The sequence below is a fragment of the Grus americana genome, chromosome 1 (assembly GCF_028858705.1).
Source record: "Grus americana isolate bGruAme1 chromosome 1, bGruAme1.mat, whole genome shotgun sequence".
Lineage (NCBI taxonomy): Eukaryota > Metazoa > Chordata > Aves > Gruiformes > Gruidae > Grus > Grus americana.
This window is the reverse complement of record NC_072852.1, coordinates 72146298-72706308: the sequence shown is the minus strand read 5'-3', so window position 1 is coordinate 72706308 and position 560011 is coordinate 72146298. Positions and strand designations below refer to the sequence as shown.

General features: G+C 38.7%; 4 protein-coding genes across 4 annotated transcripts; 2 read left to right on the top strand and 2 right to left on the bottom strand.

Moving 5' to 3' along the window:
• Nucleotides 1–101396: 101396 nt before the first annotated feature.
• Nucleotides 101397–102290, bottom strand: CAPZA3 (capping actin protein of muscle Z-line subunit alpha 3). The gene has a single exon (XM_054816969.1). It carries the CDS (start codon nt 102288–102290, stop codon nt 101397–101399), a length of 894 nt encoding a protein of 297 aa, XP_054672944.1.
• A 335-nt stretch (nt 102291–102625) lies between these two features.
• PLCZ1 (phospholipase C zeta 1) lies at nt 102626–156181 on the top strand. Its single transcript, XM_054837226.1, has 13 exons — nt 102626–102639; nt 103272–103395; nt 106959–107193; nt 117056–117257; nt 118893–119037; nt 121946–122098; nt 132117–132344; nt 134598–134754; nt 136379–136495; nt 148878–149050; nt 151442–151574; nt 152955–153104; nt 156099–156181. Exons 1-13 carry the CDS (start codon nt 102626–102628, stop codon nt 156179–156181), a joined length of 1914 nt encoding a protein of 637 aa, XP_054693201.1.
• A 2291-nt stretch (nt 156182–158472) lies between these two features.
• PIK3C2G (phosphatidylinositol-4-phosphate 3-kinase catalytic subunit type 2 gamma) lies at nt 158473–367703 on the bottom strand. Its single transcript, XM_054837238.1, has 32 exons — nt 367046–367703; nt 361577–361659; nt 357885–358042; nt 354399–354510; nt 345831–345933; nt 337566–337636; nt 330502–330565; nt 325468–325590; nt 319327–319360; nt 311165–311360; nt 307874–307996; nt 301575–301706; nt 293502–293616; nt 291583–291713; nt 285304–285492; nt 274371–274464; nt 272837–272931; nt 244904–245084; nt 243449–243556; nt 241079–241171; nt 238832–238961; nt 236548–236684; nt 233693–233862; nt 219040–219196; nt 211036–211145; nt 202503–202695; nt 201809–201930; nt 196987–197095; nt 188336–188411; nt 180848–180942; nt 165000–165125; nt 158473–159245 (listed from the first exon to the last, which is right to left on the bottom strand). The coding sequence occupies exons 1-32, from the start codon at nt 367694–367696 to the stop codon at nt 159093–159095; spliced, it is 4434 nt and encodes a 1477-aa protein (XP_054693213.1). The 5' UTR covers nt 367697–367703; the 3' UTR covers nt 158473–159092.
• Nucleotides 367704–459628: 91925 nt separating this feature from the next.
• Nucleotides 459629–468324, top strand: RERGL (RERG like). The gene is made up of 5 exons (XM_054839131.1): nt 459629–459735; nt 459867–459923; nt 462229–462302; nt 464900–465048; nt 466180–468324. Exons 1-5 carry the CDS (start codon nt 459684–459686, stop codon nt 466460–466462), a joined length of 615 nt encoding a protein of 204 aa, XP_054695106.1. The 5' UTR covers nt 459629–459683; the 3' UTR covers nt 466463–468324.
• The last annotated feature ends 91687 nt before the right edge of the window (nt 468325–560011 follow it).

The window sequence follows — 560011 nt, the reverse complement described above, 5'->3', positions numbered from 1 at the left end:
TGTTGCACGACAGACCCTCAGTAACTCGTACACCTATCATGAGGGAGTCTTGTCTCCCCAAGCATTTCCACGATGTCACCAGTGTTAGAGCTGAAGAGGAGGTGTCGGGAAAAAAGATTTGATTTTTTTTTGTAACAAAACCAATGAGGGTAGGCAAGTCATAGACCAGGGTAGGAAGTGTGGTTATGACTTGCTGAGAAGATCAGATCCTTGGAGTGTATTAAGCTTTGATACAGTAACACTTTATTTCAACAGCAGAAAGCACCCTCAAGTTATAATCTAATTAGAGACATTAAGATTAATTTGCATGTTATGGGACGTGTTTTAGGGACAGGCTTCTTTGATGTTTAAAAACCCGGCCGATAAATGGTTGTCCTCTACTGTATCTAAATCAGGTAACTTGAAGTTAATATGAACTGAGTTTCAGTATGCTAGAATTTACATAGAGATGATTAACATTTCAAAGGGAACAGAGCAAACATTAAATGCAGGCATGTTATGTGTTTATGACTGGCAGGAGGGTTGGTTATTGCTGTCCTAGGAGATGAGTCCTAGGTGACTTCATAATCTTTCGAATAGAGTAGACAATATTCAGTCGGATTCAAGTACCCCAAAAATGGGTTATAAAAAGCACTACATGCTGGATATAAGTACTCGAGAGGGGGGGAGGGAGGGAGAGATTTTGCTCCCTAACGGAGACTATTTTCCTGAAATACGATCATGGATTTTTATACAATTCTTTCCCTAGGTTAATGTAATCAGGTAATTCTTCTAATCTGTATTCAGGACATTTGAGCCAGTAATAATTTAGGAATGAGAAAAAATATTCAGGTCTCTCTTCACCGTTGCAGAGTCTGGAAATTGACTGCAGACTGTGGGCCCAAATGCTTCATGTTTTATCTGGGAAGAAGTTACAATCAATCCTCTGGTTTAGTGCACATGTTTATGTGAGTGAGATTATTAAAGATCATATATAACAGGGCAGCCTGTTTGTGACGCTCTGTGAAGCACAAGTTAAAATAAAGGGGGTGTATGGCAGACAGCTCTCTCCAGCTGCATTTAAGGGGGGGGGGAATTCCCCTTTTTCTGTTTATCTTGCTGAACAGTTTCCACACTGAGCTCTGCCTCTGTCTTGGTCAGTGCACTGATATTTCTTTGTTTCTATACACCTCTTTTTTCCTTCTGTGCACCGTCAGCAGTCTGGGGTGCTCACTCTTGACATCCAAAGTTATTTTCCTATTAGTCATTTATTTTACAGGTGTGCTGTCTGTCTGCCTGCTTCTGATGCCATTAGCTGTCACTGCATCTACAGAACGCCTAACAGGCTTTTCATATATGAGCCAGTTGCTGCACTAACATAGAAACTGTGCTGTGCTGGAGATGCAAGTGCTTTAGGGTAAATATGGGCTCGCTCTTATACAGAAAACCCACCCCTAGCTGTCATTCATTGCTGCTCACATTTTGTACTTGCATTCCGAGAGCTGGGTGAGAGAGTGCAGAATAATACCAGCATCTTTTCTCATGCATGTTTACTTTCTCCAAAGCAGATTTAATAGATTCCTTGTGTATTGAGAAAGGCTCTGTGTATAAGCACATAAGGGAGATGGGTAGACAGGCTAGAAAAAATAGAAAGATTATAGTAGAAAATATGAGTAAAGTAAAATCTACTCATAGAAATTTTTTTTATAGCACTGTATTATCTATTCAGCATCTAAAGCCCAATGTCACTTACAATTGCTTTGTAAGATTATCACTGTTGAGAAAGACTGTTTCTCTTTGACATTCCACTGCACCAGTGGCCGTCACTATTGTTTTTAGTTTTGCACGTGAGCAACAAGTCCTTTGAGCCTCCCTAGATTTTTTGAATTCCCATTACTATTAATAATTATGGACAAATTTTACGGGCCATAACAAGTGAAGGGCCAACTGTCTAGATCATGAAGAGGTGAAAAACGGGTCACTGCTAAGCTTATCTTTTTCTCGAGAATCCATATCTTGTATGGCTTTGAGAAGGTGTTTAGTTGTATTTTATCTCAACTTGTATCTGTAAACACAATAATAATAGCAATACTATATGACTATTGCAAATATTAACTGCTTTGAGAGCCTCAGATGAACAGTGTTAGGTAAAGACACAACATTATTATTAAATACAGCAAATATTGCCTGTAGCATTAAATATGCATTCATACATTCATTCCTTCATTCCGTTTGCATCCAGAAAACATACTGGGCCAAAGCCTGAGGTCTCCATCCAGGTTTTAACCTAAGTTTTACTCAGACTAGCCCTAGGTAAAAAACAAGGTAAGCAAAAATTACTAATAATGCTAGCTGAATGAGTCAAGAGATGCTTCGTGGCTGTGCTGGCCTGTTCATTACAAAGGTGGCCAGAAGGGAAAAATAAATAGCACCCTCCTCACCCTGTTTTATTCCTTAATGAAAAGTAAGGAGGGTCTGAAACAACTTTTTTTTTTTTGTTTCTTTTTCTTCTGTGCTTTTTTATATCAGAAATTCAGATTCTTTTTACACTGCCAGACCAGTGAAAAAAATGACAAGATGATAATAAAAGGCCTAGAACTGAGGGTAAAAGTTTTCGGTTGATATCATCTTGAAATCTTTTCGCCAGATACCCTTGTCCATTCCAGGCTTAATGCCTTTTAAGTTATCCGAAAAAGCTAAAAAAGCACCTGGCTCTGGCAAGGTGGCAGTTTTCCTCGTAGATAACTGGTTTCAGCAGTCACAGCATTCCCTCCTCCGTGTCCTGCAGCATCCCCCCTCCTAGCTCCCAAAGGCGGGAGGGCTGAGGCTCGCCCCTGGAGCCCCCACGCCTCTCCCCAGCTGGTGTACGTCCCCCCCCCGGGAGCCTTGCCAGCTGGCGTAGGTTAGAACGGCCCTCGGGCTTCTTATCGGCCACTTTCCCTTTGCTGAACTGACTGAAGAAAAATCTGCCTATGTGTGGTTCCATTTTGAGAATAGGTGCGCGTGACAAGCGTGGGGGTGATCCTGGGTGATTTGTAATAGTTTGGAAAAGGCTGTCACTCAACGCGGCGTGTTTGCATTATGAGCAGGATAAATATTTCACTCTGAGAGGCCTGTCTGGTTAGCAGAACTACGCATCTAGGCAGAAGCAAATTGTCCTTTTATCTGACTACAAGACGGGTCTCTAAGGCGCAGAGCCAGAGCGAACAGCACAAGGAACGCAGGGGAGGCGCGCGCAGGCCGCTGGTGGGACGCGTGCTTGGGGCCGGCCCTGCGCTTTGCGCGGAGAGCCGGGCGGGCAGTCTGCAGGCGGCCGAAAGGTTGGATGAGCTTAAACACGCTTGTCACATTATACGTGGTCCAACGTCGGCTTGAGTTTTGGGAGCCGCGCGGTGTGATCCAATTGCGCCTGTACAGACAGTGAGGTAGAACACGAGGCAGTGCCTAGACTTTCCATGGCAGGACACGAAAAATTAACTTGTATCACCGCGTCCTGTCCTTGAGAACAAAGAAAGGTCCCTTCCTGGGGAAGGGGTGGATTATCAAGTGTGAAAAGTAAGGGCCAATGCAAAACTTTCAGGGTAAGACTGGAAGAATGACAGGCTTATACCTGGGGAGAAGTGCATGGGTGCCCAGAGCCTGAGAAAAGACAGCAGCCGAGCAGAGCAGAGCTGCCTGTTACCATGACAATAGGCAACAGTGCCTCTGTGTGCGGAACAAAAAGATTAGCAGTCATCCAGGAAGGATTCTCATCAAACCCCTACCTTTCCTACAGTCTAATGAACGGAAATTTAACCTTTTATTTGAAAGATTGTCAGTTCGCTGGAGTCTCGCCTTCCTATTCCACCAGCAACTAATACATCCTGTAGCAGTTACAAATTTTGTGTATTATAACACTTCCCACATCCAACTGGAGGCATATTAGAATTTGATGATAGCCATAAGTGTGATGTGAATGTGAGGAAGAACTTTTCCAGGAAAAAGAGTCTCTCTCTACTTTAAAATTTTGCTCTATCACTCTAGTGAATCCTAAATAAATTTGCATTTTTACCCTTGATGCTAGTATGCGGTCGGTCCATTAATTCATTATTGCCTTTCACATATGCAATCATTTGCATAAGTATGAAATGGTTGTAAAATACTATCACACTGATGAGGTGGTATTTTATCTTCCCTTTGCATTGTTATAGTAATGATTCCTGGTTCAGGGCCCTGGTTAATAAAATTTAATAGCTTTTTCCACCGGAGCTGGTTTTGTGATCTTTCAGCTGTCTCTTCTCTCATGGGGTGAAGAGAATGATATATGCAAGACTGGCATGTTCTAAGGCCTCAAACTGTCTACCATATGCCTAACTAGAAATGTGAGCTTAAAGCTAAGCAAATGGTAGAGTAACCTGGGTGATGGGTTAAGCTTGATAAAGGGACCAGCTTATTAAAAAAAATCTGAAGGCAAATAAATTACTCTTAAAGTAAAATGTTTTACTGGATATTAATGCTATATATTGTAAATTAATTGCGTATTCTTATGTAGTACGTAATTTTGTTTAATTCATGTTTGTCCAGCGCATAAGTCTATATGCATGTTATGAAACAAATCAAAGGAATGAAAATGCGCTGATCTAGATGTACAGACACACAAAAAGAGCAGGTTAATTTGAGTGACTTTATACAAATACCCAGGAAGGCTTGTTTGGAATATTCATGCTAAGCTATTAGTCATCCTCCCAAATATTCATTTAGATTTTGTTACTCTCTTAGAGGAGATATAATCAAATATTTGTGAAGCCTGTATGCAGCACTGCTGGCGGAATTATGTTTTGGATTCTCTAACGTGAGGGCAGAGTTATGTGGGTTGCTGCTGTGCACTCTCTAACAGGCTTTGCGAAGCCTTCTGATTTGAAAGGCAGCTATTATTTCCCCAAAGCCTGACACAGTCAGTGTTCACGTCCTGATTTTCATTACTTTCATTTTTGGTAACTGAAAGCCTCAGTCTGTGCGCTGCAGAGGTTTCATTCTAATCAGACTTTTTTTTTTTTTAACTTTACTCAGCTACTGTTTGCATTAGAAGCAAAAGAAAGGCATAAGTATTTCACTTTCCAGTCAGGTTCCTTTAGCATACATAGCATATCCAAGTCTCGTTGTTTTCTCTTCATATATGACATCATTCTTAAAACACATTTGCTGATGACTCTTCGGAAGTTTTCTAGTAGTTTTAGAAAGATACTGTTTGACCTCACTCACAGTCTGGTTTTTTTAATCATGATAGGTGTAGACAGTCTATTTCTTGAAGTTTAGATAAGGGTTGTAAATAGACATTTTGTTTCACAGTGATCTTGCTTGCACTGGATACAAGAGAAGAATTACAACCGTATTTATTAGTATATATATTCTGTATAAAAATCTATAAAACTACATGAATTGCCATAAGAAAGAAGTAATCTTTCAGTTTCTCAAACATAATAATCTGTAAGTGCTAGTAGGAGGAATATAAACTACATATAAGGCGCAATTTCTGCAGTGTAAAAATTGGCAGATAAAAAATTTGTCTAGAGATACTAATAATTTACCACTTACAATCCATGTAGTGTTCTGCAACTGATTCTTTGTATGCTGAAGAGTGGTCTTTGTGCAATAATGGTAGTTATCGTACAAGGCTAAAGTATGCATGTAGACATTTTCAAACACTTCTTTATGTCTTGGAAGTTCAAAATGCTTTGGCATGAAAATCAACATTGTAGCAAATTCAGAATCCCAACCTAGTCAAACACAAAACAGGATACATTAATTTTTGGTTTAAGAACTTAATGTGTTTTTGAAGATTGGACTCGGTCTAAGTTTAAAGCCGAGTACTAAGGTGAATATGAGAAAAACATTAAAATTTTGTCAATATTTTAGAAACTCTTCTTTCTGACTCTGCCTAAGCCATAGTTCAGAATACAGAATATGGAAGGAGAATTCAAAAACCATGAACCCCAACTTTTGAGGCACTCTTTTAACTCCCATTTACAACAGCCTATGTTGGTTCTGTGGATCCACGAACGTTCCCCAGATGCCAGGTCCAGGTGCATATCCAGTCATATCCAAATCCCTCTTTAGGATGAGGCCTGGGTGTACACCTATGAGACCTGGATGGATGGGCTAGGAGGCAGCTGCGGTGCTCTGGAAAGGTTCAAGGTAACTGGCAGATCAGGAGTGTAAAACATGCCATGAAGTGTATCTACCCCATGGTCCAGACAATGTCATTAAGACTTAGGTACTTCTCTAATTCCTCTTGAAATTCCTTTGCTGGTGGCTAGAAGATAGAGACCACAGATTTCAGGGGTTTTTTTAGTTTTGTTTCTGGTGGTATTTATCTATGTTGTCTTTGCTAGGGATCTTTAAAACTCAGTTTATCTTATTGCAAAAAGGCAATAGTGAAACCCACTTGCAAAATTAATACATAATTTTAAGATAGCTAAATCACTTTTATGCATAATACTCAAATATGTAAAACGCTACTGCTGTGTGAGCTGCACAAATGAGCCCCATTGCTCAGGCAATGACTGGTGCTTGTTGTATTGCAACCCTGTTCTAATGAGCTGTTCTTGTAGTTCGAGACAGAAAATGTAAAAAGTAATCAGCTGGGATCCTGATTACCTTTGTCCATGTTATAATAAGACCTTTGTGATAAAACAAAAAATACTGAACAATAGCGTCTGCATCATCATCAAAAGGCAAGATTAAAATAAATGTTCAGTTATGTTTGGGAAAGTCTGATGGCCTGATTTTCCAAAACGCTGTGTGTCTGGAAACAACCTTTGCATTCAACGTGCAAATGACAGAGGAAGATAAAAGTAAGGTATTTACTTGTAAAGAATAGTCAGATTGGAAAAAGTTAGAAATCGACTTTTACAAAATGAGTCCTTCAATAAGCCATGGTCAATAACAACTTTAGCAGAAGGGAGACTAAATTTACTAGCATATATGGAATGAGTGATTTAATCTATTGCTGAACGACTGCCAGTGCTGGGGTGGAATACAGCAGATGTTTTGCGTGGAAACTTTAAACGTAATTTTCCAGTAGAAAGCGAAGCATAATTTTGTCTCTAATTGAAATAGTAGGAAAAACTTCAGTGGGTCCAGTAACTACTGTCTTCCTCCTAGTAATATCATTTGCAGCCTTCTTTCTTATTTCAATTTTAATATTTTTTCTGCTAAAGAATCAAGATATTTATGAATAAAGTAAACAAACTGTCATAGTAAGCTAAAGTGGAATTGATTCTGCAGAGTAGCAACAGAATTAGCTAGTCTGAGGTGAGTAATCTTGTGTACTATGCAAAGCCTACATATTTAGACCTTGTTAGTTATCTCAGCTGGTACATAGATGTGAGAACAAACACTTGAAAAAGCTACTCCACAATTGCAGCACCAGGTATTAGAGGCAAAACAACAGTGGGCAATTTAGGTAATTATTGAATATAAGACTCTGCATTTGGTAAAGACACAGAAATGTGAAATGAGGCATTGGAAATTGTTACCTCCGATGCAGCTATTCTCATCTCTTCTACACAGGATCCCTTTGGGCAGTACCCAAGATGGGTTATGTCCTGAGGGCTGTGCAATGCCAGCTCTAATCGTCCGAAATATTCAGCTTTTAACTTAGAAATGTCTATGCTGAGATGTGCAATAAGAGAATACAAAGGATCTTGACCCATAAAGATCTTGTTTTACCTAAAGTTTCCTAGGATTAGACAAGAGAAGAAATATTTAGTACTATGCAAAGTTATGGGGAAAACTTTCAACAGATATGCGTGTGCATGGGGAATCCACATCATGAAATGCTTTCAAGAGTGAGCCAAAAGTTTTAAATTAACATTTATATTGTATGATCACAGGAAACAGAAGAATGACAAACAACAGTACATTAATCCTGTTGGTAATCTTATTAATGTATTTGGGATAAGTATCTATACAGGTTTTTAAAGTCAAATACATTAATGTGTTTATATGAATTATCCCACAGTTCGTGCCACGGAGATATGAGGGGAGCATGCTTGATTAGAAAGAGAGGGAGAGAGTAACCATAAGCCAGTCCACAGCCCCCACACTGTTGCTCACCGTAGAGCTATTCCAACTCATTTCAAATGGCTCAGTGATGAGGTTTTCATGACTTCCTTTGGGAGATTATTCTACAGAAATGCAAATCTCAGAAATAAGAAGTGTAAATATTCCCTCAGTTAATTTTATTAAGCTACTCTCCATTCTTGCCCTTTCGCAACCTAGTAATTTCTCTCTTTTCTTACTTTATGTATTCATCTAACACTATATGCTTGTGTGGCCACTAATCTGACTGGGGATAGGGAGAAATCCTTCTTTCCCTTGCTTCTCCATGTTTGATCCACATTTTGACTTGTGCTTGGACAGAAGGGAGAAAGTCACGCAGGGCATCGGGCAGCCAGAGGAGCGCACTCGTTCCAGCTTGCACCACCCACGGAAGGACACCAGTGGAGTTTCATGTGGCTTCTTTCACCACACCGTCTGAGTACTTTAGTAGTATGCATAACTTTATCCCTATAGCACTCCTCCAGGGAAGCAGAATATCCCCATTTTAAGATACTGGAAGCAGAAACCAAGGCATTCACATAAGTTGTTAAGCAAGCAATAATATGTCTCCAGCGCACAGTGCAGTACCAAGCTGAGATACCCAAAATACTTCTAACAGATTAGGTAGGGTGCCGGAAGCAGCATCTGCTGGTGTGCTCTGCACAGAATAATGTGCTCTGTAAGGAAGCTAACTTGGGTATCTTTACACTGCACTAAGAAGTGTAAGCATGGTATCTGTGACAGATGTTAAATGAGCTCAGCTCTGTTAGGCAGCTAAGAAAGGAAAGACTGAGGGGCTCTGGTGGAGTCCTGGTGAGAAAGCTGCTGACTGGCGTGAAAATCACAAAAGATGATAGTGATACAGGACCTTTCTTGGCAAAAGCCTGGGATAATGTCATCTTAGCTCTGTAAACTTAGGGTAAAAATCAGTGAATATTAAAGCTAAGATTTTCATAGCAATAATGTCTTGCCTCTGTTGCTTGGTTACTTATTAGGCTGCTAATTTTCTACTTTTTTTTATATTCAATAGGCTACAATCTGCTGCCTTTGTAAAAATTGGAATCAGATCACCTCCTTGATCCAGTAGAACTATTGAATTTTTACTCCAGTTTCACTGAAAGTGAGGTTTAGTCATTATCTGTAAGGGCGAATTAGAGTTTATAGGCTCTGTCCACATATGAATAAGAATGGTTATGCTCAGCTATCCCTGTCACACTAGTGTTGAGAAAACAATATGAAACTAACAGGATAGGAATACATGAAGGGATTCTACCCTCTGTCTGTCTTTAGTCAGAGAAATGAAGATTAACAGATGTCCGATATCTTTTGCCCTAGATACCTTTTTTTTTTTTTTTTAATTTGTTAAAAGAAATCCTCTTTCACACTTCCTGACTTCCTGCTTATGGCTAAAATCCAATTCAGAATATCAGTAGATCTGATGGTTTGAAATAGGAATCACTGGCTTTATTAAAAAAAAAATCAAGGTCAGATGATGAAGGTTGCTATAGTTAAGTCAGTAGAGGTACATCAATGTTAAGCAATTATAAATGAAAGAACTGAACTCTAAATACACGCTGTAGGATTTGACCTTTAATGCACAGCTGTTAATACTTCAACTCTACTCTTTGTACTTCTTCTCAGATCTCCACTCATGCCTGTTGTCTTCAATTCCTTTTTCTACTTGGCCCCAACATGTTCAAATCTTAATGTCGACCCAATGACCTTCTCTATCCACAAATTTTTTTCCCCCTTTTTGCTCTCTATTTATTAACTTTCTCTTAAATTTGCAAGATGTCAAAAGCTTGTTAAACATTCTCCTTTCTGTCCTTTACCACCTTCAAACCTCCTCCCCACCCTCTTTAAAACCCTACTGTTCTTCTCTGCCCGTCTCCTGCTGGCACTGGGACATGTACTCGCTAAGTGAGAGGAGGCAGTTCTGCTTCTTCAAGTTCAGTAAATGGATCAGCTCAGCAGGGACGGTCAGGAGAATAGCATGGCAGTGACAGGGAGATGCTTTTAAAATTGCCCAATAAGAAATGGAAGAATGAGCGTCTAATGGTCAAGTAAGAGAGGGTAAAATCAGGTGGCAAATCTCTCCTAGATTGCTTTATTATGTTAAGAATACATCCCTGTGACAAGTGATGTGCAATATTTTCTACCAAACTACATCTCATGTTCAGCATTTTACCCTTCATGCCTGCAAGGCATGGTTTTTGTTGTTTTTTTTTTTTTTTAAACTGGGCTTGTGACCTTTCTGATTCATGAAATATAAAAATAGAAAGTTCTTACAGATTTTTTTTTTTTTCTGGTGGTGTTGAATTTTGAAAGTGTATTAGCAATATGAAGATTTTTCTTTGGGAGTTACAAGCACTGTTTACTCTGACACTTTGTGAAGGGATGTTCTATTCTCATGACAGCCTTTTCTCCAAAATACTAAGTAACCACAGAAATTTAAAAAATAGGAACTACCAACCATGCGTTTAAGTACATGTTCAGATTTTGATTTTGCTGTCATGCTCACCATTTCATTAACTGTTTTGAGTTTTTTTCATTTATAGGTCATCTTTATAAAGAATGCAATTTTGCAAAGAATGACCTTTACTAACACTGTTTTCAGGTTTGTAGAAAATGCCATTTTGCTCTCTAGTGAGGTGAGATTCATGCGGGAAAGACTGCTGCTCTGCAATCCTGAAAGCAGTCGCACACTTCTTTCTTCCTAGGCAGGATAAGCAGATGCTTTCTGCAGACGCGTCTAGAAGAAAGTGTGGCTACCCACTCTTAGTCAAGACTACAGTTGGGACACCAGCTAGTCCTTTTCACAAAGACACACGACACACTAGAGTAGTGGTATCAAACAAAATACTCTCACATACTTACATAGGTTGCAATATTACCCTCATAATTTTATACTTAACCTCCTGATAGACTTTAATCAATTTATCTGCACTATGCCTCTAAGGTATAAATCCGAAATTAAAAATTACAGAAGTTCCCCAGAGGGCACAGATTCATCCAAACTTGTTTAAAACCATCATGTAACTAAAAGGGGCTACACTCTCATCAAGCCATTGGCTACCCCATATTCTGAACCTTGTGGAGAAAATTTCTATCCAAAACACTGATAAGATTGAATAGGAATTTCAAAGAAGAAATTGCCATAAGCTTTCTAACATGTTGGCCATCAGGTCCCTGAGTAAGGTGCAGAGAGTCAGTTACCTCTTCTCCTCATGCCAAGGGCTCTGGCTGCCCACGTTCAAAGCCAGCGCTGGGACGGTGCAGCGGCGACTTTGGGTGAGACTGCTGGGCAGAGAGCTGGGTGAGCAACAGCTGGGAGAAACCTGGCTGGGGGATTCCCCTGTTTGCGCAGGAGTTGCATCTAAGCCCAGGTCTTCCCCCTTGGTCTTCACCTGAGCTACGCCACAGCCTTGCCCATCCCAGATACGGATGAAGGAAGATTACTTAAGGCTACTTTAATTCATCAAGACATTCTCTATGTGGGGCTTTCATTCATGATAGACACACAGCTTCTTCAGAGATGTACAAAGACTTTCGCCAGCACTTCTTTTAACATGGTGTCACAGCCTCTGCAATGTGCTCCCTTCCTGAAAATTACGATGGGTGGAAAGAACCTGGCTGCTACTCAGCACCTGCTCTCCAAGCATGGATGCGGGAAAGGGGGCACGGTATGACAACCATGCTCAGAGAGCACCTAAAAGAGTAAGGTATTGTAAATTTTCTGTCATCCAGTGTAAGCAAAAGGATCCCCTTTAGGATATTTAGCTGTCATTTGATTTGCAAGTGGAAGTTTGATTTTACACATGAAGTAATTTTGTTCTCTATAATGAAAAAAGGTAAGATCTTAAAGTTGTTCTTCCTAATTTGAATATTTAATTTCAGTGCCATGATAAAAAACTAGAGAATTGTTAATGTGTGGATAGAAAACCATGTAGTTAGCTACACTTTTCTTATTAGCATGGCTGTGAATAGCTGATTTGTTTGTGAATAACAGATTTCACTCATTTATATAAATGTGGATCAGTTAGTTATAAGGGGTTGCAACACTACAAAAATAATAATCTGATTTTGTTTGCAAAGCTCTTTTCACATTGTCAGATTACTTCTAATACTTACTTTTTTCCCCCTGTATTTAGTCAGCACTAACCAGTGCTGATATAGTCCCTGATCTGTTAGAGTTTTAACATATGCTTAAGTTTCTACAATATGAGTATTCCTGTTAGCTTTGATAGGACTAGTCACTGGGCATAAGGATGTGTAAAAGTCTTAGTGAGAGCTGATGCCAAGTCCTTTGCTGTCTAACTCTTGGCAGGAGAGTGACCCCAGGCTGGACTGGAATACTAGGAAAAAAAAAAAAAGTATACAGATGCTGTTACTATTCTCCTGAGTCATACAGACTCTAAAAATATTTTAAAAGCACTTCAAAATTAAAGAGTGCCTTAAACCTTCAAATTATTTGTTTTAAAAGAGTATATGTAAATATATATGTGTAATGCCATTTTTCTATCTTTATTAAAAAGTATTGTTCCTTAAGTTAAAGACATTTTTGTGGTTAACCTTAAAGGAGAATATCTGTTTATTAACTAATAGAAAAATTGTAGTGCTTGATGGCAGCTGGAACAGCATCATATTTAAGTTTGAACGGCTGCTATCACTGCGACCAGACCTGGCAATCCTTTTTGAATGTACACACAGAATAGGCCCAAACAACAAGATGTGATTCAGCAGCGTCCCTAGAAAGACGTTTATGACCTATGCTGAAGCCACACCTATGTGGCTACATATGAGTCAGCAGAGTAGAAATTAAATTTTCAATGAGTCTAGTGAATTCAGCAAGCAAATAGAACTCGTCGTTTCCTGGTAATTCAGCTCCCCGTTGTGTCACTGACCCTGGGCAAGTTATTCAGCTTTCCAATATTTCATCTTCTATGTAAAATGAATTTAACAAGACCTAATCATCACACAGTGTTCTGTAGACCTCAGTGGAACTGCAGCCATGTAAATGAAGGCAGAGCTCTGCCACAGTATTTTGGAGTTCTCAGATGACTTTTGTCCAAAATGAAATATAAATTATGCAGGAACCGGCTAACATTTAATTAAGTGAAGCCTCTTGCTATTTCAAGAACAGTTTCTTAACAAGCAGAATTAGCAGAAATATTCTGCTGGTAGAAGCCAATAGCTTCTTCAGGCAGAGCTGGTCTCTTCCCATCCTGATAAGGCTGTAAACTCCTTCTGTGTTTTATGAATCATGTATCTCCCAATTTCTCATATTATGGCTCCAATTTTTCCTTTGCTTAGCACTGAAGAACCAGTGCAGCTAACAGGGTAAGATGACGGCTGTTGTTTTTTGTACACCCATGAGCAGAATTGCTTAGTCGTTTAAGCCACTTTTCAACTGTACAAACACACTGTGAGTGGTAGGAATGCACTTATGTCCCCAAGGACCTAATCTGGCTTGCAAAACTTCCACTAGTGGCACAGATGTGCAAAAAGCAAAAACTCAGCTTCACTCTCTGGTTGTCTGGTTGCGTGTGCAGAATGTGGATGTAGCTAGAAAATAATACACTAGCATTTCTACACTGATTTTTATTCACATTCTCAAAGAATTTTATTTCCATTGAGTGGTAAGAATCATATCAGTTTATATTTCATATTTGGAAACTGAGCCAAAAAGTGACAACGTGATTCCTTCAAAATCATCCAGCAAGTCAGTTTTAGAGAGAAATGTACCTGTTTCACTAGACCCTATTGGTCTGTATATATCTTCTTATTTATGAACAGCCATGACTATTGGAAACTATAATTTATATTTCCACTAAGCTTATTTCCCCCCCTGCAGTAGATATTCTACAAAGGCAGAATTGTTGTCATTTTTCCGCAGGTACTGTGATTCACTGGAGTATTATGGACAATAATGAAGCAGCACTGCAGATACTGTTAAGCAAGAATCTTTGTAAAGCCTTTTAAAATTCGTTCCCTACAAACAGTGTAGCACTTTAAAAAAGAATTAAAAGAAAAATGCATGGGTTGTGGATTTTCAGTGATAAAGTAACTCAGAAAAGGTTTGTTCTGCCTGCATCATTGACCCCACATCATCAAACATTTTCAAGCAATGTCAGTGTTTGTCCTCAATGCTAGCACTTTGATTTACATGCATGCGCTGTACTCAACGACACATACACTGAGAGGTGGTTACAGCCTTAAACAGGGACACTTTGTCACCTGTCCACAACAGTGGCCAGAGGTTTACACTGGTGACAAGCAAATTTCAAAAAGCCTAGGGGATTGGCTCCAGGCCCAGAGTTTCAAATCGTCAGAGGTCGGCACTCTACTAAAGGAAACAATAATAAGACGACAGAAACCGTCAGTGCCGAGCTACAGAGCCGCCTGGCACGGAAGAGGTGTGTGTGAGGCACTAGTGATGGGGGGAGCTGTGCCACGTGCCATGGGATCAGTGGTGGAGGCTGTGTTTTAGGAGGTTGTGGCTGTGGGGAGATGGTAGAACAGGCTGTGTGAAGTGCATAAACTAACTAGCGTTGACTGAAGATGCAGACGTCTGTTTCTAATTTGCATGAAGCTGCTAATTTTTAAAGGACGAATTAGCATATCTCTAATTTTAACTAGGGGGTTGTAATTAGTATTTTCAGAAAATGTGGTAGTCGCTGCAGGCTTTGCCAGAGCAAAAACCAGGTTCCGGTTCTGCGCTGGGTCACCTGGAGGAACCAGCCCCCTTGGCCAGTGGGAGCAGGCAAGACGCAGTGACCACAGCACGGTTTGTTCAGTAGGAAAAGACTTGGAAACACAGCCCCGCTTTTCCTTTCTCTCTCAGAAAACAACTTGATTTTCTCTCGGAGAGCGCAGCTTTCTGATTTTCCTCCTGAACGACAACAGATGGATTTGAAAGAAGTCTCCACTATTACAACAATATTTCAGTCCCTCAATTGTCTCCTCCTCTTTAGAAAACTAGTAGCTGATTTTATCCGAGGCAGTTTCTCTTTCACAGTCTTTTACGGCTCTAGAATCTATATCCTGTTTACTGAACTCCTCTGGTTTATCTTCCAGTTTTCCCAGCTTCAGGGTTCCTGTACGTCACTGCAGAGTCACCTCACAGAGGCCACCCTGGTCACACACCAGGAGCTGTGGAATCCTCTGACTGTTTCTGTGGTCTCCGGCGGCTGTAGGAGTAGGTTTGGAAGAGCGCGCTTCCTTGTGATGTCAAAACATGAAATAACAGCAGTGTTGTGCATTATCCGCCCCTGACAAACACTTGGAATATCTTCCTTAGACTCTGGCAACACTCCTCTAGCTTGTCATGCCAGTAAGACATTTTTTAACTGAATTGGAATTGAAACATTAACTCAGTTCCCAGAGGGGATAGTTTAGTCGTCTAAGCATCACGTTTAAAATACCCAGACACTCTCGGTCTTGTAAGATCCACTGAGCTATTCACTATTCTGAGATAATGAGTTTCATACAATTTCCTTGTTGTGTTTTCTTTTCACATGAGATCTTGAAAAGCCAGTAATGCACCTCGTGGTAATTTTGGGGTAAGGATTTCTCCCTTTTTGCTATATACAAAAGGAACTTTAAAAATTGCAATCCTCATTTTGTCTGGTCACATCGTGCCCTGATAACCACTTTTTAGGTGGCAACCTGTCAGCGTTACATAGAGTAGCAAACTGAACCTCGGTCACTCAAGACATAGCCTCAGTTTTCCACCAGCTACATTTCCTCTGCCAGCTCTTGACACTGGTTGAGCTTGTCCCCATCAGCAATTGCTTTTAAGTGGTTAGGCAGGCTGTGTATATAATTTGTAAAGTAATTTGTAATTCTTTGGAATGAAAAATGTAATATAATGTAATATTATGAGCCAGACACTCAGCATGCTTGAGACCTGTTCCAGATGAGGATTTGAGTTTTAAATATGTTCCTATGGCATCCTATGACATGCTCTTCAAAACTGACTTAAGTTTATAATATTTGAGTTCATGCTGGTCTACAGGATTTTTTATTTGTGAAGTTTTGCATTCCAAAGCCTCACTCCACCAAATGGGGCAGCCCTTCCTCCCGCAGATGACTTTGTTCACACCAGCAGATAAAAAAGGGTGGTACTTCCAAAAGAAGACCAGATTCTCGTACCTGCCTAATGTCAGACAGATACCAACCTCTCTCTATTCCCATGCCACAGTATCTCCATTCATCTCACTGTTGTTTGGGTATAAAGGAATAAAGGCAGCTTAGAAGCCAGGACAGTCCTGATGGGAGGAAATGTGTGATTTAAATTTTGATTTAATGGCCATATTGTGGCTTTTTTGATTAAAAAAAAAGGGGGGGGGCGGGGAAGGGAAAATTCTTAGAGATGCCCTTAAATTCTTGCAGAGAGAGGCTAAAGCCAGAGCTGTGTGTCTAGCTTTGAAAAGCCATAGTCTCCTTCTCTGCCTGCTGGGTATCCTGGAGATCTGCTGGAAGGCAGAGCACCTACTGTATTTTCCTACCTTGTGGCAATACACTTCCTTTAGAGCTATGTGAGTTAGCTAAGGGTCTTTTTCCTGGCTATATTGCTGATATTGCATCTCTTTTCTGGTGTAGTCCGTACTAGTTACCGAGCCTTGCTATACCCTTTCCACCGTTTCTCCCCTGGAGGATGAATCATAGATCGCAGGGGCTGATGGGGAGAAGGAAGAAGAGCTGCACAGAGGTATCTGATATTCTGGAAGAAGAACAACAACTGTTCTCACGGGGAATCTCTGTGTACTGAACTCGGACAAAATGTCTGTATTCCATTTTTAAACCAAAACCCCCAAACCAAACACAAAGCAACAACAGAAAATACAGTTTTGCAGCTCAGTTTTGCTTTCACCCACTAGCTTTGCTTATGCTTCCCTCCTTCCCTTCATAGCCCCAGCTATCATGACCTCCTTTGTTTGTTAGATTTTCTTTTTATAACGTATAACCTGCAATCTACAGATAGAAATTAATAATGTCAGAATCCAGCCGGACTGATAGCGGGAGATGTAATCCACTAAATAATGCCACTTCAAGAGTGTCAGCTGTGTTTTTTAGAAGCAGCCTGGAATTTTCTGTAATTGTTCATTCTCACAAGAGGAAAACTCATCTTGTGTTGTATTTGCTGTTTTCTTTTCCTCCAACTTTTTACAGTATTCCTCTATGTGTAAGAAACATGATTTCTTTTCTTTTTCTAAATATCTATAGCACATCAATTAGGTGAGCAACAGACTAATACCTTTCAGAATCTTGATTTTAATTGCATGCGTATATATCATGAAGTAACTAATATGGCTAGTTAAGCTTCCATGCCATCTGGATTTTGCAATGGGCAATGTTTTGATGTTGACTACCTGGCTTCACAGCAGAGTGACAATGAAAAATGAAGGAAAAAAATCCGGTTTAAATGTTTCCCCCTTTTTTTTTGTTTTTGTTTGGGTTTTTTTGTTGTTGTTGTTGTCAACACAAGCGTGATAGTTATACAACAGTCTTGGAGTATAATGAACTAATCCTCTGAAACCAAAGCTCTGAAGGCTCTGTGATTATTTTCAAACTGCCTGCCAAGATCCCAAAGTATGATAATTAATGAACTTTAACATATGTGACAAAAATCCTAATTGAGGTAGGAGGGGTGCAGTGCGCATTAATGAAATGAAACCGATTTTTTGAAGTATTAGGTTTGAACCCTTCAATTTTATCTTTAATTATTAGTTTTAGGGCAGAGCCTCCAGAAGTTCAGTGACATTCTTGGTACTGTCAGAGGCTTTGAGGAGAACCATGGGGAGAGGCAATACCTCCTTAAGAGAGTTTTCAAAGAAGTCACCAGTCTTGCAAGTCTTCTCTATGTTTTTTGCAGACTCAGGGCCTAGGAAAAAAGAAATGGTGAAAAGCATAAGGAGATGAAACAGCTTGGGTGTACTTCGCAAACAGAGTAGGCAGGAGAGGCAGGAATAGGATCCAGCTGTTCTGATGCCTAAGCCCAAGGCGCTACCCTTCAGGCTTTACTGACTCTTACCCTTTCAGCACTCCCATTCATATTTACAATGGAAATGTGATTGCAACAGTGATTGAAACCAAGTTATTTTGGGTGAGTTAGAAAAAGACTAATCACAGAAATATATGATAAAGAGTATGAATTGCATGAATGTGGCTGGGTTGGGGTTTTTTTGTTGGTTTTTTTTGTTGTTTTTTTTTTCTTTCTTAATGTTTAACATAGTCTAAATGTAAAAGACAATTTTATAGAAGAAAAAAAAACCCATTACTGATATTACGAAAGAGATTAGTTATCTTCTACAAACCTTTCTTTATCTGCTTAAATTGTTGGTTATACTGATTTTGCATAGCTATGTACTAGCTGGCTGACGAAATTTATGCTGCGTAACAAAACAGTGGTTTAGATTGTCTAGTGTGCGGAGCGTGCACCAGGAGGATGGTGCAGCAGTGAAGTAGGGGACCAGTGAGGCTGTGGAGTCTCCATCCTTGGAGACCTTCAAAATTCAGCTTCATGAAGCTTCCAGCAACCTGACTTACTTTCAAAGCTGACCCCACTTTGTGTGGGAGGTGGGAGCGGGGGACGTCCAGAGGTCTCCTCCAACATGTGTTGTTCAGTGGCTTTACTCTGTGGAACTGGTGCTGCTGTGTGCACCCTGAATCTGGGTTCAGTTCCTCCTAAGGGAAGTGGAATCCCTTACGCAGCGTTTCGTATTAAGGGGAGCACAATTGTCTGTGTGTTTATGCTTGAGTCAGGAAGCTGAAAAGTAAGTTTGAAACAAAACTTCACAGTTTCCTGACCTCCTCTCCCTTTTACCTAATTTCTTAAATAAAACCTGAAGAAAAATTGCCTTTTACTATTGTTTTTCATTTGCTTTCTGTTAGAAAATGCAGTCCTTCCAGCATGTAGAATTTGCTAATATTTAAAAGGATTCTAGACATAGTCTTTCAACTGAAGAAAAATACTACAGCTTTTAAACTAGTCTGGAGAAGAATTCCTTTTCTAGTACCTCATATTATTTTAGAAATCCTTAAGACCAGAAGGAAGATTTCCCTCAGAACCATTGCATATATTAAAGATGAGAACAATGCAAATATTTTGTTATATGTCCTACAATCTCAGGCTGGAAGTTAAGAATGCTGTTTGCCTCTGAAAATATACATTTGAAATTGTACCTGAAATAATAACATTTTTCTTTTCAAGATTAAAGATTTTCAGGTTTCTTCAGATTATTTTAGAGAATCAGAAAACATGAGAGTGAAAAGAAAAACAAAACTGCCGTGATGCACTAATAGTCCTATTCCTTGGAAAAGAAGCAAGTGCTGCTATTCAAGAAAAGTTTAAAAGAAAGGCGGAAAACAAGCCCAATTCTTTGGCATTCTTTGCCTGCCATCACTCACATTTTCTCCAGCAAGAGACTTTAATTCTCAGCGAGTACGCAATTATTACTGCCATTCGTACTCTCCTAGCGCCCGGAGGCCTCAGTCAGGGACTGGGCCCTATTGTGTACGCACTGTACAAACACATTGAAGAGCTCATTGTAAAACTCTTCTAAAGCAATAGCTAAGCAGAATATGAGAAACAACTGACGAGCAGACGAGGGGTGGTACACGGTCGGAGGGAGGTGATTATGATCGCAGCTGAAGCAGCCGTCGGTGCAGCCTCAGACTAATCATTGCTGAAGGGCTTTTTGGCATTTAATCTATGCAGCCATTGTTGGCTTATATAGCCGCCAGCGCTGCAGTAAGTGAACATCTTTAATATGTTTATCTTCGCTCTCCCTCCCTGCGATAGGAAAGCATTAGCCTCATTTAACACAGCGTTCGCATACTTAGCTCGGTTGGGGTGCTCCACCCTCGGAGGAGCGCCGCGGGCGGATTCCCTCCATCTTCCCTTTGGGGTGCAGGGGGGGGTGGCCGGGAGCTCCCAGCCCGCCTGCCAGAGGGGAAGCCTCTGCGTGGCCCCATATGCCCAAGCGTTTTTCCTCAGACCACCGGCACCTTGCCCCCACGGTGAAGGAGCAGGGACCCTGGCCATGGTACTCTGGCTCTGGGCGCTGCGTGCTGGCCGTGCAGGCCTCGGGCAGCCCTCGTACCCGCAGCAGTGCCGGCGGCTCGGCCCCGCTAACCCCATCGATTTACACACGGGCACAGCCACCGGGTATTTACATAGCAAAGGCAGTGGTAAAACATATGACCACCTCTATCTTCCTCTTGCCTTGGTCTATCTCGGATTCCATTTGAGAAAGTTAAATATATATACATTCATATTGACAACTCCAAGTCTTGTGCTTTTTTGTTGTTGTTTTGTTTTGTTGTTGTTTTGTTTTGTTTTCTTTTGTTTTAAATAAATGGCAAAACCCTACGAAGCTTGAGGAACCATTTATTTACCTGATTTGCAAGGCAGGTAAAGCATGAAACCAGCCTCTCCTCAAGGTCTCCAATAATTTCCAATGCTTACTATTTTGCAACACAACTGAAAGAAAATCTTATATACTAGATATGGACTCATTTGCTGAAATACTCTTCAGTTTAATTTTGTCTGCCTCCTTTCAATTTTAATAACTGATTATCTTCCTAAATATACAATGCAGATTAAATGACTCAATGGTTTGACTACAAAAACCAGAGGCGTAATCAATACCCTTTATCCAATTTATTAGGCCTGCATGACATTTAGGTAATTAGAAAGCAAAACATAAGGATCAAAAGAGCAGAATAATATATTATTAGCAGTAAAAGGCACTCTGTTTTCTTTCCCAAGTGAAGTGGTATTAAAATAGCTTTAAAGAGATAAAAATAGAAAGTTTGGCAGATGCATTTTGCCCTGTGTGCACTGTTGAAGTCCTGTGCTTTCAAGGCCATTTCAAAGGTTTAATATCATAATTTAAGGCTCTTATTCCACACTGAATAAGAAAACAAACACACAAAAAAAATTGGAAAACTTCATGCTAATAAATAACACAAGAATTTCTTGCTGCTGCAGTTTGCTGCCAGATAACGTTCCCATTGAAACTGAAAGTCCAAGTGTACACATTTGGGGATTTATGCCTTTCACCCAAGCTCCTAACTGTCCACTTAAAACTATTATAACACCCGTTTTACACACATGAGTATATTGAAAACCTACTGCCATTGGTTGCTAATGTGCTCCTTTATCCACTGCTAACATTTACCCCAAAGAAGTGCAAAACTGCTGTTGCTGCTGCAGGCGAGTTGACGATTTGCTGCATTGCTCTGACAGCCGCCCGTGCCTAATACTGAGATGTAAAATACCACTAAGTGACAAAATAAAGAAAACCGTGCCCCTTAACTGGGCCTCCTTGTTTTTTTCCATCTTGTCTTCCCATGTCCCTTTCCCATGTAGCCCACTGTACAGAGGGTTATTTTGCGTGAAATAGAGCGCGGCAGTCTGATTATATAAAACTGCACGTGTCTGTCACCAGCTTTGTCACTGGCATGTAGCACCTCCCAGTCTTTTAATTAGAGTTAGTGCAAATGTAGTGTGCTCCTGCTCTCCGGGAAGACCAGACGTTTCACCCAGTTGTTCATGTTCAATACTTGCAGCTGGCACACCGACCTTCAGCGAGCAGCTCTGGAAAGCTGTTATTGCTGCGTGCGGTTCTGTGAGCTTCTACTCAGTTTTTGCCTATTAGCACACATAATATTGAGCGCTGCATTGTGTTTTATATTCTGGAAGACTACCAAAACCTTCTGCTTTATGTTGGCCAGAGAACTGGAGGCCAGGACACAAGTGTTGCTCTGTTCTACATTGGCTCTATTTCTAGGAGTGATGTTTGTGTAAGGAAATACAGTGAAAATAGTAAGTATTTCACTGCAGAAGCACGGAACTACATTTTGGTTTCACTTTCTGCACAGTATTCAACAAATCAGGAGTTTTGTTTGGACTTGCTCAAAGCAGGAGGAGTAAATAACTCCTCTGCTTGTTGCTCCGGCTTATGTTTGCCAGAGAGGAAATATCCCTGACACCCAACGTTTGTCTGTGCCAGCCCTCACATTGGCCCTAAGCATCTTGGCAGAGATACTACCAGCTTGTGTCTGTGATATTTCTGCAAACACAGAACCTTCAAAAGTCTCCACATATTCAGCTTTATTTAGATTTGCTGCCTTCATGGAGGTGGAGTAACCTGGGTTTGCCTATTTCACCTCATTGCACTTTGCACTCAAAACACAAGGCAAGAGTAGTAGAGTAACTCCCCCCTCACAGTCACGCAAACACACACATTGGCGTTTATTGAGCAAGATTTGATGCCGGGATGCCATCCAGACTACTGAGAGCAGGTAAACAAGCAGAGCAAACAGAAGTGCCGTCCTAGGTTTGCTTGATAATCGGATACCTTTCTAATTCCCCAGTGTCTGTTAGCTAGAGTACCTAAGGTAAGAGTACCTAAGCCTTTCAAACTGGAGGTTTAGGATATCGCTAACACTACCTAGAGACTGTGCAATCTGAAAGACTTTCTTCGTGCCCTACTGGAATATCTCTGGAGTTTGAATTTCAAGTGTAAATGTGGCTATTCCTGACAGCTCTCTGGAGAAGGCTTGCCAATGCTCTGGGGTACTGAATGGTGATTTCCTCTCTGACGTAATCATTTGGGCAGATGTGGGTTGTGCAAATTGTTACCGACGAGTCTGAGAGTGTGAAAGCTGAAAAGTTTTAGGTCCTTGGGTTTTAGCTTGCTGAACCCATGACTGCCTCCTGTCTCCACCTGGGTAGGGCTTTTTATCTGGTTTATTGATACGTTCACGGTAAGCAGACCAGGCACCGGTTCCAAAGACTCACTGCAAAGGGTGAGACTGCGGCTATGCTGCAAATTTTTTTACAAAGATTACATATGTTACATGAAGAAACCTTGTGACAGACTGCCTAGTATGAGCTTTAGGGATGCAAAGCCCTGTATAGAATAGAGCCTTTAACATTTTCAGATGTTTTGAAAAATTATGTTTTGCTTCTCCAGTCTTTTTTTACTTCCGTCACATTGCCACCGGTGGCTAAATGTAATTGTGTAGCTACTGACTCATTTCTGTCAGGTTACTCTTAAATGTCTCTATTTTTCATCTGAAACTATTCTGGGAGTAAAATGCTATCTCCTAGTTCAGAAGAAAAAATCCCCAAGATTTGTAGATGAATGACAGATGAATCGACTTTCAAATTCTTTACTTAGAAGTGTAAATGATTTTTAATTAAATCTAAATACAGTTTCCCTGTTTTTCTTTCCATTCACTCTTTCTAGAATCAACCAGCTGCCCACATCATGTTCCTTGTGATTTTTTTGTGTCTGCTGTTTACAAAGATACAAACTTGAGGGCTGAGTGTATTACAAATATCCTAGGCATTAGAGAAAGCAAAATAAAGATGGCCTGGTGAGCATGTTTAGTAGAGTTTAGAAGTTTTAGTATCACCTGCTGTAGTTAGCATCCAGAAGCGATACATCTGATCAATTCACTAGCCATACTGAAATCTAACTACTCATTTTGCAGGTGCAAGTCATTTGATACAACACAAGATTGTAGATCTTTCAATGCAAGGCCTTGTCTAATCAAGTTGTATACAGTAGTCAAATTATGGGAGTACCAAGGCACTTCAGCCAATATAACATTATTGTTAGGGGTAGGCAGAATTCTGACAATTCATTACTCAAAAAATGTTTAATCACAGTAAATATTCCTGCTTGTGAGTCACAGGCAAGTCTTTCCTCAAAGGCAAGTCTTTCCAAAGCCTCAAATGTAAGACGGAGGTAATAACGTTAGCTGATGTACCAACATGAGCTACCGGTGGCTCTTACGCCTTTTTAAACACCTGTCCAAATGTGGTAAAAGCTCCCTACACTACAAAGCAGTTCAAAACTCTTTTTCCTTTCAAGTCATTTTTTTCTGACTGGAAAACAAGTGTCATTTCAAGCTGATGGCGCTAGATGCTAAAGCATCGTTTCGTCTGTCCTTGGCCGTAGTGAGTTTTGGGTAGCAGAAAGCGACGGGCTGTGTCAGCGTGACGAGCCTAACCAGTCTTGGCAGCCTCGGCTGCTTATTGATGTAACTCTGTTGCTAGTCAATGAAGGTTAAACTTGTTTGTAAAACACTACGGTGTTATACTCCTAGAGCACCGCTGGACTGTAATTCAGGTACTTATCTTCTGCGAAGTACAGAACTTTAAAATAATCAAGTCTTGTGTGAAAGAAAAACACATTTTGCTACTTAGCCACTGGAACCAGGCTATACATACACTCTCCTGCTCAGCTTGACAGTGGCAATAACTGGTTTTCTAAGACATATAGAAAATGAATTTAATTTCATTTTAAGTATTAATACAATTCACTCCTGTTCTTTCTGGATTTTGCAATAGATTCTCTAAGGTTGTCAGCGAAACAAAATGTTCAGGCATGTCATAACGGGACTTTTTTTGTTATCTAAGAGGTAGCACACTCTTAGTCATCTCTTTCATTCATGTATTTTATCAAGATTGAATATTTATAAGCTATTGTATAGCTCAGCAAAAAGAAAAAGGAAAAAAGTACCAGTCACCTGATCTCAATTTAGCCTTAATTACGTAGCCATCCTTTATAACAGTTATTCCTTGAGGTTGCTGCTTAACATGTACCAGTCACTCAGGCTGATGGTATTCATAAAAATGTTTATTTGCATTTCACAGTCTGCTTTCCACATAGCAGTCATACAGGAACTCTTACTACGTGTAGACATTTTGGAGGATCATGTTGATAATGATACTGAGAAAGGAAATACATTAGATTATGCTGTGGTCTGCTAATGATTTGTCTTCCAGGTTTTAAACAGTGTTTGCAGTATATCTTGTAAATACATGGCTCAAACATTCTGATACAAGTTGGTGTTAAAATGCTAGATCCTAATTTCAAAATTAGAAATGCTGAACAAGGTAAGTCCATTGTACAATCTAAGCACTTCCAGTGGCACATTGAGGTTTAAATTTAAGCTGCTTGTAGCTATCATGATTTTTTCCCCTTTATTTGCTGTATTTTCTTTGGTTTTAATAGTGTGTGGATATGCAGAAAACAGTGATTTTATGCTCGGATTGTTTTTGTTTCTTAGCAGCTTGGGAAATACAGCCTGTGACTTCAGGTAAAATCTTATTCTTCCTTATTTTTTGTTTTGATTAAACTGAAAAGCAATTAGCATTTTCAACTACTTCAAAACATTCTTTTGTTTGAAGATGTGTTATACAGCAGTTTTAACAGTTACATCTTTCCATGTCACAGTCCGGGTGATGCTAAGTTACTGAAACTGGAGAATCTCTGGATTTTTTTTCACAGCCTATCCTCATTTGCTGTTGATTTTACAAAGAAGTGTTCCATCCCATTTTGGAGAGGAAAAAAAAGAACGACCCCAAATTTTAACTTGAGATGACAAGAATGACATTTTGTTCACTTAAATGTACGGGCATCCTGAGAGGAAACTTCGGATTTCCCAACCCACACCAAACAGGACAGTCATCTGGTTTTGTAATGGTAGGTTTGCTTTGACTGTAGTTTTCAGGCATTCAGAATCTCCATGTGTTTCACAGAACGTGTGTGATCCTTGGTAAGCAAAGAAGAAAGGCAATGTTCAAGCTTTGTGGCAGCTTGTTTGGTTTTGCATATGCTTGTAGCTTGTTTTTCTAATAAGTAATTTTTGTTGTTCTTTTGGTTTTGATTTGAGAAGCACAGTTGGAAAATCTCCCAATTTTATAGAACAGGTTCTCTGGTTTATGGTACTTCCAGGTAAACTCTGTAGGAGTTTATCCTAAATGGTCTCTGTCTTTCTGAGCCAAAAGTGTTATGGAAGGTCCAAATGAATTGGTTACATAACAACAACACCCTCCACACCTATCCGTCCTTCCCCCCATTCTCCTGTTTTTTTTGCAGAATTATCTCTTCGTTTACAATTAGCAAGCCAGTATCCACAGATGGTGCCTGTTGATACACTTGCTGAACAATTCACTTTGCATATGCGATTCTTACACTCTAATGAAAGTTTCTACTTTTTCTATTATCTTTCCTTAGATCTTCTTCCTGCTTTTCTTTCCCTGCTATCATTTTGTTTCCTTCTAATTACAAAACTATATTTTCTTCTAGATAAGAGAGATACTTGGGAGGTCAGGTCTTTAAGGCAAGTGTTGTGTTGAGCAGGGAAATCATAGTGCAAGGGTAGCGTAAGGTGGAGGGTTCCACGCAGAGCACAGAAAAGTCTCATGTTTTAAAGGAAAGGTGCTAGGTCAGCCCTTGTGCTGCACAAAGTCATTGTAGGCTCCTGACCAAGGAGCCGTGGCTGTGAAACGGTGGCTGGGTGGCCGTAGTGCAGCCTCTCTGGTCATTCCAGGGGTTACTAAGTAATGGGGAGTCATAAACACGTCAAAGTCATAGCACTGGTTTGAAAACACTTTGTCCATTTAGCACTCCAGTCTTGTGTTGATCGTAGCACAGGAGGAATAGACCCTACCTCTGACTCTGTTTCTCTAAATATTATCAGATGATCTGGTAACTTAGCAGAGAAACTAAACAGTTTCATTTTCACATAAGCGTGTGCAGTATGAAGAATTTCTCCCTGATATGAAATGATTTAAATGAATTTAGTCGTCTTTGCCTTCACTTAACATACCAAGTTAACCTATTCATTGCAAAAAAAGCAACTCTTGGTGACTAATGTTGATTGTACTGTGAGGTTCTCAGCAGATAATTATATTTAAATACATGGGTTTAAGAATAAATAAGTGTAGCAAATTAATGCAAACTAATAAAGTTGTTTCTAGACGGAAGTAATTTCTTGAGGGAAGTATTGTGGCAGTTGTTTCTTTGATTGTTTCTACTGTTTGCCTGAGAACATATTTTAAATTGTGACACTAAGTAACAGCAAATGATAGAAAATGGTTGTGAAAGGAAAACTGAGCTTATTTTTTGGAATTCAAGTGCGGTCTTCAACAGACTTACTTTAAACAAGTCCAAAAGAAGAATCAGGCCTTTTGTCTTCACATCAAAGCAACTTTGGAACCTGATGTTTCACTTTGCAAAGGAGGTTTTGATATACCATGTGGGATTACTAATAGCAAAGATGAATAGGTGTGCCTCTAAGTCACTATGATTGCTATCTATGAACAGATGCATATTCTGGAGCTGTAGTATTTTGGACAGTGACCATATTAAACTTCTCCCTCATATTAGCTCATAGAAGAATGTAAATCACAAGTCAGTTATTGTGGAGTCGTTAGGGCCACGTAGGATGGGCTCTATGTAAAACATGTTCAGTGCCCACCTCGAGACAGCGATTCTGCTGTTTGAATCAGAGTTTTAAGATGCTTCAACTGCATCTGAAAATGATGCAGAATGAATGTAATGAAGAACAAAAGAAATAGGCTCTCCTTCTTGTACTAAAGCATAGCAGCAAGTGGTAGGGAACACTCTGCCTTGTTTTAGCTGTCAGCAATAAATGGGCTCCTGATTGATCCTTCTCCAGAGGAAGAAGGGAGAAAAGAATTGTTCAAGAAATTGAGAAAACTTTCCATGTACACTTAATGAATTTTTTTTTTTTTTGTATTTTATTCTTGGCTATTCTTTGTCCTTATTGTATACCTAAAGATACTCTAACCAAAACCTAAGAAAATCCCAACAAAGTGCTCATGCTGTTTGGATTTGAAAAATGAGTACGATGCACGTAAGATATTGACTTAACCCACGGAAGCTCACGAATTTTAAGTTGTTCAGACTAATTATGTTTTCAGAATGTCTCTGTTTCAGTTTAGGCTTTAGCTATGAAGAGTTTGGTGAAACAAATAAGAATATTTATAATACTAATAAAACAGTGAAGCTGGAAAGAAAAAAGCATCCAGAAGCCAATGGAAGAAAGCGCAAGGTAGACTGACAAATCTTTTTATCGTATGATGAACTTGCAAATATAACACTTTGTGGCCACTTTGAAAGAACAAATAGAAAAATCACCAACAATTGTTAAAAGTAATCCAAAAGCTTACAGAATTCATGCAATTATGCCCAGAGTTATGTGAAATCAAAGGCTTAGGGAATCTAGGCTAACTAACACTGAAGAGTCACGGGTTGAATGTCAGTCAGTCATTATGTATTAGTTCCAGTACATTTGCTTCAAGAGATGCATCCATCCAGACACCTTCAAAAAATGAGTGAAGATTTTAAGTTTTCCCTTCTGCAAAGAGAAAGTTATCTGGGGTTTTTTGTTTGTTTGTTTGTTTTGGTTTTGTTTTGGTTTTATTTTTTTTTCTCCTCTTCTAAAAGCTTTTAAAGTTTCTAAAGCTCCAAAGAGCTTTACAATCATTAACTCTCACAAGATTCAATGGTGGCAGGCAGCATTATACCAAGCGTATAGAAAAATTGTGGCACTCACTTACAGGCTAAATTGTGGAATGGTTTGAACTTGTGACTCTCTGCTGATGTCTATACTAGTCCCGTCAAAGTGCTTCTGAGAGGCTTGCCTTGAATCTTGCCTTTCCCAGGACTCAGGAATCTCATCTACCTTTGTGGCAGGTGCCATTAGGGCTCTTTTACAAAGAAAACCAGAGTTCAGAGGGTAGATGGGACAGCTCGAGGTCCAGAGCCCTTTCATACTGCATGCAGCTGCTTTATGTTTTGGATATTGTTGAAGAGTGCTCTATATATCAAGGTTTTCCCTAACAATTATAGGAAATCCTCTCCAGAGCTGGCCCTGGGAGTACTCTAGATCTCATCTCCTGTGGCCAGAAACCAATTTTGGCTTTGACAGCATTCCTGGGGCATTACCCACAGCCATGCAGATGTATTCATAAGGCTAGATTTTCAGAGGGACTGAGCACAAAATATGTCAGGAACACCCAAAAAATTGGAGTGAAAATGTATGCTCCTGTCCAAACTCCTAGAAGCCATCAAAAATAGAAAATAGAAAGCTCTGTTTTGGTGCAGTTCTTAGAAAATTTAGTAATAAGAAATATAGCTAATAACTCTGCATTAATGGAAATCCAACAGCTTTTTAAAATTTTGGTTGCACCAAAGAGGTTTTCTGTTTTGCTGCCCTTAGCGAACTTGCAGCAGTGACTAGTATGTAAATGAAGAAGTGAAAAGTTTAATAAAAAGAAAGGAAAGCATTATGTTCTACTTGGAATAAAGGCTCATAATGTTATGTATTCCTCACATTTTTTACTTATGTTCCTTATGGACATATAATTAACCTTACAGTTTGGGGTTTTTTTCTATCATCTCTTTGAATAGTAAATCTTCTCAAATGAGAGCTGTGAGACTGAGATGGATATCCCCTGCATAAAAGCACAAACCTGACAGTTTTAGTGTTGTGTGGTAAAATATTACAGGGCTAACCATGTTTATTATTCACTTTGGAAGGCAAATACACAGGTGTATCCAGTTCTACTTTTTTTTTTTTTTTTTTTTTTTTTAGCAAATGTTAAAACTTTGTTTTTTAAATAGTTGTCCTCATGGAGCAGGCTCAAGATTGGTGCCTAAATTCAGACAGCAGAAAATTTCTTTAACATCCATTAAAAAGGCACTAGTTAAACTTTGAGGGGTGAAAAAGGTATGGCAGTTCCTGGAAAATCTTCAAGCAGGAAATCTTGCCCCTGTCTGCATAGTGTGAAAGGTCAAAAGGAGAAGAGATTTTCACTGTGTATAAAATTGGATATTTAAAATCTAAAGAAGTTTTAAAATTGCACTTGGTTGAGTCTAGCATAGGAAATGGCTTTTAGAAAAGTAATTTGTCTGAAATAGGCAGTGCCCAAGAATGCAACTGAGCAATGAAGTCATTGTCTAAAAGCTTTTTTGAGTGATGCTCAGACTGCTCTAAGCTTAGCTAAAACCATCCATGGTGAGTGTTTGAAAAGGAAAAGTTAAAAACTCCATGTGTCTAGCTAGTCCTTGAAAAAGGATTCCTCAAGATTTTGGACACCCCAAAAGCTTACCAGTCCATCCCCAAGCCACGGTGAAATAGCCTGGACACAGTTGCCCTCTGATAAACAGGCCATGAAAGCTCCTCCGCCTTTCCTCCGCCTGCTCTAACCTACATCCAGTTATGTTTGTTTATTTTCCTTCAGACCTTTCTTTCTTTTGCTTGAGTTTCCAACTTCTTTTAATAACGACAGAAGAGAATGCGAGTGCCCAATATTGAAGATACCGGGACAATCGTGAATGGCTGAACCATTCTCACAAAGTGTTTGAGAGTTTAGAGAGAAGTCACGTTGCCAGCGTGACTTGCTGGCTTACAATTTTTGGCAGTGCAGCGTGATTGTGTTGTGACAAGTGAAGTCTGAAACCATCTTGACATATACATGTCTCCTAATCAAACCTCTGCCGACTTCCAAGTACCTGTGTCAGGGGCAGATCAGTCCCAGCTACTGCTCCCTCCTGCATGGGAGAAAAAAAAGAAAAAAAAAAAAAGAAAAAAAAAGGTGACAGAAGAGTAACTGTTGTGGGCAAGGCTGGGTACGGATGAATTCAGCTTTTCCACTTCTGACTGGGCAAGACCTTTTCTCAGGTGCAGCAAACAGCTTCCTTCAGCTTTGGTTTATCTTCCCTGCTGCACCAGATGTAACATGTCTCTGGTGACAATGTTTTCTGTCTGTCTTAGTCCTCTATCACACAATAGGATGAATCTGCTGACAGAGATAACTGCCTCTCCTCTCTCTTTCTTCATGAACTACGGGAAGACTGCAGATGAGCAGCTGTGAGGTGAAGCCTCCCCTGAAAATCCACAGTAGGATCTGAAAAGTTGACCAAAACTCCCCTTCTCTTCAGGCAATGTTTCAGAAGAAATACAAAAAGAAAAAAAGTCGGTCTTGAAAGGAATGAAAGAATCTATTTCCCAGCTCCTCCAAGGGGCAAGACTGATTACTGTTTTCTCACTGCTTGGTGCTAACTTGTGGCATTTTAATGTGCTGGTTTTAGACATGCTGCTGATTTTTTTTCGTACTAGTTGTTCTAAATCTTATTATGAAATACCTCATGTTCTCTATGCAACATATTGGCAACTAGTATGCCTTACACAGTTTAGGGAGGGGCAGTTGCTTAGAAGTTACAGACCTTTACTTCTGGTTAACCAAGTCCTTTATTTGATAGGGATCCTTAATCTCACTGGACCTCCGTTCCCAACTCTGTAAAGAAAGGATAAAACCAGCATGCTAACACATGCTCACTAATATATGCAAACAATACCTTTTCGAATCCTACTCGAGACAAAGCTTCCCTAGAAAAATCACCACTGGTTTTAGAAGGTTAAATTACAGCCCTCGCCGTAAGCATCTATTACTGAACCAATGATTACGCTAGTAGCAGTCATAACCATTTAGGTATGAAAGCCTGTAGCCAAAATGTTGATGCTACTCTTATTGTTGTATGACCTTTCCTGCATTTCCAAGAAAGCTTTGCTGTGCTGAGAAGAATCTCCTGACCTAAGCTTTTAAAAAGATTGGCAGACTGTTCCGAGTGGGAGGCTGCATGAGAGCAAAGGATAAATATTTGCAATACAATGGAGATAAAGAGGAAGCTGGAAATGTTACTGCAGCATCAAGGCTTTATTTTACTTTTGAATTTGGGTAAGTGCCAAAAGGACTAAATCATCACATTGGAAAAGGCAAGAATGAACTTTCTTAAAAGAAAAAGATAAGTTACTAGCATCAGGAGTACAAATTTTATTCTGAGTATGATTCTTGCAATTTTTTATCTTCTGAACCTGAAGTAATACTAATGGAAAAAAAGTATTGTGTTTTTATTTCCAGCCCGTATATATCTGCCTTTATAATTTACATAAGTATTGTAGTGGAATATTAACTTCCATTATTTATGAATATATTGAACTTTGCGAGGATGTGCTGACTGTTGAAGGATTATAATTTTAAAGGTAGTTCGGTTCCCATCATAAATATCCTAAAAGGTCACATACTGCCTTACAGTAACATCTGAAGGAGAAGGAGCTTAAAGTCAGAGTTGCTTCTGTCAATTCAGAAAAAGGTTCACTAAAATTATCACAGTAGAAATCAAAAAGTACAAATTTATCACCCTATGGGAATATTTTTATATGTGTTTTTGTGAAGTTCTTACAGGAGCTCTTCACTCTGGGGTTACCAATGAACAGAACTGAGATTACGGCATTTAGGCTACCTTCATACAACATGTACATTGCATTATCAAAATCCACTGGGTTGTTAATATCTTTGTTTCTGTTGTCTACCTGCCCTTGAAGTATCATAAAGAAAGAAAGGCACTCAGTGTTTTCTGGCAATTAGGTCAGCTTTACATTGTGGAAGGAGAAAAATCCAAAATATGGAAGCAATGAAACTTATTCTTTACCTGAAAATCTTACGCTGTGGGAATAATGACAAACCTGCATAGCAGTTCGCTCTAAGTAGTTTATACGTGAGTTGTTTCCACTGAATAGAGATTACCACACCAGTGATCATCACACCATTGTATCATTGAAAAAGTTTTTACTAGGGCCATGGATAAAATATTTACAGGTAAAATTGGCAATAGTCTGTAGAAGTGCACTGACTAGCGTAAGGAATATTACTTCATTTGTAGTAACTGTTCATTTTTTTTTCTTGATAATCTAATGGCAAATAGTGACTTATTTCCATTTATCTGTTTGCAACCGAGAGGGAAAAACAAAGCACTTTTAAACTCGTTGCATTTAAACAGACAGATAGATGAGACTGAAAAAATTGGAGTATTTCATTAAAAAGGGTGCCTGTAAAATTTCTTGTAATCTCAGTTTTATACATGTTGTGTTATCTTCCATAATAAATAGTACTAGCATAGATTTATAAGAACTCTTCCATAAAGATGTGAAGGAGACTCACAAATATAAACTGATGCATTTTTGCCAGATTATTAAGTTTTCCTGAGAGAGTTTAAACCAGCATGCTACACTCACATTCATTGTCAGCAACTAAGACTATGGTTCAATATCTATACAAGCCACACGCAGACATATTTTTGTTTACCACTGTTGAATGAAAGTCAGAAACATCCTAATTTTTATTTAAGCAGTTCCTCTCACACTGTATCAGTAATCCATATAGTTTGAAGGACCAGTCTGCTGCAGAACTAAGCAGTGGATCAGTCTATAGTAGCTGCTCACAGTCTGTACACTGCTGTGTAACGGGTGCTAACAGAGCAGGCACTAAGTTCAGAGCCTGGCTTTGACCAAAGTTGCCTCTTCAAATTTGGGGAGCTGAAGTATCCCTACTCATGAAAAAAGTTGGCAAAATTACTTTTTAAGGAGATTTTTATTATTTTAGTATTTTCATTATCATGCGAAAGACAAATTATTTTTGCTTTTTAGCAGCAGAAAGCATGTGCATCAGTTGCAAATTGCAAGATTTCTGGTTTGGGGTTAATTAAAATGCTATAAATTTACAAGGAAAAAAAAAGCCTGTGGTTCTCTTTTATTCCCCTCATAATTGAAAATAAGCCCAAGTAATCAGTGGGTTCTCAGAAGCGATGGTACAAACTACTTGGACTAAGGGAACAGCAAAGAGAAATACAGTGCTGTCCAAGTGAAACTCCAAAGGAATTTAGGTAAATAAACTCAAGAAATCAAGATGGAGCCACAACATCAGATTACTATACTTAAACACTTTCTTTCCTTAGGAAACAGTGTGTGATAGAAACCCACATTGAAAATGTGTGCTTACTGGCTCCTCTTAACTATTTCAGAATCAGGATTACACCCACTAACTTCAATGGGACTGCTTGTTAGATAAAGGATGACAAATCTGGTCCTAAAGTGGTAGACTCTCGTGATGAATATGCATCCTAATTCTCAATGACATTTAAGTGAGTGAAACATATGTACAGAGAGAATAAAATGCCAAAATGTGTTGCTTTGCCAAGTTGCCACAGTTGGAAGCTTTCAGTAAATTTCCATGTGTTTGTTGATAAATCCTCCATTTTGAATAAAACATTATTTCATTTTTAGAATAGAATTAGAGTGACAAGGCTTTAAGGCTAAGCAATACCTTGCTTTTTTTGAAACACCTGTGAAACCAAGTGGTTTCTTCACTTTTGTCTACATATCTGCAAGAAATATGAACTTTCTGCTGGCGAACTTACTTGCTATACAAATTTACATTTCTAAAAGCTCAGAGGCAAATATCAGCTCAGAAGTCTTAAATGTTTATTGCTAGAAGTAGAAATGAGCTTGGTTAATTGTTAAACAACGGACAATTTTGTGGGTTATTCAATACAACACAAGAGATAGGTAACCCTGATTAGGAACTCAGAAATAATTGAACAGGATAGATTACAAAAGCAAGATTAAATTGCAAAGAACATAAAAGAGGAATGCACTCTGACATAAAGACTATTATCTTTATATTTCATTATAGGGGGTTTTTTTTGGTATCATTCTACAGTGTGTTTCAAATCTTGCTGAAGCTACTGAAAATACAGTGAGCTGGCATTAAGACATTATTATTGAATTATTTAATTTTACAGTAGTCAAGAGAGAGATCCATGGACTCTAATTAAAATTTAATACTGTGAAACAATAACAAACAATTTTAATTAGTATTAGATTGCTCGATAATACTAGTGAACATAACACCAGCTCCATCACATCCTTAAGAAGTGATTGCGTGGTGCAGTTCACATAACACGGCAAGTCCTGAACTAACAGTGCTGTGGCTGTTTCATCTGTCAGAAACCTTGTATGAATCAGGGGGGCTCCGTAATGGCTATACAAAGAGTCACAATATTTGGAAACCAACGCTGTACTTTTCTCGGTTAAAAAAATCCATTCCCATGTGCCTCTATTAACCTCTTACCCTCTAAATCTGCTTCCTCTATCAACTCAACCTGCAAAATCAATCAGACGAGTACCTAGAACGGTGAGGAGAGCCACAACAGCTCTCAGCGAGGGGCTGTGCTCTCTGACCACAGCTGCTAGCAGGTGCCCGGAGAAGATGTAAAGACATGGTAAATATACAGTTTATACCTCCAGAATATTCTCTCAGCATCCACCACTGTGACTCCAGAGCTTCTTATTTACTAAAGTAAGCGGAATAGAAATTCATGTCTGGATGTTGGCAGAATCATACAGCGGTTTTTGGAAACATTCTTAACGCATTGCCCCTTTCAAATCGTGAGCAGTGGACCTCTCGGTGCTCTGAGGTAAACCCCGTTGCCCCCGTGAACGGTCACCTTTCCTTCTGTCACTACGTTCTTAAGGTCATTCCTCTCTTTGCTTTTATGGACCAATATGCATTGTTTGTGACTTTTGGCTTCTAACAACAGGTTCCTTCTCCTTTTCTCTAGCAATACTTCTAACAATAAGCAGTTGTATTTTCTGTCCAGGAGATACCTCTATAGTACCTCAGTTTAGACATTGGCTCTGCTACTTGATGAAAAACCTTGAAGTTGCAAGGAAAATTACTGTAAAAAATTGGAAGGTTAGAATGGTTTGCTTACCAGTTGTTTTATAAAGTTTGAAAACCTGCAGCATCTCAGACCAAGTGAAGGTTCAGTCTGATAGAAAGCTGAGTATTGTTCTGCAGAAGCTTATAGAGATAAATCGTAGGCAATTTAGTTACAGAAAGAAAATCAAAGCCTTTGAAATGTCACACTGGCAAAGCTTTTTTTTTTAATGTAGTGTAGCTACTATAGATAATATGCTATACCTAGATAGGTCTATCTGTGTCTGTCTATTCAATCTCTACTTCTAATATCTATGTATGATGTCATAGAAAATATTAAGAAAGCAAGGAAATTAGCATATATAAAGTATTTGTGTTGCTCATGATTATTATCTATCAATGAGTATATTAGGAAATCTCATTTACTAAGAAAGGAAGAGGTGCCTGGTCCAAAAATCGTGGATTCTGCAGTGTTATTAGTCTGATGGCACATATGGTCCTCACCTCCTACTAAATCCTCTGTGTCTCATCATTACCTGCCCATCCTTCTGACTTTACTGGAGTTATCAACATTCTCACCCATTCCCTTCTAACATTTCCTCTTGCTCCTTATATTCCAAGTGCCTTTTTCTGTCAAGTTAGACTCAAGCCCCAGTCTGACTAACAGAGTCATTTTAACTCACAGCAACAGTTCTCAAACTGTGCTTAGATTGAGATCGGTGGCTTCTCAATGAGAACGTTAGTCCCTCAGAGTCGATATATCCAGCCACATCACTGTTATAAAGGTATCACCTTCTCTTCTAAGCCTTGTTCTTATTCATTAATAAATCATTAGGGTAATTATGTAGGGCATTTCAAAAACTCTTGTGAACTAGAAAACTTTTAAAATGTAAATAGATTAATCACAGAGTCCAATTTGTCCAAATATCCCATTAAAGATGTGTTATTCTAAACAGGTGTGATAACTTTTGAGCTCCACATATTTTTTTTTTTAATATCTTTACCAATATCAATCCTATTAGCATTTAATTCACCACTATGACTGCAAAAAGCCGGATGTTTGCATTACTGAAGGAGATGTTACTAGATGTAGTAGATCCAGAAGATCCTTGTAAAATCCATGTAGTCCATGAGCAGATGAAAGATAATTTTATCAAATACACATCAAGTCATCAATCAAAATAAAGTTAAAAATATATGCCAAGTTTTAATGTACATAATGAGTGAACAGTGATGGTGTTTTATAAACTTCTTTTTAAAATATATTAGCTTCAATGTACTGGTCATATGGTAAACATTATTTCTTGCTTGCTTCTTGCTTCTGCTAGTTGGGTCAGCATCTAATTTTCACCACACACAGTGATAACCATGCTACCTAACTGTGTTCATACCAACCTCTCTGTCTTGGGGAAGAGCGACCTGTTATCTTGGCTGACAGTCCCATATAGTGACTTGAGGCAAGAAGACAGCAGCACTGGGAATGTATCTGCAGAGGAACCAGCTAGTGTCCCAGAGAGGACACTTGCCCTCTCACTGTACACGCTATTCGTGGCAAACACACGCCCCAGTGGATACACGTCCTTCAAGAATCCTGGCCCTGGCAACTGACACAAGGCTACACATGCACTCCCCACCCCCCACCCTCCTTTGTCCTGTGGGCCCACACGGGGGCCCTGCTCCCCAGGTCTCCTGGCAGCGGCCTACCTGCAATACGGTCTGCAAGGAAGAGCATTGCTGCCAACGACATGCAAACACAGCTGTAACCGGCTACAGTTCAGTGTACACGTGTATCTTCAGACGTTACACAGGGCCAGTCCTTTTTCTTTGCTGTGTTTCCTTCACAGACACACCCGAGGAGGTGCACAAGCAGTCGGACCCTCTTGGAGACTGCCCAAGAAGACAGAGGCTAGCAAAGGAGGGTTTGAGGATGTTTGCAACAAGACCACTGTCTCCAGTTTCTCCTGGAGAGCTTGGAGATGCTGTGGGCACATGGAAGACTCACGCAGGCCCCTGTACTGTATATATTCTGGAGACCCATTAATCAACCCTCACTAATTTTCTTGAAAGAGATGGCACCTGCTTCTGGTAGATGAAGTGGCCTGAGCTGGAGAGCAGCAAGCAGATCCTTGGGATAGTCTGTCTGCCCCTCCTGCCTGACCTATTTCTAATTACATTCTTTTGGAGTTGGGATTCTGAGCAGAAATCAAAAATTTTTTGCATGACTTTATCTTAAGCTAGGCACTGGGTTATTTAAAATTAATATATTTGCCATTTGTAGCTCATGCCTAAATATGCAGATTGTGGGAAGGCTTTTCCTGGGATTGGCTGATTAGGGACTAAATATTTAGGATTTTTATTTTCAGGTTTTTTTTCCTAGCCAGAGATGGAACTACTTTGGAGTAACCCACTCTAAAATAAAACATAATATTGAGTGTTTTGTTTTACTCCACACACAGTAGATTATTTTCTGTGCATTTCATAAGATCATGCTGCATAAGATCATTAATTTAATGCTGACTTTGCAAAATATTAACACATGAAGTAATCTTTATATTTTTTATTATTTGAAACGATCCCAAGTGGCAGAGAAGTTTTGATTTCAAATATGGACTTTCACAAAGTTCAGGATTGTCAGAATCAACACTGTTGGTTCAAGCCATTCTAATAATGACTATTTACAGAAGCGATGGAGTGACTCACAAAAAGAGCTTTCAAGCCAAACTGTAGCAATAGATTTCTAGAAAGTAGCTAGTTTCTTTTCAATTGTCAGCTTCTCACTATGATCAAAAAGGATTCAACAGCAGTGATTTGTAGCACTCTTCATTTTCATCAATGTTTCACAATTCACCAGTTTCAAACTTAAATAATACTGCATCCCACTGTAAATGTTCCTATAATCCTTTCCTCCTCCAGTGACCCGATCTGCAGAACTACAGGGGAAAAACCCCTACCGCTCGGCACTAAATATAAATCCTGCATGAAACAGACGTCTTCCCCTTTATCTTTTCCATTGCTTTGTTATTGCATTTAATGATCTGTCTATGATTTCCCTTATTTTATTTCTTTTAATAACCAAGGAAGACTAGACAAATCCACTGTAATACACTCATCTCTTTGAAGTCTCCCACTTGATAATTATAGATAAAATGATGCTAAAGAATATTAAAAAAACAAGTTTAAGGGAGCAAACGTGCAATGTATCTCTAATATTATACTCCATTGGACCTTGATGTTTATTATAACCCTCCCTTTTTGAATGTCATATAGGAACTCTGAGATGCCAATTGGTGTCAAATTTTATTATTATAATTTTATGGTGTAATTTCTGCATATTCCTGCAGATATTTTAAACATTGAATATTTTTATTTTCAAAATGTTATTTAAATAAAAAAAGAGATTGATACATCCAGGATGTATGAATCCTTTCCCAGTGTTCATCTCTTTAATACTTGATTGATATACTCTTTAGGTCTGATTTCCAAATGAAATGAAAAAGCAAGGTAGGAATTTGAATGCCCTACTTTCCTTGAAATCCTTGTTATTGCCTTAGTTTTGTTGAAATTCTCAGCATACCCTACAGAGTCTCTCAAAGTGGTGGCTTCCTTATCAATGTCAATAATGCCCCTTCCTCCGACCTATCTGGGTCTCTGTCCAAGTGTCCAGTGTTTCATTCAGTTAATCCTGTTGTAAAAATTTCCTTTTTGCCCTTGAGATTCCTCTACTAATCTTTCTTCTTGTGTCCTTTTCTCTCCTAGGTCTCTGTCATTTATGACATAAATCCAGTAGATGACCATTGCGCTCCTCCAGATACTTTCCAGCTTTCACTAGGCTTCGTTGCCCATGAGACCGTGTCTTCTGACCTCTCTGAGGGCATGAAGTATTTTCTGTTGTTTCAAAATGTTGTCTGAGTTATTTATTACAATATGAAGGGGCATTCATTGGCATGATAAAATAGTTATTTAGATGAGGTAAAAAAAAGTTTCAAAATCTGTGGAAAACAGCCATCCAGCTTTCAAAGGAAATTTTAGCACGAGTAAATCTAGTCCTTCTATCTAACCCGAACATGCTTTTGCCGTAATATGAGCCCATCACTGCTACTGGCAATATCTGCTCCTACAAGATCTGAAATAAGCTACATCTTTCAAACTGGAAATCTGGTAGATTGGATTGGCAGTTTGTGAAAGCACAACGTACAGAAGAAGGCAAGAGCTTGATATATTTGCTGACATTTCATCTTTGTTCTTGTATTTGTTAGACTGACAAATAACTGTGGAATGCAGATGCATAAGGAAACCTTTTTAAAGAGAGCAGTGAATCACTGTTCGATACTGATGTTACATATGATGATAATTTCCTGGCTTTCTGTGGTATTTCTCCCATCTGAAACACTGTTCTGTATGTCATTTCCCATAGCTTGTTTTCATTTACCTCAAGTCCCCTCTTCCCTAGTTTTCTTATACAATAAAGCACTCTATGCTGCTTATACTGTTCTGTTCTGTCTTCTTACGCTATCACTAGTGTCCTCCCTCCCATGCATATGCATCTTTAACACACAAAATTTTAAAAGTGGGAGCAATAGCTTGGAGGTCAACATCAAGCCATTCAATCCGCTTCCCTAAGGAGAGTCATTGTTAGCTGCACAAATATAGATGCATGCGAATAAAGACGCTAATGCTTCATTACCACTGCAACAGAATAATTGGTACTCTAATTTACATCCTCCAAACACTATCTATCTATCAAGATGTAATGAGATATTTAACATGTTGTTACTCTATGTACGCACATGTTTTATACATAACACCATGTTATCTGTCAGCTTAAACCAGCACTGTACACTACAATTAGATTCTTTCCCCTGTAATTATCCTAACATATGTCTGGGCAACCCCACTAAAGTCAAGTAATATGCACTGGATATAAATCATGACAGAATAAGGCCATGAACTTTTTTAGTTTGGTATTTTATATTATTTCACTTTCTTGAAACTCCAGATACTTAAGAGTAATGGATTTTTAAAATGAAAAATCTATTCGTTCTTCTAAGCAGATGGCATAATACTTACAAATGTCTTCTTTATATTCTTATTCAAGAGGAATAAAATGAGCCATCCAGCAGGGTAGAATATGGATCAATATGTGTTTTCAACGGCTCCTGGTTTTATTTCTGCTGAAGTCAGTAGGTGTTTTGCCATTCATTTTCAAGAGTGCAAGATCAGGTCCAAGCAGCTAGAAGTCATATCAATCCTGTCTATCTCCTTTTTAGGTGCACAGATACTCCGGAAATCTTGAAATTCCATTGCCTGTGAGTAAACTGTACTCGGAAATGTGGAATTCCTCCATTATCTGAAAGTTCTACCATCACACAAAGTCCTTCCATTCAAATGGCTGCTCTTGCAAATAATCTTTCTCAGTAAAATTAAAGCAGTAGCTTTTTCCTTGTTCCTGATGATATTCGCATCTGTTTTTTTCATGGCCATATACAGTAAGAAGTTCTCTGCTTTCCGTGCCTCTTTTGTACAAAGAACTGCAGTGAACAGAGTATTTGTATACTGAGTAGAGATGATGCATGATAACACCAGGGATGAATTATAACAGATTATTCTCTCCACCTTCCCTGGCACCTGCATGCCAGGTATTCTTTTCTGAATCAGGTAAGCACACTGATTTTCCAAAATGCTCTGTTACTTCAAAATCAAGAAACAGAAAAATCAAATTATTCAGACTAAAAGAGAGTGATTAATTAAAAAGAATGAAGAATGTGCATGATTTTGAAAAGCATTAGGGGGAAACAATCCTGACTACACTGAGACTGAGGGGACTGCTCTGTTCCATAGGCATGCTGTAATATATTGACAAGTCATTTTAGCCCTCTCTTTAACATTGTTTCTTTCCTTGAAAAGGAATCTCTCTCCTGCAGAGAATTTCTGATTTTTTTTTTTTTTTTTGATTACATCAACTGTAGTTTAAGTGGAGTGAAGGGGAACTAGTGCATCCAGTTCTTTTGGATCTTTCATAATGTCCACGTCTGTTAGCTGCTTAGGCATCAGCAAGTAGCAAAGTGTTATACAATTTTATTTTCTTAAAGAAAACCCTTACTTTAATAATAGATGTGATCTTCACAGAGATATTACTTCTGGATTTTTAGGGATTTCAGAGATTAAATAATTTTTACAGTTAGACTTGGTCAGAGTTTTCAACTACTTCTGCTTTGCAGACAATAGTAGTTGATACAACCTTGTGTGCACTCTCAGCATGGAGCAGCATTGAGATATGATTAGGCAAATGCTCTGGAAATTAGTGCACCTCCCTTTAGCATTCCAGATTTACATCTTAATTTCCTCTCCGTTCAGAAAAAGTTAAATATATTTCCATGTGTTTTTGTCCAGTTAGCATAATGTGCTAGGGTGTATTTTATATGTACAGACATTTTGCTGAAATTTAGCAATCTGTAGCTATTTGATAAATAGGTCTGGATGTTTTCTTGTGAAAACATTTCATTTTCATTTCCAGTTTCAGATCACTTTACTGGGACTCTATTTTTTTTCCTACAGACAAGAACATTAGACAGACCAGTCCTTTCTTCTATACAGTAAATAATTTGGAACAGGGACTGTCATTTACTCAATATCTGTATCATTCTCAAAATAATGTATTCTCAAATTGATTGACTTCTAGTCGCTATCCCAATATGCATGTTAAAACAGGGCTAGATTTCATATTAAGGCAGATATTAGTCAGTACTCATGGAAAGCAAATTTAATACTGGCTTGGATGAGTATCTACAGTACACAGTTCAAAGTTACAGTCATCAAATGTCTGAAAGGAAGTATATCAAATACCTAACTGGGCAGTCAAAGCAGCTCAAATTGCAACTATCAGGCACTTACAATGAATTGCTCATGAATAAGCAGCAGGCTAAAAATTACTGACAGAAGCTATTCAGAGAGGAGTTTTGAACAAATCTGGAGAAAAAAAATCATGCTCTTTCAATGACAGTTCACAAACAGAGAGATGACATTTGGCAAACAGATAATTCAACATGAATTACTCACTCAAGACTAGTAGTAATACCTACCAATTATATAGTGCTTTACACATTCAGTGGATTGTACAAACTCTGACATTAATTAAGCTGAACTGCCTCTTCTTGTTTACTTTTTGCTTTAAAACTCTCCTTAGTAAAAAAATTTAGTTTGGCACACACAGATTTTCACACAGACCAGCTGTGTGACTAGCAAAATCTCCATCTTTGTGTGCAAAAGCAAATACATAAAAAGAAACAAGGTTAAAGTCTGAGGTAAAAGCACAAGGCTAGATTGTCAGTTTATAGTACACCATAAATTAGGGATGATGCACAGTTGTGTGTCAAGCCTAGGGATGGACTTGTGATTTCTCAATTACTGTCCTTATTACCAGGAGAAGGAGAAGGATTTGTCTGCTGAGTCGGTACCAGCTGAGACCCAGACAGCTGACTCAGGAGAGCTGGCTGGTGCAGAGCCCGCACGCCCTAAATGCCCATCTCCATTCCTGCATAGGAAGAAGCACCCACCATTGCTGGAAATATTTAAAAATTATTTGTCACGTGAATTATGTGTCGAAACGCTTCAGAGGGACAGGAGAGAAAAGGCCTTTGCATGGCCTTTTTTCTCCTTCCCTTCTCCCTGCCTCTTTTCCCACTGTATATATAGAAGTTATTCAGGAGAGTATGTGAAAAAACAACTTCAGCAAGCAGAGCTGTACAATTAAGTCCAGAGTAAAAGCTATTGGAAGAGAGCAGCAAGACTAGTAGGCTTGGATCAGCCTCATAACTAAAGGCAGTATTTTCTATAATTTCCCCCTAAAACTTCTATAAAATTCGTTTAATAAATATTGTCAAATCATCTACCTCTCTGTTTGGATAGATGATGAAAGCATGAAGTTGAATAGTCTGTAAGAAATATATTCTGAAATAATACAGGACACATGATACTGGTATAATCCAAATTTCGGAGGGTGCCTTGAATAGATTAGAAATTTGAAATTCTTAATACACTCTAAAGACTACATTTCAATTTATAGAGATGATACATATGCTAAAGAGACAAAGAAAAATAAATTAGCCCCAGTGTTTTTAGTTGATGGGGTTAGAAGGCAAACTCATTAGCACATTCATAAGACATTCGCTTGTCTGTACACCCGCCTTCTGTTGCTGAACAGACCTCCAGAGCATCCCCTGGTTCATTTCTCTGCCATTGTCAGCGGTGCCACACGCACAGAGTTCAATATTGTCCTAGTTATTCAGCACTGGTGAGTAATCAATGTGCCCAGTAGCCAGCCACTCACTCATGTGTAAGAAAATTAAATGGTTCAGAGTCTTTGATCTCATTGCATTTCACTGGTTGTGTAATTTATAGGGCTGATAATAGAAAGTGGTACAGGTTCCCTGAGTTAAATTCTCTAGTTATTTTATAATGTGCTTTGATAAATGAAGTAGGCTGGTAAGCATAATTACAGCTCTGGTTTTTGATATTTTTTTTCGCTCTTTTTAGGATTATATTTAGATATAGTGGCAATACAATTTTAAAAACAGCTTTTCTTTAACTACCATATGCCGAGTCTCTCCCAAAGTTCAACTCTTTTAAGTACAAACTCTTAGAGAACGTGTACGTTTCTGACAGACAGCCACCTGTCATGTATTTGAATGTATGCATTATAAATTGCATGTCCCTGTTATGATTACAGAAAGTAAACACTCATACTAAACATTCAAGGTTCGTTAATAATCAACAGCTCCATCTTTTCCTGAAATTTTAGTATTCAGTCAGAAGGGAATACATTCGTGATGGTGTTCAAGACAAGTGCAAAGTATGTCTGGCTGGATGTACATTGCTAAACTCATCTGCCTCAGGAAGCCATTCCTGGCTCTGCAGCCCTGAGACATAACTAGAATATTTTGTGTTTTCGAAGTGATAATAAAGTGAGATAATCTGAAAAAAAAGTGAGATCTGTACTGCAGCCCACCAGAGCAGTGTCTCCAGAGCACGGTGCCAAAAGCCTGCCTTGCTTGCCCGGCAGCTTGTCCTGAGGGTACGTATGTGCTTGTCTTTGCGGGCACAGGGCCTGCTGGCATCATGTCAGAAGACCGTCCCCAGGCTGAAGGAGCCCATTTTGGCACCATTGATTTCGTGTTTTCTGCCTGGGGTGAACCCGGGAGCAAACTACTGTGCCAACTGTCCCCTGGTTTCCTCCCAGAGGAGACAAGTTGAGTCATTGGGAAAGGAGCCTGGAAAGGTCCTGGCATGCCTGCAGTATGGCTAACCGGTGACCAAGGCTGGGAAGCTCGCTTACTTAACAGCACAGAAGCCCCTTAGGATTTCATGTGGTTTTATTATACTGACTAAGGGCTATAAGTGCTACCATGGTCAAATAGATAATTGAATACCACCCACACCACAATATCCATGACTGTACGAGCTTGCAGGGCTTCTTATCCTCATCTGTAAGTTGGGAAGAGCAAGCTTTTTGTCACCTGCTGTGTAAGAGCCTGAGTTTAATGCAATGATTTTCATTGAAGGACATTGTATTCAAATTTCTTCCTACAGCATGATTTTCCATTGCATATTAAGTAAGTTCAGGAGAAAATGGAGAGAAGCGGTGAAAAGTACTGGATCTCCACAATGTGGCTATCAACATCTAGATGCTCCCTAGAGATCTGCCTTCCAAGCGCTAACCAGGCATCATACTCTTTTCCGGATAGCTCTTCCAGCCTGCCACTTTCACAAGTATTAAGAGTAATTAAAATAATACAAATAAAAGCATTCACTCCTACACACCTGTTTTTTAAACTGTTGCTTAATATTTACTTAATTTTCATAATAGTATTTAGTGCATTCACTTCTTTAGATGGATGTGTAACCATGGCAACAACATCATCATCTCATAACACATTCTTTAAAACCACATTCTGGAAACAGCGCATTGTTCCAACTTGTATTGTTTACTCTGATGCTTTGGATTAAAAAAATGACTGAACCTATTCTGCTGTTGCTCCAATGATGATACTCTGCAGTTCAGTAGCCCCTTCCAACAAAAGCGCTTTTCACGTATCACTAACTGGTCCTCAAAACTTTTGTTAAAGCTCGTCTGCGTTCCTACTGAGGTGAGGAAACTAAAGCACAAATATATTAGCTGACTTGTCTGCTGTCAGACAATGTATGGGCAAAAAGAGGCAGCAGCACACGTTTTCTGCAGTTCCAGGTGCAAGACTTGCTGTTCATCAATTAAGCAATGAAACATCCTCTAGATCCTGGGGGGGGGAAGAAAGAAAAAAAAAAAAGAAAGGAAAAAAAAAGTTTTTCCTTTAAAAATCAAGCTGAAGCAGATTAATTCCAGAGGTCTGAGTGCAATGCAGTTTGGGTAAAAATTTGTTCCAACATCTAGGTCATTGGCCATAAAACACACTCAGAAAGCCAGTGTGGGATTTCACTTGCTTACATTGCTATTTGTTTACGGTAACTCTGTTGAATTTCAAATTTATGCTGATTTGAGAACAGAACTTGACCGCTTGTTTTCGTGCAAACATCCACCACATGAAAAAAAGAAAGAAGCAGTAAGAAAATCTGAAAGAAGCCAAATAGTTTCTCAACAGCATGATTTTCATAGTTCCTTGTGAGGCCTCTCTGAAGGGTGCAGTTGTGCTGCTTTTGGTGTAAAACGACATATTTTTGCCCTTACCCTTTTATTGCTATTTCCCATTAGAACAGAACGGTAAACATTTTTAACGATGATATGTTTTCACCGATTATTCAACAAATATACACAAAGTCAAGTTAGAGGAAATGAGGCATGAAGTACTGCAAGTGGAGTTCATACAATGCACCACGGAGGCTTGAGAGCAGCTGCTGAAAGCCATTGTGTTAAAATTTCACTTTGAAAAAGGTACAGTTCTGTACAATTGGCTATGATGTTTCTAAAGGAACTGCTCAAAGCCTTTTGTGTAAATCATTTACATTCCCATTGTGTAAATCATTTCATTTAAAAATATCTAGTCAGTCGAAATGCCACAAATATTTGCATGATTGGTGTTTGGGCTTGGAAATGTGAAAATACAATTAAAATATCCATTGTAAATGCTGCAGATTGTCCTTGATTCTCCCTGCTTTGGAAACAGAGCATGTAGGATAAGATACTCAAAGTTGTCTAGCACAGTAAAACACCTATTTAGTTCGAGCTAGGCACCAAGACACCTTAGTAAATCTCTTCCTTTTGTGCGATTAATCCTTCTTTAATGCCATTGATTTTAATGGGAGGTGAGGAGATGTTTATATTTTCATGTAACCAGATTTAGAAAGTAGCACAACGATGTCATTTTTATACTAATACAGCTTCTGGCAATGCTGAGCATGGACTGTCAAATGCCATTTCCAATGACTCATAACTGTGGTCATTCTTTTGCCTTGCTTTTCCTTTGATGCTCTCGCTTTTCAACTTCTTCATGATTTCTCTGCTCTTCTGAGCCACTCTGAGTCCCCGCCTGACCCTCACTGACTCCAACCTCTCTGCTTCTCATATTAGGCAACCTGCTTCCTATCACCTTAATTTTTTAATTCCTTTATTTCTGCTTCTATTCATGTGTGGATCTTACCAGACTTCTTTGGGGCAAGGGGGGAAGTTAGCTTGCTTTACTGACAAGAAGCACAGTTTTAAAGCTGCAGATGCCACGGCATTCACGAATACTGAATAGAAGAACAAGAATACAAAGGACCATAATAGGTGAATGAAGGAGACCCTACCTAAGTGAGTGCCACAGAAGGGAAAGGAACTCTATGAAATTTGGCCTCCCCCCCTTTTTTATTTAAATAAACTGAAAAAAGGGAATTCCACTTAATTGAACACTGACATCACAGTGAACAAGCAGTAATGCACGCCAGCACTTTCCACAGAGCTGCTCTGTAGAAGGACGGGTCACTTTGTCTTTGGATTTTATCTGCTGATGGCAGAAAAATGCAAAGGCTCAGAAACAACCCCAACTTGGTCCAGCTCTTTCCCAGCTCTTCCTCTGGGCTCCTTGCCTGGCCAACCTCCAGTCCATTGCCCCCAGCTTCTTGTCCAGCTTGTTTCTCCCTGGTTCCCATGCTCTCCACACCACGCTGCTCCCAGTCGCAGACTGTCTCTTATGGCTTGCTGGAGAGTTTCTTTCCTTGTCCTCTGCCCTGTGTCTTTTCTCTTGTCCCTGTTAAATGTCCTCTGGGATCCAGTGCTACATCAGGTTGAGATAAATCACTGCAGCTCCCTTTTCTTGCATCACTTTTCAGTCTCCTCATTGAGGGAAACTTTCCTTGTGGCAGAACTACCATTGACAGTTACACTAATACATTTCACTTTCCCAATGAGCATAACTTGAAAAAAATATTTTTCATTATCCTTATTCACTGATACAGTTGCATCATGTGGCTCAGGCTGTACTTAACATTTGGACCGAGGCAGATATCTAGTATGGCAAATTTTAGCCCTTTCAGTAAAAGTTTGCCAGATTAACCTCCCCCTGTATTATAATGGAGAGTGTCTAGCAATCTTAATAATAAGCATAATAACTTTAACAATAATAATACCACCAGCAGTCACTCTTAATATATACATATTTTCTTTGATTGTTATGGAAGATTTCCCTGTAATATTCTTTTGAAATTATATTATCTTTTCTCTCTATGAGTAAATTGTAATTGACACTACAATTTATCATTTGAGAATAGCACCGTGACATTACATTTTAAAGGCTGCTTTTATTCAGATCACACAATGGGACAGAATCTACACAATAGAAAAGATCATGTAGTTTGTCTTTCAAGGTCAGTGGGATTACCAAGAAACAAGATAATTTGGTCTACCATTGAAAGACTTATTTCAGCTGCATGCCATAGCTCTGTTTATAGATCTTCCTTACATTCTTAAATGTTCTGTTTCAACCAACATCTCCTCTCTCTGTCCCTCCTCTTTCCACATAAAAACAGATATTAGTAGAGGAAAACAGTTTGCAACTGTTATTCACCATCTCAGAGAAAAAAAATGGAGACAGAATGTAAAATTAAAAATGTATACTGCATTTAGTACTGAAATTAAATATAGGTGGATTTTAGTTTTATGCTTTTGAGGGACTGACCAGAAAAATGTTAGTGCGCAATCCAGGATATTAATGTGGAGGTAATAATTTTCAATAATTCTTACAATTTAGGAGAGTTTCCCAGAAGTGTGCAGGAATTTAGAGGCTGTGTACACTATGAAGGACCCCATTGCTTAGATCACTGGAAGGGAAATAAAGACAGCTTCAACATCAGTAGTATAATTTAGGTTTTTTTTTTTTTATCTTCACTTTACCTACAAGATATATAGATGTTGGCAAAAATATTTGTGTAATGAAAACCTTAGAGAATATATACCAAATGCTAGAATGATTTTCCTTTCTTTCCTTGAGATATTTTTACTCATAAAATCTTTTACGTCGTTTCCCAAATCAAATTAATACTGCACAGTAATACTGAGCACGACATAGATGTTTTCCCTAAGTCTAATTTAGCACATAGTGTGCAGAAAAGTTTTGCACTCTTCCTATAGGATATTTTGCTGAAATTACTCCACATAAATCAAAGAGAAGGCACCAAAATAACTTCAATGAGTCTCCTGTTTGCTTAATGTTTGCATGTTGGGCATAACTGATTCGTTCTCTAGTGTGCCCTGGAGAGTTGTGAAATCCAGAAGAGGAAGCGTTGTCTGTTGAAACAGCACAGTATTATTCATGAAAATAAAACTGCATTGAAAAAAAAAAAAAAGCTTACTAATTAACATGGGGCTACTGCAAGCAGATCTATTATTTCCCAATACTAAATAATTAGCATTTTTATTACTGTACCATTATATACCTCATTGGCTTATTTATTAAAGAGATGTAAGGGTTCTTAAACTTTCCTGGATATGGTTTGAAGCAGTAGAGAATTGCTTTACTGGAACAAGCTACTCCAATCCTTTTTTCTCGTTTTCATCACCCATTCTTAAAGGAATGAAAGGTGATGCGCCCAATAAAGCTGAACTTACTGTATCTTTCTGTATGCACGTGTATCTTTACCATGACATTGCAGTGTGTTGCTCCTGTCATCTTTTCACATTTGTAGTTAATACAATGCAAAAATAAGCTAATCCATTAGCTCTATTTCCCTACAGGACTATCTGGAGCTCTTGGAAGTTTCATTTGGCAACCCCTCTTCAAAAGATGCCCAGTAGGAATCACACGTACTCTAGTCCCCTCATCCACGGACACAAGGCCACACTCTGTGAAAATGTTCTAAAAAAGGGCACGCGACAAAGTATACGCATATTTCAGTACAGTCTGAGAGAGACACGAAGTTCTGTAGGACTGTGTATGACTGTCCTCCAGTGCCAAAGAGGAATGCTGCTGTTGTGTATTCTGTTTGTTGCTTGGCAAATATTTGATTGTTTTTAATAACCGTGTGTCAGTTCTCATTGAACAAAAAATGTCAGAACAATTGCATGAACTATGGTCAGTGCCCAAATAGCATTTGGCAAGCATCTCTGTATTATGGTATTTTACCCACAATCGGGTTTGCTGATCAAACTAATAGCTATTCATTTATTAGTGGTGAAAGTAGGATGAAATTCTATTTACAAGCTATGGAATATTTCTGACTTACTGAACTGCACAATCACAATAGCAGTATCAAATAACATCTACATTCGATTTTTATTGTTATTCTTGGCTTATCTTTGCAAGCCTAATGCAGCAACAAAGTTGAACTATTCACTTTTCTGTATAGTTATGTCCAGGCATGCTAAAGCACTCAAATGATTGCCTTCCAGGAGTGGATTTTTCCCCCTTTGCAAGGGGAGTGAGTTGGAAAAGATTGTTATAGCTTTAGCCTAACTTATTTAGACATAAATATTTCTAAGAAAGAACATTGGCTTGCAAAATGGAAGTGTAACCCACAGCTCACAGATAGAGGATAAAATTGCAGAATCCACTCATAGGGGACAACCTCCGGGCCAATATTTAAATATTGACCTGATTTTCAAGTCATCATGAAGCTAAAAGTCATCATTATTTATGATCTCAAATAAAATTGAGTCTAAACTAGCTGCAGGTACATATTCAGGTCTTTCTGAAGATCCTCATCTGGAATAAAAGTGATAGAGCAGTTTGCAATAACAGAAAATTATAATCAACCTCTGAAATACCGAGCTATTCATGGCTTTGTCTTTGACATGTACTTAAAACTTATTATTATAGACATATGCTATAGGGCAGAATTTGTCTTGCAGAAAACAGAATATGTGTGTAATTTTGTGTGAGGGTTTTTTTCCTTTTCTTTTTTTCTATGGCGTTTTTTAAAATCTCATCTGGTGTTAATGAATAACCATATAAAAATAATAAAGCTAACTAACCTAATACAGCTCTTAGGTTCTTTTGAATAGAATACACCAGAGTGCCATGAGGTGGGAAAGATTTTAAAGAGATTATGGGCTGATGATAAGAATCCCTATCTGACAGATCCCTCTGGAAGTCAGGCAAGGAAAACAAACAAGAAGCCATGTGGCCAAAAGATGATCCCCTAAGAAACAATTAAAGGATATACGGGTCAGAAAAGGAGGAGAGAAGAGAGGCAACATTGGAAGTGTTCAGTTCTACAAGACGATTGATGTACGGATGGAAACAAGTGTCGTATCCCTTCATGAGGCTGATGTCCCAGCTCTTCAGCTGCTGAAATGCCATGTATTTTTTTGAAGGCAGCTGTACCCTGGTCTGGTTGAACATTTGCCAGTGGTTCCCTCTATGTGACACACTTATAGTTGATGTGCAGTAACTGTTTCGTGCACTGCATCAGCGACGCCCAGCCCTGCAGGGTAGGCTGCTCAAGCTACCGCAGCGGTGGGGGAAGCACCGTAGGTGCCAGCCCTCCTCCTTCCTCCCCGTGCGATCCAGCTGGCCGCAGGATACAGAGGCAGACCTGGTGCTTCCCCAAGTAGTGGGCAGGCTATATGGTGATGCTGGTCTCCACACATGCACAAGTGGATCCCGGAAAGGTGGTACCTGACAGGTGCCACGTACGGATGGGACCCAATGAGTTTTCTGATGGCAATATCCAATTCTGTCTGATTTCTATTTCCAGAAGCCTTGGGGGTGTCTCTTCTTGTACGGCCAGCAAATGCTCTGAGTTAGACTGCAGAAATGTTCCCTCTGATACCCAGGATATATTGCACATGGCTCAGCCTGAGAGGGGAGGAACTGAGTGGTTTCACTCAGTCACATATAAAGTACAGCATACTCTGGGGTAATTATCCTGGAAACCATGACATCTTTTTTCAAAATGTTTCAACCTAATGTTAGTGCTCTGACCACTCTCATGAAGAAGGAACTGCCTCAGGAGGAAAACTGTCATTGGAAGGAGAAGTATCAGCATTATAGCTTTGCAGAGAGGCTGTAGATACGGGACAGAGTGACTAAGCTTTGCTCAAACAGGGCAGGTTTGTATAGTGCAGGAAGAAACAACATTTGCTACTGAAGTCATGCGCTTATAGGAAAAAAATAGAATTTTACAGTCTCCAGCTCTTGAGATTGTAACAAATGTGAATTCTGTCTGAAGACATCAAATGCACTTAAATTATTGCTAAATTAAATCTGTGAACAACCCCAGCTGAGGCTGGAAAGAATGAAATATCTTTTTTTTTTTCCACTTGCTGTGAAAGTATACTTGCTGAATCAGAACACTTGAAGTAAGATGGATTCCACAGAATAAATTAGCAGTGTGCTGGATTGAAGGTTGGAACATGTTTTCTGGCTGAAAGGGACTCAGAAAATAGCAATGTCTATTTACAGAAGAGGAGTTTCCAAATAGAAAAAGAAAACAGTTAAGAAAAGGAAAGAATACAACTGGTTAGAAGTGATACATCAAAGATGTATTTACTGTTTAAGTAACCTATATGCTCTCATAATATTTTCTTGTTTCTCTGAATTTTTTCTTTCTTTGTCACCAATTTTTGGTTTGTTTGGATTTGGGTTTTTTTCTCCTCACCCTGCAACACTTTGGTCAACTGTTCTATATGTAAATGATGCTTTGGCCATCATTCCTAGCACTACATTACTCAGAAGAGAACTGGAGAAGTGTTTTCCCTCTAAAATTTCCAAGTAATCCTATGCTAGTTTGTAAGAACAAAGATACACCAAAAAGTGAGTTGGGAGTGAAGGCAAAAAAGGAAATGACAGAGAAAGAAACACCTAAACTGCTGAGAGCATCTTCGCTTTCCTGGCAAATGCACAGGATTTTTGTGCTAACCAAAAGGATGACTGGCTATTCCAGATACAACAACTCATGAGCCACAGGGGATATTGATGAATATCATCAGAAACACAGAATGTCAGTTGTTCATGGCTTTTTTTCTACTCAGAATGACATTCAAAACCACTGGACTACTTACTAATTTGTCCTTTTACCCACACTTTGTTGCTTTTTCATTTGTTGTCATGCTGAGATCTATTTAGGGTATTTAATGTAAAGCTGAGGATCTCATTGAAGGTAATTTTTTGTGCAATAAAATCATACAGAAAAACTAAAACGTTATTTTTTCTGCTGTTATAAAAGGAAGAGAGTTTGAAAGAAAAAGATATTTTCCTCTTATACCCCAAATGTTATTCATACTGGGAAATAAGACTTTTCTAACCATAATCCCAAAATCAACTCTCTAAATACTAGTGAACTAATTGCACAAATTTAGATTGAGTATTTCATAAGCTACTGTAAGTTTTCAGAACTGTTGTCATTGTTACATGCTAATTATATGAGATATCTCACCAGTTTTGCAAAACTTAGTTTGTCTCTTACTTTTTTCCCTTTTCCAAAGCCTCTGCTAATGCAAGTGCTGTTAAATCACACTTCTAACTCATCATACCTGAGGAAGACTGGCTACGTCTCGGTGGAATTCAGTGGAGAAAATAATGGATCTATGGTGGTGTGTAACCTGGGCGTTTATACCTGCTCAGGATTTAGAACTCTTTTTGCATGACTGTCTGTATTGTCAGTCCTGTAAATGAAAATGGTGTGTTTACACCATTGGTTGCGAACACCCCATGTAGCTGTGAATAGCAAGTGGGAAAATTGGTCTAAATTGGCCTCCATTCTGCCACAGCTGGACTGTTTCTGTTCTTGAGCTAACTTCTTTCCAGCTGGCCTGGGCAAAGTATCCAGAGTAGACATAATCAAAGGAAAATGAGGAATGTCTTAAATGCATCCCTGTGTGGCTAATGAAGGATCTTACTGACCTGAGAATTACAGCATTCGTCACGTAGTTTTGTGCCTGAGCTCTTTATGCGGAGGAGGCGAGGGTGTCTCCGCCCTGGGAAGTTTCACCGGTGCAATTCACTGGAGCAGCTCCGCTTAGCCTACATAGGCAGATCTTACAAAGCTTTGTTAATTAGTCTAGGCTCCATAACAGAGTTCCTAGTGTGGCATAATTAGAAGGATTGCTGCACAATAGGTATGTGAGGTAAATTGTTGAGTCAGGTCCCCAAGCGTGGAAAATGATGAACAACCTGGAAACATAACAAGAAAAGAAAGAGTACTACAAGGAAAATGCATTTGTATTCTGAAAGCACAGTCAGGATGCAGTAAGGCGGAGTAGATCAGAAAATGACCATGCAGAAGAAAAGCATCACTCAGGGAAAAAGGAAGTGAGCGGATTGTCGTGATGGAACTGGAAGAGACAGCTCTCTCAGGGGCTGTATGGAATATGTTTGTGAAAGAGCAGGAAGCATAAAAATGCAACACCATGGAAAAGAACTTAGGTGACAAGTGAAGAGACAGTGACAGGACAGATATGAGACTGAAAGTAGCTGTAGACTGAAAACGAAGGAATGATAAAGAAAAAGAAAAAAGGTATTAAGAGTAGACTCAGCTGTTGCACAAACTCTTTGCCTAAACTCACAGGTGCCAGAGAGATGATGAAACCATTTTATGTCAGGCTTTTTTTGGAATCTGAAAAAAAGGATTTGTCTGAGGGAAAGGGCAGCAGGTGAAGCACTCCAGTGCTGATCCTTGGCTGCTGAAATGACTCATTCAAGCCATAGGCAGCTACACATAATTAGGGGTAACTGAAACTGCTCTAATCTGTGACCAGGAAGTGTTCAGCCAGTTTATTGCTACGTCTCCGCTTTCTCTTGAGCTGCTCTACATATAGCTCTTGCTTTGCAGTTATGTTCCTCAGCGAGCATAAGATGCTCTCTGAAAGAGAAAACCAATGTTTAGGGAAATTTGGTTAAGGCAGAAAACAGAGAAATGCCTTTTCATCAGATCATTCAGACACCAGCAAGGTCTGGTTTCATAGTGGAACAGGTGGAACCTATTTGCAAAATGCTTTTTGAGATTACTTACTGTATGGTAAAATGTTAGTGGTGTCAGAACACTTCATTGGAAACTTTGAAGAGCACACCTACTAAAATAATTTCAATCATATGTTATACACACACATATACATATATATGAGAACAACAAACAGTATTTTATATGGAACAGTAAAAGGAGGAAAAAAAAATCAATCAAGAAAGATCAGGATTCTCTATAGGACATAAAAACCCCAGAGTTTTGTGCTTACTGACTGCAAGGCACTGAGGGGAGGATATAATGAGGTGCACTGCTAAACCTCCTCATTATCTAGAAGTTTCAGTAGCTAGAGTATCGAAAAGATTGGTTACATCATGCTGTTATTAAAGCAGCATTGACGATACATCTTTGCCTGTATCAAGATTCATTCTCTGAAGATTATGCTAGTACATCCATACAAATTGTGTCATGGGTGTCTTCAAATAGAGCAGAACTGTGCTCTAAGAAACGTGGTGGCTGGAGACAATAAGCACATATGCTAAGTGAAGGGGGTTCATTCCTGCCTGTCTGACATTTATTCAACCAGAAAGAAAATGAAAAAAAAAAAAAAAATCTGATGAGGATGTAATTTCTCTATTTCTCTGTAATAAGAAATTGTTGTCATCGGTTTCTGAAACACATTACAGGCATTCTCTAAGTTAAAGACTGTCATTTCCACCATCTACCTGTGAAGAAAACAGAAAATTGGACTTCTCAGTGAAGGAGGAAAGAGCCTTCCACTGCCACTTTAGGGTATCCACACAACAGAGGTGTCCTTTACTCTAACAGCAGACATTGAAGACTTTATTGCTTAAATTCCTATTGAACAGAGCTGTCATCAGATATAGCTACAAGCTCAGTGATAGCTTCCCCAGTCAGAAGTGTACTCCAGAAAAGTCTGTGAGATGACCAGGAAGGAATATGCAATCCAATTTCCAATAGTATGGGTCAACAGAAAGTGTCCTCACCCTAAGTAGAAGTGAAGGAATGGTGGTTTCTAATGCAGGAATGGCTTGTTTAACTTTCCACATCATCCCTGTAAAGACAGGCAGTGTAGCCTTATGGAACAGTAAACCTACAGCTGAATCTCAGGCATTAAAATAAGTGGTACAGATAGAAAATAAAAAGACTCAGCTGCCAGAACATGATTAGAAGTGTGTCTAGTTTGCTTTGTTCGGTTTTTGCTTTAGTAGTTTAAATCACAGTTCTTAGTATTAAAACATATCAGTTCAGGAAGCTATTAATATCCTCTGAGATTTAGAAGCAATTACATTTAAAAATGGAATTGCAGAAGATGTATAAACAGGAATGATGTTTTAAAGAAATTAAACAAAGACCTTAATTGCAAATCCAGTCATCTGGCTGAGAACAGGAAGGAATAAACCTTTGTTAAATAAAGTCTCAGTGACATGAAGTAGTAATAATCTGACATTTTATTGCATGAATTAGGTGTTTCTTTCTAACTACTAAATACTTGCCTGATGATCAGTTGCTGTCACATTTAGAACCGCAGGCTTCACTAGAAAAATCGAGTGCGTCCAACGAGATGCGTTGCTTACTATGTATCTAGGACAAGAGTACTAGGGTCTAACATAGACTGTGGTCCTAACGCAGACTCTGGCCATATCATGTTAAGTTCCTTTCAGTAATTCCATGGTAATAAACAATGACAATAAACATTTGTAATTCTAAATGAGGCTGAGAATAGTCTTGGTCTCTTTTTGGGTCAGGTATTCTTCCATAGCAACCCCTGATAAGAAAGATTATCTCTCTCACTGTAAGTGAAATTGTCCAAGTTTTTTACTTTTAGAGTCTAGATAAAAATTGAATCCTGTTCAGTTCTGTTCCACTCTTTTCTTAAAAATTCTTAAATGGTATGAATCTTACTCGGGTTCAGATTTTGTTACAAGGCCCAAATTTAAACCATGTTTATTTTCATTAGCTTAGCTGGAATTTTTAAGGAGGTTTGGGTGAAGTGTAGAGTTTGCATTACATTTAGAGAAAAATTTGGCTGATTGATTGGGTTGGCATTACAGAATGCTGATTTTACAGCACAATCACAACTTGGCAGATGCCACAATACTTTTTTCCATCGATATTTACCTTAATTTTTTATGAGACCTTTCATCAGATGTATTTTCCTGATGATTACGTCTATGTTTGAGAATCCTGTAGGTCTGATTTAAGATGATGTTATAGTCTGCAGCAAAATGCAAGGACAAAGATCTGCTGAAGCAAATGATGGGGATCATGAGGCAAAAAGACACTAAGAACATGATCAGTTATGAGACATGCATGTATAGTTTCCTGACCTTAATCATTAAAGAATGACTACACTTTTTGACATGTTACAGCAATTCTTTAGTTTGTAGTTCAGGAAGCTCATGCAAAATTGAGAAGAAGGAGCATAAGGAGGATCATTCTACGTAACCTTTGCGTACAGTAACAACCAAAGTAGCTCAACTATTAATAACAACTACTCAGAATAAATATTCAAAAACACTGCTGTGAAATGACTGACTTTCAAGAAAAAGTTAGCCAGCTGTATACAATTTCTAATGTGAAAAGCATGGAATTAGAAAAAGAAGTTAACCTGATTTGTTTTCTCAGCTCTAACTGTCATGCAATATGAAAAGAACAGTATGACGTTTATTTAAGTTTGTGGTTGTGCCATAAACCTTGGATTCTACATAGTTAAAGTTTAAATCTGAGTAGAAAATATTTGTCTGAATTTATTGAACAAATAACTGGAATTTTAAAAAGTATTCTTTGTGTTTATCAAAGTTTTCACTCATTAGAATGCAAATCCCTTCAAAATCGTTAAGACTATTTCTTGCTCTTTTTGTAATAGTACATTCTAGGTCTTAAATTTCACCTTTTATAAGAGGATATTTTCAAAATTTTTGAGGCTATTAAAAAAATTTTTTCTCAGCCAGAAACGTGAATTACCACAGTGCTTACTTTTGACTATAGAGGAACAGAAATAAGAGCCTCAAAGTTGCCTGCCTAAGCGGTCTGATTCTTCTCTCAATTACTGGTGTATATCTGCTGAATTTTCCAGTTGAGAACCTGATCTTGCGTAACTGAATTCAACGAGAGATTTGCCGTTGACTTTCTGAGAGGTGTGTTGATGTCTTTAACGAAAAGTAAACCCCAAATTGTTCTCTTTCTGAGCTGAGCTAGCCAGCGCTGGAAGCTGAAATTACAGCTTCAGTGGAGTCCTATTTCCAATCCTGTAAGAAGAGAAAAAAGTGACCAGGAAAATGGGAGCAGCTGTAATCACCGATCTCTGTATTTAAAGCCATCAGAAAAAAACCCAGGAATCTTTAAAATTAATGAGTTATCTTTGTCTGTAATAATGATACACGTGAATAAACATCTTTTTACTTGCTCTGCATTTCACTTCTGAGCAGGTAAATTGGATCCCCCCGCCTGGCTCCCCCAGGATAGCTGTACATATTCTGTCGACATTATGACAATACTTTGGGTATTTTGGAACATTTACTTTTACTGTCGAGCCTGTTTCTTGAATTTACACTATGTAGTATCAGCACAGATGCTTTGTCCCAGCAGCCTTTGAAGAGAAATGTTAACGAGGCTTGTGCATGGGCATGAACAGCAGGATCAGAGCTCCAGGAAATACAGGGAAGCATGAAACTGCCTGAGAACTGGGCATAAAATGAGAGTTAATGATTGAGGAGCGGCAAGTGCTTGTTGCTTACTGAATATATAGCCCTGGGGTATTTCACAATGCAGTTTCATTGAACAAAAGCCTATTAGAAGATAAGGAAAATGTACTAATTTTTGATACCAATATAGGTACAGACTTCCCTAGGAATATACCTGTATGTGTGTGCCTGCTTATCTCACCTGCAAAGGCATATTCATGACTGCTTTCTCAGTGGGATGAGCTATATGTTGCAGTATATCCTAGGAAAGGTAAACTATGAATGGTACTTGAAAGCTGAATTGTACTCTCATATGATAAAGTTCTGAGCTTGGATGGAACTTTCAGATGGGAAGTCAATATAACTAATAATAAATCTAAAATATTATCCTCCAGTCCCATCATGACACAACTAATTCCTAGCACTCTACAGATTTTAATTCTGTTGAATCCAAGTTAAGGTGTAACAGCGTTGTAAGGCAATAACCTAACATAGCTATATTTGCAATAGAGACGTGTCCTTCCTGGTGAACTAGAAATAATTCATGACTTCTGCACACAGTGTTAAGACTTTCAAAGTTCAAGAATATACTTAAGAGAGTTAGAAGCCTGGCAGATAATGTGAAAGATTCCGACTGGATTTTTTGGTGAAGTGACCGAGAAGTTGTTTTTCATTGAAAGATGGCTGAGCTGTTGTTGAATAGTAAATGGACAATTGCATTCTTCGTTGTAGATTTTACATTAACATTTAATAAAGAGGAATAAAATCAGCTAATAGTATTGCACTTCTGCTTTTCTTTATGCCATATATCACATAGAGAAAACCTACAGTGAAAGAAAATACAGGCTGCAAAATTAACTACAGGAAAAAAGGGGAATTAAGATTACCTGTATTTGAAGTTATCCTTCCCTTGTGTATATTAATTATTCTACAGTCTAATTACATGATCATATATTAATTTTTTCTCTAGACTCCAGACTCGGTCATGCACAGAATGGATGGTGCTTGCTGCCTAAGGATTTTTCAACATTTGGTTCAGTGTGCAGCCCCAGGCTTCCCATAGATTCAAACCACATTCTGAAAACAAAATTTTTTCATTTCCACATGGACTATTCTATTTACATTACAATATCTAAGTGCCTAACCAATATTAGTTAAACCTGTTCCTAACGCTTTGTGAGCTAAATTGCCTTATGACTTCCTATTTACAAAAGAAAAGTGAGCCATGGCAACATCTGGTTGTGGCAAGTAGTGTAGAAAATGTCAGCCAAAATGGTTTAAGTCTGGTGATGTCATGAGTTGCTAATTAGATGACCTAGTGATAGAAAGCGTCAACACAATCTGTAAGTGCAATTGTGCCCTGTACTCTCTCTAATATTTTTTAGCATTTTTTTAATAGTTACTTCCAGCATTCTAGGGTATATTTGTAGTAATAACACTTTAGCCCAGCATTTCAAGAGTAATTATATAGTGCTTCGTTAGAAAGTACTGGAGTAATAGGATCAATGCCTACAGCTGCTATAGCTTGCTTATTTGTGAGCTGTGATCTTGCAAACAGAACAGGGTCATGTTAGGCAAATACTTCAGAGTAATTTCAGGAGAGGTTTCCAAGGAAATTTTAGATGCCACAGGGGATTGTAGGAGCATGCTTATTCTTCAGTGAGTACTGCATAAAACTATACTTTCAATATGCTGAGTACCTCCACCTTGCTGTGAATTTTCCAAGAGAAGAAATGACCACATAATGACTTTCATATTGGGCTTGTGGTGACATCTCTGTAGAGATCACAAAGACCTCAAATTATTACGCCACAAACCATGCCATGTGTTATAATAACCAAAACAAATGAAAAATATATTCAGGTATCTGGCATACTTTGCCAAATAGCCATTTTCTTGTACATTTAAGTGTGTGCTAATGTAGGTGTGGAAGACACACAGTGATGCATACTGGAGTTGACAGAGAAAAACTTGATGATCTTTTTTTTTTTTTTTTTTTCAGAAGCAGAATATATTTAAAACAATTCAGAATAAAGTGAATAAAAGCCATGTTTGAATAGACACTTCCAGAAATGAGCCTGTGTAGAAGGGCTGGTGCAAGAAGGTGGGAGTTAGTTGTATTCTGAGTGTGGCACTTGCTCTTTACGTGTCAGTTACTGTTACTTTTGTATTTCCATCGCCTACATGAGGATAGTATTATTGCACAAGGATTCTGTGAAACTTAATATAAAGAAAACACCTTGAAATGGCAGAGAGAAAGGTATTATATAAATATCATAAATACTGAAAACTGTAAGACGCTATTGAGGGTTGCATACTTATTCCTGGATAAGAATTATGAGTTTGTTCCTTCTCCTTGTATTGTTTATATTTCTTGCAATATGTACGAGACACATTTTTTACCCATACAGGATCTTGGATTTTTATTTATTGTAAGACATTTTATTTCTTTGTTTTAAAGGAATGTTGCATGTATTTATCTGCATGCAAATTTCTTATTCTATTCAGGTGCCTAAAGCCTTCGGTAATTGAAGCTGTAGTGTAAAATTTACGGTGTTGTTTGCGAGTAGCTTACTGGAAAGTAAACCAAAAATAATCTAGTATTCTCTGCCTTGCTTCTATAGCAAACAAAATTTAGTTTTCCTAGCCGTTAAATCTACCTCCTAAGGTCTTACTGTAAATTTCGTGCACCTTATTAATAACACTGGACTGAATTGCTAGGATAAAGACAGTTGTAAAGCTTATCTCCTACTCCACAGTTGTTAAATTGTCAAATCAGGGCACTTAGGTTAAAGATTAATTCTACTAAAACACCTACTCCAGTTAATTCCCAGAAACATTCTGCAATAGGACATATCAGACCAAACACCATAAATAATTGTAGCGAAATATGATTTTAAGGTAAGACGTATGTGCTGCTCAGTTTATGGCTGGCTTTATTTGTACCGGGCTAAAAGAACAAGAAATTCATGTCCCCGACACCTCTCCTCAGTGTCTGGGTGTTGCAGTTGTATCATTTAAAGCATATATACGCTTGCAGCCTGCAAGCGTCATCATTAGCTCCCTACACCTGAAAAAATTGCAATTCCTGCAATGGCCTAATGATACAAATGGTCTTCTGATGATGCATTAAAACAAAAATATTTGAGAATTATAAGATGAAAATTACAATGTCTAAACTGCCCCTGCAGTCCTCCTCTTTCCCAAGAGACATTAACCTCTGTCTCTGAGTTTTTTACTAAAATTTACTTTTCAGGCAAGTTCTTTGACATCAAAGATACCTTAAGGAGCTTCTGGCATCCTGTACCTCTATCTCCTCTTTGGAAAGGTAAATTTAACCCAGAAAATTTCAACGGATGGCTTTGAACTGCCCTCATCAAGAAGCATACAAAAATCTTTCCGAGATGAGACGTAATCCAGGCAACAAAGGTTGGAGTCTGGAATTAGGGAAGCTGGTTTCTGGCAACTACTGTTGTTATACAGTTACTGTGCATGATTTAGCTACTTAAAGAGCATTATGAGCTGAGCGGGACCTGCTCTACTCACACTTGAGTCTTTGAATCAGTCTGAACATGAGTCAAAGCTTGGTGCTTAGAACATTAAAGTGATCCGCTACACACCATGTGCACACAACTATAAGGAGTTGTGTGCAGTTTTAATTTTATTTCAGTTCCGTGTTAACTCAGGAATTTCTAGGCATGCCTTTTTGCTGATTATTTCATTACCATATGATAGACTAATAGCATAATCCAAGTGCTGAATATCTAGTCCCACTGGGGGATTTGATAATGCAGATGTCAATGACCTGGCAGAGTATTTATGCTAATGGTTTCCAGTAATGGCTCAGGGCTCAAGCCTTCCGCGTGTGCCAAAGGATCTCCGTATCCTATGGCACAGCAAACACAGTCTGTCACTTCCTTGATCTGCCAGGTCTGATCCCAAGTGTGCAGCTTTTATTTGGAAACTGAACAGTTCTAATTGCTGTGACAAAGGAATACCACAAATATAACATTTCAAGAATAGCCTTTTTTTTTTTTTTTTTGGTAAAAAAAAATCAATAATGACAAAAACCCCTGACTGCCCCAAACTTCTCTATCAATCAGAAAACAAGATGTCCGTGTCTAGAAAAACCCAGATGACATTTTAAATGATCACCAGTTTAGCATTTTTGATTCATATACTATTTTATATGCTATAATTCATGACTACTGTGTTTGAATAAATTATAGCTACTAAAACAATACAGAGCATCAAAAACATCTCTGTTCAAAACACACCATTTTGGGACAGCTCCTGTATTCCATCTAAGGATTATAAGATATATATATATATATATCTGCAGTTGGGTTTCCTGTCTTCCAAGTAATTATGTTTTGCATGACTTGTTGTACCTGAACTGATTTATCACAGGTACACTTACCTGCAGCTTTTCAAAGACGTTTTTGGACTACTAAATACTATTTTTCTAGTGCTCCATGGGAGTAGAGTTTCATAGGTGTTCCTTAATTTAATTTTCCTGTTATCATACAAAGGTATCACAGAAGAAGAATCGGTATATATCAGAAAATCTAGAAACAGTGACCTTTCCATGTCACCTTGATATGAAAACCGAAGTCCATGACTGAACACATCTCTTTAATCAGCTGAACAGAAAAAGATGAGATATGAACAAGTGGAAAATAGGAGAGACCAAAATGGATTTCAAGAAAGCAGGGATATGCACCCAGAAGGCACTGCTGCAAACACGGCTGAGTGCAGAAGTAATGTGGGCCGTTAGCAGATTTGCAAAACGTGTGTGCAAATCCTATTTTTGGATTAAATGAGTCATGTGAACTACATACAAGCCAACAAACTCTCTGAGTACAACAGAAATAACTTAAATGCAAACACATCCTTCAAAGAATGTTGGGGGGTGTGTGTGTGTTTAATTATTATTATTATTTATTTTTTTAAACAGGCAAATGACCTGTTAGCAGAACTGGCACAAGACATAGGCAGTTGCTTTGGGAGGCTGTTGACAGGAGGTGGTAGACATCTCCTTTGCCTATGCCCATATGTAGCTAGGTCAGGCTTGCTGCCAGCCAGCTCAGCGAGTGCCACAGCAAAGCAAAGAATTTAAACTGCCATCATCTTCCCCCACCAGAAACAAAGAATGAGGCCACATTGCCCAAATAATATTAGTCAGGAGAAGACAACTCTCTCCAACCAGGTAGGTTCAGTGCCCTTTCTCTCAGGAACCAGCCTCCTGTCCTTCGCATAAGGAGTTGCTGCCTGTGTCAACCTTTTCCCCTTTCTATGTTGAACTAGAAATTACATGAGAAGTGAGAGAAGTTGCAGCTGGAGGTTAAGTGTCTTCTTCAAGATTCCTCTCCAGCAGACCCAAAAACTTATACAACTGGCTAGATATTAGAAGTTAAGGTGCTTACGATAGAGCTATAATTACTTTCTGATACAAACATCTCCTTTTGTCTCGTGAGCATAATAATAATAATTCATCACATATCAAATGCTTTGATCTCCTACATTTACAAATACATCTCCCTCTGTCATTGTTCTGCTATAGAGAAAGGAATTGGAGGGAAGAGAAGCAAGTATGTATTGTGATGATTAGCATGTGCTCCTGTAGCTAAACTGATGGAACATAAGGTAGAAACTGTCAGCTTCACTTCTCAGAAAGATATATCTATTGAAATCTGACTCTATTTTCTTAAGCACATAACTGACCCAGTCTTAAACTCTTTATTTCAGATACAGTTGACTAACAGGATTGACTTAGCTTTGTGCTAACAGTCCAACATAAACCAACAGGAACCCTATCAGAATTAACTTTAAGACTTCCTGGCAACAATAAATTGCAATTTCCTTACTTTCCTTCCTCCTGGACTTAGTTGTATTCCGAAATGATCACAAGTCCTCAGCCTCTCAATCTCCTAAACCTACCACTAATTCCAGTTTTATTCATATCACAGTGAATAATTCTCACTCCACAACTACCAGGGCTCTGCAAGGTTACAGAGAAGGGGTTACTGCAGTGGTGCAGAGTTCAAAGACGACAAGGCAAGCGTGAGAACTGGTGCAGGTAACAGCAAGCGGCTTTTCCTTAATCGTAGTGGGGAACAGATGACTACAGGACTCTAACTGTCACAACGTAAAGGAGTGCTCCCGGAGTGTTTGGGGAGGTCCTGGTACGGAGCTGTGGCTGGGGTTAGGTTTTCTAGGAGTAGCTTTTGCGAGGGTACAGCAGGGAATGCTAAGTACAACAGCACTAAATACCTTTAGTGTTTAGTTATAGGTCCTGTAAATATCCATGGGCTATGAAGTACGACAAGGGTTAAAACTGGTGTTAGGGGTTAGGACTGTAACATCTAGAAATGACGTTTAGTGTCAAACATCACATAAACAGTAAGATTGGGGAGAAAGCCATTGCTGGCAGATATTGCCTTAAACTTCACTGTAGGAGAGGATCATGACATTCTCTGACATGGTATTAGGAATAAAGATAAGGATGAGGTACAGGCTAAAGAAACTAGGTTTTACAAATCCTGCTCCGAAGCATCTGTGAGCCAGACTCCTCCTGTTCCCAACTCTGTTAATTGTGTGTGCTTTATAGTAGCTCATCATTCTGTCTCCAGTCGTAATCCTGACTTGAAACCTGCTCTCTTCTTCATAACTCAGCCCTCCTGAGGGCTGTACTTGGATCACCACATACAGAACCCACTACACTTCCAGAAGCCACAACAGCACAGTCTTTTTTTTTTTTTTTCTGTGAATTAGTATTCAACCATTAAATAGTATCCTTAGTCAACCATTTGCCAGGATATGTAGGAAGTTTCCAACAGAAATAAATATTGCTTCTTGCCAATGCTACCACCTCCACATCCCTCGTCATGTTTTTTAGGATGAAGGGGAAGATGTTTGTTTGTTCCTTCAAAAGGATTAACAGACTATTTTAATAAAAGTACAGGTGATGTGTTGGCAAAATTTTAGTAATTACAGTCTGCCTGTCTGGTATCCCCTACTGTGGCTGTTCACTTTCCAGCAGTGTTGTAGAGTTTTTTCTATCAGAGATCACCATGGTGTTATATTTTACAGAGAATGACACAATTCTGAATTACTATTGTGGTTTGTGATAAAATACACCATTTGTATCAAAGATTTATATGTGAACTGTACCATTCCAATTAGCTCTTGGCTTTGTGAATTTAGGTAAAAGCTTAAAGCTCCATCAGCTTGACCAGTAAGATGCTTTATCCTCTAGCTATTGCTTTGTCATTGAATCTTGACTGTATAATCAATCAAGCCTCTCATTTCTTAAAGCATTTTCTAGCCTGTGATAGAATGTGAGAATACCACAGCAAATAAGAGAAATACATAGATGCTGCCGTTACATTTTCAGGAAAAGTTATTAGAAGATGGAAGCATGAATTACTGGAATTTTTTTTTTTTTTTTATAGGACAATTAGGCAGAAAAAAAGGACTAGAATTAGGCAGAGTTTTGTATGTATCCTATGCAGAAGATAAAATTTTCAGATAAGAGTTTTCTCTGCCCAAACCATGGTTAATAATTTTGTGTTTTGCAAAGCATTATAACCAGCAGAATTGATGAGCAGAACTTAGCATTGGTTCTCAAAAACCTACTCTGTTTAAGAGAAATCATCCATACACATTTGCTAACTGCTAACTGGAATTTGAAGTTCCCTAACTAATATGGAGTCACAGTACTGTACATTACACATCTTTTATGGGACTTTTACTTTTCTGAACCCCAAAAAATCAACTATGCAAAATCCAAACATGGGAAGAACCAAAGCACTTAAAGATATTTGAACACTTGTGAGAAAACACCTGCAAGAGAGTTCTGTGTATTTATTATTACTGATGTGGCCTGCAATCAGGACATCAGTCAAGGACTCATTCTGTCACAACATTTACTGTCAAAAAGATAATCCTTACCTGTAGCTAACAGCTAGAGAGATAGCACTGCCATATATAAATTACTTATGTGAGAACTGAGTGTAGTAGTTCAAATTTTTTTTTACTTTGCACACAGCAAAGGATTGTAACAGATCAGCAGCTTAAATGGGGTTCAAAATACATGCTAAAAATACCAACGAGGTGCTGCAAAACAAACCAGCAATTTTGTTCATTGTCTTGCCACTGCTAGTCCTTGAATCAGCTATGTAATACCTTCACCTCAGTTTATCCTATTCTAACAAATTTTTTGCATTTAGTTCCCTAGTTTCAGAATCGTCTGAAAAGAAAAAAAAAAATCCTTCCCTGAAATGTCTCTTTTTAGTTCTTTAGAGGCAACAGCTGATCACTTCCCAGTGGGATCTGATAACAATGTGTGCAGTTATCAGGCTCCTAGCTTCCTCACCTTTAGAGGACTCCTGTAACAAATATCGAACAGTCTCATTTAAAGAAACAAGACTTTTATTTTTAGCCATAGAAACTGAGTACTTAAGGACATGCTGAATCATATTATTCCAACATGATTCACAATGGCACCGCACCGTACATTTACACACCCACAACTTGGGAATTTCGAAAAGGAAAAGGGAAAAATTAGTATGTTCTATGTAGTCCCTCTCACCCTCCCACAGAGTTTAGAGAACCATCGCTTGTTCTTCCCTGACGTGACCTCCCACCTCTACACTTAAAACATTGCGGCCGCTGAAAATTCAAGGTGGCTGCAGCGATGGGCAGAGGAAAGGGGAAATTATTTGTTACTGACAACTCGCAGAGAACCAGAGACCAGACTAGAGTAAAATATGTGGGCTGAGAGAAAAGATGCATTATAACATGTTTCTGGACAGCTAAATAATGGTCTGAAGGCAACTGCTGCATTGCACACTTGTTGTTGTACTCACCAACTTCTCAATATTTAAACTGTTTTGCAATTAGAATATATACAGAAATATATTCCACCTTTTATTATAATGACAAACATCAGTTATAAGAGAAGCATCGGGGGTGTGGGTGGGCTGTGGTGTGTGTCAGTAACTGCCCTCTGATAGCCCTGAAAGGGTCTTACACTCTTCTGCTCCTGAAGAATTTATGGATTTGACCTCAGCAAGACTGAGTACACATTCTTCATCTTATATGACTGAAAGCAGGAGGACGTTCAGAAAGACAAAGTACTACCACAGTAATACTGCAGTCCTTGTGCTAGGCTGCCGGCAGCACTGCAGCTGTCAGCAGAGCCAACAGTGGAATCGAACAGAAACATTAAAAAGGATGCATAAGAAAGCTTTAAAAAGCTAACATCTGGATACAGTTACTGCAAAAATTCACTGCTGTGACTGACATCTGGACTGACGACCTGCCAAAACCTACCTATTAAGCAGCATGACTTAGTGATTCTGTTGCTCAACTGGACATTGGAGGATGGCAAACGATCACACGTCCCCATTTGTTAGCTGCAGGAAGGTTGTGGCAATGGCTCTGCATGCAGCCAGCAGCTCGCGCACCCGGCTGTGAGCGGCTCGCCGAAGGTCATGGCCCCGCTCTCTGGCTGATGCTGTGTCAGAGCACACGCCAGCCTGATTCCTGCTGCCGCTGCTGCTGCTCCTGGGGTGGCTGGGGATGGCCCCAGCGGGCAGCAGCAGGACGCCCGATGCCCCAGGGTACTCCTCATCTCAGTTTCGTACTTTCCCCTCGCCTTGTTTTCCATCCCATTGTGACAGAGCACAATTCAAGAAGCCTGAAGCTGGCTCTGGGAAGGTTGCAAAGGGCTCAGGGATGGCCATAAGGGCTGTAATAGAGAACTGCAGTTTGCTGACACCCGTCCTGTTTGTGCACACAGATTTTGGGTTATTCACGTAGCTCACCAGGCATGCATAACTAGAGGTTGGTTTCAAAATACCTCTTTGAAAATACAGTTGAATATGTTTTGACTATGTCTCTCTACTATTAAAGTTTTTAAGAGACAGTGGTACGAATTCTTTGAAGCTGGCCTGACTTTTGCATGAGCACTAGAAGCAAGATGATAGGCTGAGCCACTTTCGGAGGAGAAATAAGGACGTATTTACAGAGTTCTGTAGTAAACTTGATTAATCTGTTTATTCTACTTCTGTTAACAAACAAAGCAAGAAGCCTCTGCTGTCACATGAAATAATTACATCAACAAAACAAGAGTTCTCTACCTGAATTTTGTTTTGAATGGTGAATGGGAAAGAGGACTTGATTATATGACTATATTGGCTTGGAGAGACCAATTCAGTCCACATTCTGATGGGTGCAGAAGTGACCAAAATTTATGTCTGGAGGAACGTTATATAACTGTGGGAAAGGTAATACATATTCTGATACATGGCAGATTTATTACTTTATATTCCCCTGTATTCCCCAACTTTGAAAGTTAAAAGTCTAGCAATGACTTTATGAACATAACACTAAATGATCCATAAAGAAATTGCACTTATATCAGAAAGTACGGTCTTCCATGTACATAGCTGAAAGTCAAAGCCGTGCAGCAAACAGGAGGGATGATTCCTGCTGGCATTTATTACATTGCTATCGAGTCCCATTAATCCTGGAAGCAGTTTGCCATCCTTAGCATCTGCATGGCAAATGCGTTACCAGGACATGCGGCGATGGAGAAACAGCAGAAACTGTTAACATTGAAATATGCCCAAAACAAGAGGCAAGCAACAGAAGGGTGTGACACACTTCATAGTCTGAATGAACATCAGTTCAGAATTTGTAGGGCTTTTTATGGAAATTATCTCAAAGTACTTCAAGGCCTAGAACAATCCTGCAGGTACCCTGCTTCTCCTCTGCCCAAAATAATTAAAAAAATGTCCTCTTCTGGCATAATTCATTTTTACTTATGTGAATTAGTTTCCTTGCATTCATAGCTCTTCTTGGGACTGATCTTCTGTTCCTCTCTTTTTTGGATGTTTTTTTTGTGGACCTGAATTGCTTTATTTCCCCACCGTTTGTAGCCCACAAGTTCTGCATTCCCTGAAAAGCCATTTTCTGTATGGCTGTGCCTTCCAGCCCTGTCTGCCACAGCTTGATGATTCCTGGCATTCACTTTCTTAATTTTTCTGCTCTTGGCTTTGCGAACTCTGTAAAAAAGCCCAGGTCTGAGAGAGGCGTGAGACTTCACTGTACAATATTTGCCCAACTGTTTAATCCCTTCCTTCTCCAAGGCTATTTTGTTAGCTAGGCTCTAAGATGAGAAATGGCCATGATTTTCTCGACTCTTCTTGTCCCACAATCTTCCTTTCTATGATTTACTGCTTGAAGTGTCCTTCAAGTCATCCTTCTCCCCTATTTCCAGAACGGTGTATTTGAATTTCTTTCCTCAAAAGGACTCTTCATCACCCCCACTTCTTCCTAGCCTTAGATGCTTAGTATTCATTGCAAGGGTCTTGAGCAACTTTCCTTGAAGTCAGCAGTCATTTTTGTCACCTCAAATATAAGAAGTTAAATGTTAAAATAAATCCTATATATTCTAGTATATTCTTCAGAGAAATATGATAATTAGGTCATCTTACCTACCCCACCTCCCCAAATAAGGACAAGGAATTTGGTCATTATCTTCCTATTTAGACACCTAGAGGGTGGCCTGAATTGCAAGATATTTATCAGCCAGGTAGTTTTGTTGCACATAAAATAAAAAAAACACATGAAGCAAGAGCATGAAAGCAGCAAGGGCGTGTTTTGAATCTGTTTGCTACAAAACAAAACAGGAAAGAAAAAAACAACAAAATTCAAGAAGGTAGAGGAGCATAGACATCAAAATTTTGTTTCTGTTATTCAAATGGCAAAGGAGTTTTATCTACCAAGAGTAGACAATCTGAAGAATGGAAAGATGTGCTGTAGTCATAGTGAATTAAACTGAATGTGTAGTTATGCATCCAGTAGGGATTTAAAAAAAGAACAAACTAATATGCTTTACAGATATTTCAGAAGATAAAACCATTAAAGGGGAAAAGTTCAATTCAGTGTCTGAGCTGGTGTGACAGGGGTGGTGAAGTATGCTCTCCATGAATAAAAATAGAAAATTTATAAGTACATAAATGGATCAAGAGCCTCTTAAAACACATGCCCTACAGCATTCGCTTCCAGGAGTTTTGACACATTTGTCCATCAATATGTGAATCAAAGAGATTAGCTTGAAATTATTTGCCTTGGAGAGAAGGAAAACACAAAACAAGAAAAGAGAGAGGAAGATTTTCTTTGCCACAATTTCAATTTCTTGCTATCAGAACACTGAATAAACTGTTTTACGTAGAAGTTGCCAGGCTGAGCCATATTGTTCCCATGTTGAAGTTTCTCCAATTGTCTGCCACATTTGACTGCATGCAAATAATAATGCTCTCATGACGGGAAAGAGGAGAGAACAAAACAACTAGCATTTGTATGCCAGGAATAAAAATCTTCAATGCTTCAGAAGAAACATGATCAAAAGCTGCTGAAGAAACTTCTTCCTTTAAGGAAAGTGTTACCAGAATACTGTTTAGGTTTTTAAGACAGCAAACAGATAGGCTCAGTTCATAAGACACACAACTACAGGTTACTGACATTGATAAATTAACATGATCTTTTTTTGGCCATATCTCATTGACCTCATATCTCATATCGGTAGAAATAATAAAACTAATGGAGATTATTCTTTTCATGCCTCCCAAATAGCAGATGTTTCGGATGCAACAAAAAGTAACAACTCATATAATACATTACAAAACCCAAAACAAAGCACACCTCCCTAATAGTATTGCCAAAACATTACTTCCCTAAAAATAAAAATAGACTTACAATACAGAAAGTCATAATAACAACATTAATAATATTACTGCATTTAGAGTTTCCTGCATTACTAATCTTTCTGGCTCAGCTCATCTGTGCTTCCATTCCACTTCACGTGCTCCATTTGGACTTTCACAGGGCATGAAGCATGGGACCTCTCATCTGCAGTGCACAGATAATATAAAGAAATTGAAGGCAAAGAGCAAGAGACACAGATGGACAGTCACTGCAAATCTATAACAATGATACAGCATTGGCTTTGTGAGCTGTAAAATCTTTTCTAAATAAAACCGCAAACTTATCATACTTTTATACATAAAAATATACTAACACAAACTTATTCACAAAATATGTTATTCTCTGATATTTTATTCATTTATTACACTGCAATAAGTTGTCAAAAATATCTTGTCTCATATCAGGCAAAACATCCCACGTCTAATAAAAACAATGGCAAAGACATTTGGTCACGGAACCGAAGTGTTTGTCATCTGTGCTTGCCAACAGTAAATCCCACACCAGCTAAAGGCAGACAAACAGCCTTCTCTTCCACTGTGCTCTGGCAGCTGCCAAAAATCAAAATTGGACAGATCGTACACAGAAAAAAAATTTGGGGAGTTCAAGACAAATTTGAGGCATATGGTCACTGTACTACATATAGTTATCTATCATTCATTGTTTGACAGGAAAATATTATTTTTCTATCATCTTTTATGTTCTGGTTTTTCTCTACCAGTGCCTCTTACTGAAATTTTGAGGTCAAATGTGACCATTTCTTGCTGCAGGATGAAGATTTTTTTAATGATTAGGCCCTAATCCAGCTCCAATTAAAGTCAATGAAAAGACTCTAATAGCTACATTGAACCAGGCACAGTGCCAGCGCTTCCAAACTTTGCAAAAGCCCTAAACAAAGGTGCTTATTGTAGAGCGAATCCCACATTCACTAATCCAGCTAGCTACATCCAGTAAAGTGGTAGGCAGATTTTTGCAAACTGCCATAACCTTTCTGACAGGCACTGACTGGCAAAACCCATGGCCAAGTTCACTGGAAAACTACTGAAAACAATATGATACAAAACATAAACCCCCATTTCAGCCCTTCACGGACAGGAACTATATTATCTGGGTTCTTAGTTAAGAAGTGCTTGTGAATCTCCATTTGTAAGCAGTGCGTTAAACTGATTTGCAGAAGCAGAACATTACCAGGGAGCAGAGCTGAAAGGGAAACTCATTAACACTAACAACTCGGAAAACGAAACAACTGAAAATGTGGAATACCATCACACCTCAGAATACAAAGAGCGAGAGCAAAAGTAACCAACCATTAGCCATCCGCAGCTGTACCTTACATGCTCACTGGTGTCTAGACGTGGATGAAACCAGCTCATGAGCGAAAGGATCTGTTCTCCCAAGGGCAGGGGTAGCAGGGATCCAGGTTTGGGAATGCTGCTGTCCACCCCACCCTCCGTGGTCAGCATTCACTAGAAAGTGGAAGCGCCAGTGAACCTGCTGCTCTGGGCTGCTGATCTCGATGGACGTGCTGTTTGCTACCACTTTTACTTGTGAGTCTGGTTTGCCATTAGCCATTCCCATTAATCTGATCTCTGAAGACTATTTCTACCCAAAGCTCTGACCAGAGCTGGTCAGTCAGATCACAGCAACACCCTGCAGCATCCCAGTTCTTTTATAAAGGGTGAGCAGGACACAGACTCCCTCCTATGAAAAAAACTCCAGCAAAACAACAAAAAACCCCAAGTGATTCCATGCTCCCTTCCTTAAAAATTCCCTAAAAAACCACATTGACTTTTACAAGTTCTTTTGCTAAGGATTCTTCATCTAAAACTTCAGCTATAAATACCTTCACATGATTCCTTCACCCTGAAGCACAGAATCCAGCCAGGTTATCCAGAATTTCTCAAACCTAATGAAGAAGACCATATTCTCTTCAACTTTACAACCAGAAGTTCTTGAAAGAGAACTAAAAAAAAATATTTCAAAATACATATTTAAATCAATTTTTTCTGGGTCTGGCCCCTTGTAATCATTTTAGCTATCCTGAAATTTGTATGAAGGGAGTGTTTGTACCATTGTGGGCACCTGTGATTCTGGCATTTTCAAGGGAGAGGCTACTTGCCTTCCTTAGGCTGCTATGTATTCTTCTCATTTCCACCAAAGTACTTCTTAATAGGTGTGCTTGATACAGTCTTCCTGTCAAAGTAGATCGGTGTTAAGTGGTTGTTACCCACAGATGTTAGCGAGGATTTGGGGAAAAATTACGAGAAAATAATCTAGTACTTGGACATAGCAGTACAAGGATGTGAGAGCGGGCAAGACAAAGTCAGTCACTGACAAGAATATTTGTAAAGCTATAAGCTTGAAGTCCCAGAATCGCTTACAGGTATACGCGACACCACCAAGACCTGGCAGACATTGGATTCACACTGTAGTGGAATGGCCGTGCTGTGACTGTGAGGCCAAAGGTTCTGCAGGTGTAAACCAGAGAAGTCAATGGAGCTGCATCAGTTTAAACTATCACAGAACCTGACTATCAGACAATTGATAAGTTTTAATATATTGAAATGTCATTTATCTTTGAATGTATGCTACAACAAGAAAATACGAAGCATATTACCAAGAAATATTAACAGCCATTTCAGAAATGCTTACCCCTTTTAACTGCAACGTTCCAAGAGGCTCAAGAACAAAGACATTACAGCTTTATAAATACCAAAGCAATAGAAAAAAGGAAAAAAACCAATTATTTCTGTACAGAATTGACATGATAGTCCTTGCCAGCAGTCCCTTCCTATGGTGCTGCCAGTGGTCTCTACTTTGTTATGCTATAAAAAGTGGGTGGTCTTTGGGTGAATACAGCGCTCTAGGACTGAAGAAATTTGGACATTCATTCTTCATTTGGCATCGAGTCAAATGCTTATATGGCTCACATAATCTAGCACTCACGTAATTTTGCCTTTGAAATGGTTAATTATAAGACAGAGGCTGTATCCTGTTGGGTTGGTACAGATCAGTAGAAAAGGAACTTGCTCTTGCTCAGCTAAGACCTCACTATTGCAACTTCACAATGAAACAAATAACATCATCTACATCTTTCCTCTAAGTGCTAACGTTCTCAAATAACTGTAAGCCCCAAAAGGCTCTTCTGGTTTCTAATGGTTAATTGAGGTTATATGCAGGGTCATCTCTCCAGAACAGATTGTTCCCAGAGACTCTGTATTTGTTAAGACTGAAAAGGGTAAATAGAATGTTAGTTTGAGTTGTGGGTTTTGGTTTGGTTTTAGGGTTTTTTTTTTCTTTTTTCCCCCAGGAAAAAAAAACCAAAACAAAACCACATTTAATTTCTTTCTGAATCTCTAGAATAAATTATTGCAGCACTTTAAATGAAGAGAGCAGAACTTTTTGTATGCTATTCCAACTGCACTACAGACAATGTTTTAAAAGAGTAGGTGCTATATTAAGTCCACATCACAGTGTTGTTTGTTGTGCGTTTGCCAGGTCCAATTAAGCAAAATTTATCAAGGCTGGCAACAATCAGCTTGTTTCATCTGTTCGTTGAAAGGCCTGATCCATATTTTCTGTGAGAAAATTAATGGTTGCTCTGACTTGGAATACTGATCACCACTTCAGGTAAACAGTAAAAGATAAAGAAAGCTGAAGAGACCAGGACTGCCTGTGCAGTTTATTATCCTATATGCAAAGTATTACGGTTAATGCTCTATTTTTTTTTTTTTTTTTTTTTTTTAGTTTTGGACAGGCAAAACATGATTAATTAACAAGCAACAAAAAGGCTTGGATATAACCATCATGCACAACATAAAATTTGCAGAATACTGCTCTTTTCAGCTGAGATCTGAGATACTGTTTATCATCTTACTGGAAATCTTTAACAAAATCACCATAACATCAGTTATGTAGCACGTACTCAGTCTAACAGATATTTCACTAGCTTTCTATCTAGCCTTTCTTTTTTTCTACTGGCTTTTGTTGATGGCTGTAAGAGAACATTATGAGAGCCCATTGAAAGTCGTGGTGCTAGACCAGTAGAGAATAGCTTGGTACACCCGTGTCAGGAACAATCACAGAATAAGTTACACTTAACAGCAACAATTTTAGTACAGCTCACTCTACAGAAAACATCGCATGCCGGAGGGTGGAGTAATGGAAAGATACTCTACTACAAAAAATGTTGTAATGTGCTCTTATCACTGTAAGAACTATAAAATTTATGCTCCATTATTCAAGCCACATAGTCTCCCAAAAATACTGACAGACACTCTTTTTACCTATCTCCTTGTCTCCGGATTATATTGGCTGTCACTAATACAGCTCGGTTCTTTAAATGGGAAACTGTAGGTCATTCGTCTGACATCCTGGAGAGGTTGGTTTCTTCTGCTGTCACTTACGCAGTGGCCATCTAGGAAACGCTTCACTCGCTGGTCTGCCTTTAGGGAGAGCTCACCGATCATCTGAGAGCAGATCGATGTTCGTTGTCTCTTCCAAAAGACAGTTACTGTGTTCTTGAACCGCTTGCTAGTCAGCTTGATTTCCAGCATTAGTACTGTTCCAAAATAAAGACCACAGATGATGTGACATAGCTAACATTCCTGTAAATGAATGCTGACAGTACTGAGAGAATTTACAGAGCTTTGTTATCTAAAGATCTAATTAAATATTTGGGGGGGGGGGAAGTTTGACAGCATTGATTTAGAATATGACATCTTTGTTTATCTTTCTAAAAGCAATCTCTGGAAGAAAACAAAGTCTGATGGAGAAAAAACTTGTACCTATTTGGTCCTTTGAACTCCACTGAGAAAGTTATGTTTTGATTACTGTTCCACTGCTCACATAAAGACTGTACTGAAATTATTTGTTGAGCTATCTGAAAGAACACAGCAGAGAACAAGACATCGCAAGTGAAATAAATTTTATTAATTTGGTATTTTATTCTTCTTGTGACTCAAGATCATTTTTAATACCAGGCTGTGGCCTCCCTTCTGCACAATTTATGACAGTAAATAAGAGTGTACCATTCCCTTCCCCATTAGGCCTCACTTCCAGTTGGGAGACTTAATTTTGGAATTTCTATTGAATAGGCATATTTAAAGTAATGAATGGCCAGCAACCCAAGAAAGGCCCAGGTCTATTCTTCACTCCCAAGTAAATGTGACAGGGGAGAACTATTGTCTGATTGTTCCTCAGTACTCTTGCTCCAGTGGAGTCACTGAAATCCTCACAATGAATCTTAATTCAGACTCTGATGTGACCAAATTTTAGATGCCTGGAATTAGAGACTGCTTAACTAGACTGCTATGTATGACCCACATCCTTTGGATGCTATTTATAAAGACAAAATGGACTTGCCAGGGGCAAGATGGGACTTTCTGTCTCAGGAACTTTCATTAATTTCCCATGGGTTTTCTACTCGGCCATACTAATTTCCAACAAAAGTGTTGCTATAGCTTCTCTCTTTCCTCCTTGTCTTTAACTTACTACCCTTTCTGATCTATGTAATGATTATTTTTCTTTTTTTACTTTACTCTGACCTCTGAAATTACTAGCAAAACCTCAGCATTTGCTAGCAGACGCTTCCACCTGAGATTATTTAACCAGCATATAGTTTGTTCACAGTGGCAAATTGTAGTAATTGCATGATATTCACTGGCAATACTGACCTAACTGCAAAAATGTCATTTTATTAATAAAGCCAACAATAATGGAGGTCCTTTAGTTAGGATGTGCTGTATCTCTGCCAAGTAAGCATTTTTCTTGCTTCTTCTTGAAGTGAACTGCATATGAAACAACAAAGCATCAATTTTTAAGCAGTACACTAGATATGAGTTGGGAGTCCTCCTGCTTCCCTAATCAGGCAGTGAATAGGGCACTCTTGGGTACTATTCTGAAAATATACATCTAACTTATTAGGCACATTCATTGTGGCTATAAGTGTCCATTTGTTATAAACAAAGATAAGGCATGTTTTGTTAGAGCATAAAATCTGTATGAAGACACAGCAGCCATTACTCTCGTAGTAGCTGAAAACAGAGAGCAAGTTATTTGTAGTGTTGGTCTATCCAGAAGTATGTTATAGTGTTCTATGAAGAGAGGAAACAAACCGTAGTATGAATGACACATTCACTATTATACACTCACCATATAATAAACTCCTCTATTCCTATTTTCCGGGACAGCTGGAGGATATCCTATCACTGCTGCATTGTATCCTGTTACGCAGCTGAAAGAATAAAGTCCCACCATCGTATCATTTAAGTTCTTGCTTTTTCGTCTGAGCCTGATCTGTTCTGTGTACTTCGTATTTCTTACCATAGACAAACACAATATTTGGATGATACTACTTGCTTATTTTGAATTTCATGGTTAATCTTTCTATCATATTCATCTATCAAAACATAAAAATAGTTCAATTCAGTTACAAATGTCATGAATGGAAAAAGGGATCCTCACAACCTACTAGTTACAGTTGCTCAGTTACTTCTACTGTGTGATATGTATTTATCGTAATCCCATGCCTGTTAAAGCAAGGCACTCGTTTTGTGTAAATCTGATTCAGCGCTAGGGAAGTCCGGTTTCAATGTCAACTCCAAGAAACCACTTAGGGACGTGTTACGCCGTCTGCAGGAGCACTCCTGAGCACTCAGAGTTCAGCGTTTAAGCACTACGCTGGAACTGACCTCAGGCAAAGCGGTTACCGACTCCCGTGCACTGGAGAGAAAGGAAGCTGTGTTTTGTATAATATTGATTACATGCCTTGATGTCTAGATCTGTGTATAGCTTTATATATACAGAGTATATACATATTATAAGGCACCATACAATTTATTTTCTGGAGAATTTGCTGAGGAAGCCAAACACCAAACAACAAATATCAAGAAGAACATTTCAGTATGAACATTCCGTGACTGGCTGGGTTTCATATATTGTTTTTTCCCTTAACAAAACAACAGTGATCATCTTCTTCAGCCTCTCACAACAGATATTTAAAGACTTACTAAGATCAAAGCAGTTGTTGTGAAGGACATAGCATGTTCCTGGGGAAAAAAAAAAATCAAGATTTTGTTGCAAGACAGACCTCTCCTGGGTTCTTAGCTTAATCTGCTTGACACACTGGGTAGTTTAAGATTACAGTTTCAGTGTTTCAGTTTTGCCACCTCTAAAACATGAACAGCAAGTGTTGCGGGTGGTACAATAGCTGAGATATACCTCAACGCTAATTCAAGTATTCCGCAAGGCAGGGATGCTCCTCATACAGTCAGAGGGACACAGCTCTGTCTACTGAACACTTGCATCAGATATTGCATTGCCCTTCCTCAAAGCCTGAAGTTTTAAATGACTGGCTTTGAGCTTCGTCTGCTGCTCATACATATAGAAAAGAAGTTAAGATGTATATTGTGTCAGGAAGCTGTTGTTCACAAGAATTATTATTCACACAGCACTTCTTCGATATCGAGTGTTATACACTATTATTTTAGTCTTCTGTCTTTTATACTCAAAAGAATATTGTACTACGCGACCACAGATAATTGCCAAGTGTTTTAATTTATATACTTACAAGATAAGCTAGGGTAGAATAGTAGAAAAAACAGGACCTGCAATTAGTGCAGGTTAAGAGTGTTTCAGTGTGCTTTCCAAACCCCTTAAGTTGCCAATGTAGTTATAGCAGTTAATTTTACAATACCCAAATCTCTAATAAAAATATTTCATCTGCAATTTTATAGTCCTTTTGAAAAGACATTTTTGTGGGACTCAGAAGCAAAGCATTTATGTTGTCAAATGGCACATTTAATGGCTAAAAGACTTAAATATATATTGCATTAGCTTTTCATAAAAGGTCTTCTAAAATATTGCTGAAAGAATATGTTCCTTGCTGGCAAAAGTCAATAAATATTGAATGATATTTATGTTTGTAACTTTTGGCTGCCCTACTAAACCAAATTTTTAAAGCAAATTTGTGGTCAAGAGCTAGTTTTTAAGATAACTTTTTTTTTTTTTTACTTTTCACAGCCATTTTGAATTTGAATACAACAGAGCCACTTGTTCTATTTGTATTTACAAGGCAGGATACAATGCACAAGATATTGTGTAAAACTGGGACTTTACATAGCCAAAACAACAATAAATCAGATTAAAAGTTGTCATTCTGCAGAATCACTTCTTTACTGCCTTTCTGATCTTGACTTTTTTGGTCCTTCCTGTTTTCATTACCTTTCTTCCTACTGGATTATTTTTTTTCTTTACCTATTTAGCATTTTCTTTTCCCTTCCTCTCCAAAATGCATACTGAAATTAGTTTATTTAGCATTTACAAAAAATAAGTACCGCCTTCATTAAGAAAGCTCCAGATTCTTCCACTCAGTCTCACTTTACAAAAACCTTATTCCATATTCCAGAATAAGACACTTTAATTTCTAGACACTTGTTTTGAGGGCAGCTGAGGACAACAGAACCAGAAAAAAATTTAAACAAAAACAAATCTAGGGTTTTATTGCACATTTTAATCTTCTATTAAAGTAAATCATGCCCTCAATTGGGTTTGGGTTTTTTACATGCCCTCCCAAAATAGCAGGAGGAGGGGTTTTTTGCATCTTTGTCTTTTATTGCAAAACTCTATGTTCCAGGCAATTTAAAAAATAAACATATTGGTGATCTACACACTCCAGATGTCAGTGTTTACAGTAGGAAGTAAAGCAGTGGCACAAATTTGGTGACCTTAGCGTGTGAAGCCATAGAAGGATGCAAAAATTAACCTATTTTAGGCTTATCAATACAGTGAACTTAAAAACTAAGCTGGGGAGAGAGGAATGAGTCGATAATGACTGTAGCCTCAGCTAAATAAAATCCGGGTCTGAAACGCAAGGAGTTCACTAGCCAAAGATATGATTATTACTGAGTTAACGAGTAGGTATGATTGCACAGAAACATGCTCTTCTTCGCCTCGTTTCTTCAGTGAAAATAGGCTATTAAAAATCTTTCACCTTTTCAGTGACTGAGGCTTCTGGCACATTTAATCTGCTTAATATCTCTCCCTATTCTTCCTGACCCTTGCAATGAATTCAGTCCTGAAGGTTCTCCAACTGAAATGAGGACCTATGCTTTGCAAAGCACTGCCTGCATCCCAAGGGGCTTACAATCTAAACAGATGACAAAGGGCAAAAGAGACTATTTCATCCTCATTTGACAGGCAGAGAGCTGTGGCCCAAAGTATCTGAGTCATTTCCTTGTATCTCTGGTGAAGTAGTTATTAAATCACATCTCATACATCTCACTTCAGGAACTCTTAATCATAGTATTTCTGTGTTGAAGATTCCTACTAAACAAGGAAAAAATAATTTTATAAGAAAATTGTGTGTAATCGTCTAAGAAATCTAACTTCCAACAACTATATTCTAGTGGGAACCAGAAGTATTTGCTGAGAGAAATCTGCTAAGGTTCCTCACTTGAGGATGAGACAGCACCTGGGAGAGGAAGGCTCCTTGGCACAGGGAGAAATCCAGGGAACAGGAATGAGGGCAGCGTCCCCAGAACATGACTCCAATTCATCTCAATCATGGCTTTGCCACTGGGCTTTCTCGGAGGCTATATACAATCACTGTATACACCATTGTCCTGCCCCTAATATGAGGAAAGTACTTGCTAAGGAATCTCAATATTGAGCCAAAATAATTTCTGCTACTAGGCAGACTAATGGTTTGGCAGGCATCAAAAGCTAAGGTAGCAGCAGTACAGAGAACTCTGAGGACTGAGAAGAAAAAAAATATACAAATACATCTGCTTTGATTTGCTAATGATGGCTCTCAGCCAGACTACTGGTATTTGAATGCCTGGTAGTCACTGAAAAGTGACAGTAGTTATAAAGCAAATCACAAAGACACAGCTATTTGGAGTGACAATAATTACATAACTGGAAATTATTTACTTTTACGCATTTAAACTGAAACAACTTAAATAGTCCTCAGATTTGACGCTATCATAAGAAACACAGCTCAGAGCAATAAAAGACAAAATGTAAAAAAACCCCACGAGGTAGGAAAACCAGAGAAGAGAGAGATCAAACTTAAACAAAACTCTCATATTTTCACTTGCTAAACTCTCTCTACTCAGAATGACAGGATTTGTAAGATGCTCTGCAGATCCAGTATGCATGCACCAAGTTTTATATAGCATGATTGGGTTGATTAGTTTTATACACTGTGATCATGTTGATTAAATAAGATTTTTTTTTTCAGTTTTTCAAAACATACATCATATCCATAATAATGCTTTGGCAGCATTAAATACTGCATGAATAGGTTTTAGCTAACCTTAAACTTCATATAAAGAATTAAAGATTTTTTTGTACTGAACAAATTGCTCCTCTTTGCCTTCTGCTCTTCTGCCCTGAGATTCCACAGACTCAAATTTTTGATCTCGTTATGTATTAAATGGGAGGTGTGATGTGGAAAAAAAGGAAAACTGCTGGTTATTGGGGCAAGATTTATCTGTATCTCTTGGAACAAACTGAATATTAACATATTTAAAATACTACTCATGTTTAGGGGTTACAGAAAGGTACTGATTTCTAATCTAATATCAATACATGACTTTTTTACAAGCTACATAAACACCAAACTTGTGGAGCAGAAGACAACAAAAAGAAATCAGCAAGTAATTTAGGAAATATTCGGAAATCCAGATCTCCCATTTATTGTGCTGTCCATGGAGTCCACTTTAAAGTACAAACTTGTCTGCTCAATGTACATTAAGTCACTGACATAAAAATAATGGGAGACTAATTTTATATGTCTTTTCAAAAGTTTCAGTACATTCTGTGCCAAATTTGGAAGTCAGTGGTATTGTTTATGAGTACTTGAGACCAGACTATGTTCATCAATCAAATTCAAGGATTGACAGGATACGGTATTACACAGAGAAGTCCCGTAGACATGTAAGTTCCCCACCACACAAATACAGCATTTATGGGACAGCATGTGATTTCAAATCAAGATTTAAATCATTTTCCATGAGTACCTTTCAGAAGAAATTGAATTGATAGATATTGCCATAACCTTGACAGTCAGCTATTCTGGAAAAGAATGATTTGTGTCATAGCTGAGATTTACGGAATTCTCTTTTTTATTTCATTAGCTGCCATAAGGCTGAAACTTCTTCCATCTATGAAAAGCTTTAGGTCTCTAAAATTCAACATAGATATACCAGCTGATGAACAAGCCAAAGTGAAACACCACATATACCAATTACTAGCAGTTTTATGATCCGATTCTGGTAATTACTGTGGATTCATACCTAGGTAAATTGCTACAGAAAATATTGTCTTTTTGCTAAAAAACAGAAAAGTGAGGAGGTATATAAGACAGTATATAAGCTCCCATTTCCTAATATAATACAGTAGATTTATGGTCACCCATTTAAATTTGTACAGTAGACATAAGACTAAGTTTTCGTCTCTCTCACGCCAATGAGGCAATTGTAATTGATCAGCTGTTCGTTAAACTGATGCATAATCTGTCCTCTCACTCTTACAACTCAACCTGAAGTCAGCAACGGCTATTGCTGTTTGATATCTAAAAACTTGATTAGAAACTTGTGGTGGATATAAACCGTATTTCCTTATTTTTTACCATTTCTCATATATGAAGACAAGCCTACATGAATTATGATAAATAATGAGTCTGTTGAGCAGAAAAGCCAGGGGAATGAGAATGGTTTTGGAGGCAGAATTTGTGGTTTCTTTGGTTGTGAGAGTATGCAGCGTTCTAAAATAAGTCTTACAAAACACACAAAAAATATTGTCTTTTAAAAAATCCTAAACTATATTGACAAGGGAATAGCATATTTTACTACACATATTAATTATGCAGGTTACTATTGCCAAGGACTTTCAACACATTTGAGGCAAGCTACTCAGCAAACCACCTTTTTTTACCAGTCACCTTCAAAAAAGAATAATATTACCTAGTTTTAGGCATCAATTTCACTGGCGTTTTACTGCTCTATCAAATACCTATACCCAGAATAATTCAGTACCGCATGGCATAGCAGAACTGTTCAGGATACATATAATATGTCTGCCCACACATCTGTGTTTGCAAATTAGCTTGCCAGCACTCTTCAATCCCAAATGAGTCCCAGTTATACCTATTAGAAACCCCGTAACATTTGTTTCACAGTTCCTGATATAGGGCTGTCTTGTAGCTGTCTATCCAAAGACAATTTTCAATATATATAGTATTTTCATCAGTGAAGTATTACTAGCAGCTTTACAGACAGTAGCCATGAGGTGACATACATAATGTTCCACATCCTATCTTACCCATCAGCTTACATTAATTTTCTTTGTATCTCAGAGAGTTATCACTGTAAATTTAGTTCCAGGAAAATACTCATTCTTAAACTATCTCTGTTAAGAAATGTAAAATATTTCTGTATAGTCACTGAGGTAACAAGGAAAAATAGAATAGCTTTTCATTCCTCAATGTTATATTGAATTTTGTCTATGGAGAGCAATCAGATATATCTTCTTCATCTACGTTAGAGATTCAAAAATATGAAAAAATGGCTTGAAATAGGAAATATTAAAATGTGTGTTACCATTAACACCCTGTTAAACAGCTATTCAACTTTGTGATGAAAACATGCCTCACAACAGCCAATTTTTGAGATGGTTTTAAGAACAGAAGCTTGGAACCTGTGGAGGAGTTTTCTGATCAATCAGATCATAGCGCACAGTTCCTATTGAGGATGGCAGAATTTATTCAAAGAAATCAATTCCATAAAGTAAGTTGCTTTGTCTGGAGACATGGAGGTAGTAGAATTGGAGAAGAGCTATTGGGACCTGGGAGACTCCAGCAGGAGGCTATGAGTTACAGCAAAGTAGGTATTGGATATTGAACTCTTTTAATTTGGGGGTTTTTGATGAATTTTTTTGCAAATGCAAATGATGCCTGAGGACATTCTGGGTTAGATATGTTAATCTTCTTGCTTGGGGAAATCACCTATCAGTGTGCATTCCCTTACTATCTATTTTAGAAGTCCTGTCCACTTCTGTCTGGTGATACAAGGGAACAAACAGACTACTCCTGATATAAAACTGGGTGATTGACATAATTAATTATAAATTTTAGGATAATGTCCCATCAATTAGGGCTGTATAAGAGAGAATACAGTACAGCAATTACATCTAGTACAGTGCAATGTATTATGGGGTGAGGGTTGATGATATGAGACAATCAATGCATATAAACATCCAGCCATATTTCCTTGTGAAACTGAGAGATTCTCATATTAAATAAATATGAGACTACATAAAGAAATTAGAGAAGACAATAAATTTACTAGGATACTATCTGATTGAGTCAGAAGGACACAGGGAAGAAAACTAGAATACTTCTAAGATGTCTGAGTTGGACATAAATGTGATTTACATCTGAAAAAAATGGAGATAGTGTCTCTCAATCAGAAATGATCCTTCTGATCATATGAATTATGATCATCTAGGCAGGGCCATAAGGGAAACAGAGTACATTTCTCAACAAGTGAGTTCTTGATGACTAATCACAACAAACAAGACTTCAAACAAGTAAATATATCACACCACTACAATACATCTGGGGATCTCTCAACAAAGACTGGAGTAAAGGCAAGTTTTTCAAGAAAACCAAATGTGAGTGAACAATTGCTGGGTCATAAATGTAATTTGAACTCAGAAGGGATAAGTCATATAACTAATTTTGGTTTTCAATTAACTTTATTTTGGATTTCCTCTGTATTTAGATCTCAAAGTGAAATTGCATTTTGAACTATTGTTTGTGAGTAAAGATCTGCAAACTAAACCTACTCCTAATCCTGCAAACTAAACCCCTTCTACTCTGCTCTCGTGAGACCCCACCTGGAGCACTACATCCAGCTCTGGGGGCCCCAGTACAGGAGAGACATGGAGCTGTTGGAGAGAGTCCAGGGGAGGGCCACAAAGCTGATCAGAGGGCTGGAGCACCTCTCCTATGAGGACAGGCTGAGAGAGTTGGGATTGTTCAGCCTGGAGAAAATGTGGCTTCGGGGAGATCTAATTGTGGCTTTCCAGTATCTAAAGGGGGCCTACAGGAAAGATGGGGAGGGACTGTTTATCAGGGAGTGTAGTGACAGGACAAGGGGTAATGGGTTCAAGGTGAAGGAGGGTCGATTTAGATTAGATGTTAGAAAGAAATTCTTCACTGTGAGGGTGGTGAGGCCCTGGAACAGGTTGCCCAGAGAGGTTGTGGATGCCCCCTCCCTGGAAGTGTTTAAGACCAGGTTGGATGGGGCTTTGGGCAACCTGGTCTAGTGGAGGGTGTCCCTGCCCGCAGCAGGGGGGCTGGAACTAGATGATCTTTAAGGTCCCCTTCCAACCCAAACCATTCCATGATTCTATGATTCTATACTGTGATTCACAACACAGACATGCTGTAAAAGGAGCTGGGTAGACAAAACCAACTAGGATTAGGGCTCTGCTTCAACCTTCTATTCAGTGTTTAGAACAACATAATGTCACCTACCTTATGAATAATGGAGATTCATTCACCACTTGTGAATGAACAACAGTGGTAGATAAAATACTCTGGAAAGAAATCCCTGGGAATCGACAAATTCAAAAGTTGATGAAAGACAGTAAATTTTAGATGGCCTTTGGTAACCTTAAGGACAGGAAATCAATTATTCTTGTTATTATTTGATATGTGACTGTCCATAATAAGTGGTCATACAACATTTTGATGGCTGTAGTTCAAAAGGTTTGGTGAATAGCTGAAATTCAATAACAAAGGATTGACTTCTGGGGTATCTTCTGATGGAATGGTCAAATTTCTTCCGAATGTTGATCCCAAAATGAGAAAAATTATCAACTTTTCAACCTTTAGTTTAAATTCATGATTTAATTATTCAAGTCTCCCTAAAGAGGAAAACTTCTGTCTCCAAGATACCTACAAGCAAAAAAAAAATTGAGATGACGTTCTGAAGATTTCTAAGGATTTCCCCATCCACCTCCATACTTTCTGGCTTACAAGGCCCAAGTAAGTAAAATTGCAATATTTTAGCCCCAAGGGAGTATAAGAATTAACTATGATGTCAGTAAGTCAACTTCTTACAAATACTTGTTTGATATTTTAAGGGAAGGTGACTTTCTGTTGCACAAAAAACACGAGCATAAGATATCCTTAATCACAAAAGAGCAGATGAAATAAAGGTCACATATTTTCCATTTGTGAAGTTAACCTACAATTAGAGTAATTGCCTTTAATATATTCTTACCTTAAAACTTTGGAGCCTTGATTACTACTGGCCTTTCCCCAAACACAAGTGGAGCTTTTCAGCTGTACATCCCATGTAGCATCAGATCACATTGACAGGTTCTGTTAGCACTCGCTATTCCCTGCTTGCTTTCTCAGCAGAGAAATAGCGGCAGAAAGAGATGGTGAGGTTAGAGTTCATGCATTTTCTTCACCTCTTAGGAGCTGGCAAAGCAGGAGAGGTATGCCAAGGTGGACATGTCTAGCTTACTGATAGTTCAGAGTGAGTTTCACAACAGTGCAGAGGAGTAAGGCCTGGGGAGTGACTGTACCCTGGGTTTCTTTGTGATAGTTTTTGCCCACAGAGTGCTATGCTGTACAAAGAGTGCAATTTAATCTCTATTTCCCTCCCTACCCCTAAATGGATATTATATATATAATATATATATACACACACATATATTTGGAAGTAATAGCAAGGAGCACTGTGGTGATTAATTCCTTTTACTTAGCTCACCTGCGTAACAGAGAAGAAGAGATGAGTTATTGCTCCTCTGCTCTGGTACACGACCTAACAATCTATGAAGTCTATGTGTGTTTTTAACACCATGTAGATTAGATATTTCAGTTTTAATATGCTTTTGATTTTAATGTCTAGATGAAATATCGATTTTCCTGGTTTAGCCAAAGCGGCAGTCAGTACAGCAGAAGATTCATTGTTGTGGTTAGGCCACAATCCTGTGTGCTCTAATACAGACCCCGGTGGGGATCTGCAGCAAATTTTAGGGGTTCGTGTGATAAGACACCACCGCAAGAGTGAAGCTTTACACTGCAGCGTTTGCCTTCAGGGAATCTAAATTTTCAGGGTACCTCATTAGAATTTCTACATCTTTTGTAATAAATCTTTTTGAAGAAAGAGCAGGATATGCAGCAAAAGCAAGGTCCTTCAACTTAAATGAGAACAGAATCGATTTCCTGAAACATAGTCCATCTTCCTGAGACTGGGAACAAGCATCCAGTAACTGAAAAGCTGAGACTGTATGTCACTGAAGGTCTAATGGTTTAACTGCTTTTCTTTGGCATCCAGAATATTTCAATTAATTGATGACAGAAATGAGAATTTGCAGTGGCTGTTCAAGTACTTTTGCAAAGACATAAGATGAACAGTTACATACAGTGAATTGGGGCTGATAATCTGCTGATGAAATCAGGGCTACTAAATTGTGCCATTCTGTTTTGCATTCTATGCAGCAATAGCACTCTGTTTAATCTATTTTAAAAATAGCCCACCTCAAAATAAAAGTTCTTTCTTCTTTTATCTTAAAATGCTTCTTGTAGAAAAAGGAGAAAATCTAAATTATATCCCCAATTTATCCAGGGGAATGAAACAAGGTAATGAGTGAAACAGAACTCTTACACAAAACAAACTAACCAATACACCAGCCAACCAAGCTGAAAATAACTAATGTATGATTGTGGAGTTAAAGAATGTATCAGAAAGTATGAATACTTAAAAGTAAACAACTTAGTGCTTTGCTTTCAATATGTTGTTCTTTAAATAGAAAATTTAAATATAATTTTCAAATAGTAAACTGACCAAAACAAGAAGTCTGAAATGTGAAACAACATCAGTATTTCCTTCATGCACAAGAGTGGATCATTTAGCTACACAGTGCAAATGTCTGTCACTTTAGTAAACAAAGCAAAGGTCATAGCAAATTGACATACGGAGAGCTATCCATAAACTAGGAGGTTATAGTTTGGCATTGAATTTCAGAGCTATATGCAAACAGTAGAATAGAGTCAGGGTTTGGCTACGTGCAAAAACCAGAATAATATTCAGGAGCTACGGGCGAGTCTGTTGGCTACAGAATCCATTTGCGTCCTGTCCTTATCCAAGTCCCATTTTTCTAACTTCTTGTCCCTAGTCATCCCTCTTTTATCTTCCACAAGCTTTTTACCCCTCTGCATTGTAATACCGTGAATTCCTGGTTCTCCAGGCTGTGTGGCTTGCTATCATAGGACTAGCAAAAACAAAGGAGAGATTGTCTGCTTTCAGTGGCATGTAGATGTAATTTCAAGGGCAATTGTTCACAAACCTGCAAGCAATCTGCTCAGTAATGATGGGCTGTCTGAAGACCTCCCCTCTGTTCAGCATTCGTGAGACTGTACCTTTAGCGCTGTCTCCAGTTAAGGGCTTCCCGGTACAAGAAAGACACTGATACAGAGAAATAAGTCCAGCAAAGGGGCACTGGGTTGGTAAGAGGGACAGAATGTACGAGGATAGACTGAGAAAGCTGTTCCACCCTAAAGAGAGGAGGCAAAGGAGACATATAATTGCCATCTAACACTACCTAATAAGAGCATGTAGTGAAGACCAAGTCCTAGAGGCACGCTGTGGAAGGACAGGAGAAAATGTGCACAAACTGGAACATGACAAATTCTGACTCGATATAAGAGAAAATGTTTTTATCATGAGGTTGGTCCAACACTAGACCAGGGGCTCAGAGAAGCTGTGACCCTATTGTGTTTTTCAGCATGTGCTCTTTTACAAGTACCCCTCAGGGAGGCCAGTTAAATTGCGCTAGCCACAGCAAGCTACTTTTGGCCACTGTCTCTCCTGAGAGTCAGATGTTTCCTTCTCTGTCATGTGACAGCACATGATGCGGAATGTGCCTTACGGAAAAATGCGTTGTCTTGGAGAGCAGCCTGCCGTAACCACAGGTGTTCATTCCCCTGCAGCCTGATGCGCAGGAGCACGTGCCCAGGGATGAGGAAAGGCAGCAATGGTTTGACCAGTACTTGCAGAAGTACCCCACGCCTATGCCTAACCTTTCTCAGGAGCAATGTGAGCATGGGCAGGAACCGTATACCCATTGATCTCACTGTGCGTTTGATAAAACTGATCCCACTCGGAATGAGGATGGTAGCTCAGTTTGCAGCTCTTCTCTGTTAGATGACAGCACTCTACTATTAACTCCACCTCATCCCTCTGGGCAGACTTCATTCTGCCTCCAGGAGCTTACTGCTTTTCCCACTTCAGACTGAACTATGACTTGTTACAATTTTATTCCCCTCACGGGTGGAAACTGATTTTTCTGATGCTGTTTGTCCTTGCCCAAGAAGCCAAATTGTATTTTACTTATTAATTTTTATTTTCAGAGGTCTGTGTATGTAATTGCCAGTATTTCTATATCATTCCATTAATTCATTAGGATGTGGCTTCCCATAAGATGGATGCATGGTACAAGATGTATGGTACTGGTACAAGTATGGTTTCTTCTTGGGAATTTATAGGAATATGCAATACTATTATAAGCAGGATAAACATGTCTGTAATAAATATTTATACTGCTTCTCCTGCCTAGGTTTCTAAACGGGCATTGTCATAGCTACAAAAATCATATATACACAAGCCTTTACTCAGTCTGGAAGCTTTTTGGAACAGATAATTGACTCAGTGATATTTCACATGATTTGACATAATCGAGGTATTTAAATATTCTTTTAATATAAATAACAATTAAAAGTTAAATCAAATATTATTTCTAAAGCTATCCTTATTTGTATAAGTGATGTATTTTTATAAACAAATTAGATTCAATATGGGAGTATTTTACTGTGGGACAGATTCGTATAATGCGGCATGGTAAGTTTATATATAGTAACTTTTGGTTTAGAGTTACTTAGAGTAATCTATGATCAAAAATACTTTAAGTCCAATATTTTAAGTGATCAGACAATATTTTCAAAGGCTATTATTCTGAAAAACCTAGTATTTGCTGTTTTTTTTTTTAAAAAGTATGCAGACACTAACAAATGCTGCTTAAAAAGCTTCAATTTTCTGTAATTATATTAGATACAGTAGCTAAATCAGTATTTCTAACTGCATATTTGTAAATCTATTTGGCAACCAGGGAAAAAGTTTAGCTGTCAACCAATTATTATTGGATCATTAAATTTTCTTTCAAAGGAAAAGTTTGATTATGCTGAAACGTGTAGAGAGCTCTAGATGTACCCAGCGTACTCAGCTTCTTCTTGCTTAGATACATGTATTTTTCAATAATTCCTCAAATATGCCTTTCACTGCAACCTTGTTTCTTGTGAGGATTATTTGAAATCTGCATAGGATGAATCTTCAATGGTACAACATTAAACATTGAATAAGTAACTACAGATTGCATCCTGTATGTGAATTAAACCTTAGCCCTTTTATGATTTTTAGTTCTCCTAATTTTATTGGCTCTATTTAATCTCAAAGTGTGTGTGTGTGTATATATACATATACACACACTCTCTATGGTTTTTATATGTATATGCACACACACACACACACATATACACTTTATGTTTTTTATACATATAGCCTTTTTTTCCTCCCCTAAAATATGTTTTCTAATGGCAGGTCTGTCCTGTGCTATATAGGGCATTTCATGCCCACGATGCATTTGCAGTGACTCCTGAGGCAGCAACGTCAATGCCAGTATAGTTATACTATGCAGCACAGCTGGGGATTCTATCAGAGATACGACAGGAATTCTGAAATCAATCTAGCTGCAGTAGCTCCATATTACATGCAGTCTCATTAGCCTGGGTCATAGTTCTTCTGACAGAGCAGTAATGAATCGGTTTCAAGAACTAGGCTGGTCGGTGTTTTCACATCCCAGTGCCGAGATCTATTGTGCAAAGATTTTAGATGGATTTAATACCAAATGGATGGGAGATTCTTACTTGGCCAAAGCTTCTATCCAAAATCCAGACAGCAATCAGTATTTGTCACACTAGCAGTAAAATCCTGAGATCAGTTTTTCCCCTGGTATAAAATGGAGTAGCTAAACTGTGATGAAAATATCCAAAATTTATTGAAGTGTAAAATGACATTTTTAATGGAGCAAAGGATATGCTTATCTAGTACCTAATGCAACATGGTTGTGTTCTAGTGCACTATATCTAGTTAAGATGTCTTTTGATATTATGAAGTCATTGGTCATATAGGGTTTTTTTGACACTGTAGCTGTCTTCAGTTGTTCACTCTAAATAATGGCTACATGCTGGATGGGAAATATCGTTCCTTTTTTTATTTAAAACATGCAGGTAATAGTTTTCATTGAGTTATTTTTATGCATCATTCTTATTTAAGCACAATACCATCTAGAGGACACCATATTTATCCTGAGCATTCTGAAATATCCTTTAAGGTTTGTCTCTTTCAGGATTCACTGGTCCTTATTTTGACAGTCTGATAGAAATATATCAGTTCTGCATCTATTGTATTCTCTGTCTTTTTTCAGAGACGGGTCAGGTACTACTGTACTCTAAGAACACGTACTCTTTCTTCCCACCCATACTTAGATTTCTTGTCTGTCTTCTTCCTTTCAATTTTTTTGTATGGGTGCTCGCATTCACTGGGCTGCTTGCCAAGCCCTCTTTCCTTCCTATGCACCAGTGGAAAAGAGGATCTTCATCCTTTCCCCCTAACACACTGAAGGAGAGCTTCTACTGTTTGGTCTGAAGCTCTGCATCCAGAGTTTGCTTTAAAGAGAGGAAGTAGTTGTTGCCCAGAGCTCTGGATAGTGGGTGAATCACTAAATTGAGCGTGCAGCACCGGTCACACAGTACAAAGGTGTTAAGACCAACTTCCCAAGGGAAAAGTAGAGTCTCCTCTTTCATGGCAGCTTCCTTGACATCAAAAACAATGAGTCCGGTGGAAGTGTCATGTGTGAAGTCTTTATTCTCCTTTTGACCAGTCTGAGCAAACAGACCGTCCAGCATTTAGCTTGCGCACCTGAGAAACAGTCTTCGATGTACTTGGTACTCGTGTCACACCAACCTGGAAGCTGACTTTTGGCCTACATGGTCTGAAGTCATGAGACTAATTCAGCTTTTATTTGAATTTTCTTCAGATATCTAAAGGCAGAAAGGAAACAGGACAGGCGCAGTTGAGCTCTCCTGTGAAATCATAATTTGGCAGTCAGGATTGCACAGCTGAGAAAAGAGAGAAGAGGGAAACATAATAAAAGCAACCAAATGCTGAGCAATAGATTTTGGCTTTTGCATTGTTTTCCTGCCTCTGGAGGAGGCAACTAATGTACCCGAGAAAGCATTTCTGCCACTGTTGATATGAGACTACAAATCTGTATGGAATACTTGAAAATGCATAAATTTCTCACTAATTACATCTTAAACAAACATTTAATATCATTTCAGATTTCACTTCATCATACTAATGAGCTACACACAACTGTCCTTTGACCCAAAGCTTACAGCCTCTGGCAATTTTCTTTCTACTTAGCACATCATGGTGTCTTTAGATGACATTTTTACAGTATGACATAGTTAATAATTTGGTGTTTTAGAAGAAAATGAAATAGAGGATATTTTTCCAGGGAGTAAAATTATCAGGATTATGCTGCCTATGGAGGGATTTAATGAAACAGGAACAGAAGCAACAAAGTGATTTTTGAACACAGAATTTTATGATAAATATGTTGAGTTCTTTTTGTTTCCACTCCAACTTTTTGCTTATAAAAATATTGTGCTGTTATCAAAAGATAGACAGACATTGGAATTACCTACTCAGTTACAGGGGTAAACTTGCAAATGCTTTGTCCTCTTCTGGTATGGTTCTATGTGTTCACAGAATCAAAGAAATTCTTTTAATGGTTATGTGTCTTTTGGAAATTCTTAAAATTGATCTCTTTTTTAAAAAAAAAAGTACTGGAAATAACTTCAGAGTCTAAAATAAAGATCCGAATTGCAGGCAAAAATCCAAGGTTTTGTTCTCCTTCATTCTACACCTAATTTCTTCCCTCCCTCCTGTTATCTGAAGACACCTAAGTAATCCCCACTGTTGCAGAATCTTAGCAGCTCACATGCTTTCATGTATTTACTTTCCCAATACAAAATGGTCAATTACCTCATCATTAAAAAGAATTATACTCTACAGGATCCACAAAAGCAGTATGGAGAGTTTAAAGAATTTTCTTTATACCCTCATAGTGCAGAAGAAGTGATCAGAATGCAGTTCTCCAGCTACCTTCCAGCTAAGTCATCGATTATGTTAATCTTGCTCTTTTTATGCCCACGAATTGCACATTTGGTGGTACACATTCACACGTATGGTACAGGTGTCGTGTAGTGTGCTTCCTCTGAGTGCCAGTCCATAACATAGCTGTAAGGGCACTCCACTGGAAGAATGAGACACAGAGTTGAACCTCCTTAAGAAGACATTGAATACTCTTGCAGGGAGTAAGCTTGCTGCAGCTCAGAGCCTAAATACCCATGGGCTGCATAGGTGCTTCTCCTGGTTTTGGCAGGGATAGAGTTAATTTTCTTTCTGGTAGCTGGTGTAGTGCTGTGTTTTGGATTTAGGATGAGAATAATGTTGATAACACACTGATGTTTTAGTTGTCGCCAAACAGTCAAGGACTTTTCAGCTTCTCATACTGGCCTGCCGATGAGAAGGCGGGGGGTGCAGAAGAATCTGGGAAGGGACATAGCCAGGAGAGCTGACCCAAACTGGCCAAAGGGGTGTTCCATACCATATGATGTCATGTCCTGTTTCTAACTGGGCAGCTGGGGGCCTGGCGCAGCAGCTGGAGGTCTTGTGTAGCATTGATTTTGGTGTGATGGCGTTTGTCTTCCCAAGTAACCGTTACATGTGATGGAGCCCTGCTTTCCTGGAGACAGCTGAATACCTGCCTGCCCATGGGAAGCGGGGAATGAATTCTTTGTCTTGTTTTGCTTGTGCGTGTGGGGTGGGAGGCTGGGCAGCTGGGTGTCTTGTGCAGCATTGACTTCAGGTGGTAAGAAATTGTGTTGTTAATCACTTTATTATTATTATTATTATTATTATTATTATTTATTATCATCATCATCATCATCCTTTTTGTGTTTGTCCTATTAAACTGTTTTTATCTCAGCCCATGAGTTTTCTCACTTTCAGTCTTCCAAGTCTCTCCCCCATCCCACTGTTGGGGGTGTGAGCGAGCAGCTGCGTGGTGCTTATTTGCCAGCCAGGGCTAAACCACAACAGTGCTTCACTTGGCTGTTGTGTATTTGACTAGAGAATAAATAAATGCTTATAATTTAATGTAGTGAAGCTTCTAGACTTTTAAGTCCATTTTTGGATCTAGGGGTATTAATTTAAAGAAAGAAAATTAATTGTTTCATAATCAACATGTTTCATAGACTCAGACAACAAAATGGAGCAGGATAATGTAAATTAATTTATAAGGTAGATTTGAGTAAAGGGGTGGAAATCGTTCTGTAGGAACTTTCTCCAGGCCAGTCTAAAGTTCGCAGTCCAAAGAAGGGAATCTTTCTGCTGCTATCTGTACCTTCTGTATCAGGTCCTTCAGCACGGTATGATCCAATTTAACCAGCTGTATCATCATAGTACCTATATCATAGTATTTCTCCCAGTGGAAATAGTCAAATGATTATAATTAAACAATTAGGTACTTTGTTGAACTGGGACTTAAACAGAGGCGGCAGAAAACAGCTGAAGGCAAAATAAAGCCTATGCATTTTAATGTTCTCTTTCTCCCCATGAATACTTCACAGGACATAACACGTTGTTTTGAAAAAACCTGCATTTTAAGCACAGTTTCTCCCATAATCTGTATCACACATTTGGCAGCCTATGTAACTTTGATAATGGAAAATAAATTATTGCACACAGAATACAAAAATGTTAATTATGCTTTTCATTGGCTTCAGCTAAATCCATGTTTTGTAATGGATTTAGGCATATGGAACTACAGCCCAGAGGCTGAAATAACAGCTTGGTTTTTGCAGGGCTTACAGATCATAGAAAGCATGTTGTCGATGTGTCTTCAAAATGACCTCTTGATGGGAAGAGAAAGAATGGAACTATAGATGCTCAGTGAATACATGCTGCACACTCGATTATAATTACTAGAAGAACTGGTCTGAGCAAGAATATATTAGCAGATAATGTTAATTATTTAAGAAAGAACAACAGAATAAATTTGCATGTAGATGTTATATATGGAAAGTAATGGTACTGAATCTATGTAATACAGTACCTGAAGCAATCACATTTATTTTATGGACATGCAAAACTGATGAACAAGAAGGTGACTTTTTCGTAGAGACGCACTTCAGGCATTAATTCATTAACAATACAAGAATGAATAATAAATACTTGAAATAAGCTGTGCTTCTCATATCTGTCTCTAATGAGGATATAATTAAAAGTAAGTTGCAAATGGGAAGTCTTGTGTGAAATAAAGTTCTTAAGTAAAATTAATAATATCTTCAGTGAACTGGCAGAAATGTTTTTTTCTCAGAAATAATCACAGGGATTTGTAGAAGATACTTACTAATGAACTCATATGCATTAGAAACAAAACCTGCTTTTTCTCATCTGTTGAATGCTGTAAAGCAAGAAATATAGCATAAGGAAACTTTACGACTTGGAATACATCTGGTTTTACAGGTAAGTTATCTATGGCACTTGCTTCAAGATCAATGGAATCCTAATTACTTCATGACACATACAGGACAACATAGCTGTTAAAGGTATATGCAAGAGTTTCTATTTCTTACTCTGTGAGTCTGACTTCTGAGTGGTGACCTTCTCAGAGGGCATTCCCTTTATGGTATCTTCAGTGCAAGGTAAAAAAAACCCCAAAAAACAAACCCAAAAAAACCCAACCCCAAAAACTCTACAAGGTAAAAAAAAAAAACAAGTCTAATAATTCATACTTCGTCTTCACCTTCATTTTGATTATCTCATTCCAGACAGCAAGTATATCTATCTGAGACCAAAGACATTTATTGAAACCTAGTTTTTTCCACTGAAACCACTCTCTAGGAGGCTTAGCTGTCAATTCCCTGTTCAAAGAGAAGTGGCTTGCAAGGTGAATATATTTTTCTTAACCCTTTGAGGAACTCATGCTCCTTCATCGCTCATACTCATACATCCCTCCTGTTCCAGATTGCTAGTTGTCCTCTAATGTCATACTAGACACTGGGCTTCCATTACCCTATGGAGAGACATCTGTCTCGCAGTTCTGGTGGGATACATAGGTAGGGCCCTTATAAAGGGCTTATAAAATTCTGCAAACTGTATTTTATGTTTTATCACTATCAGCATACTTTGAAAAGATGGCTATGATTATTGCCATACAAACTTAAAATTTTCAGCCTTCTGGTTTGGGAAGAGTATTTAGAAAGGCTTTCAGCTGCTCATGTTACCAATGCAGCAGTTATGAATGCTATTTAAGAAGCAGTGTATATAAGAGTTGATATGTTCCTTAGTAAGCAAATAGGAAATGCAAACCTTTAATTATGTATAAAGATTCAGGACTGAAAGGTCTATACCTAAATCTAGAAAAAAAAGCTGAGACCCACATTCCCTTTTCTTCCAAATGTGTTATATGAACAATAATATAAAAAAACCCCCATAACACCAAAACCAACCAGACTCCATTATTAGGATCCCACAACCTCAGGATATTTTCTGGTTATGAATTTAAGGATGTGTTCCTGTTCCATTCAAAGATAATCTGCTGCATGAACGACTTAATATAACATGAGTCATCTGTTTTAATTATCATTAGGTCTCTTATTCCCTCGGTTTTGTGTGATGGCAATTCCTAAGTCTTACTACAACAAATACCTCTTGTAACTTTGGAGAATCCCAGGATACTATGCTTTGAATAGTTCATGATAGTTAATTTTTGAAATAGTGACTTTTTGAAACCTCTTCACATTTTTAATAACTCCAAAGCTTTCATTAAAAAGAATTATAAAAACCACTATTTGTGTAAGAGTGGCATACTGACATACGGACTTGGAAAATATCTTGCACTTGGAAGGTAACAAATCCACTTTTTCAGATTTGTTGAACATATTAAACCATTCTTACTGTAGAAGGGAAAATAATCCTTGAAATTGGTTTTACTATAATTGGAGCATTAATGCATTGATTATTTGAAATCAATGAGAGATATATGCTTGACAGAATGTTCATTGTGTTTCCTTCACTTTTATTTCCTCGTTTCAAAATCATGTTTTCCTTTCTTCTCCACAACTTGATAAGGATTATGGAGTAAGGAATACAATGGAGATTTTAATACAGGCTACAGCCTGGAATACTTACAAGTAGGGGTGGGGGTTTTTTTTGCAATATTGTCTTTTTCATTCCATGAATGAAGCAAAGAAAGAATGCGTACTGGGTTTGGAGAATGTAAGGGGGGAAACATGAATTTCTTCCAGTGACAAGGAATATTGATAGACCTTGCTTTCTGCCAACAGATAACTTCAGTGTTTAGTGCCTGTTAAAGATTTGTCTATCTATTCTGAAACTACAAAAAAAGTAGCTTTTAAATCAACACATATATTTGAAAATGAAATTCTGAAACTTGTTTTGCTAAGTGTCCTCATTTTGATAGGTTTTCCATTTACTGCTGTACTAGCACAACATGAAGCAAACTTTATAATGTGAACATTAAATATTCAATCCAAATACTAATATTAAAGTGTTGATTTTCTTCCAGTTTTAATGCAGCTGGAAGCTGACAATGAAGTCCAAGCTAAGCTCTAATGTTACTGGTGTAATAAAAATGATAATTTTCTTTGCAGCAACAATTAATGATAGCTACAAAATTATTTTCAGAAATCAAAAATTTGAGCCAATTTGGCTCAGGTACATTTGTACCAACTTAATGATTCCAATGAGTCTGCAAGCCTGTAAATGGAGGAGCAGAATTTAAAAAAAAATCACGTTTTATTTTGAAAGAAAATTACATCTCATCATGTAAATGTTCTGAACTCATAGAGCAGGTGATCTTCTCCTTCAGATAAGTAACCATGGCCACTCGGTAACAACCAGAGATAAGAAGAAGGAGAAAGCAGTATTGGAAGCATATTATAGAAAGATACTTGATGATCGTGTATTTTTGCAGGCACAAAGCAAGTCTTTGACAGTAGATAGTTGTGATTGTAAATAGGTAGATATAGCTTCAATTGTAGATATTCTATACTCCTGGCTGCAGTAGAAACCTATTGTAAGATATAGTTTGACAACTTTAATTTTTGTTTTAGTTATATATGCCTATTCTTCATTTCTTTTCTTAAAATACAGGGTACTGATGCCACAAAAAGAGATGGATTCACAGAGAGCTGTAAAAATGTGAATGGGTTTCAAAGCAGTAGACAGAAAAGGAGGGGGATTTTAGGAATAAAGATAATGTGAGTTAGAATGTATTCCCTATACAACAAAAAAAAATCTTTTATGGGCAAAAGAGTAATAAGTTGCAACTAAATCTCAAACATATTCAGAGTCACAAAAGTGTATATGTAAAAGTTCAGTAAAGTTTTCAATGGAGTTGTACACCTTTGCTTTCTTCTCATAATGTTTATTCCTCCCCAAGTTTCAACTTTCCAAAGAAAAAAAAAATAATTCCAAGCCCATCATGGAGAATGTAGAGGGAAAATTGACAAAGCCTGTATTGCAATTACCTTTTCCAGATTAATTTCATAGGCCTTGCAAAAAATTAGTGTTTTCAGCCAAATCAGAACATTTACTCTGCCCAAACTCCATCCCTCTGAGCAGCTTTTGTTGCAGATTATGGTATCACAGATTCTCTTTTATAGAGAAAGGAAATTAAAGGAAAATGGAAAGTTCATAAAGGTAGATGGATAGGGAAGATAGGAAAATGTCATATATATCCATCTCATAAGGGACTGATCTGGTAGAATAAATGTTGAAACTGAATGTCATCTAACTGCTTCATCTTTTCCATTGTTCCCTACTGTTCCTTATTGTTAGCTCATGTTCAATATTTGTGTTTGAATAAAGTGCTTTTTTCACAATCCAGAATTTCTAGTGCTATGACCCTGTTTCTGTTAGCATTTAAATGTATGTCCAAAATTTCATCTATAATTCTGTATTGCAGACATGAACTACACTCACAACAGGCCATCTTCATTATAGCAGCCCTGGGTTGTATAACATTTTTAATAAAATTACTCTTTTCAATAAAGAAATAATCACATATTCAAATAAATACCATGTAAAGACAGCTGCTTGCTCTTTGAATGGTCTCCAGCAGCAACATAGGCACTAAAAGGGCTAGATTGATGTTGGACACATCTCAGTAGCAGCTGTGGGGTGAAAAAGAGAATGACCCATAGGTAATGCAGTTTTCTGTGAAGAACCGAAGGAGCACAGAAAATGCTCTCCGTGCTCCTTCCTTCTCCCTCTTCAAGTGCATGGTGCAGATTCTCTAACAAATGGGCATCTGTAGAAGGCATTGTCAAGGGACATTGTTACAAGGGCAGCAGTCTGCCTGCTGCTTGCGGGAAGGAAACCCTGTGCGATGAGTGCCTTTCTGCACATAAATTAGTACAACACTCCCAGAATCTTTGTGCTGAGTGACTATAAAAATGAACAACCAGATGAAAAGTGTGCTCTAGTCAATGCAAATCTGAAGAAATTCAGTGTATATCAAAGGAAAGATTTCATTTACTTCAGTTTCATTCAAATATTGGCAACACTACAACCTCGTCTTCTACAATAAGTCTTTATAAATTAGTATGCTTTTAAATAAAAATTGAGCATATGACTTTGTCATCAACAATATAGAATGATGTAGAATGATGGTTTTTATATTAGACACCTTTTTGTTATTGGTTTCTCTGGGTGATTAATGATCACATCCAGATGTATACAGTAAGGAACCTTCCATATCAGGTGTGACTACAGAAGAGTAATCTGAAGATGGCATTTTCACACAATGTTGGTTATGTCCTAAACCATAACAATGCATAGTTCTTTACTACTACTACCTTTTAAAACTGAGACAATGAAAGCAATCATGGCCAGTCTGAGTACTGAAGTTATAAAGCCACTGATTGGTATTTCCAAAAGGGCATGTTCAACCCATGTGGCAATGTAATTGCCACCAGCAGCAATGAACAAAAGCAAAATCTTATGCTTACATTCAAAACATCTTATATTTGTAAGAATGTTTAAATGTTCATGTCACTATTTTTAGAAAGTTTAGTGTTTACATTATTGCTTAAAATTAAACTTTGTTTCTAATAAAACTCTAATTAAAAGGTATGTTTACAGAAAACAGCAAGCGTGGTAGGCATTTCATTTATTGTAATAAACGTGTTAGCAAAAGTGTCACTGTCATAGTTTGAAAGTAATACAGAAATCACATACATTCCTTTGGCATTTGTAATAAACACTGGGAGAAGGGAAGTAGCATTGCTTTATTCTGTAATGCTGCAACACCCAGCATACACTCCTACTAGTCAGTCCTGAAATAGCTTCTGTACTAGCTATAAGAAATTTATTCCTCCTGTGTACTGATCTCCCTTTGTTCTTGTGACTCTGTTAGGGATGTCTCTTGTGCATAGAGAGAGGTACGCACAAGCAAAGCCTGAAGGCTGAATTTTCTGGGTTTCAGTATCAATGAAAAAATCTAGAAAAAATGCCTCAATATCTTTGCCAACCTACCTTACTGATTTCCGTATAACCAATGCTACATATAGGATGAAGTTACATAAGTAAATATAATAGTGGGTAAAATTACAAAGGAAAGTAAGAGTTTGCTTGCTGGCTCACCGGTACCACTGTACTGCCTTTGACAGTGACCATTACAAGTACCTCTAGAAGCAATTGAAAAGTATATGAAGAAAATAAAAAACCCACAGCAAATTATTTTCAAACTGGTGATTGATGACAGTTTCTGCACTCTCCTGAGTAATCCAGAAATAAATCAACTAAACACCCTCATTTTGTCTTACTTTTTTTTTTTTTTTTAATTAGGCCACCATATCAAATAGTGTGTTTCAGTAAGCATGGAAGCACTTCTGTTTTGGAGACATTGGTGTTCATATGCTGATCATTCAGTAGTTTATTCCAGTTCATAAAAGTGCGAGTAACAGGGAGTTTCCTTCGCAGATATTTCTCCCATATATCCTCTGACAAAGCCTGAATGTTTTCCAGGATAGCAATATGAAACTTGGTGTCCTCAGCTTTGACAAATCTCATGAAATCTGTGGCAAACTGACTTCGGTCTATCACATTTAGAGTCTCACTTACAGACTTGCTGACAGTTACATGGAGGTTGGCATCTCTGAAGTAGTGTATCTGGACGAGAAAGATCCCTGTAACCTGCGTGGTAAATGGAGTGAGGGCGAAAGTCCAGTCTGACTTCCAAAGGCTGTTCCAGTGATTTGAAGGCTGGTACTGATGAGCCTCAATGCAGGCCACAAACATCTGCCTCTTCCCCAGGCTTTTTCTGAACACACAGCAGTTCCCTTCAGGAAAGTGGCGGCTCACATAGGCCTTCAAGCCCTTGTGGAGGGTCTCTCGCCATAGCTCCCCTTCATCTAGCATCACACCGTGCAGCTGTGGTTTGCTGGTGACCCCGCGTAGGTGGTCAAACTCAAAAGAGAATTTGTCCTGAGGGTCAAAGAAGCGGTTTCCCCCTAAGTTGTTGTAGCGGGTCAGTAGAACAGTGCGTCTATTTATTTGGATGGGGGTGAAGTTGTTCTGGTTGTGACAGGCCCCCATGCGGGCAGCCTCCTGTCTCATCAGCTTGTCATCTCGGACCAGAGCAGAGATATCTTGGACAACCTGGCCAAACTCCCCGGGAGGAGACTGGCGCAGTAGGCTGCAAATGAGAGACACCTTCTCCGGCTCACGCAGCTCCTGCCTCGCACACATGCTGGGGATGAGGGCTATCCAAAGGCCGGGAGGCCGCAGGCATGGAGAGGGCACAGGGGCCGCTGGAGGGAAAAGGCACAAGATGGCAGCAGGGTAAGGGGAGCAGTGGTGGGAAGGGGCCTGCGCTGGGGACCTGCAGTTTGTGACCTCACAGCAGCAGCGCTGGTGGGGGGCTGAGCGTGGAGGGACTGGGCCGAGAGGGTGCTGGGCATGCTGGCAGGGACATGGCAATGTGAGGGTAGGGAAAGAGCCCTGCCGGGAACTGGAGCAAGCTGAGCCAAATGCTGCCAATGCCACCACAGTGAAGAGACCAGAGCAGGCGATGCAGAACTGCCATGGAGGAGAACAGATATCCTCCTCCTGCTGTACCACCTCCTCCTTTTGCTGCTCTACCTCCTCCTCCTCTCCTCTCCCTGCCCTGTGACGACCACACTTGTGTGACCTCCCCCACCTGCATCTTTCCCCCCAAGCCTGGACCCTGCCTGTGCACCCACGGGACCCCCCAGCTGGGTGGCAGGGAGGGTCTGGGGCAGCCAGTCCCATTCGATCTGGCCTGGTTGAGGCTGGCTGGGTGGGTGCAATGCTGGGCACCCTCACCTCGTTGATGCTTGTTGGCACTCCTCTTCCCGCCATTCCTCACAGCTGCTGAATCTCCTTGGTCTCCCCACATTTCCCTCCTCTCACTGCGCCCCTTTCTTCACTCTGACCACCCCTTGTTTTCCTTCACACCCTCCCCTTCTCTTTCTCTGGCCCTTTTTGTCACTTTTGCCCTCAGAGTCTCTGGGCGCAGAGCAAGAATGTCTTCCTGTGTGCCTCAGAGCCTGCTGCGTTATCAGAAATCAGAAGACAAGGATGTTCCAAAGTATGAGAAAAGCAAAGTGCAAGCTTTTTAGGTTTATAAAAATTAAACTTCTGCCCCTCCTCCCCCTGTTAAAAGGCAATGACATGGGCCAGAAGTTTCCTTAACGTGATCTCTCATACGTGGTTTTTGTCCATCATTCAGAATGAGTTCAGGACTGGGAAGATTGATTTAGATAGCACAATGAAACTGCTTGAAAAACTACATATGCCTTTTGATTTCGCACATGTGAAACATGTTTTCAAGGTGAGGAATATGTAGATAAAGTAATTAAATACATTTAGAAATCCAGTTACATAAGTACCTTGTATTTGCTGACTTTTTAAAATTAATGTCTTGAGAAGTGAATTTCATGCTAGTTGGGTGTGCAAAATCAGCAAATAATTTGCCTCGTCCAAGTCTTTTGTTTCAGTGTATAAGAGATAACTGAGTGGTTGCATTACCACCATCTCTTCACCACACCACAATAGTGTAGGGTGATGGAAAATATGTAGATTTTGATTCCCAACCTTTTTGTAACAAGGCCTCCCTTGAGAAAAATTAAAATATTCTCGTTTCATCCCATCCAGCTGCTTCTGTGATCAAGTTAATGAGCCCAGACATGCCTGTCTGGTGCTGGGCAGAGCCATTAGAGTGACTCCCTAAAAATCCTTTTGCCAGGAGGACAATATGAAGTTGTCTGATCTGCTCAGGCTTCAGGTCAACATAGGTCCAGCAGACTTGTTTATTTAATTTTCCACTATGCCTCTCTTTTGAAGTATTTAAGAGGTGTGCCCAAATGGATGGGAATTGCACTCTAACCTGTAGGAAAGGATGTGGCCATGAAATATCGCAACACTTAAGAGATTTCCATGAAGGTCGCAATGATATAGCTAGAAATTGAACTTGCTAATGAGTTAATTCAATGTAGTTAAGCAAACTACCATCAAGTGGATGTGGTCCCAATAAGCAAATACTGCAAAATTGAGTGCCTTTGGACATATTAGGTTTTCGTTTTCTTCAAGTGTCCTCTAGTAATTACTCAAAAGATGTATGCATTTTCTTTTTAGCTCATTTTTTTACCAGAAATAGCTGTTTGGTAAAGCTGTTTTCCTAAGGGAATGATGCCAAGTGGCTATATATATGTGTGATTTCTTTGAGAATTTTCTAACCAGCTGGCTGATTCTGTTCAGATTCGACAGAGGACAATTAACTGTGGCAAGTCAGAAACTTTTAGGTCACGTCATGCTGACAGGCAGGCAGAGGGAAGGCATTAAGATTTCCTCACTCTATCTTGTTCCTCTCTCATTGTTCTCTGCCTTGTAGAGCCAAGGCAAAACCAGCCGCGTGAACTCAACCCTTGCTGAAGAGACTGCCTGTGGTTTTTGAACCTGCACTACATTGAAAGAATTGTCAACCTTGAGAATCTCATGAGAACTTGAAACTATTTCCCATTGTTTCCTGTATTTTCCACCTACTTTACTTTCTGACAGAAATTTGAGAGTGATGATCAATTGTGGGTAGACAGTAATTATTTGAGGAAGTGACCTGCATAGAAGAAGTCTGATCTAGTTATATTTAACAATATAATATACTCAACAGTCTGATCTAGTTATTTGTAGCGGTACTGTTAGGTATTCTTTGCTATTTGAGAGAGATTTGAGGGGTTTTTCAGTAGTTTTGGGGCTCAAATTGTTCATCAGTATAATAGAATGTAAAAATGCAAAGCAATCTGGAAGGAAATCTTACCGGTATCATTGTCAGTAAGTATACATAACAGTTAATTGAATGGATATACATGGCAAAATCAATTTTCTAGGAAAAACAGTTTTTAAAGAATAAGCTGCTTTTTTTCTTGTATATTCTCTTTGAATTTATTTCATTGTAATGCTCCTTTGAGCAATATCAGAATTATGGACATTAAGATTTTAAGGAATAATACATTTTCATATAATTCCTCTAAGTCTTTGTCAAGACACTTCTTTTTCTGAATAGTAAAGATTTGATGTGCGTTAAGAAAAAAATACTAAAAACCTACCAACAAAAATTTTATAACAATCTTTTTTTATATTGACATGATTTTCATAACTTTAATTTGAAAAGCTCCCCTGTGCAGTATTATTGCCTATATTTCGTCAAGAGGTAATTGAGATAGAAAATTTAATTTTTTGCCCAGCTTCACTTTGTGCCAATACCTAACTGAACATCTCCCGAGTCCTGATAGATTGTTTCATTCCAAAATAAGCTGGTATTTTCTTTTTCTATTTAACAGTTATGAGTAAATTTGCAGTTTTCTTAAAGATGTTAGAAATTAGATTATGGATATCAACCTTATATGTGGGATTTCTCAAGCAGTAATGAAATACATATTATTAGCATTTGTATTGAATTATTTTCTTACTGATGTTTTTTGTTAAAAATTATCATTACAAATCTCTCTCACAAATTCAAAGCAAATACTTAAAAACTGATTTGTAAATTTTTTGGCTAGAACTAATGAAATTTACTTTTGTGCTCGTTTTGGTTATCTAATGTATTCTTTTATTGTTGTACTTATTCAGACATCTCTTAGCAGGAACTGTACTTGCATAGGAAGAAGCTGGTGATGTATCATTAGGCTTTTAGTTTTTATGGTGTCTCTTCAAAACTAATCTAATTTAGTAGTAATCAAAATTCTTCATCAAAGAGCAGCCAGAACTTGTAAGCCATTTTATGTTTATGGACATTTTTGGGGAAGCTCTACAAACCATAGTAGATGCCATGTTATTAGATGCTGAAATTTAGCCTCTTTGATACTCTCAGTTTAAGAAGCCAACAATTATGAATTTTTATGAGCTTACAATGATAATCAATGAGGCAATGATTTGCCATTTCTTTATTATTTTTGTGAGTAATTTTGTCAGTAATTTTCCAAGCTTTCTCTTAATTTGGCAACTTTTAAGAATAATACAAGCTAAACTGCTAGAAATATCTGCATTCATATGCACAATTACATATTTCACGTACAAAATTTTAAAGGATAAATTGTTAAGCCTGAGAAAATGTAAATGGCAGAAATGGTTAAAAAGTATTATTCTGCTCAAATTCTTTTGCCCTTTTCATTGTTTTTTGTGGCTTTTATACTGAAATATTAATTAATGTGCTAACATTTTGTAAGCTCTGTTAAAACAAGCTTACAGTTTAAGAATTCTGACAGTGTGAATAATTAATCTGAGTTAAACATTCTGGCTTGTTAAGAATAGAACATGATGTCACAGGTTATTATAAAGTATCTTCTCTCCAAACTTTAATAGTGCTTCTTATCCGATGTATTGAAAGATTTGGATCTCATGATAATTCATGAGATTCATTATCATCTTTTTTTTTTTTTTAGATTATTGTTTACTGTATGTTGTATGTAAATTTAGCTGACAGTGTTTACAATATGGTTTAAATTGCTGTTGGAGAGGTATTATATTAGATATATTTTCCACTCAATTTTTATGCTGCAGATTTATTTTACTGTGTGGCATTTTAAAGGTGTTACATAATGTGTTTTAGTATTACATATGTGTTATATAGAAATCTATTGTAATTACTTAGATGCTAATTATGTCATAAAGTACATTTTAATTTGTATAAAATATTTTTAACACACAAAATCAAATCTAACAGTTGATCTCTATATAGAGATAGAAGAATATAATTTGATAATGCATTGCAGTCACTGTTGCCTAAAGTTTTCTCTATTGTTCTCGCTCTTATGATCAGTTATAAAAGAGCATTTTGTGTGTATCTTTGTATCATTGCATATCTTTGCATTGACGGGTTTGATTTTTTTTTTTCCCCAGAAAACAATTGACAAACGGAAGATACATATGATTAACATAGAAGACTTCAGGGCAATTTATCGAACTATTGTACACAGACTTGAATTTCAAGAACTTTTCCGTATTTACTCTCAGAATGGCAAAATTCTAGCTGACACTGAGCTCACTGAATTTCTCAAAAAGGAACAATATGAAACTGAAGCTTGTGAAACAACTGCTTTAGAAATTATTTTGAAGTATGAACCCATTGAAGAAGGTATGCATAGTTTAAGCGCTTGATTTCTAGCTCATTTATTGTGCTTCTGTCAGTGACTGTGATTATATTTTGAATACTCATCTAAGTATGCAAATTGAACATTTGAAAGAAAAAATAATGTAAGCATTTATATTATATTTATGTATGTTGTATAATATATTTTGTAAGTGCTTGTACAAAATGTTGATTTTTTGAAATTCAGATCTTTAAACATTGTGAATGTAGTAATAGGAGAAACCATTAATGAAGCACAATAAATTTACACAGCATAATGCTCAGTGACAGCATATTACGTTACTTACCAGATTTGTCATTCTTTCTTCTTGTTGCAACAGACTGGTCCAAAACCTACATGTAGATTGCTTCAAACAGATACAATTTTCATATAGTAGATGAACTAATACAAACTGCACTAAATCTTTTTAATGCTCACTGAAACATGTGAATGACCATTATTAGGAAGCCAGACTGAAGTTTTTTGTTTATCTAAGTTTTCAAAAATAATTTTGCATAATTAATTAAAGGAATATAAATATTGCATTGCAAAGATAAAAAAATAGCAATTATATTTTGTTAGCAACTGGTCTGTTCAGCACAGAATATTTGTCTTAGAGGAAATCAACCATTAGTAAATCGGTAATAATGGATGAATTTTATTTTTTTTAATTTTCAGTATTAAAATATGAAGACTGAGGACAGGATTTTTTAAGACTAGAAAATGTCAGAATTTATTGTTAGGTAATTTAGTTTGGTTTAACTACTCAGTACTGTGATTCATAATCACGACAAAGTGAAAATAAGTTTAGTTAAACCTTTTGCATTTCAAAGCACAGTTTACAACCAAGATTGTTTTAATCCTACTTGGGGGCCACATTAAGTTTTACAGAATTGTTGATATAGTAGAACTTTGTGCTTAAAGTTTATCTTATAAATGGAAAGAATACATGCTACTAGATTCTGATATAGTAATTCCATTTTGTACTATTTAAACCTACAATTTGTTTTAATAGAATGCTCTCCATGAATCATACTTTTTGCACTTGGTATGTCTATATTTGTCATGTGGCAGAAAGTTTAAATGTAGAAGTAATCTAGTAACAGAGATTTCACAGAGGAAAACAACTTTTAAGGATGTATCTACTGAGAAGGTTATATCACTTTTTCTTTACTGAGAAAGACTGAAACCTTAGGCAGTTACACTCTGGTTTGCCCTCAGCTGGATATGATTGGTAATGATATCAGGAATGCATTGAAGCAGTCTTGCAGACATGGTGGATGTTCAGCATCTTCAGCAGGCATGGAGTCTGGGTATTGGTCTGTCCCATCATGTGTCTACTGATGTCATTATCCATGTTACTGGGGTGTTCTGGTTTCGGCTAGGATAGAGTTAATTTTCACAAGAAGCTGGGCTGGGACAGGACACAGCCAGGTGACCCAAACTAGCCAAAGGGGTATTCCATACCATATGACATCATGCTCACCATAAAAGGGGGCTAGTTGGGGAAAGGGTGGGGTGGTTCTGGGATGGTGTGAGCATCTGGTCAGTAAATTGCCTTGTGTTATCACCTGTTTTGTATATACTGTTATAAGTACTGTTATTTCCCTTTCCCTTTGCTCTCCCAGTAAATTGTCTTTACCCAAGCCATGGGGTTGGCCTTTGTCTTCCCATTCTTCTCCCATCCTGCCAGGATGGGGGTGGGGGAGGGGTGACCAAGCGGCAGCATGGTGCTCAGCTGCCGGCTGGGGCTAAACCATGACATGGGGTTAAAGCTGTAGTTAATTATTTATGCTCTCCCAAGCTGAAATGCCATTTCCATTTTGTTCTCTGATCAGCTTCTAAGAGTAAGTCTCTAAACACAGACTTCTACTATCAGACTCGTGGAACTGTTCAGATGGAAAGGGACCTCGGGAGGGCAGCTACCTCAGCTTTCTGCTCAAAGCAAGGTTAACACTGAATTCAGAATAGGTTTCTAAGGGCTTTTTTCAGTCAAAACTTGAAAACTCTTAAGGACAGAGCTCCACAGCCTCCTTCATGTGCCCAGAAATGGCTTCCAAGAATTTTTGCACCATGATTTTCCCAGGGATGAAATTGAGGCTGGCCAACCTGTAATTCCCAGAACTGAATCATAGAATTGTGGCATCATAGAATCAATCATAGGATCATGGAATAGTTTGAGTTGGAAGGGACCTTTAAAGGTCATCTAGTCCAACGCCCCCTGCAATGAGTAGGGACATCTTCAACTAGATCAGGTTGCTCAGAGTTTCGTCCAACCTGACCCTTGAATGTTTCCAGGGATGGGGCAGCTACCACCTCTCTAGGCAACGTGTTCCAGTGTCTCACTGCCCTCATTATAAAAAATTTCTTTCTTATATCTAGTCTGAATCTTTTAGTTTAAAACCATTACCCCTTGTCCTATCACTGCAGACCCTACTAAAAAGTTTGCCCACATCTGTCTTATAAACCCCCTTTAAATATTGAAAGACTGCAATAAGGTTTTCCCAGAGCCTTTTCTTCTCTAGGCTAGACAACCCCAACTCTCTCAGCCTATCTTCATAGGAGAGGTGCTCCATCCCTCTGATGATCTTCATAGCCCTCCTCTGGACCAGCTCCAACAGGTCCATGTATTTCTTGTGCTGGGGCCCCCAGAGCTGGACGCAGTACTCCAGGTGGGGCCTCACCAGAGCGGAGTAGAGGGGGAGAATCATCTGCTGGTCGTGCAATTTTTGAGGCAGCCCACAATACAGTTGGGTTTCTGGACTGTGAGTGCAAAAAGTCCATGCCCTTTTTGAAAATGGGTGCAACATTTGCTGTTCTCCAGTCATGGGGGCCTCCCCTGATCTCTATGGTCTTTCAAAGATGATAGAGAATAGATGATAGAGTCCGTGTTTTAATTTATTTTCATGGTGCTCTTCTTTCTCTGCTCTCTTCTTTGTCATTTATTTATCTTTTTCCCTTGTCCTTTTATATATTCTGTTTTTCAACTCATTCTTGGCCATTACAAACCATTTTTTACTTTATTTTTCTTAGGATTCTTATCTGCCATTTTGCTTGTCTGCTCTTTATACTGTCTTCTCTCACTTGAGTCATTTAGTGATAATGCACACCCCCTCCCACCCAAACCCGAATACTTATATGTCCCCTTGACTTACTTGCAGAAGAAGCACTATGTAAAATCTTCATAGGTGCCTGATCACCCCTCCTGAATCATGAGAACTGAGAAGAGTGGAGGTTTGTTAAATCTGTAGTATGCATATTCTTCAGCTATTGAAGGCTGCTTCAAGTTGGGGTGTAACATTTCTGCTGAGTTTCACTGAACATAACTTAAGGTAAAATTTGCAGCCAAGCTAAGAAGAGGAAATTGGAACTAACTGCATTTTATTGCAAGCTAATACTTTGTTCAGTGGAAGGTGAATCTGATATTTAACTTTGCTAGTTTCCTTGGTTCCTTGTCTTTGATAAGGGGTGAAACCGATAACTGGTTAAGAAAAATAAACCCAAGAAGGAGAAAATCTTCCTTTTCGGATAATAACCCTGGAATATCTATGCTGATCAGTCCCACTGTGGTAGAAAGAAGAAACTGGATCAGTCTTTCAATTCAAAAAAAAAAAAAAAAAAAAAGAAGATATTTAGTGTTTCATTAAGAATTACTCACTGTCCAGTAACAGCTACAAAACTTTTGATTCCTTATGACATTACTTTCTGAGATTGCCTTTCAAATTAGAACACATTTATTGAATAGATTCTACTCTTTCTGAGAACTAATGTGTTTACTAATTAATTATATAATAAGTTACCCATTTAAAATGTTTCTTTTGTTTAGAGTTATCAATTTTGATGAGAAAGGTAATAGCTATAAACAATGAAGACTCGTTAGTTGGTTAGAAAACACATTTGTAAATATCAACTAAAGTTTCTATAATTTTAATTTAATGTCTAGTTTAAATTTCAGCTGCTGAGTCAAATTGTTGTTTGTTTCTTCATCTGTGATTAAATTGTTTGTCTTGTAGTTGGAAATAATCTTACTGAATGAAATAATAGCTGTATTGTTCATGCTCCTTTGAGTGAACTAATACTCCCACTCAAAGATATTTATTGGAAAGTTCCAGATATGATTGACATGATAGTTGATTCATATGGTGTTGTGATAGACCATTTTGTGTAGCTGTCATTCTGAATTTGGTATAGAATATTCTTCATCAGGATGATCCGTTGAACTCATCTCCCTTCCTTGTCCTGTGTATTGCAGAAAGGGAAAAGGGCAGATTCTGACACTTGATTGACTGGTTTGCTAATAGTAACAACCATTATCTGATAAACTTGATAGCACTAGTATGTCAAGATTAAGATGAAAATGGACTAGATTTTATATACAACGTTGATAAGTCTGTCTATGACATTTAGTGCATCCCTAACATATATGCGCAGAGAGAGAAGGTTTTTCGATGCTATTGAGCCAGATAACTCTGAAATAACTCTCTAAGGGTAATGTAGTTAGTTCAGGAACAGTAGGGAATACATCACTCTTCCATTTTTATTGTACAATTTAAATTTCTAATAGCAAAATGCTGCATTAAGAGTTTTTTTGTGTGTGCTAAAACTTGCATTTTTGACTGAAGGAACCATTTTATGGAATTGATCATAAAAGGGGGTGAATATATGATTCACACCTGACAGTTGTGTCTTAACATCCAAATGCCAGTTTTGTTCTACACAAACATTCAATTATTTCTCCATTTTATTATTAATTTTTAATAGAAATCTTGAATCATTAAATGAGATTAAAGATATCATGCCAAGCAAATGCACTTTACTTTTCAAGCTTGGTATATATCTCTTTAAAAAAAAAAAAATTGCTCATAATTCAGTATTTGCATGAATAGGATTAGAGGCACTGTGAGGATAAGAAGGTGCATCCCACTATTATTTACAGTGTAGTGCTATTCAAATACTTTGTTCCTGTTTCTGTGTTTTCCTGCTGGGCAGTAGAAAACCAGGTCAAAACTAGAATCCTGTCTTGAAAAACTTGCTTACTTTGTAAATAACAATATAAGCTTGGTGCATCTGTCAGATAAAGAATTTGAGTAATCCAGAATGTATTTGTGAATCAAAAAAAACATCTTAAGTTTATTCCTAGGATATACATTCTCTTAAAATTGTTTTTTTTTGTGTGCATGTGTGTGTGAGAGAGAGAGCAAGAGGGAGAGCATGCATTTGTGGGAGAGAACTTTTGATCCCATTGACGAATGTAAACCAAATTTAACAGAGTAGAGACCTCAGTCAAATTCCTACAGATTTCATAAAAAATTATGTGAAATAAGAAAGATGACTTAAAATTCTTAACTAAGACAATGCCTGAAGCTGGATTTATGAAACATGAGAATTCAGATGTATAAAAGATCATGTAAATATCCAATTTTAGGAAAAGCTTTCTCCAGAAGACAGCAACCGATTATGAGATACAAGCCCTTAGAAAACTAAACTGCATCTCAGACAGATACTTTACTCCAGTATGCATCAGTATTAGTTGCAAGTCTGAGTCAGGTGGAAAACAGACTCCCTAGAATGTAAACTCAGAGTAGAAAAAGAATAACTGTACTCTTATTTTAGCCAAGGAAATATTTGTCTTTACTTTTCACCTAGAGCATATATGTTTTAGTCTGACATTAAGTAGACAAATTTCATAGTATGAAATTCCATCTGATAATGTTTCTGCCTTGAGGCTATTATTATTTGATACTTCTAACAATAATTGAAAGCTTCCTTCTTCCAATATAGCAGTGCAACACCCTTGTCGCTGATTGCAAGTATTTCTCAAAAGTTCACCCCTAAGATTCCCAGCAGACATATTTGTACCCATTTCACTATTTCTGGTGGCCAGGTAACATAAACATTTAATTACTAATTTGGCTATTAGGAAACACAGAATATACACATCTAAACACAGCAAAACCAGCTTTCTCTTCGTTTCCCAGGCTGAACTTCAGTTCAGACTCCTTTCCTCCCTAATTCCTAGTCTCCACTTCAGTCCAGGCACTTCTCCTCCCACCTCGTCATTGCTGCATTGTCAATGCATAGTGATTTCTTTCTGCTGCTCCACCTTTCTCACGCTTTATTTTTTGCTACTGCTTCATTCTTACTTGTTTCATCTGCTTCAGTGTGGATCCTCCCCACAGGTCCCTTCAGGGCTGCATACATCTTTTGAAAGCGTTCATTTTTTTCTTTCCATAAAGAAAGAAAAATGCTTTCAAAGAAGTTCCAAGATAAGCAAGAAAACAGAATGTAATAAACTCTAAAAAGCATAGGTATATAATGTAATTCAAGTCTTTCAAATATTCAGGTCATATCCATAATTCCTCTCTGACAGTATTTGTATATATGGCAGAGCTGGAATTTACCTTAACTGGAAGAATGGGGAAAAACTTTTTTTCAAAATGATGCTTGGAAAAAAAGAATATTTATTAATAAATTATAATCCTTACTATCCAAAGCGGGGGGTGGGGTGGGGGTGGTGGTGTGGAGGGTGGTGTGGGGGGCAAGAAAAAAGCATAGAACTTTGTAAACAACAAGAAGCTACAAGAAGACAGAAATCTTTTCTTGCTTTCTCTTTTTCTTTCTACACCAAATGGATACGTGCGCACACTAACTACTGCTAAAGGATCCTAATGGAAAAAAAGACTGAGGTTCCTCTTGGGAAGAAATGTGAGGCCTTGATGAAAATATCTTTTGACTACAGAACAGTTATGGAGATGAATTCCCATTTCTTTTATTGTAGAAGCAGAAAATGTCTGTAAATGGTCAGAAAATGGTATGACTGTGCTGTTCCTCAGAACATAAAAAGCACCCCCTTCCATTCCTAACTAGGTTTGGTATCTTCATCAGAGAGAGTTATAAAGAAAGCCAGTGAGTTTTCTCCAGTGGTAGGAGAAGGGTGAACGAATAGTAGCAATAACAAAATATTAAGCTAACCTTTATCTTAAATTCTAATATCTTCTACCAAACATAAGATCTCAGAAAACTTATTTTAGCAGATGGTATGCCATTTATGTTCACGTGATGCTCTTTTGCATATCTCAATTCACAGAACTGCATATATTGCCAGAACTGTTAGTGCAAAGCCACTCTCTTCCTGCTTACAGATAGGTCTTATCATTTTACAGACTTGCTTGGAGTTTTGGTAGTTCTCCAGAAACATGATGGTGGCTTTAGTTATATGCAGTTCAAGGACAGCAACTACAGATCCCTGAGGAAAAAAAAAAAAATTGTAAGCCAATGTAATACAATGACCTGTAATAAACTCTATAAAAATACAAAATATTTTTAGTCCATTGATTAGAGACATGAGCTGAATGTTTTACTGAAGTCAAAGAATCACAGAATGGTTTGGGTTGGAAGGGACCTCAAAGATCATTTAGTTCCAAGCCCCCTGCCATGGGCAGGGGCACCATCTACTAGACCATGTTGCCCAAAGCCCCATCCAGCCTGGCCTTGAACACTTCCAGGGATGGGGCATCCACAACTTCTCTGGGCAACCTGTTCCAATGCCTCACCACTCTAACAGTAAAGAATTTCTTCCTACTATCTAATCTAAATCTACCCTCTTTCAGTTTAAAACCATTCCTGCTCGTCCTATCACTACATGTCCTTGTAAAAAGTCCTTCTCCATCTTTCAAAGACCTTACATGTTGGTTAACAAAGTAACACAAATTTACTTTATAATGTTTTCACTTTTAGGGGATTATGGTCATGAGCATATTTATCTGAACATATACTGAGTTCTTGAGAACTCAGTAGTTATCTTTTATCAATGACAAGAGCAGCCAGGAAAGCATAAAAAATAATTCAGAAAAAACCCAAAACTTTGAAAGTCAGTATTTTTCACTAATTTAAAATATAAATGCAAAAAAAAAATCATGTAAGAATTGTTGGTAAATAAAAAAATAATAAAAAAAAGTAAATGTTACCGGCCCAACTTGTACTTACACAGAGAAATAAATAGAGCATGAAAAATAAATTAATCAGAAATGTAAACTAGATACTATTCATCAAAAGCCTTCTTTTCAAAGGAATTAAGTCTATAATTCATGTAATTCATTGTAGATAAAGCATACAGGATGAATGTATTCTGTTTTGGGCAACATGCAAAAAAATTCAAAACTTTTTGAAAGACCCAGAAACTAGAAACTTAATCTTATTGCTCCAAGTATAAAACAATATAACGTGCATGTGGATAAACCAAAAAAGTCAAGATACTAAATAAAACACAACTATCAAGAATCATCAGTGTAGAACCAAGTCATTCTGCAAATATGTTAGTTAAAAGAAAGACCAAGGAAATTCTTGATGCACTAGCTAAGTATAATCAGGTCAAAGATCTCAGTCAAAAATATGGAAAAAAATAGGGAGGGCATGCTTAAATCACTTAATCAGATCAGTGAAGACCAGTTGACAAAAGAGAACAAATATTTTGGTCAGCGAGGAAGTTTCAGAGTAAAAGTTATGGAAAAGTTTCTAACAATATGGTTACTTAGGTGCTAAGATGGGATGTCTGTGGATTCTTCATCAATGGAAGCCTTCAACAGACTTCATAACATTTGTATGGTTAAGGACAACAGTGTATGCATGTATGATGTCTGGAGGGCCTTCATCCTTGTTTTCTATTTTATAACATTGCAAAGTTTTCTAGTTCAAAACCCCATGTAATTTAGAAATAATTATTTTCTTTGTGTTACCATCATCAGAATGACGTTCATAAATTCTCATTCAGATAGAAATCTTTCACTCTGTACACACACTGATGATTGATAATTGCAATTCTAACCTGTAAATTGTGATTCTTATAGCTGTATTGAGAATTAACAGGTCAGATAAGTGCTGTCGGTTTTTTGTGTTTGTTTGGGATTTTTTTTTTGGGGGGGGGAGTGTGTTGTCAAAAGTTTGAATACACTGACCGGTTTAAGTTATCATTAACAGAAAGTAATGTTGGATTACTTACTGCTTAATTATCACTAGCCTACTATGGTGATAATAATAAGGTTATTTTAGAGCCAGAACTGGGCAAAATCCCTGACTAATTCAAACTAGGCTATGTTTTGAAGCAAAGCTGACTTCTGAGATTATATCATTTGCAAAATTATTACATTTGAAGCATGACATTGGAGCAGCAGTTGGCAGTATAATGGATCTGTTTGTCATTAAATCAGTTAAAAGCAAAACAAATGGGATGACTGTCACTGGTATGGAGGCAATTAGCACATTTTGTTATAGAAGCAGTAATATAATAAGCTTGATTTGCAATTCGTCTTTGTGGGCAGTCATTTATTTTGTTAAGATGCTGTTTTTATTTCAAATTCTTCTAATTTAAACATTATTTCGTCAGTATTTATTTGGAATTTTCCACCACTGAGAAAGATATTTGGTGCTAGGAATCAGTTTCTGCAAGATTATTTTGACAGTCTCTGACTGACATTTTGGAGAACAATTCCTCTTCTTTCTACAGAGAAAAGAAATTCTCTTTGTGCATTGACTGGCATGGTACTTTCCAACACTAAACAACAAATATTTTCCTTTATATTTTATTAGGATTACTGCAAACTCTTCTTATGCATGTCCATAGAAGAACAAAAATGTCAGAACACATTTATTTCCTCTCATAATTTTGAACCAGCAATTCAGTCCCTGAACTGCACACATTTGATGTTCGTGTTTATATTGTTTGTTATGAATTTTAAAATTGTGGGAAAGTGTTCTGCTGTATAACCTTTAGTGATGTTCAGAATTGGCTATTAAAAATTATGGAAAGTGCACAGATATAACCATCAGGTTAGCTTCATACCAGAAATTTTTCTTTCTTTTTTTGTTCAGTGAGGAAAAGAAGGCAGATGTCATTTGAAGGATTTATAAGGTACATGAGCTCAGAAGACTGTTCAGTATTTAAAAACAATCACAGGACCGTCTACCAAGATATGAACCACCCATTATGTGACTATTTTATTTCATCTTCTCACAACACCTACTTGATATCTGACCAACTAATAGGGCCCAGTCATTTATGGGGATATACCAGGTATTTAGAAACTAGTTTTTAATATTTTAAACATTCTTTGGCTTTTTTTTTTTTAAATGAATACTAAGTCACATATAATCCTACTTGGCAGTAATGTACAAAGCCATCACAGATACAAGTAGAAAATGTGAGAGTGGTATTTTATTTTGTGTGTACACTTTTCAATATATTTGCCAAACCATCTGTTCGTAGTCTGGAAACAATCTATTTTTTTACTTACATCTCAAGAAGTCTACCTCGCAGCAAGTGAAATCTATAGTATGCCACACAGTATATGATTAAATCAGTTTTAATCTCAACACGCCATGCAAAAATAAACAACTCCCTGAAATAAAAGGAAAATTCCTTGGCAAAATCTAATCTGATCAATATACAGGACAAAAGGGCACAGTATGATGGGGCATGTCAAGGATATCTGTGATCAGCATGTGTTGCAATGCGGTCAGTTTAAAAACAACAGCAAAAAATGTGGGCACTAATGTAGCCAGGGGAGAGAAGAAACTTTGTCTTTGAATGTGCAGCATATGGCTCCAAGAGGAGAAGAAAACCAGGATGCTTTATTGCCAAGACACATTTAGAAGAAATGATCAGGGAAGGAGAAAATGGGTTATGTTAGAAAGGCAATACAGAGGGGGACAGGAAGCATGAAAAATTGGGAAGACAGGTGTCCAGCATTCCTATTAGTCTGTACTACTTTAGTGAGGTGAAAGCAGTTGGAACCTTCATCTATCTGAACTTTTGTGCTTTGGTGGTTCTCTGGATATTCTATAATGGCTTGCAACCATCAGAAATGCTAGCGAATCTATTTCTAACAGTATTTAAGATTATATGAGGTAAATACTGCCTTGCTTAAAGTAAGTACAAAGAGGGCATGAACTCCCCTCTCTTCCAGTTTATCTACTATTTGTGTAAGGAAAATCTAAAATACTAAAATAAGCGAGAAGCATCTCTGAGATATTATTAGCATGTAAAGGGCAGCATTTAAAAGACAGATTGGTAATTAGGCAAATTAATCTACAAGAAACGTTTAAATTAGTAACAAGCCAAATATTAGAAACTGAAGACCTTTAAGGGTTGCCATTAACTTATTAAAAATTAAAACAGAGTAAATTTAAGACATCTGAGAAACTTTAGCACTCCCCCTGAGGAATAACAAGGAGGGAGAACAACTGAATTATGTACAGACCAAGCACAACCTGATTCTGTAAGGGTGATGCTGTTATTTTTAAGTATAATGATTCTCAAACTTGCAGGCAAACCCTGTAATAGTAATAAAAAAAGCCTTTTCAAACATTTCTTCTTCTATTTTAAGCAGCGATTTGCTATAATTACAAAATTCTTTTATTTAAATCTTTCAACCTCATTTTTAGTCTCTAAATGAATGTTATTCAGATAATCCATCTTACTCCTTAATGCTCTAATAAATTTTATTACCCAACATGCCTAAGATAAACAACAGAAAATATAGCTGTCTCATATCTGTATAGTTCTATAGGATTCCTTTTGGTTTGTGATGAAAAAGTAGAGGTTTTTGCAATTATTCAATGTGCTTGTAATCAGAAATACAATGACTTGTATAAGAAAGTGTGGTATCTTTCTTTTGACTGCAAAATTGTTTCTCCTGTTCTTTTGAAGTGCTCTCTTAAAAGGATGTCGTTGCCTGGAAATTGACTGCTGGGATGGCTCAAACAATGAACCTGTTGTATATCATGGTCACACCTTAACGAGCAAAATTCCATTTCAGTCTGTAATTGAAGTGATAGACAAGTATGCATTTGTGGTATGTATATACATTTATTTATATATAAATTTATATGTATTTGTGTTGGTTAAAATGTGATGGTGGCTTTAACAAAGTCACGGGACATGGTTGTTGTCAGAGATTCTCCATGTTAAAAAAATATGAAACAAAGACAGTGGTTGTGGCAGTGGGCATTGCCAAAATAAATTAAGGGAAAATTGTGCTATTTGTTCTTAATATAATTTTTTATTTTATTTAAGGAACGGTAAACGTATTTTGCTGATAATGATGATAAACCAAAGTTGGTGCAAGGAATTCAGAAGATCTTACTCAGCTTGTTAGGTGGAATTCTCACCTGACACCCTTTAAGCAAGGACTGAATATAAAGTGAACAACTACTTCAGAATCAGTCTGATGTTTTACTCTTTCTTTATATCTTTCCATTTTTTTATTTCACTTGTTCCTTTGTTGCTATCCGTCTGTCACATCCTGTGCTTGAATTTACAAAATAGAGCAAAATGTTAGGTTATAGCTGAGTGTGTGACTTTGTTTTCCATTTCCTCTCTTTTTATTTTGAATTCAAGGCCTGATAAAGGTTACCATCTACTGCTGTCTTTTTGTCAGATGACTCATTAGGGTGACATCCCTTCTGCCTATCTCTGGCAAAGCAACAAAAGCTGGAGAGCTTTTGGCACCGTCTCAGTCCTTTGTATAGGTTTTTGGCAAAACTCCTGCTCAAATGAAGTCCTGAACAACTATTAAGCTAACTCTTGTATTCAGGCCAGCTTTACGTGTGTGAATATATACACCTATGATCATACTTTTATATGGATTTTTATACATATATATTTATAGCCTTCTCAGAGTTAAGCAAAGCTATATTTTTTATGTTCTGATTTCTGTATAAAATTTAATTAGTCTCTGATTTTAAAAGAGAGTGAAAACAAAAATATGGTCTTATTTCACTGTTCTTCACCACCCATTAAATGTAACTCACCTGTTTTTGCTAATACCCAGCATATTGTACATAACTATAATACAAACTTCATTTAACAGGCACAAGTTACAATAAGATGATAAAATCACAACAATAGGTAATGGTTCGTACCAGCTGCCTATCCAGGCTAAGATGTGCTTCTATTAGTGATCAATGGCAAATGTTCAGGGGAAAAGTGTAAAACCAGGGCAAACATAAAATGGTACTTCCCTTAGAAATGGACAGTTTAGGTTCTGCCCAAGCAAAGATTTTATTCAGACGATTTGGGTTTTGTAGCCACCAGTATTACTGGCAACTTCTGAGATGTGTTTACACAGTCTAAATGGACATGTCTCATTTGAGCTATTCTCTAATTTTTACTCAATTTACGTTTCACCTGTCTTACTTGAGTACTGTGATAAGTAAGGTGTAGAGAGACCCAAGAAAAGTTTGTGATGTTATAAGAAGATATGCATAGCTTCTTCATATGGAGGCAATGATTTCTGAGCAAATTGTAAGGATACTGTCAACTTGAAATGTAGTCAATTAAAATCTGTCATAAATTAAAGCAAAAGACATTTAATCCTTGTTTATTGTGTCAATTACAGTTTTAGAATCTGATTTTACGTTTTAAAAACAACAACAACAAAATATCTCTCTTTTCATAACAAAACAAAAGAAACTCTCTCCCCCAAAAAACAGAGAAATATTTGAAATCTGTGTCACTTACAGTATGCTGGTGGCTACAATTTCTATTTAGCTGAAAGCCAATTTTGCCTTATTTATCATTATTTTTTCATTGTCCTTTAAAATAGATGCCAGCCACTAAAGGAACCATCACTAAAATATGTCAGATGTAAATTTAAAGGTACATCATTATGTCAAAGCTTCCAAGTTCTTCCTATAGGTACATGAAAATTGTAATAATTTCGTTTTCCATTTTTCTTTTCCCTTATTTCCCCTTGTTGAAATTATTTTTCACAAAACTTAGTCATTTTTTCTAAAAAAATCATCTACCCAACGTGATAATTCCCTGTTGGGATGACTTAGTCAACAGAATTTCACAGCAGTTGTGATATATAACATTTAGGTGCAAAAGAAAAAGCAGATGTTAGTTCCGAAGAGGTGAACATTTCTTTAATTTTGAAAAACAACAAAATGATCAACACTGATGTTTTTAGAATTCAGAATGTTTTAAGTCTCCTTTGAAATGAACCTAAATAATTTTTTATGCTTTAGCGCATCGGGGAGGTTTTACCCTATCCTCCTTTTTTTGGCAGATGACATTATAATTCCTCTTTTTTCTTTGTAAGATCATTTGTTGAGAAACGCTGTTTCAGACACACAGTAGCCAATGTATCGTTCTTTAGAAGCTCTGTGTATCAGCCAGGCCATTAACTCTCTGAGAAATTCTACTTTTTGCTTCCAGGTTGTACTCTGCCCAGTGCAATTGAATCAGTCTGATTTTTGGCTGATTTAACACTTATTTTCTCTCTATTTTCGTTACATCCAAAATTAATTAGTAAGTTAAATGCCTCTGATAAATTATTTTCTATAGCTTATTGGACAAATACATTGCAATATGCGCATTCCAAAGATCAGCACAGATATTACCTGGTTTCTCTAATGAAGTCTTGTGTCCTCCTTAACTGATCTTCATTTGATTTCCCTAGTGGGTTTTTTTTTTCATCTCTGAATATACCTAGCCCTGTTTTAACCCCCCTTAACTTCCTGAGGAGGCATTTTTTTTCTCTTTTTCAATTCTACTTTCTGTTTTCTGTAAATATTATAAGCTTTTTTATTGTGTTACTAACCTGAAACAACTGACCTATATTCTGAAAGTTTTGAAAATAAAGGAAAATTAGCAAGGGAATTTTTGCAAGATATTTTGGGAAATCAAGTAGTCCTCTTTTTATTTATTAATAAATATATATGAATTGATTAATAAAAGCCTTTAAATTATATTTCCAGGCATCTGACTATCCAATTGTACTCTCTTTGGAGAACCACTGCAGCTGTAAGCAACAGGAAGTAATGGCAGACTATTTAGAAAGTATTCTAGGTGACAAACTTATTACTTCGGCAATTGGTGATACAGAGGTCACTCAACTACCTTCTCCTGAGGTAATAACATTTCATTTTTCTCTGTGAAAGACAGGGAAAAACCCCTGGTTTGGGTTTTCGGGTTTTTTTGAATCTTCTGAAACTGAATTTATGAAACTGCTCATCTGATGTCTGAAATAGACTTCAGGTGGTAACAAAAAAATAATTAAACAGCACAAAAGACCCACATGAAAAGATAAAGAAAACAGAAAAAGCAAAATTTAATCATATGGATTGATATGGAAGGGGGTTTTTTTTAATAGAAAACTGTTTTCAGTACAATGCTGAAGCATGTATTTATTAAAAGCTAACGTACTAATGTTTTTTACAAAGCCTTATATCTTGCAGTTCACATCAGTCCAACTTCTGGTGCTTTGGATGCATTAAGCATTTTGTTTTGTTTTGTTTACAAATACAGTTAGGTAAAGTTTGTGTATTGCAGTTTATTTTATATGGAAACAAGGCAGCTGTAGTAATGTGTCTTGCTATTTTGAACCATACTTACTAACAATGAATAAACCTGCCTATCAAAAAACTGAGTAGTGACGCTGAAATTACTCTGATTTTTTTAAAGTAAACTATTACTTATATATGAATTAAGTTATTATAGAGTGATTCATCTACAGTAGTCCTATGTTGGAGATGTGGTGATCTAAACACAGAAAAGAGCATCTGCCTTTAAAGAAGGCAGATTTATACACAGGGAATGACTTGCCAAAGATTGTAGAAATAAGTACTACTGAATCCAAACTCTGAATCTGAGAGCTATGCAAACACCTGATTAATTTAATTTTTGAATTTTCAAGTTATTGAAACATTATGTTATAAAGAACAGCTTCAAAGTTTCTGTTGACCTGTAAAGTCAACATTTTGAGGTTAAACTGAACTATCCTCTCCCTCTGCCTCTTCCTTTTCTCTGAAATGAGACTTCCAGTGTTTTAGTTTTAAAAGAGGAAGCAATGAATAAGTTTCTAAACAGCATTATGCTTTGAACCAAAATTTAAAAATCTTCACTGTAAACATGTTAGTGCATCTGTTTTCTGCTTATTTATTTTTTGTTCCTTAGATTGAAAGAATTTTCTTAAATTTAAACATGCTATTGAAAAGAAAACCTGAATCTACTTTTTTGTCAATAGCAATGTTGATTGATAGAACTATTTCATCGAATCCTGTTACTGCAAAAACCTTGTCACTTTCTCGGTGTGTTTCTCCCTTAGGCAGTGTTTCTCAGCTGGTGGCTTGAGACCCCTGGGATATGAAGTCAGAAAAGGCAATTAGATGGGTGTTGAAAATTTTATTGCAAACTAAAACAAATAAATTCCAGTTGTTCCAGTCTTTGCACATAATTTTCTTTCAAGGACAAAAGATTTTTTTTAATGTCTTGTAACACAAATACATGCATACATACAAAATAGTTATTTAGGTTTGTCACTGTTATCAGTGATAGAACAGATATATTTTATACCTTTTTTTTAACAGTAATTGAAAAAGGAACAATGCAAATGAAAATGTGAGGAGGAAACACTGTCATAAGGGAAGACAATACACGGATAAATGTATTTTTGTAAAGGATTTGTTATGGAAAAAACCATTTTTGAAGTCATGTGTCCAAAAGACTTGCTAAAGTATTAGCATACTGTTACGTTTACATAGCAATGTTGTCGTAAATACATTTAATATATCTTAATAAATTTCTCAGTAAGCCATCATGGTTTTTTAGATTGTAACATTATATTTTTTGTATCACACTGTCTAATATCACTTTGCAACCTTGAAAAATGTTCTGTAAATTAGAAAAAAATATAAGCTGTATTAAACACGAAGGTTTGTTTTAAATCTCAGAGCATAGCTGCATTCAGTCTAATAGATGTCCAAGGATCATATGTCCTCTGTAGCAAACACAAAATCAGTGTACTGCATCTAAATCGTGGAGTCACTGAATCACATACTTAAAAATACTACTTTCTGTGAGATATGTCCCTTACCATATATTTACTGTGATACAGGGAATTCATACTTCCTATTTCCATAGCTTAGTCAGCTCTGTAGAATTTTTGCCTGAAAATTTGCCTGGTTTCCATACTTATTCCTCACTTAAATGTATGCTGTTCAGGTGAGATTCATTCTATTGAAGTTTTACTCTTTTAAAGTTATTTGAGATGCATTCCACGTCTATGCAAGATGTAAGAGTTACCTAAATAATACGACTGCCCTCAGCTGATTTACAAAAGTCTGAATTTAATAAATCATTACGTTGAGAATGAACAAAGTTTACAATCATCTCCGTTTCTCTTAGCTGCTCTGATCCAGCATGTAAGAAAAATCATTAGGATTTTATTTTGCAATGGAAATATGTAGTTATGACTGAATTTGCAAATAGAGTAGGAAGGTTGACTTTTGGCTAGCATCTTTTTGAGGAATTACTTTTGGTCCATGTTCAAAAGGTGTTTAGTGGCATCACATCCTTAAAGCTTGGAACCTTGTGCGTATTCAAGTCCTGAATAAATTCATTATCATTTGAGTGAGCCAGATGCTGAACTTAGTCTTAAGCCTGCTTTAATTAAGCAGTGCAAAAGAGATGTTACAGGACCATAAATGATGAATTTAAAATGCTGTTCGTGAGAAGGATTCTCAGTGTAAAAAAAGTAAAATATATATATATATTTGTCACCTATATCATCTACTGTTCCACTTTTTTCAAGATGGAGCACTAGCAAGAATAGGGAGGAAACTATTGCATCTGGTATGATTCTACAGGAATTCAACTGGTAAAATCATCCCAGGAAGAAAATTGTATATCAGAAGCGTTAACACCAGTAACAGAGTAAAGGTGTTGTTCTTTAAACATGGCAGTCTTCTGACTTGTAATATAACTCTAATAAAATATAGTGTGAGCAAGATTAAAGTTCATTGTAATCGCTCAGATATGAGATTGGTTCAACAGAAAGTGTTCATTGATTGGCATGGCTCAAGCGTAGGAAATTCGCTTGCTTAGAGGCTGATACAACTGATAGCCTGATAACTCACTTCAAAAAAGAATTACTATGAATAATGCACTCAAGGGAATTTGTGCACCTGCCTACATGAGTAATTTTACTAGCATAATTATCAGATAACTGCATATATTCGATTCATATGCAACAAAAAGGAAAAGCTTTGAAATCAGTTTCCTCTTTTTAAATTTTCCTATGTAACTCCTCTGTATTTATATGTGAACCTGTATCTTTCATTGAATATTAAAATAAAAAAGAAGAAATAGAAAATATTGCAAAAAACAACATTTTTTTAAAAGAAATTGTTATACACTTTAATTTAGCTTGCTAACAGGTCTTAAGTTTTCTTTGCAGTGTCCTGTTCAGCATGTTCTGTGGCCAACATACGTTTCTTTCACCTAGATTTATCAGCTTTTTCCTTAGCATGTTTTATAGGATATGCTTTTAAAGTCTGTTCTAAATATTAATTTAAAATTATTTCTGCAGTGTTGCTTCTTTTTTTTAGACTGTTACCCTGTCTTATATTAAAGCAAAATAGAAATAAGTGGTAAATTGCTTATAGGCTAAAATATTTACTTACCTTGATTATAAATGAATATGAACGTCACACTAAAGTAGCTCAGTATTAAGGTGAATATACTTCAAGTCACTTTAGTATGTGTATGTGTATATATATACACATGAATTGAATTACTCTGAGTTTGAAAATTAAGGTATTTTGATTAGAGTTACAGTACTTTACCTCCATTTTCCCTGCAATCTTTTTTACCTTCTTTTGTCATCTTCACCTACTTTGAGCTCCACCCTCCTCCCTTCTGGTTGGATCTTAGCAAGGAATGGGAGGGATTGAAAAGGTAGTGTGTCTTTCACTCTTCATTGAAATTAACAATAACCACAGACACTTTTTTTATAATATGCTCTGTTAGAGAATATTCCAATCTAATAATATCCCTAGGTACACAGCACAAACCTCTTTACTTCCACATGCGCCTCACATGCCTATAAATGCAATGGGCGTACTTCTGTCCCTCAAGTCCTCTGATTGTCTGTGTCACAACAAGTTATTGATCACTTAGTTGTCACCTCTTGTGTTCATGACCTGTGCTGTTGCCGCCTTTGCTAGGCTTTTTTAACAACTTGCTTGTAGGATCCTTCAAAGATTTGGCTTTGGACTAACCAGTTCAAGCCTCCTTCCCTTTTCTCTCAGATTTCTTTGGCAAGGACCTTCAACATGCAGCTTCTTCCTGTCACATGAGACTCAAACATTTTGTTTCTTGGGTGGGAAATCTTCCTCATCTGACAGCTACTGTTGTTCCTAGTTTTGCCCCTCCAATGAAAGGGTATTTGCAGCTCATGCAAGGACTTCTTTTAATACCCGTTTCTCAATATCCTTCAAGATCCAAATAAAATGGTGCCCTTGTCTGTACATGAAGTGGATTACCACATAATTTCTCCAAACACTTCATAGAAATATTTGCCAATTACAGGGTCATATTTAGATCTTGGAGGTTTGGAGATCTCCATGGAAATTTTTTTCTCCTCTGTTGTCTAATCTCTCCTACTTCCTCTTCTAAGAAGGTTTTGAGCTACATCTTTGTCAGCAGAAATGATTGTGTGTGTCTGGAAGAAGGATTAAAATGCAGAGCAAACTCAGTCTTAGGTGCTTCCTTGGACCACAGCTCATGCATGATGTCTCCTACCATTGTAAATCTAAGTGAAAATCACAAGGAGGTCCAGAAAAGAAAATTGGATGGTCACTGAAAGCTATTGTTGTCTGCTTTTTCTCAACACCTGCTTGCCCTGAAACACAAAACCCAGAAAATTTCAGGAAAAGAGGTTTTTTAATTCTTTGGCCTCAGTCATATGTACACCCTGCAGCAGCATCTCAACAGACAATTCTTCCTCTACAGTGTGGAGAAGAGGAAAGAGAAGGCTTTTGCACTGTTTCATTCTTTCACACACCCCTTATCCACTGAGATAAATTGAGGCCACCCTTGAGCCTGACTGATCTCATCTACCATATCTATCCTTTTACCTCTTTCCCATGTAGATATTTTGCCACCCAAAGCAGCAGACCCACTACAATCCTCTCCTTGCAGTCTTGGCCACTACAGTGCTTCTAAAGAGATTTCATTAACTTTAATATTCATTGTAATATTAGGTCCTTTGAGTCATTTCCCACATTAAATTATATTTGGCATCACTGACCGGCACCAGAGTCCTCCGGTGATTGCACCAGCACTCCTGGATTATGCTGATATAAAATGACAGAATGTGGTGTTTTGTGCAGCAATTTGTAGATGAACTTAGAAAATATTAGAATCCTAGAAGTGAGATAATTTTTTTCTTATCCTGCTGAATCCTTCCTCTCTAATGAGTTTGACAGCTACTGAAAGAAACAAGTAAGCCTCAAATGTAACACAGAAAAATGAATGTGAATGCATTGATGCTTTTGATGAAGGTTTGTTCCTCAATTATTTTGCATTGTAGTACATCAAACTGCCTTACACTGCTGTCATGATATATACATGAACTACTTAGGAATTTTTTATTACTTGCAGGTTTCCTATCACAAAATTGGAAAGAGATTGATGCATTGTTAACTGAAAGTGAAATGGCAACTATTGTTATTTTGCAAGTCATCTTCAATGTTTACCACACAGCTGCAAGATCAATTACAATGTTGTGGTGGTTCAGAAGCATTTCTGGCCATGATCTCCAAGGTTTCCCCATAGTTATTAAAGCCATGCGATCTGAATAAAAGAACCTTGAGAAAGATTCATAGAAGCTCTCCGGTACAACTTTATACTCTCTGGGCATTTAAATCGTAATATTAGGGGGGAAAAAAACCAAACCCTATAGCCAGGACTGCTCCTTTACCTTTTTCTTCACCTGTATCTACTCAACACACAAAGGAGCTTTCCATATGCATTCACTTTTTCCCAAGAATATTCACTGTTTTCCCAGAATGTACCAGTCTGGGTCAACCAAGTATGTCTTTGACATCTAGATATAACATTTGAGTGTAAGTCTAAGAGTCTCATATTGCTACTGTGCTTTTTTCCCTTTCTCTGTAAAGACCTGTCTCACTGATAAACTTTTAAAACTTGGTTGTACCTGGCTGACTATAATCTCTGACAGATAGGTTCTTACTGACTGTTTGTAATGTCTGACAAAAGGGTAATAGTCTGATTAACCTGTGGCTATATGATTCAATTTTCAGTCTAACCATCCCCAAACTTTCCTCTCCATATCTTTATAGGGTTTTATAGTCTTATTTTCTTGTTAGTGAAAAAGTAGAACATGAAGATTTTCACCCAGAAATTCAAGATCAAGACTACTTTAGCACATCTAATTCTGGTGCTTCAGCGATGAGATTCATTCCTATTTTTTTGACCTACAAGTCACATATGCAAATGTCTTGACCAAGTCTTTGCATCAGAAATATCTTTGCTTCTTAACAAGTCAAAAACATTTCCTGTTCACTGTTTTGCCTTTCAAAGAATGCAAAATCATCGGCACTAGAACTTTCTCCAAGACCACTGTCTGATGTCTTTTTGATTGCAAGATTGGGAAAGTTTATGTGTGTTTTCATATTTCTCTTACATCTGATGGAGTCCTCAGGTAAAACTGGACAAGACATTGCCAGATAAAGGTCCTGTTTGTCAATGGGATCTAACCTTACTGCCAACAGTTATAATAGGTCAAGCCTCTGAGCCATTAGCAAATTGATCCTCTCTTTATCTTTGAAGTTTGGTTCCTGAGCGGGACTCTTTCTGGTAGATGAATTAGAAATAATACCTTGTAAAATTGTTTTTAAGGACAGAGTGGTTCTTAGAACGCATACATTTTTACCCAAGATTGTGTCAGGTTTTCACTTCATCCGGAAGATTAGTCTGCCTGTGTCACCCCTCCCAATTTCCTTCTTTAGGCATTTTTTGCTTTTTTGTATTTTTAATAAAAGGACATTTAGATTGTCTCACATATTTTGTATTTACTACAGAGCATAACATGGAACTGGAGTTTTCAACGTGGGGAACCTCTCGCTAGATAACTGTATCATATGAAAGCTTGTTATGAGCTAAACAGGTGCTCCTGATACAATTAATATCCATTTAACTAGAGCTCAGACATTACTGGTAGTATTGATTTGAAATATCTCAATAACTGTGATTTATAAGGCTGCCACAAAGAAATCTATTCACACTTTCACTAAGTGTGAGTCTCTTCTTGAATCATAGAAGAATGCTGGTGTTGGAGGTTTTTTAACAGTTGTGCTTAATAGTGTCCTTTATTTTCATTCAAGATAAAGTTTGTCTACGCCTCAAAAGTTTCCCCCATATTAGACCTCATGGAAGGTGTTGCATCTTTACTCCATATCAGTATTTAAGACAGTAATATAATTCTTAAAATAGAAAATTATGTAAAAATTTAAACTCATTTTAACCTTGATACTTAGCAAGATTTTCAGGATTTGATATTCTAAGCACCTACATCTAGTCAGGAGAGAAGAAGAGAGAAGAACATGCTCAATTTAAGTAGGGGAAACTATTCTTCTCTTTTTAATACTCATGACCCAAATCCAGGGTTTGCTCTCTACATTTCTGAAGGCTGACTTTTGTCCCTTTTTACATTAATTGCAGTGGTCAGTAGATGGGTTTGTCTGATCTGTTCCAAAGTCCTTGTGATTTTGTCTTAGAGTCTTGTATTACTTCAGCTGTTCCGATTTGTGGTGTACATCACATTAACCAGAATGCCTATTTAGTACAATAACTAAGTTTTGTTCATTTAATTATTTAAATATTTGTTCCAATTGATTGTACTTGGAGACTTTTGCTTATGCCAGCCTTGAAGTCCCATTATGCTCTATGGAAGATCTATTCCATTTTACATATTTAAATTTTTAGTATGGTTAAAGCTTATATATAAGTACACATATTTTTTAAAATATTTTGTATTTTATATTTAAAATAGAAAAGGGAGGTTATAGTGAACATTCAGACTTTCAGCTCATTATCTGCCTAAAAGATTTAGACATTTGTACAAAAAGATGCTGCATGTTTAGTGCTGCTGATTACCAGTTAAAGAACTCAAATTTCACATAGTCACTGATTTTTTAACCATACATTTGTCAGAAGTTTTTTTGAAGATCTGTTTCAAGCCTAGCCTTAAAATGTCGTATGTCTTTTTCAGTTCATGATTCACTTTCAGTGATTTAGGTTAACTATTATTGGATTCTGCTTCTGGCCAAAAAATAGCAAAATTTCTTCTTGCTAGAGTATTTTCTGTAACTGTTTTTGAAAAGAGAGCTGTGATTTTAAAATGTTATCTTTATAGGAAAGAAAAAAAAGAAAAGAAAAAGAAATGTAGCTGTCCTACCTCAGTATATTTATATCTTTGCTAACAGTTCATAAACAGAATTTTAGAAACTATCTGACTTAAAACATCATGGCCCATTTTTAGATGATGTCAGAGACTATGGTCTTTTTTTTACTTAAAGCAAGTTTACATATATGAGACAGTAATACATGCATAAAAAATTTTTCCTTCCCTTGTATAACAGTTGTTTTTTTTTTTTAATTTGTAAAATTAAATCTTACCTATGAATAAAAAAATACAAGACCAAAAGTGGATAGAATTGCTTTTAAATATTGGGAAATATGAATATGCAAAGGAAAATTCAGAACTCTTTAAAATATGAGTAGCATTACTCATATTAAAACTTGTCTAAAAATATCACAGAGAAAAAATGAGCGCATCAATAAGAAATGAAGGAAATGTTAAAGGGCATCCTTATTCTGAATCACCAGTGCAGAGACACTAATCAAATCTTACACTAGCATGGCATTGACAGATATTAAGCATAGGATATCTCATTCCACTGGCACACTTACAAACTACTTATACAAGATCTGAAGTGATAAGGGGATTATCAGCAACAGAGATTGCAATGTAAATAAATGGAATGTCTATTTCTTTGTCTATGGCTTTAGTTTCTATTATAAAGCTTTGGTTTTATATATATGTTTCTATCATCCATGCTTTTCATATTTACTTAATGGATATCTTAAACCGCAATGTTTTAGTTATCTTTTATTTAATATGTAAGTATTTGTTCCTTGTTTCTGTAACCTTCCCAGCAGTATAGCCTTTCTTTTCACTAGTGCATATGAAACTTAAGAAATATTTTTGTGGATCACGTCATCCAAGAACCTTAGTAAGTCTTGTTACTCACTGGCAGTTCCTGTGTACAGAGGTAGAATGAATATCTGCTACATAATAGTTGTTTTATTATGAATATTATTTCATAAATCTAAGTGAAATTTATACTCATAGGATTCAGGTGCATAGATGAAAGACATCTTATTAGAAAATATAAACTTCAGTGAATTTTTTTTCCTACATTCTTTATTATGGAAGTTTAAACATGCCCACTTGAAAAGAGAGAAATTGCTTAAGCAACAAATTACCAAACTCTGATAATTTCCCTGGCCAAGTAAGATCAGCATGAGGATCCACTACCTAATGATATAATGACAAAAGTTTTCATGTGATACACTAGACAGATGTGTACAAATGGACTAATCAAATAGGGTAACAAATTTCCAGCAGCTGCAATGATAGATAAAAAAAAATCAAATTAATACCAGATACATGTCTACAAGTCCATATATAAAAATGGATTCATACACAGTAAAAAAATATACCTCCTCTGTCTTACCTGGCCATCACCTCTGACACTTACTTAACTTCCTACCTTAATCTTGCTCACACTTTCAACACCTGTGGATCTGTGTGGTGGAGAGCCTTTGTTCCTGTCATGGGGTTAGATATTCACATTCTGATGTGTACTTTGATCCCCAGATTCTGTTTGTTTTAGTTGCTTTTGACTTCTGCCTCACCAATATCTATCTTCACTTCATTGTGTTACCTTCATTATACCTAATAAACGGCTTTGAACATGGGTTAAACAATACCTAGATACGAAAACCTACAATTAGTCCATACATAATTCTAGTTACTACTGTTTATTCTCTTTTTTACAGGCATTAAAATTCAAAATTCTGATAAAAAATAAAAAAGTTGGAACAATTGAGGAAGGTATGCTCAGGAGACATCTTGACAGGCATGGTGAGACAGGGGAAATTTCTGACTTTGAAAATATGTCTGATGAAGATGAGACTGATGAAAAAGCCCCTCTGTACCCAAAGAGTGATTCCTCAAAAAGAAAAAGTGACCAGAAACCTTCATCCCCACCTCGAAAAAAGGCAAAGGTAACTTTTGTCTCAATTCAATTTAGAAAACACATAGGTGTATGCCAACTTTTTTTTTTTTTTTTAAAGAAGGAATATATTAGCTTAAAATAGGGACTAAACTTAAAAGATAGGCTTTAAAGTTACTTAGAGGCAATATATTTTGAAATAATACTTTTTAGCTCAAGGTTTCAGAGTTTTCCTGATTCTTACAAGACACTCCAAACTGCAGCATATTTCAGCATCCAACTGAAAAGCAAACTTCCCTGTGCTCCCATCCTAAACTCCCCCTGCATTTTTCACTTCCAGGTCTTGTGCTTGTCCTAGGTCTACAATAGATCTAAGATAAAGTTGCCCAACTGCTTTGTTGGTCTCAAGACCCTCCTGGAGCTATGCATGGAGAACACTCATAGCAGTTCCTGATGATGAAGGACAGAGTTAACTATTTCTTCCCTCAGCCTACCAGTCTATCATGGAAATTTTGAAGAGTTCCCATTCCCTTATTTTCTTCCATTCTGGATTTATGCATGACATTAGGTGTAGAGTTCTGGTTGCACTAAAACATTTCTAAGCACTTATAATAGAAAAGGTATTTTTACATTTATCATGTAGAGACTTAACATTAAATATTATTTCTGAAAAAGAGTGTAAAAATTGGATGTAATTTTCTTTTTAATAGTTGAACTTACTAATTTTTTTAACCAAACAGTAATTCTCTGTCATGGAAATCTGTTGCTCCATCAGGGTTAAAACTGCTTTGTTCAAGCTTTTTCAGCAGGCAGGAAGCACCCAGTATCCAGTCACTTTGCACATCATGCTCTGATTATCTGAATGCGGATAGACTGGCAATGCTCCTCAGGGCTCAGTGCTTTTGCTGAAAGGCAGTGTCTCTTTCTCTGTGTTTCTTTTCTCTAAGTGATTTGAAGGTCAAGATCTTTGCTTCTTTTTCTTTCCATCTAATATAGAGAGATATTAAGGAAAAATTCTGAGGAAGGATGGAGTTCTCTTTGAACAGGGAAGGCCAAATTTCCAGATAATAGGGTCACATATGTTTGTGACATCACATTACAGACCAGAAAATATACCACATCTTGATCAACAGATGTCTGATCATGTTTCACAGGCAGAAGAGAAAATGGTTTCCGGGCTCCCACTCTATTGGAGTGGGAGTATTTATTCTGAGGTCCCACTCTATTGCTCTATGGTAGGGTGGGAGAGCATTGAAATCCGCACCCAAGACACCCTAGTGATGCTGTTGGCTTTGGCTGCGTCACTGCCTTCCACATCCGGAGAGCTGTGTTATTCAGGAGTTCTGTGCCAGTTACACTCCTATGGCTCCTCATGGGACATAGCCCCAGAATAACTAATGCACTTGAACTTTGAGTAGTTTAAGAGCCATGAGCAGGCAATCCCTATTATTTTGTCAGAAGAGAATTTGCATTCAGAAGCTTTAATGGAATGTAAACATTATTAGTACCATCAGCTCTTTGCTGGCTACTACCACTGATTAGCTCACAAGTTCATGCTAAGTAAAATGCAGAGATCGCATAGTACCTCACTATAAAAGATAAGACCCTGGTAAAATTTCAGTTGGTTCAATGTACAGCAACCTTTGCTTTTGCTTCCTTTGGTAATGGAACAAGACTAAACAAAGACCTTGTTCAAAGAACTTTCCATCTTAATTAAGAAGAACAGAGTTTTTCTAACTTCAGAGCAATGCTTGGAGGATTTGCTTGATTGATTTGCTTGGCACGGTAAAATATTCTCCTGTTATTTATTATACATTTTGTGGTTGAGTTTGTGCTATTGATGTATATAGATTCTGCTGCTCTTCTGCTTTTTTTTTTTTTTCCTCCAAGTACTCCTACCAGTATACCTTTTCTAGTACTTTAGGAATATAAAGTTGGACATATATTTTAAATGAGTAATGTTAAGAATCATGAGAAATTATGTTATTTTGCACACCAGCCTCAGATGCAGGGAAATGATGAAGCTGTCCAAGAGAGCGCTGTGCTAGGAAGCATTGGCAACATCTCTCCATTCACCCTACAATTACTGTAATGAACATAGAGACAATAACCTTAATTGTCTCTGACTGGAAGAACTCTCGCTATCAAAAGTCATATCTTAATCTCAAATATTCATTAATTGTGACACATTTTCCCATACTTGATGCATCTGAAATGATAGTTTCTTCTGAATTGTTAATAATAATAATGAAATATGTGTTATTGTGATTTTTTATTCTTCCATTATTTTATATTATGTTATTAGATGAAGAAGATAAAAATTGCCATTGCATTGTCAGACCTTGTGATTTATACCAAATCTCAGAAGTTTGTGAGCTTTGAGCATTCCCTAGCTAATCAGAAGTGCTATGAAAATAATTCAATTGGAGAGGTTCGAGCACAAAAATTTGTAAAAATTTCAGGTAATTTCTTTTGATTTAATCAGATAAAAATTACAATGCTGCTATGGTTCACTGCTTATGCATTGGAAGGGTTAAAATTTTATGAAACATGTGCTGTCCAGTTTAATTTGGCTGTTTTATAACATTGTTTTAGAAATGTCATTTGTACTGCATTTTTATATTTCAGTTGTTTTTGTGAGGAAAATTGAAACTCAGCTTTGTTTTAATTTCATGTAGTTTTATAAGAACAAATATTAACATAGTATACAAAATGTATGAATACCTTTTTATTCATTGTTTTCTGCATCAAATAACTTAGAAGTTACAGTCAATACTTGAAAATGTGTAGAATAGATTTCACACACCCCCCCATGTACGGTTTGTAGTACTCACTCGAGTTGGTCCTGCAGTACTCCTGGCTTTGCTGATAACTGCAGATAAGAGAATCTGCATTGACAGAATGAATAAACCCCATAGCAGGCAGCTTGCTCCATTGGACCAGATCTTTCATACCAGCAAAGCTGAGATTATTCAAAACTCATTCTGTGTTGGAGCATCTCCATTTGGGGCAGCTGATACAGTGCAGCCCCTGCTGGTTTAACCAGCTGCCTGCCAACAGCCTTAAGCGAGCATTAAGAACAGAGATAACTGACCATGAGAATGAAGTCTGCCACAGGCCCATTCGTTCAGGGCCAGCCCAGCTGCCATCCACCACGTTGTGGAGATGATTCAATGGTTGGTTAGGTGAATGGTGCCGAATGGGATCAAAACAAGTAGGCTTTTGCCAGCTGTCCATAATCAGAGTCCTCTCTGGTCCCTCTAGTAATCTAGTTCTATTAAAAAAAAAAAAGGCAGGGGGGAGGTCAGGGGAAGGATGGAAAGGATCAGAGTGATGATCCTGGGAACATAAAGCTTTCTGTGTAATTACTAAACAGGAATAGTGTAGGTAGAAGTCATTTGAAGTTTTCCACATCTGTTTATTTTATGCCTTTGTGGGAGGGAACACTGTTAGGAGGAAGAAAATCAACTCACTTGAATAGTTAACATCTTCTGAAGATTATAAAGGAACCAATTAAGTCTTTTTTAGAAATGCGTTATTCTCACTTGAGATTATTCAGTCATTTTATTTAAACCTCAAAACAGCAATCAAGCTAAGATCATCTTGGGATGATTTTTTTCCTATTGAACTATAAAAGAATGAGTGGGCTTTTTGATCAATTTCCTGTTTTGTGTCTTTCCAATTTTCCATGACAACACAGTGGGCTTTAGTACAAAAATCATATTTTTACCTAACAAAGAGGTGAAGAAACAGAATATTTCTGTGAGGGAATGATTCTTGATTACTGAACCTTTAACAAAAGTCTGCACTATAGACAGAAATACTATCACATTCAAATATACACAAAATACTATCGCATTTTACAGTTTTAAAATAGGATTTCAGCCATATCTCAGTGGCCCATATACTAATTTTAACATGCATAGAAATGTCTGAAAATATAAATACATTGATATGATATACAGATTGTGTAAAAAAAATAAAATTGCTGGATCAGATTATTATATTTTTATTCTTATTTATTCAAATAAGATCTCTTTATTAATAAAGTTTTACTTACCAATGTTTTGTCATTCTGTTTTTCAGCTAAAGAGTTTGTTTCACATACTTCGAGATTCATTACCAGAATCTACCCTAAAGGAACAAGAACGAACTCTTCAAATTATAATCCTCAAGAGTTCTGGAATGTGGGGTGTCAAATGGGTATGTATGTTTGCAGAGACTGTTGCATTCCAGGCTGTGCAGAGACTATAGAGATACGAGAGGTTTTCCTTCCTAGGGTACTTTTTCTGTTATGCAAGTTACATATTTTCCCTCAGTGGCATCCCTTTAATTTTGTGTTATCTAACCATCTTCGTCAGTCTACATATCCTAGTAATTTTACGTCCCGGAAATCAGGAATTCTGCTACAGGATAACTAAGGGGAACATTATTTTCACCTATTTACTTCTAACTAATTATAAATATCAGGTTCTGATAAATAGCTATATCTTATCTCAAATATCCCAATTTATTATAATTCATTAATTCCTTTAAACTACCTTTTTTTTTTTTTCTATTGGACAATAAGAAAACCACTAGTAAGAACAATACAACATTTTAAAGTTTTGAACCTCATTTTGTATTACTCCTGTTGAGCCCTAAGACTAAACAAAGCATGATTTTATCTTATGAAACAATGTAGCAAAAGCACATATATAAACAACTTTCAACTGCTAAAACAGAATTTTCTTTTTTTTTCTTCATATATTATCTCCTTTTTTATTAATAATTCTATGATATTTATCTGTGGATGTCTGTAAGGAGAGTCTAAATGATAATTTATATTTTACTGCCTGTCTCTTTGGGCTGAGATTATTATGTTAACTATGTTACCTTAGGTTTTGAGGTAAAAGTGAGCGTGCTATGCATTAAGCATTGTACTGCCAAACGAAAGAGATCGCAATATAACTTTCAAGAAAATGAAAATAGATTAAATTATTTTGCATGCTATATTAATCAAATTCCATGACCTCCATGCTTATTTGTCATCTGTGGCTAAGGTATAAATAGAGCACATTTATAAGACAAAATGGGAATGGTAGCTGCTTCTTTTATTTTTTCCTTTTTTCCTCTTTTCTCTTTTTTATTATTTTTCTCTCTTTTTGCTTTGGAAAAAAACCCCACCTTTTTCAGCTGAGGGCTAGCGCTTTTTATAGCTACTTTGTAGTTAGCAAAGGAATAGAAGTAGCTGCCTGTTTAGCTAAAGGTGGGAACTGTTGGAATGCAATTGCACTTGCTTTTTCCTAAGGTTGCCCTATAGCATTGAATTAGGTGATGGAAAGATATATATGTGTGATTTAGGAATTTTACACAGCAATGGAAGCCCCATCTGGAGGATCTGGGGGTTTTCAGTGGTTTTGTGCAACTGACTGGAGTGGCACAGATGCAGGAGATGTTGGCACAACTATTAATATTGGTGCCAAGAATTCCCAGGTTATGGTATACTACTGCAAAGAAGCACTCACATGCTCCTGGTCAGCCTTCAGCGACTGTACAGATGCAAAGTAAGTTTAGCATCTTAATTTCCAGTGCAAAGCATACTAGTTCCCTATTTCTCTTCATTTCAAGTTAGTTGTTAATTTGAAATTGTTAAAAATAAGCATGACTTTTCTACTCAGCAGGCTTTGAAAAATGTCTCGCCTGTAAGCACTTTCCCCTTTTTAATGGCTTTAGAGGCAATCTTGCCTTCGTCTTTTTTGTTCTTCAGTTTAAAAGATTCTCAGTTACAGAATATTTTTCTACGTCAGTCTGCTATACCTTCTTCAGCCTTAGGTAGAGAACAGTATTTTTTGCATCCACATATATATTCTGTCTTTTATTCTGATTCTATACCAAGGCCACCTGAGGGAGACCGTGGGGTGAGCAGGGCAGTTTGCCGTAGGCTCCCAGTTTTGAGAGGTGAAAGGTATGGTCTCACCTTGTTATATTCCAATACACACTCATACAGAGATGGGCACAGATTTCACTTTGCCTCTAGGGCCCTGGAGCTTATGTGCACCCTTGCTCCAGGCATCCTTTTTCACTTGTTTCCTTTCTCAGCTCCCAAAATAGCTTCTGTTTCAAGTTACCTTCTCAGAAAAGTTTTTAACAGTGTGCTATTTCCAATCAAACATGTTCTTAAATATTATTTATTGTTTAACCCCCTAGTGTATCCCCAGCTACTCTCCTACAGTTATAGAACTTAGAAGGAACATCATGTCTCAGCTTTCACTGAGAGATTGCTGTTCCCACATCCGTGGCCCTGACTGCAAGCAGTGGAGGGCAGCCCCAAGCCTAAATTTCTGACCATTTGCTGTCCCCAGCCCAAGCTACGGCTTGCTGTCAGTGCCACACCGTTGAGGTCATGGGGGAAACAATGACTAGGGAGATTGTGTGAATTTGGCCACTCAGTGAAACAACTGAAATGTACTCAGATGCCCCATAATTCTCTCATTGTTACAAATTCTGCTTCTCATCCTGACTGTTGTATTGAGGTATAGTTTTACAGCTACAATAGGAGTAAAAAATTAGCAGTTAGTATAAATCTCGTTTGTGTCTGTGTCACTGTGTTTATTTATAGTACAGATATGGACTTGGGCTAGGGTGTTGCTGGAAGTATCTCACTGTTACCACACCATTTGAAATTGGTTTGATTATATTCTGTCCTTGTGGTTGATCCTCAATTAGCTTGATGTCATGCTATTGCTGGAGTATTTATCTGGGATGGTGCACTCTCTGTATACTATCTACATTGCTATTAAAAACTAGTAAGGTTGTTTCATGCTTAGAAGAAGCGCTGGCCAGTGGTCCTTAATTTAAAATTGAATCTCTCAGGCTTATCATACTGCAGTGTACTAGTTCTCTTTCTAGCCTGTACATCTCCACACTGATCTCTGCAAAGAATATCCATTTGTTAGATCTCAAACATGACTGAAGTCTTTCAAAATGACTACATTGACTGTTGACTCAGAGTGTGCTTTAATGAAAGGTCATTCTAAACATTAGTATACAAAACATACGATTTTTGCTGTACAGGGGCTTTGGGCCCCTTCCTGGAAGAATTAGAAGTATGCAGGAAATGGTTAGATCAGCTCTCTTGGTCACATTATTTGCATCTTCATTTAAAGAAACATTTTTCTCGTGGGAATAGGCTGATTATAAGCAATTCTCCACATATACTATTTCCGAGCCATGTCAGATCTATTCTTGATTCCCTAATCTGTTTTAGATAACTGTTTGGCAGAAATATGACTCCCACAGCTCCACTCAGTGAATCTTCTGCTGATGTCCTTCCACTGATTTAACCCAGATTTTTTTAATTTTTGTGTCTATCCTGTGTCCGTATAGCCACATACCTTCCCTCTCTCCCTACCATTGCACTCTGCATCCCATGCACAGAAGAAATCCCTCCAGATTGCTTCTGCTGTTTTTCTAAAACTATTCACGGGACTCTCAGATTTCTGCTATGTCACATATTCCCCTTCCTCAGCTCCTCCAACCCTCCCCACACCTGCTAGCTTACCCTTCTCACTTACCTTTAAGGTCCTCTAACATCCATAATTGTTCTGACTGGGCAAAGAAAGTAGATTTTGTTCAAACCTACATATAATACTGCCTGCCAGGCCGCTGCATCATGTAAATAGTGAGATTTAAGTTATTCCTTCACTTGCCTTAGTGACAGGCCCAAACCGGTGTTCTCTTCTGTACCTTGCCAGCAATTTTCTCTAAATTGGTTGGAACATATTAACTCAGAGCAGCTTGGCACTTGGCTAAAGCGGGATGAAATAGTCCAACAGGCTCAAGATTTGTTGGGGCTGAGGATGAGAAATATGTAATTGTGTAAACCACATTTCCAGAGGAAGGCAAGCTAAAAATGACAGTAAAAAGTACAGAGTTTCCACAAAATCGCTTTTGGATATCACTGTGTACTCAGTGTCCATTCTCTGAAAATTGAGGCTCATAAGAACAGGATAGGTTTTGTGAACAAAGAGGTCTTATGGAGAAAAATACCTACAATAACTTTTTATAGTCTGGGAAAATTAGTATGCCTCCTGCATACAGCTGCAGTGTAGCACTGGAAAGAACTGGTTTGGCGTATACATATCTCCTTTTTATTTAGTAAATAAAATGGAAAGTAAAGATTTATGCAGAGGAAGAAAATTCAGGACAGTTATTTAAATCAACAGATATCAATTGTATTATATTGGCTGAGAAAAACAGAGCAAAAAACCAAACCAAAAGAAAACCTCAGTGAAAATAAAAATAGAATGACTTAAATATCCTTTTGAACATGTCATTTGCATGCAATCGAAAACATTGTCCAAGTATCAAAACAATCTACAGGAATGACCAAAACATGTCGTAAGTTATATGAGAAACTAGATACAGGATTTTGTTTTAGAAGAGGCTATTTAGAGCACATGTTTTCTGGAGCACTCATAAAAATTTATATGCTATTGTGAAGGTTCCACTACTTGTGTGATGCATTTTTCCTTATTGTAGGTTTTGTTTTTTGCCCATGAGATCAAAATGCAGCTTGGCAATTTTGTCACATCTGTTTTGTGGCAAAATCTTGTGTGCAATAATATGACAAAAAATAATGCATAAAAAGATGAGTGATAAAGAGTTATCTAACTAGTTCCGATTTTAAGCTCTGAAGCTACTTGGGGAAAAGAAACACGCTTATTTAGATCTTAGTATGCCTCACCTGTGCAACTTAAAGTGACTGTCAATCTGACCTTACTTGGGTTCTGAGTGAGTGAAAAGTTAAAGAGGCAGACTTTGGAAAGCCTTATAAAGCAAACATAGGGCACAGGATCAGTGATTTACTGTGGAATTTTCAGATGTTGTATGTTTTCTGTGAAACTGTATTTTTCTTTTTCGCTGGACAAATGGCAAAACTAGAGACAACAGGACTGTTTGGTTTGTTTTTTTTTTCCTAAATAAATAGATTATGTTTGATCATGGGAAGTTTAGATATTCTTGCAATCTTACTGAACAATATACATTTTAGAATATGTGATGGAGTGTAAAATTTAGTAAAGGAATTTATGAAATAAGGAAATTGAATTTAAGGAAAACCACAGGCTTTTCTATTAAAAGATAGTGGAATACTACTTTTTCTTTTAGATTTAATTAGTTTTATACTCTGGGATATTATTTTTACTGGACATTTTTTTACAACACAGCAAAAGTGTAAAGCAAGCATTTTCTATGACATGGCTTTTCTCAAAAGCTAATGCAACATCTTAAACAAACTGAGAATATTCACAGAATCACAGAATTCATTACATTATAGCTTTGAATCATTGTTGCTTGAATTTCTAGTGAAATTTGTGAACTGACATGCTTTAGTGTTTTTATTTTTATGTCTGGTTAGGTTATTAGAATATGTCTAAGCTCTTTTCAGTGTATATTATTGGAGTTAGATATGATATTGCAGTTAGCATTGTGATCCTTAAAACCTGACAGATGACTTAACTCTTGACATAGCCTGTGACATGGAAAAGACTGATACATCACAGCATTTCATCTATGTTCATTCTGCATCTAAAAGCCTAATAGTCTCCAGCCATTAAACAGTGCTTCACTATCTTTCCAAAATGGGCTCCAGATTTTGTCCCAAACTAAAACACTCCTGCTCTAAGGCAGGGGATGAATCTGACACATCATACACCTCATGGCAAAAACACACCCAGGCTGTTCTGTACAGCTATCCTTCCAGTCTGGAGCTCATTCTTTGTTTGGGCTTGCTGGGGCCTTATCCCACAACTGACTCATGGAGAATGTGCTATAAGAAAGGCAGGAAAGATTTCCTGCTAGCTCTCAAGCCAAGAAATGCCTCGGAAGAATTAAATGAGAAGGCATAGAAAAGCATCACTTGGTTGCCTCCTCCATCTCAATTGAGATTTCAAGAACAGGACTAGTCATCATAGATCAGCTGCTGGCTTGCAGAAAGGGGCAGGGGGTGTTGTGTGTCAATACCTAGATTATTGCTTTGTTCCTAGTATGGTTTTAACAGTCCAAAAATTCATGTTTAGGAAATGAACATGATCTTGCACAACTGACATAAATCTTACTAAATATTCTTGAATAGTGTGTGGTAGAAAGATAACACTAAGATGCCAAAGAAGCGTGTTTATTATTAATGAAGTCATGTAGTTGGAAAAAAATTCAATCTGCAGCTGTGATAGGCCACATGACCATCATGATTTATGGAACCCCAGAAAAATGTTACTCCACCTATTACTGTTTGCTCCCAGAAGTCCCCAGCTCAATGGGACAAACATTAGAATTGCAGACTCCAGGGGTATGATTCATCTCATACTATGGATCAATTTTTGGTTACATTGTCCCTTAAATTTCATTGACTAGATGCTCTCTAACTGTAGTGAGGCAGCTAAGTCATGTGTAGACAACTACAAGTTAGGTGGGGCAATATCACCCTGATATATGAAGCTACCTAAATACACTCACCTTTCATTTGGAACAGCTCCAAGGGCCAGGAGGTGTTTTGAATAAAGGTTTCATGTTTCTGTTGCAGGAAGGTCTCTAACTGCCGGGTTTATGACAAAGCTCTTGGTTTACTCTGGAGCCTGCTTCTTTTTTAGGCAGGTTTTGGGCTTTTTTGGTGTGCATAATAGATACTGGAACTTTTCCCAGCTATCTTCACTAAATCCACAATTGCAGACAACTAATAGAATATTAAATAATTTATCTGAAATCTAGTTAATTTAAAAGAATGACAGAAAAAAACTGCAGGGACACAATTGTCTCTGAACTCATTGCTGAGCTTGTTCTAAACCCTGTGTTAGAGACCCAGACTAAAACAGGAAAGGAAAGCTGGTAATATATACTGTTCTGCCAAAAAGCACAAGGGAAACAAATTTTAAACAGTACTTTGGAAAAGTATCTGTTTCAGGTGTGAAATAAGTGAAATGACAACCAAAAGATTCTCAGACTTACACCGCAGTATAACTTTCAGACTGACACAGTAATTAAATAGCAAAAATCAATTTAGATTTTAGATTTGATAATTTATCACAAATGCTTTAGGTACTTTTCCCATGAGAACCTCACAAGAGAGGATCCCTAATTGAAACCCGTCGCAGATATACTTGGACAATGGATGATTTTTAATCACCTGACATATTTTTTCCAGTAGAGCTACTTGTAATTACATAGGAACAATGTCAGCAATTATGAACATAATGACAGTGTCTTTAGAGCAACAGTATTGAATTGGCCCCAAGACAATGAGGACAGACTGACTGCATATGCTGGCATGATGTGTCAGATAGTTATGCATGTTACGCAGTTGTCTGAAGAGTAGTCCTTCTTACTAGAGCAGAATACCTTATGCTCTAAGTCATTCATAAATTAAGTTTCTGTAGAATAAGAACATCCATTTAAAAATGTGTCAGTGATAAGCAAAGCCAGAAATTATAATTAAGCTTAATAAAATTTGGACTCTGAATAGCTAAAGCGCCATTTTATTCTGTAAGGAGAGGAAAAAAATACATACAATTTGACCAATTTTTTTTGTCAGAAAAAAGAGATGAGAGATGGTTTGTATGCCAAAATTTATACTAACCAGTGAAGTCTGCTGTGTGTTGTAAGGAAACCAACCATTCTATATGTTTGGTTTTGGGGTTTTTTGGTTTTTTTTTTTTCTGGTAGGAGTGAGTCCTTGTTCATAAAGTTTGGGTGGGACCTTACCTATTCACTGGCTTGGCAAGAAGGCTAAAACTGCATAAAGATTTAAAAAACCTCATAAAGTCCAAGGCAAAGGGGATGCTGAGGACAATGAAAAGACTTACTTTGGACAGTATGTCCACAAGCCTGAATTTACAAGTACCCAGATATGGCAGTGGGGATCAGAGTGACATGTCAAGACAGGACCAGAATAGCAAGTAATGCTCAGGCTCAGAGCAGCCTGAGGAGCCTGCTGTAATTTGGCAGAGTCTTAATTATGCTGGAATTCTTTCTAATTTCTCTGATAGACCCAGATGAAAAAGATGTTTAAAACCGACTGTGTTCCACCATTTTTCCAGATGTTCTGACCACTTGGTGATAGAGCACACTATCTTCCTTAGATCTGCTGTTAGTGAGAAGGGTTTACAGGGTACTATAGTATGCACTACATTTCTCTTATGCAGACTCCATCAGACTGCATATTAGATTGAACAATATTTTCAATATATTAAAAGGGAAATATTATTTGTACTTGATGATATTATGATAGTTAATGTTTGCATAGAGCTTAGAAATTAGTGTTATATTTATCATTCAGGTGATAAAGGTATTATCGTATTCTAGTTTGATAGAATTTGTTTACTACTGATATGAGAGCCTACTGCTGTGTATGCTGCTCCTGTTTAAAAGAATGCTTGCTTCCTTGTATGTCACATGGTGACAATTTGTCATCATATTACAGTTTATCCTTCCTTCATATATCTTCACTTGGTTTCAATGTAATCTGATGACTGAATATCCTCCCTTTGCAACCACATTTTGAGTCAACTCATAGTCAGTTAGCATGCCCTTTTTTTGGGCTGTGGAGGAAATTTTTTAAAAGCCACCTACATCACCTTGAAAAAAGTAATGATGTGGACTACCCAGTCTCATAAGGACTTCTGAAATTATTTCTGTAACTTCGGGCAGTGATGGATTGTGTACAGCTGTGACCTGCATGGGAGAAGAAAGGATAGACAGTCAATGCCTAGCTGGGAGTGCTAACATGGAACGAATGCAGTGTCTTCAAATCCAATCACGTAGATCATTTCATAACCAATGACAAAATATGTCAGATCATTAGGATATGGTCCAGTTTTCATAGTGTTTCCCAGTCTATGTGGAATTCAGTTCCAATTGTGGATATCTAAGGCACAGAAGATGCGTTGCAATCATTGTGAGTGGCCCATTTTAAGGGCATAGACAACTGGAAAGAGCTGAGAGGATGGCAATGAGACTGATCAAAGGGTTGGAAGTGTGATCTACTATATCTCTTTAGACTCAAAAGAGTGAAGTAAATCACAGAGATGGGAATATTGGCACTGAGTGCTTTTTGCATATGATATTTGGAATTTGCATAAAATTCAGACATTTTGAGATGGATTTTAAATGGCATAAAATACAATTAAGTAACTCATTTTAAGAAAAATCAGACACAAATGTGTGCTTATCCCTTTTAAAAACTTCCCTTTTAAATGCAGAAAATATATTAAACCTTAGGATCGTAATATAGCTAACAGAACCAGGAAACAAAGAATAAAATTTAAAAATGACAATTTAAAAAGTCCCAACAGAAACATTAATTGGGAAGCAGCATCACAGATGAAAGATATGCAGTTTTCCTCAACTGCCTTCAAATCATAGTCACTTAGAAATCTAAGAACCCCCCATGCTCACTTTTGTTTTCAAAAGCTTTTACTTTCAGTCTAAAAACCAATTATGTCTTGAATGGTAGTGCTTATGGAAGGTGCTGTATTTGAATTCTCAGATTGTTGTTAGTTCTGCAATTAGCTGTGGGACTGACTTCAGTTAACTGCTTGTGATGCAGAAGTTTAGGATGAAATATACTCTTTGTATTCATCTGTGCATTATGGATTGTTTCATCTTTTTTTGGAGGCAGCCTATTTCCTAACTTGCATTTGCTATATGAAGTTATTTACACATGGGGCCAACAGGGACAGCCATGGCAGCTTTGGTACTTTGCGAGAAGATGAATATTAAATACTTTGATCCGAAGAAGATTCAGCCTCATGGTTCCGGGAAGACTTGATTCCGTTTCAGATGCGGGAACAATACTGAGGAATTCCTTTGCTCAGGTTGTCATCCAAGCCCATGTTTTGCTCTGCTGTTTTGATTTTGACACTAATATTAAAGGGGTTTTGGGGCTTAATGGAAGGATTGTGGACAAAGTTTAACATACGCAGTGCTAAACTTCAAGTGCCTGTACTTTCCCATGAAAACCATACATTAAAATTATGTGCTGTTCAGATGGTTTCATAGTAAGCATATTTGGGCTTCTTTCCAAAAGAAACCAGCACTTTAAAGCTCTGTTCATACATGCATTAAATTTCTACTGTTTCATAAAATGGCAGTACAAAGCATGTTATTGACAGTTCTGTTCTTGAATTCAGCAAAATTAAGATGAAATATTGGGTAGAAATTCAGAAAAATTGTGCATCAACAGTACACCATAAACCATTGTCCCAGGGTGCTCCAAGCAGCTATGAACCTTGCAAACAGTTGTAGTAGAGGTATGCATCTCAGAGAATATAATACAAAATTTCACATTCACTTACCTTAATCGAGTTACAACTTGCAACACCGGGAAATCAGTAGGTAAATTAAAACTACTGTTCAGTGTGTTTTTAACTTATTCTAAGATAAAATTAAATTAAGTAAAAATACAGTGTTGACGTTTGAAGATATCAACCCATAATAACGTTGCCCTTCACTTGTGTTGCAAAAGTAATTTTCCTAATATGATAAAATGTAAAGTATTCTCCTTTGCTTGTTTCTGTTGTTAAATCAGATTTTCCTGCTTAGTAGCCTATGAAGCTCGGCAAATTTAGCAACATTCTCATTATGTGCAATCATGTAATTTGTTTCATCGTGTTGAAGATGCTATTTGAAGCTATGGCTGTTCAATTTGCCTAATTTCAGTTACACTTTTTAAACCACTTATTCTGAAACTACGGCCTAGGAATCACCTATGTGCTGAGGGATCTTGGGTTATCTGTAGATCCTGCCAGGGCCTCAGCTTCAAAGGGAGTCAGGGTTGCAGCTCTGTAGCATTCATTGCAGGCTTGAAACAACGCACTGAGATACGACAAGGGTGACAGAGCACCACTTTTGGGTCTGTTTCTGGATGATGTGTTGAGCCATAAAAAACAAATTGTGAACCACTTCCAAAACTATGCCAAAGGAATACTTACCCTCTTAAAACCAGGCAATGATGTGCAATGGGCAATATGAACGTTTTGAAGTTTAATTTCTGTTGTCAAAGGTAAAATAAGCTTAAAGCTCCTTTGCATATTGACACAGAATCTATGCCTGCATCTATATTAGCATTTAGTTTAAAGCAGGAGTGCACGTTGTATTTTGTTGTTGGTTTTGGTTTTGGTTTTTTGTTTGTCTGGGGCTTTTTTTAGGCAAGGTTCCCAATTGTTCCTACTTATTGCATGTTGGTTCATGTTGCAGAGCAATCTTACCTAGCACAGATGGGATTCCTTTCAGATGAAATAGAGGATGCACTCTGGGAGCACTTGATGTATTAGAGCCATTAATTGATATTGAGGTCATGGGACCAGGCTAGAGCTCTTCTGAAGTAACGCCACCGAAAACATGCATAGTGTAAACATTAGGTCTATAGTACCTGCTTCACTCTGCAGATCTGTTCCTATTTGTGTCGTTTACTACAGAATTTTTTTGAAAGGGTCATGAAAGCAGTGAAGAAACAAATAATTTTTACAATGAAACAGATCCAAATTGCTTGCATTTTCCACATGAGATAAGGATTTCTGAATTCTGCCAAATGTTCATTCAGTACATTTATATTATCTCATAGGAACATGTAATAAGGTCCTCTTCCTGAATTATTATAAGGAGTCACTTGTACTGCTTAATGTCTTCATTTTTTTCCCTGCCAAGCCATCAAGTAAATGACTTTCTATCATTTTCTATTTAAGACATGTCATGTTATCATTTCACTGATTTGACTTGTGCATTTTCTATTTTGAATGTGACAGGAAGCTCCAATGTAGCGGAATAGGGGAAAATTTCATTAAACAGGTCTATTTCAATGTTGACTTTATCTCATGAATTACAATATCCTGTTGATGAGAAGTGTGTTATTTTATTAATGCTGCTGCAGCAAACCAAAAGTGTTTTGAGCTGCCAGGGAAAGGAAAATCTGTCAGGTGTATACTAACAATAACCACCAGTACTGGAGGATTAAGCATGAAGAGAGTTTGCTCACATAAATTTAAGAACACTTTTAAAATTGCTTCTCCTTCTATAAACTTATATGTATTCACACTGAACATTCTAACTCTAAACTAAAGCTTCTTGATCTTCTGGGTGACATGCTTTTGTGATGAATTCTACACCATAACTAAGGTTAGTTACAATCCTATTTTTTTGCCTTCTGCATCAGAACTTTGTAAGCAGGTTCAGGGTGCAGAGTCTTGCCGCTGTAGAGAAACTAGGATGTGAATTCAGTCCTTATGGAGAAAAAAAGAGATCTCATTTCACATTCTCCAAGGTCTAATTTAGAAAGAAAAGGGAAAATGCACAACATGCTGCAGTGTAAAAAAGATCTATAGAGTAATGCTTAAAACATGGTACAGTTCTAAATAGTGCACTTTTGCACATGAATCATTCATTATTGAGTACTGCTTAATTTAAGAGAAATAACAGGATCTTACATGTGAGTTGAAAGATATATATATTTTAGTCTCTTTTGCTTTTGTTTTTACTACTATTGTGAGAGAGTTGGTTTATAAAATGATATCAACTTTAATTCACTAAAATCAATATTTATTTATTTTTATAGTGGCCTTAAACTTCCAGACACCGGGAGTACCAATGGAATTGCAAAATGGAAAATTCTTAGACAATGGTCGTTGTGGCTATATTCTGAAACCAGAATTCTTGAGAAATCGCAATTCAACATTTACCCCACACAATGTGGGAAGATACAGTAAACCAATATCTCTGTCAATAAGGGTAAGCTTAGTTCATTTTTGGTTTGTTTTGGTTTTGTGTTTTTTTTTTTCCCCCCATAAAATGTGAAAACAAACATTATGTAGTTCAGACCTATTGGTTGTCTATTATTGGTTTCTCATTTTATCCCCATTCCTGGTTGTTGGGAAGTTTAATATTGTTTATTAATAACATGTTAAAACTCTCATATAATATCTACTGCTGCTTGGATGGTTTTCCGTCTGTAGTTCACTTACGTGTGCTAAAAAATATGTAGGAGTTCAGAAGTTATAAGAGTTTGTAAAAATACATGATTTTTCACAATGTTGTGTACAGAAATACAAATATACCTTGCATTGTGTCACAAGTGTAGCTGACAAAGGGACTTTGAAAACTCAGAAACAGAATGTACACTTTTGGTGTTATTTTCTTTAAGTATTAGTAATACCACATGTGCTGTTATAATGCTAACTGACAAATGGAAATGTTTAAAGATATGATAGGAAGCTTTATGCTTCTTTCACGTTTCGCTATCTCCCTATGCATACATAAAAGACTATTTATCATCCTAAAATGATATAAATAAGTGCAAAAAGGGGAATGAATCAATAAGCCTTTGAATTATTTCTACTTCTCCCAAATTCAAATCTGATTTTCTTCTTAAAAATCTTAGAAATACATGTCATTTAAAACTAATGGGTTAGAAAAACCCTTCTTTTGAGGTCAAGTACATGTTTTGTAATTGTTCAGTAGTTAGAAAACTACCTTCTCCAATGAAAAAGTTCTATTTCTGATTACACAGTACACTACTTGCATAAACGCTATTTGATTAGCATTAAATTAGTGTATAATTGCTATTTTGTTTCTTTCAGAGAAATAGTGGAGATAAAACATTAGCTAATAACAATTATAAAATACTCACATAATGCATGCACCTAATCAAGAACATTTTAGTGTCCTAACAGTGAGCATACCAATTATGAATAGGCTTTACTGGATGGTTTCAAGCACCCATGCGTATACATCAGTTATTTCAGCCCTTATTTGTATAAAGCTGGAGTTAATTAAGATGAGGAAAAATCCCCAACTGTAATGCAGGATACAGACAAAACCATCAAAAGGGAAGGAAATGTCTGATATAGCAGAAGTTGGAAAAGAGAAAGGCAGCTTTCTAGACTGAGACAACAGGCTGGGTAGTGCAGGATACAAAGCTGCAATGGCATCCCACCCGCTGAGGGACTGCAAGGTGCAGAGAGCCCCTTTCATAGAGTCAGGGGATGGTGGTTGAAGACAAAAAGAGTCAGGAGCAAGAGTCAAAGGAAAAGCAGTTTCTGCTAAAGAAGAGTTAGTAACTTAATGAATGGAGAAATTACTTAACAGAGGGCAAAGGTACAAAATATGTAGGGGTCAAATCTCTCAGACTGACTGTGAATGAATGAATGAATGAAGAGAAGAACACAAGTGAACACAAAAATCACACAGGTCCCAATTTTACTGAATTCAATACCCTTCTTAACCTGATGGTTACCCTTCTCAACAAGAAGCATATAGCCTTTGAAGCAGAACTACAAATATTCAAGATATTTCATTTGGAAACTTCTGACCCTACAATGTTATTTACTAATCTCTCTGTATGTCTGCTTCATCTTGGGTCTCAAAAATTGATTGGATTTATGGATTTGGGTCATAATGTGCAGAAAACAACTCGCTCCTTTGTTACTATGAAAGACAAAGAACGCGAGACACTCTGCTGCGTACCCTGTAACTCAAAGCTGATGTCACTGTGGATGTTAGTGCTGGTTCACTAGACACAGCTTTAATAGGAAATTAGGAGCTTGATCTCAGAAAATGCAAAAATCATGTGACTTATTCCTTCAACACTACTATTTTGCATGGTAACCAAATATATATTTTTATGGGTAGCTATTCAATAAAAAAGCTTAAATCTGAAAATTATTATTTAAAGCATGATATCAGATTTTTTTTTCTTTTTTACAATGAGGGTGGTGAGGCACTTGAACAGTTTGCCCTGAGAGGTGGTAGCTGCCCCATCCCTGGAAACATTCAAGGTCAGGTTGGATGGGGCTCTGAGCAACCTGATCTAGTTGAAGATGTTCCTGCTCATTGCAGGGGGTGGTTGGACTAGCTGACCTTTGAAGGTCCCTTCCAACCCAAGCTACTCTATGATTCTATGGTTCTATGAAATTAACCAAGAATTAAATTAAATGGGAAGCACCATATTCTTAATTTCGTTGCATTTAATATGTATTTTTCTAACAGTTTATTGCTGGTATATGCTTCTTATAGTAGTTTTTTATGGAACAGTTTTTGCTACTACGTCTACTACATGGCTACTGTATAAAGTTCATTCTTACAGTTATTTCAATACATTACATTACAACTTTAATTTTCCAGCTCATCAGTGGTCATCAGTTACCACCCAGTAACCTGTCGAAGACTAACAAAGCTGACCCTTTAGTGCAGATAGAAATTTATGGTGTGCCAGAAGATCAAGCAAAAAAAAAATCTAGTGTTATAAAAAGCAATGGTGAGTATCAGTCTTATTCTCTTGACTGTAAACAAAGCACAATAATATTTTGTAAGGAATTACTATTTTTCCATGCCAAGAAGCTGTTGTGTACTTACAAAGACTGCAATTATTTCTCTCTAGACTAGGATCTTCTGGCACAAAATCTGTAGCAGAAGTTCATGCTATGGGCCACTTTTATAGACTAGTAGGTTAAGGAAGCACAAACTCTCTTAGTAGCATTCACCTGAAGGAAGATGGAGCGCATTGTCTTTACTCACTGTTGTGGGCTCATCGTGGACAGCGGCTCACCCCCACACAGCCGCTTGCTCAGTCTCCCCCAGTGGGATGGCTGAGAAAACTCTTGGGTTGAGATCAAGACAGTTTAATAGATAATACAAAAGCTGCATGTGCAAGCAAAGCAAAATAAAGAATTCATTCACCAATTCCCATCGGCAGGCAGATGTTTAGCCATTTCCAATCTAAAACATAGCACCATACCAATCGATATGAAGAAAATTAACCCTGTCCCAGTCCAAACCAGTACAGTAATTGTAAATTTAAAGGCATTTTTTCTGAAGAAATTTCTGTGACTTCATCATTTAGCTCATACGAAGTTTCTAGTAGGACTAGTCCCTTAATTGCTTGACAGGGGAAGTGTGCACTCTTTGTAGTTGTCTTCAAGCACTTTCTCACCTTTATCATATAGATCTTCTTGATGTCTCAGACTAAAGGTTCCCTATGATCTCCCTTCTTCTGTGCCTCTGTCTTCTATTTTTCATTTTTTCTTTTTTGTAGATGACTGCTGTTTTAAATCAGCCCCTGAATGCCTTTTCTCTCTGTATGAATATTGCTCAAGACAAAGCACCCCCCCCCCTCTTCCACATCCTCTTTTTAGATTTTTTAGTCAAGTGATTACTTTACTACCTTAATTTATTTAGCTCCTGCCTCATTTCCAACACTATGAAAGGAGAAACATTGGCAAAAATATGAAAATAGTATGGCTATAGGAAATTTTAAGTTGAGCAGAAGTTCTTAACCTGGCTATTGCTGTCCCGTTTTGCTGTCTAGAAGAGAGGCTTTTGATTTACAGTATTATGTAGCAAATGCATGATAAATCCTTAGAAGGATACTGTAGGCAAGTCCCAAGCTCTCTATGTTTGCTTCATTCTGAGAACTTCCCTCTGACAGTTTTAACTCCATAATCTACACAAAAGATGTGACATATATATCACTGCAGTCAGTGGGAGTCTCATCATTTATTTAAATGGGGACAGAAATCTAGGGAAAAAGTAGGATTCTCTACCAGTTCAGAGTAGTAATAGCAGATACAATAATTCAGATATTAAGCAGAATAAATGAAATGGTATTTTGATACTGTGTATTTTCTCTTTTCATTAGCTTTGAGCCCTAGATGGAATGAAACATTCTCATTTACCATCCAAGTTCCAGAACTGGCATTGATACGCTTCTGTGTGAAGGACGAGATATCTCTGGTTGCAAATGAATTCCTTGGTCAATACACTTTACCACTGCTGAGCCTGAGTAAAGGTAATATTTTTAAGTGACCCACCTATAACAGCTCAAAAAAATCTACAACATTCCAGGCTTTTATCAAGAAGAGGAGAGAGATTAGTCAGAACTAGTATAAAGACAACAGTTTTGTGCACTTTCTTCTTAGTTAGGCTCGAAACCTAATACAAGCCAAATTAAAACAAAACAAACAAACCCCTCACATAATCTATCTGCAACTTTTCAGAATGGAGAACAAAGAATATAACATAAGCAAAATATTTATTTTTCTTGGTAGTGTTTCTTTTATTGTACCAGTATAGCTTATGGACTCTTATGTGATTAATAGGTTGCACATAAAGAACAGACACAGAAGTCAGTAGGCCAAGGAGAAAAGCTTATGTAAAATGACTGTTTATGACAGTGAATTTCCAAAGCTATTTCTGACAAAACAACCAACCAACTTTTATTAGTGAATGAAGATGTGAAGGCAAAACATTGGAGCTGGTAATGGGCACTGTGCTTTTTTTATTAAGCTTAACAGGATTTTGAATGGCTTTTTCTTTCCAGGTTCTGAAGTCATAAAGGTGTTTGTGATTCCTAGCTGAGGTTGAGGAGTAACACAAGAACAAAGATATTACTCTTAAAGCACACTTACTTTTCTCCAACATAAATTTTTACACTGATCACCTTTTGCTTTCCTTTTCTTTGTATATTTCAGGCTAATGAAAAAATCCCCCACCAACTCATGATGTCTGAGACAAATTTAAATAGCAGACACTGAAGCTTGTATATGCTTGCAAAAAAATGTGTTTGGCCTTTTTTTTTTTTTTTCATTTAAATTTTCATTTATAAATTCACATATAAATGTGTCTCTAATGTGCCTGTATGATTAATTTTGGTCACAAATAGGGATTCATATTTTTGAAAAGAGCATGCAGAGTCTACAGGAAAGTTGAGTGGAGTAATTCAAAATGCTAGCTAACAAGTGTAGGTACAAAAACTATAAACAGTGCCAAACAAATCACCCCAATCTCCACTTAAGACAATGTATAAAAATATAAGATGCCATGAATATGCCCAAAGGCATAAATAAAATTCTAAGAGATGAACTGACAGATAATTTCAAAATTTATTGCAATGCTTAACATTGAGACCTCTGAATTCCAAATCTGGAACCATAGTTTTTGCTTTAGGTCCCTAAGCTCCCTAAATAGTGAAAGGGGAATGTGTCTTACAGTGGGAGTCACAGCAGTCTAGAATTCTTAGGAACAAACTGTCTAAATCATGCTAAAGAGCAAATTAGGATTTAAGTCACTCTTCACAGCTCCGATTGCTTTAATCTGCACTACAGGACTGTCCCTCCTTCCCTAGGATTCATATCCCTGAGGTGTCAACTGAGGGCAAGTTGCTTCCAAAAGCTGAGCAGTGCTTACATCTTTTTTTTTTTTTTTCTTGTCTTTGACAGAGAGTGGGACAAAGTTGTGCCACTGCCACCCTCCCCTGCATTTTCTCTTGAAAAGATTCAAATGTATATCATCGCTTCCTTCCTTTCCCCAGCAGCAGCCTACCAACTCAGGTGTAGATTGCACTGGGGAAGAATGCTTGCTGCTCACCTGTAGCAGTATTTGATTTTTCATGCAATGATTAAGTAGGCATACTCAGAGGGGCTGAAAGTGAGGATAATCCTTTAGCTGAGTGGTTAAAGGTGAGAGGAGTGGGGTCCTGGGCTGCAGTCTCTGTCCCAATGAGCCTGCCATGTAGAGTAGTAATACAGGACAGGAATTCAATTGTTACTGTCATTATCACTGGATCGATGATTAATTAATTATTTCATACAAGCTGGAACAACTTTAATAAAAAAGCAATTTTACTTCTCTCAGGACACTTTATAGAATATTCTCTAGGTAGGGGCTAGAAGACAGACTTTAGACATGAGTTGTAGTCCTTGAAGTGTGTTTTTGGATGGGAAATAAACAGTGTCTTCCGCATACTGTGTGCATGCTCTAAAAGTTGATCTCAGATGCTCAGTGCTTGGCCTCAGCTTTAATATCTGCTGCCCAGAAGCTGAACCTTAGATGCCAGGTGAACTTTCATGTCATATAAAAGATTCAAGAAAATCCAAACCCACATAAATGAGGGTACCAAGACTACACACACATCCAGACACAACTAAAGAAGGATTTTGAAAACTGCAGTTCTGAATGTAGATACTCACTCATAATAAAAACTTACTTGAATAACTGCAGTTATATATACATAGATAAAACACAGAATATTTTTTTTAATCGAAAGTGACATTGTTTATTATGATGAAATAATAGACATTTGCAGTCATATAAAGCAATACAGATTTGGGGTTTTGGAGAGGGAATTATTTTGTTTTCTGAGCAGGTAAGTTAAGTGTGAAGTTGAAAACTATAGTTTTTCCAAACATTTCTGCTCACCAGATGAACATGTAGTTTTTGAGGCATGTCTTATCTCTGATACTGGGAATCACTCTCATATGTAAAAGGAAATCCTTAACAGGCTTAGGTAGAAGAAGGTAGAAGATCTTACACTATACTTTTTTTCTGCCTCAGCTGCACAGTACATTGCTGCTGCAACACCATTTTTCTCTAAGGCTCTACCTGTTGATTCACAAGTTATTTAATTTGCTAGAAGAACAATGTGTGCAGCACGTAACATCTTTGGATGTTAAAATGTATGCTTTCCCCATGTTTAAATATCACTGGGCTAAAAGTCTTCAGTTTGAAAACACGCCATATTCTGAAAGACCCTGGAGTTTTTCACTCTGTGTCCAAAAATGCCAGAATTGAAATACTGTATATGTAGAGGAGAAAACCAGTAGAAATGGGACGTGGCCTCTGTTTAATTTCAGTTTATTTTAAAAAGTTATTTAGAGAATCATAAATTATGCCTCGTTTGCATAGTAGATCATAAAACCACCCCATTATGATGGAGCTGCATTTGCAGTTAATGCATCTTTGCATTTGCAGTTAATACGCTAATCAAGTGTCATTCTATTTACAGGTTACCGTAACGTTCCCCTCTTGTCCAAAGATGGTGACAATCTCGAAGCTGCATCGCTGTTTGTTCATGTCTGGTACTATTAATGATGCTCTGCAGTAGCAGCTGTTCTGGAGGATCACACCCTGCTCAATAAAGCAACATCACTAGACTTGCAACAACCCACTGGTCTGATTTTTCAGAGTGGCACCTTCTCAATGATTTTATTAAGCTAATGGGACTTCTTGTGTGAGTAAATGGTATCCTGAATAAGTAATGGTTACTGATGTTGGCCCTATCATTATTTAGAATTAATTAATACAGACTGAACTTTTTTGGACATTTTTAAAATTCAGTTTATAATTTCATTTGCAGCTAAATTCAAAATTATGAGTGAGAATAATAGTCTAATATTTATGATCTGAGACTGCAAAATTATGAGCGTGTTGCACTGACATTTTTATTTGTATTGAACAAAATTTCTTACCATTGTATCTTTCCAAGGGAACAGGAAAAATTACACATACAATGTACCCTTTAAATTTCTAATAACAGTAGCTTCTGATTGGGCTATACGTCTTCAATGTCCACTGTAATTTTGCTACCTGGAAAAATAGTTTGGAGAAAAAACCCGGCTCTTAAAATGATAAAAACTCAGATGCTGATATTGGTACTTTTTCTTAGGTTAATCTTGAATCTCCTGCTGCTAAAGACAGACAAATAATTCACGGACTGATTTGTAAAGGGTTATGTTCCTCATAGCAGCAGGGAGCTCAGGATATGTCTTACTGTGAACTCAGAAAAGAGGAAGCACGATGCTTTGAGATGGACTAGAAGAATTTTAGAAAAGGCAAGGGTTGATTGTGTGATTTAAGATCTCTTAGGACGCCTGACATAGCTGTCAGTGTAGATCTTGCCCATAAGACACAATTCCCCCATCTGCCTTAAAAACCTGAAGTATTGTTGAGCTTCCACAGGACTGTAGCTACCTGTTAATTGTAGATTTGTTACTCAAACATGGCTTTTTATTAAAAAAAAAAAAGGATGTTTTATTGATAGGTTTATTTCTTTAATACTAAACAGTATTGCTTATGTTTGCAGACAGTTCTGATAATAATATATTTTAATGCTCTTTTTATTTAATGCCATTTTAATGCTATTTTATTTAATGCTGCTGTAAGATGGAAAATCAGGGCATGTGGTAAACAATGATTAGAAAATGTCACAGGAAATAACACTATTAGAAAATTGCATTATAGTTATAATAAGGAAACCAAGACAGTAGACTAAGAAGAATCTAAAATCAATACTGAACTGTAGGGTGAGGTAATTTGATAACATTGTAAGCTGGCCACAATGTGTTTTCTGTGCTTGAGTGACAAGTCACTTGATTCTTTACCCAGGAGAGCCTATAATCTAAAATGTTAGACTTACTTACTGATCGTTGTAGTGATCATATCTGTATGCTAGCCAATATCCTTTTCATGTGGTAAATATTTTATAGCTTTTTTTCATCTCTGAAGAATACTAATAATAATATTCAAGCAGAGTTCCCCTCACCTCCCCTTACTGAGGAGCAGTTTAATTTCCCCAGGCAATCTGGTCTATCTATTCTCAGATAAAACCTGACCAAGTGACATAGACAATTGGTTTGATGCTGAGAAAAACTCCAGGTTATTTAGTTTCCTAAATAACACTCCTAGTCCCACTTCAGGAGCTTTATACAACATTGCCTCCTGAAGTCTGATTTGTGAGTGTCCTTTGGGGGAAGGCGGCAATTATCTTCAGCTTCGGCATTATTATCCCTCTGTTGACCACTTTTCCACCTGGTAGAACAAATGTCGGACCTACTCTGCATATGGTAACTCAAAATTTTCCAGCAGATCAGATCAGAAATCAACATGTCTCCTGTGCCTTAAAAATGTGCCCTTGGTCCTAGAAAGGTATATATATGTGGCCAACTACGTGTGTGTAAGAGGCTGGCAATAATGGACAGTTCATTATCGCTGCTCACGTTAAATGCTTAAAGATGTGCTTAAGTGCTTCCTCAATTTAGGTAAAAATGCTTTGAAGAACAGAGCCCCTAATTAGTCTCAGTGAACTCAAAGGAACTACTTATGTTCATTGTTTAATATGTATTTATACATTTTATAGCCCTGAGGTCAATGCAGGTATTGACTTGATTCCCTTATGCAGCATAAGAATGTAATGCGGTAAGACGAGTGAACAAAGATTCCTTGTAGCATGATCTTAAATAAATACCACACTGAAAGCTCACATTCAATATGTTTTGTTTATTTGTGAATATTAGCTTCTCCCTCCTCCTTTCTTCTCACAAATGACCAGTTACATCTGCTTCTTGGATGTCAGAATAAAAGAAACAATGACATATTTTATCGACAAACGAATATCCTGGATTGAATGTTACATTATATCAAAAGTTAAAAGCACACCAACATATACTGCACAAAATAGGTAAAGTGCGAAGCTTTTAAATTTTTTTTTTTAATGTATCGATTGTATAAGATATAACATGAAATTTGCTAGACATCTGAAATATATTGGCACCCAGAGAACTGTTCCATAATTCTCTGGTGAAATCATCATACGCAGCGAGGTCATAGCAGATGCTGATAAATTACACCATTATCAGCATTGTTTCAAGAGTCAGTGGAATTAATGGGCAGAGAATTAGGCCTCACACTTCGACCTGTACAGAATTTAGTATTTTTACAGTGCTATTTAATATGAACAAAATAAAAATCTTTATTGCGCTCATATAATTTTCTGCATGTTGCTACAAGTTCTTAGCATGCGATTTCTTAAACTCACACTGACAGGAATCAGTTGCAGGAAGATGGCAGCAATTTTAAGACAATAGCCTTATGATTAGAAATGGTAAGGTATGTGATCCGCAGATGACTGCATATTCTCAAGGGCAACCAAGACAAAAGGTACTGTGGGAAATGGGATAAAGAAACATCAGTGGATAAATAATTGAATTATCTTAGGCAACATTTAAATCACACTGTTTCCCAGTGGATACCACTTTTCTTCATTTAAGTGGACACTGCTCAGTGGAATGTTAACAGCTCCCACAAATGTTCCTTTGCTTTTCACAACAAGCTTCAGTATATGGCCTTTGAGCTCTGTGACTTTGTCGTACACAACCTGAAATAATACATAACGAGACAGAAAAAAATATGAATTTGTGAATCTATTTGACAGGCAAAACATTTACTTCAATACAGCATTCAGGATGATTGCAAAATTTGTAATAATTGCTTTAAACTGCCCTCCAGAATTATAAACTACTAACCATGAGCCAAATTCACTCAAATTATTGAATTTATCTCAGAAAAATATTTGACCTTATGTAGTTTATATAAAAGAGATTCTGCCAGCTTAGGCTTGTGAAATCTGATTACCACACATTTGTAAGTAAATTTGAAACCTGTGTTGCACAATCCTTGAGAAAAAAAAATAGGTATACATAATTTTCCCTGTGAAAATTGAAACTCTAACTTAAGCAGGGTTTTGAACTCAAATGTGAAGAAATATCAGATCCTCCATGAAGTTCACCAGGGAATGACAATACGGTTGATTTTCTGGAGGAGAGATTCAGGTGGAGGGTACTCATCAAGGACAGAAGCATGAAAATATAAGATAGGTAATTCTGTAAAAGTGTAGATTACTATATATTTTTAATACATTTCCATAGCAGATGCTTTGATAAATGGTATTGCTCTTCTGCAAAAATTAGAAAAAAATAGGAAAACAGTTCTGAAGTAATTTTTTTTTTTTAACCTATGTATATTGTATATTTGGTACATGTTGCTTAGTAGTGCCTTAAAGCAACTTTAGGTTGCATTGGTATGTCACATAAAGGTGTATCACATCAATGCACAGTACCTCAGAATTTCTACTGTACTTGTGATTAAATCTTGTGCTACATAACAGAATTAAAAAAAGATCAAGCCAAAGCAAAACCAAATTTTATTCTAACCAAGACTTCCATAAAATTTCATAACTGTTCTAGATCCAACAAACATCATAAAATAGACAATAATTTTCCTTTGAAAATTCTCTGTATAAATTTTACTATTTCAATACAATAACTTTATGCATGATTCTGGATGCTAACTGTATCCAAATGTGCCCATTATAAAAATACTTGCATTTTTAATGAAATCATCAAATATTAAACATGACAGAAAGCTCAGCCCACTCAGTAGAAGTTGTAGATGTGGAACATCTCTGAGATTGGACCCAATTTAGCAAGTGGAACTTACTAAATTTGGATGTTTCTGTTACTCAAGAAGTGCTGTTAATACTTCTCAAATTAAATGAGACAGCTGGCTTAGCATCTCTTTAGAAAATTACTAAGGCCTGTAGTTCTTAAAATATCCTTGAAATTACCTTAATACTATAAGAACACACTGACATTAATTATGAAATGTTAATGGTGTATTTTCTGAATTTTAAAAAACAATCTGGAGTGATGGGCTAACAAGAATGAGCTGCATTCAGAACAGATTCCTATGTTTCAGTCCCCGCATTAATCAAAAACTGCTGAGTGAACTGCATGTGGGTTGATAAAATGTGAAAGAATGCTCTCAGCTAGTTTCAGGCCTGAAAGGTAAGATTTGTTGAGAGAAGGACCTTTAATCTAAAATTTGTATGGCTGGAAATGTTTTTGCTATTTTAGTTGCGATGGAAAAAGCTTTAAATTTTAATATCTCTGTGCAGTTTAAAAAGCAAACTCGGTGACACGCTGTCACTTCAGGAGGATGGGAAAGTGAAACTGCCTAAAAGGAGTTTGCCATGCAACCTGCTTGCATTTGCTGTGCAATCTGAATGCAGTCTATACGTGTGGCACCGCTGAGGGAAAGCAAAATCAGACCGAGCCCCCTCTAGCTTGGATCTCCGCGGGCTGGACTGCTGAGTCCTCTCTGTACCTCTGATTATAAAGAAGCAGAAATGGCCATGGGAGACATCCTTCAAATAGGGATAGAGTTTATAAAGGCTCAGCCCCAGCAACGTTCCTCACGCGGAGTGGCAACAGAAGGGTGGTTCTGAACTTCACGGGTGGACCCAGGAGGCATAAAATTGTTGGTTCTCCCAGACAACCCTAGCTGGCGGCGGCTGCCCCGTGGGACCACTGCATGATTTTGCCTGCGCTGCAAGGCGCGGGGGTGTCACAGTGAGCGCTGAACAGACAGGACGTCAGGCTACTCTGGCAGCAAGCACCAACGGGCAGGACACCAACCTCTCCGGTGTAGGGGGGATAATTGGTGGTGTGGGGATGAGCGGCCACTGCCACAGGTTGCGGGGGAAAGAAAAACTGTCCCCCTCACTCGTTTTAACTGACTTTTAGTGAAAAGGTCTTACCAGGGAGCACCATTTCCTTCTCCATTTAGAAACCTTTGGAAATCATAGTTTGGAACAGCTGCCAGGGAAGTTGCGCCTGGTACTTTTTGGTTTCGATGTTTACCGTGTCTATTTCACCAAGTTGTATGTGAATTAAAAATGCCAGCTTCTCTGTCCGCCAGTGGCATCTCCCCACCAAAATTAAAGTGAAATGATGAAGAAAATTCGAAAAGCAAGGATAAGTACAGTCACTGATAATATAATTTAGAATATATCTATGGTTTGCTTACTGAAGTGATACTAATGTTACCATAGAAAGGTGCCTTGTTTCTTTGCCAATATATCGAAGATATCATCTTCAGCTGTTGCTTTAAATCACCAAAAAGTATACATGTAAGCTGTAAAAGCTAAGAAATCTTCAGTACGGTGGATCACAACAGGCATGAACTGGGGTAGTGAACAACTTTCAATCTTAGGACAAAAAAGAGGCTTTCAGCTTTGAGCAATGACAGACCTTACCATGCAGGGTGGGTGGTTTTCAAACGATCCCAATAAACTGTTTCTAAAATGGTATTGCAAATTCAGCTGGAGCAAGGTATAGATCATCAGAATGTAGGGACAGAAGAAAGGTCTGGAGATAGCTGAATTAGTATGTGGATAAAACAAATGCCACCTGCCAGAATTTCATAATGAGAACAGTTAAATCCCAAAATGATTGTGTAGTCAGAATATTTGCCTTCCATTTATACCGCTAGATCAAATGTAAGTTATACATGGCTGTGCAGCAAAAGAGTGGGACAGTTAGGGCTGGAATTCAAGTATTCCTGGCTCCAACAGGAGAAGCACTGTTGACCTACAGGAGTCTAATGACATTTTAATCGCAAATGCAGGACAGTTGCTTCTCCTTAGGTAGCCATGGCACAGCTCCTAGATTTGCTCCGAATTGTCCAAATTAGCTTTGATGCAGGGTGCTGGAGGGAGCGGCTGTGGCTCCCGGTGCAGCTCCCCTCCTCCCCCTCCATCAGGCCTGCCTGCGCTGTTTTGGCTGTTGCAGGCCGGCGTCCCCTCTGCTCGGAGGGCAACTGCAGCAGCACTAACAGACTGACGTGGCCCAGGTGTATTTGCTCACGTTTGGCTGCACCTCAAGGGCGGGATGGAGAGAGTTCCCTCTCATTCTGGCTTCATTATGGCAGTGCACACTCTGCTTTGCCTTGGAGGTTTGCTCATTTCGTGAGTGTGCAAACATGCAGGCACTCAAGAGACAAACTGAGGACAACTGAGACCTTGAAGCACGTCTCAGGGCAAATGCTACACACATGAGCAAGACCCCACTGCAGTTGGTTCTGGTCATCACGACTTTTCTTGGCAAGAGTTTAAACTTAAATAGTTCAGATTTATTTTCAATTTTTTTACTTTCTTAGTTTTCACTAAACTACTCTGGAACCTCCCAAGTAAGTCTTATTTATTCCCAAGAGTGGTCTATAAGCAGGTATGCTATTCTTTTTCTCTTTACACTGCATTCTATTTTTCTATGTTCTTTTTCCTCTTCTCAACCATCACTTTTTAATGCAATGTTATACCAGTGTGAATGCAACAAACTCCAAAATCCAGATAAAGGACCAAAAGAAAAAAGGAATCCTTGTTAAAAGAAACTCCAAAACATTTGGCATAGTTCACTCTGTTGTCATCCCTCCTGGACTTTCACATCTTTACTCTCACACACATGAGTAAAAATCAAAAATAAAATGCACTTTTGCAAGGCTGATAATTTGCTGTAGGCAGTCATAAGCAATAAAAGTACAAAACTAAAACCAAAAATACCCAAGAGAAGCACATTTCAGAATTTTCTCAGTCTCGAACACAGAGAGAAATTAATATACAGTTTCCTTCCAGCCATTTGGCTTTAATAAAAACTTATGAACTCATAAAAAAGGCTAGTACATTTCTGTACACAGTGTTTCGGACAGTAACTAACTTAAAAGACAGCTGACTTATATTTTTAGTAGTTTTTCTTCCCTGGGGCAGCTTCTGCCTCAGTCTACCAGCCTTGGACAGAAAATGCATACAGAATGATATCACATATGGAAGAACAGAGCTGCTAACAGCACAAGCATTGGGTTTGAAATGTCCAGGTTCAATGGAACCATATGTCCCCAGTGCGATTAACAGTTCCTGGTGAAAAAGACTGAGCATCGGTGAAAAAGGTTGTAAGTTTTGAGTAAAGGATATTAAAGTTTTCATGGAATTTCTTTTAACAGCAGTGGAATGCTCCTTAACCACAATTAAATCTCCCAGTGACTACTGTCTGACTGCAGAAAGAATTTTGGATTTTCTTGCATTCAACTTGATCTAATGACGATTAGTAAAATAGTTGTCTTCCAGTGATGCTGGCTGGTTCTTGTCTGTAGCCCATTTTGGATATTTTACAATGAATGTTATTATATAATCATATTATACTTCTTTGCTTTAAATATCCTTCAGATGTAAAGGAATTTCTGTAGACAGGTCAGTTAGGCTCATTCCAGTGTCTCTTTGATTGCAAAAAAAGAAAAGAACATTAAAAAAATAAAAAAAAAAGCACCTAGTTCCCTGCTATTCCACTGCAGGGGAATAGGGAGGGAAATCTGTCTCAGCTGTTAGCAGCAAAACTACTCGAGGACCCTACTGACAGAAGCGCTGGAAGTCATCAGTGTAAGTGGGTAACTTTTGTCATCAAATAGATGTGGGAAAAGAAAAATACTAAAACTCCAGGACTGGGAAACTAGGAGATGAGGACTCTTAGTCTCAGCTGACTAACTTAAGCTTCATCATATCTTATCTATGAAACAGGGTGGAGTGGTAATATTTTCCATGTCTTCTACTTTAAAGCCTGCTCAAAAGTGCGTTTGTAAATTGCTTTGAGATCGTTGGGAGATCTGTTATATGTAATAATTATAATCTTCAATTCCACCTACTGTTTGGATCTCATCTGCCCTTACAAAAGAATATAGTTTATGCTGCTTCCCGTTCTGTCGTAAATGTTTCTCCATACAAATGTTTCTTTTCACCCCAGAGGCACGAGCACTTCAGTGCTGTGTGAAATAATTATATATGGCTGTGAACTGCTAGCATTTTGACATAAAAAGAACCGGGCTATTTATTACTGTGTTGTCAATTTGCTTGTCTATTTTCAAATGTGAATTTGAATAATGGAATCCATTCAACTAGTAATTGTTATGTTACTGTACAAATCTGCATTCAAACCAGCCTAGGTTTTGCTGCAATGAAGCTTGGTCTCATTTGGCTAACATGTAACTGTGGTTCTGGTGTAAGACAGAGTAGTGTGAATAATCCAACTGCTTTCCTGAAGAGAGAGACGTAAAGAGACTGTTTCGCTTCTGAGAAAGATGTAAAGCAGAAGATTGTCCCCATTTGTGGTTCAGTTTATGATATGTTCCTTCTTTTTGATTGTACTCATTGCAACAGCTCTAAATGCTGTGTTGTTATTTTATTTCAAGAGTAGGCAAAGAATATCAAGCAAGTAAGAAATGGTGGAAGAAAGTGAATGGTACTCACAATTTCATTGTAAGTAGGGTCAGAGCTTTTTGGAGCTGTTCTTGTTTTCCTTCGACTGACCTCATAAGGATCGGGCAGAAGATAAAATTCAGCGTGTGCACTTGGGGCAGAGCCATCTGGGAGGCGCTGAAAAACAAAACGGTCATAAATATGAATGCCCATGTTCTAGCAACGAAAACAAATAAAAAGTACCAAATGAAATCTGAACTTTAAGGAGACACAGAAACGTGTTACATTCTCAATATTGTCCTGGTTAAATTGGAGTGCTAGTGTAGTAAACAACAGGAATTCTTAGAATTCAGCTTAATATTGAATCAGGAAAATAGAAATGAAATAGTACAAGAACAAGGTAAAATTGCCTATCTTTAATATTTTACGTTCTGATAGAAAAACCCTTAAGCCTCAATCTACTTTACTTGGCTTAATGTGATACAAAGTCTAGCCCTTCCATTTTCCAGAGCAACGCATAGAAACTGGATTCTAGCCAGTAAGCTCCTATTGATTTTAACCCCTAAGTAGCAGTGCTGATGCTGGGGAGAACTGATTGTTTCTAAGGGTGTTTCATAAAGCACATTACTATAGAAGAGCCAGGAGCATTTCCTGCAGCAATATGGGCAGAAGAGGATTCTGATAACAACAGTCTTTCCGATCTCTCCCATCACGCAGCTGCAAACTCTCTGTAATTTTCCAGTTCAGATTACTGAACGATATTCCAGATATTCCATCTTAGGGTAGCTACTCGAGATCAGAGCCAATTAGCCAGGCTCAGTCATAAGCTGCTGCTGCTGGGTGGAGAGTTTGTGAACAGATGTAAGGTTATTCCTAAAGCAACCTCACAGTTACTCAGAAAACACATCCATAGTATGAGAGGTTTTAAAAGAGCACACAAGAAACATAATCATGAAAAACTGTGGAACAGGTATCTTGCCAGCATATGTCACTTAGTGCTTAGCTTATAATTAAGCAGAAACCTTTGTGTTGCTAACATGGTATGCAATCAGAAAGGACAAAATGGGGCATAAAAGTATAGGTGTTTATCAAAATATCAGTAATTTTAATTGTATTATAATCATTTTAGGCAGCAAGTTTACCTGGCAGCTCATAGACAATCCAGCGACAGGATGCAAATTAAAATGCAGGCAAAAGGAAGAGATCTTAAAATGTCTGGAACAGATGAACCCAGAACATTACACAGGCAGTTACATTTATATTTCCCATTGTAATTTTACCTGGCTCAGAATAAAGTCATTTCTCAGATGTTGATTATTCACAGTATGTGTCTAGAAATATGGGGCTTTCTACAGGCATTATCAACAACATATCCTTGTGATAGGAGAAACCGCTGGTGTCCTAGCAATAAATAACTTCTCTATTGGGAAGAAAAACAGTGCTTGTGTGTGTGAGCAACCAGTTCTTGCACAACAAATCTCTGGTTTTTGTTATCTGAAATGATCCTTCAAGGCAAATGATGTGGTCAACTGCAAAGCTTATTACTGCTATCGTTAACACTATACAGCATCAAAGGACGCACTACTCAAATCATTACATATTGTCAGCACTATGTGAACTATTAATGTTACTATTGCTAAGCTCCCCAGAGTACGTCTGATTTAAAATATACATGGGATTTAGATAGATGGGATTCAACAGCCAAAATAAGAATGCCATTAAATGGCAGTGAAACTAACAGGTATTTTCCTAGGACAAAGTACTATATTGTTAACACAAGATTTATAATTTACACTGTCTGTTTGAAAGCCCATCTCTATTGATCTAGGACTATACTAAAACTGCAATCAAGGATTACAAGTAACAGTAAATTGAACAGTCTCTTAAAAATCAGGAAGAAAAAAGAAATGTAGCCTTAAATACCAGTCCAAGCAACCAGGATCCTAGCTGTAATCAAGCACTTCCCTTCTCAATGAATAGATAAGCATCACTGTAACTTGAAGGTCAGCAGATTTTAGTTGTTTCAGACAAAAAAGGGAATATGGTTTAAAAAAAAGGGGGGGATGGTGTCATTCTTGAAGAAGACCTTATCAGCTCAACTGCTAAGGTTCAGCACAACGATCTTCGCTATCTCAAGGGTGGAAATACAGGACAGGGAGAGTCCTGTAAAATGTCTGGCTTTATAAATCATCCCAGCAGTGTATTGCTTAACCAGGGACGATGTCGGAGCTAATTTTGAAAGCTGAGGTCAGCAGCAGCTGCAAAGGAGCCCAGATGGTAGGTAATGGGCTACAAAGGTAAGAGAGAGGACAGCTGCATCCATCCAGTTCTGCTTGCCTTTGAGATGCCCAGATAGGACAGGGTGTAGTCACTTGTGCAGTGCCCCACTGCACACCTCAGGACAACAAAGGCACAGATCACGGCATTGTACTTTGCAATTGAAATGGGCTCAGTCTGACATTCGCCTGCCAGGGAAAGAATCCAAGCTGATTGCCCTGTGATTGTTTAACAGGACCGGGGTATCCAGAAGCGCATGCGGTGAATCACAAAAAAGTCACAGATAAAATTGTCACTACGCCTTTGAGTTGCTCCCTGTACCCTGCCAGCAATGCTGGCACATTATGTAGCCTTCATCCAACTCACCTTCCTCCATCAGTTCACTCCTCCCAAATTCTAAGGGAGGCACTTTGCAATACTCCTGTGGCCAGATGAAACATGGACAGAAACCGACTTCCTCACTATCCCTTTGAATGTAGCTTAATACATGGTGAAAGACGTGAGGGGGAGGAGAGGATCAAGAGAGAAAATTAAAAAAAAGAGAATATTTCAGCGATTCACAGAAGAAAAGTCAGGGCAGAGCAGTTGCTCTGGCATCTTTCAGAACTAAAACAAAGCCACTTTTCATGAATAGTAGCAATCAGCAGCCAGACTGTTAGAGGTATTTTAAACTGCAGCCACCTGAATTCCAACTAGATATCTTAGTTCTGGTTGGTGGGGTTTTTTTTTCTTTTTCCTGCTTTACAGATAACATTTCCCCACTTCATCTTCCCTTGCAGAGGAAAGGCAAGTAGGCCGCTCCAAATTCCACAATCGTCCCCATTTTCCATCTGCAGTGGCACTGTTATGCCATCAAGCGATCAAAAAGCTTCAGCTGAGCACTCTTCAAGGCAGATCACATCTTCCACTTCTCAACTGCCCTCCCCAGCCTCCCGATGTGACACGAAACATCTCACGAGGGTCTCTAACCATTAAAAAGTCTCTGACTCACTACACACTCATCATTCAAAACTCCTGAGGAAGAGCAGGCATTAATCAACCATGGCTTTACAGGAGCACAGTTTGGGTAGCTCGTACGATGAGTTTGTGCTGGCTTCTCTTTTGATTGGCACAATGGCTCCATCTTTTCTTGCGAAGAGCCTGCTTCACCGCAGGACTTCTTGAGACAAGACTCACAATGGCTGTGGAAGGAGCTGTACTTTGCTAGACCCTCCCCTATCAGGGCCAAAGAAGGATCTCGACAGTTTGAGAACCACAGAGCAAAAACAAGAGGGGGATTAACATAGCAGAAATATCTTTTTAGGTCTAATGTAGGTGACATTTAAAGTAAACTGTTTTATTAAGATAACTGACATAGCAGGCAAAAAGCCCAAGCTTTCGGGCAAACTAGTCCTTTCTCAGGCTTTTACCTGAGTTGAGTATTTGTTTGAATAAAGAAGAATGGAGAAAACAACAGATTTTTTTTTTCTTTTTAAAAAAGATGTCTTCTGTCATATTACAGTGTCACATTTAGTGTGCAAAACCCCTGGATTATCCTTTCACTTCTAACTCAGACTGCATTGGTACTTTTATAAACTTAGGTGAACATGAAGGATATCTGACCTAAATGCCAGTCTCATTTGCACCAAAGAATATCTGTTCTGGTGGGTCCATTACAAACAGGGAGTAAGATGTCTAGCAGACTTGCAAGTAATTCTGAAGTCCAGCAAAAAAACCTCTTTTGTTATTACTAATGGAACAAAAATCGTTGACTTCTGTCCATAGTCCAGGCCAGAAGGAAAATCAAAGGGTACCTTGGAAATGCCATTTTGCACTTTAACTACGCTCCAAAACCTTTATAGCCTGAATGTACTTGTGATCAAGCAAACAGAAAAAAAGTTTTAGATTGAATTCTATTTATGTTTAATTCTGTAGTCATTTCATTAACCCCAAAATGAAGGAAGCTTACTTCCTTTAAAAGAAGTTACTCCCCATTTAAACTACTGTCTTAAATCTTTGTTTGTGTATGCTTGTAAATAAATTCAAGCTATCAAAATCCGTAAGGCTGGAAAGGTACAAAACCAAGCTCCCAACAGAAATGCAATAGCTGTCTCCTTGCTATGCCTATAGACAAAAAATCCCCTGGTGATTTTGATCTGCCAATAAAAAAATTTGAGTTGAATTTGGAAGCTGACTCCCTGTACTTTCTTCAAATACAAACAAGCCACTACTGAACAATTTTCTCAGAGACTGACCTGCCTTCTTGACCCTGATAATGACTGATGTTTGTAAGGAACTCAGTTACAACTGCCTGTATATATGTTTAAAAAAGCAGTTTATTTTTAAAATGTTATTTTCTTCTAAAGTCAGGCAGAAGGTGATGAAAATATTTAAGAATGACGGGGAGTGAGGGAGCAGAAATAATACTCTGGATTTACTTCTTTCCACATCTGTAATTCAATACTGTAAAACTAATACAGACACGTATCTGTTATAGCTGTGTTCCATTTTTCACTCCAATTTTATTTTCCAAGATCTAAGAAGTATTGATATTTATGTACAAAAACCCACGCAGATAGGTTATGTCCTGTGTAATTTAATTTTAAATATACTAGCTGTAGCAGGGAAATAATGGATGAAATTCAATTAATTTTTCCATAAGAATTACATTATCCTAATGACTTTTCTCCCTTGATCATTACTAATCATCCACAACTCTGCTTAAGGATGGATTCTTTGTTAGCATTACGAAAGGTCTAACTACTTCAAAATTTGCCATATATTAAACTACGCAATTTAGCAGCCAATATGAATTTTAAGGAAAGTTTTATGATTTTTAAAAAATGCACTTTAGGGATAATTTATTGTAAAGCTTTTAAAAACTCACCTCTTCCTAAGTAACATCTAATTTTCTTTTTAGGATACTACTGCCTCAAATTTAAATCATGTCATCAGTTTCTCTTAGTGTTAGACATGCAGATATTTTTCCACCTTTTCTCTTAGAGTGAGACAGATTGATGGCTCCTGAACATTTGATAGTTCCAGCTGCTGTTCTCTCTTTCCCATTTTTCATTTTCAACCATCTTGACCAAAAAAAAAGATCAAAGGTAACTTGTATTAAATAATGCCATCTTTCCTCCTCTATAAATAACTTCCTTTCTTCCACCAAAATTAATTTCCTGGACATCTTCAAATCTCAGTTGCTTTCTTCCCCTTCTTCAATGAAAAAAAAAGAAATCCAGGCTTTAGAAAGGCTCCCATTTCAGCAATTGCCCCCAAAGTAAAAAAAAAAAAAAAAATTTCACTTTGTCCGGTACCTCTAACTCTCAGTTTTCCTATTCTTTACCTTCATCTTATGTTTTTCCCTGCCATGCGAATTTATCTTCTACACAGTGAAGAAAGGACTACAAGATATTCCTTAATGTTTAATATTGAGACATCCTCACATCTCTAAAAATCATATGACTATACCAAATGCTTAGAAAAAACCCTTCACAGCTACAAAGCAAAATGTTTATATATTAAAAGTGGATATGAAGCAGATTTGATTATTATCCAATAAAGGAGGACTAGAAAAAATCCACAGAAGAAATCAGCCTTGCACCCCAGTAACCTGTATAAATTACTAGTTGCCTCTTGACTAAATTAAAACTAGCAAGAAATATGGAAAAGCCATCACTGCTGCTACACTGTCTTTGACTTTCTCTGAGTCCCTGTGTAACTTAGCAGAGAAAGGCTCAACCCTGTTTTTGTAAGCTGCAGCTTAATTAACAAATACAGCCGCTGCCTTAGAAGAAGATAACATCCTCCGAGCTAATTCTAAATTTAAAGAGCTGAGGAAATAATCAGCACTAAAATAATGATATTACAAAGCAAGAGGTTCCTTCAAATCCTTCCAGATTAATAGGATATATAAACTTCAGGACAAAGGGGATTGCTGTGTGAACGGGCGGTTGTGGTGTTACTTCTTAAATCCTAACGTGGGACTGAAGACCCTTCCTTGCTTTTCCTTTGAGCTCTGCATACTTCAGAGCACTGAACACCTCTTTTCTGCTCTGCTACTAAGCTTTTAGTTTTCCTGCCACAAAATATTTTCAAATTACTTCAAAGAAAATTCAAACTAAAATCACATTTGCAGTAATTAAATAATAATTACAAAAGAAGATAATCCACTATATCGCTGTGGTGCACCCTGCACTGTCTGCTACTGGCAAGACAAAACGGAAAAGCACCCGGCCAAAAGTGATTACACAGATAAGGAATTTTTTCCCAAACAATTGCTTTTTTCAGCTAAAAAATGAAAACATTTAACTGCTTCTCTGCAAGATAAGTTTTACTTTATTATATTTTCTGATCCTATTTTTTTCCCCTCTTCTCTGTGAGCAACTTCATTCCCATTGCTGAATTCTTTCCTATCTCATGCATGCATCCGGGTATGTACCTGAACAGAGAAGACACACTGTGGCAGAGACCACCAGCACGGAGGCCAATGGCAAAGCAACAAAAAAAGAAATGAAGTTTATCTCAACTTAATGCAGGAAATAAAATGATATGTTGTTTCAGAACAACAGGTATTTTGTTTCAGGGAAGCTCTGGAAAGCATTTTTTAAGCAGGCATTTTCTACCTGTCAGAAATCCGGTAGTGTCAGTGGTGTCAGTGGAGCAAGCCTCCAGATGGCTTTGTCATGTGCTATGATACAAATGCAGAGGCGCTCTAGCCGTGTTATTGATTTTAATCTCCAAATATAGCTTATGCACTTTGTGCAGTCCAATACCTTCAACATCCTCATCAACCTGCCCGTTCTGCATGTAGCTTGTCGGTGCACCAAATGGGAGGACTGTGGGTGCTGTTAATTCATGAACAAACAGTGCCTTTGTCACCGCAGTTTATTCCAGCCCTTTCTCTCGCAAGTGAAATAAGGCTTTTGGGCAAAAAAAAAGCGCAGGTTTACTGGTTCGGCTTTGTTTGTAGTGGAGTAGCAAGGACTTGTGCAGTCTGGTGGCTAATAAAAGATGGTATGCTGCGTTCCTAACGGGGAGAACAATGCTGGCAAAAATAGGATCTAGAGCTGTCCTGAGTCACATTCTCTGAAGAGTGAACCAGCCAACACTCTCCAAGGTCTCCTGGCTGTCAAATGGGAAAAACTAACCCTCAGTAACTGAGACTGAAGGGAGGCTTCACAGCTAACGCCTTGCAACGAACACATCAGTTCTGGGCAAAAATGTCGAGGTGTTGACCTATCCCTATCTCTGTAATGCTATCAAGGAGGGAGGTCAGAAAGAGATTCAACTCATCATATTGTGGACATCTCCTGGCTTGGCTTGGTTAAATTGCCCGCACATTGGTGTCTGGCATCATTTGAGACACATATGATGACAAGATATCTGCATAAACTCTCAGACAAGACACAAGCCTTACCTGAGGCCCTCCTCTTCTGCAATGGCAGCTGGAGGCCAGATGGGACATGTTAGGTCATCTCCTAGATGTTTAGAGAAATGAATTGGGACTTATCAAAATGGGAGCTTAGGCATCTAGACTAGCATCCCGTTTCTAAAATACTGCTGCCTCATGTCACCTCAGATGACAAAAGGTGTGTATGGAGTTGGAAATATAACATAGGCTTTATGGGAAACTGGCACCATTCTGGAGTGATCGTTGGAGGTCAAGCAAGATACTTCATGGTATTCAAAACAGCCATGATCAGGCAACTGAATTCCATGAAATCATATACGTATGCATCTTAGTTTCAAACTGAATCCCACTCCAATTAGACCAAGGCACACAGACAATGCGATTTTTTTTTATATGAACAACTATTATTTATTAAATATTTAACAAAACTAGTGTGGGGTTTTTGTTTTGGTTTTTTTTTTTTTTTTCTTATAAGGACAAAGACAGTTCTGGGAAACAGGCTGGATCCCGAAAGATTCAGGGCTTCCTAAGAACAATATAAAAAGTTTCTGCTCTGCTTCAATCATTGGAGAGAAAAGCCCATCTAACTCTGCTTCGAATAAAGTAAATAAAAGAAAACCTGGCCTGTGATACCCAGGTGGTCATAAGGGTTCCCCTTCCTAGCCTTTATTTCTCTAGACCCCTGAATCCAGAATCACTTTCAGAAAGGTGAGGGAACTGAGACGTAGCTCTGACGCCCTGTTGAAAAAGAGTAATTTATTGTCTTGATAACCCAGAAAGCGTTGTGTATTAGGATAGACATCATCCCAAACGAAAAGGGGAAGAGTCTGTACAACTACGTGACTGTAACTGTCAGGTAAAGCAGGCTCATGTCTTTTACTGACCATCAGCAGCAGCAGACAAGGAGGGCTAGAATTTAGCTCCAGCAAGCAATGAGACAGATTTGTGTGCATTTACTGTTTCTGAATTAACAATAAAGGAAAAGATGTCTTAGAATGGCTTGTGTCCCCTCAGTCTAAGTCCTGAGCTCTGACACCCCTCCAATACTTCACCAGTGCTCAGGACTAGATTACTGGGTGCTCCACATAGCACCATCTGGGTATAAAAAAGTTACCAAGGCTACAAAAATTATATAAAAGAAGGCAACTCTATAACCAGAAGTGGGAATGTATAAAATGTACAACTCCCAGTAAAAGATTTGAGCAAGACTCACATAGAAGTGGGGTTTTTTTTTCCGAAAGAGAAGGAGGTGACAAGATATGTTCTTGATTCCCGAACCACATGCTGTATCTATTGCTATCTTTAAGTCATTTAAACTCTGCTAAACTAAACTAGATGAAAGAAATCAAGGTTTGGTCATGCTTTAAAATTATATTATTCTATGGATAAACAAAGTTGGTGCCGGGCATAGAATGCAGAGAGCAGACTTCATGAACAGATCTCTCAAGCTTTTATTGCAGAATTACCAGCAAGCCTGTAAAGAAGTTAAATTCCATTGCTTTCAACCCTGTGTTACTGTTGTGCTTGGAACATTTAATTTTCAGATGAAGATTTAGTTGCAGAGTCTATGACACTGGCTGAGATAAGACCGATGTAGTTTGGACCCTTAGAAACACAGATCCCAGAATTTCTTCTCTCTTGAATAAAGCACGGGAGGAGAACAAATACTTAAGACAACATCCCCATTTTGCTTTTCTTTCGAAATTACTCAGGATTAACCCCATTGCTGCCTGTTAGAGGGCATGAAAGAAAATTAGCCTTTGAGAAAAGAAACGCAAGCAAATGCTGTTGTTCTGTTTCTATCTTTTTGTCACATACATATTCTTTTCTCTCTTTGCCTAGGCACAGATAGTAAGTGAATGTAAAAATGCATAAATAGTGACACTGTTATATGTATCTTCACTGTGCGCTATTTTTTCTTCTCAATTTCTTAATTAAAAATGTCTGTATATGCCTGATCTAGACTATTTTTAATTTTTCAGACTGTACAGAGCTCCCTCCACTTTTCTTTAGATTATTCTACAGCTTGCCACCTCCCTTTTTAAGAAAGCATTTCATTATATGATGCATGCAATTTCTGTTCCTTAATTATTTCTCATTACTTCTGCTTACACTCTTGCTCAATGCCCTAAATAATTCCTCTTGAACCTTGCTGTCTTCTCCCTTAAATATCTGCACAATTGACTTGTGTCCTTGTTAGTCTGTTCTTAACTAAGTTAAGTTTTAGTAACAATAAATCACTCCTGAAGAATCAATCACTCCCAAGTAACCCACCTGAGAACTGTGCTTTGAACTTCTAGTTTTTCAGAAATTTCCTGAGAGACGTATTCTACTATCAAAGCCTTATAAAGATGAACTACTTTCTTTCTCCACCATGACACCAGGATCTGGCCTTTCTCATTGGCATCTCTCATAGCAACCTCATGTCTCACCATTTGCTTGTTTTATCTTCACGTTACTGTGGGATATAGATCTATATCTCCCCAAGGAAATACTTTTCATTTGTCCAAGCTGGCTGTAGGGTTCTGGAAATTAATTTTATTCTCTTGATCTTGCTCTGTCTCGACTATTATTTTTAATGTTTTCTTCATTTGCAACCACTGGCAAATTTAATTTATGTTCACCTTCATCTCCCAGATCACTCATATTATTAAACAGAGCTCACTGTTTGTTGTTGAGTTGTTGGGGTTTTTTTCTTATTCAACACATATCAGCTATGTAGGGAATTACTTATTTAAGAATTAGCAGTTAGAATTTAGAGGTGAGGCAGTAATGTGACTGTGACAGATTAAAGGGTTTAACAAGAAATAATAACACAACTTTCTGTACAACATATTTGTCAAACACCTTTCATAACAAATATGTTGGAATCCAACAGTAATCCCTGTGCCACAAGAACAGACCTCAACTCTTCCTGATTTAAACTGCTGCTGAGTAGTAGTACCCTTGGTTTATAGGTGTTCAGCTAATTTTTAGTTTGAAATAGAACATAGGCTATCTAAGCTAATTTGCATTCATTTTAAAAGCAGAAGCATTTTCTATGAATATAAAACTAAATCAAATCCAAATTCTTTATAAGGTAGAGTTAGTACAAGAGCTTTCTTTTCATGGCTTGTTATTTTGTTTTTCTGTGCCAGTCTAGGGAGAACTCCATCTGAATGTTACCTCTCTCCATCAGCCAAACTGCTGATTTCATTCTGTCACCAATACTTTCTGAATAACTTTTGTTTGGCTCAAAGAGATTTTTTCCACTTGTTTTCCATCCCTGGATGACTGGCTAGGCTTGGCCTACCTATGCAACTTCTTCCCAATCCCTGTTGGCTGATCCGTGGGCCGCAGGCAAGAAAGCAGGATACCTTTCAAAATATTCTGAAAGGATTTTTATTTAATTGGCAGGCATTGTGTGGCTGGCAGGTAATATATTTTCCACTTAAATCTATATAATGATATTCATAAAGTGTAAAAGTTAGTGGGCCCATGAGAGGAACGATGGCAACCAACTGAAATTGACCAAAAATCCCCACCCCTTACCCACCTCAAGCGAGGACAAAGCCCAGCAAAGGCAGCGGAGCATCTACCCGTACTGTACGTGGGGACGTCCCCGCAGCCCTGCACCTGCAGGCTTTGACACGGATTTCATCCCTGTGCTTTAGGGAAAGCTTGCCTCTCACCTCTTTTCCCAAAGCATTTAAGCCATCACATCTCACAAACGTTTTTGGAAGCAATTTGTACTCGCATGGTGTAGTACATGAAATGGAAAGAGGCTGGATGTCTGTGTAAGCCTAAAGCTGATTACTAATTCGTCACCCACATATCAGCTATCCCAGAATCATTAATCACCAAGAGTGGTACATGACAGCTTCAGAGCTTTTATAAAAGGAAAGCTGGAAGTAGTTTTGGAAAGTACTGTAGGAGTTTATTTTTCTTCCAGCAAATTTTCCCCCTGTAAAATCGGTTCTGAATTCATCACCCACACACGCTTTCCTGAATTTTAGTAACATTTTACATTTATTGGCTTGAGGTTTAGGATAAGTTGGCTTTGTTTCTCCTCCCCGCTACCCTTGAGGAGTTATTCTGTCCACAAGAAGTAATGGGCAAAAATATCTAGCAGTGAGGATTGAAAGTTTAGCTGCTTATCTAGAAACACAGGGCATGCCTGAAGTCATGTCAATGAAGTCAGCAGACAAAGCAGACTTCCTTCCGAGCCAACACTGAACCACTGTTCCCTTCTGGATCTCTATGAAGCAGGAAAAGAAATATATTAGCCAACATTTTCTGAACTTCAGAAATGGCTAATTCTTTTTGCCTCTGGTGTCTTTTTGAACAGGCGAGCCTGGCGGAGCAGCAGTAGGTAGCCTGGCTGTTTCTGGCTGTGCAGTACAAAGCTGGCCCATAGTCTGCTCTGTGTAAGATCCTGTAAGGTATCCCCCATTCTCTTCATATCCCCAATTCTCTGTGTTGGTTAATACAGATGAATGGAACTGGACTTGACCATTTCAAGTTCAAAACCTACAAGCCTCTCAAATTTCATAAATCCACCTCTACAGCTTCTACACAGATTTAGGAGCCTACGTTTTTAAGGTAGTCTCTCAGGCTTTCTTCCCGGCATGCCCCTGTGCACCTATTCCTGTCTGCTGCTGTTTTTCTGGGTATTGTGCTGCCACAACCAGACTAGTTTTGCTCTTAGCTACAACAACTCCTTTCACATGCCAGAACAAACTTCCCCTCCCCCAATTCCTGTATCTTCCTTCGAAGACCACTTAGTGCACTTTGCCATGTACCGCACTATTGTGTTTGTAGAAGAAGCCTGCCCTGTCTCATCCCCTCCTGCTGCCACATCCTCCGTGACTCAGAGGTCTCTCCATATAACCTCTCCAGTTTTCATCCCTCCATAGAGGTTTCCTTCTAGCCCAGCTTCACTTTATTAAGGCAATAGTGCTTGTACCGCCTATGCATAAAGTGCCCAGTGTTGCACCGTCTGCATTTGAGTGGAGCAAGTAATGCCTCAAGAGGTTGACTTAAAATTATATACTACGTATATTTGGAAAATTGCATTTTATTAGCATCATGGCTTTCATGTCTTTGAAAATTGGATTTAAAGTTGTTTTGCTCAGCAATCATAGTGATGCCATTCAAATCATAAGTAGAAGCAGAGAGTCTGATGTAACTCACCTGACTTACAGAATCTCAGGACTCAAAAATATGAATTGCTGAGGAAAATCTTGAGACTGAAACACTGTTAGTATCTTATAAATACCTACTTAACAGAACTTTGTGCACCCACAGTCTTAAAATGTCGACAGACATTTGCAACCAGTCTTAGATCTCTCTGTTCAGTTTCTCCATCTGCATTGCTGGTCTAGATGCAAGTATTTTCTCGGTGAAAAAACAATATAGCTTGCGCTTTACAGGAGGTTAGATTAGATTAATGGTTCTTTCCAGTCACAAAATCTACAAGGCTGTTGTTCTCCATTGTTGGTCTTTGAAGCATTTTTGACAGTTTTCTTCAAGCAGGACTGGTTTTTGTAACACATGACTGAAATGTTGCAGTGATAAGGGAGAGGACATTGTGAAGCAGATCTAGGAATGGCTGACTTGCACAGCTGCAGCAAATCTGGCACATGTGGCTGCATCAGGTCAAAAGTGCCCGCACTGTGGAGTCCATGCGTGCACCCGCATTAGACAGTCCACTGGCAGGTCTGCACCAGACCAATGCTCTCTCAAGTGCTATCGTGTTTTTTGCCTGTGACATCTTGTGTGAATGGGGTTAGCTTCATGAAAAAGTCCCGGGAAGGTATAGCATTGCACTCTTCTGACTTCCTCTGTTAAAGAACCTATGTGACATTTGACAATGGCTATAAACAACACCAGCTCTTTAGGGATTGTCTTGTGCGTTGTATATTAATATAGGATTTGCACAGCAGGATCTAGATCTCCTATTAAAACCCCTAGAAGTAAACCCACACAAATAGTAAATAAAATTTATTTACATGGATCAAAAGTCTCTATCACAATTCTTGTCGGTTCTGTGAAGCTACATTTGGGATTAATTTGGACCACTACAATTATTTTCACATCTGAACACATCATAAAATCTCTATAAAGAGATAAATTAAATGGGAAAAAGCAGCACAAAAATTATTTACTATAAACTATGAACTAAAACAAGATAGCAAAAGTAATCTCTGCACAGATGAACCACTAAAATATAATTAGTGAGACTCTGCAAAAGACTGAATATACCTGAAATAGCTTTAACATGTCTTGAATAAGATATGATCTTGACATGCTTTTAAAATCCCTGTTCAGCTACACCAAAAAAAAAAAAAAAAAAAAAAGGAAAGGAAAGTAAAGTAAAAAGAAAAGAGAGCACGTCAGAGAGATTGATCTATATGACTGGAAAGCTGAGAAGATTACTAATGGGGTAAAGAACCTTTCTGCTATAGGTTACTAGTCTGAAGGCAGTCCAGCATCACAGTACCCCAAAGCACTACTATTTCATATTTCAGATCAGATGACAACGGACGGATGGCCGGATGGAAGGAAGGAATCGGAAGGCCAGGATTTAAAAGCATGATTGCCTAGATTAGGCTGCTAAAACAATGACCTTACTTTCAAGTCATGAATCATTGCTAGTCTTTCTGAATTGGACTCCTGCCACTTCTCTGCAAACTCACTAAAACGGATTTGATTTAAGTTACCTACTTTCAAAAGCTAGACAATAACTTAAAGTTGTATTGTCCCTTTCCATAATGAAGTGAACTGAACCCTGGGTTTTATGTTTGCTATACACAGCGATCTATGCTGTAATTTACTTTCATTTAATTAAATGGTTGGAACTTTTTAAGTTAAAGAACACTGTTAGGAGCCTATACACTTAATATGATGGAAACAAGGAGAAAGACAGTTTCTGACAGCTGTAGCTCTGTTTGTGTGCATCTCCACATCACCTGTCTGAACTCACAGTAACAACATCAGCATGGCAATCATTTAAATATACCCCTCCCACCAACTAGAACTGTACCAGAGGTTTATCAAAGTCACTTAGCTTTAGAAAGCACAATAGAAAAAATAAAAAGGGTCTTATACTAAATCCTGAAGGTAAAGTTCATCTAAATTGGACCTGTCAGCAGAGGCTGATCTCACCTGTCAAGGTGGTGCATAGGAAACAAAAGACAAGTCTCTCGGGACAGAGACTTATTGGAAATTATAAACCAAAATGAACATGCTTGAATTGCAAATCAGAAGCCAGAGCGGCCAACAGAGAACAGTTGGAGCTCATAAGCCTCATGTGTCTCATACAACTAATTAAACATTCACCCTCATTTTATTACTGGCTGGTGCTCACATAGGCTCCTCAGTTTGGCCCCATTTAGGGGAAGTGATTGCAATCCAGTCTGAGACGGAGGTGGCATCAGTGTACGCTACGAGAACCTGCAATGTTAATAAATGCTTTAATCTCCTAGCTAAACAAAGACAGCAAAGGATCTCTTTGCCACAGCCATTACTTGAGACTTGAGCAGTTGGGAATTCAAGAGTACATCTAGGCGGCCGAGCTCATTATGAAACAGCAGACACGCTGCTTCAGCCGAGAGATCGCACACGGCACCAGCTAGATCTCTCGAGATCTTCTCACCAGCCAATCTCACCTGTCCCGTGCTGTGGGAGTGCCGCCAGCTTCCCCCTCTCGTGGCCTGGCTCCAGGAACGCACAGCGCTTACCGCTCAGCCTCGTGACACATGGCGTGTGACAAAGCTGAGCATCACCCCACCAAATGACATTGCTTCTTAAAATACAGCACTGCTCCCTCTGCCCAGCTCTTCCCCGTTCATGGACCAGCCGTGCCGGGCTTGAAAGAAATGTACGGATAAGCAGTCAATAACGCCAGGCTGACACCCTACGAAAAAGTCATGCCACTGCATGATGCCTTATGTCTGACTGGTATCAAAATGCCTCGTCTGAAAGGGCCAAAACAGTCATCAAAACTGGTTTTTATATGGCCTGGAAAAGGCCTTTACCAGCCATTAAGGAAACCCAGTTTCTGTATCTGTCCCATACCTGCAACCGCATTGAGTGAGATCAGAGGGAGAAAGCAACTGTTAAATGATGACAGAAGAGCATCGTCGTCGTTTTGAGTTAAAATTAGTTATCCCAGAAAGGGATTAATGTTTTCACAGTACTCTGCAAATGCAAGGACCTATGAGTTATAGATTATGATAAAAATACTTACAATGTTCCTCATGTGTTTCAACATTACTGTCAGACGGGTGCTCTCATAGGATATGACTAATTGTACTCCAGGCTTATGATCAGTTGACTGAGGACCTAAAAAAGGCCAGATAGTTTGATTTTTTAGTTAATAGCTCAGCAGAAGTAAATCTGTAAAAAATTGCAGTACATGTGAACTAATATAGAAAGAGAACCTACTGAGTGTTTAAATCGGGGATGAAATTAGAAAACATGGATAAGGAGTGTGACAGAAGAAAGTGGTCTGACATGCAGTGCTCATTTTCTTTCCTGCTTATACATCGACAGTGAGACTTCATTGGAATTTCAGTGGGAAATCTATGCTTGAGTAACAAATAATTGGGGTTTTTTTTCTGGCAATCATTGATGACACTAGTCAGTATTATTGCAATTTTTCTGTCTGGTTAAAAACATTGGATTTTATTTTTTCCCCTGGTCCCAGCAGAAAAAAAAAAAAGAGAGAAAAAAAGCAAGTTTCCAGACCAGTTCCAAGACAACTGTTACAGAAATAACATCTATATCTATCATATATAAATTTCTCCCTTCCTCATTCTGTATTTTTCCCATTCCAGGCTGGTTTTCATGCAACCCATTGCTTTCATAGATTTTTCTACTAAGATGCATTTACAGAGTTTGATTCCGTTCCCACTGAAAAAACCCCATCTTCAGTTTCCAAGCAAGAAGGACCAGTCTCATAATGTGGAAGAAATGACTAAGCATATCCTGTTCCTTCTTTCTGCAGGAGGCACTGAGCCAGCCGTCTTCACTGCCAAAAAGGTGTGTCCTCAAAATTGGGTGAGTAATGCGGCTTACCTGCACCACAGAGACAGCAGAGAAAATACAGATGGCTTTTACCACAGTATACTAGGTAATGGTGAACACAGCAACCTCTCCATCTACCTGACCTTCTTATTTTGCAGTGTTAAGCCTGAGCGGGGTGGACATGAGCTATTTTGTACCACTTGGTCAGAGACCCGGGGTTCTCCCTACGTGGTCATCATCAAAGACAGTCCAGACACTGCCTGTGTGAACTAGCCTGGTTTTACTTATGCAAGCAGGGCTTCATTTAATTAGACCAAAGCTGTATTACACCCAGCGTTATATATTTATTGTACTTGGAAAAATGAGAACTCGGCGCTGCTAACCTTAGGACAACACGGTGATCTCTCACGAGCTGGGCTCTGTTCTGCCCGCCTCCCCGTTAAAGAAGTAGCTGACTTTGAGACCTCAGACAGAAAAGTCCCGGTCCCCGTTTTGTGCCTCGGGGTCTGACACACCAGCCTTAAACCCACCGCAGGGGGAGATAATGACACCAGACACAAAAAAAAAAAAAAAGTCGTAATTAATTCTTTAAATAGAAACACATCTTTTAAGAAGCGGAAGGAATGAGAAAGGATGATGGGAACGAAAGAACCACCACCACACGCGAGGGTTATGCACTAGCAAGGGGCGGCTTTTTAGAGAGTATGGGGACTGTTCAGGCTCAGTAGCAGCAGGATTCCCACGTCTCCCTGTCAGCCTCCGCAGACACCCGTGCACTCTCTGTCGCGCTCCTCCTCTCTTTTTTCCACGTGTGCACCAGAGCTCTTACAGCCAGGGTTGTAAGAGCAAGACATCAAACTCCCTCTCCTCAGCTTTTACTCTGCTGCTCAGCAGAGGAGGCAGCAGAGTGGAAGTTGTAATGAATAAGCCACGTCGGCTGTATTTTTCTGGAGAAACCAAATGTGTAACCTCTGGAGTGAACAGAGGCTAAAATAACCACTAAGCAGATAGAATTACAGAGGTGTCATGTACTGCTGACAGCCAGAGAGCTAGTGCAATTGCCATTTATCCTAAGAAAAGCAATTCAAATGAATTAAAAAGAACACAATATGTACATACAACTGCCATAATATAATTTTTCCAGGCAGCCTGGAAATCAACACTTCTGAGTTTCTGATGTTTGGACTGGAATTTTAGAATATGAATCCATCTCCAATTTCTTCCCTTTAGAGACTACAAAGACACATTTTTAATCACATCCTAATTAGAGAAGGGCCAGAAACAGACTCTTGAAGAATTGAAATCTTATGAAGAAATCACTAAGCTGGGACTTAGAAGACCGAGGTGCAGTTCTTCATTTGTTATTCTCCGTTATGAACTTTGACAAATCACTTAGCCAGACTCTACCTTATTTCATTTCTTGTTGTATGCAAATAAGGACAGGGAGGGATCGGGGGTGAAAACTCCATGGACCAGTTAATGCTGAGTTTTTTCCAGGGTAACAAAAAGCCCACAAAAATCAGTTCTTCCCCCCCACCATGCACAGCCATTGTACCTTTTCTTTTTTTTTTTTTTTAAAGTTTTTGGGCCTTTTGCCTTTAAGTTGCAACATGGAAGGTAGAATCCTAGAGCACTACATAGTGTTACACCAGGGGAGTTCTGTTTTAAGGTAAGGGCACAATCCACTTGCAGGGCTCTCTTAATTTTGTGAATTGCAGTGGGTCATCCTGAGTGGTTCAACAAGAGCTGCAGATTTCAAAGGCTAAATTACATCATTAGAATTCGGCTGAACACCGTGCCTTTCCTCTCCTACCAGTAATACCAGTGCCTTTTTCTGCATTACTTAAGTTTTATAGTGTGAGTGCTTATATCCAGTCAAGGAATTTCTCTGTGGGAGTTAGCATTTTCATTTAGAAAATACCAAATGTAAATAAGTTTCTAACCAAGTTGAAACTAATGAAAAATATGGGAGGGGAAAATGTATTTCTAAATGAGTATGTAAAATGAAGTTTGAAACAGACACTATGGGCACGGCTATTACTAAAATATTTGCTCTTGCTATGTAATAAATTGAGCACTAATGGAAAAAAATAAAAACTCTGAAAGGAAGGAAAAGAAAAAAATAATGGAGTGCAGGGAATCTGATAAACACAGAAGAACCTTCTATCGCTTATATTTTATAACGAAAGACAGTTACTGTTAGCTACACTCTGCTGTTACATTTCAGGTTTTTCTACATTCAGTGCTAAATCATAGTCCCTTTGGAGTCTAGGTGATTTTAGCTTCAAATTATAATAAAATACACATACAACCATTACTTCCAGTCTATCCAGCTTGGGCAGATGGACTTGAGCTCAGGCCCTGCTTTTTTAAGAACTGTCACGCTCCACTTGCACTCCATTAGAGGCAAAAACCAAATGCTGGTCTGCTGTAGATACAGGACAAAGCTCCACTGACTTCAGCTGAGGCAAGATTTCCCCCTGCCCAGAGACGGATTCTTTGCTCACTGGTGTCAATGCAAAAGCTGTCAAATACCAAATGAGGATCCTGGAGCGCTCGTAGCGTTTTTCGGTATGACTCGTGCCTGCGTGTCCCAGCACTCTGCGGTGGAAGTCAGCCACCAACCCCTACTGCAGAAAAACGTGCCAGTTTATACTCTCTTTTATCAAGGAACACAAACAGTAGAAAACTGTGGCTCCTTTCTTCTTTTTGAATGAAATAATTAATGTGATTAGTGTTCAAATTTCTACCAAAGGTGGAATGATCTTCAGCATAGTCAAGTATGCCGTTCTTTTCTTTATCAAGATGGTCTTTCCTAGCATGTTGGAGAACTACCACCTCTATATACTGTAATTTGTGTGATGTTTTCACTAGCGGCATTTTAAAACAAGCTCCGCATTACACTTTGCACAATGCATGAGAAATATAAACGGCGAGGAAGGTGCTACACAGAAGACTGACAAAATCAATAGGGAAACTATAATTTAATAATACATTGCATTTCACACGTGGACCACAAAGCAATGTGAAAGCACTAATTAACTAAGTGTCCCAGCACTACTGTTAGGGAGTTAAGTTTTATTCTGTATTCTGGACCCTCGGATTTGTCTTAGACCCTTCTTCTTCGTGACAGCCTGTATTAACACCTGGCACCAAAGGGTACTGGAACCTGTTTGGTTTTCCAGGGCCAGGGTTGCACGCCCCAAGCCAACCAGCTGCCTGCTCTAGCTACAGCTTGGGTTTATGAGCCTCCAATGTACCCAGCTTCAGATGCTCAGCTGTAAATACCTTAACTATCTCACTGTTTTCACCCCGCAAGCCAAAAAGAGGTGATTACGGCCAGCAAAACAGCCGAAATGCAACTAAAGTAGGAATGCAGCTTGGGGCAAAAACTTTACATCAAGAATGAGCAACTGCAGCAGGTCGAAACACTACATAAGATGAGCAAAATAGTTGACGCTCCTGAGGGACTCGTGAGTCCTCAGGAGGACTGTGATTCTGCGTGGAGAGGCGTACCGCTTGATACTCTTTTTGGAAAACGTGGGTCTTCCTCTAGAAGAACACAGAGCCAGTTTCACTACTGCACTAAATGGAGAGCAGCCCATGACATGAGTGGAGCACTAATCAAACGCGCCAGACTGGGACCTGGGTTGTGCACTGTTATAACCACTAGCAAAGACTTTGTGATTTCAGAACTTTGGCAAAACAGTCTGAATTATTAATATTTTCAGGACATATAAACTCAAGAGAAGAAAAATAAACAAGATTGATATAAAAATGATTTTGATAGATTTTCTTTCTTCCTTTTTTTAAAAGGTCTTTATAAAAGGCTGTCTGTGAAATCATTCCTGATATCTGCTCTCGCTCCCTTGTAGTGAGCTTGGTATAATGAAATGCTGACAATATTCGGTATAATTCAGAATTCACCCCACTGGGAGTACTGAATCAGTATTCATGTCAAAGTAAATCTAGCACTGATTTTTAATCTCTTCATTGCTAGAAGCACAGTACAAATTCATAAATTTTAATTTTTATTTTACTTTAGTAAGTGTAATTACCTACAACATTTGTAAATTAAAGCAATGTAAGAGAAAGATGTTATCTTGATCAAAATTCATAACCGGCTTCTATTGGGCATTCATTTCATTTTACATTGATCCTAACTAAGAGACAGACTATTTCCTTGCGTAAAGGCTGAGAGAGAAATCACCAGATTCATGGAAAGCTACAGCCCATATTAAACCTGAGTTATTCTTCAAAAGAGGCAAAAATTAAGGCCCCTATAAGCTCATAAAGCAAAAAAGCCATGGGGGAAGGATGCATTCTTTTCATGGAAATTGCCTCTCTCCTGCAAGGCTGTGAACTTAATTCCTGGCCCAGACTGACTATGGCATTACTACAGCACTTAATCTCAAATCAAGAGTGTTTCAGGGCATGCTAAGAGCCTCCAGGACCACCGTGCTCTTCCCAGCAACTCCGTGTTTGCTACCTGTCAGCTTGGCACGGTCAGCCACCTCCTGACTTGGCTGGACTCGTGTCTTCTCCTCCTCACAGGATGGATGATAACGGGGTACAGAGTGCCGTGCAGCACAGATCGAAGTGAGCTAGCTGGGGTACGGCAGCAGTCGAACTCCAACAGCAAGGGGCGAGGCACAGACTAACATATGTGAAAATAATTTTTTCGGGTGGGTAATTAGCACGTGCATGGCTGGTCTTCCTCTGACAGCTGAGCTGGCTCATTTACAGCTGAGCTCACCTACTTCCACAGTCGCTGCAATTGACTGCTGACCAGGTGCATTCCCTTCCTCACTGTCCAGAAGTGGTGCCATACCCAGAGCAACTTAGCCCATTATTCTTGTTCTCTGTTTTTACAGAGTCTAAACTCATTGGGTCCTGATATGGACCTTGTGTGCTACTGGTATTCTATCAATAAATGATAGCGATGAATTTTCTAGGCCAAAGGGAGGTAGGTTTTTAGGTGATTTTTTTTTTTCCCTGTGTTAAATAAAGGCTTCGCCCTGAGTTTAGAACTGAAGTGTCCAAACTTTAAAAGGCAGAGTTACTGAGCAGGAGAAAAATAATCCCTCTGTAACTATCTCCCTTGACCAGGTTGTGACCTTCACCTCCACTAACGGTACAGTGAAGCAGCAGGTTGGGTTACCTGTCACATAGCTTTCATCAAACACCCGCTAAACACATTCTTACCTCTGTTTCTTTATTCTCTTCTCTGATTTTGATGTCATTGACAACAAAGATAAAGGGTTTACCCTTCAGACTATATTGGCGCAGGACACCAATGTAGGAATTATGGACTGTAATTTATTTCTCAATTTTATTACAGACTCAGTTCATGCTTTTGCATAAGACTTTTACACTCAGATTCTCTTGAATAATTAGGCACCTAAATATTACTGAAATGTCAAAATCCTTCTAAAGACCTGGGACGTTAACTCCTTTATGCCTCAGCTAACTCTCACATGTATGTATCTTTGTTAAAGAGTCTACAGAGAGAGGCAGCCCACGAATCCAGATCACATGTTACATCTGAAGTCTGGTTTGGATTTTCTGTGACAAGATTTAGCCTTGCATATTCCTAACACCTAGGACATCTTTGCATTATCTCCTCATTCCTTTGTAAAAGTTAGAGCAATCATTAGTAATTTCCAATAGTCATAATGGATTTAATATGATAACGGCATGCCCTAATCAAATAAACTCTATGCAGGAGGAATCTTCCAAAGGCTGAGAAGCCAGAATAGGATTTCTTTTGTGCTGATGGATTAAAAAAAAATGGTCCCAGCAAAAGAGATAATGAAGGCCTTGTCTGCAGAGAGATTAAATTAACTTAATGGACATGTAAACTAAATATGTTGAGGTACTTGCACTCCTTTCTGAAATGTGGATAACTGGTGATCTTGAAAACTATCCCGTCACTTGGAGCACATAACAACCAGCTGAATTGTTGTGGTGCAGAGTGCAGCTGCAGGCCTCTTCTTTATGAGATTTTATTTTGCCTAAAAACTGACTATGGAAGATTATTTTCAGTGCAGAACTAGCGCAGTGGAAGACAATAAACATTCACAGTTTACATTTTATGGTTTATGCTTTGGTTTTTAATGCTGTAATGCCAGAGATTAGATTAAATTAGGTGCTGGACAGAAGCGGGAAATGGGTTAAGTATTTAGATAGGCTAAGGGAGCAATGCAGAATCTCATTTAGTAAGAAGTGAATTACCACGATCATTAATAAGGTATGCCTAGGCATTAACATAATGTTCTGTTATTTACCTGCTCCACTCATTGTGAAAATGACTTTAGAAGTCATCCCTAATTTTCTTCGCTTGTCCAAGCACATATTGTGCTTTGTCATGACTCAGATCCTTTCCTCCAGATTCTTCTCTAAAGATTTCGTTTTGTAAAACAAGAAACCTGCCACAGTTTGTGTAAACTTTTACTTTGCATATAGGTAAGTTTATTCAAAAAGAAATGAAGCAAGGCTGAGGAAAATACGTCAAAGTGAGAGAGCGCTACAGGTCACATTACTAACACATTTTCAGAGACCTTGAGAAATCGGAATTATTGTTGGTATCTTTATATCTTAAAAAAAAAAAAGCCACCTAAACACTTTAGACTCACCTTTGTATTATTATATTTAATATTTATTAAAAAAGTCCTTCTTAGAAAACAAGTAGCATTGGTAATCCACATACCTAAGGTCACAGATGATGAATCTTCTGCTAAGGTATTTTTGCAGCAATTCAGGAAGAAGCTGAGTACAAGCTCATTCTGAAAGAAAATAACAATATTTTAGGGAATATCGTATGTTGTGCTCTGTTCCTTAAATTATTCCCCTCCGAGCAGACTGGTGGTAGGCTTCTAATGTGTACACTGGAGTTAGTGATAAAGGGGAGCCTTTCCCCTCTGATCAGGGGCAAGGGTCCCAGGGAATGATTTCTAGACAGGCACTGGGAAGACAACGGTGCCCCTTACCACCGGCGCAGGGGCGCTGCCCTGGTGCCTACCCGGCCCCTTTCTGTCGACACGCTTCCAAGCAGCAGCGTGCCACGCGCGCCATAGATTTGCATTCTCACTCCATCGCCAGCGTCTCGAGATACGTACTAGCAGCTGCAACTACTTTTATGGAGCAGCCCATCTGCGAAACAAAGGCAGGAGAACATCTTTACCGCGTATTGTGTAGTCAGCGTGAAATTCGCCCTTGGCACAGGACTGACCCCAAGCATCTGACCTAATGTGTGCCTCCCTGAGGCTTAGGTACTGTGCATACCTCCCTCACATGGCAGCTTAACGGACGCTCACGCTGAAAAGCTCCGTACAGAGTTAACTCCTACCAGAAACAAACGGGCAGTGAAAGGGATGATCATATTTCCCCATCCTGTTTAAAAGAGTAATCCACCTTATGTACTGCGCTATAACTTTTATTTTTATGTACTGACCTGTGCTGCTCTAGTGAATATATATAACAGGTAGTTACGCCAGCTGCAGAGAATTAAAACAATAAAGCAAATCTCCAGATTTGAGTATTGTGCAAGGCAATAAAAATGTGAATTCTGAAATGGACTCTTATGATTCTGAATCAAAGGTGGACAGTAATTGTATTTTATTAGCTTTTTCATAAAGCCGTATTTCAGAACGGCCATTCTTTAGGATGGTTAGAATTGCTACATTCATACCGATGTTACTTGGACTGACACTGTAATGAATGGGTAGAACAAGAAACTTCTTAGACTCCAGCATTAAAATGTCACCGTTTTTTTTTCCCAGGCCATGGAAAATAATGTGTTTCTTATCGGCAAGATGTACTTCATGTAGCATTTGTCTTGTTTCAATTTGACAAGATGTGGCATGATTTGTGCAGGGGGAAAAAAAAAGGAAGAGTTTAGTGACAAATGCAGCTAGTGAGGAGTTAACATGTGGTTACAGCAGACAGAGAAACAAGATGTGTACGTTCAGCACAGAGATAAGACTTGGCAATCTGGATTTATTTTAGCAGTTGCCTTTATTTTTCATTCTACTGTTCAGAATTTTTCTTCACACACTGGTATTTTTGTTAAAAGAAAAAATCAGAGGAAAGAAAGATAACCCAACAGAATTATTTTCCTTGAACTGAATGACAAATCCTTAAGCTATTAGCAGTGGACTGCCAATATACCTGTCTGTTCTGAGCATGACTAATTATTCTCTCATCTTGTGAGGACAGCTTACAGGGGAAAGCCCATACACCTGCTTCAGCTTCCAGTAGCTTGAAACAGCCGAGTTATTCCCTGTAGGACCTCCATTTGCTCTTTCAGCACAAGTCCCAAGTGCAGGAAATCTCAAGGGTTGAAAGAGGTTTGGCAGCTCAGCCTTTATCTGACAGCATGAAAATAAGCAGAGAAACTTAAGTAGCCCTTCGAGTTCAAAGATGTTGAGAGAAGTGGGCAGGAGGTGGAAGGAAGGGTACACTAACTGACTTGAAAGAGAAATAAAAAAATTCCACACTGAGCAGCCTGGTGTTCTGCTTCCTCTCTGCTTACTCTTTCAGCAGTAAATGGAAATATATGAAGAGAGAGGTTTGTAAACAGGAGGTACAAAGATTGTTTCAGGTAATAGTTCCAAATTCACATTTCTAAAGGAGACAACATTCTGAAAAAAAAAAAAAAAAGATATTTGGTTTAAGAACAGAAGTGGAATTTGTGCTGATCTTACATCAGGCGTGAACACGGCAGGCACGTATGCTGCTGGTGCCACAGCACTGGTTCGAAAGCTTTCCCTGTCTGTGCCTCCATTGTACTCAACAGGTATGGAAGCGTGTGGGGAAGCAGCAAGGCTAACGTTGGCAAATGGAAAGCAAAAGCATAACAGGCCAGGTTGCAGGGGCAGATGTAGCAGTCTATCCAGGGCAAAGTGCTTCGAAAGCACTGGAGGTGATCTCCGACATGTTTGCGGAAAAAGGCATTTTGCATGCTGTTATTCACAAGACACCAATTTCTCCCTGCACTCGGTTAATCTGCCTGCTGCAGGACTCCACCAGTCAGATTTCCACCAGCAAAGTGTGAAAGCACCTTCTTAAGTTCACCCTTTGCCTGCAGATCACCAAAGCATTCTGCACTTTCAGGTGATTCCTAAATCAATGAGAATTCAAGCAATTGCATTCCAGTCAACAGTACTGAAGTACATGCTTAGAGTCAAGCGTGCATCTATTACACAGCTTAATAGAAACAGGCACAGCAGAGCTTCGAATCTATGTATGATCAAAAGCACACCACATTTAGGTGGATAGAGTCCGCTTCTAAAGAAGCAAATGTCATTACAAAGATGTGAACATAGGTGGGAATCTTAGAGACCCTGTGACAGCCACAGCAGACAGGTAGGCACTGAGGATGACCACCAGCACTCACCTACCCTTTTCCCCCTGGAATTATTACCTTTAAATCAGTAAATGGAAATTCCCTAAAATACTGCCTATTTGGGGGTTTTTATGAAAGTCTCCTATCATTTGTCTGACATCATTCTTGCCTAGTAAGACAAAAATCTTTAGTAGGTAATGTTTCCAGGTCACTCAACAACACTAGTCTATTGGGGAACAGCCAGGTATGTATGGGTGCACCAGCGCTGGTTGTAGATAGCTAGGGCCTGGCGGCCGGAAGATGTCGCGCTGTACGGAAAGATAAGACCCCTCTCCTAATAGCCAATAGTGTTTAATTTACGACGTAAGCAGACGGATGTGATGTTGTAAACCCAAGCTATATAATGCTATGTCGCCCACCAATAAACACCATTTGCCGTCCACCACATTGGTGTCCGCGAGCTGATGGACCGAGCGACCTGGGGTTGGTCGTCGCGCCGTTCCTGAACCAGGTCGCCACGCCAACGATAGGCAACAGCTGGTCTGGCTAGAACTCACGCTTGACCTTTATTCAGACACTAAACTCAAAAGGGACAAAATTCCACCTTCACTTACACTAGGATAAAACCAAAATAAGCAACTTCAGTGGCATCAGGGGAGCTGGCACAGCCCTGCACCACTGTAGCGCAGTAGAATTTGTCTACTGCTCTCCATCAGAGCCCAACTAGAAAAGCACTCTGCTGTTAGTGAAATATAGCCAGATTTCAAGCCAGATTTAATTTTGTTAGAAAGAAAAGCAGCCTCTCCTCTGCTTTCAGCTTTCTTTTCAGCTGTGTTAGAGTAGATTTGGGGTCAAAGAACACCCATGCACCTCTTATACTTTAACAGGATGGAGAATCAGCAGGAAAGAAAGAAACCAGAGAAAGCTGACCTTGCTGCAGCTATTATAACTTCAGGAAAGGACAGCGGAAAAGAGAGGACTTTGAACCCTCCCCATTTTGGCTCTGCTGGATTCCTTGCTGCAAGAGTACAGGAGTGGTGGGAGTTTAAGGGACCCACATACCTTGGGTGCACTTTGTACCACCGCATTATGTACCTCCATACGGGCACTGCGGGAGCTATTTTTTCATCTCTGTAAAGCCCAAGTAGCGCCCATGAATAAAACACATATGAAATATGGGAAACTCTTATCAAACTTGATTACTTTTATAGTGTAAAACATTAGTCACTCTAGAACAACGCTGTGGTCCTGATTTTCACTGTATGTTTGAAAATGAGTGAACATAATTTACAATCATTTCCATTTACATCCTGTTCAAAGCGCTTTTACACAGTCTAAAAGTCACCATAAAGCTGTTTATAGAACCTATCCATAGCTGTTACACTGTCGCTGTTTGCTTACCTGCTTGCACTAGGTTTATATTTGGCCCCAAAGTCTTTAGATAATTTGGATACTTAGAAAATTTGTATAGAGTCAAACCCCAATATACCTCATTTCTTTTTACTGATTAGCCTACTGTGCACCTGCACTTACTATTACGTTTGCTTAACCCCCCACCATAATAAACAAACCCCCTCAAACATCCAAGCCCACCACACCTGCACACAAAACCAATCTATGTGAAAGATGTAGGACAAATTACGTGTGTTTATTGAAGGCTGTGTAGTTTTGCAAGATCAGTATGTACATCTAGTGTCTGAGCTGTGTTATCAATAACGATATCCACAAATTAAATGCCATTTCTTTAAAATGGTGTGAGATGGGAAGATTATCCATAGAAAGTTACTAGCTGCCTGATGGTACCAAACGCACGTGATCGCTATATAAAACATTAGATTTAGATTCAGTCTTATACTTTTTCATTCATAATGCCCAAGCCAGCTGCAAGTTGTCTTCAAGATAAGCGTGAAGATATTCAGCTTTGTGAATGCTGCTGTTTGACACCAGGAGCAGACTAAATTAATGGAGCTTTACCTTGCTTTTGTGTCCCCAGGGAGCGTACAACCCTCCTACAATACAGCATTAAGATGACAAGCCACTAGGGCAGCCTTAATTTATATGATATGTTATGAGATTTGGGCTGCAATCTCCATTCAGCCTGTCACTCAGTTGGAGTTGAGTGAAATAGAGAAAAATGTAAAAGTGGTCAGTAGCAGCTACCTTTTGTCACAGATTTGACTTATACTTTGATAATGTATATTTTTGTCCTCCTCCATGTTACCAACCTTCAATTTATTGTTTCTTGATGCTTCAGCTCTTATTGGTGGCACTACGTGGTTGTTTTGCCATTTAATAAAGCAAAACTCCAGGAATCTAAACATTGTTGAGTACATAGCCTTGCTGATCTAGAAGACCCAAGCATTTCGACGCATGCAGCTGATCACCCAGTCAGCACTGGTGCAACTGGCACCAAACTATATATTCTTCTGGTGTGATCACATATATTGCCACTGGTTTGAGGGGAGTAGAATGAAACTAAAAAAGATCCTCAAACCTGTTTTTGATCCTGTCCTAAATGACTCAATATGACGTTGGAGGTGCATCAACTTTTGCATTTTAGTATGTAATGAATATACCTTGTTGTTCATGTATATAGTCTGGTGGTGTATTTATTTATAACTGAGTGTTAACCTGAACTTAGGAAAAGCACTCCTATTTGAGGCAACTCTTCAACGAACGTCTAAGAGGAAGTCAATGAGTGAGGCTGGCGCTCAAAGTAAACCACAGACTTAAAAAAGCTCTTTGAATAGGGACGAGCATGAGTGCATTTAAGCATTTAAACTGGCCCAACAGCAAATATCTCCATCAACTGATGTTTCTGCATTTTTTGGATCTGACACTAATATTCAGAGATAGAGAAAGGTGGCTTGAAGTTTCTACTCTTAAAAGAAGGGTTTAAAGAAATACTTAATTCCATTTGAACTACAGTGCAAATGAGAAGGCAGCTATTTTCCACCTCTCCTCCTTCATTCAAACCATTTAGCAGAAAAGGTCAGTGACATTCTGACCTACTCTTAATTATAACACAATTTTCATAATCAGAACTTAGTCTGGACTAAAAAGCATGCACTTAAGGCATGACTGAAGAAGGAATTTGGATATAATCCAATTCTTTCTTTATTCCTAGGATTTGTAATTACTTAATTGGTAACTTAAGCATGTAGTCAGTCCTGTGTGGACTGGACTAAACTTTTCAGAGCTGAAGATGGTGTCTAGTCAATCAGGGTAATGTGTTTACAGTTTTAGCAAGGGTATTTTATAATGAAATAAAAGCTCTTCTTTCCCTCTCAGACAATACTCCAGTACACCGTATGGCTACCATACAGCTACGATACCGTACAGGTACAATTCAGAAGAAAGAAATGACTGTGTCAAGAAAGTAAAGGGAACCCTGTTCTACAGGCATCTGATCTTACAAGATTTCTTTGCAAATTTCTGAATTAATTATTTATTCCTACATAGTTTTACTATTTCATAGGAATGACAGTTTGGTAATGCTTGAGAACAGACAACTCACTTAATGGTTTTGGTCAGGCTCCCCAGCAATTTGAGAAAAAAGGACACATTTGACTGCAAAGTTGTCCAAGGCATGAAAAGAGACAAAATAATTGTATTTATTTTTATCAAGAAAGCCTTCTAGAGTGGCTTTCTGCTCAGAGTAAAACCAAGAAGACACTATGACACTTTTAAAAGAGTCATACCAAAGGGAAAAGTAAAAAAAAAAAGCCTTCAGCTGGGAATACAAAGGAAATTACCCACTGACTGTTCTCCTTGTTCTAAATGGGTCAGAACATGTCAGTATTTTATAAATTTCTCACATCTCCCAGCAGGAGAAGCATATTGAAGTAAAAATAATGATTCAATGTTTATAGACTATCAATAACTTTAAAGGTTATCATCTAGAATTGCAGGTTAGCTGCATGGTGGTAAACAAGACGATTTCCCGCATGCAATAGCGCTTTACAGATGGTAACAATCTGCTCATTACTTAGTTTATTATCGTGCCCTCCAAGTCCAGCACACCAGTAGCTGTGCAGCCCTCTTGAGACACAAAATGGTTTTCTTCTCCTCGTGGTTCAGCACTACAAGGTGTACCAGACTGGAACAGTTTTCAGCAACCGCGTAGTCCAGCACGTCTGAAAGGTCCCACTGGGCTGGCTGAGAGCCACGCCAGCGCATGTCCCCAAGCAGATCTGCCCACAGTTCCCTCTGAATACCCTATCTGTGTGCTGGGAGAACTTACCCAGTTCCACAGGTGCGTGCTGCAGGACCGTAAAGGGAGGAGGAAAGGCATTAGGAAGCCCCAATGCAAGGCAGCATGCTCTGGCTGATTACTGGCCCATTCACCGACCACGGAGCAGGAGAGACGAGAGCTTCTGCACGTGACTGGGAAATGTCTTTATTGCTATCCCAGGGCTTTAAGCAGTCTAATTTTTCAACCGTAGATTAGGCTTCTACACAGCAGTGCTTGGCCCAAATTGAAAATCCATGTACCTTACAGCAGCCCAGAGCACAGCAGAAGATACAGAGCTCTTCATTTCTAGGTCACTGGCTTATATCAGTTTTTCCTCAGCTGTGACCAAAAGGCGCTAATGTAAAATAATCCCACGACCCTAATGTGAGCGACAGAAATTGCACGACAATTAACCCCTATTTGTGCAGTTTATTTGGCAAGGTCAGTCAAGGGAGCCAAGCACCCAAGTCAGCTGTCCATACCAAATTGAGTGTAACTATGTGAGACAGATATTATCTATCCTCTTTGGAAGTCTTCTCGATTTCAACTCAGGGCACAGAATTTATATTCATATTAATAAGGAAACCCTGTTTGTTTTACATATGGACAATTTCCTCTTTAATCTACATTACACGGTCACAGCTGGGAAAGTTATATAGTTAGGCAGCGAACATTTTTTTCCTCCTGCAAGATGTTTGAAATTTTGGAGAAAAAACATCTCGTCATACCCTCTTTCAGCATCCTAGATTATCTACGCTATTAAACCAGCCCAGCCCCAGTTTGTGCTATGGCCCTGAGGCCACGGGACATGAGGTGGCTCACCTGGCAGAGGCCCAAGCTCTGCTAGAGAACGTGCCAACAGTGAAATAGCAGCGTCAACGCACGAGCTCGTGCCTTGGGTCCCTTGAGTTTGCTTGCCTCTACGTAAGCCTCGGATCTAATGTAAAACACTGTTTTTCCTGCCCGTCTGACAGCCTTCCTGACAACAGCCGGTGGCTGGAAGATGCTCCTTTCTCTCAGATCCTGGTGTCATGATCCGTAATTGACCATTCAACTTCCAAAGTGACCATTCAGCCTCCGAAGTGACGCAGCATAATGATTTAACATCCTCCTCCACGGGTGCATGCGGCCCGTTAGTTGCTCTTGGCCCTGGCTTTTACGATGCTGGACCAGGCAGTGAGGAGTTTGTTACCGTTTCAACTTTCCATTTTGAAATAGGAGGAGAACATCGAATCTCAGAAAACAATAATGGATAAAAAACCGTGAAAAATGCCAATTTTAATGGACACAATGTATCTTTCTGATAATATTGAAACATTCTGGCTTTTGTGTTATGTTTGCGAAACAATTTCTCCTACATGTTGACTAAATTTTGAAATGAAGAGTATTTCTGGGCTGAAAGAATGGAACTTTTCATTTAAAAACTGTCAAAATCAGACTTCAATATTTCAAAAATTACTCCTTTTTTAGACATTACATTCCTCAGAACCTACTTCTTACTGTCAAAAATTCAGTGAATTACTACTTTTGGATGGCAGCAAAGGAAAAGAAGTTTTTTGAAAAATGCCCTGCCAGGTCTAATATATTTTTCAGTCATTTTTGTCTTTGTTTTGATGAATGCTACAATGGCTCCACCTCAAAATGGCTGCATTAGAGGACGTGTCATTTATGTCTTTTTTTTTTTTTTTTTCCAAGTAAGGCTGTGGAAAGCTTCCTGAATCTTTTGGTACAATGCTACTAAAAGTCATATGCAAATAAAATAAATCGTGGAATTGCTCACATCAGCCAGTTTCCTGGATCCACTTAATAGCTGCTTCAGATAGAGATTCAAATCCTTCACTCTTTTATGTTCAAGATCTGTAAAAGGTAAATGCCATGAGGGGGGAAACCTGCAAAAGAAGAATATTTCTAAGTATAACTCTTGCACTGTATTTGCTGAAAATATTTCCAGAAGAAATTCAACACTTCCAGAAGAAAGTTAACACTTTCTAAGAGGTTTTGCAGGGAGAGGAAGGGATGGGTACAGTTTCCAGAGGACCATTTACCCTCTGACTCTGGTTCTTCTAATAATTCTGATATTCTGTTTCAACCTGTACCACTTTTTCTGTCTAAATCATGAATTAAAAAAAACCCAACCAACCAAATAAAAACCTAAAAGGCGTTTATTTGCATTTTATGATATCTAAATACCTCTAAAAAATTGCCCCTTTGTGATGCTAGGAAAACACTACCCTTCCCATTTTTTTTGCACTGTGCACAGCACAACAGATCTCTGATCTCAGCCCAGGGCTCAGGCTACACAAACCCTTACTATAGAATATTGAATACCCAAGCCTTACAGCAACAATGCGACATTTTAAGAATATATCATTGCTTGCTTTTTTTACCTCAGCTATTTAGAGTGTGGATAAGTTTTTCAGAGAAGGTCCCTGATCCCATATGTAATTTCAGGCACTAGTATAATAAAAGTAATATATGAAAACAAATGATCGTCACAATAACAAAATCAATCCCAACAAAAGCAGTAACAATAATAATAGTAATGTTCGGGCTGAATTTTTATTAAGATGAATTTCATTTCAGTTTAGCAAATAAACCACATACGCATAGAATGGCCTTATGTCAATTTTCAAATGCTTTGTTGATTGAAAATGTCAAAAACCCCACATTTTTTTTTACTTGAATCATCTTTGCGTCTTAGAGACAATGCACGTTAGATCAGTCAAAAGATTAGATTTTTAGCAATACACATAATAGATTTATATTAACCTTGCCCTGACAAGGACTACTTCTCTCTCAGGTTGAAGGAGCGTTAGAAAAGCTATCTGTGCTATATTGCATGTAATGGGTTTTGTGATATGGATTGCTAATGTTTGGATGCATAACGAACATTACGCTTTATGTCCTGTAATCTATGTGATATAGAAAGGTAGAAGTTTTGATCTGGTTGCGTTTCTTGTTACACCACCACTGTAAATAGTTAACCGTGTCTTATTTACAAGCCTCTTATTTCTGGTACAACCTTGTTTATCCGCTAGATCTCAAGAGATACCTGGAGGCTCCAGACAAATGACTAAAGAGCCATCTAGCAGTGCAGTACACTGAAAAGAGACACTTGGCCGGCCTTTTGAAAGGCAGCTGGTCAGATCCTACTTTGAACAGGTTTTACCCAATTCCACAGCTCAGTGATAAGATGTCATCAGCTTTTCAAAGGCCAGCCAAATAGCAGCACATGGAGCACTGGACTGCCATCCCTAGAGAGGAACACTGGCCAGCTTTGCAAACCACCCAGCTGTAAAAATGGCAAATAGCAGCCTCACCTAGTGAAAATAAAAAGGCTGAAGATGATTAACCCACGGTTTTTGTTACCAAGAGATTCAATGTAATTAGATTTTATGAACTGTAATTAGACCTGTTGGGTCGGGCTTTTTTAAGCTTGTTTTGTAACAGAAGTTCTTTTATGAAGAGAATACTGATTAACAAGATATTGTAATTCTTTTTAGGAGCGGACAGATCTTTACCCATCTGGTGTAATACTTCTGAGGAAGAACTCGGCACTGGTAAAACTTAGTCTGCAATTAAACCAGCAAGGGGCCCGGATGATAGCAGCATATTGAATGTATGTATGACCTTTTGATTATTTTTGCCCATAGCACTGAAAGATCAGGGCTCAAAATGAACAGTAAGAGGCGATTCTTGCCTCACGAAATTACAGTGGCAGGACTCATAACGAGACGGGGGGAAAGTGACCCAGGATCACGACACATATGAGCTGCACAGATAAAAATAGAGCCCAGGTCATTTGGCACACAGAGATAGCCTGTGAATATTCTGTGTTCCTCTGGGGCACAGAAAGGACTTCTTTCAAGAGATGGTAGGGAGGATCTGTTTGGAAGCAGCTTAAAATTAATTAGACCGTATAACATAAAGAGAGGACTCTGGCTGTAAAACGTAGGCCCTCAGAAGATGCATGCTCCTCCACACAGTGGCCAAAGAGAGGACAGAGAAACTGCTGATTGATAGCACCAATAACCCTGCTGCACTGAAGGACAATACGAACCTTGTGGCAGTGCCGAACGCTTCTTTCAAAGGCCTTCACGCTTTTGCTGAATCGCGCCTGTGGCCGAAGCTGACTTTGCACTTGTGAACACACTTGTGTTAGAAAAAGTTAACTTCCCAAGCTGGTTTGAGCTTTGCACCTACCTTAAGTGGATCAGAAAAATATAAACTCGTGCCACGTGCAAACCTCCTGCATAGCAGATTCCATTTCCTACTTATTAGCTTATTAGAACATTCTGTGTACACATTACGTCACTTAAATGCTTTGTTGGGTGAAAAGGTTTTTGGCCTTTTAAAAAACAATAATTAAACACAATTAATACTCTGTCTGAAACCAAATAAGAGGGAAGGTGCTAGACTGCAAGGCCTTGCTTGGAGCAGCTGTGCTTTGGCTTATAAATATGGGCTGAATGTTTACGTATCAATAGCAAAATCTCAGATGCTGAGAACTCTGAGCTTTTGCCATTAGTTTCTTGTGATATAGCCAGTATTTAGCACTTGTATGAAGCAGACTCATATTGCATTATTTCCCCCTAATGAGACATGAATATATACAATTTCATGAATCGATACAAAGCAGTAACCAAGTCCTTTCTGTTAGCGGTTCCAATTATCCTAGTAATATTAGACATTTTACTTTTAAATCATAGATTTTCAAACTGATTTTGTGGTTACATAATGGAACAAGGCTTTTTGCTTCCTTTGAAATGTCTGGCATCTGCCAGAGCTGGAGCTTTGTAACACACAGACAGACTAATGGTCTGATAGGGTATGGCAGTTTCAGTGATAACTTCCTATAAAGAAATAATTAGGTTTTTATTATTAGAATAAAATCTGGAATACATGAAAAGCCTCAAACTGGCAAAGTTCTGTTGGAAAACAAACCAAAACTTTAACATTAAAGAACACACATATAAAGAAACATCATAAAATGAATTACTTTAACACAGTATTGGGGAAAGATCATACAGTAACAGGTTACTGCTGGGACTGAATTATAACAGTAAAGCTCTGGAGCTCTTAGACACAGCCTGAGTATACGCAGATTAACCCTCTGTGAGTTCTGGAACTCTTTTGCAGTGAAAATGTTGTGAGGGATTTTATTAAAGGTAGAGTTATCTGAAAAATGGCTAGTACTATTTTTGAAATTCACTGCAGGGGTTCTGAGGTTTATGTGTTTCTAAAGAGAAATATATTTTCCTTCAAAGGCTCTGGTCGCCACAGGAAAAAATCATAAATAGGTACTTGTTAAATATTTTATTTTACAACCTAATAGCATGCAAATATCTTCAAATCAAAACCATGATTCAAGCACTTTCAGTGTTTAGTGAAATTCTGATTCTCACCAACTGCTGCAAACCAGTTCATGTCAGCCAATCATAACGAGTCAAACTGGAATCAATTAAAATACCCTCAGGTAGGAGAAAGATTCTCTAGAATTAACTAACGTTAAGCCATTTGACTGAATGCGTTTCATAAGCTTGGGGGAATATCCAACTTGGACCTGAAATTCATGGACTTTATTTTTTAAGTCAAAACCATGTTGTTTGTAGCTATTTACTTCATATCAAACCTCAAGACCTTTCTATTTTTCAAGCATAGCACTGGAATCTCAGCTTCGTTCAAGTAAACTGCTTGTCTTTTTGGCCAGCTTTATGTTCTATTGTAGATTGAGGTTGAAGAGGGGCTTGTATCAGGTCAGTCAGCATGACTGTTTAAGAGAGGACTACTTTGTTCTCAATAGTGTATGCATTATAATGTATATGATACCTGTAGAATACATAACTCCACTTGTATTACCAAAGCCATGGACAATAACTACATAAGGCAAAGGTGTTTCACTTAAGATGGAAATAAACTGTGGGACTCACTGTCCTGGGAAACAGTGAGGAAATAAGATTCAGAATATGAAAAGCAGGAATAGACATGCACATGGATAAAAAGTAATATTCAGAATTATTGCAACTAATGATAGCATATTTTTCAAGAGATATTAAACTGAATGATGTGAGGCATAAAGTATCATATTTTGGGGCCAGGATAGTACATAAGATTATTGCATATTTCTCAGCTGAGGAGTATGCGCTCTTTTGTAGAAAGGTTGATCACGCCTACCAGTGTCAGAGATTGGCTTGTTTCTGTTTTGACCCAGTGTGAACACTCTTGTATTGCTTTAATATATGGATTTTGCTGTGAGTTTTGATCAGCATCATGCAGAAAATGAAAACTATTAAAGGCCCTATCGTGACTTTAATGAAGTCAGTACCACTTACCCTTTGATTTCAGGAATAGCCGTGTCAGGCCCAAGCTGCTCCCCCCTTCTCCTCCCATTAAAAAAGGAACAATAAAATATTTAAAATTTAGACTGTCACAATGGTCTGTGATTCAGTTCCTTCTGAGGCTGAATAGAAGGCTTGATAGAATATGTCGTGTTGCCTTTGTGTTTCTAAAAATATGTCTGCCGTACATTTTCTCACATTTTTATCTGTGCACAGAGAGAACCATTTAACAGCAGAATAAGATTTGCTAATATGCTGCCTTACTCTGGGAGGGCATGTGATGGAAATTGCTTCTGGAGATGGCTGTGAAGTTTTGAGAACTGGTCGAACGATTTTTCCACAAAAGTGACCACATTGCAGGTTTGCACCACCTGGACTAGATAGAGCTGTATTGGGGAAAAGGGAGAGGCAGAAAAGAGAAATGATCAGAGGGGCACATTAAAGAAACTGTACAAGAGAAAATATAGGGTGATTTTAACAAAGAAAAACCTTTCTTTAATGTAGTGCCAACTGCCAGAGAATTCAGTTTGTAATTTATAGTCTTTGCTGCACGGAAAGAGAAACTTGCCTGGATAGCATACAACAGAAACACTGAAAGATCGCTGCAGTGTGTGAAAACTAATAATGCACCATTAAAGCATCATATAACAGCCTCCGATTTCTATTAGACTTCCTAATCTTGTGCCATGCTTTCCTTCTGGATGCTTTAATTAGCTCTTGATTTATTTTTCACTATAGGGCATGAACCGCTCTCCTTAATGGCTCCCTGCTAATAGCTGTCTGCCTGGTGTTCTCTCTCTCCGGTAGCTCATTGCTTATGGCACTGCTGTTCATCCTGTGATCCTTTTAATGTGGCACAAGCACATCTTCTGTAAAGGAGGAGGAAGAGTACATAAGCTCACAGAGGAGTCGTTAAAGATCAAGGCAAATGAAGGCAAGCAAAGAACATAATACATACGGAGTCGGACTTTTTGCTGAACCCCAAAATGGTGGCTCTTGCAATTGACTTCTCTGCGTTCAGCATCGTCCATTCTTGGGGGACAGTCTCTGGAGCTGGAGGCTTTGCTGAGCCTGTCACTGACATCTGCACAAGTGTGTGGATCAAGTTATTGAGTTTAACAGGAAAGCACTCCAAGCTTTCCTTTATTTTCCTGAAGAACAAACAAACAGAAGGGGCACTATTTATGCATGTTTTGTTTCCATTTCTTGACCCTTGGTTTCATGGATGCAAGAACCAAAAATCTCCAAATCCTATAACCCACCTCACACACACACCAGGCACCACCAATAGCAGCAAATACAGCACAGCCAGCCCCGAGCTCCGCTGCTTAACGGAGTGCTCTTGCCGTAGCCCGCCTCATGGCTTACCTTGGGGCAGTTATTCTTCATGATCTGGATACCATCAGCCTTTTTTCAGATAATAGAGATGGACAGAACGTTCCCATGTGTGTTTTGAGGAATTCCAGGGCAGAACAGCATGTGTTCACTTCAACAGGTAGGGGAGAGTACCCTAACACTTTCTTTTTGGTTATGCCAACCTCACAGGGACTTACACATGTTTGTGCAAGGCTCTTGCATCCAATTTGTGATTTAGCTGTATCTGATGTGTTGCGAAATCCTCTACCCAACTCTTAAAAGCTCTAGCCATGTGGAGCTGCTTAAGAAAATGCTTTAAGAAAAAAAATGAAAGAGGATTTGCTCGTCCTATCTCCCCCATCTCATCCCTGTGCAAGGGGAGCCAGACACACTTCTAATTTCCTTGAGTTTTAAGATCCTTCATCAGAAACGACACAATGGATTAAAAAAACCCCTAGATATACATGTAGATATGTACTGCAAACGTGTTTTAACATCAAAGTGAACAACTTGAGAAATAACACTGCAAGATAATCAATGGTCTTTGAAGAGTAAGATGCAGTACTCATTCGAAAACACTTGCCCTCTTGAATTCAATTGCTGGTTAAGATCTACTTAGCTTGTAATTATTTTTTTTTCTATTTCCCTGCTTACTTCTACAGCTCTCTGAAGATATTCTGAACAGGTTCTGATGTTATAGAGCAACAACCCATTAATTTCAGGCCATATGGCAGCAAACCTCTACCAAATTGTCAGGTGCTTTTTTTTTCTTTTTTTTTTTTTTTCTTCCAGTTTTGGACTGTAACTAGTTTACAAGGGCTGACAATGCCCTTAACCATCTTCATCATCCCCTGTTCAAAGCTGAGCAAATGCTTCACCTGTCATTTTAAATTAAATTCTTATTCATGGGTCTCTGTGAGTGGGTTGGATTGCATACTGCAATCAATTGAAATCAACTCCATTCATCGCATTAGCCTAATTGTCATGATCTCAGACATTCTGGCTAAAGTCTGTACCTTCACAGATGCAACCATACCGAAAAGAACATTCTACCTACAGATAGTTCCCTGGCTTGCCCCCCCAAAACCCTGAGATTTCATTCAAAATACTATGTGAATTTATCATACACCAATTAGGCATACTAAACTGAAGAAAGAAGATATATAGTTTTTCTTAATGTAATACAAGGAAAGGTATCTCTGAATTGATTCAGGCAATTATCTTAATTATTAATTACTTTCTCCAGAAACAGATACATACAGATTATTTAATAAATGACACAAATTAACTTTGAAATGGAAAACAAGAAAACAAATCTCATTTCTAGATATTAGTACAAAATCAATTCAGTGTTGATTAATTAGGTTGCATGTGTGGTGAACTTTTCCTTTTTAACTCCTATGTATTTAATGTGTAGTTTAAACACTTCCTAAATCACTGAGACATGATTTAGGTTATAGAATCTGTAACTGGGCTATATTATAGTTAGAGAATTTGCAATATAACTATGAAACATATTACCTTTGCAGCTAAATACAGTGCATTTTAATTTACATAAAGCAGGCCTCTGCTTATAAACTAGTATTAATTCAGACATCATCACTACAAAGAACAGCTGATACCAGAATACCACTATTTAAACAATTCAGTATTTTAATGGATTGTTGTTCTTTCCATGGGTCCATTAAGCTTCTAAAAGGCCTTTAACACCCAGATTGCTAAGCACATACTTTAAACCTAAACAGAGGCTTTTGTTGTCATTGTTGCAGATTTTTCCTGTGAGTTATTTTAAATGATTACATTTAAAATAAAATAAACCCAGAAGTATATGTTGTTTTCTCCCCCTCTCAATACCTTGTTTTCTCTGTATACAGTCCTCTCTGTTAGAATACAAAACATTAAGCCATACTTACATCACGTTATCAACAAAGAATTGAAAAGGCCTCTACTATTCTGATGGCATCTCAGAACATGTCTTTGTAGCAAGGCAGAACAACTCTGCTTATGGTTCTCTGCATTTTCTTTCAAGGGCAAACTGGCTTAAGGAAACCCTCTTTCCCACAGCTTCCCAAAAGCTGGTTCCTAAATACGTATGGAGCAATGGGGTACATCAAACGCATGTGACCCACCTTTTTTAATTTTGCAGTTTATTTTTGGTGCGGATTAGTTCACAGACCCATTTTTAAAATTCATTCTAACGATCAGTGGTGGAACTCTCTCCTCGAACTCTCTGAGATCCCCGTACACCTTCTTTTCTCTACAGCCACATTATGTTTAGCCATAGGCAAAGAAGTTGGTAAGGTCATGGGTATTCGTTGCTCAGATTCTCTTGCTCCCTAAGATGTTACCATCTTTGTCTGTGCCTAAAGCTGCCTCTGCCTTCACAAAGTTGACAAAAAATTTCTTAGTTATGTCAGAGCTCTGGTAGTCCAAGAAGCTTAGAGAATTAGTGCCTAATGGTCTATAGATGGGAAAATTAAAGTGACCTATACGAAGGGCATCAAAAGCATAGATTAATCAGAAGAAAACAGGAAACTGTCATCAACTAGAGTAACATTAACTGTGAATCACAATATTGCTAACACACAGTTGTCAGGCAGATTTTTTTTTTTCTTCCACATGACAATATCTGTTTACCACATAGATTGGTGTCTGACCTACTTTTTGGAAAAGTGAGTGAAATATCCAGGATTATTGAAAAGTAATGACTTTCTGCTTTCCACCTGCTGAACTGACTTTGAATTTCAGATTTAGCTCACAGTCTTTGTACAGAACCGTCAAATTACAGCATCAGGTAAAACATGCACAGGCTGGTTGGGTGCTTCTGTAGACAGAGCTGGATGAAAAGATTGGCTCATGTTTTCAAGAGTGACTGGTGATAGTTGGTGCCTTGATTTTTAGGAAGTAGATGTTTCTTCACGGGACAGCTATTCTGAGGGCTGGTGCGTAAATCTTTTTGGACACACCGGCCTTTCTCCACAGCCTTTTAAAAGCACATATACTCATTATGACTGACTAGTTATCCAGATCTTAGTTTTGGTATATGTAATAATAAATATAACATCCTGCTTCTCATTTCCATCTAGGCCTGAAAATAATTGAGAATATATAAGCAAAATTTATTTTCATGGTATTCTCAGATGTTAATGAACATGGTGTTTCATTTATATCCAACTTTTCCATCCATGAATTTACCAGGCTCCACTTTAAAACAAATTGGGTATAAGGCCCCCAACAGCTCTTAACAGACTTTTCCAGAATATTACTGCTTTCAGGGACAGATATTTTCTAATATTCAGCAACATTTATTCATAGACAGTTGATATTCTTTTTGTGTACAGCAGTGATAATCCTTCAGTTTAATACCTTAATTCCCACTGTGATGGTATATGGGCAGTAATCATGTTCTTTTTACCCCTTATTTCACTAGGCTTTAAAATCCAGGTTTACTTTCAGACTAACTCTGATCCGCTGCGCTGAGCATATCACATACTCTCCTGAAGTGAATCTTCCAGGCTAGTTTCCCTACTAGTCCTCCTATGTGCCTCTCCCAGGACGGAGGACATTCCTCTCCCCTGAGCCGGTGGCATGTGGGGTTCGTACAACAGTAGGAATGCCTCAAACCATACAAATTCGAGGAGGAAGTCTGCTTCTGTTCCTTTGAGGCACATATACCACGATCTTTACAAATTGCTTGAATGCCCCTGAAAGAAAGCTTAATACTGTAGGTTTGTTTATGCCCTTTCACTGGTGTTTCAGCTGTTTGGGAGATTTCTTGCTGGAATATCTGCAGCCACCCGAGAACCAGGGATCGGCTGATCAGTTTGAGATTAGCGTCATGTTTTGAAAGGAGTTACTGCGAATTGTCCGGTTTTGCAACTGCTGGCATTTGTGGTCTGGAGTGCATATGCTTGACCTGGGCAATGGCAGGTACCTAGCAAATGATTCTGTTAATAAATACGTAAAGATGGCAGCTGACCCAAGCAACAAGCCCCTCAACCAGGCTGCTGAAGATGTGCAGTGGCGCTTCGTTGGTAATTGTCAGATCCATGATGCATCTCTTATTTATGGGCTTCCATGAAGGGGTTAGATTGCATACTGTAATCAGTTGAAATCCCCTCCATTCATTGCATTAGGCTAACTTAAATCCCTCAAAAATAATTTTCAATATATATCCCTTTACAGGCACATTAAAAATGTCCAGCAGCACGCCACAGCATGCTGACATTTGAAGACCTCTGCAGAAAACCAAAGAGGAAATTTATATCCAGAGTTAAGATGGGTTTCCAGTTTCTGGTAAAACTGTGTTGTCAGGGGAAGAGGAAAGGAGGGAGGGGAAAGGATCAAATTGAGTTTCAAGGATCAAACTGAGTTCAGGGCAGATGCTGGAGAGACAACAATGTTTCGTTTGGCGCTAGGTGTACGGAACTGACAAGCAAACACAGAAACTCTTGTTTAACTCTCAATTGGTGCATTGTTTATCCACGATCTGGGGGTGCGACCTTCCAGAAGGCTGTAAGCTGTGAGGCTTAACGCTGCCGCTCATCAGCTCATAACAGTGAACTGACCTGATATGAGAAGAATACAGTACGCAAATGAGACCACAGATTGTTGAACATGTCTTAAATCAAGAATGAGAGCAAAGGAATTTGGTAAAACACAGAACGCTTTATGATCCTGAAAGAGGTCAGTGCGTTACAGTCTAAACTCCGGTAGCATTATTCTGGTGGCTAAAAAGGTGACGGCAATGCACAACTTAACGTTGTTTTGCCAGGAATATTTGTGACATCGTTCATCATTTCATGTTGTTTTTAAACAACAGTAGAGGCAATGTCAGTATTATTACTCAAACCAAACTCAGACAATTGCTAAAAGCAACCTATTACTACAGAAATACAGAGAAATACTGTTCTCCTATTTCCACTAGCAGAAGATTGGGGTTTTCAGCAGATACGTTATATGATCGAATCTGAAAGATTACAATAACTACCTTGTACTTAGAACAAGAAATAACTTTCTGTTGGCAGCGTTTAACATTCCAGTGACCACACTCCTTGTCTAGAAAAGAACTTCTAAAATACAATAAAGTGGTTTTGGAAGTAATTACAGAGAAAAAAGAGCTATGAATTGTGAAGGATTTGAGAGTTACTGGAAGTTATGCTAATAATCAGAAATTTCAATTTCCTTGGCTTTCTAAGGACAGCTTGAAAAATAGATACAGGAATAAGCTACAGAGTGACTATGAGTAGTGTGCAACTGGATTTTTTTTCTCACCTGGACATTTTGTAAAACAAGGAGGTAGGGAAGGATTTTTCTGAAGGACAGGAATAAAGATGACATAGGTAATGCAAAGCTCACAAAAATCTCAATATATTAATGTTTCAGGGGGCAGGTCAGAAAACGCTTATACAGAGGCATAAGTTCTGCATGGATCTGGGTATCAGGCCATCCAAAAATCTTTTGATAAGTGCCTGGATACATTTTTCAGAAGTTAAAATACTACTAGACATGAAGCCTGATGTTCTGCCCATGTTTAAACATGTAGAAATGTTAGTTTATATATGTGTTGAATTAACACAAATTATGTTCAAACGTGAATAGAAATTAGAACAGAGTGAGAAAAGAAGAGTTCCAAGAGAAATGAGATCCATGGAAATTCATGAGCTAATGACAAGAGACTTTCTTCTTGGAAATGAGCATATATAACACAAACATACCTAAGAGTGTTAAAGAACAAAATATACACCCTAGCAATATCAGACTTTTGTATGTGATGTAATGATCTCTATGGACAATAACAAATCTGCACTGCAGCATTTTGAAGGAAAGTGTATCAATAGCTCTGGACTTCACTAAAAACGTTTTAGCAGAAAATACAGTTTCAGATAAGAACAGAGGCCACAGCACTGTACAGATCTGCACCATGATATTGATAAGCAGGACTCGAGTGGCATTTCCACTCTGAAGGCCTTAATTTCCTTAACACCAACCCTAACAAGAAATCTAATGGGAAGAAAGACATGCTGGCCTCTGAGACCTGCCTATAGAGTCTCTGCACTGAACAGGGTTTGCTAACCCTAATACGAAACTCTACCAGGCAACAAAGCACACCAACTCTTCCTACTTCCAAAACAGTGTTGAGCCACATTTCCTTCCTAAGGCCAGCTGTTACTCCACGTGCTTTGTCTGAGAAAGACTACAGGTGAATTCCCACTCTGAAGTCCCTCACTTCCTTCACCCTAACCCTCAAAACACCACAACCACCTTGCCCAACTCCAAGAAAGAGCGTGGAGCTACAGCTCTGTCCTGAACCCAGCCTTCATGCTTTGTCTTCCAGGTAAGGAAGACTGCAGTGATATTAACCCTAACCATAACCTTAGTCCTACCCAACTGAAAAGCATATTGATCCTTTCCACCTCCAGACGAGCACTGGGCACTAGCTCTGAGCTTTGCATTTTTGCAGTTTTCACTCTGAACGCTCATGTTTCCCTATTTGTTATGTATATCCTAGCCTTTTTTCACTAATTAAATGAATATCAGTTTTTTACCCATGACAGACAGACACAACCATCCAAACTATTTGACAGATGCAAGACTTCTACAATTTAATCAGAAACTGCATGTTTCCCATTTGAAGTGGAAATACAAGTCTTAATTTGGGAATATGTGAAATTTTAAAGGAAAGGATAAGGTGGGAGTTGACGGTAAACGTGAAGTTGTAATTAAATTTTAAAATAAAACAATCTTGCTAAGGGGCAAGAGTGAAAGCATATGAAAAAACAAGTATTAAAGGAGAAGGAACTCAGTGCTCTACTGTGTGTTAAGTAATATAACAATAGTTTTGTTTGAGAAGTTCCTCGCTTTCTCTTCAAAGAGTAGTCTTCCTTAAACTCTCCAGGTCTCTGTTCCAGCCTTCTCAAAACGTGCGGCCTTAGTTTCTGATTCTAATACTTGAAAAGGAGACATATAAACAACACAATTCAAATTGCCCAAAATCTTCATATGGGCCTCCGTAACAGTAATGAGAGTGGCTCAGCTGCTCTAGCTCAAGCTTTCATCTCATTCATTCGTGGCAGCGTGCCCTCTGTACTGAAGAGTAGGGGGATTGCTCTTGCCTGCAGGCAGATTGCACCCACAGAGAACTGTGCTGCCTTATGGGAGCGTCCCTTAGGGCTCTGAGTTTGAAAGGAGCCCTTCACGCAGAGTCCAAAGCTGTGACCTGGATACGTGCCCTGCACTTGCACCAGAGGAGGAGGTCGGAAGAGTCTGGCTTGCACTGTCAGAAGAGTCAGAGTACGTGGTGTCCAGGGTGTGTGAATTCATAGACTGTCCTTGGGAAATAATGGTGCTGCACAGGACAGGCTCTGACAGGGAGATTTTTTTCACATACTATGCCTAGAATGGGAAAGTGAGTTTCCAAATCCAGACAGTCTCCACTGCCTCCATCATCACATCGACAGTGGGCACTATATGTAATGCAGAGGCCTGACCTGAAAAATCAGGACTGAGGGCTTCAAACTCATCAGCTGCAGTTCCTCATCAATAATCCCCATTTATTATCACAAACAAGTGAAAAGTTTCATTATCCTAACACAAATCGAGCTTTAAACATACCTATATGCACACACAATGCTTTTATGTGATAGATCTGTTAAGTGTTTAAAAGGAAAAAAATCAGTACCAATTTGCAGATGGAGATATTATGGCTAACAGAGGGAAAGCAACTTGCCTGAAGCAACACTGAAGGTCAAAAGAGGAACAGAAAAGGACATAAAATGCAGGAATTCCAGATCCTCACTCAGTCCATTAACAAGTTGAACCTTTTTATGCAGTCCAAATCCTGTTGCATGCAGCTGCTACATTTAAAAGCAGAGAGGAAAGCTGACTAGAAACAAACCAGGATGGTTTCACCATGAAAGCCGAAGAAATCTGTAAGCACTGAATAGGTGACTGGTTACAAGTGTACCACAAATGCACAACTGTTTCTTCCAGGAATTTGAGGAGATTGGTTATAACATGCATAAGGAATGGACTTTTTTAAAGTATACATGTGAAGTCCAATTATCCTTTTGTGTAATTTCACTGATTACAACCTCTTCACATAACAGAAAGACTGCCTTTTTTTTTTTTTTTACCTTGTAAAGTAGCTTGTAGCCTGGAGGTCTGAGTCCTGAGGACGGAGGTTATCATACACATATTTCAGATCCTGAATGCTGTTTAGCTCAGGCAATCCTGCATGCAGCATCTTAAAGTAAAGAAATACTGTTAGTTCGCTGTTCTATTGAAAAGAAATTTAAATGAAATGGGGCTAACCATGAAAAGAAAGGTTTTACACTGAAAGGTCTTCTTGTAAAACACAAAGTTTTGCTGATCTGAAAAGTGGTTCTGATGCTAGAGCAATGCCTGGAATACTGAAGTGAATATATTGTATTGTAAACCTTCACACTGAGGTACTGCAAAGAGGCATGGGTCAAAATCACCGATCCATTTTAATTATTTATTTTCTCTTTGGATATCATAAGCTCAATGCGTGCATTGCTAAGTTTCCTTCATAGCCTTCTAATGGTGATAAAGGGAAGGCGACCAAATTCAGCCACCTGAACAATAGTAACCACATTTCTGTTACGTTCACAGTGTTATCTTAGTCCTAATCCAATTTAGTGTAACAGCACCTTCTCATTTGTAACTACTGATTCCACCATCACTGCTCTGGACTCCTCCTGCAAAGGGATCGTAAATTCAATCCCTTTACAGTCAATAGAGGAGAAAGGTTCCTTTAGACTTCAATTCATAGCAGGAGCCCTGACCTGTGCACTGAGAATTTCCCTCTGGAGAGGGTATCATTCTCCATCAACGAGGGATGAAACTGTTCTAGTTAGTTGGCCAAGTTAGGATCGAAAGACAAATAGTGCAAATATTCCCCTTACAAAACAACCACACGAACAGGATAGACAACCGAGTGCGTCCAATTGCCCATACAGCTCTCTCCAGGCATTTTAAAATGTCAACAACAAAAATAATTTTTACTCACTTCAAAACCTACTGATTTTTCTAAACAATCACAGTAAGTTGAGAGTGATGCTTTATGCGTATTGGAGAAAAAAAAAATCACTCCTTCGCATTGCTCAGATGGAAACGTATCTGAATTTGCAGTCACTGCTGTGCATTCTTCATTGATATTTATGTCTAGCTCAGACAGAAGGACCCACTGAGTTTTGCAAGTAACAGCAAAAAATAAAAGGAAGTAGTACTTTTATTTTAAGGTTTGTTTGAGAGGTGAACAGAATAAGGAGAAAAGAGATGGGGGGTTTGTGTATTTTCTTTAATCCTTCAAACATTCTCAATATTTTAAGTCAAGTTTCAATATTTTGTATATTTTCTTTTTGGCATTATGAGGAAAATCTTGGGAAATACCCAACCTATACTACCGCTGGACAGGTAGGTTGCTGTCTCACAGAGTTCTGGCTAGCAAGAGAGGCAGAATGCTCAGCGAGGTGAATTTAAGTGAGTTGAGAGCAGGGACAATAACAACATTCAGCACTTAAGAATGCACAATTCTATTTATCTGCATGCCTTCAACCCATTTATAAAAGATGGTAACAACTTCTGTCCCCTTTGAAAAAAAAAAAAAAAAGAGGCAAATTAAGCTTTTTGCCCTGCATTAGAAAAGGGAACAACAACAGATATGAACATTATCTGAACGATCTATAGTGCAACGGAAAAACCTGAAAAACAGGATTTTTTTTTTTAGGTTTTCTGCATTGCGGAAGGTAGAAAACCATTAGCTGGAGCAAATAAAATACATCCTTAGCTGGGCTGTACCTACAACAGTGCTTTGCTGGCTGCAAGGGGGTCCTAGAGTCTTATTCTACTGCTTCATCCCTCTTGCTTCACATATCTTTCGTGTTTCCAGTCCCCTGATGGAGGAGGCTTCTGAACGCTGGGGCTAGTGATACTAGATGCTAATTAGACCAGACTTGCTCCAAAAACAACTACAGGTCACCTAGGGCAACTCAAATGTCACTAAATGCCTAAGTGTAACTGCCTGCATTGCTCCCCTTGTTTGCCCACACGTATGGCTTGACCTACCACACTTGGTTATCCCAGGACTTCTGACTCACTGCGCGGAGCTGCCTACACCCTCCTTGCGCCTGGACTCGGGGCTGGTGTGTGATGCTCAGCCCACCATCCCATGAAAAATGAATCCTCCTGGCATGTACTTTCCACACATTAGACCTCCAAAATGAGGGTGTCTCCTGATCCTCTTTTCCCAAATGGTGTTTCTGAGTTTAGAAGGGTGAAATGACTTGTATGGGGACATGGGATTCTTGAGTCTTAGATATCCTCTGTCAAAGCACTGTCTCCTGGTTTATACTGTTAGGTGGACCTGTTTCTTGTCACAACAGAGGCAAGTGGATCAATTACTTGCTGTCTAGCGTTACCTCTAAGCCCCTTTTAACAATTTTCTACCTGAAAAATCTTTATAACAGTAATGGATTTTGCATTTCTTTAAACTAGTCGAAAGATGTTTGTGTCCTGCGATCACCCTCTTTATAATAGCTCACATCAAATCTTTAATGTGAGCAAAGCTGATGAACTGCAGGCACTTACGCAGCTGAACTCTGCCAGTGGACTCTTGGGTCTCCCACAGATGCTTCTGCTTTTGAAAGTGATGGAAACTTCATGGATAATTTCTTACTCCCAGTAGCAAATGTCAGTACAGCTCTAGCAAGATGCTGCTCATCACCAAGAAAAAGCATTAAGTACCAAACTGGGCCAAAAAACCCAAACTGTTGTTCATAATCACGGTTTGCTGGAAACCACTAACAGTTACTGACCATCCAGAGCAGTTTACTGCTCCTGTGAAGTACTGTACTTTTTGGAAATAGTCTTATTGTTTGGATTTTTTAACCTTGTTTTATAAATAGCAACTCAGAAAACAGAATGTGGGAGAGGAAGGAAAGATTAATGATGCAGATTTCCAGATATTGAGAGAAATCTTAGACTGTCATGGATACAAATAAGCAGTGGTTAGTTTGTCTTGCCCCTTCATGATAACATCTCATATTTTGCAAGGAAACGAATTCAAAGTGGAACTTCTTCACAGTCTATTTAGTTTTCTAGAAATAACCCATGTAACTAAAACATTTTGATACTTACAGTTTCTGTCCAACACCTCATTTCAAGTGCACAAGCAGACTCACCCTTCCAAACATCTCTGGCAAAAACAAGGCGTTCGCAAAGTTGTCTTGTTTAATTTCTTTTTGATATGAAGTACTTATTGATGAGGTGTGAGTACGCTGCCAGTTATTTTTCAATTATGAAATGCAACACAATTGCCTGAACTGTAGCCCATTGACAAATGTTAAAACATATCTGTATGCTGACTTTCAGCTCAGCACTATTACCTCTCCTTAAACATCAGCAGCAACAAAAGAAGATGCAGCATGTCCTGAATATAGACAAACCTGAGCTATATCCAGGCAGAGATAGCTAGTTGTTTCAGAGCTCCTGCCAGGAACATTTTCCTAACGCACCCTCTCTATTATTCCAGAGTAATCTAACATCATTATCTCTGCTGATTGCAGAAAAAGGGACTGCACTGGGGATGAGGAGGTGGGCAGAAGATATAGCTATATTTGCAGCATGCAGTTTTAGGCAACCTGTTCAGAAATGCAGAGATTACTGCTGTGGATGAGAGAGCGTGGGTGCTCCTGAGTTTTCCAGAGGCTCTTTAACTTAAGACAGTAACTCCTATAACTGCACTCTGCATTGCCTTCAGCCAATATGGTTACAACATACTTGGACAAAATTATCTTTTATGATGGCAATGCAGTTTTGCTGTGCCTTTGTGAATACTTAGAATTGAGGTTAAGAGATCTGGGGCAATCCTTCCTGCTCCATATTGGGAAATCACTCATTGTACCATGGCATGACAATCTATGGACAAGACAGACACAAGATCACAGAATCATAGAATGGCCTGGGTTGGAAGGGACTTTAAAGATCATCTAGGTCCAACCCCCCTGCTGCGGGCAGGGACACCCTCCACTAGACCATGTTGCCCAAAGCCCCATCCAACCTGGCCCTGAACACTTCCAATGACGGGGCATCCACAACTTTCTCTGGGCAACCTGTTCCAGTGCCTCACCACCCCTACAGTGAAGAACTTCTTCCTAATATCTAATCTAAATCCACTGTCCTTCAGCTTAAGGCCATTACCCCTTGTCCTATCACTACATGCCTTGCAAAAAGTCCCTCTCCAGCTTTCTTGCAGGCCCCCTTTAGGTACTGGAAGACTGCTATAAGGTCTCCCTGGAGCCTTCTCTTCTCCAGGCTGAACAATCCTAACTCTCTCAGCCTGTCTTCATAGGAGAGGTGCTCCAGCCCTCACATCATCTTCGAGGCCCTCCTCTGGACTTGCTCCAACAGCTCCATGTCTTTCTTGTACTGGGGCCCCCAGAGCTGGATGCAGTACTCCAGGTGGGGTCTCACAAGAACGGAGTAGAGGGGCAGGATCACCTCCCTCGACCTGCTGGTCATGCCTCTTTTGATGCAGCCCAGAATACAGTTGGCTTTCTGGACTGCAAGTGTTCATTGCTGGCTCATGTTGAGCTTCTTGTCCACCAACACCCTCAAGTCCTTCTCCTCAGGGCTGCTCTCAAGCCATTCTCTGCCCAGCCTGTAGTTGTGCTTGGGACTGCCCTGACCCATGTGCAGGACCTTGCACTTGGCCTTGAACTTCATGCAGTTCGCACAGGCCCACCTCTCCAGCCTGTCAAGGTCCCTCTGGATGGCATCCCTTCCCTCCAGCATGTTGACCCCACCACACAGCTTGGTGTCGTCGGCAAACTTGCTGAGGGTGCACTCGATCCCACTGCCCATGTTGCCGACAAAGATGTTGAACAGTGCCGGTCCCAGTACCGACCCTTGAGGAACGCCACTCGTCACCATTCTCTCCACTTGGACATTGAGCCATTGACTGCAACTCTTTGAGTGTGACCATCCAACCAATTCCTTATCCAGGAAGTGGTCCATCCATCAAATACACATCTCTCCAATTTACAGACAAGGATGTCATGCTGGACAGTATCAAATGCTTTGCACAAGTCCAGGTAGATGATATCAGTTACTCTTTCCTTATCCACCAATGGTGTAATCCCATTGTAGAAGGCCACCAAATTTGTCAGGCACGATTTGCCCTTAGTGAAGCTATGTTGGATGTCACTGATCGCTTCATTTTCCATGTGCCTTAGCACAGTTTCCAGGAGGATCTGCTCCATGATGTTGCTGAGCACAGAGGTGAGGCTGACCGGTCTGTAGTTCCCTGGGTCTTCCCTTTTTCCCTTTTTAAAAATTGTGGGTATGTTTCCCCATTTTCAGTGGGAACTTCAATGAACTGCCACGACTTCTTAAATATGATGGATAGTGGTTTATCAACTTCATCTGCCGGTTCCCTCAGGACCCATGGATGCATCTCATCAGGTCCCATGGCCTTGTATACCTTTAGGTTCCTTAGCTGGTCCTGAACCCGATCATCTCCTACAGTGAGGGGCTCTTCATTCTCCCAGTCCCTGCCTTTACCTTCACGACTTGGGCAGTATGGCTAGAGTACTTCCTGGTGAAGAATGAGGCAAAAAAATTATTGAGTACCTCAGCATTCTCCATGTCCTGGGTAACCAGGTCTCTCATTTCCTTCCAGAGATGGCCCACATTTTTACGAGTCTTTTTATCACTGACATACCTATAGAAGCTTTTCTTGTTGCCCTTGACATCGTCCTTAGCCAGATTTAATTCTATCAGGGCTTTGGCTTTCCTAACCTGATCCCTGGCTGCTCAGACAATTTCTCTGTATTCCTCCCAGGCTACCTGCCCTTGCTTCCACCCTCTGTAGGCTTCCTTTTTGTGTTTGAGTTTGTCCAGGAGCTCCTTGTCCATCCATGCAGGCCTCCTGGCATTTTCGCCTGACTTCCTCTTTGTTGGGATGCATGACTCCTGAGCTTGGAAGACGTGATCCCTGAATACTAACCAGTTGTCATGGGCCTCTCTTCCCTTGAAGGCTTTGTCCCATAGTACTCTACCAAGCACATCCCTGAAGAGGCCAAAGTCTGCTCTCCTGAATCCAGGGTAGTGAGCTTGCTGTGTGCCCTCTTCGCTGCCCTAAGGATCTTGAACTCCACCATCTCATGGCCACTACAGCCAAGGCTGCCCTTGAGCTTCACATTCCCCACCTGCACCTCCTTGTTGGTGAGAACAAGGTCCAGCATGGACCTTATTGGCTCCTCTATCACTTGGAGGAGGAAGTTATCATCAATGTATTCCAGGAACCTTTTGCACTGCTTATGCCTTGCTGTGTTGACCCTCCAACAGATATCGAGGTGGTTGAAGTCCCCCATGAGGACCAGGGCTTGTGAATGTGAGGCTGCTCCTATCTATCTATCCTCATCGTCTCGATCTTCCTGGTTGGGTGGCCTATAGCAGACCCTCACTATGGTGTCACTTGTCCCTGCTCTCCCTTTAATCCTGACCCATAAGCTCTCGGTTGGCTCCTCATCCATCCCCAGGTGGAGCTCCATGCACTCCAGCTGGTCACTGACATAGAGAGCCACACCTGCTCGTCATCTCCCCTGCCTGTCCTCCCTAAAGAGCCTGTATCCTTCCATTCCAACACTCCAGTCATAGGAGCCATCCTACCACGTCTCTGTGACGACAATAAGATCATAGCCCTGCAGGTCTGCGCACGTCTCTAACTTGTCTTGTTTATTGCCCATGCTACATGTGTTTGCATAGAGGGATTTCAGTTGGGCCCCCGATGAAGCTGACTTACTGGCTGGAATTCCTTTGTGCTGCATTTCAGGTGCTCTCCTGCTGACCTGTGATCCTTCTCAGTCTTAACGTTCTCAGTCATATGCTCTGATTCAGCTGGTCCTGTGTGGAGCCAGGAGTTGGACTCGATGATCCTTATGGGTCCCTTCCAACTCAGGATATTCTATGATTCTATGATTCTCCCAGCTCTGGGCATCTACTGCTGGCACTGGCACCAAACTGGTAAGAGTGGGATGGATTTAGGTTTCCCTTCCCCCGGCAACTTTAGCTTAAAGTCCTCTTCACTAGCTTGGCAAGCCCATGACTGAAGATGCTCTTCCCTTTCTCTGACAGATGGACCCCATCAGACCCCAGTAGACTAGGTTCCTCAAAGTGAGATGAGCAAATTCTTGCCCTTTCTCTCCTCTCCATGGCAGAAGTTGGAGATTATAGAGCAGTGTTTACAGAGCAAGTTCTTGGCTGTACCCCAACGTCAGCAGGGGTTGTGTTCATAAGGTTGTGTAGATTTTTTCATGCACAGACCAGTCATCTCAGTTTTGCATGGGGTCCTGGACATAAATTTTAGATTAATACCTTAGCAAAGCAACTTAGCAAATATTAGTTAATTTAATATTATCATTCTACCCATGAAGGGGGAAAATAATTAACCTTTCACTCACAAGTAAATAGAGGCATAAAGCAGTTATGGAATTTGTCACAGCATGTGAATTGGTAGGAATACTTAAGGGATAAAAACTCCTAGAGGTCTTTAAATCATATGCAAAAGGATTTTCAAACTTGTGTTAATGTGGGTAGTGCTCGCTCTTGCCTGTGTTTGCCATTCCAAGAAGGCAGTGTGGAAATGCACAAAAAACCACTCTAATGGCACCATTGGTATCTGCAGTGCTACTAGGTACTGTCACATCACCTACTCTATGAAATATTTAATTTACTTTGTCTTGCTGTAACCATGAATGGGATTGGTAAATGACTGTTTGAAGACTTAGAAAAAGGGCTCAGTGCAATTCCTGACTGTAAAACTTGTACTTGGCTTCCTTTCCAGTTTTCTGCTATTTTGTAAAAAAGAATGAATTAAAAAAAGGGGAAAAAACCCACTCTCAAACCCAAGCAGCATAGCTTTTCTTTTCTTCTCTCAGAAACTAGTACTGGAACTGGATAGTTTCTTTGCACAGGAAGTTCCAGCACTAACATTTCCAGGAGAGCAGCTGATATCTCTTCAAATCACAGTGCTGCTGGAGGCAGCAGAGAAGTGGTAAAAGGGAAGAGGAACACCAGAGGAAATTGATTTTTGGTTTCATCCTCAAGCTTCTTACCATCTCCAGCAGGTTCAAGAGTAACTGGCTGTGTTTCCTGACTATATTATAAGCTCGACAACAAAGCTCCACAAACTCTTGAAAACGTTGTGGGTTTTTTCCACCTTCTGTGATGAAATACTCCATCTCTGATGTGAAGATGAAGGGAGCTCGGTCCCTTGAAAAGAGAACAATCACATAAGAAATTTCACTGAAAACAGCAAATCATGCAAGACAGTTAATATTTGTAATTCATTATGCACATTTGTTTTTCCAGTATTACCTTCCTCGTTATTTCATCTCTCCCTTCCTCCATGTAGACAGCTCTATTGCTCTGCCTGGTGTCACTGACTAATTGGGGCAGAGACAGGTCTCACAGCAAGAGCTTCCTAGTGAGAAAGCCAACAACTGAACAAGTTTGGAGCTTATGTGTTTTCTTCTGGCTCTTCTTTGCTTTTCTTTTTAAACTCTCATTGCTTTAATTTCCTGACTCGAGTCTGAAAGTGAATCTGGAAACAAGTTCTCTCCTGGTATTGAAATATTTAAAAGTTGTTCTCAAAGAGGATGAGATATTTATATCAACTCCCTACTAGGCAAGAAGTGAATTTAAGAAAAAACTACAACTCCACAATCCAACAACAACAACAACAAAATACAACATATGATGCTGTCATTAAATATACACCAATCTGAAGGGATATTTCTGACCCAAGTTACAACAAAATAAACCTAAATCTATTGTCTTATTTTCTGTACAGTTGCTCTGTATTCATTCTAGAGTAAATGAGGTGCAGAATCTGACACCATGTCTTACCTTTTTTTCTTATCTCTAGTATAGTTCATAGCTATGGCACACTATTGCAGAAGAAAACAGATCAGCCAGGCTTCTGCTAATAATCCTATCATTCAATAGTTTCAGAAAGGCCTGATATACTGCATCCTCACACAGACAAAGCTACTGCAGTGATTTACTCATCACAACTGTGTATACAGAGGCATGTAAACAGATTAGAGGGCTATAGTCCAAGGAAATATACACAGCGTGTTAACCCTTAATTCAAAATGAACTTAAGTAAACTAAATTTTCTGGGAAGCTTGAATGCTTTTTTTCCTAGGAGTTTTCCTCATTTTCCTATAAAATCGTCTGCCTTGTATCATCGTAGAAAGAAAGTCAAGTTGCCATGATATTTTAGGCTGCAGCTGGAAGTCTTAGTCACAAGAAACATTCAGGTGTCCTTCCCTTTCTTATGTATGGACATTCTTCCTGTTTTATGTTGAAGCTAACTTTGAAAGCAGACCTCCTATGTGTGTTGTTCACCTCAAAACAGCCCAGGCCATGAAAGTTTTTTAAGATATTCAGTTTCAGCTAGGCAGCACTAGGAATGATGAAGGTCCACAATAGTCCTTCTTATTCTTTCCTTCCCCATTTTTCTGTATTATGCAAGATGTGAGTTCATAGTGTGACAGTTATGTTATACCATGACTGTTACACAGTTATTGTGTAATTTGTTGAAGGCAATAAGAAGGAGAGATAGAGCCAGAAAATTAGCAACGTTAACATTTTCCTTTATCTGTGGACAGAAGTCAAATCTAAATCCCAATTTGAAAGCATTTTAGCATCTTGGGAATTTTAAAAAAACAAATCTGATTCTTAGTCTGCATTTATGTCTTTGGACTAAAATATCCCAAGTCAAAACTACTGCTCTAAAGGTCCCATATTATGTATTATGTTCAAAATTCATATTTCATTTCTGATGTTCAACTGCATCAAGAGACACAATTAAACTATGAAAACATAGCCTTTTCTGAGCTAGTCCAAGTCTCCCACATTAAGCTACTTGAGCTGAAAACAGATACTGTAATCAGAAATTACTTTCCTGGAAGAAATATGGTGTTTAGCATGTTGGGTTGGGCTGTGGGCCAACTTCCACATAATGCAATGACTGCAACATTAGTCAATTCTCTTACTGTTGTTAAAGGATCCATTTGAACATATAACTGATACATTAGTATTTGCGTTATTTATAGATTAATTTTACTTGTAAGATGATTTTCAAGCAGTTTTACAAGGTTCTTAAATTTCTCAGTATCATTTAAGACTGTCTTCTAAGGTGGTAGGCCTGTCCTCCCTTGTTAACCTGCAAAATACTACATAGAAATTTGTTTTTCCTGGTTTTGCTCAAGGTCTCATGATACCAGAGCCTCTCCCACAAGGTAACACCTGCAATCAATCAGATGCCAAAGCTCCATTTCTGCACATATCTAAGTAAGCCAGTGCTCATAAAGGGAACACTTTGCAATTGAAATAAAAAAACCCACATAAAACCAACTTAGTATAGGAGACAAGACCCACTAGAAGGAACAACACAGTCATTTCTCATGATAATATTAAAAAGCAAAGTTTCAGTGGGAGGAGACGCTTACTGAAGAGTACATTAGAGATTCTGAAAAACGAGTTGACAGGGCTGAATGTCTGCGTATAGATGCAAAAAGTTGCTTGCTGCTTTCACAAACTCCTTCGGAATATAGAAACATAGAAGAGGATAGTCTAAAAATTACTCCAGCAAAATTACAAACAACCAAGTCCATCATGCATGGGAAAATTTACATCAGCAAACAACAGAGGCTGTTTTAGCCCACATAAGAAAAAAAGCAATGCATGCCCTGGTACTGCATGAGCATTCTAATTTATCTCACACACACACGCACACACACGTGCAAATGAACCTCACGCCAGAGCACAACCTGTATTTCTATATTTAAACCACTACATCTCTGACAGCCTTCTTTGTGGCACATAGCAGAGACTGTATTACCTGATGGCATTTATTTTGAAGATACGTAATGCATCCAAAGGCCTCATAACAATAACTATGAAAGACATCACTCATTTGGACACAAATCTATTGCATAGCTTGCTCACATGAAGTTATCTAAAAGATATAAACATGAAATACTTCTTATCCCAAAACATACTCTCAAGATCACAGCTAAGCCCTGTAATATTTTACATCCACAGGACGTTCAAAGACCAACGACTGTGTTACAGCCTATGGGACAAGAGCCCCTTGGTCTAAAATCTGTATCTATTACAACTTGCTGCTTCCATCAAATTAATTAAATTACTGGCATCAGTTAAACAAAACTGGTATGATGAAGTATTTTCAAGTAAAAGCCTTTTACCTTATCTCTGTAGAAGACCAAAAGACTTTTTTATTTATGGTGTGCTAAAGAAATACAGAAGTGAAGAACTTTTGAATGACCCCTACTGTATAATGGTAATGACAGGTACTATCATTTGCAGGAAAAAAAGCCTCATTGAGAGAACTGGTGCGGCTTGAGATAGACCAAAGATGTACAGCCAATAAGATGTACAGCCAATAAGCCTCCTGAAATCATTAAAGCTTCCTTATCACAGCTAGCTCCCTCTTTTTTTCCTTCTTTTTTTTTTTTTAATCTTTCCCCCCCCGCCCCCACTAAAGCCCTAGATGAGATTAATGAGCCCTTTGGTTTTATAACAGACATCAGTCAAAAAGGCAATACTCTCATTTATGACAGAGTCTGATTGCAGTCCTGGATCTTAAAGACTTATACTTTACTATGGCTGTCACAAAAGAGTTTACTCAACTCATTCAGTGAGAAGCAAGGGTAGTTTTATGGTGTTTTCATTCTTTCTTTTCTTGTGTACTGCTTTTAGAGATTTAAGATTTTCATGAGAATGTGTTTTGCAGTGCTTCTGGAGATTAAGAATGTTTGGATGATATGTCATGAGAGGGAAGAAAGAAAGGAAACCTCAAGCAACTGAAGAGATCATAATGCAAAAACAAACTTGGTCTGGGGTGATGGGAACATTTACTGGGACTTCAGTGTAGGCTAGAAATATGCTGGCTCCCAAGAAGACCAGTAAGATCAGGATTTGTTATGAAATACTAGATGTAAACTGATTAACAAAGCTTGTAAGATCAACAATGGTTTTAGTTTTTCCTATTATGACTCTCACGGTACAGGACATTTAAGAATGATACATTGACTTCCTTTTATATTAAGTAGAAAAAGCATATGAGATAAACAACAACAAATGACCTTTACTCTGATCCAATCTAAACTTCCTAATAGTGTAGTTACGGAAAAGTTACACACAGTAATACAATGAGATTCAAAAAAGTTATAGTCCAAGTTGTTGTATGGACATAGGAGACTATGCGTGAGAAACCATACAGAAATCTCTACAATTTAAAAGTCAGCTGCTCAGCAGCATATGCCCCCATATATTCCCTGACTGCTTTAAAACCATTTTGGCTGAGTCAAGAATGACTGATAGTATTCAGCATGACTACGTGGAATTTGGATGTATCCAGTAAAATAGGAAAAGCTTTTAGGGAGTGTTTGAATGCTGACATCCTTTGAAGCAAAAGCCAAAAGCTTATTGAAGAACACACTCACACAAAATAAGCGAACATGAGTGCTTGTATCTCTGAGCCAAGTGAAAATATCTAATCTTAGTAATCACATATATTTGTAGACACAGAAAAAGACACGAGCAAGTGTATTTCTTTCATATATTAAAGAATGAAACAGTGGACAACTGTACAATTTGTCTCAAGCAAACATATAAAAAGTGATTAAAAAATATGCCTGGAAAGGGAACCACAAGACATACTCCATCTTTCTGCTTACCAGGACAAGATCAACTATAAACATGCCTCTGAGATGCTTATTTAGCCTGTTCTCAAAGCCTTTTGGTGACAGAGTTCTTCTCCAACCTCCCTACCAAATTTCTGTTCCAGTAACTTCCGTCACAGAGTTTTTTTCCTTCATGGCTAATCTAACCTTGCTGTGCTTTCATCCTATTAATTCTCGCTCTTTCCTAAGGGAACATGAAGATCCCCTCTTCTTTATAGCAGCCTCTAATGCATTTGCAGACTGTTATTATGTCTTTCCTCAATCTTATGTAGACAATTGTTTCAGACTTTTCTCCTAAGTCTTGTTTTCCAGATGTCTGATAATTTTAATTGCTTTTCACTGGACTCCTTGTAATTTCTCTGGACTCCTTATCCACATCTTTCTAAAAGTAAAATGTTGAAAATATTCCAGCTGAAGTTTTGACCAGTGTCATGTGAAGCAAAAGGATTATTTCACATTTCATGTTTTCCAATTCAATATAATATCATCAACTCATATTCAACTTGTCTGTAGCATAACTCTCAGGTCCCTTTCTGAAAAACTACCTATCACTGCTAATCTTAACATTCAACAGAGTCAAAAACTCTTTCAATAGGCCTCTACCAAAAAACGAACAAACGTATTCTCTATCCCATCATACTGGTTACTAATGAACATATTGAAAGATGTCAGTCTCATCGCAAACCTTTCGGTATGCCATGTGGTGCATCCTTCCCTCCCGATACTGAAACACAGGCGGGTACTTTCCATGAATGGTTGTTAAAGCAGTTCTGCACTGCAGTGGTTTTATCTAGTCAGTGCCTCATGATAATGTTGTTTGTGAAAGTTACAGGAGCTCTACTAAGGCTACATTATCTTGCACCAAGTTATGTGATATCTATTCTTTCTCCTCTATTCCACAAAATGACCCTGTCCTGGAAAAAAATAACCAATCAAGAAAGGTGAATGCTCCAGGAGAACTCAACAGTGTTTATTATTCTTCTGATCACTGTTATAGATGACAACAGTCTCTTCAGCAAGCATAGAATCTAAATGATGTAAATATATTTTAAGTGACTTCATAACAGAGTGGTAGTTCTGAGCTTTGTATAAAATATAAATACTTCACTTGCTGGACTTTACAGCAGTTTTTCAATGACATTTGCTACCACTTGCATTTTCACTGGCTTGTATTGCAGATCTATATTCAGATTTGTTTAGAAAACTTTTCTGTTTTCTATTTCTTTTAGTGAAGAAATCTTGCTAACGGTTCCACAGATACGTGTCTGCTCCTGAAGAGTGTAAACAGCATCTTGCTGAGACTTTATTCCTCAATTCACCCAGACCTGACGTATATCCATCTGCACCGAAATAAAAAAACAGTCTAAATTTCAATTGCCAAATAGTAATTACAATGCTATAAAAAGGAATAGAAGAGAGAAGTGAATTAGCAAATTTGAAACAGCTTTGAAAAAAAAAAAAAAGAACACAGAATTTATTTATGCTGAGGGATTTACTGTCAATTGTATTTTTAATAACTTTTATTTCCAGTAACAGACAGATGGAGAGTTGCTTGCCCAAACAGGGAACTCGTGACTAAGCTTCAAGGTAAAAAGGACATATATAGGAAGCGGAAGGACTGGCTACAAAGGAGGGATATACAAACTCTGCCTGGGCATGCAAAAACGGTGTTGGGAAAGCAAAAGCTCAACTACAGTTAAAGCTGGTGGTGGACACTAAGTACAACAAAAAGTTCTACTGATACATCATTAGTAAAAGGACGAACAAAGAAAATGTGGACCTGCTGGCGATTGGTGACATGGCAGCACAGACAAGGCTGAGGTACTCATTGCCTTCTTTGCCTCAGTCTTCACGGCCAAGGACCCCCAGGTGGTGGGCAGTGAGCTGAGCATGAGCCAGTGGTGGGCCAAATATGAGCCCTGGAAGTGATGAAGGCTAACAGCATCCTGGCCTGAATTCATGGGAGAGCAGCCAGTAGATGCCCTTTACTTAGCACTTGGCAGTCCGTACCCTGCCAAAGCCAGAAAGATGTCACTAAACTGGAGTAAGTTCAGCAGAGGGCCACCAAGATGTCCGAGGGCTAGAGAACTTGCCTATGAGGGGAGGCTGAGGAAGGTTTTCAGGAGACCAAGCAGCAATCTGCTAGTATCTATCAGACGTTATGGAACAGATGGATCCAGGAAAGAATAAGAGAAAAAATTGAAACAGCTGAGGTTCTGACTGGCCATAAGGAAAAAAACCCTTCACTATGAGGATAATTACACATTGAAAGAGTTTGCCAGGAGAGGTTGTCCCGGGAGGTTTTCAGGATTCAGCTGGACATAGCCCTGGGTAAACTGGTCTGAATTTAGTGTTGACCTTATCCCCTCAATACTTACATAGAAAGATTCCTGAATGCCCTGAGCATCCTTGGCTCAGGTAAACTACAGGGCCTAGACATTCGAAACATGTATCTAATACTTTTGACCTATAATCTTCAACCAAACAACCAGAAGTCAAGTCTATACCAGATAACATGGTTTTAACTCTATTTTCTGCCATTTCTGCTGCTGTTTGAGATATCTAAGTTTGCATAAAAAGTTTTCTAACTACAAATTTAAAATCTCATTTCTGATTACAGTTTTAACCACATTCTTTTTATATTAACATCTACCTTTATAGGCAGAAACATCAAACTAGAAAGAATCTCCTGAATTCCTTAGGTAACTGAGGACAGTTCTTAAACCATTATGGTTTTATTTATTCATGAAGTTAGTTCTTCTTATGTGTATATCAACTTTACTATTATCTTTATTTTTCACTATCAAAGCCTTAATGTTAGCTTTCCAGTAAAATTACTCTGTTGGACATACCCACTATTTTGATCAGTAGTAAAAGAAATATTTCACACATTGGACTGGCTTATTCTGAAAGATTTATCTGTTTCTGTCAGTAATTGAATTGGTTACATCGAGATTTAATCATGCTTAACGGATATGGTAGAAAACAAGCTATAATCCTCGCCTAACCAAAGGGCTCTGATTCATCATTCTGCTAACATCCCCATGTAAACTGAGCCATAGTAACTGTTTATTTGTGCCCCTTTGCCTGTGCAAAGTGCAAGGGAACGTGACTTAACTAAAAATCCCTGTCATGGTGGGACAATTGAAGTTAGTGAGTTTGTAAATCATGGAGATTTGATTACACCTGGTCCGATAGGATTATTATGCTAAATGACAGTATAGCTAACACAAATGTTGACATCTGAGGTTAGACATGGTTACAGTTCTTAGTGTAGTATTTGCAGCGTGTATTGCCACCGCAATCTGGAAGCTTACCTTGTAACAAGAAAATTGGCAATAGCCTCGTAATGGGAAAGCAGAAACTAGTTCCAGGCATATCTTGATGGTTTTCACTCTGGTTGCATTGCCCTGGTCTCTGCTGTGATTACTAGTTATTCTGTAGTCTGACCACAGAATTTATTCACTTATGTCACAGAATTTCAACCATTTTGCACAGTCAGCTGATTGTACATTTTGGAACAATCCAAAAAAGATCCCCCCTGAAAGATGATATACTCTGCTTTAAGAACATACATGTCTTCCATAGTTTCGAACATTGTCCTGTTGGAACCATGTGCACCTTATACTGACTGGTTAAAAAGCACTGCTGTGTCCCGCTCAGGCACCTTCTGAGCCGAGTTAGGATCCTCTATTCAGATAGACACATATAAAGCAGCCTGTACCAGCAACCAGATTGCATCACAATGTTAAGGTGGATTTAAATCCTATATATACTTCACGTTCAATATCTATATTTGAAAGTGCTCAGTACAGCATTCCTGATGTCTTACACCATTTTCTAAGACTACCAAATTTTCCAAGCTTGTTAAGAGTTTATTACTAACCCTATTGATAAAACACTTCAGAGTTAATTCACAAGGAGATTGGAGCAATTCCTCTTATTAATAGAGGTTGTTGGACAACTGCTTTTTTTGTTCTGACTGACCCTCAGTACTGAAAAAAAGATTTTAAAACTCAGACCTAAAAGTCGCCTTAAAATAAATATAACAAGTGACCTTATATCCCATACCTAACGAATATTCAGCTAACAGGTCTTCTTAGTATGAGATGGCTACTTGGAAAACACAGTAGTAGATTGTTGCAGGAGTTTTGTATATTACTGGGTAAAATAGAGAAATAAACCAGTGATGAAGAAGTTAAATTACAAAGCAATTCCTTAGGGCAGGGGATGAAGTCTTACATGAATTAAATATATCAGTATGCTTTCCAGTTAAGGATGAAGGACAAAGGCATAGCGTGCAGAACAAGCTAAAGAAGATACCAAGACCAAACAACGGAGATTAATTTAAAAGTGCTTGATGTATACTTGACTGTGTGTGAGAACAGGTCTCCCTGAATATAAATGTACATTTGATTGCATGTGAGAACAGCTCCCCCAGAACATAAAGCGGGATGTATAGGAAGCTTTTGGAAAAAGAGATGATACAATAAAATGTTTCTGATGGGAGCAGGAAAGAGAAAATATATGTCTGTGAAGAGTTATACTTTGAAAAGGATAACACAATCATATAATCAAAATGGACAGTGAACACTCTGTCTTTTTCCCCTTTTATTTCTGTTTTATTGTTAAACTTTCTGTCTCTAGAGTCACATTCTACAAAAAATCACAGGGTGACTAATAGAAAGAGAAGGAGGGAAGGAGAGAGGGCAGGAGGAAATCTCTGAAGCAGGAAGTTGATAGGGAATCACTTAAATAACTCACATGCAGTAAATCTCCCAAAGCAGAGGGAATTCCATTGGTAGCTCTGAAGGCATCAAACAATTTCTCTAGCCCAGATAATAGTTAACAACAATACATGATAACTCCTTCAAGCAAGTGGCTGTTCCTGAAGATAGGAAAGAAGTTTATGTCATGCTTGAACTGAATGAAGAGCCAAGAATAATACTGAGAGTCGGGGCAGATGATAGCTGGGTTCCAGGGAACTCAATTCAGCAGCAGAACAATGCACTTGGATGAACAAAACTGGATGGAGTCAAATCCATACAGCCACTGTATGGGAAAAACAGTGCCTTCCTTAACCATCCGGGTACTTTGAAAAGGACAACCAAAAAAAATTAAGGATATAAAGTGGACAGTGAACATAATTTACTCTGATTTCAAAAAGCCTTAGTTGAATGCCCTCCCCAAGAGGCTATTTCTGAAAATAAATAACGAATGGTAAAGGGCAAACTACTATCCAGGCTCGATAATTAGGGAAAGCATCAAACCGGCAACAATAAACACCTACTCTTCAAGGCAGACAAAGAAAACAGAAGTGCACCTGAAACTCACGACCGCAACTTGTGCTGCTCATATGTTCTCACACTTGACTTGAGCTTTTGGTGTTTAATTCGGGGCATTTAGAGACATCCGACTTTCAGAAGTGATGGACTTGCCTCATAACTTCAAGTCCCCTTAGTCACCTTGGAGGTGACATTGTTTCACCTTTAGGTCTTTATGGATATTTCACCTTTCAGCCTTTATGCATAGACTAATGTGTGTATGACTATCTTCAAACATCTGTATAATCTTATTAAGATCATTGGGGCTACCAAGGTGCTTTAAGTCATGAAATTAAACCTTTCCAGGATTTCAGTCAGATATTTTTCGCGGGTGCAATACAGGAAGTGCCGAAAGTGGTGGCAAAGAATTAGGAGTTACCAGTTCACATAAACTAATAACTCCAGACTGATCATGTCAGAAAAATAAATTTAAAATGCAGAAAATGAATTAATAAATAGGCATACTAAAAATTCCTAATGAAACTTTTCAGCAGGTAATAGAGGTTAGTCCAACAGTCTTCATGCACAAATTTAGGAAATGAAAAGTAATTATACTTTAAGTTTTTACTTTCAAGTTTTAGACTCTTCCTTTGATGAGTACTCTAAATAAAAGTTAAAATAGGCAAAAAGGAAAAACTAAAATGTGAAATTCTCTAATTCCTATCTTCCTTCTTCCCCACTTTTTCCTGTTTTTAGGAAAAAGATGAAACACATATAGATACAATGTAGTCAAAGAATGTAGATACAACTTATTTTTCCCTGACAGCATGCCAAATTTTCTGTTTTAGAAAGAAATACCTGAAAAGAATGCTTTTTTTTCCAAATAAACACTTCCAGTGAGACAGTAACACTCATTTTAGGTTATTAACACTAAAAATGAAATGTGTTACTTTTAAAATAAAAAGAAACACTTCTACTTTTCTACATGCTCAGACTTTCTTAAGTGCTTTTCAGAATAGGAAAACACTGACAAAGAAAGTAAGTGTGGGAAAGATAATTTTCCCATATTTTTGAAACTTCCTTCAAAAAAAAATTGAATTTCCCAATGGAATAGTTAGGCTGTCTCTTGTAATTAACTTTGTAGAACAAAACCAGCCTAGCAGATTTAACTTCTGGGAAAATCACGCCAAGACACGGGATTAGTTTGGCAAAGAGACAAGAGGGTCTCTGTGATTCAGATCAGGGAAGAGAAAGGCCAGTGAACGTTGTAAATAATCAGGATGACTGGATAGTAAAAAAAAAAAAAAAAAAAAAAAAAAAAGAATGGACACCTAGGTTTTCAAAAGGTGAATATACAGAGTGCCAGGAGCTGGACTACTCCATATCTTGCCATCAGGTTTCAGACTACACAACATTGACTGAAAAAATATAGACGACAGTGCTGGAAGTGACTGCTAGTGGCGAGGATGAGACTGCTGAAGTTAGGATTAGTTCAGTTAGCACAGGATTTAAATAAATTTCTTACTGCTTAATTCACCAAAGAATAAATGTTCAAAAGGAACTGGTCAGAACTGAAAAGAAGAAAACAAAAGCAAAGAAAGCATGGCAGGTACAACCATGAGCCAGACACCTTCTTCCGTACCGTTCGATGACCTAGTCCTGCATGATTACCCGGATAATATTACACCTATTTCAGTCAGAGTAGGTCTAAGATGATTGCCACAGAATACTCAGTAGATAAAGAATAGGACCTGCAGAATTCACTGCTTTAGGGGACTGTAGGGTCGTATGTGGTGGCTGGATTAGAGAATGAAAGAAGGAGTATTTTATCACCACTATCAAAATGTGTCATCCACTATGATTTTAAAAATAAATAAATTAATAAATAAAGATAACGAAATCTCCTGGTTCAGTAGAAAACTCCCCTGTGGGACTTTGGGAATAATTCTTCTGCCAAGCTCTGTTATTATGCTGTTGGTTAGATACTTCATATGTCTGTCTCCAACACTTTCGAAACATTAGTTCCTAGACCCAAGTAAAGACAGGTTATTAGTGCTATTTAACATATTTGCTGCACTGTGACAGTACAAGGAACTGGAAAAGACAGAAAGTTCCTGATTCCTCTTCCCTCTGAAATCAATGAGAGCTGACCTACTGATTTGTGCCTTGGACTCAAAACTGAGCAGATTTATTGGACATCATTTAAAGACGAGGACAGGAAGTAGAAAAGTTAACTAATCCTTTGTTGGGGTGTTATACAATCATGAATGCAAAAGTGAGCATGACTGCATGACATCATATCAGCTTCAAAGGGTTCTCTGAAGACTCATATTGGAATTGATCGAAAGAACTGCAGCCCGTGCATGACAGCACATGATTCTTAAAGCTTGCATGTATGCCTTTCCCTTCATTTACATCAGAAGGAATGCTCCACATACAGAACCCTGGAGACGATCTATGCCCGTGAAGCTTTGTGAGGAATAAGAGTTTGTTAACGGCAAAAAGCACTCCCTGAGAACAGAAAATGGACAGCTGTGGCAAGCAAGTTATCTTCCTAAATTCTGAAAGGAATGACTATTTTAAACAGTTCAGTCAGGGACTCCTTTCCTATAAGCCTTCATGCATTCACATAGATTTCATTTTACAATTTAAAAAAAAAAAAGTTTGTTTGCGTGATGTGTGTAAAGACCAGTTGCATGTACAGGGATTTGTATATAATACTTCTCATTCTTTAAAGCCACTATAGAACTTCACAATATGTGCATAGCATCTACTGTACAAAACCCCAAGGGTCATCACTAATAATTCTAAAGATTTGAAAGCATTGTGCTGCTGTTTTATCAATATTATTTTAGGTGTATGATATTGTTGGGGGTGCAAAAAACTCAAATAAAAATCTAGTAAGAACTCAAATAAAAATCTAATATAAAGAGCTGTTAAAGGAACCAGAGGCTAAACCTATTTCAGGACTTGCCTTGTCGGAATGAGTAGATACAAATAGCACTGAGGGTTTCAAATTTTGACAGCGCCTGAAATTTAGGGATGTAGAAATGTGATATCCGTGTGTTACAAATAATACGTTACATTTCATGAAGGTGCGTACAGCTCATGAGAACTACAGTCATTAATGTTGTATCTGCTCAGTTGCCTGTAGGTACGAGGAAAACAACCATTGATTGTCCCATGGTGTTCACAACCCACTGTTAAATGTGAGTCTAGTTTTACTAAGGAACCACGAGGGCATTCCCCGAATGGAAGTCCTGAAACGTATTATTTTATTTTATAGGTCAAAAGCAATACACTGCATGAAGAAACAGGAAAAAATGGTTGCTGTTTCTGGAAGTGACTATATTTTAAGTCATTTCCATAGACTTAATAAGAAGGTGTAGTATGACTGAGTTGTAAAACAGTAAAATTAATATCTATTTTTATTATTGCTATTACATGATTTCTGTTCAAATTTGGTTGTTGTATCCCCTCCCCTCCATTTGCTTCATCCTGTCACTCACTCAAACTATGTAATTCTTTGCTCATGTAATATTACTGCTCAAGGAAACTCCTGTTAGGGTCCAAAAGGAGGTTTGCTGGAGTGAGGGATGCAGCACTTGACAGAGTGTGCATGAGTATCTTTTTTTGTTACTCTGTTCTGCTTTATTCTTTCCACAGCAAATAAGTAGGATTAAGGGAGCATATCTTGAATGATTGATGATAATTCTGAGCACCGCAACTAAATCTTTTGACTGCCTGGCTTAGAAGTACTTATTAGCCCCATCAGCTTCCCTCATATCAATACTCCCACGCTGTTATTTCTGTCTAACACACTGAGATAGTCTAGAATAGTCAAAGGCCAGCTTAAAAAAAAAAAAAAAAAAAAAGGAACAATTGGCTGAAACTTAATTCTAGGAGTGGTTCTTGAAATTATTAGGAAACATGGAGGAAAGACGTATTCTCCCCCCCCTCCCCGCTCATCTTGTCAGTATTAGGGATCATTTATTTATTCTCTACTCTGCTACAACAGCTTCTTTGTGCTTTGCACATAGTGGCATTATCCTACCTATTTTTGTTCCATCCCAATTCATTCCTCCATAGTATGTTCTCACTAAGAACTAGAATGCATGATCACACTATTTTATTTACCTTTATCATGGGATAGTTTCATCACAGATAGATACAAACACAGAAAAATCACAGTCTTGATAAGGTAAAACAGCCCCTGAGCTCAGGGTGGTTAGATGTAAACCTTCAAAAGATAATGAAAAAGTATGCAATTTTACCCACAGATGCCTAATGTCTATTTGGAAAAGTTGGTTTCTTCTCTGTGTATGCGAAGAAAGTGGTCAGTTAGATACCTGTATGGTTTTGGATCAATTATAAGAACATTCTTCTGTTAGGAAAAAAACCCAATGGACATCAGAATTCTTTTGGCATAGGCCAGTCTACTATTCTGGTCAACACTGAACTGCATCATTCAAATCTCTGACCAAACAAGGATTTACACTTTTTTTTTAGACTGAAAGGGGATCTCCAACATCTCAATTTAATTCCTTTTCCAGTCGTTCCTATATTTTTAGAGGTTTTGTGAACAACAAAAAGATGTTGTTCTTGAAAATTCAGAAAAAACAACAAAGCATGATCTCCTTTGTATATTTTCCATGGGTGTTGATAAGGCTGTGAAATTTCAGAACATTGCTTTAAAGTTTACTATGTGCATTACTATAGATACTAACCTTCTTATGCTTCCAAATGTCTGTGCGTGACCTAAAAATCTTCCAAAATCTATGTGGAACATGTGTCCAGTATTTGTCAGCATTATGTTGTCACTGTGTCGATCACAGACTCCCAGAATGAAGGTAACAACACACCAGCCAGCGCAGGAGTAAAAGAAATTTCTTATTGCCTAGTTAGTAAAACAAAAGCACTTACTGGAAATTGTATATATACAGAGATGTATACATAGAGAGATGTATTTGTTTGCGATGCTAACATGAAAACCAAAAAATATAGTTCTACAAATGATACACATGTTGCTAAAATTTTAACGGACAAGTGTTTGTAGGAGTGGTACTCAAACAAGTAATACACAAATTTCAAAGTTAGAATGCAAGAGGTTTTCACCTTGTGTTTTACAGATACTTGGAATTCTATGGAAAACTTCTAAGGTGAAACGTACCTAAGAAAGCAAACTTCTTGGCAGAAAGCTGACATTTTCTGTTCAATAGCCTGCATTTATATTGTAAAAGCAATTGTTTGAAAATACACAAATTTAACCATTTGCTTTGTATTGAAAGCACGTTATTTTACACCCACTGTTTCGTATCTACATAGCTCTTTTTTCTCAAATCCTAATTAATCAAGTCTCACAATATTCCAGCCCAAAGAATTTAACCCTATTTTACAGAAATGAACTGAAACAAAGAAAGGCTAAATCCTTTTCTGCTCATAGCATCTGCAAATCTGAATAGACTATGGGATCAAACCTAGTGTCATGCAGAGAGACCCAAGAAAGTGATTAAACCCAAAACCAGTCTAGCAGTCATGTTTAATATAACCTCCTACTCTGATGCTCTTTTACATGGTGGAGATGTGTGCTTTCATGGTTAGTCTGCTTTGTGTAAGTAGACTGGCTCATTCAGAACTCTCTCATGAATTTCTTTACAGTATTATGCTGTGGCATTGCTCTTTGCCAAAAATGTGCCCATGGCAGATGTAGGAAAATGTACAAGCTAATAATCTGCTCACCAGACACTCATAGGTGGATTCCAAGTTGTCTGCTAACGTCAGTGGGAAGTATTTAACAACTGTGACTTCTCCGAGTACAAGAATCTATCCAATCTCTATCACAACACACATATTCCGTGTCCTCTCTCAGGGGACAGTTATTCCCACTTCAAATGATGATTACTTTTCTACCCCAAAGCATGAGGAACAGCTTTTGGGGTTTTTTAATCTTACCTACTACAATTTAAGAACTGAAAATGCAGTTATTACTCAGAAGTCTTAATCTCCCATGAATCTCCATCACAATGTGATTCACTTATATAGAAACCTAAACAATCCTAATCTGTAACCTTTATGGTTTTGGACAAAATCTACATTAGTCAAGATAAATTGTTATTTGGGCATTGAAGATGTCCCCGTAGATGCAGGGTGCCACCCGCAATGGCTGATACGGATGACAGCACTGTGGAAGACTTAGGCCACAGCTCGAGTTGGCTCAATTTTATGTCTAACTGTACTACTTCTCCACTTTGATGACCTTGGATAAAACATGTAAGCTTTCTGTGATTTTGTTCACCCAACCGTAAAATGAGGTTATTAAAGCTTATTCTGCATGAGGGTTTTTTGAGCATCTTAGAAACAGTATTGTATGAGTAAAACATTATTAAAGAGTAAAAGAGAAAGGTTCATTCACCAGTGAGTGCAAGGTGAATGTAGAGCAGTAATTTTCTGCACGTCCTGTGCAATCAGATCTGGCTGTATTTTATATGTTTAAAAAATTGAAAGAAAATGGGTAGAAATTGGTTTTAGAATATTCCACATTAATGGCACTTTTTACAAACAGCAGCAGCAAGAAATCAGGTTTTCAATCAATAACTACTAGTATCTCACTTTTCAGTTGAAATGTTGGCTGCACTTCTACTGTAACACTGTAAACATACAAACTTGTAAAAAAATTCTATACAGATTGTTCGTGTTTAATTGAATCAAGATGTTATACTAGGAATTTCAAGTGCTCTTACTGAAAATGTGGATGAACAACCGTCCATGGAATAATTACAAGATTACTAAAGTTTATCAAACATATATATGCTACACATCTACTAATAAACTGTGACAAGAGCACTTCATTCACTTCATTTTCAGAATGGTAAACACTCAAAGGTCCCCCTTAAATTTATAATTTTGGCTACAAATCTACTGTGGGCATGGAGTAGAGTTCTAAAAATTGTTTCAGCAACACAAACATTAAAAGGTTTTTCACGGGCCTCAGAACGTGTTCAGACAACAAAGAATGAATAAGAAGAGTTCCTGGGGAAACTTTTGCTTCTATAAATAAAATTTGCAAATTTTCAGCTTGTGCATAATATCTAGTTTCATAAAATCAGATGCACTACATGGGATCCCACACTGTAGTATAAAAAGCATGATCTTATGTATCATATGACTAGGTAGTTTTGATAAAACAGCTTTCAAAAACTGTGGGTATTGACATGGTCATTTCCAAATACAGGAAATACACTGAGACTTTGCATGGTTTATATAAAGTATTTAGAGAGTTGACCTAAAAATAAATGTTTTTGAGTTCAATACTTAATTTCTACTGCAGCTTCTCTTCAATTTACTACTAAATTTCAAAACATCTCTGTGACACATTTTTATAGAAAATGTATTACAATGCACCTGATCCAGAGCAATATCTCCTTAGAAAGAGAATGGCATTTAAGTCAATTCCCTGGCTTCTATGCATGTGACTTGTTTGTCTTGTGTCTGAGTCATTTGTTTTTGCTGCTTATTGCCATTTGGTTTCTTTTTTCCCCATGGTAAAACATGAGATGTATAATAAGCTTCATTATGATGTTACCTCTTGGTAACTTGATTCCAGAGGATGGTGATGACGGAACCATTTTTTAATTGTGTTTTCTTTCAATGGTCCTATCAGACCAGACTCCCTGTGGATCTTCGCTAGTGTGGTAGCATCTGGCACCATCTGTACCAATCCTAATCAGATAGAAAAGAGTTCACATGAAAAATCTTCAACTTTAAAAAGATATGAAGACCACCAATGCATACTGCCTATTGTTGGATCATTCCATGCAGAGAAAATACATGCTTGAAAGCTTATAAAATAATGAATGCAATAGAAGAATATAGATCAAGATTTTTTTCCCTCTTTCCCTTTAGACACAAAAAATTAAGAATGCTTAGTAAAAAGTGGCAGTTCTGCAAATGAGAAATAAAACCAGCAATAACAATATTGTGGAAATAACTGCCTCAAGGTACCAACAAAGCCAACAATTTAACAAGATTCAAAGTTGGTAGAATATGTACACAAACAACAGGAATCTATAAAAAAAATAGGATCAGATATTTACTATTAAATATAAAGTTATTTCATATGTGTTTATTGTCACGAATGCTACACAAATTTTTCTGCAGTATGTGATGCTGATCACAGCTGGATGAAAGGATACTAGATAGTGCAGAAATTAGTCTGATCTGAGATGACATAAACTGGGACTTTGAAGTGCAGAGAGAAGCCAAGCATTTTGCAATGCTTCACTTGAATCCTCTGCCTCTACTGCACGCACTTAATTCCTTTTTTGGAACTGAGACGTGGGTTGCCAGCTTTCTCTCCCTGTGTGTGGTCCCCTGGCACATCATCCCACAACTGTGCATTACAGGAAGGGCTTCCTCTAACAATTTCAGTTGGTGACACGCTCCTCTACTATACCACGCCTGGAAAGTGGTATCCTACCAGTGCTTTATCTGCTTTTCACATTTCTATGAAAAGTGATTTCCATGTTCCCATGACTATGAAATTATCATCTACTATCTCCCTTGTGTAGAAAAGGTGGCCCATGGAGCAAGTTGTTAGCCTAGGACTTGGAAGACCTGGGTGCAGAAGACTACTTTAGCACATGTCCTGTATGGCCACAGGCATGTCACTTGGTCCTTTTATCCTTAATCATTAACTGTAAATCAATGATATTAACATTTCTGTAGCTCATAAGGAAAGACTTTGTGTGGAAAATCTGACAGACACTGAGACGTTTTCTGCTGCTACGGTGCTGAAAGGAAGAGACTGTCAGGCAGAGAACATTATTTTCGGACAATCCCTGTATCTTTCTTGGCAAAAATGATATTAAGTGTTAATATATATGAGAGACTAAAGTGTTCGTATATAAGAGAGACTAAAATATTATGTTCAGAAATAATATTCTTGTATTGTTTGCTTTGAAGCAGACGCCTTCAAGCTTTGACTCACATCTCTACAAAGAAGGGAGGAAAACAAGGGACGAGTCTTTTTCGGGTCACCTTAACGACCCTCCATGTGCACGAACTCATCTATACTTTCTCCTAGCTCCTTCAGATCATTCATCCTCTCTCATTTTCTCTTTGTGGCTCAGAAAGCAATGAATTTTTTGGTTGGGGTTGTTTGAGGTTTTTTCTTAGGTTTTTGTACAGCAGGTAATCTGGATACATCACTCTTTGCACAAGGATTATTTTCAGTAAAAGATTTGGAGAGTCAGTAAAAAATAGTAAGCTTATTGCTGTCAGTAAATTTCTTTACCGGGCAATTGGTATCCTTGCTACTGCTCTGCTATAACAACTCTAAAAGAGAGAAATAAAGCTTTCAGATGAGTCAGGCCTGCCCTAAGTAGCATAAATCGCAAGAGTAATATTTCAAAATCAACACGGTAAAGCTGTCATAACTCATCTACAGATACTTTTCGTAGCCACATGCATCTAGGTAAATTTAAGCATCTATGCAGGATCACGCTGGATTAAAACTTAAGTAGCCACAAAAGCCCTCTTTTTGATGTATGAAGTTACTTTTAAGAATCCGGTGCAAGCTGATGGTGTTGTGGCTTTTGGAAAATTCTAGCCTAAGTTGCTACAAAATTCAATGAGTTTGGTTGTACTTCTTCTGGAGAGGCAGAATGAATAAATAAAATGAACATTCACGAGTAGGCAAGTATACAATTTAGGGCCTGAGTAACTGAAATTCTGAGCATTTTTTTTCTTTAATGGGGAAATAAATAAGACACCCATGAAAATAAAAGTTGAAGCGAGGATTTTTGTGTACTGTTGTTTACATGAGATATGAATAATGTAATACAGGTAATTTATAATCTAAAACTGACCTTGGCTTTTTCCTGTAGATAAACACCTATAAATGATCATTTGCATATCCAGTCCCTCTTGGAGCCAAATGCTGTCCATCGCTCGAATAATTTGCAGAACCAGCATATCTTGACGTAGATCATCGCCTATCTGTGAAAATTGCATAAGAAATCCAAGTTTCTCCTTTGATACCAGATAAAAATAACTAAGAGGACAAAGTAAATGGCACACATAGGCAGAAACAGTTTTGGCAGCCACAGAGACGGTAACAAATGCTCCCTGATTAACTGCAACCTTTCTGCTTATTATTCCTATGTAATTATTAGAGTTTGAAAATTTAATCCGGAGGTAGGATCCTAATTTAGTTACATTTTAAAGTCTACCTAATGCTAGATCCCTTTTCACAAATGACAGCGTTTGTCTAATGTTAAGCTTCATGACTTGGAATTTGCAGCAGGCTGAAGGGGAATTTTATCATGAATTTATATTTTATCCATGACATGATTCATATTCAGTTTCAAACAGTGATGCAGTGTTGACTGCTCTCCCCATGGAGTCGGTCAAACAACGTTAGTGAAATGGGGCTTTAATTGTAGCCACAAGAGGTAATGAAGAGATTATCTTCAACCATGGCTGAGTAAATGACCTGTGAAAACAAAAGCCCTGTTTTTTTTGTTTCCTCCTCCCCATCCCATCTAAAATACATGTGACACTTACTGGCAGTTTTAAGTGCTTTATTATTTTATTACATTCTTTGTATATAAGTGTTCTAATCTACAGACATTTAATGCTATGAAATGAGTACTTGAGGGGACATAAACTATTTAACAAAAAAAAAATCAAAATCTATTTTTCTTTCATTTAAAGGTAATCTTAACTCCAATTAATTCTTCTTAGTACCTAAACCTGAGAAAAATTTTATTCTCTCCACTTACCTTCCCTCCTTTGCTCACACATAGAGTCAGTAGATAATTTAGTACAATACCAGTGCTTATCACTTCATGTACGCATTACCCATCATGAACAAATAACAGAACTATAGTACAAGTAAAAATACTTTAACATAATGGTTTGCTGACAGCAGAAGGTGATGTCGGCTATAATATTTCTATGATGCTGGACACTTGTTTGTTGAATGTTCCTGGGCAGAGAAAATACTGTCTAGGTAAAACAAGTACGAATGTTTAAATGCCCCATGAGCAGGCATTTGCTCAAGTAAGTAGGAACCTGTCTATTTAACATCTATTCTCAGATGAAATAGTGTAAGAACCAGCTTTCTAAATGTTCAGAAAAACTTAACATTGCTAGTCTCCCCCTAACATGTCTGGAAGACATACTTCTATTCCTGAGAATCACAGCTGCTCTAAAGGTCAATGTAATTCAAGACGACAGAGAAATATTTTTTTCTTTTTTTCCTTTTTAATTTATTTTTATCAATTTTTAGCCTTCTGGTTTGGCCCATGATACTGCAAAAGATCTAGGAATAACGTCTTTGGCAACACTGACTGTTTTGTATCCATCAGCCATTTTACGATCTCCAGTGTTGTTCTCAAAAAACAGTATCCACTGTTATGGAAGACCTTTGCTCTTTTGAAAGAGAGCTAACTTCAGATTGTATGTATGGTCTTTCGCGGATGGACTCAGCTCCTGAGGATGGGCTTCAGGATGGACTGTCCTGAACTCTGAAGTTCACCTTTTCTAGGTGACAACTGGAAAATAAACTGGAGTTTGTCTTCAGAGTCAGTTCCTGCAAGTAACTCCAACGAGACAGAGCTCCTCTGCTGTCCCCTCCACCTCCCTCTTCCTCAGCCCATTCCCCCACACTGGCTGACAGGGGCAGAGTGACTTCTGTGGAGCAAATGCAGTCTCTAACACTCCAGGATTTTGATTTATTAGAGACATATGGACAAGGCTACTGGATTCAGTCATTCTGAACTATCTCTTCTCTGAGATTTGCCCTCTCACTTCAGTGTGGTAAATTAGGTTTTAAATATAAACTTCACATTTTAGCCTGGTTGTCTCCACTAAGGAAAAAAAAAATAAAATTGCAGGAATTTGTTTGATTCTCTACCGATCAAAAAGTTGATACTTCAGTGCACTGCCTCAGAATATTCCATTAAAAGTTCTAGTGTCAAAAATAATTGGGAAAAGTGAACAGCAGAGCCAAATCACACATTCTCAGGCTCAAGGTTTAAAACATAAATTAGGTGAATTTCAAAACAACAGTTGCCATACAAAAGGATTTGAGGATTAGAGGAAGAACATACCTTAAAAATAACATTGATGTTTCCACTTGGAGCATTTGCATTGATGAAGGAGATTTTTAATGGAAAAGCATTGGATGTAAAATACGAACATGACTTCAGGGGAAAAAAAAGATGAGAGAACAACCATGTCATATACACAAAACATCAAGTTAATACAATACCTCCAAAAAAGGTACCATCTTTAAATACTGCTCAGTAGCACTGATAATAAAAATAAATAATTCTTGGTATTATTGACTGTTTAATTAGGTCAGGAAAATGAGAAATTCTTTTTCCCCGATTTGTTTCACTCAATAATCAGATTATATGAATGGATAATATTTTCCACGCTAATTGTTTTTCATTTTCACCCAGGCCTATTAATGATAAAGTTTGGCTGGGACTGAGTGGACAAAGTATATAAGACTGATCTAATGACAATCTGTAAAGCATTGAAAAGCTTTTGGCGGGGCGGGGAGGGGGAAATGCCCAATCATACAGTCTTTATGGAAGCAAAGAACATGCTAATTTCTTTTGTGACCTCACTCTGGCTGAGGACACAGGAAATAGTGAAAATCACAATCCATTTTATGTGGAATTTATCTTAATTAAACATAAATTCTGACTTCTCATGCCCTACAGCTCCTTCCACCTGAAGACCTCAAAGGGCTTCAAAAACCATTAATGAGCCAAGCACTGCAAATCCTGTGTGAGTTAGGAAGATAATATTATCATCATTAAAAAAAGGAGGGGGGGGGGGGGAAACCACCAAAAAACAACCAAAGACAATGGTAGATTAATGGCCTGGTTTCTAGAAATAATGAGCACCCCACAGGAGCTACTGCTGTCCTTACTGGGTGGAGTGTGATGGTGGCTAATTTGAACAAAACCGCTACTAGACACAGCTGTCTCTTGCTTTTCATCTAAACATCTCAAAGCACGGTACAAGCACGCAAATATTCTCTTAGCCACATCATACCTCTGCGATGTGCAATAGCTGTTATTGATGATGAAATCCTGACCCCCTATGGAATTTTGCCAACTGAAATGTCTCAATAAGTGCTTGAAAGGTTATTGTGAGATAATGCATTACTGATAGAGCTGGGAGCAGTGCTTGCTACTAGTAAAATCAATAGATGATACCAAAATTAATTAAATTTGGGTAATTATAAGCACTTTAAAATGCTAATTTGCATGATTATACTGACATACAGTTCAATCAAGAAGCTGCATATATTTAGAGCAAGATAATGGCCTATAATGATGTAAGAAAAAATGAAACAACACAAAAAACTCTTCAGATACTTATATTTAAACACTTTGTATCTGCCCAGCCAAGCTGGTGCAGTATAAATAGCGTGACTGTATGGTGAGATACGTTCCCATTAGTCATTATTTCCAAAAAGCCTGAAAGCAGTGAGAAGCAGCAGGCTTCAAATTCTTCTGACTTATATCATACACAATTGGCCCAAACCTGCGGGGTGCTGGAAGACCTCTGTTCTCAGCGAGATCAAGGCTGAATAGCAATTACTTGGAGAATCACAGGTCAAAGGCAATTGAAGGGATCAGCACCTCTTAGAATCAGGTCCACTGTGGATAATGAGCCAGAGAACAAAAATAGAGCACAAATTGCTGTAATTAGGCAGCTATAACTGGTAATATATATGGCTCCTCAGGTTTGTTTTCTCTTGCTGCTGGGTACCTTTTCCTTCTTCGGAGCTGGAACAGCTTATTCCTGGCATAATATTCTTTACGAAAACATTTCTAAGCAATGAATAACTGAGTCTTAGTACTGTGGTCAAAGTAAAGTAAAGTAACACTAAAGAGCATTGTTGTTTCCTTTATTTTTCAGTCATTTTTAATAGGGGTCATAGACATGGGTAAGTTACTGTGAATATTTAATATTTTAGCAATTCTCAGTCATGCGCCTCATCTCACCTCAGCAAAAAGAGAGCCAGCTCTAGACCTTTAGCTGCTCCCATTTGTGACAGGGGAGACTCTTAGATGAGAAAAAAACCTGCCACCAAGAGCTACCTGGGCAGGACGGCAACCAGAGCTCAGCTTCAGGGATGCCAGGTGCCGTTGCCAATCCCACCACCGCAGCAGAGCAGCTGAGGGGGGAGCAGGCTGCTCAGAGCGTGAAACCTCTGCCGCTGCGCAAGGTGAGACCCGCGTGCAATGCCCACCCCACCAGTCCCCTTCACCTCAACCCCAACAAAGACCCCCACTTTCAAGGGGATTAGGCTGAATGTCAGTTTACCAGATGACTCAAGCTTAATACCAGTAAGATTATCTGCCAGTCAATGCTGCCATTCACTCACTCTCCCCCTTTATTCTTATTAAAAAAAAAAAAAAATTACAAATGTAATCCATTGCACGAGCTGGACTTACATCTGCCTCTATGCCTTGGACAACAAATGCAGGATTCAGAGGAAGCCGACAAACCTTTACCTCCTGGAAGAACTGCTGAAGTCTGTTGAGTTCCCCCTTTAACACCTCCTGCAACATGTGAATCATTATGGTTACATGAGAGAACTTAACAGCAGCTTTTCAGTCATTTACTGTCTTTCTATGTTTTAAACAAGCAGTACAATTTCTGGAGATTGTAGCATCTACGTAACCTTGTAACAGCTAATGAGGTCACACTGAGGTGCAGTTATTAAAAATAAGAACTGTGATTTTGCTCTACATTTATACTTTTACTGCCTAGATGCACTACCAGTACACGCTGTCACACAGGTTCAGATTCAATACCCTTCGTTAGGGGCTGATTAGCCTTGCACCTGCTCTGCTGCATCTCGCGTGTTTTCCGCTTTGCTGGACAACTTCGCAATTTGTTGCTTGTTGCCTCAACGCTGTGATCTCCCTCACCTAACTGTAGGTATGTTAACTGCAAGGTTTAGGAGTTTCTCAGTATCACAGTAACTGCAGCCTTGAGATTAATCTCTAAAATATGAATTATGCATCAGTAATGTATAATGTATCACTACTATTTCTTTTTCTTTACATGGATCTTTCTCTTTGCAAATATTTTGGTCTTTTTACTTCCACGTTTGCTTTGCTGCTCTCCGTAGCAACGCAGAGTTTTCTGCAAAATCCTTTGAAAATCTTTGAATCCTTAACAAGGCAAAAAGAATTCATAACTGTCATGATAACCAGCAGCGGCAGGTATATTTTTATTTGGCTTTCTGGTTTGTCTTGCTGAGATCTCAGCAAGAAACAGTTTTACACATCAGGTAAGTAACAACAGCTGTCTTGGAAAATTAACAGTTTTGAATTGGAAATGTACCTACGCAACAGAAAAGCCGCACCTGCTGGAGAAGACGACTGCAAGCCTTCCACTGCCAGGAACGCACCTCTGCAGATACGCCTACGGTATTAATTGCTAAATGCTGTATTTGAGATATTACGGACAGTCCACACTGGTTGGCTTTGCTAAGAAATGAGGGTGTTCAGCCTGTCAAGGACAACTCTCAGCAAAGTTTTCAAGAAACGATGCAGTTCTGCAGGAGTCAAATATATTGGGATAAGGTACTGAATGTGAGCGGTCCTTTCGGTAAAATGTTAACCAGCTTTGTTGCCATTGTTACTGACCACCTCCGAGTCTGGCTGAGAAACCATTGATGAGGGCATTTAAACGGCTTAAAAGATCTGACCTTGAGAGTAATAGCAATAAGAGTTAAATATACGTTTTACTTGTTTTCAGAGCAGCATAAAATTTTACAAATTTTAGTCAAATCTTGGGTTTATTTATGTAAAAGACATTATAGGAAATAGGGGTCATCTTAGAAAAAATAAAATTGCCTGAAGAAACCTAGATGGAAGGGGAGGTATTTTTTAACAAACCTTTCTTTTTGGGTCACTGGCAACTTTCACTTTTTTGGCAATGTCTTCCAGAATTCTGATAAGTTTCCCCTCCTTAGAAAGCTCATTGTTCAGGGTCTTTCCAGCACAGAATTGGAGAGCAGCCAGTAGTTTCTGATACCAGATTTTGAAATGAACTTCATTCTGTGCATTCTTCAACAGCCTGGAGGAAGGAGGGGGAAAAAACATCTGTGTATCTAAAACTGATTTTTATTTTATGTCACCTCTAGCAGGAACAATGAATGCACTCCAGACTAATTTGTATTTGCAGACTTTGGGCAGCAGAGAATGAAAAAAAAATAAAAAAATACTGTTTATTTGTTGGCAGTACTCAAGTCCCATTTGATAACTAATGAGATTCTGAGTGTGTTGAATCAATAGGAACCTGCCGTTTCTTATTGTCATACATAGTGTGGTGCCTGTATTGCTTCTTATTTCTGCTAGAAAAGTTTAGAAAATGAAAGTTGTATTTCATTGAAGCCCAGTCTTAACCTATTCTTTTTTGTTCTCCTGCCAGTACACTTACACAATCAACCACATCTTTCAGCTAGAAGGTGCATTTAAAGACCATTTTAGTCTCAGATGTATCAACAGTTCTAGAAACGTTCACTGTTTTAAGTTGAGGAGACATTTCTGAAATTGGCTATACTGCTAAAAAGAGTGAAATGAGCCCACTTTATTCCATTCTTTAGCGGTAAGTGTTGGACTAGAGCACACACTTGGCTCTTAGTTCTACTAAAGTTTGTAAAAGCTTTGGAACTGGAGTTATTAGCAACACAAAAGTCAGAAATAAAGCCAAAAACATACTTCCCCCGTGTTTACCATGCAGTCTTCTCTAATCGCACATTCATTTGGGCCAAGAAAGCTGTGGAGTTGAGAGGTCTGTTCAGTTAATTGAATTGATTACTGGGAATTTTTCTCCTTATGTGGGTCAGAGGTTTTGTACACATTTGATTTATTTTTGTAAATGTAGATAGAATCATCAGCTTTATATTGCTGTTAACATCCTGCCCATCGCCTGGGATTTCTCTTTGCCTATAGGACTGATGAACTGCTCTTTGCCTTTGTCCAAACTTTCCTCCCCACAACTTCATCCTTAAGAACATCTCAAACCTTTAATTCCTTATAAATGTCTGAATCTTAATGCAGTTTCCCTTACCTGATGAGGTTACTCAAACCTAATAAATAATGCTAGTTTTCAGAGGACAAAAGTCAGTGAAACTGTTGACTTTTGAGGCGCATCACATATCAATATCTCACATAACAAAAAGCCAGAACGAGGTATCAAGCACTGATATTTAAGGGTAAAAAAATCATAATTCCTATAGACACTTCAACTCCCTCAAATCATATATAAGGCATTACAATATTGCAACTGCAGCCCATGCGTCTTTTGGTGATGAGGGATTCTTGTCACCTTTTATAAGGCAGTGATCCTTCTAGGTCGTCTTTTCCTATATAGTTCAAAGCAGAATAATATCATCTACTGGTTTCTGAAAAGCCTTTCCAGTTACACAAAACCTCTGAACATCTAAGGGGTTATAAGTATTGAAAAATCTTAAAATAATGTGTGGTGTTTCTATCAGAAATGCCTAGACATGAAAAGGAAGAGATATGAGAAGTTTACCATCAGTACTGTCTGGAGGAGATTGAAATGACATTTCTTTCTCTAGTCTAGTAAAAACAAATAATTACTTTTTCGATCGGAAAGAAATACAACTTGTCATTGCAGTGCCTGGTGGAAGGCAAACCCCAGCACATAGAGGCAGCTGTATTCTTATCCTGAACCCTCCACAAACTGAAGAAGGCTGAGACCACATGCATATATGGCGTTGGAGAAACTAATTCTTCCAGATTTCAAGCAGAGTAAGTCCAAGATTCCACAGGATGGGATTCATTTGCTTAAATGTAGATACCTCGTGCCATTTTAGCTACCCTAAGAAATCCTATTTGGTGTCCAGCTGATGCCTTGGAAGGGCATGTGTCGCTCCCATGCAGATGCCTCAGATGCCCTGTGCTGTGTAAAACAGCCAATGTTTAGGGTACTGAATCACACTCTGCAGTCTCCTTTTACCTCAGTTATACATAAACAAAGTGATTTAAATCAAAAACATACTCTGTGCACTTCAACAGCAAGTCAGGAACAGGCTCGGTGATTATTTTTTAAACAAAAGCATTACTGGCACAGTCCAAACTGTCACACGGGCAGGAATTTGAGTCTACTGAAGCAGAGCCCAGCTCAGTGTCCGTCCAGCTAAACAGCTTGCATTTCTCTTGGAGCACAGGCGGAATGAACTTGTTCACTTCTGCCCTGCAAAGACAAGTGCAAGCGCACCTGAAAAAAGACGATATTACTGTGATATCTATTTTGAACTGACCAGATCATGTTGGTGCAGAATCTTCTGTCTGCCCTTAGGCTTGCATTGAAATCAGCTCCTGAGCACCTAAATCACATTAATTCACCTACTCCATTGTTAACAGTACATATTTAGGAAATTCAGAAAGGCTACCGTCTCATGTTTGAGATGTCCCTTTAATCCTCTCAGATATACAGAACATTAAAACAACTTTTATTTCCCTAAAATGAAAGGGTTAGGATTTCACATTCAGGAAACAAATTAGCAAAAGCAAAATGTTTTCCTATTTTAAACAGAGCTACTCCTTCCATAAGGCAGATCAACTCTGAAGATCCATTTTTTGATTATTCTTATGGTTGAGCATTCACAGAAAATAAGCTTATATACATAGATGATATAAAGATTTCTTTTTGATGTGAGAAGGGATTACAGGCCAGATTCAGAAAGCTTATGGACAAGGCGTAGATGAGGACAGAGGACGTATAGAGTCTGAATCCTCTCACATGTGCTTCTTGAGCCCCGTCCGTGGGGAAGGCTGAGGCCGTCATCACGATGTCACTGGTGAAATCCATTTCCACGCCAGCTGCAGCCCAGCACACGCTCCACGGTCTGAGCCCACGTGGCAGCTTTTGCCAGCGCGCGTGCTCGCACAGCAGCCCTGTGAGGGGTGAGGGGCTCTGCTCTCAAAATGTGTCTGGCGACCGCGGCACAGGCAGCACAACTTCCTTCTGCTGGCCCACGGGGGTAGGTAGGCTTTTAAAAGCCTGTAGACCTTAATTTGCAAAATGATTTGGATTAACTGGGTCTGACTTTTATGTTCATTTTATAAAAGCAGTCCCAAGGAGGATACAAAGGACAGCTTCTAATGTGATGACTCATTGCAGGCTTTGCCGAAATGTTTATTCAACAACTGAACAAATATGCAGTTGTAATTCTGTCTTCCCGGTTTCCTGGCCCACACATCTTTGCTCTGCTGTTGTGAGAACTCAGCAGAGAGAGGAAAGTCTGCAACTTCTGACGTTGCAGGATGAAGAAATGCTCAAGACGCTAATGAAATTTTCATGTTAGGACAGGATGCCTAGCTCTGATAGAGGAAGACAAAATTGGAATGCTTTAAAACTCAAGGCTGCCAGTAAGGAAATATGTGACTTTTTTTTTTCTCTAACAATTTTCACAGGGTTCTGCAAGACAGAACTCAATATAAAAGCCTGGCTTTATGCCAGGCCTATACAGAGGATCTGGCTCCTAACAACAGGAAGACTTCTTTGCTCTTCAGGGTTCTCCGATTTGGGACAAACACCCTCATTCGCAGCAAGGCCAGGGTCATTCAGATACGCTGTCCCAAGGTCACTTTCTGGGAAATAGCACAATGGGGCTGGAAACAGAAGGATGCTGACCTGAAATTTAGTAAAGCAGCAAACCAGACTGCTCCTGCTTAGCATCAGTCAGAGGGTCCAAGTCAGGTCCTGGGGTGCCCTGAAAGATGCCCCCAACTTCCTTCTGCAAGCAGCTGCTTCCCTCTCTTTCTGCATGCACCTGCTCCATGCCTGCAAGGTGACTCCAACCCCATTTTCTGGCACTCGCAGCTGCAGAAGCCTGTGTATGTTTTTTCCAGGTACAGAAACACAAGTGTGCAGGAGAGATTTTTGCCACAAGGCAGAAGGGAAGGTGGGGTTGAATCAGGATGAGTTGGCTGCTGTGTCAGAGAAGGAGAAACAGACCTAAAACCAGCAGCTATGGAGAAAAGGGAAATTTAAAAAAAAAAAAAAAAAAAAAGAGGAGGGAAAAAAAAGGAAGGAAAGGAATGAGATTGGATGGATCTTGGTACCAAAACAAGTGAGCTGGCCTCATTCTCCTTCTGTGGTGTGGGGAGAGAGGGAAGCTGGTGCTCTAAAGACCTTGCAGCAGAACACAGTCTGCTCTCTGAGTTGGATTTGGCAGACACGTGAAAGAGTGATGCTGCTCAGACAACTCTGCTGCTTGAACATCTGTTCCTTGTCTCCTTCAGAAAAGGGAGCAGGGTGAACCAGAGAGTAATGCTTGACAGGACAGATTAGCTTGCAGGTAGCCTGTTAAACCACACTGCAGCAAAAGAAACCCAAGGAAAAGCCAGGATCTCTAGCATCTTATTGCAGGTTTCAGCCCCTACGTGCTATGAAAGAGCAAGGTACAGTTTGACTGGGTTATTTACATGTGGTGCCAAAGTCAGAGCAGTGACCCTAGCTAATTCGTTTCCAAGGGATGTCTGGTATTTATTACACAAAAGCTGTGCCTACCAGCACACGGACTGCGTACTCTTTGCTTAAGGTGTTTTGAATTCAGAGACACACCACGAAAATGAGGTGCCTCAGGGTTTTAAGGTGAATGCTGAGGCCCTTACTGTTGTTGGTCAATCATTGGTAAACTTGACCAAGGAAGTCAATATGCTTTGTTCTGAAGGTATATTTTATGCTTGTTTTCTGTTTCGCTAAGCTGAAGGCGGGACAAGTCACAGAAAAGAACATTAGTACAAGACTGTTGCTCATTATAGCAGTAATTGTTTTAAAATGATTCTCCACAGTCCTTCATATCAAAGATTAGCACACGAACAGACTTCTCTACCACTGCGCAGCTTCCATGTCTAAGGTTGCCATCCATCTTGATATTCACTAGACATCTTGCAACAGTCCTAACCTGTCCTCTGTGGGTTTTTTGTGCCATGGAGCTATAGCACATACCTGGAGCATATGACGGATTTAATTTTTGACTCCTTGAAGAAAACATTTTACTGTTTGTGTTCTTAAACAGGAGAGAAAGTAACAGGTGGTTTGCCAGTGGGGTTGTGTTTGGGGTTTGCAGCTTCTTAAATCCCACTGCAAGTTACTTGCAGACATAAGGATGAGAGAGATGAAAAAATATGCAGCCGAAGGTTAGTACCTCCGTCTAGCCTGCGATGGGCCGTGAGGATGAGTGGGAAACTGCTACTATTAATTACTCACTTTCAAGTAAAATCTTTCTTAGTTTTCTCTTTTATCTCCCCAAGGTTACATTGGACAAGGTTTTTACTTCTTTGCCAGTGATAACGGGGAAAAATCCCTTTGATAGAAATATCAACATAGCAAGTACTGCACAAACACTGTAAACTCCAACAAATTCCAGATTCTACCAAGTACCTGTCGTCCTCCATCCCCTACGCCTGCAACTCCCCTTACTCCTCTGCGGAGTACAGCCAAGTCTGCAGAACTCATCTTTTTCACTTGCTAGCTGCTCCGCTCTTTAGACACAGCCAAACTCTAAGGCAGCAGAGGCCAAGCTGGCAAATATGACTGCAGCTTTTCTGATCGCTTTGCCAGCGCCCAGGACGGATGACTGAACTTGCTGAATCTCCCAGGAACATGTCTGTGGGATGGCGGCTATTGCTTCAGAGAACAGAAAGGAACACTTGCACTTGCTGCAATGTAATCTCTGTTCCCAGCCTCCTCTACCGGACAGCAGAATGTAATTTGATTTACCTTACTGGAAAGCCTTAAGGTGGCTCTCTTCTCTGTTCTCATGGTCCTTTTGTATTCAAGAGAACCACACAAGCTATCTCTGTCAACTTCCTTTAAAAAATAGATACAGGATAATACCTCCCTTTTTAAACTAACCCCAAATTCTAAGAAGGTGGGTTTTATGTACTACAAGTCAGAAAGGAAAACACAGAAAACAGCAGCATGGTTCTGTGTAGACCTATTGGGGCATGGCAATCAACAAAGCAACAGATGTAAAAAGAAAAAAAAAAGAACAAGTGAGAAGCACAAATTGCCTAACATGTTGAGAACACCACAATTTCTGCAGGGGAGAACGGGGAGGAAAGCCAATTAGGTAGAAGGGTTAATGTACAACAAAGACGGAAGCAACAAAGCAGTTCTCCCAAGTGACTGCAGTACTGGGCATTTTCCATAGCTTTACGGAAACACAGCGCGAGGTCATCCACTTGACTGGAAGGACCAAGACTGAACTCCCTTTCGCTCTCCCTTCCTTTCGCCAAGTACAAAGCCAGCAGAAAGGGAGAGGCACACGAGGGCTGGCAGAACTTTGCTGATCTTTCTTCTCTTCTTTCTTTCTATTCTAGAACAAGATGAGAATGGAAGTTTATATTTCCTGAGTAGACTGAGTGAGGTGTGGTGCAATATTTTCTCTGAATCTTTCTAACCAAGGAAGTCTCCAGGATGGAAGAGCAGCAGCTGTTCAGTAGCTTGCAGCACCTGTCCACTTTTGGCTCTTCACACCTCTCACCTGCAGTCAGTTTCACCTGCTGCTTCTCATGTAACAGAGCTGCTTTTATAGACTCATTTTTCAAAGCATTACCCTTGAACAGAAAATACCTCAGCTCAAAGTGAAATTTTGTTTTAAAATGCCGTGCCATACATTTGCTTTTTTCTGATTCTTTTTTAATAACACAACTTAGATCAGATGTCTAACACGTTAGTCTCCCTTAGACAACAAAAAAATTGTTGCAGACTTATTATAAAGTATACTGGTCAGGCTTGAGAAACACAACATTGTTCTGGGAGCCAAGGGATTAGTTGCCATTATTTGTTAATCTTCTCTCAAAGATCTTTATGAACAAGGCAACACAATTCACATCCAGACAGATCACTTGATCCAGTAGATTCAGTCAACCCAGTTCCCCCCACTCCCACCGAAGGCCTTAACTGTGGAACGCATGTCCTGCTAACTCACAAAAATTAGCAGATCAGTGAAAACAAAGGCTATGCAACGCCATGCAAGTATGTTGCCAAACCCTGCTAAGGTTGTCTAGCAGAACAGTGTTTTATTTGATACATAACATAGTTGCACACAGTTCTGCATTAAGAAAATGAAACCCAGATAAAACTGGTTTTGTCTGGAGAAGAAAGAGCATTTACCCTGAAAATGAACTGTATCAAGAAATAATAGGAGAGTATAACGGTGCACAGGTACCACCATCACTACCAGTTAGTAGATGCTACCTGGTCTAAACAAGAAATGATCACCCTTAGAACACATCATCTCCAATTTCTGAATGAACATGTTAATGTCAATAGAAGTACCACAAGAATTGTCCAGTAAAAAGAAGTGCAAACGGTGGCTGTCTCTTGCTGCTCCAGTTCTTTAAAAAAAAAAAGAAAAAAAAGAAGAAGAATTGTTAGCAATTTGTTCTCTTTCTAGTCTGCTCCTCTTAATTGGGTGGGGTCTGCAAGCAGCAGAGGACCAAATTTATTAAGACGCTATCACCAACACAAAAAATATCTGCAGCAGAACACTGGCATAACAGAATTAGTGGTTGTTTCCAACAACATCTGTATACAACAGAGCTGACCTTGGATGACTTCAGAATCTGGGAGTGAGGGTTCACAGTCTGCCAAAGATCCCACCCTAATAAAGCATCAATCCAGAGCTACAGAAATGAAATGCCTTCACCCTGAAGCATCAAGGCTGACAGTGACTTAACTCTAGCTCAGGCTTGCAACTACAGGTCTAACTGCTCTCAACTACTAATAGCAAAAGTACCACTGTATCAGTAAAGAGAATCAATGAGAATTATTAACTTTGCCCTCCAAAAACTGTATTCCAAATAAATAAAAAACCCTGCTTAACACATATATTGCATTTAATACCTACATTAAGATTATTAATAGGGCAGTATTATTTTGCATTCAATAAGAAACACAGCATTCAAGTCTGGCATTAATTTTGAAAAGTCTGGTTCCATTTTTGCCAGTGCTTTCTTCACGTGACTAGGTACGTCCCTGTCTGCGCTTGGTTCAAAATTGGGGATTTTCTCCTCAGAACAAGTACAACATTGTTGTCAGAATTTTATGCAGCATGTTACACCAGAATCAGTAAGCCTGAAAGTTACAAACCATCTATCTTTGTAATAGCTTAGAGTAAATTTGTGGCACAGGACCTGAAATGGCCATTCATTCCAGGCATAACAGAAATTGTTGTATTCTTCTCAGTGGGTGACAGCATTGGAATGGGATTAGATGGGATAATCACCACTAAAATGATCAGACCCAATGGCTTTAATGGGATGATGTCCAAATATGCCAGCAATTAATTGGATACAGGAGGTGACTAAGCCACTCTACATTTGAACCATGAAAATGAAATGCAAAATTAATCCAGGTTCAAGTAGTCCACTAGAGCCAACGGAGTCGGTAAGCTTTGCACTGTATCTGAATTTAGGCCACAGTTATCACAGCAATACACTGAGGACAATCTGAAAATGGTTTTCTTCATCTGCCTATTGTTTGGGTAGTTCATGTCTACCAAACTGGCTTTGGATAGCTTCTGTACCTTCCCATTAGCTTCACAGCTGGAATAAAAATCCCTTATGACACTATAAAACAAAAATGACACAAAACTAAGTCTGTATTGTTCTGCATGCACTGGGCAATCCAGATTTACACGAAACTGCAGAATTAAACCTGAGTTACACTGCAACACTTCGGTTAACTTCACTTAAAATGCTGTATGCACTTCTTTGCTGCCTTTTTCCCCCCCCCCCCCACTTTTTTTACATACTAATACAGAAGTAGCTTCAGGGAGGAAACTGAAATTGTCTTTCTACAAGGTCATTATGGCCTTTGGCTGCTCATATTAGGAACAGTTCCAGATTTTATTCCTACATTCTGACCCAGATCTGTACTTTATCATCCTAGAGTTTTCAGATTACCGTTCTTACGACTTACCCTGGGCATGGGGAGGGAGGGGTTTGGTTTTTGGAGTAGGGGGAATAAGAAGAGAGAGTGACATTGTTTTGCAAATATTATATCATTCAAAATAATTTACTCTGCAGAGCAGTGGATCTTGAGATGGGCTGTTAATTTTCCTATTTGCTCTGCACTCAGTTACAAGAATTTGCTTTATTTAAAAACGTCTACAATCAAAGCTGTTATCTTTCAAGTAGAGTTTCAGACTTTTACTGACAACATGCTGAGATGCCAACAGCAGAGGAAGGATGGATGAGGTCCAAATATATGCAGAGTTAATGTTTCTTTTAAGGTTCCTTTCTCCCTGGAAGAACCTGACTGTAGATCCATTGTGTTTTAAGCACAGGTAATATAGGTGGAAGAACAACTAGGATCCTGATCCCACATCACTTCCTGACATGTCTGTCTCTTCTGGATCTTTAGTTTCGTCTGGACATCTCTGCTCTAGGTAGTGGCCCTGCTTATCTTCTTTTCCCAATATCTAACAAAGGAAACTTTTTTCAGATCACTGCCTGTACAGGAATAAGGAGATATAATGAGCCTTCAGCAGGTATTGCTTTAAGTGTTTCAGCAATGATAGTACCTCAGTGCAATTACAAGATTGCAAAACTTTCTGTTTTAAGTATTCCTCTCATATTTGATGTAGTATGCTTTCTGTTAGATGTCGAGTCTTCTTTGTCTAGCAATTTGCCATGTGGCATCTCATTAGAGAAGCCTACTGAAGGGTACGGCTTCAGTAGTGGGACCAATACTGCACAACAACAAAGGAAGCATGGATCAGATCGTCAGATCACAGCAACCTCTTACCTCTGTGCATATGTGTGTGTGACTTTGTGGAAATAATAATTTTAAGAGAACCTCCATAGCTCAGATAAAGTGCCATCATGAAGACATATGGTCCTTTACACTTCAAAAATAACTAGCAAAACTCATTTGTTTTCAGGGAACAACAGAAGACAGAGAATCAGACTTTTCAATAGTGGAGTCTCCAGACTCCCAATAATGCTCTTTCATCCTTTCATGATTCTGTCTCTTCTAAGGGAGAAATCTCTTCAGACTGCAGCTCTCCTTTATGCATAAGGCTACTCTGCAGTCTTCCTCAAACCAGATGATACCTACCATGTTTTCATTTAATTAAAGCAGATGAGACTGTGAGGGATGGCTCTTGTCAGCTCACTCCTGTCAGTGGTAGGACAGAAGAACAAGCATTTACATTGTAGAGTGTTTCTGTTATCTTCATACTCCTTCTTTCTAGGCCAGTTTTCTTTCTTCCTCTTTTCTTGGTCTCTATTCCTTTTTCGCTCCCCTTATATATTACAATAGCATCTTTTGCAAGGGTAGGAGACGAGAGCAGAAAAGGAAATATCTTTAGATTTCTCTTTTTTAAATACTGGTCTGGTTCTGATCTTCCTTTTGTTTCACCGCTTTATTGCCACCAAATATTGGTTTTGTAGAAAGAGAAGTGGGAATTTGAAGCTAAGCTCATGTACCAGGGAAAGCTTGCTGCAAGATATTAGTAAGAGAAAACTTTTCTTTTTTTAGTTAGCCCAAGGGTATTTTCCTAGTCGACAGCTGGCCTAGTTACCATGGAAAACAGAAGAGCTGGAGGGCAGGCACAGCAGGAAAGTGAGACAGACCTATGTGAAATTAGGTTGGCTTAGTTTACAGAGGCTTGCTGAAATTAATCTCTCATTTCAGACAGCTTGTTGCTCTTTCATTGCTGGGTAGTAGACATTAAGTTTCATCTAGGTTTACAAGTCCATCTTTGCTCTGCTGAGACATGTTTAACTGTGGGACCAGATCTGAATAAACTTTTGAATAAGCTAAATTCCCTTTTAATGAACCCCTAACCAAGAAGGCATTACTTCTTAAGCTTTTATCAAGGAAACCTTACATGACTTTTCAGATTGAACCGTATAGCCTTGGGGTTAAAATTTATAGATTTTAATGTCAGAAGAATTTAAGGCAGATATAAGAATGAAAATCCATCTTGAATTCCCGATTTTACTTGCTGGATGACCCTGGCAAAATTCTTTAAGTTTTCTATGATTTTGTTTTCCTTTTCAAAAGAGGAGAGGATTATTTACCTTCTCATAGGATGCTGTGTTTGTTTGTAAGCTGCTCTTATGCTAGAGGTAAATGCCATGGCAAATAGGTGTGTTTAATAACATTGCCGCCACCTTCCTATGTGGTAGTCATATAGCCAGCATTTTTCAATCATATGGGAGAAAATAGCAGCCCCAGGCATTTTTTTCCTCATGCGAAAAGCAGAATTAAGATTTAGTTGTTATGATGAAAAGTTCAGCTCTAGTTCCAAGATTCACAATCACATTTGTGGAAGGATTATTGCAGCAAGCAGATGTCATATTTCCATATGTACTGAGACAGGTAAAGAGTGGAGCATGCTCTCCAGGGGCAGTTACTGCATTGGCAGAATAAATATAGATCAGCCATCTGACACATAATTCTGCTGGGACTTTGAAACTCACTGGCTCTGCTGTAGGTATCTTTCTTGCACTCGGAGAGCTGTCCTAACGCTCAGTCCATGTGAGGCTGTAGCTGGGTAGCGGAATGAGAGGCAGTAATCATCACTTTCCTCCCCTCTCCCACCATACACGTACTCGCTTTTTATTGGGTGAATGCCCCTGAATCAACCACATTTCTCCTGGGATGTGTACTCTGCTGAAGAAGCAAAAAAAACGTGTGGGCCAAAAAATAATATGGATAAGTGCCATATTATTTCTACCAGCAAAGCAGTGGGGCAGGACTCACGGGGTGGCAGCCATGGGCGAGCCTCGCAGAGCCAGGCAAATTACTGTTTAGAACCTCCTGCAAATTGCTGTTTGAAAAACTCCTGATGATAAATGAGGGCAACAGCTGAAGACTGCATGTGTCAGCTTTAAACTGATGCAAAAAATTATATTAAAATGGGCCGTTATTTAAGTGACTTTCCATTTTCATACCATGACCAAGCAATGTACTTCTGAGTGACACACAGCACAAAGCATTGACAATTGCACGAATATTCACCACAACGGCTGCTTAAACTCATTCAGCAAACTGCCCTATCAACAAAAACACACACATGAGATCTATGGGTTTTGCAAGTCACTCAGAAGCTGGCTAAGCAGTGCCTACTAGAAAAGATTAATTAATAAAAATGCTTCTCCTGATAGAAATCATCACACACAATGGAATGACACTGTGAAGAAGGTTAAGCAGAAGAATAAATACTGACTTCTAATATCAGGCTCAACAAAGGAAATGCGACAGGTCAAAGTAGAAATTAGCTGAGCTAGGTAAGCAGAATTTTATCAGCCGTCATTTTGCCAAGCCCTAAGAAGAACGGAAATCTTGTTTACTGCCTGACCTCCTCTGTGCCCAGGGCTCACAGGACAATTATTGCAGATGGCAATGCTCTATTTCCCAGACAGAACCCCACTTCCCTTGCTGATGTACAAACAAGGTCTTCCCTCAGCTAAAAATGTATCATGTGTTACAGCGCTCACGATGAGGGACTGTTCTTTCAGTTAATTCACACCCACGGATTTGGCTCTGGAAATCCCTGTTCAATCCCTTCTGCATTAGACAAGATGGCAGCTGCCACACTAAAGCTAATAAGCTTGATTAATATCAATTCAGTAAATTATTTTTTTTTCCCAGACATCAGATAATTTTGTACTAATCCAGACATTTATAGCCATTTAATATCAGCTGACATAACATAATTTCTCATTTAACACTAATTGAAAAATACTGGTTTCTTATTCCAAAGAGCATTTGCTGTCACTTATAACTTATGGCTTTTTACATAGCTATTCTTCAAATAATATCATCATCAAATTTTATGTTTTCTGCCTAGCTGCAGAACTTTAATACCCAAGCATATGACTGGTGATGTGGGCTGAATGGAACCATCAGGTAATTTCTCTTAAAGGTTTTAATTTTATCATATGTTCCATTATATACGTGTAACATTTCTGATTGAAACAAATGAATAAAAGTATAAGAAACAACTCTTCATTTAGGCACTGTTGAATTCAGCCCCTCTAGTTTTTTTGGTGGGTGGGCGTTTTTTTTGTTTGTTGTTGGAGGTTTGTTTTGTTCTGTTTTTTAACTAAATAATTTTGGGTTTATTCAGCTTGCCTTCAGGCTTGCTTTCTTCAGATGGTACAGAAGAAAGTGCACATCCCTAGTGCTATACCACTTGTTCTTATTCTAACGTAAAAGATAAAATCCCTCACTGGCTACAACAGAATGTCAGTATTTATATATCAAGTAACTGACAAGTGGAAGGAGGAAGCATACTTCATTACACTTCTGGGTGAAAAATAGTACTAACATTTGTGCAATGGAGTGTTAGCAGTGGCCCAATACTGTCATCCCTGATGGCAAGTGGAACTCCTTGGGGCTGAACATATCATTTGACCATTCTTGTCTGTCTGGGATCCTATCCTGTAGTTGTCACAATGATACTACCTTTCAGCTGTAACACGACCTGTCTGGAACACTATAGAAAGTTACTGATGAGAGTCTCCATCCAACAGATGATACCTATTACCAAGTTGCTTATTTGGGAAATACTCGTATCATTCTCAATCCTTCCTAGGATGAGAGCACCCTTTCTGCAAGACATTATCTAAGGACCACCCTGACGGCTCAAGAATTGAAGGACTGTGGAAACTGAATCGGTAAACAAGCCAAGAGAGTTACAGAATTCATTTGTAACTTACAGAAACACAAAACAGCTGACATCAGAAGGGACCTCAGGAGGCCCTCTGGGTCTGTTCCCCGCTCAAAGCAGAGCTAGCTCTGATATTAGATCAGGTTGTTCAGAGGGCTGGCCTCAGCAGCAGGTTGGGAGAGTTCCTCAGACAGGGGAAAGAAGAGAGATGCAATTTGACCATACGATGATGAAGCCCCAGAACACGAGGTGGTTTCAAAAGACATGACCTAATGACAAGTAGACCTTCAAGGATACAGCGGTTCACCTTAGGAAGACTTAAAATTCTGTTGACCATCCTAACTTTTTGGAAATAGTAACATGAATAAGAGGCCAAAGAACTGCATTTCTAAGTTGTGAACGTCACTCTGGTCTGCCTTTAGTCCCATCAACTGCACTCCAACTGAAACACAATTTCTGGCAAGTTATTCTAGCTTGGATCCAGCTGTCACAGGAACAGAAAAAACTTCAAAATTTCTGTGATATAGGTTAATTTTAGGGTATGAACAAAGACTCCACGTTATTCTTTATACTGTCTAAACCACACCAGCCAGAACTACCCTTGGGTACAGAACAGCAGAGATTGGGGTTTTGCCTATGCCACTGCCTGGACAACATTCTCTTGTGTGTTTGCAATGCAAAAAATGTAAAAGCTTCTTTCTCTGAACGAACAGCTGACTATTTAGTTACCACTATTTGGCCTACAGTCTTCCAGGTTCTTAGAAAAGCTATGTCAGGCAAAGGAGAACAGTCAGAGTGAGGATTTGCATGAAATGATCAAGTACGAGTCTCCAGTGGCTCCTCTGAAAGGGAAGTTGATGGCTGTTTGTTTTCTAGAATCAATAACTTAGATGGAGATAGAAGCACAGAGTGGTTACATGTCTAGGCACATGGGTCTCCAGAGGAACATGTAGCAATATAGGCAATCAAATCAAAATTACACTATATAGAGAAGGGAAAGTAACAGAACAAGTTATACTTGGGAATAATGCTTTTTTGTGGAAATGGTTCTAGATCTCTCAGGAGGTCTTCACCTGAATCTAAATGTCACAGCTGGGAAAAAGAAACTCTTACTTCTTAGAGAACTATAGCAGAACTATATTACTTACTGTACTACTTATCTCTGCTCTCCTCTTGCTTTTCTGCAGCCTTCCTCCTATAAAGATATTTTTGCTTTGCTATCCTTCTCTGTTCCCTCAATGACTACCAGCGACCGCTCTTTACCTCTTAGCCTGCTTAAAGCCTCTTTTGCATCACTTCAAACATAGTCCCACACTTCTGTGTGGACACTGGAACTATTGTGGCAATTCCCCGTTTTCTCAAACCAGTGAAGACTGCTCAGACTTCTGATTCTGGGAGAAGAATTGGGATCTGGAAGCAGGAGAGACAAATGTTTGCAGAGCCGGGCAGAGGGAATTCCTGGTTTCAACCCTTTCGACTGCCAGAAGCATGCTGCTTTGCACGTTACATCCTCTACCTGTTTCCAAGCCGATCTTGAAGAAAGCTTTCAGTTTCCATATGTGAAACCCCATAGATTACATTATAAGACTGCATGCAGGAAAGCATGTGCACCAGTATGTATATCTGTAAATATAAGCACACCACTGCACACATGTGAGAAAGCTCTGGGCTGGGAATAGATCGTGAGGAGGCCTTGGGGGAACAGTTATTTTAATTTCAGTGGATGACAGACTGTGAACAATTGCTAGGGGAAGCTGAACATGAAAACTGAGCACTTATGTAAGGGAAAAAAGATTTATTTATTTAAAAATCTACTTGGATATAAGCCCTGCTACACAAGCTAGAAAAATGAAGAGTAAAAAGCATAAAACAGGATTTCATTGAGAGAGATGTTGAAGGCTGCTTTGTTGTTTACACTGAAATACTTAGAGTCACCTTTTATGTCTAAGGATTTGAACTCTCCAAGCCATTTATTAGATGAGATGAGAAAGGAAATCTCAGTATGCGATATAGGGATGGCGCTGACTCAAAAAGATCATCCACTTGTATATGTTCCATTACTTCTTTATTCAAGTGACCATTAAATTTCTGTTCCTATGTTATATTATTATAATACCTATCTCAGTGCTCTCTCTCCTTTTAATGAGGAGGATTTTACTATTCTTAGTTTTACTAACAAGACGGTTCATTTACTTGCTCATTCACTACGGTTTATCTAGATCCTTATAAGGGAAGCAAGAACGGTCAGCAGTAGAGTAATCCTTTTCATAGTTCAGGCCAGGCAATCTCTAAAAGCCATCTCCTAAAACATCTTAAAATTGATCACCTCTGCAGTTCTTCTCATCATTAATAATGTTAATTATAGTAACAAAAGGGTTTGATGTTACTTCCACGTCTGCTTATCCTCACAACAGAACCTGCAAATGCTCCGTTGCGCTCTGCTTGCACGGCTCAACCACACCTTGGAAATTCGGCCTTCTAATCTTTTTTTCTGATGAGACCAACACCCTGCATTTTATTTTGCTTCTGTCTAGTAAAATCCTGAACTGAGTAGAAACAAAATATGAATAGAAACAAATTCGTATTCACCTTTTAAAATTTTCAGTGGAGGTAATTCGTACTAACTCTTTGAAAGAAAAACAAATGAAGTGCAATAGCTGCTCCAGCACTGAAGCTTTGATCAAATTTACAACCAGTTTCCCGTACATGTGCTGCCAGCAATTTATTCTTTCTTAAAACCCACCCTCCACTTAATAACACTTTTTTTTTTTCTTTTTAACATAAGCAAATGGGTTTTCCATCAAGTAACGGCCATCAGTGAAAAGCACCCAGGTGACATACAGCACAGGTAAGATATCAATGGTATTTCATAAATCATTATGTTTAAAAGACAATTATGTTTTCAAGCTAAGAAGTAAGACAATCTGTTAATGGTTTAGGATTGAGCAATTCAGATGAACTCCAAGATGGAGATGTACCTGATACAACCACCTTTGTATTAGGGATTGTCTTAAAATGTGCATTACATCTCCTCTTGCTTGAGTTGAAAAAAATGCTGCTGACTTGTTTTAGAATGAATGGGGTACTTTCCGACAGCGTGCGGGGAAGGAGGGAGGGAGGGAAGACAAATCCTTCAAAATAGCTCAGTGTGGCACTACTCACTGGGTTATCTCAGCCACAAGTATCTACTTTCACATCTCCAGTGACTAGCATAAGTATTAAGACTTTTTTTTCAACTTCATCTGGCACTTCAGATACCATCTGAATGTTTTCATCCAAGCTCAATGTTTCTGTGAAAAGCTTTGATTTTGATGAACATTTTTCAAAATATTCAGTGCAAAATTCCTTGCTAACTACTTTACAGCAATCCTTCAGCCACAGCATTATTTCAGCAAAACAACCACTATTGATATAATATTGTGATAACATATCTCTGAATATTTTTATATAGGAACGATGGCCTTTCAGAGACAAAATTCAGTTCTGGTAGCCTGATTTTCTTTCTAAAACAATGAAATAACATCATGAACTTTACCAAGCAGTATTCTGTGTATTTGATAGACATCACAGTGGAAGCTAAAGAACAATCCAGCTATCTTTTTACTCAGATGTCTACTGGTTGTACAAACTATTGGGTAGAGTTTTACAGCCTTTGGATTTGGAAGGAATCCTAATTCCTTCAGATTCACTGGTCACTTTCTGTTATTTAATTCAAAGGTCCAACATACATCAGTTTTAACCAAGTGGGCTCTTTGCCAAGAAAACACTGAATGAGACAATGAGAGACATGGTCCATTGCGTAATTCTCTTGCTTAAAAGGAGGTTATTACAACATGTTAGCAGCGGTGCTCAAGCAAAAAAGCCACTCAAAGACAACTCATCTGACAGTTCTTTCTTTCCTCTCTCAGCTTATTTTTAATTTGGTCCCCGTCCAAATGACAACATTATGATTACAGAGTAATATACCATTTAGTATGAGTGAGCATTCAGAAAGCAATTAATGCTTAAGGAAATATTTCCAAACAGCAAGGGTTTTATAAATTTAATCCTGAAATACTCATCATCTGCAAATACCTAAAAATACTGAATTATAATAATTCTGCACTGTTGACCTGGGACAACCTTTTATTAATCTTTCCCCTTCTCCTCCATAGAAATATTGCCTTTTATTATAGGTTTTGATATTTTTTTTTTTTTTTAATTTTAAAACCTGTTAATAATTATATTTGGTTTTACATTAGGGACGTCTTTTCTCAGAAAAATTTCCATTAGTCACAAAGTAATTTTCTGTTATATCATGTACTGATGGAACATATTCAACAAAATCTAAATCATGTTTCTCCTCTAGAAAAAGGTCCAAGACCCAGCTTTTATTCTGGTGGAAAATGACAATTAAGCCTAGAAATATTAGCCATAGAAACATCCAACTGACAGTAATGTTAAGATGACCAATAATTCGTTACACTGAATGTCCAGTACCCACTTGAAGCCTCTCTCTCATACTTTTCCCAAAAGCTGTTACTACCAGTGTTCAGGAATAGTAATGATTTACTAAACCGAAACCTGTCACATAAGGTTGTGATCAATTGCATGGTAACCATAAATGAGGATTCCCAACACATCAATCCAAGAAACTCTGAGCCTGCACTGCATTTATTCATGTGGTAAGAACTTTACGACACATCCAAAGAAAAATGGATTGGAAACAACTCCCTAGAGTAGCTCAAGACAAATTTCGCCAAAACCTGATTCAAACAGCTATAGTTAAAACACAAAAGCTTGCTAAGCTGGAAAGAGAAAAAGACCTATGACAGAGCAAGACTTATAAAATGTTTTACATAATCTGATGCAATTTTGAAACATCTGCAGATTCATTTTGCATACAATAATTGCCATTTATAGAAAAAAAGCTTCATACAAAGAAGATCATAATGAAATAGTTTCCACACAGTCACAAAAGGCAAAAAGTGAAAGCGCAAGCATGAAATGCGAAGAAAAGAAACTTTTTAGATGTTTCATCTGACAATTTTAAAGCGAAGGCGTCCTCTCCTACGATTCCACCTCAGCAATAAGGCTCAGGTAGCCCCACGACCCTGCGGCAGAGCAGCAGCGTGCCGGAGGACCCCTCTCGCCCGCAGGGCTGCAACATGCCACCAGCGAAACACAACCCCAGCTGCTCAGCTGAGAATCACAGGCGATTCTCCCTGCTGTTCGCTTCCCGACTGAGGACTGCACTCTCCAAAATCATTACAGCCCGATTTGCGAAATTTGCCTCATCTTTAAATTGCAGATACTGCTATTATTTATGATTTGGACATTTCAGATTATTAAAGCTGGCTGCTCTTCATATATTGGCCTAGCTCAAAGAATACTTAAAGCAAATTTCAGCCTAAAGACATAGCTTCATGGATTACTTTCAGTCATCTTGTTCCAGCAGTCTTTCACAGTATAAAAAACAAAACAAAACTCCTCCACATCCATCAAATTCGTGACTGAAAATTATACATTTTGAAGTGACAGAACTAGATGAATGTTTTGTCAAAAGCTTTCCTGATTTATTACTACTCTATTTTACATCCCCAAATGTTCCTCTGGGACAAGCAAAGATTATGTGAGTTATCCGTCAGGAAAGATTTTGGCTCTCTTGTTTTGTTTTTGAAGGAAAAAACAATAAAACATTTTTAATGGGGGGGGGGGGGGGAAAGAAAGATGAAAGGCACAGATGAAAGCCTTGTGTGACATTTGCACAGAGCCCTGCTCTGAATCCCTTCCGCAGCAACATCCGCTCCGCTTCCTCAGTCCTGTTCAACTCCACAAGCTGGTCATCATAGTCCATCACACCCCAGCATCAGAGACACAGTAACTGACCGCCAAAACAGCGCGTTCAATCCTTTCCACAGAGGGTATCGAAAAGACAACACCCATCTTTCATATTCAGTTACATTATTGGAGCGGTTATAATAGATATGACTTGAAGCTAGCAGGGAGTTTTCCAGCAGAACTGAAAAACTAGATTTGTCAGCTTCAACATTTTTAAATGTAGAAGGAGCCAAAACAAAAATAAATCAGACAAGCAGTGTTTTGAAAAACAATGTACTGAAAAACATTTTCCTTAATGCTAACTTATAAATCATGAAGCAGCTAAAAGAATTAAGACCAGTTGCTGCTCTTTTTTTTTTTTAGAAATTTTTCACCTTTTTTAGTTTATCTGTTCGACTTTAAGAAGGTTCACTTGTACACTTACACGGTGTCGTGTTTTTTCATTACAGTAACATGCACTGATAACTTTAACATTTGCAGACTTTATATTGCACTTGACAATGTTAATCCTCCTCAAATAAGATTTTTGGCATGGAATTTTCTCTGTTTCAAAGGGGACGCGCACGCGCACACACACACACAGAGTTATCTCTATGTTCTCTAACTTATTTATCTGCAGCTGAATACTTGCCTGCACAAATACAGTCAGTGACATGAAGGATCATGCTTCACTCCATTCTCACCTTGACATATGATGACAAGGATGCCTTACCTCTTCCTTTTCATGCTTGCACCCAATTTGGAAAAACACGTGACATCCCTAGATTTCTAAATATTCAAGAACATGTTCATTCTACTAGGAATCATTACAATAATTAAAACCAGACACATACGCAACTGTTATTTGTGTCCTTTATCAAGGATTCACCAGAGTATATCATATTCACTGAATTACAACAAGGCATAGCTTTGATTGCTTTATTAATTTTTAAATGGATTTCTTTTTTTAAAAGTGGTAATTTTTAACAGAGTGGGAAAAATAACTGCCTCTCTATATTTAAAATGTTAAAATGCCATGTTTAGGTTCTTTGTTAACCTTTCCCAGCTGTGTTTGCAATTTGTTTTTTAATTCTTTGGAACTTATTTTCTATTTCCTTTAGATGGAAATGTAGAAGTTAAAAATATTTATTACTTTAGTTGGAATATTTCAATTTGTAAAGAGAAATCATAGCATCTGCAACACCTTAGGCAAATAGACGTTATGTGCAAAACCCTTTAAATAAATGAACTTAGTTTTAGCAAAACACATCACACAGTCCCAGAGAATAACTACCTGATTAAAAGGCCACTAAAAACAATGGAAAGAATCACATAAACCACAGAGAGGTATGGATTCAGACTTCTCTTCTTTGTACATGGAACAGTATAGACAGCAACTTTATAAATATTTCTACTAAAGGGTAGAACACCTGCCAATCTGTCTGTAGATTTCCCTGAAACTATCACTTCTAGCATGCAAACCAGGCCATCCAGCCTTTGGATTATCTCAGACAATGTCAGTCTATGCTGTAGGGCACATTTCTAAGATTGAGAGAGACATATGGAGCGCTTCCTGGACCTGGAGCCAAATGGCACAGGCGTAGCAGGGCGAGTTCCCTCTGCAGCACAGACTGCATCTCACTACGCACCACCGAGCTTTGGGACTCCCTAGTGCTCCGTGTGCTTCGCCCTGTGGTCATAAGATTCTCTGTGTGAGTTTGAGCCCATAGCTTCAGAAAGACCGTGATGGGTTTGTTATAGTCCAGCAAATGGTAGAGAGATTAAAAGAGACTGAAGGTCAGCCGTATCTGACTCAGATGGTTCACACGAACCTGCAAGCATGGGCAGAGCAGTGTTGGAGGACAGAGTGTGTCAAAGCTGGGGCACTTTAGCCCATCTTATCTTTTATGGGGGGTTCCTGGAGTGAACTAATCCCAAACTGTGCTCCAGTGCTGTCTTAGAAAAAGCATTCCAAAACAGGGCCAGAGAGGAAGGCAGCAGTTACAAAGCATGGCAGAACAGAGGTCTAGCACTTGGTCGTGGTCCCCGGTCTTCTTGTGCTGAGCAGTATTGGCAGACTCAGGGTAGCTAAACATTGACAGTTGCTGGCATTGACAACCCAGAGTTGCAGTATACTGCCTCCTTTTATCAATTCCAGCTGTGGTCACAGCCAGCTCACTCCTTCCTTTCTTTAGAGCTGGAAAAAAGTGACTCTGAACCAACATTTTTTTTCTTAAAAACTAAAATGTGTTGACTTAAATGCAAGGCATGGTTATGTTGATTTAGAGGTACCATTTGCCTACTCAGTCTGTAAGTACCGAAGGTCAAAACCAACAACGAATTATTTTACTTCTTTGTGCTTCACAACAAAATCTGTTTCATTTGACACCACCTTTTTCTAAAACTGGAGTATGAGAAGATTGAAAGTCTGTAAATTCGAAACAAAATAATTATCTGTTTTCCAAGGCAATAATCCAAGTCCCACATGGCTAATAATGAAACATTTAGCACAGTAGATGGTTGAATCACTATCTCACAAAAATAATGGTCTAATGGTATTACTATACACATAAGTACCTGGAGAAAAAAAGGTCACCAAAATATTGGCCCTTCATAAGTAAGAATTATGAGTTCAGAACTAAAATCCCTACGTGTAAATCCACTCTATGGTTGAGGTTTCTGACATGCAAAACACAATGATGATCACATCAAATACTCTGAATTCAGATGAAATTTATAATCATCATTTGGTTGAATGATACATTACTTCAGAAGGTTGTAAGATTGAGCAACTCCAGACTTGAACTCAAATCCTAATGCAGAGTAGCATAACAACTGATCAAACATACTGAAATTGGCTATTCACAGGTTTAAAGTTACATGTATGATTAAGTGATCTTCTGATTCTGATCAGTAAAAAGGACCAAATTAACACAAAACAAAATAGATGTCTTTTGTGTTTACATTAATGTCATTTTAATGGGTTGGGCTTTTCAACCTGCTCTGCACGGCCATTTAGGAAGTTCATTAATTATTAGCAGACTTCACAACTTCTGTCTGTGGGAGAAAGACACCATAATGTGGGAAGAGAAAGAGCTGGAGGATGGCCGCCTGTTTAATGTTCAGATAATTAAGTGTTGGACAGATGAGTATCTTCTTGATTTATTCCTTCTTTTGAAGTCTTCAAGTAAATTATGATTAACGTAAACCAGTTTAGACAGCAAAAAATATATTTCCTTTCAGAAAACATGAACCAATAATCTATTGTTCCAGTGCTGGACTGCTGCATGAAATTAAGTGGTAATGATTTTGGAAAACACAGTCTTGAGGGACAAACCTCCCAACTGTAGAGAATTTAACTGTGGTCTTTTTAAACTTTTACCCATTGGGTATGTTGGTTTTGATTCTTACAGTTCTTTTTATATAGAAAAAGAAATAAAAATAAAATATTACATTCTAACCTTGAAATCCATAGTCTAATTCACATTGTTTTCAGTGTGCTGGATTTCACCAAGAGTTCCTTTTTAATCTCACATTCTTACTTATCTACAAGATCTGGACCAGAAAAGACGGAAGACTACTCTCTCTTCTCTTGGTTGTCAGTCAAAATGTAGAGAAATATTATAAACTAGAAAAGTTCTGTAAAGTTTTAGTGACTTAAAACTTTAAGAGAACTTAGAAGACGAGTTACAAAAGGACATTTCGCCTTCAGCAAGGATTTAGCTTTTTCTTTTCTTGAGCTAAGCACACCAGACTCTCATGCTTGGCCAAAATTTACACACACGTGTACCCTTCCACGACGATGAAACCTGCTTCTTAGCACCACCTTCAAGCAGCTGCCTCAGCTCTTGGAGGACACTATGCTTCTCCCCGTTACTCACTCCTCCTGTGGTAGGTAACCATCTGTGAGACATACTCCTGGCCACCGGCTGCCCCAGCCAGCTGTTTCAATTGCACGCTGCACCTGCCACTGATGAAAACAGCTAAAAGCCAAAAACGCTCAAGGAAGTGGGGAAACCGATTGGCAGGTTGCCAGAGCGGCGGATTAAAACTCCAGCAGAAAAGCTGACAAAAACCACCTGTGTGCAAAACACAGTAGCGAGGAGATAAACAGAGACTTCCAGCAAGCAGACGGGGCCCAAGCAGGTTTCTTTCACCTCACGCAACTCCTCTGCTTTGCTAGAACCAGTTTAATAAACTTCTCTTCTCACCATAGCTCCAGGGAACGGGAAAACTTGCTTCAGCCTTCTCCCCCCTCCCGGAAACTCTGATGGGAAAAGACTAGAATCAGAGTGAATTTCTAGAAGGTAGTGGGGCAGGGTAGATGTTCTCCATGCCTCACGGATATTAGGAACTCTTGAAATAAGAGTTAAATGGGATTTAAGTGGCACACGGGTCCTGCACCGGCACTGTATGCACAGGCAATTTTTAGTCTCCTTGGGAAGGCGAGTGCATTCAAAAGTACCAGCGAGGAGTTGAAACACTGATGGATGCAGGTCGCCCAAATTCCTCAAGAATTTAAAGAGGGGAAAAGTCACACATGATAAGAAAACAAACAAACACAGGGTGTAAAATCAATTACCTTTTCACTCTAAATAGCATAATTAATGAGACAAATCTGCAGCAGATATTAGCAAAGAACAGACTGAAGGTATCCTTATTTACAACAATGAACATTCTATCTGTTCTGTCCACCTTGGCCAATTACTGTCCCATCATTTTTGTCTGAATATTTTGTTTAAACTTATCACTGCTTGATGGAAATGAGTTAACAATTTACTATCCAACATTAATATTAAAAAGGTGATGAGCTGGTACATCATTGTTGAGTAACTGCTTATCTGTGGTGTGCAGGGAAATTGAGTCAATTTTAAATAACTGAGATATTATTATAAATTATATTTGTCATTAAAATAAGTTAGTGTTGACAGTCACCACCAGTTCAGGTAACTAGTTTCTAGATTTACAAGTGTTGTAAAACATGGATGTTAAAATCAGTTGACTTTTTCCCCTGTGGTTCTGGAATCACATCACCAGTTTTCTGAATTACATTAAAGTTGTCTTTTCCAAGTTTTATTTTGGGCAGGTATACTGTGCATAATGTTGTATTATTTAATAATCGAATGGTAATGTCATTCATTACAATTAAAAATAAATATAATCTTGTTACTAAACTTTGTTTTTACCAGTCCTTGCTCCTTGATTGCTAATTTGGTAATGAAACAGAATACAACACTTAAGAATAAAATGTTACCTAATCACATTTCTTAAAAGAAGTTACATGAGTGTACATGCACACATGTGTTTCCCACATTATTAAATCATTGAGCTTCTTTTAAAAATCTCTTTAGAGATAAGTGGAAGACAACCTCTGTTTTCCATTACTTTTATAAGGACTGAAATTCAATTTGTGAAGTAAAGAAAGCCTTTATTAATTAATTAAGGCTTTATTAATAAAAACTATGAAATCACTATTAAATTTTGTAAAAAGCATTTATGACTTGGGAAACTGCCTTTTAAAATGCTGGAACAGGAACATGAATAATTACATAAATTGACATGTTAGGTAGAAGAAAGTTTACTGCTGAAGAACATGGTGGAGCAGAGTTACCGAAGAAAAAAAGGTGCATAGTGTGATGAACACAAGAAGCAAAATTTAAAAAGATATGTGCCATATTTCTCAGTTTAGATTGAAACATTTGAACAAAAAGCCTAAATAAAAGAGGTACTCCGGCTCCTTCCACTAAATTGAATGAGACTACTAGATGTTTGCTCAATTACTTTGTGCAGCTAAACACCTATATTATACCCACAAGTTTAATCAGACTGTTTAAAATTTACCAATTTTTGAAATTGAGAGCAGCCAGCCAGCAAGTACATCCTGTGAAACAACCTCCCCACCTAAAACTAATGACCTCTCAGTTTATATTAGGTGTACATAGTTCTACGACTATACTTCCAAGAATGACTACCACAGAGGTGGCTACTGTTATTTTTGTTTGCTGTATTTGCTGATGTTTCCCCACTTTCCCAGGTTTTGCCATATTCTAACACATCGCCATTAGGTGAACTTGTTCTCAGAAAGAAGTTATCTGTTGTATTTTATTGACAGGTTGTTCCATGTCAAATATACACACCCGATCCACAATCACAGTGTTTCTCTCTTCTGATACTATCTGGTTTTTTGGCTAAGGAGGCCCTGGCAGCAAACTCTTAAGATTACCAAGTTTACAAGGAACATTAGTGGATGCTAAGTATTAGCTGGTAATGTACTCTTCAGTTATGTCACCAAGATGCTAATGCTGACAAAATTACATCCATTTCTGTCTTGTGACTCAGTAAGACAATACTGAAAGACAATAATGAAGAATAATGTTTAGAGAAAATACTTTTTTGTATTATGAAGAAGAAAAAAAAAGGTAAATCACTTCAAATATTTATAGAAATGTATGTGTGTATATATATGTTTTATATACATACACATATTTATACAAACATATGATCACTTTAAGATTTAATCAAAAGCTGTCCCTCTAGGAAACAAAAGTTCACATTTCGGGTAGAAGATACTGTTCATTAAGGATAAGTAGCAAAGCACTATTTATACAATTAGAAATATTATTTATGGGAAGTGTCCACAATCATGTGCAACTCGAGGATATGTGTAATTAGAAACAAATTTAATAAACTAGTAAACTGTTCCATCCTCAACCAAAGCAAAAGATGATAATCAAAATATTTAATGAACACTCAGTAGCTGATGATATCTCCAATTGCTAATGCACACTCGGAGAAAATGTGCTTGAAAAACAATCCACGGTTAGATGACATGAACGGGGCTACTACCACCTGAAAGGCAGATAATACAGTGAACACTGAGAAATATTCTATTTGATGTGGATAGTTATATATAGTTACACTATATATTAAGCCAGACACAAAATAAATGTATTTTGCCACATTAAAGTGTACTGTGCCAGATAAAGATATCTATTACTCAGAATGGCATATCTGCTCTATATTACCCAAGATTATAATATTAGACAGCTTGAGAAAAATTTGGGAAAAAAATGGGGGTCTACACTGCAAAGCAAAGAGGAAGACCACCGCAGATACTTAGCCATTTTCCTTCTGAGAAGAAGGAAGGAGTTAAGAAAACACAGGCAAACCGATGATGTTCCCACTGTCCAACGAACTCTAGAAATCATTTCTAATTGCACAGAAAAACTATGAACTCTCTGGACACATTTAAGAGCACTAGCCTGGACATTTTATATCCAGTATGACTATGTTTAATACAAGATAGTAGAAATCTCTCAGGTATATTTCAGGCACTGTCAGAAAAATGGCTTGCTAAATGTGGTTCCTCTTTATTTGACAGATACGCTTATTAGGCATGTTATTGTTATCCTACTCATTTCAGTGAAACAAACACATTCATAATTCTGTTTTATCCCCACTAACACTTCAAGAGATCATGCAGGTATGAAAGTATGATCTATGCTCTTTCTGACCTCACACTTCATCAACCAAATGATTACATTTCAAGTTGTCTTTCCTTTGCAGGAAGGAAAGCTTTTGCTTTAAGGGGTCTGAACCAGTTGAACTGTAAATGAAAACTCAGTTCATCCATCATTATTAAACATGAAAAAAAAAAACCCCAAACCCAAAACCCAAACAAAAAAACCAACCAGCCACAACAGTTTGATTTTCAATTCACAGGGCAGTTGTTCACATGGCAGAAAGCCACATTACAGTTCAGGGAGCCTTAAAGTAACAGCACACCAAACAGAATAACCACCGCAAGCAATAATACAATTACAGAGCTCCTTATATTGTAGAGGTAGACGGTGAATAGCAGTTACTGTCAAGACTGCTACATCTCTATAATCATGAAAAGGAAGTATTGGAAACTCTACCATCACAAGTCAGACTGATATGCAAAGGAGTATGAGATACACTTTGGCACGCATGAGAAGCCTGAAAACTTCAGGAGAGGTCAGAAAAATAACAAAAGCAGGATTGTTCATAAGAAAGCCAAATGCTGCTCGGAGCTTGCAAATTTTGAGGAAGACTATTTTTGGCTCAAATCGGAAAAATGCAGAAAAATACAAATGGTATCTTACAAGTGAACAGAACTTCTCCCCATCCCTCCCGCCAGGGGCAGGATGAAGGCCGGGATGAGTAGGTCTATTATACAATTTACCCTTCCCAAGTATTGAAAGGAGAATAAAGAAGGAGCAAAAACCTAGGTTTTGCTGTTCTTAAACAAAAAGAGAGTTTGTCACCAATAGAATCATGAATAAAGTTCACTGTAACAGAAAATGACTACGGTAGTAATGACAAATGATCTTACCAGTAAAGTTGATGGGCTACCTGGATGCTCTCAAGAGAACGATTCAGCAGAAGTTTCACCAGAGGGCTTTCAAGACTCCACTCAAACTTGAGCACCTTAACAGATAAATTAATAAGAATCACTTGTATGCTGACTTTGTCATCTTTCCTTTATAATAAAATTAATCAGAAAGGACTCAGTGCTTAGTTCGAACGAAGCAATCCAACATATGGAGACTGCCCTAGCAACGCAATAAGCAAAGACCCAAGTGTCTGCCACCATCTGTAAGACAGGCAGATATGCTGATTCCAACTCTGTTAACATATATGTAAATATGCAGCTTTTCTTCCCTCGCATAAAACTATCAATGCTATGTTTAAATTTTTATCTGATTACCTGGTTTGGAAAATAAACTTATTTGTAAAACAGAAGATGTGGGAACTGAAAGGTCACGTTAGTGTCCTACTGTGTGAATGCTGTAAAGCTGTGCAGGTGCCATTATCATAGTCGTAGAATACCAGGTTGGGAGGGACCTCAAGGATCATCAGGCCCAACCTTTTCTTGGCAAAAGCTCCATTTAGACAAAAGTATGGTCTAGACAAGATGGCCCAGCACCCCGTCCAGCTGAATCTTAAAAGTGTCCAGTGTTGGGGAATCCACCACTTCCCTGGGAGATTATTTCAATGGCTGATTGTTCTCACTGTCAAAAATTGCCCTTTTGTGTCCAGTTGCAATCTTCTCAGCAGTAACTTGCACCCATTACCCCTAGTCCCTTCCATTGCTTCATGGTAGTGGATTACATAAATATATTCATACACGTATACATATATATCTACCTAGACATGTGCATATATGTGCATGCATTTATATAAATATACATTTAAAAACACACAACCCTCCCCTCGCCCCCCCCCCAGGAACTCCGAAAGACAGAATTGTAAGCAATCCACGTGCACAGTGCTACAAAGTAAGAGGATAAAGCTTTCTAAGTGGCTGGTTCCTCCTTGACTGCAACACAGGACCTATTCAATCACAAAGTAATTGCTTTGGAAGCAGTGGGCCCATAGCTTGTAAAACACTAATTTCCAGTGAAATACAGTGTACATCTACAAAGAGACAATTCTAACCCAAATTGCCCCGGTTAGTCTGTGCTGACAGTGATTTTCCCCATATATGTGGTATTAAGAAAACTGTGATTTGTTGCAACACCATTTACTTCCCCGACGACAACAAAGCCCTGCCACCACCAGCCCCTGGTTTGGTGGTCATAGCAGAATCTCTTGTTCAGACGCATTTTTTCTTTTTGTTTTTTACTTGAAAATACCCTCTTGTAGTATACAGAAAAGTTCAATCAGTGTGCCAAACAACTACGTTCTCTTAAGTGGAAAACAGTCTATAGCTCAGCCCTGTTGTTAATGCAATCATTGCATCAGCTGAACAGCCTTTCTTATTTATTCCTCTTACAATGTATCAATCAAACTGAAAGAATCAAAAGTATTTAATGAAGTTATTGATCTAGACAGACGAATTTCTTGGCTATCAATTTCTTCCTTACCTGAACCAGCTGTGGGAGGTATTCTAACAATTCATCATTTGACAGATTTTCTATTTGTTGGACTGCTGTTCTGCGAATATCTCGATCTGGAAAACTAGAGCAAAACAAATAGATATAATTAAGAGCTACTGAACCACTGCAACTCTCCTGAGCTCTCACTGATATAAAATGTTAGAAAACCAGGTTTTCTCTCAAAATGGAATAGGACAAAAATAAATTCATTTGCTTTACTGTAAGAAGAGTCAAGAAACACATAGCAGATAACTTAATTGGATTGACTGCCACAGTCTCATGGGGGGGGGGGGGGACGGGACACCTGATCAAACACATCTTTAATTTGAGCTATCACATGTTGTAATTTCCTCTATATATACTGAAATATGAAGCAAATTATGGATCTTCTCTTGCTGCTCCTACTTACCTGAAATAGGAAATACCTGTGCCATGGGAACTTTTAACAGACACTTGAAGACTTCTTTTGTTCTGAGCAACAACACAAAAGCTTGAAATTTCCCACACAAAAGGGGTTCATTTCAGACAATTTATTCCAATGTCAGCTCTTCTGGTTCATATCACAATACAAATATTTTTAAACAGCAGTAATTTTGAAATGGAAAACATGTTTTCTTTCTAGCTTTTCTAAAGGAAAATTTAGTAAAGGCAGTGAAACAGCCATTTCTGATGGGAAAACGTTTGAGTATTCAGCATAAGCTGTATTCTTAACAAATTCTGGTTGAAACCAGAGTGGCTGTAGCCTAATATAGATTTTGCGATGGAGCTCTAACTGTAAAAGGATAAAAGAGGAAAACATGGTATAGCAGCAATGATAAAACAGGGAAAGAAGGCTGCATAATATAGCTGGTCAAAACATTTTTATTTAAAAAAAGAATGAAATTTTAGTGTAACCTAACTGATCGAAACTGACTTTTAACTGAACGTTTTCTCTCTTTGCAGAGAAAAAAAACCCCAAAAGTTTACACTGTTTCTTTTAATATTTGAAAGCTGCAAAATAATATTTTAAGGAGTTCTTTTGAAAAAATAAAATACAAAAACAATTTCCACCTTTTCATGTGTTGCATTTGTGACATTAATCGTGATACACGGAGAATTTCATGTACGCAGAAGTTCCCTAGATTGGTTCACAGTAGCTATTCTTCTACTGTCCCTCTTTCACAAGGGAAGGAACAGATGTGCTCTTCTGTGTATGTCTGCTACATGGTGTCACCCTTAACTCTCTGTTAGCACTTGAAGCTTGCCCATTGCCATCCCAAGAGTCTTTTCTGTCTTCTCCTGAAGCAAACTGGAAACGTTCATACAGACCTTTCTGTCACCAGAGCCGCAAGAGTGGTCATCTCTGCCAAAGAGGCAAAAATGTCTTCAAACAGCAGCACAGTCAATTAGATATTGTTCAAAAGAGCTGCTGGGCTTTGATCCAGTTCTCTGAGGGTAACTGCTTGCCCCACAGAAAGGGGTGAATCCCTCCCCGCTCTGTACTGATATGGCTATTAGGCTCTTTTCAAAATCTCTGATTTGGCAGTTTAGGCATACATAAAAATGATGAGTAAAGGACAGAGGTTATCCTGTCAATTCACCCTGGAGAAAGTCCTTTGAAATTAGAACCATCACGTATGTCAGAAGGTGTCACGAGGCCAGCAGTATTACTGCTTTATGCACTCAACACAAAAACAAACTGTTCTCTTCCTAGCTTCCCATCCAGCAACTTTTGCCAACAATATACCCACTAGAAAAATAAATCAGAAGTCAACATACTGGGTCTGGCTGAGATGGAGTTAATTTTCCCCGTAGCAGCCCTCACAGTGCTGCGCTGTGTATTGGTAGTTAGAAAGGTGTTGGTAACACACCAGTGTTTTGGTCATTGCTGAGCAGTGCTGGCACAGCACCAAGGCTGTCTCTCCAACATTTCCCCACCACCATCAGCAGGCTTTTGCTTTATTAAACTGCCTTTACCTTGACCCATGAGTTTTTTCCCCATCTTATTTTTCTCTCCTCCCTGTTCTGCTGAGGAAGGGAGTGACAGAGTAGCTTGGTGGGCGCCTGGTGAACAGCCAAGGTCAACCTACCACGTGAAACATGGGATGTAGCACCATATTTGCAGCAATGACTGCTCATTGCTGTCAAGAGAGAAAGAGAAGACATTGTAAAGGTTAAGTGCTGAGAAGTATAATGGCAACCTGCAGCTCTAAACTTCAGCATTTATGTTCAACACAACAAGCTGAAGCAAAATAATATGTACGCTGTGATCATCGAATTAACTATAGGTCATCAAATAAAAATGTGGATTTTTAGGAAAAAAAAAAGGGGAACAAAAAGGCTAACAGTTGGACCTAGTTGAAAGGCCTGGCTTCTGTGCTGCAATCAGCTGCCTCCTAGAGCACTTTCAACGTCCCTTTTAAAAATGCAGCTTAGGTCTGATTTTATTATTATGTTTGTCTGTTATGGTACATATTTGATGATGTTTTTAATACAGTTTGTAATTGTATAATGCTGAGAGGGCCTTGATGAGGAGAGAGGGAATACATTATAAATAAATTACGATAGCCCCTAATTAGCCTATTTTGCAAGGATTTTTTTTTATTATTATTATTTATTCTAGGCAACCTATTAGGAATATGAAGTTGTTACTTTAATATTCACGTGTCTATTTAGAACAAAACATATTTGAAGGAGGACTGCATATTAAAAAAAATTAATCCCTTTCATATCATCCTATCTTCTAATTATGCAACTGCTCCAAAGGCCTGTGTGCCAAGCATGTGCAGATAATATGGAAATTAGTCTTTCCCTTTCCCTTCTCGCCTAGTTCAACAGGTTACTGAACAGTGAAATATGCTCTACACTGGCACCAAGTCAAGCAGAAAAATGTTATTACTTAGTTACTGCTTGTCCTTACTAGAAGCCAACATTTGAATATATGCAATGCTATGATGAGAGAAACGCCTATATTTTTTCCAGCTAAACAAAGAACGACAAAATTATTTTAATCCCAACCTTTCCAGAAAATTCAACAGCTAACATTTGATTTGTTTAGAACTAATTTGCTGTAAGTCAAAATGGGGGCTATATCTAAGTTCGCAAAAGTATCTCTAGGAGATGTGATTAGAATAATGATGAGCTCAAGTGCATAGGCACTGTGGGGAAAAAATCTACAGGTAGGTTTGCTTCAGGAAACATGGCTCTTGTCACTCTTCTTGAATGACATTTCGGTAATTTGCTGGCCCTGGTTACTAAACTGTTTCCTTCAGCTTTTAAATCTTGAGGTCAGTTTGAGGCCGAGTTGAATCTTTTTGAAAGAATGGGCAGTTAACATGTTCTTTTAACTACCTCACAATTTGTTAAGCCCCAGATGTAATATCCACTGCTCTCTTGAATTTCAGTGACAGTCAGGGCCACAGGTACAACAGAAAAATATTTAATGCTATTTGTTTAACCCTTTACATTTGTATTTGAGCAAACATTTAACATCCTCAGAAACACTAGAACTACAGCAAATACTTATGAACTCAACTAGTATTACATGGTGCTTATGCTATTCATGCTTATAAACATCAATTAATTTGCTAAAAGCCAATAACAGGTTAAGGTCTAGAAGCAGATCCAAGTAAAAAATCCTATCCTTCACATGCCTGGTAATTAATTAGGGCTAGAGGGTTTTTTCCAGTGAATAATCTTGCAAACTTTTGAGTGTTGCATCAAATCTGATTTTAGTAATCCATAAATTAGTCTTGATTAGAGGACATAAGTAATAGATTTTTTGGCTCGGTGACTCAATGCAAAAGAAATCACTTTAGGCCTAAGAAAAACAGCTTCATAGTTCGGGTATTAGAGGACATCTGATTTCCAGGGCTTGCAACAATGAATATGTAATTATTTACACATACTAAAAACTCTGGAAGCAGAGAAGTGAGACAAGTGTATCACAACAAATTCAATATTCCAGCTTTAAGGGTACTCTCCTAAGAAAGAGGAGCACATCTGTATCAGAGCTTGTCTATATCAGATCAATTTTGCAAAGTATTTGAACCATAGACGATCAAGTTCTTGACATGTGGCCTCTGATAATGGCTTCAGAGATGCAGGAGATTCAGGCACTTCTCTTCCCTAGCTGTTTTATCGTTGTCGCCAAAATCTCCGAGAATTTAGCTAGAAAAAATGCAACTTAAACCAAAAACCTTTAACAATGCTTGTATGACTTTTTCTTTGCAGTTTCAAAATGGTAATTTTCATCCAGGTTTCCAATTACTTCTAGTTGTATTTTTTCCCCCATCTACAAACAACCTATTGGTCAATAAATAATTACGTGAATAGAACTAAGGTGTTCCTCATTTATTTGCCTGATTGCATTGTAATATATCCTAGCTTTCTTCTTTTGGCCAATTTTATTTGTTCTCTCTTCAGGTAATGAGTACTCCATAACAGAGATTGTAACTTCTTACAAATTAGTCCCAGGTTTACACACTCAGAGACGCTACTGAAAAACAAACAATACGTAAATGATAGTTGAATCTAGCCCTTAGCAATAGGTCACACTATGCAGGACTTCCAATTTCCCCTTCACAGCTCATCTTGCAACCTGGATTCTCCTTAGGTTATGAAACTGATTTCCGTTGATATTTAACCTCAACACCCCTTCCGCTGTTTTGTTCTTCCCTCCCGGCATGATGCCAATGATTGACAGCCACCCATTTTATATCTTCTGTCTAAGTAGCTGTAGATTGTTAGGTGTCCCTTGAGACTTTAAGATGTTTCTGATAAAATTTGAATTTTGAGCTGGATGAGCATAGATGAGCATTTGGATGAGCTGGATGAGCATTTACTTTAGAAGTAAGAACAACTTACAGTCTTTGAGTCTTTTCATATAGATAGCCAGTAGGGAGTGATTTGTCTAGCTGTACCTTTCAGCTAAATCTGATTCAAACAGAAAACTAAGCACTGCTGAGGCATCCTGTGGATTTGTGAAATTCTCCTGAGATTTTAGCATCTGCCAGTGGTGACTTGATTGGAAATGAGAAATAGATGTGCGTTTCATTTTTAACAGTTTTATTATTCTAATTTTATTGCATTGTCTCAACTAACCCTATGCTGGAAGATATTTGTCAGGTAAATGGAACTGTACAGTTCACTATATTTTCTAGTATGTGGGGATCTCTGTAGAGAACAGAATGGCCTTTCCATGAGCCATCTTTTAAGTTAGAGGTTTATTACATGCCACATATTCCCTTCACTTTTTAAGTTCTGTTGCATTTTCAAAAAAGAAAGACTCTGGCCTCATGAAATGCATGTTATTGAGTCTGGTAGAAACAAGGAAGGCTGAGCTAGCAAATCTAATGTAACGAAGATACCAATTTAAAACAAAAAGCCCTTTACGTAGTAAAGGATATCACGTCACTGACAGGTGCAACTGGGCCAGTAGAGAAAATATGGAAGAACTGTTTAAAAGAATAGACAGATAAGTTCTGGGTAACAGTTTAAGTATTTTAAAACGAATTAGACAGGAAGAGAGAAGAAACTTAAAGAATGATAATTAAGGAATTCCTTTAGTTTTAGCACACAGATAAAATTATCAGGGCTATTTACTTTCTGTTGGTGATTTTTTTTAATTCTTCTGAGGCCTTCTAGAGAAAACACTGTGTGAGTGTAAGAAGATTAGAAAATGCCAAGGATGAAATGATAGTACAGAAAAATAACAAATACTGTCAGTAAAAAGGACACTGGATTTTCAAAATTTTCAGTTGAAAAAGAGTAATATATTCACTCCTCATTGTGATAAGACATGCAAATCCTCCCCACCCCCACCCCTACTGCAAAACTCATGGTCAGATACACTAGCTATTGCTTTGGCTGATCAACTGGCAGATGGATCTGTAGAATTTACTCAAAGAAAATATACTTTAAGTAATGCTTACATAGATTTTCTACAAGAAATTCTAACTAAAACAACTAGTAATAAGTTTAAGATGTCATGGAGACCATATGGCGAAGCATATCCTAGGAGAGAACAAGACAGGAAGAAATTAACAAAAAGGAATTTGCCATTTGAAACCTGTATGATCTAGAAGGTTCTTCCCACCCCAGAGACAAACTTTGTTCTCTGTTGCATTAAAACAAAAGAACAAAACATGGAAAACTTGATTATTTACAGGATTAGCCTCCTGATTAGATTGCACATTTATGTACAGAAAGCATGACATATCCTACATAGCTGTCCATTCTTAGTTGTCTTACTATAGCTGTCTGCTGTAGTACCTTCATATTTATTGCCAAGAAAGCTAGAAATGGTTAAAGCCAGTGGGGGGCAGGGGGGAAGGAATTAATCACATTATGGTGCTTAAAATGAAGAGTTGTCTATTCCTAACAATGCATACATTCCCACATAAGTTATCACTAAATTTCATGTACATTACTACAAAATAGTTTTAAATCTTTATCAGTAGTGCATTTTGTACATCAAAGTAACAAATTAATTGCAGACTTACTTTATTCTTATCTTATTTCTTTGCATAAGCCTGTGTTTGGTCTCCACATTGATATACAACTACAGCCTTTTAAACCAAGTAAGATGTAAACAGGCCAGATATACTCTAGCTGTATCTGTTTGGTAAACACTCTGTTGGGCATTCTGCTGTGGACTTTCAGGAACAGTTCACATTCTGCTTTTATTAAAACAATGACAACCTGATTCAACACTTCTAAAATCAATTTGGCTTTCAAAGGTGGAAGAACAAACTCTGGCTTCAAGCTATCACATTTTATTATAATTATTGGTTAGAAAGTTTCTCATATATTGGTATATATCCTAACCTCTGAAACTCAGTAGCTACTCTGCTACATAATGTGAAAATCAGCAATAATACTGTGAGAGTCAAAGGCTGAGGGATGCTGTAACCAGAAGGGCATCTTCTCTGGTCAAGGAGAAGTAAGAGGACTCATATCTTCCCCTACTCTGCCGCCTCCATACAGGGAGTTAAGTAAGGCAGCATAAAACCCCTCTAACACCTTCATGTCTGGTCTCAAAATCCTCTGAATTGGCACATGGTTTTAAAGGAATGTTCTTTTCTATGCACTTGCCCTGACAGAGTTATAATTTATCAGAAAGTTTCTAGGAAGAACCGCTAAGCCTACCAGTGAGGTTATGTCTTCACCTCCACTGTTGAATAATAAAAGTTCTCTCTTCAGAATGGTTGCAGCCATGCACAGTACTGGAAAATGACGTACCTTCTTTGGTGGCTGTTTCCTGATTCTAGCTTGATTTCCTGATTCCTAGCTACGATATCTCACAAGGCTGCAAGTGTACTCTAGATATTCCAGAAAAAGAAGGTTGGAGCAAACACTCTGCTATTTGGGGTAATGAATATATTTTGGCTTTCAATAATTTGAATAGCAAGATAACCTGACAAAAATCTATTTGTAAGTGCAGTTGTTCTATACATACACAAAACATTTGCATGTTAGCAATACATCATAAAAGACAGACTTTCTAACACTGCCTTTCATTTCTTTCTGTCATCAAGAAAATTCTCTGAATAAACAAGTGTACCCGTGTCATTTCCCTGGCCAGTGTGCCATGCAAAGTAGATACAGTTATAGAAAGCTCTAACTCCACTAAACTTGGCGTTTTACCAAACTCAATAAGTGAAGTCAATGGTAAAATGCACAGGGCACCAATAAGCAGTGCTGAGTAGGAGGGACCAGCTCTATACCTTCTGCCTTAGGGAAAATTTTATTTTTCAGGCAATGGCTTATAATCACCCTTCCCTGAAATTAGAGGTAAAACTAAGAGTGTAAAATCTTATTCTACACTTCCCCCTGCCATCCTCTCCATCCCATCTTTATTGATTAAAGAAACATTCATTGTTTTTTTAAATTGTTTTTTTAAGTGTTGGCTTCTGGGGCTTTAAGAATCAATGCACTTGGTGCAAGGACTGGATGCAAGGTTGCTACTGAATTTATCTGTGAAATGTACCATGATTGTGTTTCCAATTTATGAAAGTTCTTCTTTTCCACTGCATAAATGAGTATGTTATCATTTGGCTGCCTTGAGGTGTGCCTGCAAAGTGGAAAAGCATAATCTGGAGAGACATGCTTGAAGAACAAGAAATATCTATTAATTTGTACATTTAATTGTGCGGGGAACAAAACAATTTAGAAGTTTCAAAAAGTTGCAGAGTGTTCTAACTCAGATGTGGGATAATGAGGCTTGATCTGATGGGCCATGGTACCTCTCCCTAAGCTCTGTGATGATGTCTTCTAACCCAGGCAATGAGGTAGTGCCTCCAATGATTTTCATTGCTTTATCCTTGCAAATGTGAGATTGAGCTTAATCATTAGGACAGATGCTGCTTTTTCACTCTGAGAAGAAGAATAAATTAGAGTCCCCAGACCAAAGCTTGCAAAAATGACTAGTGATTTTGAGTATCCTCTCTACGCTGTATAAGGAGTAAGTACATGCCTGCAGGAAGAATTCAGGTTCTCCTTAAGACACTGCAAACTGAAGGCTTCAGCAAAGGAAGCATCCAAAATTCTCAGTGATTGGAAAGTCTTGGTCTCTCTTATGGTATTGCTAACAATGTGGTAAATTGCAGTCTATAGAAATGATACAACACAGACCTGAACTGTGGATCTCCTTGCTACGCAATGCTCTGAAAGCTGAATGTTTATGTGGAATCGATTTTTATTTGGAAAAAAATCAAAATAGCAACGGTAACACAAGTCCTTATAACAGACATGAATATATAAAGAGCATTTCTTTTATATTCTGCTCATGTTTTATATGAACATGGATCTTTCAGCTGTGTCTCAGTAATCACAAGAAATCAGAGAGCTGTTTTGTGGATGATAGAAGTGAGGAACTAAGTTGATGAATTGTCAGTGCCAAACATAATACAGGATAGAGTTGAATGAACCTTCAAGAACAGCTCAGTTACAGAGCCTACAATCCAAAGTCAGTGAAGGTAATGGTGAAGGGAAGTTGGACCATATCCAGTACTACTTTACTTTTCAAAATGATTGAAATCTGAGAAAAAGAGAACCAAGAGAAGAAACCTCAGAAATTCATTTATATGGAAAGTACTCCTCCACTTCAACCCACTCCATCTGCATATACATGTGTCTCAGCAGTAAAATCATGTGATCTATACATCTCTGAAACTAGACATGTTTAAACAAATGTAATCCCTCTGTTTCTGAAGGTTAGCTTCACAGTTGTTCATGCACCTACAAAATACCGTGGATATGAGGACAGAAATTATTTTTAAAGAGGATTTCTGCTGTAATCCAGAACTTTTCTGTAGTGTTAGCATGAAGCAAAAAAAAACCCCAGATTGATATTATCTTTTGTGAGAAAGAAACTAAAGGGACAAACCAGCTAAGATCCTGATCAGAAGTACTTGTTCTTTGGCACCACTGCAGATGCCAGCCACTCCCAACGGTGGCACCAGGAGAGACAAAGTGATGACATCTTCCCATCTTTTCATGCCAGCGATCTTTGTGGTAGCCAGAATGAACAGTGTGTACACTGCATCCACTACACGCTAAGCAGCTCTGTGACAGGCTGAGTCATATTAAATACTCTGTGAAGCACCTGACAGGACTGATACTATGCACCACACCCTGATGCTGAACTGCATCTTCAAAGAGCAATCAAGCTCTTCATTTGCAGAAATGCCACCCATACGCAGAAACAAAATTTGACAAAAGGTCTGATCTGAAAGCCTGGCATGCTCTGACAAATCATCTCAAAATCTCTTGCTACTCTACTGTGTAGAAGACAACACACCGCCCGTATACTCCTTTCTATTCAGTTCTTTTAGAAATTAGAAATGGATTCTAATAATTTAATAATGCTAAATAAGATAAGAATATTATGCTCCAGAACCTGATCTTTCAGGATCTTTGCTTCCATCATTCCCAAATATAAAAAAGACAGGTATGCAAACGTGTGAAACTGCTAGTAGTTCAGATATAACCTGAGATACAAGTATTCCTAGGAAATCACATCCAGAGGGAAATAAAAATCAATAGTCAGTTTTAAATTATTAAATAGCTATTTTTAATAATGTGGAGGCGAGTGTATACAGTCTTTTCTCAAGTAAAGCTTTAGGCGAGGTATTTTTTTCTAAAGATACAACATAGAACTGAGATTGCAAAGCTGGTACAGCTTGTGCTCACCCAGACAAGCAAGGGCTCGATAAACCAAATTTGCTCAACTATTTCATCCGCACGTTTAATGTTTTCACAGGTAGCTCACTTAATGCAAATACCTCCCAAGCTTTTGGAGGAAATGTAACTGCTGATGCAGATTCTGTCCCCTGACATCCGCTATTACATCATAGCCAAGACTATCTCCAACATCAAGAAAGCCTTCCAACAAACAATCAGCTCCCAGTGTAAGAAGTGGGGGTGGAACATAAGGCATTACAACAGAATTTATACAAAGTGTAAGGAACTGACTTCAAAGTTTCATCCTATCTGCTTCAGAAAGACGGGCTACAGGTGGGACCGTACATTTTTACGTGGTATAATGATCTGGAAGCATACTTCAGTTCTCCTTATCTCCCATTAGTCACTTCACATCTGTACAGTAGCTTGAAGATATGAAGTGCTATGCAAGCGCTAAGTATCTGACTGATCACCTGTTACCAGAAACTGACTGAATCTGCTATAGAGAATGAAGTACTCTTTTCGTTACCCGGAGAAATAGAAAACCTTCTCAACCAAGGAGGCAGGGCTGGCACGTTCAACTCAAGGTCATCAACAAGAGTAGCAACTAACCTTCACTTTGACACAGGGACAGAAACGAAAACACAGACAGTGAACCAAAGCATGATACTGTGCTGAGCAAATTCAAGTGTTGAATTAATCAACAGGTGATCATTCTGTTTATTGTTATTTTCCTACTTGGTTAATATTCCCTTACCTGAAAGTCAGAAGCCCAAGTGCCTCCAGAGGGTTAGAAAATCTCCATCTCCTCAACACTGCATACATTTCTGATACAGTCGTTCTATCCCAACTGGGTGCACTGCCCAGTACCAGAGGAAGGGAGCAATTTTGATTATTGCAGTAGTAACGATAAAACCATAAGATTCTTCTCTGTTGCTCTGAGAGTCTGGAAGAGAAGATTAGAAATTCAGTTTGAAATTAAAACCACCTGGAGCTTTGTGTAGCAACAAACTTTATTGTACAGAGGGGCCAAGTCATACAGTAGACTGCTTTTCGGCTAAGTACGTGTTTTCCTGGGGGTAGGATATAATTTTCTGCAGACCAGCTTTTATAAGAAAAGTGATACTTATACTCTAGATCTGTCAGCCTTGGGTCATATAAAAATGAAGTGTCAAAAGACACACATATATGGTTATTTCACTTCCCAAGCACTCTCATTTTTCTTCTCCACTGTCTTTGTTGGTGGTGGTGTTTGTTTTTACTGGTGTTTTCTGACAGAGACAAGGAAGGTGCGGTTATCACCGGATAAATTATTGTTACATCCATCTGCTACACATGACCACTAACTAACTACTGCAACAACTCAACACACAACACTGCTAGCCATAGCTTTCATTCCTGCCCTTGCTTTGCCTGTTTAATGCAGGTGTGTCTATTTTTAGTGTATTTGCATTTAAAAAGGCACATCCGTGCACATACACAAGAACACGACCGCGTGCACACACAAAGCGTGATTATCCCTAGCACTGGTATGAGTTTGGAAAAGTGAAGGAAAGCCCCAAGCAACTTTTGTCTGTTCGCAAGGCCTAGCGTGCTGTGCTTTGCTGCACTCACAGAAAAGGTTGCAATACCAAATTCCTCATAGAGACATTAGGGATCTAAATGACATATTGATGAAGTGGTCAGTTGTCACACCATATTTCACCACAGTGAGAAGCGCCTCAGAATAAATTTTGCTATATATCCTCTGATTTGTCAACAATTCAGATATCTTTGCCTCATGCATATGAAATCCTAGGTTTTGATACCATCAGAAAACAGAAAATGAAATTCCCCATGAGAGACAAACTCAGACAATCCCCTTAATCTGATATCAGAGCCTTCAAAAGCAAGCTTTGAGAGTGCAAACTGACCTCCAGTTCACACAAATCATTACTGAAACCAAAAGGAACATCAGTTTTCTTGGTCAAACTTGACCAGATTGGTAATCCATCTACTTAACATAACTGTGACTTTAAACAGACCTAGATATTTCAGAGCAAAGTGTGAGAAACCTTGTAGAAGACAGTAAGTAAATAGCTTGTTTCCAGTCAAGTGTTTCACTATCCAGATGTGTAAGCAGGGCTCAAATTCCAAGCGCTTACATTATTTCCAAGGTCACCTTCCTTTTATTTGCAATGTTTTGGGACATTCTTAGCCAAAACCTCTCTTAGCCCTGCTCTAACTGTCAAGACTGTGGCTTTCACAACTCATAGCAATGAGTTCCTCTGGCTCTGTATGCACTGGAGAACTTTGCTTCTTTGCAATTTTGAATTCCAAACATTTAGGAACAGAGAGTGGCGGTACAAAGATGGGCTTGTTTTTCACTGTCAGAAGAGTGAATGTTTATTTCTTTCCTTTAGGAGAATAAGCTCATAAATGTATGCAGAAGATGAACCTGTGATACAAATTCTGTCATGACATTCTGTAATCATTTCCAAAGAAGTATCATTTTGGTAACCATTTCAAGACACATCTTCAGAATTCACAGCATGTCCATGGTGACAACAGATAGATGTCTTTGTGTTTGTGTGAAGAAGTCACACACAGAAAAAGAGATAAAAGTAAACCTAAGACTTTACGGCCCGTTTGGTTTTCTTATGCATTTGGATGGTATTCTGCAGGACAGTTCAGCTAAAGGACCCCTTTTATATGTTGACTTTAACCAGAGATTTAAGCTTTCAAACAGCATCCTCCAAACGAGAGAATCTGTTGTTCAGATTAAAGCAGCTAAAGCCTCTACTGAGCTTACAAAGGGAGATAAGAAATCAATCCTTGTATCAGGTTTTCTAAATAACGGATTTCTCCCTCTGACTTCACTCCAGAGGCAATGCCATTTCCTCTTTCCATGTTTTAAAGATCAGAGATAAAATTAAAGGTTGCGTGGGGGTTTTTTAGGTTTTGATTTTAAATTTCTTAGTTGTAACAAAAGTTTACATATACATGTAACAGGACATTTAAGATACATGGTAAAAGTATTTTGCATACAGATAGCATCTGACAATTCTTATGCAAATAAGGATATTCCTTTGGCTCAATAGGGATAAGATGCTAATAAACCCACTTCGTTGATAAAAATGCAGTTTATGTTTTTTTTAGCTAGAGTTGTATCTAAATTTCCTTCTATATAACAGCTATATTAAAATACATAGCCTTCTACTCAACACAAACAAAAATAAAATAAAAATAAAATATCTTAAAACCTAAATAATTCAGTAGTTTTCAGTTTAAAAGTGTTCATTAATCCTTTTAGCTAAATGAAGGAAACAGCTTCTGTGAAAGCTTTGTTAGCTGGTCTTAATTATTACTTTTTTTGTGGGGGAAATGGCAAAAATGAGTTTAAATGCTTCTGAGCTGTTTTTGTTGCTCGTGTTCAGTATTAAAGCAGAACAAGACAAAAGGGAAAAGAGGAAGGAAAAACAAAGCTAGAAAATGCAAAATATTGCCCCCTGGCACCAATTCTCACTTGCAAGTTTCTCTCCTGTGGACAGACTAGCAAAGTGTGCAGCATCACCGCACTTTTTTAGACCTGTTCCACTATTCACCAAAATGGAAGTAACCTTTCTAATCACAATCCACAGCAATGGCACTCTAGTAACGACTGGTAGGCAAACTAGTTTCTTACTAGGTAAGTGGCAGAAAGGAAAAGAAAAAAGGAAGCTGAAAGAAAAGAAAAAAGCAAGATAGAAGGAAAATGATGAATGAAAAAGAAAGATGGCAGAAACAAGACTGTCATCTTCCTGGCTTCAAACCAGTCACTGATCCTTACACTGGAAGCCACTGTGCACAAGCAGGCTGAATCACATTCGAAGAGCAGCTATTATCTCAGATGGCTAGTTTTCTGGGGTTTGCATTTCAAACACAGTAATCCTAAAAGGAATCAAAGGCTCACATCTGAATTTTTTTCAGAAGTCAGCCAAAGTGGCTGGCAGTAACCAACAAATTCTCTTGGTTCCCCCTCTCTTGCCTGGGTTGGCGATGACGCCAGAGATCACACAGCAGCACACAGCATAGGGCTGTGAGGAGCACAAGAGCCATATGGTGACGTTAATTTCCTTCAGTTCCATTGATCCTCTCACTAATCAACATCCAAGAGATGCTGGCCATGGGGACCAGTGATCTGAGCCAGCTACCTGAGAGACAGGGGTCCAAGATTCAGCTACTGGGAAGCCCATATGTCTGGACCAGCTACTGGGGAAACCCACGTCAGCGTATCAGGAAGAGGTCCAAGCACCAGCAACCAGAGTGTGGTTATGAATCTTGGGGGCTCACATGTCCAGGTGTCAGCAGCTGGGGAGAGCAGAGAGATCTGGGTCCAGCTACAGGATTGACTGAGCACAACTACTGGAGCAATTAGTATTTTGATACTAATTATTTATACTATATATTAATTACTTATACTACATATAAATATACGTATGTATATATATTCCACCAGTGGACTTCAACCCTGATCAGGCGGAGAGGAGGAACAGAATCAGGCTGGCTGTGCTGTCCATTTTGCGGCAGTGCAACGTGTTTGTGTGTGCTGGTAAGGTACTGCTTTCTGCCTGTGTTGATTTGTTGCTATTCCTATTAGGAATATGCAGTCCACCTCTCTAATGGCTGAACATAGGGACATGGAGCCACAGCAGCCTTGCATTCATAATACTACTGGATTCAACAGCCTATAACAAGGACAACCATGCAGTTGTCTCTCTTTAACCATTGTTTCTTCTTTTTCTACCATAGGGTTAAGAACATTTTCTGTCCATTCACATATTCCCTTTGCTTTCAGTAGAATGAACAGCAGAATTCCAACAGCCTGAGAAATGTTTCTTGTGTCTTCTAACCACAGACACCCATTTATTTAAAAATCATGTTTGAGACTTGTAAGCCTGAAGCATCATCATACTGATATATTGCCACTGAAAAGCTACCTAGATTCCTCTTTTCTTCTTGACATACAAAAAAAAGGAAGAAAGAGATCTTCAGATATCATGGTAATAATGCGCTTGGATACCAATGTGCTGTTACAAATTTTTTTAAATAAAACTCTAACATGATCGAGGAAGGTAACATTTTCCAGATCTACTGTGTCCTTCCTGAGTTGTGGAGAAAAGAACTATGCAGCATACTCAAAATACAGCACGTCAAGGTCTTAGACAGCAGTGAAATAGCACACACTGGCTTCCTCTCTACAGTCTTCCCGATTACGCCCAATATTTTGTTGGCACTTTTGGCTACTGCTGCACATTGTACTCATGAGTTCAGGGAAATAACAGCAGTAACGTCAAGATGTATTTTCTGTGTTGTAACTGCCGGTTCTGAGTTCAGTGTCACGTACAGATGCTTAGATAATTTTTCCTTAAATATATCCCATTAAATTTATCCACATTGAAGCTCATCTGTTGTGTTTATGCCCAGTTTTGTAAGGTCCTTCTGGATGTCCCCTTCATGGCACAGTGTTCAACAATCTGGCAGAGAGTAGTACCATCTGTAAACCTGGAGATTTCCCCACCCGCTTCCTTCTCCACATCATCAGTGAAGATACTGAATAAAACTGGTCCCAACCTTCAGCACTGAAAGACCCTACTGCTGATTTTTTCCATTCTGAAAAGCCACCCATTAAACATCCAATCTTTGTCTATATCCAGTTTTCCTGTAAACCCATGGCAACTTCATTTCTTTTACAATCTGATGTGGAACCTCAGCAAAGTTTTTGAACATCCACCAAATCCCCAATATCCATGCAACCACTGACAACCTTCTAGGACAGCGACAGGTTGATGAGGCAGGGTTTCTATTCACAGAAGCCACACTGGCTCTTTCCTGACAAATTACTCCATACTTAGCTAAATGTTTAATGATCTTATTCCTTCTTACAGAACCCACTATTTAACCATTAACAGAGGTCAGACAGATTGGCGTGAAGTTCCCCAAATAATTTCTGGAGCACCTTTTGCAGGTGGAAATTTTGCTGGCAACTTGCCAGTGCCCTGGCACAGTGGCTATTCACAATGAAACACTGACCTCCCATTCATATTTAAAAATAAAATACAAAGAAGAACCAAATCATAGATCCTATAGTTAATAAAAATAACTTTACATTTCATCCTGTCTTTTGAAAAGTTGAAGTAAACATCAAATACACCAGCAAGTTTGTCTCTTGTCTTTTGTTAAAGAAATTGATTTAAAAATCCCAAACAACCAACACAGAAATCAGCACAGAATAGTCGTCTTAACAGGTACATCATATCACACTGAGAGGGCTGAACTGGCTTTAAGTTATTTAGTTATTGTACAACTAATGCACCTTTTGACCTTTGATGGATGATTAATTCACATAATTAACTGTGATTGGTATAATGGCTCTCTGTAAGCACCTGTGTTTCCAATTCCACTCTGATTATACCTAAAATTATTTTATACAGTACATAATCCTAATTGATAGAGTAACATACATACAGCTGAGCATATTAATCTGCCCCAGTATATGCAGTATGTTTTCTTTCACTTTCTCTTCATCCACTTTCTGTGAAAAATAAACTTTCTGTACTTCTTTCCTTGCTTATAGCTTGACGCAGATTGTTTTAATGATTATATGTCATTTAACTACCAGAGCTGAAGCCTGAGCATACAATTACTAAAGGAGGCTGCTTTTCATAGAACCCAAAGGTTTTCTTGCGAATACTGATGTAGACTTACTGCATCACCTGAAAATCTTATGTTCTGAATCAAAAATTAGTTTCTTGCTTCAAAGACATGAAAAGATACAGTAATAGAAAGGGAAAAACAATCCTTTTCTAACCTGGTAAAATACACTGCCACCTCCAGGGGCTTATTTAGGCTTTGCTGTGATCTATTCTCTCACTTAGAGGTGTTACTTCTCAAATCAATCAAGCTAGGCTCCTTCAAAGGAAAATTTTGTTTTTGAAGAATTGGATACATTTAATTGTGATCGATGGGATAAGTACAGCAAGTCAAGAATCAGCAGGGCCAGCTGGGTACAACTTACAGCAAGAGAGAACGCGTCTGCGAAAGTCTTGTAATATGCTTCAGGCAGTCTTTGGTTGGCTCTTCAAGATCACTGCCTCTTTCTTCAGGTTCAGGTTTAATGAACTCCAAATTAGTTTCTGGAAAGTCAATCTTTATTTACCAAAAAAAAAAAAAAAAAAGAAAAAAGAAAAGAGATAAGTCCTTTTAGCAATACGTATTCTCAGATACAACTGTCAATAAATGTTATCTTGGATTTGTACAGGAAGCATACAAAACATGAGAGAAAGAACAGGCAATAATTCTTTGAGGATGTTCACTGTATCTAATATATTACTTAAATACGTTGGTGATAAACTCAGCCCACAAAAATCAGTGGGAGCTTTCTCACTGACTTTCCTGGGAGAATGTCATCCACTGTATTTCATTTTTTTTAGAACTGCATGAACTCAAAACTGAAGTAATTTTTTCCTGTATTCCTCCTTTCCTGGTTTTTAATGAGATGGTTCTTAAACGGAAAGCTTCCATTAACATAGGTTGGAGGGTTTTTTTCTGAAAAAGTAGGGATAATTCTGATGGGTAGTTTGCCAGTGTAAACAATGGAAATCAGATTCCTGATTTCACTTCCAGATGTTCAGTTTCACATATATTGTCCAGCATCTACCAACTTTTAATTCTTTACACTTATATATGAGTGTCAGAAATTTAGGAAAATATTTTTAAGATACAGAGAAAGAAAACATTCAACCATAATTACAAAGCTTGAGGGGCTTGATAATTTGAGTACAGACTTAGCTGGAAATTCAGGTTGTTCTTCAAAATTCAGCTCAATATGCACATCTCGTTTTGGTTTATTAACACACATTATAATCTCTTATCTATATCTATTTTTTTAATACAAGTATTTGATATACATCACTCTTCTAAAGGTTAACAAAGTTATTCCCTACAAAATGTAAGTGTCGTCTTGGTCACATCAGAAAAGCTATCTTTATGACATTTCCAGGATGTTCACAAATTGTGATACTGTCACATGTGTGGGAATAAATGAAATGGAGCGGAGGGGAGGGTGGGGGTAAGAATGAGAGATCCTCCTGTTCCATTTCTTTCAGCAGGGAGAGATTATTAATTAATAGCCATTTACTGTTTCAACTTCCCCTTATTATTAATAGGGGGAGCTATTTTAAGGCATTGTCTTTGACTGAACTCCTCAAACTAGAAAATCCCCATTTGCTTGACTATTAAAAACAGAGCATTTTTAGGCCAGCCTCATTTATCTGTATTATCTCCTTTTACATGTCTTTTGCTAATAGTCATTCAGCTTCTTAATACAGAAAACAATCGGCTTTGCCCTTGAAGCATCCAGTTGCTAATTTAACCTGGAAAGGTGACAAAACTACCATGCAGACCTAATTTTCCATTCTGAGAGCACCATTCTGCCCAGAATGAGTGGGTGCTCAGCATGTGCTCATCGAGGGAGAGCTATACTGATGCCTATTGACAATTTGCTTGTAGCCACTTCCTTTACAAATCCTTTATGCTACACAGTCTAATTGCAAGCTGTATGTTACATTTATAATGGCATGCAATTCAATAGAACTCAGAACAAAAGTTCACATTTGAAAAAGCAGCTGTAAGTCAGGTACCAAGTCATTAATTTGTGTCAAAAGTATTTTTGGAACCAAAATTATAACAATGAAAATTACTCTACAAAAACCTTCTCTAGTCCTTAGAAGTGGTATTTGATATGAAAGTATCATACATATTTGCCACTGTGCAGAATTACACACTTCCATCCATTAGGAGTAACATGCTCTCTTTGAGCAGCTATAATGGAAATAGGATTTTTAATTTGTGTAGTCTTGATGAGCTGTGGGAACAATCCTTTTTCTTGTACTTTGTTAGAAAACAACTCTTTCCTTTGCGTTTTCGGTTCCTTACCTGCATTGTTACTGAGGTTGGCGTATCAGTACTGCAGATGCCTGGCGTAATCATCGTTGTTGTAAGCGTGCTGTACAACGTCATGCTAAGCAGCACAGTTCCGTGAATGAGCCGCCTGCAATACACACAGACCGAAACGCTGCATCAGTACTGGAGGCAAGGTGAACAGGGTTTACCGAAATTACATCAAAGAACATGGAACCGGATAGCTTAAAAGACAAGCAAAAGGAGAACAAACCTTTTATCTCCACGTGGCTAGTACAAACCTGGCCTAGATCAGTAGAGGTCGCATACCGCTGGCCTCACTGCCGTAGCGGTATCTGTGCAGTTGCAGGGATCACGACACAAATCACGCTGCCAAGATATTCTAAGTCAGCTCTGTGCTTTACCACTGACTTCTTGTGTGACAGGGGCTCCCATTTAAGCTGGGTGTAAAATAAGGATAATACTATATTTCTAGCTCAAGATTTAATTTTGAGGACAAATACGTTGGAGATTGTGAAATGTCAACACATTATATAAGGTGGAGGGCAGTATGTATTTATTTCACAAAGAGAACAACCTCATGGCAACCTACTGCAACCATGAAGGATCCTTACTGATTGTGTGCGTTGATGGCAGGGAGAAGGGAGTGTGATATCAGAGTCTCTAAAGAGCTGAAAGGAGTTTGAGTGGGATAGTTTATACCACATGTGCTGCATGTGGTTTTTGGAAAGATGAAAGATGATGGTCTGAAGTACCAGTCTGAGCACTACACATACAAGAAAGTCTCATCAGAAACAGGCATGCATGTAGTCTACAGATAAGAAAAGGAGCATTTTCTGGCAGGTCAACTCAATTCAGTCTAGAGAACTTGAAAAAAAAATCAGAAAGTTCAGGTGTAAATTCTAATCATAACCAATCCACTCAAATTAAGAATGCAGTACCTGAATAAAGGAAGATATAGTGTGCTGGACTTACTATTTAAATCGTCCACATCTTAATGGTAAATGAAGTCAGAAATTTGATTAGGTTCAAGATCCTTTCTTTTACCGACAAATAATTTTTATTATGATCGTTCCAAGCATTGCTCAGTCAAAACAACTGAGAATGTGCTGGATTCTCTTCTGCTCATTCCAACAGAAACAGCCAGCCAGGTAGATGAGCTCTGAGTGCACAGCTTTTATCTGAGATGAGGATGTTAGAGGTACAAGAGAACCTAGATGGACTTTTTGATCGCAGCATGAGTTTATAACATTGCTGTAAGAAACTACTTTTTGAATTGCAAACTGAAATAAACTGTCATCTAAGTCATAAACTAAGTCATCTGAAGAAGAAGGAAGAAACTCCTGCAAAAGTCATTTTTAGAGTCAATACTCAGTGTAAACCTAATTCAGGGCTAATTTTTCTTTTTCACTTCTCAAGCTATTCATGTTGTTAGTGCAAACATTTTATTTTATTGTGAGAACACAGCTCAGGAGGATTAAAGACAAAACCATTTTCTGAAGTTTCTTTTGCAGCTATAAGTGCATTTGCAGGGGAATGGAGGCAGAAAAGTTGTCATGTGAAAAAGACAGCACTCAGGGGAAAGCAGTTGTGTGATATGTCTTTCACATTTAGGTCACTGATGTGAATGTCGAAGTGACCAATGGTGGTTCCAAGTTGCTTTTCTGTGATGTGTACTGGGATGAGCTTCAATAGGCCAGTCGCATCTCTTCAACCACTCCTTTGTTGACAGCGGTTTACATCATAATTTGAACTAATTGGCACTTTTGTCAGAAGGGAAAAGAGTAGCTGAGAACTGAAAGAACATGAAGACTAAATTATCCTTTTGAGCACCCATTACTGCCAATCACTTTCATACTGTGCTCTAAAACCATAGGGGGCTTCACAAAAGAATCCATATAGTGGATTTTTTTCCTGGGAAACCTGTATAGACAAATACAAGAATTAGCATGGACCTCAGAGACACTGTAGAAGTGTTTGAGACATTTCCTGAGCTCATTATTTCAACTCATTTTCACCCAGTGCAGATGTGCCTAAAGACTGTCCAGGAAGATAAGGAAGAATCAGCAGGTGGCCTTCTCAGAGTCCTCAACTGGAGAAACAGCAAGTAAAGCAATGTTTCTTTGCTGGACTGAGACAGCTTCACTTGTTAAAGCAGATGATGGGACTGTGAGTAAAACCAAAGACATTAACCACTTCTGTAGTATGGAGATGATATCTTCTAAGAAAAAATGAATTCATTTTAAAAACTAGACACATAGTTATGCCTTGTATATAGAGTAGCCTAATTTGTACATTTACAAATAAGTGAGCAACTTATGTATCTTCCACCAGTAAGTCACTCTTTGGACTAAGTCTAGTCTGTAAACACAGGAGGCATTTTTAAAAAGATGTGAAGAGGCATCAATGACTGCGAAATACGGTGTATGTTTTTGATGCACAGGTTTCCCTAGCAATCTTTGGGGCACTGTATGCACTGCACAGCTAACATTCTTCAGAACCGAGTCTGCTTTTGGACACACAAATGAAACAATAACATGGGCCATGCAGGTGAATGAAACAGTGAAAAGATGCATCATTATTTTTAGAAAAGGAAAAGAAGCAGGAGAGAGTGCCTGCACACTTTTCTGTTCAGAAAAGGAAGGAGCTAGCATCATGAGCATGACAACCTTAACCTTTACTCAACAGATTCCTCTCTCTGCTATCTGGCCCTGTTGATGAGCTCAGGCAGGTCACTCCCTGTTCTGCCTGCCGGTTTTCCCATCTGTAAGTTGAGGGTGGTGCTACTGACCTTTGTAAAGACTGTTTAATGATCACAGCTATAGACAATGGCTTCCACGTAGCAACTTCAGCATCAAGCACATCAGAAGGTCAATAAACAACTGCTGCTCTGTGCTTACTGCCATTTTTTTTTTATATGTTCACGCAAAACCAGGGCAGATGGAACCCCCTGGAATTACACAGATTCCCAGCTCTTGTTTATTACTGGAGCTAAAATAAATTTCCCATCTTATTACAGCAGAAGAGAGAAGAGGACAGTGCTATTTAAGGACAGCTCAAGTTACCCTAACTTAACGAAACCAACCTTGTGTCCTGAAGTCATATGGGAGACTTCCCTCACCACACCCAGCAAGAGGAAATTTTTGTTGCTTGCTCTGATTTAGAAATACCAGTTCAAAATTAATGTGTTGTTAGAATCAGTGAAGTCAGAGCAATGGGCACTGTGGGGGACATTACAACTCCCAAATTGCCCCAAATGATGGATTTCTGATTTGTTAATTAGTTCTGGATCACTAAACTATTCAGCCCAAGAGACAAACACATTTTTCTGATGTGAAGGAATGGAAAGTTGGCACACAGGCTTGCAAACACTTTTCGAACTGTCTCTTGCGTCTAATAAAACTTCTTGATACAGATGCACCATCAAGGGCTTTATTGGCATTGATTTAGGGCCACTATCTAAAGTCAACTACCTGATAAGGATGAGAAATGTGGATGTGGAGGCTCACCTACTGGGCAAGATGGCAGCTACAATCATTATTACTGTGTTCATTCCCAAATGTATATAACAGCAGAGATGCTGTTGAGACTGGATATACCAGGAAAATGAGGACAAAATATAGAGTAAAAATAACATAATTATCCCCAAACCTGACATTATAAGCCTCAGAAATTCAGAGTTGAGGTTAAATTTGAAGGAAATCCAAAGCTGCTAAGCTATAAAAACTCCATATGTTATGGTCCAAGCAGTCTTAATTCCACATTGGAATGATACTGTGAAATAGCTACTTCATTATAATTACAAATACTACGGAATTCTAGAAAATTCAAATTAGTGATATGACGTTCAGCTGCAAAGTAATGCTAAATGTCCTACAGACATTTATAAGGACCACACCTGCCATTCCCACAGTTTCTAGTTTAAATAACTTCCATACATTTGACGGTGCCAAATACAGCAAATACAAAATTATCAGATGATACCAAATTTTTAAAACAACTTTGCAGTTATGTTCCTGATTCTTTCCTAATTTTTGCCCCAAAACATAAAGTTAAAAAATAAGTTAGAAGCAAGAACTTTAAGTAAACAACTATATTTAGGGAAAGATTGGAGAGTATCTGCAGGAAGTCGGTTTTGTAAAGAGTGAGACTATTTGTATAGAAACATGCAAAGTTGATAAGCAGTAATTCCCACACACATTTGATAAAGTGTATAGTGGCTGCCCTGTATATCCATCAGCTAGTCATGTTTATAAATCCGCACACTACAAGACAACTATCAGAATAGTGAGAGTTATTACTAGAATTCAGGTAATAATGTAAATTAAGCAAATTTGAAATTTACTAAACATCTGTTCACTGACAAGTCTTTAACAACATCACCCCCACTACCAAAAAACCCATCCAAAATTAAACAGGCCAAATTCTTGATAATATTTTTAGATATTGTGTGGTTTCAACATGGGCAAGTATGAAGAAGAGATTGCAATAAGAAATGCTAAATAATAAGTAATATGCTTTATTTAAACAGTTGGGGGTTTCTTCTCTACTTTTTTATACATTTCTCATACACTTCTGCTTAGAGAAGAACTGCAGTGTTAAAATCTCAGAAAATAGCTACAGACCTTTGATCTGGCAAGGGACTTTGACATGGTCTTGCCCAAAAGCATGAGAAACTCTTCACACTTCTTGAAACAGATGAAAGGAATTTGTATATTATATGTTAAAATAAGTTCAGTTTTTCTTAATCTTCAGTTCAAGCTAAATATAAAGAATTAAACGATGAGATAAGAAGCGACCATACAATGACAATAACCATTTTGGAAGAGAAAATAGATATCAAATTTACAGAGAGCAGTAAATTCAGAGTCTTTCAAAATAAAGCATCTTTTTGCCCTAGGTCACTCAAAGATCAAGATTCCTAAGTAATATCTGGGAATAACCCAAAACTGATAATTTTTTTCCATCACTTTTTAACATAAGCCACAATCAGCTTGAACAGAATTCCTGTGTTTTTAATCAGAATAAGATATAATGGGACAGAAATGAGGAACTGTATTTTTAAAATGTTTGACATTTATTTTCTTTTTCCAATGTTTAACAAAAAAAAATTATTTTTTTTAACCAGCATCTGAATAAAGAAAAAGAGGTCACACTCTGTCCTTATCTTTGCTGACCCTGAGAAGAATGGCTCAGAGACCAACTGGGACAAGGATTAGAACAAGGATGTTTGATGACCCAGGCAAATACCTCAGGGCTACTGGCTTCTTCAAAGAGCTTACTTCTGTCCTTTCCTCTATAAATTAAATCCCAGACATGAGAATGTTAAGACTTTTTTAGAACTCAAATGCACCTCTTAGGAAAGCTTTCTTTTGAGAAAGTGGTAATTTCCAAGTTGGAAATGTTTTGTTAAAGACTTTCTGGTCAGATTTCTTTAATCTCTTTATATAAATTTACAGAGTTTGTTCATTCAGAGACCCTAATACCATAATGTTTGCAATAATAAAGGTACTCTTGACACACATTAGCATGACACTACAGGTCCAAATCTTTTCTTGGTACATATTTTCAAGTTCAGAAGTACTCTATTGAAGTAATTATTGAAGTTTAGTTGCATTCTAGGAGCAAGAGACTGAAGTTGGATTCATTGCTCAGTTTACTAATGTTTTCCACAAAATTGGTGAGTCAAATAAAAACAATTATGAACTTTTAAATTTTGTGTGGAACAGGAAATATCATCTGAAAGTCCTCCTGTTGCTTCTCAATTATTTCAACTAACTGATAGCACTGCCTATTAAGAATCACCTGACAGTTTTGAATCCTTCTATTTTCTAAGTAGGTAACCCTGAGAGCTAGTTTACCAAAAAGTATTCATGATCTTCCAAAGAAAAGGAAAAGCAGGCTGGCGAATGTTCAGGTATTTTCAAGTTTCATACTTCAGAAGGAATTTCAGGGCTATCCTTATTTTTAAACCAGTCTATCAATTGAAATCTTGGTGAATGAATAATTCTGCAGAGTTGTGGTTAGCTAAAAGAGGAAAAAGCATTTAGGCTTCTTTGTGTTAGTAATTACTATAATTGTAAATGACATAGCTATCAGATTAGGGGGTGTTGAACATGCTATTCCTAAATCATTCCTCCCCAACAGCTCAACTTTTATTTTTGCTTTGAAGGGTCATTTTAGCAATGATCTCTACAATTATACTGCAGATGAAAGGAAAGTAACCCTCCATCCCCTTCATTGTGCTGATTGTGTGTACCATGGAAGAATGGAACCATTTTTCAGTAAAATTTTCGGAACTGTCTGGGTGACTTGTAGATAGAATCATAGAATCATAGAATGGTTAGGGTTGGAAGGGACCTCAGAGATCATCTAGTTCCAGCCCCCCTGCCATGGGCAAGGACAACCTCCACTAGACCACGTTGCCCAAAGCCTCATCCAACCTGGTCTTAAACACTTCCAGGGATGGGGCAGCCACAACCTCTCTGGGCAACCTGTTCCAGTGCCTCACCACTCTAACAGTAAAGAATTTCTTTCTAACATCTAATCTAAATCAAAATGAAAATCAATGTGCTTGCTCCAATGGCATACATTAAAAAAAATATACATCCCAGGGAGCTGAGGGCTTTCAGATTTTCCAAAAATCGTTCCTTCGGGACTTGAATGCTGAAAAATAAGAAAACCTCTAGTACAACACAGGTCCTCAAGAACAGGATTCTCACATATCCCATTTAGGCACCCAAAGGTGCCTAAGTGTTCCCCAATTAAGTTATCATGCCTAATGCTCTGCTTCTGAAGGTACTCAGCACATATGAGCTTGCTAGGGGATGAGGACATCTTAACACTTCATCTCAAGTTAGATTCTCAGCCAAGATACTCTATCTATTTCACCCTAAGCACCATGATGGTGGAAATACTCAACATAAACATAATGCATGTTTTGTTTAAAAAGACACACACAATGGAAGAGTGATGTGCTCTTCTTCAGACTACAAAAGAAAACTCACTGAATAAAATGTCCAAGCAATCCTTGGAGCAGCGATTTGATTTATGTTTCTTTCTTTCCTTTAAGCTAAGTGCTCTAATTGCTAAGTCACAGAAGAATGCTCTCTCCTTCTGAACAGAGTAATCTTGAATTTTCTTCTGAAAAGCTGGAAAAAGCCTCTAGCCCAGTCCAACCTATATTCTAGTGTTTTGAGCCTCTCAGCTTAGAAGTCCAATAGAACCCAAGGTCTTTCAAACATAGTATATTCATTCATCCTATCAGAATTTTTGGTTTGGTTTTGTTTTAAATGGTGATTGCCACCATATGGAGAAGTAGATGAAGATGTCTCAAGATGAGGAAAGAGCTATAGCTTAGAGATGGATGCTAATACAGAAACTTGTGGGGCTTGAATGTATCCATCTATTGCCCAGAAGGCATGCAGGGCTATGGAGTCTATATAAAAATTAAGCATTATTGTAAAGGCTCGATCTAAATTCAGATGTCTCAGTGCTACTAAAATATATTTAGAGCGTTGCAGAAAATTTACCTTAGATCTCAGTTCATGAATCACTGCAGACACATTCAAGGCTACAAGCATCTTTAAACCACTGTTAAGCTGTGTGCTGTGTAGAAAAAAGAGGTTAAAAAAGAGGACAAAGCTTCTAAAGTGGTGTATAGAGGGAAAGGTGCTCCTTGCAGTCGTCCCTAACTGCCCCACTCTGAGTAGAATGAATGGGTGTGAGAACAGAATGCAGACTGAAAAAACACCAACCATTGTGAACAAGAAGCTACACTGACAAGGATTTTGCAAAGCTACAGGAAAGGGTACAGCAGGGCCTTTCAACAGGCATAGGGATCTTTATTGCAAGTGTTAAACAGTTACGTAAGCCAAGTTCAAATACAACATACTGGAAAGAAAGAAAAGCTTATGGATGGAACTCTTACTGGCACATCAAGAGCAGTTTACTCTAAATGACTGTCTCAGTCTTATTACAGCAAGGTCCTGAAGTGAGTAGTTCTGTCTTTTTGTATTTCTCCCAAGTTGAGTGCAATACTGTTCAAGAATGGTCTTTTCTTAGGCTGTCATACAAAACTGAACTTACTCTTTTGGATACAATGGGGAGCATGTCCATGCAAGTACTTCTGTATTTTTAGAGGCACTGTTTACTCCAAGTAGTTTTACTGTCAGCATAGTTTCCCTCGGAAGAGCCTTTATTCGTAGAGGAAAGTTGATTCTAAAAGAAAATCAGAAAAGAGAAAAATAAAAGTTAAAAAAAAATCAGCATTGTTTCCAAAAGTGAGTTCTTTCTACATTTTTCTAGATATCTTAACACATATATCAAGCCATAAATTACAAGAGCTGCACTCTGAAGGAAAATGCAACTGACAGATCCCTTAAACACATTGATGAGTATTGCCAAACATTAACTTGGGTCACAGTACTTGAGAAGAGGCATATAAACACCCGTTTGCTTCAGTGGTAACCACTAGAGCTGACAAAGGCAGGAAAAGCTTAGTTAAACTTTTGCTTTAGAATTACCTTATCGATGAAAGCCTATTTCAGAATTAAGCATCCCCTAAGGGTGAATTATAAACCAATAGCTATTTGCTGTCTTGTGTCTTCAGAGGAAAACACTACTTAAGAAACTAAGAGTTGCTTGTGAGTAGAGTGTGATAATCATTCTCTTGTTCAGATGTGCTTTGGTGGCATGGTATTTCCCAAACACAATTTAAAGGTAGATTTTGTCTTAACAGCAATGAGTGATACACATTTTTTTAGTGAGAAAATTCAGATCTATCAATATTCATCTTAATTTTGTATTGACCATTAGCAAACTTGGTTGGTCATTCAATTTGTTTATATAGATTATATGAATTGATTTAAAATAATAACTTAGAACAATTCTAATAATGCTTTCATGCTATATGGAAAGATCATGTGTGTAACTACCCAGACACGTGCAAGTTCTATATTTTCTTTTTTCCTGAAGAGAACATTTATGGTGGATGGTGCATTTCTAGCTTTTTTCCATGTATATTCAGTGCAAACTTAAATTAGCAAGCGGAAAGTGTAATTAATTACATTTCGCTGTATAAACAAAATCAATATAAGGAGCTAAAGGCTAAAAGAATTATTCTGCATTGACAACATAAGCATTAAGAAAACAAAAGATCTGCATAAACTTGAGATTAAGAAAACAAACTAGAAGATAAATTTCAATAATATAGATTCCATTTTAAGATACTAAATCTGGACTGGCAGAACAATGCAACTCTCAGCATTTTTAAAAAGGTATAGTCATACTTAAGCAGTAAGCAAATGTAGAAATCTGTAATTAAAAAGTATAGCAGCCTGAAAAATATAAGGATTATGGGTAGCAGAAATAAGATGTGGTAATAGTATAAGGTAAAATTAGCATAAGATTTTGCTCCTGGTTCCAAATCTGTCAAAATTCTATTGACTTTGGGCAAGTTTCCTTAAAGGCACTGAGGAGACACTGAAAGAAAGTTAATGGTTTTCAGTTGAATTTCTGAAGTATTCCAAATTAGCATTAGTGTCAAAATTTCAGATGATCGGTCCTAAACATTTGGAAATTATTCCAATTTGCATACCTCTCTCTTTGAATAACAAAGCAAGACAGCAATTTCCCACTCTTTCTAATTAACATGAATAGAATTGAGAAGCAATTCTCAACTGTCTTCCTACGTGTCCCTATTTATAGCTTTCAACTCTGCTTTCCCTGTCTCATGCCCTCTTTCTCACTCGTAATTAGTTAGAAACAATTATTGGGAAACTGAACTGTTTTACATCCTATAGATAGCTTGTTCTGTCTTTTTCACTTACAGGCTAACAACTCTGCCCACGTTACCTAAAACTGTTTGACGAAGAGTTACACTTAACTTTAAAGAATCGTTAATGCTCTGAAGAGACAAAAATAAAAAATCGAGACATGCATTTTCTAATACAGACAATTGTTAACACTCCTTGTGAACCTGAAGCAATAAAAAAACCTCACTACAGAAAGCAAATGCTTGCCAGAGTTTCCCTAGGACACAATATATACCACTACCGGATGTACACCAGTAGGAAAAGAACCTGGAAACTTTTCTCAAAGTTAGACATGCCAAGAGTTAAAGTATGGGCCAGAGGAGCAAAATTTCCCTTCCAGTGACATGCGATACACAGAGAAGGGGAATATCTGTATTGCTTTTAAGAACTTTGATTAATGCATGTCTGAGCTTACCCAGTTGGTATTATCCATTCTGACTGCATGAGGCTGAGTCAAATGGATGACTTAAGAAGAAAAGGAAATGAAACAGTGGCCAGAAATAAGATACTCTGTGGGTGAAGAATTTCAAGAGTAGTTGAGAAGAATGGAGAAGACACTCACTGAAAAGGTGCTATTCACAGATGTTAGATAAAGTTATACAGCTGCTTTCAAAGGCCATGGGCCTAATATCATAAGAGCACTCAACACTGAAGAGCTCTGGGGCAACTCAGGCTTTGCCCTGAGAGAGTATAAACAAAATAGACAAGCCAAACAAAATATGGAGAAGAGGGAAACCAATGCCAAGAAAGTATCTGAGGTGATGAATGGCAGGCTTAATGTTAATTCCATATTTCATGTCTGTAGGTTTAACATAAATTACAGAGGATGGAAAAAGAGGAGATGATGGAATGAATATATTAAGAGTAATCAGCTAAGACAAAAGAAAATAACTAAGAGGTCTTGGTCATTGAAAAATGAAACTCATGAGAAAATAAGAGGGCAGCTTTTGGACTTCACACGTTACGTGCTAGATAGTATCAGCCTATTTCAACTCTGCACTAAGGTGACAATCACACTGTTCAAAGTGATTTTTTCAAAGTTTAGTACACATAAGTTCTAAAGCAAACTAAGTATACTCCTGAAAACGGACAAACAGAAGAAATACTAAACAAGGAAACCTCCTTAGGTATCAAATGAATCCCATCTTTTCTGAGAACATTCTGGGAAAGACTAAATATGATAAAAGGCATCAACAGAAGCTCACGTTTAAATACAAAAACCTATCAAGTTAAAGTTCAGACAGTAACTGGTTAAAGCACCTGAAAACACAAACTAAATACATGAAAATCGGCAAATAAAGCAAGTCTTGTCTTCAGTAGAAACTCTCTTCCTAGATTCCTAATCATCAAAACACTGCTCTCTTTTTTTTTTGCATTGAGTCAATCCTAATCTAAGATCAAGACTCATTTTTAATTAGCTAGGGGTTTTTTTGCCCTGCTTGATCCCTAACTGTATAGAGAATATTTGACTTCCTAATGTAATAGAAGCTCTTCCTGGTGACCTTTTACCACATGCATTTTCAATGCCTGTGATCAACTGAAAATAGCATATGGATTAGAACGAAAGTAGCACTTTACTCAAGACAAGAAACTTTACAAAAAGGAAATTGTCTCCTCTGTAACCTTTTATGCAAACATATGCCCTTCTGTTTCTGAAAGGTGATATTATAGCCAAAAGATAACTAAGAGTGAACATAGCTTGGCTACAGTTTTGAGTGACCCAGACTTCCTACGATAGGAAATTGATGACATGGAAAAACAATTGCAGTAATACTTCATTAATGTCCTCTATTTTTTTAATCAATTCCAGCTTGAGTTCTTGCAAAAAAGTATTAATTTGTGTTTATATATATGTATGTATTGCAGAAAAGCCAAACCAACCTGTTCCTGGCTGGTTTTTAAACTGTTTTAAATTATGCCAGTTAGGCACATAGCACCTTCAGTGATAATATGGCAAGACCTCTACTGTTGCTTCTCTCTGTGTTTTTCAAAATATTCTGAATATACTGATTATTCTGTCAAGTTTGGTGCTGTTTGTTTATTCTTTCTTAGAGGGTTAGCAGCACAAATAGCAAAAAGCACATTTTCTCGTTATAGAACTGTGACAAGTATTTCATAGTTAAAATAAAATAAAAATTTCATATTTAAAATAAAATCAATTAAAAGCAACATAAACATTTCTTTCCCTATGCATATATTCATGCAGGAAAGATCTTCTGGCATCACCATCTTGCCTAATATTCTGATACTATACCAAAGTCATACTGCGGTAAGCACAACAGTCAAGCAGTCAGTTCCTGTCTTCATGTGAAAATGTTTGATTTTGTTGTTAAGTGCTGTGTTAGATTTGGAATAAGAACAGAATCTATTGTCATGATCTCAACATGTTCATGTCCTGCAGTAAATGTCTGCTTCATAAGCATCTCTTTTCTGAGTAGAATCTGCCCTGCCAACCCGGGAACATTTTAGTGACTAAAAGAAAGGGAGGAAAAGCTTTAGCTGTAAGACTGTTAGCTGATTTAAAATACTCATCTGATATTTGCATTTTGACTCAAAAATAGCATCCGTTCACAAAATCCAGTTCTGGATACAAGTTAAAATATACAAAAATAATGGTATGTCTGGCTACCTAGATTCTCAGCCTGTGCTTCTGGACCTCAGGTCATTAGGCCCAAGAAACCTCCCCACATGTTTTGAGCCTTAAAAAAATCTATGCCAACTGGTTTGAGGTGGAAAATATGTGAATACCTTTGATGGCTGAGGGAAATATTGAAAAGCTTGCCAGACAGATATAATTTTTTAGGTTTTTACTTTGGAATTTATTTGAATCGGATTTTGAAACTCAAGCAACTAATAAAAAGTAAAAAGGTGCTCTTACAAACTAATACTATTAAGTTTCATACAACTCTAGATCTTGTTTCTGATGTTAAAGGATGCCTCTTACAAGTATCTATGACTATGACAGAATTTGGCCTGCATACTTAACTGGTTCTTTTTCCAAGAAACTTGTTGATGGAATTGCAGACATTTAATACTGATTTTGCAGAGGGAGAGGTTTAAACGGAAACCCTGAAGCTTTAGTCTGCTTTCTTTACATTTTCATGGAAACAGAAGAACAATAGAGTTTCTGTTCCACTTATGGCTACAGAATTTATTTTTATTCTATCTTCTTATATTTTGTTTTAGAAAAAGGCTGTATAAGATGCATTCCAGAAAGGCATCAGCGATTTTTTAGAAGCCAAAAATGCTCAACGGCAATATAATCCTTCCCCTATACTTCACTTATATCTGCCCATATGCACCATGAAGATAGTACTAGACCAAAAGTTTGATAAGGTGAAAATTCCTACAGAGCAAATGGGAATGATTTTACTTTTTTCTTTTTTAAACACACAAGGATAACAGTTACTTTCCAATCACACAAAAGATTGGGAGTTCAACACGCAAACTCTGTCGACTCAACTGAGGAACCAAAGCAGATGTTAGGCCCTAAAACACCTAACTTGAATGCTTAGCCGAAATGCACCCATTTTGTTTCTTAACCATAGGGCAGGCATATTAAGCTTCCTATATCTGTTCAGAAGTGATGCGCAAGAAGGCTATGCAAAATGTCCGTTAAGATAGATGCATAACAGGCTTGACATAAAAAGATCCTCTTCCATTTGACTGGCTTCCAACTGTTGTGTTAAAGATCTGTCTGTCTTAGGTAAAGGCAAACAGAAGTTATGAATTACACTTTGTATTCAATTATAATTTTAAAAAACCCTTTCAGATTACTTGTAGCCTTTAATTATAATGTAATCAAGCTGCTTTCAGATTTAGAATATAGTAAGCAGTGATGTAAAATACCAAAAATTTCAAAGATTGTAAATATAAACATGTCATGCTCAGGATGCTGGAAGAATACCATATTACCGCCAAATCTTAAAAAACTGCGTACTTCTCCCTCATCTATTGCAAACATGCTTTTTGTCATCCCATTGCCTTAACGGAATATTGTTTGAAAGTGCGCTTTGCTTTTGCTTGGAGTTATTTTCCTCAAAGCAGACAGGCAGGTGACAGGGTTTGTAGCCTTTACTCTAAAATTCCAGTCTCAAACTAAGGTCCTCATCTTAAAACTGCAGATACTTCTTATAAAAAGAAAACCCCACAATGGCCTTGTTTCTTCCAAAAAAAGAACCTTTAAAGAAATGTTACAATAGGTTCTCAAGCTGGATTCCATACCTACCAGAGGTGGATCCACAGGGCGGAAGTACTCAAGAGAGAAAAGTAATACAGATTGCATCTCCTTTCGGTTCTAGTATTCCTCCAGGATGCCTCCAGTGAATGAAAGCTAGTCTCAGACCAGCTTAGTTTAGTTTATTATCAGATGCGATTTAGCTTAGTCCTTTTTCTCTTCCTCTGGCTGTCCTAGTCCTTTCTCAAACTCATCTCCCTAAGTTTCTTTGAATTCTGTAGAGTTTAATTTGCTAAGAAGAGCCATAATAAAGATGGAGATTTTTTTTTTTTAAATGAATATTCAAGTGTAAACTCTGTCAGACAAACATATATCAAACACAGATGGAAACTTACTTCTCATTCCAGTCAGCCAGGAAAAAGAAGGATCTTTTAACCGGTATATTTTTGCAAATCTTCACTTGACATATTGTCTTCCCAGCATAAGTTAGTGAACAGGAAAAAGAGAAAACTTTGTAGCTACAAAGGGGAAAGAAAGAAAAAAAAAAAATTAATTGTAATGTACCATGTCCAGCACAGTAAATTTGGGGCTAACCATTCAGAAACTTGTGAAGATCCATCCTTACATGCAAAAAGAATTAAAATAATGAATTTCATATTAATTTGGGGGGAGGTTGTTTATTTTGGGTTGTTTGTTTTTTTCATGTTCAGAGTTCAAGAAAAGTATTTAAGACATCTAGATTCTGTTCCACATTTTTCTCATTAAGACTAATTTATCTTTTTTCATTATTGCAGTCAAGGGAAGTTTGGGCATAAGTTTTGAGGTGTTACAACTGGCTCATCATACAACTTCAGTCAATCTATTTATACTTACTTTTCCCAACCTGTAAAAAATAGGTTACTTAAGGGAATCTATACTTTCATTACAGCAGAAGCATTAAAGCTCTCTGTGTTGGCATTCTTCAGATACTTGACCAACTAGCTTCACAGTGTAATTTGGATCTGGGGCTATCTGTTGGTTTCATATTCTTCTTAGTGAAATCTTATAAAATTTTAGTCAAAATAGATGAATAGTGTTTAATCAACTAATGTTCTTAATTAGTCTTGTAACTTCCAGATCTTCCTGCCACTCAGCTTTAGAGCATATTCTGCACAAGAATGATGAACATGGGAAACAGAGTCAAATCTGAACAGTAAATTTGAAGCATTTGCAGATTGAACATGCCTGGCTTTGCCTTATTTACAAGAATGATGGTTGATCTCTTCCAGAACATTAAAATAATTGTCATAATTATTGTAGTAGATATGTGTTTTGGGTTTTTTTTTCTCTCTCTCTCTCATTATTTTTTTTAATTCAAAGAAAAGGATCTGGAATCTGCAGTACCTATGAGGTATTGATGCAGAGAAAGGAAAAATTACCTTATAAGACTAGGAAATGCTTCTGCTCTTAAATGTGGCATCTTTCCTCCAGAGTCTCAACATTACAAACAGTTGGAGGATAGTGTAGGAAAGAATAGTTTTTAATACAATCAAATGATTAAGCATTGCTGTTTAAACAGAAGTATTGATACACAATACACAGAGACCATAAGGACCTAATCCTGGAAAGATGAATGTTTACACAATGCTTCAGTCTGACTGAAGTCAGAAAAGTTGTTCAGAGTGCATGCACTTCAACCCATTTTAGGTCTATGTAGAACATTTTGCCCAGGTAGCCTGCCTATGAGTTCAAAGGCATGACTCTATAGTCTTGTCCCAAAGATCACTTCATATCATCCAGATTTAAATAGGAATCTGATTGTTTTGGGCTGTAGAAACAAATGCAGCTGAACATGAAGCTAGCAACATTATGCCACTGGCAGCAAATAAGGCACATCTGCTTGGGATTTAAATGAGATAAAACAACAAACTGATAAAAGAAACAAGAAGGAATTAAAATACAGTAAAGAAATAAAGGTAATCAGTTTTGCAACATTATTCTGGAACTTGTAATGTCTGTACTTATCTTTTTAATGAGAACAATAAGACAGGAATAAGAAATTGAGAGCATAAATATAAAAATTGACAAAAAGCCAATCCACGAAAGTGAACTTGAGATGAATTTGACAAGACACTAACATGATTCTGTAAAATATAAGACAACTCACTCTCCTTTATCCCAAATGATTAAAAGAAAAGCCATTTATCACATACTAGTATGTATAGAAAAAACCCAAACAATGCGAGACAGACAGTATGGGATGTCAAAATTTTAACATTTATAATACATATATATATGCAGGAATATATATTAAAATACATGTTACAAACAGCAGCTAGATCATAAAATGTGACCTTCAGCAAAGGGAAAATGAGAGCTGTGACATAGCCAGCATGAATTCATGCAGTGCAGAAACAAAACCAGGGAGTATGCATGTGAATGAAGTTAGTAAAAGTATTTGAGGAAAGCAGGTGTCAGAGCAGCAGTCCATGTTAAGAAGTCCATGCTAGGTATGAATATTGGAAAGACTGGAAAGGGAAGTTAAAGAGGAAGAGAGATTCTTGTTTTCACATGCTTGAAAATAGCACTCAAGTCATCAGTGGCCTTTAGGACATATGTAATTTCACATCTTTATGGTGAAACATAAAATGCAGTGGGAATGGTACAACCCTCTGAAAATCAGCATAGTGATTATAGTTCTGTATTTATTACCTCAACTAATGCAAATTCTCTCAGATTTTTATTAAACTGCTAATTACAGCTAATGCTGTATAGTACAGTCTCTTGCTCAGTCTAATGCAAATGATTCCACTGTTTTTTAATCAGTCATTTGGAATTCAAGGTAAAGTGGGAGCAAGGGGAATGTATTAATAAAAACTTGGAGAACAGCATTTTGATTCATAAAAATAATGCTACCAGACTGAAGTCACCTGTCCTCCTTGATCACACTCGAGTGGTAAGAGAAGAACAGCAGTTTTGCTCAGAGTAGGAAAAGCAGCTATTTGAAGAGACAACTAATTTGACCAAATAAACGATCAGCTTTTTATTAAAGTTGTCTCCCTCTTTTATTTCCTGTGCTATGCTGATATACTAGGTATACTCAGACCTATAAACTATACTTTATTTTAATCACCATCTGTAAAGGGTATTGTCAATGCACATGCTTAGCCAAGTAACGGGGATTGAAATACAGCAAGAACGAGAACTGCTGATAAAGCCTCATTCAGATTTGGTTTAAGCAAAAACAGCCCTCTGTTCAACTTGGTAAGCTGGCCTCCAACCCTTCCAGTTACTTGTACTGCAGAGGCCACACAAAGTCCCAGTCCAAACTCTCGGCATGCAGCACACATCCTTTCCTCCCTCCTGCTGAGCAAGTCGGTCACAGAAGCATTTGTACACATACCCATCAGCACCAGTGCTTTGACATTGCTTCTATTACCATCCTTCCATACTGGTCAAGGGCAACCATCTAGGCCACTTCCCTAATTCTCCATCCATCTATGGGGCCTGGGAGTCTCCTAGTCATTCAAGCTAAAGTAAATGCACTTTATGCTAGAAAAAACAGTGGAGATACACCCACTTACTCAGCCTCCAACATTAATATAGGAGTATCACCAAAGCAACAGACGTAAGCTAGTATCTGTGAAAAATAAGTGATCTAAGAGACAACACCTCTTCTTATGAACACCTGCTGGACCTCCTCCTACCTGTTCACCCAGGCTTCTGGGATGTTATGGGCAGCATACACAGTGAAGCTGAGCTGGGAATCCAGGCTGATGTCCACACATGAAGGGCTTTTAGGTATGCTGGCAAGCTGGAAATTTGCATCAAAGCTGCTGCTGTAAACACGGATGAGACAGGAGATGGCCATGGAGAGCTCACTCACAGCAGCCTCTATTAACGCTGAGAGGAGAGAGAGAAATAAGTAAAGGTTAGCAATAGGTAATTTATGAAGAACCATATTTATCTTAAACCGTCAGTTATGGCTTTGAAATGCTTCCTAACAAAATTTAATTAAAATGACATAACCTACCAACTGAAGCCAATTAGCCATCTGTGCTTCTGAAACCAGCCTTAGCTCATTTCTGGTGTATCATTAACAGTCTTTCATTACAGTGCTTTCAAATTAAGGCATTTTCAAAGTAAGCATTTGAAACTGCAGCACGTTAGTGTGTGCCTCAGATATGCCATTTTAGTCTGTTAATTTTTGTGCTGGAAGAATTTTTGTTATGCAGGTATATTGTAATTTCAGCAGCTAAGTAGCTACCTAGTTCAAGTGAACTGGCAATGCAGCAGTAGAATGAAGAAAAGGCACTGGTTAAATTTTAAGACTATAAAGCTGCTGCAACTGTAGGTAAACAATTCATAAAGTATATATAAAAGCAGCCACAATCAGACATAGTCAGCATTCAGATCGTCATGGATTGGCGATAACTTTACACAATGATGGACACTGAAATACATATCTATACAGATATATATGAAATGCAGGCTGTACCCTCATTTATATCACACCTTTATGTTATTTCCTCTGGCTTCAGCTCTGCAGTGCTCTTTTTCTGCAATTACTGGCTTTTATCCATCTTCCCTGTCTCTGTGTTTTTGTAGCAGCTAAGGATTGCCTGATTGCCAGTATAAATTAAAATCTCCAGTCCTGGCAGCCTCCATTGAGTGAAGAGAGCTGGTACAAGCACTCGTTTCTTAGGCAAGGGACAGGTTGAGAGAGAAAATGTCACAGTACTTTGTATCATTCCAAGATCAGGATGATTCGTCTTCCAAGAGGAAGACTCCCCAAATTTTCCTTTTTTCCCTCCAACTCATGGGTTCTTACATGACTAAGAACATACTCTCATCACCTGTTATAGTTCCTGACATACTCCCTAAACTTGTCTGACCACTGTATTCAGCAGCCATCTATTAGCTGTCTAACAGTGTCTATTGAAAAAAAAAAAAAAATTCCCAGGAATAGAAAGCCTGAGACTTGCTTATATTAGCTTTTTATACTTGGGGATAGGTGCAGGAATCCTGCCCAACATCAAATACAGATACCATGATTCACTGGACTTAGCTATCTCATTCTCCTGACAGAAATGTCTCTAAAAAAACCATATCCTCGGGTCTAGAGTTTTATTCCCCTTCTTTGATAGTTTTTGCCTTTAAACTAGCAGATATTCAGAACTATTGGGTCACAAAATGTATTGCAACTAGTGCAAAGGAGTTATTTCAGTCTTCATTTTATAATAGACACATTTCAACTATGTAGCAATAGAGATATACGTAAAATTGAAATAGTTTGACATATAGTGGGGTTTGCTACTGGAAATACTAACAGCAAATTATTGCACTCATGAAGGACTGGCTAGAACACTACACTTTGTTGTGTTGTAATCATCTTCCACGTGAAAAATGAATCATTTTAGAGACCAACAGGTTAAGAAAACTCAGTCCTTTTACTCTCTGTATATGTATACTTCTCTGTAGAGCACTTCTTTTTAATTACCTATTTATTCTCTTTACTATTTTCAATATTTATCATCCTTCACCATAATTGTTCTGAATAAATCTTTTGCTCTAATGAATTTTTTCCCTAGAATACCATTTTATTCTCATACCCAGCTCTCTTGGACTTGTAATAACTTAGTACCTTCCAAACTACATGTTTAATTTGCACTGAACTCCTTTACATTCCAAGGAATTACCTGTAGTCATACACATAAAGCCTTCTTAAGAGGTCCAGAAGAGGACACCAGTGGACTATTACTTGAACCAGTATTTTCTACTTTATCTGAAAAGTACCAGACTATTTACATTAAAGAAAAACAGCTACTTAGGAGACTCCCTGGCTCCAATCTGTTTGAAGTGGCAGACAGGTAGATGTAGTTTAATAGCAAAGCCCTTATTTATGCAAATTGGCCTACTGAAGTCAATGATTACTGAGTGGAACCTTCTCAGCATTTTCTCCAAAAGAGGATGAAATGTAGTTCAGAATCTGTAAAAACTTCCTGCTGTGTGTTGAAAGGTACTCTTTGGCCACCAGCAGTTTTTACACAATTGATACTGTAGGCTTTAGGGCAATGTTTCAAATTTTGTCTCCAGAACAAGAGGAAATGTATTATATTTCAGCTAAGCCACAGAAGGAAGGGAATACTCCTTGGACAAAAAAAAAAAAAAGTCAGGAAAACCATACCTGATAGGGTAAATATTTTCCATAATATAAAATTTACAGATGCTAGGCAAGGAAGTGAATAAGATGCAAGATGCCTATCACTACACCTAAGCTATCTTGTCCACTGGCTATGGCTGCAGAAGATGGATTCTCATGATTTACCCAAGTCGAAAAACTGAATGCCAGATATGTAAAAAAACAGACAAAGAAATCCACCAGAACTGTGGGGGAAAAAGAAAAAAAAAAACCCCACAACTTTTGCCTCAATTATTTATAACATGTTTCAATCTGTTTGTGGTGAGGTCAAAAAAAGTTTCCTGGGTATCAGGGACCTGCCCACCCTACCAGACCTACATGGCTAGATGGGGCAAGGTTAAAAGTCTTAGTTGCAGGCAATGTCCGTGAGACTCCCTGCTGAGGGGAGTTGGGAAATGTTCTTCTTTTTCCTCTCTGTCTTAAATTTCTACCTTTCACCCATGGACTTGCAGAGCCTGTACCTGACTGCAGAAATGGAGCCAGTTTGGAAGCAGGGCCTGGGGATGAGTACAAGCTGTCTCTCTTGCTGCAATGGCATGTGAGGGGTGAAGGCAGCAATGGGGAAATCAGTTGCCAGCAAAGGGAGACAAATGAAATTTCAGCGTTATTTATTTAATTATTAGGAGATCTAGAATTAAGATCTTCCCAGGAATAGAGTTCTTCAGATGTAAGCAAACATTCAAGTATGACCTCGTCTACAGCTGCAGGATTTTTTCTACATTCATCTTCTTACTCTTGTCAGCTCTCAGTTTAAAAACACTCTATGGTTTCTGTGCCAGAGTCAGCCTTTTCCCCCCCGCCACTCTTCACTCATTAAGCCCGGTAGCAATTAACTAAATTAGAGACAAACATCTTGGCTAGTCTGTAAATGTCCATTACTCACAAGAGTTGGTCAGCATCTTTTCACTGTATTTTTATGAGCTGCTGAATAGGATTTGGTAAGCTGAAATTGTATCACCCATTCATGAAGCCAGAGAACTTTACTGCTTTTTATGGCTTTTATGATTAATAAATCTTAGATGAGAAAGTACTATGGTGTTTCACTGAATTACATAGCACAGGCTATGGACTTCCTACAGCAGATTCACAGCTTCAGCTATGTCGGAGTTTATTTTCTAGAAAGGTGTCTCAGGCATAGGCAGTACCTAGGAGACGATGAATACACCACAAAGTGAATTGTGACTAAGATTAATAATCTCACAACCCAAAAGCTCTAATTTTTTTCTGGTGTGAAATTATTTGTTATCACCTTCTCATTGAGTGTGAGAAGAAATGAGACTTGCAGAAATGAGATGAGACCAAGGGGAGCGAACTTTAACCACAGCTGCCAGATATGCTTATTTCTGACACGGGTCCCTTGTACATTGAGTTTGAAGGTATAAATTTCATCCTTAGTGGAAACAGAACAATCCACACCATCCCTGAAAGTGTTAATGAATATACCTGCAGGTGCCTTCAAGATTTACAAAGGAACATACCAGCTTGTTCCTTATAGAAAACCACTTTCTTCTCAGTCCAGTTTTACAATTCACATCTTATTTTAGTGCAAGGCCTTCCAACAGAATAGGTACTTTGCTGTTATCGCACTAGCAGATAATGTCAATTTGATACATACTAAATACACCCTCTCTGACTCTGTATGCACGTTTTCTCTGTGGAAAACATGACAAGTATCTGGTTGAACAGAATTTGGAAGGAAGGTTTAAGACCCTTTTGACACCTTAAAGATATTTTTGAGAACAGGAGCTTGATATTGTTCTTTCCCACTTATTGTCAGAGAGAAGAAAAAGAGCAAGATCCTAAACACAGTTTAGGTCACACACAGAAAACCACCAGAAAAGAAAAAAAACCCTTAAGATTTAGGTAAGGTGCTAAGCAGCATTAATTAGACCATTATTATAATAAGAAAAAGGCAAAACATGAAAAGGCTGTAACACAAATAATAATCAGATGGAGTGAACAACATATCAGGATATACCACAGCAAGAACTTAGAGGTAAAGAGCCATGCTCAGATTTGAAAACAATGGCACAGAGATGAAATACAATCTCTGAAACGCCCTTTTCCATATTCCAAAACAGTTTTCCATATTCCAAAACAAAAAGTGATTTTTCCAAACCAAAACTATAATAGCTTTGTGCTAGGAAAAGAAGGAAGTGAAGTTTTCAGTTTTATATTGGAAAACCTTCAAAAAAACCCTGTTCCATCCCCCCCCCCTTTTATTTTTTTAAACTTTCTGTGGCGAATATTTTTACGATCCCATCTAGAAGCACCTATCAAATTCCAAGCACAATTAGTGAACCTTCATACTCTTAAATGTAATGACGACTTCATTAAATGTATCGTCATCAAGGTATCTGATGTCTGCATTCACTCAAGACAGCAACTTCAGCAATTCAGTTGGAAAAGATTGTTGATTCAATATCATCAGTTCATGGTGCATACTAGACTTTCTGGGATGAGTCCCAGAGAACTACTGATCAAATTCCAAAAGCTGCTTATTATGTCTGATCCAGTGAAATCCCTGCCTGAAGTAGCAAGGCTATAGGTGTTGTATAAACATTCATTCATCAGCTTTTGAGAAACACACACAGACTCAGTTTTGTACCAGCTTGCAGCCTGTCTTTTCATACTCTGGATTGCAAACTCCAATGCTAAATCTCTATTAACGTGAATAATCTTATTCTTTATTTTCTGGGAACACTTGATGCTGCAGAAAGGTGCTAAGATCTAGAAATGCCTATCGTTCCTCACATTTAAGAAGAAATAAAAATATACATTGAGTGCCAAAATACTAATGTAATCTTCTAAGGACGTCCTACAGAGGAAAAAGAATGTGATCTACACTTAAGCAGAACATGGATAAGTACCGCTCTATTCACAGCAATGGAATAAATTTGGTCTACAGAGATAATACTGTTAATAGAGCCAGTTATTGCAACACTAAATCAAGGCTAGATATTTTGAATATAGTCTTTGACTTGCTTAGTCGATGGTGAATGACTAATATCAAACCTCTGATAATTTTTCATTAAAGAGAAAGATTAAAGCAGTTTCTAAACAAATTATTAAGTAAGGCTTTAGTTTTAATAGTATCTTTTATCTTTGTCTCTTTTGTGATAGAGAGAGGCTATAATGAAGAAAATCGAAACGCTTATGATAGCGTAATAACTATCACTTGGGGGAGGAAGAGGAGATGAAAAAAATTATTAGTTGGAGTAACTGATTGCTGCTCTTGCTGTTCAAATTTGATGCTGTTTTCTTCAAGGTGAACGTGAATACGTATAAGAGACAAAAAAGAACAGTATAAAAGGGAAAGGCAGTCTGTGTCCTCCTCGGCTGTCAATGCTGACTTCGTTTGCAATTGTGCTGCTAAGAAAGCAAAGCACGGAGTTTTTAGCTTCTCAGAGATCTGGAAAAATTTACTAGCACTGAACTAAGGCACTGATTTTACTTTACTTTTGTGTTATAGGCTTGCAAATATTTTCGTGCCTGCAATTCTAGCCAGCTAAGCATAAAGAAGTTAAAAGAGGGTGGGAAGCAAGTGAGGTGGAAAAGGAAACACAAAGGTGATTTCAGCAGGAATGCACAACTCGTCACCGAGTTGGTTTTTACTTCTAGGTTCAGCAGGTGAAAATATCATCTGGATTTCTGTCAGGCTCAGTGTCCCTAGGGCAACAGATGGGAGGCCCCATGGCATTATATCATGAAGATGAGCACTGGGAAGCCAGGGACTACGGAAAGCTTGTGATCCCCAAAAGAAGTGTAGAATGGCTTTGCCCACAGGACCAGGCCTAGGTTCCAGCAAATTAGTTTTGGCCATTGCTCTCTTTGTTTTGATCAGACATGCCCTTAACACCAGCTTTGACATGACAGCCAGACTTTTCTGTTAACACTCATTAGCCTAACTTTAAATAGTTTGCTGGCCCTTAGAAGTTTATTTAGTAGGTGCAGATGTAAAGGCATGTAGTACGTTAAAACATACGTGAAATGAGTATCACAGCATGTAAGAGGTCAATTTGAATTTTGGTTACCTTGGACAACTTTGAATGTAGGCTTCTCCACAGAATGACTAACGGCCTGGCAAGTTCCGACTTGCAATCAGTAAGCTGCAGTTTCTAATATTACACTACCAAAAGGATTCTGCAATTGTTATGAAATGAGGGTGTGCCAAGAACAAACAGAGAAGCACCACTTCACAGTTGAGGGTTTCCTGGCATAAATAAATAGGTACAGAGAAGCAGAGTGTAAAAAAAATCTGATTCCTTTAATGTTATTCAATAAATCATATTTTCCTTGAGGAAGGTGCTGATTCAATGAAGTCCAAATTTGGAAATATGTTTAAGTAGAGGAATGTTTTAGAACCTTTCCAGCCAGGTTTTCTGAACAGTGTGCAGAGGAAGGTATTTCTAAGGTAGATATTGATTAGTAACTGTTAACTCTTTTCATCATCAACAATTAGTTGCTGTTAAGAGTGTTAAAAAAATTTCACGGGATAAATGGCTATATCCAAGGGAGAAGAGTCCTACAAACTGTATTTACCTTCTCTTCTGCACCTGCATGTTCTCCCCCCCCAGCCTCCTCTGGCCCTCCAGCTGCTTAGCCTTTCCTGGCAGCTTACAAACTTAATTGCTGTTTCTTTGTTTGCTGTTCATGAAGTTGAATAACGGTGAAACAACAAGCCTGGCATTTAGGATCCTGCATTTGAACCACCTCTGTGTATGAAAGGCTGCTGCAATCTTTGCAGCTGGCTCACTTTTTTGCCTCTCTGAGCACACTGCAATGGAGACAAGCAGACAGAGGAAGAAAGAAAGAGGAAGAAAAGCATCTGAGGCACCACTTTTTACCCTCAAACTAAGTGGAGGGAGACCACCGTCCCACACATCCCCTATCCCACCCCAATGTTCAGATGGAGGGCCCTTTGAAAGCGTCCGCGTGTCTCCCCCAGCTGCGCGTGGCAGGCCAGCCACAGAAACGCAGGGCAGGACTGTGCCCCAGTGCGGCGGTCCCCTCCGGGAACCCGACACAGGCACCTGCAACAGCACAGACAGACTCCTGCACGTGCCGCAGTCTGCGAGGCGCTCCCTCCGCAGCAACGCCAGCAGACCTGGGCATTAGCCAACCAGTCTCAGCTGATTTTAACCGAGGAATTAAATAAGGCACGGTCTACGATTTTGCCCGTTACCATTCATTAACCTGCTCTTCTTATGACAGTATAACATTTTAGACAACACGCTATGTACACAGCAAAAGACAAAAAAGAACTAAAACTTAAGGAGAGAGGAAGGAAAGTTATTGGAGCCGTGTAGAAAAGTCATACACAAAAACTTTTTAGGCTTTCATGAAGTTCCTTATTCTCCCATTTCTCCACAGAAGAAGTTGAGATTAAGCACCACTGCTGTCACCACCACTAACTGCAATAAATTCTTTCACTCTGCTATTCATTCTCTGTATTTGAATCGCCAGATTAGTTTTGAGAAATGCTGTCTTATTTACATTTTTAGATCACTTAAAATTTAACTTATCATCATTACCTTATAATGTGACTAAATATGCAAACATCTGCAATATGCCAACTATAACAGTTCACTAATACAAACAAATACCAAAACACATGTTTTCTGATGATACACCTTGAATTAACATATTTTTAAAATAACATTTTACCTTTGTCTGGTGTTTCCACACTTTGAAGTGAATTCTATAAAGAAAAAAAACAAAGGGAACAAATAATCAGTTACTTCAGAAAAAAAGAAACAGATAGCAGTTACAATGGTTTTAGAAGCAGTACCCATGGAAAATAAGTTGAGAAAGGGGAAGGATGTATCCTGATGTTATGATGACAGAGAACGTGACTGGGATTCGGAGTACCAGGATCCGCTTTCCAGCCCTTCCACCTGCTTCCTCTGCCCAGCTCAGACAAGTCACTCAGGACTTGATTTCTGACAGTATTTAAGCATGTCAAGATACAAAGAAGCACTTATCTACATTTGGTGCATACACGTTTTCTGTGTCTGTGTTGGTATAACAGAGATAAGAATACCCTCCCCATCCCTTTTCGTACCTTATATATTGATATGTGAATCCCACAACCACGAGCATCCTTTCAAACTGAGGAGCACCAAATCTCCACTCAAGTGGCCTACATTTCACCTTCGTTCCTGCGCCAAATCAGCAAAAATAGCTATGCTCTTCAAAGGCCTTTGAGCAGGCAGCTAACCACAGATGGCCTACAGGAAATATTAGGTGCAGGGATTTAGGGGCTGTTTATGCCCTTGGTGCCTAAACACAGCTCTTGACGCCTTACATTAATTCAGCATCCGTATTCCCACCTCTCATATCCCACTGCTGTCAGCAGGAACTGCTGGGTGCTTACGACTATTGAGAGATCAGGCCAGTTATTTAGACTGAACTGACCAGCCTAATTAAACTTTTTTTTTTTTTTTTCCTAAAGCTGCTCAGTTAAATCCCCAAGCACAATAACTGCCATCAATCAGACCTTGCACCAGCCTTCTCACACACTGGGCAAAATTAAATATTGCTACGCTGGCTGTGGCTCCCCATCTGCCGTGGTCAGGGCAGGTAGCTCGACACGTCTCCCGGCAGGACGGGCGGCACCCGCAGCCCCGGGGTCGCAGGTGGGACCCAGCCTCAGCTCAAAGGCAAGCGCAGGCGACTGGCTTCCCCCGCCAGCTGTCTTCGCCTGGCTCTGACATCTGACTTGCACGTGCCAAGGTGACATAGAAATAAATTACTGAGGTGTAAACCCTGACCAGAGAGACTAACGAGTAAATTCTGTGTTTCAATATTGCCCGTGGCTTGCACTGCTTGAACCCATTGTCCCTGAAAGGTTTACTATCCTTTACGGTCATTAATTCCTTCCCAGCAGGTTGAGGATGCTTCACGTTAGTACATATGCATGCAGCAAGATGCTTCTTAAAAACTACAATGCATGCAGAGGTGACATAAGAAGTACTATGCTGGATGTACATTCTCCCTCCAGTACCCAGCTTGGAGCTGCCAGCATTTGTCTGGTAAATATAAAGAGAAGTCAAATGCTTACTTGAGGGAAGAAAAGCAACCTCCAGGCTGAGAAATATGTTTTCACAATCTTTATAATGCAGTGAGACAAATGGGAACAGAGACCTTTGTTCGATTCTCTCGAATTTTGGAAAGTAAACAACCTTTTGGAACAGCGCTTATAATTTCAACATAGTGTAGCCTATTTAATATATAGTGGATTAGTGCCTGTTCTGGCAGGATTTGATCTCCTAGGACTTTTTGTGAGCTGCTGCAAGAAAGGAAGAAAAAAAAAAAAATGAAAAATATTAATTGTGCAGCAGGCCCAGAGTTCCCCCTGAATGGATTTTAAAATCCCAAGGTTAGGTTGGTTAGAGACTGAATGAATCACATTTATAAAGAGACACAATCAGTTAAGAAGAAACTATCACTGGTGCCAGTTGCTTTCATAATCTCTTAACCACGGTGCAGGAGTGCACAGTACTGGCAGTGAGGAGGCAGTAAGGACTTAATAAGTACAGTTTAATTAAACAGAAGATTCAAAGTAAGTTTATTTGGTTTTCTTTTTTTTTTTTATAAACTCAGAATTAAATAGAAGCACATTGAGATTTTTTTTTTTAAAGTATGCAAGCACACATGTACAGATATGTATACACAAACATATACTGACACCCTATGTAATTTACATTGGAAGGAGTAAGCAGTAGTTTCCCCGAGGCATTATGTGCACGTGGAGCTTGCCAGATGGCTGCATTAAAAGGTATTCCACATGAAACAACACCATACATTACACTAAAGCATTAGGAAACCATAGTAAAAAGCAATTAGAACTTTTTTCTGGCATTTCTCCCTTACCCTATATGTAATGCTGCAGCACTTGAGATGTAACAGGTAGCCTCAAAAATTTCACTTTACTTATGGTGCAAGTTACCTGCTTGTCTGAAAAAAAGCCTCTCTTCTACCTAACAAAGTCTAGGGGGTACCGTGCTGATGAGCATAACAGAAACAATTCAAGCAGACTGACAAGATATGCTAATATTGCAGTATTTAATATGTTTATCTGTACCCAGAATTCACATAAAAAGCCCCTACACTTCAGGATGAGTTTAACTCAAAAAAGTTTCATCCAACCACTGAATACTAATTTTGTCTACATATGTCAATACAGACAGGAGAGATGGTCCATTATCTTTGTATAAATATTGATAAATATAGAAAAAAAAATCTGATGTTACATTTATATACTATCCTATACATGAGGTAGTTACATAAGTAACCTCTATTTTCATAAAATGGAACAGTGTTCTAGTTACAGAACATGCAGAAATAATTTTACTGCTTTTGTGACATTTATAGTTCAGCTGCTGCTGAGAAAGATGAAAAATAAAATCAAAACTGAACTTTTTATAGATTGCTGAAGTCTAATCGACTGTCCTAGCACTTATTTCTCAAAGGAGTAAAAAGCAAGCAGCAGCAATGGCGTTTGCTGGCGCAGGAACAGATTGACTTCCCCCCCCGCCCCATTTGTTTGAAGTCAGTGGTTAGTCAGGTCTGCTTCACCAGGAGGGAGTAAGGGGGAGAGGGGTGTCAGTCAGGGTCATGGACAGCCTTTATAGGAAGGCTTCAAGGGACAGACAACTAGTTCAGCTAACCAAGCCTGAAAGGGAATGTTAAGGGAACAAAACTTCAATAACTTAAAAACTTCAAAAAATGAGTAACAATCTAGTCAGTATTCTCCAAGAGAAACGTGGAGACAAGCAGCTTCTTATGTGAATATTAGGACAGAAAAATATTTTAAGATAGTGATAAAGTATTCAATCAGGACAGAATCTTTTTAACATTCAGAAGAGAGAATTCAGGAACAGTATCATTTCACTCATTACAGATGAGCAAACACCATCATTATCATCATCACCACCATCACTTATCATTTTTGGCCTCTGGAGATTACAGCCAGGACCAGCACTCTACTGTGCCGGAGACTGCACATATAGATAAGGAGAGGTGTTCCTTGCTCTGAAGAGCTTGTAATTTTAATAGGTAAAACAGAAAAAGGGAAGTGTATTGCTCGCTCTGTGCGAGGAAATACATGGAAGTTAGTTCAGCAGAACCTGTATATATTGGAGACTGTCTGTACAGTGGAGTTGGAAATTGGGCACACGCTGGAGAATGAGTGATGGCAAGCTGGGAACACTTGAAGCAGGGTTTTTTGCTTGTTTGTCTTTACAACAGAATAGATAGCTCATAATTCAATTATTTGCCTAGTAACAATCACTTCATCTCTAAAATAAAAACAGTATTTGCATGACAGTGACTCCGAAGAGAAGCAGCAGCAAACGTGAACTTCAACAGACACCTTAGACTTGAAAAAGATGACCTGTACTCTTTGGTTTTTATCCCATTATCTTATTCTTCATGGCATGGCATGTGGGGTTTTCTGATTGCTCAGGACAGGCCAGATTAACAGGAACCGATGTGGCTCTTTGGCCACTATATCTCTCTGCTGGAAGTCAGAGAGGATGGGGCTGAAAATGGACTCAGGGATACTCAGTGAATGTAAGCCAGTCGTAAGAGGCAGTTTACACATTGGGTTCACAAAACTGACCTGAACACTCAAAGAGAAAATACACTAAATTCTTCCTAACTCCAAAAGAAATCTTTTAACAAATTAGTCCCAATACATTTCTTCTGCTCTAATTCCTTCCTAAAGGAGAACATGTTCTGTTACTGCCCTCTCTATCTTTTTACTGGACCAAGCTCTTTATCTATCTCTTAAGAAAGATTCTGGGTTGACAAAATACTTTTCTCAAGGGGAAGATGCTGATCTATCTGATGCCTCTCAGAACTGCCTGGGGTTTAACTGAAAAGCAGATGATGTGAATCCCTTTTTACTTCTTTTATCTTTCTCTACTGTATTTGCCCTCTAATATACAGGAAGAACTTTTATTAAATGGAGATATTCTTATTTCCATTTAAATCAACAACATGCCAGATAAAATGTGCGCTGCCACAGACCCATTTATGCTGGAATTTACCCAGAATAGCAACTTCTAATAATTGATGCTGAAGTAGACATGAAAAGATTTAGGATGCTATAGAAACAAGATTTACAGTGAGTCATGACCTAGAAGGGAAGTAAGAGAAGGCGCTTAAGCGAATCAGCTGGTCAGCTCAGAGCAACAGCAAAAAAACTAGAGCTATGTCGCTTCTTGCAGCTTGGTCCTTAACAAAACTTGCCAGCCTTCAGAGAGACAACATCCGTATAACTAATTCCAGAAGGGCACAGCTGGTTCTGCCCAGGGCTCTGCAGCAATGTCTGCTCTGTGATCTCCAGTGTCCTCTGTTCCAGAAACACGGTGCAGAGATTTGCTTACAACCCAGACCTGCAGAGAGCTACACTGATTTTCTGTAGTTTATTTGCTTTGGCCCTGTATTTTACCTAAGGTGGTAACTATTCCCCCCTTCACCTCCCCCATCTAAGTGGAATAAACAGAGGCTAAGAATGCAGAGATTTAAGAAAAGAGGTTTTCTGAGCATCACTGGAGCCTCTTCAACTAACATACTTTCTGCTCTTTGGTGGGACTTTTCACGTCTCAGGAAGAATTCGCTATATATCACTCCTATGACACAAGAAATGTTATAAAAAGAATTATGCTAGCTTTCCCCAGTCTTATGTTTGGGATCTCAAACTACATATCAGGCATAATTAAATAAATTGCACTTATGTAGCTAGACGTGTTTCTAATTAACACTCACTAGTTAACTCAGTTAACACCAGTTATCCCATTGTTTACTTTCCTGTCCTAGGTGTTCTTACACATATCACAACCCATGGGCTACAACAAACAAGAAAGAGAAAGAATAAAAGTTTTGTAAGCAGGTAACGGTCTGAGAATGCAAGCATCTTACCCAGTTTATTTGCTGTGAGAAAGAATGAGAAGACAGAGACAATACAAGGAAAGAAAAAAATTCCTTAGTGATATGTTAAACTTTTTAAAAAAGCATGAAGAGGGAATTTCATTAGGATGGCAAAGAATTAGCATGACTTAAGGTTACACTAGACTAAATCCAAGTGATTAATGGCTTGATTTTCAAATTTGCTGAGCACCTGTATTTCCAAGATGCTGACTTCAAAAGAATTTTTGGGTGCTCAGAACTTCTGTAAATCAGGTCATAGTGACTTGTTCAAGGTCAGCTGATGACAAAACTCAGAAGAGATATGGCCCTCCAAAGTCCCAATTCACAATTATACAGTAACCCCTGGAAAAAACATTTCAGTGTTTTAAAAGCGAGTATTCCAGCTAAAATCAGGACTATATGGTGCTGGTCCTTCTCTGCATAAATAGCAGAGACATTTCTATCTGAAAACTTCATAATTTGAGTGACATTTACAGATGATTTTTTTGTTTGGTTTGGGGGTTTTTTTGTTGTTTGTTTGTTTTGTTTTAATTGTTAACAACCTATGTTAAATATATGAAAATTGAATACTTTGAAAGTGCATGATTTGGTGATGTGGCAAAGCAGATATTTGTACGTTTGGTAAGAATAAGAAAGAACTACCAGAGGAGCATACCAGTTACAGTTAAACACAGGACAAGTCTTCTGTTGTTCCTCTGACACATATTGCCAACAATCTTTTCTTTTTTCCGAGTGTCTCTACCTAATGCTTATCAGAGGGGAAATACATAGTAAGACAGTAGAATGGCCTTGATCAATCAGAAAATTAGTCATACCCATTCAAGCTCCAGTTTTAAAGAGAAAAATAGGATATCAACTTGCATCTTTTACCTGTGCTTTCACCAGTGGCGCTGCACGGAGTTTCTCGACTGCATCAGTAATGTCTCTGGTTTCCACAAAACCGAGGATGCTGCAGATCACTTTAGCTACTTCAATCACATTATCAACTTTATGCTGTTGATAGCAAAGAAAGAAAGAAAAAAAGCAACCAGTAGAGGCATACCATTTATCAGAAATGCCTTACCATAAACTTCATGCCAGTGAGTATGTAGAAAACCATATCTGCTCATGCAAAATTCAAACACACCATGAATTAGTCTGGCTATCTTGAAATCACTAGTAATCAATAGCTTCCCAAGGACAGCATCATTTTTGTTGAAGTCAAATTGTGCTGTGTTGAAAACTGTGACAAATTTGGTATCTAAGACTGATTTTGAAGCAAAACATTGGTTTGTCTGAACTTCATGAGCATAGAAACGCTGTGGAGAAACTTCTGAGGAAACCTGAACCCAAATGATTCACAAACTTTCCGAGGTTTTTATGATACTGTGAATTTATCCCCACTATTGTCTCCTACTCATCTCTCTGAGACATGGCAGACAGCCATGTTCCTCCTAAAAATAGTGACTGTGTGGGAGGCTGTATAATCTGACACCTGTGGACTGAGTACTTCTGCGACTAGCTTTTCTGCAATATATATATATATATAGTTCAAACTATTAAATCTTATTGATAACAAATTTAGATATTTAAATATTACCATATGAAAAAATCTCTAGATGAATAATTCTCAGAAACACTTTGGGGAATTCAAGAAAAAAAAAATTTGATTCCAAAGAAAGGAAAATGCAGTCTTCAAATATCAAGTACTCTATGTTCAGGAAAATAAATAAATTAAAATTCATGGTTTTCCTGCATAGTTATATCACTTCATTAAACCTTAAAATACATTCTCTGAACAAGTAAAGCTCTCCTATAAATATTCTCCATGTTTCTGTACTGATAAACGTTCCTTTTGGTGCGCTACAGCATGTCTATTTCTCTAACTTTTTCTCTATCTTTTTCATGCCTGAAAAAGAAAAATTGTACCAAGATGAACTCTCTATTTTTAAGCTTAAGGTCTATATCCAGACTGCAGTGAGAAGGTTACCACCTGTCATTAATACAAATAAATATAAAAATATATTGAGGTTACTAATTCCACATTACCTGCCTTGAGCAGAACTAAAGCAAGAATGACTTATATAAAATATCCTCAAATAATTGGTGATCAGAATTCTTTTAAATGTAAATTGTTCAGACTTCTTTAGCAATTAAAGACAGCAACACCTTTTCATACTAGAGGTTCTGGAGAGAAAAAGGCTATGCCTGACTGATCTCTTGAGAACTTTAGACCTTCCTTTGGTCTGAAGTTGATTTACCCTTCTGCCAGTTTACAAGGAGTACATTTCCCTTCTTTCGTATTTCTTTCCTACCACTTAGATTTTTAAATTGAACTCTTGCAGGATTTACTCTCTATGCACACATACATTGCCAGCAGAAACAGAAACCTTTAAAATGGCATGGTATTGTTACCATATATAACACTGACAAAACCAAAGCATTATACACGCTGGTTTACTGTGCACTTGTTGAATAAATGCATATATATACGCACACACAATTTTTTAATTACTATATATAGTTTGTAATTAAAAATGAAATATAATTCTAATTTAACATTTAATTTAAATTCATTTTAATTTAGCATTTTTCTTCTTCACAAGTGGATGTGGATTATTAGAACAAGGGATTTTATGCCTATAAAGACACATTCATGCAGAGCAATTTCTGAGCAGTACACGAGCAATAGACATACACAAAAGTAATCCTCGAGTAGAGACACAGCTATACTGCTGGACAGAATAACCCCCCCAAAAAACCCAACCCAACAGTTTATCTATTTTTGTATGTATATATACATGCTGTTCCACAAAGAGAGTAGGGTATCTTGAAGAATGTATCCATTTCTGTATAATATACTGTTCTATTAAGAGATAAATTAACAAAGTACTTAATATTTTATAGAAGCTACTATGCCATAGACTTTGTTTATATGGTAGCTACTTCTAAGGAGTATATTGTAGATCAAGGAAAGAAAGTGTATAAAAAAAAATACGTAATACTGTATACTATGAATGATGACTTCTTTCATACTATTTCTGGTTTTAGATATTATCATGTAAAGAGTTTTCCATATGTAGACATATGACATTGATTTTTGTCCCAAAGAAGGAAAGATAGCAATTAATTTCTTAGAGAAGTTTTACGTTTTCTGAAAATCCAAAAGAATTATAGAAAACGTCTTGTATGCGATTTTTTTCCCCTCTACATATTTAAATATCAGCAGAACCTCTGAAGGATATTTGGGTGTTTAAATTATTTATATGATAAAAAAATGCTACTTCATTCTAGAACTTCTATACACGGTATTAAAAATTTACAAAGTTTTGTCTCTACATTAATAGCACATTCTGAATAGATTTAAAAATGAAGTGCATGTCAAGTGATGATCAGGGCAATCAAAATGGCTAGTTGTCTGACTGCACACACTCTCTAGGAACACTCTTTACATTTCAACCCCAACAGCACCAATCCCACTCTCACCTCATGCCAAATATCCTAAACTTTTTCTTTTTTTTCATTTTTATTTTATAGAGGCATTACCCATCACGAAATGAATTTTCCATTTATTGATTGATATTAATAATAATGATAGTGGGCTTCTCACATAAATCAGAAGTATTGGCATCTCCAAGGGTTTTTAACAGACAATCTTGAACAAGTAAATTTGGAAGCAGGTAGATAAATAGGGGGAAAAAAATATTGATTCCCCCCCCCCCAACTGAGAATCTCAAGATCTGTATGATTAAAACTGAATGCTTAAGGAAGTTCCAGCTGAGGACAGAACTTAGGCAGTTATGTACGTACTTATTTAGTATATGTGAGTAACTTCCAGTGGCTTAAAGTTCAGAGTGTGCTGAGGGTGGATTGTGGTGAATCAGAAGAAGGGTCACAACCCTCCCAGTGATGTGAGTGCTGGCTTTGAAAATCAACATAATTATTCCCATGTAACCTTGGGATAAGGGACAGTTATAAAGATCCCAATTTTAAACCTTCTTAAAGAAATTTAATCAGATGTTAGAGAAAATAAGTAAACAAGGATTCAAAGAGCAAATAAAGGCTTCTCATTTTTGCTTTCTATACTACGTTATTTATGACTATAACTTATTATGTTACAGGTCCATAATTTTTCAAGTCACTTATTAAAGCAAAGTGGTAACACTAGTTGTAATTATTATACATTTGGAAAAGCTCCATACACTCTGATGCCTCTGACTGAAAACATCTGCATGGTGATCTGACCTATGTCATTAACTTGCAATCCTGCTCTTCTAAGCAATTCACATGAACTTTATTGAGTGTCCCTGTGTAGATAAGGCCTTGTTTAAAAACAAAAACAAACAAAAAAACCCCACCAAAAAACCAACACCACTACAGAGAAATTTAGCTCTGGAGTAACATATGCATATTTGTTGCACGGCATGAATATTTGAAAAATGTCCCGTCTTCCCTTTATAAAAAGTTAATGATCTCAAGTAATTGCTTACTCAAGGTAAAAATATTTAGCAAAAACAAATTTAAGAGTGCTTCATTATAGGTCTGAGGAATATCTACACATCGTCAGTTGCAGAGGGTAGATTGTAATGCCTCATTAATGTTGAGATTATAGCTTTCTTTGAATTTAGAATCTTCTTACTTTAGGCCCTAAAATTTCAACTGAATGTGAGTAACTACACTGATGGGTCTACTTCAGTAAAGAAATATATGTGCCCATTTGAGTTTGGGGACCTCAATTTTCCAAATGGTTACGACTGCATCACATTTTATACACTAAATAGTTCCCTTAGAGAAGTTGCTTACAAAGGAAAGTTTGGTGAATTCCTACACAGTATCAAAACCAGAGCTTTACTTTGTAGCACAGTTCAACAGCTTTTAAATTTGTACACACTTTGTAAAAGCGTCAAAGATTTACACAAAAATGTAGAATATTTTTATCTCTATATATTTATTTACATATATGTATTGACAAATATATATGAATTCATGTACATGCCTGTATGTGCATTTATATATGTGTGGATATGTACACACACTTGTATGTATGTGTGTTTTCTGAGTAATCAAAAGAGAAATACCCATGGATCAAGAATATTCAGAAAGATTAAAATCTGGGCTTTAATACAGGCGACAGACTTCTGAAACAAAATATGAATTTTATGTTTCAACATATATTTCAAAGAAATCCATATTTCAGCATAATGAGTTATAACTCCAGAAGGGATGCACTGGAATATCTCCACACTACATCAGTATTCTTTGATTTTACTAACATCCTTCATTTTCTTTCCAGTCCCAAACCCTGGAATGTCAGTTAGCATGACAACCTGAGCTCAGACCAAATAGCCATTTGGTGTTGTCCCAGCTATCACTCAAATATGCATTTGTCCTTTAGACATTTGTCCTTAAAACATTAGTCAACAGAGAAGATTTCCAAAGAGATTTTTCCTTCAAGCATGTAACTTTCAATTGGCAGCCCACAATACTTTAAAATAAAGCTCTTATGAGTTTTCTGCCTAAACCTAATCCTGCAAGCTATCGCATGCTTGAATATATATCCTAAGTATGTAAACATTTGACTTGTGGGTTTGCAAAATCAGGGACAAATTTTGCAGACAGATACATATATATAGTGTATTATACCTCTACTAAATTCCAAATATCATACTGCCAACCCAAATGAACCTGGTTTTATTTATAGGTTCCTTGACACTTAGAAACAGTCACCTTTGGTATTTTAAATTTGTAACACTTTCTTCCTAATCTCAAGCCAAGTTTTATTAAGAGAATTTATATCCTTTCAAAGTCAGGTTAAACAGCCTTAATTAAAAGTCTTCCTTAATTGCATTTGAGACAGATTAATAATTAGATACCTTTCACACAGAAGTTAATGCTTTTCTGGTATAACAAACTGAGAACAAATACCTCATTTTGCAACAGATATTCCACTTGACCTCTATATTTCAGAATAACTGAAACAAGGTTTTGTCTGGAAATCAGAAAAAAGAGAACAACATCAAGTTAATAACAATTGGGTTTACTTTTTTCCAACATTCTATAAACTGGGAATAGTTAATTGACAGTGATTTTATGTTGATATAAAATAAGGACAAGTACTTACGCAGATGTCACGTAATTGAGCCTGGATCACCATAGTTTTTTTGGTACTCATTTGCCACAAGGTATAGAAGTAAAAATCTTCTACTTATACCCGGAGGATACATGTTTCCCAAGTGAAGAACTCCAGCAAGTGATTTGCTATTTTAACGTCTGTTGAACTCCAAATCCCATTTATTTTAAAGATTAAGCAAGTGCTTCAATATTACCTTAGCAAAGGATGAACTTAAGTACATGCTACAATGCCTTCTTTCTCAACCAGTTCACAGACTAAAGCTGCAGAGAATCAGGCAAAACAGCTGGAAAAGCTCCACGTTTCAAAAATCCATACTAAGTAACAAGTATAAAACTATATATTATAAAAAGGGACACCATTGCTACATAATGCATTAAACTTTATTTTCTTACAGTTCTTAAGTTTACATGCTCAAACAGTTTCAGCAACTACCTTTTCCATAGTATCACCTAAGCTGTGAATTTGTTTTATTTCTGTAGACAGACATGTACCACTCTGTATTCCCATGCCTTTGTCATGCTACAGAAGTTACCACAAAGTTTGTAGAGGCAGATTGCTGCGCTTTAGCAAAGCTTCGCTAAATTACTTAGGATTATGAACAGGAGCATACACCTCTCCACGCTGAGCTCCAGGACTGATGCTTCAGCTGTAAATCTCACCACTTTAGAAGCACAGGCTCCAAGTGCTATTCCCAACAGATAGCCAGAATCAGTTTTGCTTTTAAGAAGCACTTGTGTAATTTTCTGTGTTTCAAACACAGTGAAATTCTAGTTGTCATTTATTTGTCAGCTGGAGCAAAACAAAAAAGGTGCCTATGAGACCATGGCTAAGGTTGTTATGCACAGGAATACCTTTTCCTTTGGCAGCCTCCTCTATAGGGTCAAATCTTCAGGAAAGAGTACGGAAACCTTAATTCCCACTTCCACACCCTGCCTAGCCTACTGATTGGTAAAACTGACACACTATTGCCTTGGTGGTCCTCAGTGGTAGCTAGGGTTTGCATGTGCTTTTATGAAAAAGTGGAAACTTCAATTTATATTCTTTCTTCAGTGTTCATCTCTTTTACTCTATCACTTTATCCTTGACTTTTTTCCCTCTTTATTTCCCACTGACCCTTTGCGTTAGGGTTCTCTCTTTTCAGAGGGCTTAGAAGGAATTCCTCCCCCATTTCAGTCTGGTAGCTGAAAGTCACAAAAATATTTCGATTGCTTCAGAGCAAATGGACCATCGTTTACAGAGAAATTGTGTGTGTCCTCATGCATTTTGGGCTAACTGAGCAATCAGAATTGCAAATATGGTCCAAAGTACAGGTTTCACGGTACATGGTTAGACTTTCGTTATACGTATTATATGGCAAGAGAAGGAAAAAGAGTCATTGCACTGAAACCATCATACAGAATAAAGAAATGTTAGGTGGCTTTCCCTGTGCTAACACCAGAGCGCATTTTCCTGTAGATGCCTACTATTTACCTCCTCCTACAGATGGTTTTGCCTTTACAGCTTTTTATTTCCAATCTGCACTAGCCTTATCTAGCCAGGCAGTTTGTGTGTTGAGTAGCTGTCTGGCAATTCTTCCTGTAATCCTGTTAAATCATAGCTAATACCAGTTGTCGCGCTGCTTTGACCAAGTCTCCAGGCATAACATCAGCATTACTTCATAGCATTACTCAGCTCAAAAGCAGTTCTGGATGTACGAGCTTGCCTTATTGCCTTGATGCATATAGGTAAGCATGTTCATTAGCATGCTTGGCCTCAATGCAGGTTTCAGAATAATTTCATAAGTTATAATACTAGTTCAAAAATTAGCATATTTTCCATCAGTTTATTCTACCCTAGAGAATTTTCTGTATAAAGTAGCCATAGTTTTACATAATTAATAGGAAACAAATCCAGCAACTTGTAACAACGATCGAAATACCTCTACTAACACTATCCTGAACCTTTAGCTGCTAGATAACTAATAATATCCATATGTTATCACACAGACATACTTCATACTTGTACACCTATGATAGCTGTGTATAAATATGGCTAACCAACCCATGAACATTCAGTGTTTCTTAGACACTGAGTAAATTTTTTTAGCTTTTTGCAAGGCAATACAGTACAATAGTTTTGAAAAGAAAAGTACAAATAACTTGAGAGACTCAGTCTTAGATCCCAGCTGGTCTATATGAGAGGAACACAACAAGTATATAACATTTACTTACAGCATTCATTTTTCAGTTTCCTGGCAGCAGCACCTACTGTGGAGCAATGATAGCTTTCCTTTCCAAAACGCTGTTTATCACCATGCTGACTAACTAAGCTGGGACTAACTGCATGGATCAGACTAGCCATCGTGTTATAGTTACTGGCATCTCAGTGTCAGAGATTGTGGGCCAATGGACTGCAGTTCTTTTGATGCACTCATTGATTTACATTGTGTTTGGTTTTCAGGCTATGAAAATCAGTGTGTGAAGCTATGTACGGGCTGCCTGTTTTATTCGATCACATTTGCCTGTGAGAGGAAATCTGATTATTACAGAGGTAAGCTTCCAGTTCATTCTTTTTACTTCATCTCAAGCTAGTTCAAACAGTTCTTTTTCCTTCTTTTCTGGATCTAAGCAGACTGAGCATCTCAATCAGTACGTTCTCTAAAACACAAACGTCTGTGTGCTACAATCAGAAATGTAACTACAGTGCATGCAGACAACCCTGAGAGTTATTTTATTTAGCTAATCTAAATACTCACAGCTCCGAAGACACAGCAATACGGGAAAGTAATCTGCTGGCCTTCTTAGGTGCCAGGCAGATTTGCACAGCCTGTGTTGACCCCGTTCTACTGCATCTCCATTCCACTGCATCCATCCGTATTACAGCCCTAGCTATATATAGAATTGAGGAATTATCACATTGCAAACTTATGTCCTGGTGCAAAGCAACCACAAAGATGTTTTGCATATTATGTTAGAAACAGCTGTTATGACTAGGTATGATATTATTGACTGGCCTACTCACAAAAAAATACCAGGGTGGCACAGCTTACAAGAATAAAGGCTTTTCTTCACTGTACAGCTCACCTTATGATTTTGGTAGTGCTTCAAATTTAAGCGCCTTCTCAACATAATTGAGTGATTTCAGCTCAAACTAGTTGCCTCTAATGGGGAAAAAGAATATGTGAAGACTGCTAAAGAAGTTTACTTCAGGCAGTGATTTTTTGATCCCTAAGTTAAGCAGTGCATGAAGGCTTGTGTTCACAATACCTGGAGTAGCCACAGTTAGATAGAACTACTTGTGCACCCTGTGTAGCACCAAGTGGGAGCCTACTCAAGGCCCCCTATGACTCTACAGTGCTACACAGGTTTTCTAGTAATTAAAAAGGGGGGTTTCCATTCAAAACGTCTAACATAACATGAGACAGTCCACTATAGCAATATTTCCATACCATAACATCAAAGGTATGTAACGCACATCCTGGAGCAAGCCTTAAGTACAGCGCTGGAAGACTGCATATGTGCAAGGAGTCTAAGGTGGTGCTGGCTCAGACACTTGGCCCCCAGGGGGCAGCCCCTGGAATGAACTAGGAAGTTGATAGGGATCAGGCTAGAGCATACTTAAACTGGACATACAGAAGTCCACGGGCCCTGAAGGGATGCACCCACAAATGCTGAGGAAGCTGGCTGACGTCATTGTGAGGCCACTCTTGATAATCTTTCAACAAACATGATGACTGGAAGAGGTGCCTGAAGATTAGAGGAAAGCAAATGTCACTCCCATCTTCAAGAAGGGCAAGAAGGAGGACCCAGAGAACTACAGGCTGATCAGCCTCACCTTGAACTCTAGGAGGGTGATGGAGCAACTAATCTTGAGAACCATTTCCAGGCACATGAACTACAAGAAGGTGGTAGAGAGTAGTCAGAATGAATTCACCAAGGGAAAGTTGTGCTTGACCAATCTGATAACCTTCCATGATTAAATCATAGATTTTTGACACTGTCATCCATAACAACCTCATAGAGAAGCTAATAAACTGTGGGCTGAATGAGGTGTGAGATGGATTGAAAACTGGCTAAATGGCCAGGCCCAGAAGGTGGTGGTAAGTGGCACAAAGTCTAGTTTGAGGCTGGTAACTAACAGTGTACTCCAGCAGTCAGTCCTGGGTGAACTACTGTTTAACACCTTCCTTAATGATCTGGATGATTGGGTAGAGTGTACTCTCTGCAAGTTTACTGATGACAGAAAACTGGGAAGAGTGGCTGATACTCCAAAGGGTCATACCACCATCCAGAGAGACCCTGACAGGCTGGAGAAGTGGGCTGACAGGAACGTCATGAGGTTCAGCGAAAGGAAATGCAAAGTCCTGTGTCTGGGGAGGAATAACCCCATGCACCAGTACATGTTGGAGGCTGACTGTCTGGAAAGTAACATTGCAGAAAAGGACCTGGTAGTCCTCGTGGACAGGAAGTTGAACACAAACCAGTAAAGGGCACTTGCAGCAAAAAAGGATAAGGGTGGCTAAACGTATCCTGGGCTGCATTAGCAAGGGTATTACCAGCAGGCTGAAGGAGGTGATCCTTCCCCTTTTACTCAGTGCTGGTGAGGCCATACCTAGAGTACTGTGTCCAGTTCCAGGCTCCTCAGTACAAGAAAGCCATCGATGTACTGCAGAGAGTCCAATGAAGTGTCACTAAAATGATGAAGGGACTGGAGCATCTTTCCTATAGGGAAAGGGTGAGAGCTGGGACTGTTTAGCCTAGAGAAGAGAAAGCTCGGGGGGATCTTCTTGATGTATATAAACACCCGAAAGGAGCGTGCAAAGACGACTGAGCCAGGCTCTCTTCAGTGGTGACAGGACAGGAGGCCATGGGCACAAACTGAAACACAGGAGGTACTGAGGGTGACTGAGCACTGGCACAAGTTGCCCAGAGAGGTTGTGGGGTCTCCCTCCTTGGAGATATTCAGAAACCATCTGGACACAGTCCTGGATAAGCCAGGCTGTGTCCAGACATTACTTAATTAGGTCTTATACAAAGAAATACCTACTCTTGTCTGTTTTGAATGTGTGACTTTCACTTCATGCTCCCTTTATCCTGCATTGGAAGGTACAGTAAATGATCCTTTTCTGCAGACATTCTCTGTGCTCCTCGATCTCATAGACTCGTCACCTATAAAATACCCATCTTCTATTATCTCTTCATCAGGATGAAGAATATCATTACTTATTTGTTTCTCATATGGAAGGCATTTCATTCCTTTGAGCATCCTTGCTGCCCTTCTTGCTTTTTCAAGTTCTATTACATCATATTTGAAATGGGAGAAGCAGAACTGCCAGCTGTATTCAAGATAAATGAACACCCTACATCAATACTGTGGCATAATATTTTTTTTGTTTGTTTTTCATTTCTTTCAAAATAATTCCCAACATTTGTTTTATCTTTTTTGCAGCTGCTGTGCACCAAGCTGACATTCAGAACTATTTATTATAACCCCAAGAACTCACTCCTGGTGGTAAAAGCTAACTCAGACCCTATGATTTCATATCTGAATTTAAGACTGTTTCCTCCCATCTACATTTATCTTCTCCAAATTTCATCTGCCACTTTATCACACACTCAACTCAGGATTGTAAAATCCTTCTGCAAATCATCACAGGCAGCTCCTGTGCATGTTACGGACAGCAAACTTTTGTCACTTAGCTATTACCCCTTTTTTCCTCAGATAAGTTAGAAATGCAATTGAGAGCACAAGGCCTGACCACAGATCTTTCTGGGTCATCACCGCTGAAAAATGTTTTCTCCTACCTGTCAACAATTCATGGGACAAGCAGGAACTAGTGATCAAACACAGTTCAAGCTTTTACTTTTTCAATATTTACTGAACTTGTGGTTGAAGAAAGAAAGTATTTATTGCCTATGCTATCAGTTATTCATTGCCCTACAGTATCAGAGGAAATTTTGCAGACCACAGTTGATTTGCACGTCAACATCTTTTATCACATATCACCTCTGAAGATTCTCTTTGCAATGGAAAAGGCCACACACTTTACATCGCAGAAATAAAGCAGTCAATAAGTAGTGTGTGTATAGACTACATGATTGGTTTGATCTCTTTATTGCAAGAACCAGAATGGAAATTTGGGCCATGCTTCTAGGAAACCAGATGGGTCCTCAGTAAGCACCAGATATTCACCTTGAACAAGTCACTACCTCTCTGTTTTCCTCCATCTGCTAAGTGACAGGTGTGGCATTTACCATTCTTGGCAAAATACTTTATAACAAATTGATGAAAAACATTACAAAAAGTGTTAACAGCTTCTTTATCTAAGTGCATGAAACGGAACATAATGAAAGTTGAATGAAGACTCTATCTCATATAGTGCTTGTCCATGGTAGGTTAGCTTTAGAGTCAGATGCCCTTTGAGTGCCAAGTTAAAAATTTGTCATAGCTAGCCTCCATTAAAAAAATAAAATAAAACATCACTCAGCTGTAAAAACACAGGCATAATGAAGAGCAAATCCATTATTTTTACAATATTTACTCTTAAAAATTCTCTAAGAGCAACACACACATGAAAATTATGACTCCTCCAATCCTAGGAATCCTTAGGAAACAAGAAAGTTCTAATGAAACCTTCCGTGACATGAAAGGAAGAGAATGAGGAAAAGCGACACAGATCTATAAATGATTATTGATTTTTTTTCTAAGCAATCAATAAGGTCTGAAAATGAGAGTCTAAAACATTGAACCAATTTCCTTTCTCTTGGGTATTATTCCTGTCCCCAGTAGGTCTTGGAATTGTCCTTTGGGGCCAGAAGGCTCACTACAAATACGAACAATTACAAACAGAAATACTGTTAAATACCAGTGTTCTTACCGAGTCAGTCTCCAGGCACAAGTGTCTTCTAACAGCTGATTCACACTGAACTGCCTTTGATCATCCTCACACTGTGGAAGAGAAGCTTATAGTGACACATAGTATTCTGACAGGAAAAATGTATGTTAGAGAGATTTGCTTTATATTTTCCAAAGCCAACATGTTCTTTTAGGAACTCTCAGAGCGTTAGGGATGTTTTGGTCCGAAATTTTATTTGGTCAATCTCTCTCATGTTACACTGGGTTGTACTATATAGGATGCCAAACCAGATTGTCACAGCGGTTCCTTCTAAGTACTTATAGATTAAGACTATAGCCACATCTCAGTAAACTCTGCCTCTGCTTTCTTGTTACAGACAGCAGAAGGCATCCTTTTGCAATAGCAATATACATTAGTTTGCATCCACAACCTCTTTGCTGCTTCCTTTTCTGAAAGAACAGAACGGATAACATCTGTACCATCTTCGCAACCCCTCTGAAGGGACTGTTCTCAGTGAAGAGCCACAGAGATGATCAAGGCACTAAAACATTTTTTTGTATGAGGAGAGGCTGAGCTGGGACTGTTCAGTCTGGAGAAGGGAAAGCTCAGGGAGACTCTTATCCATGTGCACAAATATCTGACGGGAAATAATGAAGACAAGGGAGTCAGATTCTTTTCAGTAGTGCTCACTGACAGGACAAGAGGCAAAGGGCAAAAATTAACACACACGAAATTCCACCTTAACGCAAGAAAAAAATATATTGTGAAGGTAGTCAAACACAGGAAGAGGTTGCCCTAAAACATTGTGGAGTAGGTTTGAATATCTGCACGTAGGCACCTAGTGGTAATGAGCTTCTGTTTATATAGTGGCTAGGACAGCTGCCAGACATTATTTTTCTTAGTATCTCTAGAAATGCAAAAGATGGCTGAGAAGGGCACAGCTTAGGCAACCAGGCTACAGTCTATTTATTTATATGTGTACTGATCTAAAATATTTGTTTGCTCAAAAGTGAAGCAGAGAACAGAAATATCTGGCCAAGGATACAGAAGAATAGGAAATGTGACTCCATTTTAGGCTAGGCTAAACTAAGGAAACTTTCAAGTTCTTTGTGAAGGGAAGCCAAAGTGGTTTAACCTTAAAACATTTCAGTAAGAAAAAAATCAATCTTCTATTCATCTTTTGCTGTTATAACTTTCATACAATAAACAAAACTTTTTAAAAAAATGAGAATGGCATAATTCAACAGTGATGAAATATGATTCATGATTTTTCCACCCCCCTTAAAGATAATTTGAAAGAAAATTTGTATTTCCTAAAGAAAAAAAAGTCTTCTATTTGCTTGGCTAAAAAAGCCTTCTCCTAATATTTTGAATGTTAGTGAATTCAAATATTGAAAGCTTGTGCAGAACAAGGTGACTACACTAGCAATTTTTTCTAGTTAATTGAAGTATAGTAGTGGCCCAAAGCTAACATTCCTGAGCAACGTGTGTCTCTGCTATGGTTGGATTCAGTTTAAATATGTTAATCGACATGTGAATTAATTCACGCTAATTCTGCTTTAGATCACTATATAGAGATTTAGCAAGAGCACTATTTAAGGAGCAGGATCTTGCTGAGCTAGATACATTACAGATGTTCTGTAAAGAATTCCCATCTGGAGCGCTACTATCTCTTTTATCACATAGTGGCAACCAGTAAAAGATGAATTAGATGAATGAAATGGAAGGGGATGAAGGTAAGAAAAACATTCTCATGCATTAAGCTTTGAATGTGCTTTAGACCTAAGCACTAAGCTCCACTTTATCTGGGTATTTGATCATATACAAACACCTGTGTTCCTTATCTCAGCGTGCTGACATGAGTGTGTTAAACGTTATTACAGAGGAGAAGCCATGGTAAGTACTTGGGGTTTAGGGGATGCATTTGAGAGTAAATGGTCTTTTCTCAGCTAATTTCAGAATCTGTCTCTGACCTCCACTGAGTTGCTCCTACAAAAATGATTACAAGACATAGAAAAATAGCTTATGGATGCCAATTTCTTGAGTGCAGCACTAATTGTGCTACATATGGCTGTGACCTAATAACTGCTGGTTTTGCTCACAGCTCATGTCTTCTGCCCATACCATATCTGAGGCTTGGAGCACCTGACAGCTATCACACAGCTTCAATGCATGCTAGAGGACTGGTATAACATCTCAAGACCTTGAGCCCCTGTAGGGCTACCATAATCAGAAGCATGCATTCCAGGAAGGAAATAGCACCAAGCACTCCCTAGTTGCCTGCTGTAATATTGTGATTTGAATTTGCTACTTCTAGACAGAGCTATGGTCAATCACATCCATCTTGACTCTCAGTAGATCATATCCCCCCACACACTTTTTTTTTTTAATTTGTAAAGTCATGTTACCCTACAGATGAGTAATGTACATATTCTGCAAAATCCACCCTGCATTTTTATAATGTCACTGCATGCTCAGCTGTTGCACTGGTACCTCTGGAGACCTTACAAATAGCAGAGCATATCTGAACTGAGCAATCACAGGGACAAGGCTTGAGCTACACAACAAGATTGATAAATGACAAACTTCCTCCTTGATCTCATTCATTGACAGGACTAGAGGACAGGGAGGGATGAACTTGGAAACAATGTGACACAGACTGAAGGAGGCAGCCCTGCAGCTCAGAGAGAAATTAGATGTGTGACTGATAGGAACCCAGAAGCTTAAGGGGATCTGATGGACTAGGGCAAAAGGTGTGTGTATGTGAATTATTTAGCACCCAAATACATATGGGTGATTATTATATAGAGGGGCTGTCAAGATATGAATATGTTTCTGCGACACTAGTTAAACTACAACCTTAGTGTAGGTTTCTATAAAATAACTTAATCCAAAGTTTGAAAGGATCCTATAGAGTACAGGTCAAATTCTCCCCAGGAATGAGTGCAGATTAACTCACAAAAATAAACGGTAGCTGCACATGTACATACCATCTGAGATAGCTGAAGAATCTTAAAAGTCTCAAAGTTTGTGCCTTTTTTAAAAACAAACAAACACCACATTATTTTCACATCTTTTTATACAAATTCTGAGGGAGGAAAATTATTTTCCATAAACTGCCTCTAAATCTGTGACTTTCGAATAAATTTTATTACCAAAGCTGCAAGTTTCAGAGAACAGCAACAACAAAATTGACTGAGCTGAGTGTAGACTACCTCAGACCCTTGAATTCAGTGTGGCTGGAGCAGGTTTCAGTATACCCAAAGAGATCTACAGAACCGGTTCCAGAGCGAAAGGAAACACTGCAGCATTCAACGCACCACAGTCTGTGTCTCCTTCGTGAGTTTTCATCCGGTCCTGACAGACTTGCTTGTGCTCCCACCTGGGAGCAGAACCTCTCCTTTCTGATACGAGCAGTCTGCCATGAGCATGCCCTGGAGCTCAAGGAAAGCTCTGGGTCTATGACTCAATGCCAGCTCTAGAGCTGCTCATGTTCTTTGCTGTCATTAGCAACCTGCAGTAACTTCATGGCCTGAGGCTTTCAGAGTAGTGTCAGTTACCGTAAAGGGGTGATCGATAATTCACTTGAAGATATCTTAAAATGTCACCCTTTCTGGTTAAACCCTATTGTAGGTTATTAATTATAGTTCCACAAATTCTTTGAGACAATGAATGTTTTCTAATGTCCTGAACACTGCTACTTTGTCTTCCAAGCTTGTTAGTTACCTACCTGGAAGACTATGTTTGTTTGTTTGTAATCATTCTACCTGCTAAACATGACTATTTCCAAAATGTGAAATGTTGATCTTGGTCTCTGCTCCTGGCCTCCACAGTGCATTGCAGTATATTAAACCTCATTTAGACCTGTCAAACTTCAACAGATTTGAAGGAGACTTTGAGCATATTAATAGAACTTGAAGCATTTTACAGTAGCTCAGTTTCAAGGGATGCTTAAACACAAGGAAAGGCTTCCTTCTATTTGAGGTACTACACAATCCCTCTAAAAGCCACAAACATTTAAATAATTTAAATAATTCTTATCGTGATGGACCACTGAATGTCTGATAAAATACTAACACCATTAACAGTGGCATACTTATAAATAAAAATGTTTTTAAACTTTCAGGAAATATCACTTGCTGGCTGCTTTAGCCCAAAAATACTTTTCTGGAAGCAAGAGAGGCTCTTGTTAGAAACCCTTAAGTGTTCTTTGCTGCCTCTCCACTACAAAGATTCATGCTTTGCCCAGATAATCAGTATGTGGGGACAACTCTGAAAAAAATGGGTGTCTCAACTGAGCTTCAGTATGTTTCTATATTATAAAGACAACCTTGTGTTCTCTGTATAAGCTTTATTTGGAAGGTTAGTATGAATCTAGCGTGTGGAAAATCTGGGTCTTAAAAGACTTTAGTTCCAGAGTGTTAAGGCTGATAAATCTCATGTCTCAAAAAACCAAAATCAAATTAAAGGTCACCCACTAGCTCAAAAACCCTGTGATTCCATGTAAAGCCCCAGGCCAAATTTCTTGCTTATAACTGCTCAGTTCAAGACAATTTCCTCTTTCTGAGTACTTCATAACAGAATACCAGCTTCCCACAAAAGGAAAGGAAGCAAGCATTCACCTTAAAAAAAAATGTTTTTCAGCTGAATTCACGAAAGAATTGTGAACATTTAGTTATTGGCCAAAGATCATAAGCTGTCTGGTTTAAAAATAAAATTAATTGCACATTACTTGTAAGCATCCACTTACATTGGTTATTAAGCATAATAGTAAAATAATAGTAATCTGCATGTACAAACAGGTATTTTTAACTATGCATCCCAATTTCAACAGTGTTATGTAAAGTAGGCAAGAATTATGAAGGCAGTCTCCAGATGGCATTGGTATAGAGTTTCATTTCCTTAGCACATAAACAAGCTTTAAAGCTTCAGAAGAGACTCCTGAACATATCATTAGGTTCCAAAGCAGATAATTCTGAAGATCTATAGTAACAGCAGACCATATACAGCAAATCGGTCATTTGCTCTATATTTTAGTTTTTCTGTTTGAAGACAGGGCAACTTGTAGAGAATCAGTTATTGGCTTGGAAATTTGAAGACGACATTGTCAGGAAGTTGTCTGAGGTTCCCTCTTTTCAGTATATGCATGTAAAAAATACCTTCATCACGTGGTATATGCATATAAGCAGCAAACTGCATTGGTATCAAACTTACATTGATGTCACTGATTTCTCAGGCCAGAAAATGTTGGAAACCTGCAACTGCCCAGTAGAAGAGTCAATAATATACTATTCCCTTTAAAAGGCAGAGATGCTAAAAAGGTAAATAATTTTTCCACCATGACACATACTTATGTGCGTCCATAATTATATCTAATTACCATCACTCTTCTCAAACCCTTCTTTGGTAGCACTAACACAGGATGTCTTGTCACAGATCTAACACCAAAAAGGACTATGATGATCATCTAATCCTTGGTTAATGCAGACAATGGAAATCACATGGTGATTCCTGCCTCAATCTCAACAACTTGCAGTTAAACAACAACAAGGTACCACAGATACTTTCCCAAGACAAAACTCATTCCAATGGTCACTGGACACGTTCATTTTGCTGCTGTGATACAGAATCATAGAATAGTTCAGGTTGGAAGGGATCTTTAAAGGTCATTTAGTCCAGTTCCTCTGCAATGAGCAGGAACATCTTCAACTAGATGAGGTTGCTCAGAGCCCTGTCCAACCAGACTTTGAGTGTTTCCAGGGATGGGGCATCTACCACCTCTCTGGGCAACCTGTCCAGTATCTCACCATCCTCATTGCAAAAAATGTCCTTATATATAGTCTAAATCTACCCTCTTTTAGTTTAAACCCATTATGCCTTGCCCTATCACAACAGGCCTTGCTAAAAAGTTTGTCTCCATCTTTCTTATAAGCCCCCTTTTAAGTACTGAAGAGGCTGCAGTAAGATCTCCCCAGAGCCTTCTCTTCTCCAGGCTGAACAACCCCAACTCTTTCAGCTTGTCCTCATAGGAGAGGTGGTCCATCTTTCTGATCATTTTTGTGGCCCTCCTCTGGACCCACTTCAACAGGTCCATGTCTTTCCTGTACTGAAGACTCCAGAGCTGGATGCAGTACTCCAGATAGGGTCTCACCAGAGCTGAGTAGAGGGGGAGGATCACCTCCCTTGACCTGCTGGCCACGCTTCTTTTAAATGTGGCCCAGGATACGGTTGGCTTTCTGGGCTGCGAGTGCACATGGCTGGGCCATGTCCAGCTTTTAATCCACCAGCACCCCCAAGTCCTTCTTTGCAGGGCTGCTCTCAATCCCTTCATCCCCCAGCCTGTATTGATACCAGGGTTGCCCTGCCCAATGTGCAGGACCTTGAGCTTGGCCTTGTTAAACTTCATGAGGTTCACACGGGCCCACTTTTCAAGCTTGTCCAGGTCCCTCTGGATGGTATTCTGTCCCTCAGGTGTGTCAACTGCACCACTCAGCTTGGTGTTGCCTGCAAACTTGCTGAAGGTGCACTCAATCCCACTGTATATGTCATTGATGAAGATACTAAACAGTACTGGTCCCAGTACAGACCCCTGAGGGATACCACTTGTCACTGATCTCCATCTGGACATTAAGCCATCAACCACTACCCTCTGGATGTGACCATCCAATGAATTCCTCATCCACCAAACATCAAATCCATATCTCTTCAATTTAGAGAGAAAGATGTCCGTGGGGGACCATGTCAAAGGCTTTACAGACATCCAGATTGATGACATCTGTAGCTCTTCCCCGGTCCACTGATACAGTGACTCCATCATAAAAGGCCATTAGGTTGGTCAAGCAGGACTTGCCTTTGGTGAACCCATGCTGGCTGTCTTGAATCACCTCCCTCTCCTCCATGTGCCTTAGCATAGCTTCTAGGAGGATCTGTTCCATGATCTTCCCAGGCACAGAGGTGAGGCAGACACGTCAGTAGTTCCCAGGGTCCTCCTTTATACCCTTTTCAGTAATGAGTGTAATGTTCCCCTTTTTCTAGTCACCAGGGACTTCACCTGACTGCCATGACTTTTCAAATATCACAGAGACACAATATACAGGGATGCGGTGAGAAAGGACACAAGATGGACACTTGCTCACCCACTTCTGAAGGTATATTCAAACATCAACTTATTTCCTCTAGAGTGAGAGCAAGCAATTGGCAATTCATTGATCTGAATCACTTTTGAAGAAGTGACCCAGTGATGAAAGCTTCTATGTTTCCCAGTTTACTTTCTTTTGGACAATGCTATACCAAAAAGAATCAATGTTTTTTAGAACATAAATAAATACATTAATAATATTGGCTCTGAAGAATGCCAATAATTTAAGTCAGGATTGTACACATCAGCACTCAATTATTCTGCTTTTATCTGGTTAAAATGATAAATACATATTTAGCCTCATTATAGTAATCTTTTTTAAATGCTCCAGGTAATGTATTGAACTTGATGTTTCAGATGATGACACATAACAGAAATGAAAAGCAAGCCCCTACCTTTTTTTGTTAGAAATCTACCATCTGACCCATACATTGACAGACTCAGGCTGATAGCATACTTATGCAAAGCAGGTAATTGGTACTATCTGCAAACAGAGTCAACACGCTGCCAGTGAACAATGCCCAGAACAAAGCTTCTCCTGCACTGCAAATTTTGGGTTGGAAGTAATTCAAGGTGGTCCACTGGGAATAAAGCTCACATTTAGTACCATAGATCAGTGTCATTAAAGCTCAGTAATCCACTGCAAAATTGCTTAAGCTCGTACACACACACACAAGTATGCATCAGACATACACAAACTGTGATTCTGGCTTTTATCAGCCCACCCCGGTTTTCAGCGATAATGACAAGAATCCAGATCTAATTCGTGTTATGCAGTACTTGGAGTGGTTTTGCCCTTGTTATAATTCAAAACACAGAAAGATCAATCAAAAATAAGAATTCTCTGACCTCCTGAAATAAACAGCATCATTAAATTCTGACAAAATTGATTTTTTTCTAAAAAGGTAACCTTTAGTCTTTTTCAGTTGTGTGTTCTCTACAGTAACACACTAGATACAAGTACAGGAGCAAAGCAGAGATGTTCCCCAGTACGTTTCAACTGAAGTTCAGCAATAATATATGCATGTTCCGGAAAGCAAATAATCTCTCCTTAATTATTACTGCAGGTTGCTACATAAAAGGATTGGTGGAATTTTATTCCTTCAGGGATGCTGGAAGAATGAGGAGGAAAAAAGACGACAACATACCGTTCGAGCCAAACTTTGCTTCAAATTACTAGTGTTGTGTAGTCGAAGCTGAATGCAGGTGGCTGCCTTGCGAAGACTTTCATGGCTGCCCAAAGTATGATTACTGCAGTTTGGGGGAAGAAGAAAACAACCAAATGGTTATCTCTGCTTGCTACTCCCTTCCTTTTTTTTCCCCTCTCTCTTTCTCCTAAAAGCAGCGGAAGACTAAATTCTAAGTGCAAAGCAGATTGAACAATATAACACCTGTACTTGGCACCTACCCCTGTGAAAAATGATGAGGTTTGGTTCTGACATATTTTCTGGTGAAACAATTTAAGAATACTCGCCATCATATTTCAGAAGTCCTGGCAGTCTGGCAAAGTTCCCACCAACTGGAAGAGGGGGAACATAACCCCCATTTTTAAAGAAGGGTAAAAAGGAAGACCCAGGGAACTACAGGCTGGTCAGTCTCACCTCCATGCCTGGCAAGATCATGGAGCAGGCCCTCCTGGAGACTATGCTCAGGCACACGGAAAACAAGGAGGTGACTGGTGACAGGCAACACGGCTTCACAAGGGGCAAATCATGCCTGACAAACTTGGTGGCCTTCTATGATGGGGTTACAGCATTGGTGGACAAGGGAAGGGCAGCTGATATCATCTACCTGGACTTGCGCAAGGCATTTGACACTGTCCCACACAACATCCTTGTCTCTAAATTGGAGAGACATGGATTCGATGGATGGACCACTCGGTGGATAAGGAATTGGCTGGATGGTCGCACTCAAAGAGCTGTGGTCAACGGCTCAATGTCCAAGTGGAGAGAACGGTGATGAGTGGTGTTCCTCAGGGGTCAGTACTGGGACCAGCACTGTTCAACATCTTTGTCGGCAACATGGACAGCAGGATCGAGTGCACCCTCAGCAAGTTTGCTGACGACACCAAGCTGTGTGGTGGGGTCGACACACTGGAGGGAAGGGATGCCATCCAGAGGGACCTTGACAGGATTGAGAGGTGGGCCCCTGTGAACTGCATGAAGTTCAACAAGGCCAAGTGCAAGGTCCTGCACGTGGGTCGGCCCAGCCCCATGCACGACTATAGGCTGGGTGAGGAATGGATCGAAAGCAGCCCTGAGGAGAAGGACTTGGGGGTATTGATTGATGAGAAGCTCCACATGAGCCAGCAGTGTGCGCTTGCAGCCCAGAAAGCCAACCGTGTCCTGGGCTGCATCAAAAGAGGCCTGACCAGCAGGTCGAGGGAGGGGATCCTGCCCCTCTACTCCGCTCTTGTGAGACCCCACCTGGAGTACTGCATCCAGCTCTGGGGGCCCCAGTACAGGAGAGACATGGAGCTGTTGGAGCGAGTCCAGAGGAGGGCCACGAAGATGATCAGAGGGATGGAGCACCTCTCCTATGAGGACAGGCTGAGAGAGTTGGGGTTGTTCAGCCTGGAGAAAAGGCGGCTTCGGGGAGATCTAATTGTGGCTTACCAGTATCTAAAGAGGGCCTACAGGAAAGATGGCGAGGGACTGTTTATCAGGGAGTGTAGTGACAGGACAAGGGGTAATGGGTTCAAGGTGAAGGAGGGTCGATTTAGATTAGATGTGAGAAAAAAATTCTTTACTGTGAGAGTGGTGAGGCACTGGAACAGGTTGCCCAGAGAGGTTGTGGAGGCCCCATCCCTGCAAGTGTTTAAGACCAAGTTGGATGAGGCTTTGGGCAACGTGGTCTAGTGGCGGGTGTCCCTGCCCGCAGCAGGGGGGTTGGAACTAGATGATCTTTGAGGTCCTTTCCAACCCTAACCATTCTATGATTCTATGATTCTATATCTTTGACCATTAAGTTCTGTAACAGAACAACCATGAAACAGAGAAAAGAATATCCTAAACGAACTGCACTTGCTCCCAAACCTTGAAATTATTCACACATATTATTCAAACCCAAATTAGTGCAATTTATATAAAGTATCTTGGTTATGAATGCACCACTGCAGAATGATTTGTAGTGTTTGATACCCAACTTGAAAATCAAATATTAACTGTAAGTTTGAAAATCACACACTTTAATACAGGTGACCCTTGATTCTCAAAGAAATCAAAGTTCTCACCCTGTGCAGCCCACATACAGATGGTAAAAGAAGCTGTGAGTCAGCCTTCCTCCTCCTCAAACCATACGCCAGCTAAGGTCAGACACAGAGCTCTACTCACTCAGCTGGAGTGGTTCCTACAAACTACTCTGCTGGTCAAGGATGCTGTGCCCCATGACAAGGGAATCCTTCATACTTATTTGCCTCAGAGTAGCTTCTAGTCCACTTATGACTCTTGGGAACTTCTAAGTTATAATACAGCCTTAGTTTATCACTCGCTTAAAATTACTTGGAACAAAAATAATTTCAGTGTTTTCCTTCCACTTTTGTTTAAATCAGGTGAAATAATGCAAAAAGTATTTCAGAGTTAAGGCAAACATCTTTTCACATTTAAAAAAAATCCTTTGGAATTAATGGATAGAAAAAAAGGCACTGGTTTTTGCAAAGGCAAATTCATCACCAAAACAAGTTAATATGCATCTTCAGTTACAACTCTAGTATGTATTCAATTAGATTCATGTTGCTTTTTTCAAGCCTCTAGCCACACAAGTGCCAAAAGGGATATTCCATATTTATACAGATTTACAGCATGGTAAGTTGTCTCAGAACTCCCTGGGCCATGAAGGAAAGATGATTCTTTTCTGGTCTGTCAGTGCCATGGAAAACTCAGAATTCAGATGTAAACGGTGTTTCTTTCTACCTAAAAGGGCTTTTGATGGAATGTCTGAATAAAACTGGCTGAATTTAGTTCCAAAAAACTATTCACCCTATGCGTAAATCATGGAAAGCGTGAGTTAGGGGAGAGACTCATATCTCACATGGCAGCAGAGGTCCCCAGGGCAAATGAATGGTTAAACTTAAATAAATGTGCTGTACGTAATTGCCATTCAGCACAATCACAGGGAATTCATATATCTTGTAAATGTTCTGCACCTGCACCACACTGAAGTAAAATACATACTCTCCGTTACAGGTCACAAAAGGTGGAATTGTAGATATAGATTTTTTTTTTTTTTTAAATAAATGCATTAAAGGTCACAAAGGACAAAGCTATTTCCATCTGACATAACAAATACCTAAAGCAAGGTCCTCTGATAGTGCTTCCATACATTTGCAAAATTCCTTGATTTTAAGAGCATAAAGTACAGATGCAAGAGCTATAGAAGTTAACACTGACACAGTGAAATACCTGTACTGGCAGAAAGTGTATCATTGTTATGCCTCAACCCTTCCCAAATCCCTTTACAAGCAAAAGTCCAAGCAACTGATTCCCGGTTCCCGGGACTGCACCAGTGCATAGATTCCCTTCTGTTGCTCCTCAGCTCATTTGTTTCTGTGTTGTGCCTACCCATGCCTTTCTCTGAACTTCCTCGTCTCCTCCTTTCACCTAATCATGCCTGCCTCGTGACTCTAATGATGAACTCCGCCATCATCCTTGCATCCTTTAGAACTGCCTCACACTTGGTTTTTAACCTTTTACCCCGTCATTATTCCTGCTTTTTTCCATTCAGCCTTACCTTCAACCTTAGGACAGGTATAGTCACAAGAAAATTACAAAGAAACACATCTATGAGTCCTGGGTCCTTTTTTCCTGATTCCTCCAGAATATGGATTTCTATTGCAATGCCAACATTACACCAAGCCAATGACAGAAATTGGCATAGCTATACCAAGAAAGACGAGCATTCTGCTAGTGTAAATTGGTATAGCTAACCAAAAGATGTATAAAAACTATCTTTTTCCAGTATAACTATTCCATGTCATCGTGCTCCCAGGAGAAACAAGCTACACCAACAGAAGTTGAATTTTGTGGTTATAACTACATTTATGCTAGTGGTTTGCATTAGCTCTGCTGTGTCAGGCAGATACTATACATCATGAAATCCTTTATTGACATAGCAACGCTGCCTGAAACATCGCAGTCAGAAGTACCAGCCATACAGTTGACTTCACAAGTGGATTTTATTTGCACAAACACAAAGAGAAAAGTTTTGTCAGGTATTGTGGCACAAAAGACTAGACAAAATGGATTAATGCCTCAATAAAATCATGTGGAAACTTGGTCCAGATGAAAAAAGTGAACTACAAGAAACAGAGGTGTAGCTTTGCCACTGATTGACAGACTACCTTTTAGCCATACCCCAGCTGTAACACACTACACAGATCTGCTACTATAATGTACTATTAAGATAAAAGTAATATAGCCCCCTTTGGAGGATAGCATGATTGTTAGTAACTGGTTTACAGTGCTCTGAGCTCTGTAAAGGAAACACAAATAAAAACAGAATCATAGAATGGTTTGAGTTGGAAGGGACCTTAAAGATCATCTAGTTCCAACCCCCCTGCCATGGGCAGGGACACCCTCCACTAGACCACGTTGCCCAAAGCCCCATCCAACCTGGCCTTGAACACTTCCAGGGATGGGGCATCGAATGCTACATTATTAACCTAACAGTTATATCTCTATTTTTTGCTGGAATTACTATGTGAAGAATACAGCTTTGATGAGAATGCCATGACAAAAGACAAAGCGAAAGGCAGTCTTTGTCTTTAGGAGACGTGGTAATGAACTGATCAAAGTAAAGTGACTTGCCTGTGGTCCCACAACATATCAGAAGCAGAGAAAGGGAAAATCTCTCAGTCTCTTGAGATTCCCTCACCACTAGATGATTTTGCTTCTCCACAGCAAAGTTCTCTGATGTGCTGCTATAAGCTCCAAATCTTAATACAGTTCAATCAGACTGTTTTTTGGTTTTTTTTAAAGGACTCAGCTGAGCAGCATCTCTGAATGAGAAATTTAATCTGCAGTGACAAGAGAAAATGAAGTTTGTTTTTTTACAAAGAACATATTCATCCAAAAGGTGCTTGCTTCTTATGATCCCAATCTGCATGAATATAACTCTGCCCAGTATATAATTAATAGCTTTAACTTCAATTTGAGTGAAAACCAATTCTTACTGAGGTCTCAATTCTCAGAGAATAGAATTAGTAAGGCAAAAAAATGTCGTCAATAAGGTCACACGCAAGCATGTGAGGAGAAATGATAAGCATTTAGACTTCTATTCCATACCCCTGCTCATTATGTTGGCTGAACTGCAAAGCAGTAAGGTAACTGTACAAATTACACTATGGTAGAGTGGGGATGGAATTAAAAGTACATATGAAAAGATCCTTTAAAAAATCCAATGTCTTAAAAAAAAAAAAAAGGCATGTTCATAAATAAAGCTTATAAATATCCTTGGACTACATTCCTTTACTGAATGTGCATTACTGAAATCTCTTGCTAGCAGACAGATCAATAAAAAAATAAAATAAAATTAAAAAAATACAAAAAGCATGTCCCACATTCTTATATACACTCATGTGCTTTGTTTTATTAGGCATTCCAGGATGCCCTGAGTTTGTGGCCTGTACTTCTACAGGCAAAAAAGTCTAAATGGAGGATTGATTCATTGCTGTCACACGAGAAGTGTTGGGTTTGGTTTGCTGCTGGCATTGAGAGCTAGCAGCTATTTGACACAAGCTGCTTAACCCCAATTTAATTTATTTTTATATAAAATCTTTCATGAAGGGCATCATAAAATCATTTTAGGGGCATCCATTCTAAATCTAAGGAAAGAAGAAAACTGCGAGAGCAAGAATTAAAGATAGATGTAGAAGGTTTGCATGAGAGGATGATAAAGCAAAGAATTTTTAGAAACAGCAAGTGGCCCTCTGAGAAATAAATGATCATGAACAGGACAAGTATAAGGGAGCGGAAAGCATACTCACAGCTGGGAAACCCAGAGAAGGAGGGTCTATGGATACATATGAAAATCAGAAATGTCCACGAATAGTGGTAAAATTTGATGACACAAATATGGGTTTTACTCCTCTTCTTTCAAGAAGTCTCTGTCTTTCAGACAGGGTTCTGCTTTCAGATGCACCTACACTGAACATCTGAAAAAGGAACTGCAGCAAATCAACTGGGGAAGTAACTAATGTACACCTCACAATGACAGAAGGGGCAGGGACAAGGTGACAATGAATCCTGAGAGCTTCTACAGGTGCTGTAAGAAAAACATGAAGGGAAAAAAGTGTAGGAAGAAAAATAAAGCCTGCAGGTTGAGGCAAGGCCAAGATTTCTGATCAGTAAACAAAATGACCATAAAGACCAGAAACCAAATGAGATTCCAAATCAGAATTTCACAGATGGCTTTATTAGTTATGGACTGACCTGCAGCCTATACACAGCCTTCTGATTATTTTTAAATGTGGATGTTTGAAATCTGATATTCTACTTGTGAGTCAGGTAGGATGTGAGCTCAAGGATGTATCCATAGGAAAGGAATAATGGATGATGAAATCTTGTGGCGCTGAGTGTAATGGTCATTAGCATACAAGTATTTTTTTCCCCATCTCATTCAAACCTGAAGGGATTCCAGAAATCATCAAGTCTTTCAGGTGCTTCTGCAGGAGGCAGGGTGAAGTGCTCATTAATACAGTCCAATATAATAGTATATGAAAGCTTTTGACAGATCTTCACAAAACTGTCTGGTTCCCTAAACCACTCTGGTCTGAGAACAATTCATCATGTCACTGTTTTGGCTTCACGTTAGTTTTTTCTGGATTACAATAAAGCAGGAGCAGCAGAGTATTTATTCCCTTTGCTGTCTCATAACTTGGGGAACTTCTCCTGGAATTCATCCCTGAACAATTTCCAAATACTCTTCTGGGGAAGAATTCAGCACAGCTACATCAAATCACTCTGTTAGCAACATCTCGAGGAAAGCAATTCGCACTAAAAGATAGGCCAAACATAGGAAAAATTTCACCCTGAGGCAACTCCGCAGGCTGTGTTAAGCTACCCAAGGGATCATTATGGTCTGGGGTTTCACATTTCAGATACAGGACTCTGATGAGGAGGCAGAAGAAAGGGACCTGAAAGTACAGCATAGTATAGAATTACAAGCTGCTGAGGCCAGAAGTGCAGCTCAGTGCTGTCTGCATGACAGTGAAGGAGCAAAGCAAAAAAGCTGAGAACGTTATTGACCTTGTTTCACTGCTAATGAGACGTGCAGAGATTCTGCAAGTGCAGGAATTTAAACAGTCCACTATTGATGCGTTCTTCCCAACAGTGAAAATAAAACTGTTTAGAACATACTGTACACTGTACTGAAACGCACTGAGCTCACCCTCAATACAATGACTCATTATTTCCATTTTCTTTAGCAATTAGTTTCAAATGAGAAGAAAGTCTTGAAAATGGGGGGGGGTGTGGGTGGAGGGAAGCCCTGGCTGCCTTATGTAATTAAGAGATCTATGTATGACCTGATTCTCTGCTCAGCGGTTCTAGTGTTGTGATGCTTTGCACAGCGCTCTGCTGTACCAGCTCCTGCTTTACGGAGATTTGAACAAGTGAAGAGTGGTCTTTGAAACATTGAAGTCTCCATCTTAGTTGCAAAGCATAACTCACCATAAATATCTGAACATTTGACCTATGTATCTGTGTAAGAGCAGAAGTGTCCAAGCTGGATATACAACAAAGCTAATTTACACAGTGTGACATTTGCTCTCACAACTACATTACTTTCATTAATCAAGCTGACTTGCTCTGGGCTGGTTCAGGTAATCTTTATGCTATACTGCAAACATGACTGCTTCTAAAAATTTCCATTTCCATTATAGACGCATATTATTTTATCTAACACTTTTTACTTCTCTGACAGATGAGCTGTGACTCCTGCAGTGCCAGCTTAACATCTTACCACAGAGAATTGCCAACTTCTCCCCTTCTGCTGAAAGTCACCGTCCCTACAGCACAGCTGACAACCAGAGCCTGCACGTTAGCTGCTTCAACACAAAATCTGCTCACTTTTGCTGACAGCTGAATTTAAGCTGCCAGAGGGCAAGAAACAACTAGCTGAGTCCAGTAGTGCTTTCAACCACCACAAGAGTTTACTTGAATGAATGTGAATCAGAGCATTTACTTCCTTACTTGAAGACTACATACATTCAGAAAGACCTGTTTGTACGTATAATGTGTTTTTCTTCAACTTGCAGTCAGCAAAGTGCTGACTTCATTTGCTTTACTACTGTTGCAACTGGATCACCTGCTATGCAGTCGTATAATACTGTTTCTCCTCTCTCTGGTGATTTCCCCCTTTGAGGATATGCATACCCCTTCGTGCTTATAACAATCCTATGAGATACTGAAAGTAGCAGCATCCTTGTATTATGGATAAGAAAGACCAGAAGGGCAATGGAGTGAAACAAATTATTCAAGGCTGCACAAAGCTTATATAAAGGAGCCAGGATTTGAATCCTTGCACTAAAGCACACCATCATCTCTGTAGAACATAAGTACCACGTGTTCCAGGAATTTCAGAAACTATACATTGAGCGTTTGAAACATAATACTCTAAGTCTCCCTATGGTTCTGTTTACATGGCACGTAATCAGAGTGCATTATTTGCACAGTTTATATTACACAATACATAATACCGTCTCTTAATGAGATACTTACTTTTGTAAGAATTCATCAGACCCGCAAACACTTAGAAGGCATTCCTCTTGGACTGGGTATCGATTTGTGCAACGGAGGATCTCTACAATTAAGTCATGAGTGATACAGCCAGCTGTAAATAAAGATAGCAAGAAAAATTAACAGTAGCTTGCTAGAGAATTCCAGGCTAGATACTAGATATTTGAGCAAAGAAAATAAGAATTCCTTTGTAATTCCTAACTACTGCTGTAGACTAGCTACGTCAATAGGAATTAGATAAGCCACACCTGATTTTTTTTTTTTTTAATTTTGCTTCAAATACTCTACAAGTCACAGCATCTATGTCCATTTAGAGGAAATTAGCAATTTGTTAGGTAGCTGGAATGAAGAGCTGAGCAACTTTCCCAAGCAGAACAAACACGGCGTGATGCAAAAGTTGACTCTGTCGCCACTCATGACACAAGAAGGCTCCAGAATTTTACTTGCTGTTGTTTCTGTTGTGCACACCTTTTTAACCATAACCAAGAAGTAAATTAATGCTGATATGCATTTAATATATATAAAATTAATATTATTTATTAGTATGCATAGTTGCATTATAATAGTACAGAAATATATTATAACATGTTATTATAATACATATAATTGAAGAAATTCTATGTCAGTTTGTACAATCTGTTGTTCAGAAATATTCTAGCATTTTGAGAATTTTCTCCAGTGCTACTTCAACTTTTTAAGCCATTTTCCAACCCTAACAATATCCTTCCTCTCTGTCCATTTTAGAAGAACTGATGAAAAAATGGAAAAGAATAGCTGCATAATTTGGCCATCAAATTGCAAACATGTCCTATAAGTTTGGTCTTTACAGGCATGAGAGCATACTGCACCAGCACTGATACTGCAAATCTGAGATACCCCTCTCTAGCTGAAAAAAGACTTGACTCATCAGTGAAAAGTCTTCATGTAATGTGCTGAGATGGTTTTACAATGCAAAATAAAGTCTGGATTTCCTCCACGATTCTCAGACAATCTCACTGTCTGTAGCGGATAACAGAAAAGCCAGAGTAGATTTTCCTTTCAGTTTTTCATTCATGGTATTTCTTTATTGCTTCAAAGTTAGCAGCCATAAGAGCTCTTACTGAAGCTTTAAGTGAACTTTTTGATACAAAAATGGAGACTACCTACAGTTAAATACAAAGCCCCAGAAAATAAACATGTAACCCAGACTCGTGTGTTGACTAATTCACACTGGTCCAGGTTCAGACAACTGGTTCAAACCGAGCCTAACCAACCAGTTCCATTGGGTTTAAGGGTGCTCTGAATTACTCAGGTGCCCACAGCAGCCAATTCATACCGGCAGATCTGGTTCAGAGTTGCTATGCTATTATTTTAGAACAAACCAAGAAATGCAAAATTGTTTTTCCATGAAGTTTAAGGGAAATTGATACTGGAAAAAACTTCAGAGAATAGCTGACATGTCTAGGGGAGAGGGCTGTGACCAAACCAAAGCTGAAATAAAACAGAGTTGGTTACCATAGCTAGCTTGTGTTTTGCTTTGGTTTGGTTGTCCCCAGGGAAAAACAAATGCGTCGATGGATTCAAAAATTCCTTCTGAAAATTTACATTTTCTTTGCAAAGCCATTTTTCTTTTGCTCAGACAGCCACTTCAATTAAACATTTTCTACCAGTTTTACTAGTTTTAAACATCTAGCCCTTTGACAACTCGCTGTTTTAAGCAAATCCTCATAGCTGGTTTGACATGTAAACTGCAATGCCCATTTGCTAAATATACACACCAGGAAAAGAAGGATGGATGGCACAAAATCTTGAATTAAAACTGTAACATGCACTTTTTTCAGGCCACTCATTGGAAAAAATCTGAAACTTGCTAGTATAATTCATTTGCACTCTGCAGACCAATTTCCCTTTCCTTACTCTGCCAAATGATTTTGCATGACTGAACAATTCTTTATGTTAGATGGGGCAAAAAAGTGTACTTCCTCCCCCCGCTTTAAATATTTCTTATTGTTTACTTACTCTGCAAGCAAGTTTAGGACAGGGACTGTTTTTTATATCCCCTGCAGTTTTAGCTGTACATTCTAAGGCATTTTTGTAAATAAAGTTAAGCAGACTGAAAAAAAAAAAAATCAAACAATCTGTAGGGTAAATGATGCTATATGATAAAACATTTGCCAGTAGTTAAGACCTTTGAATTACAGGGAACTTCAGGGTAGATCCCTTGCCTAGCTGACAGATGTGCTGGATATACTACCTCCTGGTCCAAGTGTCCCAAGATCTTTGGCCCTTTGTTACATGACACACACAAAACATTGGTTTAAGATGATACAACCCACTACTCTTCCAGGCTTTCCAATAACTATGTAGATGCTCCCAATAAAGCAACCAAACTTGTATGAATAAATGTGTAAGTCTTGGCTACCTTATTTAGGAAGATTTATTTTTTTAATATATGTTGACTGACATGCTGTAGAACTTTGGATTTTCAGCTTTCAACCCGTCAGACAAACTAATATTCAGCCTGTTACAGACAAATAATTCCTTGACAACTGAAGAAATGATTCATTAAAAAACCCCCAGACTATCACTTAATGAAGCAGCACAGGAAGAGAGAGGGAAGAAGATTTAATTTATTTCATTTTTGCATATGTAACTTAAGAACTAAAAATTATGAGAGCTGGAATCAAAGATTCTCCCATTCACCACAGATACAGAATGCACAGGAGCAGTGGCAGCTTCCCACAGTCACTAGCGACAGAACAATTTAGGTTGGGAAGGACCTCAGTAGGTCCATCCAGTCCAGCCTCCTCCCCCAAGGAGGGTCAACACTGAATTCAGATCAGCTGGTTCAGGGTTTTGTCCTGTAAGACCTTGAAAACCTCCAAGGATGGAGATTCCACAACCTCCGAGGGCAAACCGTTCCAATCCTCAATAATTATTCTTTTCTTTCCACCCAGTTGGAACTTTTCCTTTCATTTAATGACATAAGGTCAGGTTGGATTGGACTTTGACCAGCCTGGTCTAGTGGAGGGTGTTCCTGCCCATGGCAGGGCGGTTGGAACTAGATGATCTTTGAGGTCCCTTCCAACCCAAACCATTTGATGATTCTACGACACACTTTCCCTGACCTGTACATAACCTTAGGTGCAGAAGAGTCTAAGTCATTGCAGACTCTTAAGTTTTGGATTCAGAAACAGAGACAAGGCTGTGAAAACTTCAGTGACTATATGGGGACTACCCCTACACTTTAAATTAGGCACAAGCTTAAATTACTTATGGATCAAAGTCTAAATGATGGCCCATTTGAGGCACTGCCAGAGTTGGTCCCAATTGTGATTAAAGAAAGTAGAGATCTACACATTAGCAAAGTTTGATATGTTTGACAAAGTATGCAAGACTCATGTAAGGCTTACTCTCCAAGTATCTTTCCAGATAACAAATACATCTCCATGGAACTGAATGGAGGATATGGACACCTCAATCACTTACCATGTTGCGTAAGAAGCAGAGGATATGGTGAAGAATCTGTCCAAACGCTGATTCTGAATTTTGATTCACCAAGGATATGATCTGGGAACCTTGTTGCAACACTCCAGATTTTCCCAGTGTTTGTCTTCAAGTCAAAAGCGGGATAGGCATTTCTTATTCTGAAAAGAACAGGTAATGAAATTATGTCTAAATAGGTATGGATTTCAGCTCTCTCATAAGAGCAAAACAACAATTCTACAAGATACATACAATAGTAGAACACAGAGAGCTGTTAGGAATAAAATTTTGTGCAGAGGGGAAAATGGTATCGACTCAAACTTTATTTTCATATATTAGTGAGATAACTACATAGCAGACAAATATACATATAACTACATCTTTTACTTAATAGTAAAACCATCAGTAAAATCTGCATGAACTTCACAGAATCACTGTCAAGCTTGACGTCAGTGAAGCCTAAAGGAGTTTAAGCACAGGCTTCAGTGTACACTGAGTACAGTAAAAATAAGGGTGCTCAACACTTGTACTTAAACAACAGTGGTTTAACATAAAACTAACCAAGAGCACGTGCACAGACAGCTGTGACTAGGACAGCTGGTCAAAATGAATACAGGAACCTGCTTTCTATGCAAAATCTTAAGAATTCCCCATCTTCACAGTGCTCTAGAATCCAGTCTGAAATCCTCATTACTAAAACCCCGGGTATTTATGTAAATGTCTATAGAGAGCAATAACTGTTACAGTCATTGAGTCCCTCCTATATACCATTACCTATAAAATACATTGCCCCTTCTCCTTCCAATTACCAAAGACTTGCAGAAACTAATTCCTCCTGAGGTACCATTTTCTAATGAACACTGGTCACAGGTATTATGTCTGTCATCTGAGATTAAACTTGCTTTTTAAGCAAATACACTTTGCAGCTGCAGGTAAGGTTACATATTGTACCAGCTGAAGCTTTACTTTTCAATAATTGGCCTGAATATTGTAGTAGCTAAACTCAAACATCCTGTACTAAGCATACTGCATTCTTTTTTGTTTGTTAATTCAAGCAGCATTTTGTAGTTTCTGAGTTGGCAGTGCTTTATACTGTCTCTGATTACAGTGTATTTTGAGCCATAATTCTCTTGCATAAAGTTCTTCATTATTACGTTACCTCCTGCCTCAGGGCTGCGGCCCAAGTCTCTTAAACAACAGTATGAACTACTTTTATGCTATGTATTTCTATGGCATAAGAAGGAAAAAAAAATATCCTAGGCTTCCAAAATTAATAATCCAATGAAGCAACCCATTTTTTATAATAAAAAGCCAGGGGCCATGATGTTTCAGTGGGGTGGGAGGAAATGAGGCTTGACAATATCTCTAGTATGAGACAGATTTATACTTATAGTAAAAAATCATTATACTACAGAGGCTGCTTTGGTGACCTATGTAGTTGATGTCAGTCTATTTTCTTTGCGAGCAAAGTACACAAAGCTTTCCTCTATCACCAAATTCACTCTTGTAACCTGTTTCTGTAAGAAGGTCAAGGACTGAATAAGACCGGAAACTTCACTCCCGTTTCTCCAGCATCAAATTAATGTGATATGTACACAAACGGAGCATGAATCATGTCCTCAACTTACTGGCAGTCATTTCAAAACTAAGTGAACATCACCTCCTTCCCTACCCCTATACTATCTATATTTTAGGATAATGTGGGGACAGAAATTTGCTCTTTCTGCTTTTCAGATAAAAATGCATTAAGTTCCAGAAAGTGTTGCTAGGTTATGGCCATCTATTGTTTTCAAGTTATTAAAGGGCTTCTGGCCCTAGCAGGTGGGCAAGACATGCCCATCACAAAATTTTGAAAGTTAAGTCTTCCAAGATATAACTGACATACTATTCAAGCATTACATGAAAAAAAAAATCTTGTGCTACTTGCTTTCTGTGGGGCAAGAACTCTGTACGCAGAAAGTACTAACATTTATAGTGATTTGCTACTTCACAGCATTTCATAATGCTATGTATTTCTCTGCAGTGCAGAGCACATCCTTGAAGTCAGCAGGAGCTGGAGGAACTCTGCATTTTGCAGCATTGAACCCTGAGACTATCAGTTGGCATCTTCTGGTATCAAACACGCTTTAGAATGTATTCTGAAGCCACCCATGGATGAACGTTCACTATAACTAAGTCCATAACTGTAGACGTAACTTCATAAAAGGATTTTTAAAACTGCTTTACAGTTGTGTACAATGCAATGTTTCAATTATAGATTGCAACCTGTATAAATATTACCTAGAGAAAAACATGATGGGTTTCTATTTGAGGTACATGCTGGAGGTGCAAGTCTGCATGACACAGTTTGAATTATACATCTTGCCTCTGATGTATGAAACTGCCAGTTATTAAGATTCTTTGGGGACTGGAAAGATGCTCATTTGGCAAGACTGAATATGTTAGTTATTTGCAAATTTATGACTCGTTTTGGTCTTTTGTTTGCTATGACATTTTGTCCTAAGAATGCTTTCCCATTTATTTGATAGAAGAAAAGCAAAGGTTGCTCTTATTTTCTTTTTTAAGTTATTTGCTAGTGATGCACACTAAACTTATTGCAAAACAGGAATGGCTTAATTCTATTAATCTGTTTAGCCCTGTAAATAAACTCACATTTATTCACAAAAAAAAAAAAAAAAAAAAAAAATCAATAGAAAGCTTTTCCTATAATTAGAGTGCAAAGTTAAATGTAGAATGTTTGGACATTAAAAACTCTGAATATCTGAGAGGAAAGTCTGTCAAGTGGAATGTGCCTTCATGCATCTGATGTTAGAATTGGGTTGGGGTTCAGACTGATGAACCATTGGAAAAAAGAAAACTGAGATGCATGTGCATAAGTATGTTTTGAAGCTGACCGTCCACCCCATATGAATATATAATATATTCACTGTTAATTTCAGGGCAAAATCAAACTGGATGTTTTTTTTTTTCTTTTAAGAGAAGCATGCTTGGCTGACCTTGAAAACAGTCAATTCATTAAAATCTAATATTAAAAAAAAAGCAGCATTCCATTTTCCAACTATTTTTCTGGGATAAAAAGTACGCATTTGTGCTAACAACTTGATAGTGTGATCAGCGAATATCTACAAAGGAAAATGAATCTGCACAGATGGTCTAAAAATTTGTATTTCTTAGTGCTCTTGGATTTCAGCACAATTTCTTTTTCCAAAGAAGATTAAGAAAGTAAGAAGAGTTCTATCCCATTAAGCCATGCTGTTAACTGTAACAGTAAACAATAATTAAAGGAGTTTTTGTTGCTTGCTAAGTCTCACTTTTCATCATGACAGTACGTAGCAATTCTGTTCTCAGTCAGTCGGTTCCTCCAATTCTTTTTTCCTTCTCCAAACTACACAGGCACTAATATTGTCCAAGACAATGGTAGAAAATGGATTTTAAGTTTCACACTCTTTAAACCATCAATACTGAAGAGTTAAATGTACTTATCACTGATAATGGGGACAGCTAAGGGAGAAAATATTTTCAGAATTAACATTCTTTTGTGGATTTTAATCTTTAAACCAAAATTAGGAGCGTTTCCATATTTCAGTAGATACTGGAATTATGGCACTGTTCAGGAATGCAGGGATAACCAATACAATTAATCTAAATAAGTGAAATGTCACAGTTGGCTGAATAAAGTTTTTTTCATTACTTACTTCTCCACTGCATTGCAAAAAGCAACTGTGTTTTCATTACTTCCTTGATTTGCTTCAACCAGCTGGATAGACCAATCTGTAGCCTAAAAATACCAAAATGACACCAGAAGAAACAGAGCTCAGTTATTTAGATATCAGAAGCAGAAGGAACATAAAGCTAACCTTGCATTTGGTTCCATGAGAACTAGCTTTCGTACCTTATCATCCTTCCCCTGACTCGATTGAGCTCCAAATAAGCGCAAATAACCCCATTTTGACTGCACTCTAAATGCTTTCAGAGAAAAAAAAAAAGTCACAAAGCATCAGCTACCCTGGGTTTAACAATTATTTTTTCCCCTCCATGCAGAATATAAGGAATTCCAGACAAAGCTTTCAAAATTCACCTAGTGTCAGAGCACAGATAACTAAATGCAGAAGATGTATGCTTAGTTTACAAAAGGGAGAGGAGACAAAATGAAGCTTGTGCTGCAGTGAGTTTTAACCCTTATTTTCTCTCTTTCTGCCCTGGAAGGAAGGTCGGCATCCCTTCAAACCTCCATAAACCTGCCAGGTAAGTCCCCAAGACAGATAATTCTCCTGGACATGAAAAATCCCCAGATACTTTCTCTAAACTTGGAGAGCACAGGTCTGAGCCACTATTTTGGGTCAAAGCACCTCCTTGTCTGTTTGCCATAGTACCCTTCAGTCAGAACATCACCTCCAAGAAAGAGCTTAATACTATTATAACTGCAAGTCCCTTCTACTGTTGTATGTAGAGATGTGTACAAGGCTCAACTGAGGCACCAATTTTTAAACCCCTTCAGAAAGAGAAGCAATTAATGACATGTCACAGAAGAGTAAACTGAGATATGGTAAAAGGTGTATTTTATCATTTTAATAATAATTTATATACAAGTATGTAAATTTATAAAAATTATTAATAAATAAAACAAATTTAAGTTTTTTTTCTGGACATGGAAGTGCAATATGCATGAAAAGATGCAGGCTGGGAAATTTTAATTACAGTTTAAAAGAAGGGATGAGTATAAAAGATGAAAGATCTGTTGGGAGCTGGCTAGTAGTGAGATCACAATGGCGAAACTGAAAGCTCTGAAGTTACAAACCTTTTATAGATACCATCAGTCTTGGATCTCATTGTATGTAGTATTTTCAGTAACCACAATAGGACAAACATTAGGATAGTGCTTATGAAATTTAAAGATAATAAGAGGGCATCATCAATACAGGGAAAAATTGAAATGTCTGGTAGGAAAAACAATGGATAAACCTGAGGGTTGAAATAAGAGAGTGAAATGAGATTTAGCAATACAAATTAGTAATCCATCACCCCCTGATTCTAAAGACTGCTGTGAAAAAGCTCCTTCAAAAGTCACTGAAAACATAGCACCTCCACTGGTTCATTTTTTTCCACCTTGGTTAGACACCTACCTTACAATTTACCTCAGCAGACAGTAATAAGAATTTGTGGTGGAGGTCCACTATTTAGAAGTTATGAACGATTTGGTAACAGTAATGGCCTCCCAAAATTATGCAGTCACAAAAAAACCCATAACACAAACAAAACATCAAAAAAACCCCCATTCCTGATGACACTTACATCAAGGTAGACAGCCTTGCTGGTGGGAGCTGTGCTCCATTCGTGGTGCCAAGCTGCTGGCGAAGGAGCTGCAGGAGGAGGTGAGCAGCCGGAAGGAGGAACAGGACATTGACAGGGACTCTACAGAGCTAAGGAGGGGCAACTCAAGACTACCCTAAAGGAGCAGTGAATGGAGGCTCCCACAGGAAGGAAGGCTAGAAACCTGCTGCTTCCAGCAACACAAAAAGGCTCCTTTTCCACCTGCAGTTCTGTCATTACAGAGCAGGTACAGTGCCCTGGAAAAAGTGCATGGAAAAAGAGAGACAGTGGATAAATGAAAAGCTAAGAAAACTAGGGCACAGGTAAGAAAAGGTGAGGCTGGGAAGTGACATTGAATGGGACTGAAGATATTAAAAGAGCAAAACCGCATTAGGGAACTGAGGAAGGAGGAACAGAGAGGAATTAACCAAGGAGAGGGCCAAGACTGGGAAAGGATGATTGGCCATGAGAACATAGATATGGATGCTCAAGTTCATGGCTTGAAGAAGAATGTGATGAAATAATTACTAAAGGATGGCAAAAAGGAGCTTGACAGACAAAGCTGGAATCTGGACCTTCTCCTGCAGGAGACAGGAGTAACACGGGAGCCCTCTGTCTCTCTGCACCTTTGCTGGCAGCATTTCCGAGGGAATCCTAGTGGCAAACATGCATCCTGCGTACACTAGTAATAGTCTACAAAGAGGCAATTAATATACCATTGCTAACTAACTCAAATTAGTTCTGGTGGCAGAGGTGCACATAGTAGATATGTAGTTTCAACTCTATTGGTGAATCACATGGACAAGAGATTTAGTGTTGTCATTTTTCATGTGTCCTGAAATTTTCATTTCTTCCCATTGCATATAAAGGTAAGATATTAATTATGTGATCACACATTATTTTTCTATAGGACTCCAGTCTCCACTCATTGCAAGTATCTGAAAGTGTGCAGTGAATGAGACTGACAATTACATATGGAGAGAAATGATGACAACAGCGATAAAGTAACAAAGTGCATCCCTGGACAACTAGAATCTCTCTTTTCCCATCCACCAATTTCTCACACGATGCGAATCAAGTCACCTGAACCATCTGTCCCAAATATGAACGCTAATTGTGTATTTCTCATTTCTGGAGCACCCAAACTGAAATAATGAAGTTTGGTCTGATGATTGGGCTTGGGCGGAGTGAGTCTTGCTAGTTATTCTGAAAATTAGATCCTAAATATTATAGATGGAGCAGACAAATCTATTGGATATGTTTTATGTTTAGAGAAAATAAAATGTCTTTTCACAGGGATGTCATGAAGACAGTTTCTTTAGTATTTTTGAACATCTGACTTGATGATGACAAGGCCAGAGAAAATTAATGTTTCCTTTATTACACTGGATGCATTGTGATTAGCGTGCATTAAAAATAAAGCCTACGGCCATACAACTGCATCCAAGAACTAAGGATCAGAATGACAGTATGATTTCAGCAATGTGAATATTTCATCTTGCATACCTATGACCTATCTCAATGCTAATCTCTGTGTTTCAGCATCCTTTCCATTTCACTCTGTCTGCAGTCCTGTTTCTCATCTCCTACTACTCAGACATATCACTTACTCACTCTGGACCTCACCAATCCAATCTGTGCTTGTTTTTTTTTTTTTTGCTGTGGTGCTCCACTTTTCCAACTGTTCTGACAGTCCTACTCGGCATCAGCCCTATCGCCCCACAGCTCTTCTTATCTTTTCCAAAACGCCCAGCCCAGTAGCAGTGAGTTACTTCCTCAGAGGCTTTTTTTTTTTCTTAACCCTTCCCTCTCTCAACTCTCTTTCATTCTTATTTTCCCTTTCTTACTATCTCAAGGTTCAGTTGCCAGCCCCTTGCCTTGTCTCTCTTTCTATCCTGACATGGCTGTTTCTCCCTGAAGGAATTCCTGTGACCACACTGATTTTTCTGCTACAAATCAATTCTCTCCTCTCTCCCATTTCTTCCTCTTCTAGCTAGACAGCTCGAATACTTCCCTGACTTAATCAAATCCTCCCACACATTCGATTGTAGTTGCCCTTGACTCACTCATCTCTTCTTTTCCCTCCCCTATAATTCTCTCCTCCTCCATCACAGAAGCATTTGCGCCTCTTCTTATATGTCTGCTTCCTCTAGCCTGTTCTTCCCACACCACAATTTAATCTTCTCCTGCTCATTTGTATCCCACTATTTTCTGCTTTTCTCATGAGAAGATTTGTTTTTTTCATCATGATGTCAGCATGCTTTAGTTTTCTTACCATAAGTAAAAAGCCACAACCACCTTTTGTCTCTCCACCTATTCATCCCCTCCCCTTTTGTATTCATCACTGAACTTCCAAAATGTGGTGCCCAGGATTTCTCTTAAGAGTTCCTGTTCTCAGGTAAATTTCCACCCCCCCCAGCTCCCCATCTAACTGGGTCTGCATATGTTTACTTCTGTAGTTCTCCCTATTCACAGACACAGAAACAAGTCAATCAAGTGTCTTCCCCTTTGCTTTATGATCCTGTAATCACTGGGATTTAAAAGCAGAACGTGAACCTAAACTGTCTTTTAATATTCATGATGCAGAGGTATCCTGTAGGCTATTTCAGGATTCCTATAATGATTCAGAATGCTAACAAGGACTAGAGGAAAGAGAGGATTTATCATTTTCTTTTTCCTTCTCTATGTCAGGATTTTGAAAGAGGGAAAATGAGGAGAGATATAACATCAGAGAGTCATGGGAGTCCCGTAAGATATTGTTATTAAAAACGGCAAACCTGCAAATGGAGCTATGAACACCTGATGAAGAAAAAAAGATAAAGTATTTGCTTCAAAAAGACAGCTAAAGACAGAGTGTGTGTCATAAGGATCCAGCTTCCACAGTTAAAGTAGATACGTCTATTTTCAGAAAATGATTATATATGCATGCATAAGTGCATGCAGAACATGGTGAAGGCAGGACATGGTATGTTTCATCTCTCAGGATCAGGATGTGTCAGCCAAGCTAGACAGAGACAATAACCTGCTCAACAGAAAAGCAGATTCAGCGTAACGTACTGTTGTTTTCAATCTCAGGTTTCATATCAGACTACACAGATTTGTTATCTCTTTCAAACACATCTTATTCTACATTTCTGTACTTATCTCTCTGTGGTAGTTTTATGGTTTATTGAGCCTATTGGAGCATTCTTGACTATAATCTAGATTCTCTTCTGGTGTAAAATGGCAAGTTTCCAACAGAGTCAATGGAGGCTCTATTCATTTTATGGAAACTTCATTTTATACTAGGTGAGGAACTGGCTCTATTACTTTAAAATGAAGTCTTCTTTAATAGGTAGGTTGCAGAAATGTGTTGACATTTTAAGTATAAGTTGGTTAAACATGAAACAGGTAGAACACAGATTCTGCCATAATAAAATCCTCATTAGCTAGCCAGAGTAGGCACCTTCCCTTCAAAAGTCATTTTTTATGGTCTGCTGGGTTCTCTTCTGATATTAGAATTAAAGGCAGAGGATGCTCGGAGGTTTTCATACTGTATAAAAATCTCTTAACTAATCATGTACTGTTTGTTTGAGGGCACCTCCCTTCTACAGATACAGAAGACCAAATAAGTAGTGAATAAGAAGTCTCAAAGTTGCTTTTGGCCAGTTGAATCGTAAGACACATGACAAAAACTCTCTACAGGAGTAAAAGCTTTTGCTTCCCCTAAGGCGTAAATATTTTATTTTTCATCAGGTCTTTAAACCAAGTGCTTCTAATCCATATTGCATCGGTGTGAGCAAATACACAAAGTGCAAGGACACAAACAAGAATCAAGAACCTTAGGCATTGTTAATATGAGAAAATTTAAATACCTCTCCGTCATGTCCAGAGCTGCTGGGCCAGGTAGGTCCTATGTCACATCTTCTGGAAGTGTCAGTTAAAGTCTTTCCACTTTCATCTCTCGCTTTGTGTCCAAATGGATAGTTGTCTAAGAAAATGGGACACTGAGTGTCTGCATTGTCAAAGCCTATCTGAAAACTCAGATTTGTGTTGTCTCTTTGCACACTTGAATCAAACACATTTGTGACTGGACTTACACTATTCCCTCCGTAGATTTCTCTCTCTTGACTGTAGGAATAGGGATCTGCTAGAGAGAAGTTTCTGTAATCAGGTAGGAAAGAAGATCTGAAGCCAACTGTTGGCAACACTGTGCCTTGCTGCCAGTGAGAGATAGGACTTCCAGGGTAAAGTTCACCATAAGCAACTAGAGGCTGACCACAAAACTTCTGGTCAGGCACATTGAGACCAAAGACGTCTGATGGGAAAAAAACTTCTTCATGATGATGTGAATGTGATGAACCATAAAAGAAAAATTCATTGCTGACTTCATCCACTATTCGATCGAATCCTAGACGGACCTCTCTGGCAGAACCAGAATGGTACATTGGGTAAGATGCTTGGTCCCCAGCCTGTCCTTCACAAAATTCATTGTGTGAGAAAGGCACCATCCCAAAGTACGCCATGGCTGATTCTTCTGTTCAGTCTTATTAATCCTTAGGGAACTCTTGCAATAGTTCCAAGGTCAAGAGAGTAGTGTTCAGAACTGGAGCTACATACCCACTGAAAGGAAGCACAGAATAAAAGTTAAACCCAAAAATACCTAGAATAATGAAAGCAGTACACCGCTTTGGTCATTTTTTTTTTTCTTCACAGTTTTCTCCACAGGGTGGAAATATTTTCTTATTCTGGAGCTTGAATATTATTTTGCCTGATCCTTATTTCCAGACATATTTATTATTATTATTAAATAAATTATTCTTATTATTATCCTGGACTGCTAAGTGGCAGCAACAGAATGCCTGAAACAATTGATCTAAATACTAAGATACTAATTCTGACAAATATTAAAGAAAATGTCTGTATTATTTCCATTAGTTTACACTTGTGTAGCACATTTAATGTAGGAATCTAAAACAAGTAGGTAGGAAAGATTCATATTAATGGTCGCTTTAATGGCATTTTCATTCACGTCTTCCTCTTCTTTTGTGCCTCAAATTTCTTTGCATTCTACCACTTTTAATCCTAGTGTAATATGAAGAGAAGTTAAGGCAAAGAACATAGAAGACATGGATCGCCAATTAATATTCAAAATGCTACACCTCAAAAGCCTGGATATGGCATATATAAAGGAAAACAAATATAAATAAATCAATTTCAGCCTTTTTTGTTCCTTTGTCTTTCAAAACAGATATATCTTCAAAGCCTGAGGTTGTATCTTTTTTAGTAATTTAACAGGCAAGGGCATGAGCTTCTGCAGAAGCTCACCATCATTCATGCTGTTACTAGCAAACTTCCTGATATGATTCTGGCACATGCCAAGTAATCCTATGGTTCGGATGGGCAGCATGTACTGGAGACTGCTGTCAGTAGGCATGAGGGTATATTTTCTAGGAAGAGAGTTTAGTTCTAAAACCAAAATCTATTCTGGGGCCATTTGCCCTCAAGGCCTTGGCCTGTTTCATTTACTGATACAGATGCAGCCTAAAAACACAAATGACACAGAATAGCAATACTACATAAAGTACACAGTTGTGCTGGGTACTTTATCACGTAAAAGAAATAGAAACATCTGATTCAATAATTCAGTAAAAAACGTATTCCCTAGCAGGAAAATAAAAGCTACCAAGATAAAAAGCGTGCTCAAAAATTGCTAAAGCTTAGCTGCACAAATAGCTTTTCTAATATGTGCCCAAAATCTATACTGAATTAGTTTAGATAATAGCACCTTGCAATGAAAATCTATATTACAACAGAAGGTATTCATCACAACTTTATTTATTTTTGTTTTATTTGAAGTCAAACTCTAGGTGACATAGGCTTCTGTCACCCACCGTGAGGAATGAGAAGAGAAATGAAAAGTTAAATAGGTTGAAATGAAATCTCCAAGTTAGAGGCTGAACTACACTTTCAAGCACTCAACTTAGTGATTCCATGTGTTGTGTGCTTTGGTTTGCTTTCACTATGTTGAGAAAAAAAAGAAAAAAAAAAAGCATTTAAGACTTACACTAAGCCAGATAACCAAAATGATGCATAACACTTTGAAGTTCATGCTTAGATCACCATTCAGTTACAGTCTCTGCACCTTTCTCTCGGAGTGAATCCTGAAGTTCACTACGTTTTTAGATTGACACTCTTTTTTTTGCAGAAAAAATTAATAAGCATAGCAATAAGAATTTTCTTACGAAATTTTCCTTATTTACAACTTCCTGTTTCTCATTTCTACATGAGGTAAATAAAAGAAAGAAAACAAGAAAGAAAAGGATATATCCATTAAATAAAGATAATGTTTTGGTTTTGTTTTTCTTTTTTTTCTTCCCTCATCTTGAAAACTGAAACACTTCAGGAAAAATAGAAGATAAAAGAATGATACCTCCCTCGAGCCCCCTCTTCCTTAATAAAGTTTGGCTACCTGGAAGACTATAATAGAGGCACAGAAAATACAATACCTTCTACGCTCTTCCAATTGTTTCTAAAATATTTTCTTTACATTTCAAACAAATTCAGTTTAAAATGATACATAAACGTCTAACAGCTAACCTTGCTTATTCACCACTAAGTCCTTTATGTGCAGCATCCCACATTTCTCTGACAGACAAATATTCACACACACACAGAGCCCACCTCTGTGTACGAATGTTTATCTCCTGCACTCTCCATACTTGTTGAGGAGAAGTATTGCTTTCCTAGTGGTCTTCAAAAGCAGGCAGTTTAGCTATGGTGCCCATAGGCTGGTTCGTGCACTCTGGTCCCGTTCTCCTCATTGGGCTGGGAAGTCCACGTGAGTAACAAGAAATCTGAAGGATGCAGAAGCGTCCTTCTCCCAGCCTGGACCACAGCGGAGGGAAGGCCTGGCAGGGAGCAGACCCTCGTACAGCACCGTGTCTCTTTTACATAGGCTCACATTTAAAACCAACCATTTAGACTGGAAACTCAGCATGCCGTGTTGTAAATCTCAGTGGTTTAAGTCTTAGCTGCTAGTTCCGTCAGTAAGACTAGGCTCTGTATTTGGGCCAACTCCTGATCCTTTTCAAAACAGCATACGAAGCTCAGGAAAGGATCTGGCTCTTTGCCAGCCACTATTACACCATTTGAATCGTGCAAAGTGCACTGATAACACTGAATTTTCAAAAATCACTAATGAGGCAAAATCTATAACGTATTTTTTAAAAAAAAGGTTAAGTATTTGGTTAATTTGCTTTGCTTTGTGGTTTCTGAATTCACATTTTGAAGAGTTTGGCTTTTTTCTCCTACAGCTATGAAGCTGTTATCCTCCTTTTAAATGACAGCTGTGTTTTCACATAATCACGTGGTTCTGGGATCAGGGGTTTTAAGGGAGAATCCCAACAAACACTGTAAAATATTCACTACAAATCAAGAGATTTGACAGCATCACACAATGCTCACAAGCCCAAGCACACGAAAATACTTTCCTTACTTCAGCATGCACATACATTCTAGTGTCAAAGCTTGGTGCACCGTGGGCTCAATTTTCCCTTTTTACTGGAATCCAGGAGATGATGACCAGGCCACTTGCTAAGCAGAATATTTGTTGCAACCAATCTCTTACCTGAAACACATAATTTGTTGGAAGAATATACAGTCTCCTACGTCTTCCTGTTCACAGACACATTCAGATTACCTATGCACTTTCAGTATCAAGGGGGTGTAACTTTCCATCAGAGGCTTTCCTTCCTGTTTAACCGGTTTACTGTGGTAATGATTCTTTCCCTTGTCTTCCTTCAGGGAAATTTCAAACAGCAGTAACAATAAAAAGCTAACACCTTATCTGTTCTCTTTCTCAATTTGGGAACCCAACCTTTTTTTTTTTTTTTTTTTTTTTGAAAAAACATGATGGTAGATGATCTCACGCTTTCAGTACAAGTATCAGACATGCTTAAAATAACAAGACAGCTTCTCCAAGGGAAAGACTTGCCTCTCAGAAAGACTTCTGCACAAGAACAGGATTCAGAAATTTTACTCTACTCCATCTTCATGCAGCTTCCATCTATCTGCGCTGGTGGTGCATGCTCTGTTCACAGGAGAAGGGAACAGCACAAATCTTGCATGGCAGAGAGGCCCCCTGGCTTTGGCTCCTCATTGCAGAGCTGGGACAGTCTAACAGGGGAAAAACCCTCTGCAAAGGGCCTGCTGAAGAGCTGGAGTAAATACCACAGTGGTCCCAAACATCTTCCTAGACCTCAAGGAACACAAGACCCTCCATAAAAGGGAACAGCAGAGGCTGGTCCAGGCGCAACGCAGAGGGAGTTCCCTCAGGGACCATCTGCCTCCACACTTCATACCATTCCTTAAAAAGGTCTAAATTGCTCCACTGAAGTGGCTGTTCAGAATTCACACAAAATCCCAATCCTAGTCCACTCCAAGGTTGTTACAGGCAAGAAAATATCCTCAAAAATAGTCAGGGAGTCAGTATCAACAAAACAATATTGCGGTTATAAAAAGCCATGCAGTAACACTGAACAGATTAGGATAAAGCATTTAAAGTTAATAATTAATCTCAGATAACTTTATTCAGTTTATCAGATATAAGCAATAGTATGATAAAGCATTACAAGGAAAGCTCTGCCCTTGAAAGTATAGCAAAAAGCTGTCAATAATGTCATTCTGATTTAAAAGCAGTTAGCCAAGGACAAAACTTATTTCAGTTGATGAAAGGTGGTGTATTTTTTCTCATATATTCTCCAACCCTTAAAATGCCAGCTTGCTCCATGAACTGTTTGGTGGCATTTGTGCTGTACTGTAGTCATTACCAGTGATTACTGTGAAGCAGTCCTGAGAGAGAGGAATACACCAATTTTAGGAGCTGCCATTTCAGAGTTTACGGCAGCGTGATGTTGCTTCATCTCACAGTGACTGGACACAGTAAAAGGAGGAGGATCGAGAAAACAGAGGAAATATGCATGGGAAGAACTCATATTCCCAAGCAAACACAGAAGACTATCCACGTAATATGAACTGAGCTGGGACACGTCCCCCTCTCTCCCCACAGAGATTTCCAGGAGAAGGTTATGAAGGTTTTTCTTGGGAAACTCTGAACATTTTCAGGATTTTATTAGACTTTTAAGGTGGCCACTATTTTACTGTTTTCCGTTTCCCATCGAAGCAGTAGGCAGGAAACTGCTGAGTCACTTTCTACCCTAATTCCTCCTAGAACTCCCAAGTATTGTCCCCTCCTCTTTTGCTGGCATGTGGGACAAAATCTCTAGAGACAAAGAAAACTGGATACTCCCTGGGATGCCTCCTTTCCTTCTGTTAGGTACTCTCGCTGCTCCACCAACCGGCAGGAGCCTACATCTCACTCAGATTAAAGAGGAATCATGTATTTGATTTAGCCATGCACGAGCGTGCTCGTCTAAGTCTGATAGAATGCTGCAGGTAAAGAGCTGGCAAAATAGTCACTCTAACACACCCCAAGATGAAATACAGCATCTTCAGCAGGCTTCTGCTCTCAGTGTTGCTTCACACACAGTTTGGAGCTTTCCCAAATCGTACCCTTGCATTGGAAGCCTTGAGGCTTCGAGTAATAACAGGCTTGCAAAGGGAATGCAGCAAAGTGTTTCAGCAATCCGTGGGGCCAGAAAACTGGCTAAACAGAGAGCCAGCGAGGAAACTGCTCCCTTTCATAACAGATCCAGCCGTCTGTGTTGCTATTCTCCAGTGCCACCTACCGTCATTTCCCCAAAACTGTGAGGCAAGGAACAGAGATCACCGTGTCAAGCACAATGGCAATTAAGCTTTACGCCTGTCTGCAGGGAACGTCACCTATCTATCTATCATCATCACTGACAAATATGGCCCCTATCAGAAGGTTGCCCTTTATGGGAAAGGCTCATGATTGTTAGAGATGCTGCTTGAAAACGGTGTGATGCTATTTCTCTTAGATAAGTGCTCCAAAGCGCTGCTGAACCAAAGCAATGACAAGGTGTCAGCAAAACTACATAGGTACAACAGGGTTTTTCCACGTGCTGGTGAAAACCAAGTGATCAATGTCAAGATTTTGTTGTGTTTAAGCAGCAGATGAACAAGAATTCTGGTAACGAAAAGATGTTATGATCTGGGGTTTTTTTGTATTACAAGCCCTTTTTTCTCGCTCACTTACAAGCTTCATCAAGAAAGGATTGTGCATTCTTACCTGTGCAGTAAAACCCAGCAAGAGTAGATGCTGCTGGGCAAAGAAAATAAAAGTTGCAACAAACACAACACGGTGGTTGAATCATTGTCAAATGATTCATCAGTAAAGGAGACATTTGCTGTAAAGGGCAAAAAGGACTTTTCAATTCTGAAAACACTCCTCACCCTCTATTTACTCACACAGAACAAAAGTCAGGGAAAGGACAGAGAGAGAAGAAGAGGGGGAGGGAAGCAAAGTTTCATTTTTCCAAGCAAAAGAAATAGAAGACATTTTGTTTTACATAAAAAACATTTTCACAGGCTCTGCTGACACCTACATATAATATACAAAGTTACTAAGTTACCAACACCCTCCTGAGGTTTGAAATATGCTCTTGTGAAAGATCAACCTCCACAGCCTGCATGCACAGACTGCAAAGCTAGCCATGACTAAATGTAGACTATGGATTTTAATCTCTCCCTTTATTTGAACATCTTTTGTACTTTGATCCTCTGAAAGGAACAGCACAGTTTACCAGTTTTTTTTCTGGCAGAAACAATTACTCCAGCTTTAAAAAATCAAATTACTGAGAAAATTAAGTGCTGAAATGGAGAATGGTCTTATCGCAACCATCTTAAAATAGTTAAAACAAACAGGCAGGTTTTTATGTGTATATGTACACATGCACACGCATGCTCTCATATATGTATGCTTATATATAAATATATGCATGTAAATATACATGTATATGCATACATGCATATATATCTGTGTATATTTATATGTATATATAGATGTCTCTATAAAAGCCTAATATATGTGTATACATATCAATGCCAAACACTAAGTGACCCAAGAAAAGAGCTTAAATGTTTCAGAGAAGTCAAGCCACAAGTTTCAGCTGAGAGAGTCAAATATCCCAAAGCTGAGGAGTGCTTAAAGCCAAAGCTTTTGTTCATACGGCTTTATAAATTTCACTTTGTACTGTTTTCTTCCATTTCTCTTACCTTCTGTGATTTTTTCCAGTTTTCTCATGCTGTTCTTTTCATCTCCCCAGTCCAGTGTGCCTGCTCAATGGCTTTCTGTGAAATTCAGCTTTGTCATTCCAGTAGATTCAATAGGGTTTGTTGACTTTCCAGAAATTGTTCATATCATAGACTGTACAAATATAAAAACACAGTCTTGTGATACTAGCACACTGTTAAGACAAGCTCCCTAGCCAGCAGAGCAGGCTTTTTCTTATGGAAAATTTAGTGACCTGTCTCACGACCATTCCTAAGACCCCCTCCCGTTGCACCTCATGGTGCATGGGGCTCTACAGGATTGGCAGAGCAGAAGGAGAGCAGAGGACACCCCAAAGCACACAGTTCGACCACTCCGGCAGACCTGAGCCGGGGTGACCGAGCCAGGGAGACTTTGCTATTGTAGCCTGGCCTTGCTGCCTCAGGGAGCTGTTAATATTATGATTGCCTTGTAGAGGACCTAACTTAAGTATAGCTTGTGACCACGTAAGAGAGAAGGGAAAATGGCAGTAAAGACCCAGTTACACTCCTTGTTGGGTTTTGCTGTGAGTGGACCTTTGGTTCCAATGACGTGTCAGCTCAGCCACTTGACCAGTATTCAGATGAAGTAGTAGTACTGACTCCTCTTCTCTTATTGATGCCACAAGTACCTTCAGTGAAACCAGTGAAATTATAAAACCTTATACTAGGTTTATACTATAAGCCAGTATCTACTGTAAGCCTAGTATAACATCTGAATCAACTCTACTGTCTTTATCAAAGGAAAAAAATTAATAACTCTTTAAGCATAAAAATGCAGGCATCTAAAGCCAAAACAAGAGCTTGCTTACACAGTATCAACCTTGTCTCAATTTGCCTTTCCACAAGGATGCTTTGCTTATGTTTGCAATAGTGCACATATTGCACTACTACAATGTCTTAAATAATGCAATATTTCTAAATTTTCCCTGATCTTCTTGCACATGGATAGCTTCTTACATCTTTCTTCCAACTTTAATTTTACTGTCATAATTGCTCACAGTACAACTGAAACACTTGCTTTAAAAAAAAAAACAAAACATATGGCTTTAAAAAAAAAATAGTTCGTGGGTGTATATATAATTTTTAAACCAACTGAACAGCATTCCTTATATGCAATTCAGGATATAAAGCATCTGCTTAGATAGCTAATTTGGCTGCATGCTTAGGTTGCCTATGCATGCCAGCAAAGCATTCATTACTGTTTTCATTAAAACTTTACCTGCAGCATGAAAGCCAACAATAATTTACTTGAGTTTTCACATAAATAATGCAAAGGGACTGCTTACCTGCAATAAAACATATTTCTGCAAACTGCTACATGGAAATTAAGCTCACAGCAGCCCGCCACCACAATTGGACCAGCCCATGAATGAGTGGCTGGCAAAGAGATACTTGCAGTGCTGAGAATCCAGCTTCATCTATCACCCTGAAGTACCTTTTACCATCAATGGCAAAGATTATCCTTACAATAGCAACTGCTTTCTGCTGTGTCAGGTCCTGTGCTATCCTCCTCATAGTTTTGCTAATGATGTTTTTGCATTCATGAACCATGGGAGCAACAAGGAAGACCCCGTTCACTGGACCTGTACAATTAAACAGGTGAGGTGTGTCCACTGGGGCTGGGCAAGATACTCGCACTGCAGCACCTCTGCAGCGATAAACGTACACCCTACTCAATGATACCAAAAGGTACTCCTCACATTGCAGTAGCTGTGACTTAGATTTGTGTTCTGCCTTGCACCATTTTGGGCAGCCCCACCAACCCTTATTGTTTCTGCTCCTCTGGCCTCCCACACTTGCTCTGTCTTCCTCTCAAGTGCAGGAATAAATTGATGCCAAGAAGGGATTCAGCAGCATGGTGCTTCACATCAGAGGGGAGCTGCTACAAACATACAACTGAGGGGTAACTACGAGGCCCAGGTGGGGAGGGCAAGAGAAAATTGCGCTGAAGTAGGGATACCTCAGGGGAAGATGAAGCAGAAGGAGTTCATATCCATGCACAATGCCTCTACAGGTGGCTAGTATCTTCCAGGGACAGGTTGCCAGCTCACAATGACATCATATCATCTGGCAAGCATTGGGTTAGGAAAGGAAGAGAGAAAAAGCAAGAGAGTGCTCTACTCAGTCCCTCATTCAAAAAGTTCAACAGTCTCTACACAGATGGCAATCACCTGGTACTTTTGGGTGGGGGTGGTGGGTAACTACTAGAAAATAAACAAGTAGTACCGTCCATCACCATGGCCTACAAGATGGCCAAAACTGCCATGCACTGATGACATGAGTGCAGATAGGGAGAGACATACTTTTCACCACAGTTGTCAGGGAAAGTGAAAAAACAGGAACCTTTGGGGTTAGGTACGTTCCCTGCATTCTGTAGTGAAGTTTGATCACCCCGCCCTACCAGCTGTGGGGAGCCTTGCTCACTTCATTCTCCTTTGAGTTTCATGCAAAATAAGAAACCTTGGTTTAGAAGAAGTCTTAGACTGAGGGCAGTGACCCTGTTACGAAGAGATAAATCGCAAGCAGCACAACCGTCTCCCTTCTTTCCCAAGGAAGGGCTGAACTTACCAGATCCATCTGATCCCAAGAATGAGAACACCAGACTGCTCCTTCTGGTTCTGGCAGCATCTGTGTGGGAGCTGTCATAATGCAAATCTCCAAAGCTGGACTCCTGACTGCAAACCTGCAGCATTCAGGTCAAACGCAAGTCTAGGGTATGCCTAAGAGCAAATGAATACAGAACTCACTGTCATTTTGGTTTTCATTAAGGGCTGGTTGGTTTTTGAAAGAGGAGGGAACAGGAGTTTCAGAAGGTAAAACAGAAAAATTTGACCCCACAGGTTGAGTGCCTTCAAAAATAAAAACACCAGGAAACTTAAATATACCTGACATTCAGGCGCTGGCTGAGGTGTCATCTCAGAAGACTGTACTGCGGGCTCTGGGACACAGTCTAAAATAAGATATCATGTTGTACCACAGTAACATGCCCTTCCTTTGAGGCATAGTGTCATAGCATGTTACAATCGATGGCCATGAAAAAATTCTATACTGGAATTTGAGAATACAAGCATGGTTTATCTTGATATTAAAATAAACGTCATTCAAAGAGCTCCTTGAACATCTGCACTTACTTCTGACGGCCTCAATTAACTGCGCCATGCCTACATTATAGCAGCAAATCCAGGAAAAATCCAGACATCATAGACTGAGGCTGAAGCCCACTCAATACATTGTTCATGTCTGTTGCAGACTAGGAATAGCTATCTCATTCTTCGCGTGGTTGATCTACTTTTATATCCTTGATTCAAATGGAGTTATGCAAACTTCATATTTGCTATCAGGCTATGAAGAAGCCTATTGTAACTAGGATATGGTTTTCTTAGATGTAAATGCACATGCAAAGTAGAAAGAGCTTTGATATTGAGATTTTTTTCCCCTGAGGTTCAAGTATTTTATCTTTTTAATAATATTCCATTTTCCTGTTGCACTGACTTTTAAAACATCTTTTCTATTAGCTCCGAGTATTATAATTCCTTTAAAATTCCTCTGGAGGGCACTATTACCATAACTATACAATTAGCTACAGATGGATGTAATAGAGATAAACACTAAATAGCCTTGTTGGCAGGAGGCAGAGTGTCTTTTAACCAAGACAGCTTCTTTACTGCTGCCTGGGTTTTTACTCTGCTTTAGAGGATATGGGAAATCTTAGCTACAAAGAAAAATTGGAAATTATTATTGTAGAGGTTTGTCTTGCAAAGAAGTGGTGTATTTGGTTTTTTGGTTTTTTTGTGTTTTTTTTTTTTTTCCCAGTCATCATCTTTGTTAGCAAGTACTAGAATTTGGTATATCCTTCAGGCTTTGCAAAAGTGATATTCCCAAGTCACAGCATGATTTGTGACAGTTTGGGTGGGGAAGGGATAGAGGAACTGATTATCTCACAGACTCTTCCTATTCTCTGTGCCCACTCCTGTATCCTTGAGGCTGGACCGGCTACTGTGAGACCTGTAAGCCACTCTCCTCCCATTCACCAGAGCTGCCCTGTCCCACAGTGCAGAGCAAGGTCATCTGTTCCTCCAGGATTTAGAAAACCCTGTCCAACATAAAGAGAGGGAAGGATAATATTTTGGAGCTAGGAATGAGACTGGGACATACCAGGGTTTCTTAGTAGCTGCATGTTTTTCAGAACTGAGAAGGAAATCAGAAGTAAGCCTCGCCGTTCATGCGAAAACTTTTTGAAAACAGGATAAACTCGTGAAAGCTTAGAAAGGTCAACTTGAAAGCGAACATGTACGTCTATAATCCAGTCGCCCTCTTCTGATCATGCAGTATATTGCATGATTGTTTTATCTGAATGCTCTGAAATTTTGTACAGTAAACCAGTGGTGAACTGAAATCCTCAGAGCTCAGGTTCTGAGGTTTGGTTTTGGTGTCCTCCTCCCCCCCGCATCTTCTGGGAAACACCATAATTATGTACTAAACAATATTTTCTTTGCTTTGATTTTACGATTTCCTCTTGTGTTTTTTTTTCTTTTATGATTTGCACATGTATTTGTTCCATCTATTTTCAAATTAGACTAGAAATTATTTGAGTAGGTGCAATACTTGTGTGACAGTTTCTATAGCAAGTAGCGTAGCGAGGTTATAATAGCGATGAGGGTCTTGGAATACGGTATCATATAGAAGAAAATGATACTAATATAATGTGTTTTTTATTAAGCCACCAAGCAAAGAAAATAGGAGGGAAGGGTATCTTCCACTTATGTCAGGAATTATATATAATGAACTAGTATTACTGAGAAAGAATCAGTACATACAATTAGAACAAAAACTGTTAGAATAAAGATAAATGGAATTAACTTCTTGTGAACTTAAATTTAGATCTGCATTGATATTTTCATTAGTAAAAATTATCCTTGCTCTTTTTCATTTTACCCATTTCAACCTGAATTCTCTGTTACTAATTATCACCTAATTCAAAGACAGTCCCCACACTTGTGTTTTATTTCAGGATCTTTCCTTCTTCCTGATGTCTGAATCACCACACTGAGCATTGAACTCTCACAGCTTCTCCTCCTAATCACTAGCCTTCAACAGCAATTGAAGCATTTTCATTTAGATTAAAAGATTTTTAATAACATAAAACCAAATGACATGAACTTTTCAAATAGATGTAAGAAAGAAGGGAAAAAAACCCCAAAACAACGATAGGTCAGATTTGGGGTATACCAACCTTGACATTGTCCTTTTAAAGTACTCCCCAGGCAGCTTTAACTTTTGCAACCAGCACTCAAGCAGCCTCTCAACCCCAGGGCCCAGTCAGCTTGGCAGGATGACAGAGGTCAGCATTTCACATGAATGAACAATTTCTCCAATATATAAGGCAAGCATTCAGCTCCCTCTCTCTTTTTTCACCTGTCCTTTAAAGTTTAAACTCAGACTATCATAGGTACTGTGCACAACGCAATGAAAATCCCTCTTTCTATTAACCCTTTGAACCCTTAAGATGAGAACTGATACTCTTACAATTCTAAAGTGAGACAGAAACCACAGAAGGGTTCCTCTTTCTCTCCTCCATACCAGCTCCTTTTTCTGATGTACTTTCCCTCGCAAACAAACCCCAATTACCTCTCTAACTCAATCACCGAATATGAGAAAATCTTCCTGTTCTTCCAGAGCGTTCAATGTGTCTGTACGTGGTGGGGCCGAGTGGGAGCAGCACTTTGACCAGATTCACTTTTTGGATTAATACATTTCTTTCTGCTTTGAATGTGACTGGGTAAGAACAACATATTTTTCCACTTACATGCAAAGTTTTTTTGGGGTGGGAGAAGGAATCTCCGTACAGTGATGTGGTTCAGGAAACCACTGCGCAAAGTCGAAGAATCATAGAATGCTTTGGGCTGGAAAACTTGCAGTGAGGCCAAATAAAACCGACTATGGTAAAAAAAAAAAAAAGTCTTTTTAGTGAGTCCTAATCAAGGCACTAGGCGATACACACAAATTTTTGTAATCTCAAAGACGTTAAGGTTAAATGATCACAAATCTACAAGCTATAATAAAAAACTTAACTCTTCAGTTCTAAAAACCAAAAAGCACACATCTTTCCTGTTATTAGTTGAACGGTCTGAACAGGCCTGGAAACTCAGTTATCTACCCAAATTCTCTGGACAATTCTCAGAATGCACCTGTGTGACTTTGCTTCAAGCTTTCTGTCACAGGAAGTTGGGAAGGAAAAAGCAAATAGAAGCCTGGAGAAAGAAATTTGCATTGGCTTTGCTGTGCCGTTACAGAGCTAGTCAACTTCTGCACTCCCGAAATTCAAAACTCAGATCAGATTTCTCTGGGGTACGCTGGGGTTCTGATTTAATCCAGTGTGCAATTTTTATGAAAAAAAGACATTCAGAAACAATCTCTGGGCAGCCATTAAACATAAAATAACTGCTTAGCAAGATTCAATTAAAGTAGATTAGATAAATCAGATTAAGGCGGCTAAGAAAATTGTAAAAAGTGAAGCGTAGAATTTACTAACTGCTTTACAGGATTTAGGCTGGCCATAAGATAATTTTGTGGGCCCTGGAGCCAAAAGCTGATGCGCGCCACCCCAAATTTCTGCACATAAGAAGAGCACCCAGGGGGGCTATTAACACAGTAGAAACAATTGTGACTGTGAAACAAACCCATGCACCCTGAGGTCCAAATTGCTCTAAGAGCCATTATGGTCACTGTTTTGTATCCCCCCAAAAAAAAGCTTTAAACAGAGAAAATCATGGAAGGGCCATGAGAGCTGAACTTATGACAAGAAAGAGTTAAGAAAATCTGAGCTTCTGACTATGCAGGTTGTCCCAATCTCAATGTCATTTAGAAGATCAAGTAACTAAAATGTTAAAATGTGCAGGATTAACCATAAAGCCTGTGCTTTCATTGCACAAAGCACCACTTTGCCTTTGCCAGTCAGAAGACTGTAACTGAGTAGACTACAGCCAAGAACCGGATACCCATTTATTTAGGCATATATACAAAATGAAAAAAACATGGAATTGCAGATGGAGCCCCTTTTAGCTAACAAGAGAAGCTTAAGCCATCCTGATGCTGACAAGCCTACAGAGGTACCAGACAGTGAAGAAAACTGCATTTTTTTTTTTATTCAAGCATTTTTGTTTTCTTTTTATTGCTCTTTACATCATCTGAAACTACAAGCTCTGATGAACTGCTGAAGTTCAGTTCCTATCTTTCTCAGACCCATATTGTTGAACACTTTTGTTGCACCACTGAAATATTAGGACAAGGCAAGAGATACCCTCTTGCAGCTAGACACAGCTTGTCGAAAAAGAACTGGAATACCCAAAACAAGGATTGCTTATAGAAATGCTCTTTGTTTTGGTTTGGTTGTGGGTTCGAGTGGGGGTTTTTTTGCCTGAGTGATATTTTTTAGAAAGTTTGCAGAAAAAATAGTGGAGTTTCAGGGCCCCCTTGTTCCTCCATTTGCCAGAAGGCAAAAGCTTATGATCCATCCACATCTCTGAGGGCTGAATTTCAGCTTGAATTCCCTGGAGCCTGGCCTGAAGTGGACGTTGCTTCAGTGAATTCAATTTTCCAGAGTATTAAGAACTGAGAAAGTAAAATAGATGACAGGCACTGAGGGTGGAAATTCTAGCTCCACTGGAAGTTAATGGGGCTTTCTGCCACCGACTTCAGGTAGGCCAGGATTTCACCCCTGCTTCGGGGAGCAGAGCAGAAAAATGTTATACAAGATTTAAACATTTATTGTGTAAGGCTGAGTTTGGTAGTAAAATGTGAATAATGATACTGACTTCACTTGTAAAACTGTTCAAAAGGTATGAAAGGAAAGCACTACATAAGAGTGTGGTATTAGGGATATTCCACTGCAAGACTGAAAGAAATCAAGGCTATTTCTAAAAATTGCTATTAAGGATATTAAATCTTAGAACAGGTTAGCCCTAAAGCTACGTTGTCTATTCAAATCCATTATGGAGAGGAAAAAAAATGAGCCTTCTGAACAAACTACATATTTTCATATTCCTTTCAAGGTAGAAGGCACTTGAGCAACACAAAATAGCCCTAATCCTCGACAGTCCCAGTTCGTCACATCCTAAGCATGCATTTTCCTCAGCAGAGGCACAGCACCACAACAGAAGAAAAAAAAAAAACAGTTTCATATAATGTAATGGGGCGGCCTCATCACTAAGACCTTCCACAGTTGAGTCGACAAAAAGCCACTGGGGCTGGAGACTAAAGATCTCAGCAGTCTTTGTTCTGCCATGGTCAGGGCTCCTGTGAGATTCGTTGTAAATCCATTTCTATCTGTCACCTTCCTGTGGCTCACTGCCTTCTCTCCTTACAGCTGAGGAAAGCTTTTTAACAAACATTTGGCTCTCAAAATCTCTGAAAACTTGTCTCGATCTACTTGGATACTTGATCTTGTATCTAAGGGGGTACTTCTTGCTGCATTTCTTGTCTCCGTTTCAGGGATGTGTTTTATGAGAGCCATATATAATGGTGCTCTCAAACTTCACTGTAGATTTTAGGGTGCTAATGTAACACAAGCAAAAAACATCTAAAACTATTGTAGCTTGAGGTCAATCACAAATCTATTGGAAGCACATTTGGTCACTTAGTAAGGAATTATCAACTGCTAAACCTCATTTTGACAACTAGAAAAACACTTTTGATGTACAAGAGGTTTTTGATCCTCTGTCTTATCCTCAGAGAGGAAAATGAGGGGAAATGTAGAAGAAATCTGCCTTTAATTCCAACTCACATATAATTTCATTGGTTTGAATATTTTCATGCCACTGAGATCAAGGTAAAACACATTAAGATATAGGCTGTCTTAATACTACCAGATGTAAGGAAGAAAGGAAATTAAGAAAGAAAAAGGGCAATAAAGAAGCAGGCAAAGCTGTGTAGCAATGGATCAAAAAATCAGGAGCAAAGGAAAGAACAGCAAATAAGGAGGGGAGCAAAAGAGACAAAGTCATCAGAGAGGGCAGCAGAGGATGGAAAAAGAAATAAGCAGAGGAAGGAAGGTATTATCTAAAGCAGAAGTGCAGTGGAGGCAAAAAAATATTCAAACGGAGCAGAGAAATGTCACAGAAATAGAAAACAAAGTTGTAGAGAGAAAACTGATAAATTATGAAAATGGCATACAAAAGAGAATAAGGAAAGCAAAGGAGCTGAAGCAGAGAAAAAGAATAGAAAAAGACACCACTTCACCTCTGGCAACACAGCTAATTCCAGTCAGGAGGTGGCTTGGGGCCTGTATTTAGTTCACCAAATACTCAAGGAGTTAAAAAAAAAAAAAATTAACACCTCCCCAACCCCATAGACTGCCATAGGTTCTGGATAACACCCTTACAAGCTCCTTTCCAATGCCTTGAGGCTTTCTCTGGGCTAGCTGGATTTCTCTCTTCTGTCTTATTGCTCCAACACTTTTGCCAACCTTACTTTTGCCAACCTTACTTTACCTCCCTACCTGCCCCCTGCATCTTCCTCCCTTTACACTTTTTTTTTGCTTGCTTGCTGTGGTTCACCTTGATTTAAAAGGACAACTATAATGAGTGCTTGTTTCTAACCAACAGCAATCGACTGAAAGATGACAGTGTAGCCACAAAAACTATAGAACAATTGCGAGGAAAGGAAAATACGTCAAGAAGAAACAAGAAGCCAAGCAGCCAGTGCAATTCAGTATTTTGTCTTTTATACTGCCAACTCTGCGTAAACGTCCTCATCTACATGTTAAGTATTACAAGTTTCTCATGGGCAAAATGTTAAAAATCTTACACTTTGAAATGTGTAAATGAACAGCCCTAGTAACTTCAACCAAAATTTATTTTGAAGAGTCTGGCTTTTTTTTTTTAATAACTTTTTCAGTAATGCTGCCCCAGCTATGCTCTTTTAGCCCCTCAAAATTCAATTAGCACTCAGGAAACAGCTTCCAACTACAATACCAGGTCTGCAAAACTGGGTCCCATTTCAGTATTAAAATACTTGGCCAGAATGTAAAAGTCTTACAGCCATGACTGCAATGCTTTTGAGAGTGGACTTGATTCTATTGTTTCAACACCATTTAATTTGAACTCCAGCATTTTGCAACATAAAAAAATAAAACCAAAAACATTGACGTAATTTCAGCAAGCTGCTTTGGGAAAGTAGGCCCTTAGCAAGAACTCTTCCCACTTCATTCTTTACTGTGAAGAAAGAAAAGCAAACCAGACTTGGAACACTAATGAAGCACTTCAAGAATTAATAGTATGTATGTGAAAGTGATGCTGTTAAATGTTATTCATTAGAGCTCCCGATCTGTTATGCATTAGTACAGCTAAAATTGATAACTTCTATGTGAAAGCAGTTTTATAAATAGGATAAAGCCTTTTTCACTCACTAGACCCAATTCTGGAAGTGCAGGAAGACTCAGGTTTTGAGCAAGCGTGAACTTGCACCATTCTCATCGTGAACATCCCTGGATGGAGATAACTATGGATTTTTCAACTCAACCTCTGTCCTCTGTTTACGTACTTAACCTTTCAAAACCAAAACCTTTTGTGAGAATATAAAACTTGCTAGAGTATTTTTTTTCCACCAGAAAAGTTTCTAAACTCTATGATGGGTTTCCTAGTCAAAACCAGAGAAAGCACCCTAGGTGATGATTGCACTGAGCCAGAGTGGGAACCAGCAATGCAGTCTTTTATTCTAGGGGACTTTAAAAAGCAAACAAGAAAACAAAAGCATTTCAACTTAGTGTAGAAAAATACTTTAGAACATTCTCACATGAAGCAAGCATTTTCTGAAGAGGAAACCAGAAAAGGATTGCAGCCCTGATCACTGAACTGAGGGTTATACAGGAGAAAACTCAGGCAAGTGAAAAAATACAAGTATGATCCGTAAAATATTCTGACAGCTGGACACAAAGTAAGCTTCACTACTCAAAGTCCAAGAAGAGAGTCCAACCGTGCAACTAGAGCTGCTCCAATTGCCTGACAGGGATGATTCAGTGCCCGTTTTTCTCCCCACAAAGGAAAGGGGCATGCAGCACCCACTCATTTCTGAAGCTGTCCAGCTGACCCACATGTGGCCTCTGAGCTAATGCTTCTTAAAATGTAAACTTCAAAAATATTAGAGGTTTCTAATTATACCACACTAGTGAACTATCAAAGCAATGGACAAAGGGAACTGCTGAGCACAAAACCAATCATTGCTAAAAAGTTTTGCTTAAGTTAGAGCTGAGGAGGAGGGTCTTAAATACAGGGGTTACAGATTTTAAATTCAAGCAAACAAGATTGTTCATAGGCCTTTAATAACTACCACATCTTTCCATATAAAATTAAAAGGAGCATGTCCTCAGTATAGGCTGTGTAAATCTAACCTATTGTAAACTGCTCTCAGTTATCAGTAGAAACAAATGCCATCTAGGCAGCTGGGCACCAGACAAGGTACTCCCCTCCTCTCTGCCAGGTTCACCTAATCTTGAACAAGTTTCTGCTCGTATATCCACATGCAAGCAATTTCAAAATTACCACTTTATATGTTTGGATAAGCATGAAAACTACACACCAAGACGGGCTCGGTAAAGTGAAAGCTATTGTGTTAGCGCAATTCTCTTGCACGCTAAGTCTCACTAATCTCTAATAATATGTGTATTTACTGCATGTAGGTTAGATCTGGCATAGGTTTTTAAAATCCTGGTAAAAAGAACCTATTTGGAACCCACTGTCCTCTTATCAACAGTGTTTTAAGCTCTTGTAAAAATTCTCATGAGAGATGTAAAAGGAAGCAAAGTGGCCACAGCCCAGAACTGTGGAATGAAACTGATCCCAGACACAGGCTTGCTATGGCAGAAGTAATTGTCAGCGCTTAACAAACAAAGAGGGTACAAGTTCAACAAAGCACATCAGGGGACACCATCCCTGCAGTGAACACTAAGGTCAACAGCCTGGACACTTTCCTAAGAGTATGCACATTACTCAGCTCTTTATGGAATAGGGATGAACTGGTCCCCAATCCAGCAATCCATTACAGTGACAAAGTAGCTCTTAGTATGCCCAGTAACACGCATGACAGCAGCAAGTGTTGAGCTGCAGCCAAATTCTGTCTCTAAGTGAGATAAAATCAGATCCAGGAGGCTAATAAGACAAGGATCAGTGCTCTGTGTACATCTATTCATTCATCAGAAAACCGATTTAAGTATAGAAAAAATAAAGGGTATATGGAAAAAGTGAAGAGGGAAAAGAAAACCTCTTTAGATATTATTTATTTTTCAGAAATTTTGTGAGAACATTGAGCAGTTATTGTCATTGTCAATAATATTTTTCTGAGGGCGTTGACTAGCATGATAAGGAAGAAGCTGTGTTAAAGCCAAGCTATTAACTGCCTTTCACTCAAATCCCATTCTACAATAGAGTGCTTTCACAATAGCTGCAAGAGGCAAGTTTATAATTGTAAATAAGACACTCAATCACATATTGTACCTATCTCTTATTTTTTTTACTGTAAATTCCTTAAGGCAAAGACTATTATTAATGCTAAATATATTAAAATTCAAATCCAATAGCAGAAAAGAAAATAAGCAACAAGTTAATTAAACTTGCAACCAACATTGCATTGGAAAATGTTGCAAATACCCCTAAGGAAAATTCAGACTACAGAAGAACCTATAGAAATTGATCAAATGGGAAAAAAAAGTTTTCAACATGGAAATAATACTGTATCTTCAACTTATAAGCATGAAGTCATGTACTTACTGGAAAAAAAAAAATATTCACAAGGAATTCAGCCTCTGTTTTTACCTCTGGCTGAAGAACTGACCTCCTGGGAAGCACGCTGCCAGAGCTTCTCAGTCCTTTGCCTAAGGTGACTGAAATCCTGATTGGATGTAAGCTAGCACAGGCCTTTGCCCTTTTCATCTCAGACAGCTCTTACCCTCCTGTTTGTGCTAGCTGACTCACAAGTCTAGTCTCCATCTCCTGTCTGGAGTATTGGGTGTGGGTACACCCTAGGGAAACAAATGCCGCCATATGAATGAATACAAGAACTTCCACGCCTTTAGCGTGGGAATTAGAGTCCTTTGCACATGCAGGAATAATCTAGAAAATAACATTTGTGACAGAAATACAGGCTGACAGTGATGAAGTTTCCACTAAAACACGGGTTCTTCTTACAATAGTACCTTGTTAAATTTTCGGCGAAGAATTCCCTATTACCAGGGAACAGCCTTGATAAGCTAAAAAGTCTGTCCTGTGGGTCTGACTCAAAATACACCTTCAGACCCAGTTTTCATAACTGGAAATTTTAAATGAAATTTGACCATATCTGTGTGTCAGTTAAGTTTTGTATATGCTTCAGGCAGGTTTTGAAAACCTATTACTATCATCAGGATCCCCATACCTCCAGCTTCTATTAAGGAAATCAGTGCATATCTCATGTTACTGCTGACACTATTAAAAGCAACAGACAAGCACAGTGATGATCGTAGCATGAACACTCTCCTGCAAAGTCAGCATGAAAGCTTTGAAGTTCAGTTAACTGAAAACTTCACAGTTGTGGTGCCTAGCTAATTAGTTGTGCCTAATTCATTATATAGAGATAGCAACTTTCTAAAAAATAACATAAATATCGTGGAATTTCTTTTCTTTGTTAGTTTCAATACAGTTAGAAAAAGATTTCAGGTTTTCACAGCTAGTGAGAGTACAAATCAGCCTTGGCCTCAGAAGAAAAAAAAGTATATTTTATGAAGATAGCAAGAAGATTCTTTGAAGTAAATCCATTTTCATGCTAAATAATGAAAAGTTGGTATAAAAATTGTTTAAAACGTTTCTTAACAGAACTTTAGCATTTATTAAAAAAAAAGAGTAAGGTTGGTAGGTCAAAAGCTGAAGTGTTTTCAACACTCTGAAGAGGCTTGGTATGGACAATATACCCATACTATTGGCTATATATCAATATATCCTTAATATTGACAATAAAACTTATCCCAGTGATGAGGAGAATTGCTTTTTGGAAAGATAGTAGTAGTCTTCAATATCCTTTCAGTCTTTGTCATCTCTTTACTGAGATGCCATTTCCAACACTTATACAGATTCACAGACTGGTAGGGGTTGGAAGGGATCCCTAGAGATCACCTAGTCCAACCCCCTGCTAAAGCAGGATCACCTACAGCATGTTGCACAGGATCGCTTCCAGGCAGGTTTTGAATATCTCCAGGGAAGGAGACTCCACAACCTCTCTGGGCAGCCCGTGCCAGTGCTCGGTCACTCTCAGAGTAAAGAAGTTTTCCCTCGTGTTCAGATGGAACTTCCTGTGTTCCCGTTTGTGCCCATTGCCCCTTGTCCTGTCGCTAGGCACCATTGAGAAGAGTCTGGCCCCCTCCTCTTGACATCCACCCTTTAGATATTTATAAGCGTTGACAAGATCCCCTCTCGGTCTTCTCTTCTCCAGGCTAAACAGCCCCAGCTCTCTCAGCCTTTCCTCACACAAGAGATGATCCAGTCCCCTCATCATCTTTGTAGTCCTCCGCTGGACTGTCTCCAGTAGTTCCCTGTCTGTCTTGAACCAGGGAGCCCAGAACTGGACACAGCACTCCAGATGTGGCCTCACCAGGGCAGAGTAGAGGGGGAGGATAACTGAAGTACTGAAGAAATAAGGCAAGAGTTACATTAAAAACTTCATCAAAATCACTGTCAAATATATTTAACAGCAGAAAAAAGTTTGAGGAACACAATAGACTCTATGCCTCATCAACAGCAGCTGAAACGAAAAGTTCAAGCAACTCCTACATCATGTCCCCATTTTCAGTTATATCCAGTTCTCACTTTCATGCCAAGCAACCTCAAGTTCTTAATTTTAATTTGATTTTCTATCACTTCCATTTTCCTGTGAAGGTCCACGGTCTCCTTTACCAACGCTACAGATAAATGCCTAGCCCTTTCAGCCTTCTCATTTACACCATTATAATTCTGCTTCAGAGCTTGCAATTCCTTTCCAAAGGTTGATATTTGATCCTCCAACTTTGGCACAAGATGTTCCTGTGCCTGATATTTCACATTAATCCCTCCTCCTAATTCTCTAATCATCTCAAATGCCACATGAGATGGACCCTCAGAGGATAAATTCACTGCTAACATTCCTGCCTGCTTATGAGTCATCACAAGTTAGGGACTAAGAAACTGTAATTGAAAAATGCTTCTCTGCAACTTCTTCCCCTGAAACAGTTTGCCTGGTCAACAAATGATGCTCAGGGGATTTCTGTCTTCTCAACATCATTTTACATGCCAGAAATAAAAGACTATTGAATCAGAAAGTTGAGGTAAAGCCTATTTTAAGAAAAAGAAGAAAAAACAAGCATAGAAATTCCTAGGAAGGTAAACTCACATTTCTCAAGCTATCAGAATTTAATTCTTCTTATTATAGCATTCTTCAGTGGCACCTCAATGTCCCACCTGAGATTTGAAACTCATTCTGCCACATGCTGCATGAAAACATGGTGAAAATACAGTCCCTTCTCTTAAGAGTTCAAAACCTATATAAAACCAATACAACAGAAAGTACTCACAGTAAATGCATTTATAATAGAGTTTTCCCGCAATATTTTGGTTTAGGCAATATAGTTGAGATCGTTTCTGATGTATCTCAAGACCACCACCCCACCTTTTGCCAGCAGCCACAAACCAGGAGGGAAGCCATCATCAAAAGAAGGTGCAAAGATTGCATCAGAAATGACACTCAAGGAGCAAGGTGAGGGTTAAAACAAAGGCCTCACCAGTTCCAGAAACAACACCCCATTATCCATCCTCCCCATGGATTCTGCTACCTTTGCTCTGAACAAATGAGGTGGTACTTCGCCAGTGCAAAGCTGATTTGCATGGGACTGTTAACATGATGAACTATTAAGCAATGGTGTAAAGACAGAAGAATCTGTCCAGCCTGTGTTGTCACACAGCTGCTGTTGTTCTGAGCCTCATCTTTCGCTGTTGTCCTCAGCCTTGATATTCATTCAAACTTTTGATAAAATACCAGCACTGAGACATGAGTGATTTGTCATCTTTATACCCTGTAAATGCAGCACAAAAATAAGTTAGACTGATTGAGATTACACTGTTGAGGCAAAACAAAATAGGGATCAAATCCAAACTGACAGCTACATGAATTTTATTAGTTTGAGGAGAAAAATTTATGAAAAAACTCTAATCCAAAAACCAATAAAGCACTTTGCCAAATATGATGTTATCTGAGACTCGTCATATTAAAAAAAGTTCTATTAAACCCCCCACTTTCAAGTTCAGCATCAAAAACACTCAGTTTAAATGATATTTCTGTCATTTTTTTTCTTAACCTTCATGAAAAATTTACTATACCATGCTTAGAATTACTTGAATAATACATATCTTGTTTTAAATTCAAGTTATTACATGCACTTGTAAAATGCTATTTGATTTGATTTTTCCTCCCACACCTTAAGCAAAATATGTGACAATTTTGTTTCTCTTGGGTAGCATGTATACGAGCTAACCCATTCCTATGGGATTTTCAATTGCCAGCTAATCCAAAGCTATTTCTTTTAGAATTGCATGCAATGAAGTTAATGGACTCAAGGGGCTTTTTTTTTCCTCCAGTATGTGTGTAGGGGGTTTTTTGTTGTTTTGGTGGGTTTGGTTTTTTTTTTAATAAAAAGGTCCATAACATATTTTCTCTTTTTTAGACCTCACACACACACAAAAAAAAAATCAAATTGCAAGACCACAGCAGCATGACTAGCAACCTCCACTACCATAAAGGTTCTGGTCTTGCAAGATGACCCATGCTAATAGATCTCTGTTCTTTTTCAGAGTCTCTTCGCTCCTATCAGGGTTACATGCAAGTCTAGTGAAATTTACCATATATTTTACAGAGATATAAAACTTATTGTTAAATTAAAAGAAAAAAAATCTCCCAGTTACATATGCATCACTGCTACTTTGCTCCTCTCACCACCTCACTCCTCTCCTTTTCTCATATGGAGTTGTTCTCAGAATAAAGTTCACCTTATCTTTGCCTCTTTCCAAGAATGTTACATCTCATTTTTCCAAACCAAAACTAGTTGTTATATGCTTGACTCAGCAGACTTTCGAGAAATAATGGAGTTTTCATCCCCATATTGAAGAGCTAACATCAGTGATGGCCCTGGTTCTAAACAGCAAAGTAAGTTTCATCCTTTTGATACCCAAAATATCACAAGGTCAAAATGATCTCGGAGAGAGGGTGAGCAAGTCTCTCATCTCTACTTGAAGCAGTTCTGTTCAATTCCTTAACTCTTAATGAACCCCACAGAAAAATGTGAGCATACAAATGTGTTCTGACTGATTAAAAAGAGAATATCCCAAGAGTAGCTAATTTAATATTAGATCAAATGAACTGGAGTAAAAATTACCATGTTTTTGTTGACTATTTTAACATATTCAGGGAAGGCATAGGGATCTTTACATATTTCTGAGTCTCTTTGTAGTATCATTCTTTATATGTTATGCCAGTCAGTGTGGAATACATGGATTTGAAGGGATGAGGGGGTGGGAGAAGTTGTGGAGTGGATTACTGATGTACTCCAGAGAAGTTTATTAAAGTGATAAAAGAAAAATTCTAACATAATTCATTTTCTATTTTTTTCCTGCACTGTTAAACTGTGCAAGCCTCTAACAATAAAGCTATCTAGAGGACTCGTTCCTTTCATAAGAATTAGTATCTCAGCTTAATGTACAATCAAATTGTCAGACAAGCCACAGTGCTCTTCCCCCTCCTCATTCCCTATATGAACTCTGATTAAAAAACCAAACAAACAAAAAACCAACTTGACCAAGACTTGCAGGAATACTTTTTGGCAAATTTCTGGCAAATGAAGAAATCATTACAAGAAAATGCAACTGTGCTTTTCAACTTAGCTCTGTTTTTTCTTTCAGAGCAGTAGCAATGCTTCCTCATGTTAGTTAGGCTCACAGATCTTTTTACAGCAAGATGGGAGAGATCAGGAACTATTTTATTAAAAATTTGACAGTCAGCATTGCTTGGAGTGTTCTTCAATGGTACCACTAGCCTGTGCGCTGAGCCACTCTAGTTCACTTCAACAACCTTATTTCCAGTCCAGGTTTAGAGCATCTCATCAAGTGCCTATGACTTTGGCTGTAAGCTAGAAATGTGCGGTTTCAGTTTAATTCTGTCTGGAACCCAATCATTTCACAGCAGACCATCCTCATTTTTCCATATATCTTCCTGAATTGATAAACAAAATTCTTCTACATTTTACAGAGGGAAAAAACCCATCCTAAATCCATGGACCATGGTTCCAGGAGAACAGAAATAGTGAGGACCAAACAGCACAGTTATTGTTTTAATTCAAGTGCCCTCACAAGATCTCAAGAGTCATCCAAGACTAACATAGCAAATCAGTGTTATGCGTGGATGCAGTGCCAACTGTGGCTACAGGTAATGGAAATGTAATTTTTTTAATTATTATTTTATGCGTATTTTAAGTAACTGAAGATAGCAGAGATATATTTACTTCTAGCTTTTTTCTAGAAGACTGAAAGAAGATGGCCTAAAAATCTATGATGCAGTGATAGTTCAAGGAAAAGAACATCTACAGAATAACTAGGGAGACTGGACTCATTTTACAAGATAAAAAAACCAATTCCAGTAAAAGTGAGATTTGTGGAGGACAGCTATGAATCTGTTGACAGAGTGGTTCTCATCTTTGTTACAGCAAAGACAGACATTCCCAAATAGCTTCCCAAAAACTCCATCACCACACTACCAGGAAAAGGAAAGTGGGCAGTCAACCAGATGGTCAGTCGCTTTTGTTCAGAGACAAGTGGCCAGTAAACTGAAAGTAGCTGGCAGAAGATGCAGTAGAAAGAAGCATTTTGCTTTTTAGGCCCTATCATCACCAGTCATGAGCCAACACACAGAACTGCTGAGGAGAAAGAGGACAGTGAACTGAGGCACCTGGCAGACATGTGTCAGTCTTTTCACACTGTTAGAAGAGAGGACAACTACACCTGAACAGCAAGTGTGATAATATATTCCTCTAATCTAAAAAACAACAAAGAGAATAAGAAAATATAAATCATAGGCAATGACAGAGAAACCTTTTCAAATGCAATTGAAGCTGAAAGGGAAAATTTCAGGAACTGGTATCAGGCCTACACCAAATACAGCTGATTTTTGAGAACACAGTGTGAGAGAACATTGAGGTAACATAAGACACCTGCAGTGCTGGAGACCAGAGTTACATACTGAGGTACAGAAATAAGTTAGGAAAAGAAATAAATAATAATTTAAAAAATAAATCAACGTAATTATAAACTGTACTAAAAATATGTCTGAGGTTATGACTTCAGAAGTGTGAAGCATTACAAAACAAATGGCTCTAACAGACCTATAAGTTGTAAAACAGTTGACAGTTTATTGTAGACATTGAGGGCCAAATGTTCAAAGAAAGAGCATACAACGTATTTGGCATCACAGGAATCTCAGCCCCAAAAGATGTCTTCTTTCTAGCGTTAATCCAATTTTACCATACATCATCAGGGTGTGGTGCAACCTGCAAACACACACCAAACATACACTTAAATCGCTGCACAGATGAGGGAGGAACAAACAGCAACCATAAATAATATTGGAACAGCCACGGCTGAGTTTTGTTTGCTCTGGTTGTAACATGGAGCAACATCTTCCACTTTTTGTGCCTTCTCCACAGCTCACTGAAATCAGAGGAATTATTACCACTATTTCACTGTGTTTGGTGTTCAGGTCTATGTGACTCTTAAACCATCAACACTACCTCAGAAAGTATTACATTAAAAACCCCATTATTTAAAGAGATTTTTCAGTTCATTATATATGCTTTAATTTTTTTTGAGGAATCAGTTACTGATGATTAGCCCAAGGAAATTGTTCTCTAAGATGAAACAGACAAACAATTCTGGAAATTATTTACAGGACTATTCAATGTACATATTATGGAGCTATTCTGCCAATTGTGAAAGGTAACTCAGACACTTTCAAACCTTCTCATCTCTGCAAAGTGTATACTGTTACTAAAAGACTCTGCATACCCTTTGCAGAACATTCTCAACAATGGAACTTATTTTATATATTTGATGTGACATTGTTCGAGTCATAAGGCAAAAGAAACAGATGAAAGTTCATGAGTTTCTCTCTCAACTATTATAACTATCTTGACTCCATGTAATTCACCTGTGTAAACTCATGAACAGTTGTATTCAAACTCAAATGTATCAACTCGTAATTTGATTCAATTGCCTAATTTCAGTGTAATCTGAAAGTTCCCCTCACCTTTGCCATCCTCTTCCAGAGTCTCACTGTTTTTCTTAAAGAGCAGTATCCAAAATAATACAGTGTTAGTCCTGCTGATGCCTCATTACCATTTGGGAGTGAAGAGCAGCAATTACCTCCAAGGTCTAACACACCTTTCTTGTTTATAAATCCCAAATAATGTTTAGGCTTTTTTTTCTTCCTTAACAGTCTAATTTTGACCAGTACAATTTGGAATCTCCAACAGCCAGATTAAGCTTCTGAATACTGTGGCACACCCCTTGCCTCTTCTTACTCATGTTGGTTTTTATTTTCAAAGTATGCTACTTAGCACTAGTCCTTATCTGCTGGCCCAGATGATTTCTACGAAGTATGAGGCACATTTTGAATTTCATTCTGACAATGTAGTATGCTTATTTTCCCACTTAGATTATCATAGAGCGCTGCCATTTTCATTCAGATTTTAGGAGTTTCACTTTTTCCATTTTTCTGGCTTTATAGAAAACCCTTTATAACCATTCTGCACATGATTTTTTGAACAGTGAAATCAACTCAACCCTTCCAATTGCAATTTCATTTGAACCATATTCTAGTTCTCTGTACAGAACGACACCCAGGACAGAAGGACTTTTTCTACCTCCTTTTCTAAGCCAACAGGATAGAGCAAGGAATCATGGAAGTTCTGAAAACTCCTGTCTCTCATGGCTTCCTCCACCTCCACAGGAAGGAAGCAAGGATTTGGGATCGATTATTACTTATGCTCAAGATGACAGATGAAGGAGTCCAATACAGTAAGCATCCAAAGGAAAGTGGACTAAGAATGAAGGCAAACATTTAATGAAGGACCAAAATAGCAAGAGACACTAACACAAAGCACTCAGACTGAAAAGCCTGGGGCACGAGGGGCATTTACCAGGTCAATGAAGCAGCCCAGATGGGTTAATGTAACAATTTAGTAAGACACACAGAGGGTACAGGGCATACAAACAAGGGGTTACTTTCAGTTTCTGCCATCCTCCTGTTCGCTAACAGCAAGGTGGCAAGCAGAACATATTGGGCAAAATGAACCTGCCAGGCTTAGTAGACTATCTAGACTACAATCATCAATCAGATTGTAAGGCTGTAAAAACCCTGCATTTAAAATATGAATATGCTTAAACTGTAAAAGGTGAGAGAAATTTTGAAAGACAAGAAATCAAGAACATCACTGCTAGCAAGGGAGCAAGTAAAGCACAAAAACCCCCCACACAACCAAAAAATGTAATCGGAAATAATCCAGGACATTTTTGTGTGGTCTATGGAAAACAAAAAATGAGTTGCATTCAACTACCATATTGAACATATCTTAGCAAATATCTTGCAGGTAAATCACTCTATTTTGAAAAAGCTGAATTAAGCTAAAAAAAAAAAATAAATGTTTAAAGAAGGGATAATAGTGTCACGCAGCCATTAGAAAAAGATGTGATGATGATTTCCAAACCAGGCAGGTCACTGGGTTATGTACAGATTTCCAGAGCAAAAATATGATCTCATTCCCCAAGAGGTACAGGTATAAACCTGATGAATTATTAGAACAACTGTGGAAATCTGAGTTTACAATGGCATTTGAACCAAATGGTATTGGCAGATATCTCCAAAGAAAATCTTTTGCACACTATGAAGGCTCTGAATTCAGAACAAATGTCATTCACTTACAGAGGGAAAATAACAGCATCAATCAGCTGAAATGCTCATCAACCCACAAAGAATACGCAGCTCAAGACATACATGATACCATGATCTCCAATGAACGATGGGGAGATCACAACAATTCTTTATTTAACAGCAGCAATGCCCCAATAAAAACCAAATCAAACAGGGATGACTGCAAACCCAGACAAGAATGTGGCCAGGATTTTGATGGATTAAGACTAGGCTATGACTGGATAAAACTTTTGAGTGATAATGTATAAGCTTGATTGCAGTAATCAGTAACAGAGACAGAAAATGGAAACAGTGAACGTGAATATTACACTTGGACAGTTACTACAAGCTCTGGTACCACTGTTTAGAAACGATAGCACTACTGATAAAATTTATCAAAAGCAGACAAGGAAGACAGAGGAAAAAAACAGATTGCTAAAGATCTAACTGACTTCACCTGGCCTGGGAAGCCCACGTCCACAACAAGTGGTCAGAGAAGTGAACAGAGCTACTTGCTTAGTATGGCTAACAGCTACCAGTGGGGAAAGCCCATGCGGATAGAAGAGAACCAAGAGGTTCTCACGCTGTACTCTGGCAATACATCCGACTAGGGTAAAAGAAGTCATGGAGATACTACACCCCTGAATATAGAAAGAATACAAAGGAGGGGAAAAAAAAGTGTCCAACGTACTTTCTACTATCATCTATTTTAAATCAGTGAGGCATTGTGTCCCACTGTTTCGTTAAACCAAATTATTATTAATTACAGACTATAAAGGTGGGTGCCTCAGCCTCTAGAAACTTTCTTTTTCAGTAGATCATCATTAAGAGAACAGTTTTTTTAAAAACCTCCTTGTATGGACGTTGAACCCTCCCTCTTTTTCCTCATTTTACCAAGGGTGGAGCATGATAAATTTAAAAGGCACACTGCTGTTCTCTATAGAACAGAACTTAGCTCATAGCAAGTATGGATAACCTTACCTACTCGCTCTTATTTTGTGGAAACAATAAGCGTACTAACAGGTTATAAAAAAAAGATGAAATACAGCAAGTATCCAAACGGTAGCATTCAGTATTGAACAAAGCCGAAAAATCATCATTATCATTACAGCATACAACTATTTTGACTTTGGCAGGACTTAAATATCACTTTAGGTTTTTATGGCATTCAAGAGGAAGTTACAACAAGCTAAATTCAGTTGTAAAGGTGTAATTCATTTAAGTTTCTCAATGGGATACTGTCGTGGTTTAACCCCAGCCGGCAGCTGAGCACCACACAGCCGCTCGCTCACTCCCCTCATGGTGGGATGGGGGAGAGAATCAGAAGAGGAAAAGCGAGAAAACTCACGGGTTGAGATAAAGACAGGTTAATAAGGAAAGCAAAAGCTGCGCACACAAGCAAAGCAAAGCAAGGAATTCATTCCCCACTTCCCATGGGCAGGCAGGTGTTCAGCCATCTCCAGGAAAGCAAGGCTCCATCACGCCTAATAGTTACTTGGGAAGACAAACGCCATCACTCCAAATGCGCCCTCTTCCTTCTTCTTCCCTCAGCTTTATATGCTGAGCATGACATCATATGGTATGGAACACCCCTTGGGTCAGTTGGGGTCAGCTGTCCCAGCAGTGTCCCCTCCCAGCTCCTTGTGCGCCCCCAGCCCACTCGCTGGCAGGGCGGTGCGAGGAGCAGAAAAGGCCTTGAGTTTGTGTGAGCACTGCTCAGCAGTAACTAAAACATCCCTGTGTTACCAACACCATTTCCAGCACAAATCCAAACCATAGCCCCATACTACCTACTGTGAAGAAAATTACCCCAGCCAAAACCAGCACAGAGATTGAGTGAGTTTAGTTGTTTGAATAGCAGGGCCCATAGGCCACAACTGGCAGTGTGATTTGGGATTCTTTCGGGTAGAGAGGCAACCGCTGAACCCAGCGTGCTCAACTGTCCTGCTATATGCAAGCCCCCTTAGAAGATAATGGATTATAACAGGATGGACGCTGTGAAAAATGTATTCTCTAGTGTAACTGCACAAAGGCAAGAGAGTTACATCAGGGATTAATTTGGCATTTACTCTTCAGATGTTTTTTTCTGTGCTTGTAGCTATTACTGTTCTTTTGGCACAAACCCAGATTAGCCATTAGCGTGTGGATTGCCACTACTCTGCCAAGCTTTTAGAACATAAACAAAAAATAAAAGCCACTTTGCTAAGATGACAATAAACATTTAAAGCCCAATAATATCTCCTTGTAACTTTGGTAACAGTAAAAATATGGAGGCAGCTTTCATGTACAAACATGGAAAATGGGCTAAAATCATTAAGGCATTAGAGACTTTACATAATTAAAATTGTCATTTTATATTTGCTGCAATAAAAATAGCTATTTTAGTTAGAGTAATTACCAGTGATTGGTGTTATTGTATATGCTTATTAAAATGTTTATTTCTGTGAAAAGATTAATTGAAAAATGGCACAAGAAAGCTAAGGACAAAGAGTAGGGCTTTAGCAGTATTTTACGTCATGGGACACCAAAACAGAGCCTTAACTTATTTTTAATTTGATTTTCTGAGAAGTATCTTAATCTAAATTGTGGCTGCTTTGCTATTGCTTTGATTTAATTAGCCCGAAGAACTATTATGTATTTTCATTTTATCTTCTACTTTGCTGTGGAACAACTCAAATCTTATTGTTGTCTTCATGTGGATCATACAAATCTATTTGATGGAGTAAAGAATATTACAACTTAAAAAAAAGTAGTTAACTTTCAACCTTAATGTTTCAAAAGACAGCAAAATTTCAGGCATGTGTGAGAGAGGAAAGGGGTAATGGACAAATTATTTTAGGAATGTGGGAATACTTGTTTTCCTTAAAAACACTTTTCGTAGCAGAAAGATTAACATGATTTGTGGTTTACTGGTGGCCATAATAGATTTGTATATGAATATTTGTGTGTAGAAAAAAAAAAATCCCTGTGACTTTAAGCAAGATAGACTGCTTATTTGCTAATGACAGGATAGGATTAACCTCCCTTCCCCCCTCACCCAAAACAAAAAACATTTCAGTGATGCCAGAGTTTCACCTTGCATAACAACTTCCATAGCAGTGATGTTTCTTATTTTAATGCTCCATTACCAGAACAACCTCTCTCAGATTTTGTTTTACTAGACAGAAAGAAAGAAAAAAAAAAAAAAAAAGAGAGCTCACATAGTTTTCTCTTCTTGGACAGGTTCTCCAAAAGCCATCTTCATCATCTTTGTAGTACTTCTCCTACTCCAGCTTGGGTTTATTATGTTCCTGGATTATGGGTGGCCAGAACCATGTGCAGTATTACAGGTGAGTGTCTTCTGCAACATGGCTCACGTAATGGCAACAACTGTCCTGTCTCTGTGGAAATAATCGCCTCCGTTTCAGTTTGTATTTTCCTGTCCCACACCACAGTGGTGGCGGCTCAGAAATGCTCTATAAGTGCCCGCTCGAGTTTTTCATCTCAGCTTTCTCAAAAGTAGCAGTCTGCACTTCGTAACAGAAATGGATGTTTTTAATCCTTAAAAAAAAAAAAAAAAAAAAAAAAAGACTTAACAGTTTGTACTGCTGAACCTAATTTTCTTTTTATTACCTCAAGATCATTAAATTCCTATTGTAAAATATTCTGCATCTCAGATTTCATTCCCTTTTTCTTTCCTGTCTTTGAGTCCACACTCAGCTTATTCATCCTTACAGACTGTGAGGCACTATTTATTTTGCCATTTTTACTCTTTATCTTCTTCCATCATAAAGCCTAGAAGGCTGTTCTTTCTTTAGTCTCTTTTTATGTATATAGCTTAAAAACCTTCTTCTATTTGCTTAGACTTCTTTCACAAGGTCTAAGTCAGTTTGACTTTCATCAAATCTTATCTGTACATAACCTGAGCTCTAGCATGTAGCTTCCTGTGCTGCTCAGTGCTTCTTTCACTTTCCAAAGGCGTTCTCCTCTTGGAGCTTATTTTCCTCATGCTGGATTTGCAACTCTTTTATATCTATGTTTTCCCCTGCTTAGTATTCTGGTTTCTGATGTCTCTTGTATCTCTGATGAAGAGATGTGTGAAACCCTACATATTCAAGTCTCTGAGCTTTCCAGTGTAGGTGACTTTTCTAACCAGATCTTTTTATATTGTCTTGAGTTCTCCCTTTTGAAGTAACAATTGAAGCAACAAGAGACCTGACAAAGTCCAAATAAACCTCTTCCTTCTGTTCTTATGGTCACTATATCCAGTTAATTTTCCACCAAACAATATGAACTGGAGAGACTCCTCTTAAACTGAAAGTACCTCCTAGTTCTTCCTATATTTATTTTTTGGCACTCGTGCAAATACCGCATTCGTACTTTACAAAGCAAAGTCCTGGAAAGACTAAATGATTTCTCTCAAGAACATTCAGGACATCTTAAAGGAGAGAAGGGAAGCTTCTGGTTTCCTGTGCCAAAGTTATCTGAATTAAACCTGTTCTCCTCCTCCACATTCTGAAATAAGCCCCTTATAGACCCCATCAACAAGCAATCACTTGTTTCAACATTTGTTTTTTCAACTCACCCCAACTTAATTTCACTAGCTAGAAAGCAAGGTGAGGGGTGAATGAGGAGTGGGAATAGGAAAAGGAAATCATGGGCACTGCACGCTACAGAGATATTTATTTAGCCATCTAGGTCACCGTCTGGTAAAGCTTTAGTCCTACCCTGTTAAGGAGACGTAAACAGATAAAATTCAAAGATCAGGCAGAAAAAGTTCCTGCAACAATACTGTTTAGTGTACTGTAGCCCAGTTAGCTTTAAATAGCTGTTCTGACACCACCAGTTATAGGACTGTGTTTGATGCTTCCACAATATGGGTTACACAATCTACCTCAAAAACTTCGTGATACTTTGGCTCCAAAGAGTGGCACCTAGACCTACTATGATAAAACAATGCCATTATAGTCCAGCTATGGCTCAAGTGTCCCACAGAAGTGGGCTGAAGACCTTTGAAGAAACAACTGTAGCACAACACAGTACTGCTGAGATATGTCTGGATGGTTTGAGAACCAGAAATATATCTGAGCCATAGCATCAATATGATTTACAACTTAATAACTTTCTGTTTCCAGAAATAAAGCAAAGTTGTTATTTAATGGCTGAAATACTGCCATTTTCTCCAAATGCCAGTAATAATTTAAATTCATGACTTCTGTATTATTCATGTGGTCCAATTTAATACGAACAGTATTTCTGGTGCTCAGTGTTTATGAAGAGTGTCTCTTTAGGGTATACCTTACTTTATGACAAACAGATGCTAGAAATAACTACCTGGTGTTCTGCTGCTGTGAACTGGGGATTAAAAATAAGGCTCATAATTTTCTAACCTGAACAGAGGAAAAACATAAGGATCTTTTATTGACAAGATGCTAGGGCAAGGTAGCATAATCTCATCTTCTCTTTCCTTTCTACTGTTCTCCCTCTCTCTTCACTCAAAAAAACCAGTTGCTATTAAGCATGATTTACAGACTCATAAAGAAAACCCCACATTTTTTATTTCATTATTCACTACACCATCCTTCAGGCCTCAGAAGCTTCAAAGATAAAACACAACCATTTTAATTACGGTAAAGGAGATCGGAGGTAGAAGGATGACTGGGCCAAGCCACCCATTTTCCCTTTCTGAGAACACACCTGCAAATGCAGTGCTGTGGACCAGCACTGCTCCCCACAGGATAAGCCAAAAGCTGAATGCGGAATCCAGTAAATGTAGTTTACACAAGCAACCCAATAAAAATACATATTTATTATTTATAAAACTAGTCACTACTTGAAAAATAAAGAAGTAACAAAATTAGCCTGAAAAAAAGTAGTGATTCCTTCACATCTCTAATGCTTTTTGCTTGAACAAAGTACTTCAGGATCATTTTCATGCATTTTTCCATTGAGCACTAAGAAGAAAGAGGAGCAGCTATTTGATTTTCAGTTAACTGCCAGAAGTCACTAACTGGAATAAATACTTTTTAAAACAGTGCAGCAGAGTCAACAGTGCAGCTGCTTTGCTTTGCCTTACTGAAATATCTCAATGTCACCTTGGAAGAAACAGTATAGGCTCAGGAGATCCCACTTCATCCTACTGCCAGTACCTACGGCCATGCAACGCTCACTTTGTGACTTCAGTTTTCACCTTGTTGATTTTACCAGAATTAATAAAAGCTGTTTATAAGGGTGCTGCATGCAATGCTTCAATTTTATGTGAAGTAGTTCAGTTATAACTGAATATGATTAGAAAATGGGTTCTTCATTCATTCTTCAATTAATATCTTCATTTCATCAGATAAAATAATTCATCTTAAAATTTTCTCTAATCTTAGCTACGATAGTTATCAATCTTAGAAGTCCAGAATGGTTCTTCTGTCAAAGTGCAATACATGTATTTCAGTTCTGCAGACGACAGCTATGAGGCTTTGACATGTGCTCTGATAGCAATGCATCCAATTCAGATTTCACAGGATAGACTCTCAGCTGGTATGAACTGCTTAAGTCTTGCAGTCCACATCACACAAGTTGAAAACCTTACTTCAATTTATGTTTAGCAAAGAAAATCACAGACTAATTTTAGAAGTATTTCTTTCCATTATTTATACTACCAGCCATCATATGAAGGAATTGTGTTCTTTTCTGGATATTAAAATCTACACATTTATTTGTTCCTGCATGATTTGGTTACTATCTGTAAGCGTAACTAGTGTTAAGTGTTCTGTTTCCTCTTGACCTGTTCCTCTGGGCTGAAATAGCAGCTTGATTTAGTATTATCTGTACCAGTAAGCACTGATAATTATACAACTAGTGTGGTCACAGAGGGACTCGATATTAACACGTATTTATTTCATCCATATTAACGTACTGGATCATGCTTTCCTACAGTGTGACAGTATTGCACAACTGTGTAACTGTAACTGCATACTATAGTTAATCTTTCTGAGCACATCCATTGTATTACAGCGCAAAGTACCGTACTGGTTTGCCTAACAGGCCTGTGGAGTATACTTCAAGCATATTACATTGACAACTGTATACAGTTTAGCTTTGGAAAAGCAATTCACTACAGATAGAGCAAGGAGAAGCAACAGCTAAGCAAAAATTGCAGAGCAGCTTTAGCTTTATCTAGTGCAGCACTACAAATCCATAAGGAAGTATATGTTTTTAACTGTAACATAATTCTTGAATTATTTGTAATTTCATTGACTGAAGTATAGCATCACCGTTAGGGAGTGACTCTGTAGAATTAAACTGATTATGATGAAAAAGGTAAACAGAATAAAGCAATTAAAACCAAAAAATACCTCTTAACAACCCTACCATAACAGGATCACAGATCACTGCATATTGTTTTTCCAGTCTTTTTCTTTTAATTTTTATTAAGAAAAAGTTAACTAAATTTCTACAGATTATTGAAAGAGAAATTACTAAAAACACAAATGGAGAAACAAGTTCTAAATTTGCCTAGGATCAAAACCAGGATAGTATTCCATTAGTCTGCTTTGAATCGTGCAGACAAAACTGTCTTGAAAGATTTACTTTAGAGACAACCCCAAATTTAATATAGTGTGTATTATTTATATGTATATTTTATACAAAATGTATTAGGAAAACCAAAGATCCACAGACAACCTATGAATTGGCGTTGCTTCACAAAAATCCATTATGTATGTTTGGATTGAGCATCATTAAAGATAATCTGTGAATGACCTATATTACACATATCAATTTCATAATGATATTTATACTTTAATGCTACCAGGTACTGCAAGCTTTTCCCCATCCATTCCCAAATTAGGGATCTAGGCTGATCATCAAATAAGAAAGATGGAACTTAAAAAAAAAAAACAACCCTAATGAAACGAGAAAAAACCCAACCCAAAACCAAAAACCCACACCATGCAGACACCCTTAATTTCTTCTTCCCCCCCCAGCATTAAGGACAGATTATAGTTTCATTCACTGCAACACTGTGGGGTTGATCAAAATTTCTTTCCTGTAGTCAGGTCAGAAAGTAGCAAAAGACAAGGAATTTAAAAAATAAGGTCAGAACTGTTATGACGTATTTAATAAGAGCACCAGAAATCAAGGCAACTTCCATCCTTACATAAGTTTACATACATATGTTTACATACAAATAGGCATGCAAATAATTCTATGTCATAATATGAACAAAATAGTGATATAATGTCATCATATAGGTTGCCCTTTGTATCTCTGCATTAACAAGGAAGTCTTGTACCCATAGCTATGAAAATAAATTAAGAATATGCATTTAGTTACAGTGACAGAGTTTGACTTTATACTTTTCACTTTATGGTATAAAGTATTTTTGACCTTATTCCTAACATCTTTGGATAAATCATCATCATCTTCTGTCTCTTTCTGGATATTATTACACTATACATAAAATTTTTCTCAGTTAGCTTTCTGCTTTTCCTCTGACAAAGAAGCTTTTCTTCCCCAAAACAAAAGATCTCTATTAAAAAATCCTTATCACTTGATTGATCTATTGTTACAATAAAATACTACACAGCTTTTATCAAAACATCCACATTTCAATTTACTCAGTAACAGTTAGACTAAGGTTGCAGTGGGACTGAGGGGTGAACAAAAAAAGACCCTATTAGAAAAGAAATAGGAAAAAATATTTCTGGTATCCATTTTTTCATAGATAACAGTAATAAGAGAAATCTAGTATTGTGATAATTTAAAAAACAACCCAAAAAAGCAGTGATTATAATAAAGGAAATGCTTCTAGAGACTACATAAAATTATTTCTTGCAGACATTAAGTTCCAAATTCCTGTGGAAAAACACAAAAATTAATCATTCCACTCTACAGCACAAACTTGTGCATGTATGTCAAAACTTTGTATTTACTTTCTGGAAAGCTATTCATCATGAAAACTGAAAAAAGACAACTGTCAGAAAACTGGATAGGCAAAATAAACTTATAAGTGCTAATCTAAAATCTGTTCGACACTTAAGATTCTATTTTGCAGGGAAAAATAAGATTGATATTCTAATGCTTTGGGTATTTGTGAGATCTACTGCACTTGAAACAAAAGCTCCTATTTATTCACCAAACAATTACAGCAAGGAATAGCAGTATCCCCTAATAAGTTATAAGGTAATGCCCTCAACTTGTAGTTCTTGATCAAGATGAAGACATGTGAAGGGACAACAGTCATTCAGGTACCATAACAATCAAGCATGCAATTCAGCAAGACACCAATACAAATACACCACGCTAAACAGCGCATACAAAAAGTTGTTCATGTATTTATGAAACTTAAAGTAGTAAGATCTGACCAAAGACTTTGAGATATGCACTACCATCACAGCAGTTTCCCGTGATGAGGTGTCTGTGTCAGGAAGGTGGTACCCGATGCTCTATAAAGGTGATGCGCAACAGCTGCGGAAGGAGTTTGCTGCACATTAACAGCACATCTCCCCACTGAGCCTTGGCTCTCCTCCCACCCAAGACACAGACCACAGGTGCCTCATGCAGTTGCTGGACTCACCACGAGGCTGTGTTTGATGTGTGGGGTCCCAGAACAGGAGGGACATTCTGTTATACTGCACAGTAGCTGAGAAGCCTGTAGTGAGGTCCTGCTTTCTGAAGACCTGTGCAGGAGAAAGATTGGCCCTTCACTGCAGCTTTGTCCACCCCATCGCCCATGAGCTGAAGGCAGCGTAAGGCACCAGGTAGGGTGAAATATGAAAATGCAAAATTTGCTGCCACAGATCCCATGTTATGATGCAGTTAGTTCCTCAGATCAGGTTTCATTTTTAAAAACAAGCTGGGTTATTTATTCCAGCAATGGTGTTTCATTCATCTATGGAAAGCATCTGTTTCTTTTTTGTTCTGTTTTTCAGCTACAGCAGAGCCAGACTTCAGTGGTAAGAATATCAAAGAACAAAGGGAGGGGAAAAAACCCAAATGCTAAAAACCCACTTCACAATTCCAGGAAACCAGCTATTGGTTAAGCAGAACTTGTGTCTCACTCAGGAGGCTCAAATTAAAGCAGTACCTGCAAACTGCCAAGCTATAAATTAACACAATGACAAAATTAACATGAACTGGACTTGTTTAAGTCCAGTTACATACAGCAAATCACTGATATACCTATAGCTTTCATGGAGAGACCAACCTCAGCTTACTATATAGTTCAGATTAGGATTTTTTTTGTTTGGTTTTAAATAAGGGATAACTTTGTTCAATCCTTCATGATAGACACCCCCCACACCCAAAAACTAGTACAGCACAGAAATGGGAGACAGGAGGACTCAAGTGAACAACACTAACCTATCAAGAGGAGGAAGATCAGACAGTTCTGCACTATTCAAGTCACATTCTCTGTTAAAAATAAAAATCATGAAACCCCCCCCCCACCGCAGCCTCTTGCCCAGGAGCCATTTCTGGTTACACAGTAGGGAAATATAAAAGTACCTTCCTTAAACTCTGATGTGAATTACAGCACCTATCCAATGAACAATGGTAGAAATTATCAAAGAGAAGCAGGGAAAGAAGACATCTGCTTATTTACTGAGGATCTTAGAAATCTAAATGAGGAAGAATAGAAGTCAGCCAAATCCAAATGTACCATAAACTCAGAGTATTTGTCTACCTTTTTATCTAGATATGCTCTAGCTGAATACTCAGTTGAGGTTATAACCTTGTTTGGTTAAACCAATGGAAACAGACTCCAGTATGGACAATCTTCTCCCAATTCACAAATAATAGATTTCAGCTCCTCTTAAATTGACTATAAACAGAAAAAGCTGTAACCAAAATAAACCACTCTCTAAACCCAAGCAAGCACCCCCCCCAGGAGTCTGTGCTGTTTAACAACATCAATTTAGTTAGATGGTATCAGTGGCACTAAGCCTGGGGCAAGAGCTCTAAACATTCCCTTCCTGTATTGAATCATTTCACACACTCCTGTTATTCAGGATAAAGCACATTAGGAAACATCTTGTTTAATTTGGTTTATTGCAATGATGAATATTGCTCAATCGCTTTTCTTGTTTGGTAGTCAGCGGAAAATTAATGATCTACACATCACTAATCATTTACTATGATATCATGTACTTGTCCTGGTTTTCAGCTGGTACAGAGTTAATTTTCACAAGGAGCTGGCAGGGGATGCAGCCAGGAGAGCTGACCAGAACCAGCCAAAGGGTTATTTCCAAGGGTGATGTCATGCTTGGGATATCAGGGGGCACCTGGCCAGGGAGGAGGGGTCACTGCTCAGGAATGGGCTGGGCATCAGGCTCTGGGGTGAGCAAGTTGCATTGTGCATCACCCGCTTTGTACATTGTTATAAATATTGTTGTTATTTTCCTCTCCCTTTGGCATCCCAGTAAACTGTCCTCATCCCAACCCACAAATTTCACCTTTTTCTTCCAATTCTCCTCCCCATCCTGGCAGGGGGAAGAGTGAGCAAGTGGTGCTCAGTAGGTGGCTGGGGCTAAACCACAACAGGACTTCATAGATTATTTTTTCTGTGAAAAGTGGGAGTGCAACACATAGTAGAAGCAGTTTTTCCAAAATATTTGGATATCTGAAATATAACCAGTGCATACTTCAACTACTTACTGTTGAAAACTCTATCATTGCCTCTGCAACACTGTGTTTGTAAAGTGTTATTTTCAGTCAAGTATCAACTTGATTATTTAATATTTTTAGACTAGCTGATATGTTACAACTACATAAATTGTAGAGTGACTGCATCATCAAGAATGTCCTTAGTCTAAACCATAGCTAAGTGTTTTCAAGATACGAGATCTAATTTTCCAAAACTGATGCTTACATTTGAGATAACTGTGCACCTCTATACACACAGATTGGCAGGGGACAACTAAGTTTTAGTGTCAAGTCAAACTGGGACTTTGCACTCAGCCATGGAAAGTTCCATTACTAAAGTCTCTCAGTTCTTTCAGAATAAAACTAGCTGGAACTTTCCACAATGTCACATTGATTACTATATTTATGCTGAGCTAATCTGTACTTATGAAAAATTAATCCTATACTAAAAATTGAAAATCATTAATGGGGCTCGAGGGAGGAGGATCTCGTAGACTTCGAAGCAAAACTATTTGTTCTTCATATGTCCAGTCTATGAACAAAAACACACTTAGGTGGAAAAAAGATCTTTTGGGGTAAAGACCTCCAGGGTGGAGGAGCAGGTATACCCATTTGACTGGGAAACTCTTATTTAGGCCTGCTAATAGGCAGGCTTCCATGTGGGACTGGCAAAGAACTTCAAAGATGTAAAAAAAAAAAAAAAAAATTAAAATAAAAAATTCAATGGACCAGGATTCACTGACTGCTCCCTCCGACTGAACCACTAGAAAAACTGAACAAGGTTGAACTGAAGTAATTCCATATCAAATACTCCTGCTTTATTAGGCTTTCAGTCTCAAATTCACAAAAGAGTTTTTAACATACGTTAGAAACTTAGGGTTGTTCACAGCATGATTGGCTCTGAATGTCTAATATAATAAACTGATTAGGGGTTAGGGTTTCTTTAGTTTTCTTACAAGGGATTTGAACAGAAATTGAAAAAAGACACCTGGTAACTAAAGACATAAATGTCAAATAAAAATCCTGTATGTCTAAATAGAGAATGAAAAAAATATTAGGCAGAATTTCTGTCCTGATAGAATTAAGTAATTGAATAAAACCACAATCAATGATCTTAGATTAAAAAGGTGCATATTCCCACTGACGTACTCTATAAAAATTAAGTCAGAGCAGTAACTTCTACTGGATGTCCTTTCATTCCAGTGGACTTCAGAAGAGTCATGGTGTATATATGTGAGACACTATCTGTGGCAGGCCAGCAAGGAAAAAATGCCAGTGCCCAAATGGCAAACAAAACTTTTAATAAAGACTTCATTGTAGTGATCGGACAAGGGGTAATGGTTTTAAACTGAAAGAGGGTAGATTCAGATAGAAATTCTTCACTGTGAGGGTGGCGAGGCACTGGAACTGGTTGCCCAGAGAGGCTGTGGATGCCCCATCCCTGGAAGTGTTCAAGGCCAGGCTGGATGGGGCTTTGGGCAACGTGGTCTAGTGGAGGGTGTCCCTGCCCATGGCAGGGGGCTTGGAACTAGATGGTCTTTAAGGTCCCTTCCAACCCTAACCATTCTATGATTCGTTTCCCAAAACAACACATTTTTAGTCGGCTGATTTTTTTTTTCCAATCAGACGTTTATTCCTCTTATACCTGTGATGAGCAAAGATGACAAATAATATTAGAACATGTAAAATGTTTACTTTTGATATTCTTAACACTATATTACTTTCAGTTTCAAAATAAATACAGAAAAAAGCCTCTAAAACTCCACAAGAAGTTTAATTCTAATCAAACTATTTTTGGGGGTGTTGAAGAGGGGAAGATTTAAACTCACACAGATATTTTAAACATACTGGTAGGAAATAGTATCAGCTAGGACAGGAAAAGATTACTATTAGACAACCATTACTGACCTACGTTAATATAATTAAAATCATTTTCCCTCTGCACATGAAGGGGACTGGCCATAAGCCTGGAATCTAAGAATAACTGGCTTTTTCACAAAGCTTATAAACAACATTTTTTAAATATTTTTTAATGTTTACTAACCTGCTTGCATAGAGTAATGAAGAGGTCAATTAACTATGTCTTTATCTGAAGATGAAAAGTTATCTTCTGGTGCTTAGTGGAACTACATCATAGTAATCAAAAAATCTTGTAGCGTTACCATCCTCACTGTGAGAGGAAGTATGTTCTTGCACTACAAGTAGTAGAAATTTTTATTCATTTATTTGCTTTATGCAATAATATTTTTTCCCTATTCTGACTGACAGCAGGTAATACTGTCAAATTTTGCTGTAAAAAGATGTGCAAGAGAGACAACCTAGAACTGCACTATTAGTAATACAAGTCAAAAGAGTTTTAAAAGTTTAAACTAAGTTCCATTGCAACACTCAGAGTGTCCCATCGAGCTTTAATTTTAACCAATTTCCAGTGAGAAAAAGGATGAGGTGAGGGCGGAGATATTTTTAGCAACATTAGTTTGTAAGAATAAATACTAGTTTGGAAAAATTACTACTTATTCATTATATGTAATATAACTTACCATTGTTCATGGATTATTTATTTTTAAACTTGCAGCTAATGTATGAAAGTATCAACTCAGGTTGCAGATGGAGATCCCACTCATGATAGGAACTGCCCCAAACTGTACGCATCACCCCATACAATGTAAAAGCAGCCTCCCTTGCACGGGGCTAAAGTTTCCTTGTGGGGTTTAAAATAAGGATGACAACAACTTGTTTTCCTACTTGTTTATCCCTCTTCAGTGACCAAATAAGAGGTTTTATCCTATAACCGTATGTGCATGAGTGATGTCATTCAGCAGTGATGCTAACAGAAGTTAGTACTCTGGCACTGGCCAGTGGCTTCCTGCATTATTTTTTTTCCCCATCTGGCCTTCCCCAGCAAAATTATTTCCTATTTGCATGGAGACACATTTTCTGGATATGCAGACCATACAATAAAATCATTTCAACTGTATGGATTTACACGGCCTTGCATGCTCTCAGTCTATTTCTTTTGACTGTCACAGACAAAATCAAAATGTGTAAATTTAATGTAACTTTTTTATGAATACTTAAAACATAATCGCATCTTCTTTATGGGTCTTCTACTAGCTTAGTCTCATTAAAATTCATTCTTATGAATGTGCAGTGCAGAGAAAAGGCTGCTAACATGTCACAATAAACCAACTGTCTGAAACCCTGCAGAAAAAAAAAAAAGAGGTAACATTTGCCTTGTACCTTGTAGTTTACGAGAGAAGATATCTAGAAGCAGCTGTAAAATGGTCATAAAATAAAATTGGAATTTATATCAAAATCACTCTTAATACCTTAGGGCTTTTCTATCTCTGCATAGTTTACCCTGAGAGATTTAGTGGTGGAGTTTTATGTTAACGGGCTGAAAGTTATAGTGGAGTTGTCAGCAATACTACCTCTTTTTGGTGTGTCTGCCTATATATCAGTCTATTTATTTTTAAATAGCAAGATAGTAAGCCCCAGAAGGTGCAATATGAAAATGCTATTGGCAACAGCTGAACAGTTATAGAGCTGTTAACCATCCTTAATGAAAATGCTACTGAAAGCAAATATTTTTAGGTTGTTTCCCCCCACCCAAGTATGTTTTAAATGGGGGGGCATGAGGTACAATGGACTTGCACACCACTCCCCCCCCCCCCCCCCTGAGCAGGATCCCCACAGACCAGGGCACTGTTCTGACTTCTACTTACAACTTCTGTCAAGCAAGATTTATTTAAAAAACAAAACAAACAAAGCAGCATGAGAAACTGCAAGAAGATTCACATACATTGGAATGAATTATTAAATGTTTCCTGCATGGTAGTGTCTGGAGCAGTGGTGGAAAGCAGTTACCATAAAAGCATTTAAAAAAAAAGAACGTTGACCTTAATTCCTCTTTTAAGATAAGGAGGATGTGTATGTGTATATATATGTGATAAGAAGAGTGCAAGGAGCAGGTTTATCAAAAGTGAAAGACTTGCATTAAAACCCAGAAAATTTATTGTAAATGCTAGCATCTTGCTCTAGATCCTGCCTCATGAGTAATAATAGCCCTAATGATTTCCAGCTGGAGTAGAAAAAAAAGATTCCACATAAAATAAGTTTTATTGTTTGCTTAGCATCAAAACCATGAGATTTTCACTTCCACACTCAGACATGATGCTTCCCAATGCCTAGTGAAGTTTTACAAGAAAAGTTTGCACAGCTTTACTATCTTGTTAGCTGAGTCTCAAGTCTAACCTCAATATCTATTAAGCTCCACTTTTATCTGTTCTCTATAAGATTGTAAGAATGTGTCACTACAAAACTCAAGCAATGAAGGTTCCTGTTCCCAGATGCTCTAGTATTCCAACCCAGAAATCTGTACGGGTAACTTTCAGGTAAGGAGATTGTCAGGAATTAGATGAATATGAACTTGTACAACCGAAGTACAGCCTGAAGTTATTTCTTATTTGGAAAACAAATCTAAGTGCAAACATTGAATATATTTCCATTTCTTTGAGTACTGCTTTGTACAGTGCAGTATAGCACAGGTTGATGGAGAAGATGGAAATGAAGTAAAGATCAAGAGAAAATAAAGAACAATTACCCACGGTTGTTTACAGTATGATTACACAGGGAATTGTCAGGCATCTTTTGATTAGAGCAGAATAATCTTATTTCAGTTTCATGAAAATTAGAAATGGAGAATATTCTGCAAGGCATAAAACCAGATGATGAGCTACAAGTCTCAACAAGTTACCTGCTCCAAAGCCGTGCTACTGCTACTGCCTCCGTGCGAGCTCAGGCCACTCCAGTGTGAGCTGAACCACGTTAGCTTAGACCATTGCTGATCGCGTATCTGTACACGACAGGCATACACCACTGCTAGGCTGAGCTGGGACCTCACATCCATAGCACTACAAATCTGAAAACTGCCTGCTGCTGACTAATGGAATACAAGCTCTGCAGTTTTCTGGATATATTTGCTTCTGAGAACAGTGCCCAAACTTTCACCTAATACTTCCTCCTTACTTCCAGCCTCCCCTTTAAACCTATATCTATTGCCACTTTGTTTTAAGGTACAGTGCAATGGTTCTTTTCTTACAACAGGCCATCCTAGGTCACGAAAATTCACTTTTTGGGTGCCACGTTTCTACTCATGAAAATTACAAGTCATTAAAGAACTACTGATATCTTAAGTATTTCTTGCTGGGGAAGAGAGAAAGAAGGGGAAGAGAACCACAACAGCAGCTGGAAGCAAGGTGCAAATGTCTGGTGCTAAAAATCTTTCACCACTGAGAATGGTGAGCTTGAGGCAGTCAGCTACATGCATAGTGCTTGGCAACAAAGCCGAACTGTTATCTTGTGTCATGCATAGCAATGCAAAATTTCATAGTCTTTTTAAATTTGGTACACCTGCAGCAGTATCTAGAGCAGTAGGCATTGCTACTGTAAAGAAGATTTAGGAAGCCCAAAGATACAGTAATTAGGCTGATATAAGACTGTATCAAGGAGAGCCGTAATCAAATATTTTAATATACTGGGTTTTGCTTGGGGTCCTTAAACACTGTCTGAAATGATGACAGAGCTACAGGCAGTTTAAGAAATAAAGCAAGAACAAAACCTGCACAGCTTTCTTTTCAAGAGATTAATTTCCGCTAGGAGTAGAAATGCTGGGTTTGAGTTATCCTAATCCTCGAGCCACTACATGCCTTTAATGAAGTGTGGACAAAGCCAGATAGTGCTTACAAAACAACAGAAAAGACTCTGTAAAACAGTTCCAAGCCCATAGAGGATGACACATTTCTTGTTAGAGTAAATAGTTTTAAAAATTCTGAAAAATTAATCAAGTCTAAATGGGATTTACATTTCCCATGACCAAAAAGTCTGATGACTTTGGCTTGGGTGACCAGGGTTAATTTTAACCAGAATTTGATGAAGCCTAATAACCTAGGATTTGCAACTATTTGATTACCTTGGGACCAAAGCCAGCTAGGTAATAAATTCCTAGGGAAGTGTGGATGAAAGTATATTTGGTACCAGTTGACTGTTACCACTCATGTATGATACCATCTGAAGCAGGCTGGCAGCTTTAAAAAAAATAAATCTTCAATAAAAAAAAAGAGAAAACCCATTAAGCAGTCTCAGTATGTGCACTAAACAATGCAAGAGGTTTGTCTAAAAACCTGTTTGCTTTTGTCCTGGTTCTGGCGAGGACAGAGTTAATTTCACCAGGAGCCAGGACAGGTGACCCGAGCTGGCCGGGGGCTATTCCATACCGTGTGACGTCACGCTCACCATAAAAGGGGCTGGGCAGGCAGGGGCGGGTTCGGCATGGCTCCGGGACAGGCTGAGCATCCAAGTGGGTGGGTGGTGAGTCACATCGGTAAATTGTTTTCTGTTGTCACCCACTGTGAATATCTGTTACCAGTGCTGTTGTTGATTGTTCCCCTCTCCCTTGCTGTCCCAGTTACCTGCCCTTACCCCAACCCTCGAGGCTTTGCCGTTGTTTTTCCGTTCTCCCCAGCCTGCTGGGGGGAGGGCTGAGCAAGCGGCATGTGGTGCTTAGCTGCCAACTGCGGCTAAACCATGTCAGCTTTACTATAAGCTGAAACTATATTAAAATATGTTGAGGGATGAGGCAAAAGTAGTAACTTTTGACTGTAAGAGTTTTTGTTTGTTTCAGAGCAAATAGATTATGTACAGTAAAAGCAGAATCATGCTGGAGAGAAGCGGGATGCCACTTGGTCTTATACATCAGCCAAGAAAACTTAGACATCATACTCCAATGCCTAATAGTGAGGTGCTCTGTTACCCTCTGAAATCCTGAGCTGGGACTGGAGTGACCAGTGTCTCAGACACATGGAGAACATCGGGGACCTTGGAAGAGGACTGACAGAAGTATGTGGGCTAGGCTATCCAACAGCCAGCAGGGCGACCCAACACCAACTTTTAGACCTCATAAGTAATTAGGCATTTAAGTCTACACTAACAGAGGCATATATTTCCTCTTAAGATTTACACCTGTGATTCCTCTCCAGAGGCAAGATGCTTTCCTCCCTTCTCCTACTCCACCAGAAGCGTGAGAAAAAGGAAGTCATGTTCAAGCCGAGTTGTACCTCGTTCCTCAAGAAATCAGCAGGACTGCTCAAAGACCACAATGCTACTAAATGTTAGAAAGCACAGTAGAGACTGGCCATAAATCTGAAAATATTTTCAGATATGTTGTTATAAAACAAGTTCATCTGCAAGTAATTTAATTTAGTTTTTTGAAAAAAAAAGCATAGAAGTGCTCTGCACAGCATTAGGTGTCTAAGGCCTATCACAAAAGCAATCAGATCACTCTGGAGACCAGCTGTGCATCAAGTAGATTGCTTTTATCTAAGTGATAAAAACCTTGTAGACTGTGAACAATACTGGGCATAAAATGTAACATTTTTAATGAACAACATAAAAGATGAAAAGAATGAGCACAAGAAATGGCAATTTAGCCAGAAGACAGGGAAAAGGAGCCTCCCTAACATGACATTTTATAGCAAGTGGGTTTTGCAGTAAGCAGAATTTAGAGGGCAAAACAGTATTTTTCTCTTCTAATTAATCCAGTTGGGGTACCTTGCAAATCAATCAGGAATGTTCTAGCATCAGCTGACTGGAATGGGCATTAACATATTTCGGACCTGTTTCATATCCAGGATAAGTTGTTGAAACTCCATTAATTTCAATGAAGATGCAAAATTGGCCCTTTTACTGTAATCTTCTACATCAACATGAAAGAAAAAAGCATAAACCATTAAGCATATAACTGCCTTTATGTTTTATTTCTTTTATGATGCTCCTAGCAGGACATTAACAGCAGATTATATCTTTTGTGAGCCATCTAACAGGACATTAACGATGGAAGGGTGCCCAATAAATAAAATGATTGTTATTACTACTACTTATCGTTGGCCTGCCAGTACCAGCCAATAAAATTTGAATGTTTGGAAAGTCAGGAGCTACTTCAGCACTCTGCATTTGAAACTATCCTCTTCAAGTGTTAGCATTATTTTGTTTGGCCCAACTCGAACACAACTAAAACTTCATTTCAGCACCTAAATTTCTTTTTACTCCCAGGTGCTGAAGATGCACAGCAGAGATCTGAGCGCTGCAGTGACCACCAGTGCAGGCACAGACCAGACCAGAATACCTACAAGTGGGGAGAAAATAAGGAGGAGTTTAAACTCAGTCTGACAGAAGCACAACAGGATGTGGACTTGGAAGACATCTGCATAAATATTTCATGCCCTTCTCAACACTGGCTTTTCATCTGTGGCGCCTTTCTACATTTTGCTGTGTATTCTCATCCGCTATCACTCCTTATGTAGTGGTCCACTGCACCATTTCAAAACATCTTGCTCACAGGCAGTTAGAAGCATTTTGTAGTTCATTATAAAAACCAAAAGCCAACTGAAAACTTGGAATCAAAAGTTGTTTTTCTAGAATGTCTCCTCCAATTCCAAAGGCTCTAGCCATTTTGAAAAGATGGGTCAGTCATTTCCAAGAGCAACGGTTCCACATCTAAAGCCAAACTACACATGGATATAACACTCTTTACATGCAGACACAATCCCTTCTTAGGGTTTAAGCTTTCTAGATTAAGCCTACAGGTTTGGGTTGTGAAACAAAAATCTTGGGTTTTATCTTCTCCTTATCCCCAAGTTTCACTTTCTTGTATCCTTTAAGGCAGACAGAATTAACAAGCTTGACAATGCTCTACTAGCAGTTACATCTGAGCAACCTTACTGAATTTACAGAGATTGCACCAAAACAAAAGGTGAGCATATTTTGGCTACAGAAACACACAACATCTGTCTTTGTTTCAAAATTCTGGAAAGCAGGTATTAGTCCTGAGATACCAGTATTGTGTCAGACTACTGCAACACTCGCCTTTTCCTTACCTTCTTGCCAGGTAAGGCCTCCTTACAGCTGCCAAATCCAATACCTTCCACAAGGTGAAAGACAGCATCTTGACCTACCCATTTGCTTCAGCTGAAGGCACAAGAGAGGCAACTCACTCAATCACCAAGCAGTTTTACGAGAAGTCTCACAGACCACTATGCATGGCAGGTATAGGACAAAAGGACATCAAAACCAGCAGCAGATGCCCTGTAGCCTAATACATCTGACCTGGTAGCAAGGAGGGTGATGTAGCCCAGCCACAGGAAGTCGTGAAATAACTTAAGGCCATACAGAAATGCAGCTTCATTGTTTGCTTTGTTCCTACACATACACCTTTTTCTTTCCCCCTCCATATTTTATGAAAGGGTTCTTCAGTGTACTTGCTTATACTGATACCTTCTAATGCGAAGATGCATGTCAGCAGTCCTGAGTCATGGTTTAGAAGTGCAAAAATACTTGATGACTTTCATTTTTTGTTTACTACAGACATAAGGACACATAACAGTGCTAGCAAATACCTTCTTGTTTTTCCTACCTTAAGAGCTTATGCTTACATTCTGTCTCTGACTAAACTAAGCCACAGCCAGAAGCAGAGGTTTTGATCTGAGTGACTTCTAAGACACTTGAAGTGGCCTCAACAAACAAAAGAGAGGTAAGACAGGCAATGAAAAGGAGACGTATTTTCCATGTATAGAATCTGAATCCTGTATCTATAGATACACACCCTCTTTTCTGGTTTCAGTGTGCCAGCAGAGCTGGTCCTGGAGCATGCATAGTCTTGCCAGAGAACTTCCTCCTACTGGAGCAATGGTGTTGGTCTGCATCTGCACGTACAACAGTGCGAGACTCCAGAATGGGATGCACTCTTGTGAACACTGACTCTTGGGCACAGAACACTAAGCCAGGACATCTAGGCAGGTTGTTGGGTGATGTGTTTCCATTAGCTAGTTAGGTATGGGTGAGAGGCAGTAAGCATCTACAGGGAGCAAGTTTTCAGACCTTTTTAACCAGATACTGATCTTTGACCATTGATCAGCAAACACAAAACTCTGCTATGCTGGAAAGCTAAACAGAGGAGGACTAGCGTGTCAGAAAAGATACAGAAAGACTCTGGAAAACATGAAGGAAAAAAGGGGGGTGTGCGGGCACATAAAGTTTTGAGGCATACATGTTAATCATCTTGATGCCTGGTTGTGCCTGTGGCTGCAAAGGAACAGGAGGGGGATAGAGGAGGCAGGCACTAGCGTCCCAGAATACATCCATCACCGATACGTCTGGACTCTCTGACCCACTGCTGGTGGTAATGCAGTAGTTGGGACTGCATGCCCATCTATGGCTTCAGCAAACACTGAATCTAGAACAGTGCTGTCCAGGTTGTTTTGGATGGCATCAAGCCCAGAGACTAGTGGAGATACAGCTTCACAGACCTCCATGAGTCAGTGACCTTGGCAGACCTACCAGCACTCAACTATATGCCATAAAGTATTAAGAATCACACATGGATAGCTTCCAGAGTACGATGCAGTCCAGAAGCATTTGTGCTGCATCTCCAGGTCTTTTCAGTTCATAATACAGATCCCACACCTCAAAATAGAAAATCTACCATTGACAGCCCACATTCTGGCTGATTTTGTGGTCTCAAAGATGCTGTCAAAGCACAGTGGTGCCAGTTTGCTGGTGGCAGACCCCAGTTAGATAGCTGTGCTCTCCAAGTATTAGAAAGCAGCTGATAAACAGCTGCTGTTCACACCAATCACAGAATTAAGAACAAACATAGTGATGTTTTCTCATGCAATTATGGTCTTTTACTCCCTGATTCTGTCCAGTACAAAGTTTTCCCATTGTTTTTCTCTTGTCTTGCAATCTTGATAACTACAAGCTATCGCATTATGTTGGTGCGGGAAGATGACTGTGGACAGTGAAAGGCAGGTCGTCTCTACTTCTTACGTACAACTTCCATTGTAGGGCTGGGAATGTGGCAAGCAAACCAGGGAAAAGCTAGAAAGCACTTGCTGGCGACTGATGCAAAGGCTTACAGATAAGCCTGATGCCTGACAACTCCACGGGTGTTCTGCACGAACAAGACAAAGTCATTCTGAAGCCATCCTAAGAGAACCCAGTGGTGGGTGCAACCGAGATACTCCTTTGGGAAGATGTGACTGAAGAATAGCAGCATATAACTTAAGTACAAATTAATAAAAACCAAACTACCTGCAGATCAAGTATAGAAAAGGAATTTTTTTTTGTTTGTTTCCCATCACAAATAACGCAACGTCACATACACCACCACACTCACTCTGTTAGGCAAAACGGTAACAATTTGACATATATGACAGAAGGAAGACAACTCCTCCAACAAACTAGTGTCCTACATAGTGATTCCCACTGTACAGAGACAGCCTCATAAAATAAGCGAAACAGGTAACCAAATAATCAAATACTGTCTTACTAATAGAGCATATCTGACTATAATCCTGACAATAGCTACAGATCAGCAGACATTGCATCAAGCTTTCTGCATCAAAGCTTCAGTTAAGAGACATAACCACTACTTTTCCTCATGGAGAACCACACCAACACAATAAAGGCATACTCCAACAAACTGCAGAGATTTTTTTTTTTTTTTTTTTTTACACTTATGCTGTTAAAGTTACAGAATGGTACCAACAAGATAGAGGCTATCAGATGCTGACATCTTATGCAGCAGAAAAATGTAAACAAATGTTATTTTTGCAAATACTCAGTAATTTTGATGTAGGTTTCCAAACAGCTAGGTGTGTTGGGTTTGCGTGGCAAGGTTTTGGTAGCGGGGGGGCCTGCCACGCAAACCCAACACACTAGGATACAGATATAAAAGTCTCAGCTTGATTTAGAGTCCCAGAAGCAGCCATCATTTCATGAAAGCAATGCTGTGTCAACTTTGAGAGAAAAAAATGACTGTAAACTGCAGCTGTGTCCAAATGGCAGCTATGAAGCTGTTGCCAAGGACAGGTAAGTTCTCCAAAGCAGCAGATAATACTTTGTCCAATTGCTTGTAACAAGGTAAGAGACTGTGACTAACCTCTTTTGTTAAAAAAAGGTTCCAGATCCATCATCATCACAGGAAGAACTGCTGAATTCAAGGATGTAATGGTGCAAACTAATAACTATACTGCATGTATCTCACACATCTTGGGAAGACATGAAAGTCCACAACACAAGGCATCTCTGAAACTGGTCTCAGAATAAGCCACCTAATTCCATGCAGTGGTTCTGACATTCTTTAAAACAACTAAAAACTGTATGGCTATTTGCTGCTGCTCATCATGGTATGCAATACTGCAGCATAGATAGCCTGTGCAGAAAGGAGCGTAATATATCCAGCAGCGTAAAATATTTGTAACAAGGCATGAGAAGTTCACATTTTGCAGATATCTGCAAATAAGGAAAGCAGTAACTTTACATCCATAAGTCAGGGGCTGTTTACATTGCAGGTTCAGTCTTTGCCAGCTGCCATCTTTACGAAAGTAGTTGTGCAAACCTGACTCAGCCACTGCATAAGCAGTTATGGAAAACAGAAAGCACAAACAATTCTGAACATTGCAGATTAATTGCTAGTTCACCACACACTGCTAATAAATTAGCATGAATACTTACAGCAAAAAGCACTTTACCAAGTTTGAGACAATCTTATAGATTGTCTCCATCTCCTATCAGTGTTTTTGACCGGCTTTGCTCATTCCCTTTCCATCATTCTTTAGATCCTATTTGTCACCATTTTTTGTTGGTCCTAACTATTCAGTGGTTATCAGCTTTCCAAAGGAAAATAATCAGTCTTAAATACCAGAGTGATACTCTACAGCAGAATGAGCCATTTTATCTGATAATCTGGCTTCTCTCTGACCATTAAATAAATTGTCCCTTTCAGACTTTATCAATTATCATTTCTCTCTTTTATAATTTTTAATTGTGGATAATTTACAAGTGATTATGTTTATGTGACAGCCAAAATTCAAGATGTGTTTTACTGGTTATTTGTCAGAAAAAATTACCAGGCTACTGATTTTATTCTGTTTACATACTGCCAATACATAAAACATGCATGCAAACTCAAAATTTGATTTCTGGAATAGCTCTGTGTGAAAATATTTATTTCCTGTGAACATTTATCATATTAAAATTCACTCATTCACAGGTTCATGAAAGTCAAACACTGAAAACACATGACTAACTAAACCCAACTTCCCCTTAACACTTAGGTGATTTTTTTTTCAGCCCCAGTTGATGTGCCCCAATCTAACTTTTATTTCCCTACTTAAAAAAAAAAAAAAAAAAAATCTATGTTTTATACTAAAAACTTATCATCATAAAATCATAAATCTGAAAGGAACCCCAGAAGGTAGTCTAATCCATTCTTTGAACCAGCAATGGATCAATTAATGTCATGCAATTCTTGACAGATATTTAACCTGTTCTTAAAGGTCTCACTCTTTTCAGGGCTTCAGATCAAATGGTGGGGGCTTTTTATAGTTTTGTAGGTTTTTCGCTATAAATTCTTACAAGTTCTCTTAATGCCTATTCTAAGTCATCTTTGCTGCAATAAAATCTATTATCTTCCATTTCATCCAGCATACAGACTACTCTTGCTCCCTCTGCAGCAACTATTTACATAGATGAATGCTGCTGTGTCCTCCTCCTCTAGCCCTCTTGAGACCCACTCAATGCTCTGATAGATCTCTGCTTATTTTCACTGCTTTGTTTTCAGTTGGTCCTCCTTGAAGTAGGGCACCTAAACATAGACACAATAATCCAGATAAAACTTCTACAATACATCACTTGCTTTTCAGGTTATACTCCTACTTACATATCCCAAGATGGTATTTTTCATAGCAATATGATATTGCTCATCTAGATTCACTGCAAGACCCCTTAAGACTCCCCAATCTCCCCCACAAGTTTTCTCTGCTATGTGTGTTAAACCGACTTTATAAACACGTATTTACAGAATTGATTAAATTTCATTTTAAACCCTGGGATAAATAGTGAACCACAAAAAAAAAAGGAAAAAGTTTAAGATAAAGGCCATAATGCCCTTTCATTTTTCTTTTGCCCTTTTTCAATACCTTTCTCCTTGTTTTTAAAGGAAATCTTTTCAAGTCAGGTTCCTGAAGAGAGATACTGCTAGACTGGGCTCATTTCATAAATTTTCATTCCCAGTGATTGTTCCCTCTTTAAAAAAGCATAGGAAAACTAAGGCAAAGCTGCACAGGAAAACACCTCAAAGAAAAAATGCCTTAAGGAAAAAAAAAAACCACTGAAAAATTCATCTCTCTGGATTCTGCACTAGGGTTGGGAGAAGGTAAACAGAGAAAGTTTAGATATGTAATATGAAGCAAAGACATACATAATCCTTTCCTCCTCCCTGTACAGACAGAAAAGTACTTCTTTTGAGAAGGGTGTTTAACTTGGCATTTGCACCCTTGTACAGAGCTAAGGCTGTTCAAAAGTCTGATGCACTCCAGAGATGGATTTTCTGGTTAGGGAAAATCACAACCGAGGAAGTGTGTCACATTACATTTCATCAAGGTCTTGGTACAATAGGCATAAACATACCCTAAAGTTGCAATATGTATGTTATTTTCAAAAATTTAAAAAAAGAAAAAACCAACAAAACAACCCCCCCACACACACACAAAACCACTACTCAGAAACCCATGGGGAGGAGCTATCAGAGAAACACTGTAAAACGTAAGAGGCTAGTTAAAAGATGCTCTCTTCTGAATGACCAACTTAGCAAGGAAAAGTGCAACAGCATTATTCCAAGAAAAACAGGATCTACGTTCTCCAAAACAATTACTTCATGGATTTCTTTATATCTGTGCTGTAACAGTGTAAAGCTATAGATACAAAACTAAAAGATAATGCTATGAAACGCATATTTTCTGAAAGACTAATATTCTTCTTCTAGTAGGTCCTGGACTATGATCATCTAATTACTATAGGTTGCATTTGTCCGGCAGACAAACAGGATTTTGTCTTAATGAGGACAAAACTTCAATGCTTTTTGAAAAAAAAAAATAAAAATAAAATGCACTATTTAAGGTCACCAGTGTGTTGCTTCTAATGTAATGTTTCTTGGTTTCAAGACCACCAGTGCCTCAGCCAGTAGAAGCAGTATAGGTGTACATACAGAACACTTGGTTTTCTTCACTGCCATCCGTGACTTACTGTTTTGGAAGCAGATTGATCACAACAAATTGGTGAGTGAGGGCAGATCAGAGATGGTGCTAAAGATGCAGTTTAAACTGATGAGGACAGCAGAGACCTGAAAGCTCCCTTAACCTCCAGGCACTGAAGGACAGCAAAACCAGCCGGCAAATGAAGTCATTTTCTTCCCTTTGCTTTTCCTCATGCAATGTTCACCACTTAAACTGCCAGAATTATTTTGATTGTAAGAGGTGACACAAAAAATTGTGCGATTATGCTACAGTGCTGGAATGTTCCTGTTAGAAAGGGATAATTTTCCAGAATTAAGATTATGTACCCTGTATGATTATACATTATACTCAGTACAAATATAGCTTTGCTATAAAATATAACACATCCCCAGAAAAAACATCAATTTAGTTGAACTAATCTGAGTTTTTCAAACAAAGTTTACAGAAGTAGATTCTTTATCCATGATTTGACAATGACATTTCACACATACGCATGGAGACAGAGTAACTTTGAACATTTTAATTACCTTTTGCTAACTGTCACGTAGATGTTATTACCAGGAAAAAACCCACGGAAGTGATATTTTCACAAAACCTCAGAGAAATTGGATATTATGTGGGCAATTTCAATTGGGCTTTCTTTTCCTTCTAGTCACTAACACAGGAAGTTTTATAGCAAGACATAGAACTTAAGAGAGCATCAGATGTCTCTATAGGGACCTGAGGAAGGGTGGGTTTGTTCCCACCAAGTAATGTCACTGGACCCAAAGTTTGCCTGAAAATGCTCAGAACTACCTCAGTACTGTTAACCTGAGCATCCCATCACCTTCTTCCTAAGAACTGTAGGTATATTTAAATTAGGCATTTTTCCTTGCCAACTCTCCTGAGGTGTTAACCTGCTATATACACAGCATGTTTACCAGACACACAGGGGATCAGATCTTGACAAGAAAGAACATATCCTCTACCTCTGTGCACACACTGTAGTACACCCATATTTTCCTAATCCCACTTAAACAACAGTCATTAAAGAACACACTGTGACGATGGAAAACTCCAAGCAAGTTTCTTTTTTGACCTATGAGAAGAAAATTGCCTATAAATTTTAATAAACACTAAGTTATTCCTGAAATAGGGAGACCAAGGACCTAGCCTTCAGCCTACTTTTCAAGCTGTGCTGCTTTACATGGAGTAATTAAAAAGTCACAGGGTCAGAAAAGGAAGAATCTCTCTATCCTACTGGTTAGGGTACTCCTCTGGAAGGAGGATTTATTTCTTTCTATTGCAAGAAGTGGTTTAGGTGTTTAATGCAGTGATTGTTCAGTTCTTCATATTGTTAGACTAGAAGACAGGGCATTCTTCTGAGAAGCAACAGATATGGGCTTGCATCCTCTGGAAGAAGACTTAGAAAGGACTGTGCAATACAACATTAGAAAGGAGGAATATGACCTCCATCTCCAGCTGTTCTGCACAAGAAAAAAAAAGGCAAACCCAAGTGTTCTGCAATTTGTGGAAGAAGATGCATTTCGAACTTTCTTGCCTTTAGAGAAGATTTAGGGCTTAGCAGTATAGTGAAAACAGGCAGATTTCAGCAGCTTAGAATTGACCATACGGGTCCCTGAAATGAGGATTTACCTGAAATCATCAAGCTCAGCATTTTATCCTACTACCTGACACAGCTCCATGCTCAGTCTCCTGGCTGAGAATCCCATTATAAGTTTCTTAACTCTTGCCCCAGTGACTCTGGGGAGCACAGGTGCCACATGTCCATCCGACTAGAATTCCAGTGTGATTCTGGAGTGATTAAAAGTTAAGCAGATGACACTGAAGACCTGTGTATGTCCTTCTATGAGGCTAAACTTCAGTCTCATAGGAAACTGATCACAACTTTTTTCAGAATCTTAATTAACACTGAAAAATTAATTTGTGGCAGCCCATTTGAAATAAGTTGAAGAGTCCAGATTGAAAGAAGCCTTCTTCCTTGTACTTTAAGGGACCTGAGCTAAGAATTAATAATTTGTCTATCAAGATGAACAAACCCACTAATCCCCACGACAGCTGTTTTCCCACACAGACATTGAAATAGAGCAATCTCCCAGCAATAAGTAGTGGTTAATGCTTACTTTAGGAATTTGACAGTGTCTATACATACTGAATCATGTCCAATTTAACACACAGCAAGAAATACAAAGATGACATTTACTGTAGCAAGCTCCTTCCTCTATTTCTCTAACCTACAGCAAAGGAAGGCTGGGTGCTGTTAAAAGTGTAACGGCTGGTATTCAAGCCTCTTGGAAATGTAAACTAACACGTAGGTAAGTTCAAAGGCTTGGAAAGTGGTACAGAAGAGTCACCATCAAGAACCTGGTTACAACTATCACAATAGTCAACAACTTAGCAAAGAGGGGCCTTTCCTGCCAACTTTCAAAGAGAAACCTTCCCAGTGCAGCTTGGAAGACATGTACTAGCATATAATATCTCAGTTGCCTTCTGCAGGATGCTTAGCACACTCACATTCATCACACAGCGCAAGCAGGTCCTTTGTCACAGCTTCAAGAAATGAAGCTAGTCCCTTTCGCTCTCTTCTCTGGTTGTGCCAATTCACACATTTTTTGGTTAAAATACAGAGCTGTACGTAGACTAAAGAAATAACAACTAAATTTAAATGTCCTTTGGAACAAAAAAATGTTAAAACTGTAGCTTGCCTATGGCAATATGAATCTCTTGCAAAAGAGAAAGAAGACTGAAGCTAGTGAAATTATATCATTGTCAGTTTGCTCTACTGGAGAACAATATCAACTCTGTGGTTTAAAATTGCTCTCATCAAAAAATAAAAATCATTGTTTCCAGTGGGAAGATCTTTTCCTGTTGAAATTATAATGAATTTCAATTATTTTTTCATGGATTTATGGATTTTAATTCTTTATGAGTGAACTGTTTCTCTTGGAATTAAACTAGAAAAGTATGCTGTTGTTGAATTTTATTACCGTTCCACGCAGTAAGAGAGACTGTAGGACTAAATATATATCTCTGCCTGGCAAAAACTCACATCAATGCAATTTGGAAAAGTCAGAGAGGTGCACTGCAGGGAAGAAGAAAAAAGTACTCCTTTGATATGCTTTCTCAGTGAAGCATTTGAGTGGTGCCCATCTTCTCTGAAGTCTTAGCTGTGTTATGACAAATCAAAATAATAATTCATTTACATTGCTATAAGTTCTTTTCATCTACAGATTTCAAAGCAGCATTAACAAGGACACATAGCATAAAGAGTAAGGGTTGCATCAGCCTTCCAATATCCTAGCTTTGCACTTTCAGACCTGCAATCACACTCCCTTTCTTTTGTTAATAGAAACAACAGACACCTGAATTATTTACAGGCTGAAAAATCCCTAGATCCAATCCTATGCTGAAAACCAATCACTGGGTAAACACCAGCACGGCTGAAACATCCGGAAAAAAAATGGGACTGTTCTTCAACGATCACATTTCTTCAGGCTAATTCCAGCAAGAGCTCCTCCCTACATATCCTTCTGTAGTGGGAAGTTCTGCACCATCCTATCCTATGAGGACAGCAACAGGCTTTTCTGAAGTTCTTGGTATTTCTTACTGTAAGAACAACTCCCAAAGCCTCACACTACAAACAGTTACTTATTTGCTTATTTAATGAAACCATTCATGATCACATTATCAGGATTGTCTATTAAGCTCTTCTGGCTAAAAAAAAAAATATCAAGGCCAAGGACACAATTCCTTCCTCATGAAATTTCAGAGCTTTAAGTTTGAACAGATATATTACAAAATAAATAACCAGATCAACATTCCTTAATGTCTTAAATTATCTTAAAGTTAATGATCTTAAATGATCTTAAAGTTAGTACAAACCCTTGAGGTGCTGGTTTAGTCAAGGTAACCAGTTTGTTCTTGTTTCTGTTCTACTACATTTACTCACTAATCTGAGTGAAACCTTATTAAAAGTGTGGTAAACCAGTCTAAGGAAACATTTATAACTATTTTGGAGGCCTCACTTTTAGGTATCTGAAATCAGACATAAAAAATAGGATTCACTGAGCCAGCTTCAGACAACTGCATCCTGGTCTGTTCTAGTTGTCTAGACTTCCTTCAGTCAAGTGAAAGAAACAGACACTTTAGGACAGGAATCCTGGCATGCAAATGTAAACACTCTTGTGTTCATTGACCACACAGAGAATCCAACCTCCACCTCCACGACAGGAAAATACAAAGAAGAATCCCAAGCTCAGGCAAGATGAATTTCCCAGCTATCCCTTTCATATGATTTTTCCCCCCCCCTCAGTTTACATACATTAAATTGAAGTGTCCAAGCGTGCAGCATTTTTACAAAGGTCTTACAGTATTTCAGCCTGGAAATTACCCCAAAATGAAGCACTTACACGTATGTAATCAATTGCTATTCGTGAAAAGCATTGGTTTAGCTTTAGAGTAGATATAAACTGGACACTTCCTAATTTAGGAACAGAACAGATTTTTCCCTCCTGAAGTTTAGAGTATTGAGGTAGATGGCATTTCTCACCCGTTTTCAACTGTGCTGTAGCTGGCTTGATGCTCACTTGTAGTCAGCTTGATCCAGTACTTCTTTACAACTGCAAGTGGTCAGAAGGAATTAACAACTCAAAGTTATTGTACATCCAATTAACATCACGAAAGATGCATACAAGACCATATCTACAAAATCATGAAGGAACTTGCACCATCTAAATTTTTTTTTTTAAATAAAATTTTTTCTTTAATGTCTTCTCACAGATCATACTTATTTCCAAGAAACATTTTTCTTACAACTTGTTTTCAAGTTTGAATTTGTTCAACATTGAATGCAGTGAAGGCTAATTTGCCTGAATTTAATTCTTCAGATGATCAGTTTGATGCTCTCTTTTCTTCCACAGAGATCTTGCAATCATTTATATGATATTTATAGGAATGAACTAAGAATGTAGACTTTTGACACTTCGGTAATTCCTAAACTTCCCCTAAATTGTGCAAAGATCTAGAGGTTGAATTCAGTTAAGAATCTCTCCTTTGCATAACTGACTCCTGAATTTTTTGTCTGTCTTTAGAGGACTTGAAGAGAGTTGGTATTTATTCCTGACTCAAACTTCCTTTTTAAAAGCTATGATGCTCTCCATTTCTCAAAAATACTTTGTAAGTTTTCAGTAGAGAAATTAACAGGCACAAATACCCTCTGAATTGCTTATCTGTGATATCTTAATTTTTTTCTATTCTGTAGATACTGTTTTAAATAAGTATTAAGTTTTCTAACAAATCCACTTAACTGCACAGTGTATGTATTATACACATCTAAAGATTTAACTAATGGAAGAGACTATGGATATGTTCACTTCTGTTCTTCAGGAAATGGAATAAGAAATAGTCAGACATGCTGCAAAACCAGACATACGGTACTATAAATTGACAGAAGAGAAAGATTTCCCTTCATTTGATCTTACTATTCTGCCTTTCTTCACAGTGCAAGAGTGCAGTGAAATATATATTTAAATAATCTCAAAGAAGTCTCCCAAGCACCAACATTGTCCATTTTCTCCACACAATGCAAGAAACAACACATATTCCACAAAATTGTTTATGGACTGTAACATTTTCTTTCCATGACATTCACCTCAAACATCCTGTTTTCTGAAGGTATTAGTTTTGCAAACTAAAAGCCTGCATTAAAAATATTCTCAAGCCTGACAAGTATTGACTTCCCCTCTCCTTAAACAAACAAAAAAAAAACCCAAAAAAAACCCCACCAAACACAAAAACCACAAAAAAGAAAAGCGCGCCATTGAGAAAGTCTGGTGAACACTGAGCACAGGACCTGAGCCTGAGAAAGGTCAGGTCTGTTCTAAATGCAGAGCCAGTGATGTTCCAACAGAGTTCAAAAATCCACATCCTCTGCTCTCCCACTCCCAAATATAAATCCTGAATTATTTAGATAAGCTTTTTGGGACAAAGGTTAATGAGCCTTTAAGTCAAAAACCAATAGTAATCAGCATTATCAAATTAAACAGTTATTCTTTTTGCTGTTCTCTCTGTTCTTTCCCCTAGGAAAAAAAGTGTTGTTAATCCAAATAAAAAAAAAACCCAAAACACACCAACTACAAACCCAAACTTTTCAGACAATATTTTTCCCAGGCATGAATGCTATACACACACCCTACAGTCCCTGTACGTTTATTTGATTTTTCCAAACTATAATGAAGATGTTAGTTTGTTCAATACTTAGGAAAGGCACAATCTTTCCTGACTCAAAAAAAAAAAAAAATAGTTTGGTGACTAAAATGACAAGATAGTGTTTGTAATGGAAGAGAGGTATGTGATAAAAACACGCACTGAGAGTAAATTGAATACTTGTGTCCATAAGCCTGAAATTAAGTAGCAAAACAATAGTTACAAGAGTTCAGGATTCAGGGCGATAAGTATATTAATGACCATCACAATTACCAAGATACACCCTTCACTGAACTTCTGCAATCGCTCGCATCTGCTGAGATCAAGTTAAATGCCTACATCACAAACACAACTGTATTTTCAGTTGCATCTCACTATTCCAGAGCATTAAGATACATACTACAGAGAATGGGAGGGCGCTAGATTTATTAAAGAGGCCAGGGAGTTCTGGCCAACTGTACACTTCCCTGGTCTTGCTCAGATCAGAGCAAAAAGGAAGTGTTCATTGGTGGTTTGTTGGGGTTTTTTCCCCAGTAAAAGCTTTCTATGGAGCTACAAGGGCAATGAGCTTAAAATAAATCCTGTCAGATGTTATTGTGTTAACTAAAACATTATGAATTTATAACACAGACAATGTTAGGCAAGCTATATGCTAGTATAGGACACTGAGTCATACTGATACAGGGTTTAACTGCTCGTACTTCAAGCCATTTCTTGAGATGGAAGTTTGAAACCTTCTGCCTAGGCTCCTCTAGAAGGCAGATGAGGCAGCACTACTACAGAACCGGCCCCAAACTCTCCATTTAGAAAATTCTGACTTCTGTACTCATAAAACTTGCCTGGGCTATCCATTTTGGTTCATATGTTCCAGCTATTTGGGTTGGGGTTTTTTGTTTGTTGGGTTGGTTTTTTTAAAGTGCTTTCACAGTTGCAAGTAATAAGATGAGAAGGGGGAAAACAAACAAACCAACCAAAACCACCAAGTGAAAACATTCTAATGGGGGCCATAAACCTGCCATGCTATCAAACGGGGATTTGAAGGTTGGCAGGAAACAGCAAAGGCCTCTACTTCAGAAATGTAGTGTTTCCATAGCTCCCATGAAACTCCTTGCATATCTGAAAGAATTACAGTTCCTCCCCTCAAAATTTTACATCTCTTCAGCGCAGGACTCGTTTAGATCTCCAACCACTCACAGCAGTGCACATGCTCAAGACTCAACTCCTCATTCAGAGCACAGGCTACTCCCACACAGTGATAAACATACTTCAGCCAAAAACTGAGCTGGATTTTTACTGCAGTTGGGTCTCTCCCATTTAGTAGGAGAAATAAATAATAAGCATCCAAACTGCTTGCACTAGATTCTCAGTACTCCTGCTACTGGTGCTTTGGTATCATGAAGGAACAAGAAAGAAGGTTGAGACACTAAAGGAATGGGAGCAAAAGAGAGGCAACGCAAAGGTTAAGAGACAAGGTAGTACATCCTCTGGTTTCAGGAGCCATGGGGCTGGAGGCCAAGAGATGAGAAAAATACCATGCTTGTATTGGTCTCCTCGCCTCCAAGCTAGATGTTCAATCTGACCCTGCACAACTGTTTTTGTGATTGTGTATTTAAGATGGCTTTATCATTCATAGTAGAAGATTGATGGATGGACTTTATGATCTTACAGGTCTTTTCCAACCTTAGAGATTCTATACCTTTATACTCAGCCCTGTAGAAGGGACTTCTCTATTCTTCCTCCTCTTGTCACTGTTCTATTGAGATGATATTATTTTCCAAATTAATATGTTCAGAGATGCATTAGCTGGCTAATATTCAAGGGTCACCTCCTCCAAGCTCAGGAGCGATGCATCCCAACAAAGAGGAAGTCAAGTAAAAATACCAAGAGGCCCCCATGGATGAACAAGGAGCTCCTGGGCAAAGTCAAACAAAAAAAAGGAAGCCTACAGAGGGTGGAAGCAAGGGCAGGTAGCCTGGGAGGAATAGAGAGAGACTGTCCAAGCAGCCAGGGATCAGGTTAGGAAAGCCAAAGCCCTGATAGAAATTAGTCTGGACAGGGATGTCAAGGACAACAAGAAAAGCTTCTATAGGTATGTTAGTGATAAAAGGAGGACAAGGGAAAATGTGGATCCCCTCCAGAATGAAACGGGTGACCTGGTTACCCAGGATATGGAGAAGGCTGAGGTACTCAACGGCTTCTTTGCCTCAGTCTTCACTGGCAAATGCTTGAGCCACACTGCCCAGGTCACAGAAGGCAGGGACTGGGAGAGCACAGAATCGCCCACTGTAGGAGAAGATCAGGTTTGAGAATATCTAAGGAACCTGAAGGTACACAAGTCCATGGGACCTGATGAGATGCATCCGTGGGTCTTGAGGGAACTGGCAGATGAAGTGGCCAGGCCACTCTCCATCATATTTGAGAAGTCCTGGCAGTCTGGCAAAGTTCCCACCAACTGGAAGAGGGGGAACATAATCCCCATTTTTAAAGAAGGGTAAAAAGGAAGACCCAGGGAACTACAGGCTGGTCAGTCTCACCTCCATGCCTGGCAAGATCATGGAGCAGGCCCTCCTGGAGACTATGCTCAGGCACATGGAAAACAAGGAGGTGACTGGTGACAGGCAACACGGCTTCACTAAGGGCAAATCATGCCTGACAAACTTGGTGGCCTTCTATGATGGGGTTACAGCATTGGTGGACAAGGGAAGAGCAACTGACATCATCTACCTGGACTTGCGCAAGGCATTTGACGCTGTCCCACACAACATCCTTGTCTCTAAATTGGAGAGACATGGATTCGATGGATGGACCACGCGGTGGATAAGGAATTGGCTGGATGGTCGCACTCAAAGAGCTGTGGTCAATGGCTCAATGTCCAAGTGGAGAGAACGGTGACGAGTGGTGTTCCTCAGGGGTCAGTACTGGGACCAGCACTGTTCAACATCTTTGTCGGCGACACGGACAGCAGGATCGAGTGCACCCTCAGCAAGTTTGCTGACGACACCAAGGTGCGTGGTGGGGTCAACACACTGGAGGAAAGGGATGCCATCCAGACAGACTGGAGAGGTGGGCCCCTGTGAACTGCATGAAGTTCAACAAGGCCAAATGCAAGGTCCTGCACGTGGGTCAGTGCAATCCCAAGCACAATTACAGGCTGGGCGAGGAATGGATCGAAAGCAGCCCTGAGGAGGAGGACTTGGGGGTATTGATTGATGAGAAGCTCAACATGAGCCAGCAGTGTGCACTTGCAGAAAGCCAACTGTGTCCTGGGCTGCATCAAAAGAGGTGTGACCAGCAGGTCGAGGGAGGGGATCCTGCCCCTCTACTCTGCTCTTGGGAGAGCCCACCTAGAGTACTGCGTCCAGCTCTGGGGGCCCCAGTACGGGAGAGACATGGAGCTGTTGGAGCGAGTCCAGGGGAGGGCCACAAAGCTGATCAGAGGGATGGAGCATCTCTCCTATGAGGACAGGCTGAGAGAGTTGGGATGGTTCAGCCTGGAGAAAAGGCAGCTTCGGGGAGATCTAACTGCGGCTTACCAGTATCTAAAGGGGGCCTACAGGAAAGATGGTGAGGGACTGCTTATCAGGGAGTGTAGTGACAGGACAAGGGGTAATGGGTTCAAGGTGAAGGAGGGTCGATTTAGATTAGATGTTAGAAAAAAATTCTTGACTGTGAGGGTGGTGAGGCCCTGGAACAGGTTGCCCAGAGAGGTTGTGGAGGCCCCATCCCTGCAAGTGTTTAAGACCAGGTTGGATGAGGCTTTGGGCAACGTGGTCTAATGGAAGGTGTCCCTGCTGGTGGCAGTGGGGTTGGAACTAGATGATCTTGAAGGTCCCTTCCAACCCAAACCATTCTATGATTAACATCTTAATACCATTTCAGAAACAACACCAGACAGAATGACTGTGCATTGGACACACTACATTTGCTGCTTCTACCAGAGGCAGAAATTCTGTTCTAGGTGCATAAATGCAGGTCATGAGGTATGTTTTTAAAAAGCTATGAAACATTTGGATATTTTGTAAAAAGCTAAAATGTCTAATTCTAATTTCACATTAACCACTGTAAGTTGAGAGAAACTGCAGCCATGTTACCTCAGTGCCAGAAGTAGCACGGAACCAGCCTCCAACCTTAAATGCCTCTAACTCTTCGAGATGGAAAAGTTCAGGAAATATCAAACTGCTGGAAATGCACCACAAATTGTTATGTATTTTAATAGCAAGCTTTGGGATTAGAAGCACTGAAGTATCAAACATTAAAATGCTTGCTTTGCCTCCTTTGCATCTTCTGATCAACTCTCAGTCATGAATTGTAAAGTCTCATGGAGACATTGCAATTAGCATGCTTCCTTCCTTTCTGGAACCATGCTGATTTTTTAAAGGGAAGTGTAAGACATTCTTCCACTTACAATCGAATGTAAATTGTATAATTTATTAATTATTTCAGTAGTACTTGATATTTATTTTAATTAATCTTTAACTCAGACATGAACACTGGGGAGTAACAGCAGGACATCAGAAGCAGCAAAGGTTTGGGTTTTTTTGCATAAGAGCATTTTTAATGAAAAAGTAGCTAATGCACTTTATTTATCATACTTTAAAAAGTTTGATGAAAATAAACCATGTACAATGGATGTTTCCAAACAAAAGAGAAAGATTCTGAATGTGATACCTGTATGAGTAGGCCAAGAAATAAAAGCCATCAGCCCTGCTTCATCTCAGCTTTCCCTGCAGTGCTGTGCAGGGCACACTAGGATTGACAGTCTCTGCTGGGACAGGATTAGGAAATTCTATTAGACTCCTGCTTCCTCAGGCTGCGGCTAGAGGTAAAACTCTCCACGGCACCCAGGAGAGTTGCGTGAGTCAGGACACATAGCCCAGGAAAGCACCTTCTTCCCCTTGTCTTCTCTATAAGAGAGGGATAAACTATACTCAGATGCCAAAGACTTTATTTTTGGAGCTAATCCTGAATTGACAGAGGTCAGGCTTGCGCAGAGCTCTGACTAAAAAACCTCCCTGGCACAAGGGAACTCATGCTGAGCATCAGTCAGCAATACTTTCCATGCCCTGGAGCTAACTGGCACAAAGAGCAGACCATGGCAGTCTAGGCAAAGGGACCTACAGCCTCCTTTCTCCATCTTATGTCACACACACCTGCAGCAAGCCACAGCACCAAGACTGCCTTCGTCTGTCACATGAACTTGTAGTTGAACTGCAGGCAGTATGCCTAACTTTTTCCATTACATTAATAACTTGAAATAGCAATAGGAGTGCAAATAGCAACAGGAGTGCAAACTTTTATTATTTTTTATTTTTAAAAACTGGGAATAATTTTTCCTGGTCAAGCTGAGCTTCAGCAACCTGATGTTCTGCTGAACCTTTTATTACAACTGTAAAATGGGAATTACTTTAGCCCTTGAAAACACTAAGATCCCCGAGTTTTAACGCCATTTTCATCTAGCCATAAGAATTATTCCTTACTAAGATGTTATAGATTTTACACGAACACAGGCCAGTATTGCTTGCTTTGTCTGCATTTGGCCTCTACAGATATCAGAAGTATATCAACATAAAGTTCATATTTCTGAGAAAACACAAGCCCTCTTTTCTTAAGGATATCTGAATCAGATTAAAATAGCAGACTTGTCTAAAAATAGCATGGTTTGCAGTGTTGTTTTTTTTTTTTTAAGATAACAATAAATCTGCTTAAATATTTTGGCTGTCCAGGACCCTAAATAAATCACTTGGTGTTGTGTTTTGCTTTTCCCCATCCATCAAATTGCAGCTGGGATAGAAGGAAGAAAAGAGGAAAAGCAATTTTGGCATGACTTTTGTGCCAGAATCAGTCAGGAGCATGCTTGGCCCATATCATGGATAGGATCAGCTCTGTGTTTGCTTGGGACACTAACTCACAGGAAGGGTGCACCATGCTCTGAGCATGAGTTTCCCACCCTCCACCCCCCCCCCCCCTTCCCTGTGCCCATGCACTGTTATGGCCAGATCTGGAAGCAAGACAGGCTTTACCCAACTTTACTTTGAGTTGCACAGAGGGCAACTATTGTCTGGATGACATCTTTTCTACTGTATACTGCCATCAAAATGTAAGAGACACCTCAACATAGCAACCGGAAAAAAGCCACAACTTGTACCCCTTGCAGTCTCAGACTGTGCTTTCGCTTAAGAAAAAAAGTTATCTCTTTCCAGCTATTTTAACTGACTCAAAATAAACTAACAGTTAACAAGATAATTTTGAATTTGAGCATGTGAAGCAAAAACCACATTCCTCCCTAATATTCACAACATATCTGAAAGAAAAGTATCTCATGCTATTTGCCCTACCAGCTAAAATAGGAGAAGAAAGTCACCAGGAACCACTTCTCAACATTTTACACAGCTTCAGATAGTAAGTATTTCCACCACACTCACAGCTACATCCTTCCAAAAGCCACACTCAAAGCAACACATAACCTAAGATTAATGTGAAGATTTTCCCATTTTTTTTTTTTTACAGTACATTAAAGCATTTAAAGTAATTGGAGACATACACTTAAATTTCATAGAAGTTGCTCTGCATCCCTTCTTTTTCTAATCAGCACATGGAGAAATACAGTGGAGAAAGAAGCTGCTTTCCACAGGCAGGCAATAGAAATGCCTCTTTCAAGGTCACAGTCCAGATAAGATATTACAGAGCACAAACAACATAACTTTTCATAATTGTTTTCTGAATCTGTCTGGTCATTCTGAGTTCACATAATTTTCCTTTTTTTATATGCCTTGCTGCTTTGCACATTTCAGTGAATCTTCACATACAATATCAAATACAGACAATATAATGAGAATTAAAGCTCTTTGGACACCGATGTCCTGAATTCAGTTAGCAGTATCAAGAATATGGTACTTAGCAGCAAGTCCAAAACACATAATAAGATCACTTGAGAGTTCACTGGTGAATACAGTCCTACCCCAAAATATTCTTTTTTTGCTTTCTCCTCCTCTAGAAGTGATTACAATAACATAACTGGTTTTATTTTGAAGTGTAGTTATTTCAGTATATAAAGTGGCATTTAGGTTGGTACAGAAGAGAGTTATGAATGGGATACCCGCCTGCCTCATCATGTAGCAGCTCTACTTGCACTGAAACCATATTCAGCTGGAACAGCAGACATTAGCAATTATTATGAAAAGCAGCCAGCGTTGAGTGATCACGTATGTCTGTACTCCTCAACATCTACAGCCTCCAACTCGGACGGGTCCCATCAACACCACACAGCATTTGGCCTGGGTTGCCCACGGGCCTTGCCTTGAAACAACAAGAGTGCTATCATAGCTTTCCACTGCCTGATGCCAAGAGCATGTGCTTCATGCTCTGATGAGGTGGAGATATTTGAGGATCCAGTCTTCAGAGATAGCATTAGAAGATTCTTATAAAAGAGGAAGCCAAATCTCTAACAGTCTTATCCATGCTACCAGTAGAGACTGCACCTTGGAGTAAAGTATCTCCAGAGCCATACCTTTGGTTAGTCTTGGAAAGATCTACTTCACTTCAAAGAAAGTCCAAGAGCATGGAGACAAACAAACATCATGAACAGTCAAGGAATTTTGTTTCAGTGTCTACAGTTTAAAATACACAAAGTTAATCTTTATTAACAGAACTTACAGTATTTGTATTTGCTGTCACTTCCACCTCAGAATGCATTCTCTACCCAGAAACATAGAACGAAGAGGAGAATAAAATTCAGTATACTGCCACTATAAGAGTTCCTTCCAAGCCTGAAATTATTACTCCTAAACTCACAAGCAATCAGTTCCAGACAAGACTCCAGAGCAGTGGAGCCACTCAAACTGGAGTCAATCCCAGGAGAAATGTCAAGCTAGTGTAGAACACAGCTTGACAGAAGCAAGTTTTAAATAGCTGCTCCAGAAATCAGTTCGAACAAACTAAACTGCATCAAGCACAGCCCTGATCTGAGCTGTATGAAAGCACAGCTCACTAAAAGCCCATACCCAGGTGTATATCTACCACACATTCAAATTGCCACTAGTTTAGAGAAGTCAACTTTTCCATCTCCTTTGTAGTGCTCTGTTTCATGGCAAAACTGTTTCAGAGCTCTTCGATGCCTACACAAAGTTAAATTGGTGGGTTATGTAGACACTGTATTGGCAGAGAATGCCTTTACTATGTCTAGGAACTTCCCAGGGGGTCAGATGCAATATACATGCCTGTTTAGTATATTGAAAAGACTCTTTTTCTGGTAAAAATCTCCTCTTAACTGATGCACTGAAGGAAAACTGAGCTCTTTAGCTGGAAAGAACACATAAAGCTCTGCAGTACTAGCACACTAGAAGGGGCAAAAAAGCTTTGATGTAATTATTACCAGTAGGTGGTATGCATTAACTACTATTTTCAAACAGCAGGTTATTCAGCAGCTTTAGAAACAATAAAACCCTCAAGACTTGAGGCAAAAAAGTTTTTAAAAAGTCATTAACAAATCTTATGCATTGATGATAAATTGCAATTATAAGCAGGCATTCATGCTGGGAATAATTAGCAACATACCTCAACATTATTGAATGTCAATGAAGTCAAGAAGACTCTTCATAAAAGAACAATACAGAGGAGGTGGCCAAGTTGTATTTAAAAGGAGGCATGAGCAATTTTCTTAATTGCAGAAAAAATGCCAGCTATAAATAGGATGGGCTCACGGTTTGTAGCATTTCTTCAAAACAAGGAAACACACTGACTGAAGTGCAACAACTTTTCTCTAAAGATTTTAAAAGAGGATAGGGTACTTGCTGGCCATTTTAAAATACTTCTCAATAACAAGACATTGTTACACTAAATTAGATCTTCAGTGAATGAGTATTTTGAGTTTTTTTATCCACAAGAATCTCCACAGACTATAAAGTGTACATCTAAGAAATATTAACATGATTACAAAATGTACATCTCAATGCTATACGGGCAGATAAACAAGGTAGCCTGCTCAGTTCCTGTTGAGTACAGCAATAGAAAAAAAATGGTAGCTTGGACTATTGCTCCCTTACTTGTAGTAACACCAAACTTAAGTTTTATTTCTTAAGCATGCTCTAGTAAATACAATGATTTCTTACCAGAGTTGTCAGTGACAGCGTCTCAACAGTTGTTTAGGTTGGGGTTTTTTTTTTCCTCCCCATAACAATATACTGCTGGTTTTATTTGATGAAAATGGAGGAGACTTATTCTGTAAACATGACTGCAAGCAGCTGAAGAAAATTCTACACACATATCTAAAACCTCAAATCTGTAGCAACTTAAACACCTTTAAAACACCTCCGCTCTTGTGAGACCCCACCTGGAGTACTGCATCCAGCTCTGGGGGCCCCAGTACAGGAGAGACATGGAGCTGCTGGAGCAAGTCCAGAGGAGGGCCACGAAGCTGATCAGAGGGCTGGAGCACCTCTCCTATGAGGACAGGCTGAGAGAGTTGGGATGGTTCAGCCTGGAGAAAAGGTGGCTCCAGGGAGATCTAATTGTGGCCTTCCAGTACCTGAAGGGGCCTACAGGAAAGATGGGGAGGGACTGTTTATGAGGGAGTGTAGTGACAGGACAAGGGGTAATGGGTTCAAGGTGAAGGAGGGTCGATTTAGATTAGATGTTAGAAAGAAATTCTTGACTGTGAGGGTGGTGAGGCACTGGAACAGGTTGCCCAGAGAGGTTGTGGATGCCCCCTCCCTGGAAGTGTTTTAAGACCAGGTTGGATAGGGCTTTGGGCAACCTGGTCTAGTGGAGGGTGTCCCTGCCCACAGTGGGGGGGCTGGAACTAGATGATCTTTGAGGTCCCTTCCAACCCAAACCATTCTATGATTCTATGAAAATCTGACTCTAAATTAATTGTCTTGGGCCAACTAGTAACCTGTGGAGAAGCCAATAATTTTAATTCAGACCTCTTAATATCTAAGCTTCTGCTGCTCTAACATGGCTGACAAATCTAAACTACATGAGAACTAGAAGAATTCCTAGCAATAGGCTAATTCCTGTGTGAAGACAGAAATGTTTTTAATGAAGTAGTAGCTCAGTGCATTTTTTTTGTATGCTTGGAAAGAAGCAGGATGACAGGCTAGTATCACAACAAGATGATGAAGTACCTTCCAGTCCATTAGTAACTAAGGAGGATGTTAAACAACATCTACAAGAAATAAACATTCTTAAAATTAGTATAGTCAGACAACTCACAGCTAATATTTGAAATATATTCAGCAGATGACTTCTCTAGCCTACATACATCCATTTCTAATACAATTTATGCCCTGAATATATTTTATACAGCTGGAAAAAAGCTAAAAATCTACCTATATTCCAAAAGGAAAGTCTGAATCCAAGCATAAAACCTGCACTATAAAAAAAAAATCTACCTCGCTTGGCCAAATGTCAATCCTAAACAAAGTAATGAGAAGAGGTCAATAAATACTTAAATAATTAGCACTAGCTATGCTGTCAAAAAAAAAGACGACTATGTTGATCCTACATAGTTCTGTTTTCATTGTGGTTTATGCAACTAGATTTAAATGCAATATCCTTTATGTCCATATCACATTTGAATTAGTACCCCATTATATTCTCATCAGCATTCTTTTTAAAGAGTAATATTCGTAATTAAAATAAAAATATTTTCAAAAATGTTTAAAGACTACTTCTAAAGAACTTCAAAAAATGGAAAATTGTGCTCAGTAGAACCTTGAACTGAGAAAAAATAATCTTTCAGAAAACTTAAGAGTTTGAAATCTTTTTAGGTCATTCAAGAGAGCATCATGATTGTGCTACAGCACAGTATGTAAACACTTTCACAGATAGAAGCTATTATGTACTAAGCTGACCTTTAACAAAGGCTTTGTTTACATTACCAGGCAGCACAGTCCCACTAGGAAATGATCAGTAGGGTGCTGAGGGCCTGATGCCCACCCATTAGGGGCTTGCGGGGGGAGGGAAGGAGGTAGAAGAAGAGATATTGCAGACCAGCCACAGCCTGCTTTCCCGGCCCCAAATGCCTCTCCACAGCTGGAGCACATTAGCTACGCTCCTGCTCCTGGAATGCATCTGCTAGTAGAGGCTCACTCCCAAGGAATCTGCTCACCGGCTCCAGGACCTTCTCTGATGCGAATGGCAGCAGGAAGGGGGGGAAGAGATTTTAAAAAAAAAAAAAAAAAAAAAAAAAAAAAGAGGAAGAGCAAGCTTGCTTCAAAACACCCTCCAGATCTGAACCGACATGCTAATGCAGATGGACCCAAAATACTCATCAGAATTGACTGCTGGAAGCTGAAGCCAGTCTGAAGTGAATGCATAATTATTATTTTTAAACCATAGAGGAGATTTACTTACTTGAACCAGCTAACCACATAAGAAGTCAAGATCTCCATTTCTGTCCATCTCAAAACCTAGGCAGAAAGCCTTTCTGGAACATATGAATAGTTTTGACTAAAGCTAAAGTTAACAGAAGTCAAGGGAACTAATGGAACAGGTAAACCATGTCAAATTGAGGGGACTATAGCATGATTTATAAACTATATATGAATTAGACCATACAAACCAAAGGACTCAGTCTGGTTTTACATGCCCTGCAGTTACGAAAGCTCTCACAGAACTGATACTAAACTGCAAATCCAATTGATTTAGACAGAAATGGAGGCTACTCAACACCACAAAGAACAAGATGAAAAATATCATTGACTTTGGGCAAGCTGTGCTTTATATAGTTTTATAGCAAGAAAATAAGATGTTTCCTACTGATTTATAAAGTTTTGGTTATAGAAAATAAACTGTGCAAACCATTGTAAAAGCAAAAAACACGAAGTTGACAATATTATAACCTAAACCAATACATTGACATATTTTTAATCACTAAAAACTAGAAAGCTCAAATAATGCATATGAACACATTCCTTTTAAAAAATACAGGAGAAATTTAACTGTATTTCAACAGCCACTCAATATATCAAGATTACTTATTGGAAATGCCACATCAACAGGTACTCATAACAGCCATAATATATGACATTGAAATATTTGATGCATATTGTATTAAATGTATTGGCAGGAATTACTTTAAAAGATCACACACAAAGGAGATACACATGGAGAGGGCACAGAACCCTCTTCTCAAGATGGCAAAATTCAATTTTTACCCGCTTATTTAGGCAGCTGTATATAACAGTGTCAGTTTTGCAGAAGTAATCTCTCACGACTTAAAAAGCAGCCCAGCAAAACTTCACATTCTTGATGTTTTGGGGAATCAGGCAACACGCGAGCAGGCCTAAATCCTAAGTATGACTTTTTGCACTCAATTCACAGTTTTCACTAATGCAGTACAAACCTGCTCACCTGGTTTCTCACACTGCCCCCCCCCCCCAACTCCATATAGTTATTTGCATACACGTTTTCTCAAATTCTAGTATATGAATGGTATTCACATGAGTTTGGATGACAGCCAAGACTTAAATCAGGTGTAAATTAAGAATTGGGTAAACTCATTTGTTTAGTGTATAGGAAGAGCATATTACTGTTACAATGCACAAATTAGAAATAGATAAACACCATTTATCTGCATTTCTGTCTAACATCAGCAACACCACAACTGCAAATTCAAACTTTTACATAGGTATTATGAGAGAAATGACACTCATGGAAAAGTAAAATAGCACCGACTTCTTTGGTTCAGTTGTCTCCCTTGAAGAAAACCTGAGAATGTACATCTTGACTCCTAAACTATGACAATACTTCAGCTTTACCGATGTGCTGTCCCTGCTCACAAGATCATGTTGTCCTTGTACCTATTCATAAGAACTTCTTGGCAAACGTAATTGGATTAACGACACATATAAGGGGATGAGTCATTACAAACTGCTAAAACAAGGCCTGTTGCAGGACAACTTAATGCATAACATTTTCTGATCATGTAAAACAGCTTCTTATGGCTCATCCACTTCTGTAACAGTATACAGGACATACATAAAGTTTTATACAACATACCTCCCAATTAATGTCTTCACTTACATACAACTATACTTTATCTTTCTTTGAAGTAGAAAAATCTGAGTCAATAAGCTTAAGCACATTCCGCTATGAGGTTGTCTCTAAGCCATAAGCTTCCTGTTGTCTGAAAGATTTAGGGGTTCTTTTATCTAAGAGAGCCACCCTTGGATGTTCTACTACTGCACAAGCATAGAAGCAGAGCTGAGCTTACTGTGTCATTAACTTGAGTACTTCCATACACTCTAGTGGTTTTGTTTGTTTGTTTTCCCAAATGAGGGAGAGGAAGAGATTTTTAGAGCATCTTGTTGTTTCTGCTGGGTTATTTCTTATTTTTTGTTTGTTTTGGTTTTTTTAAGGTATTTCCAGAAAACAAACTTCATTGTTTGTACTACAGAGCTGAGCTATGCGCACATAGCACAACAATAACATAGAACACAGGGGATCAATGGATTTGATTCATTGAACCACATGCATCTATAGACCAGTTTTACTGCATGTTTGCAAACAGGCTTTTTTACATAACTAGAAAGAGATCACAGTTCCTGAAGAGACTACATGACTCAAGACAAAGCAGGATCCCACCACACAAACATACAACTATACCTTACCACAGTTTGAAAAGAATAAATCACTGAATTCATTAAAAAGTTAGTACACCAACAGATACCAAACACTTCCAATTTTTGACTTGGGGGCACCCAAAATAAGGGAACAAGGGAAAAAACAAGCCTCAAAAAGAAAATTCACATCTGCAGAGTAAGACACTAAACAGAAAGGCTTGAAACCAACCTGTACCCCAAGGGCAGTGCTCTTGAAGGCTGGAAATTTTCCAACAGCCAAAAGGCTGTTCTCATTCAGCAACTGCTGGCTGGAACAAACCTCCAGATCCTCAGGAAAGTCTCTTTCTTTCTACCACCTCCAAACCATTGCTGAAGCCCCCTTAAAGGTAAGCTCTCTGCTCCTCTTCAGTTTCTTATTCTCCAGCCTTCTACCTGCTCCTCACTTCCTCTATCCCATTCTTTGTACCACCCAGCTGTCTCACATAACTCTTCTCACCTGTGCACACTCAGTCATTCTCTAGGGAGGAGCAATCTTCCCTTGCCCTCCAAAGACTTACCAGCAACCAAGGATGCAGAATGAGATCAAGAGGCAGCTCTTTCCCTGTCTAGCCACGCTCTCATTTAAAAAAAGTCTCACCTGTAGTAGATTAACAAACTTAATAAGCAATTCTATAATCCACAGAAGAAAGGAAGAACTCTGGAGATGAAGGCAAACATCAATACTTTTGTGACCCCTGTTTGGTGGTGAATTTGAGGAATAAATAAAATACCTAGAGAAAGCATGAAAAAATCTCCCACAGTAAAAATCTGACAAGTTTTTGTAGCATCCAAAGAGTTCAATTAGCATATGCTCACACTTCAGAAGAATCATTAATACTTGGCTGCCCTTAAAAATAGCTATACGTTCAGACAGCAGACCTAAGTTCTGCAAAGCATTACTCAACACAGTATGTGTGGTATAAAGCATGGTAGAAATTAGCACATGTCTTAAAAATGTGCATCTGTCACAGGCATATCATCATAAACAAGCATGCACACACACAGTCAGGCACTGGAATGACTACTATTCTTTGTGAAAACCGACAAAATAAAGATCCAGCGGAACTTCTAGAAGAGCCCACGAACATTGCAAAACACAGGAGTAGAAGCTACTTCACTTGTTTAACTCTGAAACAATAGTCCTCATTTATCCCCTTATTAGAAAGATGACATTCTGTTCTGGACTGTCTTAATCACTGCGAAGCTTTAAACAAATCTGTTTGCCCTTGGTGCACTTGTGATGGAAGGGAAGAACTTTGGCCTTAACTTTAACACTAAGCATACATTTTTAACTACAGTATATTAATCAAATGAGTAGTTTAAGATCAGATAATGTATGTGTTGCCTGAGGAGCTAAATGAAGATTCTGAGGTCAGGGTCAGATTAAGACACAAATATGACAGGCCAGCATCTGCCAAATTTCCTCCTGTGATTATATAACATTAAGAGCTTTTAAATAATAAAGTAAATTAGTTCTCCAATCTGTATCCCTGTGTAACTCAGTGACCCCTTGAGAGTAAACAAGGAAGCACATGACCTGGGAGGAGTCACCTCATTCAGGTGTGGTTTCTGAAGTCTTAAACAGATGTTGAAATCATTACTTTTATCATAAAATTTAAGGACCTTTGGAAAATGTATTTTACAATTAAGGCAGGTTAGACTCTGTAGTCCCAGACTAAAGCAATCTGAAAACATTAAATCATTACCATGGCAGAAATTAAGGATTAAAGTGTAGGTGCAGCTAGAAGATATAAAAATGGCCCTTACTCCCCCAGTATATCTTCTTATCTCTACAAGTCACATCTGTTTACTCTCCTAACAAATAAATTTTTTCTGTGGCAGCTTTCACCCTCCAGAGCTAGAACAGACATAGAGACACAGGCTGGATTCAGTCATGCATCAGTGACATGTCAACCAAGTTCTAAATGCAGAATCTTCTGCAGACTGAAGCAGAAGTAACAATTTTGATTTTTCAGACTGGGGCTGACTTTGCGGTTATGGAAGTCAATAAAAAATGTTTAACTTGTAAACTGAGCACATTTGGTCTGGAAATCACTGAGAAAAAATAAATGTAGTGCTCCCCGGATGTCAGCTTGACAGGTCACTTTGCTTTTCTGACCACAATTCTACTTTAAAACGAACCTTTCAGCAGCTGCTCAGTTTCAGTCATCAATCCTACTACTGTTGAAAAGCAATAGCAAAAACACCCATTGACTTCAAAAGGAACAGGATGAGGCTCTCGATAGCACTTATCTTATAAATGATAGTCTTAAGACACACAAAATGATCATAAAAAATCTCAGTATGATTTAGACAGGTAGAAGATATCCCTGTTGACCCAATTCAGATCACTAGAGACCTACATCCATTTATTTTCTGTTCAACAAACAGAACGGTTTATGATTTTTTTTTATAAACCAAGCCAAGGATATGATAGAAAACAAAACCTACTCTATCTCAGGTGGAATCTGAACATCAGTTTTGTACTAAGGTAGAAAATCTCTGACTTTTAACCATATCTAGCAGGCAAACACAGCCCCCAGCCTAAGGCTGCATTTTATAAGCTGCGATGAGTCTATGCTGACCTGCAGTTTCTGGGCAATCAGAATCCGAGGCTGTGAGAGAAGCAATGCAGAAGACATTGCTGAAGCCAGTCTGGAACAGAGTCACATACACAGCACAGCCATGCCCAAGCTTGTTCAGCGCTGGAGCAGCAAGACCCCCTTTCATATCATTCCTGTGAAGTACTCACAAAATGCCCTCCAAAACGTGAGGTACCAGTCTTACAACTCCTGACACATTAAGGTCATGATTTCTGGGCTGCAGGGAGCTTGGCTGTTCCCATGTGAACCAAAATGTGATTTATCATTATTTCCTTTAAGAAAAAGATCAGGCATGTAAAATTGGGAAGATCAGTTATTTAGGTTACTTTGTGAAAATAAAGAAACCTCGAAGTAAGTGTACGGAAAAGTCAGCGGCTGTACTTTTTCTATCTAGCAGGTAATGTTGCATCAACCATTTCTCAACCTAAGTAATTTCCTGATGCTCCATGGTTCTTTCAGATGAAAACCCGCTTTTGCTAGTTGCCATGCACAATGAGCAATAAATCGCAAGGGAACGGTCTTGGTTTTCCTCCTGACTTGATAATTTCTGGCAACATCATTGTTGGTTTATCAGGATGCTCAAAGAAAAATGAATGTTCAACTGCAAATGCATTAGGATGTGCCATGCGTGCTACCGGGCTACTCTTCACCACCCTCAAAGTTAGCTGACACAGGCACAACACTCTGTGCATACCAAACTCAGACTACACCCAGCTGCTCCCCAGTTACCTTGAAAACACTTGAGCCCTTTAAATGGAGCAGCAACATTGTAAGGCAAATCGTCAAGTTGCAGGACCACTAAAACTCTCCCATTTCATTGCCCTCTAGGCAATGATTGATTTTGAGACACCAACAAGCCTCAAAAGGGAAACAGAACAAAAAGACAAGCAAAGACATAATTAATTCTTATGCAAGTTTCAAATTCAAAATTCATTACCTTCACTGCAACATTTTACCACAAAAAGTTGTCCCCAGCATAACATGCTTAAAATGGATGTCTTTCCACCTATTTGGTTTGTCTGCTATTGCAAATCCATTCAGTAACAGTCTGTTTGGTTCCTGCCTTTTAGTACATCTTTTTCAAGTTGTCTAGCTCTATCAGAAACAAAGGGATTCTTCTTACCCCACACACTGAGTTGTCATCACTGTATCCAAGGGTTCTGAGCAGTTACAGTTTTCTATACACTAATTAAAGCTTTGTATAAAACCTGAGCTAATTAAAAAACCCAACAAATTAAGTTTGAAGAAAACTAGCTGTAACTGGGTATTTACATGATGCAGATACCTGCCGATGAATGTGTTTCTATTCTTCTTTTCCCTCCTGCTTCTTTCAGCAGCAGAGTCAACAGCTGTGGGCACATGAAGCATCTATAACAATTCAAGATTCAGATGTTAAATCCTGAGGTATTTTTTCCTCACAGTCATAAGCCCCATTAGTGTCTTTACAACATGCTCTGTAGTGGTATATACATGGGGCTTGTTTCTATTCCTGCATTCCACAATCCTACAGCTACATTTGATTTTTTTTTTTTTTTTGGTACTACTATTATCTTCACTATATGCATGAGAATAACATAATTTATAAATTTCTCATGAGAGTCTATGTGCAAGAACTTCTCACAGTCAAATAAGTCTAGAGAATGGTTCAGTAATAAATATACACATTGCCCTCAAGTAAGAAAAAAACAAACCAACAAACCAAACACAACCGAAACCCAGAAGCTTTCTGTGAACATGCTGTGTTTTCCACTTTTCATTTCCAAGCCAGAAAGATGCAAGATCTCTCATGCTGTACCAAAAAAAAAGTGGTTTTCAATACACTGCAACTCAGTCAGTTTTAATTAACTAGGTCCTTTTCAGATCTTAGCAACAAGATACACATTTAACGTGGCACTATCAAGTCAATTTTGAGTCAGACCAGCTCCTACTAAATTTCAGACCAAGAAAAATATTCCATGGCTTTTGTTTTAATTCCAATGGCAATGCTTCTAAATTAGTAACTCTAGCCCTGAAATGCTTGCATTCTTCACTGCACCAAGCAAAACAAAACCCCTAGTGAGAACTTGAAAGTAATGCTGACCATACTAAACTGTAACAATTTCCATTGCCCAAACAGAGAAAAATTCAAAAGGTACATAAACAATATAATTATTAATAGTAATTTGGATCATAAAAATAACTTCAGAATCTCAGTTTTTATCTATACCCAAAACATAACAAAAATAACTACTTGTTACCATTTTTATCTGCAGTAGAACTCTACATCTGAACCCTTATCTTAGACTATAAGCATCTTATTCCGATGAAACTACATTTAGTAAAACATTAAGTAGGATTAAATGAAAATATGATGCATTTAATTAGAAAAAATGACCATAAAAATTTAAACCAAATTGTAGGCTTTAGTGACAGAAGGCTTATTTAAAAAAAACCTCAGGGTTTTAACTGCTAGTTTTCCAAGGGAAATTCTACTGAGAGCCGCTGGAGTGTTCTAGCTAGAATGACACACTACAATACACTAATAAATAACTCTAATTATACTCTACTTGCAAATTCTCTGGGACTTTTTTAAAGGCACACAAGCCTATTAGAGAGCATAAGCAAAGTCACATAGCTATATTATGACTTGACTATTCTGGCTGATAGATTTTGGAGTGCTCAGCATCTTTTCATATGAAATACATCTTGCAATAACTACCTTAAAGAAGACCTTCCAAGGTCTTTTAAAGATTTTTTTTGTGGCTCAATCATAATTACAATGGGAATGAACTTAAGAGGGCACTCAACTAAGTTTACCATCAAATCAAAAATGTTTCTACAAAACTGGATATTTATACTAAAGCAAATATAACCATTTCTCTTTGGACAGTCTTGCAGTTTTAGAATTTCAAGTACCATGATACTACCTGAAAAAAGAGAGTGAAACTAGCCATCCTGTGGTCCAATTCATTATAATTTTTCCTACAGTTTAGATTTAAAGGGCAGGAAGCTCTCTCATTACATGTTACAGTTCTATACACAGACATAGCATTACATTATAAAAATACATTTCTAAAAGCAGTCTCAAATTTAAATGCAATCAGGTCAACTGAGTTCCTGTACTGTAAGTAACAGAGCACTTCATTTGTATTTGTATACCACTGAGAATAGTCTGGCTCCATCTTCTTTACACCCTCCCATCAGACGATGACAAGGTCTCTTCCTGAGGCAGCCCAGAACGCTGTTGCTTTCTTTGCTTCAAGGACACATTGCTGGTTCATGTTCAACTTGTTGTCCACCAGGACCCCAGCACCTTTCCTGTAAAGCAGCTTTGCAGCTGGTCAGCTGCCAGTCTGTCCTGGTGCGTGGGGATATTTCTCTCCAGATGCAGGACTTGGCTTGTCCCTTTGTTGAACTTTATGAGATTCCTGCTGGCCCATTTCTCCAGCCTGTCCAGGCCCCTCTTAGTAGCAGCACAACTGTGTGGTGTTTCAACACTTGTTCCAGTTTTGCATCTGCATACGTGCTGAGGGTACAGCAAGATACTCTGTCCCATCATTCAGGTTGCTAATGAAGATATTAAACAATAATGGCCTCATTACTGACCAGTGGGATACACCACTAGCAACCGGACTTCTGCTGGACTTCGTGACACTGATCACAACCCCTTCAGCCCAGGAGTTCAGCCAGTTTTCTGTTCACCTCATTGGCCATTTATCTAGCCTATACTTCATCAGCTTGTCTAAGAGGATGGGCAATTTGTTTACACTGCTTGACTGTCCTCGTGGCAGAAAAGATTTTCCTTATATTGAGTTTGAAAGTCTCCTTTTTCAATTTCAGTCTGCTGTTTCTTGTCCTCCCACCGTGCACCACTGAAGAGCTTGGCTTCAACTTCTTTATAAGCTCCTCATAGCTACCAGGGGGCTGTTAGGTCCCTCTCCTCACAGGGCAAGTGCTCCAGGCCCCTTGCCATCTTGGTGGTCTTCTGCTGAACTTGTTCCAGTTAGTCAGCATTCTTGCATGGGAGGGAGGGGCAAAAACAAATGCAGTTTTGCAGGCATGATCTAACAAAGTGCTGAGCAGAGGGATGGTCCCTCTCTTCCCGCAAGCTACTGGCCGTGTCCCCGTCGGTACGGCCCACAGGCCGCTGGCCGCCTCTGCTGCCAGGGCCCCGCTGGCTCGTGCCCAGCTCGCTGCCCACCAGCCCCTCTGGGCAGAGCTGCTCCCCAGGCAGGCAGGGCCCAGCCACGGTGGCTGCCGGGGCTTGGCCTCCCCGGGGCAGGGCTCTGCCTTCAGCCCCGCTGAATGTCACTGGGCTCCCGGTGGCCCCTTCCTCCAGCCTCGCTGGGTTCCCTTAGCGGCAGCTTCGCACTCAAGTTTATTAACTGGTACATCCAATTTAGTGTCATCTGAAAATTATACAAGAGTGCAAGCTGCCACCTCCTCCAGGTCATGGACAGATCTCAGCTCAGCCCTCTGTAGGACTCCACTTGTTACTGGCCGCCAGGTAGATCGTGACCTATTCACTACCACTTTCAGAGCCCCACCATCTAACCTATTTTTACCCATCTGGTTGCCCACCCATCTAGACCATCATGTCCCAGCATGGATGGAAGAGTGCAGTGGGAGACGGCTGGAGTTGAGGCAATGATACCAACTGCTCTCCCCTTATTCGCATATCTAGGCCTTTTATAATAGAAGGCAGGTCAGATGTGAATTACCTTTGGTAAATCATGGTACCTTTGATATCCACACTGACTGTTCCCAATCGCCGTCTTCTCTTTCGTGAGCCCAGAAACAACTTCCAAGTGGACTCTGTCCAAGATTTTCCCAAGAACCAAAGTGAGGTTGACTGACCTACAGTCCCTGGATTATCCTTTCTGTGCTCTTCTTGATGATCAGTGCAAGATTTACCTTTTTCCCATCATCAAAGACACGCCAATCTCCACAACCTTTCAAATAAGACAGAGAGCTGTCTCAGCATCCTGGGATGCAGACCAGCTGGTCCCATGGACTTGTTTAGCTAGTATCTGCCCAACACTGCTTAAGCTGTTTCAACTGCAGGCTACTTCTGAAAGTAGGAGGCATGCCCTCCATCCTGCTCATGGCTACATACTCCATACTCTTGTTTATACCACTGTTTGTGATCCAGTGTTGAGTCAAGTCAGTTAATTGATCCAAGATAAAACCAAGTGCAATAACATTTTTTGAAATTTATTTTTATATCAGATTAGCAAGCTGATCTGTTCAATCAAGGGACCACAAGACCATAAGATTTAATGCTATAGCAATCACAAGAGTCCACAGGAAGGAACAAGGGGAGAGTTGGATGCGAGTATCTTCTATCAGCTTAAGATGAACATTGAATCTTCTCGAGTGTTTTCCTGAATCCAAACCACAGCAACCACAGAGCTGGAAACATCTCTGTAGTTTCCTGAAAAGTTTAGATTCTGATACATTTAGCACATTGTATTTGGAGACCGAACATCTCCTGTAGAACAAGAAGTTATGAATAAATGTTGGCTGTTTTAATTTTCTACTTTATTGCTCTAATATGTGTTGGACATAACACAACTTCAGCTTGAAAGCACTCTGAACTTCACAGTACTAGGAGTTCAGTAATTGCTTATTTATGTTGTGATCTAATAAAAAATCATCAAAAAGATACTAGTATGAGGTGCCATATCACTCACAGACAAACATTATAATATATATAACACAGGCAAGCATTAAAAATATATTAAATATATAATTAGAAAACATAAAACCTTTAAAAAGGAACCGTGTTCCTCCTTTTCACATCCCATAATGATTCAAGTCATGGATTTATAGAGAGATAAGCCTCACTGGGGAAAAAAAAATCCATCCTCAGCCTCATATATACTGTTCAAACACACAGATTTTGCACAACATATCTATAATCAAAAAATGCAGGACATGTGATTTTGAGAGTCGGGAGAATTGCAGATGACAAGGAACATGCTCAGCTGGAGTCTTCCTTCATCTCTAAAATGATGGAAGCAACCTCAAGCCTCTCCCGATTATTGAAAGAGCTGACATTAAACTTGAAGGGCCCCAAGCAGAGGGTAAGACATTATAGCTCAACACTAACATCTTAAGTACCATGCAGAAAGATGGTACTTCCATTACAGATCAACATATCTCAAACGTTTACTTGAGATAAGAACATATGTGTTGGCATTTTATTGCGGAACGATTAAAATGCTGTAAATTCAAACACTAGTTTATCTCCCTGTAACTTATTTGAGAAGTCTCAGTAGGACTTTAATCATGATGTAGACTGAACAAACATCAATGACCACTAAAAAGCATTTGCCGTCACAGCAGAAATAGGTTAGGTGTCATTTTCAGCCCTAAGCTTTAATAGTGACTGTCTCTCCAATCAATTTCAAAGTTCATGACGGTCTGTTTTTCCTACTTCATTGTCAGTGAAAACTTGTAACCTAATGCTGTGCTCATATCATCTGTTTCCAGGGCCCTATTTCTTTCATATATTTTGAGGAAAATAGATCAGTTGCAGTTTCTGCATTTTTTGTGTATGGGACACTTCTTTCTAGATAGTGGGAAAAGTAATATAAATACAGGTTGGATTGCTTTTCTAATATGCTAAATTCTCTTCACATCACGAAACAATGTATTTCTTTCCTAAGGAATTAAAAAAAAACCAACAAAAAACCCCCATAAATTAAACAAAGGAGTGACTATCTTTTTTTCTTTCTTTCTTTCCTGAAAGTAGTCAATTCTTAATTGCCCCTAGGATGCAAGTTCATGTTTTTTTTTTCTCCAGTTGATGGAAATGGTATAAGTACTTTTTCACTACATACTTTTCTGAGTGTGATTTTTTTGACAGCTCACTTTTTTAAAAAATTTTTTTTGTATATGTGAACATCCAAACAGGCAGAACAATAGAGATCATGAAGGTACACGATACTAACCTTGTACGTTATTCTAGCCAGGACACTCCAATATCTATTACTGGAATTGCCCTTTGAAAATCAACAGTGATCACCCTGAGGTTTTTTTAATAAGCTTTCTGACCCTTAGGTCCAGACTCATTAGGGAAACCAAGATAGATTTTCTGTAATTTTGACTGTGATTGAGAACTTGAATGAAATATTTCCACTGTTCAATATTGCTTCACAGTTTCTCCATACAAACAACAAAATCTGATTGCTTCTCTTTTACTTTAATCTGTAAGTGCAACCAATGACAACTATTTTAGAATCTCAATCAGAGCTTTAAGAACCTGAAATGGTTTAAAAAGAACAATTTTCTTTGGTCAAAATTCTTCTCAAATTAGAGATGGAAATTTAAGTAAGGGGAAAAAAAAAATCAATGCACCCAATAACCTTGTGGCAAAGGTGATTCTTGCCCAGAATGTGAGGGCTCCTTACAATATATTTTAATGTAGCTTTTTTTAAAAAAAAAACAAAAACAAAAACTTCTTGTATAAATAGATCAATGACAGAGATTAAAAACAGTTTTCATCCCCTAAGAGCACTGCAATTACCTGGGATGTAGGAGATAGAATTTTAAATCTTTGTTGTGATTCAGGACTTGAGCTTGGGCTTTTTAAATCTTAAACAAATACTCCTCAATGACAAGATTGTTTAATTACTCTAGGATGATACTCCCTGTCATATTTTAAAATTCTGGCATAGCATATCTGGAAAGTAACTGTTTTTCTTCTGGTGCCAAAAGGGGGGAAAAATCTTTAACGCTTAATTATTTCAACAAGCAATATTGCTTTCTGGCCAATTACATTACAGAAAGAGATTTCAATTCTTTTACTTCTTCTGAGATTATTAATAATTTTCTCTGTATACTGTGTTTAATCTGTTAATGTAAATTACAGAAATTAAATTCTAGTACAGACCATAGTTAAAGATGTGGGGTTTATTTTTGTTACAAATAGAACTGCTTAATTGGAGATAACATTCCCCTAGGCACTAAAAATAAATAAATGTAATCTTTATATTAGGATTTGAGTATAAGCACCCTCTGCAAGCTTTTAGCCTTGCAACTCAGATTTTACTGAACTTGAATTAAGTTGAATGTTTAACTACATAGAAAAAGATTTCTGATTTCTGGGAAAAGTCTCTTATATGACAGTCAAGCAGAGCAGAATTCTGTCTAAAATTAGAATTTACAATAATTATATATAAGGAAGACATATACCATTTACAATCTCTTGTCTCTTGTCATTAACACCTTAATTATTCAAGAAGGATTTTTAAAGCTTCCATATGGCAGTCCAAGCCATATGATAAGACTATTTTTATGCTTTAATATTTGTATTACAGTGAAACGTAGAGGCCTTTAGTGTGTGCTAGTTGTCCCTTCATAGTTATACATTCAAAAGATAATCTGTGTCCCAAAGTTTGTGTAGAAGAGATGCTAAACAAATAGATGGTTTATGTACTTAATTACTTAAAGTAGGAAACTAAAAATCAACCTGACAGTTTATCTTTCTGTAATGTAACACTGGTGTGGGACTTCCACAACCCAAAATACACTGTTTACCCAAGAATCACTCAACCCAGTTTTTTAAAGATTCTGAGCATACTTTTCATGTTATGAAGAAAAGACATGTATTTATATAAACAATAGATGATACATGCTATAAACATTTAGGTCTAGATGCCTCAGATTTCATTCCCACAACAGTGACAGTAAACTATTCTCACTAGACTATGTGTTGTCCAAACTTTGGGAGCGGACTCCTGGAAGTGTTTGACCACCTGGGTGCACTCCTGTGGCTGGCTGTAAGGTAATGGCAGCTGTAACAGAACTGACCCTGTCATACTGTCCTTAATCCTAAGCATTATCAGCTAGCAGGCATATCATGAGGCTGCAAAATCCTTCATGATACCATGGGGGATATGCACTTTCAGAGTCTGTGAGAAATGTGTGAGAAGCTACAAAGTTTTGTTTTTCACATCCAAAGTGACTTTTCTTGAGTACTAATGGTACTTTAGCATAGAACAATTTTGTAATTTCTGATAAAAACCCCACTTTCTCACAGCCAGCAAGATAAAATTTCAATCACTGAATATAACAACTTGTCTCCAAGACCAGTTCAACATTTTCAAGGGGAAAAGGGCAGTTTTCATTTTTTCCACTACGCCAGGCAAAGAGAACACAAAGTAACTGGGATTATCATAGAATCATAGAATGGTTTGGGTTGGAAGGGACCTCAAAGATCATCTAGTTCCAGCCCCCCTGCCACCAGCAGGGACACCTTCCACTAGACCACGTTGCCCAAAGCCCCATCCAACCTGGTCTTAAACATTTGCAGGGATGGGGCCTCCACAACCTCTCTGGGCAACCTGTTCCAGTGCCTCACCACCCTCACAGTCAAGAATTTCTTCCTAACATCCAATTTAAATCGACCCTCCTTCAGCTTGAACCCATTACCCCTTGTCCTGTCACTACACTCCCTGATAAACAGTCCCTCACCATCTTTCCTGTAGGCCCCTTCAGGTACTGGTAAGCTGCAGTTAGATCTCCCCGAAGCTGCCTTTTCTCCAGGCTGAACAATCCCAACTCTCTCAGCCTGTCCTCACAGGAGAGGTGCTCCAGCCCTCTGATCAGCTTTGTGGCCCTCCTCTGGACTTGCTCCAACAGCTCCATGTCTCTCCTGTACTGGGGCCCCCAGAGCTGGACGCAGTACTCCAGGTGGGCTCTCACAAGAGCGGAGTAGAGGGGCAGGATCCCCTCCCTCGACCTGCTGGTCACACCTCTTTTGATGCAGCCCAGGACACAGTTGGCTTTCTGCAAGCGCACACTGCTGGCTCATGTGGAGCTTCTCATCAATCAATACCCCCAAGTCCTCCTCCTCAGGGCTGCTTTCAATCCATTCCTCGCCCAGCCTGTAATTGTGCTTGGGATTGCACTGACCCACCTGCAGGACCTTGCATTTGGCCTTGTTGAACTTCATGCGGTTCACAGGGGCCCGCCTCTCCAGCCTGTCAAGGTCCCTCTGGATGGCAGAGGGACCTATGCTGTATCATGTCTTCTTTCTGTCATAAAGAAATACTTTTGAGTATCCCACTAAGGAATGCATACAAGTCTATAGATTATGAAAACATCACATTTAGCTGAAAATCCCATTCTTCTAGTTTTGTTAGGTTTATTGTGGTTTTAGACCTCTAGTTGGCCAGTTCATGTGCTATGGAAGCGGCTAGAGTAGCAGATGTAAAATTTACCTGAAGATTTGGTGGAAAGTGGGCTTTAAAAGACAGATCTTCTCTGGAAAACATTACTCCATAAGCCAAAAGGGGACTAATTATGTAGGGATGCAAACCTCCGATTTAGAAATCCCGTGGTGTACAGAGCAAACAGCTGGCACCTGCTTCAGCCAGTGGTTTCTAACTGTGTTTTTTGGGTCAAAGCATTATGGTTGTACACAAAGAACAGCTCATCATATACTCCCAATTCCACCATATTTCCAGCAGCTAAGCTGCATGAAAAAAGCTAAAAAGGAAAGTAAATGTTTTTCTGATATTACTTTTCTCCACAAGCAGTTTTGCCTCCCAGAGGTGTGGCATCAAGCCATAGAAGTCCTAACCTACAGAACTGGGAATGAAATGCAAAGTGACCTCACCTGACCAGTGATCTGCAGACTTGTAAAAACTTTTAGCTTAAACAGTTCATAATCAATCCTCCATCATGTTCACTGCAAAATTAATTTATCTGGTTATTAATTTATTTCTATTATACCTGAGAGAAGCCTACTATTTTCATAGTAGAGCTTTACACATGTAAAGAAAGTTTACTCACTTCTAACTCGAGCATCACAGATTTGAATCATTTTTGATCACCAGACCTGAAACTAACATATAAGCTTCTGCCCACTAGAGACATGAACTGTTCTCTATGTACCTCTACCTTTGTACAGACATTTATACCTGTGGGTAATGAAATCAAAACCACTGCAGAACAGAGGGATGGCCAGCATGGATTTGGTACTGCAAGGAACTGAAATGGACAATTGTACATGTTGCAGGCAAGGACAGCCACACGGAAAGAAAGGAAGCGGCTGAGGCAATTTAAAAAGGCATTACTACTGCATCTGCCACACTGTTCAACCACCAGCTTTCATATAAAAGGCCAAATCTAGGCAAACAACTCATAAAGAATGTACACTTATTTTGCAACATTTCTTCTAACAGACAATGCTTTCCTTCAAGCTGACTGTTACTCAAAGTGTTTCAATAAGCTGATCAACAAAAGTGTTCATTGCAACTTGAAATGTAAAAAATGGTGCTGTTTAGATGGGTGAGCAACTTTTGCCATTGACTTTTATGTGGGTGTTCATGTAAAACAAATTTGAGATTTGCCCTCCATGTGTGAAGGAATTAAAAAATATCTCTGTATATATACTTGTAAAACGCAAAAGCAGCAGTAATAACAGAAAATTGATAGAAAGGTTTATGAATAAGATTAAAATTAACTACTTTAGAGTGGATATTCAGGAATTCCTTCCATTATAAACTTTCTAAATTCCATTTAGTTCTGGGAAGTGATGGAGAAAGTCTTGCAGAAAAGAAATGTCCACATTGTTTTATCTTGGATTAAAACTTAATTTCTCTAATGCTTTAAGGAATATGCATACAGAACATACACAACAAACTGTCTCAGTCTTCTTAAGAAACTTTTTTGTATTATTAAAAGAAATAAAAGTTCCAGGTATTATATTCTTTAATGTGGGCAGCACCCTAATTTGATTATCATATCTGCTGTCTAGGTGAGAAAAATGTTCCTGTAGTTCAGTCCCAGTAATGGGAACAGGAGAGCTCAATTCTGTTTTTCACTTTGCCAAGGGTATAAAATAAGCATTTGTACAATTTACATCCCAAGTACAACATTCAATACTTCTGCATTTGATTTTGAATGAGCTGCCACATCCTTAATATTGATGCCTAAGTTTCCTGTACAGCGGCGTCTCTCACCTCCTGATTTCACTTCCGCTCATTTGGCTGCTAGAGTGTCTGGAACAGACTCACATCTTTCCTCAGCTACCGGGAAATCTCCACTATGGCTGTATCATAGAATTTATTGAGTTGAAACAACGCGATTGTTTTTCTGTTCAGTTTCACAACACCCCTGCACAAAGAGCTGTGCTGGCCCACCATGCCACAGGGGCAGGAATAAGGGACAGGACTATCATAAGCCAACATTGCTATGAATGCGCAAAGAGTGAAAAAAAAAAAAAAATCAGGGAGGAGAAAAAGCCAACCTGAGGAGAACATCTTGGGCGCACTCCTTTTAGGAGTAAACCTCTGTTCTACTGTACAATGGACCTTTTATAGGGGTTAAAACTGTGTTAATCAGCCTTTCTACGGCATAGTGATAATCTGCACATACTTCAACAGAAACTAAAGTACATTCCCGAGCTGTGAGAAAGCCAGGTTCAAACCTCAACACCTCTGCTTGAAAGGAACATCAGAACCATTTATTTAAATCGCCTGCAAAAGTCGCAACCTTGATAATGGGTGCACATGGATAAGCAGTTTTAGACTTTCCTGTTGCAGTGCTTTCAATGTATATGAAATAGTAAAATATTAAGTTGTGCCAGTTATACCAATACTGACTCCAGTGATCTCAGCATCCCGCTATTTCAAAAACTAATGTTAAAATAGCTGTAAAGACTAAAGTTCTTTTTAGACAGTAACTTCTGTCTTGTGAGTGAGCAATAGCAGAAAACTACCAAAAAAACCCCATAAAGCAAGATAGGGGCATCCATCCCCTGAACACACCTCCAGCCATTAGCAACGTGTAACTCAGGGACTTCAAAGCAAAGTTGTGTCTGCATGTTTATTCTTAAATATATTTTCCTCTGCTAAGTAGTTCCTTCAGCTGTAATCAACATATGTTCAAATACCTTGTCTGCCTCTTTTTTTGAGCTCATGTAAATCTGTTGTATCTGTAATACCCATCAGCAAGCATACTAACACAGTGCTTTATTGAAGGATTTATACAATGCACAAAAGTTTCATCAGAAGAGAGTAAAAATATCAGAATAAATAAATATATTCAAGTTATATAAACCAAATAAAATAAATATGAACAGAGTAAGTATACAAGTGTAACCTGGATGCTACAGCAGTCTCCTATTCACCAGGGGACTAACTAAACCTATGCACCCAAGTATTTTATGTACTTTCAGAGCTAAACAGCAATTAGAGAGCACTTGAGGAGCCTCATAAAGAAATCAGACCCAGGGTGTCTTTTCTGCGGGTTTAGCCCTTTGTGCCTGACCTTCCACATCTGTCGTATTTTCCTGCTTCAGAGGAGTGTTGAAAGCCTTAGCTAAGCACTGTCCACCACATAACTTTAAATTTAAATTCAATAAAAACTTTTGCAGACATAAAAAGGCAGGCCCACCTAAGTTTTTGCAAGACCAGGAGTTTAGAGAGTGATGAGAGTTTTGAAACCTGAGGTGGGGAACACCAAAGAAGCGCAAAACACTTACTTTCAGCAAGTTACCTCAGAAGCGTTTAAAATAAAATAAAAAAAAAAAGAAAGAAAAAAGAATCACTTTAGTTTCTTCACTTTCACATTCCTGGTACAAAAGGATGACAGCCTGCAAACAAACTTACAGCAAAAGTAAACAAACACTCCACCAGCTGGAGAATGTCTTTTCTTTCTCTCATTCCCATTCCTTTTTTTTTTTTCTTTTCCTTTTCCCCTTAGTTTCTAACCGCTTTGCGCACGGTGGGGCCCGGGCTGGGAGCGAGGGGAGGAGGCGGCGGCGAGGGACCTGCCAGCCAGCTTCACCGGGGGGCAAAGGCGCCGGGCCGCGCCGGGCCGGGCCGGGCGGTGGAAAGGCCGCCTGTGGAAAGTTTGCGCGGCGCGGGACGAAGCGGTGGGACTGAGCGGACGAGGACAAGGAGGGCGGGGACGGAGGGGGCGAGGAGGAGGGGGCCTGTCAAAGAAGATGAAAACTACCAACCTCCCGCAGGGAGGTATACCTACCGGCCTCGCCGGTGGGGCGGGGACAGCCGCTGGAGGGGAGCAGGGAGGAGGCGGGCTGCTGGGCGGTGTCGCCGGAGGGGCTGTGCCCGGCCCTGGCGGCTATAAAGAAATGGAGGCAGCAGGGCGCGGCTTGGCGACGGTATGACCGAGGTGAAGCTGGCCGTGCTGGGCGGTAGCGGAGCCGGCAAGTCGGGTAAGGTGGGGAGAGGGGCGGCTCCGGTAACCCCCCGGGCCGACTTTATCTCAGGTTTGGCGGAGGGCGGGGCGGGCGGCGAGGTGGCCGGCGGGACCCCGCTAAACCTGGCGTCTGCTTCCCTCCCGCAGCGCTGGCGGTGCGGTTTCTGACCAGGAGGTTCATCGGAGAGTACGCGTCCAACGCCGGTGAGCGCCGCGGGCCGCCGCCGGGCTCCGGGGAGGGGGCGGCGGAGGGGTGTCGCTGTGTGCGGCCTCCTCGGGCTAGCGGTGCGGGCTCTCTGGGGAACGCAAGATGCGACGCTTCAAACACTTACTTGAACAAGAAATTGGGTAGAAACACAGTTTCACAGAACTTTGGGGAGAGATTTAAGTTTTCGCTTGCTTATCAGCGAAAGTTCCTGATTAAGCGTGAGCTTTGAAGACGGGAAAAGGCAAGCCAGGTATCTGCGGAGAGATCACTTCAGACTCCAGGAGCGCAGCCGGGTACGGGGGCGAAGTGCTCGTCGCAAGCAGCTGTGAAGGGACTTAGGAAGGGAAGATAACCGGGCCGCATGTGCGAAGCGCGGGTAGATTATAGTAAGCTCAACCAGAGAAGAGATAAAGAAGAGAGTAAAGAAATAGACTTAAAAAAAACCCCAACAAACACCTGTTCTATTGAATATCTCCTTCTCGGCTCTAGAGGAGAGGTGAAACAGATTGTTTATCAGGCACTACTGGTTAATCAAAGCATAATGCAAAGCCCCCTGCTTTTGCAGGAATGCACAGATTTGATAGCTTTGTGGAAAGCCTGGCCGTGCTGAGGATAGAATTTCTCATTCGTGCCAGAACAAATATGCTGATTCTTAAGACACTTCTAAGATCTTGGAAGAGAGCAAAGCAGGACTTGAACTTTCACATCCCGGGTAGAAGCACTATTTAACTGATACGTGTACGCCCTTAGAAATGTGCCACTCCAGCTGGTGGGGTGTGAGGAGTCCCAAAACTTAACAAGGAAAAGAGATTGCCATCTACCTCACTTTCCCCTGCTAAAGTGAAGGACTTTAGAGAAAGCATTTTTTAACAAAAATCAGAGTAGCATTCTATGATCCACAAATAAAAATGAAAATAGTACTAAGCCAAACTGCACTGAATATATCCAAATGAACTTATTCTGAAAGCAGTTATATAAATGTTTTACCAATGTTATTACTATACAAATACAGACTGAAAAGACAGTTTGTCCCAGATGGCTTGTCTGAGTCTGAGCTGTCACATTTAAGTTATGTAGTGTTCTCTGTGCTCCATGTGTGTTCTAAGCCACCTACAAGTAAACCAGGTTTCCTTGTTCTGACCCTCTGATACTGCAGGTATTAGAAAAGACATGTCAACCCCCCAGAACACTTTCATTTTAAACAAATGTTTGTGGGAAGATAAGTTTAGCTCTATTTCTAGAAAGGAAGAGAAAAGTGGGAATAGGGGTGATAAGTCCTCCTAGAACACTTTTAATGGAATCAAAGTATTAATTAAAATTTGTTTAATCGTGGAAACTACCAAGGGGCTGCAGATTTGATACACTGGGATGCTTGGGACTGATAGCTCATCAGATGAACTCTAAGATATGCATGAAGAATGCTTAAGATGAACATGGTGCTGAACTGAAGATGCTCAGTTCCAGAGACCATAGCCCTTATTACACACGGTTTGAAGTGTATTTTCAGTAGTGTCAACACCAGATCTCGTCTTTGTAGTTCAGTTACTCTGAGGAATTGTACTGTAGACAGCTTGTTGGTGACCAGTGCCATGAACAAAAGTTGGTTACGCTTGCTTAGGACAACTCACTGCTGAAAATAATAGTGATGATCTCTATGCACTAGAGTTGCCAGGGTTCCTAGTGCTGGTGGAGAGTCCTAAATTGGAGAACTGACACTATGGAAATATCTTAGGATCTGGTCTAGGGGTATGATCCTGTAAATACTACTGATCTAATGCTACTTAGCATGAGAACTCTTAAAGCACCAGATTTCATGGTAAATAAACATTATTACCAGATAATGACTTTTGTGCAGAATCAGAACTTACACATAGGCTGGCTTACTACTTTTGTAATCTTGAACCTTGGTAGCAAGCTGAGTAGTCATCAGTATTTAGCTGATTCTCAGCATTGTGCATCCCCTTTGCCTCCATTTTGGACGAGGAAAACTAGGGTCTAAAAGCATTAATTGCACCAACATTTCCATGGTAACACCACAGTGAAGTGGTGTTGGTCATTCTAAAGGGCTGGGGAGCTCAGGTGTTGCAAAATGAAATAGGTTTGTTTCCAGTGTGTGTCAAGAAAAGCTGAAAACAACACAAAACCCAAAACAACCCCCCCCCCAAAAAACCCCCACAAACTAAACAATACTCAAGGAACTAAATGTCCCCTCAGTATTAGTGAATTTCACCTTTGCCACCTTTTCTTACCATCTCCAGTCACTCTAATGCTCATTTTCTTTGAACACCTTGAATCTTTTAGAATGCATCTACACCAAACACTTATGCCTGGATGGGAGACAGATACACTTGGAAATTTATGACCCTTGTTCACAGGTGAGAATTTAAGGGGGTAAAGAAAGGCTGTTCCTCATTCTACCTGTGTAATGGTAGAAAGTGTTGGGGGGGTTACAACCTTTGTCTGGTTCCTTGAATTTGTGCGTGCTGTTTTTTTGAAAAGACCGACATTTTGTAGTTGCTGTGGCTCAGAACTGCTGAGAACTTTCTCATTTCATGGAAGAAGGCCTTTGGAATACTACTAACAAATAAACTTTCCCACTTCTGCATTATATAGGTAAATACAGAGATAAGTTATAGGACTATATGCAGTTTTCTCAAATGCCCTATATGGATGAAATTTAGTTTGTAAAGCAAGCAGTTTATTAAATGTCTGCAGAAATGGTCAAAGTAGTTAGGCCTGGAAGTAAGACTTGCATTCACAGAACAGATCCAAGGAAAGCCATAATGCAGGCTTGTATGTGTTGACAGTTGAACTTTGATCACAATAAACCACTTTATTATAACGTTTTTTGTATTAATTTCTTTCCTGCTATTACAGGAATAGGGAAGCTTTGGTACTGTGTAACACGTGCAGACCTAGGTAGGTCTGTCTGATTGCATTAGCTCACAAGGATCTGTTCTGGGCAGTGATCTTGCCTCTTACCAGCTAGGATAATGAATGCTAAAGCCAAAGCACTGAAAGTCTGACTCAGACATAAAGTCAAGGACTTAAAAACTTAACACAGTGAGCACACAAAATGAACCACTGAACAAATCAGCCATCCTAGAGACAAGCAACAGCATTGCTTGTCCCAGGGCAACAGGGATCCTGCCATAGCCACTGTGCCACGCTGCTCCATGGAGCTGGCCCTTGCCATACAATCTGTTAGAAGATACTGTTCTGTGGACTTGCTTCCAACTATCTCAGACCTCTTTCCTAAGCCCACCTATTGCTTCCACTTACTGTCATATTAAATCCTGTGGCATGTGAACAAATCTTTATTAAGATACTTGAAATGTTGGGAGTGGCAGCTAGCTATGGTAAAGCAGATTAGACTACATTATGGGTAGAGACTTTGGTTGCTACAGTTTGGGTACATTTTTGCTTTTAAGGAGACCAGAGATCAGCTGTGATAAGGGCAACTCCTCTGCCCGTGCTTTTTGAGCTGTCTTGTACAAGTCCTTCCTTAGGAACAAGGCCTAACTTTAGCTGTTTGCTGCTTTCTTCCTGACTTCTTAGTGCCTGCAGGGGAGTAGGCAGCGAGTAGTGGTTATATTGCTTTTGTCTGATAAAACTAGTGATTCTAGAAAGAGATGGATGAGGGTATGGAGGTCGTCTGTCCCATGGGAGCTGGGGAAGAAAAGCAGGTCCTGAGAGGAGGCCAGACTGGGGAAAGAAGAGTTGCCATTTTTATTTCTGCTTCCTGAAATCTTCCTGCTCTCTGAGGCTTCCCTCCAGTAGCTGGACTGCTGTTACTGCAAAGCTCACTGTCCCTTCATCCATCTGGGAAACAGCTGTGACACAAGTCACCTTTCTTACCCCTAAACCTGCTGCACAGTCACCACAGGGTTAGAAAACTCTTGTATTAAAGATACTGAAGTCTTCAGACAGTTCTGGAAACTTGTTACATCTTTTCTTTCTCATGCATCCCCTTTCACTGCCAGCATTCAGTTACCATCCCTCATGGTAAGTTACGGCCTTCCCAGTCCAGCTATTTATGATGCTGTGGTGCTGCCCTGATGCTGGGCTAATCAGGGCAGCCAGGGTAGGATGTCAGTGGAGGTTATACGTTGCAAGTAGTAACATACTAGTGAGGGAACAACTTAATCTGTCCTCAAATTACTATTCAAGATGGGGTTTCCACAGAGTAAAAGTCAATTTTTTATTTTTATTTTTTCCTGATCAGCTTCCAGTATTTTACCTATCTTGAGTTGCATGGTCTTGCTAGCTGCTGCCAAATCTTCTGCAAGGATAAGCTAATTTAAAACAGTTCTGAAATTACATTTCTTAGCTTAATGGGACAGTTTGCAGCTGTTGCTTTCTAGAAATCGTAAGTGTGACAGTTTCTAGGGGTGAATGGACTCAAGGATTGGTATAACCCCATTATCACTTGAGTGACTTTTGTCACTAGTTTTATTAAAGTCAACTGCAGATTGAAAGGAGGCTTTTTTTCCCTAGCTCTCTAGAAATTTATCCTATGGGTAAATACTGTTTCAGACTTGAACAATGCAAAGAAGAGACAAAACAAATGAAAATATATAAGCTTACTGTAGTCAGAATATTAGGAACATGCAAAACAGAGCTATAACCAGAAACTGCACAAATATTGATGGCTCCTGTATGTTTCATTCTCATGTAACTCTGCAGATTATTCAGCATAAGCAATGGCTGTACAGGTTATGCAATTTTCCTGCTTAAACAAAGTGTAAATGTTTCATAATGAATTTGTCAGTGATCCAAAGTGCCATCTGTAGTGATGGTTATTTATTAGGCTTTTGGAGCAGGACTGCCCTGAATTCAATGCCAGCACCTAGACCTATTAATATCTTTTGCAATAAAAGATACAACATTCTCACATTCACAGTGACAAAGAAAATGCTCTGAAGTGACAACAGTAACATTCTTTTTGCATGTGAATTTGAACTTCTTTCAGCCTCAGCGGGGGAAGCTCTCCCTCACAGACGAGCTCCACTGGGCTGATGGATTTATCATTGTTTACGACATCAGTGACAGAGCATCATTTGCATTTGCAAAAGCATTGCTGTACAGGATCCGAGAGTCTCACATAGGAGCTTGTAAAAAGTAAGTGGCATTATTTTTTTTCCCCTCAGCAAACATACAAAAATCTGAGAACATTTCTGTGAGCTGTAGGTATCCTAGTAGCAACTAAAATCTAGCAGCATCCTGGCAGTATAACACAATACCAACAATAAGGTACCTGAAGGTAAACTCTGTTGCAAATTGCAATCTATTTCACTGTATCCAAAGCAAAGTACATCAGGATTGTTGTTCTTTCTTACAGCACTACTATTTAAATAATTGCCATAAATCTGTTGGATATGATTTACATGGGTAAAAAGCTGGCATAGCCAGTCTATGCTTTTATTCCCCTACTCTGTTACCAATGGAGGTGCACCAGTGTGAGGGTTGAAGAAAGCATTTCTGACAATAAATGAACATAATACCATGAATGTCTCCTCAACTGCCTTTAATGGTGGCCCCAACATTATTTGTGCACATGGGTGACCATATGGTAAGAAACAAACTACTTTCAAAAAGAATCACTAAAATTACAATTCTGAGTACATGTGGTGGTGTGTATTCCTGCATCAGTCAGCTGAAGGGCTTTCTAAATAAATGAGAGTGAAATCCTTTCCTTGTATCAGAAGTTGAGTATAAAAAAAAAAAACCCACAAACCACTTTTCTGTCTATGTTACTGCTGACCTTTCCTAATTAAGGTTTCTCTGGAAGGAGTAATTTTAGCAAAAGCTTGAAATTAGGATTCCTGTGTTTTCTTCTGAATTGTGCCACTGACACTGATGCATCTCTTTGACTCTATTCTGTTATCTACAAATGGAGATAATGATCAGCTTGCTTCTTCATGAAGTCCAGAAGCTGACAATATACTCAGCAGTAAAGAGTATGAAAACTGCACTGGATGAAAAATACATGACTTCACAGAGTAGAGGAACTAAAATGAAAATTTACTGGTAGAGAATAGCTTGTCTGGAAAATCCTTTGACATTTGACTACAGCAAATGGAAAACTATAACTCTACCTGGCAAGGTTAGGGGTTTGGTTTGTTCTTTTGGGGTTTGTGCAATGCCTGTTATCCTGAACATACATACTTTTCATACAGTCTGTATATAGCACAGCATACAGCATAATATTGTAATGTATCTTTAGTCTAATCAGAACCTTTTTGATTTCAGAATGGTTGAGTCATCAGTATTTTTGGTTGGTAATAAACAGGATTTATGCCACATGAGAGAAGTTGGCTGGGATGAAGGACAGAAGCTGGCCATGGATAACAAGTGCCAATTCTGGGAACTGTCTGCAGCAGAACATTGTCAGGAAGTTATGTCAATGTTCACAAAAGTCCTGAGGAATATCACCTCAAATTTCAAAGTGAAGGAAAAGAGACGACCAAGTGGATCAAGGTCAATGGCCAAGTTAATCAACAATGTATTTGGAAAGAGAAGGAAATCTGTGTAAAAGATGGTTAGTCTTGAAGTAGGAACGAGCTGAAATAATGGAGCACGGGCAGCTCCTGGGATTCAGTCAATTTCTTCCAAAGGTTAATGTCTGGAGGAGTAAGACAATGGAAACCAAAGGGAGGAGATAGTATGGTCAAGTCGACAGGGTCTAGACCTAGAAGACCTGACCTTCTATTTCCAGTTCTACTACAGATTTACTGTGTTAGGGCTATGTCACTTAAACTCTTAAGATGTTCCTCTCACCCTTTATCTTGTAAGTTCTTCAGAGGAGAGTTCTAGTTTCTATTTATTCAATACCAGCATGGTCTTGGATAAAGCTTCTAGGTGCAACTGAAGTATAAACAGTTATTTCCAATAAACTCAGCCTTGCTGATCAAATTCTTCAGAATCATGAGAAATAGTTTGGGGTTTTTTTGGTGCAAGAACCCTTGTACTAAAGAAAAGCAAAATACTGCTGCTGGATGTGATAATGTATTTGTATTCAACTCAAGGAAGGATGGCTTAGATTCTCGTGTGCCTAAAAGTGCCTAACACCTGCTGAAATTCATATGGATTAAATGCTTAGACACCAAATCTACAAAAGGTATTTACCTGCAAAGCTGCCTTGCAGAAGCACCAGAAGTAGGGAAACAGGTAAACAAAGCAGTATTGTCTCCTGTTTCAGTATCTTTTTTTTTTTCTTAGGTGATGAAAGAAAGTAGAGAGGGTTGAGGAGGGTGCGAACTGCAATGTTAGTGGAATGTTAGTCAGTGAGCGTTGGACTGTTTTGGCAAGGTCATTGTTTAGTGAAATAATTTTATGCCTAGGGCCAGTGTAACATCTAGGGCTCATCCCTTTCACAGAGCAGTTTTCATGGGCTGTAACAAAGTTTCCTTACCTGTAAGGTGAATGTGACTGTTCAATTCTTAGATGGGATTAGAAGCTTGAAAAGCATACGGACCGGTAAGGAGCACAAGTTCTTTAGGATGCCTGCCTGGATTTAAAGGTCAGCCTGCTGGTAAGACCTGTGCTCCAAACCTGCATAGAGTGTTTTTCTTAAGGACTGATGACTTTAAAACTAGTCATCACTATGGTATTGAAATGCCTCTTGAGAGAGCACCAAGGAATATGTTAGCCACACTTTTCAAATGTGGATATTAAACATCAGATGGGTCTAAATATGTTATCAATTGACATTCAGAGCTCTTAGCGTAGACTTAACTAAGGAAGGACTTAGCCCAGCGTGTTTGAAAGTGCTGTGCTCATACAGAAATTATGAAAGGGAAGATAAGTGATCTGAAGATGAATTACTGCCTCCTACCTGTTCCAGAGGTCAGCTAGGATTCAGTCATTGTAAGTTGCTGAGTTGAAGCCTATCTCTGCTCTGAAATTTTACCTGCATTGAAACTAGTAAGATTACTTTATCATTCTCAGCAGAATACTGATTTTCAAATATCCACCCCCATAAGATAACATAAAGTTACATAATCTTAGCACTACTGTTGTAAAATAAAACTAAAGCACATTTTAATAAGTGATGACCTAAGATCACTTCCTTTTTTAAGTAAAGATACTGTTTATTTCACTTGTTTTAAGACTACAAATATTGGAATATAGTTCTCAGTGTTGACAGGCACAGTGTTGCTTTATTTCTATGCAGATGCTGCTCTGACATATCAGGAGTAATGTATTTAACTGTATTGCAATATCCATTGGGCTGAACTTGAAGACATGTACACCCTTCAGGTTTCCAGCACACAGAACTACTAATAGACTGTTGATGTGTCAGGCAGCTGTATCTCACCAGCTCTAGCACTGCCAGATTTGAGAACTCTTATCTGTATTTACTGCTATGGTATTAAATAAACTGGATATAAGATGGATGTACTAATGCTTTTTTTTTTTTATTTACTGTGGTATAAAGTTACAGACTCTTTGACTACTGTAAAAGTGAAGCACCGTGCAGATCTGGAATTCAAATTAGAAAAAGTAAATCTGGGAGTCAGACACTTGCACAAAAGAGAGCCTCTAGCTGTGTTTCCTGTATGCAACAAAGCAGCCTTCATGTATCTTTATACAGTGAACAGCAGAGAACTTTTTAAAATATTCTTTATTCTTTAAAAATTTGTCGAGACAGCCAGAGAGAAGCTAATTAGTTTCCATTTGCTCTATTAATGGGAATGTGGACTTCCAGATAGGTGGAATCTGCAGTATACCCCACAGTTTTCCTTCCCCTTTTGTCCAGATGTGGTAAGTGTTGGAACACGGAGTGGCTGTCTGCTGGCCCATGTGCTAGGCTGCGCTCATCTGAAAACCAACTGAAACAGCTGCAGGATGCATTTAGACTTAAACATACTAAAGGTACACCCAGTATAGGCATAATGTGATGTTCTAAGGATCAGGATTTCACTTGTGTTTTATTGCTGGTAAGTGCAGATTAACAGGAGTGCAGAATTTGGGAAACAAATTTTAAAGCAGTAAAACAGATACATGTTCTCCCTTTCCAAGTGTATTTTATTAGTATTTATTTTTTTAAAAAGTGAAGGCCTTTTAAAGAAAAGATATTTAAAAGACTGATAGATACATATTGCTAAGTGTTCTTGGAGTTTTAACACTGAAGGTAATATGTTACTGGCTGAGTCACAGTTGAAAATGCAAGCAAGAACCCTGATGGCATAACAAAGTAAATAATGTAACTGATGTTTGATGCTCACCCTTAACAGTGGCATCACCTAGAGCGTATTGAACTCATTGAAGAGAGTGGAAATGGAGCTGTTTGTGTTGCCACGGATTGCTTCAGCATACAACCCCATCCTTTCTCACCAAATAATTTTGAAAGTGTCAGACAAGAGTTAAAAGTTTCTTTCTGTCATGTCTGGAAGTCCTTGTTTATGAACTTCCTAGTTTCAGTAAAATTTTGCCTGAGAAAGGCACTCAGAATTGATGTTTTTTCTCCCTGTCTTCAACTTTTTTTTTTACTTTAGAAACAGTCACATAAAAGCAAAGAGATTCTACTGAAGTATAAAGGTAATAGCCCCTGGCTCCCAAATGCTGTCTCTCAGAGAGCTTTCAGGTGGTTTTTGAAGCTTTCTCACTATAGTTTTGAAATAAACAATCAAGACAAATACAACCTCAGCTCATGTTTCTGCTGTCATGCCTGTATGCATTAAACTCTCTTTTTGTAAATCCTACTATAGTCACATTCACAACAGGGCAAAGGGGAAAATGTCACAGAAAAACTTAAAGCATGATGCTCCTGGAAGAAGGATTAATTAAGTGCAGTACTGAGTAGACCAACCAAACATGCTGTCTCTTTCTAATATATTTAAATCAGGATAGCAATAAAAAAGGTGGATCAGAAGTGTTGATGCTGTGCTATACTCTGAAGACAAAAGTAACTATTGTAGTTTTTTTAGCCCATTGCTAGAAGCTGATTTCTAAAGTGATTATGAAGGGTGAACATTGAAGCGCAAAGACCTTGTGAGTCACATGAGGAGTCTTGTTGCTTTCCTTTCTGTTTATCTGACTATGCTGCTTTGAAGATGGTGCACCAGTAGATCCTAGAATGGTTTGGGTTGGAAGCGACCTTAAAGATCATCTAGTTCCAACCCCCCTGCCATGGGCAGGGACAGCCTCCACTAGACCAGGTTACCCAAAGCCCCATCCAACCTGACCTTGAACACTTCCAGGGATGGGGCCTCCACAACCTCTCTGGGCAACCAGTTCCAGTGCCTCACCACCCTCATAGAGAAGAATTTCTTCTTCATATCTAACCTACCTCTACCCTCCTTCAGTTTAAACCCATTACCCCTTGTCCTATCACTACCTGCCCTTGTAAACAGTCCCTCCCCATCTTTCCTGTAGGCCCCTTCAGGTACAGGAAGGCTGCTATAAGGTCTGCCCAGAGTCTTCTCCAGGCTGAACAACCCCAACTCTCTCAGCCTGTCCTCATAGGAGAGGTGCTCCAGCCCTCTCATCTTCATGGCCCTCCTCTGAACTTGCTCCAAATATAGATATTTGAAGATGTCTGATCCTGGCATTCTGTCCAGCCAGATGCTCTCACTGACAGCTGGGTCCAGATCACTCAATGGTGGTTTCAGAGTGTACACTATAAAGAAGAGGGTATTATGAATACCACTCAAAGCAAAACTAAAATGCAGTGAAGTATCCAAGAATACACCAACTTTCCATCAGGATGCCTGGCGGAGCAAGTGCTTTAGGTTAATGAAGTTTTCATACAGATCTACTTTGTTTATGGAACAAACTCCAGCTCTGATTAGTGTGCTGAAAAAGGAGTCCTTGCCTATCCACTCTGAAGTGAGAAATACATTAAAAAAAAAAAAAAAAAGACGCAGACTACCAGACTACTAGAATAATCCAGAGCAATATTAAACTGTACTTGATATTAAAAACCCAAACCCTCTATCTCCTTAAACCTGTCCACACGAACAACGGCTTCTTTCATTGCTTTAACTTGCCCATGGAGAATAAGCACAAGGGGAAGTTAAATTTTAATGTGTTGTTCAGCCAGTTTGAAAAGCAAATCCTTGGTTTACATGCCTAAATGTGGATCTGGGCACTTAACTGTCAACTTCTATTGTTTTAAAACTTGGGTTTGATTTTTCCATAAAGAAGCAGTGCTGTAAATGCCTGTTGGTTTTGTGGGTTTTTTTCCCCACAATTGATATTATGTGAGACAGGCAGGCTATTCTGGGTAGGAAGTTATTTTTAAACAGACATTACTCTTTTCCAGAAACAGACTCTAAGTTTCTGTCTTCTTTTAATTGCTTTACAAAGTAAATTGAGTCCCTCTGGTTATATAATTAATATCCACGTTTAGCCCTATATATTTGACATGACTTGAGCCATTTACTGCCACATTCATTTTTTAAGACTGGCTAGGAGTTCAGATATGCATTTAATTCCTGCTGAAGTCTGTAAAACATCCGGAGTTTTTCCAGTGGAGGACTCTTAACAGTACAGAGAAATAAGTACTACAAGTGAGACAAGTGGAGAATGGAGCTGTTATCGTGGGGCTTGGAGCCAAATGATCTAAGCAGGTCTGTCCCCTCGTACGCTCCGATGCTCGTATTCAGCAGCAAAACAGCATCACGTCTATATTAGATAATGTATCGTGCTATTTGAAATAAATATAAAGGAAGCAGAAATTAAAACATTTGACCTTAAGATTATAGGCATTGTGCTATCTATTGAAGATTTCATTTTTAATAGACACTTAAAAGGCATTTTAAATGAGCTTCACACAGGTTTTGTGGGGTTTTGCTTGTTTTTCTCGATAGCGTTTTCTAACGTTTCAGGCAAGTTCCCTCCCAGAAGAAACTTTATTTTAAAGGTGCTGTAAGCTTCAAAGTTTAACTATTTTTTGCCGAGTGCCTTTTCCGAGTAACACGCTGCTCAATGAGGAGAAACCCGACAGCTCTGCTGCTTCCCGCAGCTCCCTCTCGTGGCGTTTTGCTCTCACTTCATCCTCCTCGGCGAGCAATGAAGCCTTTTCGCTTCTCCTCGGGTTGAAACAGCGATGCTAATAAACCCAAGAACGCTGATCACAAAGTACAGGTAAAAACCCTCCTTTCCTTTCCAATGCTATAAAATTCCGCTATCGATTATGCTGAGCTTAACAATATGACATTTTATAGGCTTCGTTTGACAGCATCCTTCCTAATAAAACTGCAAATGTTGATGAGGTTTTTCTCACGACTGACACTTCTGAGCTCAGCTGTTTCACTGAAATAAAGTTCAGCTATCTCATCTAAGATGCTGAAAGGTTTCCTGTTAACATACTGTCCATGCATATTAATATCCTCAAGAAGGGCTTGAAAGCTTCTATCATTTTCCCAGCTACACCTATTGGTCTGATAAGAGGTCTGACCTCCACCTTGTCTTTCTGCAGCTTCCTCAAGGTATTCATTCCCTGAACATGACAGGGAGACATAGCAGGGAGCTAAAGCAGAGTCAGGCAAGAGTGTTTCTTCCCTTATCTGTAAGCTGTAGTACAGATACACTACTTCAATCTTTAAATAAGCAAGGTCACTTACTGGAAAGACTCCAAGGTTGGATTCACCTGGCCCAGTATGGAGGTCTGCTTCTAGATTCCCATCTCAGCTAGATGCCCGTCTACCGAACAGTTTACCTCATCAAGGTGATGCCTCAAATAATGTAGATTAATCACTCTCCAAAAGGCATTAAACTCTCCACCAGTTATAAAGGTAACTAGGGTTGGGGACCTCTGACATTAGGCAAAATGAATCATGTTCCAAATATGGCCTCTTGGGGCTCTTTGCTAGCTATTTTGCCTTCACCTTCAGCCCTACAGAGCCCATCTTTACAAAGTCAATTGAGTCCCTATGGTTAGACAATTAACATCTAGCTCGAGCTGACCATTGGGTCATTTAATGCTAAATTTATTTTATATGATTGATCAGGGTGCTGGATTATATTTGATCCTTGCTGAACTTCATGAAACACCCTGAAATCCAGCTGTCACACATTAAATTAACAGATGAACTGGAAATGAAGCTGAGGATAAGTTAACTGAGTACTGCCACAGATTGCTTCTAAGATAGCTCATTAAAAACTAACTAGCAGACCTTGATGCTTCACTGCAGGCTGCAGCACAGCCATATTTTAAATGCTTGCCTATGGTAACTCCAAAAGTCTAAGGTGCAGCAGAAAGTTAAATCAGGTGTCCTGAGTCACAAGCTTGTGACTCAAGTAATCGGTTGTTTTCTGACTTGGAAAATGTTTCAACAATTTGTGAGTAAAGACACTGGCTCACTTTGTGACTTACTCTGACAGCAATTACCAGCCATATGGAATGAACCAAGCGCGTTACCTGCAAGCGGACATCATAAAATCTCTGCATCGCTTATGGCTTGATTTGCCATTGAATATCCTCCTCTTTTCAAATGGTGGATTTTGCACCAAATGGCTCTAACCTTAAGATATTTCATTAAACAGGCAATTTAACTAAACAACAAAGTTGTTCAGTGAGCTACTTCCTTTAGACCACTGACGGGAGGCCACGGTCACACCGGTTTCTCATCACACCTCCAGCTATTACAGAACTACAGTAGCCAAACAACGGTATGAGAAGTCCGGAAGCATGCATGGCGCTGCTGGACCAGATGGCTGCTGCTATAGAGTATATGCAGCAGCTGAATTGTAAATGCCTTTCTCTCACCGAGAACACTAATCTGTTTCTCTGTGGTTTATTCTGAGAATTCTTTTCACAAATCTTAGGGGCAAAACAATGCATTTTGAAACTTTACTTATACTTTCGAATTTGGCTGATAGTTACTAACAGGTTCAGAAGTTGTCAGGCGGCGAATGGACTGGCAGGGCAGTTCAATGGGTACTGGCAGGAAAGGTTCAATGGGTATCTAGGCTGGAATCTAGGCTGAAATATTATTTAACACTTTTTTTCCCTCCTTATACAGTTAAATTGGTAATATATACCAAAAATTTCTTCATAATTTCTTCCATGTGAGTTATCACCAGGGTAGCATCTTTTACTTTGCAACAAGATGGCTAATTTAAACACGATCCTCATCTACAATAGTGGTTTATTAGAAATGTGTCTTGCTGGCATATAGCTAGGCCTCATTCTTCAAATTCTCTGCATGAGAGCGCCCTCTGAGTGAGCTTTCCTACTTACTAACGACGAGTCACATAGGTAAAGCTACTTGTGTATAAGGGTTCTTATGATTGCTGGGCTAATCTAAATGGATGCACAATTATATGATTAAATACAACAACATTTTTTACTAACTACATATAATTTTGGCTGTCACTCAGAATTCAATTGCATTAAATGATTCAATAAATGACTGAGGTAGTCTGGGATCTGTCCTATACAGACCTTAGGGAATACTGCAAATACTGAGCTAAATCACATAACTTATCTTAGATGCAAATGGAAAAGCCTTACAAAGGAACTAAACTACACTCATCTTCTACCATGTTTGAAATGTCCTTCTGTTTGCTTGTATTTTTAATCATTTACAAACAAATACTATTGTGCATGTAGGTGTTTCTCTGTCTAAGCGTACAGGGTGCATGGAGTTTAGCCTATGTTAAAAAAAGGCCAGTATATGCAAGTTTGTCTGTCCTAAACGGTCCAGTCTGGCTTCACAGAACTAATTAAGCTATTTTTTTTCCCATCTAGCCATCAAACAGTGCTTCCAAAGAGATTTTTCTCTGTGCTGCTACAGTAAGGAACCACGCCAGCTGTGCTCAGCTTAGCAAGTTACTCTTTCTCCTTTCTGTTGTTTCCTTCTCAGTCCGGCTTCAACCTCTGGATCTTATCATGATGTATTTAGTAGCAGAGGGTATGTACACTCCAATTACTAATACATAGAACAGGTATAGTGCAGCTTATTATCATGCCCTGATCTATTTTTAACATAATGCAGCGATACATGACAGGGGAAGAGGAGGCGTGGAAGAAACATCTCCCTCTCTCTTCTCTTTCCATATGCGCACACAAATGCACACTTGGTAAATCTGCTCTGGTTTTGGAAATCCATGTTACCATATTCAAATACAGGTATATCCAAATGGAGGTCAAAGTAGGGCAATATATAAAACATTTTAAATATGTATACTAGTACTTGTCAGGCACAAGGCACAGGACAAATAGATAATATAGACCACGTGTCAGAACTCCTGCATTTCCGCTTTGGCCACAGGGTACACATGCCTACATGCGGAATGGGAGAGAGGGAGATGCTGGACTAAGAGAAGTTCTGAAGATTGCTCATAAGAGGACACCATAGCCAGCAACACTCTCCCCTGCTATTAACCAGTATTTTTTCTTCCCCTTACCCCAAATGAAGGGATCGTTTTTGCACCAAATCTGTTTGTTCACTGATTGCTTACCAGGCAATGCTTTGGCTCAAAATTACCATCCAAATAACACAGACATATTCCACATGGGCCCTGTTGAAAATCACGTGAAAACTGATCTAAGCTAAATTTGAATGAGCAGGTTAGGAATTAGCAGCAGTCCAGCCCAATCTCACCTGTACTCTTCACAGCAGGTATCCACTCAAAGGACTGGGAAGGCACGCTAATAAATGAAGCGCTTGACTCATTGGTTCCACTCAGCTTTTCTGAAATTGCCGTTTCTCCAGATCCACAGAGCTACCTTGTACCTTTGGAAGGAACACGCACAGAGCCTTTCGTCCAATTCCTCTTTTTGCCAGCTATCTCCCTTCCTTTGCCCAGCTGAGTAGGAGAGATGCAAGCTTTTGTTTTTAATTTGACTAAACTCAGGGTCAAATCCTGCTTGCTGTTATTCTGGAACAAACCCAGAATGACTCCAGATTTGCAGTGGTACAAGCGAAAACTAAATTATTCCCTGAAAATTCATATAAAAATGTTTCAGACACCTAAACAGATGGATAAATCAAGCACAGATTCTCAGGGCAACCTCTACCAGAAGGAATCTCTCATCTGACTTACGGTAGAAGTAAGATGCTATGATAGCAGCTAACAATAGAAAGGGAGATACAGTAAGGGAGGGGAATATTTTTCCTTACCAAACTCACTTGATTTAATACACAGCATGCAAAATTAATGATGGCTTTGAGTGATACCTGTATGTTTTATAGGTTTATAAATTGGTTGTAGTAAAATCTTATACATCTTATATCACTAGGTATTGTTTCAGCCTATTACAGGAGATATCTATCTAGAGTTGACTGAATTGTATTAATCTGATCCTAGTTTAATGATGCCTTAACATTTTTATGGGAGAATTTAATGTTTGCAATATCCATGTTCCTTATTTGAAAGTGTGACTTATAGGTTCTCATCTTCCTTAAATTATGAAATCCTTCAGCTAATAAAGGAAAATGATTATGGTTTGCAAAAAAGGCAAAGTCATTTAACAATCCATATAACTGTCTATTGTAGGTCTTTGCATAATAATTGTAATTTAGCTATTAGGAGTTCTAAAGGCAGTTATCAGTCATATACTGCAATTCTGAGGAATAAGGGAAAAGTCAAATTATTTAAGGGCTTTGTACTTTTCCAAAGGGAAAAAAAATACAGCAGAAATCAATAATACTTTAGCAATGAAAAAAAATTATTCTACTGAAATAACCAGCTGTTGATGGCAATTTTTCTAACCATCCAATATTAAAATTTTCAGCTTTCCTCCATTTCACTGTCACAAAATGATCTTAATTTTGTACAGATACTTCTGGAAGCAAGGAAAGCCAAGTTAGGAATAGAACCTGCTGTTCTTGATTCCCAAGATTTTCCATTTTCACCCTAGGTACATGAAAAGCGGTGATCAAAGAAATCAGATGGACTATAAACCTGGAGAATACTTCTTTTTCAATTTGAAATTGCTATCTAAAGTTGACTTCATAGCTAGGGTATATGTCAACTATTTCCTTCACTGATGAGGAAACCACACACTTGAATCCAGCTTAGCTAACTACATGTGTTTTCATATTTCTTGTACTATGGTCAGCCTCTGCAGGTGTAAGATTCTCTTTTAAGATCCCAACTTGCCCCAACTGTCAGCTGTCCTCAGTAAGAGCTGTACCAGGGAGGCGGGCACCTGGCTGAGGTGGCCACCCTCACCTCAGTCCCTATGAAGATTATGTAGCAAGTCTCCCTAGAAGCCATTTCCAGACACACAGAGGATAAGAACATGACTAGGAACAGCTGGTACATAGTTACCAAGGAAAAAATTGTTCCTGACCAACCTGATCACTTTCTATGATGAAATTAGTGTCTATGTGGATGCGGGCAGAGCAGCGTGTGTAATTTACCTTGAATTTCACAAGGCATTTTACACAGTCAAAAGCACATTGGAGAGACGGACTCTACAGGATGACTGTGGAAAATTGGCTGGATGGTCAGGCTCAAAGGATAGTGCTCAGTGGTTCAAAGTCTAACTGGGGACGGTTTCTACAGGCATTTGTCAGGGGCTGATATTGGGACTGACACTATGCAGCATCTTCAGCTGCGTGACAGCCCCTGCAACAGAAGGGAACCCACCCTTTGCAAGGGTGTCATTTGTGAATGACACCGAGTGGCGAGAGTGTGGTTGAGATGCTGCAAAGCTGCCATTCAGACACCCTTGGAAAGAGACAGAGACAGCACAGAGGACTGGGCTAACAAGGAACCTCAGGAAGTTCACATAAATGTGATGTGTGTCTGGGATGCAATAACGCCATACGACGACGTGGGCTGGGGACTGAACAGGTGAGAGGGCAACTCTGCAGAAAAGGAGTTGGTGGCCCAAGTGTATAACTTGGACATGAGTTAGCAGTGTGCTCTTGTTGCTATGAAGGCCAACTTCATCCTGGACTGTATTAGTAAGAGCACAGTCAGCAGATTAAGGAGAGAGCAGATTGCCCTCTACCTGGCACTTGTGTGGCTGCTTCTGGAAGATTGTGCAGTTTCTGGCCCTCCAGTGCAAGAGAAACTGGCTGGAGTTAGTTCAACACAGGGCTACGAAGCTGGTTAGGGGGCTGGAGCACATGACGAGCGAGCAGAGGCTGAGGGAACTGGGTTAATTTAGCCTGGAGAAGAGAAGGTTAAGGTGGGATTTAATTGCTCATTTCAGCTACCTACCTGGGGGCTACAGAGAAGACAGAACCAACTTCTCAGAGGTGCACAGAGAAAGGACATGGATCAACAGATAAAAGTGGCAATAAGGGAAATTCCGACTGGATATAAGGAAATAAATTAACCATGAGAGTGGTTAGGTATTGAAACAAGTTTCCCAGAAAGGTTGTGAAACCTCTGTCCTTGGAGATGTTCAAAACTTGACTGTAAAATGCTCTAGCTTTGATTGGAGCAGGGATTGGACTAGCTGACTTCCAGCTACCCTGTCGCACCGTATGATTCTGTTACATACATCCTTCCTTTGCTCACCTCTCAGAGCTGCAGTGGAGATAGCATAGCTTCTAAGATCTGAGCTAGTGGGAAATTTCTGCCTGTCTAAAAGAAAGCCAGTGAACTAGAAGGATGCTTTTTGTGGACCACCTGGTTGGACAATACTGACCATCACTGGCAAGTCCCTAAGAATAGTCATGGACAAGTGTCTGGTCATATGGCAGCTACAAACTTCTTTTTCTTCCTTGCAATACCCTGTTGCAAGGATATTTATAAAGAATTTCAGTGTACTCTTAATGAAAGCTAAGACAACCATATGAAAAAGATCTAAATGAGTGTGTCTTAACAAGTATGAAAATAGGAATAGCTAGGATATCAATTATTACATTATATTAAAAAAACATTGTGATAGAATAAATCTGCCTTCACTTCATCTATGACATTTGTCTTCTAAACTCAGTCTTGTCCCACTCCACTTACATTTGGTATACAGCATATTTTTTGTAGCAAACCTGGAGGTCAAGACACAAAATTGACAGGTATGCCAGGTACACAGCTACTAACAGCCATTGTAGCATACAATAGCTAGAATGAATGTAAATCTTGACATTCACCAACTACCTATAACACAAAGCACCATTTAACAGACCAAAATACATATCAACAAAAACATCTTTTGAGTACCTCCTTTACACTCTATATTTACTATAGTGCTAACTATCTGTTGTCGGTAAATGCTGACCACCTTGCACACCAATTGATTTTTGCAATGACAGGATCCATTCTGTAGATGGATCTGCGGAACATGCTGAGAAAAACAAGCGGTAATGGCCTGATGGAAAATGCATTACTTCTGTGAATTGCTCATCTTTAATTCACTTAAAATAAGTGTAAAACACACAGGCAAGTTAAAAAGAAAGAGGCGCCAGGTTAGTAAAGGTGAAGAAAAAAATATGCTGTTTTCATGCATCCTGTAGATGTTAACTCCCTTGAGAAAAGTGGCTTTGAAGATTCAATTAGTTTCTTACCTCTTAAGAATTATTTCACTTATTGTTACAAAAGGTTCTGATCTATCTCTTTGAATGGATATACTCTGCTTACAAATGCAGAAACTGCTTTAGGAAAAGTGTTCTGGATATTGTATGTCCTTAAAAAACCCCAAACATCAACAACACAAAACCCCAAAGAATACAAAACTTTTTACTTTGAATTTAACATTTAAACTATTTAAACGAGACCAGCTTATGCTGTGTGGGTATTAAGAAATAAAACAGTTTCTAAGGAAAGCCTTTGATGAAAGCATGATTATAGTTAAAAAAAAAAAAAAGCTCTTAAAGTGTCACCTTTCTATTCAGAAAAGCTGCTCTCAGTGGCTCTCTAAAGCATATCAGCCCATGCTGTATCAAAAGAGTTTTTTGTAGGATCTTCAGACAATTTAAAACTCAGTTCTCAGGTCCCCAGCAAGTGTGACTAGGACACAGTCAGGCACTTTCACCCACCACTCATTTCTGAGAGGAGTCTTCCAAATTGTCCTTTGCTGTACTCATTTTTCATAAGCCTCTGTTCACCTGCATTATTCTTGTTGCTTTGAATGTCATTTATTTTCTCTCAGATGACTAGCAGCAGTCTTCCCAGCAAAGATGTCAGCGCTAAAGAAATTAGGAATAAGCACAACACGCATCATCTTGGTGGCACGACATCTAGAGAATGTGTTATGCAAGGCTTAGGTGGTGAGAGACTTGATCCCAAGATGTTGGAATCACTGAAGATCTCTTGACTGGCATCAAGGTGCTGCGCACTGGCTCAAATTATCTCTGGTTCAATGAAGGGTCACAAACAGCCATAGTCTTTCCTTCTCTTTATGGAAAACTATATCTGGGTTTCAGTGGGGCTTTCCATTAGGGACCTCTGAGTAATTTAGGGTAAATAGTGTTGAGAGTTATTTTTACCTTATTTACAGCATAGTAAGTAGTTAGAGAGAACTACCGAACGTGCATCTTAAAACCCAACTGTTCTATGATTTAGGCTAATATAATACACCATTGGAAGCTGATTACTTTAGTTAGTTAAGCCATAAAGCTCCATTTAAATATGACTAGTAAGAAACTGGGCTATTAATAATAATTATTGCAAATGTCACTGATTTCAGATTATAAAACTTAATAGACTATCACCATTAAAACATGTGCTCTCCATAATTACACTGTGTACCAACTTGTGCTTGATTCTGTCTCTGTGAATCATTTCAACACTCTTTTCAAAGCTCTTCTTTAAAGAAGAAAACAGATGTTTTCTAGGCAATTGGGGAGAGGTTTAAAGGAAGAACCATTTTTCTGTTCGGGGCTTTCGGACAGAAACAGAAATCTAAATATTTTCCTTATTGTAAATACCTGTATTAAGCCTCGACTTGTGTATTTTTCTTTATCAGCCAATCTTTATGAAGCAAAGCATAAAGCATTTTATGAATGATATCTTGACCAGTTCTTGTGTTTCTACAGACTGAGCTTAAGTAACAAGCTTTTAAAGTTGGATAGACCAAAAATGCAGGATAGATCGGGCAACTGTGCTACATTTCATTTCAAGTCACAGCAAGGGAATGTGTAATTGGCCTTGATCAGGTTCTGTCACCTGACCCTTTCTCTTTTCCCTAATTCTTTCTTCCAGCTTCCTCTGAGTGTTACAGATGGGTAGGTAAAGGTGAGCTAAAATACAACATCAGAATGTGAAATGATGGACTCAGTGCTTACCCTAATTTCAAACACAGAACAGCTCTTGCAGAACAAAGCGCTACAACAGGAAGCATTTTCTTCTGCTTTCTGACTATTCTACAGAATAAATACTTAGGATCTCTAGCAATGGGCAGAGAAAGAGATGTGGGAAATATGTGCTATCTGTTAGAGTGTAGATCCAGGTTCTGGAAAGCAGGAAACACAGATTCTACATAGAAATACATGTTTCAGAACACCTGAATACATGGAACCCCAGCACCTCACTTTTCAAGTGACTAAGGCCCAAAGTCTTTTATGAAAAGAGGAATTAGCTCCTGTGAAAATATATCACAGTGAATCTCTTTATTGCTGCATGCCTCAGTTTCCCAGTTTGCAAAATCTGTGTGCTACTTCAAATGTCTCTTTAAATAAGGCTTGGAAATGTTCAGCTTAAAACATGCCATGCCTCATGTACATGAACACTTGCCATATTATTACTCACAAAATTGGAAAGTTGTTAATATAAAATAAATGAGGCTCAAAATTATGCTATAAAGCCAGAAATACCTAAAACCAAAGTGACATTTTAACATGGAACAGACGCATTTACAATGAGCAAAGCATCTAGAAATCAATCCAAGGGGCCTTTAAGTAAATAGCTGAGTTTGTCAATTTAGAACATTAGTGCACCTAGCAAATCATAGCTGCTAATCTCAACATATCATCCTACTGCAGGGGACACACAACAATAAATGAGATGGTAAATATTTTCTGAGGAGAGGTCAATATTTGCTATGCTTGATGCTGTTTAATTCCTCAAATCCATTAATGCTTAAATGGTCAGAATTCAGAGGTGCTCTAAAGCCCTCGCAGCTTCCTACTGACTTTGGTGGGAGCTCGAGTACAGAGCACCTTGCAGAAGGAAGGCACGCACCCTGACTTACACGACATGCATACCATTTATCAATCCCAAGTTATTAATATTAGAATTAACCCCTTGTAGAAAGGCCCAGGACATGACTTGGGGACCATTTCAGATCTTTTTTGGGAGTTTACCTATAGTCACCATTTCCATAGATTTTGTGGTGGACCATCTCCATTCACAGGGAAGAATTTTACTTCAAAGTAAGAGATGAATTCCATGTGCTGATAAGGTCACCAGATAAGAACATTTATAGTCTTTTTGTTTGTGTGGTTGGTCATTTTTTCTTGAGAGAGAGGTTATCTTTAAAGTTCCTGCCTGTAGAAAGTTATATGTAATTGAAACAGAAACTGTGACTAGATTATATGGATAGGCTCATATGTCATCTTGCTTTTAAGTCATTTTGTGGGGTTAGGGACAGTATTGTCTCCAGTATTGAACGAATACAGCTTCCAGGACACTGGCATCACTTAGTTAATGAGAAAGAACAAGTTTTCCCAAGCTATATTTTCTGCTCCACACCCAAATGTCAATTGTCTCAAATTACCAGTATGTTCATATTTACAAGCACGAGCACATGTCCATTTTATAATTTGCAGCAATCTGTTATATTAGCAAAAAAATAGAGATTTACAGCTTTTTTCCAGGTAGTTTTTCTTCTTCCATTCCAAATACAGTTACTAATCATAAAAAAGACATAAAAAGCCACCAGTTCTACCTAGTTAGTAACTCAGATCTTCAGAAAGCTGGTGATACAACTTCCATGTGTTTGCTTTTTTTAAGGGGGAGTGGAAGCAGGAGGAGAAGGCTGATACACAGCTTGCTACACCTTTCAGGAGACTTGATTTGCCAAGGTACCAAACACCTGTCCTCTGAAAATCTGTCTCAAACTGCATAATCATTATCTCCATTAACTTTAGAAAAATACAGCTTGGTGTCATATATGAAATTCCAATCTAAAACTTGTCATGTTTCTGTAAGTTCACTTGCCAACTATCCACACAGTCCCATTATTTTCTTCTGAGTTATTCTATTCGCCAGCGAAGAACACCAGTCGTGTCATGTAACGCAGCAGGGTATTTTTCTGACTGATTCAGTGCAGATATGACTCTTATAGGAAGGAAGATGAGCAGACTCCTGTGGGCTGGTACGATGTGCCAGCTTTGTCACTTCTAGCTGCCGGTGTGTAACAACTTAGACTTCCCACGAGAACTCGGAAAATGTTAATACTCAGTCCAACAGCTCAACACCATAATCTCCTCAGAGAAGTAAACAAATTAAACTGAAACGGAGAGAGAGTGACCTTGGATAAGTCGCTTCAGCAACCTGTGCCACTGTGTGCTGCCAGCCTCAGCTGCCTTGCCTGCTATTTTGCAGGCGGCCCAGGACAAGGCGTTACCTTTACACGGCCGTAGCTTGGAGCCTCCTGCCGTAAGGGCGATGCAAGAAGTAACGGCTGGCATAAGGTCCTGCACACGAAGAGTTCCACAAACACCCGTTATCTACCTTTTTAATACGGCTTTATCAAAGCCGTAGCAAATCTCTAATTGAGCATAAGCACGCTAATATAAAGGCACTGAATTTCCAAATGTATCTAGAAACGGAAAGAGGATTTGGGACCAAGGAAATGAAGCTGCCTGAACTGAAAAGAGCCAAGACATAATAGTTCAGATGGTTGCCTTTGTGAAATTCTTCATTGGGCCTTAATGTCCACGGAAATGTCTGCAGAATTATTCACTTAAGTGTTTAGTAGGGCTGTTTATGCTTTGTCACAATAGCTTAGATTCTGTGCTAAAAAAAATTGTCTCGCTGTTAAGTCATTCAAACACTTAAGACAAACCTTTTTAAAATACAAATCTGACTGACCATCTTCAATAGTTTTCAAATAAATTAAATTTATTGTCTGCTGTCAGCACCAATCCCATACACACTACTCCTGATCAATCTTTTCCTTCTAACTCTAGTTATATATAACTAGATATCCACAAACTTTTTTTTTTTTTTCCTCCTAACAAACTGTTTCTGGGAAAGAGGTCCTACAGTCAGGATATTTTTCTCCTTCTTTTTGACAGGCCTATACATGAAGATAAGAACCCTGTTGGGATGCTGAATAGACTATCTGTGTACAGTGTTGCTCTAAACATATGGCTCTAAAATTCAGAACAGATATATCATTGGTGAAGTCCAGATAATTGATTCATAAGTCAGCTGCATCAGGCAGGTTTTTTGATGGTATCTTTATAAATAGGTTGGTGCTTTCAAAGTGCCTGATGGTATCTCTCATATTGACATGAAAGGCATTTGGAGGTTGGAATATGCTAGTTATACAACTTGTATTCTTGGTGCAGTTCATGGGGGCTGTCAGCTTCTCAGAACACTAATCCAAATATTTGGGTAACTGTCTTTTGTGTATTTATACTTTTTAGTATTTAGTTTTTCAGTCTTTTTAGTATCTTACTGAGTGTTGTTGAATAATTTTGAGTTCTAAACTTCCATGTGGTAAAGAAAAAGCATGGTTATTCTTCAAAATTAACATGAATACAAACAGTTCATGACTTAAAATCAACAAAACACAATTCAATTCAACAAAAAACTCTTGGATTTTCCTGTAATATTTTATGCTCTTCTACCTGCCTTTCAGTATCTTGTTTTCAGAACCCACAAAAGCCAGTTTGTATAAGTCAGTAGAAAACAGATCACTAAGTCCCTTAGAAATGATAGTTTAATGGACCCACACATTCCCTACTCAATGAAATTTTGGACCAAACTGTAGAGAAAAAAAAGCCAACAACACACAAATACCTGATGTGGTTCACTCCAAGCACAGAAAAGCACTGGGCAACCCACACAACTTGGTTTACAACCTTTAAAAGTGAAAGCACAATCAGCAGCTGACAGAATCCCCTTAACATGCAGGAGGAATTGCCTTCCAGGAGTTGTGTGCACAATGTTCACAGGCTACTTTGAAAACCCTTACCTACGTTTTTCATTTTGAAAGAGGGGATGCCATTGGTAAAACTGATAAGGATTTTCTCCTCCTTCTTAAATATAGGCACTTAAATATTGATCACTTTTATACACACTCTCTCTCTGCTGTATATACATTTATCTACATATAAGGCATAAAGCTCTCCTGACAGAAACAAAAGTGTTGTAAGAGAGAAGGGGATCTAGCAAAAATGAGGTATATTCACATCTCATGGGTTGATTAACTGAAAAAAATGTACATCTTTAAAAATAAAAAGATGTTATTTGCTAGATGTCCTGGCTACTGACATTACGTACATCATGTCATTCACATTTTCAATTATTTCATGACATCAGTAAAATGAAACACTATCTGGTACACACTGAGATGTCTTACCTAGCACTTTTCACGCATGCAAATGCTCACTAATACTTCAAATGTTGAACACATAGTTAAAAAAGTTCACAAGTCCAGAGTCCTAACCACGTGCTGGAACACTCCTGCAGACACCCATGTACCCCAGCAGAATAACACCGTAAACGTTTACAGAAGCACGATGTAATGGAAATCGCTGGTTTGGAGGCCTAGCAGCATCTGAAGCTCTGCCCAGGTTGAGTTTTGTGGTGCTGTTAGGGAACTTCAGCAAGCGCTTGAGGTGGAAGTGGGCTGTACATGTTTCCTTTGTTATCATATGTGAGCTATATAGACAGCGCATGTTCATCACTCTCTCGAGATAAGCTACTGAGATATTTACCTAATTAAATTCCACGTTACAGTTTGCACAATAAATGGTTGGCAACTTCACTGAGGATGACTTATGGTGACGCTCAGCCACTGTATCTGCATCTGTAAACTAAGCAGGCGTGTTTTGGCTTGCACCACACAGCACTCCCCGATGGCACCGGGACATGACGCTAGGGACACCATAAGCCAGGAACTGTTCCCTGTAAGCAACATGAGTGAAACCCTGGGCGGTCTGGGACTTTTTTTGGGGGTGGGGGGCAAGTGAGAGTAGGAGCAAATCTGATGATGGGTGTAACATTCTGCGTAGTTTTAACCTAATAGATTTGGCTGTTGCAGGAGATGAATTTTGCTGGACTCCTCCAGGGAGCGCGGTGCCTGATTTAAATGCAACCTCAAAGGCAAGAACTGCTGGAATCCAACATTTAATGCAAACTAGTATTTGTGCAAAAATACCAATACAAACACTTCTGTTGACCGCACAACCGGGAAAGTTATCATTATTTCAGGACTACATTTTGGACTGGACAGTGAAACCATGGGAAAAATAAAACCCAGCAGCACCTCCATAGGCTGCAGCCGAGGGGGTGCCACGGGCGGGACCGTAAACCTTGACCCCGGGAAGAGGCGGCATCACGGCCGCGCTGCCGGCTCAGGGACAGTCGTCCCCGGCACAAACGGGGCTGCGGCGGGCCGGTTCAGCCTTCCTCCCCACGCACGCTTCGGGTGTCGTTCCGTTTCCCCGCAGTGCCACAGGCACAGCCGCAGCCCTGCTGCAGGCGGGGTTAATCCCCGTGTCCCTCCTGTCGGAAGGCAAGACCCGGGCCCTCGGCCGCCCGCCCGTGCCACCCCACGCCCTGCGGCGGCTGGCGCTGCCCCGCTGTGGCGGCGCCCCCTGGCGGCGCGGCGCGGCTCACGGACCTTCCGCTGGCGGCAGCAGCCGGTTACAATACTTAATGGGCTTCCGAAGAGATCACGACGGAAAAAGCAAGAAAATTGTATCAAGGTGGGGGAAATATCTGATAAGCCGTGGTCTTTTTTTTCCCCTTAAGTTCACACGGCAATCGGAAAACTCAGAAGGTGGCATCAAAGCAGCCTTTGCCCCCACCTGACAGCATCTTTTAAAAACTTGCCATGCTTAATTTGAATTAAATCTCCCATCCTCAGTGTAACAATAAGGGCAAGGAGTTTCTTTGCTGCTGATAGAATGAAAATATTGGTTTTAAATGAACAAACATGTCCACGGGTAGCGATTCTTACACTCCAGAGTTAATATTTCACCTCATTAATCTGTCTCTTTCTAATTTAGAGTTGCAGAGAGTATGTTTTAGCAGGATAAAAGTTAATTTTTCAGCATACTCATAAATGGAGCCTATAAAGCAAGCTTAACACTATTGCATCAAATCTACAGAGGCTAAAACATCTTCTTGTTTTAATGTATTTCTATTTTCAGTACACACAGTAGTTCCAATCACAGAAACATACAGAAACACACATACACGTAAACATCTTTCTGAACGGTCTTTTACTTGCTATCCTAGCTAGCATTTACAATAGACAAATCCATAACTTTTAACTCAAGAGCATCAATGTAATTATTGAAAACTTTTCATGGTAAGCTGAAATGAAACCAGTTCTGATGTGCAGAGCAAACTGCTTAAAGCATTGGTTCACATTTCTGCACAAGCTTAGGAGCGGTAAGAGAGGGCACATGCTCTGGCCACTTGCACTGCAGAGGATCCCAGTGGCCTCTCTCTGCACACTCCCAAAACTTCCAAAAGTGTCAATCTGGGAACTAGTTTCCCCTGCTTTATCCAAACTGAATCTTACCAGTTGGACATCCCAGCAAGGAAAAACTTTAGGGCCAAAACCTCCGTATAAAATAGAACGACCATTGCCGTGTTGTACGCTGCTGCTGGAGAGGGATGGAGAGCAACGCCAAACCCCTCTGCTGCTCCCAACAATGGGCAGGTCCCTTTGTTTGCAATCTGAAATGCTTTCCCCTGCCTTGCAAACATTTTAGAAGCAAGTCCATCTCTTCAAACCTCCATTTAAAAGGATTATCTGCAGAGCTGAAGGCAGGCAGGAGTGCTGAGCCCTAGCATTCAGCTTCCCCAGCGGGGGGTGAGATCCAGCATAGCAATGAATTTAAATGGACTTTCCATTTTCATAGAAACAATAAAGAGAGGTAAGGCAGAGACAGAAATTTTATTTACACAGATCGGAACTAGATGAGAAGGTAACTAAATGGGAATAGGCAGCTAAAGAAAATAAGACTTGAAGGACAGACCAGAAGATTGTAAAGGTTTAGGCCTCCTCTGCAGTGTCAGTTTACATCTTTTGCTCCACTGAGACTGCTAAACAGAGCAAAGGACAGCTTATTTATATTCTCCTGTTTTCTCAGCGCCTCATAGATATTTTTTTTCTCCAATAGCTTTTGCTTAACATTTTAAAATATTTTAAACCAAATTCACCCAGAACGTCCTTAACCACTCCAAAACCTTAAAACAAGGCCAAAGTCCCAAATCCAGATGAAGTCCCATGGAGTGACACCAGTGGAGAAGAGTAGGCTACGTTAAAGTTGTATGCGTTACTGCTTTCTCAACTGTTTCTAATAGTCCCAGCTTTACGTTTGTACTTCAGATTATAACTGTGCATTTATCTTCCAGAAGACCCATGTGCTCCTAGAGACTAGGATTTACACATTTTGAAGAAGCCTTTTTTGCACCCTTGGTTATGAGTGGGCTGCTGGAGTACACACCCTAAGCTGGCAGCACGACAGCCCTGTCACGTGCTGCAGCTTCACTCTGCAGCATTAAGGACATGTAGAACAACCCCTTTCCAAAAATCAGTGCCCATCAGCCAGCGTCTTGGCAGCTCATCTGGCCTGCCTCCACGTTACCAAACTCAGCTCTCTGATGGGGAAAAATATTAGGGGTAAACAAGTTGTGTGTCAGTGGGGGCTTTGCATATAGCAACAAACACTCCTTTTCTTTTGGAGAACTCCATATAAGAGGGGTTAATTGTCTGACCTCCTTTGTCTATTCTGCAGTCCATTTTCTTCCTCCTTCCACCCTTCCCTCCTTTCTTTGACTGGCCTCTCAGATCCTGAGGTCCCGAGCTGTTGTCTCACCTCATCAAAAGAAGAAATATTTTCCCTTTCTTTCAATGTTGTTACTATCAGAATGGAGGTATTTGCTATCTTTTGGATCTGTTTGTTAGCGGCCTGCTCAGCCAGGGCCCCCAGGGATACACACTGTTATCTCTGTGGTCTATGGTATCTCTTCTGAACTTATGCAGCTTGAATTACTGGAGTTCCTGTGTGAAACTTTTCACTACAGCATCCAAAGGACTGCAAACCCTTTCAGTCCCTAAGACTTAAATTTGTCCTTAGAGCATCCCTCTGGACAGTTTTTTACAGTTCCTTATATTTCATCTGCCCACCCATCTAACAGCAAAGTCTTCTACTCTTTCCATCATCCTCTCTAATAATTAAAATAAAAGTATCAGATAAAGTGGAAGCCAAATCCAACTTTGTTTCTGCCCCACTCCCCTACCCCTCAAACTCTGGAGAAGGATTCAAAGCTGAAGTCTCATGAAAAGACCTGGTACAATTTGGACTATTGGTAACCAAGACTTGATCCAAGCTCAGTTGATTGCATCTCATGAGTTTGACATGCCGCTGCTAGAGCTATGATTTACAGAGGCACACATTTTTTCTCTTCTGCACCTTATCGTACTTCTAGGACTACATTATAATACCTGAGTGCCTCACAGTCTATAATGCATTTAATCCTAATGACATCTCTGTGAGGGATGGCGGTGCCATAATTTTCATTTCATAGATGGGTAACTGGGGCACATTACAGACTAGGGTCTTGTCTAGGAGTTATATCAGCAGGTAAGATTCCAGGTGGAGACTGCTACAGCAGAATAAGAATATCCACAGAGAGGATTATATCAGTGTAAGTAAATTAGAAAATTCCTCAGTGCAGCCACTATCCTCAATAACATCCACAGTTTTCCAAGGGAAGCAATAAAGAAGAACCTCCTATGCCCTGGCCTGGCACTTTTTCAATGCCTGACTCCTAAGCCATCCTTCCTCTTGTATATGACAACATCCATGAAGCCGGCATCACAGGAGCTCTTCTGTGCCTACGTGCCACAGCACAGTAGAAAGCTGGCGTGTCTCAGTACTGCGGGGGCTGCAGGGATCCTTTCACTGCCGCTTCCTCTCCTGTCTCTGCATGCCTGTCTGGGGCAGCAGCGCTCACGGCTCTCCCCTGTGAAGGGGAGGGCTTGGGCTACTGCACTCTGGGGATTATTGCTGTTATTCTGCCTGATTGAAAGAGTCTGGACACCTGTGGCTCTTCTTTTGGGGAGTTTAAATACCTATACACAGTGGCAAAGGAGCCCTCCAAAATCTAAGAGGGCTGGAATGTAAGAAGGATAAATCTACCTAGAAACCAAAAGCAGTTTTCAAAAATACCTACTTTACAAAGCGTTATCATATCTTGATGACTGATGGCCCTAGCTTTTTCAGATTCCTACTCCCTAAAGAGGACCTGGATCTCAGACAACTCCTCCTCTTTTAAAGGACGGTCCCTTTAGTCCCATTAGGGTCTACTGTTATTCTCTGCTGGCAGGCTTTCTCCGACTCTGGTCCAATCCAGATTTATAGTTTGGCCAGAGATAGGGAAAATCTTCAAAGCTAATAATGCTGGCATTATCCCTTCATAATCCTTCCCAGTATGAATATTACATTTGCTGTTTTTCAGTCAGATGGTACCGCTGTTGGCTCAAATGGTTTATTAAAACTTCCTTCTACTGAACCTGCTTTGTCATGCACCATTTCCTGTACAACTTGGGGATGGAGATTATCTAGTCCCGCTAACTTGATATTGTCTTATTCACTTCCAATCTAGATGAATGGACTTCTGTTTCAGGCTGTCATTCCCAGTACTTATTCTGCTTTTGTCTCCATATTTTGCAGCAGCATCCTCCCTGAAAACTGATACAAATTATTCATTAAGTTTTTGAGATCTACCCAGAGAAGCTTCTGAGTTTTCTAAAAGATGCATGATTTGAAACAATTTCAATAATTTCCTATGATTTTTTCCAGACAGGTTCCTGCAGAATATTTTGATAGCAAGCATCTCAATAAGCATGTCATCATATAGTTTACATAAACCATTACAGCTCCAAATTAATCAGAAACCACTAGGCTATCTGAATGCTTTCTTTGAAGCAGTGTCTGAGAGAAAAAAAAGACACAAACATTAAGCTTTTTTGCACTCAAAATACTCCAAGTTAGGAATTTTATCATTATCATCACTTGCGTGATCATTTAGGATTTGGTTCTGCGTTGGTTCTATTTTCATATTTGAAAAAATCATGAGATAAAATTGAGAAATATTGAAGAGTAGATTATAACCACCTGAAACAGAAATCTGACAAGGAACCAAAATTCAGCTTGGGGTTGCTATAAGCAGCCTTACTAAAGCTGTTGGATCAATATGTTCAAATATTTTGCAGAAAATAGGGGTATGTCAGATTCTCCCATTTTCTGAAGGCTAAATATCTTTTTACTGAAGATATGAACACGTACTTTGTTGATGTTACCTAGAAGATTTAATTCAGCTACCTATTCTAAATATCTGATTCATGCAAGGACAAATATTTATACTTAGAAATATGCTCTAGCTTGAGAAAAACTATTGAAATAGGATTTTATTAATAAGCATTAATGGCATGGCATCATTCAAAGGAATACCTATAATTACACAGGTTATTAGTTATTTAAAAAACTCACAACACCAAAGGCTAAGAGCCCAAATCAATAGACATATATTTGTCTCTCTTTTTGTGCATGAGATAATTGTTATATTGATCCATATTGATTTTTTAAATTTTTGTTTGTTACTTTAGAAAAGTGTCAGTAATAAAAAAAATCCAGCCACCTGACATGAGATTTACTTGAGAGGTTCATGAACCTTTTGTCATACCTGATGTGAATTTCACATTACAGATGAAAAAGAAAATTCAGACATGTTTCATGTAGCTTCTTGTTTCATCATAAACATTTCTTATAGCTTCTGTAGATAAGCAAGAACCCCTTTAGCATTAGCTTTCTTAATCAGACTCCTACATACATACTGCATTTTCTTTTTCCGTGGGAATCTCATAGATTCTCTCATCCATGTCTTTATCAGAAAACTAAGTTTTGACACTTACACCAATTCCTTGCGTGAATCCCCTGGATAAATAAAAGTGACTAGCTGGTCCAGAAAAAAATAAAAAATTAATGAGTCATAAAGCACCTGGAAATTTTAGATAAAGTACATGGGCTTTTATGAATAGAATTTTGCTCCATATTGCAGATTGTCTTTATTTTTAGGTGCTGCAATATAATTCTTACACTATTAAGCAGGGAGCCCTGGAGGGATACAATACAAGACCAGTATTTACTGGCTTAACATAAGTATACCCAGGGTATTTCCAAACTTTGAAGTTAGTTAGGGAAGTAGGCCACAAAATTCAGTAAATTTGCAAGCAGAACCAATCAACATAATGGCATGCAGTCAAATCGTATCTTTAAACTCTAAGTTATAGAGATAACAAGTTGTATAGATAGCTTCAGTTAGAATGCAGAAGAGTTTGTACCCCATCACAACTCTGCAGGAGCAAAGCAGAAGCATCCTTTATTGCCACCATGAAATGCAGTCAGAAGTTCAAGTGAAACCTTCGAAGTCTCAAACTTTGCAGCTATGACAGCGACTGGATGTGTTGTGGGCACGCTGCCTATCAAGTATAGTGTCCAGTTCAGCAATGTTTACAGCATGATACATTCAACCTCTGTTCAAGAACACTGGTGCTTGTTAGAGAGACTGGGCTTCCAAGCCTTGGATGTCAGTGCCTGACAGGCATTGCATGTGTAGCTCCAATCTCCATCAAGTTCTCACAGATTATTCTGGAGCAAACTAAAACTTCAGGCAAGCTTGGATCCAGCTCCTAACTAACCCAAGATGCAGGGTCAGGGGAGAAAGCACAATAATAATTCAAAATGATGAAAGCAATGCTATAGCAGGTCAGTTTCCTCAAGACCCACTTAGACATTTTCAGCCCAACAACGGTACTACCAGTCCAATTTTGTTAGCCTGGAGATTCAAATAAACCTGAAGAGCCAAACCAAAAGAAAGACTTCTGTGTTTCATCTTATTTTATGTAAATGCCATGTCCAACCAGAAATTTTGCAGGGTAAACAATACAAACAAAGTAGAAGTTGTTTGGAAAAGGAACTTAGATGTGATTAAAACAATATGTACAATTACAGAAATCAAGTAAATCTGACCAGCATTTTGTGTTTGTAGCAGAACCAGTCATATCTTTTTGAAGAGAAAACTTGAAGGCAGAGAATATCTTTTATTAGACCAAACAGCATAGCTGGAAAGAACTAGATAACTTTTGGGCACTCAGCCCTTCTTCGGGACTGAAGCATAACAACAGCCTATTCTTGCTTCACCAAAAAGGGAGGAAAAATCTGCAGAGATTCATTTACACAAACTGGCCTTACAGCAGCCTCCATTTCCTCTATCTGAATTATTTTCTGGAGGTTGGAAAGCTTGGCTGCCCCTTGGATCCCTTCTGTTGGATCTTCAGTGGTACTAGACCCTACCTCCTTGGGAAGGAAGAGCACATCTGTTGAACGTGAGTTGTGTGCATGTACCCTTGCAAAGCAGAGAGAGTGGCAACCCATGTGTCTTGGTGAATGGCTGTGAGTGAAAGCAAAGATGTTTTGTTCTGTTAAAACAAAAACATGGAAGTTTTAATCTTCACCTGGTATTGCACCCCGACCATCAGAATAGAGAAGGGATTTAGAGTAAAAATAGCGATAGTTCAGCCAGTACATTAAAAACCACAAGACCCATTAAATGGAGTTTCTAATAAAAATTCTTCCTAACTGGTTAATTGCAGTTGCTAAATGATTTCTTTTTATAGTAAAAGCTTTATAATTAACAAGCCAGACATTGATTTCTAGTCATTATCAATTTCTCTATGATTATTATTGCTTCTATAATAATCTTCACTGTATTAACATAGATTAAGAAGCTCTTTAAAATAGAGCAGCTTCATTAGCTCCTGCTATCACAGGAGGACCTGCAGAACTCGGCACTTCAGTTAACCACCATGCAGAAGCTGAAAATAAATGCTGCAAGACTCTATTCCTAGGGGCTGACGCGCACGGAGAAGTGTGAGAAACCTCAGCGCTCAACTCCGAGCTCTTAACTCCCAGTCAGTAAAGCTTCTAAAATCATTAACTTGGACAGCCATGTTAACAATATTTCTGCGTTAATCTTTATTGCTACATTAATGAAACATCTTTTATCCTATGGACCTACTACATTTGAAAAACTTTATAAATCCAATTGCAAACCTGGAATAATTTCAGCTGGGTAAATGAAATTGTGGTAAAACAGCCTTTGAAAACACAGCAATTAAATTAAACACAGTAGCGTAGGAGAGGGGATGAATAGTTCACCCTGTGTAAACCTCCTGGCTTTCAGGCATTAGACTACACTGACCGAAGCAGGGATTGGGATGGGACCCCGAGACACACAATTTTGCTCTTGCGAAATGTGCCAGGGAATCTTTGCAGACTAAGAGGCTATTTATCATCCGAAAGGATAGCTGCTCACTCGCTAAGCTTTGCCTGATCTTTTCCATGGAGATACGGTAAGACCGATAATAGTTATGGCTGTCCTTTGGATACACGCAGACTGCTCATTTCTGTCTGCAAGTAACTGAATTCAATGAAGGTTTTAGTACACTTTGCATTTGTTTGCTTTTAAAGTTATACTGACTACTTTGCACTGAGATTGTGATGTACGATTCATAAGGCTGCAAAGAAGTCACATAGAAGGCTGGCAACAGGACAACATTTTTCTGAGCTATGCAGAGTTTAATTTCAGATATAGTTCCCAAATTTAATAATTCATGACATATAAAATATCATCTAATTACTTGTATTTGGGGTGACTATTCTTCTCAGACATTCCAAGTGATCTCACTCAACTCTCCTTCATGAGTTTGCAGAGGAAATCAAAACTAGCACTCAATGGAAACGGGTTTTGAAAATATCATGTGATGAATGTAACAGACAGAAGCAGCCCTATGCAAGTCTTCAGTACCTCAACACAAGCTTACAACACGTGAATCTGGACTTCCCCACATTCCAAAATGTGTCAAGATATGAAGATTTGGTTTGGCCTGTCACTAGGACTGAGTATAACTAGGCGACTTAGACCTTTTTAAATGCTGAAACTGAGTTGAGCTCAGATCTGTCCTTCCGCCCTTCCTCATTTTACCTAAATACTGCGATTGTGGATGACAGAATGAAAGAAGAAACTGCACAAATTGAAAGACAATTATACTGATGCATTAAAAATAAGTACTATTCAAAAAACATTCTCGTATTTGAAATATTGCCTCTATTTTTCAGTATAGTTCAAAAAAGAAATGTGTGGGAGCTGTTTTCTCTAGTTATCTACAATAAACTTTTCTGCTCCTAAGAGAGTCAGTCATTGTGGGATTTTAAATTAAACTTCATAGATTTACTTTGTCGACCCTGGCCTAAACTATACTCAGCCTTCTCTGACTTTCACAGGAATTAGTAGATAGGATTCCACCCATCCTGCCCCAAAATTGGCCAAGTGCTAAAGGACAACTGTTTGCAGTTTGTTGTGTAAGTTCATTAAGATCCGTTAGACTGATGCAGTGCTTTCTAAATTATCAGAAATCTCAATTCATAACTCAGAAAATAAACAGGAAGACCTTGCTCCTTTCATAGCTCTGTTCCATTCAGAGTGGCATAAATATGGAAAATTATACAGGAGGTACAAAGTGATGGAAGATCAGGTCCTTGGAGATCCTGTTCAAGGAAATACCACACACACGCTTATCTTTAAAGTAAAGCTAAGCTAATTATGAATATATCAAGATCTACATGCGGATGTGAGGGACCTTGAGGGGGGATGAGGGAGGGAAAGGAAGCCTTCTTGAATAAAGCCTTCAAGATGGAAGAGGGTGGGACTGGTCATTAATTTTTTCAGAAATTTTGATGTGGTGGTCAACAGTTAGATATAAAATAATAATAACAACAAAATCAATCATGGTTTTTCACAAATATTTGGTTGTCTTGAATACATTTTTCAGATGCTGCACAGTGATATAAGAGCCCAAATCCACACGAGAGAATGTTAAGTGTACCTATAGCATGCAGGGGAGGACGGTGCAGAAACAGAGGTGGTATCTGAGAGAGCTTTGAACTAAAGAGCTCTGGAACTGGCAGCACTGACTGGGACAGCAGCATGCTGTTTTGCTTTGCTGTGAGGCAAGGTGAATATGTCTGAGCACGGTTTCATATTAACCTGCATACAAGCAGAATTAGACATTGTGCCAACTGCATGGAATTGGTGCATGGACGTACACCTGTGACTGCGTTATGTGAATAGCAACGAACATACCACCAGACAGTGTTAAGGGGTCAAAGAAAGCACAACCCTTTTAGTTCCTCCCCTTGCAAATTCGCTCTTGATACTACTACCAGGACCTGAACTGATACCTTTGTGCAGTAATACATTTGCTGATACAGACAGACCAGCCCGTTCAGAGCTAGTTTGAAATTTCTAATATATATACATAAATATACATGGAGATTCATATTTCATGGTCTTTACTCATGATGCTCAACTGAAACTTGTTTTAGGAAAAGTGAAACTTTGCCATGCAACAGTACAAAAGTATTAAAATTAATTGATCTAACCATAATCATCAGTGAACAACTGAAGACGTAACCAAGGAATCATCATACCTTTTGAAAAACATCTAGGTAAAATTAATGGGTACATACAGCAATATGATCTAAAGGAATACATGCATTCATTTCCTTTTTCCATTCACCTAAGAGGGTATTGAAACTTTTATCTGATGCCACATTAAGGTATAATGTGCACCAATATGCAACAGATAAGGAATTCCCCAAACTTTCTCTCATTTCTATCAAATAATTCACTATATAAAGAATACACACATAAATTACTAGCTACATTGTAATGAAGCAATTGTTTTACACCAAAACCAAGCTATTTCTTTTGCCTCTTCAAACCAAATCTTTTTTATCCTTGTTTTATGCATCTGATCTAGAGGGGAAAATTGTGCATATTCATCTGAAAAACTTACAGAGTGAGAAATCAAACCTGAGAAAAAAGTCCACGTTTTTTATCCTGCAATACAGAGAACCACATCAAAGGACCACACCTATGAAAATATTATTTCTCCTCTAAACTTTTTGTCCCAAGGCCATCACAAGTCTCTCTGCTCTTGTCTGATTTATGTTTCAACAATGCTTTCAATAACCTCTACAGCTCAATGTCTACTGAGCAAACACTCTGGAAGCGTTGCAGAGAATTGTTATGTCCTAATACAGCATATATAGAATAACAAATACATTGAAATCAATCTATTTTCTCAGATATGAAGAGTACATGAATGTAATTGGTATTCTAATTTATGACAAATATCCTGTGGCTACAGTAACTAGGGCCCTGAACTGTAACATAAAGAAGAGCTTTGCATCTTCAACATCTCGTTGGATAGTGCTATGCACTGCCTTCTCTAAATTCAATGCACAGCTAGTTTAGATTCACACTATAGTACACAAGCATTTCTTATGTTTCAGAGTAAATTCATCTCGGTGCAACTCTATTAACTTCTTGAGAGACATCTATGTTTCAGCAGAGCGTAGATTAAAGCAATTAAAAGCTGAAGGCATGTAATGATATAGGTGTCTCCTATTATGCTGTGATCCTAACCCGTTCATTGCACCGGAAAGCAAATGGCCAGGCTGCAATCCTCCTGTTCCCACAGGTAAAAGCACTAGTGATAGGAACTCTGCTTGCATTTCTTGGTCATAAAGGTAGCACTCCATTATAACAATTTTCACTTTTGCGTGAGAAGACTCAGGTTGACAAGAACATATTGGTCATTCTCAGGACATGTGCAGAAGAATTTCTTCACAGCTACCCAGAACAGTAAGATGAATTAAGGTGAATTACTGCCTGTGTTGAGATCAATGATGGTTGATGGCTTCATGTAGATAATGATTTAAAAAACAACAAACCCAAGATGTACGTAGGTTCTGATCTCAACCCCGTATACCACTTGATTTGAAGAGATAGAAACATACGATATCTATACTTTAAAATTGTATTAATTCTATAAATTCACTAGTGTTTGTTCTCATCTCTTCATCCTATATTTATTCCAGACATAATTTTTAATGCAAACTCAGATGCAATGGAGTCACACAGACCATTTCCAAATCTGTTTCTGAATTTCACAACTAGATTTGCTTTGCTAATGTAGAATTCAAATCCAAAGCCCATGAGCTTTGGAGAAGCTAGCAGTAGGTTCACCTCTGACTACCAAAATGCCCATGGTTCATGAAAGCCATTCATGCATATGCTCCTCCCAACTTCCCAAATGTCAGTTATATCTTCACTTGTGAAATATGAAAATGTGAAATAATTTGCAAGAACAGAAATTTAGGCCCTGTGTATTAGACAATCTATGTCTGTGGGTATTTATCTATCTAAGCATAGTATGGTCTGACAGTTCTTCACAGATGTGATAACAAACAATAAATTATTTTATAGTCTTATAAGACATGAAAGTTGTATTAAATGAAGTTAATAAAAATATTCTGTCAGTATATAAAAGATTATTTTGAACAAGAATCTTGAAGGATCAAAAGATGGGTTTGATCATAAAAAATTGTAAAGGAATCATTAATAAGAGGGACTAATCCAAAGGACAGGGATTCCTAAAATTTTATCTATGGATGGCAAGTTTTTGGGTCAGACTTCAGAACAGGAGATCCATAAAAAAGTAATTCTGCCAAGAAATACTTTTAAGTCCTGTGCTTGTAACATGAGTTGCCTTGAGATCACTAGCCCTATTAACTTAGTGCCTCTCAAAGAGGTGATGGAGTAGCTTTTGGTGTGAACTAATAGCAAGGAATAAAATAGCAGGCATGCTATTGTGCTTTAGACCAGAATTGCTCTACAAGCTTTTACAATTCCTTGTTGGCAGGACCCTTTGGGCCCTTATTCTTTGGCAGATTTATCCCAGTATTTCCTTTTTCTCTCTCTTCCTCTCTCTACCCACCCCCACTGGATTATTCACCTCAGTTCTGGTTCAGCTGAAAGAGAAACTGGAGGTGCCTTGAAGGACAGTTTGGCATAATCGTATAAAAAAAGTTCCATTGCATTCAGACGCTCCAAGAACTGCTAGCCTACTATATCCCCAGGCTGCAAAGACACAGATGTATGATGTAATATCTCCCTGACATTATTTATACTGATGGAAGGAAATTAATTTAAACTGCATGAAGCTAAAGTAACTGAATTTTGCATGAGAAGGAGAATGAACTGGGAAAGCAAAATCCATACTCCAGTCTGACACAAGGACTTTCCCTTTGCATTCCTGAGAGTACCTTGGATGCTTCAAGCACTGGGCTGGAGGAGTGCCTGGCTGATTGTGAAGTGTGATGATGAAGAAACCAACATGGATGAGGTCTCGTGGTCTCTCCTCCACTACATCAACACCCAGTGCCGTGCCCCCATGGTCCCCCCCTCCACCCCACACCAGCAGTCATGTGTGTGGTTTGTTTGGACCCTGGTTCCAGAATCAGAGAGATTCCCAGAGATTCCCTGTCTGGACACTAATACTGTCCTGCCTTTTCCCCATCTATACCTCATTCACAAAAAATCATCTTGTATCTGGTTTTTTTGTTCTTTTGATACCAATATATATTTAATGTAAGGATTATGTGAATCTAACCCAAAATCCATTTTATTTGGTAGTTAGATACCAACACCTATTCTAATGTTGAAAACACTAGGAAATTATATTCAGTCAGCAAAATTTTGATGGTGTAGTTAATGGCAGAATTAAGTACAAATATGAATTGTCAATTATACGGCCATTTTCTTAAAAGCAGTACAGAAAAATGTTTCAGAAAGATGGCAGCTGTAATTTCCTACGTTTTACAGAACTAGTTTATAAAGTCCTAACAGCATTGAAAACACATGGTGTTATCGACAGGACAAGCTCAGAAAAAAAATAATAATTATAAAATGTAGTTGATTCAGCCATACTTCATTTATCTTTGTACCATGATTACTATCTCTGCATCTTTTATTTTTGACAGCTTCACAAGGACATAGTTAAGTACTTCCAATAATCTTCTTAGACTTGGGAATTCAATATTTTCATTTCCAGTACATAAAGCTGTTTTAGGTGAGAATTTAGGAACAACAAATAGTCAATTATTAATTTTAGCATCAGCCAAACTAGGTGAAACAATGAGAGAGAATTACAAAGGAAAACCCTTGGAAAAGATATTAAGATTGATTACCAGTATTCTGTACAAGAAAATCACATCCCTTAAATATTTCAGAATGAAAATATTAGCAGGATAGCAGTGGGCGTATGCACTGAAATAATCAATTTGGCTTTCACAGAGCCTTTGACAAGTTCCTCACAAGAAGGAATCTAGTTATGGGTTAATATATAAAATATACTAATTGAAAGTTGACTTTCAAAAAAAACCCCACCCAAAACCCAAACCCAAACCAAACAATTAAGTTTCAGTTTTTAATATAGAGCTCTCCTAGCTGACGAAAAGAGCAAGAAAGCAGTCCTTGTATTCTTGCTCCCAGAAAAGTCCCTTATGCTCACCAGCTGCTCGGGTAAGCCTGAACAGCCTGCGATCTGCTTCCATGCGCGGTGGGGGGCTGACACCAGTGGAGGGGGACTGCAGGGTTGGAAAAGGGGATAGAAACCTGCCACAGACTCTTACCAGATCCATGCCTCTGCACAAGGAGTGTTAAATGTTCCCTGACTGCCCTTGAAGACCAACGCTTTGTAACTGGAATTCATTCTGATAAATATCAGATAGAACATACATATTTTAATGTGAAAGATATTGAAGATGAGAGGACACTTAAATGAAAAGATAAGAATATGTGTTTATTCTCAAGCATCTAAAAATATTTTGCCTGAGATGTGCAGATTGTTTGAATTTTTTCTGCTGTTGTTCTGTGATATTAAATCTGAAGTAGATTTCACTCTCACAACAGAACTACTGTCATTATTTCACTAATTAGTCCCATTTCTGCTGTTAGCACCAAAAACACTGGCTTTTTTTCCCAGTTTGCCTCCTTCAAAGACATGCCAGATGAGTTCAGACTCTGTTTTGAGACTGTAAATTAATAGCAGTATTTTGATCAAGCTGCATTTAAAATGACTATGATCACTTAAAAAGCATATTAATTCGGAGCCACTGAAATGAATGGCTGATGCTCTTCAGCTTTCTCTTTCCAGTGGGCAGCCACAGATACGCAAGACTACGAACAAAAAACGGAGTGACATTATCTGTCCATGGTAATGTCAAGCAACAAATCATTTAATTTCTGTTTTGTTTTGGGTTCCCCCCCCCCCCGCCCCGAATAAACACAGAAACTGACAGTCTGCTTTCTTTTCTCCATCAGCTGTAAAAACCACTTCTTGTGCTTGGATATCATATAATGCAAATAGCATACAGGATCACACACTACTCTGAAAACTCTACCTGTACCTCAGTGTAACAAGATGAGTTATGGACAGAGTCACAATTTTACAGGAACTGAATTTTTTTTGCTTTCGTGGTCTTCAGATAGATTATTAAAAGAACACTGTCTGCAAGAGGCGCGCAGTATGGTAGTCATAGAAAAGGTACTGTGTAGCTGATCCTCAGCCACGTTATTTTAACTATTAAAAGCTGGGGAAAGATGAGAACAAATATCTACCATAACAGAGCATATCTATGGTACCAGAGCTCCCTATTCAGTCATACACATGCTGAAGAACTTCTTAACTTTTAGGGAAAAAATGGAGGGAAGTGTCGTGTCAATTTTTGAAGAAACATTTGAGATTTTTCTGTGTTTTGTATTTTCTTTTTAAGCAACAAGCATTTTTCCACAGATGAGGTGTTTTTTCTTCTTGTTTCTTTTTTATTTTTTAATTTTTTTTAAACAGTAATGATGAAAGTACTGCCTCACAGTTTTGCTAGACAATGCAGAATTTCTTTGGACACCTTTGAAGCATTTGATGTTGGCAACAGCTACATAATGAACATTGTACTTGTGAATACATGCTATAAAAAAAGTGATGGGGTGGTGCGACTTTCAGAATGTAAATACCTGTGTAAGTAAGGTATAGAAAAGAGATTGTTTCTTTAATGCAGACTGCAATCACGTAGTAGGATGCTTGAGTTCCACTTAAACTCCACTTCAGGGTTCCAGTAAGATTGTTCGTGAAGCAATACCTAAGCCATCTTTTTGCTCTTTATCACCTTAGACTTTTCTATAAAATTGGCTGAATCCCTCCCCGGGGTCATAAACCAGAGGAAACGCTTGCCTTTAAGAGACAAACTAATGGTATGGGCCTGGGGGAATAACCGTACCTGTCAGCTTGCTGAGAGCTAGAAATGGTTTAACCTGTTTATTGTAGTGCTGTATTATGACTCTTTCTAAATGTCTGAAAATAACGTTTCTGCGTGAGTGCTGACCCGTGCCTGTGCACGTGCGATGCTGATGCGCTCCCACTTGTGCCTCTCTGAGCGGTGGTACCCACCTTTCTGGTGGGAGGAATCGGTAGCGCACAGCCTGGACGACCACGTTCAGTATTCCGGATCTGATGTTACCAGATACCATACAGTGAAATTCCTTCTGTTTGCAGTCCCAGTACAACACTAATGCCAATCAGAGGAACAGCTTTGCCTCGGGAATTGATTCCAGTTGGAAACCAAAACAAAAACCCCCAAACAATGTTGTTCAGCTTACCTCTTTTTCAAAGCTCTCACTGCACAGAACCACACACAACTAAAAGGGTATCTCGCACAACAAAAATGAGAAATATCCCAATCTCTCCAAAAGGTAAAAGCCAAGCTCCCATAAACCTCAGCAGGTCCAGGATTTCATCTACGTTTTTCCAGTACTCAATACTCATTCACATAAAAAGAAAATATTACTTGGAGAAATAGGTGCAATGGTATCATACACCATAGCTCAACCACCATTTCTCTGTAAACACACCCTGCTGCTAACAAACCCAGCATAAATAATGTTGGCTCAAATGTGCTTTAGTGGGAGTTTCCCTCTGGACAGGGCTTAGATCACTTCCAGCTCGCACTTGAGCCTGCAGACATTGCCAAGCCCAGCACTGCGCTGACCGAAATGGCATACCCAAAATTGTTCTTCTTGCCTACCCTATAGCCTTAAACGCAAAACTAGGCAAAAACTTAACTTTTCTCTTCATGTCCTTGAGTTGGTGAAAAACTTCATGGTGTGTTTGAAACATCTGGATGCTTTCAAGTTACTTCACCGTTATCTGAAAAGCACTGAAACCCACCAGCCTCAGAAATTTCCAGCGCTCCTTCTAGAACAGTCAAACCCAACACAAAGTGCTGTTACTGCGATGGAGTTTATTTCAACCTATAAAATCAAACAAACTTCTGAAAGTCTTCATATCTGCAGCTCAGTGATACTGCTAGGAGGAAGAAGAATCCAGACAATATTTAAACAAAAAATTTAATACCTCACAAGAGAAGATTGGGAGTGATTCCTTAGATCACCGAGTCTATTTTATTTTTTAAAAAAAGTGAAAAAAATCCTGTATGGTAATTGATCACACTATCATAAAACTACTTCATTTAGAGATTTTTTTTTTGCCTCCTATCCAGCTGAGGTCTGTTCTACAGCTTCATTCCCCTTGTTTTCAAGCAAATTTTATTTAAGGTTAGTTTATATACATTTCTTAGCACAGTCAATCAAGCCTGCCCATTAGCTCAAATTGTACTTTTTCTCCTGAACATTTATCTGTGGATGTTGATGATCTAAGCTAAAATTCACCAGAACGTATTCTTTTTGGATCTAAATTCACATTAGATTTTAAGTCATCTAATTATGCCACTGTGCCCTTCTGGGGCTGCCGTTCAGCACAAGAACATTGCTGCAAGTCTGTTCAGAGCATGGCAAGCCTATTTCCCTAATAGGAAACTTCCTTATGAGTTGGAGAGAGAGTACATCCATGTTCACAAGAAGCACATAGGCCATAAGACACACACACTAAAATAAAATAAAATAAAATAAAATAAAATAAAATAAAATAAAATAAAATAAAATAAAATAAAATAAAATAAAATAAAATAAAATAAAATAAAATAATGCACGAGTTAAGAAGCTTAATAACCGGGGTAGAGCATTCGATGCAGATAAAGGGAAGGAAAGAACTTAAAATCTATGAAACCCAGCATAAATCAAGAAGACTAAAAGCCACACTGTTCCAAGTCCATCAGGACAACTTAGTGAGTGTAAACCAGGCACTAACAGAAACAATTGCAGCGCCGGGGCCACAGCCAATTTGGTGAGGTGAGGCAAGCTGGAGAAGACAGGGTAGAGAGCAGTAAATGCAACCAGGTGCTTGGACTTGGGCTGCCAGCAGGATGGGAGCTGGTCAAAATGAAGGGGTGAGGGAGAGATGCTCATTTCTGTCCCTTTCTGCAATCCCTATTCCCAAGGTCTGAAGTTTGGCTGGTCCCACCTCTTCCACCCTCTATAACACCCTGTGAACCCTAGCTGTCATGAGAGACCTTTATAAGAGGCTGGTAAGCAACGAATTTCAGCTGCTGAAAATGCATGTACTCCTTCTGAAGTAAATTGAGCTACACCAATTTGCAGTCACCTCACGCTAGTATGTAATAGCCATTAAGCTATTATTATAGATTGCCACAAACCGTATGCTTAGCTTGTGCATGGCTTCCTAAAGAAATTGTCACCTTTCTCCTTTTGGAAATGCTAGGCCTCTTTAAGAACTCTGAAATGTATTGTTTTTCTTTTTCCTTCCTCAAATTGTTCTTAAGCTTAACAGCAGTACCACATTTCTAATTAAATGGACAGATAGGATGCTGATAACATCTGCTTTCTGTAATAAAAACTATTGATATTGTTGACCTGACAGATTATCTGCAATAGACAGAGCACAATGGCCAAATCTAAAAAGCAAGAGAGGAAGAGCAGCTTAGCACAAGAATACATATTATTATTATCTGTTCTTCTGCCTTTTGGAATTATTAAGAATGATTATAGAAATTATCAATCATCTCTGCTTCTTGTTCTGGCATATGAAATGGAAACAGTGATTGAATGTCACGAAGAACTTTGATCATTTTTTTTCTTGATACAATGACTTTGTAAGGTGAGCTTCTTATTTTTTTATGGTAGCATCTCTTACAGGAATACCCAAGATTTATGACAGCAGATGCTATTTTTCAAAATTTTTGTCCCATGTTTTATGGAGCAAAACTTCAGACAGTAAAAGAATATTCTAATAATATTTGACATCTCTTACAAAGCTTTTTATTCAAAAAACCTTAGCACTCCTATCATAACCCAGTTCTGATTCCTGCTTAGAAGTTATTGGTTTTCTGGTATTTGCAGTAAAAAAAAAATGGTGCTCTGTGAATTAAGGTAATACAATTGCCTAGTAAATTCCTCCTCTGCAGTTTTACTACTATGCTTAAACCCCCAACATTCAAAAGTGTCATATACTTTCCTTAATTAAAGCATCTGTGTTATGGTAGAAACACCAGTTATGTTGTGATCTCTCAGAAAAAAACAGGCTAAAGTTTTGACTTGGCCCTTCATGTAAGGACTTAAGAAATATTAGGAAGTAAATTCTTCCACATGGCATTGAATTTGTAGCTGGAGAAAACTGGCTGGACTCCACTGATTTTAGGGTAACTCAGATCGTTTACACCATGGAGGTGACCTTGGGTCAACCTCAGTTTTCCTCTCCAGGGCTGGAATATCTGCCATTTACCCATTCCAAGAGGAAGCACTGTAAACTGCCTGCGCCACTCAGTTTTGTGTATCTCTGGATGTTTGGAGGTCATGGTAAAGACAACAGTCATCTATTTATCCCTAGCTACTGAATTTCCACAGGTAAACAAACAAGCAAACAAAATGCTACTGTAGTAGATTTAATCTTTTCCTTTTGTTCCCAGTGCCAAACAGCAGCACCTTACTTTCAGAAGCTGGCCCACATAATTTGCCAAATGTTCAATATTCAGAAGTTAGCTGCCTTTTTTTTTTTTTTTCTTTTTAAAAAAAGGCTTAATGGAGGGTTTATCTGCATTTCCAAGTAATCACAATGAGTTGAGGAACATGTGCTTTAAGAAAGAAAAATAACAACCAAATATCTTGATGGCTGGCTATGTAGGACCCTTATCTTTGGATTAGAGTTTCATTTTCTTTGTGCAGTTTTTCTATGCACAAAAATATTAGTGCAGATGGAGAAATGAAAACGCAGTTAAGAAAATGTAGAAATGCACCATGTATACTTCAAATTACTGGGTCTTAAGGAAAAACGGCAGAAATGTAATGGAAATATATTTAACTTTTACCAATTTTTCATTAACTCTTCCTGAAAAAATGTTCTCTTTTCACAATATGAACAAAGAAAGTTCATTTTAAATCAGATGGGATTTTCCAATAGCCATTTCATCTTAATTGTCTGTAATCTCTCTCATACTTCACAATAGGTTCTCCTGTCGCCTAATATATATTAATTTTTAAATTAAACGGAACACTGGAAAGATAACTTGCTTGCTCATAGTATTCAGTAAGCAAGGATTATTTTTATCACAGTTATTTTTAGTTTATATGATGCCGTTTCTCGTTAGTTTCATCCAAAAGAGAACTTTCAGGCCATTTCTCGGCTAAAAAACATCTACCCATGCTCTTCTCCCATTTCAGTGAGCTAAAACTCCAACACCCTGCCACACAATTTTCCCAACTTCCAGAGTTTTGCATAGCTGCTCTTCTGCCTCAATTCTGACTGGATGTTCTAAGATGAAAGTTTGCTGCCCATCCAAAAAAATCCACTGATCAAATCCTATTTTTTTTTTCTCTAGTAAAGTAAAGCCACTAATATGCTTATAAAAATTATTACACTGTTTTCTGCTGTTACTCAAATTACTCAAAAGCTCCCTGTTTTAGTGAAAGAATCTATCAATTGTGTAACTGCTCGATCCTTACTTGTATCAGACACTGTTCTCAACTTACACTCAACTCCCCAAACATGGGACCTCATATTCAACATCATCTGTAATAAAGCCTAAATTCATAGGTTGATGACCTTTTGATGACTTGTGTCTGAAATGTTGTATTTTATTTTCTTTCCTGTTATCAGCTACATAAAATGAATTGCATACTGAACCTTGAGGTAGTAGTTGAAAAAAGGCACTTGTTTCAAGATAGGAGCTCAGCAGACACTTTAAGGGTCCAGCTGTGAAAACGAAGACCTCTGGGTGACTACTGATGGAAATTAGGTAACTTTTCTGATATTCTGCAGCACCTAAGAATATATATCGTATTTTACAATTCTAACACTGTGAACATGGGAACTAATTCCCATTTTTGAAAATATTGTTTTCTTGTTAATACTGGTTTTACTTTTCTTACACATCACAGATGCATTGAGGTAATTTTGAGTACTCACATAAATGTATTTTTCTTGCCAGGCCTACATAAAAATACTTCTGCAAGATGAACAAAACTTACATGCAAATTTGCATTAACTCAAAGGGTGAAGTCTTTCCACTAGATATCCATGGATCAATTTGATCCCCGGCATACAGAGGACTAATATCAATTATCTACTGTTAGCACATAAAAATAATAACAACTGTGAGTTTCACAGATATGAAACACTGTGAATCTAGAGTCATGGTTTTGATGCTGGGGAATGCTTATGAAAACAATACGAAATAGCTACCACGTCATTTTTTAATTTGTATTTCTATGTAACTAGACATTAAGGGTATATAGATATAGCTACTAAGGGTATATCGATATAACTACATATACAGATTTCACAAGGCATTTAAGATATGAATCACAGTCAACCACATGAGAACTTCAGTAAGTGTTGCATTATTTACTACATAAAAGGAAAATAAGGAATAGTGGAAAATGCAGCTGCAGATGTTGGAACCATTGGAATATTTAATGAATTGCTGAACTCTAAAGAGATGACCTTGATTCACTCTTTGTCAGTGAAAGACACAGAGCAGAGGAAAACAGTCAGATTTTGAGGCATTGTGTCACTTTCCAAACGGCAGAAAAAGTGATTGATGGATATATTGATGTACAGAGTGAACGAGAAAGAAATAGAAGGATCACAAGTGTGCCCACTGAGTAACGTGTATACATACATATCTGTTTGCAGATATGCTACAGGAAAATTACTCCTCCTTCCTTTAAGTGGTAGTTTTAATCCTTCGTTCTTTTACATTTCATTTTAAATATAGTCTTGTAATTCTGAGCATTACCCAGCATCCAGCAATGATTACAAAGTTATTCTCAAAATTAATTGAAATTGTCTCTGATGGCTGCAAAATTGACAAGGTGTTTGCTTCAGAAAGATCTCACACACACATTAATACTATGGGCAAAATTTAGCTCTAGGACCTATAACATTACTATTATTAATATTAATAGTAAAACAGAAACATTCTACATCTTGGACTTAACAAGTCAGAAGCTGGACTGATATCTCCTTGAATGGAACAGTCCTTAGTTTCTCAACAGGCACCAAAGAGCAAGGCATCAGATCTGAAAAGTATAGTAGAGAATGGAAGGGGGGGGAGCACACGTCAGTAATAAGAATATGGTATATATCATATTTTTATATGTCCTTGCAGAATTTTGCTCTCAGTAACTAAGGCTTTACAGACAGAGATACTGGTTTTTATGGAAAACATATATTGCATAAAATAACCTTAAAATAGTGCTTTCCTGACTTCTAAAGACACATAAACTAACTCTCAAAGGACATACATCAATCTAATCACACTTATGTAATCATAATAAAGATTAATTTAGAAAGAGATCCAAAACAAACCTTTGTCACTCTGCCACATCCTTGCAGCTTATTATTTAGGTATGCTACTGTAACAATGATAAAAACAACCACCTCTACCAAGGCTATACAAAACTTTTATGTTACTTAGATTATGCAAGTGTTAATCTTATGCTGCTTTTCAGGGGAAAACAAAACAAAACAAAACAAAAAAAACCCCCAAAAAACCCAACCCAGCAGTCTGCTTCTTCAATGTGTCAACACACTGATCTTTTAAGTGAACAGGAGCCATCCTGCTGACTTCACTTTGGATGAGGCACCAGCTCTCACATGGCCTCTGCCAAACCCTTTCCATCACAGAACCAGCAAACCAGCCGCCGACAGTCCTGCCGCCACGGAGGAGCCCACCGGGCCTCCACTTTGCTCCTCTGCTGCTAACAAGGATGGGAAATTAACTACCGCTTGCTTTCTTGTATCTGCTCAGCTCTTTGGGAATATTATCACATTTTGCACACATACACCCATTTTGCCTAAAATATGAAACCCACTTGGTTTTAGCTGAAAAAAAAAAAATCTGTAACCGCATCGTTTCACACAGTTTATAGAATTCCTCTCTTCTTGCCAAAATGAAATCTTGAAAATATGGCCTTTCTGTAAAGAGAGGGAGGGTTACCGGAATTCAGTTCAGAGACCTTGCACAGCCTAACAGTGTCTGAACTTGAAATTTCTTCATTCCAATGAAAAGCAAAAGTCCTTCAAGCTTCTCTGTATGACCAGGCAATTTTTCTGAGGACCATTCACAGCTCTTTAAATCTTATTTTTCTTAATACAGAGAATGTTCTATTAGCAGCACCTTAATCTCTGACAACTTTCTTATTACAGCTTTTGCTTTCTACTCCCAAGGTCTTGGAATATGCCTAATAGCTAAACTCATGTTATACCTTTCCATCTAAATAGCAACGACTTCCATTAAGGAGGTCTGACAAGCTTCAAAGTCCTTCTAACTGAATTTTTGGTCATCTACATTTTTTCAACTTGCTTGTGCAACTAGACAACTTTTCCTGTAAATTCATTTTTTGTGGTTTTTTTTTTTTAAGTTATAAGCCACGTTGGCACCATGTATACAGCCCAATGCCCAAATAAATCTAAAGCTACTATGACAATGACAAAAACAATGGAGGTTTAGAAACATTTCAGATATTCAACAGTAAGAAACTAATCTGGGTTTGAATAGGCCATCAAGCTTTGTTTTGGCTTTGAGCATATTAAGAAAAAAAGGAAGATAATCCAATACTCTTGGTCATCTAGAAGTGGAGAGAAAGGGAACAGACAAATCTAAAGTGAAACAAGAAGACAAACCCACTAGTTTCTCCTCCCCCTCCAAGACCTGTTTGCTCTGCCTTAGATCAAGAGGCTTATTCACGGGGGCTGCCGTGTAGACAAGGTTATGGAGGAAATGTAAAGATTATCATCTTAAGAATTTAGAACATAAAATAGTAGATTTAGTTAAAGTATATAAGTTGTCTGTAAAATAGTTCCAACTTTTGAGGGAAACAGTGAAAAACAAGCAGGTGGAACTTGCATTGCATTGAGAGACACTCCTGGAATCTTTTGTGGGGACAAAGTGTCTTTATTAAAGACACACTATTTGGAAACCTGCCTTTTGAATCCCCAATTCTTTTTTATTTTATTTTATTTTTTAAACATCTCAGGCTTGACAAGCATTTGTCTGATACAAAGAAAAGGTCCCCAGGAGCTCTACTTGGATTTTTTTATGGGTTTTACTTTAAGCTCCAAGACCACAGCAGTTTTGGCATGCCCTGGTTGACATAGTCAAGGAGATGGAAGCTCTTCTGCCACCCATATCATCTGCTCATGTTCCTGCCACTACATTATCAGGGGAAAAAAACCCACAAAGATAATTTCACCAAAAGACCCTTGGAATTTTAAAAAAATTGAAAAACAGTTTCAGTTTCTTTCTTTAGATCAATAAAATTTAATTATTTTTTTTTCATAGTGAAGTTTAAAGACAGGCAGGCCTATGGATGTTGGCATGGACTTAAAATTTAACTTCATGCTCAGTCCCAGTATCTGGCAGATGCTGTCCTGACTCTATAACAGTCACTGACTAGAAATCTCTCTGAAAAGAAGAATCCTCTCTGTTCTCCTTCTAACAGTTGACTTTCGGTGCATGGGCAATCCCTAATGGCTTGATAGAGTCATGCGAAGGCTGTTCTTCATGTTAGGGTTGGACCAGAAACAAAATTGAAAAAATATCTCTCTCACACCTGCATGCATTCATGCCTTTTTTTTTTTTTAAAACTCTTCATCATATGTGACAAAAACTGAAACTAAAAGAGAATCTAGCTGTGATATCACCTTGGATATTGCTTGTAGAAGTGCTAAGCACAGTGGGTCACCCACCATCCACAGTTTCATCACAAATTGTTGTTTGTCAGTTAGTGCTGTTCTACTACGAAAGTTAATGTGTCAACTCTATTGCTTCTAGCAGTGTCTGAAAGAAATCCTAATGCTGCCAGATTAGCAGCAGCTTCAGCAGCACTAGTAGCCAAGAAGCCCAAATGGGCAGTAGCCGGTGTTTTGCGTGCTGTCTCTCACACCTTGCCCCAGGCTCCCTTCTCGCTATTACTGCAGACTTCGTAGGCTTGATAGGACTCATGTGACTTTACTTAATATTTTCCTCAGTTTTTCCTCTGGCAGAGGCACGTGGTGTACCAGGCATAAGGTTTGGTTTGGCCCCCTTGGCTTTCAAAGCTCAGCTCTCCACAGTCTCTGCCTGTGGCACTCTCAGTCGCACAGGATTACATTAGTAGAAAAACCGAAGCTAACCATGGATCATTGAAAGGTAGGCTTGCTGTAATCCCTAAGAAAGCAGAAGATGTCAATACCATCCATCTTAATGGCTTATGTGTTTCTCACAGCACAGCTGCCAAGCAGCTAGCTTAGGGGGAGGAAGATGAATTTAATGGGACAAAAAGATCTCATGGAACAGACAGACTGTGCTCCCTGAGACGTTATCAGAAGAGAGGCCAGCATGGGACAGAAAGGGCAGTCCTTGGTGTGGCACAAGACCGGAGGAAACATTCATTGAGGCTGAAATAAAAACAGTTTATTTGCATGAGGAGAGGTGAAAAATCCATTTTCCACAAAAGAGAAACAGCCAAAGGAAAGCAAAGAGCAGAAGAAGAGAAAAGAAAACCTGGAGGACAATTAAAAACTACTGCATTTGGCAATCTATTCTTCACAAAGTAATGGAATTGTTGGAAAATATACTACCTTACTGCTGCCACCATGACTGTTAAGTAAGGAAAAGAATAGAAGGATAGCTGTTTTTTTCATCCCACAAATTTAATTTTCATTAAGCACAAACCAACTCATTAAAATAACCAAAACCTCAGAAACAATTAAACAAACTGAACTCTACAGAGTTCAGATGAAGGATCAAACCAGAAATCTGTGGATGGACATAGAAAAGGAATGGATAACTTTGTGAATATAATGATGTTTACAAGCTACCTATTAAGTGGGATAACTGCATCCCTGCAACATTATGTTTGATGAATTAAAATGAAAAAAGAAGCCAGGAAGCAATGTAGTCAACCCAAATTCATGGTGGTGAAATATTTATAGTGTAAGAAAATTCTCGTTAATATCTGTATATATATACACAGTCCTGATTAAGCCACAGTAAACTTGGGCTTGTGCTTCCTGAAGGGCTGTGAATCTCAGCATTACTACATATTATTATTTTTAGATATCTATACCCACCCACTGAGCCTTTCTAGCCTGCAAAGAGGACCTCTAGAACAAAAAAATCATACAGGTCTTAAATACTCCCACATGAGTCAATGACCCTGAGGGTCAGTTTTTGGTCTGCTCTCCCCACCAAGAGCACACAAACAGCAAAAGCCATTATGACAAGACCAAAACAATTCAGATGGCACAGTTCATCCACAGGGTATATTAGGATCAGCTATCAAGCAACCCTGACTTGCCATCACCACTTGCATGCTTTGAAGAAAAGGATTGTTCTCGTCCAGCCATTTCTGTACAAGGGAGAAGCACCACACTGCAGGAATAAAGAGACAGTGATGATATTTAGATGAGACTTTTAGCACTTCTAGAAAATACTCTGTGACACTGTCTCAGTCTAGAGTACCTTATCCCCATCTGTCTTGTGTCATGGTTGAGGTGTAATTGCCACACTGGTTTGTGTGGCAAGGTTTTGGTAGTGGGGGGCTACAGGGGTGGCTTCTGTGAGAAGCTGCCAGAAGCTTCCCCTATGTCCGATAGAGCCAAAGCCAGCCAGCTCCAATATGGACCCGTCACTGGCCAAAGCCGAGCCCATCAGCAATGGTGGTAGTGACTCTGATAACATATTTAAGAAGGAGGAAAAGCTGCTGCACAACAGCAACTGTAGCCAGAGAGAGGAGTGAGAAGATGTGAGGGGAACAAATCTGCAGACACCAAGGTCAGTGCAGAGGGAGGGGGAGGAGGTGCTCCAGGTGCCGGAGCAGAGATTCCCCTGCAGCCTGTGGAGAAGGCCATGGTGAGGCAGGCTGTTCCTCTGCAGCCCATGGAAGATGCTGGTGGAACAGATATTCACCTGCAGCCCATGGAGGACCCCATGCCAGAGCAGGTGGATGCACCTAGAGGTGGCTGTGACCCTGTGGGAAGCCCACACTGGAGCAGGCTCCTGGCAGGACTTGTGGCCCTGTGGGGGACCCACACTGGAGCAGTCTGTACCTGAAGGTCTGCGCCCCATGGAAGGGACCCACACTGGAGCAGTTCATGAAGAACTGCAGCCCATGGGAAGGACTGGAGGAGCCCATGGAGAACTTCATGGAAGACTGTGAGAAGGACCCCACACTGGAGCAGGGGAAGAGCGTGAGGAGTCCTCCCCCGAGGACAAAGGAGCAGCAGAGACAACATGTGATGAACTGACTGCTTGACGATGCTTTCTGCAGAGAACAACCAAGATTGGTAGCTGTGTAATGGGATCCTCCAGAAAGTCCTTCATTCTAGTGAGTACGGGGAACTCCAAGCTCTCAGCAGTGTAAATGATGGTAAAGCAAAATATTGCTCTTGGAGAGCACACCCATAAAATTCTGCAGAATCTATTTTCTATTCCAGATCAAAGCATTACCAAATATTTTCAGGTTTAGAGTCATTCATTAATGGCAAGTTTGGGGCTTTGAATTATTTTCAATTCCCTCCTAGGAATGGTATAGAGGCAGCAGCTGTGCAACAAGGATCACTTCTGCGTCACATATCTCATCCACTGTGGTATAGACAGAAGCGAGGTCCCCTTTCACCCTGCTCTCTGATCTCCTGCTGAGGATGAAGCTGGACAGCTGGCTCATCAGCAGCACCTGCTGCATGGGGCTGGCAGGGCTGGAACAGAAAAAACAGCATGCAAAGCAAGACATGGCAAGCTTTGTAAATCCATGCCTTACAAGGGAAAGAATTATTTGGAAATGCTTTTGGTATCATTGAAACTTTTATAGCTGCAACAAGTACAGAACTGGCAGTGGAGATACACACTATGAATTAGAAATAAGAGGTGATTATTCACATGTGAGTAATACCAGGTAAGTCAGTTTGCTTTGCTCCACAATGGAAGGCTTCATTGATCTTTGAAGCTCAGGGCATCAGGAAAGTGATCATTTTTCATTTAGGCCTTTAAGATACAGAATTTTACATCCTAAATATGTATATTATTGCTGCTAAGAGGAATGCTGCAGAAAACTTGGAACTAGGATTACCCTTTCACACAGAGTACTGATTTTGTTCTAAGTTGTATTGAAAATTAAAAGAAATGAAAATGTTCATTAAAAGTTTTCAAAAATATTTAGCTCAGTTACAGTATTTCCTTTCAGTTGAAATAATCTCACCGCAGATTTTGACTTCTGAGGAAAATAAGATTTGGAAATAAAAAAGTAATCTCAAAAAAACCCAAAAAAGTGTCCATTTTGATTTAATTTAACTGAATATATCTGAATTTCCTAAACACTGACCTATTCCCAGAAAACATTTCAGTTTGGACAAGACAGAATTTTCCAACAATAACTGTTTTCCTGAAAATTTTCTACCCCCCTCTAATTACTAACTCCATAGTCTTTTTATCATTAGGTAATTTTCTTCTCCTTAATCCCACTTAAGCCCAAATCTGAAGAATAACTTTCAATTCATAATCTTATTGATGCACATAAGATTTTTCAGCTCATGCTTCCCAACAAGAACGTTAAAAGGGACAGTGCTTAAATATTATAATAAAGAGATTTTGTATTGAATGACAGTTATTCTCTTTATGATCCTGGCACTGGAGAAAAAGCACTGAACTGATTATATTTCTTGTTTTAAATATTCATGTGACAATGTTGAAGAGAGAAATGAATATCAGAATGAAAAAATGACAAGAAAAAAATGACTACAAGAAATCTCTAGACATTTATCACAGGCCTAGAGGATACAAACCAATCAACTTCTAAAATCTGCTCTTTGATCGAGATGCCCAGTTAAAGCCTACATTATTAATATATGACTCTGTTTAAAAAGTCTATTAATCAAGTAGGGATGAATGATTAAGTAGATAAATCACTAGCCTTTGACCTGACAGGCAACTTTCACAAATCTCCTGTGAATTCAATTCATTAAAAAAAAAAAAAAAAAAAAAAATACTTCAATATCTGTATAAATTATCTGGAACCAATGGTTCTCATTGTTTTTCTCTGTGTCATTAAATGATTTTCATTTGCATGCAAGACCATCCCCATTATACGATTGCTAGGCTGATAGCTTGCTACAGGATGGGGTATGATCAATAGAGATGCTGGTTGTGTTTTATTTAATAATAACAGTAATGAAAAAAACCCCAACAAGCGCTTCTTTGACTGCTCCTCCACCTTTGCCTTCCAAGCCTTCTCCAGGCCTTCAGAAAGAATAATGAAAGAGGCCCCAACCCTGAAAACAGCTTTGTACACAGGAATTCTGGTTTTGGTGGGATCCTGGATGGGGAAACACAGAACAGCTTGAACATGTGCATGTTTTAAGGCCTGAAGATCCTGAAGAGTTCAGCACTGAACTCTGTCATGGACTGCTTCCCTCCAGGAGCACTGGAAAACTAAAGATTTCAATGAAGAGAGCATTCAAGTTAGTTAAAAAATTAATATATGGCACTGTTTAATACCTAGCAGAGTCAATGTATTTCATACTCTACTTTTTTTAGGGTTTTTTAGGTTTTGTGGGGTTGGGGGGTTTGGGGTTTGTGTGGTTTTTTTGTTTGTTTGGTTGGTTGGTTTTTTGTTTGTTTGTTTTTGTTTTTAAGCACACATCAGATTTTCCAGTGAAAATCAGTGTTTCGGGTAGCTATTTGCACTGGTGGTAGAGACAGGAGGGAGGTTATAAATTCTGGTGGTCAAAGGCAAGAAGTGCTCTGTGTCATTTAGCGTCACATGGCAGAGCCTGTAGGCTGTAACCTGGGAGGTTACAGACTGCTCTTTTTCTCATTGTTGAGGAAAATGGTATTTTTTTAATGCTTTGAACACTTGTTTCCATACTAAATTATGCAATAACACTACCTCTATCTGCTCTGTCATTGAGAGCTTATTTTGCCATAATGTGATATTTATTAAATCATATTGTAAAATATTTCTTCAATTTTTTGCATCCCACTGGAGGGTTCTTCCTGAATGTTGGAAGTACTGAATTTATATGGATATGCTGCAATTATGGGCTTAATGTAGAAATTCCTGATTTAGGCTCTGTATGTGTGCTGGTGCTAGATTAGATCACACAATGATCCTCCTGTTTTGAAATGGAGGAAGTTATAGATACTCTCCATAATAAAGACCCTTGGCAATTCTTGGGTTTACCAACTACAGTTACAAAGCAGTGGAATTTGCCAAATACATCTCCAACTCAGGTCATTGTAGTACAGCTCGGTGGTTAGCATGCACACTTGTGCTTTAATGAAAGAGTTTGTCTGGAAAATTCAAAATCTTACTTAATTCATAAGGCAAATTCCTAAATATTAATAGTGACAACCAGCAACACAAGTACTAAAAGTTCCACTGACAAAATTATGTATTGCATAACATTTTGGTACATATGTTACCGTAATCAGTTTTCTAGACAACGATTGGAAATTAATAACCAATTTTGCTGTTGAGGAGTAAAAAGAAAAGATACTGTCTACCTCATGCTCTCTCCCTAGGTGAATGGATCCTGAAGGGAAAATAACATGAAATTTTTATGTTATTAAAATAAGCAACAGTGCCCCTGGACACGTACAGGAAGAGCTGTGTTACATGCTTGCAGTTTCTTTGCAAAACAGAAATTTTTATTACTGTACTGTAGAGGGTTCTTTGGGTTAGGACAGTATGGGCAAATTACTGCCTTTTAAAAGACTGAAAATAATAGGGTCATTTGAAAGTGATACAATTTTTCTAATGGCACAACTAGTATTGCTCTTTACTCCAGCATCAGACCTCTTGTCTACTCACTTTAGTATCAGAATGTTTCATTTGCACAATTCATATCAAAGTGGGCTTTTTTTTCCAACTGTGAGGTCCAAAAAGAAACCTGTATTGATTTCTGTTCTTAGTGTTGTGATCCTGATGTATTCCAAAACCCATTTAAATATCCTGGAAACTCAAGCAGGGGTGACTAGAAAATTTCCAGTGTTAATTTATAAATAATTGGAGTATAGTTGCTTTAGTGACCCTTTAATTCACTTCATAGAAGTACGTTTCAGTGTCTCTTCTCCCTAGGAATGGTTTGAGGGAGATGATAAAACAGAGATAGTCTCCCAACTCTCTTCCTTTTGAGCAAAAGAATGAATGAAGAAGTCTAGCTTACAGCAGAAACTGAGCTCAGACACTGGTAATATTTAAAAATAATATTTTCATTCCTATTCTCAACTGCAGCACAGCCTGAGCAGATACCTGATGCCCGACTTTTATACACTTAAACCACATAGTTAACACAGGAAGTTTTGCAAGTTACACCTGCAGACACTGCACAGACATTGTGCCTTTCTTAGTGAATGCCCCATAGGATTAACTTGATTGGAAGTAGGTGGGCACCAGGAGTGCCAGAATATTCAGGCTTTGATATGAAACACCTGCTGGAAGCTATCCCACTCATGTTGCATCCTCAAGCAGTCTTTAGCTTTTTGTGGGTTCATTTCAGTGCAGTAAGAGAAAATGAGGCACTTGATATGAAATCGCCGATTTCCTTAGAGATACTCAGCTGGGATTCAGCACTGATTCCACCAAGTGTTGCTGTGACAAACAATTCGCTGCTGACATTGGATACGTAGCGACAGAATTAGTTACTTATGCTAATGAATGAGTACTGCTTAATTCTATAATATCATGTATCATAATGTGCTATAAATAGTATCTGGTACTAGGATATGTTATTGTCAGGCAGGATCAAAGTGAATGCTGCACCTACCATTCAGGTGGGGGATTTTAATGGTATGTACGAGGATGGTAGCCATCCCCCGGTGAGTCATTTCCTCCTAAGGTGCTGGGATGGAGAAGATAAATTGGCAAGAAGGGTTACAGACCTTGCGCAGATTTGGGCTTATGGACACATTTTGTTTCAGATACGAAGAAAAAGAAGTGGAGTTCCCATAACCTTCACCAAATGAGGTTGGTCACAGAGAATGGAATTCACATGAAGGGGAAGCAGAACATGCACACTGGCTGTGAAAATTCCAGATTAGCTGAGGCCAAACCAATTTTCTTTGCATTCTTCATCTCATGAGCTAGAACTGAACTACTAATTGAATGGATAATATCATTAAGTTGTCACAGGCTAGTTATTACAGAGAGCTAACAACTGGGAAGCAGAAAAGGTAGAGGAGGTCTGGTGTTGTCAGATGACCAGATGCAGAGGGAGAAAAATGAAACAACCTCAAATTACTAACCTACTTTTGCTGAGACACTTGGCTGGGGTTCAGTGCTGAATCCCAGTGCCCCTGGGTGCTGTTTCAAGCAAGTGCTCATTGACCACATTAGATACATAGTGATGAACCTCGGTGGGGGGGGAAGTTTTTCAAAGATAAAAATCTACTAGGAGGGGTGTTGATAGGCAGTTATGTTTGGAAGAAAAGGATTGAAACTTTAGTCAATCCTCAAAGTGATCAATTATTTTCCATTTTTCACAACATGATGCCTGTTGAATCAAGGCATTTTTGCTAGTCCCTAACTATGGGGGACTAATTTATGGGGAAGAAATGTCCTATACCTCACTGGCAACAGCCTACGCACCTATGTCACATAAAATCCTTTCTTATTGTCCATCACAAAATTTGGAAATTGTATGTCCTCACAAACAGTAAAGTTTTCTGACTGAATGTTGTCTCTGTAAAAAGTCAAACTAAATTCTTGCTTAGATATCTTCCACATTCCAGATAGCTTCATATCTGAACTAATTTTTTACCTTTACAGGTTAGGCTTACCTTTGTTGAATATCCAGATGTATTTCTGCATTGCATTGCCTGACAATAACAACATTGCCACAGTGTTTAGGAACATCGGTAATATCCATGAAATGCACCTGTCATGGACAGACCTACTGACAAAGCCACTAGGTGGAACAGTACAGTTGATAGGGTTCACTCCCATTAATAGAGATAGCAGCTAGTTCAGTCAAAGACTGGATGTAAATTATGAACCTTACTCCAAACCTGTTGTTATAGCCAGAGAAAAAGTCCTCCTCTCACTCTGTTAGCCCTTAACGGGGCTCAGACTGATCTTTGAACTTGTTTGTCTACTGGAAGATGCAATGCTTTTTGATCTTTACCTATCAACTGAGGTAAGCAGTCATCACTATTTAATTAAGAGTGAGCATACCTGCTTTTGGTACAGAAGGAAGTCCAGATGGGGGGGGGGAAGATATTTAGAAACGAATACAGAAATGCCCTTGGTATTTTAGAGGAAGGATGAACTAGGAGAAAAGTTTTTTGAAACACACTGGTCTGGGGACATACTGACTAGAATTCCTTCATGTTATGGCTGCCTAGGTTATTTGCTTACTCTCTTCATTTATGAGAGATGTTTCTTGATAAATGTGTAAGTAGGTAAACATTTTGTAAGAAAGCGCATACAATATTCAGAATTCACAAATGCCAAGAGATGCTAAAAGACAAAATCCTATATTCTTTAACCATCAAAAGTTCTGAGTATATTCGTAAGCCTCTAGGTAATCTTGAAAGGTCAGCGGACTTGGATTTTTTCAGGCTGAAGGGTATATAAGTTCCAAGGTGTAGGTTTGTCTGCTTCTTGCCCACTGGCACCTGTTTAAAAATGCTGGAACTACAAACATGAGCATCAAATTAGAAACATTATTATTGTTAAGTAAAAGTTAAAGTTGTTTATACCTACAAAGTGAGCAATACTTCTTACAAACTGTAACTGGTTATAGGAAAAGCTCAAACCAAAAAAGGTTGGCTCAGGATCCAAACCTTAAGCAACTCAAGAGAGCAAAGTAATTCCAAATTGTGATTTGAGCCTCTCTTGCTATTAAATGTGTAAGTTTTCAAGATTATTATTCTCACTAAGCTTCATGTCTAAATATCATTGAGGGCAATAATGCTACACATAAGTGAAGCAAATAAGCAGGTGAAAATCAGTTCATGAACTCCTCTCCATGCTTCGAGGAAAAATTTTAAAAATTATCACTTGATAGAAAAATTAATTATACTTTGGCAACACATAATACATTTAGTAAGCTGTCTTATAATCTTTGCATAAGAGTTATATAGGCCAGCTTCACCTTAGTTTCCATTTCAAACAACTATTTTGTTATTCATTAATAATTATTTTTTTTAAATCTCCTGGCAAGATTTCAAAACTTATGAGCTCTAACTCTCAATTCCAGATTATTTCCAGTTTCAATTTTCAGTGAAAATCTGGCTTGATCAGCTTTTACACACCTGATGTTTCTATACTTTCTGCTGAGCATCTTTGCTTCTCTGTCATTCACCAAACTTTGAACTGCATTTCTTATTTTAAATCTACTTAAACTCCTTGATACATATGTGTATTCTTCTTAAATTGTGGTACCACTTTGCTCAGTAAACCTTTTATCTGTTCGGGACTGAATATCCCCACTATCTATGCAGTATTTACGTACATCTGGTTGTTTCAGATACATTTCAACAACAAATTATTCACGTTACAAAGAAAGCTTAATATAGATACTGCTACAAATATTATTGGGTATTGTTTATAGTTACATGCCTGGTTTCTATCTAGTTCTGTTGAAAAGAATGAATAGAAATCATATTTAACATCTCCGTGTGACAGAAGCCTGAAGACTATGTGGTAAAAAATATCTGTCGTTTGCAGCGCAGCGTGTTTGTCCTCACTCTGAGCGCTGGTCTGATAAGGCAGGCTTAAATAATCACTTCCCCTTGCCTGGTTTTAATTAAAGTGACAGTAAGTAAACACTGACTAGAAATCGATCAGAATCAATGGCCTTATGGCAAAGTGGAGGAGAAAAATCTAGTGCGTCAGTCAAGACCAGCCCAAAGAGCCAGTGCTCAGGCTGCCGCGGGGCCTGTGCCAGGACGGGAAGAAGTTAGATCCTGTAACGCTAACGAAAAGGGGAAAAAGACCCTTACTCAGCACATGAATGTGATGAAGTGATAATAGAAAACAGGCGGTCTAATAGTTCAAGTCCACCTGCCTGTTTTTATCCCAGTAGCCTTTCATAAGAAGAATGAGTACCAAAATGCTCTGATATCTGCTCTCCGACTTACAGCTGATACAGCCGCTGGAGCAAGGTTGTAGGCTTTGGGTTTTTTCAGTGCACACTTAAGCTAAATAGAACAGATGCTTACCAGCATATATCCAGTTGTTTTGCTGCCTAGTCATTCAACAAAAACCATTTTCCCCTCTATCTGCACAGTCATGCCCTAACTCTGCACTTATATATTCCTTTTCTCTAGTGAGTGTTTGACAACCACTAAGTACTTAACAAAAATATCTTAAAACCACGTTGCATGTGTCTCACATTTGTACCTGTCTGGCTGAAATAAGCCTGGCCTCAGAAAAAATTAGGTGATTTGGTCAGGGAGAGCCACAGCTCTGCCATTTGGATCTCCTTCTTCACTGCAGTCCCAGGACTTCCCTCCCCTCATAGTGCTACTTAAACATTTCTTCCTGTCTCTTTCTCTGCACAGACACGAGGCAGCCTATCTATTCCTGAGGTAGAATATCATGTTCGTCTTAAAGATAAATGAAGGTACGTTTAAAGTCTAATGATTGGATTTTACTCCTTATCGAGGTACCTTTTTTTCCCTTAAAAAAAAAAAGTTGGATTTTAATTTTATTTTTAATGCTTTTAATGCTAAGGAAATTACACTTCTGAGTAACTAGTTTGTAATTTGTGATCACACATGATTCTGATAGTGAAGGAATTTCATTACAGGTACGGTAAAAAGAGGAGAATGCATGTACATTTGCATGTCCATGTGCAGGTAAATAAATAGTAAACCACATTGATAACAGAGGCCATTATAATTTGAATAAGATTATATTCTCTCTAGGAGAGATAAAGGGTAATGAAAGACAATTCAAAGCTAGTTTGTTATTACTTCATCAAATACCTCAGCCTCAAGCTGATAAAATTCCCTTGTATAGCTCCCATGAGACATTAACTGCAATGATGCTGCCAACCATTTGTAGTGATCTCTAAAAACATTAATATCACTATTTAAATGAGTTTGTGATGTAGTATAACAGAGGGTAAAGCTAGAGGTGAAACTGCTGCATAAGCTTTCATAAAACGACCACAAGTGTGTTACTGGGCATGACAAAATGAATTATTTTCACAACAGACAGGTGCTCCAAAGAGACTTTAACGGACTTTTGCAGAAGACAAGTTGGAAAGTGCTCTACAAAGTAACTTTCACTGTCCTCACCACCCTCAATAAAAGCCAAAACTTTTCTTTTAATTTCTTCTCAACCAAGTAAGGAGTATCAGACTCCAAACTGTTAAGGACTAACTCAGGTCTATTTGTTCCTGTCTTTCCCTGGCATTTTGTCATGTCTCCTCATCCTTGTTACTAAAATCTCTCCTTTTGTGGCCCAATGCCTGTGACAGTTTGGGCAAAAGTCCCCGTGATTGCTGTAACACTGTGCATGGTGCAAAATTAAGCATATGTGTTGGTCTCTGCCACGTAGCAACTTCAGTGACTTTCTGCTCAAAGATGGAGAATTATTGCAACGGGCTCATGTCGTTCAGAGAACAGAAATCAGAAGCATGCCATGGTTTCGCATCAAGGGCTTCACAGGGAAATGTGTTTAGATCCATTATATTACAGATCCACACATTTTCACTGTGTTAATCCCTCCCCTTGAACCAGAAACAGCCAGTTTCATACAGAATTAGGAAGTTGCTGGCACTGTTGACTTGCAAAATAACTTGTAAATCTGAAAAGTAATTAATTCACATTTTCTGAACCAAGCAAGTGATGGGGAAAATAAGGCAAGTAGGGCAGCTGTTTGTCTTATTTTAGATCAAAATGTTTGTATATCTAAAAAAAAAAATTCATGCTTGACTACAGATTTATGTTAAAATCTTTTCAATTGTAAGCCTGTTAACTGAGACTTTCTCATGGGGAGTATTTCATTAACATTTGGAAAGAAGAGGCACAGAAGCAAAAAGTACTTTTGTCACAGCGTGTCACTTGACAGGCTGTGAGGGAATTTAACATTCTTTGGTAGAAATTCAGTCCCTTCCAAGAATACTCTGGAAAACCAAAGTAATTTTGTTAAGGGGTAAAATAGTCTGGGTTGAGGCATGGCCTAAGGCACGCACATCTTCCCTGTCATGTCTGGGTTTGGCTTTTTCTTAAAAAAACCCACCAAAACAAAATGAACTACAGGGTTCAGAAGCTTCTTTTGGAAGCTAAGCCCATCAGTTACATGCTTGTACAGGACAAGGACTACCCTGCTCCAATAAATAATGAGTTAGTAAAATAACCTCTCCTCCACAAAGACTAATAACATGGCTGATGATGAGGATTTAGCCATTGACCATGAACTTCACTTGTGAAAACCATGGATATCTAAGTAAAAATCAGAATACTGTGACTTGAAATTTTATGTAGGAGATCAGGATTGCTTAAAAATCATAATAATTATAAAAACCCATGAAGGAATAAAGACATAAAGAAGAGAAATTATTTAGGCTTTTGCTAATTTAAAAAGAAAAGAAGAAATTATTTACAAAGGTTACTGGAGTATTTGAGGACAATCTTTTAAAGACCTTGTATTGTCTGGTTTACTAGCAGTGTCTTTGTTTCAATGTCTGAAATAAAGTGCACATAATGCACACCAATGCTAGAAAACACTATTGAGTTTTATTCATACCCAGATAAGGCAATTTTTTTTTCCTCTCTTCTTCTGCCCATCTGTAATACCTAAGGCTTGATCAGTAAAATAATTCAGAATGGCTTAAATTACCTTCCAAATGAAAATTCATACTGGAATCAAGAGGATTTTGCCAGAATAAGGTCAAGGAGAATGTGAATGAGTGTGGATGTTAACATGATTATTCATTGTTAGTATTAACACAATAGGTTACTTTCCCCACAAGAATGGACATTACAAATGTTTAAGACTATTTTCTGGGTTTGATTTTCAGTATCCATTTTATACACTTCCTTCTGGAATAACAGGTAATGTTGTCTTCCCCCACCCCGCCCTTAATTGGGATTTTTATTTTCTTAAAGGGCAGAAAAAGATTCTTATTTTTAAGACGTATAGTCACTCTCATATCCAAAATTAACAGAGTCACTAAAAAAATCTGGTTGTACTGAAATGGGATTTTCCAGTTCCAAGCTCTTCTTTGTTTGTCCTTTCACAATTACCAAACGACTGAGAATATTTCAAACTATACAGTAAGTGCTGTATGATTTTGCATTCAAAGCTGCCCCTTGCTCAGAGCTTACAAAATAACGAAGATAATACATGAAGTTGCAGGGAATAGCTTTCGGTAATAAACATTTTTTTCTAAAGTTGTGATTTCTTAAAGACATAATACATATTCTTCATGGTGTTTTGGTGTCATGTCGCGTTTCCCCTCCCAGTTAAAAGCAATTCTAACATGTAACAGTAAGCACTGGGCTAATAAAATACATGTCCAGCTCTTCAAGGACTGATATTTCAATCCCTGTCATACACGCAGGCAGACTTAAGAGCTTACTTGTCAAGATTGTTTCTGTCAGCAAGTGAATCGCACCCTTCTGTCGAAGACATGTTGCGCCAGGACTCCGGTGGCACCGACTGCTCTTTTGCGGCAGAGAGGTGACGCTCGCTCTGCTTTTCCTTTGCTCCCAGGCTGTTCAGACGAGGAGTGACTGCTAAGTGGCGGTGCTCTTCAGTGCAATATGTTTAAGGATATAGGCCTGACACACCTAAGGAACCCTCCTGATGGCATGAAGCGAAAGGAGAAATAGAAGGAAGAGCCCTATGGGACAAACCCCCAAATTATGTAAAACCAAGCCAAATTTCATCCTGCATGAGCACCTCAAGGTGCATCATATAGACAAGATGCATCTCTTCTGTAAGAAGTTTATCAGTTCACTAAAATTCACGCTATGCAGTTAAAATTTATATTATGACAATTAGCAAAGTCCTTATGTTCCAGCAGGACACAACAGAACACAGCTCTGTCCTCACGGAGTTAATCAGTAACGTATTTCCATTCATCTCAATGAGAGCAGAACTGGGTACATAGCTAATACCAAAAGCCAGGAGGGAGGAATTAACAAAAATATTTACAATAGAATTGCCTTTGTGAAGATTAGACTAGAAACCAGTGATTAAAGGATTGTCATTTCAGCCATAGAGACACATCTAGAAATTTATCAGTATGACAGATCACACTTTCTAATGGTTTATGGCTTATTAAAATAAATAATTTTTAATACATATTCTTCAGACCATGCAGAAATATTCTCCTTTAGCACCAGAGACAACTTGTCGGGTAAAATCACCTTCCCACGACAAAATAGTCGTGAGGCTAGGGTGAAACATGCAAGCCACGCTTAATTCATTGAGAGATTGTCTCAGTATTACACTTCAGAAAACTTCATTGTGACGCAGATGGAGTGAGAAATGAAACGTTTTCTGTTTGCAACGGAGGACCATGTCCTAGCAGCTTTGGGTGGGACAAAAAGTACTTGGGTGGCTCAGCCACGGGATTAAAGAGCAAGGCTGAGATCAGCCTCAAATCCTGCCCAAACTGCAAACCCCCTGAGTGTCCCAGGGCAGTCCTTTGGAGTCATCCCTCATCCCTCAGCCACGGACCATTCCCTCTGCTCGCTTGCCTTTGCTTTGGCCTCCTTCGCAGAGGCACAGCTCCGGGGAGAGGAGCCCGTGGCCTGTGGCCAGCCGCCGAGGGCACGCTGCGGGATGCGGGCAGCAGCAGACCTGCCCCTCCCTGTAACAAAGCCCTTCTGCCCTCAAGTACCCTAAATACGAGTCCCCTGTGTAAGTGATGGGCATCTACACCAGATACAATTTAAAAGAAAATAATTGAAGATGCCATCCGCATATGAAAAGACTATTTCGACATCTAAGTGCAGAAGAGGATTTGTGAATCCCAGCCGTAACAGCTGCAGAGTTTTAGAGAGGTACCCAAGTTTCGGGAAAACGAGCTTGGATTTCAGCATTTCCTTTCACCAGCCTTCCCCCCCTAGAGCAGCTGGGCAGCCATGCCAGTCCAGGTGCTACCGAAAAACTTCCTGTGAGAGTAAGGATCCGGCCAAGGTCTGTGCATCCCACTCCCAAGGGTGGGGTCCTGCAGGTAGGTGCTGTTACACATATTGATCTTGACTGATGCTGCTCCACAAGTCAGTCACAGCTGGTTTTAGTAGGACTATTAATGGAAACTTCAGAAGATGCTCATGAATCTTAGCCCCAGCTGGCGATGGGGCTTTCGCAGTAAGAGGATCTGCAAAATCAGCACAGATCCACATTTTCATTAAACAGTTCAAATGATTTTCATGCTCAGCTTTTTCTTTCACATTGATCTGCAAAGCTTGGTTGCGGACCCAAACTCCCCAAATTTGATAGAGGTTAAGCTCTAGCACCTCACTCTCAACCTTGGAGTCTTCGACAGGGGTAATATATGTTTTCCACAATGTGGGGACATAAACAAACACTAAACGTGTGTTTTGATGCCCCAAATAAGTAGTATTGCATTATTCTTTTGAAGAGTTTGTTCCCTGGGGAATAGGCTGGGTGAAGATTTTCCAGTCATATCCCCAGACCTTCTTAAAAATCACAGCAGATATAATCAGTTTTTGAAATGCCCTTTATACCTGTCAAACTAAATAAGATTACAGATTTGTCTGCTCACAAAAGTGTGATGTCATATAGTCCCATTTGCTGCAGTTCAAGTCATTATCTATCTTGTCTGACAGTGCAGTGTGCATGATCTGCAAGATCAATGTTGGGTTTGTTAAAGGGGAAAAACCAAATATGACGGTTACTGAATTCTCAAATGGAAGAGCAGAAGTCAAGATGCCATAAAACGTGGCTGTCCCTGTGTAAGTTAACTAGAAACAGGTAATTTCCTCATCAGCAAGAGGCAACCAGTTTAAGGCAAACACCAGGAAACACAATAGGAGAGGAGAGCATTGGAGGAGCTTTAGCTACATATCCTTCATTTGCAGACTGATAAGCAAGATCAAAGCAGCGAGCATGAGAGAAAGTAGCGTGCCATTTTTGCACAGATAACCAGAGCTGCTCTTAACCCATCTCTCCAAGCATCCCTGGGGGCACTATGCTTTAAAGTACCGACGTTTGCCTTCACGTCACTCGCACACTAGATACACCTAGCTGCAGGAGACAACTGACTGGTATATAGCATCCCTGCCAGCTATAAGCTGCAGGGCAATAATTTGGCCTATGGAAGACAAGTGGAAAGACTAGATTCAAAAGCTGAGAGACTGAAATGCTTTTAAGCCAGAAGCTCTAAGCAGCAAAGGAGTTTTTCATGCACAGAAGAAATTAGAGGATCCTGCGGCGTATTGCTTTCAGATGAACAGTTCTCCATAGAAGTGCCTGAACTGAAACTCTCAGCCTGAATTTCATGAAGATGTGAAGAAATTCATATATGAACCTAGCTGCCAGATCCGTTCATCACTCAGAGCCTGTTCCATCCTCTAAACAGTAGCATTTTCAACTGTTGCCAATTATGTCCCATCCTATTCCCATACCGAAAGCCCTCTCTGTTGTTGTTATTGTTATTGTTTTGTCCCAGATATACCAATAATGTTTTACCAGCTGACCTGGTCTCAGGCAAACAGCATTGTAAAATGTCACTGTCTGTTTCTGTAAGCTTTCTTTGGCTAACGTGATGTCTGTAAGATTTCAGTGTAAATCTCCATCTTGGGAAGGGGAACAAGGCCAGGTCAAGAGTATGAGAGGCAAAATTCCTGGTCCTTAACAGGAAGGAGCACCCATAGAAATGCCACTCTGACTTTGCTTAGTGCCCTTCAAATTTTGCTGGGCAAATAATTTCAAGAGATGACAATTTCGAGGATTTTGTTAATTGTTTGCAGAGACTTCTTACCACTTAGTATGTGTGTTTAATGATGTAAGTCGAAAGGCTACTGCTAGTTAGATGACAAAATGAAAGAGTAAGAAAAAGACTGAGTTGGGAATGAAAATACTGAGGTAAATAGTCATCTGTCATAACAGTACTAAACCAGAAAATCTAGGGGATATATCCACATGTTAACAATGAAAATTATTTTGTAGAAATAAATTACAGGCTCAACATAGGCACAGATTCACAGGGAGAAAAACATGACTCCTAGGTTTTCCATTGTTAAAACAGACTTATTGTCCCTGGACAAATTTCTAAACTTAAACCCCATTGTCTCTCTCTCTCCCCCGTGTTCTTTCTATATTTGTGTTTGAGACAAGCATCTTCAAGAATTACAACATTTTGGTAATTTATTAGCATAGATTTATAACAGGTGAGAAAAGACATGAAGTCTGATTCTGTTGCCCCCAAGTCTTGGTTTTTAATGTGGAGAACACTGTGTATTCTTTGGGGCAGAATTCTGCCTGAGTTGTTGATTAGCAGAGCATCCTCATTTATGATAATGCCCTGCTTTGAACTGGGATGCCCTTCACCTATTTTCTTAGACACCAGAGTATTCCTAAACCAGCTTGGCTCATCTGTTTCTACAAATAACACTTTATAAGAGCTCAGATACACTTGACTAGGCAGAAGGGAATCTCTTAATTCCTCGTATTCAGTATGGACTTGGCTATTTTACAGTGCATTAACCATACAAAATATTTTATTTATTTTGCTGTCAAAAAAATATATGGTCTGCCAACTTTATTTCAACTTCACTTCAGACTGGCTTCACCCTTGCATGTGGCTTTCTGACAGTATAAATCTCACAGGCTGTATGTAGATATATACGTATTTCTGGCCATTAAACTCGAGTGCAATTCCAATTTTCTTCCTATACACTTATGAAAGTTTTCACTTGAAATTATCTATGAACTATAATCTTACCTTCCATATTTGTTAGTGAAATCATATACTAAGCCGCATTGTTTACCCAAAATCTGTCTTTGGTTCTACTAAAGAAATTAAAAAAAACAACCCACGAACAAAAAAACAAACAACCATATATATATATATATTTTCAGTGTTAAGTCATCATTGCCATATGATTTAATAAAAGCCAAAGCTGATGCTGATACAGATCTCCTTGATTTTTCCATCTTTGGAGGCAGAATGGGAACAGGGAAGTAAAGCTTTGAGTGTTAAGTTTCAGCATTTTTCTTTGTGCTTGAATATTTAGCAGTTAGCTTCAGGGACTGATGATCTCAGTGTTCCCATCCTATAAATGGGACGCGATGAGGAATCACAAAAATGTAGAGTGATAAAACTGTATTAGAAAACCTCATTTCTAACTGAAATAACATGTCTAAAGTTTCTGAACAAAAATGTCTTTCATACAAACTTGATACTGAAACGTCTCGCATTTCTTTGCCAAAACGATTGTGACAGCAGAAATTTCAAACATATCATAACAAAATCTTCTTTTTTCCCCCCATCCCTTTTGCAATTATTAGCTTAAATGTAAGTTTTTTGAGAGTGCCCAAAGGTAAAAAAAAAAAGCAACTCTAAGTTATTTCATCATCTATCGATACACACTGGTGCTTTGTGGTATTTTCAGTCATGTTTAAGCAGATAAAGGGACACAACATTGACTTTTGGTGAAGTTACGAGCTCCATGTTCAAGCTCCGCTGAAAACAGTCAGGTTTAAGTGTACCTAAGAACCAAAGCTATAGGTGCCCAATTGATTTGGCAGCTATATTCCTGCTGAGATTAACACGCTATTTCTCCCTAAATCTGCCACATACTACCTTCCAGTGATTATTCCCCAACAGAGCCAGGAGCAAAATAACCCGTAAGTGGCTTCAATACTCACTCTTCAATGCAAGAGTGTTAAAAATACTCTCGTCTCAGCTGTTCTTACATGTCCTTCCGTGCCTCGCCTACCCAACTGTACCAGAGCTGAGGTAACCAACTCAGCTATGGATCACGAAAAAGCAGTAGAGACAAGGACATGGCAGACAGATAATGTTATTGAAGGAGTATCCTGTTTCTACAACTATTTCTCTCTTCCCGAGATCACACACCTTGCTATTTCTAATTTTGAAAGAAAAAAGAATTTAGCCTGCAAGTTCAAAGCATACAAAAAAGCATACTAAGTATTAAGAGAGGAAAATGTAGCTTCGCTTAACTGGAGCGACTCCAGAATGTACTCATGTTGGGGGTGGTGGTGTGTTCATTAACAATTTTGTCAGGTGCACATATTTTAGAATAGGTGTTCTACTGATGTAAACACTTAAGTCAATGAAGTTTCATGTTCATGAAATAAAGCTATAATTAATGAAAGTTCAAATTCAAATGTGCAATTGCAAGAGATTACTAAAAAAAAGGTCTGGCAAAATGCAAGCCACCCCTAACTCCATGATCAACAGGATTGCGTTAAGTCACTCAGTCATGCTAATTCATCCAGTTTTATTACTAGCTCTTCATTAACACTCACATTCTGTGTAATTATGCAAATATCTCTGAAGAAAAAAAAAATGTTCATTTCAAATCTGTTTTTTAGTTCTGGGGGGGAAGTGTAACAACATATGTTTTCCAGATACTGAAAGGTAGCACTTACGAATACACCACTAACAGCATTTCACTAACTTAAACTGAACGGTTTCCTAGCATCAGCGTGGCCCAACCTTTTTGTATACCTGAATCAAACCTAATGCTGAAGTTCACTTTGCCCTGAGGAGGGGGTTGCACTTGGTGGAATTCTTTCTATCCTTAATTATTCTAAAGATATCTCATTGCTTAGGAGATACTCTGCTATATTTGAACCTCCTGTTTTGGGAACTGTATTGGCTTTCTGGTTGTAAGTGTCTGGCATTTCCTCACATCCCAGGCACATTTGGGATGGGAAGCCAAATGATGGAAGAGAAGCAGTGGTGTTGCCTTCTTTTGGAGAAAAAGGAAGATGCTGTGTGGAGAGGCGCTCCAGTGTCAGACTGGAGACCTTGCCCTGTCAAATGACCTGATGTACCAGACTTGTCCCCCTCCATGCAATCAGATACGGTGCTGTCTCACATGTGAGAGAAGAAAACATTTGAGAGTTCTGAGCATGGTAGGCCAGGGATGAAGAGGTACTACGTGATTTAAAGGAGAATAGTGTTTCTCTATATACTTGATTTTGTGAATAGTTAAGTCAGAGGCATTTCAGTACTGACTCCAAAAACCTAAAGTCTGCAGAGATTTGCTGTCTCTGCTCAGCGATGCTCAGGTCAGCAGTCAATACACAACCCAAAAGATGTGAGCAAGAGAGACGTGAAGCATTTGTGAGCCCAGGCTGGATCCATCCAAGTGCTGAAACTCAGAGTCTGTTCAAAGGTCAGTGTCTGTCTCATTGCTGACTAGGGGAAGCAAAAAGAGACACGAAGATTGTTTACTGCCGACTGGTTATTCCTAAAGCAATCGCAGCCGTGTGCCCTACAAGAACCTCCAGCCTTCGGCAACACTCTTAGATCCCATGTCAGATCACAAATTACAAGGGACAGTGAACAAATTGTGTGTGTGTGGTTCCACTTCAACACAAAGTCATCCTTGACATGCAAAGATGTTTCCAGAGTTGGCATGTTAAAGTACTGATCCTAAAAATGAAAATTGTCTTCTGTTTGTCCCTTGGGACTGGCTGTGTCCGCTACCCAGCACATTCAAAACTGAACCTCAGGAACAGCAGAACAATAAAAGCCCAAGTAATTGTGCAGTACCAAGAGAAAAAAAACAACATTAATTTCCTCTCTGCGCTTTTCCTTTCCTATACAAAAATGCAGGAGATCTTAACATTCTAACTAACTCTTCTGCTCACTGAACAGCTATAGGATCAGGTTTAAGTTTGACTTCTTTTTTAAGGAAGGCTTGGGTGTGTGTGATTTTCTTTTCCTGTAATAGGGAATATAAGGACTGAAGTCTTGGCCACAGCAAATGGAGGAATAAATCTTCCTGCTGTGTTGTGGGGGTGTCAAGTGAGGTGGAACTTCTTTTAAGACAGGATGTCTAAATCATAGATGCAACAATGTCAAGTGAACCATATGACTGAAACTAAGGTGAGGCACTACTTGGACACAGCCACCCACTCCCCTGCCCCATCTTGCGTGAATCTGAGGGATCTCCTCCCAACTCTGCATCCAGTTCTCTACATATTCACCCGGATACCCAATTGCCAAATACTGGTACGTGACAGATATTTGAAGTTATTCGCCTCTTGAATTTGGCTGATAACATTATTTAGCAAATGTATTTTTCATCTTATAAGTCACTAAAAAAGAGCTGGTTCTACTTAGGTCATGCTATTTCAGCTTCTTAGGACATCATCATGCATAAAATACACACTCGCTCACCCCACCCCAGGAGAAGGACCAGTGCACAGCAGTAAATTCAGAAATAAGTGAACATATTATTATTATAAAGACAAGATTAACGTGAAACGCTATACCTCTGGGCACGTGCACACATATACTTCATTGCTCCGTGATCTCACTGCTCACAAAAAACAAACTGTTTAATTCTGATTTTTAAAGAGCAAAATCATTTGCTATATTGAAACAGCCCATTCATCACATAAAGCATTTGATTCTGTCACCTCAAGTACTTGTTAAATCACTTCCAGCTGCTACAATCAAGGGCTAGGTACTTCCAAGGTCTGACACTTTCTGAGCTCTATTACACCTTTAAGTATGATTCTTCAATCCAATTCTAGCCTTCATAATAATCAAGTGCCCACTCCACTTAACTTCAAGGCAACTGGGGAACCTGGAATTCTCCATATATGCCTGTATCTGATTTTCAATCAGATCTCTTCAACCCAAGACTGAAAGCTCCTGAATATCAGCTAAATATTAAAACGGCGTCATTTGCAACTGCAGCGGTGTCATCAGTAGCACTTCCATTGTTCAGCTCCTGTTTTCCCCAGGTCCAATGCAGTATGTTTAGACTGAGACTGAAATTAAATATACAAGGCAGAATTTAACTGCAAGTGCTCGCAGTGCTTGCTACGTAAGCAAACTGTCTGCTCACACAGTTTGGTTCTGTGGGTCTTAACTGACCTCCTGCATGTTCTTAAATTATGTTTTCTGTGCTTACAAATGGAGGTGTCACACACACACACACACACTGTAAACACTGAGACGTGGAGGTTAGTCAGAAAGTGTGACTCTAGGTATTAGCATGTTGCTTGTAATATTAACCTCACGCTAATATTAATGACGCTAACGTGAGTCATTCCAAAAGGAATCATTGTTAAGAATTTTTCCCACTTGTGTTGCATGAGCTAGAAGAACAGCTATTGGTTTTCCTTTTCTTTCTCTTGAAGCACTAGCTCCTGTCCACCCTAAGAGCGAGGCACTTAGATGCATTATCGCACGGTGATTCCTGAGACCCTGCAGCTGTTGGTACAAGAGGATATACACCTAGATTACTTGAACATCCTTGTCCCCTGCATCCTTGATCATTGCCACCTGTATTTGCCTGCCTGTGCAATCCTGCAGTTGAATAGCCCCGGCTGTGCTTTCTTTTTCTTCCAAAGAAAGAGAGAAGATTTCTGTTATGACAACGTGTAGGACACAGCAAGAAAAGTGGGACAGCAACGCATTTTTCCACAGACACTAAGGAAGCCCACAGAACTGCAATTTTCTCTTCTTCTGACAGAAGAGGAAAAAACCACAAACAACTAGAGAACAGATGACATTTGGCCTTGCTTTCTCTGGGGCCAGCTAGTAAACTGCTGAAATATTTATGCCTTTAACAAGAAAAAAACCCCAAAACACCAAAAACCTCAAATCCTAAAAAAAAAAAACCCTCTCACAAGCAGCAGCACAGGGCAGATCTTGTGTAGCTCCATTTCAAGTGATTTCATGTACTGTGTTTGTGTCCTTTCCGCTAATAAGGTACAAAGGGAAGTTTAATCTTTCCTTGTGGTTGACTCCAACACTTTCAGGTATTAATTCTCTAGGAGCTAACACAACTGAGATTGTCACTACAGTCTTTCCATGAGAGGGACATTTGTGGGACAGTCCACTTTCTTGAAACTCATAGGGACAAAATTAAAAAACCATGTAAAATTCCTGAGACATGGCAAAATCTTCAAATTATTCCAACACAATTAGCTTAGTAACTTAGCTGCTGAAATACTCTTGAACAGACATAATTAAAAATGTTTCATACGATCAGTTCTGATGTTTAAGAAAGGGGACTGTTTCCTTCATTAAAAAAAAAAAAAAGAAAAAAAAGTGATTCCTACACTCTGCTCTGTTACAGGCAATCTGAATACATTTTATATGCAAAGCTGAATATACAAAGCCAGTGCACACCAGCTAAAATTCAAGGTGTCAAAGAACACTATATTTTTTTTTTTAATTAAAAGCTTACTGTGATGTGTCAGAAAAGCACCCAAACACTCTTAAAGCAAATGTATAAAATAAGGCACCTATGTTAAGCTGGTTTTTTTCCATACAATTTTTGACTGGCACTCAGTCTAATTCAGGTTCTGCTGACAGGGGCTGTGCTACTGACTTCAGGAGGGGCAGGAGCACATTTTGTGTCCCTCCAATCTTTTCAGACTGGGAGCTGGAAATTCCATATGCGGTACTCCTCCCTGTTAATGGGCACACAAAAGCCGTTTGGTGACGGTAAAGAGAAAGAGAAGCAAGGGATATGGATACCGTGAAGCATAGATAAGAGGAGCTACAGTTTGACACAGATGCATTGACTGCTGCCCTGAAAGAAAAGGAAAAAACAAAGCACTATAGCTTTTTCTAGTCTAGTGAATGAATAAATAGAAGATGACAGAAAGTCTTTTGGATGCTTATGAATGTCAAATACTTCTAAGTGGCTGCCTTTCCTTGTCACTTAACATTAAAGAACCATATAAAGAGACACTTATGCTCAGTCATTTGGCTAGGGACATAAGGCTTAGCTGACTTCTAACTTCAATATTGATTAGATACAAATGTTAAGGTTGCCTTTCCTTTTAATACAGTCCCCCCTCCCCCTTGCTAGTTTATCCATTATCTTTGTATAGTTCTCCCACCATCTGTGTGTATTACTTAAACAGATTAATAAGCAGAATTGTAAATTAGTCCCAAAAGAAACCTTCTCAAACTCAAGATCTGTTGTTTTTTCTTTATTACTAGTATTATTTTTTCCTTCCCAAAAAGGTGCCTCTAATGGATATATACGCAAATACATTTCTACAGAAGGTTTTGCAAACCAAGCATTATAGCATTTTGCTGATGAATGAAAACAAAGCAACAAGAAGTGAGAGCAGCTAATCCTTCCTAACTAGAGATGTAACTGATCGGAAAAAGAAAATCATTATTGTTTCCCATTCTCCCATTAGAAACCTCCATCCTTGCATTTGTGCTAAGATGTAAATTAACTCTTTGGTGACTATTCAAAGACTGAGTGAGCAAGAATAGGTGGTCCTAATGAAAACAGGAGTAAGCATCAAAGGCCAGAAAGTCTGTAATGAAAGCAACAGCTGGACCGGCTGCTGTCTGCAAGGGCTGGTTGGGTGGTTCTAATTCTAACACAATAGGTGGGAAAACCCAAAAAGAAACCAAACAACAATGTTTGTACCAGTAAGGAGTTAATGTTTTCCTGCTTGCAACAGTGAACTGTGTTATTGCTAATTAGGGAAGGGAATTATTTTTATCTCCTTCCCCTGTGCTATGTAGGCATAGTTCAGCTGCACCATTCAAATCTTTCTCTGTCACTGCTCGCTTTTTTTTTTTCCTTCCAATTTGCTCATCTGCATGAGCAGATTCTTTCTCTTTTACCACTCAAACTCATCTCTGCATTCTATCTGTATCAATAGCTTTATACAAAAATTAAATCCTAATGAAGAGTTAGGTGTTCTGGTAGCTATAGCAATTTCAAAGCCACTTAAAAAAACCCCCAAAAAACCAAACCCCACCACTCCTGGAGACCACACATTACTAAGTCTTAGACTAAGGAGAGATGAGAAGAGGAACAATGAACAAAATGGGACACACAGTGATGTTGCTGTATAAATCCACTGTGTATTCACATCTCAACTCATCTATGCAGTTCTGGTCTCCTCTCTCAACAAGGGTATTACAGAATTAGAAAAAAAGTCACGGCAGGAAGGCAATAAAGAGTAGCAAAGGTTGCATGACTTCTGTGCAAGGAGCGATTCAATGGGATTCTTCATAAAGGAGGATGTGGCAGAGAGGAGGCAATAAACATCATGAGGGGCACAGACAAAGTGACTAGGCAATGACTGTTCACAATTTCTCAGTTTGAGCTGACAGAGATTGAAAGAAGCTGTCTTAAAGAAGAAAGGTTCTTTATTTTTTCCTTCCCCACCCCTCCCCATAAACAAGCTGCTCATGGGCACAACACATTGTTTTTTAAATTTTCTTCCCTCTCCTAACATTAATTTGTGGAACCCTCCTAAACTTTTTGTCATGATCAATCAGGGGCTTTTAAAGCAAAGATGCATAACTTCAGGGTGACAAAGACCCTAATCAGCTGGAATGGCAAAGCCGGGGGGGGGGGGGACGGGGACGGGGGGGATGGGGACGGGGACAGGGACGGGGGACGGGACGACACATCAGTAAGTGCTTCACCATTCATGGCCACTGCCAGGAGCTGGGCCAGATGGAGCCTGAGAACAAGATTCCCAAATACTTGTGTAAATTTTCTGAAAGTTGCCAAATGTGTTGATTGTATGAAAATAGGCATGTGTTAGCAAGACTATGTCCAGCTGCCAAAACACTATGAAGTCTTAATGTTTCTTGGGGGTTGGGAGAAGGAGGATAGGAAGAGTACGAAAGTGTCTGGTAGAGCAAGTTTTGTTTAATAACACAGAGACTGTAAAATGACGGGGTCCCACACTCCCAGACAGAAGAACATCAAGTTTTTCAGACCTCACACTGCACTAACTGGTGGGAGATGTCATGTGAAAAAACACACAAAAGACCCCTTTTCTCATCTTGTGAAATGAATGTTCTTTTGGTAACATGCTGCAGTGCTGTAAGTAACAGTACAAAATGCAAGACAATACAGAGAATCAGGCACCTGAGTTCAGAAATATTAATAAAATGCTAGAAAAATGCTACGAAGGATTACTCTTCTTGGAGAAGGAACAATCAAATACTAAGGAAAGTGGGGGGGAAAAGTTTTTTATCTTTTGATCAGTGGACAATGGATATTGTGCATTCATTCCAGCTACATTAATTCTTTCCTGTGTTCAATATGCATTAGACTTTTTAATATAAATTGTATTAAGTATAATCAGCCGAAGAGAACTAACCCTATAAGGAGACAATGACTTTGGCAATATTCTGCCCTTCTTAGTAGAACAGGAGGGGCACAGACCTACCTGTACCACTACAGAGCTGGGGGAACATGCACAAGCCACCTCCCTGGGACATCGCTTTCTGCTTTGGATTCTGTTCTGCAAAATAGTTAATGATACAGTTCTCTCCTGTTTTTACAGAGCCCTTTGAACTGCATTGCTGAAAAGCCATTGAAGAGCAACATATCAGAGATCAAAACCAGACTAGAACTGCAAACACAGATCCATTGTCCCTGAAAGTTTTGATTTGGACCTCAACTTCAGACTTTGCTCCTTTCTATCAGTTGTGCTGGCTGAGCGTATAAATACTCCCGCAAGCTTCAAGAAGGTTCAGATACAAACCTGAAGGTGAACTTCATGGCTCCTGCCCTTCTTTTGACTTTAAAGCTCATCTCAACAGCAGCCTCCTGCACATGGTACATTCTCATTGAAGTGCATATTTTCCTGTGTAATACCAAGCACTTCAAAGCTCACTCCCCCGTTTCTCTGCTGCTTATTGGCTTCAGCAGTGAACAGCAACTAAGTTGCTGGTATTATGTCTGGCTTCTACCCCGATACAACATCAAAGGGACATGTATATTTTAAAGAATTACAACTAGAGCTGTGCAAAACTTGCCTTACAAGCCCTAAACCTTAGCAGTATGTTTGTATCTTCACCTTTCTTTATATTACGGTTTTCATGTGCTGTGTTAGGATCACAGAAGAACTGTTGATAGAACAACCCCAATTATCCCAAATAAAACCAAGACACTTTAAAGGTTCAGATAATGAATGAAGTCCTTGGTGTTCATGGGCACTGGGGAGACTAACATGTTTCAGTTAAGAAGGAATGCCAAATAATCGCACAAATAATACATGCCTGAAGTTTGTTACATGCTTGGTCTCCTTCCTTCTTTCGCTGTCTGATGTGTATTCCCCCAAGTTCTCTCATTCTCTCCAAATCATTTGCATGACTACTCTGCCTCCCTGAAATAACAACACAAAAGAGCTCCCCATCCCACAAAAAAACAACAACACGTAAACTATTTGAGAAGTTTTTAAACATACACTTGACATTTTTGAGTGTAGGGATGCAAGTGGATGTTTTTGCTGAAGTTGTTTACCTAAAGGTACTTTAGGTGCCCCCATTACTGGGTCACCATGCAGTAGCTACAGTGCTCTCAATCTTTCGTGTACTCGTCTTCTCAATACCCCATGGGAAGTCAAGAAGTGCTATTATCTCTGGATTATAATCAGGAAAATGAAGACAAGAGAAGCACAAAGTGTGGTTTCCAAAAGTACTTCAGATCCTAAATCACTTAACCCTCATTACAAGCAGTATTATGCTGTGCTTCAGTAACAGCACGGATAAGCCAGCGGCCTTTTTTATACCGCTCACCGGAACACAGCAGAGTGCTCCTCTGGGGAGCAGCCTGCATGCCATTTCTGGAAAAAGAAACGTTAGACGTGTTTACATATCACTACACCTAAACTAGAAAGACCTTTCTGAGAACAGCAGACTGATTTCAGGCCTCAATTTGAAATGTTTGCAGGGTGCCACGCTGTATTATAGCGTTCCTACTAGCTCATGTTCCTTGCACTGTTCTGGCTTTCTGCTGCAAAAAACCTAAATCCTATTAAGTGATGCTTTGAGTTTGTAAGTGCCATTGAGGCACCTGCAGCACAAGTGTTCCTGAAAATTTTACCCTTCCACAAGTTGGTTGCAATGAAGGTTACCTAAATCTCCAGAAACTTGAAACCCTGTCCTAACTGAAGGACTGTCTTCAGACAGACCATGCTCGTGCATAAGAGTACACATGTGTATGTATGCACAGGTATATAGTGTCAATGGTTACTTCTGTCTCTGTTTGTAGCTCAAAGATTTAGAAGTTAGTAACATGCAAACATGGCTTATTTGGTGCATATTACAGTACTGACCATTAACCAATACAAAAATTTACAAATAAAATGATAAGCTTCAAGTGATCTCATCTGTTTGCACTCATGAAATCCATAAGGTTGATTAAATCAGTGCAACTTGAAGCATTTTTCTTCCTTCTTCCTAATGAACAGGAAGATACTTTGACAAAAAAAAAAAAGCATCAAGAAAAGCAGTAGAACATAAAACTTTTCCCCTCTTACTGATATTTTATAGATGACAAGACATGAAATGATTGATCATCCACTGTAATGATGGATAAGGACAATTGGCTGAAAGGTCAAAACTATTAAGTAAATAGTAAAAAAAAAAAAGAGAGAGAAGACGGTACATTTCTCTGAGGCACAGTAAGTTTAAATGGCAGGAAACCTTCATGTCATAGCCACAATGCTTCCATTTAAGCTTATGGAGTACTGAACTGAAACATCAGCAATTAGTTAAGCATTTTTGGTTGTTCTTTGACAAGCAAAATTTAGGCAGGGTTAAGGGTGTTTGGATTACCTCCAATGCATGTTAATGTTTTCAAATTTATACTTGTTTTTGCAAAGTTTTTCTTTAAAATAAGTGTATTATGGTATAATATCCCTACTAATTTCTTCCCCATCATTTCTGAGTATGCATCTATGTAGGCAAGCACAGATTAAAAAGAAAAAAAAAAAGAGTACAAGCCTGAATTAGCCCTTATTTCAGGAGTTATGGATCTCTCTAGATTTTAATATACTTATTCCAAGGCTGTATTTAACCAAATCTATAGATCCAATAGTTTGTGTGCTGCTGAAGTGCAGAGTGGCTGTCAGTGACGGCAACTCCGGTCTACTTTGTCAACTAAGCTCACCTACCCCGGTAACAAAAATTCAGGGGACTCGATACAGTACCAACAAACTCAGCGCAGAGGAGAACCCTGCGGAGCTAGTGCTGTGCCCGGCGGTCAGGACCCAATTCTCCTGGGTACGACACTGCAGACTGAGAGGCTCTGTGGAAATTCTCAGTACCCCCTCTAACAGAGCAAGACTGCTTTATGAAGGCAGTTTCTCACCCTCCCAAGTGTCAAAATGTTTTGTTTTAATTTTCTAAAATCCTAAGCATTTTTCATTAATTCTCAAATGATCAGTGATGGCACATTTTTTGTTTATAAATACTAGTTTGTTTTTGTGGTGTTGTTTTTTTTTTTTTCCCCTTTCTTCTCTTCCTAAAGAAACCTCTGCAAAAATATCTCTCTTACACCCACAAATCAGAACCTACTTAGCATTTCTTGAAGAGGTGCAATTTTTTTTTTTTATTTTTTTAAATGTGACTTTTTTTATGTGCCAGTGCATTTGTCAACATTAGAGTAATTAGCTCAAGTTTCATCAACTAGCTAGTGCAATCTGTTCAGAAAGCAACTTGGAATGTTAAAAATCCTAATAAGCTTTTCCAGCTTCACAGTTAAAGCCTGAGGGATTTGATTTCAGTTCTGCCTAAAATCAGAGGAAGTCTTTTAGAAGATAAATCAATACTGCTAAAAAAACATTAAAAAAATGACTAAGTAAGAATGATGCTATTAGGTGAAGTTATTTTTCTGATATTTTCTGTTGTTGCATACTTTTTTAAAAAAATTAAGCAGTGTTTTTACACAGGAAAAAATGAACTAAAGCAAATCTGGAGCTCCAAACCTCCAAAAGCTTCCATCCCTCAGTAACCTCTCATTTGTGAGTAATCCAACTGAATTCAGAAATATTTGAATCACAAATAAAAAGTTATCCAATATCTACTCCTAGTGAAACAAACACAGTAATTTATTTCTGTACTGTTCTTGGTTCTTGCTTTTCTTGGGGCTGTTAGTGTCCGCACATGCAGGCATTTGTGTGTTTTAAGCGCAGACAGAATCACTTAAGGCAGAAACAAGGAAAAACATGTTTTTCAATAAATAAAAAGCACTTATTGATAGGGGTTTGTCTCCACCAAAAGGCAGCACAAAAAATGGAGCCTCTGGAAACATCTTAAACAGCTGCCTGATCAAAAGCAAAACATAATTTTTAAAGTACCAAAGCAATCTTTCTCCCTTAGCAGCCTTTTACTAACACAGCTCAGGAAGACGAGATGCTTGAAAAAAAAAAACTTTCAAGTATAGAAGTCACTCAAAGAAAGTACGTTAACAGCGCTGGATTGTATGGTTAGAATGACATGGGGATACACATTATGGTACACAAAGGTACACGTTGGGTAGATGGTGACTCCGCTGAGGCAGTTGTAGGCGAAAATTAGTATGGGAGTGAGACAAGACCAAACATCGACTTGGTTGCCTTGATTCAAAGTCCCACAAACCCTGAGCGATGAAACTAGGAATAGGCCCTCGCAGTGTGGTGCAAAACTCCTGCTTCCCCTGGTATACCATCCATTGCGTGCTCTGGATGCAGAATTAATAGGCTTCCGCATGTACTATTTGCATAGTAATAGGATCAACAGGTGAGGAGCAGAGAACAACTTTTCCTGAAAGGAGGAAGAAAGTGGAGAGAGCTAGGGAAAAGGTCAGTAACAGATGCCAAGGATATAAAATAAAAGCACGGTGCTTCAGCAGCAAAAAGAAGGAGAAAAAAAAAAAATCCTGACAATGGCTTCCTGCCTGTTTGATCACTTCACAGAAAATATCTTTTTCTTAAAAGGTGTCTTCTCTGAGAGATCAAATTAGGCTATAATACATTTACTAATTAGCAGTAATGTACTAGAAATTACAACTTGCAGGGTTTTATCTAGTACCGATTATTTCTCTTGCAAACAAAATTAAACATGCTTTTACAATCTGTTCCCTGACAATTTTCCTGGCTTTCCTTCTGTTTTGCCTCACACCAACAAAAATAGAGGGCCATGTTTTGATCTTTAGGCAATACACCTGTGCACCCATCTTCTGAGCACCGCTGGGCTCCAGAGCTGGGAAAGCAGGGAGGAGATATTCCTTTGTTGTAATGCTGGGTAAACGCAGACATAAATTCTGAGTCACGTTCTGGTCCATGCCACGTTTGCGTGGTGTACAGATATCATAAATCCAGTCCTCAGCGGTTAGCTCATAAAGGCGAATCCGCAGCATCTGCTTCCCAAGCATGGCGTGGGGATGCCAGAACCATGCTGCTCTGCAGGCTGCGCAGTGGCAGCATCTCACAGACAACCAAACTGCTCTAGAGCAGCTTTAAAGCTGCTCTGGGTTAGATGGGGAATTTGGGCAACTGCCAGGGACTCTCAGAAATTCAGGGGAGGGGAGAAGCAGCGTAAATCCCGCGTCTACCTGTGCTGTAGGTAAGGAGTTGGGCCAACCGTTCATTGTACATCCCTAGGGCCTCAAAGCTGTACACAAGTGAAACCGTTTTCTCACTCCACGGCCACTGCCACCCCAATCAGCAGCCCCAGTAAGCCGATGTGCACCGTAACTGGGGACAGAGCAGGAGTCCTGTCGCTAAAGGCCACCGCCGCAGGGAGGATTGCAGGGGCACCCACGTCCCCCGGGGGATCAACGCCCTCGGTGCCCGGTTAGCAAGTACCATTCAGATCTCACATCACACTGACCGAAGTTTGGGGAGGGGAAGGAAATTCTCCTTTTCAGATCATAGCAGTAGGTGCTACAGAAAGGTGGGGTTTTTTTGGTTGTTTTTTTGTTTTGGTTTTGTGGGTTTTTTCTGTGGGGGTGAGTTTTTTGTTTGGTGTTTGGTTGGGTTTTGGTTTTTTTGCATTTGATTTGGTTTGGTTTTTGCCTGGTTGGGTTTTTTAGCATGGTACAGAGCCTGATATTCACTGCGATATTGATAATGACCTTGATCTTTTCTGCCTCAGTAACACAATTGTGGCCTTTACCACAATGTTTGGGTTTTTTGGGGTTTTTTGTTTGACTATTTCTCTGCCTAATGCCCGCTTCTTGCTAATTCCTTTTGAAAGCACGAACTATGGTCTAACGTGTCTCTGCTCTCTTGCCCTTCCACACAGTTTATGGTGAGTTCAACAACTTCTTCCCCGTAAGAGGGGTGGAATATGTGATTCAGCCAAGCAAGTGGGGCTTGACCTCCAGTCCCAGGACAGAGGCTTTTTATCCAGTCTGTTACGATAACAAGAGAAACAATGTGAGCAAGCACATACACGTTGAGAAGAAGCAACACTTCTAAGTTCTGTTTGGGTTTTTTCCCTATTTGTTTTTGCAGATCTGCATGGATAAGTGGCAATGAATAGTTAATCATACATTACTTATTACATATAGAACATCAATAAATAAATAAATGTCAATTTCCTAAACGATATTTATCGTCTGAGCTTGTTTAACATGCATTTTTCAGTTTATTGCTGGGTTTTAACAGGAATTGCAGTATATATTATTACTTGTACTACTCTGGCTAGCTGGGTGTCCTTGTATATATGGCAGTTATACAAATAACCTCTTTTTCCCTGAGTTGATAAGCATAAGTGTTATAACAAACATTCCAGTGTACAGCTCTGCAAGACCAAATGCATTAAATACTCTCACAGCTCAATTCAAAATCTGTTTTTTATTTCAGCCCTTCATGGTTGAATTCTGCTTATTATGGAGTACCTTGAATGAAGGTTTATTTGGTCCACTGTGTGCAGCAATTTAAAGGTGGCCACAATCTAAGCAGAGATCAATAGCTAACAAAGGAATGAAATAAAATATTAAGGCTGGTGTTCAACAGGGTGATTCAATCTCACAGGAGCATGGCTATACCATCCCTTCTTGCCAGGATGTGGCAAACAACAGTCAATATACAAATGGTCCCATCTCAGGTCAGGATGTTGACCAGACTTCGAGGTTGCTTTCAGGCTTGTTTTCTCTATTAGCAAAAGGCTGCCTTACATGGCCACTTGGAGATTCTCTTCATGCAGGGGAAGCCTAAGATGATATAAAGATGCTCCTCTGATATTTTTCCTTGCTGGTGGTGCAGGACATGCAGCTAGGCAAAACAGTATATGGAAGGAAGATCGTTATGGTTGGCAACCCCTGATTACAGGAATAGTGTGCTGGCAGCAGTTGCCGTAAGACAGAATAGCCTTTAGACTGCTCTGATTTATGCTTCTTCCAACAGCCAAACAACGCCCTCGACAAAAGGGCAGATACTCAGGTGGCTTAAAATCCTTGCACACAGTTTGACAGCATCCAAGGATCTAAGAACAAAGTTGCAGATACACGTATACATATAGAACAGCAAAAAGAAATGGTGGGGGATAGCCTTAAGTTCCATCCTTTCTGATATGGTCTACTGCAACAGTAACAATATGTTTGTAGTCTTTTAAAGTGGTACAGCATGCTATCTATCAAACAAGATTAAGTTGTTGACAAAACAAGTCTTTCAACAGTCTGTATATTTTATTAAAGTGCTATAGCTTCTAAGTTACTATAAAATGTTTTTCTCCATGTAAGCAAAAGTATTCACTTTTTGAATACCACTTGATCTATTGGAAGATAGCTGAGAAGATTGGATATTCATCTGCAGTTAATTTAATAATTCCACTGTAGTTGGTTGTTATTATAATAATAAAACTATTATTCAATAATTCAACAATGCTTCTAAAGTCAATGGCTTTTCTGCTGTCAATACATTCAGAGGGTAAATCTGTATCACAAGTACAGCAGCATAACTAGTAAATATCATACACATTTCTGAGCTGCTGTTCGAGAATAAAGAAAATGGAAAGCCTAAGCAGCCTCCTTCAAATGTGATTTTGCAAGCTAAGACCACTCTTGATATACAAATGGAGTCTCACTGAGGTGAAAAGAACTAATTCAACAAACTTAAAATTCAAGAAGAATTTGGTGTGTTATCAGATACATATCTGGTGATTTTCCAGTTGAAGTGACTAGTAAAACAGAGTACAGGTGGCTTTTACATATTTGTTTGTTTGCCTGCTTGGAAACAATATTGAACAGAGAATTTTTCTTGAAGTACTGCTTGGCATCCTTACACCAAGAGCAGAACTCTCCAGAGTATTACCCCTTATTTATATTACTGCACTCATGCTATCTGTGGGCCTCCCAGATTCCAAGTGCTGCCAGGGTCTCCCTTGCTCCCAGTATAAATCAAAGCAGCCTTAGAGAGTAGCTGCTTCCCAGGCTGCTGTAGAGGGGGAAAAAAAAATAATCAATTCTTAGTTGTGCCATGGGTTCTGTGCCAGTGGAGGACACCCTGTAGATATTTTCAATCAAAAACTTGCACCCTTAGAGCGGCATATAATGTCTAGGGTGAAAAACAAATTGGTCCCTTTGGTTCTTCCCCCCTTAGAAATAGAGAATTGAGTCCAAGCTCCAAATACACCCAAACTTTAAAGAAAGTTTGGATCTATAGCTGTATTTCATAACACAAGCCCATTCCTACTCCTGACATATCTTGCTGTGCCTGTGATTAGGAAAGGTTATAGCTGTGAATCATGGCTTGAGGAAATGTGTAGTACACCTGTGTACAAGAGTAAACTAAATTCAGTTTGCTATTTATCTACTGTATTTATCTCAGTTAAGTAAACTTTGAGTTTGTCAAGATTTCCTGCTGGAAATTCTCATGATAATACGAGTATAATTGCCTTTTTATTGCCACAGACATCTGCTACAGTTTTCAAACAAAGAAAATACTTCTTTCTCCGCCCCCCCCCCCCCCCCCCCCCCCCCCGGCTTTCTCTATAACAAGGGAAAGATCCTCTCTTATTTTGTATGTAATAGATTACAAAGCCAGCTGAGGGGCAGTAGAAACCAACAAGCCAAACTTTTTTCCTCCAGACCCTCTTATCCTCCAGAAGGACAAGAAATAAAAAAATTGTATGATAAAGGTTATAGTCCCTTAAATAAGTCCACACACTAGAAGAGGAGGAGGGATCAGACAGTTCCCTCGTAATCCTCTATTTTCCTACTAAGGATCTTGGGTACAGTCAAAATACCTGCGTCAAAGGCAACGTGGCCAAGAAACCATCTCCCTTAACCTACTGGCCCTTTTGCATTCTGCAAAGAAATCCTGTATTTGAGTTGACTCTAAGGTGTCCTCCTGTTGTTTGAGCAGACCAATGTGAAACTATACATACACTTCAAGCAAGGTTGAAGGTGTCATGCCCGCCGTGCCACCTGGTCCCACAAGCAGACTTGTGCCCTCATCCTCACTGAGGGAGAGCATGGGGATCACAGCTTTGCATGCATTGACCTTGATACATTTTGGTATGACAACTAAACTAAAGAAATCGAAACAAAACTGGAACAGCACCAAGGAAGGTAAATGCTGTCCTTCAGCTAAAAGGCACCCCAGAAGTGTTTCGGGAAGAAGTGCACGATATCCATACAGAATCTACCTTTACTGGTTAGACTTCATTACCCTGCAGGAGGAAGAAGAAAGAGGTTCTTGAACTTTCATTCACAGAGATATTTATAGAGACACCTGCAGTAAAGATACTAAGAAGAGCCTCCCTCTTGCTGTAGGCTAAGGTAAGCCACCATCTGCCTTAGCTCATCATCACAGGGCCAAGAATTAACTTGTTGAGCAACCTGCTGCAGGACCGATTCAGAGATTTCGGAGTGATCAGCCACCATACGGGGATGAGCAGGAGCTGAGCGCTGATGAGTATCTTACATCTTGGAAATGGAAAACTAGATGAAGAGTGAGAATGTAATCTATAGACTGAGGTACAGACACAGATCGGAGACACTGATCGCTGCAGGATGCATCATTTAAATCAGTTTTTGATCCCAGCCTTGCAGTAGCAGCTGTACCTCTGCAGGAGGAGGGCTGCCACACAACATTGGCCTCCCGCATGCAGATATCAGTTCACATAGGTAGTTGCATGCCCAGCAATCCCTTGTCCGGGAGCATGATGTGGCCTGATAACAGCACGTTAAGGGGAACTGCCTCATCTTATGGTTTGTTCAGTCACTGCAGGGAGCAGCAAAATCAAGGTACTGCTGCAGTTTGGCGGGGGTGCTCTCCCCTTGTTTCAGCAGGCCAGGCTGCAGAGAGCTGACTCAGAAATGTTTAGGTCGTCCAGTTGTAGCAGAGGATTTTGAACCATGCCCAGAGGGTGGGAGAAACACACAACAGCAGTTCCACACTGACTATAAGTATCTAGAGGGTCACCATAGCAGGGGGACTTTGACGTGGCAGCGTAACACAAAACTGATGGTACTACTCTAACCATGAACTTCGCTGCTAGCTGCCTCTATTATAAGGAGTTTCTCTTCCACTTTTTTAAAAAAACAAAGAAAGAAAACCCCACAAAACTAAACCCCATAGATCTTCGAAGTAGGAAACGATTCCTCAAGTAGGAGACAATTCCTCAAGGACTGTTAAGTGTGTGCTTGCTTTCAGGGCTCCAGCTTTGTCAGAAATCACTGTTTCTAAGACAGGCTTTTTATCTTCTTATGGAAGAGACAACACGCCAAGAGACTTATCTAGAAAAATGACAGGTTACATGGAAGACCAGTAGGACCGACAGTGAGTGAGCCAGTGGTGGGATAAAGACTTGAAAGTGCATGCTCTGCATCCTCCTGACATGCCTTAGAATTTGGCACAGGTTATTGCCTATTTTGCTTGATGGCAAATACTGAACAGAGTTGCAGTACTCTCCCCTTTTCTCCATAGATACACACTGCAGCAAGACAACTAGACAGCAGGAACATAGCAGGGAATGTATGTGTATGACAGTAGACTTAAAAGTGGACACGGTCTCTCCCCGTACAGGCTTTCAAACCTTGGATTTACACGCTGGTACTGCCAGATGTAGTATTCTCACCATCAGCAGAAAGGGAAAGAAAGACATTTCCTGACATAGGGTGGATAAGAGCAAAGCAGTCAGCCTCTTTCTCTTAGCTGAGGTCAAATAGCAAGGAGCCTAGTATCAAGGAGAGTGCTCTGTTTGTATCCAAATGATTTCCAAAGGTGACAAAGAATTGAACACCAGACAGACTGCCCTGTCCTAGCCAGCTTGATGTCTGCTGTTAGAGTAATAGAAGGACCTGTGCACAGAGCAAATGGGAAAGGAGGCTGGCACCAGACAAATGGGGAGATGTTTGAGCTGTTTCAGACTTTGTTCCCTCCCAAATTCCGAAGTCATGGTGCTTGCTGGAAAGTTAGGTCTTCCTATGACATACGTGCAAGATTCCCACCTGCCAATCAAGCTTGCTAAGTGATGCTCAGTCTTTTTTCTGGTATGGTTTAGGGCCCAAGAGGTATACCACAGGACAGAAAGACTTGGGTTAGAAGAGCTGTCCAGTGTCCTCACACAGATTAACTATCAACCATGGTTATCTGGATATCCATCCAGTTCTTCTGACCGGTATTCAGCTAATCTTGTAATGAGCAACAACAGACCTCGAGATACTCAGATATATGCCTAAAATATACTTAAAACCTTGCTAAACTTTTTCAGGGACTAAAATTGATGAGGTAGGGCTACAAAGACCATGACACTGAAGGAACAGATGTGATATTTTCGATGTAATGTTGTGTGTAATAAGAACAAGGAGATTGGTATTTACATGCTAGAAAAAACCATAAGGTTCAAAATATGCACATAGGTCGTATGATGACATTGGTGTAAATGAAGTAAGCACAGCCCCTAGAATATGATGGATTACATTATTATATTCTGTAGTCCAGTACAGTCCCTATGTAATGGAACACTAATGGGTTACTTCTGTGAAGAGTTTCAAACTGTTACATCACAGGAAATGTTTAGAAATCTTATTGAAACATAAGCATGGAAGTTCTTTCTAGGTATTTCAATAGAATTAGAATTATGCTATGGAAAAGTATAATACCCCCGGCCTCTTCCACCTCAAATTCACAAGAAACTTCGCTGACAATAAGATCCAGCTAGAGTCTGATAGGTTGGAAATCAAAGATCTGATCCTGTAGTCAGATGGACAAAATTCAGATGCATAGGTAAAGAATTGTGATAACTTGTATTCTTTTCCATTTTCATATCTCAACCTCTGTTCTCTTCTTCATGATCTCTGTGGTGAAGTGTTAGCAATTAAAGGGACTTTTTGTAGATTATTCAATTTCTTTCCCTTAACATGTAAGATATTTGAAATGAGATTGCCAGAAAGACAGCAAAAGGGCAAGCTCTTCAGAGGCACTGCAGTGCCTAAACCCCTACAAACTCAGCATTATGTTCTCAAGGCAAACTTCAGAATACAGAATTCATCAGCACAGAAGGCGATCACTTTTTGCTATGATGGAGATCATGGGTGAAGTTTGTATAGGTGAATTATTTCATTGTTCAGTTCATATTATATGTATTAATTGGATTAAAGTATATAAAAAGACCAAAGCTCAGCACTTAGCACTTAACCTTCAGGAGAGGTTAAGTTTTTCCCCCACCTTTTCATTAAAGGTAATGGTTAAACACACACATCAGAATATCTAATGTCTCAATATGGACTAATGTTCAGATGAGCAAGCATCAAAAATCTGGAAACAGCTTCACTTCCGTGCAGTGTTAACAGAGGAAGAATGCTTAAGTCAATTTTCCAAATATTCTGGGTTTTAATCAAATATATTCCCAATGATAAGAACCATTCTTATAGTCAGCTACCGGGGACAGCAAGATAAGTTAGACAGCTAGCTGGTAGCCATAATTATGCTCTAATATAAAAAAAAAAATATAACAATTCTGTTTGCTTTGTTAACAGCTCTGGAAATTTGAGCCAACTTACTAAAAAGCAAAAAAAGGTATTTTGCTGTCTGCAAGTCATCATACAGCACTTGTATGTACAATGCTCACTTTATTTAAAGGGTTGACACTGCGTGATAACATTACAGACCAGTTACAATTTTTCAAGGGACAGAAGTGGTTGTTAAATCAGGAATGAATGTATACTTGAAGTCACTTTTCAAGACATTCATCACTGTTGTCCCTCCGAGTAGCAAACCATTCAAAAGTCACCGCAGCCTCATTAGACACATGACCTTTGGGTGATTTCACCAAATTACGAACTGAAATCCAGGGGCTGGCCAAGGGTCTTTGAACGATACAGCTGCAAAATAGGCCACTTAAGAACAAATAAAAAAATTAAATATGCTTTAAAAAAAATGAAATTACAACAGCTATGAATGTACCCTGCTACACCTTTCCACTTTATCATTTGGCTTGAAGAAGAGAACATGCATCCCCACAACCCTAAACATATCAGAAACAGTGACCTTGCTTTTGCAGCGTCCATGAGGGTATAGTGGTAGAAAAGAAGCAAAATCCATCAGCATGAAGAACCTACTTCTTGTATGTTGCCTGGCACACATTTGGATTTCTTTCCCTTGAAGTGAGGAATAACTTCTACCCTTCAGATTTAAAAGGTGCTTAGTAGAATGGGGAAAAAGATAAGCTACAAAATTAAAGGAAATTGAGTGTACCCCTCAGGTTTTCCTTTTCTTTGGGATTAGAAGACACTGTCACTACCACATTCTCCTGTACTTTTCCAGAAAAATGTTGTGGGGGTACACTGAAAAATAAGTCTGGTTGTTAAAATCAGTACCAGTTTGGCTTAACATGCTGGGAATATAAAGTGTACAGATTGATGAAGGGCTTCATGAGAGACAGACAGAGTCACTTCTGGACTGACATACAGCAAGCCCTACCTGCTTATCCCCCCCACCCTGTTCCCATATTTCCCACCCACTCAGCTTTGCCAATGCAACTCTGTAGAGTTACAAACTAAACTAACTCCATGGCAAAAACAAACAAACCAAAACCTCCAACCCACACGTCCCTTGAATTCCGCTTTTACTTTAAGAGCGGATATATCTAAGCTTATCTTCCTTTTCTAGTCCATCAGTGCAGTCATATTCAGACAAAAAAGCAAAATCAAGACAATCTCTTGCCCCTTCACACCAAAAATATAATAATTAATAATAAAAATCACACACTAAAGCAATTAAAGACCACAGATTTGAACACAAAAGCGACTGCTTAGCTATCCCTTTTGCCAGTAATCATCTTAAGCAATTCTTTATTAACAACATTAACAGTCATTGCTTCCCCCTGCTGTGCCTCTCTACTCCCCCCTGCCCCCCCTCCAGTCGGAAAATTCAACATACCTGTATTTATACAAACTTAAGCTGGTTTTACTATCATTAATATTAGGGGACTGGGGTGAGGGTGACTGCATAATTTCCTGCTCATTGAAGTCCTGAACTAGGACTAGAATTACTAATATCACTGAAATTCTCCTATTCCTATAATAATAAATTGAAAATGACTGCTTGGATTATCTCTGTAAGTAATGGGATCACATTAAGACAAGTGCACTGAAGATAAATACTGGATATAAACTCTTGACAGCACGACATCTTAGAATGAGAGATGGCAAGAAGTTCTCTTCCTTGAATTATATTGATTTAGAACAGGAAAAAAAAAAGAGCAGAAGTTGTAACACTAGAAAAAGCATTGGACTGGCCTAAAGCACAAGGGGAATGGAAAAGAGGAAGAGAATATCATGACCTAAATAAAACTTACACTATAAGCCTGCAGCAATCCAAAATAATCGTTGGTCTAAAAATCTTTTTTGTGATGAATAGAGCAGTGTTATTGAAATTCAAGGTGGGAGGAAGGCATGGTGAAAATCAGGAAAGAAAAAACATCAGGCCAATTAATCTTTAGCAATTCATCCACTTTAGGTTGCCTTAATGGTTGAACTTAGGCCATCATGAAAGGGATCTGCCTCTGACATTAACTTTAAGTATTCTTGGTGGGTGCATCTATAGTTACTGATACAGGAGTTCTCTGAATAAAAGGAAAAAGAGGAGGTCAGTTTATTTATTTCTAACACAGAGCCCAACAGTTGCAAGAGAAAGTTCCTTGCTTGTATGGAGATGTAGCTTAAAAAAAAGTTTCCTGGAAAAGCAAGTACCATTTTTTCTTGGAATTGAATGTTAGCCTTTTATCAACTTGTCTGTTCTATTTCTGATTATTAAACAGAGCAGTGAAGATCCAGTCTTCCTTATTAGTCAGTATTTACAAATACATACTGTGGGACACTACCTGCACCTTATCCCATGTAAGGGAAAAAAAAAAAGAGAACAGTTGCCAATTACTTCATTATGATTTTATGGGTAACTGCTGACTTACAATTGAAGGTTTATATTTATGCTAATGGTAATTACTGAAAAAGTACTCAAAACAGGAATGCAATATCTACATCTTTATGTAGTAGTTATCCCACATTGTAATTCTGAAAAAGCTTGATGCTGGTTAAGTGATGCTGACTATAGATAAAGCAGGAAGAATTTTTTGAGAACTGGGAAGAGAAGTCAAGGTTTCATTTACTGCCCAGACATTTGAAACTCTTGTCTTCTATACAGTCTTGTGCAGTCATAATCATTTACAAGTTTTCAAAAAATAACTCATTTTGTCATCTGTAGGTTTCAGTGTTAATTAAGTTGCTATGCCTATGGTTTCACAAAACTCCAGTTTTAGAGGCAAAACTGGCCTCAAATTCCTTTGAATTTCTTCTGGATGTTTGCTTTCAATCCAGTTCTTTTAAAGTTTATTATTTTTTTTAACCTGGATCAGTGATTTTTTCCAACTTGCACTGCAGACCCATGGTCATTTGTAGCAGCACAAGCAAAGGGGAGTCCCTCTGGGCCAGGGAAGTGGGGGGAGTGATGAGGGTGGAGAGCAGGACCCAGTGGCATGATGAGCAGGTCAGGACTCCTCCACATGCTGGCGTTATCCCAAAAGGTAAGGAATGGTAAAATTATATTGTTCACCAGTCAAGAGACCTGACAACTCTGTCAGCCCCTCTGCAGTAAACAAAGCAAGAAAGAAGTGGAGAATACTTGTAGCAAGAACTGAACGGCATGCTTCAAATCCCCTCAGAAGTCCCCCTTATGCGTTGTAGTGGTGACCTCAATCAGGACTTACCTCTACAGACACTTTCCAACCCAAAGAAACACAACAAATCGCTGCATTCAGTTAGATGCCATGCAGCAAAGCCAATGTGGGTATCTATGAATTAGTTTGTGGGAATCTCCCCACTCCTGCCAGGCCTCTGCTATGGGGGTGGCTTCCTGTACCAGGAATACAGAGAGCCAAACTTACTGAAGTTGCATGGCTACAGCAGGGTGGTGGGAATTTCACTGTTGTACTGCATTTCTCTTTTAATGACAGCTCCTAGTGACTGTTGCCAGCCCTCCTTCCCCATCTTTTTTTTTTTTTTTTTTAAAAAAAAGCAATTAATAGTGTTAATGTCTCATTGTGTTCTGCATAGTTGTGGGCAGGCTAATTTTAAGCTACCTGCTAACAATAAATAATTTAAAACTCTACAGGGACTTTGTGATTTTTTTTCTAGTGCTTGAGCAGCCACCTGACAACCCATGAAGCAGAGGCTGGCTGCTGCTGAGGCCAGGATTCCCACGGCAGCAGCAGGGAAATCAGAAAATTCAAAAGCGGTAATGACCCGAGATCCAAGCTATCCCAGGCTGAGCAAGGCTAAACCTAGCCTTTCAAGTATATTTACATTGCATACAGGCACCTCACTGTGCTGACCCTTGAGGGCACAGCAATTTTCAGAACATCTCAGAGCAGAGGAGCACTCAAATCTGGTTTTAACAAAGTCAACAGGAAGCAGTTCAGGCCTCAAACCTGGGGATCATCTGGGCTTCGTTTGCAGTGTAAACATGCCGTCCCTTGGCCAGAGAGGAGTCGGGAGAAACCAGCTGACCAACCTACTAGTGGGTGAGGCGAGCATGCCCTTAAACCATGCCCGCTATTTATTATGGCCTTGAACTTCTGAAGTATTTTGGTTTTCAGTCAAGTCAGCAAGACCACAGAGGATGCCCTGCCTTCCTGGGATACGCAATTCACAGCTGAGGTGCAAAAGTAAAAATATAGGTACCTACAAACATCTCCCCAATGTCTCATACCCTCTAACTCACCTGGGCCCAGACCCCAAGTACTCTGCCAGTGAAACCTTTCAATTCTTGATACCTTTTTACCTAAGGTTGCCAGCAGCACAGTTGATAATAACCTGTTGTGATGGTCTTTTTATTCACCTTCCATTAGGAGCAAATCCAGGATCACTTAAAATTAGTTTATTCCAAACTTACAAATAACTGCCTGCCACTGTTTAACTACTATAATATTGCTCTCACCAATCAGTTGGGTCACAGATAAATAGATAGAAATGGAACATACACACACACATATTGTCTTCCTGCATCATAAATAAAATCATTGCCAATATTACCTGTGAAATAATAAGGTCAAATCTTCAGCAAGAGTTATTCATACAGAAATCACAGGAAAATAATGCAACAAACCTATATTTCTAACTTACGCCTGGTCGGAATAGACTAGTACCATTCTGAAGGAAGATACAGACAACATGGCTCTGCCCATTACCTATAGATAAAAAAACCTCTTTGGCAGACAGGATGTTTACAACTTCCCTAATCAGATGCTTCTCACACATTTTTATTCCACCCTGCACCTTCTGTTGTAAATCAGGCTTTAAAAAGCAGATAGCAGCACTGTGATCTTATGTCAAGAATGAGAGATGTTTGTTTAATGGGCCTTTAAATTGTTTGTTTTAGAAAATACATATACCACTGCCAACACAATAACTTCCCCCCATATTTTTTAACTTTCTCTATTTTTCTGTAATAAAAAAATGATGGTATAAGAATCAGTATAAATAACAATAACATTCTGCTTCCTTGCATTTTACCAAACCACTATACTCTAGTTTCTCTGTAGTCTGCTGGTGGTTGCAGTCAGTTTTTGGAATATGCCCTTTTCAACAATTCAAGAACAAGAAAAAAACACTGATTGTATCACTCTGAGCTGAACGGATGCTCTGTTTCACTTAGGAGCATTAGCACAGCTTTGAGGTTAGACTGAAAACCAGAGGTCACAGACCACGTATAGGTGTTAAAGCCGTTAATCTAGAACGTGCATAGGAGATTTAGGCACTTGGATTTTGCATCTCACCGACTCAGACTCTCAGGGCTCCTTTAAGAAACTGGTTTTTGTTTTCAGTAGTTACTTGACATACACAGTTTAAAGCACAACAAATTATCTTGCTCAACTATGTTAAGTGTATGTCTTGAACACTTCATAGATCTGATGAAATATAGTTTATTAGGTAGAGGTATCATTTTTCAGAGGTCTTTTTCCATGTTTCTGTGTAGACTGCTGCGAATATCAGAGTCCAATTAGCTTTTGTGTCCCTTATCAGATCACAATTGAAATGAAAATAGTTTTCAGATTTTCAACAGGTTTGCACATTTTTTCCCCTTTGCAGGCCTCTAAAACACATGAAAGTTTTAAATATAATTTGTTCTTAATGACAGAACAACTTAGTTTTGTGGGTTTGGATTTTTTTTTTTTTAATTACCTGTGGACATATCTGTGCAAATATGCTCCAGTAGTAGTGAGCCATTTCATGTCACGAAAACACTCAGGGTATGGATAGGGAAAAAAAAGTTGGTTCTGTGGGCCTGATGCACCTCCCTTAGTTTTCCTTAAAAGATACAAAATTATTGTGATGATTAACCTAATAAACTAAGCTAATTATAGGAAGTTCCAGAAGACCTTAAAACTAACAGCAGGTGATGCTATTTATACTTGTTTTTTTACAAATTACAAAACATTTTAGAAAATAAGCATGGCTCAGGTGACAAGCTGATTAAACCTAAATTGAATGGAAGAAGCATCAAAACACCCCTCCCTCCCTGATCCATTGCTAAGGTTTCTGATTTCAAAAGACTGAGAAGGATGATGAACTAGTTAGCAAAATCAGTTGGACCGAAAAGGTAAGCCTAAGCCTTTTCCACTTGTAGTCCAAGAAGCACACAAATTAGAATTTGTATTTTGCGCAAGAGAAGCATAACAGGATGAGTAACAGTATTTTAAAGAGTACTAGAGAGAAACAGAAAAACTTTCCTACAAATATCTTCTTCCACTCCTTGAAAGAAAGCTACGTTCATAGCTGACAATAGGGATTGAGTGAGAATGACCTGAGTCAACTTGAGACTTTGGAAAGCAATGAAAATAAGTAGTAAGTTATTCTTCACCCATACAAAATAAGAAAAAAACCCAAATGCTCTGCTATGCAGCAGAAACTGAAAATAATTTAGACATTTTTCCATAAGCTAAAATTTGGCTTTGAATAAAATGCTGTTGCCAAACCTGGTGTCAAAGACGGTATAGCTAATGGAAAAGTGGCAAGCTTATATAGATCTGAAGCAGGAGAAAAACAAATTACTTTGATGCATTCACGTCAAAGCACCAGCTAATGTCTGTCCAAATATTATGAAAAGAACAAGGACATGAAATAGCAGGTTATTTCATGAGGGTTTAAAAAAAATATCTACGTTCAGGCAGTATGATACACCATTAGCAACTCTAGTACCATACTTGTATTTAAGGATTGAGGGAGCAGTGAGCAAATCTTTCCCTTGCTGAATCATCTGACCTTACTAGTACACAAAGCTTCAGGAAAGAAATCTGAAGTAAAGAATTTTGACAAGAGAATACATAATAAGAAAATAGTGACAGAAGTAGAGAGTAAGATAAAATGCAACACAGGTTTGCTAAAGGTAGGAGTTGACAAACTTGACATCCTTCTTTGATACAATTTTCTAGACAAGGACAACACAACAGATCTAATCTATTTGATATTGAGAAGATCACTGGATTTTGTGTTACACATGGCATTTCTAGTTAAAAGGGAGAGGATGGGAATTAGAGTTGCATAGTTAGGAGCTATATAGCTAGTATTTTAACTGATTGCTGTCTAATCCAGGAGTTAACAGGGCTGGCAGGGGTAACCGCCAAGGCAGAGAGATGTCCAAAAAGACTTTCTCAATGGCTGATCCTGCAACTATCTTAATTTTCATTCAATAACCTGACACACAATAAAGGGGCCTGTTGAAATTTCTTGAGAACCATGTAATTCAGAAAATAATATCAATATGCAGAAGGATCCAAATACTCAACAGGAGGGTAGGGATGCATCCATATAGCTGTTTTCATTTGGAGCAGTCACTGCCCTTTCAAAGTGACTCTGTGAAGAGTTGTTAATGGGCCTTTGCTTCACAGGACCAGGCCAGGACAAGCGTGATTTCTCCTCCACCTTCATATCCCAAAGGCATAGAGCACAGGGCCCTCAGCACAAGCTGTTTCAGCCAGGAAATCTGCTCCTGTTGCATGGTGCTACTTGCTGATGCGGACATGGCACCGGTATCCTTGAGGACTTTAGTCACAGAAAAGGTATGTAATGTACACAGTTGCAGGTCATACATCTCAGATTAAGAAAAAAACCTCTCATATTTGCAAATGCCAGAGGGGAAAAGAGGTTACAGCTTCATCAGAAGATGATTTTGAAACATAAATGTAACACAGTAAGTGTGCCTGTGAGGACAGGGGAAGTCTGGAGCAGACTACCAGAGAGAAAGCCCATACGTTCACCTTCGCTTGCCTACGCTTAACTCCTAAGTTTGGGTTACCATACTGTTTCAGTGCCTCTCTGCCCCTCTGCAGCTCTCGGCCACCACTTCCAGGACTGAAAGAACAAGCGCATCTCCTCTGCCCGGTTCCTGGCAGGACACCCCCGGCAGCCCTAGTCCAACAGGGACCAACATTTGCCCTCTTGAAAGAGAGAAGAGAGGGGCACTGCCATTGCTCTGGCGCAGTGCTGGTAGCTCTGGCCTCCTGGGGCAGATGCTGGCTTTGCAGGAGGCTCATCTCTTCCTGTTGATTGCCCAGGTGTGGAGCACGGCAGCTCTAATTTGCACACAAGCAAAAGCAGCCATGGCTGCTCAGGAGCATGGTACAAGCAGGGGCTGCCCATCGCTTCACTCCACTACTGGTCAGCCTTCTGAGTGCCGCTGCCTGCTTGAGAAGAGCAAACACTCTCTTTTGATGTTATATTCCTTGAGCAGCCTTGATCCAGGACTGCCTCCACTCCTCAGCTGAGAGGTGCTTGCAAAGTTTCCTGGTTCGGAGAGGCTGGCACCTGCTGGTCTCCACCCGAGATCCAGTGTGAGCATCTGGGAATGGCAGATAGACCATGCTAAAGCTCAGTAATAGACTCTGGGTTGAAAAGGAAGAAAAAAAAAAAAAGAACCCATAGAAAATGCAACACAGGTGTAGCCACTAGCTGAAAAAACACTGCTATGCCCTTACCTCAGGGAGCTGGAGAGGAGGGGAAGGGCTTGAGTATATGAGAAATGGAAGGCAGTTAAACGCGGTGCAAAATTAAAAGTATAGGCAGTCTCCCCCACCCCCCTTCCTTGCCTTTGTCCCTGATCTAGTGGTCCTGCTCCAGCAGCAGCAGAAAGCTTATGTTTATCTCGAGTCCCTGGAATCAGTCTGCAAAAGGGAATCCATCCAGGGCTAGTATTATGAGCTATTTAAATTTACCTGGTAGATTCCCGCTCCTCCCTCCTCACCCCCCCCCCCACACACACACACACAGTATGCTTGAAAGATATTTAAGAAGGAATCATTCTGATTCTTCAGTCTTGGTTAAGAATTCAGCTGGGTTGAAACCTCCCTGAAATATGCCCTGAATTGTGGGATGGTAACCTACTTAAGTTACATTATGCTCAAAAGCTATGGTGCTGGATGACATGGAAAATCCAGAGGGAGCTAGATCAATCAGAAATTAAGACTTCCAGATGCCATTTTATAAATTAATGATTTGACTTCCCATTTGTACAAGTGCTGATGTAAACAACAATTCTCAGAAACCTCCTAGTATAGAAGAAACCAAAGGGCCCAGCAGCATATTTTAGTGTTACAGTAGTTCAATAAGTGTATTTATTGAAGTTCCTTGGGGGGTTGTGTAATATGTATCATAGATATAGAACTATGTTTTATGGGCCAAATTCTGCTCTCAAACTTCATTAGAGGCTTTACACTGGCATAATGGAAAATGAACATGCTTCCTCTGAGATCTTTAAATCTCTTTTGAAATAAGGACAAAAATAGGAACTAAAAATATTTACCATCTGGAATGCACATACAGTCTACAAAAGAAAAAAAGAGGCAAAATAGCCACCCACTCAGAGCTGATTACCTCTTCCAGATAGACAGCCACCCATCTAAGTTTTCTTCTTTTGGCAAGGTGTCCCACAACTTAGAACTGTGATTGGCAATGATCATATATGAGCGTTGACTCCAACTTTTGCTGAAATCTTCCTACTACTTACCGCCTCTTCCCTGACCCTTAAATACCCAACTTTTGCAATCACACACACATCTCAGGTTCCCCCCCCAACTCAATAGCACACTTCCAGCTGTAGTAGTTGCCAAGATGAACTTTAAAACAGCTATCCTCTAACAACAGACGAGCAAAGAAATGTTCGCTGTTTGTCAGTTTAAACGCCACAATATTTAAGCCAGTCTCACGCTTTTATGGCAGTGGAGTTCTGATGGGTAGAACTTGTTTTGCTTTTCGTTATA

What these genes read in the sequence shown, in the direction of transcription:
- PIK3C2G (XM_054837238.1), bottom strand. Translation starts at nt 367,696, where the DNA reads ATGGCGTACTTTGGGATGGTGCCTTTCTCACACAATGAATTTTGTGAA. An exon ending in AGCAAAGTTTGGCTCGAACG is followed by an intron (nt 337,637 to 345,830) that starts GTATGTTGTCGT and finishes TCTCTTCCACAG; the next exon opens with TGTGAGGATGATCAAAGGCA. An exon ending in ACATTTGGAAGCATAAGAAG is followed by an intron (nt 219,197 to 233,692) that starts GTTAGTATCTAT and finishes TCTCTTTTCAAG; the next exon opens with GGACCGAGCTCCCTTCATCT.
- CAPZA3 (XM_054816969.1), bottom strand. Translation starts at nt 102,290, where the DNA reads ATGTGTGCGAGGCAGGAGCTGCGTGAGCCGGAGAAGGTGTCTCTCATT.
- RERGL (XM_054839131.1), top strand. Translation starts at nt 459,684, where the DNA reads ATGACCGAGGTGAAGCTGGCCGTGCTGGGCGGTAGCGGAGCCGGCAAG. An exon ending in TAGCGGAGCCGGCAAGTCGG is followed by an intron (nt 459,736 to 459,866) that starts GTAAGGTGGGGA and finishes TCCCTCCCGCAG; the next exon opens with CGCTGGCGGTGCGGTTTCTG. An exon ending in TTTATGACCCTTGTTCACAG is followed by an intron (nt 462,303 to 464,899) that starts GTGAGAATTTAA and finishes AACTTCTTTCAG; the next exon opens with CCTCAGCGGGGGAAGCTCTC.
- PLCZ1 (XM_054837226.1), top strand. An exon ending in ATGTGAAACATGTTTTCAAG is followed by an intron (nt 103,396 to 106,958) that starts GTGAGGAATATG and finishes TTTTTTCCCCAG; the next exon opens with AAAACAATTGACAAACGGAA. An exon ending in TAGACAAGTATGCATTTGTG is followed by an intron (nt 119,038 to 121,945) that starts GTATGTATATAC and finishes TTATATTTCCAG; the next exon opens with GCATCTGACTATCCAATTGT.